General features: G+C 38.3%; 3 protein-coding genes and 4 long non-coding RNA genes across 66 annotated transcripts in view; 2 read left to right on the forward strand and 5 right to left on the reverse strand.

Moving 5' to 3' along the window:
• The window catches only part of OGFRL1 (opioid growth factor receptor like 1), a 14,959-nt gene extending 12,078 nt beyond the window's left edge, over positions 1 to 2,881 (reverse strand). The window contains exons 1-3 of one of the 2 annotated variants that reach the window (XM_064412352.1): positions 2,511 to 2,881; positions 1,049 to 1,135; positions 433 to 511 (exon numbers count right to left, since the gene is read on the reverse strand). In XM_064412352.1, coding sequence (XP_064268422.1) covers positions 433 to 511; positions 1,049 to 1,135; positions 2,511 to 2,765 — 421 coding nt within the window. In that variant the 5' untranslated portion in view covers positions 2,766 to 2,881. Of the gene's footprint in view, positions 1 to 432; positions 515 to 1,048; positions 1,136 to 2,510 lie in introns of both variants that reach the window. The other variant, XM_064412351.1, reaches the window with a different exon arrangement.
• A 17,248-nt stretch (positions 2,882 to 20,129) lies between these two features.
• LOC135296255 (uncharacterized) lies at positions 20,130 to 30,032 on the forward strand. Of its 5 annotated transcripts, XR_010358325.1 has the most exons (5): positions 20,130 to 20,710; positions 21,868 to 21,914; positions 25,034 to 25,148; positions 26,523 to 26,689; positions 29,128 to 30,032. It is a non-coding gene; the product is annotated as an uncharacterized LOC135296255 (long non-coding RNA). The 5 variants fall into 5 exon arrangements; XR_010358324.1 differs by lacking the exon at positions 29,128 to 30,032 and having other exon boundaries at positions 26,523 to 26,771; XR_010358323.1 differs by lacking the exons at positions 25,034 to 25,148; positions 26,523 to 26,689.
• A 6,985-nt stretch (positions 30,033 to 37,017) lies between these two features.
• On the reverse strand, positions 37,018 to 74,166 carry LOC135296254 (uncharacterized). Its single transcript, XR_010358322.1, has 3 exons — positions 73,797 to 74,166; positions 66,379 to 66,490; positions 37,018 to 37,497 (listed from the first exon to the last, which is right to left on the reverse strand). It is a non-coding gene; the product is annotated as an uncharacterized LOC135296254 (long non-coding RNA).
• Positions 74,167 to 91,531: 17,365 nt separating this feature from the next.
• On the reverse strand, positions 91,532 to 178,633 carry ASRGL1 (asparaginase and isoaspartyl peptidase 1). Of its 5 annotated transcripts, none has more exons than XM_064412411.1 (7): positions 178,371 to 178,633; positions 110,210 to 110,478; positions 106,397 to 106,539; positions 101,455 to 101,609; positions 97,145 to 97,263; positions 95,221 to 95,331; positions 91,532 to 92,591 (listed from the first exon to the last, which is right to left on the reverse strand). In XM_064412411.1, the coding sequence occupies exons 2-7, from the start codon at positions 110,394 to 110,396 to the stop codon at positions 92,356 to 92,358; spliced, it is 951 nt and encodes a 316-aa protein (XP_064268481.1). In that variant the 5' UTR covers positions 110,397 to 110,478; positions 178,371 to 178,633; the 3' UTR covers positions 91,532 to 92,355. The 5 variants fall into 5 exon arrangements, with proteins under 5 accessions (XP_064268481.1, XP_064268478.1, XP_064268477.1 ...); XM_064412408.1 differs by lacking the exon at positions 178,371 to 178,633 and adding an exon at positions 112,286 to 112,429; XM_064412407.1 differs by lacking the exon at positions 178,371 to 178,633 and adding an exon at positions 111,516 to 111,702.
• Positions 176,792 to 482,664, forward strand: RIMS1 (regulating synaptic membrane exocytosis 1). 50 transcript variants are annotated; one of them, XM_064412406.1, is made up of 35 exons: positions 176,792 to 177,285; positions 247,563 to 247,640; positions 293,261 to 293,474; positions 295,026 to 295,037; positions 318,587 to 318,640; positions 321,984 to 322,324; positions 324,541 to 325,412; positions 355,564 to 355,631; positions 356,377 to 356,487; positions 358,409 to 358,508; positions 359,904 to 360,027; positions 365,906 to 365,952; positions 367,000 to 367,112; positions 368,154 to 368,284; positions 368,604 to 368,775; positions 368,902 to 369,058; positions 370,299 to 370,370; positions 376,288 to 376,447; positions 376,925 to 377,050; positions 381,047 to 381,109; positions 384,917 to 385,030; positions 385,493 to 385,582; positions 390,936 to 391,019; positions 394,664 to 394,741; positions 396,862 to 396,933; positions 401,784 to 401,896; positions 407,397 to 407,426; positions 415,716 to 415,828; positions 424,282 to 424,448; positions 442,253 to 442,485; positions 473,065 to 473,206; positions 476,693 to 476,805; positions 479,137 to 479,238; positions 479,920 to 480,059; positions 480,450 to 482,664. In XM_064412406.1, exons 1-35 carry the CDS (start codon positions 177,122 to 177,124, stop codon positions 480,666 to 480,668), a joined length of 4,989 nt encoding a protein of 1,662 aa, XP_064268476.1. In that variant the 5' UTR covers positions 176,792 to 177,121; the 3' UTR covers positions 480,669 to 482,664. The 50 variants fall into 50 exon arrangements, with proteins under 50 accessions (XP_064268476.1, XP_064268448.1, XP_064268426.1 ...); XM_064412378.1 differs by lacking the exon at positions 318,587 to 318,640 and adding an exon at positions 408,633 to 408,755 and having other exon boundaries at positions 324,541 to 325,034; XM_064412353.1 differs by lacking the exon at positions 318,587 to 318,640 and adding an exon at positions 408,633 to 408,755 and having other exon boundaries at positions 176,793 to 177,285.
• LOC135296260 (uncharacterized) lies at positions 218,551 to 223,137 on the reverse strand. The gene is made up of 3 exons (XR_010358329.1): positions 222,625 to 223,137; positions 220,491 to 220,557; positions 218,551 to 219,855 (listed from the first exon to the last, which is right to left on the reverse strand). It is a non-coding gene; the product is annotated as an uncharacterized LOC135296260 (long non-coding RNA).
• Positions 422,479 to 428,240, reverse strand: LOC135296261 (uncharacterized). 2 transcript variants are annotated; one of them, XR_010358331.1, is made up of 4 exons: positions 428,105 to 428,240; positions 424,207 to 424,277; positions 423,571 to 423,693; positions 422,479 to 422,919 (listed from the first exon to the last, which is right to left on the reverse strand). It is a non-coding gene; the product is annotated as an uncharacterized LOC135296261 (long non-coding RNA). The 2 variants fall into 2 exon arrangements; XR_010358330.1 differs by lacking the exons at positions 422,479 to 422,919; positions 423,571 to 423,693; positions 424,207 to 424,277 and adding an exon at positions 427,229 to 427,352.
• Positions 482,665 to 487,587: the final 4,923 nt, after the last annotated feature.

Consider the following 487,587-nt stretch of genomic DNA (forward strand, 5'->3'; position numbering starts at 1 on the left):
CTTTATTATTGGTATTACAATAAACTCACACAAGATTAAAGCAATTTTTTTTCACTTACACAGTTCTAGGGATAACACCCAGAGATCGCTGCCACTCCTATTCAAACAGCAAGTTTGTGCAATACAGTGGAAGAACTTTATCTTTGTTTAATAAAAGGTACTGCCACAAACAGTGGTACTAGCAACGCCTTGCACTACTTCATGCTGATAATGTCTAAGAAAAGCACCATCTTCCTAGAGTGAAAGCTAACTCTGTTTTAAGCACAAACTGCTCTTGTGTCATCCATGTGCTACTCCAGCATAGGAGGTTCATGTTCTACAGTATATTACTATACACCTTTAATCTGCCTCAATTATCACCACTGTTTCAATTTGCTACTATCATTAGTGAGCATTCTTTTGTTATCACCGTTATTGTCGCAAATTACTCACCATCAGGTTTAAATGGGATTTTATTTTTGTAAAACCGGAGATTGCACAAGTCATTTTGATACCGAAGATCTTTAAAGTTCTGCTAAAAGAAAGGAAACAGGACATTATCAGCCTACAAAAACCTACCAAGACTATCCAGAAAGTGATACTGGGCTCTTTGAGTAATTTAAGGGCAAAAGACTTCAGAGTTTTAGGAACCACAGAGTTCTACTCATGCACTTCAAGACTCAGTTTAAGGATCTGAAAATTTTTTCTGGTTGGTACCTTCTCCTAGTGAGCCAGCAGCAAGAACAGCAGCACCCTCCCCCTTCAGCCTCAAGGAACTTGAGAGACAAATAATCAGTCAGGCAAACTCTATGACCTATCATCTTTGATATCCAAGGCACAAGCCTGTTCCTGGGTTCTTACCACAGTTCCCAAGCTTACACATATCACGTGCTTACATGTTTGCCCGGGATGAAAAGACATTGATTTTCTCCCACTCGCATATGTTGTGCCTCAGCTTTTTGGTTTGTGTATCAGCTTTTTGGTTCTCATTTCTTGTACTTACTGTTCAATAAGGTTTAAGAATGTCTTTTTACTGAAAAGGCAATTTTAAACCATAAAATGTTCTTACTGGATACTGGTGTCGGTACTTGTATAAATCTCTTGCTGCATAGAAGCTTCTCTTTGGCTTGGCTGTCAGCTCAGCTCCATCACCACTCTGAAACAGTTAGAAAGCAGATAATCATCATACACAAACCCCCTAAATAGAATACTTGTATAATACTAAAATAATTACTTTTCCTTATGGATTTCAGCAATGTAAACAATTGTAAGTGCATGTATTTGTCTACTGTTTGCTCAAACACTGAAAATTTCCCTGCTCAATACTTACACAACACACTTTAAACCTAAGTTAAAAAAATTAATCTAAAATACAAAAGCAAGACTACGAATTGTCCTTCCAATGAGGCTGAATTTGAGCTAAACCAACAGTGTGATTGTCATTTCGAAACACAAGACTTCAAAGGAATCTGGCAAGTGCTAATACAAGGTGAAATAAGTAACTGAACTTGAAAATGCAGAGACACAGAAACACCACCAATTTTGAGGAGGAAATCATAACAATAAAAAAAAAGTGGGGTACACAGACTTAATTGCTACTATTGCACCCTGTGGAAAACAGTTACTAAAAATATTTAATTCTACTCCTTGCAATACACATGTAATAGGTTAAAGTCGAGCTTAAAAGAGGAAGTTCTCTGGGACTACACTGGGCATTTGCCATTCTTATTGCCCATACATGGCTTGTCAACTGGACATTAATGACAAACTACTATGTTCCTTCCTCCTTTCACAAAACCAGCTTTGACCATACATGCAGTCAAAACACAGTTGAACAAGACACACCCCTTGACACTTGGCTATCCGGGACTAGTATCACCATGTAACAAGCAGAAAAGGGAAAGACACTTAAGCTTACTAATTTTGTTTGGTCTCTGCACCAAAACACAATATATCTTGCAACCTAAAAAAAGACCCAGCTGCTCCACCCTACATGGTATTCTAATTCAAAATTATTGTCAAAAGAACACTTTAGGCTCGGCATTTACAAAGCCGAGAAGAGAAACTCGCTCTGAAAATTCGTCACACCCACCGAGGAGTCACAATTCCATTGCCACGTAAGATCAAATATTTAGATTTTTATCCTGTTTAATGAATAGGCCACTTTAAATGCTCCATTTAATTTAAAACACAGCCTTCCCTGGAAACAGCAGCAACGGGAATGTCAACGACACCAAGGCCTCGATTTTTCTCCCATTAATGACAGGGGAGGGGTGGGGAGAGATAAACCCGGGCTCGTCCTTAGCGGAGACGCAGCGCTGGGCTCTCCCAGCCGCTCCGGCCGCTGGCAGGTGCCTCCGGCACAGCGCGGGCCCGCGAGTGCCGCAGAGCAGCGGGAGCGGGCCCGCCCGGACCGCGGCTCGCCTCGGCTCCGGTCCGCCCGTCCCGCTCGGCCGCCGGGCCCGCGGGCAGGGCAGGGCAGGGCAGGGCAGGGCAGGGCGAGGCGGGGCTGCGTCCGGCGCTGCCGGTACCTGCTCGGGGCTGGCGGCGTCCGCCTCCGCCCGCTCCGCGTCCTCCTGCGCTGGCGGGGCCGGCGGCGGCTCCCCGGGCCGGCAGTCGGCGGCGGGCGGCTCGGGCGGCTCTTCCCCGCCTCCCGCGGCGGCGCACACCCCCTCCTGCCGCCGCGGCTCCGCCGCCTCGGGCTCCGAGTCGGTCTCCCAGGTGGAGTCGCAGTCCTCCACCGTGGTGGGCTCCTTGAAGCTGACCCCGCTCAGCAGGCTGCCCATCGGCCCGGAGGCCGCGGAGGCCGAGGGCTGCGAGCGGCCGCGGGCTGCCTACGGCTGCGGCATGGCGGGGCGGGGCGGCGGCGGCCGGGGCTGCTCCCCGCCCGGCCCCAGCCCACGGACACGCGCGGGGCGGAGCTGGAGCTCCGGGATTTCCACAAGAAACACGCGCGCCCAGCCCTGGCGGCGGGCGCCGGGCAACACCCGGCGGCCGGCACCGCGGGTCGGGCGGGGCGACTCAGGGGAGCTTCCCCTCCGAGGAGTTGCCTCGAGGGCATTTCACTTCCCGGAGGAGACCGCGCCGTCCCCTGAATGAAGGCTTATGAGCAGCAAGTGGGTGCGGGCGTTCATCGAGAAGAGCGGGGATGGCGGCTGCCCCAGAGCAGCGGTGTGGGGAGGTGATGCTTTGAGCGACAGAAGTGGTCGTGACACCTGCAGCGAGCAAGCTCCGGCTGTCCACGAGACGTGGGAACTGTTGACCCCAAAGAGTGTATGGGTACTAGAGAAGACAGGAATGGAGGGGTAATACTGCGGTAACTAGCCAGTTTTGGCAGCTTCTAAAATTCCTGCGAGTTTGGGGATGAAACTGACATGATGTTCAAGGTCCAATTTGAAGGGGCAGTGACAGTGTATTTTGTATTTGGCTAGTATATGCCTTTTGGACAGAAGCACTGCCAGGAGTGAAAACCTGATGAATTTACAGCTTAGCACATTGTTCCAGTGCCTACTCTCACCCTCATGTCTAAAAACATGTCCTAATTTCTAACCAGGGTTGGTAGGCTTTAGTTCACTCTCAGGCATTTCTGCCTTCTTCTTAAAGACAATTCTGTGATGTCTGGTGACCACTCCTAATGATGTGGATTATCATCAAGTCATCTCAGTCCTCTTCTTGGTAAACCAAACAGGCTGAGCTTCTTCAGCCTCTCGCCATAAATTCCCTTTCACATTCCTTCACTCTAAGTTATACTTTTTTTTGTCTGCCATGTGTTGAATGTTTTAGCATCTGTTTCAAGTGCAGGTACCAACATTTTAACTGGATGTCAGGGTCATCAGTATAGAGGTGGTTTCATCTATATATTCTTGTTTCCCTATCCAGTCTCTATAAACTGAAGGATCATTTTAAGTCAAGTTGCCACAGTGTCATGCTTAGATGCACTCATGTCACTCTTGTACATAACCAACCTTCAGGTTCATTTGAAGCATGTTAGCTGCACCCACTGACACCAAACACAAGAAATTACTGGGAATGCCCTGATTTGTCAGACCTTGTTTCAGGCAAGTGCATTGGCAGTCGCAGCTCACCTAGATACAGTCACAGCTGCATGCCTGACCCGTGAGCCTGTGAAACAGCTCAGTCTACTCCTGCTGCCCATGCCCCTGCTGCCTCCCACCATCACCCACCTTGGCCAAGACATTTCTCCTCCTCCTGTGCTCTTCATGGAGATCAATGAAGCCCACTCAGCCTTTCCAATACCCTTAGTCACCATCATGCCAGCTGCTTCCCTCCTCAGGATCCAGCTACTCCCACTCCCAAGATCAAAGCCAGTGGCCTAAGCCAAGACATCCCCTCCACCCCCAACCCCCAGTCTTCAAGGTCTACTGGAACTTTTTTGATATGTGATATTAAGGAATGCATGTAGTTCGGTCTCATTTTTGCCAGGACATCATTTTTATAAAGAATAAAAAATCCCTGTCAAGCAGGAACAAGAAAGGTTATAAGAGGGCAAGCAGTAAGACTAGATGCTAGGGCTGCAATTGAGGGAACAGAGTCTTTTATAACACTCATGCTTATGTATCACATTTTTGGAGAGTTCTCTCTTCTTTGATCTCACTTTGGGAGAAAAGATTTCTTTCCTGCTTCCACAGTATCTCCTCCCATGTTGTTGGCATAGTTTGAAGACATAGTTGGCATAGTTAAGAAATTCTGACATCTGGAACACATTTTTCTTGACTACCTACTGACCAGGTACTTCCATTGGCCAACATCTACTGGCCCAGTATAGACCAGTTCTGCTTCCTCTCCCCTGCTACAGCTTTTGTCAAGGTTCCCTCACTGGAATTGTGTTTATACTATGGACAGTGGAGCTTCAAAAGCATGCCTTGCATGTGCATTAAAAATCAGGGGAAGGTTTTGATGCCATTTCAGTTTGCACGGCAGTTAATCCCAGAAACTAAAGATCTTTCTGCAAGAAAGCTCAATTTCTTGTGCAAATAACTGCGCCTTATTATAGAAAGCTCAGTTTTACCTGAAGAGCAAGGCTGTCAGCCAATTCTCAAAGCTGTCGACCAGATCTCATAACAGAATTTTAGGTAGATTTTTAAAAGATCTGGATCTCAGAGCACTAAAAAGAACTAGGAGTCAAGTGAGCTGGTGGTAGAGCTCACCAAGACACTCCCCATCATTTACCATCAGTCCTGCTTAACCAGGGAGGTCCCAGATGACTGGAGGTTAATCAATATGATGCCCACCTACAAGATGGGTATCTTGGGGTGATTTTACAATGAGAAGTCTATTCCCTTATCATCTTCTGTATGCCCAGAAATGGTTGCTGCAGTTTTAAGGTGGGTGGTGGGGAGGGGTGAGCCTTGGGACACTTCCACAGGCTTATTCAGAGCTTCATTCCCCAGGCATCCCTGGTGCCATGAGGCTTCATTCCCCAGGCATCCCTGGTGCCATGAGGACCGCATCCTTTTTTTTTTTTTGCTTAGCTAGCTTGGTTTTTTTTTTTTTTTTTTACTTTCCCTGGCCTTGCAGAGTCTGCTGCAGCGGCAGTCCTTGGGTGGCTTTTTTTCCAAGGTAGACTGTATGGTTTGGTTTTGGTTTGAGATGCAAGAGAACGACCAGAGGGAGAAGAATTGGCTGGGCCTGCTCCATCTCAACTCCAGACCATGGAAAAGCTGAGCCAGTGAGAAAAAGGACACCACATCCACCTCCTTCACCTGCTATGAAGAGGGGGCCAACACCAGAGATTCACCAGGTTCCCATCTGTTTTGCTGGAGCTGCTGTGTGAACCTTTTGTTTTGGTTTGGTTTTTTCCTTTAGACAGGAGCTGGTGCCATTTTTTTCTCCCCACCAGGTTGCCAGTCATGGTGGCATGTTGTGGTTTTATTATTTTTTTGCTTCCCTGGCATTTTGGGATTTTTGTTCTGGTGGTTGTGGGGGATCTGCCCTTTGCCAGGTGTATGTATTTTTCCTGTGAACAATGTGTTCTTTTAGGATTGCAGCTTATTGCTGGTTCTGCTTTTGAACTTGAGGCAGTTGGGATTCATGAAGAGGCTTCTAGCACCTTAAATAGCTTTGTAGGGTGGTATTTCAGAGCTTCAGATTCCCACAAGACATATCTTATTTAGATAAAAAAATAAATTCGATTAACTCACAGTCAGAACTGGTAGTCATTTTTGCAAAGGTAGTGAATTTATGGCACTTGAGTTCACTAAAGTAGTCCTGTACAATAGAAGATGACTAAGTGCTAAAGCCAGGAGGATCTGTTTCAATCAAGTAGTTTGACTGTTACATAACACAGGTGAAAAACAACAGAAGACCTAGGGTACTGCAAAGCACTGTGCATCTAATACAGACTTTCATAAGGCTTATAAAAAATAAGCACTTGACTTCTGATTATATATATTTATATACATCTTAAACAGCATAGATTAGTCAAAGCCATGGGTTTTTTTCCTTTGATGAGGACATAGCTTTATGAGGGATTCAAAGTGGAAACCACATTGCTTTCTCAAAGCTAATGCTGCATGTGATAACTGTTAAAAATTATTAAAAATGCGGTAATTGTAATACTTTATCATTATCTTGGGAGGATACTTGGAATAGAATACCAGAGAGGTCAATTGACAACTGTGGAGAGACTTGCCAACCTAATATTAAGGTGATATAAAGCTGGGAGGGATTATGCAGCCGTAGAGGATATAGTAGACTACAAAACTGCTTTGATAAATGACAGAGGACGGTAAAATAAATAACATTGGTAAAATGAAATTTAGTTGAGCTAATGTAAAATGATTCACAGTGGATATTTAAATATACAAAGGTAGATTTAGGAAATGCATAAAGGCATTGATATGACAGAAATGTCTGAGAGCTACAGTATTATTTGCATCCATTCAGACAAGGGTCCAAATATATTTGGACACCAACATTGGGAAAGTGGTCAAAGTCATACAGGTATGACAATGTTTTGTATGAAGTAGCTGTAGCTGACTGGTATTTTAATGGGATTTGTTACCTCATTTGCTTATTTTTTGACTATGGTGAATGTTAATTCTCTTCTTTAGTCCAGTAATGCCCCAGACTAAATGCCAAGCTTGATGTGGTAGTTATAGAAGGTGAATCTAATTTATAAAGTTCTCCATAATTTCCCTCTAGTGAGTGTCATTGGAAATGATTAACTAACTGTAAACTCAGAAGTCAGGTTGCATATTTGCCTAAATTTGTTTCTATTGAAATCTGAAATTAATTTACAGCGAAGAAAAGACTTCACATAAATCATGCTAGATGTGACAGATCAGTGTATTAAGCTCAGTAAAGCCAGTGAAAGTTCTCTCATTTTTGCTGGGTTTATGACTACAAATGTGAAGACCTTAACTGAAGCCCTGTTTATTGGAGTGTCTTGCCCTACAAGTCTGTAAAAGGTCACTTCAGAACAAATTAATAGAAGAGTGTTTTAGTTTAAGATGATCTGTCTAAGTGTCAGAAGCAGTCTCAGTGTAGTACTTAAGCCTCTAAGATTCTGCTTGCTGTCATTCAGATAGAGTTTGATCAGCCAGTTTCTTGAGAGGAAACTGATCCAGTTCTAGGATGCAACCTGGTCTAAATGAATTGCTGTGCAGAAACCCTTGATTTACAGCTGGAATCCTACATCAGCCTTGGGATGGACTGGAACCAGCTACCCAGGTTGGCACTACCAGCTCTTCTGTAGTGGGCTTGTCCATGATGCATCAGCAGGTCACCTGCCTCACATCACTGATAAGAAAGAACATTCATTTGCCAGAACTTCACACAGCATTAGGTGATGCCATTAAGTTTTGCTGAAGGCCTTCTGGACTGCACCATGCAAGCTAGTAATTTTGGCAGTGGAACCCAGAAAGAAATTCTTCTCCCTGAAAGACAAACTGAGAGTGTGATGCAGAAGCCCAAATGCAGATGTCCAAGTGTCTCTGGAGATCCCTTGGTGTCTCCATCTTCTGCTGCAGAAGGGTGCTGGTGTTCCATAGGCTCAGGAGGTCCTGTGGTGTGGCTGCTTGGCCCATGAAGACACTTTGGCTACTCTAGGTTGTCTCCAAGGAAATGATGCACCTACTATGTGCATGGTTATCATGTATAGGCATAGGCCAGCTACATCTGTATGTGACTGGTTGGTTGGCTAAATCCCTTTGAAAGCTGCTGGTCTGTATTGACCAGAGCTGCTTTTATCTAATGGACTATCACACCCCTTGTTATCTTTTGACATATATCTCTATGTAAACAAATAAATTTAGGCATTTCGTTACAAACTTGATCCTGCCCCTATTGTCACTGAGCATCCATATTTCTGTTGGGAAAGTGTGCTACAGACTCCCTCTGACATCTGATGTCTAAGTGGACATTTCTGACCTGACAGCACACAGTATCTCCTGTCTTGAACTTCCAGAATTGCTAAATGAGGCACCTGTGCCAGATGTAGGACATGACTTAGTGTACTCAGAGTAGGAACAACCCTCCCAGAGATGTGTAATTTTCTCCTCTGGGTCATTAAACAGAGACAGAGACTGACATTCTTCTGAAGTCTGAGAAGACTTCTCATTTGGGGAATTTATGTCCTTAGGTGTCTAACCTGTAGATGTTAAGCCTGAGCTGATCACACAATGTTCCTTGTGTACTCCAATAGGCAAAAATAGGAACCTCAGAGGATAATCCCTGTCATCCTAAAACAGGCATTTTAAATATGTAAGCAAAATCACAATATTGTTTCTACTGATTATAGAGGAAGCTAAGATCTAGCCAAACTCAGGTTTAGACATCAGACTTTCAAGCTGTAAATATTGCATGACATGATACAGTCTCACATGCTTAAGGTTTTCTGAAAATACTGAATTTTGAGTACTCAGCTCCCACAGGAAAAGAGAGAGCATCCAACTGAGCTGGTGGTGAGCATCCCTTTCCCTGTCAGGAAGAGTATCTGTAATCAGGCCATATCATGTAATACACTTCCAGTGAGAGACTGAGAGGACTCTTGTTTCAGAGTGTCTGTTGCTAGGTGTGCAGAACTCAAGAGTACAAATCTCTTTAGAAAGAGACAGAGCTTTAACCTTCCTGTCACATCCTATTGAATTTCTTATGCATAAGATCAAAACGGTAAGGAGATGAACAAGAAAACTGCCTCCTCCTTGCTCTCTGAATGAACAGCCAGCCTTTGGCTCTCTGATGAACAGAGAAGTATGAAAGGCTATAAGGAGATCAGAGCATCACACTGCCCTGGTATGTCATTTGCTGTGCTTTATTTCCTCACCTAAACACAGGAGTTGTGCAGAGCCCCTTCTCCATCCATAATGAATAGTAAATAATGAATCCCGTTCTGCTCTGCTTGGGTTAAAGGGCCTCACTTTATGGTGACATAAAGACAGAGCATCCCCTGGGAGTGCAGCCAAGCAGTACCAGCACAAGTGACCCACCTCTGTCAGCTGAAAGTGGAGCATGCACAAGCAGTAACACTTCAGTTTGACTGGACTAGGAACTCATGTTGTCCCTGGTAGAAATATTGCCAATAAACCACCATTTCAAGACCACAGACTCTGCTCATTCTTTCTTAGCTGAATTTTTCTATGACTGTGTGAATTTATGTAGTCGTGATGGTGCAGCATAGCTATTTCAAAGATCTAACTGACGTCAAGATTGATGTGATTCATGGAAGTCATAGGATCCCTACCACTGAAAAAACATCCAGATTAAATGATATGCATTTGTGCAGTTCTACAGTTTGCTTCTCAGCTGATGATTGTGGCTTTCATACACTTCATCAAGGATAATTTGAAAGTGCCCAAAGTCATTGATCTCTGACAAACTCCTCAGCAGTTAGTTCCAGCCAGAGGCTGGCACAAGACCAAATTACACAAGTGGGACAACTGCAGCCCCTGACTCTGCCACCACTTTTTCATATCATGCTTTTTACATCATCCGTAGAAAAAATATATAAATACATAAACTAAGGAAGAAGTTCATCAGGAAAGCCATTTTTAATTAGGTCACTGATGCTCCACTGATGCTACATTTTTAGCTTGTGATTAAGGCAAAGAGGCATAGACTGAGACACAAAAGAAAGCAAACACACACAACCACAAACTTAATGTGATTTTTATAACCATTTGGATTAGTTCACTTAGTTAAACTATTCTGCACAGCTTTAAAGCACAGGTCCACATCAGTCCTGCCTGTTAGTCTTTGATGGCACCTTAAAGCAACCCTTCCCCATGCCTGCCAATCTCTGTATGACTTCAAGGAAGCCAGGCTGGAGGGAGATGACTGCAGAGTTGAGGAATTCAACTGCTTTGGGGTGATGAGGAGCAAGACATGGCGCACAGTCTGTGATTTCAGATGGGACTGAAGCATGTTATACTTTACACAATGTGATCCTCATAGGAAACCCTGTCAGCAGTTTATATGAATATGCACAGAATAGACACACATATTCTGGAGTGAGTGATTTTTTTCCCCCTATTTTGTTGCCCTTTTTATATTCCCAATGACAGATTTCCTTAGATCACCACAGGACAGCCTCATCATAATGCTATTGTGTGCCTCTATTCTGAAGAAAACATGTTAGTAGAGCCTGTAAAAGCCTTTCTGTGTTTATCTCTATGGTGCCATCAGTACATTAAGTGTACTTGCCATCTCAACAAAGCATGCAAGGTAGTTAAGTTTAAAGAGATGAAATTCTGCTTCTAGTGACACAGGAGAAATAAGAAAGAATAGGGTTGATCTTTTCCTGATACGACAAACCTGAGTTATGTGTCAAGAAAGAACATAACAAATGTCCACTTTAGGAATCTGATACAGTGAACAAAGTCATCAGAGTAGAGTGAGCACGTGCACTATTGCAGGATTAGCCCGTTTCACTCTGTAACATGTGCTGTTACAGCGGGAAGCCACCTGGCAGCTGGAATACAAGCAGCCTTTGACGGGCTCAGGAAAGACATTGCCACACTTTCACACTGTTGTTTGACCAGGCTGAATGAACCAGCCAAATGGGCTCACTTCTGGCCTGATTGAAGAGATGAGTAAATAAGCACAACAACTTCCTTTTGCATGTGGCAAAGTGGGTCAGCAAAATATTGCTGGTAATGTGCTAAATACAGTGAATGCTTTGTACTTTTTGATTTACTGCTCTGTGTGAACTCTGTATGCTTCCTCACATCATAATTAGGGGGTTGCTTGCAACTGTGTTTGGGAGGAGTCCATTTTTCAAACGAAAAAAACCCACCTAGGTGAGCTGGCAATTCCAAGATTCGGGGAGGAACAAAGGAGTATAAATTACATGTTGATCAATAACATTGTTAAAAAATACAAAAAGCAAAACTAAAAATACCCATATTGTCACCATAACTACAGATGAAATCAGAACAGTGGAAAAAAGTGTTAAGATACTTTGTCAAACATTACATTTGTTACACTAGAGGTCATTACAAAGCAAACCACAAACCAGGACATGGGCATAAGAGCACAGCCAAATTCAGACTCAGCAGGCAGAGCTGAGGACAGGCAAAAAAAGAAAAGGACTGATCCAGGCTAGGGACTGGAAGCAAGGAACAGTTTCCTTGCAGGGTAAATGCAGCTTGGTCAGGGAACAGAAGGATCCTTACCAAGAGGCTATGAATGACTATACAATATATACTTGTGTCACTATTGTCATAACCAAAAAAAAAAAAAAAAAAAAAAAAAAAAAAAAAAAAAAAAAAATCCCCACACTACAACAAATGTATGGCTAACAAGAAAAGGGACAATTTTTCTTCTTGATGTCAACATCGAAAAGGACAAAGCCCCATTGTTATTTCTTAACACCATTAAAGCAATGGCATTTGCTGGCTTGTTTGTGGTGGTATTTCCCTGTGGCAGGAGGGTACAAGTTAAGAACAGGTGGTACTGTTAACATTGTATGGAACATGGAAGAAAGAAATAGATGATGCATGTTTGTGTTCATTAAATGAGTTCTTCAAAGGAAACAAGATAAAAAATAAAGATTGCCAGCCTTGCATGAGTAACAATATTGGGTGCTGTGGATGGGTTTTTTGGTTCAATCTCTGACACAAGCAATTCACTCTCCTGCAGATGCTTGCTGTTTCCAGAATGTAATGATCATCTCTTGGTTCTGCTTCACATGAAACCAATGATTCATTTCTGTATTACATTTCTATGAAATTTGTCACCCTCTAACACCACTCATAGCTATCCTTAAGCAGGGAAAGACTTGACAGGTCTGAGGGTGTGCCACAGTGAAAAAATAAAGCACCTAAAGTAATGTAAACATCATGTTAGGCCTAGAAAGATAGAATAGGAACAGCCCTTTTCAGCACCATGTGTTTGAGCAGACACAGCAGTGGGATGTGTATCTAACTGTTTTGCTGTGTTCTTTCATTTACATTACAAAGGGATGTTTTTGGCAGAAAGTCAGTGTAAGCAGCATTCATTATTCCTTTAAGGGGCTTGATAATTCAGTATGGTAATACACTGCAGGCTGTCAGTGCTGTCAACCATTCACCAAGAGATAAATTAAACTTTGTTCCAGCATCAGTATTTCTGTATGCAGTCCTCCAATCTCATTTAATCTCAGATCTGACCATGGGGTGAGAACTAGTGACGGTTGACATGTTTGTGAGACATTTTGGGTGAGGTAAAAACCACCAGGAACTGAATAAAACATGTGAAAGTAGTCATCATTAGCTCAGGGAGTATGAAAACCACAGAATATGAGAAAAGTGATTCAAGCTGACAAAAAAAAAAACCAAACCCAAAACAACAAAGCAAAACCCAGCAAAAACAACAACAGAAAGAACCAAACACAAACCAACTCTTAGATATATATTTGCAGTCTGACTCAAATATAGAAAGGAGAAGTGGGTTTCTCATGCAGCTTTGGGTATGTCTAAATGGTTGCTCAGAGTACTTTTACAGTCAGGGGCAAAAAAAATGAAACTTTTAGGTAACAAAGCATTTGATCCTTAAGTGGCCATTCAGACTAGGTCTGATGAAGTACCTCTTTTTTTGTCTACTTTATAAAGAGAGCACAACTGACTTACCTGCATAAAGACACAAACACTGAAGATATCTAAAGTTACCCAAGAAGTGATTAATCTTCAGTACTTAGAAACATTTAATTTACATGTGCTTTTTCAGCTTGGCCATCTGATGATGACTGACAAATTAGCTGCTTTAAAAGACTCTTGAAAAGCTCGGTCCTGCCAGGAGGGAAGGTCCACACTACAGTGGTGTCACATGGAAATCACAGCATAACTGTCAGCACCCAGCTTTTCTGCAATGAAGTCTCCACAGATTTGCTCTATGGGGAATGAAGAAAGGGGGAAACTGCTACAGCAAGAAATTCAAAACTGTAACCTGACATCAGTGCTTTGAGGCTGAATTTATATTAGTGTTTTAGCCTGAATCAGCAGAGAGCAGAGCTTTTAAAGCTAAGTTCCCAATTCTTCCCCCTTCTGGGCGTTGGTTCTTGTTACTCATTCACACGGTCTCAGGGAACATAAACTTCATTTGGTTTAGGCCAAATAAATTGGAAGATGGAGGTCAGGAGTGTACCCAATACACTCCAAATGCAATGGGCATTCAGCCCATGGGACCAAATTACGACTATTCTGAAGAAAAAAAAATCACTAAGTTTAGTAGTGTGGGTGTCAGATTCTCAGCACTGACTATTTTGTTCTTTAGGTCTGCCACTGTCTTGCACTACTTGCTAATATATCCCAAAGTGAAGAGGATCCTGGAAGTGTCCATTGCTCCATTAACCACTGGAGGAATTTAGAAAGATGAGATAGCTAATTTACTGTACTCAAAGGTGAATGAAACAAATAACCACCAAATGGACAGTGGACTAGTTTTCAAAAATTTCATATTTTAAAAAAGGAAACATTCCTTAAACAAAGGCAGAAACAAGTCTGGCACAAGGCATAAGGTAGTGAATTAACTGAGGATGTAAAATACCTGTTGATTACCTCTATCTATCAGATATGATCAGTAAATTCAAAATACAAATTGGGCCTTTGTTTACAGCAGTAGCTTCATGGCACAAACCCAGGCACAAACTGTACTAAACTAACCATGATTTTGTTACCTACTAGTTACTTTTAATGGCTGCAAAAGAACAGGGCAAACTGCAAAACAAAGCACCAAGACCATTTCCAGCACTACCGACCTGGCTGCCTTATCCACAGTCTGCAGGTTGCACCTGCTCCAAATGGAGCCTTATCCATAAGCTACAGCCTCTTCAGGGTTATACCATGGCATAGCCTTATCCATGGTTACTGTCCTTCAGAAGAAACTTCTCCAACACAGCCTTACCCACGGCTGCAGTCCCTCCAGGGGTGTAGCTGCTCCGTTGTGGGCTTATCCATGGACACATTTCAGGTGTTCCAGCATGACCTCTTGCACTGCTACTGATGCTCAAGGTGTACCTGCTGTGGCCACCCAGGGATTGGCTGCCTCAGGGCAGACCTGTGTCCCATCCCCGACCATCTGTCTGCTGAGAAAACAAAATCAGGTTCACAGCCCACATCTGGTTCAGGAGGGATGTTCAAGGAACTGAGTGGTCATTGCAATAAAGCTGGAAATAGCTACCATGTAAAAGGGAGAAGTGTTTCACTCTCCCCAAAAAGCAGCTGAGGAGAGCAAGAACTGCTGCTGGTTCATAGCAGGGTTCTCCAGATACTGAGAGGCAGTGATGCAAGGGCAGATAGCAGGCTTGGCCTCAGGACAGTGCTTTAATCATAGGTTTCCCAGGCAAGGAAAAACAAAATTACAAACAACATAAAGCAGCAAAAGCAGAAAGGTGTTGACTTGCCCTGGAATTCAATATACAGCAAGAAAGGGAGAAAGTAATGGAGCAGGTAAGGGAGCAAATGTGCCATCATCAGAGCTAGGAAGAGCAAGTACTAGCCTGCCAAATAACAGCTAAATATCTGTAACAGCTGTAAGCTCAGTCTAGCACACTCTGATCAAATCTGTCATCTTAAACCCGTGAAACTTCACATCAGGTGCCAAAAAAGACTGTGGTGGGCTGACCCTGGCCAGCAGCCAAGCACCCACATAGCTGCTTGCTCACTCTGCCACTGCAGAAGGGCAGAGGAAGAAAACAGGAAGAACAAAACTGAGACAACTCATGGGCTGAGATACAGATTGTTTAAAAGGTAAAGGAAAAAAACAAACAAACAAACAAAAAAAACCAAACCAAAAAACCCACATGAACCAAAGGAAGTTAGTCTGTCACAACCTGCCACAGGCTGGTTGCCTGATACCCATCCAGTCTCTGAACACTGGCCACCTAGGAAGACACCCCTGTCCTTTCTTCTTTCTCTACCCACTTTTTGTTACTAAGCAAGATGCTATATGGTGTGGAACATCCTTTTGGCCAATTTGTGTCAGCTGTCCTGGCTGTGTCTCCCACCTCCTCGCTGGTGGACAGAGTGGGATAAAGAAAACCTTCAGGCTGGGCAAGCACTGCTAATCAATGACCCACTGAAGTGACACCAGCACAGCCTTAGCCACAAAACTGAAACATGGTGCCACGTGAATGAACTAAGAATTAACTCCATCCCAGCTACTGCTCCAAGTGATCATTACAAGAATTGCTTTACGTGACATCTATGAGTGCCTTCCTTGCTTCACCACCTTTAAGGTCCTTCTCCTGCAATCTATTTGCATGCTTTTGGGGAAGTTACAAAACCCTTTATCCTTCCTGTTAACAAACAGACACTTTTATTCTCAGGAGGAAAAAAATTCATATTTAGCATACCTAGTCTTTGTTTAGGCACTGAAACAGGCTGGCCAAGGCCCTGGAGGTGTTTAAAAGATGTGCAGTTGTGGCATTGAGGGGCTCAGTTTAGTGGTGGACGTGGCAGTGCTGGGTTAATGGTTGGATTTGATAGTATTAGAGCCTTTTCCAACTGAAATGATTCTAATAATCCTGATTTTTAAAAATTGATTTGGCATGTTTCCATAGCTACATTGGTGTGTTTGTGGTTTTTTTGGTTTTGTTTTGTTTTTTTTTTTTTTTGTTTTTGGGTTTTTTTAAGATAAGTAAACTCTTTCAATCCTTCACAGTTTAATCCAAGTATGTGTTAAAATTGAGCTTTCCTGAGTAGGCTACTCTGAGTTAAATCCTAGCAAAGCTGCTACTAAAGGATCAAAATATCTTTTACTTAAGAAAACACAAAAACCCAGAAAAACAGGCAAATCCAACAACAACAAAAAACCCCCAAACAACATCACAGCCCTTCTGAAGTATATTGGAAAAAGGCTATCTTATTAGTGGTTTGCTCTGTAAAGCAGGTGCATCAATGAAAAAATTGTAGAACTCCAACTTTATAACTATAAAATTGAAACTCTGTTGCACTGATTTTGTGACATAGCATAAAAAACACCAGATAGGCTACATGTAACATTCTACATGGAACCACAAAAATTTGATTTTTGCATACTCTCTACAAGACTAAAGGGACACAACGCAATACATCTCTTCATAACTGATGTTTTTTAAAACCTTCAATTTAAAATCAAATTTAAAATTTTGTGATTTTCATTCCAAAGTATTCCTACTTTCCTCAAATATAAGCAAACATTAATACTCTTGTATTTTCTCTGCATGGCAATAGAGACAGTTCTAGTCCTCTGTGGTAATCTCTGCTTATAATAAGGCTACACACACTAAAGTAATACTGCTTCTTCATTCTCTAACTCTTCCTATTCATTTGCAAAGGAAGTATACATTAAAATAACCAAGAATTTTTTTACTGAAAGCATTTATTTTACCCAAGAGTGGAAACAGATAAAAAAAACTAAGTGATGCAACAATTTAGAAAAATCATCCAGGTTCAGCTGTGAACAAAAATGACATTCTTCCTTATGTCTGCTTTTCATAACAGCAGCATCACTCCCATTCTCCTTGTAAATGAACTAGTCATTGCTTGCATTAAAGTAGCATCCAGAGGTTTCAATCAAGGACTTATTGTTCCATGGCCCTGCAGAAAGCCATGGCAAGCTGCTTCCCTTACCTTGAGTGATACACTTGGGATCTCAGCTCACACAGGCACTGCTGCCAGTCACATAGCATTTGGCAGTACAACAGCACTGTTCACCTGCAAAACTGCTCAGAACTAAGACAAAAAGCAACCAAGTGGTGTGAAAATTGAACATAAAGAGCCTGGGAGGGTGGATGAGAAGGGTAATGCTGAGAAAGCAATGTGCCTTCACTTTGATGGGCTGCAAGCAGATGGTGCAGGACTCAGGGGTGAATTGCTTGGGCATCCCAGCCCCAGGGTTTACCTTGGGCTCCCATCAGCAGAGGCCTGTGAATTACCATCACCCATCCTGTGCAAGGCTATTCCCCTGCAGCACAGGCAGTGCACATTAGAGCCCTACTCTGAGGGCACAGAGTCTGCCAGTAGAGCTGACCCCTTCTTCTCCAGAGGCAGGTGGGTTTGCCTGCTGCTAGGCAGAAGGTTTGCAGCCTGTGACACCAGCACAGGCCACAGAGATGCCCACGGCACTGCCCTTTGAGGAATAGCTCCTGCTGTACCTATTTCCTGCAAAGCCGAGTCACTGGGTACAAAGTGCAAAGACAGTGTTCAATTTGATGTGACACACCTGATGAGGCATTCAAAACAAAATACTGCACTGACAAGCTGTTTGGGTAAATGGTAACCTAAAGAATTTAACTCAGAACGTGCTGTGTAGGCTCTCTGCCCCCTCAGCCCAGCTAGTGAAAATCAGCTTTCTTCCACTCCCATATCAAGTTCTTTGTCCCCAGTGCAGTGTTAGCTCTGCATGCATCCAGGCTGAGCATCCCTCCAACACTAAGCCATTTTGTCAGCTGCTACTCTTACACCAACCCTTGAGGCTACCCAAATGAAGGCTGTACACCATGTTTGCAGGCTCTGATCAGACATCTCCAGTGCTAGCAGGGAAGAGAGCTGTGATTCAGTTGCCTGAGCTCAGGTGTCTGGTGACATTCACACAAGAACCACACTGCAAATAGGCATCACTAAAAGAATAAAGGAAATCTAACCTTCCTTACATATTAGAAATGTTACAAAACAGGCCTCTTTTTTTTATGATAGCAAAATGCAGTGTTTGTATAGTATCTCAGTATTGAAATGTTCCAAAGTCATAAAACCTCAAAAATTCAACTGAAGTTAGACAGTTGCTAAGCTAAGGTTGGCATTATCCTGACCCAGGCTGACTGTATTCCCTGATGCATCTATACCCATCTGCTATTTTCCTTCTGTTGTGCCAAGATTATCCATCATTTGGGGCAGGGGAATACCTTTTATTTGGTGTCTGTTCAGGACTAAGGAATAGGTGCTACAAGAATACAAATGATCAGTACCACAGTGGCTGTGATGATTTATTCTCCCCCCTGGCTTGCCTTGTCTGCAGGAGACCTGAAATCCTTGCATGCTTTTCATGAAGGGGCTTGTACTTTTTTAACACTTGCCTCTCCAATAGCTGGTGAAAACAATTCAGGATAATCAATCTATTAGGACTTAGGGCTAAATATCAACATACTCAGCAGAAGGAGAACTACTGATTATTTTCTTTAGAGCAGGGACAGGTGGTGTCAGCTGCTCCTGTCAACCAAAACCAGTAAAAGGGGCGACAGGCACGTGATTGAGCAAAGCAGGGGCAAGTTTTACTCATGGCTTGAGCAGGTATGCCAGGAAACAGGCTCAAGCAGTAGAAGAAACCAGACTTCCATTGCAGAAGCTTTCTGCTGGTATTTGTAATTACATCAGTAATTCTCCAAGAAGGAATCTCTCACAAGTCTGTTCTTGCTAAGGAAAGTGCAGTAGCTATGGTTACCCAGCAAACAGGGAGAGGAGGCAAAGCTGAACCACTGCTCTGGGCACAGTACACCATTTTTAACATCAAAAACCTCATTTTAGCTTTCCAAATAGAACTTTGAGAGCAGCCACCCACGTTCCCATCACAGTGTGTTTGCATATATAACTGTGTGGCTATGCATGTGTGGTATATATATAGATCTATAGTAGGACGACAGGATGACAAAGAGAACAAAAAAGGAATCAGCTTTTAGATCATCATACAACTATGAAATTAGAAACCTACTCATAGATAACAATCTTGCACACTTGGTTAGCCAGCCCAGGATCAGCACCACAGGACTTTCCCTGGCAAACTTCTGCCTGCTACAGGGAGGAAATGCCTTCAGGCGTCTTCATTTGCCTCTGATGATTCTGAGGATTGCTCAAGACCTACAGGAAATTCCCTGGAAAGGAACTATGTCTACATTGTAGCCTTAATGCAACCATTCTAGAGAAGTTTCCTTTATTTTAGGGTAATGTGCATAAATCCTACTGTAGTGTAGAGGCAGCAATGTGGAACTTAGCATATGCCATGGCCCGCCCTATGAAACTGGGTAAATACTTAAGCAACTAGTCCACACTGAATTTCACTTGAAATGGCTTCACATAGCCATCAAGCTCATAAACGGGTGCTTGAGAGAGGGTGGGGATAGTTTAGTGGGCTGCAGCCCTACTCATATAGTGAATTCCCCAGGCATGAACTCAGACCTGGCTAGCTACCTTCATATCTTGGACATACCTTTAAGACATGGAAATGTCTTAAAGCCTTACCTATCCACCTGCTGGGAGTCTCCTCCCAAGGGGCAGGAGCAGGGCATGCTTCACCTCCTTCCCCCCTGCTGTCCCACAGGCAGTCCCTGACACAGCAACAGACAAAGCACCCGGGACACTTGCGTTTCTGGGCTGTCCTTCTGTCTGGCAGTGCCTCAGTGCACACCTGCAGTCTAATCATGGTTTTATTAGCAGACCATGTAGGTGTACACTCCGTAGCTGCAGTTCAAATTAGCCACCCAGGTTTGCTCAATTAGCCAGCCATGAGAGGCACCATCATCTCACTCAGCTCAGGCATCCCCTCATAACAAAACCCCTTTTATATTACCAAGCTAGTTGTCTGGACTCCTTCTGTAGACTAGCTAAGTGTTTGTAAAGTTAGGTGAAATTAATCCCATCTCTTACTACATGCAATTTCCTGAAGGTGGAACAGGCTGCTACTAATTCATCTCTATGAGCCTCTTCAAAAGGACAACAGGACAGCTGTGGTTGTTTGGTAACAGAGCAGAGCCCTCTGCCTTGACACCAACTTCTAGACGAAACAGTGTCTAATACTTGTGAGACACTCTGGAGTCCAGAGAGGCTTGTGATGAGATGAGACTTCTGTGAGACCAGTGTCTTTTTGTAACAGTAACTAGGAACCAGGAGGACAGCACAAGAGAATCTTGGCTAGCACTGGACACCTCATCATGTCTGCCTGAGAGCTGGGGGTGTGAACTACCTGTGAAGTCAAGGCAGACAATGTCCATAGACCCTGGGGACTGATTCCGCTTGATCCACAGCAGACACCATTGTAACCAGAACACCCACACAAGGCTGGTAGGCAGGACACAGGCTTTAACAGAGTCTTCTGGAGCAGCAGCTGGAGGCTAGGCAGGATTTGCAGTAAAAAATTGTGTGTAAGGATCTGAACTGAACCCAGCCAGACATTCGTGTTGCTTCTGTAGGCTAGTACTGGAAAGTGACAGTAATTTAGAAGAAATTAAACCAGAATCTCTATCAACTTTCATCCATCCATCCATCCATCCATCCATCCATCCATCCATCCATCCATCCATCCATCCATCCATCCCCAAGAAACAGTAAGATTTAGTCTTCTCATTTTTTCTTCTGTAAGATCTTTCTAGACATTAGAGGCAGTGTAGTTACATCTAGAGGGGCTGATCAGTGAGACACAGGAGTCATGAGATACCAGTGCCCTTTTGAACCAGAAGCAAAAGCCACACAGACTAGGGGCTGTATTTGCTTGTGCTTTCTTAGGGGTATGATGAACACAGTTTTAATACTTAAAAGACATGAGGCTTAAATCACTTGCATTTGAAAGTTTAGATAAAACAATATACATTTAGTTTTAGGGCAGGAAGTTTTCCCAGAAGAATTCATTTCTAGTTTCTTTCAACATGATCACAGGCTGAACTTAGGTGTAATACAAACAAAATTAAGGGAATTCTAACCCTGTTTCTTTCCATCTATGAGAAGAATGAAGCTTCCTATGTCCATATTAGTACAGAGACCTCCTGTACTCATATAGAAAGGAAACTTTTTCTATGCCATAAGTAGTTTTAAATCAAACTGAACATTTAAGAGAAGAATTCAGAGTAAAAAAAATAACACTACAGACACTGATAAGGAGTTTTATCTCAACCAAGCCCAAGCAAAATGAATCACAGAAATTCTCTCATCCTGAGAATTTATGCATTTTATAATTCCCAAAGGAAACAATCGCATCAGATAAAAATCTTTAGACCAAAATTAAAAAGAATAAAGCTGACAGAACTGCCTGAAATACCTATTTTAGCAGAGAGTTATTAGAAAGTCAGCATAAATTGCCTCTTAATAATACTCATCATGCATCTATTGTCAGTAAATCCAAGTAACCCTGGTTTTATATACCTCTGTAGACTTTATTTTATTGCTTACTTGCTTAGTAAATTTAAACTAGGTATATTGGCAATGTGTTTAAACTGTCACCTGAAAAAGGTAAACTTCCATCACTCATTATGAGCCTGCTTTAAAATATCCAGTGCTTGGGGCTAAAGGCATGAGTTTGCAAAGCTCAAATTATTGGTCAGAACATTCAAAAGATCCATCTTCAGAATATTTTTAGTCATGTTGCAGGCATCTCAGTAACTCTGCCTCAAAATGCACTTAAAAGTTATAACCTAAGGTAGTCAAGATCTTAGTGAGGAAGCACTGATAAACCTTTAATCCTCATCACTTCCACTTTTAATTTCAACAGAGTATCTACAAATCTGAGCTGAACAGAAGATCTATATACACCACCAGGTAATGACTTAGCAATATTGTATGTAAAAGTTATAGTGAACAAATCAAATAGGCAGCAATGTATTATTGAGCTAATAGATAATTTCTGTCAAATCCCGGTTGTTACATTTTTGTTAATTTCTATATAACTTTTTCAGGAGAGAATATTAACTGAAACACTGCAGGAAACCATTTCATAGAGTGATAGAATATCCTGAATTGGAAGAGCCCCACAAGGATCCTCCAATCACAAGGATCACCCTGCACAGACCCATCCCCAAGAGTCACACCATGTGCTGAGAGCACTGTGCAAATGCTTCTTGAATGTGTCAGGCTTGGAGCTGTGACCCCTTCCTTGGGGAGCCTGTTCCAGTGCCCAACCACCCTCTGGGAGAAGAGTATTTTTCCAATATCCAACCTAAACCTCCCCTGACACAGCTTCAGGCCATTCCCTCAGGTCCTGTCTCTGGTCACCACAGAGCAGAGATCAGTGCCTGCCCCTCCTCTTCCCCTCACGAGGAAGCTGTAACTGCAGTGAGGCCTCCCCTCAGTCTCCTCCAGGCTGAACAGACCCAGTGCCCTCAGCCTCTCCTCACAGCTTCCCCTCAGGGCCCTTCACCATCTTTGTTGCCCTCCTTGGGCACTCTCTAATAGTTTAATGTCTTTCTTACATTGTGGCACCCAAATCTGCCCCCAGCACTTGAGGTGAGGCTGCCGCAGATCAGAGCAGAGCAGGACAATCCCCTCCCTTGCCCGGCTGGAGATGTTGTGCCTGATGCCCCCAGGACAGGGCTGGCTCTCCTGGCTCCAGGGCACTGCTGGCTCATGTTTTCAGCTTGCCATTGACCAGGACCGCCAGGTCTCTTTCACTGGTCTGCAGCATTTGTTCCCCAGCACAAAGGCATATCCAGTGCTGCCCCAGCCCAAGAGCAGATGTTGAAACTTCACATGGTGGTTGACTGCCCATTTCTCTAATTTGTCAAGGTCTCCCTGCAGGGTCTCTCTGCCTCCAAGTCAACAGTTCCTCCCAATTCTGTATTGTCAGCAAACTTACTTAGTATTCCTTCAAGTCCTGCATCCGTTTGGTATACAAATTGTATGTAAGAGGCTTTGCAAATATATTTAGTAGGTTAAACTTTTCAGTTACTAGCAATTCAAACAAATGCTTTAGAAGTAAAGAACCTCTGAATCCCATAATCCCCTGGATCCTTCAGTTCCCTCAGGAATAGACGGATAAGCCTGGACTTCTTCCCAGCCCCATTCTTGTTAAAGAATGAATAGCATTAATATTGCCAGAGGAGGATGTGAGGAAACATGCAATACCTTCCATCAGGCATTATGAAATCCAATGTCAAATGTCACAAAAATTTCCAAGCTATTTCACAGTGTTTTAACAAGCAAAAGAAACATCAATTCAGTGTTTAAAAATGAAACACTCAAGTAGTCATTGTAATTAGTATTAAAATAGGATAGAGAATTCATGTAAAGTCTGACAATAGGCTTTTATATGCCAGTAACACACTGTAAATTACTTTTAAAAGACAGTTATTATTTCAAGTGTTCAAAAATTTCTGACAAGAGACTAATTAATAACATTGTATTGGTCTTAATAAAATGGACACTATTGTCTTCTAAAGCCTAATTTTGAAATTATTGTGAACTCTCAGATGCATTATGTTGTCTGATTTAAACTGTATTTAACACTGCTTTGTTATTTAAAAATACGATTTGAAAGTAAGACAACAAGAACTCAACTTATTTGGCCTAAAGGGAAAATAATTAAAGGAAAGAGCTAAATAACTATATAAATATTCAGAGGGGAAAAAAGACTGAAAAGAAGAGAAATATTTTCACTGGGATTAGTTGCACTAGTGTCAAGGGCTGAAGCTGAAACAAAAAAAAAATAAGCTATGTATTAGGAAAAAGTATTTCTGAAGACAATAAGGTTGACTGGACAGAGAGGAAACTGACTGCTTTTCAAGTTAACCAGCTTGATCCCCTTCCTTTCCTCTCTCCTAGGCAGTCAGAGAGGTTTCTCAAAGAGGAACAGTTGGTGCCCCTTATCTTTTCATGAGTCACCAAAGTTATTTGAATTATTAAAAATTCTCAAGAGCTTTTCTCCTCTAGTTTCACCCACTTCATGGGCACCATTAACCAATGGAGAGGGGACATCCTAGCCTCTAGATAACCTGCAGAAAGGCGTGCAGTCAGATGAAGAATGTAATGGAAACACTGTGTGGTACCTACAAACATTCTTGGCCAGTGCCAATGGTTACCCTACATGCCAGAAGGCAGGAGGCATCTTGCACATCAGAGCCATTAAGGTGCTATTGTATTGGTTTTGAGAAAACAAATCATCACTGGACATGACTATCAACTCAGTCCCTAAGTGGTGGGCAGATACTCAGGACGGCACAATATTGGAACTATTCTTCAGCTTATATAGAAACATCCACAGTTAGTCCTCAGGGCATTTGTTTTCATTTTCTGAGTTTGTGCCTGCATTATGGCTACAAATTAGTAATTGGGTTATTCTCTCATAAACACAACACAGTAAAATGTGTTGTATTCATTTATTTGCTTTGACTGAATACCATATTACTGGAAGGTCCATGGAGAAAAGAGAAAATACTGCATATTTAATGACTTGATTTTTTTCTCCCTTTTCTGAAAGTGTCCTGATTTCAGGAGAAAGGAAAAGAGAAAGGAAAAGAGAAAGGAAAAGAGAAAGGAAAAGAGAAAGGAAAAGAGAAAGGAAAAGAGAAAGGAAAAGAGAAAGGAAAAGAGAAAGGAAAAGAGAAAGGAAAAGAGAAAGGAAAAGAGAAAGGAAAAGAGAAAGGAAAAGAGAAAGGAAAAGAGAAAGGAAAAGAGAAAGGAAAAGAGAAAGGAAAAGAGAAAGGAAAAGAGAAAGGAAAGTGCAACTCCATGAAAACGTTTCTTCTATCTTGCCTCCTTTGTTACTGTTTTGTTAAAACTTATGCTAGCTCTTGCATAGGTGGAGTCTCCTTTTAAGTCTAGCTTCAGCTGTGGTCAGATAACTTTGCAACAGACTTTGCTGTTCCTGTTGATGGTGGGGTTTTTTTGGTGGGCTTTGTTTGGTTTCATTTCGGGGTTTGACATTTTGTTTCCTATTTTTAAAGTTGTTATAGTGACACACACCCCCTCCTGGCTGGATGTTATCTCCTGGAACCAGTAGCCTGGTTGCAAACTTCTGAGCACACCTAATCTTTGCACTCCCTTCATTGCCTAGCACAGGTATCCAGATCTATCATAAATAGTCTCAAAGAAATGGTGTCCCATGAAATCTGCTGTGCTGGCTGAGGGGTTGGCAGCAGTTGCCTCCAACAGCAGACTGGAAGTAACAAGTACACAAGGCAGATCTCAGCATCACAGCCATTTCCACACTGATTTGGATCACCGGAGTCCCATGTCCAAAGTGGTTTGTAGTATCAGAAATCAGATTTAGACACTCATGCAATTAATTAGTCAAGCTCCTGTATATGGACAGATATCAAATCCACAGTGAGTGTCTGTAGGTTTTTATGCTTCTCCTATTTCCTTAACTAGTTTAAGCATGATGTTTTGCTTGGGTTTCTTTGGTTTGTTTCTTATAGAACTTGTTTTTATCATAAGCAGAGATGAGGACCATGCAGCAAGTTGTTGCTTATTCAGAGAAGAGAAAAGCAGGGCTCATTCAATAAAAAGTGAAATTAAAACCCAATTTTTGTTCCTCCACCGAAGTTCTGAACACTGAAATAAATAAATGTTCTGAACTGTGGCTTTTGACAAAATAGGAATTAAAACACCTTTCTTAATGGAAAAAATCAAAACACAGTTAACTAAGTGGTGGTTGAGCTAGAGCAATAAACATATATTAAAGCAGTAAATAAATTTTTATTCAAAATTCACTCTAGTTCTCCTTTCTACTCTACACCAGCTAGATTGAACTGCACACCAAAATCACTGTGTGTTTTACATATTCTCTGAAGACTTTGGAGGCCAAAAATCTAAACATCACTAAGCTTCCTTTACAATGAATATGTTTTTGGGGAACATGCTTGAACACGCTTTTTAGAACTACCAGCAATTCACTACTTTCCCTGAACTTTGGCCAAGACTGCTTTGGCCAAGATGTAACACCAAATGACTTGGCTCTCAACACAATCTTACAGCAAGGACCCACAACAAGGATTTACATCTAAACCCACACAGACTTCTGTGGCACGTGACATGATTGCTCCCACAGGGAGATGCTACTTCCAAGTTGTGCTATCAAGAAATATTCCCTGCCTTTGGCATAATTGTTCAGTAATATGCATTTTGTGTATGGAATAAAACAGAAACGCTGATGGGCCAGCTTTTATGGTTGCTGACACAAACTTTTTGAGCATAGCTGTGTAAGATCTGCTGACACAAACCTTCTCCTTGAGAACAGCTGTGATTGCCTGCTGCTTTGGGGAGGGGATGGGGAGTTCTTTTCTCCCTTTTGCTGCCTCCTGTGGTGAACTCCAAAATGCTAGCTGTGCTGATAGGGATGGAGTATCTGCCAATAGCTCATTATGATATAGATGCAAACACATAAAAGGCAGTCAGTTCTCCTCCTGGCTTCATCCTCTATTTGTCTTTCAGATTATTTAATAATCCCATGATCAGCAGTATTTGAATAAGACGGACAGTTATCAAAAGTGCTCCAGTTAAAGCTGAATACAGCATTATGCCTATTCCTCTAAACTGATAAGCACTTGGGATAGGCAAAATTCCCACAAAGAATGAGATGCAAGGCAAGTTACTTGAAGGTTAGTGAGCATATTCACAGAGGACAAGTGCAGCTTGAGAGAGGGTAAGGCAGCAGCATCCCAGGCTCTGCATTTCAGGGCACAGCTAGTGTTTAAGTGTTTTAAAAAGATAGTCAAGGAGCATCCCATCTCCCTGGTTCAGCACAAATAATTCAGAGCTTATGTCTACCCTCATCAACAAAGAAGAGCTTAAAGATATGCTTAAAAGTATTTTGCTGATTTCGGGCCTCAGTGGCTTGTTTGTGAAGATCTCAGTGCTGACAACTCCTCCTTGAATGTAAAAGTGCATTTGGGTCTTGGAGGAGCTGATGTACATTGCAAAGTCTTTCATAGCAGTTGCCACCACAGAAGCCTCATTGCTTAATTTAGATATCCTACAGCAATTACTGCCAAGCTGTGTCTGTGTTGATAAAGCAAGCATTTTGCAATTCCAGATTTTTTTGACTTGTGAATGCTCATTTCATTGGTCCTAGAGTTGCCTTAATATAGCACAAGGTCAATCTTCTGATTTCTAACCACCCTCTTATTCACATGTGTTTCAAGCTCGCAGCTCAAGCAGGGCTGGTCACTCCCTCAGTAAGTTCACACTCAGGTGTCAAGGCCTAGAGTGCAGCACTCATCAGAAAAGCTCATCCTGAGCAAAAGCATGAAACTTCCTGTTAAATAAATTATATTTAAAAAACCCCAAAACCCTACCATTCACCCCCAAAACCCCAACTAAACAAACAAAAACCTCACCACAATGATGAGCTACAATTAAAAAAAAATTAAAATCAGTACTTGTGTTGTAAGACACACTAAGACCAGTGTGCTAAGCCTGAGACAAATGTGCTTTCCTAATGGCTGCCAAAAAAGTTTTGTGCCAGGAGACATGAGACACACATGCACAAAGCTGCATTTCTACATTCCCACCTCTGCCCCCATTCAAACAATAAAGATGATTAGATTTTAAATAGCATAGACTCTGTCCAGTGAAACCCTCTGTTGCAGGCAGAAATGTACACAACCACACTGCTCAGCTCAGTTGGTTGCAGACAGAAAGCCTAAGCAAATGGATGAAGTACTGACAGAAAAGTCAGCACATTGTGCCTTCTTCTAACGGAAATTAACAATCCTGACCTTTTCTTATAAGAAGTATAAAAAGTGAAGACATACATAGACCCCCAGTACTCTGTCTTTATTGTCCAACTAAATTTTTCTATCAAAATTTCTATATATATCTTGAATTTCAGCAAGGTGAAAATAGGAAAGGAACTGTCACTGAAAGCTCCAGGCTTAAGAGTTGTCCTTGTTTACTTTTCCTCAAATAAAACACTTCTCTTTCCTGCACCAAAGGAATTATTTGGAGTCTCATACCATTCTCTGAAAGCCATCTCAGATGGTATAAAGCTATCATCTTGTCCTTTGTTGTCTTTCCTCAAAGAATTCTTCTGTAGTGAGACAGAGAAGGTAGTACTTGTGGGGTGACAAAAATAAATTGAAAAAAGCTAGCAAGATGTATGGTGTGACCATTGCCAGCCCCTCTTGGCTGTGCAGCTTGCAGTTGGAGCTTCATCTGAAAACAATCAAGTTTTCTGCTTTCACCAGGCTGGAAGGTCTTACCTCTCCCTACCTCCAGAAATGGGAGACAAATGGCAAAAAAGAAGCTCCTGAAACCTACGGACCAAATAACAGCAACACTGAGTTACACAGATGCTGGCACATTAAGGAGAATTTTACAAAAGCAATTCTTGTCCTTTCTACAAGCTGTTGTAAGCATCTCTGCCTCAAAACTCTCCAAAAATAGCCCAAATCTGCTATAATTCACAGACTAGCTAGCTGAAAAAAAAAAAAAATCAGACTGCCTTAACTATCTATTGCCTAAATCCTAAACGAGCAAGGAGACAAAGCAGAGTACAGCATTCACCTTGAAGCAAATAACTTTTCTTGTCCTGAAACAGAAAACAGGAGTTATTAAGCTAGGCCATGTCCCTGCTCATTAAAATTTGACCTTTATTACTAGATCATTACGTCCAATAATTGCCCATTTCTCCTCAAGGCAGTGTAAGGCACTTACCTCATGTATCTGAGGTAAGGATGAGTCCCTTGGCAGATGAAGGTTGTGTGGTAGCTGGGCAATGGCAGAGGCTGGCTGCCTGTACCTCACTGTGCCTTGAGACAATAGGTCCCATGGATGACTGAGGAAACAATTTCATTTCTTTCTCTTCCAAGAAAAAATATGATTTTCAGCTAAATGGAGAACAGTACTGAGGGTGAATACCAAATTTGCATCCTACCAAACCAGTAGCAGCACAGAAGACGGGTTTTTTGTTATTATTTTTTAACATTCAAGAGACAGCAGGGACTGGCTCTGTCAGTCTCGCAGCCTCCACTGACAAAAAAAAATCCCCAAACATGAATACATGTTATTAAATGTATTTTCTGCTCTGTTCTTACAGTCCTGCCTCTGGTCCCTTTGCATCAGCCACCCTGGGAAGCAGCAGGGATGTGCACAGCTCCTGTCCTATACCACAGCACTGGATGAACCTTACAGAGCTACCCCTAAAATACTACTCTGGAGCAGGACGAAGTTTAGAAGCACAGTATCAAAAGGGTATAGCCCCATCTGCTGAATGTTGATCTCCACAGGTCTGTCAGCATCATCAAGGATTAGGTTGTACCTTTTGGCCTTCTGAAAAATGTCTCTTTACTCTGTGCATGACCAGTCCTTGATTGACTCGTTCCTCAGCTTTCCTTTCCCACATAAAAATTGTATCCCAAATGTAACTGGATCCTTCTATAATTAAAGAAATGAGAAATTAGGATGACTTAATTTGAAAAATATACTCTGAAGTAGGCTGAATCTCAAGGACTTCATAGTGTACAAGAACTGTATTTGATTTCAAGACTTGCTTTCATTTTTGAATTGAGACTTGTGCATTTCAGTCTCCCACATGCCACGTGAGTCCCAGTGCCTGTGCTGCAGGTCTGCCCTCTCTATTCACACACAAACCAATCTGGATCTAAACACATTTCTCAAAAAATCTTTCAAAGTAGAAAATACTTCCACAAAAATACTTTGTTTTCAACAAACTGTCAAGAACTTTGCCTAAAATCTGTTAGTATTAAAGCAGAGTGCATTTCAAATACAGTGGATGACACAAATATGAAACTGTATTTCAAAGCCCCTGATCTACTCAGAGAGACATCCTGGAGAGCTGTTCAGAATAAACCCATGTAACAGGCAAGTCCTCAGAGCCAGACCACCAAAAAGCCAATGTTCCTGCTTGAAAAAGTGAAGCCTTTTCCCCTGCTCACCTTTTGAGGTCTCAGCTCAAATCCTCTTTAGAAGAGCAGACAAGTAAAAAACCCTGGATTGCTAAGCCATGTGAACTATCCCTACTGGTGACAGCCATGTGCATTTTTCCATCTTTCTAGTTAATCTGAAGAGAAGTCAATCTGGACAGTGCTGTGAAGTTTCTTTCAAGTTTAGCAGGGGTATCAGAGGGGAAGGCTTTGAGGAAGCAGAGCCCAGTCTAATGCTGCTGCCTGCCTGGGTCTTGCTCTGTACGAGCCTCAGAGCACAGTCCGTGACTCACTCTCACATACTGCAGAGCTCATTGCTGGATTAGTACCCACCCACAAAAGCCTGCAAAGGCCTCAACAAAAATCTCTGCAAAGCACAGAAATCTTCACTCCAATGGACAGAAGTAAAATCCTTACTCTCCCTGCTTCCCTAGGCGCAAACATAGACTAGAGAGAGAGAGAAAGGGAGTAAAACCAGCCTAATGCTGCTTTAAATTATTCCAGCAACACCAAACAGATCAAAAGAACGCTATGATCTACTAAAAAAAGGAAAAAAAAAACCAACCATAAAACAAAACATCCAAACACCCAAACACAAAACCAAAACATAAAAAACCCACCCAACAAACCAAAACCCAGAACTATTTCCCACAGCAATCAAGAAATCATTGTGAACTTTGGTGCACCTAAAATACACATATATTTTTCAGATTGCTCATACTGGTAGATGATGATAGTATCATCTACCTTCCCTGTCATTTCAGATTGAAGTGTGAAATAGAAATGGCATTTTTGTTAAAATACTCAAAATAAGTCCTATTTTTAAGTTGCATACTGCAATCAAAAATGGGAATATATTATATTCCTTTAAAGGTAATTACCTTGCTTACTGTAAACAGTGCATTTGGAATACTCCATTTGAGCATGCAGAAATACTCAAACCAAATCCATGTTCAGGTATTTTCAAGTATGAAGCAACATTTTTAATCTCCTACCTCTGCATTTGCACAAATTTGTTCTATTGTATGTATAAAAACCTTACACTTGCTCCTGAAAGACTTTAAATCAATTCAGTTCAAGTCTCTGTGCCAGACCTCTTTCTGCCAAGAACCTGGAGTTTCCTTTTTGGCTGCAAATAATTATTCTGTTCCTGTAGAGAAGGATGTAAATCCATGCTGTTCTCAGTTTAGATTTATCTTTAGAAATTTCATGGGGACCTTAGGGGAAAGCTTTCCATTCAGTTTATCTCTGGAGTTTCCTGAACAGATAGTTCAGACATCAATTTGTCTTTAATACTTCTAATTTCTGATATTTTTTTTCTTCCCCTCTTGGAAAAGCTCAGCAATTCATAGAAAAATCTTAACAGTAATTTTCAATCCAACTACTTTTGTTTTCTGAGTTTCACTCCTGCTCCTCTCCTATTCTAAGCCATGCGACATGGCAAGTTCACATAGCTCTAACCAAATCTCCAAGCTAAAGGACAGCAAAGTCTCACTAAAGAGCATTTGGCCTAATACTCTCCCCCACCTCTGCAGGAGAGGAAAAACCTTTAAGTATAGGTAAAAAGGCACTCTTGCAATAAATTTGCCACTGGAAACATCAGAAAATAGATGTCTTAGCAGTAGAGCTTGTCTCTCGAGATTCAGAGTGACCAAGCTCCCCTTTGGTTACCTACTAAGACTTTTTAGAGCACGCAAACTTCAGCAAGGCTAGTCACAAAAGGCAGCTGACAGTCTCAACAAGGAAAGTAGGTAATGGATACTGTCTGAAGAGCCCCTTCCTGGCATCCAAAGGTCCAGGGTCCCCAGGAATTAACATGACAGACTTCTAGCCATGGACATGAGCAGCTGTAGGACCTTTCATGAATGTTAGGACTTCAGCGAAGAACAGACAAGTTTGGTCACTCCTGCTTTTGTAAATCCATACACTGACACACACCTGCTCTGAGTGGCAAAGGAGACTACTACGTTTGTCACTTCTCATTTATGCTACACACAATTACCCCAAAGGCAGCAAAACATGATCTATTTCAATTTAGATTTGATCTTATTTGCTCTTTCATGCGGGCACAAAGCATATTGTAGCTTTTAATCAATTAGAGTTTTAGGATCATTGAATTATTTAGGTTAGAAAGGCCTTTAATGTCATCAAGTCCAACCATAAACCTAACACTGCCAATTCCACTACTAAACTATGTCTCCAAGTGCCACATCTACACATCTTTTAAATACTTCACATTAAATTGAGCACAGTCAAGCAGCAAGATCTTAATTAGCAGCTCCATTAATATCTATGCCGTGAGTATGGTCACATACAAGAAAAAAAAATACCACTGTGCATATTTCATCTGTACTTTGTGAACTAAGCATAAAATCTGGTGGTATCCCAACGTCCTTCAACAACTTTGCAAGTCAGGCAAGTTGCACAAAGTTCAACTATTTACAAAGCTCATAGCTATACAGAGCCATCTATTTCTAGCCAAGCTACAGAACATAAATTTCATAGATCCTGAAATTATTTCATTTGTCAACATTGTCAACATCAACCTATTCTTTGCCCATCAGAGCTGAGTTATTTTAGCAGCACTTTTTCAGAACACCTGAGCCAGCAGATGCTCTAGGCTATACAGAAACAAATGGAGAAATGCAGCCTTCAAATGATGGAAAGCCCAGAAATCCTTGGCAGGTGACAATACCCAATGTATTTCTCATAAACTGAATAATGAAACAAGGTCAGCTGGACACTCCCATAGCTAAAAAATATAGCCAGGGTCTCAAAGCAGGGTGGGATGGCTTGGAGCCAATTTCCATAGTGACAGAACTGGGCAGATCTCAGTCCCTCAGCTGGCCAGAGACACCTGTACAAACTGTGGCTGCCCTACAAGCACACACTCTAAACCACTAGTTCTGTATGCTCTCCTCTCATCCCCAGGAGGACACAGCATCACAACAGAAGCACAAGGAGGAGCTCTCAGCAGCCTTTACAATAACCCTGCATTAGGTCTGTAACATCCTTCCTGCTCCTCCAGCAAAACAAGTGGGTAACACAATCTAAATCACAGGAAAAGCTGGAACACAATGAGACAAACCAGCTTGTGATGGCATCATTTTAGAAAGCATGCTTTATTGCAATTGATGAACAACCTGGTTCTGCCTTCACAGAGGAAGTGTCATGTTTTCATGGAAAAAGCAGAGGATTAAAGCCCAGCTCTCGGCAGTATTATTTTAACACTTTAATAACAGCACCAAGGCAGCAAACAAAAATCCCCTATTAACTTAAGCAGGAACAAAACTGGATCTTCTTGTAGAGTCAGCACTGCAAATGTAAGACTTATGCAACACAGCCTCACTCTTTTCTCCTTTTTGAAGAGTTACATAAAGTATAATTTAGCTATCATATAAAATAAGTAAGACCTCCGTTTTGTAGTTATAGACTGCACTGCTCAGCTGAGGTTTGCTTATTCTATAAAGTGTTTGCTAGGAAAGCGTATTTTCATTTAATTCATGCTAACATCCTTAAAACCAAAGGTCAAAATCAAGGAAACAACAGCTTAACTATAGCTAAGTAGGTCTTGGATAGAACCCAGAGCTGACAAGAACCAAAATCTTCACATGAGTAACAGAAACTTCAGCTTTTGCATTCTATTTAATGAAATATGATTTTTATGAGAATCAGTTTACATAGAAAAATTTTTTGAAAACTGAACCTGATTTTGAATAAAATCTGAGTCAAACAAAGTATTTGATCAGATTTTCAGCTAATGTGTCTTTAAGCTGTAAAAACATTTGTTTACATATGAATGAATATTTGTACTGCAAATGTTCCACACCTGTTTGCATTTTGCAGGACAGTTGCTTTTACATGTTTTTATCTCAATCACAGCACAGAGAAAACCCAGATCTAGAACTCTATCTCTCATTTCAGGGCAATTATGATTGAAGTCCACATCATGTGGTTTTCTTCTTCTTCATTCAAAGCAAACACATTTTTCTTTTTCAATTTTGGTACTGGTCTTCAAAGTAGAATAGCTTGTCATAGACTTTTAAATTCTCCTGTACTGAATTAGGATCAGTGACAGTGAGATTTACTGCATAAAACAGAACTTGACTTCTGTATAAGCATTAAGGGAAATTACATCTTTCTTTCACTGCATCATTAAGGAAGTGCTTACACTTAAAAATCAGCATTTTATTACTTTTCACCCTTTGGATGACAAGTCAATTGCCTCTTGTCTCCTTTCACCTCTCATTTCCCTCACCAGCAGCTCTTGGAAACTTTTAATACAATATTTTTCTAATATTTCACTTATAAATCTCAAGTTCAGGTTGCAATCTCAGTACAAGCAACAGCTCTGCCTGAGTACTGCCACACATTTTTTCTTCCTTCCCACGGTCACTCCCTGTATTACCAAATGTGATGGATGTTTGACAGTTACCTTAAAGGACTACACAATCAAACATGTAGCTTAAAAATCCAAACAAATCAAAACCAAACAAAGTTTAGAAATAAAGAAACATGATAAACAAGAACTATCCTTTTCCTCATAACAAAAAAAAAATTATAGAAACACAATCAATGTAGAATGTTGACCATAACAGGCAGGGTGGTGCCAAGAATCACTTGGAACAAGCCAGTTTTGCATCTTGGCAGAGCCACTCTTCAAGAAAAAGGCCATGCCTACAATCAGCAACTTCCCAGAGAGGACTTGTGGTGGTAGCTATCCAGATTACCTCTCCATGGGCCCAATCCAAAACTCATTACTGGCAACAGGCTTTTGAAACAGCCCTGTTACATTTTTTTTCCACAATGGAAAAACTCTGTATTTGATAGACTGGAAAGAATCTTCAACTCTTTGAAGTCTGGGATTAACAAGAGAAAAGGACATAATGTTTGGCTTTGGCTTGGCAAGCAATACCTGGGAGGGAAAAAAATCTCTGTGATCTAGAAATGATGCAATTTATATAGTGCTCAGTATGGTGCAGGTACATCAGAAGATACCTTTACAATTAAAGGTCTGGAGATAGCAAAATTACCAGTTGCTCCATTTTAGCAACATAATTTAGTTAGACTTTACCAACAAATCTTTTAAGGAGAAGCATAAATGGTGTTCAAAAAATGAAACATTTTAATTAAAACAATTTAATCTGAATTTATTTTAGCAAAATGCTTGCAATTGTGTTCAGACAGCATCAACATAATATAAAATAAAATATTAAAAATCCTGTAATTTCACAATTTTATTGTTTTAGGACTACATAATCTATTCAAAATAAATGCTGTTGATCTTCTTCAGGAAAGTGGCCGTATTTGAAGGAACTAGGACTTTCAGTAGCATTTCAGGCCATAGGACAGTGGTGGAGTAAGCAGCTGATCCACATAAAAGCTGTTCTGCTTATTTAGTTTTTAGTGGGGTCAAGTCAGTGAATTAGTTTGCAGTTTAAACAAATCATGTCAGTACAAAGCCAGAAAAAATGTATGACAAAGTTGGGAGTATTGGAGTCTTATTATCTTATAATCTTTCACTGATGAAACTGAAGATGGAATTTCACTATTCATTGCATAAGTAAGTAATATTAAATACCGAGAAATATTTTCAATTGATACAAAATAATGACTCCAAACCCAAAACATGTCTAAATAAAAATAATATACAAATCCCCATCTCAAAAATTAAGGCATTTATCTCCTTCAGGATGTTGTCATTTGCAGACACCATAGTCCACAATCAGTATTGTCATGCAGTGGAGCAAGTAACTGCCCCATCATTCCCAGAAATCCCTCTCTGCCAAGGGAACCATGTGTATTAGGAAATGCTACCCCCTATCGTCTGACTACTCTGAACAGCTAAAATCTCCTTAAAATATTCATTTTCAGGGATTAACTCTGCTTTTCTTAGAAATTACTACATTAATCACAAGCCTTGTTTTTACTCATCAACTTAGTCCTTCACTACAGCACTTTGATCCTGGCTTTCCCTCTTATTGCTTCCTCCAACAGCAAAGCAAGCCAGCGCCTGAAAAACAACTATTACTTCAAATAACTGACTTTTTAATGTTCTGCATAGAAGTTTGAATTCTTTTGTCCATTTTGTGTAAATACTACTTCAGATCCTGACACATTATTTTACCTGTTGTTTTTCCACTCCCACCCCTTTCCAAACCCTGAAAACTGAACTCTCCTAAAAGCCCTTATTTCAAAGATTTTATATTTAAATGCCTTTTCTAAAAAGCTGAAGCAGCAGGATCTGAAGATGTAAGAATGCTATTGCAAAATAAACTAGACAGTGATCTTTGAGGACATAAAAGGTGTCCCCTCCCCATAATCAAGGAAAAAGAAAAGAGGGAAACAATATTCTTTCTGCCAGAGCCCCTGCTTCAGAAAAGCTGCCAAACTCACTTTAGGAATATTTAGGATCATGCCAGCAGGATATTAGATGTAAAAGAAAAATTACTTTTTCAGCTTATTCTACATTTAAACTGATACGTTCTACTTGGCTTACAGCATATAGAATGAAAGAAACACAAAGGAAGAAGAGAAAGATTGCCAGGACAAAGCACAAAGTATAATACAGTCTGGGGACCAAGTGGTAGGGAGCACCAAGTGGAAAACATAAGGTATAAGACCTTTGTATCCTAATTTAATTTGGAGTTGCAGTTGACACCTCTGATTTTCTTTGAAAAGAAACTGAAATTTTAATTCCCCTACAATATTTTTGCCTTCTAACCTCTGTTTCTAGCTCTTTTGGGTAGAAAACGAGAATTGAGTAGATCTTAGAAAACAAGTCCCAACCATTTAAGGGTGATTTTGATTTTATACAATACTGATGTGTCAATTTGAGGATGTCCACACTGCAACTTTTATGTATCACCACCTACAAACAAACAGTGTGACAGGTCTTTTTTGATCACTGCTTAAGGATGGAAGTACAGCAGTGTATTATTGCTACTATTTAAGTTTCCCTCAAGGCAGCAGTACAGCTGGAACATATCATGGCCTTGGTCATTCTGACCTTGGTCTGAACACAAGACATTGATGATGTGACGTAATGACATAATTTGTTTACTGACACCATAATGTAAAGCATGAAATACAGGCTGTCAGAAATACAATCAACACAATATTCCATCCTTGCCCTCCAGATGATTTCCAAGGCAGGGAGAGTAAACAGCCTTCTCCCAGCTTTCTTAGTTTCCACAGCTGAGAGTGTAGGATGTTTACAATACCTGTCACTCAGAGCTCCCAAGAACAGACCAAATGTCAGCAGACCTATTAGTGACTTCACCACTGACTCCTGGAAACATGCAGATGTCAAGCACTGGGAGGAAAAAATCCATACCCATGACCATATGAATCCAAATCAGTTTTAAGTCCTTTGTGAACAAGTTGGAGGGTCTAAGAATGAAGTTCAAAATAAGGCTGAGCTTCAGCATCTCCAGAGAATAGCCAGTATTATTGCCACCATGGTACTGCAAGGCTTACTGCCAGTTCACTCCAAAGTACTCTTGCATGTCCTGAAGTTGTGCCTGCAGAAAACAGAGAATTCACCATTTTAATGAGTGCACACAGCAGAAAAACGGTCTTTGCATTCTACAGGTGAGAGCTGTCATGTAATATCCAAAGGACTGGAAGCTTTTAAAACTATTTAAAAGTGATATTTAGAGTGCTGGCTCACAGAAAGCCTACACTATCTAGCTTATTTTTAATTAACAGAGGAATGATGGTTCAGGAACACTTTTGAATACTGTGAGGAAAAGAACACTTTTAAAGATATAGCTCGGTAAATCAAAGAGTTCGGTTAAATAACAACATGTGGCTGTTAACAGCAGTCTAGGTACATTTGAGATTGTACTTTCCACTCAGAAACATTTTAAGTATTCAGTTTCTTTGAAGGCATCACCTCTAAGAGGAAAAAAAACCCTAACAAAATATAATTTTAAAAAAAGAGAATCCAATCAGAAAAAAATAAAAAAAATTCTCATGTAGAACAAAAGTCAAAATCCTCAGACAAGAAAAAGATTAAACAGGTTTAAGTACAATGTAAGAAAAACTTTGGGACAAGATTATTAATAGTTTCTGCTTAAAAACACATGCAAAACAACATATGCAAATGACCAGGGACCTGAATTGTGTAACAAAAGCACAGCAATGTACTTCAAAAAAAGTTAATCTGCTATTGAAAAGGTAGAGGAGCTTTAGCCAAGTGCTCAACCTGTAGAAGGTTGAGCCTTCATATTGCCCCAATACTAATACAGTGCTCATCATCATATGAACAGCTTTTATAGCACAGAACATTGGCCAGCTTTCTGAGGAAACAGCTGCTCTGTGGGCATGAAGTATGTTTCATTTGGACCAAAGTAACTATAGAGTTTTCTCCTCTACCATTATCTACGTATCATTCCAGTGATTCTAAGAATCAGGATAGATACCTAAAAGCCGGGGCCTGGAGGGAATCAGTTTGGTCAGGAAACATGACAGCGGCAGCAGGAGGGGAAAGAAGGGGACTATATAATTGTCCATTGCTTGACCACTCATAAGGAGGCCTAGAGCTGTGCAGGAGGATCAAAAGCTGAAATAGATCTGAAGGCACAGATTGTCTTTACCTTCTAGTCTGCTATAAAAGAATACAGACTGCAAGGGCAGAGGCAGCACAAATTTTAAGAACTAAAAGTTTTCTTTCTCGAGCTGTCTGTCCTCAATAAATCATCTGGTCAGCATTTAAACAACCTAAGCTAGTTCTGCACTAAGAAGATGCATTTTCCTAACTTCACCACTTTTACATGCCAGTGGGGTCCATGGGTTGGATCTCTCTCTCTAGGGCATATAGTAGAAGAGGAAAATCCCTGTCTTCAGTCAAGTGGCCACACCAATGAGATAGCCAGGTAGCCCTCCAAGAAACAGCCTGGCACTGGCTCGACAATGAATCCAGCAATAGAAACAAAAGCAAGAAGTGCAGAAATAAAATCATGGATCTGCTCTTTCAGAGCAAGGAACATGGGTACATCTCAGAATAATCAAGGTGTAAACATCTCAGTAGGTAATCTAGTCCCAGTTCTTCCTGGAGGCAGAGCCAGTTTTAAAATCCCACATGAACTGCTGCAAGAGACCTTACATTTCTCATTCAAGGTTTTGCAGATTAAGTATGATTTGCAGAAGGCACTTCAGCTCTTTACAATAGAAAGTTGAAAAATAATATTGTGGTAGTCTCTGATGGAATTTACCACAGTACACTCAATCTTTAGTTGACAGGTGTCTGATATTGCTTTTGCTAAGAGACCCTACTTTGATCCTGTAAGAGCTATGATGCTTATTTTTTTATATTTAAAACATCAATCATGATATCATCTTGATGTGCATCTTTTATTACCATTGGTTAGAATTGATATTTACAATTACTTTTTCAGTACAATTCAAATTTCAGGGCTTAAAATCAGACAGTTGACTTAGAAAATATTAACTTACACTTACATTAGAATAGTTCTTCCAAGTTTAATACGTGGAACAAAAAAATGACCCCTTTTCTAATAATCTAGTATGTCCCCAATACAAAAACCCACACACAACTATGCAAATTCAGAAAGCACTGATATTTTATTTGCTAAAAAGTAAGAAGAAGGAAAAAAACACCCAAACTGTCTATAGAATAAAAAAAATCCTGCCTTCAAAATAAGCCTATGAGCTACTGGAGCTGTGGGTCTCATATCTAAGAAAATTGTAAGAGCCAGTGCTATAACAGAGAACATACTGTCAAGCACACAGAGAAGAAAACTTGTCAAGGCAAACAATGCAGTGACAAGGAAATACTCAAAACATATGAAAAAAAATCTGGAGTTTCAGAACAAGAAAAATCAGAATAAAATCTAAATAACATATTATGGTCTCACGGAATCCTGAACACTTTTGAGACTTGTTATATATTCTTCAGCTTTAGCATTTAAATGAATGAGACAAGTGATTTAGGACTTTAAAAGTCTGTTTTGGATATATATTTCAGATGTGCTTCTGAAAGGTGCACCAGGTAACTTCAAACAATTTAAGGAAATCTGGCAAGAACTTCATTTATGCTCAACACAGTAATTCCTATTCTAAAGGACCTAAATTCAAAACAAATGACAGAAGAACACGACAGCAATTAAATGATGACTTTAAGCACAGGTCCCCTTTATTTCTACTGTTTCTCTATTGACTGCCTTTGACTTCCAAATTGTTTCAGGTGGCTCCCTTTTTACTAATATTTATGTAGTCAAAGATGCATCTAAGGTGATGTACTTGGGGAGGACAGGAAGCTACATATATCATAGCCCCTTGCCAAGAGATGCCTACCACTTGCCAGGTTCCTCATCTCTGTCTAGGCACCCAGACACAGCAACCTGCCTGCCCCAGCTTCCATTGCAAAGCATGTCCCTCTGTAGGTGTGTAAGAAATACAGCTGGTGATTTGCCAGCAAGCCTCGCACAAAGCTAGGCTAAAATCCTTCCCCTGAAGATTCCAAGGGAAGGCACTACTTGCACCAATAGCCACAAAAGAAGTCATGGGCTCAACAAAGCTGTCAGTAAGGATTAAGTGCTCCAAAAAAGCCTTTCGCTCCCAGATCTCCAAGAGGCAAGGTGTTAGTGATATAATTATTTACCTGACACTAAAACCTGCTCTCCCTCCCTTGGCTTCACTCCCCTACACTTGAGGGATATGACTATAAAATGTAATAGACAGTTATGTAAGAAGCAGCTAATAGAAGAATGCAGTGCATCAACAAACTAACAACCCAAAACTAAAGCACTGCCCTGCCATCACCTGGAAAGAAGAGACTCTGAGTTGTCCAGTAAATGCCACACTATAAAGAAAGTGTAGTCATTAATTTCTTTCATTTTACAACTAAGCACAAAAGGGAAGGACTGAAAAGAAAACGTATTCTCTTTCCTTTGCAGCTAGTTAAATGTTTAATTTCTGGTAATGACAATAAGTTGGGTGCCAACATGCATGAATTACTCACTGCTCGCTTTGGAGAATACATTGCCTTTTATAAAAATTCAAAACTGCCTCAAAACCTTCCTCAAATCCATAATGCACACAGGGAAGGCTAGCCTGCCTACACACAGGCTTACCTGACCCACCTGCAGCAACCCACTTGAGGGGCAAAATACTTGTGCTGAATCCCCCTTCTGAATACAGACAACTTGAAAAGGAGCAGGCTCAGGAATGACTGCAAGCTATTTAAAACTCTTCCTTCTTTGTCTGGTGGCATCCTGGAGACTCTGTGGTCTTTACATTTGGAGATATTCCCAACTTAGCTCCTTCACTGATCAGGCCCCCCTCAAGAAGCAGCTAGTATACAGTGTGATAGCTGTGTCAGTTTAAAGTAAGAACTAACATTTGGACTTGGGAAGGAGCAGTCACAGTGTCAGGCCTCCTTAGAGCTTAGCTAGAGTCTGGTGGAACCTCCTTCCAAAGTCTCCATCTCTGTGTGGTAACCACGAAAACTACAAACCTCTCACTACTGCTGTTCTCCTACATGAAGAACAATTTCTCTCAAAATTGCCAAGATTTCTTTCTCACCTGCCTGTTCCTGGAAGGCCACACAGTTTCAGTGAACACCTTTTGATCCTGGTAACAATGATTTGCTATCAACTTTCTCCAAAAAAAAAGCCTGGCAGGTTTCTAAGATTACTTCAAGTCCATGACAGTGAATTCTGTTTTTTCCCATCTTAAACATTCTGTGTTCCACTTCAGAAACATGTATATATATATATATATATATATATATATATATATATATATATGGGTATGTAAAGAGGAGCCCTGGAGTCTCTGTCTGATGGGGAAGACATAAAAATGGAGGTAGATCTCAGGGTTCTCCTTCAGCTCTCCCTTCAGCTTCAAAGAAAGAAAACTAATCCCGTTCATTTTCTTCATGAACCCTGCAACTATCTGAAGGGAAAGGAAAAAAATAAAATAATCATGTTTCTCTTTCCATATAGCTGTTGTAAGACTCACAAAAAAAATCTGAAAACAAAGTCAATACATTTTTAAACTAGGTAAAAGAAAGATTAGTTTCAACAAGTTTGAACTTTTTGGCTCTCAGAGTCAGAAGCAAGACAGTGGGGAAAGAACAGCCACCACATACAGGCTACAAAATAAGGTGGAACAGCCCAAAATACATAAGCAGGCATATTCTAGACAGTGAATTAATTGGCCCACCTTTGAATGAAAAGTATTTCAAATACTTTATAATATAATTTATATAATTTATAATACTTTATAAATACATAAACTGCCACCAGATGTCAGTACAGCCTAGAGAATTGCTAGTACAACCCCCTACTCCAGGCTGATAAGGATATTTATTTAACTCCCCCCAGCTGTCCCAGTACACAAATCCAGCCCGTCTGCAAATCCTGAATGGAAAAAAAAGTCACACACACCAGATCTCATTTCCACATTATCACCATGAACAAAACCCAACAAAGGTGTAAGAATAGGCCTAAACTTCTTATGCCTCAGGACAACAAGAATCAGCTTGGTACTACATGAGCTATTATTAAGGTTCAATGCCCTCCTCTCTCATGCTCATCAGATTCTCTAGCAATGAGTCTTGGCCCCACACATTCACATTCCCTCTGTTCCTAAATAGCTGTAGTCTCCTTAGATTATGCTGCAAAGTGACAGGGAATATTTAGCAATGAGGTTGCTAAGCTAAACAAAGCTTTTCTGCAAAACAAGCATTACCATGTCTGCCCTTGTGCTACAGCACAGGCTCTCCCCACATTCTCCCCATCTCTGATTTTTTACAAGAGCTTTCTTTACAAAGGAAAGAGTTGCAAAGGAAAGTTTCCAGAGCATCTCCGGCTGAGGTGATTTTGCTTTGAAACTTCTAACAGCAGACTTTATCTAACTTCTTTACACAAATAAATATATAAAGCTATGATTTCTTGATGGCAGAAATTAGTTTCAGCAAGAATGGGGCATATAAACATGTTTTTCTGCTCCATGTCCAAATTCAGTTACAAACTTCCCTACTAAAGCTATTAACCAGAGAGGTTGCACAGGCTACTTAAAGAGCAGGACTTACTTCAGACCATTAGCGCACAGGTTAAAAAACAATCAAAAAGGGAAAGAAACCACTCTCCCACGCCAAACAATCTATATTATTTAGTCTCAGCAAGAATTTTCAGCTTTGCAAGTTTAGAGATTGAGCTTCTTGTCATACCACAATCAACAAGTCTTATTTTGAAACATAAATATGTCTTAAGAGAACACCAGAAACTGTAGAAATCAAGAAGAGAATTGTTAAGTGACTAAGAAACCTAACTTAAAATTTTTGCTTGGCACAGAACTACTCATGGTTAGTGACATCATGATTTTTGTTTTGTGAGAAATATTCAGGTAAGCAGAGCAACATACATTGACCTGTGGAAATTTACATCAGGAAAACTTGCTTGCATAAGAGTAATATAACAAATGTTTTTAATTTTAATACTGGCTTATTGCACAGTCTTACAAAATCTCTTATTTTCTTACTAAATACAATTAAATCAGTGCATGTATCTTTTTAAGTCCAATGCAAAAAACTTTAGAAATTATATAATTAAACAAAACGTTGTGAATTAAAAACCATGAACAAAAAATTAACTTTTTATGCCAATAGTTTGGAAAAGAACTTACTGAAATATCTTTCTTGCCTTATAGGGCCATATCAGCACAGCTCTGAGGTTTTAGCTTCAGTTTTAACCATACCACACTTGGATTTCCTTTGTACAGTTTTTTATCCCAGGTTGAATAAAATGGAGAGAGCGATAGAAATACAGATAGAGACTTTTTCTGAGCATTTATGTTTTGGATATTAATATGAAAAAGAGAAATAAAAAGCAGAGAGGCAGCATCCTGAAAGTCATGTAATTTTGAAGGGGAGATGGAGAACAAACTGCCAGTAAGTCTGTAAGTTGAGCAGCAGCAAATTAAAAAAAAAAGAATGTGAAGTAAATCTCTTCACAGGAAACCCTCAAACCACTTAAAGTAGAGCACCTCTTAATTTCATACCCAAACTAAGCATTGCAACCTCCCTTCAATTCAGGTGAGCTTTGTAGTCTCAGAAGTTTCTCCTGAAGGAGCCTAATCATTGACTCAAGAGGAAAGGCAAGGTTTTTTCCAGACCTAAGTGCTTAATTAAATAGAAAAACTATAAGCATGTTTCACCTTGCTTTTCACTTTTATTAGGAAACCTTTCACAATTCCTATTTTGTTCCATACAACTGCACGTCTTTGTCAGGTTAAAACAGAGGTAATTTATGTGCGCTCTCTAAATTGGAATTTTTAATTCCTGAGTCTTGGCTCTAATTGTAACAAGGACCCTTGAGGCTCATCATTTCTCTCTGTTAACTTTCCTCCCTCAAATTCCCTACACGTAAACACTTGTTTCTACAACAGCTCTTCTGCAAGTCATTTTCCCCCCACTTTTTGCACATTCAAAACATGCAAAAACCAAACCCAAGCGTCTGAGTTTTACACATGCCACTTGCTCAGACTGAGTTTGCTGTGTCCAGATGATAAGCACTCTTCCAGTTACTGTCTATTCAGGAAATCTCAACAACATTACCAGCATTGAGAGTACATGACTCAACAGCCAGCTTGCACACTATGCCAGAATAATAGAATAGCTGGCTCCTTTCACCCAAGAAACCTAACTCCTCCAAAATCAAAGTTTAAGAACACAAAGAATTTCAGATTCTGCAGAAGCAGAACTGCAAAAAGATGCACTTAAAAAGTTGCTGAAAGTTCAGATCAGCAGCAAAAGCTGAGTGGAAAGAAGCTAACAGAAATAACAGTCAGTTACTATTCAGCACAATTTAATTTCCTAAAATCTTTTCATGTTCAGCCTTGAGTATCAAAGGGGCTTTTGGATTCTTCTCTACATTACCTAAATGATGTGCAGCTATCTTCTAGCATTTCCTCTACACCCACCAAGCAGTTAACTCTGCTGCTGAATGCCCTATGGTAAATGGCATTCAAGCTGTGAGGCTTTGAAAGAGGCTGGCATTTCAATAGTTATGTGGCAGTATGGGCATGCCCGTACAAATGGAGAATGGTGGACACATTTTCTCCCTCAATGAAAAAAGTTCTAGTTAAAGATACTTTTAAAAAAGGGAAATTGCCAGCCTGAAATGTCATTTCTACATGGACAAGTAGGAATAATATTTGGCACTATGCATGAAATACTCATACATGTAATTTTTCTTGCCAATGCTGGCTTAAGAGTTCTATTACATTCCCAAGTAAGAACTAAGCAATGCAGGAAGTATTTCCTACTGCTAGTGTCTTATGGTTACTATAACCATGTTAAAATATTAATGTCGGTTCTTTTGTTTTTAAAGAGAGCCCCTTTTCAATGACTTACAAATAAGTGTAACAGCAAAGTATGCCTTATTAAGGAATTTTCATCCTTTCATTATTTTGCCTCTCTTAGATAACTCAAGTCTTCTTTAAATACCCAGATCTCCATTTCTTCTCTAAGCACAGCAGTTGCCTTAAGTTTCACTTTCCTATTTCCATCCCAAATCATCTTCAGGTTAACTCAGCAAACAGTACTCTTGCTAAAGTCCCAAGATATCTGCACTATTCCATCCCTGTGTATTTTGAGTTACCAATCTTTCTGTGACAGTCTAGAACCAGGCCTCTCTCCTCTCCTCTCCCTCTCCCTCTCTCCTCCCCTCCTCTCCTTTTCTTCCTTCCCAGAAGATATTCCATTTGTTTTTAGAGTGGAGATCCTTAAAAGCTCTTCTGCACATTCAATCTGGGTGGTTTACTTTGCAATTAAGAAAAAACCCCATCCGCTTTGTGAACATGGTCCAGAAAACTGCCATTGGACTCTGTGTCCAATAGCACACATGAAATTTTTCTTGATCTACCATCACTTCAAGAAAAATATTCCTGCTAACTCTAACACGTAATTAATACTTGCAACTCCACAGATGTAGCCAAACACCCAGGCTTGAAGATTATTTATGCATTAAATCTAAATTTAAGTCCTTTCAACTGATCCTTACATTTCCAGCCCATCCAGGCAATTTCTTGTCTTCCAAGTTCTCTTTAACATGACACTCTCCAGTGAAGGAAAGGCAAAAATCTTGCGGTGACCGGAACAGATTTAGAAAATTACTGCCAGAAAGAATACTCTAAGAATCTTTATATCCTCTTAGGGCCACCTGTCCCCTCTCAGTTGACTCAAACAGCAGCTATTGTCATGGTCTAGGCCTATCAAGATCTGCAACCTTCCTTACCCTTAATAAGCCTTCTTCCCTACCTCCAGTATCACATGAGGACAGACTTGGCACTCACATTACCGTTTCTATTACAGCTCATTCATGCATTCTTCTTCATTGTGTCTTAACAGAAATGATATTTCCACCTTCACATCCTCCCTCAGAGTCCTCCTCTTCACACTCTCTACATGTACCAGTCCCACCAGTGCTGCCTTGCCCATGATCCACCCATGCTGGGGTAGGTTCATGTACACACTGTGATCCAGAACTGTGCCAGGAACTTCACAGAAATCACGGTGCACAGCACCACCACATGCTGTAATCACTCTGAACATCTGACTGACAACCTATGAAGTCATTTAACCCATTTTTGGCTAAGGCTGACAAATTAGCAACTTCAAAGAAAAATTTGAGAGAAAAGACTAGCATTACTCGAGGCGGCTATGCTGAAATTAAACCATTTTTTTAGCAATAAAATCACTACTTGACCCTGAAGACACTAAAAAAAGCCTCACCTGAACATACTTTCTTTTCTCCTAAATAGGCAGTAAACTTAAAACTTCTTTTGTAGTATTTCAGTAAGGCTCATCACTATGGTATGTGAGCAACCCAAAGAAGATCAAGTTGCTCATCTGTATTAAAGAACAGTTGCTGCAAGTTGAAAACAAGCAGGGCTTCAGTTGTACAGAAACTCAGCTGAGGTTTCTGTTTGGCAAAGATGATGTATTTGAAACAAGGCATGGACCCAGATTCCATTTGATATGGTTCTTCCTGATGCATAGATTTCAGTTAAATTCAATAGCTCCTCTCCTTCCCCTCCATGGAACAAAGAACTTTTCCCTCTGTCTGCTAACAGGATTAAATGTCGCATTTAAATTTCATCAAACTCCACTTTGTTCTCTAACCCCTTCTCTGAATTAGCAGACTGCTGCTGAAGCAGGCACAGCTTCTCCTACTCGTTAACATCGCGGCCACGCTGTGGCAGGGATCCAAGCTCTGTTTCCCTGCAGAGGATATAGCTTCTGTGGAAGTGAACAATCTCCAGCGAAAGCTTAACACATCGTCCCATTTCCTCTGTTGGAAGGGAGTCTCCCAGCTCACGCTCTGAACAAACAGAGTCCTGGAGCCAGCCCACAGACAGTGTTTACAGAAACAGCAACGTCACTGATAGGACAGATTTGGATGCAGCAGTATTATTTTTCCATGAAAAAGTAGTAAGTTAAGCATTAGTCAAATGCTGATACATTTTTTTTTAGCTATTTCATATGGAGGCTTCCTGAAAAACCACATCTATTTTACTGTGGTTAAAGGAAATCTTATGCTGAACAAAGGAACTGAGAGTTACCAATTTAGCAGCAGTTCTGTATTTCCATCCCCACCTGTCCTCTTGCTGCCTAACTTCCATATGTGCACATGAGCAGCCTAAGTCATGCCAGTAGAAAATAAAGGAACACTTTTTTTTCTTGTTGGATGTTTTTTCAAATGCATTGAAAGCTTTATAGACTACCCAAACTTTGTGAAAATATGAAGGCAGAGTACCTAAACTATTTACAAAAGTTCTGGACCATCTGTAATTCTTCCTTCATGGACTTTGACAATCTTATTTAATTAGTATCAACCTTTCACCACTTATCATGCTGCTAAGTATTAGTCTATTTTTATTTTATTTATTTTAAGGAAGTGGAACCATACAGTGATCATCAAAAATAGTACATCAAATAGTACATGCTGTACCCCGCACTTAAACAAATAAATACAGAAAACTATAATCCAAGGGTAGGATATATAAATATAAACTTTCATTTTCACAGAGTTCATGAGAATTATAACCTTTGGAAAACCCAGTCCATCTGGTAATTGAAGTGGTTTCAGTCTCACAGTTACTAACACGGGAATGGAGCAAAACGCTGCTCTCAGCATGCATTTTGCCAACAAATCAAACTTGTTACACCACATGGTCAGTGTGTAAGACAAGGCAAACAGGCACAAGAGAAAAAGGCACCACATTTTTTTCTTGTTTCTACCTCACTTCCAGTCCTACAACCTGCCTGGTGACTATGAGAGACACAGATGATGAAGCAAGAGGCAAAGAAGTGTCACTTAGAGAAACGTGAAAATGCAGTCTCCATCCAAGAAGCAGGAAGCAAGAAACTCGAGGGTCAGCTGCATAAGATAAGGGCAGAGACAGGCTCCAGCACACAAATTTTTTAAGCAAATGGCTTGGCAATAGAAATAATATCTTAAAAAGTTTCTGTGCCTAATGCCTCCCACACTGAAGCTGCAAAATCTCATCCTGTTCCCCTTTTCAGGCCTATCAGGGAATCGTGCTAACATGGAATGGTGCTACTCACATCCAGATCTTCTCTCTGTACAAAAATGAGCAGGCTACTTCTAAGAAAACCTGATTTGCAAGAAATCTCATCTAAACCCAACCAAACAGTGGACAGAGACTTCATTTTCTTTCACAAGTCTTAAACCACCAGGAAATCTAAACTGCTGCATAGGAGAATAGTAAGGTAAAATACAATCTAAATAAATAAAGCAACTGCATACTGTTCTGCTTGTGCCCTTTCTGGCAAAAGATGAGGGCAGGCAGCTAGTATTTCAGACAGACCCCATATTACTTCCTGACCAAGCTACGTAAAAGCCTGCCAAGTATTAAAGGGAGAAGAAAGGGATGTAAGCAGCTCGGGTACTTCCTTTCTAGAGATATTTTTTACCAGTGCTGCAATTCTATGGGTCTTACTGAGGGAACTGATGTGTTAGGCAGAGTTCAGCAACATCCTAATTTTCTCTTCTGTTCTGAACACAAGCACAGAGAGGGCTGATGGCAAGTGGCACACAAGCTGTTTGTTAGGAGGCTATGTAAAATAGTGAGAACACCTCGTGATGTTGATTAAAAAAACATGATGACTACTTTCCCTCCTAGCCTGACTTATGTTTCTAGCTAGACATACTCTGCTTTCTCTTCAAGGCTGCAGCAACTGACCTTTGCCTTCCCCACAGCCCCAGTGGCTGCACAAACTGCACTGAGGTTACCACGGGATGGTATCGGAAATTATTTTGTCATCACTATCAGACACTTCAGCAGAGGCCAAAACCAAAATTTTAGAAGCATAGTAATATATATACCCTCTTCATAACAAAAAATCTGTGCTGATGCTGCTCATGGCAGTGCAAGGAAACTTTGTTCCCTAGAGCTCAGCGAAGCGACACCTCTCGCCAACACAAGAGCAGTGCCAAGACATGCTAAAATGGGAACCAAAGAGGAAATTGAAAGTTAAGTCAGGTTCAGATTTTAATTTTTTAAACAAAAAAGTCCTTCATTCTGAAGTGGTAAACATGGAAGTAAAGATTAGATGATGTTCAATTTTACATCATGTGTCTTCAAATTTTTTGGAAGGGTAGGAAGTTGACACAAATCTTCTGCATTAGAATTTATTGTAACAGTAATTTCTGTGAGAAGATCTGAAACCACACACATCATTTTCTAAAATGCAAATATTTTACTCCTTGTTTAAAGTGTCTGGAGGCTTAAAATAACAGCAGACATAAACCACAGTTAAAACCTGTAATATATACTAGCCTCAAAGCATAACTGCATTCAAGATAGATTAGTTACATTTTTGGTCAGCTCAAAGAAAGGTTTAAAATTATGTCTCACCATCTGATATTTCTCTGCTAAGAAGAGAAAACGGGTTCCACAAATCCACTCCAAGAAATTAAAGACTATTAGCAATATAAGCCAAAATGCAATCAAGTCAAAGTGATGATTTAATGCTTATAATGAAAACTAGAGGACATATATCTTCAGATGTTCTTTTCAGCAGAAAACTGATATTCTGCAAGATATTCCGTAAGAGTTCAAGAAATTCAGTGCAAATTATTTCTCAATATATGATGGATGTGACAACTGATTTTAGTTCATGATGCAATTTTAGCATATCCTGTTTCTACTCATACACTTCATACAACAGGTTTGCTGCAATCACAGAAACATCTTTGAAAAGTTAAAAACTACTTCTAAAGTAAAAGTGCTTTATCTGTACACATTCTACTAGAAGCTGCTGAATCTCTAGGAAGAAAGATACCTCACCAGAATCCAAAACAGACAGCAGACATTCTACAGATGCAATTAGGAGCATTTTCTTGTTCTGTAGCTTTCATGGAGGAGAATGCATATGACACTACCTTTAAGTCAATATATCCAGCAAGTGAGACTGCCATCAGTTCAGAAAACTTCTCTGCAAGAAAAGCACTAACAATGATATGACCAAGTCTAATCACCCGTGTCCCACGGCATCAGAGAGTAAGTGCCAGAAGTCTGAAGGACTTAAAGCACCAATACTCTTTCTGGAAATATTTCAAATCTCTTTTAGCTATGAGTAAGTGAGTACACTTACACAGTCAAGAGAAGCTGCAGACTTCATAAGCACTTGTGAACACAAGGTGAACTGTGTGCATCTCAAGGAGAGTACCCAGGCAGGGATATCTAAGCTTCAGCACCCCTGTACAACCACCTTCACAAACACCAAACATTCAGTCATCAGTGGAGAAAATTGACATATATAACCACAGTAAAGTGGTAGACAGGCTTAGACCTGGGTGCAGCCAACACTAGTGCAGGGAAGATGATTTTCATACCTTTATTACATGCTTGCAGCTTTCTGCCTGTGTCCTAAAAGAAGCACTTACACCTTCTTCCCCTCAATGTATGTCCACTTACAGAAAAAGGGCTGAACCAGTCTTACATCAGTGATACTGACAGAAGATTCGAAACATTCCAAAAAACCACTGCTCTCATAAGCAGCAACTGCAAAATGCCTGAGGCAAAAATGTGTCAAGTTCCAATTTTAATTATTCAAACGCTGTACTGAAACACTCACGTTCTCCTTTTCCTAAGGCTACCACTTTAATTCCATTCTACTAATGTGAAAAACCTGCAGATCTTCCTCATGAGGAGTAGAATGCTCAGATTAGGAAACTTGCATGCTTTTTTCACTATGGGTTTGCATCTCCTTAAAGATCGGATTTTCAGCTCAGCACACTGACATGGAAGGAAATGTAACAGAAAAAAAAAATCTTTTAACAAAGCTCCTATCTGCAGTCAGTTCCTCCCAGGAATGAAACACCCAACCTTCCAGGACAGCACCAGATATATTTGTATAAAATATCTTTGTGATAGAAATGAACAAAAGAACAACAAGGCTTCTTTACAGATTTCCTCATACAAGACACAAAATCCTTCTGCATAGATAGTTGCTATGGTGCAGACTTAAGGGGAAAAAGGGGAGATCAGACTTCTTGTTTACAGGTTTCCAATATGCTCCACTTGATCCATCTTGAAATTGAAACCCTTTCGCTTCCTGTCTTAAGGCTGTCAGATAGTAGAGAACAAACACAGTGTTAGCAACTTTACAAAGCCCCCACATGTTCTGCACAGAGCTACAGAAAAACATCCATGTGGATTAGGCAACAGACAGGAGGGACAATATAGTTTCAAAGAGAACGGAAGCCATACACTAAATCCTGAAAGACTTATTGAAGGGAAAAGAGACTTACTCTAGGAATGAAATGCCAGATTATCTCTGAACATTGTCAACACTTCACCACAATGTAACACTGCATGAATCTATTAAAAAATACACCATTTTGACATTCTCAGGCAAAATCCTGATTCTTCTGAGAACTTCTTACACAGGTTTTATCCCAACGGGTATGCCTGTCTTTTTACAGATTCAAAAAGAATAAGACAAAGACACTTAAGGTAGGATTAAACTTTCAGTAATTCAGGTACCTAGACATAGGTAAGTGCTGTCAGGTTAAATATCCTGGCAGTTTCTCCTCAGTTCCAGTTGCCTCTCCTGTAAACCTTGTATCCATCAGCATTATGCAATTTTTACCAATGCTTCAGAGATCCTAGCTGGCACCTAGTTCAAGCACGTGACCAGAGGGCCACTATCCAGGCCTCAATGACTCTACCAAGGACATTTTCACCAGCTGTGAACACAGACAGCATAGAAACTTGGTGCAAAAGTATAAAACTTAAACATCCTTCACTGACCATGAACAGAACGCATCCTTTATTCTTTTGACAATTGATAAGAATACAGCTATCACTTGTTGAATACTCTGGCTGCTCTCTACCATGGTTTGGGGGCTATGCAAGAGACTTAGCCTTTGCAGTTACTTCTTTAGGGTCCCATGTTTTAAAGTAGCTGCCAAATGATAATTTCTTCCCTAGATCCCTTAGTCACTTGCCAGAAGATTAGACCAGAACCTTTTTGTCAAAACCTACTATTTAATCTGTCTGCATGAACTGCCTTAATCAACTTTTTTTCAGTATGGTGTAAAAAACCCACTCATACAGAACAGGTTAGACTGCCCAGTCAGTCAGTGACCAGTCTGGTTCTGTCATATATTGTGCTTCCACGAAGCATCCAGGGTGAGGTAGAAGCAACTACCTGATCCAGGATAATTCCAAGGTTTAGGAAATAAATGATGCAGTGTTTTTTAAAAAAAGTACAAAATGCCTTTCATGGACAGAGATGCCTTTAAAGACCTCCAGAGGGAGATCCTGTCTAATTTTTAGCATTTAAATTGCTTTGAACATCCATTTTAGGCATCATCAGTGACACCACCAGCATCTTGGTACAGCCTGAATATTCAGCTCAGTCAGGTCAGGAATTCAAAACTAAATAATAAATAGAAAAGGAAACAAGGCCGAGACAACTTTTAAATTCTATGGCAGTTTTCTTACTCTATTTATTTGTTTATCCCCTGCTCCCAGTGGTTCAGTTTGCCTTAATCTATTTCTCTTTCTTTACCTGCTTACTGTTTGCACAAAGTGTAAAAATATTATTTTCCATATTGTTACATATGCCTGGAAAATTTAACTAATGCCCCAAACCGTTTACTCCCCCCTGTTAGCCAACAGCTTAAACTGAAACAGTAGCATCTACTCTGTATTTGTGCTACCACAAGCACCACTAGAAACTTGAAGAAAAAATTAATACACTGGAGGGTATTGGCCTAGACTTCTATTTTTTTTTTTTTTGTTTTGTTCTTCCATCTGCTAGGATTTGTTTCCATGGGAAGATATTAATCTGCTGGCTGTTAACCCGGAAGCCCTCCTGACTGTGCTCTGCTGACAGAAATCAGACCTTCACTAAGGCCAGGCTGAGACAGAACAACTACTAAGTTTGAAACACTGCAGAAAGCATTGCCTCTTCATATTTACAGGCACACATTCCCATTTATTTAACAAGCATCAAAATGATTCTGCTAATGTAGTTATATTCCATTTCTCACATCTTAGAGATAAGGGATACTGTGCAGGAAAGGCATCCAAGTGCTTCTATAGCTATACTCCTTACACACAATCCACCCAATAGTAAGAATATTTAGGAGAGTCACATAGTTCCCATGGAGAGAGAGCTGAGATCTTGTCAGATTCTATTCCAAATCTACTGAAAACAGAAGAGTTTTTGCCAAGTCAATTTTGGCAAGTGTTTCCAGCATTATCCTGTCTTGCCAAACAGCATTTAGGTTTTGCTGGACTTATTTACTTGTTCAGTATTCTCAGAGAAGTGGAGCTGTTTGTTGCTGGAGAGAATTTGGCTTACTTCGAAAACCTGGAACAACATTTAAAAGATGAATCAGAGACTGACTAACTTAGGAATTTGATCTGTTAACCTCAGCTCATAGCAATAGAGCATGCTCAGCGTTAGAAGTAATCCATAGTGCAGCTACTTCAGGTCTGAGACCAGCCAACTCTCTGAACTCTAAAATGACACTTTAAACATGCTGTTTTTATATAGTCAAGTTCTAGCCCTCTCAAAAATACCATCCAACACAAGCTATAAGATGATGCTGACAATTCTCTTTAGGGGTCAAAAGAGTACAACCATGTTTTATGGAAAAAATCCCAACCCATTAGCATTCTTTGCTGACTGCATGGAGATGAATCCTCTGAAGGCTTGATTTTCAGAAGACATCCAGTCTCTCTCTCTCTCTCTCTCTCTCTCTCTCTCTCTCTCTCAGACACAAAGGTACATCTCTTTAGGACACCCTAACTTAAAGGCTGATCCCTCTCACGCTGTTGTCCACCCATTCACTCCCCACAGAGCCAGTCAATGCTCTGCTTCCACCCTGTCAGTGAGGCACGCAGGAATGCTTTTGATCAGATGCATCAGAGGTACACTGGTGACATATTTTGCCTGACAGTCATGCTCTACTGCTCAACACAGAAAAGCAACTGAAAATATTTAAGTATTTCAAAAATGTTATCTGCAGCACTTGTTTTCAAGCTTTTGGTACTGTTTCTCCCATACTTGTCCATTCCACATTTTGAGCTTCACTAGCTTGTTTTTTCTTTTTTTCTTTGCTAAGCCAGACATTCATTCTTCATGCCTCCCTCTATTCCCCCATCTCCTGATGCTGCCCACTGCCTTGCAAAAGACATCAGCCTTGCTTTCCCTTTTCCAAAACAGAAACTAGGTACTAGGTCATAGCCACGGTTCACCTATCCTCAAAGCACATACTGCCTTGAAAAAAGTACAAAATACCACTTAGTCTGACATAGTGCCACTTTTCTAACTCCTCACTGTTATAATTCAGCCTGGAGAACATGTAAACACACGCTCCACTTCTGGTTTCTGAATGCATACATGCATGTATTTTGGTTGCACTCAAGGTGACCGGTACCACCTTGCTTCCTAAGAGATACAAGCAACCTACCACATGACCTGTTCCTATTTTCATTGCACCTTTCCAATATTTAATTCACTTGCAAGTTAACAGGAATACCTGAGAATTTCTCTAGAAAAAAGAAAAAAAAAGAAAAAAAAGAAAAAAAAAAAGGGAAAAAAAAGGGGGAAAAAAAAATCAAAGCCTACCACTCTCCACCCCAGGGAAACATACCACTCAGTGACTATTCTTCATCCATAGTTTTAAATCTGTTCACCACACACAACATATCTAAACTTTTTACTATTTCAATTTTTCTATCAGGATGTTTGGGCTGCCAAATCCCATATCATGGAACGTATCATAAAGGCTAGTGTTTGTATGAGGCTATCAGTCTGCCTGATTTAACATGAAATAAAATAAATTGACAATGTAACAAGTGAGCTCCACTTTCTGGTAGGATCTACTCAACTTAACTACTTTGGTCCAAGTCCTATTTCAGTATTTCTATCCAAAACTATGTCAAGCTGTCCATATGTCTATGTTGACCATGTCAACCAGTTCTATAAGCAGTCATGAATTCTACTCACCCAGTGAAGCCCTTGTACTATTTAGTTTCCATCTGTAATCTGGAGCACACTAATTTTAGATTACCAATCCACAGACTATTTTATATTCCTTGATACAAGTTATTGGCATCTTCAAAGCAGCGTCCTATTTTAATAACTGCTCTTAAACATTCTCCTGGATTGCTAAAGTTGAAAGAATGCCATCAACATTTGTATCTGACTACGCCCCAGCTTTTTTAATCACAAGCCTGACAAGTCTGTAGAGTATTGTCTTTAAGCACTACTATATAATTTTGACTTCTACCTGATCATGGGCACGAACATTAAAATCCTTTTGTGTCTAATAAAAGTCTTTCTTTCTTCCTCTGACTGTCCAGCTGTCCTGCCTCTATCCATGACATCTTCTTACTAATTTTATATATTGCTTCATTATCTGCTAATTTATATTCATGGAATAAAAACTGACAGACATCTATTTAGGGATTTCTTGTGGCAGGAGGAAGGGAAAGAATATTTTAAAGCACTGTTTCTACCTCTATTCTCAGACATTTTATCTTTGCTATCTCCCTTGATTATGGATTTTTCCACGACTAGTAAGATTTTTGTAAGCCATTCAAAAGTGCTATACTTTTTCAGTTCATATTTCATCTTTCCCCTTGTGTTGTTCAAAAGCTTTCTACCTTTTGAATTTCTTCCTTTGAGGAAAAAATATTGAATTCATCTGACTACAAATGGACTTCTATGAGCACAGATATGCACACCTGAGGTAGTTATCCCAGATTGACTTTGAAGCTAAGGGAGAGAAACAAGCAGAGCAATTGGGGACAAGTTATCCCATTCCTGAATGCGTATCTAAAATAAAGCATATAAAATTGTTGTGTAAAAGGGCCTCTCCTTATACATTAATGTAAGCCTAGTACAGTGCAGCTCAGATATATTTATCTGCAGCACAGCTGTAATAAGTTCAACAATATGAATGCTTATCATAGGCATTTCCTACCAATTTTCAATTGGTATTCAATTGAATATTGGTTCAATTTCAATGAACAATTAGAATACCACAGAGTATCCAAAAGTAATGACAACCACTCTAACCCACTGTGGGACAGAGAAATTACATTTCCAGTGGACTTCCACCTTAAGACATGACCATACTTATTTTTAGAATGTTAATAATTCCTATTAGTTTCTTTGTGAAGAAGCTTACATACTCATAAAATAAGCATTTCTGAGGTACTTCACTGATTCACAGATACCTGTATTATTGACCTGCCACCTTTGCTAAGAATTGCACATCTGCAGGGTCATAGCCCTGGGCCGCATCTAACAAGCTCTACAGAATATATACAGCCATTTCAAGTCTGACCTGTGTCTTTCAAGTATTTCTGAAGATGCTTCTGTACATTCCAGTTTCTCTAAGAAGAGCTGGAGAAGGTTTAGAGGATAGGACATTGTGCCAACGCTGCAGAGCCATGCTGCTTTATATGCTTTTCCCTCTGCTCCTAGGTGGGTCTTGCCCTTGCCCTGTAAATCTAGGACCTAAGCCAGTTTCCTTGCTTTCACTGTATCACATGGAAGCTCTAATTACTAGCTGGAGTGTCTTAGGGGACATCACTACTCAAACTAAAGACCAAAACCCCTCATAGCAGGTATGATGTCAAGGAGATAGCAAGTAAATGTGTCTCACATAGGCTTTCTGCCATTTAATCACTGATTAGTTTAAGCTGTCAAAACCCCCTCTGTATGTTTTGAAAACCTTTCAGGATGTTGATGAGGAACATTTATAGTTAGAGAATTAATTACTGCTATGAATCCCAGAATCACGTCAGATATCTATAAAGTCTTTAAGGTTACATAGCTTTTAACAATCAAAATAGAAGAGCTTCAAAGATCATTCTAGCCTCCATAAATTAAATTGCTGACACATGAATAAGATCCTTGCTCTAAAAGAACAGCAGCATTTGTACCTAATGCAGGCAGACGAAGTATTCCGCTGCTTTATTTTTTTAAGCCCCTAATTTCTGAGCAAGAGCTTCAGATGAGCACATATTCCATTGAATAATGTCATCAACTACAGGCAGAATGCTAGCAACTAATTGTATTATGAAATTCTAGAACACATGGCTGGTTTACTCCGCACAGCATGCACATCTAGGCAATGGGTAAGAAAAAACACAAGCCGTTTCCACAGCCTCTTTTGCCTCTTTCTTCTCCTCCTTCCATGATACAGGTGTGGGTGTATATACACATATGTACACACACACTAATAAAAATACAAGGAAGAGTATATCAGCCTTGCATAGTGGAACTTCTTAATACAGTTAGTTTCAAGCATACATATATAAAAATATATAGAAAGGAACATCAAGAATACACAAGCTGTTATGTAGAATGGTGAAAATCTTTCTGGAGGAAGTAAAATGTTTTCACTGTTCTGAACAGAACAAAGCAGCTTCCCCAGAAATAGCAGCACACAACAGAAATGCAGCTATCAACTCTGCAAAGTCAACACTGCAATATGAAAATATGAATCCTATTCTCTAAGTATACAGAAAGTGAGGAGGGCAAGAGGAAACAGAGTACTATAAACATTACTGCAAGAACATCTGTTAACAGCCTATGGCCTTCAGCAGAGTGCACAAACACTTCCCAAATCTTTTACTACAACAAAGTAGTTAAAAAGGTTGTTGACTGATTAACCTTTTATTTCTGAGACCAGTGAAAAAGGTTTGAAAAGGATTGAAAAAGTTCAGGTCCATAATGGAGAATAACAGCATTACAGAACAACTGGATGTGGGAGTTATTTCATGTGCAGGCTGTGATGAAGACAAAAGCAAGCAGTTTAAGTTGCATCTAATGAATAAAGGTCAGTCGAGGAAAGGCAAAGAGATGAGTGACATGGTGAAAGCAAAGAGACAAGAGCATAGCATCCTGGAGAGCTAAAAGCAAGTCCTCTGTCCTTACACAAGAACAGTTACAAAAGGAGTGCAATGAAGAAGACAAAATGGCTCAGACCTTCTCTAGGTCAATGCTCAAAGACCTACTACTGACTGAAATACATCTGGATGCCCAAAGGAGATTGCAAAAAAACTGCTCTGAGCAATATCCCTCTCTTCCACTGCTAGTCTTGCCTTGCTACAGGCAGAAATTTCTACAGTCTGCATTATGAAAGGAGGTATGTATTTAATCAAAGGATGTAGAAGGAAGGGGGTAAAAAAAATACTTCAGCAACACAAGACAAAGTTACAGAAAGTATTTCCAATTTATTCACAAGAAAAATCCAAGTGCCAATAACAGGAAGCCTGAATTGGAGGAAAATACTGGCTATCCATATTAAATTAAGAGATGTATTGTTAAATAAAAGCAGCTATGCTGACATCCACAGCTAAAAAGATGCCTCAAGCTATCATCTGGAAAAACACTATGTCACTGCATGGCACGTGGCTTCCTTCCCATATCCTTTGTTCATTTATTTGTTTCATAATAACTATTTGAAACTTTAGGAAAAAACCAAAAGAGCCTGTATATGACAATAGAAAAAAAATTGTGTTCATGCATCTTAATCTGTAAATTACTGCTTAAAAGGAAAAAAGTTGTATGTCAAATTCAACTCAATTCACTTCAGCTCAAAAGAATCATCCTTTCTAATTCAGATTTTTTTGGTGATACAGGATAAGTTAATATTTTATTCTGTTTCTAAACAACACAAGCACATTATTTAATACCTGTTTCACATATAATTAACAAAGAGAACTTCCGAAGAAACAGGGCAAGTAAACACTCACTTTTCAAGCAGAGAGTTAAAGCACATATCTGAACAATATACAGCTTTGAGTGCAGCTTGAGTAGGAACAGCAGCTCAGTACTGAAAGCTTTCCATTCACATTATCACCTGTATTTTCTTCATAACAAGTGCATATGTAGGCAGATGGGTTGGGCCGTTTCCAACAGCTGCCCTGTCATTTTAAAGATGATTTCCATAAACAGCAAGCAGATGTAAATAGCGCTGGTTGACTTTCCTCTTTTACTTCCCTCCTTCCTGGTTGGCAGACACAACTTGTGCAGAGTCAAAACCAAGACCCCTCAGAAAAGACCTGTTCTTTTCTTTCAAACAGGGCTGGGGAGTGAAGAAGCTTTTTTAAGAATACCTTGTTAATTCCGTAGATGTGTGAAGAGGGCTTGACTTGACCTATCCAAATCTGAAAGCCAGGGCCTGAAAACAACACCCTCTCTTCAGGGAGACAGCGACCTCAGCAAGTACTAGGTAAGACAACATACACCAATGTTTAAGGTAATGCCAAAGGTTTTCTCCATGTCTGGCAAAGCCAATGGAGCCAGACCCACTACTGGCCAAGACCAAGCCAGTCTGAGAAGGTACTAGTGCCCCATGATAACATATTTAAGATGGAAAATAAGTTATTGTGAAAAAATAATTTGGCTCAAAGAAGAAAGGAGTGAGAATATGTGAGAGGAACACTATGCAAACACCAAGGTCAGTGGAGAAGAAGGAGATGCTCCAGGCACTGGAGCAGAGATTGCCCTGCACTCTGTGGGGATGCAGAGATTCACCTGCAGCTCATGGAGGAGACCCACACCTGAGCAGGTGGAAACCCAAAAGATGGTGTGACCCTGCTGGAAGTCTGTGCTGGAGTAGGCTCCTGGTAAGGACCACAGACCCATGGAGAGAGCAGCCCACGCTGGAGCAGGTTTCCTGGTAGGACTCATGACCCTGTGGGGAGTCCACAATGATCAGGCTGTGCCTGAAGGACTGCACCCTGTGGAAGAGTGACCCATGCTGGAGCAGTTAGTGAAGAACTTAAATCCGTGGGACAGATTCACACTGGAGAAGTGCCTGGAGAACTGTCTCCCATGGCAGGGATCCCATGCCTGAGCAGGGGAAAAACTCGCCCTGAGCACTATCAGGAGCAACCTGTGATGAACTGATTGTAGCCACCATGCTCCATCTCCCTTTGGCTCTGTGGCGGAGGAGGTAGACCCTGGGAAGGATGGAGGACTGAGGAAAAGGTGCCTTTAACCTTTGTTTTACTTCTCATTATTCTGCTCTAATTTTGAATGGTATAAATTCAATTAATATCCCCAAGTCGACTCTGTTTTGACCGTGACAATATTTGGCAAGTGATCTCTGTCTATCCTTATTTCAACTAATGAAACTTTTGTTTTGTTTTCTTTCCCTGGCCAGTGATGGAAGGCAGTGATAGAGTGGCTTTCATGGGTACCTGGCATCCAGACAGGGTCAAACCTTAAATTCTTCTGAAGTTTAGCCCTAGCAGTTTTTAAGAGGTAGTTGGCAGAAGAGCAGGTTACATGTCTGAAGCTGCTTTTTATGAAGAAAACTCATGTTCATGTAGTGTGATTGGAGAGGCTGAAGAAAACAGACCCAGCATATTACTACATCTTCCAAGAGGAAACATGCTGAACTTTGAGACAGTACGTAATTCAGGAAGAAGAGTAATAGAATGGGTATTGAAAGAATTTCCTGCCAAAGCACAAATATTATCAATATGTAAATCTTCACAGGAGGTACTTAATGCTTTTGATATTAAATACTCTGCCTATGCAAGTCTTTTCCTATTGCTCAGTCCTCTTCAAAACTATTGTGAAGCTTTCCAGCTGAGGCGATTATGTCAAGAATCCTCTGCCTAGATGGCATTTCTCAAGTGCATCCAAGTCTCATAAATTTCATTACAAGTTCACTTAGAAAGTTCTCGTGGTTTTCAATAAAGCCAGTTTTAAGCCCAGAAAGACTCCTCTAAGCACTTGTTATTTGTTAAACCACAACTCTGTTCATTACTGTTCTACTTTGTCAGCAGTAACACTTACTTCTATCATTCACAAATGTAACCTGTTGCCTTTAATTCCCATTTTTCTTCCACCATGAATTCCAAAAATTCAGCTACTTTTACAACCCATGTAAGCCATACCCTGAGCAACTACCTTGGCCCTGAATTAAATTTGAAATTATTTTATGTCAAATGCTGTATTTGTTGAATTTTCTTTTTCTGAGTTCACTACAAGCTTTTCAGTGTCACTTAGAAAAGGCTTTTGGAAATCTCTGCCCATTTCACCTGCTTCATCTGCAGAGAAAAAAATGATCAACCTAAAATCACAGCTTCATCAGTGTCTGTCTTAGTTTACTTGGATAGTATATGGGTCTGAAATTATCATCTTCCAAGATATTTACAGCCAAATAAATAAATGGCTAAGAAGATACGTCTTCTATCTTCCTACATTTTAATTAGCAAGCAACTCAAAGCCACTAAAAATGCCCATCCCTCTGCCCTCCTCTTCTCAGTTTGCCCACATCATCTAAATTCCACTTTGATGCCACTGGTCTTGAACCAGACTGTAAATCCTTCTTGGGAGACCTCATACCTTACTATGAACAAGAAGTGTGCAAGATGATGTACAATGCTAATCCTAAGAGGACCTTCAAGCATTATGAAATACAATATAATTTGAACCTGACAAGTATACAAATTTTCACTGAATGCTATTTGCAAAACATAGATCAACGAAGTTTCTCAAATATAAAATATGGGGGTTTTGATATTGCAGATACTGTGTTACCTACCTACATGACAAAAATGCTTTTTAAGAACTCTGAGCAGGGCAGTAACTCCTTTACAAAAGAAGTCACAAAGTCTGGAAAGTCTTAGGGTATCTGTATCTTATGTGAAATGTAAAGGAACAGAGTAATGCTTAGATTATGTCCTCTCATACTTTTCTACAAACATGCACACAAACATATTTGAGAAAAAAGGATACTGACAACAAGAAAAAAACAATTAACAACAATACAACTGACTTTACCAAAAGCATAGATATTTAACACATATCTATGTGTTAGATATCTATGCTTTTGGTAAAGCAGATTACATATCTTCTATATGTTCTCTCAAGAAGGAATTCACTAGTGCTTTTATTATCAACTTTAATCAGTTATGTGCTACAACCTCACTGCTCTTTTTCTGGTATGACAGCAATCACCCTTAAGTAGTGTACCAATCGCATAAATTGTTCTCTATCTCTAATGGTCGTTATTTTAGCAACAGGGTTCACCCACGCATATAATTAATTGGCAGGACTGGAATCTCGAAATTGCCTCAATTGACTTTGAGAAAAGTATGAAAAGTATGAATCAACTTTTAGCACTTCCTCCTTTTTTTTTTTTTTTCTTACAAGGGAGGGTGAAGGGGAGGATCACTGAACCTCAAACAGCTGAGATGCTATGATACATCAGGAGTAAACCCAGACACATGGCTAACCTCCCCTTCATTTGTCAGGGTTGGGCCTCTTCCAGGAAAATTAAATTTTTAATACTTCCCCTTCCCCCAGCCCCCTGCCAGTTTTGCTTACTGGTGAATTCCTAGTTTCCAGAAGTCCTTTAAGTGATCATTTCCTACAAGGCTTAGCACTTCAAATTCTCAATTAACCATTAGAGAGATGACGAAGATGTGAAATAATCTTGTGAAAACTTTCTAGCGGAGTGTAAAGTCAAAGCCAAGCAACCTGTACAAACAAGCAACTCTGAAAACTTAGAACTGAGTTTGCAGTTAAAAACAAAACCTGATTCCATTTTTGATTCTTCCTAACAGAGATTGGATGATTTATAGATACTAAGACACAGACATCACAAGAAAGATTAAGCGGTATATAGAGAAACTTGGCCTAATTCGTATGCCTGTGATAGATGAAATAAAAGTTTTAAACAGACAGCTATATTTTAGGTGTCAAACATTTCTTGACGTCTGTGGCAGTTGGCAGCTGCAAACATCCGACTGAAAGCCCCATCTGCTGCTTCACAGCTTCCAGTCGAGGATGTTTACAGTCGCTCACTGTCAACAGCAATACACATTCCTTGGCTGTTTATTTTATATTATTAACATGCAGAAGCCTCCAAGCAGGTTAGTTAAGATCTACCACAACTTCTGTTGCTGTGTTGCTGCCCGCAGATGTACACCGGACTGTGTTTATAGTATTTACTAACAAAATAAAGTATAACTTCCAGAGGAACATTTGCAAACAGCCAGACATATTTTCTATTCAAGCATTACACTTCTAGTATTATGTTGCCTGTTTCATACCCCAGTAAGAATTAAATAAAAATGTACAAAAAGAGCAACTTGCTTCCACTGTTTTATTTTGTTTTGTTCTCCAAGAGACTTGACCAATCCTGCCACATTAATATTAAAACCACACTACTCTACAACAAAGTTCACTTATCAGCACACCAACAAAAGATAGTAACTGGCACAAAAATAGAACCAAACCCTTCCTAAGGGTATTTCACTGAAGTGTCTGGGATGGTTTTCTTCCCTCAGAAAAGTGGGTGCAAGGAAATTATAAAATATTAGAAGTTAGTTTATACAATATTTGTTTCTAAATAAAACCATGCAAAAAACCCCACCACCCAGCCCACAGGGGACTGTGGGGAAGAAGGAAATTGTATAGCAAGCTCTGCAAAGGCTTCAATAAAGTTAAAGATTTCTACAATTTATCTGAGCTAACCAGTTGCTGCTGCACTTCACGTGGAGTTGGCAGAATGGCATTTCTCACCAAATGAAAAACCCAAAAGATTTGGCATAACAGCGTCTCAGTTGTACAGTTCTGCTGTTTGTTTTTTGTTCTATCTCCCATTTCCTTATTAAGTTAATGATGGGGAAAATTAAAGATTAATCACGCAACTATTTTTCTGAAGTCATATGAAACCACAGCAGGCAAGCAGAGCGATTATATCACTCTAATTAGAAGGTGTTTTTCCTTGAAACTTTCTTATCCCCAAATGAAATTACCACGCTGTAAACCGAGCAGGTTATGAAAAGACTGTAGCTGGAATGCAGAAGCCTGTGGCATATGTACTCAAACTGGTAAGTGTGAAGGATCTCTGTAAATCACTTTCAAATCTCAGGGTTATATTTTCTATACTAAGGTTAAGAAAATTACTCTTTCAGGCAGCAGGTGAAAACAAGCAGAATTATGCTAGGGCTTTTCCCTTCATTCAATATAAACTTCAAGCTACTAAAGCTTCCTAGGGAATCACATTTTCTCAATGGGTCAAGTCACTAAGGAAACAAAGCAAACTTTATCAGTGCTGCACAACTCTACATTCCAGGAATTCCTAGCACTTGGCATCTATATACCACACCAGGATCCACTCACCCTCTCCTTCGGATAGCAATCATAACAAGCTATGAAACTCTCAGTAAGGTCCCCAACTTTACACAAAGTTGGCAATATGAGGAGGTGATGGCCTTTCCTGTGTGAGATCTACTGAAGAACAGGATGTAAGAAAATATATTTACTATAACAATACTTTGGAAAAAAAGGAAAAGAGTTCCTCTCTTGGCAAGTCTTATTTATCACAAGCCAGCTAAGAAATACACTGAAATCACCTTGTAAAACAATATGCATAGATAGTTACAAAAACCAAAAGAAAACAAAATTAAAAAAAGAAAAAACCCAAAACAAAAAACCATTCAATTGCAAAATACTGATTGCAGAACGGAAGTATTTCAGCCTAATTACACCTACTCATCACACTAAAATTATAATTTCATTTGTAAATATACTGGCCTAATAGCCACACCTTAAAGGGGGTAAATGTAGGAAGGCTATAAAATGGAATTAATTAGATTAAATAAATTATATCAGCAACCATATGCAATTCCACTCCATATATGGCTACCTTTCAGTTTTAAAAACACAGATTATATCTGTATCAAAGTCAAAAGAAGGTCAGTCTAAAACTGTGAGGCACACAGTATGATTGTTACGCAGGAGAAGGCAATGACTTGTCTTTACCACTCTGATATTTAATTTGAAAGTATTCTTACAGAGGTGTTTAGTAAGAAAGTGCCCAAGACTCAAATAGCAATCAACAGGACTTGATACATGCTGGTCTTGATAAGGTGAAACATACCTGAACAGGTAAAACAAAAGGAACAACATTCAAACATTTCAATGTCTTCATGAATTTATAGCTCATGTCCCAGAAGGTGAAAAGTGCTACTACTGGTTTGCCCCTAAGCCCTGTATCTGTGAATAAAAACGCTTTCCATTGCTTTTCTCTCAATCCCCAGGAATTTCTAAGTCAGACAAATGGATTATTGGTGACAAAGAAATAACTACAGAAACAAACAAACAAACAAAGCAACTAAGCCAAAACTTGCCAAGTGCTGCTAGAATTCAAAAACAGAGCCTCTGCCTTTTCTGTTACCTTCCATATACACAAGGTGATAGGGTAACTCAGACAGATAAATTAGTTTTTAATCATATTAACACTGGAATATCAACAGATGAAAATGCAAATTGAAAGCTACATAGAATTTGCAAAAGCTTAACTCGTGGCAATTATTTCCTAAGTTGCTTTATAGTTTACATTTTCAAATTTGCTTGTCAAAAACTTTAAGATCACCATTAAATATGGGAAAATATTATTCCTCCTCTTCCTGTCACTGACAGCACAGGAAGATTAAGCACACATTACTTATATGAACTCAAGTTCACAGCTGTTATGATACAGCATGAGTATCTCCAACTGTTGCAGATGAATGCAATTCTCCCAACTGCATGTGAGCTCTAAAATGCCTGAAGCAGCAGGCTCCCCCTGCACTAAGAAGGCAGTTGCAGACAAGCAGCTGAAATTACGCACCAAACAAGACACAAAACAGCCAAACATTTGGGAACGAGATGTCAAAGCTCTTGGTAAAACCATGAACAACATGTAGTGCCTAGTTTCCTTGAGCCTCTTCCCAAAATTCTCTCCCCAATGTCTAATCTTTAAAGACTTTAATCAGCTTCTAATCCACTCAAGTGAATGAATACTATAGTGCATCTCATCAGCAATACATCTGGTGAAAAAAGCCCAAGAACTTACTTCTTGGATATCAGCTGATCCTACTTCAGTCCGCTTCATAAGAGATACCCACACCTCCAGGGAGAATTACATTCTTCGTCCGCCGAAGTCTGCGCCTCAGATTTCCAGGAATCTGCATCACATACATGAACAGAAGTTATTGTAATTCCAGAAGTTCAGATCGCATAGCTCTCATTATTAGGACTGTCTGCAAGAAGTCAGATAGCTTCTAACAACCATTATTACAACTGTGTCCTTTTCTGGTGCCATCATTTAAAACTTAGAACGTGTTTAAAGTGACACATTGCTGCTGAATGCAGCTGTCTCTCAATTCGTGTAGATAAAGGTTAACTGCTAAGGCAGCATAAGTATTCAGAAACAACACTGAAGAATTTAAATTTCCCACCAGAGGTAGGCATAATGACTTCTCATTTATTACATTAAGAAATGTACAGATTACACAATCAAAACCAACCACATACTCAATCTCAGACTTAACATGATTTCAGAATAGCACAATCCCCAGAGCCTTTAAGATGGAGAAGAATTTATTCATGCAATCTTTCTAGAGGAAGAAGGACATAGAGAACTCCACGAAGACGGATGAGCACAGAGATACACAAGACAGAACCACAACATTAAGCAAAACCCAAAGAAACAGAAAATGAGAAGAGCATAGAAAAAAAACAAAATAAGGAGAACCAAAGTAAACCAACTTAAAGCAGAGGGAGAATACACACACGACAGTTCTGAAATCTAAGTTATGAGCACACAAAAGCAAAAGAAGTGCAGGATGTATTAACTGAAATGTATATACGCAAACCATTATTTATCAATTTGCACTCCTGACACCTGAACTTGAACCCATTCTTGATGTGCCACATGAAACAAAGATGCCTTTGATAAACACATCTCCACCAACCAGCTGCAGCAACAAGTGAAGGCTAAAGAGGAGTACGAGCACTATTTATGCTCTGCTATAGCATCAGTGAACAGTACAGTGTTGTTTACTCTTCTCCATTTCAATGTCATGAGGGAATCACTGTGAAGCCTGCAAACCTTAAGTACTGGCCACAAAGGAAGATGCAACACCTTCAACTGTTCTTTGGTATCAGCTGGCAGAAGTGGGCGACACCCAGGCGGTTCAAAGCATTTCTCTCTCCTTGTCAGCAGAGCCAAGTGCCAGTTGCTGTTCCAGGAGCAGTGCAGCATCCAGCCTGAAACTGTGCCTAACTATGCATTGCTGTGTCACCTCCCAGTGCAGAGCCATTAAGTTTGTGGCTTCCCATATCAGATAAATACAAAGAGCACATACCGGGTCAGCAAAAGAATAAAGAGCATATATTAGACCAGAAAACTGTCTCCAATGGTAGTAACTTCTCATAGTTTTAGGGGAGAAGCATTGTCCTAGGGAGCAGAACGTAACAGATCCCAAGCTTAGCAAAGAACATTTACTTAGCTTTAACAGTGTGAACAAAATACCTACAGCATTTACAACTCATTCAGCTGCACTGTTCATTTCAAAGGCAAAATACAGCTGCAGTGATAAGCCTCTGGCACAGGGGACACATTACAGTTATGGCACATACCTGAGATCCCTGCACACAGGAGCAGACATATGTTGGACTGACGAGAACCATGTTCAAACACAAAATTCTGCCTCAACCTTGTCCAGGAACTTCTAGAACACTTTCATCCTGTATTTTGCAAACTGTCTCTTAACTACCATTTCTTATTTCCTTTATTCGGGACATGTAATTGTGCTGAAGTCACATCCCTGGGGAACTATTTTATACCCTGCTCTACTCTTGAAAAAAGCAAGGGCTTTAACTCCAGTCCAGCCCAGCAACTCACATCTCAAAAGTTTACCCACATATTTCCAATTTCAGGGTCAGTTTGTTAATGCAAGAAGCATTTCTGCTTGCCTATAGGTAGGACACTGTACCTATCCCAGACACCGTGCAAACACAAGGAAAGCCATTTTTTACTTCCCATCACTCCTTCCCTCATTTAGAACTCGAACACAAAACTTGAACATAAAGACTCTCAAAATAATTAGCACAATCATAATGTTCATCTCCAGCAGATCAAAACAAATACAGACTGACCACAACACTATTGCAACTTAATGTGCTCCACAGTGAACTGCACAAGCCCCAGGTGTTGCAGAAGAGTCTGCAAGGCTTCAGCTTACACATCCTTACCCATGAGGTTGTGCAATGCGTTGACTACTCTTGTCCCAAAGGTACTTGAATATTACCAGAAATTACTTCTAGATGAAAGAGAACTATCGGGTACTACATGAGGCAAAACATCCACTAAAAGTGTGCAGAAAGGAACTTTATTAAGAGCACCATGAAAAACATAACAGCAACATTTAAAGAACAAAACTAGAGTTCATGTGCAGCAAAAGCACTATACATTGCACACATACCAGTCGGGGCAATACACACCTATTCAAGTCCCATTTTTCATTTATTTCCAACAGCCTCTCCTTTTCTTGGGTGTGACCAGGCTTATGAAATGAGGGAACAGAATGAGGCTGAACAAGGTAGTTAAACACTTGCTTGTTCACACAGTTTGAAATTAAACATTCTGACCTATCAGATAAAATGCTGACATCATACTGAGAGGGCCATGAATGTGAATCTTGTTAATGCTAACCTGTATCCTCATCACTGTCAAAAGGTCTTTCCTCCCAACTTTTCAGAAGCAGAAGTTACAAGAGACTAATAAGCACATGACAAAAAACCAAAAAAACATGCCCAAGTTAAAAGAGCGGCACAATGCAGTCCTAGAGAAGAAAGGAGAAAGCATTAGACTGACCAGGGAAGCAAGAGAAGAGAGTTAAATAAATAAATAAATGCCCTAGCTAAGACACTGGGGAAGCTCCAAAATGCTCAAAAGACTACTAGACAGCAATCAACGCTGAGATGCCAAAGAATGCACACATTACAAAGTTCTGCAAGAGAAGGCAGTGACCCTTTCTGGAACAGCTGAAATAGAGCTGCCTGTGAGAAATGACTGGTGGTAGGAGGACACGAAGTGAGAAGAAACCCCTACTGATTAACTTCAGGTATTGGGAACTTAGAATTATCCTTCTTCCTCACCTTCACCCCAAAGTTTTCAGTATAAGTCACAAAGAGTGACTCTAAATGCTGCCCCCACAGAGCTTTCCACAGATGCAAACAGGTCATATAGCTGTATTTTACTCCTGATAGCAGAAATAATTGCCCAGAGATTATAGAAAAGGAACAGAAAAAGAAACAGGACATATATGAAACCTTTTTCTATTTAAAAAATCTCCACTTTTCAGATAGTCAATAGTGAGGAAAATCCCTGGTGGATAAATATAGATTTAGTAGTCAGCTAAAAATTAGAGCTATGATTACATCTCTTGACAGCTCCAAGAACAGCTCTCAGTTGCTTAGACTCAGAGAAAGTTTATAATCAACTTGCTGCAAAAGCTTTAATTTAGAACATGTGTCACTAAGGAAAAACACTGAAGCATAACTGACTTTATTTTTCAAATGTCTTAACAACTAATCCCTTTGGGATTATGTCAGGCATGCCACATTAGGATGGCTTGGGCTCACCTTCACCAGTGAGTATGTTAAAATACAACTGAACCTGTCAATGTATGCACTCTAACACATACTTCTAAAATTTCAAATGGTTGCAGAGGAAAAGCATCTGTGGATCTAACACTGATCAAGAACACATTATCATGTGTTTTATTCAACATGAAGTGTCATTGACAGAAGCAGTCTTACAGAATAATGTAAAACTTATTTTCTACACACCTGAATATAAAAGGGAAGGGGAAACTTTCCTGCACAAAAATCAATTTGCTGGGGTAGGCTGCTATTGTATATGATATATTTATACAGTACAAGTTTTTGGTACAAAGGATTACATATGCAAATGGCTGAGTTAATAAAACCTTGCTGAGAATGAGCTTTTCCCATTCCTGTTAATTTATGGCCCAGTGCTGCATTCCTTTCACGCAATACCATAATCTTCAGAACAGAGAATGACTTCACATTATCCTACTCAGAGTAATCTAGGAATGCAGATAGAAAGAACATCAACCATCACCTTCATAACTCTCTCCCTCTTCACCCTCAAGGGTTTGGGTGCCTGATAAAGTTTTAGATATTATTAAAACTTTAAACATCCGTTCTTGGCTGCTACTACCCTTTGAGCACACAGCTTCCTGCCAGTGGGTACTTGTACCAACACTGAAGCCTTCATAACACTGACTGAACTAATACTGCACGTCCAAACCACCACGTGGTTCTCAAATCCCCTGGTCACCCCATTGCTCCTCAACTGCTGAAGTGCAAGAAAGTGAAACTTCCAGATCTGTCCTTTATCCCAACAATAAAATAAGAAGTTTGGGAATACACCAGGCGCACCAGAAACCTTTTTGTACAATACCAACACTAGGACAAGAAGAGTTCAGGTTTAAATCCCTCTCTAGGCCTGTCTTAGTCACAACTCAAAACTTGGCTTTCACTCCCCCACTTGAATGCCTGTGCCCATGTGGTGATGCCAACCATGCTTTGACCACTGCTTTCAACAGGAGAAGCTCAGTCCAGGAGCTTCTGCCACCCAGGAGAGCCACCACATTCAAATCACTCCCCCAAACCAGTAAGATGACCCCTTTAGAAAAGGGGACCCTCCTCACGAATCTCATTCTAGGACAGTGTTTGCAACGGCAAATAACAAATGGATTGACACCTTCACCTAGCTAGACCCTTAAGACTTAAGCCTCTATAAAAGCTAAGCTGAAGAGCAGATCTCCCTCTACATGTCCTGCTGGCCCCTGAGGCTCTGATTGTTGTCCTCTGAGGAGACAGAGGACACCTGGCATGGCCTTTTCCTGCAAGTCCCACAGACAAAGCGGGTGCCAGCTCTGGGCTATGGGCATCAGGGCACCTGCAGGTCAGACATCTGCACACTCCAGCCCTTAAGCTACCCTGGATACTTTTCCTCCTCCTTTTGTCAACTGTACAGAAAGTACAGACATGCTCTTGGCACATTTATCTTCACTCAGCTTTCTAAAGAATCAGTGAAATGAATCACATGTGGTACTTGTATCTCTTCTACTAAAATAAACAAAACTCAACCACAGGATCACTTTTTAGTATTCAAAGCACTTGTACACTGGTGGACACAGCCCTGACAAAAATACTTGCTCAGATGACAATCCCTCCCTCCGTGGGCTTTAACAGCCCCTAACAACACAATCCCAGGGCAGTTACGCGGCTGCAAAGGCACCTTGAACATCTCATCTGTCTTCACAGTTCGGGGAAAGGGATTCTAGTACTAAAACAGCATTGACAAAATAGCTTAGAAAACTACAACAGCGATGCCAGGTCTCTAACTTTGTAAGTAGATTTATGACTAAGAGCTATTAATTAGTTTTCAATGGTAAGAGCAAAGAGCTAATGATGTATTAGGAATCACTGACACTGCATTTAACATTTAGTATTTCCCTCATTTCTCATGAGGCAACAGACTTACAAATTCATTATATGACACAAGAGGCCTCAACACACAAAAACTATTACCAACTATTAGCCTCACTGGAAAATCTATAAAGAAAGTGAACCCAATAAAAAGTAATATTTATCCAGATCTTTTGACAGTGAGCTCATAAGTAATGCTTCCATTCCTAGTATCTGTATGAGTTTGAGTTACAACAAAGCTATGGACAACAGCCATAAAAAGGTAGCATGGATATTAATACCAGTATATTAGGTTTGACTTTAAGAGCCAAGTTTTTGAAGGGGAGAGGGGAGTTACCTTCTGTAATCAAACTTTTTACACTCAGCCTTCTCCATTCAAACAGCTGGCATATAGAAGAGCTTAAAACACAAAAAGCAAAGTGACCTATTGTGTTTTGACTCAAAGTAGATACAGAAGTAACCTTCAAGGTTACCTTGCCCTATGTGCGGCCTCAGGAAGGAAAAAACCACAGTTTCAGCAAAGGAATTTCTTGCCTGGCTGGAGGCCATACCCTCCACAACAACTGATGGCAGGAAAGCATTTGGATTCACAACTCTACCCGTAGCACCCAGCCGGAGGCAAAGCAAAACTTTCTCATTTTCAGAGAAGAAAAGAAACTCTTGCTCAATAAGTAGCAATTATGCTGCAGAATTTATATGCTGAGCACGGCTGAATGTACGAGCACCAGATCAGTCAACCATAGCTTTAGTGCTTTGAGTATGATTAACAGAATGAACTTTCAAAGGTCAATTAAATGTCAACACATTTTAAAGAGATATTCTTCTTAAGCTGGGGCAATGTGTAACAGTACCTTCCAGAGCTGCTGTGCACTTTCACCTTAAATTTTTACCCATCTTATACTCACATGCGCAGATATAAAGATGATAACTAATTAACCTTTGATAGAAAATAATGGCTATTTACGCTCCTGGCTTTTCTATCGCTCAGCTGTCTTTATTACTTGTGTCTAAGTAAGTACACAGAGACACTTGTCCCAAAATTTCATTTCAATTGTTGAGGGTGTGAGCAAAGCCAGAAAAAAAGGAGCAAGAACAGTTTGAAAGTCTAATAACTTACTAAATGAAAATGAGAAGAGGCTTTTGATATGCAATTGAGCTGCCTCGATGTGAATCTGGGGGAGGATGGGGGGGACGGGACCGTAACTGAATTAATTATGAACGCATTAATCATGACTTTAGGCAGCCCAGTGATTTATCTCTTCATCTCTATACATTTCTGAAAATTCAAACTTCGGCTAACTAGCTCAAGACATCTTAAAACGCTGAACGCTTAGTACAATTCATTTAAGTTACCCCTCAAACCGGATGCTTAAATCATTAGTTAGTTTAAAAGTTTTTTCTAAAAAGAAAAAACAACAAAGTCTCCATCTCAGTAGAAACTAAAAGAATCAAAATCCCAACCAAGGCCTCTCAGCAGTACCATAATCATTCTGACATGAGCAATATTTATTCAAGACCAGAGCTAAAGAATAATTTGAGAGTTGAGAAAAACCAGCAGAGAGCCGCACTCTGTGCAGACGCCAGAAGAAAATGGGCTGGAGAGTTTTCTTCTCACAAGGGCAGCGGTCCCGGCACCTCTCCACAGGTAGGATTGTAACTCCGCGCAATTTTAGCAGGAGTTTTTTCGGAGGTTCCCGCTCCGGCCCTGACAGTCCCGCCAGGTTTGGGGCCAGGTGCCGCGGGGTAGCGCACGGCGACGGCTCTCCCCAGACAGGGAGACAACCAGGGCGGACAGCCTTACAAGTTCCTAAAAAGTTCCAGACGCGGGGGCTGCCTGACCCCCAGGGGCCCCGCGGGGCCCGCCGGGCACGGCCGCCCGTCCCGCCGCACCTGCGGCCGGAGCGCCGGCGGAGCGGGAGCGCGGCCCGGCCCGCAGGTGTGCCAGGACCCCCGCCCGCTCCTCACCTGCACGGATCCCGCACAACTTTCCCACTCTGGGCGAAACTTGCGGCAGACAGCGGACCCACTCCCGACGGCCACCTCCAGTCCAGTCCAATCCAGTCCAGTTCAGCCCGTCCCGTTCCGTTCCGCCCCAGCCCCCCGCCAGCCCGGCCGCAAGGGCGGGGAAAGGGGGCGGAGAGAAGCGAACCCGCCCCGCGGCGGGCATTGTACGCCCCCGGAGCGCCCTTCCCAGCGGCTGAGGCGGCGTAAGCTCCACCTCCCCTCGCCATGTTCTTTGTTTCTCCGGCTTTTCCCGGCCGCTCCCGGCGAGGCCGCGGCCGCCCCGGCGGGGCCGGCGGAGCGCGGCGGGGCCGCCCCGGCCGCAGGTGACCGAGCGGCCGCCCCCGCCCGAGCGCCGCCCCCCCGCCGGAGGGGATCCCGCCCGCTCCGCCAATCGGCTCGGGGCAGGGGGCGCCTCGGCCAATGGGGCGCCGGGGAACGCGGGGAGTCCCGCGCGGAGCCAATGGGGCGGCGCGGCGGGCGGGCGGGCCCGCCTCCCCCTGGCGGCGCGCGGCGCGGGGCGGCCGGCGGGGGCAGTGCGCGGGGCCGCCCGGGGCGCGCGGCTCGGTCCGGGCTGCGCGTCCGTGAGGGGCCCGGAACGGCCCGGCCTGTCCTGTCCTGTCCTGTCCTGTCCTGTCCTGTCCTGTCCTGTCCTATCCTATCCTATCCTATCCTGTCCTGTCCTGTCCTGTCCTGTCCTGTCCTGTCTCGCCTGCCTGCCCGTTCAGGCGTGTTCAGAGAGGCGGCCGAGGTGGAAGGGAAAAAGGACTTGGGAAGAAGCTGAGTGACGTCCCGAGCTGGGGGTCAGGAGAGAGGAGTTGGTGGAGACCAAAAGCCTCCCTTGAGTCGTCCTTATGTCAGTTTTGGACTGTAGGGAACACCAAGTCCTTTATATACCCAAGAAGTGAGCAGAAGGAATAGTATTGATAACTCAGAGGTGAAAACCGGCGCCTTGGGCTCTCGCAGTCTCTCCAAGCTGTCATGGAATTACCGCGGTTTGGGATCGTCCGCCTGGAGCTGCCGCTGCAGCCCTCAGCCGCGCACCCAGCGGCACAGCCTCTGGAGCCTCTGGAGCCCCTGGAGGGAGGGTGGCTCCGCTGCCTCCCGGGGCAGCTATTCCAGTGCCCGGCCACCCTAATAGTGAAAAATCTTTCTCTATTATCTAATCTAAATCTCCCCTGTCTCACCTTAAGGCCACTTCCTCCAGTCTTCTCACTATTATGCTCATTTGGTGACCCACAAGTATGCACCACTCAGTCCTCACCTGTAAGTCACAATTACGCACCTCAAAACTGGATATTTTTGTTGTTTATTTTAAAAACACATATTCTTGTTGCTTGGTGCTTGAACTTCCGTCTTTATTCCAGTGCTCAAGTTCAGGCAAACCCTTTTTCAGGGTTCTTTCTCCTGGCTGTTCCTTCCAGCCACACCATCAAGAAATGTCACTTAGTAGAGTCCATGATTTAGGGTATGGATGGACCTGTTACACTTTAGATAGGTGTGATGCCTGATCCTTCTGGAGCTTCTTTCAGTGAGGCAGCATTTCCTCTGTGGCATCTCTACTTAACCAACTTTTTATCCATGCTGCAACATCTCAGCAATCCCTGTCAGATCTGTCTATGAAATCATGTACCAAATGCTGACTGAGGTCTAGCCGTGCTGAATCTCCTGCCTTCTCCTTATTTAGGAACCTTCCTCTGCTCACACAGGGTTCTGGGTTTGCTTCACAAAACATACCTTTGGTAAAGTCCTGTTGCATTTTATCCCACTTGCACCTATTTAATTGTATTCTCCTTACATATTTGCTCTCAGTCCTTAGTGACTAATGGCAGCACACAGGGAGTCTGCAGTTGTTGGTGCTGATTATGAATGCTAGCAGTAAAAGCTCACTGGTGAGTACCCCATGTGGGCTTCCTCCTGGGAAGAACACCTCTTGCCCTTTGATGACAATTGCCATGGTAGGAGTCCCACGCCACAGATATGACAGTAACAGAGGCTAATTCCTGCTTGTATGCCATACACCATGTCTTGTGGCTGTCCAAGACTCATCAATATGATGATTAACAAACATAGATTTGGCTAACTTGGATTTTTCTCCTGTACCTGTGGCATGTAGGTCCTGCTTTCTCAGCTTTCAGTTTTGAGAGATGAATATCAGTGTACAAGCACCCCTCCTGTGCATCTTAAAACAGAACCTGGACTTAGATTTATTTTTTGCTGCATTTCTGTTTCTCAATTAAGATCTGACCTACTGATCTGATTTGGTGCTTCTCTGGTGTCTGCTGATTTTAGCACAGAGGTTCAGGCATTATTATTTTTTACAGGACTTGCATTTCCACCACAGCCAGGGACAGAGTTGCCATGCCATTCTGTTACAAATGTCTCATCAAGGGTAAACCTGCCCCCAACAACTCACAGCTCAACCTGGACAAGGTGTAAGGGATGCTGAAGGACCAATGACATCTAGCATTTTTACTGGAATAATAACCTTAGGACTAAGCCAAATCTCAGCAGTGGAACAGGGAAAAAACTTTGGAATCATTCATATCCATGGTGCACCAATCCCTCCTACAAAAGCCCAGCTTCACAAAATGTGGGTGAAGTAAGACACTGGTCACAGCAGACACTTAGTGATTTGCATTGCCTTTATGAGTTACCTCAGCTGACCCAGGGTAATCAGCCATGTTCTTCATAAACAGTTTCAAATGTGAGAAAACTTTTCCTAAGGCACTTTTCCAGGGGAAGAGGGTTATGTGAGTGTCATATCTCACCACTGCCATGGACTAAGGGCAGGCATGGGCACTGCTGCTTGGCTGACATCTGGTAACCCCATCAGAGGTGAGCTCTCACCAGCCTTTAACACCCAGATGGATCAGTTAGAAGTTTAGGTTAGCCCAGTCTTCTTGCTGAGCTAACAGCCCTGAATATTGCTGGTTTACACTTAAAGTAGGTTGGTAAACATGTAAAATTCAGCCATATATTTAAGATGTGCAGGCCCATATTTATTTTTTTTTAATTACTATTTTTCACTTACCGTTTATTAATGCAATATCTGTGAGTAAAAGCTATTAGGCCACCAAATAAAATGTTCTTTGAGATAGAAAAATATTGTGTCTCCTTTGTTGGGGGCATGTCTCTTGCAAACATGGAAGGTCAGTGGTGCTCTTGTAGTGATTAATGGAGAAGCCATTCAGAGTTCTTGGGGTGGAGGGGGTTGGGGTTTTTTAATTACCAAGATAACCACCTCATCAAATCCATTGCTCAAAGACAAAACAACTGTGTTTTACTCACTTTCACTGCTGTAGCGAGATGAAAAAGTGGTGATATATTCTCCTCAGAGGTCATCATGGATACAAATAAGGTTGAGGATCTAATATATACACACACAGACTGGTGGACAAAGCCCAGGGTTTATTGCACTGTAAGAGAAACTGAACAGAAGGGAATGAGGAGATTAAACAAGGCATTTGGAAAGAAGAGGTACCTACCCTAACATGTTATCTGATTTGCAGTGGAGATGATGGATAGGAGACTGGAAGGAAGAAAAAGCACATTTAATTTTATTTTATAATGAAGGACAAGCGCACTGCAACATGAAGGGAAAAACCAATAATATCTTCTTGTCCCTTCTGATCCAAACACAAAAAATGTGCCTCACATACATTTTGAGCCAATAGTCATGGTCTCACATATTATTTCCACCAGAAAACCAAGTCAAGGGTAGAGTTGGGAGCAATAGTGACAAGTTCTGCTTCCTTAAGGAAGAACATACCTTTTCCAATATTTGTTCAGTACTCCTAGCATTCTTCCAGTCTATTTTCTATCAGAAGGACTGATTCCTCATGTTTCCCTCAGTCAACATACTCCACCCTTCCCTTGCAGCTCTGACCACTTGTCTCTACCACTTATCTGGCTTTTCCCAGTCACAAACAAGCAACACATTCTGGCTGATGTTCTGTTTCTGTGTAGCATGGCCTATGTAATCTGAGGTTTTGAGTGAAATTAATATTACACCATTATTCTTACTTTAAAATTGTTTGCACTAAAAAAGTGATGAAGCTAGGCACCTCTCCAAGCAACACATTTCAGCAGTACAAAATGATTTTCTGCATAGTCCAACTTTCAGAGCAGCTCTTGGTTTTATAATGTCTAGCACAAGAGGATCTGATGTGGGTTGGCTGATAGATATAACCATAATGAATCTGCATAATGAATAACACTAAGATTGGGCAGTTCTGCCACTTCATTTCTGAGTGCAACAATAAATCAAAAAATACACTGTTCCAAAATTCATTTTCTTCTTCATTGTAAGAAGGTTTCTCATCTGCAGGAGATGTAATGTGAATATATAACATTTGGACCAGAGAGGTTACATCTTTGCCCTCCACTATTGTCTTCAGTGCTGGAACACAGCAATGGGTTTCTTTGAAAGCACAGCAGACAGCTTTTTAAAGTGGCCTCTGTGGTAAAGAGGACAGCAGCAGATGTCCAATTCATACTTCTATCATGCACTTGGTGAGATACAATTAGGGAGAGGCATGTAGTCTTTAACCTTCAAAACACATGATCAGAGTAACTGGAATATTGTCTTGCATCTGAATTTCAAAGTAAAATTAACACAGATTAGAAAGTACTTAGAAAATAATATTTTACAATTTAAACAAAGGTGATTTTTAGACTTCAGATCTCAACTATAACAGATATTAATCTGGACTGACAGGGTTCAATTTAGTGCCTCACAAAGATGCACATGATCTATATCCCTCCTATTAACAGTTACTCTCTTCTCTCTCCATAGTTATTAATACCACAGTTTGCCTCAATATAGCATAGTAGAAGAAGTATATGCTAATAAAAAATACCTGAGTTTCCTAAGAAAATTACTAGATATGATGTATTGACCATGACTGCTTGACATTTCTGGTAAGCTTCATGGGACAATGCAATAGTTAATTCCAGAGAAATGCTGTGGTTGAAAACTGAACTAAACTAAACTAAACTAAAATACCATAGCCAGTTTTCAAAAGATGCAGACGCTCTGTTTTCAAGCCTTGTTACCAAATCATTTGCAACTTACATTTGAAACAAAACCCTAAAGAATAATGAGAAAATCAAAGTACAGATATGTGCCATAGAGCTTCAATGCATGTGTTTGCTTCACAGTAGGTGGTGTCCCAGCTCTTCTTTTACCCTAACCTAGTAGCTTTGGAAGAGTGTAGGGATTTTTCCAGTAGCTGTTTTGAATTGCGTTCTGCTATTGTCTGATAGCATCACTAGCTGAAACCTTAGCCATGAAGTCAAAGTGAAGCCAGGCATGAGAAAAATCTTTAGTACTGAAGGCCAACAACAAGGGCAACATGACTTTGAATCGTTGTTTAAAGAACGAAGGGCCTGGTTTCGCCCTTCTGGTATCAAAGGAATTTTCTCCTTAAGCTCTCTTGCTAAAGACAACAGGACTATTTAGTTAGTTACTTGATATTAGCAAAAAGAAAGAAAAATCTAGTAGTAAGAGGCAAACAATTACAATTATAAATATTTCTAATAAATGTCTTTGGAGACAAAAAAAGCAGTTCTCCTGGTACAAGATATTGCATAATTATTTAAATTTAAAGCAATTTATATTTGTAATAATGTAAGAGAACAGTAAATGTCCATAGCTCTTCGCATCTTCCACCAGGAATAGACCAGAAATTATGAAATTAATAATTCCCTAACAAATTGAAATTTGGAGTAGAGATGGATACCTCTAGAAACAAGAGAGGGGAGGACATAAAATACTGTATTGGAGGAGTTATGATTTACTCATTTTTGGACAGTTGTGTGGTGGTTAATGTGTGTAACATGAACAGATGCACTGTGCATGAGCTCGTAAGGATCAGGGCCCTGTGTACATTGGGGAGATGCCATCAAACAGCATGAACTAACAATTTTGGTTTGCAACACAAGCTGCTACTATCATATGAGTTTTGCAAAGCTCCTCTTCTCTAGCTGAATGTGTGGGACAAGAAAGCAAAGTAATTAGTCCATATTCTTTGCTTTTTTCTCAGATAATTTTTCTCATTGGCTAGAAGTGTTTTGTTTTTTTTTTTTCTCACAAGATACTTTCAAGCTTCAGGTTTTCTGTGCTGTTCACTAAAACATTTGTACAGTAACTACAGTATAAGTAGCAAACAAGCAATGCCAAATATTTTATCACATTGTTACTTTGGTAAGATTAAATCATCAAACATGTCATTCATGATACATTCATGGTAAATTACCAGGAAAAGTAAACATCAGCATTTTTAATCAAAGTGTAGCTGGTGGAGTGTAGTTAAAGATTGTATTATGCAGGGACAAAGAATTAAAGAGCATAACTGTGATTCTTACATTAAAATGAGGGTTTGATTTTGTGGCTTTCTTTTGATGTAGCTTTTAAGTTTCTTTAAAAATTGGAGGAGGAAACCCCCAAAGCATCATGGCACTGGCACACTAGGGCTGAAATGTTTAGGCTCCCCATAGAAATCACAACTGCTTGAAGCAGCAGTTATTTGGTTTTAGCAGTAGCTTATTCTTTGTAGGAGGACCACCATAAGACAGGTCTGCTCAGTGGGTTTTAGCAGTAGTGGGAACCACAGAGGATTCAGGGAACTTGGCTATCACTCCAGAACCTGCCACACTGTTTTCATGTGACAGCTCTTCCATCTGCTCCTCTCAAGGGTGATCCATTGATCAACAGTGCTTCCCTAATCACTTGCCCCTGACAACTGCCCAAATCTGCCTCATTCCTTCAATTTATTTTCATTTTGTAAAGTTCTTGCAGATCTGCTGATGCAAAACAATGCTGGAGAGGCAGGTGCTTTTCCCAAACACTGCCTGTGAAACAGATTGGAACAAAGGAAGAATGAACCAGAAATAGGGACAAATCTGCCTGATCAAGTGACGAGCACCGAGAACAAGTGAAACCACACATAGGAGATAGTATCCTCCCATTACACCTGTAGAACAGGTAACAAACCAGTTTTTCAGGTCTCGGTAGCTGCAATAGTAGAGATGCTGAATTTCTGTGTGTCCTTCAGCTGTCTGCAACAGCAAATAGATTTTGTGGGTGATTGCATGTTTCCAAGCTAATCAGGAAATTTCTGGAGCACACTGTTGCTTTCCTGCAGAGATGCTTTTTAATTTAGTCCTGGTACCTGATGGCTCTCAAACACTAAAGGGCCTAGAGATCCATCGTGAAGAGGCAAAGTTTTGTGTCTGTGCTGAGAGAAAGGATACAACTGGTGTCAGGTGAAAGAGCCCTTTCACATGAGCTGTACATCTGTCCAGACCTGCTCATCCCACCCTCATCTTCACAACCCACCCTCGCCTCCACATCCCACCCTGCTTCTGCGTTCTGCCCTCATCTCTGCATCCCACCTTTGTCTCTACATCCCACCCTTGCCTCTGCATCCTGCCCTCATTCTCAGCCACTCAGCTTTTCATTTTGCTGGGCATTTCACCTGGAACAGCTCCAGAATGGTGTGCTTGATTCTCATTATTGCCATAATCATTTCATCGCAAGTTTCAAAAGTGCACTAAACTGACAGCTCTGTTGTGCTGGAATAGCTGGAAAATTGCTGCATTAAAGCATATAGCACTGCCTTAGCTTGCACTGCCATCTCCTAGAAGCCAGTTTTGTTAAACAACTCAAAAACTGAAATCTAGTAACATCATAGTACATACAATTTGAATAAAATCTGCATTTTTTTCCATCAGCTGAACGACTTAATAATTTTTTTTTTAATTCATCAAGGTTGCAAATGAGCTGCTGTAGCAGTAACTTAATTATGGCAAGGTCTGGCCACCAGACACTGCTTTTTATAGCAGGTCATTCCTGCCTTCAGTGTTTGAGACAAATACTGGATTCATTGGGAGATCTTTCACCAGAAGGATAATGTGTTGAAAAGCAGATCTGTCAAAGTGACTTTGCTGCTAAACATTTTGTAATAGTCACAGAATCTGAAATGATTTATTAATTAAATCCTATCAGCACATGCTCTAAAGAAACCAGTATGATTGAACTCTGCCCTTCTTAAGTGAGATTAAAGAACATGACAAAAGTTTCTAATAGTATGTCTCAGACCACATTTCCTGTAAAGAATATAACTTGTTATTTTTCAAAATATGTTGAATATATTTTCTTTATATCTTGGTTTATTATGACCCATGGGAGCAATTGTAAAACTGAAGCATGCAAAAACTAAGTGAAATAAAAACAAAGGAGGAAATGGCAGATCCTGACTGTATTATTCTCCTTCAAAGAAAAGAAAGGTGTTTGGCCAGATTTTCTCCAAAAGGGACAACAACTTTGAAAGAATCTTTACTTAAACATTTGTTGAGTAATTTTTCAACTAAATTGATCAAGCTAAATGACACATTTAAAGAAATAGAGAATGTCTTAACATGAACAAAGGAATAAAGAAAACCCTGTTAATTGATGTAGCTGAGAGTATCATCCTATGACATTTCTGTGGGTTTGGTGTAAATAGCGCCTGGTCCCACAGCATGAGACAAACATCTTGCAGTCTGCTCTGTGTTGGGTAATTACAATGCACTGAGCCTGTATGTTCAAATTTGTCCTTGATAGGAAAACAATTCCCCGAGCTCCAGCAGGTTACTCTGTAACCAGACATGGGCAGCTTGGTGCCAGTCTCCCCCAAGCCCCAGGCACACCTCTCCCGTCTTTCACTTTTTTTTGCTGCTGTTCTGTTTTTGCGCCAGTCTGTGCTTCTTCCTGTAACCCAGGTGGTTAATGCGCAGAGCTGCTTCCCCACTGGCAGACTTCTAGCCTTTGAATTTCCTTTGAATTCTCCATGTGCTGGCAGCAAGACACATGGATAGTGGTGGGCTGGTGCTGTCTGAGGGAGGCGAAGTGGTGGCCAAAGCTGTTTTTCCCCTGTGCTGATCTGCACCTCTGTAAACCCCCAGCCTGGCCAGAGAGACATCCTCCAGTGTGGAGCAGGCTGGAGGCGGGAGGGACCTCTGCTCTGCTGTGACTCGACTGGGAGGGGAGCACCATTCCTGAGCACTGTGCTCTCCCAGAGCTCCCAGGAACCCTGTGCCCACCACAACCTCACCGTGCCCACCTTCATCCCAGAATCTCACCGTGCTTTTCCAGTTTCACAGAGACAGCGACAGTCCTTAACCCCTGGCCAAGGTGACAGCATTTTGGAAAGTGCTGCACGCAGAGCACCAACATGGAGACAGTTGAGTGAGTCCTGAATTACTCATTTTGTCAGTAACATGTAACAAAATCAGCAGTCTGGTAGTGCAGTAGGTTGCTGGGTGTTATTGTGGCACCAGGGTACTGCCTAGCTGGACTTTCACCCCGCCTATGTAGTTACTATTGCAGGGGGACTTGTGGGCCACCCTGTGCCGCCTTTCCTCTGCTAGAGAGCATTTTCTGGGCTTCTCTTACACCTTTTCTGATCCTTTTCTGCCACACCAGAAAAAAATGGAGGAGTCTTTTTCTGAGTACTCCTTTCTCATGTCAAGGCACTGTCTGGGAGCAGTCAGTTGTCATTGGTTTCACCACCACTGCTATTCCAAGTCTGTACCGACTTCACACAGCCTGAATAATGTGGCACTTTGGGCTTATGGCATCACTTGCTAAGCCTCCTGATGGCAGAAAGCCCATCTCCATGTTGCACCACCTCCATGGTGCCATTGGAGCCATGACCCAGCTGCTGCTTGCTTGCTCCCCCCCCCCCATGGGAAACACAGGCCTGGTTTTCCTGCTCTTTGTTCCCTGTGTGGAACAGGTGTCCTACATCCAGAAAGGCTCATTGCAGTTGTTCACCACAGTTGTGTTTGTTTTGTTTCAGCTGCCCCTGTTTCTGATCATGTCTGACTTTGGCTATGAGGGTGTTATCAAAAATTCGTTTGAATGTCACAGAGGCTTCTGCCATGTACAGAGAACAGTCCATTTGCATCCTTCCTCAAGAATCCTCATGACAATCCACCTTCAGAAACCACAGGAATATTGCAGAGCAGTTGAATAGCTCCTGGCATTAAACATGAACATGCTTGGTGTGACATTTTGCCAAGAGTGGATTGGGATTTCATACAACCACTCACCGCAGGTACTTACACACTCTGTTGGACATGAATGCTTGGCTAGACAATACGTTTGCCTTGGAGGAACCGGCACAAAGCACCAATGCGCCAGCACCTGTGGGAGCAGATGGCTTGCCTGTTTTCCTCCAGACATTAAGGCTCCAAATCCACTGCACATCTCTTTCTCAGATTCACAGAAAGCTGCAGAGGAACTGTCTCCTGTCAAATTTCTTCTCCTGCCTGATGGGACCAGCTCCAAACTCAGCTACTCACATTGCATTGTTCATTTCTGCAAACTTATGCTCCACAGTTTAAAACCAAAGGCTGAAAGTGGTGGAGAAAACCCAAGCAAACCACAGCATGTGTGACTAAAAGTGAGGTGAGAATCAGTGGTCCTTGAGGCCTAAATCCTTGTCTGTGAGTCACCAGGGACTTGAATACAGACCCCACCAGTGGCCAGCAAGGCAACAGGATGTGTATGGGTGGTCCAGCAATACCAAATCTGGGGAGAACTCTAATACCAGAACTTTCCTTGACTTTCTGAAATCCAAGACAGTCTGTCACACATTATCATACAGAAAGTATGCTGAGTGACCATTTCCAGCTCCAACAGGAATTTTCTCTGACCTTCTGACAGCTACCTGCTATGTCACCTCTCCAGCTCAAAAAAATGAGTGAATAGTTCCCTAACTCAGTAGACAGCTCAGGTTTAAATTTAGTAGCTACTTTTAGAAAATACCTCCGGATTCTTGGACAGGCAGCTTTGTGCAAGCACTCTGGCTATCACTGCTGTCTCCTTAGGGATGAGAAAAGGCTGTACTAAATACGATCAGAATAGCAACAGAGGACTGATACTGCTCTTGTGAGCAGGATGGGTGAAATGAATGTCATCTTTCTCTTATTTGCCTTCATAAATCATCTCCCTTTCTCTCTCTTTTTTTTTTTTTCCTTAGGAGTGTTGATTTTCACCTTAAATAAAATGGGCAAGATGTCATCAGGAAGTCCAGCTATTAAAATATGCTGGTAAGAAGTTTCATGCTCTTATTTCCTGACAACCAACAGGACTTTGGATTTTATGCATAACAAAATTTTGGTCCACAACAGCAAGAAAATTACTTATATTCTATATATTTGTTTACGTGGCATTAGGTAATTGTGCTTTCAAGAAGGACATTCCTGTACAAAACACACAGAATCCCTAGAGAAGAACATCTAAAGAGAAATATAATTTTACCTTCATAAATAGGTAAGATAAATTTGCCATTTAGTGGATCCTTGCCGAGCCATGCAGGAACACTGTGGGTGTTTGGAATTCACTCCTATTGTCCCTAGGCTGAATTGCTTTGAAAAAGGTCACATGAGGAGGAAAGGAAGTTTTGACTTTCACATGCCTGTTATTGCTAAGGAAACCACTTCCTTGGTATTCACATATTCAGCATGTCTCCAGTTTTGGTGCTCTGACAAATGACATTGTGCTGCTGCATCAAGTAACAAAGAAGGGTGGAGAAGACTATTAGACAACTTGATGTGTTTAAAACACCAGTACAGCTTTTGTAGGACTGTCAAACTTCAAGTAGGCTTTGTGAGAGTAAGCAGGGTCCTGTTAGCTGCAGATGGGATACCCGGAGTTTGGAAATGGAAAAAAAGGGTTCTGGCCTACATCTCAGCAAGCTCAGGTGAAGTTTGGAAGTTTTCCTGGTCTGTAGCAACAGCAATATTCTTACACCTCTGTGACTACTCAGAGAAAAATTTTCTAGTACCAATATGCCTGTGTTATTCTCTCCATAGAATGTAGCTTTCAAGTACATAGTTGCCTTTACTTTGGCATTTGTATATCAGGAACTGAGTATCCTTGGTATGTGGTGATTTCAAATGTACTTGGATTTGAACTTTGGGTATGTAGAACTTTTCCCATTTTTCTGACTTCTAACTCAAGAAATTAGAAATAGTGACAAGCTACTCCTGGTCAGGACTGAAAACCTCTACAAATATGGGGATTTTTGTAAAGAGGACTGAAGCAACATTTCTTTGATTTTCTTTTGGCGTAAATCTCAATCTGACATGAGGAAAATGTATCACAATTAGGCTTATTTCTACTCTGAGAAAAAAAGAAGTCTAGTATGCCTCAGGATACAAGTGGGCTTTGCTGTAAATATACAATAGCTACTGACATTACTGGGACCAAGTATGAGACATGCACAAATCACAGGAACTGAACAGCTAAAGCCCTGCTCAATTTACTGAGAGGCTACTGAGCTTCTGATATGTCAAGATCTATTTGTCTAAATGTTATCTGTAAAGACAACATAATGTAGTGAACTGAGCCTGGGACTCAGGAAGCCAGAAATCAATATTCTAATCTTGGCCCTACCTCAGATGCATTTGGTAGCTCCAGAGTAGTTGCTTAATCTCCCTGCATGCTCGCCAGAGATAAAACAGTTCAAATATAATAAACACTGAATTGCTGTGCAGATCAGTTCACAGCTTCTGTATAGTTCTTTGAATTGTTATATAAATATTACCATTACATGCAGGACTTCTGGAGGTTTGTCTCCGAGAAAACACCAAGTATCTTTGGATTTGAAAATTCAGTTCTGTTTCCTAGCAGATGCCCTTGCCCCATAGAAGCTTGGAGCACAGCCTGGTAGCAGCCCAGAAGGTACAATGGCATCTGGCATGATACCATCTTTTCTCTCCTCCTTTTTCAGATGTTTTCTCCCAGAAAGCATCCTCATTTTCATTCTGACCATGGCCGGAATAGATCATGCCTCAACAGAAGTTATTTGCTTAATGCAGAAATAACAGAGAGAAGGACCTATGGCCTGTTTATTTAGACATTAAGACTAGAGAAAATAGTTGTGATTTCTCCTGGGTTAAAATATTTGAAAATCTGCTACTCATTTGCCCCAATATAGTAATTTCTGAGTGATCTCCTTACTGGAGGCTTAGCTGAGCTGTGCTTGTGTCTGAGAATCTTAGAATGGTTAGCTGAGGTGAAATAAAAGATAAGTAAAGTCACAATAACCTTCTTCATCTTTTAAGAAATAAAACCAACAAAACAAGTAAAGAAATTAACCAACCAATGACACCACCATAGATTACCTTCTATAATGCATGAATGAAGAGATTTACTAGCTGTATCTCTCTTCCATGCAGGAAATTAGTTCCACCCACAGAGGACAAGAGCACCCATATTCTAGCAAATTGTGCACTTTTCCAGCCCAAAAGAGCAGGTTTATGAACTGCACTTGAAATTATGAGTTTTTTAAATTTTGAAATTTCTAAGGAAAAGCAAGTGCTAAAACAATCAGGTCTGCATTTACTGTATGCATATTTGTTTTACAGCCATTCCTACTTGCAGGAGGGGGTTGAGCACCTCTAAGAGCCCAGGGTTTTTTCTCCTGTCATAGTCAGCCCTCATGATGCGGTTAAAATACACAGGCTGTGGCTGGCAGGTGGTAGTTACACCAGAACCTAGGCAAGGTTTTGTTCCAGAAAAAGCTGGAAATATTTGCTGTATTCAGTAGAGAGGCAGCGGGGAGGGCAGTGCATGGGGACGATGCACTCGCGGCAGCCGGGTTGCTAAGCACACAGCCTGCTATGCCGCTAAGCAGGCAGGACCCGGCACAGCCATTAAGTCTGGAAGAGGCTGAGTATTTAATAAGCTGCATGCTACCGTGCATTTACATAGCTTAAGTTGTAGTAAAGCCCTAGCAGGAAAGGGTCAAAAGTGCAGGGCTGGAGGGCTAAAGCCCACGCAGACCTCATTGTAACCCATCCTGTCCTCAGCGGAAAAGAACTTAGGGAGGAACCACAAGAAAACAGCCTCATTCCAAGCAAGGAGAACTTTAAAGGCCAAAAGGCAAGAATTTAAAAAATGTAAATTTAAATAATAATTGAAGTTATAGCACATGTGACCAGGTCTGGCAAAACTCAATTACACAGAGGTTGCAGGGTATCTACAAGCCCCCAGTAAACCAAGTGTAAGGAGTGCAGTGGAAAGGAAAATGAGATTCCCATCCTTTGTGGTTTACACATCTAAAACAAAATGACTCTTTGCTCACCCTGTGTGCTCTTAAGACTCTTTCATGTGAATCATTTGACACTTATTTATTTCACAGTGTGCATATTTAGCCATTTCCCTGGGCATAATCTTTACCCTGAAACTGCCAGAGTCCTGTTCCAGGCAGTGACTCCCTGCAGCAGGCTGTGTCGTCTCTCTTCCTCCCTCATTAGCAAAGGCTGTTTCAATACAGAGCTACTGACTTTGGACAGGAGAGCCCATGTCTAATTTCACTTCCTTTAGCATAATCACAGACTTCAGTGACTGTGCTTTTTGCTTTTCATTTATACTGACGTAACTGAGATTGAAATCTGTCCCACAGCAAATATTTATCAGAGCATATCAAAGGAAAAGCAGACCAGAAGAGAAACAAGCACAACAGTGAGTGCCATTAAACTTTGCCAAGTTAGATTTCAAAGTCAATGAAAACCACCCCAGAGACAAAGAACTAAAATGTAGGACAAAGTAGAACACTGAAAAAAAAATAAGTTTCCAAACGCTAGTGTCCTACAGATCAAGTTTTGATTACTTGTAACTTGCAAAAATTATGAAGCAAAACCTACACAGAACCAGCAATATGTGCACAAAATCAGTGGTCACCACCCTGGTGCTTTTGTTAACATCTTTGCTTTGACATGTAGACCCATCACAGCTATCTGTGGCTGTCAGGGACCCTTTCTACAGAGTACTAAGAAAGCAACAGGACAACATCCACAACTGGCTTTCTAAATGATATAAAATAACAGGATGCCCCACTTTAATTAGATAATTAAAACTGTTTCTGCTTTGCTAGATGCCAAGGACACCCAGTTTCTTGGCAACAAACCTCTAATTTTCTTTCTTTGATATCCAGGTCACAGCCATTTGGATTAGAGGCTCATTTCCAACAGCAGTGCACAGCAGGGGCACACAGCTTCCTGTCCTGCTGTTGGTATCCCCCCTTAGTTCAGCATCTTGCAAGTACATTTATAAAAGCTGTTAAATGTTAAAGCCCTTATAAAGGGCAGTTTCTCCATACTCACAAAGGTCAGGTGACATGTAAGCATATTAAAAAATTAGGGAGTCCTGTGCAACACCAGCAACCTCTTACATTATCTGCAACAAAGTCTCACCTTGTTCTAGCTAAAGAACATGACTGAAAGGGCTAAATCAGAAGACAGAGGAAAACTCTTCCATCCCCAGCTTTCAAGCTTCTTTGAAAATAAGGTCTACCACATCCCTGACCATTTGCTGCCATTCCCCCCTTATGAGGGAAGAGGAACACTGTCCTATAAGAGGTCTACCTGCTGTCCAGGTCAGGTGAGGAAATCACGTACCTTTCCTGAGTGTTGGTCAGCTACCTGGAAGAGAAGCATGTAGCCCTGAATGCCTGGACTAGAGCTTTGCCTGAGCTGTCATAATTTGAACTGTGGAGCAAACTACAGCCTGAAGATTATCAAATACCATCAATCCATATGTAAGGCACAGGTAGTCATTCCCAGCCCCACTTGAATTGGAAAGTTTTAACTGATAGATGAAGATTTTTAGCTTTTTTATATATTCATAGTTTTATAGATTTTTATTTATTGCTGTATGATTTCTAGTACTTTTCTTGCCATTTCTCACATTTTAGAATAATAAGCTAGCTCTAACACATTCTTGAAATTCTGTTTAGTCTTATTCTTAGGAACAGAATTTCAGACAAGAATAGCTGGTTCTCCACCAGAACTTAAGAAACACAACAAACAGGGCAAGGAAGCCCTGTACCAACTCCAAGGGGCTGACCCAAGGGTTGGTTAATGGGGCAACTGATCTCCTCTTGGATGTACCTGCTAGATATACTAATGAATTTACCTTATAAAAATTATAGCAATCCTTTATCACACCTGCAGGTAGCCATTTCTGTGTACCTGAAAGCTTTCATTAAAAATCTGCTTTTTATCAGTTCCAAGGTTTTGTCTTTTGATTTTAGGCAACATAACAGCCCATGCATATTTTTGAAAATCAGAGTTTTTATAGGAAAGGCATATAGAGCATGGCACCAAGGGGTAGGTTAGGCAGAAGAAATCACACAGAGCAGATGGTAGCCCCAGTGCTTAACACACTGTTGGAAGGTGCCCAGCGACTCTAGCTCTGAGTGACAGAAGAACCCATAGAGGATAATGACTCTGTCAAGTGCCAGCAATTTATTACAGCCTATTCCTGAGAACAGCTGAGGTGAATTAGTAGCCATTTACTATTCCTTCTGACATCCCTGAGATCCTGTGTGTAGTGCTGCTGGGTTGCTGGTGCCTTTTGGGTCGATGTGAACTTGTTCAAAGCTAACCAAAAGCCAGCTGGCGGGGTTAGCATAGCACCAAACCCTTGCCAATCAACCACCCAGCAGGTGTATCAGCTTATGCTTGCTGCTACACTAACCATCACTTGGGTTTTGGTCAGCTTGGAGCCTGACCACAACAAAAAATGTAAACACACAAAGAGCTTTACAAAGAAGGTACACCAGGTGTTACAGCAGTACTGGGCAAACACGCCTCCCTCCAGCTACTTCGAGCAAAAAAAGAAGTGTGCCTTCCATGCACTCTTTCATCTGACAAAGCCAGTATCTATGACAAGATATCTGTATTTTTCTGTGCAGCCTACATCCATGCCTATGTGCATCACCATTTAGCTCTACAAAACATACTTCAAGTTGGATTATTTTTCATTTTAAAAAAACCCTATTGAGCAATTTCATGAAAATAATGCTGCAAAGTGAATTTCAGCTGCACTCATGGAGGTTAATTTTTCTATTGCCTGTCCTCAGTTTTATCTTCCACGAGGGACAGGTGAGATAAACAAAGCAGATTATTGATGACAAATACTTTGGATGTATTTTGGAAATGAAGCTAGTTTTTTTTTTTATCCCCAGAGAACAGCCTGACCCTGTAGGATTGGTATGCATGCATAGAAGGGGAAACAAATTAATTTTTACTCAATAGAAGGCCACTTTCTTCCTACCAATGAGCACATCAGAATTACTGTTTTATGAATTTCTGATTAACAGGTAGCAGCCATTTTCAACATGATCTTCTGTTGAAAAAAAAGTACATAAGTACTCCAGGGTCATGGCTTGCATCTACCATCTTCTCTTGAACCACTGCTGTCCACATCCAACAATCTGCAACATCCAAGAAACCATCGATCAAAGCACAGAGCAAGTTTAGACAGTCTTGGCAACCCTACTATTCTGTATGTGCAAACTCAGTAATACAGCTTATTGTAGTTGGGACTCAGGTAGGAGTGGTTTCAAACCAAAATTTAAGATATTTGTTATGGTTATTTGGGCCATCTTGTGAAGGGAACATTCCACAGAATGATGGCATGTAAGAGAAAAATGTAGTCACCAGCTGAAATGCATAAAATTATTACAGTTCTTAGCACAAAAAAATTATATAGTTGACAGTCAGAAAATAAAAAATGAATTTTTCTCTTTCTTTTAAAAGTACAAAATCTTAATGAAGAAAATGTATTAGAAGTAACGGCGATTTTTTTAAAAAAAGAAAATCTCTGCAGACAATGTTTCAGACTTCACACAACAAGCTTCTTAACAGGCAGTTTTATTTAGTTTAGTACAACTTGCTTTGATCACTTACTTTCAGATAATTATTTTTCCAGTTAATCATCTCTGTTTCATGTTTTGACTTAAAAGGTGCCTGCATTTGAACAGAAAAGATTGCTGTTATTTTTATTGAAAGCATGAACTTCTCTATTTCTACCCCAGATGCTAAGTCCATAGCATCTTTCCTGTTAACTGTCCACATACAGTTTGAAACTGCCTACTTGGTTGTGATATCAATAAATGGAATTAGAGCTCCTCAGCATCACTCTGGAGAAAGTCACTTTCTTCACTTCATTATATCCTGTTACAAGTTACCTCAAGCCTGTGAGAACAATTTTAATCTAAACTCTTCACTGCTCTTTGACTGTTTCATTGACTGTTAGCAAGCTGGTACCATGAGATGGCTGCTCAAAAGACCCTGGATTTTCAAAACTCAGCTTTTAATTAATAGGTATTCTTCTCTCAAATCATCCTGGTAGCAGTTTCTGAAGATGGATGTGGAAAGAAGTTCCTCTAATACTGAAACTCAGGCTCCCTTTACTGTAAGATTAAGGCATGCTAACCAAGGAACCTATAGACCATTCTCTTTCTTATCTAAAAAAGGAGGACCTGACTTCACAAAGGTATTAAAAGACTACACATGTATACATGTCCACCAAAGAACAATGTCCAGATTTTGTTTTGACTGTAAATGTGGTAATGCCTGTGAACCAAAAGATCTTTCAGAAAGACAAAATCAACTGTCATTGTCCTCCAGCAAAAACTGGAGATCTTCATACTTCTCTGTCAGTCAACTTTCTTCATTCTTAGAATCCCTCCCTTTCGGATGCAAGAGCTTCCTCAACAGACTTTATATGCTTCTCCCCAGCATAGATGCCATAATGCAGTTTGTCATCCTTTACAGTAGCCCAAGACATTTGCTTGGTGGAGAACCTTGCTGCCCACTCTCCTGCCTTGTTGACAACAATGACACCCCCCAAACCCCCAACTCGTGTCTTCATGTAGTCTAATGCAGTGTCTGCTGCTGCCTCTGGTGACATTCCTGAAAGAAAAACAAAATCACTTCATAGTACCTGTACTGACATTTTAAAATTCTCTTCAAATTTCACCCCTCCCCATGGAACCAGTCAAATCTAACTTCTCTTTCAACTAAATTGGCAAGAAATTTCCAGTCTAACAAAGGATGCATTTTTGGAAAGGCTCTGGACAGTTGCAAAGAGCTGCTATGGTTGGTATTGCTCCATGTATTTATTTACACAGCTTCAGTTTCAGAATTAGTTTGTTTCAGAATTTGTATTGTATAGGTTGTATTAAACAAACTAACTTTATGTTCAAGACACACCATTTCTTATGCCATCATCTGACTAGGAAAAAAAAAGTCAATCTGCAAGGTTTTCATCAAAGGTTTACGACAAGCTAGATCTAAAGCATTTACAATTTGAAAAAACACACATCAAATCAAAAATTTCAGTCATCATCTCTGTTCTAGTTCCATTGGCTGCAACAGAGCTCAAGGCACGTACTACACATTGTCATAATTTATCAAAAGCAGACATCAGCATGACACTTCCTGAAACTTCTGAAATGATCAGGCAAAACGAGGTCTTGATGTACTAGACATCAGACAAAGGACCAGCAATGCAACTTTAGCTTTTCTCTACTTGATTTGTATTAACAGGAGTATTTTCTAAATAAATAAAATTTAAAAGGTACATCATACACACAGGCCTGTAATAGCTGCAAAATATTTGCTCACTACAAGTTTAAACATACATTCAGGAATGCAGTTGGCTTGGCCTAATTACCCTAAGATATAGACCCTCAGTAATGTTATAGGTTTTAGAACAAAACCTGACCTTCATGCCTTCCCTGCAAATTTTGAGTTAAAACCAAATAAAACCAGCAGAGTCAGAATTATTCACAGCACTGGTGACTGACAGGATAAAGCTCCTCACTCTGACGCACGGGTGGCACCGTGACTATTCAAGTCAGTGGCACTGTCTTCAAAGGGTCAGTGTTTCACTGTTTGATTTTTCACCAAGACAACAGCTGCTACCATAAGATTGAAATTCCAACAGCTGTTAAGACTGGCAAAGCAATTCGCTCCTGAAATGCAGAAGTAAATTTTGCAGCATTTGTCCAAAAGAGCATATTTAGTATGCGAATTACCAAATAGCTGAACAGAATTATGTGGGCTCTGCAGTTGTTCTTACACATGCAACTTCAGCTCACTATTCAAGGACTCAAAAAGCTGTAACAACTTAAGGGTTTGTTTTCAGTGCCTTCATGGAAATAAGTTGGGAGGAGGGGCTGGGGGGAATCTAATTGCTGACGTGTTTTCCTGGCAGCTGAGTTATACTTCTGGGCAGGATGAATGAAGGTAAAGCAAGCATGGACAGGGTGAACAAGTGCAAACAAACTAGACATGAATACATGTGGGTTAATTTTCTTTTTATTTTTTTCCAGTAAACTTTTTAATTTGAGCCTCATTTGCCTTTCAAATTGATTAACCACAAGCCAGATAACTGCTATCAATGCATAAGTCTTGCAATGCAGTTAACTTCAAGCCAAAGAAACTGGTTTATACAGTTTAGACAAGAGCTTAGAAAGCTGTTTACAAAGGGAATACTTAGAGACGTAATTTAGAGAGTAAAGGGAGAGCATAATGTGTTAAGAGCTTTGGGAAATAATTTGTAGGTTGTATTTTATGCTGAAACTATCATGTCAGCTATGAGATTTAGAGGAATGCACCCATTATATGCAAACAGCCCTATAAAGCACAACAAAAATAGTTACAGCTGTTACTTGTCTCTCTACTTACTGCTTCTCCAATGAAAATGTAAATTGAATGTTTTCCAACTATTTCCACTTTGGTCGATCTCAAAGCAAGTTACACTATACTGCCCCAAAGCTATTTATTTCTAAAAATAATGGTGATATCTATATTAATGATTCTTGAACTGCATGCAACACAAGTATGTTGTCTGGCTATGTTTACGGGCTGTAACATAATCAAGGGTTTAGATGACAGACTAAGTCATGAAGGTAAAGCTACAAAGGGTCATCCCACAGTCAGATTGTATTACAGTCACATAAGACATACTGTGTCAGCTGTTTACCACATACCCACCAGTATGTTTAGTACATTTTCCAAAACAAAATGCAAATTGAAATCATGGTTAAAAAGTCTTAAAATAATTTCTGTTGCTGTAATCAGAGTTGTTACAATAATGACCTTTACAGTTTATTAGAAAGGCAATAGACTATACTTTCTATTTCAGCTCTAGTTATCTGTTTCTAGCCCTCCCTTACTGCTCCCTTAAATGTATCTTATTTAGACTTGTTTTCTTCTTCTTGTTCACACAATTTTAGTTTATAATTGGGAAAAAATTATTAAAGAGAACTTCTGTTAAACAAAGTAATGTCTTTCAATGTACACTGATCTAAAGCATGATTCAGGCAGCAGAGATAATTCTGTTTACTTCAGCTATTTTAGCTTTATTAATAATGCAATACTTCGTTTTGTTTCTAAAGTTTTTGTTTTAATCCATCCACACACCCCTTAGAGCAACTCTTTTGACAGCTGTTCCAGGATGAGAGTATATACACTGAAACCTTAGGCAACATTTCCTATCCTCCTTACTTCAGATTACAGCAAGTTTGGAATATACCTTGCTCCATGTGATAGAGAATCAGTCGGGCTAAGACCACTTTCATAATGCTCTCCCCATGTCCTGTGGTTGAAGTGGCACCAGAATGGTTGTCAGCATAACCTCCACTTCCTTTTCAAAGGAAAAAAAAAAAAAAAGAAATATGATTTAAAAGCCCTGCATTGTTCAAAACAGGTACCAAAGATTTCTTCCTTTAGGTCCATTAGCTCCATGCATTTCTGAGAGCAAAGCATCAGAAAAGCTTCATTCTCATTTCTGCCACAATATGAAAAGTAAAATATAGGAAAGAGATGAATAACAGTTGGAGCAAGTCAGTTGCCAAGTTGAGAGAGAAGACTAGTGATCTGTTTGTGTACAAGAGGCACAAGCAGGCCAACACTCCACAGGAACGGGCAAAAATATTTTCCAGAACAGCAAGGGAGGGTATATATGAAGATCAGCAAGATAGGGTCAGGATGCAGAGTACCAGGTCATATCAACTGAGAAGATATAAAGAAAGATCTAGTGAGGACATTTGTGAGCTGACCAGTTTGAGAGGAACTTACCCTCTACAGCACATAAGAGATTTGAAGAGCATGGGCTCTAGTAAAACTTCACAAAGGACCCCTGAAGAATCTTTGAACTTCTCACCACAAACAGAGTGTTTCTTCTGTTGAACTCCCCTTCCCCCAATTTTTTTTTTCTCCCATCCTTGTTTTGCTGGCACATTCCACACCCTGTTCTCTACCAAGCTTCTGCTTGCTCAATACCCATATTTCTAGCACATCTCCTAAGAAAAATATTTCCCAGGAGCTAGAAAGAAACATACCACAGCATTATAAACAAGGTACTAGGGGAGGGGAAAGAGGCCTTAGAAGAGCAATGGAAGTTTCTTCTCTTCTGTACTTTCTTTACCTGACCCTTTTAATGGACTCTGAGTAACATGTGGAAAAACACTGCCATATTAAGTCAATGCCCCCTTACCAAAGCCTCTGACGTTTAAAAGCACAGCTGACATTTCTGTATCAAATCCTGAAGATGCCTAGCAAGACCAAAAGTTGCAAGCAATATGCTCAAAAGCACCCAGTTTCAGTTCTCCTTCACAAACCCATGTCCCAGATTATAACAACAGTGAACATGATCTATACAGGAGGAGGGTATTTGCAGTCAGAAGGCTGCAGCCAGACACAAAACTGAAAACCAGTCAAAATCCAGTGGATACCAAAATGTCAGCAACTTTGTATGCAAAAGAAAGACAGTTTTATAATAATAATATACTGCCAACAGCAATGCTATTTGAGTTTGGAACGTTTTACTAAAAATAATTATTTTCCAAATCCCAGCTGTATGGCAGAACCCTGAAGCAATCAACCAGTAAGTCTGCGGAAAGGATTTCAAGTGTCTCTTTATACTTGGATAAGAAATCTCTTAAAATATTTCCTTTATTCCACACCACATCCATTAGGTTCTGAGACAGTCTTATCGGGGCTCTCTTAAGAACAGGAATTTACTCGAAGTTGCGAGTCGCTTTATAATTTTTGCTCACTGATACAACAAGTAGTAATTGCAATTACACCTACTTCCTTAAGTATTGAGGAAACAGCATTGCAATATGGAGCAGCCTACAGTTTTTGACTTAGTGGAAAGCAGAGTCGTAAAAAAGGAGAGCTTTATCAGAATCAACAGAAAGGAAACACAGGTGTTAGCACTGAAGAAAGGACAGAAAAAACAAACTCCCATCCCCATTTTCCAATTCTTTCTTGCATGTCTCCAAGCTGTAAGGAGCTTTAGCTTTGATAGATTTGAATGTTAGACCTCCATTTCAGATGGATTAGTATTTATGTTTTGTTTCACTAATAAAAATGAGAATTGTAAGACTTTTTTTTGTCCTTTCTTTAAATGAGACGACCCCAAAAAGTGAAAGGCAAAATCCCACACCCCATACCTATGCATGCTGTGTCACCAACACGGCCAACCATTTTATTAGAGAGTCCTCCCGTGGATGTTGCACAAGCTACATTGCCTTCACTGTCTATAGCAACAGCACCGACTGTTCCAAGGTCTCTGCCAAGAAAAACAGTTCATAAAATTAGACAGAATTAAAGCATACCTGCCAAAGCACGTTGCCTTTATTTCCAAGGTAGCTTTAAAGAAAATTTCTACAACAGAATTACTACTTATCATAAAACTATTTTTGCCATGCTTCTCATTACAAAAATAACAAGAAACATGCAATAATTCTCACAAGCTTTGTATTTAATAGAATAGAAAACACTTTTTTTAAAAATCTTTTCCCCATGACTTGTTTACTTTCATAGCATGGAAACTTGGGGAGGGAAAAAACCCACAAAACAAAAGCACACAGGGCAGAAATACTTCTAGTCATTATAGTTCTGGAGTAGTTTTTTGGCTGACACACAAACTGACACACAACTTTCCCCTAAATGGCAACTCAAAGATGCAACAATTGGCTCCACTGTTTCAACAGGAGGTTAACCGGAATTATTAATGACAATGCACGTAAATGAGTGAATACAGAAAAGGACAGTAATGTTATGCATGCACTGAATCATTTCCTTCCTGTTCCTCCTCTTTCCTTTTCCTTACTCCCCTTAATCTTTGAATGCTATAAAAAAAAAAAGAAAAAGCTTATTTATTTTCCTTTCAACTAGTATTGCTCACAATGCATCATTAAGACATACTTTAGTCTTTGTACTCCGTAGCTACGTAATCTTGAGGTTTAAATCACTTGGCCAGTAGACTCTGCTGAAATTGCACATTAGTTTAAAACTCTTCAGGCACTGAAGAATACAGAAGTCGCAACTATATCTTTATTTCTTCAACACAAAAAAGACATATACAATAGCCTGCTCAAAATAGACATGTGTAGTTGTGTATGGAAAAAAAAAAGTCTGTTGTGACTTACTGTAACAGTTGCTGCACTGAGAAGTGAGACACTACTGAGAAGCAACAATTTAAATACCCATATATTCCAGTCTTAGCAATTCTCGTAGGAACATAAACCAGTATGTGACTAGGAGAAGTATACCAAACCCCAAAAATAATCTAAATCCCTCCACACAGGAAAATAATTTGTAACAATCCTTCAAGGAACTACCCAACTGGAAAAGGAATACCTTTCGAATTTGCCTGGGCACTGGTGAGGGTTTCTCTATGGCTGTGCAAAATCTAAGCTAATTAAGTCAGACAAAGTCTGTGTGTACCTTGAAACCCACAGTCAGTTTCTCAGAGACCCAACTTCCTGTTCCTTCCTGCTTATGTAAAATATCATACTGTCAGTCCCTACACTTCATTCACAGCAATTCAAAGTTGACTGATGAATCACAGGCCTTATAGGCTGCTCTGACATTTATGTAGAGACAGACCTCATCTCAAACTGATATGATGGTGCAGATGGGCTTCCCACCCATCCATCTGTTAGAAGTGATTTGCTGAAAAGAACATTAGTAAATTCAGTACTCCCTTGCACATTCATGTAGCACCCTTCAACCAACTAAAGTTAGATCCTCATGAGAAACTAAGAAAGACGTATCCAGAGTTATATTTTCTTAGATAAGTATTTACCTTAAGCAACTGTGAAAGTAAAAGCAGACAGATGACGCAGTCAGTAATTATCTGTTTTGGTATGAGAGCACAACTGACAATAAATAACAAAGTGAATGTGTTCAACACACCTCACCTGCAGTGGAGCAAATAGACAACTACACTTGATTTCTTACAGTCCCTTTTTTACTGCTTCAGTGAAACCTTTCCTTTGATCATCTTCAGAACAAAGAAGATAAAAATAAAATTTTTTGCATGGCTATTTGACTCTAAAACATTAACAAAGAAGACAAAACTGCTATCAAATTATAACCATCTCTCTATTTTTCATTATTGACAGCAGTAAGAACCTCAACAAGTACCTGTGGTGTACTAGAGGATACTATTAGGGATTTTTTCAATCAAGAATTATTCCTATATATTGCATACACTGTGATACAGAATGTATTTGGATTTGTTAATTTCCTTTTGTCTAAATTTTTCATTATCCATGAAGTGATATGTATTTACACTATCCCCTTTAACTAAGGGGATAGTGCTATTCTGTCTCTCAGCCCTGCATCAGTAGTGGGGTTTTCTCTTTATTGTTGTTAGGCTCCTTGTTAGTTAATACCGCCTCAAATTACTCTAGCAGTGTGATTCACAGCAGGGCTAGGAGCCCATTTAGTACCTTACAGCCAGACTCAGCACCCTTTCTGTGGGATTCTCAGGCAAACTCCAGTAATTCTTAACAAGGATATTGCCAGAGTCTTTGCAGCGTGTGGATAAATCAAATCACGCCTTGTTCTCGGCAAAAGGTGTGCAAGATGGAATGTTGCGCACACTGTGGAATCCTAAGCTTTCAGTGTAAATCAATGCAAGCTTCTAACCAGCAGAAGAGAAAGGTATCTCTTATGGAGACACCAAACTTTACCTGCAAAGCATATGAAACCCCAGGGTTTCCAAGATTGTGAGGATCAGGGCACTGGAAGTAAAATATACACCAACCTTCAAATTCCCAGTATGATCTGGTATTATGTTGCCTCTGACTAATACTACTTCACCTTCTGTCTGTTCGCCTCAGGCAAGTTTCTGCATAATCACTGTGGACATAACAGGGAAAAAGAACATTCCACATGTGATACAGAATGAAATGGGTTTGCATTAAAAAAGACCGGTTTTCAACTTTGTGGATTTGTGCTGATGTTTTGGTTTTCAGAAAAAGAACAGCATGGCCAAGACAAGAAAAAGTCTTCAGCCTTTCAGAAATACACAAGCTTTTTGCTACCAAATATTGCAGAAGTCCATGCTGAAACTGAAGATGCCTAACACTGTTTTCAGGGAAAAAAAAAAAAAAAAGGAAAGAAAAAAGGCAAAAATGAAGCAGTTATGAAGAATGAATGAAGACTTAAATGCCATGCTATTCCAACTGGTATGTTCAAGAGACAGTGGTGGCTACAACATCCTTAAAATTCTTCACAATCAATTATAATACCACAGAGTCCTTGGACAGACCACAGATCAAAAGAAAACTTCTGTTGGATACACAGTTAACAACGACCAACACCTTATGTCAAGGAACAACATCATTTTGTTTACAAGGCCATATTCATGCTCATCTCATTACTTTGTTTTTCCTTCCAGCAATTTACTGAAAGTAAGGTACAGGTTGTAATTTATAGCCTCATTTCATGGACTTTAATTAACATGCTCACAGAAGAAATTTCCTCCTTCTGATCTACAAATTCAGCTCTGCTCCTGCCATTACTCGTGTTTCACAAAACAGAAGAACAGCACGTAATACAGCATTTATGTAAGGTAATACAGTGTTTGCCTACACCACAACCACGGATGTACAAATGGAAGCTTAAAACAATTTAGAGATTATGCCTACCTCAAAGGCATAGAAATAATTTTTGACACCTGATGTTTTTCATTCCTTTACTGTCCTCCTCACCTTCCCCTCTACTTTATACGAGACTGGCTTGCTTTCCAAATGATGTTCGTTTTGCTGTTGGGCATCCAGCAGCATCTCCCTTCCCACCCACCACTAAACTTGGTCATTTTTTTTTTTCATTCCTTTTCATAACCAACAGCCACAAACACCACTCAGAAGGAATTATTGGTCAAACTCTGATGTTTTTTTTTTAATCTAATCCAATTTCAAAACGAATCTGATCATCTACTTAACCAAGATCACCTTTCTTAGGTTTTTGGGGCTTTTTTTATTAACTTGTTTTAGTATGAACACTGATTTTTTAAAACCACTTCCTCCACAGAAAAAACTATACAAAATAATAGCTGCTGTTTGTTAAAGCTACTCTATGCACTTCTGTAACTGATGATTTTAAGAGCAGTAACAAGTTCTAACTTTGTTCTCCAATAAAGCCACAAAACCTATGCTATTATCAAAGTGACCAATAATCTTCTTAAGCAGCAATAAGTTTCATCGAGCTTGTTCCAGTCATTTAAGTTTAAGCAAATTTATTGAAAGCTTAATTTTCTACAGCTTTCAAGAAAGACATACTGTAAAGACTATATCAAGCCACATGACATTTGGAATACAGGCCTTTGAGGTTTGTGTTTATTTATTTGGGGTTTTGTTTTTCTTGGTCGCTTTGTCTGTTCGGGGGTTTTTGGTTTGAGTTTTTTCCTAACCAGACAGCTCAAAGTAAATTACCCAAATTTGAAAATAAAATATATTTTACCTACTTCTGAAACTCTTCAGGGTTGGAATCTGGCTCAAGGTTCTTCTTCCACCTCTCCCGAGATCTCTCAGTTATGAGTTTCTCCCCTGGAATTTCAGGAATACCCATGGCCTGAGCAAACAGGTGTGCACCATGGTCAGTCAGCAGCATGTGCTTGGTCTGCAGAAAGACAAGAGATTCCTTGACAATTCCTATTTTGTCTTGTACTGAGCAGTTTTGTATAACTGCTATTTTTAGAAGTATCCAAAAAAGAAAATTACAAATTTTATTTTAAAAATTTCTAAACTTCTGTCCACATCCCCTTCCACTATAGCTGAAGCAGCTTTCAGTTCTCCAAACCATAAAGTTTAACCATCAATAGAAAAGAATTGTACTTATCTATTTAACACTTCCTACAATGGGAGAGGGAAAATTGGTAAATTTGTTCTTTAGCTAATTTGTATGCAACTGTTTTGTACTGTTTCAAATGAATCACCAAATCATATAACTAAAATGTTCCTTATCATCAGCTGAACAAGTTCATTTTAAATAGTTCCTTCAACAAGCTGCTATTCTTATTAACTGAGAGGATCAAATTTAAGAACAGAATACTTTCAAATGGGTTTGACCAAAAAATGTTTATTCTCTTCTAACAATACTTGAAAGTTCTATTTTGATTTCTTTATTTACAAAGCACACCAAACCAGATTTTAAATCAACAACCTTACTAAATTCCATGCTTTAAAGTCTGTAGAGCTTGGTTAATTCAGATTTTAGAGAAACTTGCCAGATAAATTTGTTTAATTAATCCTTATAGTTTAGTAGTAGCTCTGAAATCTGATTTTTTTTTGTTTTGTTTTAATGTGTCAAAAAGTAAGCAGCAGTTTGTTGCACAATTACACACTGTCAATTGCTCATCAGAGCCTGAGAAGGTTTTAGAGAAGTGGTGGTCTGACTGTACAGCACAGAACAACTTCAGAGCAGAGCAACTAACTTCCAGCCAGCCTTTCTGTCCCTGCAGCAGCACAGCACACCAGACCAGCTGAGCTCCAAACAGAACCATGATGCTGGAGGCAGCAGGCTGCAGAGCCCCACGAAGCACCCACAAGGCACAGTGCCAGCTCTCGGCCACAAGGACAGCAGACCTTGGGTATTTCTGTACCATGCTACATTCTGGAGGACATTTAGAGTCTCAAAGCTTCAGGTTAAGATGTTGCAGACTAGCACCCACTGTTGATTTCTAAAGTAATGACCAATGCAAAGCACTGCATTGTTTTAAAGGATTCCAGACAAACCTCTTCCCAAGCCAGAGACACTGATCTCTACTTAAGCCTATTACAGCCACTTCATTAAGCCCTTTGGACAGGGACAGAGGACTACACTTTAGAAACATCTCTGATGCTGCAGCCACGACACCAAACATTTTTGAAAATTTAAATGCCTTTTAAATTAATCTTTAATTCAGGAGAGGACTGCTTTAGGGAATACGAAGGGTGACAATTAGAAGTCCCCTGTATGTGTGAAAGTGGACATCGGGCTTTGATGTTGAGTGCTGTTCCCATATCACCAGACAATGTAAGACCAGCCTATTTCTAACAAAATTAATGAGCAGTGCTCTTCGACTTGAAAGCCAACTTCTTTGTGCAATACTGCCCCCCTCTGCCACTACCACTAACCCACAAGAAGCACACAACACAATATGCAAAATAGTTTTGGTTTTTATTTGTGGGTGTTGGTTGGGGTTTTTTGTTTTTTGGTGGGTCATTTTTTTTGTGGGTTTGACAGGAAATTTGAAATTTGCTTTAGTCTTGATCTGTGACCAGAAGGCTGTGTCCTCCATCCCTTGCTTTCTTCAGCAACTAAGATTATAGCATCCTTTAAATAAGTTTTAAAAAATATAGAGTTTTATTATAAAAAACGAAGTTAGTTCTAAAAATTTTTTCATAGGATTCCATCCCATATGCAAATTTGCAGAATATATGCACCTTCCAAGGCTACACAAACAATAAATACTTGCATATTGATAAATAAACTTCTACAATATGACTTTGGGTTTTCTTTTTTCCTTCTTTTTCAGTCATCACTGAAAAGAAGATGTCTTAAGATGATTTATCATTTTCTTCAGCAGATGTCAATCAAAAGACCTAACAATCAAAAGAACACTGTCAAACAATGCAAAAGCACATTTTTCTGTCTCATTCTTCTGGTTTCATTAACATGTTTGCTAATATAAAGTGACAACTTTTTCTGGAAGACATTTACATAAAGTAATCTAAAAGAACAAGAAAAGGGTTCAAGAGAACTTACAAATAAGCAACAAAAGCTGGTACTTTTAGTTAATTTCACTGGAAATGGGGAAAATACCCCAAATTTCTGCCAGGCCTAAAGTTCAGACCATCACAGTTCCTCATTTAACAATTCTGGCAGCACAGAAAAAAAACCAAACTGGCCCTTTGCCTCAACAAGTCTGTGTTCTAAGCCAAATTCTTTTTTGCCTAATGTAAAGTCCTGCACAATAAAAGTAGGGGAAAATGTACACAGCTTACATATACTAATGAATTAGTGCTCTAATGTTCATGAGAAGCCCACCTAATGAAGTTTTGGAGCTGAGAAGGGTTACATGCCCTAAATTAAAATAAAAATCAATGTATCATTCTATTTATGTTCAATACATACAGGAATAATTCAACAGAAATTTAAGTGCTTTTTCAAGAATCTGTCACATCAGTTAATGTACTAAAAGTCTTCCACCTCTAGAAGCTCCTGTGAACAACAGTACAGTCAATCATGAATGGAAATTATTCTGCTGCCCTCCTTTTCTCTACTTCATGAAGTTTGAGCCCAGTGGGGAAAGTGACAGCCAAAAGGGACAAATGTGTTGCAACAACCTAGAGGAGCTATTCTGGCCACCAGATGGAGCCCACACTGTTCCATAACAGGATGGAAATACAACCACAAGCAGACATACAGGGTAGTTTTGGTTGGTTTGTTTTCGGGAGCTGCATGTTCAACATTCTTTATGGCATTAAGGCACCTAAAAACCACTGGTAATTATGCACACAGACTTAAGACCCCAGGAAAACTACCCTTATTACCCCCAAGTCTCACAGTTAAATGATTTTTAATCAAGCATAGTACAACAAAACACACTATGAAGCATACTGTGAAATACCCTGGGTTGGTGTCCCAAAATTCCTGTCCAAGATGAACAGATGGGCAACAATGACCAGAAGAGCAACATCAGTTGGTATTCCCATTTATGGGAGATGGAGAAGCGCAGAAACTCATCTCAAGACACATCAAGCAATTCAGGCCAACATTTACATTTGACATTTATCATCATGCACAGATTTTTTTGCCTCTTGGGAAAGAGTAATGCCTGTACCACAAAATGTCATGGTGTTAGGGCTACACCATTATACTTGGTCCTGTACAGTAGAATTTTATGATTTCATTTCAAATTTAGCCTCAACACTTTTGAACCCCAGAAGCACCATGCAATGACAAGAAAGACCTTGCAATACACAAGACAGAGGAGAGGGCTTTCTGTTTGTTGTTTAGGATTTTCTGTTTAATTTTTAAAACACACTTTGCAAAGTTATACTCCCAAAATCCAACAGTGTGATTTTGACCTTATTCTTGTTGACTTAAATAGGATTTTTTTCATGGACAAGACAAAGAAAAATCAGTGATTCTGGAATAAGAAGTAAACAATAGGCATTAAAATAATTTATCCACAGAAGAAAATAAAATAAAATACAACAGTCACTTTAACATGCTAGAGACATCTCTCCCCTGACCCTTCATCTATATTCTCAAATTTTGTCTTGTGAAGTTCTCTACCATCTATATTTATTTACTGATCTAGTTAATAACAAAAAAAAATCCATATGAACAAAAAAATCCGTATTCATCATAAGTTTTAACATTGTTTTCTAGTAGACATACATTTCAAGGAAGTATTTATATTCATTATGTTAGTGAAATGTTCTGATCTTAAAGCAGAACTTCTATCTGCTTTGGAGGCCATTGAGGACAAGACAAATATCAATCACGTTTATAGATCACCAAAACAGGTTTTGTTCCCTCAAAAGCAACTTTGAAAGTTTAAAGAAACATAAGTCTTCTTTATTAATAAGTGTTTTTATAAATATGAACCTTTTCAACAATGGGGCAGCTGCACTAGTAGGATGAAAATGCAAACTCCAAAGACAGGACAAACTTTTTGATCACTGTAATAGTGATCAGCCTTGAATTGTAAAACAGACACAGATATCACACAGATGAGTTGCACCACATCTGCAAAATAAGACAAGTCTGCTGTGGCAACTATTAGATGGACTTCTTAGTGGAGTAAGATGGGATTTATCTTATATAGGAGGTCAAGTAAAGTATTACTGCCATGATAAATTTGGTCATCTGTCAGCACCACACAGAGCTAACGTTATCTTCTAATGGTGGAAGACTACAACTGTACTGGTGCTACCCCTTGACCAGGTCACAGTGGAGAAGGCTACCCAGAACAACACAGGAGTGCATTACATAGCCAAATATGTAACTGGGTCATTTAACTCAGTTCCATATCACTGCAAAGTGAACAGTGTATTACCTAACTTTAATCTTGCAAGATCAAGCACAACACTCAGTGACAACATAAAAGCTCTTCAAAAAACAAGTGAAAAACAACAAAAAACCTCATTGAATACCAGCAGTGGAACTACAGGATACCAACACGTATAGGTCAAGTTATGCTTCCTTAGAATGCTATTGTTTATAAATATTTCTCAAAACCCCTTAAGGCAAGTGCTTCATGGTCATGACCATAATTTCCAAACACTCCAAACCATTTCTCCCTTCCTTGCTGCTTTAAAGCACTACACAAATACCATCACTGAGGTGTATCAATACACTGGATGAAGTTCAAAGGAAAAGAAAATGCTTCATACTCAAGTAGATAATCAGCATACCTTTTCCATAACAAGTCGAGCAAGTTTTATTGGGTTTGCTATGCACTTAACTGCAGACACTGCTCCAGAGTCTAAATTTTTTCCATCCATGATAATGGCATCCATTTCTACTTCACCTTTTTCATTTAGAACAGATCCACAACCTAATGACAAATAAAAAAAAATAGGGGACAAGAGAAAAAGAAGAAAGTCATTAAGAGCTAACCACCCAGGTGATTCAATTATAAGCTCTCAGCAAGCAGCCTTTGTCTTTCCTACTTTGCTGACTTAAAGTATCTCCCAAATCCAAAAAACCCAGCAGAAACACTGCTGAGTATAACCACAAAATCCAGCCACTAACAGAAGTCTCACAGAGTACATCTATTTTAAACCCAAGTTTTATTTTTTTATATATGAAAAACACTTCCAAAGCCATCCAAATTATATGCTTGGTATTAAAGTTAAATGAACAAACCATCATGAACAGAATTCCTTACTTTCCAGATCATTTTTAAGTGTACTATTTTGCCTTTGCAGTTCTTCCAAAGGAGGACACAACACCATCCAAAGAAATAGTATAGTGTGTTTGATCCCATCAACAGATGAACATCACACAGCACTCCAAGAAACTGCCAAAATTAATGGAGCAGAGTAAGTGTCCCCTCACTACTGCAGCAAAAGCTTGAAATAAGAAGTTCTTCCATTACCAAATAAAAACAGTATATAAAGTAATTTTATAAAATAAAAGTTAAGTAATAAAACATCAGGTAGTTATCTTCTTCTATAATTATCAGTGCTACCACTAGCCTAATTGAAAATTAATGACATACAAAATGAGACAATGCAAATAGGGTGCTTTTTTAAATAATGCCAATAATTGTACCACAGAGGAATAATAGGTTGTAAGTCATCAAGTGCATAAGCCTTGCTAATAGAGGTGGTGAAGACTAAACCCAAGAAGTACAAAAACAAACCAAAACATGGCAGATGTACACAGTACCTCAGGTAAAAAGACCTCTGCACTATACATAACAAATCCAGTAGGGCTTCTCTTCTGTTATACCAACATTAAAGCAGTCCAGAAACCACTGTTAATAACTGACATAAAACTTTTATACCGATGTGCTTCAGACCTGAATATAAGAATTAAATCCCCTGTGACAAAAGGCAGCTAAATCCTGTAATCCTCCTCTTGTAATCTCAAAAACTTCTCCTGCCACATAAAGACACACCTCCCAAAGTTATTTTTTACTTGTCTCTAGCTAATTAAATTATTCCACAGTTAAGTCCTGCATCATTCACAATATGTTAACTTCTAGACTGATCTGTAAAGACCTTACAGGTTAATTGCCTTGTGCCACCCACGTGAACATCATTCTTTATGCTGGTAAGGAATTGTTTTTCAGATAAACCCTGCTATGCTCTTTGAACTCCCTTTGACAGGGTTGGCTTTCTAACCCATGTCCACAGAATTCCCACTAGAACCAGGGTGCCCCTTTCTCAAGCATCAGGGACCAGAACCATGTTCCAGGGGAAACTCAATGAGGCCCCTTCATCATCACATTACAGGTGTCCCATGTCTACTGGACATATCTCATAGGATACACTGTAGGATTTTCTAAAATTTGCTGAGCAGAAAACAGTTGCAGACAGTTTCTGTAATCAAAGGCAGCTTTCTAAACAAGTCTCTTTTTACAGGTGGTAAAGAAAGACCAGTAGGTACCTTCTAAGACAATTCATCCCACTTGCCATAGACACACAGAAAAGCCTGGGCTGGAAAGAACCTTAAAGATCACCTAGTGCCAACCCCTTTCCACAGGCAGGGATGCCACCCACTACATCAGCTTGCTCAGGGCCTGATCCAACCTGGCCTTGAACACTTGGGGTGTTGGGTGGGGCATCCACAACTCCTCCAGCTTTGAGAGCTGTACAGCCAACTTCTCATTCCACTAGTCACCATGAAAGTCTGTACAACCACGGCAAAGCCAGTAAGTGAACTTCGAGTGATCTCAGGTAGCATGAAACCTTCCTTCTGTGGTTACAGGCTGCCTTTTCGCCTGCCTTCCAGAGCAATGGGTAGGGACTATCAGCCTCTGAGGCTTGGCATCCATTGGCAGCAGTGCTGAAAAAATAAAGTCTTTGGCTTCTTAATAAGCAAAGGGGTGGGAAAACAAGAGACAGAAAAACAGAAGACAAAATCTACGAGGAAACAATCAACACATCTGACATCAGCCTAATCACAGCTGGGATATTGAGAGGAGTACTCCAACTCCCTCTGTCTGTAGATAGAAAGATCTGTCCTGTGTCCTGCAAAGGCTGCATAGGAAAGAGTGTGCAAGGATCAACAGTGTCAGTTCTTACACCTGGAGTACTCATGCCAAGCTGGTTCATACTGCTAGCCAAAGAGATCACACAGAAATATAACCACACCACAAATAAACCTTGATGACTTCATTAAGATGCACAAATCACTAAAATGGTAAGTTTATACACCAGTACAGCTTCTGAGCCCTTGCACCAAGCCTACATCAAGATGACCCTACACAGCATAACTACACCCCATCAGGCAAAAAAAAGGACAAAACTTGATTGTTCTGCCCATTCTTCCACATCTTTATTGTTGTGTCTCAGCAGTGTCTGCTTGCCTAGAAAATATTACAACAAAGGTGATTTTATTATTTTATGAAGATAAATATTACACACCAAGTTTTAAACAGCCACTCCATTCAGGGTCCTTTTCACATAGCTTTCAGCTCATTTTTGCCAGATTCTGAGAGCAGCTGTACCTAACGAGCATTACCACAATTCAATATATCTGTAAGTGACAGACTACTTGCCACTTAGATCATCATGGTCAAACATGGACAACGGGTGAAGGCTCAAGTCCAGTTAGGCAAAAGCTCAATGACAGCATGCCACCCTGATGCTAACTGTATAAAAGTACACACTATACCTTCAAGTCCACGTCATGATTTCAGCCTGAATGCTCTAAAAATCAAAATGTTCAACCCAAGTCAATAATGAAACAATGGAAGTCTCATATAAATAAAAGCTGCTCTTGACTGCAAGGTGAGATGGAACAAGTGGACCTCTGCACATAACTAATAGCTATGTTACCTAAAATACTGAGCACCTACATTTCATTCCATGTTCTGTTCTGACATACCATGGTGGGATTGCGGAAATATTTTTGCTGAAATTCAAAATAATAAACTTGAGGTTTAAGAAGAGGAGAAGGTATTTGATTACTACCACTAACATTAATTCACATTACTGATTAGGAATTCCAGTTATGAACCCTTTCTTAGGAAGGTATAGCTTTACAACTCCTATACCATTATTGCATTGCTTCTCTAGTATTATTTACAAAATAACTAACTGTAAGCACTAATGAATAGAAAACCACCTAAAATCCTCAACACCATTATTTCTGTGGCAATAAGTAGAGGTCAAGCACTCAGGATTAACCAATGCTGCAATGTATAGCCAAGAGACTTAAAGAGACACATTTACTTGACACATTCTGTAAGAGTCCATGTTTTAAAACTGGATATACATAACAGTAACAGAAGATTTTCAAAAAAGTAAAACAGCTCTACACAAATTAAATGGCAGATATCTAACACTGAAGAATGGTAAAAGCATAATCTTCCTAAGTGTACTATGAGAAACTACAGTACATACCATGCTGAGAAGCCACCTATTTTGTGGCACTGCAATGTACATAAATCAATAATAATCCAATAGTAATAATAGAAGCTAGAATTTTCAGAGGCATCAGGGAAAAACACTTGAAATATAATATTAAGTCCACTTAATTCTTAGAAAAATTACCTGCATTAAAATGAGGATCATCTTCCATTGACCGTACTGCCTCCTCTACTGCATCCACAGCACTGCCTCCCTGCTTCAGGAGGGCATAACCTCGCAGCGCAGCTCTGACAACACCAGCACGACACCCCTCTTCTCGTTCTTTGAAGATACGGCCAGCTCCACCGTGCACCACGATGACAGGCTTCATCCTGCCAAGCTCCTCCCCAGGCTTTCAGCTGGGCACACAGGTCAGCTGTTGGGAAGGGGCAGTCTTTGGCATGTGCTTCTTCCTACAAGGAGAGTGGCTACAGGTTAAGTAACACCTACAAGTAGTTTGCTACAATTTTACCTTCTGGGAAGCCAAATACTCACAAGGAGGAGCTCCTAATTCAGTGTGGATGAGGCCCCATGCCACTTGGTGCAACGCCAAGGCCAGCGTGCTTTGAGGAAGGGTCTGGGTCAAGTGGCACAGGAGGGGCCCCTTTCAGGCTAAGTTACTCTACAGTCTGGTTGTTTAGTATGAACCCTGTCTGGTAATAATAAATTACATGGGAATAAGCATTTGAGTAACCCTTGAACCTGCCAACTGCTCTTTGTTTTAGATGGGTAGCCCGGAGTCAAGAGTACAGTAATATCACCAGCAATAAAGAAAGGCAACTGACCTGACCCGAGTTAAAGGCTTACCCAGCTCAAACACCTGGATACCAGACCTCTGACCTCTTGCTATACTTTGAACTCGAGCAGGAAAACAAGGTGCTCATCCACACCTGGCAGCCAACACCGTGTTGTTACTGCTCATGGACTCCTGCGAGCAAAAGCCATCGTTGCTAGTTGCTACACATCTTTGGTGATGCAAATCACAGGTTTTGCTTCCAGAAAAAGGCAAAGAAGCAGCAGCTAACTCATCTCCCACTGAAATCTGGGGCACCTCTCAGAGAAAACTCTCCTCGTGGAAAGTTTCTCGGGGACGGCTATTTTTGGAGGATGTGAAGAACAGAATCCAAGAGCCTTTCCTCTCATCGTACAAGCAAACCCTTCCGAGAGAGCCTCCCGCACTCCTCCGGTCCCTGGCAGCCCTGCTGCCCCAGGGGAGGCCGGCCAGGATGGCAGCAGGCGGGGAGCAGAGCAAATCCCAGCCGGGGCCGCTGTGGGGCACATCTTCCTGTCAGCGAGGCCGCTTCAGGTTTTCACTTCAGCCAGCAGTTACTCTTCCCTTACTCAGCACACGCTACCCCGGGCCGTGGACCCAACCCTGCCGAGGCGGCACCTCCGCTCACGGCGGGCCCGCGCCGCTCTCCCGCCCGCCCCCGGCGTTCCCCCGGCGCACCTGGAGCGCCCCGTCCTCGCAGCGACTCACGGCGGCCCCGGGCCCGCTCCCGTGCCGGTGTCCCCGGCAGGGCGGAGCGGCGCAGGCCCGGGGAGCTTTCCCCGCAGCCGCCCTTAGCAGGCATGGCGCCCCCGGCAGCGCCGAGCCGTGCCCGCAGCGAATATGGCCGCCGCCGCCGGCAGCCCGCGGTCTCCGCCCCGCACCGGCAGCGCCGAGCCGCTGCCGCCGGCCCTGAGGCGGGGCGGGCCGGCGCTGGGCTCATCCCGGCGTGTTCCCCCCTCGGCCGGCAGTGCTGCCGCCGCCCTGTGCACGGCCACAGCCGCGCTCTCACACCAGCCTGATTTCCCGTCGAGTTAAATTCGAAGAATGGCACTTCCCCCCAAAATCCATCCCCAGCAGCACTTCCCGCGGGTCGGGCCGGGTCATTCCCGTTCCCAAAGCTCGGGCTGTGTGTGCAGTTCTGTAGGGTGAAAGGTGCTGTAGGCTGGGGGAGCTTCGGTCTGTGGGGATCATCATCCCAGGCGGGTTGGCACAGACTACACTTTATATACATATATATGTATAGGTGAGGATAAGCTGTATGTGGCCACACTGTTCCCAAACTGACTGCAAAGACAAGAACTGAGCTTGATGTTTGTTTTATTTCTAATTATACGCTGCTGGTGGGACAAAAGTAGTTAACTAAAAGTAGAACTGCTAAAGGTTCTTTCTGAAAAGTAAAAAAATAAGGAGTTTATGAAAAAAAACCCCATAATTCTGAACTCCCTTACCTGTGTAACTAGAAGTGTAAACAAAGATTTCTCAACATTTGTACCAACTACATGGCATGCATCTTGACCATTCCTGCTTTGCTCCCGTGTCTGTTTGAGGTGCTGTAGTCCCGGCTGCAGGGAGACAGGGAATGCCGCGTCCACCCAGGGCATCAAAGGGACATGGCTGTACAAAAAGGGCAAGGATTTATGGCAATGCAAAGTCACTCAATTTAAGAACTGTTTTGATCCTGAAGGTTTGTTGAAAACTAATTAGTGTAGTTTAATTAAAAGAAAATACTCCTGATGGTTGTTCTTTGTCATTAGTAGGCTTAAGATAGGTATTAAAATTTCTTACGTTAATTATTTGAGAGCACTGCCTGTTTTTATAGAATATTTATCTTGTTTTCAGGTAGTGTCAAGACAGGAAACAAAAACTATTTAGATTAAACAATTTAGAAGAATCATTTTGGTTGTTTGCATGGACAGCTGAACACAAAATTTATATAGTAAAGTTTAAGTTGAAACTTTAATATTAGTCTAACATTATGATTCATCAAAACAAGCATGTCACTTGATAAAACTGGAATAATCTGTTTCTACATCAGCTTTTTACCTTAAGCCCTCTGTTGCTATCTTATTGCAAAGGTTTCATACCTTCTCAGTGATAGCTCATGGGCAGCTCCTCACAGCACTGACTCCCACTCCTTCTTCTCAGCACAGCAACAAACACCATCCCACCTCTCCACCAGCCAACCTGCTCTTTTATAATACCCCTCCTAATTGGATCCAGCTGTGGCCCATTAAGGGCAGGCTTGTTCTTAATGCTTGATAATTGGCACAGCTGTAACTCCTTAGGGCTGAGATTACCTTCACCACTATCTCTATTCTCCTACCTTCTATCTATCCACAGCCCTCTTTGGCCACTGCCTTTGTCATTGTGGTCAAATCATTTATGTGCTTTTTAAAATGCTATAAAGCTTATCAGAGCAGACTGGAAAGCATTAGTATTTAGTTTTATGATTATTATTTAGTTTTTTAAAATTAGCACATTGAATTGCACATCAGGAACCTGTGCTAAAGCTGTGTAAACTGGTAGAATAAGGTTTAAATAATTGCTCTAGAAATCTATTGATTTTACTCTTGCTAATTTTCATAAGAGACCTTTGTATAATATAATTGCCCAAGAAATATTTTTTCTAATGTACAGAATAAATTAGGGGGGGTTGCATGTGGAACCTTGTGGAGATCAACTTCCCTGCTTGTGAGCTGAATGTGCCTTATTTGAAAGAGGTGGGAACACATTGTCATAGGTGAGTAAGGGCTGAAGCAGGGAAGTAAGAGATCCAGGCACATGTGATAGGGAACATGTGTCTGAAAATATTCTGATGTCAGAGGGTCTACTCTGCATTTCCAGTGACTAAAATACAGCTGTACTTGTGCCTTCTATTTTCCTGCAGAATCCATAAATTAAGGACATGCCCTCCTTCTAGAGAAAGAATTTCCCTAGAATCTCATTGAAATGTTAATTTTAGGAACCAGCAAAGCAAGTGAAATACATTGTAAAAGTAACTGGTTTAATGCATATTTATAATAGAACTATTTTTAAAATAAATGTTTATGTAGAAACTTGTGTGTTTATCCATAAACTATTTAAAAATCTTCAAAATCTGGTGTAGCACAGAAAGCAGTGTTCTATATTTTATTAATTGGATTGGAGGAGCATGCAGAGTTGATCAAGGCTAAGGCTGCTTGAGCAAGTGTCAAGCATGCAGAAACAGAATGCTGTTCACAAAGTCTGCAAACTTGGATCTTTTTATATTAGACAGAACTGTCATATGGAGATCACTGCGGCATGAGGATGCTCAGGTCACACTCTGGAAAAACTCATGCATGTTGAATAACTTTGTTCATATGCACAATTTAAATCTGTAAACCACTTCTTACATATTCTTACTGTGAAGAGTGTTCCACCATTTAGGGGAGCTGGAAAAAACAGTTCCTCTGAGAGTTTAATTTTTTTATGCAAAGTTAAAAGTTATGTTCAGGTAAGATCAGCAGCAAAATGTGCAGTAGTATGACAGTAAATGGTAGATGAGGTATTCACTAAAATACAGTGGTGATCAATTCTAATTGATTAGTGAGCTTTATGTTGAATAGTTCAGCTGGAAATATTTTCTTGGGAAGAGGCACTAGACTTACCAGTGTCCATGAAGTTTCCTCCTCTTGTGCGCAGAAGTGAGATTAAAATGAAAATGGATTTATTTTCCCACTTTGGGGAGATTTTAACCATAGAACGTAGATGTCTTCCCCATGGCAGATTGTCCCAAACAAGAAGTTAACAGTGCCTTACTGCTCCTAGTATTTAAGCATTTTGCACACAGGGGGATGGTTGTACCAGGCCCCTCTCAGAAATCCGTGTGAGGGGAAGAGGAGTGACATAGGTTGTGGTATGGTCATGGGAAGTCCCTGTTCACATCCTAGTTTTGAACCGTGCCCGTCGTGCGTTTGACCAGTTTTCAAAGCTAAAGTGTAAAAATGGTCCTGGTGGTTCCTGTTTCTCTGTCTCATGTATTTACTGAGATTTTATCACATCTATCAGCTGTATGCTCTGCTGAAGGTGCATTTGAGGTGAGTATCCTAAAGACAACCAGACTGACACATGGATGACTGGCAGAGGCTAAAATTAGAACTTTTTATTTTCCTATTCTTCCTGGTGTTGCAAGAACCCTGAAACCATGTTGCATTTCTGTCACTGCACGGCAGAAAAAATATTTTCCTCTGTCACCTCTATGCTTTTGAAGTCCCTCCCATAGCCTGTGAAGTCTTTAAATCCCAGTCTGCTCCATTCTAATCACTTTAACTTCAAAGAAGCCAGATCAAGTTCAATTTTTTGAGATTATTTTCAATTCTCTGTTTATCCCAAGCTTTACGTCACCTTTGTAAAACTCTTTCAGACATTCTTGTTTTGGCTGATCTGCGTAAAACACAAGAGCATGTTGGAAAACTTGTCTGTGTGTCTGTCAGAGGCTTACAACTTCCCAGCAAGCGCAGGGGGCTTCTAGCCTGCTCCATTCAGAGAAAATTACACCCTCAGGCTAGCAGGGGTTACAATTGCTTTGGTTCCTTCCCATGCCCCTTGCCAAAAAACTTTGCAAACTCCATAGCTACCACAACAATTGCAAAATTTTAAACCCCAGAATTTAGGAAGGATTTCTCTTACGTAACTCTCAGATTTGTTTTGTCATATAATGTGGGAAAATGCAGTTTTCTTAGTTCTTACTGATATACAATTAACATGCTAAAAGCTACAATTAAAACAATATTTCAGCTTAGCTCATATTTTAGGCAAAACCATCATTACTTTTTAAGGTGCATTAGAAGATGCTTGTTTAAGTATTGCTTGAGATAAGGACTCAAGCTTCCAAACACTTCAGAAATTTCCAGGAAAATTTATAATACACCTTAGCTCTAACAAAGTAACAATTCTAAGCATTTTGTGATGCGTGGAGGCTTACTGAGGGTGATAGAAGTATCCACAGTAAAGATTTTAGGTGGATTTTGTCAAGATACAGAACATCTTTGGGAGAAAAGATAGCACAAAACAGTTTATAATAATTCACAGGGGATTTCCCTGTCACCATGTGGGAACAGAATGAAAATTTACCAAATGACAAATGAACATCTGTTCAAGTTTGTCCTTTCTTTGTGACTTCTTGTCACTCAAATGTATGGACCTTTAGCAACCCTTATTGCAGGATGCAGGAAATAATCACAGAATGCAGGAAATAAAAGAACATCATCATGGCAGATACATACCAAGTGTATGTGCGGTACCTGAGATGCTCTTTGTACTTGAGAGATGAAATAGGAAGAAATGAAACTAAGTTGGGACGCACAGCCGTGGAATTACAGAAATTACTTTTGAGTAACTTTTTAAAGGCTTAACCAAGTTGCCAGGCATTGGAGAGAATCACAGGGGTCCTGTGTCAGATGAAAGATTTCCTCTCATGATTTGAAATGGTGTTCAAATCATAAAAACCTAGTAAGTGATGCTCCAGAGAGTCACTATCATTACCTGCAGGTGACCCTGTGGAGGTATTTACTTCTGCAGAAAGGTGGGCAGGGAAGAATTAAGCTTTGGAAGTTTGCTGGCTGTGCATGATATTGCAGGTATGCTTATATGCAGCAGTTACCCAGTTATCAGGAGGATTATGATTACCATGTGTGGCCATTAGAAAGAAAAATAGAGGCATGATAGTTTTGCTTAGTTCAAATGTTTAGTATGTTATTAGAATTATATTTGTTTTTAGTGAAATAAAAAGCTGAGATGTGACAGTAGAAGAATGATGGAATTTTAAGTTATAAAGTTAGTTTAATGCAAGTGGGTTTTGTATCCAATAGAAGTATCTTCCACTACAGTAATTAACATTAAGAAATATTTAGAAAAAATATGTGCCATGTACATAAAATTAGATTCAAAGGCATGCTTAGAAAGATTACTCTCCAAAGTTCTTCCTCAATTTATTTCTTAAGAAAATTTCAGGTTTTTTCATACATCTTATCTTCTGTCAGACTGGTTTTGAAGAAACATTGTGTTTTGGTTTTTTTATGAGGAATTGCATTTCTTTCCCTTCAGTTCCACCTAAGTATAAACTCATAGAATATGTGTAATATTGTAGTAATAATTGATAAAAAATGCAGTTGGAAAAGCTTACAGTTAAGACATCACTGTAGTTGTAGTTTTTGATGTAAAAATAATACATGGGAAATGCCAAGAGTGAAGGAGTTTTATTTTGAATACTTCACCCTCTATTTTATTTCTATCCCTAAGTCAGCACCTCAATTCTAATTGTAACGAATAAATTCTAATTGAAGTAACTAAAACCTATGTTGTTGCATATACATCTAAAAGCCATATTTCAGGATAGATTTTTAAGATGTTTATAAAATTATTTATAAAATGCAAAAATACTGCAGAGAGTAGGCCATGAATAGTGTGCTAACAGAAGATTCTCCAGTATAAATCAGAGAAGCCAAGGCTGGTGGCAGGGAAAGCAAATCAAGCAGGGAAAAGAAAAAAGGTGTATTTTAAAATGAGAATACTAAATGAGATAGCCAATTGATGTCTGGCAGGCACAGACATACATCTATTATAGTGAGAATTGATGTCAGGTCTCTGTAAATGCAATGTAACAGGCGATGAAATTTGTGTGAGATCTTCGGATAAGCCATGCAAAGGTACTGGAAACAAAAAGCACTTTTAAATTGATTGTGACGTGATTGGGAAACCAGTGGAGTTGGATGAAAGGGGGAGCATTGCTTTGTCTTTCTCAGTCATGGGGACAAAAGCAGTGATGTTTTCCCCCAGCTACAGTACAGAAAGCGATCATCCCATGAGAGCTTGGAGAATTCAAGACCAGATGTACAGATTTCCATGGTGTCACTTGTGTTGATCACAGGTGGGGAATATTGTTTATTTTGGTACCATTATCTGGGAAGCTTCCTAAAGCTGCTGAGAGCAGCAAACTTCATTTGCCCTCAGGTAAGCAAAAATGCAGCTTACATATGCTTACTGGACTGCTAGATGGCTGCAAAACTAGTGATCTTCCTGAAGATTTGATCATGTTACTGGTGCCAGCATATTCCTAAACAAACTCATATGAAAAGAAAACTCAGGATTAGGTGTTATTCTAAGGTGGCAAAAAGAGGCATTTTTTCATCTGATCTTTGAGTAAAGAAAATAAGTGGGTATGGATTCACAGTGTATTTTATTGAAGAGGCTAAAATTATTGCAGTACTAGCAAAACACTAACATATGAACAAATGTAATTAGGACTGGTTTAAGATGAGTATTGAGTGTAGAAACGATGAAGACAGTAGGGCTCAAAATGTTGGTACCATTCTACTGTTTTCAGCATTGAAGTGTATGTTAAGAAATGAGACAAACACAAACATGATACCTTGTATTAAAGTGGCCAGATATAGGTGGAGTTGTAAACTGCTAATCAAGTACTTTATGAACCAATAATTCTCCTTTTCTCTACTTCACGCACTTATGAATAGCCTCTGATGTTGTCTGTTAAGTCCTTATTTTAATAGTCTTTCGTAATATAGTCTAAATTTAAAATGTTATTAAGGGAATTTTGAAATAAATCATCATGCATATTGTTACATTCAGTAGCCACCTTCAGTTGGGTATAAATTAGCACAATATGATACAGATCTGCTAAGGGCATTCACACATTGAAGTTATATTGAGGGTTTTGCTGGGCTGTGCAGGAAAGATTTATTTGTTCATCCAAATGTTTGCGCATTAAGAAAACTTACTTGTATGTTCAGAACAATGGATACCAGGTTTTCAAGGGCAAAGTTTCAACATGTATCTAAAAACTTAGTTTTGGGTGTCACATTTGTCCAGAGAACTGGAACAGACTTTGTGAAAAAAATGCTGAGGTAAGGCAAAAAAACCCCTGGTTTTGAATATCAGATAGTTTCTAGTATTAAAGGAAAGGAGAGGAGACTCTCAGGAACTGTGGTCTTCTACAGCTGTTGGATATTTCATAGAGGGGAGCTGAACTCTGACCAGTGTTGGGGAAGGAGGTTTGTGGCATGGACCTTAGGTAGCACAACCGTGGGCCTTGACAGTGCTTGGAACTCTCAGTGTTGGTGACAGAGCTTGTGTTCCTTCTTAGGATGTCAATGTTAAAATGTGATCTGTGTTATTGTAACTATATGTTGTGTTTGGTATGCCAAGTTGACTCCTGCTATAATCAAGAAGAGATTGCTAATTCCAAGGCAACTGCCACTGCTGCCCTTTCCTTTCCTCCACTTTTTTCATCTTTGTGTCTCCTCCCTTCCTCCTCCAAATTTCCTTTTTTTTGTACAGTGGGCTTCATGAAAAAACCGGCAATGCAGAGTTGGTATTTCAAGCTGATGGAAAATTCAAGAACATGAGCTAGTACTAGATTCATCATATTTAGTGAGCTATTTCTGCAGAGGAATTTTGAAGAAAAAGCACTTAATATCTGAACATTAGTACCCCTAAAATTTTGAGGATATGTGGTTAGATCTATTATCTTTCTGCTGCTTTTATTCCTTTTCTAGCTTTTGCATTTTAAAAGAAATAATTTCAATACCATTTATTCTTGAGTCATTGGAAGTCACATTTTCTCCCTACTTTTTTAAAAAAATAAGTTTTTATGATTACAATATTGTGGATGAATGCTGTCTATAACCAGTAGAAATGCTTCAAAGCTGATTGAAAGGAGGACACTAGGCTTTCTGAAATGCTGTCTGATCAAATATGAGATATGGAAGCATCCAACTTGTTTTAACAATGGAAACTCTTTTTTTTTCCTGTGTAAAAATAGATCACAGTGCAGTGACCCTTGAGGGAGAGAAAGAATGAAAAAACTGCGTGTTTCTCTCAAAATTCTGACTACATTGTTACAGTCTGTGTCAAAGGATGACAAATCTGAATTGCTCTGCTTCCTGTGTTCTTTGAATTAAAGCTTGGTGTTACACTATTTTGACCTCTTCAGAATTTTGTAATTTAATTAGCAGATTTCCTTTTCCTTCTCTAGCTCATTCTGAAGTGTGGGGCAAAAAAAAAAAAGAATATATATATATATGTGTGTGTGTGTATAGCAGTGTCATAATACTTCATTCTTTTCTGAATCTAACTGCATATTTTGAATGGAATTTATATGAAACACTCCTGTATTAATTTAAATCACGATGATATAAAAATAATATGTGGTATTAACCAATAGAGTTTAAAGATTATCTGAACTGGCTAGAAAAAATTTACTGCCCAGTCACTAATATATAGGCTTGATGCTTGCTAAGGTATTTGCCTAGCTGCACCTGCCTTATCAATGTGTTCAACTGTGAATTAGTTAGCACAAAAAGCTGGCAGAGGAATAGGGAATTTTTCACCTCAAGGTCAGTAACAAAGCAGGCTAACACTGATGTAATGCTGTTATGGACTGGTAGTTCGGCATGAACGTGACTCTGTATTGCCATCAGTTGACACATGTCTACATTCAAAAAGCCACTTTCCTAACTCACATCCTTTTTGCAAGAACATCAAGTAGCAGGCACCTGCCTTAGCTGGCAAAAAGTTAAGTGTCCTGGCTAAGCTAGTTCTAGGCTTCCTCTGTAACTGTGGGGAGAGGGATTTTCAGAGTGATTCATACAGTTCTAAAAGATGTGTCTAAAATAGATGAGATGACTCACCCTGTGGAAGTACCTGCCACTCTACTGACGACAGAGGGAGACCTAGATGACTAACTTACCATAGATAGCTAAATTTTGGACTGGTAGTTAGTAGGAAGGAAAGCTCAGTACCAATGTCTTTTTCTTTTACTGAAAAGAGGCTCAAGTATGCAGTCATTATGACAAAGTTTGTATGACCACTGATCATGCAGTATATGCTGAAAGAGAGATGGACCTGCACTGCTATACTCCTGTATCTTTAATAAATATGTTGATTTTATTTCTTGCTAAATTAATCTATATCATGGTGAGGAAAAGAAGATATTTTTTACCTTAAAAATCCCACTGGAAAGGGATAAGTGTTATTTACTGTACAAAGATCTGTGAAACAATGAGTTTGATATTTATTCTGCATCACTTTCCATTATTGAAATTGCTTTGTATTGAAATCACTTTGTATTTATACTGCTGATATTGGATATAAAATCCATTAGGTGGGGTGTAACAGATTGTTAGCATGGATTTACTTAAATACAGCATGAAGATCTGCAGTCTGCAGGGCATTAACTTCATTGTGGCTGCTTCAGATGCTGTTTTTTGGAGAAGTTACAAAAAGTAAGATTTAAATTCACTAATATTTAATTAAAACCCATTGCTTGTCTGATTTGAAAATTTTGAGGTTTTAGGAATATTCAGGAATTATTCACCACATCTGATTTTAGATACCAACTTAGATTTTGAAATAAGGAATCTGGGCTCCGTTTGTAATCAGCAAAGTAGAGTTGACACCTCCAGGGAACAATTTAGAGCAGCTCAGGTAAGCAGGAAGTTAGTGCTCTGGTTGCCCTCCAGAGGAATTCTGCTGCTGCCTAACTTGGGTCCTCTGAAATAATCTCTGAGATACTTATTTATCCCTCTATATTTACTGTGGAGGAAGTCTAGTCTGGTTTTGTAGGTGGTTGAAGTGGGCAACATGAATATTCCCCTTGTTTTCTACTCTATTTCTTAGGGTAGAAATTCTTGTCAACTCAGAGTGCAATAGTTTTCTGAATTTATTGAGAATATATTTCTGAATGTCAGGTGTGCATTAGAAGTGCCTGCCCATGGTTATTGTACAGAGTGTGCTCAGCAATGTTAACGTAGTAGCAGACAATGTAGTGGTGTGTATGTAGTCTGTGTAGCATGGTGACTTCTGATTTATTTTCTTGTGACTTGGTTAACTGAGCACCCCCTTGGATGTCCAGGATAATCAGCAAAATCCATTTGGTTTTCTCAGAAAATTTGCTTTCATTTTGGGTGCTCTCCAGTTTAATGATAAACATTCTAACTTCGACTGTGTCTGCAAGGCCCTGAGGAGCAAACTGCTGCCTGGCACAGACACTGTAAGGCCTTCTTCACCTGCCCTTGCATTCAGAGTCAGAACACAGTGCTTTGGATCAAACAGCACAATTGTTCTATTTTTTTGTTAGTCAACAGCTGTTTTATTTACACTCCTACTGTAGCTTTGAAAGTATAACAGCTGGTTATGAGTTGCTTTATGGAGATTCTACAGGGCATCAAAATTCAGGATGTTAACTGATATGCTACAGTTTGAAAAATCATCTACAGACTTTGGGAAACTATTGTCATGGTAAGTTGAGATCTGTGGATTTTCCTTTCATTTAATATAGAAGCCCAAGTTTATGCATAAAACACAAAATCAGTGAAGGGTGAAGAGAAGGCATGAACATAAATCAGCCTTGATTAATCTTCATTTCTCACCTGGAGATAAAGCACAATATTATGTTAGCACCTGGAGGAGGAGGAGTTTCCAGTCTTTCAGGAAGAAATGCAGGCATGTTACAAAAGACAAGCAACAACTGTAAGTGCTGTACCCCGGGGAATTGTTGCCCAATGAAGGAGTTTAGGTGACAAAATTACTTTAATATGGTAGCCATAAGAAATAGTGAATGTTTCATCTAAGACAATAAACTGGTGGATAAGTTCAAATTCTGTTCTTTGGTAATTCTTCTTATAAAAGACAAAGGAAGGTAAAATTGCAAAGGACACAAGGGTGTATCCAGGGGAACAAGAACATCATTTGTAGTCACCAGAGTTGTTTGATGAGGCTCACTTGCTAGATACCTGATAACAAGGAAAGCCAATCTGTCACTGTATGGTTCCATAAAGAAGATTTGTCTATAATAGGGAGCATTAAACAGGGTAATGGAAATTACTTGAGCAGCCACGGAATTAATTTTCATTTTAAACATACTCCAAAGATAACTGGCTGGACAGCATTGCAAGTTCTGTATCTGAGTGCAGCCATTAAAAAAAGGCTGTGAGAAGTTTGCTGGTTTTGAATATAAACTTGGCAGTGCTGTCAGCTAACATCTCCTTTACCTGAAGCAAAACTTTAAGTGATGCATAATATAGATAGACTCTGTTGTGGACTCCTGAAATCATTACCTCATACAAACTGTTTTTATTTAATAGAGCAATGTAATTGTTTCTCTAGAGGGTGATGAGAGTGATTCATTATATTTGATCTTTTTCATAGCGGAATACTGCTGTTGCTAGCTCAGAAGACTTTTTGGCAAATCAAAAGAAGACTGCTAGTTTGGAGCATTTCTCTGTCAGTTTGAAATCCCCAAGCTGTAGCTTCAAGCTCAGGAATAAGTGCTTTGCAGTAATACCAAGAAAGCTGAAATAATCAACAATAGCAACCTTTTATCTCACATCTGAAATCCATAGATAGAAAGAGAATATATATATAAATATTTCTCTTTAATATTTCACATCATGCTTCCACTTAAAAAGTTTAAAGTTCTTTCACTGAGAGTGGACATATGCTAAGCCAAGCCACAGGATTAATCATAAATAATTTACATGAACTCCCTCTACTAAGATATCCCGCAATTTCATAAAGAAGGAACACATGTTCTGAGAATACGTAAGGGTTGCTATAATTGGCTCACTTTAAGACGCCTGGGAGCAACACATGAAGCTGCTGTTGCAGTTTTTCTGACACGGTTGCTCATGTTGCTCACTGTCCACAACAATTGAATGTTCATTTTTCTCTAATTCTTTTTTTTTTTTTCTTAGAACGGCATCCAGATTGAGGAAAAAAAAATCTGCAAAAAATTCTGAACAATGTTGACTTGTGAAGGCTGTATAACAACTATTGCTTCAATAAACAGGATTAGTTTTGGATTACTTTTTCTACAAAAACTCTGGAGCACTGCCTTACTCCTCCTTGCTGTGAAACGTCAACCCCTTCAGATCTCCATGGTTATCTCACAGAATGAAAAGTAAAATCATTTGGGATGATTATATAAAAAACTTGTAAAGGCTAAGTGCAAGCTAAAAAACTGTATTTGGGAACTAAACAGCACATTTTCAGATGGCTGAGTTTGTGTGTGTGGTTGGAGAGATGAATAGAAGCCTTAAACTGTACAGCATGGAATGGGTCTTGGTTTGGAGAAGATACAGAAAAGGCCTTACTGATTTATTAGTGTGTCTTTTGAACATATACCTACCAATTTGATTAAAGCAACAAGAAATTAGCTGGATTTTATTTGGAAACAGTAGCTTAAATATTAAATTTAAAATTTACTAAAATGCAAAATATTTAACATTCCTAAACACCTATACAAAAGAGATTTAAGAGCATAGTTAAGGCTAGGCTTGCATATGGATGTGCATACCATTAAAGCTGGAGAAGAGTGGATTTCTGCCATGTTCTGTAAATGTAAGATACATAAATTACAATTGCTTAGGGATACTGTTCCTTACATGAATCACTTCTCCAGTCTTTACTTTATGAATAAATGTGCTTGGTGTGACTACTCTTGTCTCACACTGATCTCAAACAGCAGAAAATATCCTGTATGCAGTGCAGGTATTTATGGTATCCATGAGATATGTTTCTCAATATTGATTACAGTTATTTTATGTTTGCAGAAAATTTAAAGCTAGAAGGACTGAAATATGCCCAAGAGAGGTTTAATACTGATGTAGAAAAATAGTCAGAGAAAATTAGGATGCAGTTCAGGGACAATTTCAAAGTACTACTCTGTTTAGATGGTATTTCTTACCTAAAACGTAGTATGAGGAATGGACAGTAGTACTTAGGTTGAGCATGAGTCAACATTGTTGTGTTTCTATAAAAAAGTAACTGTGCTAGGGAGACATGACAAATATCAAATATTTAAAAGACCTGAAAGTAGAAAGAGAATAAGATGTGCTGTGGGCTAATGGGAGTAGGAAAATATAAAATGGGCTTAAATCATAGGAAAATTTCAGGCTAAATATTATTGTTACATTATTTTTGCCAGGCATATTGATAGCACTGGGACTCCTTGTTTATGAGCTGGTCAGACAAATATCTGTGAGAGATAATAGACACTGCCTTGGGACCAGATATGTCATTTGGTTTCTGCCAGCTCTGGACTCTATTATTCAATATGGTAATAAAACTTCTCTAATAGTTTCATGCAAATATGCATAAAGATACAATTCAAAGAGAGTATAAAGCCTTTGACACTAAGCACTGCATGAGATATGCAGTTTTTCTCCAACTTAATAACTGGTTTTGGAGAAGTAAATAGTCAAGCTTCTAATTTAGCTTTGATTTTATATTGTCATCTCAGTATCATTCCTTCTTCACAATATCTCATCCCACCCACAGATTCCTGTATCAGAATAATACCTTTTTTCACCTTCCTCTTCAGTAGGTTGGGACAACACTGAGGAAAGGAAACAGCACCATGGACAGCAAATTCAGTTTAAGTTGGCAATATGATGCTGTTGTTGAAAAGCCAAAGCTTGTTCTGTGGTGCATTAAATAAATATCATACGTAAAGCACTGGAAGGATGTGATCTGTATGGCATCAGCAGGGCTGCTAGAGCTTAAAAACCACACCATTAAAGAGAATACAGAGGGCAACAAAAAATATAGTCATGATAGAAAATATGACTTGTAAGAGAGAGCAGAATGCAGTATAGAAATGGGGAGTGGAGAACACTGCCTTCTATTGATGTGCCTGACTCATGCTTTTACCTGTATGTGTTTAGTGAATCATATTTAGTGTTTAATGAGATGTATATGTATATATCTATGGATATAAATAATGTCTTAATGGAAAATAATTAACTTTTCCAGTCTGTAGAAAGCAGTTACAAAGGCAGGAGCTGCCACTTGAGCAAGAGGACAGCAATGTAATTTTTTATCAAAGCATATATTCCAGAAAAGCTTCCATCTAAAGCGAGACAAGCTCTATTCTTTAGAGCTCTATTCTACTATTTCTTTAACATTCTTGTTGGAAAGTATTTGAAGTAGATTACTCAAATATCTTTCAGGGCTGATCTTGATATGCTGAATTCAGTTTCTCAACAGAATTTTTTGTGACAATTTCTAACTTATATATCTGTGATTTCTAATATTTAATAGTTTTGGTATTTGTAATCAACTCTTTTTTCCTCCCTGCTTTAATTCACTGTGCCCAGAATATCAAAGACAGTGGAAAAGAAGCATCCAGAAGGTCAGTGCTAATGCTGCTCTTGTACTTGATTGCTATCAGAAAAACATAGCAGACAGGTTTTATAAAAAAAGTTTTCCTGACAGAGCACCATATGCTGGTAGGTCTGGCTGGACACACACAGTTTTCTTCATGGGGGACTTTGTAAAGGGTGGTTGCTCCTGCTATGCACATACCAGGATGTTTCATAAGGCACTTGCATTCTTTCATTCACGGCCTCAACATGCTTAAGGTTAGACTGTAATATGAGAATAAAAGCACAAATATGTGCTTTTACATTAGCTCCCTGATCCAAAATACTTGTACCAATCAACAGTCTAGATGAAAAAAAAATCTGAGAGACAATGTGAAGTGGGACTGTTTAAGGAATATTAAATGTGTTTTATTTTATATTGCGATATCTTCAATATGCTGCATTTTGCTGGGTATCATACAAGCACAAAATTCTAAATTTCCACTTCAAAGTGTTTGCATTTGTCTGACTCCAGCCTCTACTTATCTGATCATGATGCCATTTGCTAAAGAAGAGAAATGCACCTCCATAAATGCAGAGTGGTTGCAGTGTAGAAGGTGTCTCCAACCAAAAAGGCACAAACTTGATTTCATATGAGGTCTCTCAGATTTAATGCCTTCAGATACCTCACACCAATAATACCACCTTAAACTACTGGGTAAAGATCTTCTTTGGCTTAAATTACTCCGAATTTTGCAGAGCAATTCAGTACAAGCAAAAGACATTTGAGAGCACAAAAAACCAGAAAATCACTGCAGAACAGGTATTTTAGATAATTAGTATAATACAGTTTGGGGAGCAGGTTTTGAGGCTTGCTTTTTTGGGGGGGGGGGTTTAAAATTGTAGATAAATTATATTTCCTATTTATTTTTTTTTTTAGGATTATTTTACCAGCATGTATATTCTATAAAGAGGGTTGAAACTGAATTTACAGCTTTTATCAAGAAATTACTGTCTTAATAAACTGATGCAGCTTAAGTGATCCCAGTCTATTTTAAGCAGCACAGAGATTGTTTCTGTTTGCACACCAGTATCCCAAGTAACTCTTTTGTAAAAAGAAATATGTATTTGAATTAAAGGCTGAAGTATGAACAGTTGGTAATATCTGCAAAACAATATTGGAAACCTGTCATTAGTTTTTTAAATTTGAGGAATTTTATTGCCTTTTGTAATTTCCTGTGAGACAAAATATACTTTCCCCATTATGTGTAGGTGACAGCAGACTCATCTGTTAATCATCAGTTTCCTCATTAGAAGTTCTTACCTCCTTTTTATGCAATTCCTCTAAAATATAATTTCTCTTTAACCGAACAGTAGATTCCTTGAAATAATTATGCTTTGATAGGACATATTTCTTCTATCCTTCAGAACCTTTGAATCTAGTGCCCCATTTCAACAAAATTTGAGACGAGGCAAAACTTTGACATAATTTTCTACAAGTTTCATGAATTAGGATGTTCAAAGAGGAGAGTGCCTTGAGCAGTGTTGAAGGAAGGATTGTGTGTAAGAGCATTCTTTGTTGAAAAGCTATCAAAGAAGCCATATTGCTGGTCAAACCTAAAAGGTATATCTATAGGATACTAGATTTAATTTTAAATTTCTTGCATTGGTATTTATTTCAGTGGAATTATTAAAATATTTGCAAGTCAAAACTCCAGATTATCTATAAGTGAGAACACTGTAAAATAATATGAAACTGTGGAAAAGTCTCTAGCAAAGATTGTGATGCAAATTTTAAGTTCTCTCATAATTTATATATTATATTGAACTACTGTACTATTACTTAAAGGACAGTAGAAATAAAGAGGGATAATGTCATCAGTGGCTAACAGGGGTGGAAATTTAATGAAAATGAGAAGTGTTGTATCATAGTTAAAATTTGCATTGGTGGAATATGGGTTCCTGTAAAGCTCTCAAATTTTAAATTAAACTGGTGAGTGTTGAAAAAGATATTGCAATATTGCCCTTATTTAATTTAATGGATGAGAAAAAGCTGCCAAATTTTTTAATGTGTTTACATGCAGAAGAATTTTAAACGCCATATTTTAGGAGTCCCTTATACATGGTCTAGAATCACAAAATTCAGTGTAAGTATTTTTGTTCTTGGTTTATTAGGATGAGAGTATTGATCCAAGATGGAAATCCTTGTGACAGAAACAGCCAAATTCAGTGAGAGCTGTTGCAGGGACCTTCAAATTACCTGATGTATATGAGGGAACAACACAGAGCAGCTGAAGAGTTCTGTAGCATTGGTGACACACCAGGCATGGTGTAGTGTGTTTTGCTCTGGGCGAGTCAGTGTCCTGAAGGTGTCAACAAGTCAGAGTAACACCAAAAATGCAATAAAAAAACATTGTAGAAGCATAAGAGAGAAAGAGTCAGACTAAATTTGTATCACCTGGCTACATGGGAGCCAAAACTCTACAAAGGCACAATAACAATTTATATATACTTGAATAGTGTGCAGGAAAATATGGGAATTACACACTTCAATGAACAGAGTATAGAATTGAGCATGAAATTAAGGTATTGATCAGTTCTAGAACCCAGCTCCTGTGATGCTAAATTTCCTTCTTGCAACAATACCCTCAAGGGAAGAGGAGGAAGTCTTCTATTATGGAAAAACACCAGTAAATGGCTGGAGGAAAAAAACAAACAAACAAACAAACAAACAAAAAAAAAAACCACCAAAAACCAAACAGTAAAAAACTGGAAAAAACACCAGTTAATAAACAATCCTGTACAGATACATGGTGGTGGGCTAGGCTGATGGTTGGACTTCATGAGCTTACAGCTATTTTCCAACCTTAACAATTCTACATTTCTATGATTCTGGGATGTAAATCATGGCAAATTCCTAGTTTAACAACAATATAACCCTGAAGGAGCTGATGTGACCATATTGTTTGACCTACTGTGTAGCAGAGAGCATATTCTTGAAGCAATTCCTGATTGGATTAGATTTCCTTCTTGTCCATAACTTATGGTTGCATCTTTGGTGTTCAGGTCATTATGCAGTTTGGGGTTTTTTTCACCTGGAATATTCTTCCAGCAGTGAACCAAAGCTAGAAGATAGACAGTTTAAGAGCATGTTGTGAGTCCTGTACTTGTGAGGGAGGAAAGGGAGGGGGAACATAAAAGTTTGAAAAATTATCTATTCAATCTGTCTTTTCTTTCTACTTGTTTATTCTCTGCATATGGCTTGTTTTGCAGCTAAACATATCATATAAGAAAAATCTGAATGTATTTTTGTCATAGGACTAGTGGAAGATGCGTATTCTCTCACTACTGGAGAGAAGATGCTTAAAGGAATTTTATGCATCTTGAATACATTTTCAGAACAAAAAATGAAAGTTTAGGAAAGGTGTTTCTGTGTAGTCAAAGAAGGCATTTAATGAAAATTCCCTGGTGAGAAGTTCTTACCCAAGCAATCATAGCTAGCAATGGTTGGACCTTTTTTAAAACCTTTTAAGCTGTTTGTGAACTGTCTAATTTATGCACATGTATTTTTTACCATTCTTGCCTCATGCCAGTTTACTGGTAGCAAACCTGTGGCTCCTGTTTCAAACTAGGCTTCATCATGGAATACAGTCATGAAGATGCAGGGCCCTGCAAGAGTAATTACATGTAGACTGTTAGTGCTGAAGCCTGACCAAGAGGCTCTCTGAAGTCCAGGAAGTAAAAGGTTTCAGGATTGAACACAGAGATGATAAACTATTTTAAGTAAAGGCTCTAAACATCATGTGTATGTACAGCATCCAGTATGATATTCCCTTGATTATGTCTGAAAGCCGTGACTATGTGGCAATTCCAGGTAGCATTATTTTATTTATAAACTATGTAATTTTTCCCCTTCTTGCCATGAACATGTTTTATCTTCCCTTATCCTAGTTAAAGTTTGTTTTTCCTTTTATGAATTTTTATCTTTCTATCTCTCATATATTAATTTGGAAAAGAAAAATATAATTTTACGGAGTTAAATAAACAATAGGCCTTGGTTTTAAACCAACAAAGTCAAAATACTCAGTATTCCAGGGTTGAACCCAACAATTCATCCTCTGTGGCTCCCAAGACTTACACCAGCTCTAAAATAAATGAGCACAGTCCCAAATACCAAGGCTGACTTGTTATCTCTATATGTACTTTTCAGATAACAGACATTAAATAATTCACTATACAAAGTCTTATTTCAATTAAAATGGTAAAACTGATAAAGAAGTTTTCTTTACTTTTGGGAACATATCTCTGGCTTGTAATTGCATTAATTACAAATACACACAGTTGAAAAGTTATTCAAATGCAAATTTTCTTAATGAGAAGAAAGCAACTGGGAGTATAATTTTTCATTGTTGAAGTTAATGAAAGTATTTGATTTTGTTTTAATTGCACTTTTAATAAAATAAAGTGCTCTCACAGTGATGAGGTTTCACTAATATAGCATCATCTAAGCAGTGCTAGAGCTTCCCAAGGTTACTGATGGTGGATAGATCAGCTGGCACTGGGCTCCTGCTGGAGATAAGTGAAGCAAACAACCCTTGCTCCTGGGCAGTGCTGATCTCTGGCTAACAGCTGTGTGCTGAAGAATGTCACCAGAATGAGCCTAAAGGTTCTCTGATATTTTATCTAACACTGTTAAGGAATTGCAGTAATGTCTTTTCAAACGGACTGATGACAAAATGGATTTACCTCCTTCCCCAAACATCCTTCCCTCAACATACTCTGAATTATTATTGAAAATAACCAAGGATATATGTATTAGTGGGTTAGCTTTTAGTCTTGCACATGAGATGGTACCTATGAGAAACAGTAGTCATGGGAAATCTGGAGGCAACAGCCTGATGGCTCAGTGGCTGCCCCTCTTCACACTTCAGTCTGGGAATGTTGGGAAAAAAGGATGGCAAATATCATCTGTAGGTGAGCCTCCTGGTATCCATGAGTAGCTGTATCCAAACCTTGGTGGTTACACTTCCTCAGCTGTGATTTCAGAATGCCATGTTTTCAGACTGGCTTTGCAATGTAAATCAAGAGTGAACTCCAGAAAGGTTTGCTCTAGTCGTAAACAACTTAGGAACAGCAAAAAGACAAAATGCATTAAAAAAATTAGGAATATTTTCATTTAACTCTAATTATAATTAATATACTTGAAGGTATGATAAAAGATTCCCATAATAAATCGGAGCTGTTTGCTTCATATAATGAAGAAATCTAGTTATTTTTAGCATTCTAACAGAATATAATTTGGCATAGAGATAGAGTGCTAATTTTATGGTTTTTCTTTTTTCCAAAGAAACAAGTATTTCAGAGGTACATACATGGCAAATTCATTTTTCATAGATATTATGCATAAATGAAATTTAGAGAAAATATGCATATGTTAAATTGAATAGATTCACCATAGAATCCTGATAAGAGTTCACCTGCTGTTAATTTTCCTCTGAGATGAAAACATTACCAGGCAACAAAACCAGATGTTTAAGCACATCTCCACAGGGTAGAAAAGAGGCTTTTAAGATTAGAACACCTAACAGATTTTGATCCTGAGCAAGCATCATCACACCAGGTCAGAGCCAGGTAATAAGTGACATAGACCTCCCAGGGCACTCACAGAAGACTAATTCACTTTATTGAGAAAGCCATTGCTTTTTATATTCTAATTTAATACAGGGGCACCTGATTGATCCTTTAATTAAAACACCATCACCATTGGCTAATTAAGAACCAGCCTTTTGGTAAACATTTCTCCATAACACATTCCATATGTTCACAACATCAGGTGCAGCAAGTTAAGATAAGAATTGTTTATAATTCTTTTCTCTGGTCTTCTCCCAGCCTTTCCCAGAATGATGCCTGGGAAAATTGTCAGTTTCTCTCTGTGACCAGAGAACTGCTACCACAAGCAAGGGCTTATAGAAGCCCATGGAGATATCTCAGATCAGTGAGAGACATAACAGAATCCAATGTATAATATAACAAGGCCACTGATGTGACAATCTCTGTGTTTTACAAAGGAAATGTAAAGGGTACAGGAACAAAGTAAAGGGTGAGGCAAGAGCAGGAACCAAAAGACATCATTCTGGTAAAGGAAAGGTAGTAGAGTGAAGTTCAGGGCAGAGAGGAGGGAAAGGATAGAGCAGCAACAGGGATGAAGGACAGCTGTCCTCCCCAGTTACTCATTTTCTTCCCCGTGTGTAAGTGAGGGATATCTCCTAGTCAGTGCTAAGCATTTCACCTTTCTCCCATAGAAACTTATGATAAGGGGCTATCTCAGACCTCCTTTACCCAGCGTGGGGGACGTGGCCAGAGATGGTTTTGTTCCAGGTTGTTCCTGCTCCAGGAGTAGCTGCGCTCATTTAACAGTGTTTGGATGAATAACCCAGAGAATCTTTTCGTGTGCAAAGGATAGCTGGTGTAAGTGCTCTGAAATAAGTATGTTTATTCAATTTTGGTTGTATTGTAGACATGCAGGTTCTGAGATGTATTTTTGGGAATTTGTCCTGGGGTTCTCCAAAGGAAGCCTTTGGAGAAAGCAAGAGCAAGCTTTTATAACAACTATGAGGTTCTAGAAATGTTTTTTGTTTCTTAAAAACTGTTGCTGTAATGGGATGAAAAAAAAGGAACAGGCTCTGAATGGCCAGTATGGGTATAACTTTTATATTCTGAAATGGGGAAGTAGATGCTGACAGGGGCAGAATCAACTTGCTTTTAACTGCTTACTATTGCTGTAACTGTCATGTCATGAAAGGTCATTGACATCATCAGCTATAAAACCAATTTATTTTCTCTTTTCTGATACAGTATTTCAGACAACCATTAGCCAATCTCCATTGTACTATAACAAACAGAAATTTAGGGATGGGCACTGGGCATTTCTATCACCCCTGGAGCTAGTGGAGAGAAGAGTGATGTGGTATCCCTACAGCCACTCTCTGGCCTTGGGGGACACTTGTGTCTGTGCCCTGTGAGTTGACCTTTTCCTTCTCTGTGTGGTATTGACAGTGGTGTTTCCTCCTCCAGTAAGTGCCAAGGAAAAACACTGTCTGATTTTGCATACCTGAACTGCATCACTATAGCCACATCTTAAATGGCTGTGTGCAGCTACTTGAAAGTCAACAGGCATGTACAAAAGTGAATGTAAATGCATTCTCTTCAAAATAATTCACTGCTGCAAAACTCTGCTAAGGCAGTAAAGGCATCCCAGGCATGTCTTCTGCCCTTTCAGATTGAGAAAGTCAACAAATACTAGACTTGTAGAAAACTACAAAATGAAGAGTAATTTTCAGTTCTCAAAAAACCATAATTCTTAATTTATTTGAAAAATGACCCAATAAACATATAACTTCTCTCTTTCTGTCTCCAAAACTGTAAGGGAAGAGAAGCCACTTATGTTTTCTCTGTGGTCATATTTGCCCTAGTCCAAAAAAGTACAACTCACTTGCTAAATTTTTCAGCTATGTCATCCTTTGTCTGGATGCACATGTACAATATAACACTATTTATTTTTCTTTTTTCAATTAGCCTCTACACAAACTGTATTATTCTCCAGCTTCGGTGTTGAAAAGCTTGACCAAAAATACCTGTAACCTGACTCTACCCATCTTTCTCTGTGAAATTTCTAAAATGTATAGAAAAATTAAGATTGGAAATGACCGGCCAATAACCCAGCACCTCATATTCATTACTAAATCCTGTCCTCAAGAGCCACATTCACAGACCTTTTGAACACTTCCAGGGATCTTGATTCCACTTCCCTGCACAGCTTGTTCCAATGCATGACCACGTTCCCAGTGAAAAAATTTTCCCAAATGTCCAATCTAAACCTTCCCTGGTAGAACTTGAGGCTGTTTCCTCTCATCCTGTCAGTGGTTGCCTGGGACAAGGGCCTGACCCCTCTTCACTGCAATCTCCTTTCAGGTAGTTGTGGGAGTGATAAGGCCCCTCCTGAGTTTCCTTTTCTCTGGGCAAAATAACTCCAAGTGTAGTTTATTATATGTCTTGAGGCACTAGCACACCACTTTTTCTCTGATCACATATCAAGGTCTCTCCTGTTATTGCACAGAACATCCCCTGATGCCTCCACTTGGACCCACAGCTCACCTATGCTGTTCTTGCCACATGCTGCAGTTACTTTCATTGGGAGCAAGACACTGGGATTTTTTCCAGCCTTCTCAGGGCTGCTGTCCCCAAGGGAAGGAGAGGGAGGACAGAATTCAGTATATCTGTATTTATTAAGCTTTCTCACAAATTTGGGGTTGCTGAATTTTGAAATTATACAAAGGTTTCAGGTATCCATAGTTATTCTCAGTAAATTCTTGCACTGGGATGGCAGGGATTCTACCATCTCCCCAGCTAATCTCTTTCAAGGCATATAATTAGAAGACAAACTGTTGATAAACATTCCCTTAAGCATGATTTTAAAAATCATGCTTACTGAAAAATAATTGTATACTATTTTCATCTTTTCAATAGAAAGTAGTCGTCTTGCCTAAGGGTAAATATCTGAAAGTTGGTTGTCGATGTCTAGACTCATCAACCTAGATTCCCTTTATAGCCAGCTGAAAGAAACAGGCACCTCCAGGGCATGATTCATCTGTCTATCTTAGAAGAAATGGTAAGTGGAGAAGGATTTCTTTCTGAAATATATGCCTCAGAAATGATTGGAGTTGTTCAGGAAATGGTTTTCATATTCTGTGGGAATAGATTTAAAGAACTGGTTTGCTCCAATACTAGAATGAAGAAAAACACTTTCAAGAATTTTTCAAGAAAATTACCTATTTAAAAATTCCTTCTTAGTAAAATGAAAGGCTTATTTTCTCATGCTTTCTTCCTTTATGTTTTATAATTCACAATGGAAAAATTACATTTGGAAATGAAGAGAGGTTTTAATAAGAAAAATTGAAACTTGAGATGAAAGTGGAATACTTTACTCTCATTGGTGTCCTTCAACTTGAATTGCCGTTTCTTTATGAAAGATCACCAAAATTGGTCCATTCCTACAGAAAGTTTTGATTTTTGTGGAGTAGCATTTTTGTAGAAAAATGTGACAACAAAATTCTTTCAACCAGCTATACAAGTTATGTGTGAGTGGACAGAACTTTGTACAAACACTGTTTTTAGTCTTAATACCCTCTTTACAAAAACATTCTGCTTTCAATTACCAAAGTTGTTTTAACTTTCCATGGCCTAACAAGTAGTTCTCATTTAAGAAAGGGCTAACTGTGGCATAGTTTTGAGAAATGTCTTATAAAGGCAAGCTTCTGATAGAGTTAAAATAATTAGGCGTATAAGATTGTTTTGGGCTGATTTGGTTCACCATTTTCTTGAAGGGTGTGACCAATAGATGGAAGTATCATATAGTCCCTACTTTCATGTGACCAAATGCAAACAAAGAAAACAAGCAGAATGACACTGTAATAAGAAGAATTTGGTTTGGTTCCTCCATTACAAAATTAGCCAGGGGTTTGAGTTTTGTATTATAAATGATTGATGGCTATCAGGCTATCTGAGACTGCAAAGCTACAGTATGACAATAATGAGCTGTGACAGTCTAACTGAGTAAGGGAAAGTTTCACAGAACTGCGTGTCTGGAAGGAAGACATCAAAGTTGACAAATGACTTCTAGCTAACTTGCTTCCTTCTGCAAGGCATGTTCCAGTGTTGCTGAGAGACAGATGTTAAATGGAGCTAGACAGAACTGAACACTCTTCTGTAAATATCTTGCTGATAGAATGATTTACACACCAGAAAGAAGGAACAAACATTTTTAGGAAAATCTGACTGAAATCTTAGTCTTCATTCAGACAATGTGGGATTCTGTCACCTAATCATGAATTGTCTACTATGTAGTATCTACACTCTAAAGTAGCCCACACACTTCATGGTCCAAGAAGAGAAGTACATGTTTCTAGGACACGTTTTAGATACAAGGTTAGGATAAACACACCTAAAACCCATGTATTTGTCTTGCCAGATTGAAAAGGAAGTCCAGGTTAACTAGTTTAGATGCCAATGGTTACAATGGACCCATCACAGATCTTCAAAAAGTCTGAGAATCTGATCAACTAAACCACTGCCTATAGAATATTCTGTATTTAATTTTTCCATTTTTACTTTATTGATTTTTTAATCAGTCAATTTGATTTAATTCAGTGCCAGATGTTGTCTATGAACTAATTAGGTAATTGTTTGAGGGAGTAATGAAAACTGAAATATATATGTGATATCCTAGTTAGGAAGAATTTGACCACTATGCATTTAGACTGGCCAGAAGTAGAAAAAAAATCTAATCAGCTTCTATGCTATATTAACTTTTTGCCAGGATATAAACAAATCGTTAACAAGAACATACTAATTAAATAAAAAGAGTTTTGCTTATAATTCCTAACATGGCACTGTATTATTCCTCCCCTATGACATCTCCATTTCCCATGTGTAGTACTGCAATATTTGCTGGGGACGAGGTTAACTCAATGCCTGAGCCTGGAAGGTACAGATAGTCCTGCATGCCCCAGCCCAGCCTCCCAGGGCCTCCCCCAACCCTCTCCTGAGTCCCAGCACCTGCATTTCATCCTGTCTTGGGCCCACCAGTCCCTGGCCCAGCTACATGATGGATGTGCATGTTTCCAGTCCCGTGTTCCTGGGGCTGCTGGGCTCCTTGCAGTGCCTGGGGCTGTCGATGGATGTGTCCATCCCTGCCTGATGTGCTCACCCCCTGTGGGATGGCACCTGCTGGCAAGGGCACAGCCTATGCTGGGCTCACCCTCTGCTCTTCCTGAGGGAGCAGCCAGACCCTTGCTGCTGCCCTGTGTGTCATCTTCTTCAGTGTCCTCTGAGAGGCTAAAACATTGCTGATCACTGCTTGCATTGATTTGTGTAGGCTCTTTGTACAAGCAAGCACTGATCTTCTATTTCAGAACAAGTGCACACAGATAGAGCACTTTCACCTGAAATGGCAAAAGAAGAGCCCCTCACAAGCCCAGGCTAGGAAAAGTTCTCCATTTCCTAGGCTATTTGAAACATCTCTTCACTGGAATAACATCAGAAATGCCTGAAAAGTAGACAAAGTAGTTAGATGAGCACAGGGTGCTAGTTTTTATGCAAGTTTGGGAAAGTGATTTTCCTGTTACGCAAAGACATGAGTTAGATCCTTGCCTCAGCCATATCTGTGGCTCCCAGGAGAGGACAGAGCTGCAGGCACTGCAGCGCTCTCAATGCTTGGCATGAATTGGTCACGCCGACTACCATGGAGATGTCAGAGGTGTGACTTCCAGAAGGTGGAGATTGCACAGTAGAGGGAATAAAGATTTGTGCTTTTGAATTACAGTTCAAACATGAACCTGTTCCCAAGCACTTAAAAGATGGGCAACATGGCAGAGCTGCTGTGGCACAACTGTTTTAGAAACAGCAGTTACTGAAAAAGTAACTCAAACACACAGAATCTACTGAATCAACACCAAAAAATGCTGAATGGCTGAACAGAAATTAATATGATGGAGGGAAAAAATGGTATTGGAAGAAACTGTATAAACAGGGTTATGTTTTTCAAGACCTATGACTAGAAGGTTTAAATGTCTGGAACATATGGTAGCATGGCGATGAGAGGCAAGTTTCTTAACTGAGGAGGAAGTGCTTAGACTAGAACACATAAATAGGCATGGTATGACAGACCAAAGATCACCCTGGCTACCTTTCACAGATCCAACAGCAGCCATAAGCAAATAGAGAACATAAGAGCACGGCTGGTATTTACATCTGACAATCTACCAGACTCTATCCATCCTCATCTTGGGAACTTCCTGTGCTTCCTATGACTTCTGCTTCAAGCGATTTATTTTCAATTAACTTATAGTGACCCTTGAAGTTAATGGAAACATCCAGCCCCCATTGGCAAAGGAATCTCTATCTGGGGCCATCTTGCACCTAAACAATTCCTCTATGTTTTGTTTTGAATCAGGTTCCTATTCTCTTCATTTAAAGTTCTGTTCTTTTCTTGAAAAATGTTTTGAACAGCCCATTAGAGATAAAATGAAAGTCTGTAGATATGTATGACTGCCTAATGAGATAAAATTGCCTTTTGAGCAGTATTCACTGAAACCTCAAATTTTTAAGCTGTTTGGACAGCAAATTTTAAATATTTTGACATTCCCATGGTTTGAATATCATTGTTGGTCTGTTTTGAAAGTATCTCATTATTCAGTGTTTCAGGAGGAAGACACAGTTCTTAGCACACCTTACTCTAGCCTAGATAAATCCTAAATATCTCTGACATACAAGAGTTTTCTCAATCACTTCTAGGTTAATATACTTTTTTCCTCTTCCTGTTTTTCTTTCTTTTTTAATGAGAGTCTCGTTTAGACAAAATAACTTTACTAGGTTGCGTGGTTATTATGTCACATCAGTTGGGTTTTAAACAATGCATTAATCAATTGACATTTCAGAATGGTCAGAAACTTCAGATGCCATCCATAATATTTTCCATCAGTGAATTAAATAGTGCAAGGAGAAACCAAAGTTGCATTTGCCCTTTATATGTGATTTATCTAAAAGATAGCATAGTTTTTAACAGCCATCCAAGAATATCTGAACACTTCTTTCTATGTAAGATGGTAATATAAACCTAGTAATCTAGAAAGTAAACTTGCTTGAATTCATCCACCAGGAAACTTAAATGGAAATTGTGAAAATAAAGTAATATTTGTTTACAATAAAGAGTTTTCTTATTTATTCTTTCTTCCTTCTGTATTTGAGGATAAGTTAAAAGCATTAGGTAAAGCTGTCTTTATAACAGAGTTATCCAAAGATAACTTGACAACAGACCTCCTCTGTTTAGCATAACTGAAACAAGCAAATGTGCATCTTTGCATTTGTTGGGCTCGAAATATCCTTCACCAAAGCAAGAGTTCCAATTTTGTTTCCATGACAATATGCATGACTTATAAAAGCTGTGGATCTTTTTGCCGAAGAGATGTGACTAAACCAGCAACATTTCATTTGCCTTTAAGTCTGCTTTTTTCTTCTCAGACATGAAAAGACTTTGTTCAAAACATTTATTTATAAGAAGTTCTGTAGTCTAAACTTCCATATTGTCATTCTCTTTCACCTAATTTTCAGCAATCTTTATGTAGGAATGTACTCTCTTCTTCTAATTCTCCTCTGTTTTCTTAATCTTAACAATACATAGTTTTCCTGTCTTTAGTCAGATCAATTTTCTCCCATTTTAACTATTTTAGTGCTTCATTACTGAACTACCTTTTACATTGAAGATTCCTCTCTTCTTGTCTGAGTTATGTAAACATAATACTAGCTGTTTCTTAAAACAGTCTTCTCATACTTGTCTCCACTCTCTGTATTATCATTCTCTTATTAGCTCATTTTTGATCAGTTAATAAATTTCTTCCTTAATACAGGATCTGTTTTCAAGCCTTTTTTTTTCATACATAATGTTGTTACTCTCAACCCCATTTGGTTTCTTGAGTAGCAATTTTTGCAAATATTTTATTTTGAAAAGTATTTCTCCTCCTATAACCTAATATCACATTTCCATATAAATTGATTTTTGGTCACATGAAGATTGGAGTCACCAAAATTATAATTACTTTACAAATTATCTTAAGACCATTTGTTTTTCTTCTTTTTAGTTTTCTTTTATCTTTTTGTTCCATACATTTAATTTTTCCCTTTTTCTATTCATAAAATGTTCTTATTTTTTCAGTAAAACCTCTTACCAAAATCTGTAAAATTAAAATTTACTACAATTTTATAATTGTAAAGATGACGAGAAGGGGAACACATTATTGCACTTCTACATGTACATAATTAATCCACCAAAGTTACTTCTTCAAAACAATGCCTTCAAGATCTCACCAAAATTCAAAAACTTGTGATAACTGAACAGAAATATTTGTGCTATAAAGTCTAGAAATTTTCACATTTCAGTGAGAAAACCATTGGATGGCTGTATAGAAGAATTCTCAAGGGAAAGGGATGTTTTTTCCTTTATATTTCTATGTTCCTACTGTTTCACAGAATCACAGAATTTGGTCATCCAAGGAATTTTCACCAGGCTCTGAAGCTTTGTCTGTTACTAGTGACTTGTTAAGCCACGATTCTGACCCAGGAAGGTGTTTTTATCTATGCATATTTTGCAGTTGAATCAAAATTCTCGAAAGCTGAGAGGGGAATATTTATATCTTAGCTTTTTAAAATGTAAGGCCATCACCCATTTTAAACTGAAGATTATAAAATAGTCTAAATTTTATGTCATTTGGTGTATAATATTTATTTCTGCTCATCTAATTCATCCTTGCCTTCTTGAAAAATTAATTAAAATGCATTTTTCATGGCATAAATTAGGTACATATACTTAGGTATTTCTGTATTATTTATGCTTTGATTTTTGTATTGCTGCCTCCTCGTGTACTGGAAAGGATGGAATAAGCATAAAATGAATTGGATCTGGTTCAAGTAGAAATGTCAGCTGGGATATAAGTGGTGTATCTTGAATCAGCAGCAAGTAACTACAATGACTGTGGGGACCAATAACTGGACCTTTGCCTTTTTGAATGATTGACAGACAAGAAAATATTTCACCTAGATGTACCACTATCATTTCATTACCTTGTCGACACTGAACATCACAGGTCTCCTTCTACAGACATGTAGAAGATTTGTAGAGATAGATCCTGTACTGTTAAAACACAGCCTTCCTTTCCAGCAGCCTTTGCAGTGCCTGGCAAAAATGCCATCAATGTCTATGTATGTGCATATGTCATTTCAGGGATTTCACTTCATGTGTCAGTAAAGCATGTCAGTAAAATAAGGGAAATTTAATTTCTAGTTTGTGCCACGTCCTGCACATGAGTACTAATTTCTAGAGTCTTCTGAGGCATGTCATGGCTGTGGAGTTGGATTGCTTTAGAAGTCGGCATTTTGTTCTGCCAAATGTACAAGCATTTGAGCACCTCAGCACTGGAGTTTCTTTGAACAGTGGATCTTCTTCGGTGGTTATTTAAATCACTTTTCCATACTCAAGAAAATAAGTTTTATCTGGTTGGCATTATTATCTGTTGTTATATGCACTTAGTACACAGTGCAATCTCAAAAACCCCTGAGGAGGGCACCAGCAGCAATGACTTGGAACATGAAGTGCATGTAATTGGTTGCATTTCTAACTCCTGATCAGGCCAGTGTGTAATGGGCATTGTCTCTAACAGCTCCATTTAGTTTTGAAAGAAGGTGTGGCTATTGTATATATCCTAGATAAAAAGAAAATACATCCTTCTTGCCTACATCTTGGCAAAAATCTTCACCAGCCATGCTGTCTTTGATCTGCAAATATTAATGCAATTTTAGAATAGTTTGATGAGTTTTCATGCAGGATACTTTATGCTGTCCTGTTCATCTGTGTGCAAAAAGAGAAGGCGGAATGCATTTTTGAAATGGTTAACAGGACAATTAGGGTGATGGAGAGCCTGTGGGAGATTGGCTCTCAGTGCACTAAATCGAGAGCTAGAAGGAGAAATGATCACTGCCTATAAATATAAAGATCAGTGTAGGAGTAGAGCTGTTTAAACTAAGGGGCAGCAGTACAGCATAGATGAAGAGAATTTGGCATGAATTAATTCCAGGCTTGAAATTCAAACGATTTTAGTACTTAAAACATTCAGGTTCTGGAAGAATCTTCTTACAGTAACAAAGTGAAAATGTGTTAGCTTGGTGCTTGATTGAGTTATGAAAGAGATTTTGTTATATGATTGCTTGAGGCAGATGTAGTTGGATTTTTTTTTACCAGAAAGTTGTTCCCAGTTTTAATTCCTGTTCTTCTGGTATGTTTTTTGGCCATCTCCATGATTTTTGGCCATATCCAGATTCAAAGTGTGAGAAAGCAATACCCATAACAGCTGTGTGACTGCAACATGAGCAAAACCATTGAGAGTAAGGAATTTTTATAAGAATCTTGTTCTTCTCTGAGGAGGATAATCTAGTCCATGGCCTGTTGGACAGCAGTAATAGAGAGACTTATTGCAGACATGCATATAATTGGCTATCTTGGCCAGTACATAAAGGTACACTCTTCACCAAAAAAGTTGAAAATTCAAGTTGATGTTTCCATGGCGTCCATGTTGTATAGTATGTAACATCTCACTTTGGAAAGAGGTTTCTGCTTTGCTGTAGATATTCACTGAGCTTATGTTAGGTCACCAAAGGACAATCTCACTTAAACCTGCTGAAGGAGTCCCAGCAAGTGCAAGCAGTATTGAAATATTCCACTATGAAGAAAGATGGGTCTCATCTCATCTAACTTTAGATGTCTACAATAGAGCCACTTACTGCTAAGCTAATCACTCTGAGTTTCCTCTTTATCAGTAGAGAGGAAATAAGTATTTATTATATATAAGGGAGGGGGAAAAAAACATCAAGGCACAGTACTCCTTCTAATTCTGTGGCCTTTATTTTCAAATGGCAGTATTCCAAGCATAGTAAATTGGAAAGCATGTTAACTGAGTGGTTTAGAATTCCTTTTTAGTTAGATTATTTTTCAACCTGCTTGAAGCAATGGAGTAGACAGCAAGAGATAAAAGAACTAGTAATGTTATTGCCACTAGGAAACAAATAAGACAATTAAAATACATACCCATGCAGAGTTGCTATGCTTTACATGGACAGCATTTTGAAAGTTCAGCTTCTCTAAAGATATTTACACACAAACTTTCTTGTAACGCTCCAAGAATTTAGAATTGGAAATTGTAGATGCCAAGTTATCAAGAGTGACTTCAATCTGTAAAGGAAAAAGCAGTATCATCTGAAAATAGCTACCAGTGAGAGCCAAATAAACAACTTTTTTTTCCCCTTAAGTTTGAGCTTGAAAGTGTAAGGAGCTACAATCACACAGGTTATTTTCCCATAAGATGCCAGTGGAATGGGGTGTTGTTTTTAGTTCAGTTAAGCTAGTACTACAGGTCTTGTCCTCATGCTCTGCAGGTCAAAAAGGGTCGTGGTCTACATCAGAACATTTGTGTCTCTTGTTTCTACAGGATTTCTTACCTTCTGTATTTTGACAATCTTAGATGGATTTTTATAATTAAGTTTTTCTAGGAGAAGAAATGAGAGAGCAAAAACGTGGGGTTTAAACTGGGGGGAGAAGGAAGGCAGTTTGCAAGGAGAGAGAAGATTTTGATAGCAGCACTGTTGGGCAAGGGATGTCTTAAATCTTTGAGATGTGGCCTGAAGGACTTGCCTGGGAAGAGCAAAAAGGCAAACTGGTGAACAGAGATAAAGAACCACTGTCATTTAAATGACAAAAGAGTTCTTTGCCTGCCATTTTCTATCCTGCCTAACCAGACAATATACCTGCCAGAAGTAATGTGAATATTTATGATTATTCTGGACAGTAAGCATCTATGTTACTATCCTGATCCTGTTCCTTTCGAAATCTGTAAAAAATCCTTAGTATCCTCAGAGGGCCCAAGAACTCAGAAACCCACCAAACGGAGAGATTCTTGACTGGGATATGGGCTCTTGAGGGAAGAGTTTAACATCCTCATGGATCTTCTGTCAGGATTCCTCCAGTGATATGAAAGATGTAGTTGATTTATTGGTGGGTACTGATTGACTGAGGAAAGAGAAGGAGGAGGAGGTGAATTCTAGGGAATTTAGCGACAGTAATTAGTATGTAATACAGGCAAGACTATTAGTACTAGCCTTTGCTTTATGTGCAGGCTACAAGCACATGAGGAAAGGGAGCCACACAACAGTGCAGTCACAGAAGATGCAATGAATTTAGTGAGGGACTTTTAGTTCTTGAAAAGGGCCTGATGAATTTTAAGGATGATCAGAATTACTATAAATTTTAAGGATGATAAGAATTACTCTAGGGATGTAATTGGCAGTGAAACTCACCTGGAAAGAGAAAACAAAACCACCTCCTTAAAATCCAAGTCTACCCTGACTTTGAAATACAGTTTTCACGAAGTCCCAGACAAATATTTTGTAAAGATTTGACTACTGAGATAACTTTCAAAATACATTTTTTACCCATTTATATGGCTATTTATCATGGGTCTTGCCATGTTTGTTCCTTGACAATGAAAATTGATGCTAAGTTACCTGTCAGCCTTCAAGAATATGTCTCAGGCTCAATTTTCTAATAAACAAAGCAGTTGCATTATTCAGAGAGGTATTGCATTGAATGTATTTCTTAATGGATAAGAAGTTGGTATGGCAGTGGCTGAGTAAGCTGCAGTAGATGTTTCTACACAGTGTTATCCACCTCAATCAAAATTGCAAAGGCTAGTAGACAGAGGGGTGTGGTGAGGAACATCTTAAATCAAGAAAGTGTCAGCTGGGCTCAATTTCCTGATTTAAACATTTACGCAGATGAATAACCTATACTTAAAAACACAAAACTTAATGAATAAGCAATAGGACACTTGACCTATAACAACTGTGAGCTCCTATCCTCTCTATTTGAGTTCTGTCTCATTTAGCTTTGTCAGAGGAGGATGCTTTCTGAAGTAGCCAGCTCTGCTCAACAGGCATGGAGTGCTGTCTGCATCATAACCCCTTAGAGCAGCAAGGGACAGAACATCACCTTTACTTCTTCTGTTCTGCTAATTTGGGATATGCATTTTGTAAAAAAAAAAAAAATAAAAAAATATATATATAAATATATATGTGTATATATATTATATATGTATATATATATGGTTTGCCTTCTCTCTCTGCTGAGGCTTCCTGACTGGGAGAGGTTTTATCCTAAACATGTGTGCTGGGCCTCCTTCCAACCTGGCCAGTGCCCAAGGGAAGAGAAAAACACACATTCAGACGTCAAATACTTGTTTCTACAATTTTTCTCTTTTAAGTGCCATCACCTTGAAACAATAGGCCCATCAGCTCTACAGAAATTTTGGGCAGAATCACAAAAACGCTCACACAGAATGCAATCAGCAAGGAAGCAATTTGGGGTGTTTAATTAATGGAAATGAACATGGCTCTGTTGACTGTGTCTTATCAAGCAGATCTGATATTGTTTATGTTTGTATTAAAGGCATGGTTAATACAAGTTATTGGGGTAATATCTTTACATTTATGACATTCTGATAAAAATTAAGAGTATATGAAATCAATACAACTGACTTCAAACAAACTAAAAACTATATTATTGCAATAAATATATTGCAAAATCTAATTATATACGTAAATTGCAAATCATCTGTTGTGGTATTTTTAGCAGGTTCTGCAGAGATCTTGCCTTTGTCAGATCTTGTGCAATGTCTTTATTAAAACTGAGAGAAAACACAGTATCAGTCAATGAGGTGGAGACAATCCTTACACGACTGAGGGGTTGAAGGGGTTGAAAAAACATAAAACATCCCACCAAATGTGAAACTAATAGACAGACCATTACCAGTTGAGAATCTTTTTGATTACAGTGACCATGAGATCGTTGAGTTTAAAATCATGAGTGAAATGAAGAAGGCAAATATTCGAATCATAACCCTGGACATTTGGAGAACAGATTTTGGCTTATTCTGTGATCTTCTTGGCAGTAACCAGTGGGGAGCAGAGGACACCGGGACAGAGGAGAGCTTGTTGAATTTCCCCAGAGAATAAAATCCCTCTATTCATATGTGCAGGAAGGTGAGCAAGTGTGGCAGAAGGTCACCATAGATTAACAGGGAACTCCTGAATGAGCTCAAACACAAAAAAGAAGTACATGAAATGAGGAAGAAGGAATGGAATTCTCAAGAGGAATGTAATGATGGTTGCTAAAGAATGCAGGGATGAAGCTGAGAAAACAAAAGCTGACCTGAAGCTGGGACCAGTAGTGAATGTGAAGGACAAAACAAAGGACTTCCCCAAGTACAAAAATGCAGCAAAGTGAAGCCAGAGGAAAATTACTTATGTGAGTTTTAAGTACATTAATCCCAGCACTAGCAATTTTTAGATGGATCTGGTGATATTTTGGTGGATCTGGCCCATTTCTATTATAAAGGTTATACTGAGTATAAAGATACAGTAAGCTATATCCTAAGTACTGGAATGTTTCTTTATGTCTTTGGAAGAATAAAGTGATCAATAGGAAGTACACAGTCCTGGTAACAGTTCCCAGGGTACACAAATACATGGATGAAATCTGCCTACTGATACATACTTTACATACTTTGAAGGTACAAACTGATCCATCTGCCTACCACTGCCAAGCACATGATCAAACTAAATTTTTCAGGCATCTTGTTCCTCTTATTACTGACAAAGCCCAAGAAATAACCACAAACAAGTAAGTCATTCCACTAAGATAGCAGAAAAACTGCAGTCATCCTCCACCCTCCAAATTTCACAGACAGACAAATACAAAGCAGTGAAACAAGTACCAAACTTCAATAATAGTCAGGATTATGTAGAAGAAGTCATACTCATAAGAGTTATTACAACTCTATAGATTTTGGCTAATCTTTTCAAGTAAATTAAAAAAATTATTTTTACAAATTAATAATCAAGAAACAATGAACCTTACAAGTTAGTAGGTTTGGGACAAAATTATTGAAATGTAGTAGCTCTCTCCAAGAGGTTACTGGCAGGGTTTCAGAAAAAAAGATACAAAAGCCCAAGGAAAGAAAGAGTTGATTTGTCAGGGGTCATGGACTGCCTAGCTATTACTGCATTTCTCTGTAGACAATTTAAAAGAAAAAGGAGGATTTGTAGCACTATAATTCATGTTAACTTATTTTTCCACCTTACTTATTTCAGAGCTGACAGGAATTCATAGGAGTCATGCAGTATGCTGCTCAGCTGGAAGTTAGGCAAAGAAATACAGATTTAAGCATGCATTATTAGAAATCCTTCTTAGAAATTTGGACTACTTTATGAGATCTAAGGGACAATAATTACTATGGAAAGGTCAGAATCAGCTAACAGCTAAAATTAGAAAACCAGAAGTGAAACACCTACATTACAGTTCCTTTTGAAAATGCATGTGAGGAAGTCTTCAAAGGCTAGTGCTAGTACTTCATAACCCAATACTTGCTGTTGCAGTTGTCTTCACTGCAAGAAATTTCTTTCATTTTCACTTAAAAAGAAACATTCTCTCCCCTAGTAGTTTTCATTACTTCTCCATAAATTTCTATTTTTAGGAGCTCCCCAGGCAGGTTTGAACTTTAGCTTTCAAAAGCAAAATTCTACTGGATGACAAAGTTCAGCTAAAGATTTGGCTAAACATCTAAAATTAGGGAATAAGAAGTAAAAATCCTAGTTCTAGGGAAGAAATCTTTTGTATTTAGGTGGAAATCAGCATCAGAAATGCCTTTTTCATTTCAGTCAGAACTCTGTTCCTTCCGGAACAGCAACAGAGAAGAGCATTCCCTTCCTTCTAGCTCCGAGAGTAAAGAGAAGTTTCTCTTCTGCCAAGAGAAAATATCCCATGAGTGAAGTAAATATATGAGTAACAGACCAAAGCTGTTTGAGTGAGATAGAAAAACCAGAAGATTCCAAGAAACAACACAATGGAGAAAGATGGAAGCAGTTAACCAAGATAAATAATAGAAAACAATGGAACAAACCATTAGGAAAAACCTCAAAACCTCCACAACAACGTACCATGGACAAAAGAGGTATGCCTATTGAGAATGGTAAAAGAGCACCAAGAACAATTTATATTGCAGTAGAGACATTTCTGTACCACATTCGGCATTCTAATAGTTGATCAAATTTAATGGGAAATTGTGAAGCAAATCTGAATGAACAAGAAAGTGCACAGGGTATCTGGTTTTAGATTGGACCTCCATGACTGATATGCTCATGGGACAGCTGGGAGAACATAATTTGTGGTAATGCTTGTGGTTCTGAGTAATGCTTGCTTTTTAACAAAGCTTAACTTGATTATGCTAATTAATAGAAAAATGTCAGAGGAATCTATTTTCCAGTCCCAGACTTGAAAATTTTCTAGACATTACATCAGAAATTTTTGAACTTTTTGGAATTTTTCGTTTTCCTTTTTTAGTTTTTCATCAGCTGAAGTCCATGCTTTTCAGGTGATTGAAAATAATAACCTCTGTGCAGCTATTTTGTCTATTCTGCTACCCATGGCGCCTTCCATTGTGCATATAGCAAGATACCTGCTGACCTGACAAGGGTTTGTTAAGGTCAAGTGCTCTTTTCAGAAATCTCCTCTTGACTCTCTTCACTCCTGCTGTTTGTATTTCTTTCCATTTTCTTCCAGCATGATAATAATGCAATATTAAGAGGAACAGTGCAGGTGAAAAACAGAGTAGATATAAATCTGCTATCTTAATTTTATATGTAGATGGAGATTCAGACACACCAAAAAAACCTCTTGAGGCTGTAATTAGCCTTTTTCCCAAAGCAAGTCAAGAACTGCAAAGTTTTATTTTATTAGCTTCTAGCTGCCAGTTTTCACCTTTCATTATCATTGTGTCTTGTCAGTTTGAGGCTGTTGCAGAAGCTGCTTCATGTCAACATCAACAGGAGGTGAAACCCCACATGAATCACCATGTAAGGTCCATATTGAAATTAAAGATCTTGCATTTCTGCAGAACAGTAAAGTGATGGGAAAGAAAAAATGAGGACTTCTGTAATGAAAGATGAACCTCTTGCTGGAGGAGGAGGCACAGTCAATTTCTTAAAAATATGCTATCTGAAGACTTAGAATAGCTGAAAAGCCCCACCAGTATAAGAAAGCAGACTTGGTTATCACAAGATTGAGCTTATTGACTGAAATGAAGTAAATCCAAAGCCTGACAAGTTTTAAAGCAACAAAACTCTGACAAGTGTCAAAACAATAAGAAGTATAGATTATTTTTTTTTTACAGAATCCAGTTATTTTCTCTATTAGGTACCTAATTTAAGCACAGCCTCATGAAAAATGTAGGTACTTTGAGTGAAAGAGGTGATCTGTGCTTAACTGCCTATATTACTGAAACTGTGGAGATTTTAACACCTTAGCTAGGAATTGTCGTCATCAACTAATATGACAGTAAAAAAAGTTACTAAAGTCATAAAGGTAGTAATTTATAATGTTTTGCCAAAGTATTCACTTTCTATAGAAACAATGGACTTTACTGGAACAAAACCCTTTGTCTCTTGCAATGCTAATCATCAAAATTTTCCTGCTGTGCCACTATCTTTACCTATTGACAATTTATCTGCTTGTCCATTAAAGCCATGACAGAAAAATCAGAGCTTTTGAAAGTTCATTTAAAAATCAGGTGGTTTTTTGATTTTTTTTTGAGAATGAAAGTGGAACTGGGTGAGGAGAGGGAGAAGAGGAGGCTAGAAATGTAACTTCATAATTATCAAGGATGCTACCCGTGCATTTTTTCACTTGAACATTTCCAGAACCTGGGCTAAGTGTGTTTTCTCACAACCTATTCATATCCTGTCTCCTACAGGGAACACTGAGAAACACTGAACCCTGAATATTTTTGAAAAGCTGCTCCAGAGCTTTAGAACTTCCTGTGTTAATGGAGGTACTCAATGTTCTGAATTTTTTTCTCAACCTGTTCACTCCCCAACAATATTTTCACTGAAACATTGCTATGATGAAAAAAGGAAAAATACCCAATTGAACTCCATAAAATACTCTGTAGGAATGTCTGGCATATGAGTTTCTAGGCACAGATGACTTGAATCATGCTTAATCATTGTATTTTGAATGCAAAATGACAGAAATTGCTGCTAAATAAAAACATTTGGTCCTAGTAAAATTTAGTTCTCCTGGTTTGGGTGCAAGAGCCACACAGAGATATGTGAGAGTTAATAGCTGCAGTGACAGAAGTATGGTGATAATCCAAAAGAAGCCAAATCATGACTTCTGCATCTTCTATGAATTACCCAATTTCAGTGCAATCTCAATCTTACAACAGAACCTACAGCTCTCTATAGATAACACCTAATATACTTTTTGTAGAACAATACTTGACAATGATGTACTCTTCTGTTGTAGTGACATATTAGTTTGATCTGTTTATGACACAAATTCTACTCATGAATATTTAAATGGTAGTTAATTACTCTTTAATTCACACATTGCAGACTAAAAAACCTTGGTAAAATCATATAATCCACCAGAAGCAGAATTTTGGATGCATTACAGCAAATAGTTCACTTTTTCTTTTCTTGTGTTGAAGAAACAAGAAACATTGAGGCTTATTAGTTTGCTTGATATGATTTAATTTTGTATATGAAAAAAATAATACCTGGATATTATTAAGTTACTCTCACTAGTCTGTTTGTTTGGAAAGAAGTTGATTGACTTGTTAGTAGAATTAGAAGTTGATTACTTGTTAGTAATTGTCCATGAATATAATGAAGAACATATGGATGTAATTATAAATATGGGTCTGGCATTTATGTTGGTGTAAGTCTGGGTATATGCTTCTGAAATTAATGGAGCTGCACTGATATCAATTCCAGACAAATTAGGTCAAAGGAATCCCAAAAGGTAAACAGAGCTGCACCAAGCCAGTGTCTGATACATGAAAAGAGTCTAAAACCAAAGTGGAATTATGGATCTGGCATTTGCAATTGTGCTAGTGCCAGCTTAACCAAGCTAGCTCAAGTAATAACTGTGAAGATACAATAGCATGGTCTTGCATACACTCTAGACCCTGCAACACAAGCTTCTTCCACTTCTTGAGTGCACTTTTGAAATTTTGCAGTGCTGCATGTTCCTTGCAACAGTTAGACTGATCTTACAGAGACTCGATGCCACATGCTGTTATGAAGAATATCTTGTGTTATCAAGAATGCCTGTATTTCTTAAAAGGTCTTCTACCTTACCTTACCAGTGGTGAAAGAGACCTAATTTCTAAATCCTTTGAGTCTTTATAGATTTTAACATGTTTAAAAATTAATGAAGTAGTATCCTACATTTTCTTTGCACATCTGCAAGTAATTATCCAATGTACAATGCAGGTGAAATTCAATCAAAAAGGACAAGAAACAAATTTTATCCCCATTATCTTTTTAACTTTGGGTGCTTTAAATCTGGAATGAGTCCATAAGACCTCATGGAACCGAGAAAAAAAGAAAATAATGGATTTGTTTGGTCACAGATGCAGTGAATGAAATATTCCTTTCCCTCGTCCTTAGCGGACATTTTCTGTCATATAAAAAAAGACTACTGAGCCTCTACCCAACAGCTTGACCTCTTTCCAAGCTGGTTTCTTTAGCTTAGATATGACATCATGTGCAGGGTATCGATGGCAATGTTTTGTTAGTGGGGGACCTGCATAGATGACTTCTCTTGGAGGAGGTCAGAGACTGTCCTGTGCCAGACATTGGACAGTTCAAGCCAGCTCAGCTATAGATCCACTGCATGCCAAAGCTAAAGTAAATCAGAGGAATTTGTGGTGCCTCTGTGAGGACACATTTAAGAAAAGGCAGAAAACATAAAGGGTAATGGAGAAAGAGAAAAAGAGGGGGAACAACAAGACCATAGCAGTAAGATATGCTCCATGGTGGAGCTGGTCACATCTCTGAAGGAACTGTACGGGGGACTTGCACTGGAGCAGGTACTTCCCTGAAGATACAATGGCCCATGGAGGAGTCCCCACTGGAGCAGAAGAAACTAAGAAGCAGGGGGCAGGGGAGTGAAAAAAGGAACAAAGCAGCACAAAGAAGCAGCTACACTGGCCCCAGAAGTCTGATTCATCTGTTGCCTCACTGTGAGAAATGAGTGTAAGCTGCAGTGAAAGGAAGGGGAGTGGAGACTGGGAAGCAGGGAGGAGAGGTGTCTGCAGTGAAGTTGAACCTGCAAGTGGGAGAGAAAAGCTGTCTTTCCTAAGTGTTTAGATGTTTGTTGTTTTTGTTTCCCAAACCCCAAATCAGCAATTAAATGTTTTAAATGAAATTCACCAGGTTGAGTCTACTATGATAACTTCAGTTTTGGTGAATGATCGTTGGTTTGATTACACGAGTTTTCTCATTCTTGTCTTTCCTATTTTCTTTCCATTCCCACTGTGAGAAGGGAAGGAATGAGCAAACTGTGGGTGCTTGGCGACTGGCCGGAGCCATCTCACCACACACCAGACTTGGCACAGCATCCTCTCAGCAGTGGCTGCCAGCAGGGCAAGGTTTTCACCCGCCCCTTGCTGGCAGTTTGACATGCACCTACGAATCTTTAAGGACTTCAGAACCAGAGTCTTGCACTTTGCCCATGATTATTATAGATTTAGAAAAGGAAGATAACCAAGCTAATCCACCGAAGGTTATAAATGAAAGGGTTTTGTCCCGGGAAGCGTCAGGCCTGCAGGAGGGGCGGGCTGTTCACCAGGAGCCGAGCGGGCGCCGGGCGCTGCCCGTGGTGCTGAACGGGACCCCGCCGCTCCCGTCGGAAGTATCAGCTTCCATGAGAGTAACAAACAGTTGAAAGAACGAACATTTTACTCGCAACTTTAAAAAAGTACCGTACACGACTGGTGCAAGAATCATCTACGAATAAATGAATTTTTCCCCTACTTACACTCAACAATCCATATTAATGACGTTACACCATGGATATTGGCACCTGCCCACTCCCCTCAGGGTGATGTAAATGTAAACATTTACACTTAATATTTGAAGATTTTCCATATAAACTGACATTTTTCCATTTGAAAATATCGGTGCTTTTTGGAAAGAAATGGGATTAATACTTACAACAATTAAATCTATTTGTGGAACAACCAAATGGAACTGGAAGAAAACAAATTAATCTACGTATCTTGGCTTCATGCTGTTTAGCATCAAAGAAGGCACTAGATTACTCAGCCTGACACTTTGCCTTTCATAAATCCTCACATTTTACCCTCTTACCCCTGTCTTGAACTCAGATATTGGTGTGGTTAAAATTGCCTTCTGAAAGGAAGATAGGCATGAATTTTAAAAAAAGGGGAATAGTTTTCCCCCCTTCCCCCAGTATTATTAATTCCTCTACGAGGGAAGACAACTTGGTATTTTCTTTATAAAGAAAACACATCCAAGTCACTTCATAATATCCTCTTTGCTAAAAATAAGCACTTAGTTCTTGAAGTCTTTAATGATATCTTTGCAGTTCCTTTCTGCTCTTTCCTCTATTTTTTTAGCACCAGTTTTAAGACGTATGTAGCACACGTGGAGGTGACACACCAGCGTCACCAATACTGCATGCAGAATAAAAAACATTTCCTTGTTTCTATTCACTACTTGTTTGCACACTCACCATTTCTACCACCTCTTTGTGCCACAGGATCACAATGAGAACTCAGATTCTTGTCCACTGTGACTCCACAATTTATTTTAAACTCACTATTTTTCAGCTGACAATTCAGTATTCTGCAGGCATAGCTGTATCTTGCTGTATTAAATTACAGTTTGTTTGAATAGACAGGTCTACCAGCTGACCCAAATAATACTGACTTATCTACATTCACTGTTAGTTACCATTCTGCCAACCCTCATGTCATCTGCAGCTTTTATTAATGCTGATCTTATATTTACTTTTAGGTCACTGAGGAGAATGTTGAATATTGTGAAATTTAGTCATAAGGAAATCCATCAGAGACACACTACCCTGGGATGATTTCATATTGACAGACAATGTTACAGACTATAATTTCTGAGTTTTTCCTTATTATGCACTTTGCAGGTATTGTGTGGTCCTAATTGTTTAACAGAACGGCATGAGGCATTAAGTCATACTCTTCCTAAAGCCTACATTAAATCATCTCAGTTCTTTTAGCAAAGGAATTCTTATGTCAAAGAAGTAAAATGACCTACTTTTGTGTTAACTCAAATTTTTATCTTCCTACCTTTTAATTCCCATTAAATATAGTTTATGAAAGGTTTCATTGCAAATATTGTGTGGTTTTATTCTGCACTGCTCTCATGCTATGTTGGCATTGTAAAACCACTCTTATTTTCATTATATATTCCCATGCTTTAACATTTCCTTTAAGCAAATATTCTACAATATTCTTTTTACTGTGATGAGCTATCTTCTACACTGTAATATTCAGAGCAGCCAAAGCTGACTCACGAAAGATTCATTATTTGTTGTTCCATAACTGCTGCTATTTACACACATTTCCTATGGGATGTTTCCACTCTTCAAACCACAGAGAACTCAGAGACTGAGTGCAAACTGGATACTAAAAGATAAGAGGTCAAATAAGGACTGTAGTGATACAACCATGAAGAAAGTAATATCTAGAGGTCTGTACTGGTAGGGAGTAAAGTGGGAAAAATATTTAGGCAAGAAAATTAATAATGTTTAGACTGCAGTATTAGGATATAAACTTTTCTTCATAGCTCCTCAATGTCAAGGAATTGCTTGCTTTTGTCTGGTAGAAATGAAGCTTGGTGTTTCAGGCCAAAATTATACACACTGTAGCATTTTATAACTAAGCATGAATATTTACAGTTTAAAGGTTCTAATTTAGATGTGAAGCAGTAAATCAAGGACATTTTGAGAAAAAGCAGCCAGTCAATCTTGAATAAGCCCCTGAACAACCAGAGACTTTTTTTCAGCACATATGGTTGTCTAACAGGGTGCCTTAGAACAGTGGGTGATATTATGTGCCATATGTGCTGTTATACCAAAGAATTATTTGGTTTCTGGTAACACTAAACCCGAAGACTAAACTATAAAACTACCTATGTCTTCTTAATCAACATCAGCATCTTATTATTCTACCTATATTTAATTACATTCTTAGTGGGCTGCATTTTTAGCTGTTGGTGGAAAATATAATGAAGAATGGTTTACATAAATAAGACAAAACTTTCTATGTTTGTAAGGATTATTATCTTGCTATTAATTTGATTATTGGAAATACTTTACTGGAAAAAAAAAGTCAAAGAAGAGTGACTAACAAAGCAAGCAATGTGGAGGTTCTGATATCTTGTCTCATAAATTTAATAGAAAGGCATAGAATTTATCTTCAATTCCCATAAAGGTGTGATAATATGGTAAGAAATATTTTCCTGACTAAAACTTATTTGATATATTATATTTAGAAATTCATACATTCAGAGAGCTCCAAGTTCCATCAGGTCTCTGAAACATCTTTGCAATAACAAACTTTGAATCACAGAATCATAGAATCATTGAAGTTGGAAAAAACCTCTAAGATCCATGAGTCCAACCACTAACACAGACCCAATTTTCATCACTATACCATATCCCCAAATGCCACATCCACACACCTTTCTAACAGTTCCGGAGGCAGTGATTCCACCACTTCCCTGGGATGCCTGTTTCAAAGCCTGACCACCCTTTCAGTGAAAAAATATTTCCTAATATCCAATCTAAGCCTCCGCAGGTGCAGCTTGCAGCCATTTCTTCGTCTCACTTGTAACCTGGGAGAAGAGACCAACCCCCACCTGGATACAGCCTCCTTTCAGGTAGCTGTAGGGAGCAATGAGGTCCCTTGTGATCCTCCTTTTCTCCAGGCTGAACACCCCCAGCTCCCTCAGCTGCTCCTCAGAGGACCTGTGCTCCAGTCTCTTTCCCAGCTTCTTTGCCCTTTTCTGGACTCGCTCTGGCATCTCAGTGTCATTCCTGTAGTGAAAGCCCTGAATACAGGACTTGAAGTGAGGCCTCACCAGCACTGAGTACAGAGGGACAACCCCTGCCTGGTCCTGCTGGACACACTGACACAGGCCAGCATGCCATTGGCTTTTTTGGCCACCTGGGCACACCCACTGGCTCATGCTCAGCTGCTGTCAACAAGCACCCCATTTTTCCTGGTTTGCTCTTCAGCCACTCTGCCCCCAGCCTGTAGCATTGCAGGGCATTGTTGTGACCCAAGTGCAGGACTTGGCACTTGGCCTTGCTGAACCTCACAGCGTTGGCTTCTGCCCATGGATCCAGCCTGTCCAGATCCCTCTGCAGAGCCTTCCTGCCCTCCAGCAGATGAACGCTCCTGCCCAACTTGGTGTTATCTCCAAAATGACTGAGGATGCACTTGATCGTGTCATCCAGATCACTGATAAAGACATTAAAGAGAACTGTCCCCAGTACTGAGCCCTGGGGAACTCCACTTGTGACTGGATGCCAAGAGGGCTTAACTATTCACCATCACTCCATGGTCCATTCATAACTTCATTGCATGTGATGCAATATACATTTAAAACTTGGCCTAAAATTTTGGGAATTTGTTTGGTTTGTGTAATTATTTCAAAATAACTTGTGGAATCTGATTTCCAAAAAGCAAGTGTTCAATCATCGTGAAATTGAAAAATGTTTGAGGCATCTTAATTTGAATATTTTATGATGAAGTACCTACATCACCAGTCACTTTGTATGTGAGCAAGTCTTTAAAGGCTAGTACAAGTACTTCGTAACCCAGTACTTGCTGTTGCAGTTGTCTTCACTGCAAGACATTTCTTTCATTTTCACTTATAAAGGAGCATTCTCTCCCCTAGTAATTTTCATTACTTCTCCATAAATTTCTATTTTTAGGAGCTCTCCAGGCAGGTTTGAACTTCAGCTTTCAGAAGCAGACAAAATTCTACTGGATGACAAAGTTCAGCTAAAGATTTGGGTCCCCTGCCAAATACAGAAATCAATGAGATTTCCTGGACCAAGTACAAGTTTTAAAGTAAACACATTAATGCAAGTGTGCCATCATATCTGCACTCTGCGTCTATCCTCTGCTTTAAAAAATAAAATATTCTATACAGAAATGTACTTTACAGACAAAGCTCTAAGAACAAGTGGGATGTCATGAAAGATTTAAAAATGTAACAAAAGGCTTTGGATGTCAGAGGACAGTATAGGGTGGATCTTTGTCACTGTTGGTGTGCCCTTTGCTGTCAATCAGCTCTGCTAGTAAAATGAAGAGGTCACAACCTCACCCCTTTCAGCCAGTACATCAGAACACCAAAGGAAGAACAGTTCACATGAAATGGTCTCACATGAAGAGGAAAATGCTACTTTGTCCGTGACTTACTCTCTGACAGATCCTAACAGATTAGCTTTTCTTTCTTCCAATTTCCAGCAGCTGCTGGTGTTTTGGTTATTCAAATGTACTTATTCAACTCCAGCACCAATTACAATCACAATAAAGATAACTTACATCTCTTGCTTTTCTAGAAGCCTCATTGCTATGTTCAGGCTGTCACAGAGGTGTCCAACACCATGCTTAGACAATTTTGTTGTGAGGTAAGATCTCTCTTAGGAAGGAGGCACCAGCATTCATTAGTTTCTTCTATTGTTTTTCTCAATGCACATTACCTTTCAGGAAATGCAAGTATGTTCGGTCTGGGAGGTCAAAAGATTTGTTTTGTTGCTAATTACATTGTAGGAAGGATTTTATAACTATAGCAATTAATTTAATTAACTATATTAACAATTAAATTGTGAATAATTGGAAAAGTGTAATAAGGAAGCTCTTGTAACATTGTATAAACAAAGTTGTGCATACATTTAATGAAACATCTTGTCACTTCTAGAAAAGTAACAATAGCAATGCTTAAGATTCCTCTTGATAGACATTAGGAACAGGAAATACAGTGTATGCCCTGAGTGCACCAATTAGCTTTGATTGCCCAGAGAACATCTGGTAGGTCCACCTCTAAATCCTCAGCCTCTGACTCCATTTAAGCTCAGGTTCAGGCCCAAGGCTTTGCCTGAACTAAAATGTAGGTAGGTCTGTATCCAGCTCTGTTCCTTGATGATCCAGGCTTGTTGGATCCAAGTCCAGGGCATCAGCTGGACTTCCTGAATTGACCTCAAGTCTAACATGTCACTTTGAATATCTCTGACCACTGGACTGTTTGAGCCTGTTGCTGTCACCAGCCTTGCTGTTAGTCTTGCTGCAATAGTGGGGGTCTGTGCTCTTGTCTGTGGTCATTGTTTCTACTTACCTGCACTGTGGTCAGCTTCTAGTCTTCTCTCATGAAGTGACTCCCTTCTTGTTATTCCTTGACATAGCATATAGTTTACTATCTAAACCAGAGGCATGGGAATAATGATGTTTAGTCCATTCACAATTTTGTCATTGGATCCCAATTTTCAAAGCAGTCAATCTGAGCTTTTTAGTCTTTGGCTATATAAACAAATGTTGCAGTTAGCTATTGACATCTTCAAATTTTAAGCTTTTCAAGGGAGGATGCAGTTTAAGAGGCTTTAACCCTTTTGCTTTCTGGATTAGAGACCTAAACCACGAAAATGTCTTAATCCAACCTTTAACTGGTAGAGGCTTAATTCTTCAGTGAGCAGCATACTTTCAAAATGACTCAGCATTCACACTGGAAAAAAGACACTGGTAGTTTTCTGTCAAATCTTACCCAGCTTAAGCCGATTTTCTCCTACCTGAAATGCCAAAGCAAGATACTGCACAAAGCATGTTGCATTCCTTTTACAGGTTCCCTTGCATGAACATTTGATGTGCTGTCTAGATTAAAGCGCAGGCCCAGTATTTGTATCTCTAAGTGCTGAAGACTAGAGTAACACTGGGTAGAGAAGGTACCTGAGTCTTTTGCTCTTACTTCTTGACTTCACACTGTATGAAACCTGGAAACATGAAAGGTCTTTCTGAGCCAGGAAATATTGTCCAGCAGAGAAAGAAACGGTTCCATTTCAAGACTGGAAAAAAGCCTCTTGGTCCTTTTCAAATCAGATTGACTTTCGCTCTTAGGAGCTGTAATATGGGAAGACAAGAAGTCATAAGGGTTTCTTTACCTATACCTGCTTGATACAAGTAGGTTGAACAGGGGAGAGGTTCTGTATTGGGTCAGGCCAGCTGGAGAAGTTTAGCTCAGTTCACACTTTAAAAAAACACTTTTAGCCTTCAAGCCAACATTGGATTATTTAAGGTCATTGTAGGAACTGACTGGCTTGTGTTGTATTGACCCACGGAAAGGAATTTTTTGGCAAAGGTGATAGCTAGTGTAGAAGAAAACCTTATTGCAAGTAGAGGCAACTGACCTCCAATGTCTATGCCACTTGTGAGGTACTGTAATTCATCAATACAGGCACAGTTTATGATGCTGATCTGATACACTTCAGACTTAGTTATACATCCATGTTTGGATTTTCTGGCTTAGTGGGTCAGAATGACCAGAAACATGTCCAGAAAAATAAACAGGCCTGCTCTTCCAGGAACCATTTTACGATGCCAATGGAGGTGCCAAATAAGCCTGTGTTGGGATTATCAATGTGAAATTCCACCTTCTGTCTTTCACAAGCAGTGGAAAGGTTATAATATACCCGTTAGGGCAGACTTCAGATTTATAAATGAATTTATCTAATGTTAATTATGTGTCACAGAATATTCTGCTTGGGGTCCCATATGCCCTTTAGTCATGTCTGTCAAGCCGATGCAAGAGTCTGCAGCACCTACAGGTTTCCACTGGATACTTCCTTTTATGTAGCTAATCATTTTAATTGGATTAGTGCTGTTGATTATATAAAATAATTCTTATTGTACAAATGGGACTTTTCACAGCTCTCAGATCTATGTTCTTAGATCTCTGCAAGCAACTCCAAGGACTACCTGGTTTAAGTCTTGTTTATCAACAGCTTATTTTAGGGCACCAATATATGCTTAATACAATTCATTAGTTGGAAATTGATGAACCTTAAAACACAAGACCAGCTAGTAGTTCTAGATATCTTTTTGGTCACAAGTATTGTAATTAAATGTATTATGCTTTATCACTTATGGCATGTTTATGTATAAATACCATTGAACAATTTCAATGATAATGGCTATCTTTAAACTTCCATTTAGTATTGAAGCATGAATGGCAGTAGATTTGCCAGCTCGAGACAATGTCAGGCACAACAAAACCTTGACAATCTGTGCAAGTTTAAATTGGTACAAAATCAGGCATACACTCTCCCCTGACAACAGTCTGTTGAAGTGCAGGGGTTTAGTCTTCTCATGTCATTAGGTCTTCCTAGGGTTTTTTGTTCTGTTTTACTTCCAAATAAGATTATTAGAGACTGGTTAATGTTTTTTGAAGCTCCATAGTAGCAAGTTACAGAGCTGTTTGTCATATAATGGAAGCTGAGCTGTAGCAATTCTACAGAAACTGTACATGTTTGAAGATCTGGATTCATAGGCTCATGGGAGCTTAATTTCACTGAAATCACTGACTAAGCTCATTAGGGCCCAAAACAGCAATTTTAGAAGTATTTCCATTTAGTTTGATTATTCTCTGCAAATTAAAACACTGAAGATGTGTTGTCCCACATTTGTCAAAGGTTAAAACTGTGCACATCGGTATCTGACAAGGACAAATAATTGAATCACCGTGAGCTACGGACCTATCAACTCCAGGCCTCTGAAATAGGTTGAGATACTGCAGTGATAAGTTTCTTTATTTGCAACCATTAAGACCAGGCTCTTATTGACATAGACAAGAAGTGGTAACAGCATGGCAACTAGAAAGACAGTTATTTTGCAAGATATTTTCTAATATATCAGATTTTTTTCCACATTTTTTCATTGTTGGTGTTGCTAATGCATACTGTTCATTAACTTCCACTGGGTCCACCAGTACTGAGTAAGTTAAACTGAGTTTATTTGCTTGCATTCAAAGATGTTTTTACAACTGCATGCTTCACTTTTCTAAATACTCTCAGATTTTTAATCACTACTTAGGAGATACCAAGTCAAACAATTCCTGCACCTACCATATCATATTGTTTTTTGTCCTGCTTTATCCAGTGGGAACATTGCCATTGCCATAGATATCACTATAAATGGGGCAGAATGTTTCACACTGCAATTCCAAAGAAAGTCTCCTTTGATACTGGTACTAAAAAAAATTAAATCCTCGATCCCCAGCCTGGCCAGCTTTTGCTTTCCAACCTCTGTTTCCATGGCATTCTCAGCTGGTAGAAGGCAGAGAGCTAGTACAGTAAAAAAGAGGCAGACCAGCTTGTGCAGTACTTTCCTAGCAACACCTACGGCCAGCAGGATACTGTTGTGTTAACTTCAACAAGAATAGAAACAGAATCTCTTTCTACCTTTTTTCTTCTTCCCTTTCTAGTGTATAAATGGAGGAGAGAGATTGAATGGGCCCTAGCAATTGCTGACCTTTGCATTTATAGTGCTGCAGCAGAGCACTAACCTGCAGCAGCAAGACAGGCTTGTGGTCTAATAAGCTGCATTTGTAATCATAAGGAGAAATAAATATCTACTCAAAATGCCAGTCTTTCCTAGTTTTGAGTGGAATTTGTAACTATCTAATTTTTGCTTTTGTATTACCCTAAGACATGATTCTAACACTTGGGTTTTTAAAAAGAATTCCTTGGTTTATATATAAAAAATTATTTATGCACTATTTTTTTAGGTAACAGTTATAAACATTTGTTATAATAGTGATTCTTGTAATATTATACTTAAAGGATACTTAATTCAGTATTAGTGGGGCCACTCCAGTTGTAAATCAGCACACCTAAAGACTTTGAAATGGACTGTGCAGATAAATTATTACATCTCCATAAGGTCCTATTAGAATTGTCTTAGTTCCACCAATACGGACTGTATAGAGGATCAGATCTATTACTGATCAGACTGCAACAGAGGATCTAAAATCAAAGATCTCACTTGTAAAAGCAAAGTATGCTTAAATTCCACCATGATATTAGAATACTGAAGGTATATTGAAAGAAGTGTGAAATGAGAAAGTGAACAGGTACAGTTGTTGTAGGCTATTCCAGTTGCCTGTGACTTTCCTGCACCTTTCTTTCAAGTGGCTCAAAAGAATTGTGTAGCCTCTTCCCTCCTGATAGCTTAAAAAAAATTTACATGTTTTAGGACGTAAAGGAGAGGGAAATTGAGAAATTTGTTTTAATTCTAAAAGTTTGGTTGTTTGGAAGTCTGAAATTGCCAGGATAGGGACACTGCAGAGAATAGCATACTGAGAAGAGATGTAATACTGCAGATGTGTTAAGAGCTCTGCAAAGAGGATGAGAATGCCCTCTGTGTACAAACCAGGAAAAAATGGGCTAAAATTGCAGCAGACTTAGATTTGACATTAGATGTAGCTTTCTGAGAATTAAGATACTGGTTTGGCAAATGTCTACCAGTAACGATGACTATAAATGAATAATTGGTCCTACTTTGGGCAGCAGGATGGACTTCCTGAAGCCTCTTCTCACTTGGCTTTTTAGTTATTCTATATATTTAAGATACCAAAGGGACTGATATTTGCCACACTAAATACTTAGTCAAACCACTTAAAATTGGCAAAATAGAAAGCCTATAAGCAATAGTGACACATTAATTACTCTCTTTACTAGAGTGAAGGCTGATTATTCAACTAGTTTAAAGTATCCAGACAGATTTATTTCCTCATCTTTGGTAGCTCCAATCTCTTTACTCAGAGTTCAGAAGACAAGTATGTTTAAGAACATTCAATAAACAGATTCAGAGATATGTTCTCAAAGATGCCCTGCTTATTACTAACATTTGGAAGGGAGGGAATCTTTCCATTAGGTCAATCAATCCACAGGCCATAGGCTCTGTGAATGCCATCTCATAGAATAAGGCTAAAAGAAAGCTCTGAGGCTTAGTAGATCCTGGCTCCAAAAGCAGCTGGGAGTCAAAGGTGTGCTGTCATGTTACCTTGTCTTATGTGAAAATTTAACATACAGGAAGATTTCCTGGGAAACAAAATAATGTAAATTGATCCTTATAATGTTTTGGGGCATATCAATAACATTTCATTTCACTTGGGAACTTCCAACAAATGCTAGACTATGTCTTTCAAATAGCTAGAACTCAGGCTTTATTTTTTTTTCTCATTTCAATCAATTTGCCAATTGCCACTTTCTATTACATTAAAAAACAAAACAAAACACAAAAAAAACCCCAAACCACAAACAAAACGTAAACATCACCTGTGGTTTCTAATCCCTCCTCCCCTTCACACCCAGGGAAAATGCTGTAAATAGCCACAAAGCCACCTCATTAATTCCTTGAAAGGGTCTCCTTACCCTCCTTTCCACACTAGCAGCAGTCCTTGGCTGAGACTTATCACCTCTCATGCTGGCAGATACAGTTTCTCGATATGCTCCCTCTCCTGGTACACTCTGGCTGCATGCTTAAATGTCCCACTCTTCAGAGAAGGAATTAACTTCTGAGCAGTTCATGGGAGATGAGGCACGAGCCTTGATTCAATGGCAATACTCAAGGCTGTAAGTCAGTCTTAAGCTTCAGGTAAAGCAGGCTTCTGAGGTCTGAAGAGATGGAGTCTTTGTGAGGCAAGTTGAAGTAAGGGTCTAAACAACATAATGGGATCTCTGAGCCTAATGGGATGCATGCCGGGGGTATTTCACTTCAAAGAGTGCCAAAGAAGAGAAGAGTCAGAATGAAGCCTGTTTCTGAGCCCTGAGGTAAAAGCACTAGGAAGTCTAGACAGACATCTTTATGTTGGTTCAACAATATAGTATTGATCCTGTCTTCAGGTTGTAGTTCAGCTGTTGTAGGGCGGAGGCTGCCATTAATGCTGAATTCTACAGGGTTCTATTAGTAACAAATCAGACCTATCTAGGCCCACCAGCTGCAAGCCAGTGCATCAGCTGGAGTCTGAGTGCCCAAAAAGCACTTGCTACCATGACTGCCTGGCAGCCTGATTCTTCTCAGGATGGCATGAAGGGGCTCTATCCCTGCAACTCCTGCACCATGTCTCTGAGGAAACTGTCCGTGCTGCCAGATACCCACTAAGTTACTGACCTGCAAATTGCCACTTGCAGTTTCTAGGCTAAGAACTCTCACAGAACTTCAGGTGTGCTTCCAGGATTTGGTCATAATTACACTGCAGGAAGTCAGTCAGCTTAGCAGGGTGGTCTGAGGACAGGAGGCTGTGCAAGAAACATGTGAGCTAAATCATGGCTATGCCTGAAGACATTCAGCTGGTGTGCTGCCTCTCTGGGGATACTCTCTTTAGTAGCTGCACCTCTGTAAGAGCTGTTGCCTCCACAGAAACAGCTAAGCAGAGAACTCCTCTTGCTAGGGTGCACTACTATAAAATGAAAAAACTGCTTCAAAGAAACTGTTATAGTTAAATAGAGCTGTAGCAGATGCAATGCCTGCCCTTCCCTGAAAGGCAAATACATTTTATTAATGTGACTTATAACCTAAACCAGTATACTGTATATAAGACTGTAGGTTACAAAGCACCATGTCCATACATTACATCTCTTCTATAGGTTTGCTTCAGTACAGCTACATAAATTAAGTTGTGGTAGTGGGTAGTTATTAATACAGAGACAAATTTAGTATAGTCTCTGATTTCCTTGGGACTCTCTTCATTATCACCAATATTCTTCTGGTTTGTGATGCTTCTGAGTCTGAGAGAAATTCTCTGAGGACAGCTGATCCTGTCAATTCTCACAACACAAATGGATTTACCTTTCTTTTGACAACTATCTCTGCCTCTCAGAAAGAACTTATTTTATTTTGAAGTGTAAAAGCTTTGACTTCTGGTTTCCTGATTTTTCCTTTGTGGTACAGCCACTAGATTGAAAACAATGTGGGTTTTTAAATCAAAGTGGAAAACATATAGACTCCCTAACGCAAAGTAAGAAGGCCAAGCAACAATCCTTTCCAAGGAACTGAAATTTGTTTTTTCTGTCTCCTTGTTGACCAAGGCTTTCCTTTAATACAAGTCTCTCATGAACCTACCTGGTTCTATAGTACCACCAGTTAAAAGGCAAAGATCTATATGTGTCTTTTAACCCCACTGCATTGTAGAGTATAAGGAGCTATTTAGTCTGACATCCATTTTGTTAGTTTCTACCAGCAGCAGCTGGCAGTTTTCTCTGGGGTTTTCTTCAGAGCATCTGGCTTGGGTCAGGTCACTATAAAAAATTTATCAAACATCCTTTACAGGAGTGGCTTGAGCTTTTTTAAATAAGGAAATCTCATCTATCTCCAGTCTTACAAAGGTTTTTTTTTTCCCATCCTGTCAACACAGAAGATATATTAAGCATTGTGTTTAATGAGATATTGAACATCTCTTTGTTCTGAGTGTATACTGGAGCAGGCTGTGCTTAGAAAACACATCACTTGGGCTTATTTTATTCTGCAGTTGGAGCAGAAGTTGTTATGTTGTGATAAAATATGTATTTCTTTGTTTTGGAAAGCAATAAAGTGGACTAGACTCTAGGCTACGTGTCAGCTGATATTGTAATGGAGCAAGATAGGCTGGGCAACTGCACAACCCACATGAAATGTGGGGCTAATTATGAGGATGATTACTTAAGGAAAAAAAAAAGCCAAGTAGGAAGAACATAAGAACTGCCATTCAAAACAAATGCCTGTCTCTAAAAGTGATCATAAGTTCACATTTAGGGAAGAATAAGAACCACGTAAGTATATATGTTTTTCATCTTTAATAGTCTTCCAGGTTCTTACAGTTAGATTTCCCAAGTCTTTTATAGTTTGCTTATTTAGCAACAGTTTATTAATAATTTTTCCAAGCACTTCTTGCCCTGAACTTACATTTACTTCTTCCATTACTATGTGTTCTGCAAGAATTTCCACAGGTCTGCGACCTGAGGTGAGAGGAACTAGCATCCCAATATTAATTTGATGACTCCTTATGTCTTTGGAAGGGACAGTGGTTAGTTGATCTCTATCCATTGCAGTCATGCTGCTTACAATTTTGTAGATCTCTGTCACATCCCCACAAATCATCCTTTTTTTTTTTTTTTTGCAGAATTCCAGCCCACCTAATCATTCATTGTATAGAAGCCATTCTTTACTATTTGATTGTCAAAAATGTCCTTCTCTGGATCTTTTTTAAACTTTAATGTGCCCTTTCTTGAATGAGGAGACCAAAACTGCAGATAGTATTCAAAGTACAAGAAGCATGCATTAATCTAGTGTCTTCCGTCTTGTTCTTTACTCCTTTCCTAACAGTTTGTAGCATTTGATTTATTTTTTTGATTGCTGCTGAGCACTGAGATAGTGCTTTCTTGGAACTATTTATCCTAACCTTGAAGACTCTCTCACTTCTGAGTGGTAATGGTCAGGTCAAAGTCCACTATTTGATATATGAAGCCAAGATTGTTTTTCACCACAGCATTTCACAAGATGTTTTATTGCTCTGTCATGAAGCCATTTTACTTCTCTGTCGTGAAGCTTCGTAAGATATTTCAGCAGTTGTATGCTCAGCCCTAGTGCCAATTAGATTGATAACTGTATCATCAGGAAACTTTGGAATCTCACTGCTTATCCCCTTTTCTAGGTCATTCGGGCTTTGCTAAAGCATGTGGATCCCAGCACAAAATTCTGTCAAATTCTCTTCTTTCACTGAGAATTTTGACTATTAGTTCCTATTGTATTTTGCTTATAGCTGTGTTGTTCAGCTTTAAGAGAAGGCTAAAGAGAAATCTCCTTGATTTGTTTGGCTTTATAAGATGAGATTATAAGGAACTCATAGGTTCACACAGAAAGGAGAATAGGTGAAAGACATTAGTTACTTCAAGACAAATTCTGATTAGACAAAAGAAAAACTTTTTTTCACAGTACACCAAGACACCCAAAGAGCTTGAGGGATTTCTAGCCTTCAGAATATCCAATGTTTGACTGTTCATGACCCCAAGGCACCTTCTTTAAGCTCTTAGCAAGCATTACTTTGAGCAGGACGTTGGACAATATGATCTCCAGAAGCCCATTCAAACCTGAATTATTACAGGTTTCTATGCCTTTAAGACAGAATTTTCCATCTCTACCATGATTGTTCAGTGTCCATTCTTGAAGGATATTGTCAAGGTCTTTTGGAAATCCCAGTAAACTATATCAACAGGATCACACAGAACCTCATACTTATTAGTCATGTCAGAGAACTCCAGGAGGATTACAGGGTAGAGCCATGTTTTTTCTTTTCAAGATCATAATCATCATCAAGTGTGGATGGAATGAATACACAGTGGCATTAGTAATTAATCTAGTTCTTTTTTAAGTTTTCAGGAGTATAGCACCCAGTCCTGGTATTTGCTACTTTTCATTGTATTTCTTTGACTCATAATCCCTTCCAAGGTTTCTTCAATTTTCAGACAAATGGTTAACTGAGTTCCCCTTTAAAAATGAGGCCGGTGTTGTAATCTCCTGTCGTTTCTATAACAAATCTGGATGCTAATAATCTATTTAGCTTCACTCCATGATCTTACCCTTCTGACTGCTCCTCTTCTACTCCAGTTAAGGAAGTGCCACAAAATGTTTGCCAGACATTCTTATCCTGATGACCTAAGAGAAGAATGTAGTATTTATTTTAGCTCTTTGAGGAAAGTAGTCTGATTCTTTTTTGATCTGCTTGATTATATTTTCACATTCTACCTACCCAAATTTATGGTCCTTTTCTTTTTTTTTAGTTTTAAATAAAACTTCAGATTTTTTAAATTATGCTTTCTGAATTCCAAGAATGTGGCTTAGCCACATATACAGTAAGCAATGCTACTGTGCTTCCATTCTGGTGTTCTCCAGCCTCTAAACCACCTGTAACTTAATTCTTTATTGCCTAATGGATGTCACAATTGTAGTGAAGATTTTGTCTTTTACTTTTTTGTCATGGATGTTGGATCTGAGTTACAAATCTTTAGAATTGTGCTTCCAGAGGAAAGTTTGGAACAGATCTTTGTCACTATCTTGTCAAGGGCTTCATTTCCTCTTGTGGAGTTGCTAGTCAGCTGATCCAGGAAAGAATAATTGACAATTTCATCTACAGTTTATGACTCTGAATGAGGTTTCTCTCCTCTACACAATAACTGAAGTGTCTTTTTGTCCTTACCAACTCTCTGACTTTAGAATCATAGAATTATTAAGAGACTGCTAAGGTTGTAAGAGTCCAGTTCTTAACACAGCACTGTTGTAGACATGACTAAATGATATCTCCAAGTAGCACATCCACACACCATTTGAAACTTCCAACGATAGCGATTCCATCACTTTCCTGGACAGCTTGCTCCAGTGCCTGACCACCCTTTCAATGAAGAAATTATTCCTAATGTCCAATCTAATCTCCCATTGCACTTGAGGCCCTTTCATCTCATCCTGTCCCCTGGTACCTGGGAGAAGAGGCTGACCCCCACCTGGCTACTCCTTTAAGGCAGTTGTAGAGAGGGATAAGGTTTCTCCTCTGAGCCTCCTTTTCTCCAGGCTAAACAGCCCCAGCTCCCTCAGCTGTTCCTTACAGGACTTGTGCTCCAGACCCTTCACCAGCTCCATTGCTCTTCTCTGGACTCACTCCAGCACCTTAGTGTCCTTCCTGAACTGAAGGGCCCAGAAATGGACACAGGATTTGCAGTGTGGTGTCACAAGTGCCAAGCACAGGGGGACAATCACTGCCCTGGTCCTGCTGGCCACACTGTTGCTGACACAGGCCAGGATGCCATTGGCCTTCTTGGCCTCCTGGGCACACACACTGGCTCACATTCAGGTGGCTTCTTAAAACTTTATTCAGCCTGTCTCTGCTCTTGGTTGAAAAGCTGATAGTGTTGACCCCATTCTATAGCCTTCCTCTTTGGGTCTGGCACTTCAATTCAGCTTCTGTGCTACCTTTTAAGGTGATTAAACTTCATTAATTCATTCTGATTCTAAGCTCTAACTAAACAGAATTCTACTGTAGCAAATACATGGTACACATTTTCATCCCATTATATTTTGTACACTAGGATCACAGCATGCCACTGGCTGTTTTTTGTTCCATCAGGAAAAATAAGGAACTAAATCAGTTGTAAATTGGTAACTGTTCAGTTATGTCATTAGTAATTTTGGTACAATTCCTTTGCTTTCAGACTGCAGTAGAGCTTATGCTGTTGTGTTTTGACCCTGGAGCCTGCTACTCTCACTCTACTATTACCAACATTTGAGTTCCACCTACTGTTTCTCTGCTACTCTGTTGAGACCTGAATGCTTTCACCTTCATTGCAAAATCATTAATTCTACTCCATTCTCCGTTATTATCCTGATAATCTTCTGTTCTGGTACTTTGATTTCATTTTTAGCCCAAAGGGTAACAATATTGACTGTAACTGAAGACATTCTGCTACTTGCAAAAATCTCCTCTCTAATTATGCTTCACCACAAAAAGTGTTCCAACATATATAATTCTCATTCTATATTAAACATAAAACTACACTTACACAGATATTCCTTTCCATGTTGAATCCCAAGTATTGATGAGACATCACAGACCTCTTCTTTAGGAGTTCAGTACCTAATTTCACACACCATGAGAAGCAGAAGAAAACCAGCTTTAGTTTCATCTTTGCTTTCAGCATTTCAGCTTTTAAAAGTGACTTGTAAAGTAATCGGTGAGTATAATTCTTTGGCAGAAAAATGACTATCGGAGACCAATGGGAAGTAATTTTCAGAAAATAATCTCCAGGCATCAGTGAATCACTTTCTACAAACTTCTTCCTATGTTTTTAATTTATGAAGCATGCAACTTCACAAAAACTGTTATACTGTGTTGTTTGAATGATGAAACAAGATTCAAGGCAAGGCTTTTGGTGGGGACACACTGATTTAGGTGTGATGGTTCTGAATTTCCTCCCTCTTCACAGTTTGGTACTTCCTTATGCATTAAAAAGTATGTGTGTAGCTAAAGATTCAGAATAAATAGAGAGGATAATATAAGTAGCTAAAAGATATTTAACACATAAATAAGAAGCAGCTTTTGGTAACAAAAATGAAATTTTTGAACAAGAAAAGAAAACAGCTGGTTTACAGATCAATATTTCAGATCAATACAGAAACAAATACTTTAAATCACCTTTTTGAGATCACATGTTTTACCCTATATGGTGGTGGACTACAAATCGGTTGTGACTCAGATTACAACAACTGAAGAAACACTAAGGGAAGTAACTGCATAGATTATTCAGCTTGATTGTAAGAGCACCCTAGGATGTGGAATGCAAATGAATAGTAAGACCACAGGAACTGAATGTAACCTTTTGCAATTTTCTTCTTATTTCCAGTGACTTATTTGCTGACTTGGGTAATGTCACTTACTCTCTCCCTGCCTCAGTTTCCCAGCTGTAAAGATGGTACAACTAGATGAGAATGGGGTTATCTCTGATGTGATTATTTTATAAGGTTGCTCTGGAATTATCACAACTTCGATTTTCATGCTTTCTCTGTAATACAGCTGTGCCTTTTAAATGGAAGTGTTTGACTCCTTAAATACAATACGTATGTCACGTCTTTTTAATCAGTGGTTGTTCTTTCAAGAATTTAGTATAGTATAAAATTCAAACAAAAGGAATCAAAATTAAGAGGTTCTGCATCACAGGAATAAAATGTTTGTTCTCCAGTTGAACAATGCAGATGATCCTGACACATTCCTGACAAATGCTTTCATTTGATGAAACTACATTTCGTTTGAAGTCATTAACTTGGTATGCATATTGGTTTTATGATATCTGGTTGTTCTTGCCTCCCATCTGACATATTCTTTCACAGGTAATAATTATTTTTCTGTCTGTCTTTCCTTCTCTTTTCCAAAAATGCTTTACTCCTCTTACAAATATCCTATTTATTCCATATATTTCAAATTTTTTTTTCTCCTCATGTTATCTGCCTGATTAAAATAATGAAGTTAAGTTCAAAGCAACTGTTTCCCGGCTCTGTTTAGCGTGAATTTTGCTGTATGCTGTATGTATGCAAATTTTTGAATGTAAAAGGGCTTGTGTGCTTTAAAGTTCGTTCATCTCTTCTGATTATATCCATTCGACAATTAAAGATACTTTCTCCTAAAAACTTTTCCCTCCCTTCTTCTTAAGGCAAACTGTTCCATCAGGATATTTGTGCCCATTTTAGTACTAAAACTGACTTTTAAAGGATCTTGCAATTTATGAATAGAGATGGATGAGATTATGATAAGGCTGCAATTGTACAACTGAACGTGCTCTAACACATCCTCCGCTGTATGAATAGCTTTGGAAAATGACACCATTCTCTGCTCACTGCAGTCCTCTTACCTGCTGCTTCTTTACAGCCTGTCTAGGGAACCAGATGCTTACTGCCAATTAGGCTTGATAAAACTGCAGGAGTTTCTTGTATTCTCTCAACAATAGTATTTCTGAGTTGCTGGCAGTTTTTGGATGGCTTGTGCCTACATGTACAGCAAGAGACCTCAATGTACTTTAGCACTTTGTTTATTTGGTGATTTAGGTCATTTAGATCTTACCCTTACTGCACTATCTACTACAGTCATAGCATAAAACATTTATGATTTTATTGAAGATTTTCTTTTGGAGCAAAAATAATGTAAATTGATGATGATGATGATGATGATGATGATGATTATTATTTTACATGTTTGCCAAAAACACTGAAGCAACAATAAAATTCTTATTCCAAAAAGACACAGGCCACAACTACAGTAAATGTTGTATTATTTCAATGCTTGAATTGAAAATTTTCCAACTTTCCCAACTTCCAGATTGCTGACTAAAAGTACTGAGCTTCTGTTTGCTGTCTCTGAGCTCTAACACTTCTGTAATATAAAAATAGATAAGCCTTTCTATAATATATAAAATGATATTACAAATGTAGGGTCTTTCTATGCAATGGTCATATGTAGAATTCTCCTGAAATAAATGGGGTTGAATCTGTCTACACTATCAGCTTTACACAATAAGTTTAGAAGAGAAACAAAAAGCAGATGATGATTTTTTAGGGTGTTGTCAGTTACATCACTTTTCCACTTTCTTCCAGTTAAAGGGGATAAAAGAAACTGATCTTAGAATCTTGGAAAATGATGTTGAACTTAAAACCTTGTTAGTATTTCTGAGTTAAAAAACCATTATTTAACAAACACAGTTAGAAAGTAGTCTGATTGAAATAAAAATCAGCTCCTAATGGATTCAAATCAGATAGGAGTTTGCAAACGCACTAAAAGGGTCTGATTTGGAGCTGCACATACAGAAGCATCATACTGGGGAGGAGGAAGGTGACAATTCCTGTTTATGCATTTTTGGCAAGCTGCACCTGAAGGACGGGATGATTTTCTGGAAACTGTCATGCCAGAAATACACAGCTAAACAGGGGGGACCTGACAAGAGCGAAGGGAATAATTAGAGACCTGTGGGGGTGGGACAGGGTCTCGAGTTTATTCTCTTAAGGAAACCAAGCTATGCAATCGCTCTGCTTTTCTGTCAGTACGTCACAACAATATTTGAATCTCTCTACAAATTTGAAAAAAGCCTGACAAAAAAGGAGAAGCTTAAACACACTGAGCTCCTGTGAGTTTTACAAAAATCAGCAGCCAGACAGAAGAGACTCAGATTTGTGTGCCCAGTAAAGAACAGGTGGAAGTGTGAACTCAGCTGCATTATTTGACACAAGAGAATCCAAAGCTGTCATCAAAAAGCAGGCTCCATAAGGTTTTCTGTCAATGGAACTGCTAGTTTGTCATTTAGAGGTAGGGACATTTTTTGCTTGTTTGTTTGTTTGGGTTTTTGTTTGTTTATTTTAAATAAAATGTATTTAAAAGAAGCCCAAGAGTTATGCCTGAGATGATTTTTAATATGTTCATTGCTGCAGAACATTGGCACTCTTTATAAAATTATTCATAATACCAGTTCTTGTTGAGAACAGGTCCTGAAATTCCTACTTGAAATGAAATCCCTTTGGGCCAGTGTTTTCTCTCTGCCATGGGAAAGCGTGTTTCCATTTCTTCTCATGCTAAAGCTAGTTCTTACCCTTTTCCCTTTCTTGAGTACTGTGGTGCCACCAAACTTAAAGAAATGAAAAGTCATGAGTCAGATGCCAAAAAAATGCCTGCTCTTGAAAATTATGATATGTTGATAAAATATATTTTCATTTGGACTTGGTTAGTCTTTGAAATTTTAAAAATCCTTAAACTTCTTGAGAGAGAGAAGTCACAGTGTTCCACTTGCATTAACATATTGTGAGAAATTACTTTGAGCCCTTGGTGCTACAGGATATTTCATCTTTCATGGCTGTCCCTTAACTGGCAAACCCACCGAGCCGAAAACTCCTCCACAGCTTTCACATTCCCAGTCTTCCATCAGTCTGAGAAAGAGAACCACTCTTCTAAACAAGGAACCTACAGGAAAACCCTCTGAATGGTTTGTTTCTACTTTCACTTTGCCTCATGCAAGGAAACAATCATGACTGCTTACAGGTAATGAAAAGGGAATATTGATGGAACTGAGAAATTTAGAATGTGGCATTTGGTCAATACAAAAGGAAGATATGGGGGAGAAGGAAGGTTCCTAAGACTGAGGGGTGGTCTAGAATCATAAAGAAATATGCATTGGTCATGCAAAGGGCATATGTTATGATGCCCTATGCAAGACAACAAGTGAACATTTGTTGTCATGTACTGAGAAGAAAAGGTAATGGATTCCATTGTAATGGTTGGCTGTTCAAGTTTATGAAAGTCATTTACGTGATATGTTACAATAGCTATATTGATATTCCATTTCTAGATTTCACAGCAGTCTGCTCTAGACAGGACTTCAGAGAAATTGATCTAACAGAATGCCTGTTGGTGACAAGACTTCGGATGTTACTAAGCAAGGGTAACTTGTACTAACCAGGCAATGAAATTCTCTTGAAGGCTTTCATGTATCATTCCAACTTTGGGATATAATATATTGAACTACACTGGGCTTCCCACACACTGTTGATTGGACAACAGTGTCAGATGTGTCATCCTTACAAAATAAATGTGTTCAAAACAGAAAATGACCACTTATATTTGGAAATACTGTCAATAACAGCTCAGTCTTTTCATGGAGAGCCATCAAAAAATGAGATTACTTTTACAGTTTCTTCTTTATTTCTCTCTAATAAATTCTACTGCTTTTGTGCCAAAATAATGCAAAATCATTTGCTGTGTCTAGGACTTTTTAGACATAAGGAAAAACATTGCCAAAAGCCTAAGAGAGGTGAACCTTCCCATCTGCTCAACACTGTTAAAGCCACATCTGGAGTGACAATTCTAGTTTATTGCTCCCTGGCCCAAGAAATACATGGACATAGAGCAGTGAGTCAGGTGAAGGGCAAGGAAGATAGTTTAGGAATTGGAGCATGTCATATAAGGAAAGGCTGAGAGATGGAACTAGTTAGCTTAGAGAACAGAAGGCTCATGGGTATCTTATAGATGTGAGTAAATATCTGATGGGAGGGTGTGAGCAGCACTGAGCCACGCTCTTTTCAGCAGCGCCCAGTGATAGAGCAAGTGGCAATGGGCAGAAACTGAAATACAGGGGGTCTTGTCTGAACACAAGAAAACACTTTTTTACTATGCAGGTGACTAAGCACTGGCACAGGTTGCCCAGAGAGGCTGTGGAGTCCCCATCCTTGGAGAGATTCAAGGCCATCTGGATGCAGTCTTCAGCAACCTGCTCTAGCTGACCCTGCTTGACCATCTGGACCAGGTTGGCTGGACCAGATGTCCTCCAGTGGTGCTTTCCAATCTGAATGTTTCTGTGATTATGTGCTTTTCAGCAAAACAGTTTTTGTCACAATATTGGCTTGATGCAAATCTACACTCCAACTCCCATAACTTTTGAAACCTGTATTCTGCAAGAGTTTTCAGCTTTCCCTTTTAAGTTATAAGAAACTGTATATAAGAACCTATACTCTTTGTGTTCATTTTGTATTTTCCACAGAGCAGTAAGATTTCACGTGCTTGACCCAGTATAAAGCAATTAACACAAATACAGAACAGATATATATAACTATGTCAGTAATTAATAAGCAGAAAGGTGAGTAGGATAACCTCATGTAATATGTTCTTCATAAAATTATCTTGGAGATGCTTCTTATGGTCTTAGATCTTTTGTATTTTGGTTAGTTTGTGCTTAAATCTGTGATTCATGAACACTTGCTCTAGTGAATGCAGTTACTTGAGCTACATCCTTTACTTGGCATATGCAGGACCCCCCCAAATTATTTGAAGGATTGAGTATGGTCTACCTATGTATACCTCTAACAACATTATCATTATATCTAGTAGTACAATTCCAGTCATGTTTTAGTTATTTCTGATAGTAAACATATGGTGGTACTTCACCTTCTTCTCATAATCTTATTTTTTTCAGTCTTGCTTCCTTTAGTGGAAGCTTCCTTTGCTTCCTTGAAGTGGCTGCTTGTTGTTAATGAATGGATAAATTCTTCAGCACCAGCCTGTTACATGAAGGCTATCTTCCCTGCTGGTCACAGATGGTGGGAAGTGATTTTATTGATTTGTTAGTACTTAGCTAGAAGGATTACATCTAGCAGTAATAATGTGGCCAAGCCCTGGGACAAATCACCACACGAGTTAGTAGAGGGTTTGTGTCTTATACTGAGTGTGACATTATTATATTTACCAGCCTTTCATAGTGTTTTGCTTATTAACACCACTGTAATCTCTTCTGAGCCATCTGTCGGTCATTCAAGTTTCTGTTTTCTTCATGTGCTGGAAAAGTTGGGAGACTTCAGTTTCTGAACTGAACTCGGACATTATCCTACTAAAGTTCTGGTGGTAACCATAGTGCTTATTATGTTTTTTCTTTATAATTTGTGTTATCAAAATTGTGTCCTGCAGAAAATCTCTTGGGAGGACACAGGCAGATGGCCATAGTAATTCCTGTCAAATTCAAAGGGTCATGAAGGTTCATGGCTTTCAGAATTTGTGTGAGAGGTATTAGTGTGGCTGGGAGAAATCTGGTCCCTCTCCCTATTCCAAACCTGGCAAATTTGGCAAAAAGAAGCATTGAACACTGCCAGCATAGATTTTTTTTTCTCTTTGGTTTGTGCTCATCAGATGATCTCTCTGGAAACCAGAGCTTTTTCCCTGCTGTGACCTCAGCAGAAGCACAACTGAGAGGTCTTAAGTATCAGTATCTGTTAGTGGTAGCTCACATTTTACCTGAAAGTGCAGTTTTCTCTGTATTTTAACTTTGCGTTTCTAAGTAGCCTGAATGATTTCATTCACTGACAGGCACATGTGTGAGCAGAGGACACTTCAGAGCTAGAGGCATGAGCTTTTGGCCAGTGGATTACATGCAAATGATCTCCTGTACAGAAAAGCTGTTGCATTCATTACCAGCTCCTCAAAATGAAGTTACTCAGAGCTAGTAGACCAGAAACTGGACATGACGTTTTGTTTCACTGTGCACTAACCCCTCAGTTGAGCAGTCGGCACTGTGACATGTTTCGTCGACAGTTTTGGTGGGTCACAGTAGTTAAAAAATGGGTCTGATCGATAAAAGCCCTTGTCACCCGTATGGGAGGTGTATGTGGACCACGGCATGGGTGGCACTAAGGGGGTTTAAGAAGCGTATGAAGAAAGTGCTGAAGCGTGGGACTCTGAGGAAGGGACGGTCGAGCGGTGACAGCGCTGGCTTAAGGCTGCAGCTGGGGCCAGCACGGCTCACGCCCGGGGGAGCGCCGGCAGCACTGGGAGCCCAAGGCTTACCAGCATCCCAGACAGCCCCGCAGCAAACCCGCACCCTCCTCCCACGGGTGGCCCTGCAGCCCTGGCGGGAACCCGGGCGAGCACCTGCGGTGAGGAAAGCCGGAGGAGGACGTGAGGAGGGCGGCGGTGCCGGGGCCAGCGCCGCGGCCGTGCGGCCGCCGGGCGAGCCCGGGGGGCGGCGGGGAGAGCGAGGCGCGGCCGGCCCGGGAGCCCGGCGCGGCCAGGGGCAGAGGCAGCGGCGCCGCGCCTCGGACTCCGCCTCACCGGCACCGAGCTCCCCTCCCTCCCTCGCTCCCTCCTCCAGCGCCAGGCTCGCAGCAGCGGAGCATCGCGGCGGCGGCGGCAGCACCCGCCCTTCCCGGCCGGCCGGCGGCGCGCACCGCCCCCCCGCTCCCGCACGCAGCCCGCCGGCGGCGATCCGGAGCCCTCCGCGCCACCGCACCCCCGCCCCGCACGCCCACCGCCGGGAGGATGGGCTGCGGGCGGCGGCGCGGCAGCCCCTGAGCTCCCCGAAGCCGCGGAAACAAAGGGAGCGAGCAGCGGCAGCACCGGGCCGGGGTGGATGCAAGCAACCATGAAAGGCTGGGTCTCCGCCTCCTCCGCTGCTGCCAGAGAGCTGCCGGCTGCCGCTGCTCGGAGGACTACCCTGTGAAGGGGGCGGAGGAGAAGCTGGCTGGGTTCGCCGTGCAAAGGTAGAAGGTGTAAGGGAGAGGCGGCAAGAAAATGTCTTCTTCGGTGGGGCCCCGCGGCCCTCGCCCGCCCACGGTGCCCCCCCCGATGCAGGAGCTGCCCGACCTGAGCCACCTGACAGAGGAGGAGAGGAACATCATCATGGCAGTGATGGACCGGCAGAAAGAGGAGGAAGAAAAAGAAGAGGCCATGCTCAAGTAAGCAGACGCTAGTCATTCATTCATTCAGGCACTCATTCATGCACCGATCGCCGGCGGGCGGAGCGGGCGCTGCCACAGCGGGAGGTGGCCGGTGCCCGAGCCGGTCGGCTCGGCGGGGCTGGCGCCGCGGAGCCCCGGTCCCGCTCCGCTCCCGGCCCCGCTCCGCTCCCGGCCCGTAACTTCCTCCTCCCCCACCCCGGGCAGCTCCTCCCGAAGCAGCACTGCCGGGGGAGCCCGGCACGGCGGGACAGAGCGGGACGGCGGCCCTCCCCGCCCCGAGGGAGCCGGCGGCACAGGGCGGGCGGAAACCCCGACTCGGGGGTGAGGGGCGAGGTGGGATTCCTTTGGGGTCCCCAAAACCCCGCCTCTGCCAGGAGGGGCCGCTGGGTGGGGTTTCCCTCCGTGCGGGAGCCTCCGCGGCTGCCGTGCTGCCCCCGCCTGGCTCGGCCCCCGCTGCCGCCCGCCGCGGGGCTGGGGCGGCTGCCCCCGCCCGGCACACCCCCGGCCCCGCTCCGCCCGCCCGTGCCGCCGGCCCCGGCCCGCCTGCTGCCGGCTCCAGGGCGGGCAGCCACGGGCAGCACCGCACTGTGGGGCGGGAGGGCGTTCGTAATTAGGAAATAGATGGAATTAGTCGCACTGCTCATTCCAGCGGGCGGGCGGGCGTGCGTGCGTGGTGGCGGGACGGCGGGGGAGTGGGTTTATCCCGCTGCCGGCGGCACGGGGAGGGGTGCGGGGAGCGCGGGGTGTGGGTGGGTGCCATGTTTGGAAACCACATCCCCACAGCCTCTTTTGAACCTTTTCCCTCACCCCCTCGTCCCTGCCGAACATCGCATGTGATCACATTTTTTAGCCTCCTCCGTCAGTCGGAGGCTTCAAACGTAACGTTGCTGAATCGCCTACTAGGAGTGATGAGAATAAACAGATTGGAGTCGTGGCCTGTGGAGGAGAGTCACGGTTTCTCCTCTTCTGACAGCCCGTCAGGCCTGCTCGCTCGGGGCGGGAGGTGGTGGGAGAGGTGACTGGAGCCGTGCGAGCCTCTGACGCCACGCAGACCCTCCGTGCCACAGGAGGTGTATCCTTACCTCACTGCCGCCTGCTTGCGTGCACCTGTGCTCGGAAGGGATGCGCCGAAGGTGTGACGTGATCTGGGTGTTTCTTCAGGCTGCGTCGGAAATGCCCACTGGAGCCGTGCGGGTGCCAGCGCGGCCCCACGGCTGGGACCAGACCCCCGCAGGCTCCCGGCTTCGGCCCCGTGCGCTGTGCGGGCTGAAGCTGGGACGGCGTTTTAGTACGTTGTAGTACGTTGTTGTCCCTGTCCCTTCCTATTCGTTCTTGGCTCTGAATTTTTACAGGGGCTACTAGAGATCCGTGCAATGGTGGGTACTGAGGCCCAGCTGCCCAGCTGGGAGCTGTCCGGCACTGTGGTGCTGGGATCTCAGTTGAAGACGAAGAGTTCAGTTTGCTGTTGCAGTTCATTGTGCTTGGGGTGTGGCTACCCTTGGAGGTGGGGTGATTGGAATAAGAAATGTTCTGTGAGAATGCATTCTGTTAGTCCCTGTGGGGAAACGTGAGTGAAGGATCCCTCCTCAGTTTCTATTCATCAGAAAAAATTAAATAAAGGAGTAGCTCAAAGGCTCTAAACTATATGTATCCTTCTCTTCCTTGTCCTGCAGCACAGCTACGTCTCTACAAATATTTAGATTTTATTCTGTGAAGATTACTGGTTCTGCGATGATGTTGTAGAGGAATACTATAAATCTTACAGTTGCTGTGAGAATGAACTTCCATTTGTAGAGATGATATTTTCTCAGCCCTATTCTTGGTAACACTGGGTGGAGAATAAATTTTCTTCTTTTTTTTTGCTCCCCCCTTTATTTTCCTTTTTATTTTTCTTTTTTTTTTTATTTTGCATTGGTGTTTCTGAATTCTGGACTGATATTTCCTTTCCTATGAGATTATGGGAATCTTCAGCAGTTTCACTAAATGAAGTTAGGACACTTAAAATATTTTTAGAAGAGGGAAAAAAATAGTGCTTTGTGAATTCAACTAGAAATTACTTTGTATTATCTTCAAAGGTTTGTAATGCCCAAATTTCAAAGTTTATTTCCCTACAAAAGTTCTTTCAAATAATGAGAATAACAGTCTGTACTCTCCATTGGCCTGAGAAATTGTGATTTTAAATAGATTTCTGTCTTTATTTAAAGAGACAGAAGTTGAGGGAAAATACATTGAAAAACATACAAACCTGTATACTCGCTTTAGCTATATTGTAAGTTGGTAAAAATCAAGTCACAGCATATATTTTTTTTATGGGTTATGATTTGACTCTTAGAGAGAGCTACTGGATTTTCTGAGATGATTTGCCTTTTTGGTATGCTGGGCACTTACTTTCTTTTTGGGATAAGAGTTTTACACACCTTTCCATGGAGTAACTCTTTAAGACTGGAATTTTGACAATAATATGCTTCCATAATTTTATAATGAGTTGTTACAAATATACAGCGGTGCTATCAGATGACACAGCTATATTATAAAAGTCAAATATCATCACCACCCCTTCCTATTATCTTTGTTAAAGATTTTCTGATTATCCAAATGTCTCAACAAAACTGCCACCAGTTTTCATTAAAACCACCTGGTGGAGAAATGTTTCCATCTGTAACACCCACATGCAAATCTGTAATTTTCCCTGAAAGTGAAGCTGAGAATCAGTGCTGCAAACTAGGCTACCTTCAATCCTGGGCTGATCAGAGGCCGGATATGTGCTGTCTCATGAATCATAAGGGCTAAAAAGGGTGCAGCATTTCTCTCCTGTTCTGGATGTCCTGATAGCAATGAAAGTTTCTAAAACAGTACTTGTAATTTTCCTTTCCGGCACTCCTCATAGCAGAAAACAATAGGAAGAAATATTGGTTAAATGACTATATTCTTCACACAGTGGTGATAGAATTGTGGATCCAGGGGAATTTGAAGTGCTTGTGTGAGTGGACTATATGGATTTCAGGAGAAGTGGAAGCAGTTAGGGTTATCAGTAAAGAGCCTCTGTCCCTCCCCTTCAGGTCTGTACCTCTCTGTCTTCCTGATCCCTGTTTGTGACTCTGAGCTAAAAGCCTCCTTGTAAACCCTCTCTGCCAGTTCATGCTGACATCAGCACGTACTGCAGCGTGCCAGCCGCGAGCAGGGCGCTCTTACAGGCGCAGGGCTATGGACACTGAGCTGTTCTCGCTGCCTGCACTGGAGCGTGGCATGCATCCTTCCGTCTGAGACCACCTGCTCGCTGCTTTCCAGGAACTTGCCCTGTCTGTCAGTTTGTTGGTCTGCTGAGTTTCCTTCAGCTGTGTGGGGCTAACAGAGCTTGTCACCCCGCTAGGATAAATATGTACATCTTATACTGGCCAGAGTGACTTTGTTTTTCTAGGCACACCTGGTCAGCGGCAGGGACCTTGTCTTCCCCGCACCCTTCTGATACCAGATTTCACACTGCTGTGGGCGGTGTTTGTGGAAGGGGAACACTTTGCTGTCCTATGACTTGTTGAATACAATGGAGTAATGTGTTGAGGAGTTTGGGCTTTTGTGAAGGTTCCTTCTTTTGCATGTTTTACAAACAGTTGTTCCTTGGCTTGAGGAGCACTTTGCCATTAACTGATTGCCTTGAAACTGCCTTCACATTCAAAGGCAATTTCTGCTTTCCTTCTGTAACAGGGACAGTGTCATCAGGTATTCCTGAGACCATATCCATGCCTTCATTCAATGGACTGTGGTCCCAGTCTATTGCATGGCACTGAAGACTCAAATCCACATAAACGCTTTGATGCTTGCCAGGCACTAAGTAGAAACTGAAACCTCTTCAGTGCAGTCTCACAGTCTGGGAGTAGGAAGTAGGTCCTCTATCTCATCTTGGAGCTTCAGAGCTTTGTATTTTGTTTCTGTGTGGCTGGGAGAGCAGCACTTTCCTATTTGCCACACCTTGGAAAACTGCATGGAGAGCAGTCAGTTGGGTAGATGGGGCTTTACCACAGTATGCTCAACTCTCATCCACTCTTGTTTCCCTGTTTCACACTGACTTTGCCAGATTTTGTGCATATCTCTGAAAATTATAGTCTTTATTATCTCTTTTAATATCACTTGGCCTTAGACACCCAAGCTTTTGCTGTTCTTGTATGAATAAGTGTTTGCATAGAACAGTAGTAACATGGCCCCCTCTGCAGACTAATTCACATTGGAGGCATTTTTTGCTGTTTTACTTGGTAGATACTCCTGTAGCTGGAAGGGAAGAGTTTAATATTGGGAGGCTTATGTCTAGCCTGAAGTCCAGAGACTGCCCAACAGGTGGCTGATATGACTAAAAAATTGTGAAGAAGCATGAAAGAGTAAGTTTTCAATGAGACTGAAGAGCAAAACAAACCATCATTTGCAAAAGTGTGTGCGTGTGCAAAACTGAAAGAGAAAAATAGTTTGAAGATTTAGAGTGTACATTTAAATACTAGGTAGCCTGAGACAACTATTTTGCTTGTGGGTATAAGGTGCCTTGAACTGAAAAAAACCACAGTTATGTACAGCAAACTTCAATCACAGAGAAATCACAGAATTATATATATGTGTGTACTTAAGATGAAGTTTGCTTATATGTAGTTGTGTGCCTTATCTCATTGGGTTAGGCAAGTGCTAAGTGGAAACTATGGCAGCTGAGAACACAGCTAGTTGAGTTCCAGTTCTTTTCAAATTTTGGTCAGTAATTAGGAAGTGGTTCCTAGTTACCATGGCATTCATTTGCTGGAGCAAACTTGATGGGACATAAGAAGGCTGTGAGATTGTTGGCTGAGGTAGTGGCAGTAGTAGGAAAGTTAACTAAGACACAGAAGGTGCTTTGTAGTTTTGTACCTCTAATTGAGTAGCTTCAGTAGAGGGGTAGCACGTATTGAAACCTTCCCATCTTAAAAGTTATCTCAGGATTTTTCATGGCAGTTAATAATTAGAGAAAAATTGATGCTAACACCCTATTTTGACCAGCTAGTATGGCAGACGAGCATAATTTTAATAAAACTCAGATATCTAGAATCAACAGGGATATTGCAGCTGCTCATCTTTCAGGGCTGCCAAATCCTGGTCACTTGCAATTGATGAGAATATCTATTTCAGGGTTTGCAAAGTAACGTCTCTATAATTCCCTTGGGGCACCTGGAATCTTCCAGCCTTCACTACTGTGTAACTGAAGATTAACCAATGACCAGGAGGCTTGTGCTCTCAAACTGTTTTCTGGAGACAGTGTCTTTCCTTCTCCCTTCCTAGAACTTGGACCACACCTAACATGATTAGAAAACATTAAATACTGCTCAAAGGGGCAGCTGCTGCCATCCTCATTTTGTATAGCACCTACGGGCAACAGGAAGAAGTATGGTTCCAGCACCTTCTTAGCCTGTATGCTGTAAATCCCCAGTAAGAATTGCCTTTCCATAAACAGCAGGGAAGGAAGAGGTAGGATCATTCTTCCTCCTTTCTCTTGAAACTGGGCCACTTTCCAGAAATAAAAGTGAGAGGGAAGGGGCCATCTTGAGGAAGTCTTGCTTTATGTTATCTTTAGATTGAAAGGTCCAAAGCCTATCTTTAATTCCACTGAGAAACAATGGAGGAATTGAGAGTTCTGGGAACTGGTTGTGCATTTGGCACCAAGGAATTAAGGATGAAATAGATAAACAATACCTGATTCAGCCTCGCTCTTATTTATTCTTTCCATGGCTGCATGAATCTTTCTCTGCAGTGGAGCAGGAGGAATGGAGGCTTCTGCTTGAGAGTCTTTATTTCTTTCTTTATGCTTAAAGCAGTTTGGAACCACGAGGTTTCAGACCCTATGGTGGTGTAGGGAGCAGAGTGCAGGTTGCTTACTGTGTGCATGCGTATTTTAAGCCTCGGATCACCTAGAAAGACTGTTCAAATATTACCTTGCACCTCTTCCTGGCAGTGCCAGCTCTGATCCTGACACTCGAGTGTAGGAATCCATGATGAAACGATTTTACTTCTGGAGATTGTCTGGTACAACCCCCTACTGAGAGCAGGGCCACCTGCAGCAGGTAGTCCAGGACCAAGTGCAGGTGGCTTTGGAGTATCTCCAAGGATGGAGATTCCACAACCTCTCTGGACAGTCTTCTCCAGTGTTCAGCTACCTGCACAGTAATAATTCAGATGGAACTTCCCATGTTTCAGTTTGTGTCTGTTGCTTCTAGTCCAGTCACTGGGCAAGTCTGGGAAGAGTTTGGCTCTGTCTGCTTTAGTCCTCCCCACAGGGCATTTACATATGTAAAAATACTTCTAGGTCTTCTTTCCTCAGGCTGGACAGCCCCACTGTCTCAGCATTTCCTCATGTGATGTGCTTCTGTCCCTTGTCTGTATTTATGGCTCCTTGCTGCACTGGCTCCAGCATGTCTTATATTGAGGAGCCCAGAAGCAGATTTATCATCCAGACGTGGCAGAAAGCAAAGATCATCACTTTCAGTCTGCTGGTGATGCTTTTCCAGTGCAGCCCAGGATGGCATTGGCCTTCTTTGCTGCAAGTGTGTGTTGCTGGCTCACGTTCAGCTTGGTGTTGACCAGGAATTCTCAGCTGCTTCTCTGCAGAGCTTCTTTCCAGCTGGTTGGAAAGGAAGGAATTTAACAACATTTGAAGCTTCAAGTTTTCATCACTCTGAGAGGGCAGGTATGGCCATAAATGTGTTTTGATAAAGCAGACAACTTGTGGTGGCCTCAGAACTGCAAGGAGTGTTTTCATGCCTTTCGGGGTATTTCAGAGAATTGATAGTGATTTTTTCACATGAGGGTGGACTGAGTTTTCTAAGGAGACTGAGGATTCGAAACACATTCAGAATTGAACACAGTCACTAGCAAGGCAATTATGAGGCAGTCATTGACTGATCTACTGGGCAGCCATCTCACTGCTGAGGAGGAGCAGGAGACTGTCAGCAGACAATAGCAGATTGATAGGCATTTCTTAAAAGCTACAGAAGAACAGGAGGTGATAGGGGATTACAGACAGTAATAAACATTCCTACCATCTTTTAGACACAGGCTTCAGATCAGCAAATGTTGAGCTTTTGGAATGTCTGACGTGCAGACTTGTCCAGAGCTCTTTTCTGGCCCCAGCTTAAGTGGCTGTATTGGAATGCACAGGGCATTATTTCTGCGCGTGCGTCTTCTTCCCACATGATTCTCCACTTGATGCAAGATTCTGCCGGAGCTTCATTGCCAGCTTTGTCTGACATTGCAGTAATACTTTCTAAGAAGTCTGTCATTCTTCAAATTCAGGGCATTATCTGTGCCCTGCAGAAGGGTGAAGACAAAGACTGTGTGAGAAAACATGATCTCTGGGCAGGAACTTCTCAAAGTACAGAGTTGTTATAAACCTTATCTTAAAAGGAATTATGTAGAAGAGACTTCTTCTTAGAGGGGGAGGATACTATCCTGATGTTTATTTTTCTGGAAGATAGCAGAAGGAGAACAGCATTAAGAAAGATTTGAAATTCTCAGCCTTGTCAATGCCCTTTTATTTCTGAAGACTTATACAAAGAATTTTTTGCATCCTTGGGTAGGAAAGCATCTAACAAAGATGTAGCATGCTTCCTTCATCAAGCGGTTACTAAGCATTTTAAGACTTGAGATTAATGCCTTAAGAAAAGGGTATGTAAAAATACTGCTGCCCTTGTATTCAAGCTTGTTGAAAGGCAGGCATTATTGAGGGTGGAAAATGACAAAACTGAAATTCTGTTTTGGGTTGCCAATAGTTAGAGCCAATTATAATTTCTAGCTCATTTTACCTTCTCCTTCGCTCTACCCACTGGTGGCTGCTGCATTTGTCTACTCCCCTGGGCCTATCAGTTTTAATTAATAGATGTTAGCATGCAATCATGTTTTAGGGGAAAAAGCTTGCGTGCCTATAGTATGAATTCAGTTCCCAGCAATGATAAAACATGTAAAAAAATCTTATGTCATCAGTTACAAACACAGAGTGAGTAGTTTCATTCTGCTTTTTGAAAATACTTGCATAAATTTACAATTACTGGAATGATTTACGCCTCACCAGATTTACACCTCTGTATGATTTGCCTCAGTCAAATCCGTGTATTAGATCTGTAAGGATGCAGATACCTTATCAGATGTCTACATTTGTCAGGAATTATGGTTGTTTTATTCCTTATTTTATACTTCATAGATATGGTAAAATATTATGCAATGTTTATAGTGTAGCTTAGTTTGGGAATCTAGACAGTAAATTTTAGTCAGTCTTACTTTTGATATTCACAACAAGCAGCAGAAAATAATACAACTTATGAGTCTGATTTAATGGTTTCTTAGATAAGACAATTGATAGGATAGCATTGTAGCTCTTTGTACTTAGAACTGAAGTAATCATCCTCAAAATTTGATTGCATGTCAGATACTTATGTCCAGGCAGTTTTAAGCAAGAAAGCCATATTCCAAATATATTTTCTGGCACTGTTACAGAGGCAAGAAGAGCTAGTTGCAATTTTCAGAATAATGACACACAAAACCGTTCATGCAGTTGCCACTTCAGAGGCATGAAGAGACACAGCATGATGAGTAACTGTTTCTAGACAGTTCTAGATTGAATTAGAACACCTATTTAGGTACAAATATTCGGAGTTTCTTCACATTATGTGTGTCTCATTTTCAGTGTCAGGACTTTGTACACTTTGTAAGCGCTGTTTATATTATTGAAGATAAGGGAATGTAGTTGTCTGTATATGGAGTTTTTTCAGATATCTGTAATAAAAATGTAGTGTTAGAAATCTCCTAATATTTTCATCTCTTTCCTATATTAAGGCCTCCTGGAGTCACTGAAGATCACTATATGCCCTGAGAGTTGCTTTTTGATCAGGGATGAGCCCAGCAGACAGAGCTACACTTCTTAGTGATGACCGTGGTGGATTTAGCAAATTAACTGTTTCAAATATTGAGGATCAAATATTGAGGATCTGAGGTGTAACAAAAAAATAATTTTCTGTGTATTTTGGGCTTTAGATAAACATTAACTTCTAGTGAATTTCTAGAATGGTTGTTTAAATGCCTTGCTTCAGAATACAGTTATTTACTTAATTGAGTGTTACTTTTCAAACTTCATTATGTGAAATTTATTAGGACATTGGTCATGAATGGAGCACAGCCCAACAACACTATTTTAGTGTAAGTACTATTATATTGAGAGAAAAAAGGGTACTGCTTTTAGCAAGAAGCAGAGCACTCTGTTTGTTCTGAAAATTGCTAATGGAAGTCTTCACACGCTTGAACGACCTAAGTGTGAAGTGTCTTCTTAAGTGTTTCTTTAGGTTACCAATGTGGCATACTCGGAATTGATCAAAGTATTTACGTATCCAAAATTCTGTCTACATCTTATTCTAGCAGGTCTAATAAAAGATCATACCTTTTTTTTGAACTTTGTTTGGACTGTGAGCCTAGCAAGCACTAAAAATCTTGTAGCCACTGTTCATGAAGATTTTGTCTGCATTTTTGTAAAATATATATTAATTTAAAAGTCTTTGAATATAATGTGAAGGGATCAAAATCATATCCATAAACTAGGATTTTGTAATAATTCTGTTGATACATCATTCTTTTTCCAGATACTTAGAGAATGTATGGTCCTACACTATACAAACAATCCAAAGTTTTCACCGTGAACTGCTTACATCTGTGGGTATTACTCATGTTAAAGATTAAATGTTTAGTAATAGGATTTTGAAAGAAATTACAATGAAGCAGTTTATGTAAGAAAAGGCCAATCTGGGAGCTGAATGACTGGATATGTTTACTTGTGTTTTGAGCCATGATTTTTTAGTGTAACTATTTTCTTTTAGTGATTCCATTGGTCTTGTAAAAAGCATCAAGACCTATGCAAAATCACATGTAATAACTGTCTGAGCTTTCTTATCTCTTTCTTGCACAATTTCTTCAGCACCTGAAAATTCTAAAAAAGCAGAATATTTTAAAATTTATATTAATTATTCTCTACATTTTTAATTAGCCTTTTATATGAAGTTATATTCAAAGTAAAGTCATTGCACTTTTGCTTATTTGTAGTATCAACTTTAGAATAATTTTGTCATTTGACATCAGGAGACTAAATTTTGTACTGATTAAATGATATTGCATAGATGTATATGAAAAATGTGAAAGCTTGAGCAGTAAAATAATGTGAAAAAACTATAAGTATTTTAGTTACTTTTCGTGATGGGTCTCCTTGGTACTGTTATTTATTGAAGAAAGTTTGACATTGCACGACAAACTTCAGCAGTACAGTTTACTGTTCTGCTGGTCATGTGTTTTTAGCTATAGACGTAGAACAGGAAGGCAGCTGTTTGATGGAGCACATGGAGCATGAGCTGAGGCAGTTTAGAAGAAAGGACAGAATTTATGAGAGCTCTAGATCATCCTAGGTTAACTCTATTGATTTTGGCCCAGGATGCTACCTGCGAAGTGTCAGGGTAATGGGTTTGCATTTTATGGATGAGAATTAAAAGAGGTTTTATATGTGTATTTGTGCTTGTGCCTAAGAATATGGAACTAGGCAGTACAGAAATATGTACAAGTTGCTTTGTTATGTTGCTTAGTGTTGCTGCAAACATGCAGAGTACATTGGTGAAAGTTGTTAAAGAGCTGAAAATTAGGGACAATTTTGCCTCCAATCATATCTTAAGGACAAGTGACACTGTTGCCGCCATGGACCAGCAAAACATTATATTTCTGTGGCCCTCTGTCTCTGCTGAGTTTGATTAACTGTGGTGACTCTGCCTTGAACAAGTCTCACTGGCAGCACATCTGTTAACTGGAGTAAAACCAAAGGGTTCTTCAGTCTGTTGAAATGGGATATCTCTGTGTAAATCTTGTGTTTTGCAGACCAAAGTATATTTTACCCAAAGGCTTCCAGTAATTGTTCAGTTACACCCCAAGCCTTACATAGAAAGTAAACCTAAAAAAAGTGAAACCAAGGCATAGCTACCTGCTTTTCTGAAAAAAAACAAAACCAAAACCAACCAAACAAAAAAGTACCCCACTTTACTTATCACTGTTCAGAAGTGTACCTGTATTTTTTAAATTACTTTGTGTTCTGCATATCCCTAACTTCCTGCAGTCTTAATAGTGTATTTTGTTTTCCTTTGATTTCTCCAAGAAGCTGTTTTTCAATATACTCACAGAAAGGAACTGTATTTACTCAAAGGTGGAAATTGCAGAATTATATCAATTGATTCTGCTAGTGTATATGTAAAAAGTGTGTAAATTTCTTTGATATTAAATGCACAGTACATTTTTCTTGTATTTCAGAGCAAAATTAGATATTGATTTTTTGATGAGAAATCTATTCTAAGAATATAGAACCTCACTAATCTATTATGATTCTTGTATTTTGTGTTTTAAATGATATTATATGGATTGTAGTTTTAAATTTAAAAACTCTCACTTTTTCAAGCAAAATATCTTCATAATTTATCTTGCAAAGGTATTTTATATCTTTCTTCATTAGCTTGAAGCAAAACAGCACCCCTTAAAAAGGTATTTTTTAAACAATTATCCACTCAATATAAAAAAATCTATCAACACAATTTCTTGGGAGTTGACTGGTCAGTTCAGGGATTCAGCAGGAATTTACAGTTTGTTCACTTGTAATCTCCCTTTTTCTGGTGGGCCTGTTTCAAGTTTTTAGCTTCTCCCTGTCTGACCAGGTTTAAGCAGTTCATGTAGAAAAGGAGCTGGGGAGTTCTGGTTACATGGCTGGTGAGACAATGCTCTATCTTTCATTCAGCCAAGGTGATCTGATTCTTTCTGTCTTGGTTTTTGCTCTGTATAGGATCAAAAGGACAAAAGCTGAGATTTTGGTGATGTAAAGTAAAACTAATGACATGAACAATGTGAGGGAAGAGTCTTGAGGAGAACAGTAGCAACAGGAATGCTCCTTGTTATGAAGGGGGTTTTCCCTCTTAGTTTTTTACAGGGTTTGCAGTTTGGGAATGTTTTCAGCTCTATCCTTGAAAAATTTATGTTCGCATGCTTTTTTCTGCCTGCATATAGGTGTTTGCCACATTTCTCTGAAACCAAGACCTGGACAGAGTGATTCATGGCTTTTGTCTCATTCTGTTTAGATTACTGCAAAGTATTGTACTGGGATTAGCCTTGAAATCTCCTGTTGATCTCATACTGTTCCTTTTTACTTTTCCCTTTGCTTCCTATTACTTTTCATCTTAATACAAAGCTTTCCTTCCCATGTACTGGTAGACTAAGACCACAGAAGAAAGCCTTATTTAAAGTAGAAAAGGCAGGTAACTTTCACATACAGCTCTAGTGAAGAAGACCTAAATTTGAAAGCTTTCTATGAAAGCCAAAGTTTGAGGGCAGCTCACTAGTTATGTGGAAGTTGCAGGGGTGGAAGGGAAGTAGTCCTCCTGACAATTTACTTAATGGTGTGAAATACCAGGTGTTAAAATTTGAAGACAGGCACTTGCATGTCTAGAATTCATAAATAAACCAAGAAAATCAATAAGTGACTTTGGCAACTGCCACCCTTTTGACTCCTTTGTCAGGGGCCAAGAACTGAATGACCAAGAAAATTAAAAGTGTTTTCCCTGAAGGAAAAGGAAAAGTACATTTTCCTCCAGGCTAAAGTTGAGGCGACAGAGAGTACAGGAAAGCTTTTATTGCTGTGTGCTCTGCTGGGTTCACTGTGGCTGGATGCTGGGTGGCTACCAAAGCTGCTCTGTTGTTCCCTTCCTCAGCTGGGCAGGGGAGAGAAAATATAATGAAAGGCTCATGGGCCCAGATAAGGACAAGGGGAGATCAATGAGCAGTTACTGTCACGCGCAAAACAGACTCAGCTTGGGGAAATTGATTTAACTTACTGCCAGTCAGAATCAGAGTAGGGTAATGATAAATAAAACCAAATCTTAAAACACCTCCCCCCACCCTTCCCTTCTTACTGGGCTCAACTTCACTCCTGATTTTCTCTATCTTCTCCCTCAGAGCAGCACAGGGATGGGAAATGGGGGCTGCAGTCAGTTTATCACGTTGTCTCTGCCATTCCTTCTTTTTCAGGGGAGAACTCCTCACAGTCTTCCCCTGCTCCAGTGTGGAACAGATCATCTTGAGTGCCATCATGCAGTGCGTGTAGGATAACCAGGGGATCAGGCCCAGCCAGCCTGGGTTTAGGAAAGGCAGGTCCTGAGTGACTAACCTGGTCTCCTTTAATGACCAGGTGACCTGCCTAGTGGATGAAGGAAAGATTGTGGATGTAGTGTACCTGGAGTTCAGTAAAGCCACTGACACTGACTTCCTCTGGAGAAAATGGCAGCCCATGGCTTAGACAGGTGACCTCTTATCTGGGTTAAAACTGGCAGGATGGCCAGGCTCAGAGGGTTGTGGTGAGTGGAGTCACATCCAGCTGATGGCTGGTCACTAGTCGTGTTCTTCAGGACTTGGTATTGGGGCCAGTCCTGTTTAATGTCTTTATCTGGTTGAGGAGATTGAGTGCACCCTCAGTAGGTTTACAGCCAGTGCCAAGGTGGGTGGTGTGCTGATCTGCTGGAGGGCAGGAAGGATCTGGACACCTGGATCAATGGGCCAGATCCTACTGTACGAGGCTCAACATGAGCCAGGAGCTGGGTCCTTCTCCTGGGTCGTAACAACCCCAGGCAGTGCTACAGGCTGGGGTCAGAGTGGATGAAAAGCAACCCAGGGAAAAGGACCTGGAGCTGCTGTGCAGTACTGGCTGAGTGTGAGCCAGTGTGTGAGCCCAGGTGGCCAAGAAGGCCAGTGGCATCCTGGCCTGTGTCAGCAACAGTGTGGCAAGCAGGACCAGGGCAATGATTGTGTACTTGGCACTGGTGAGGCCATACCTTGAGTCCTGAGTCCAGTTCTGGGCCCCTCACTACAAGAAGGACACTGAGGTGCTGGAGTGAGTCCAGAGAAGGGCAACAGAGCTGGTGAAGGGTCTGGAGCACAAGTCCTGTGAGGAACAGCTGAGGGACCTGAGGGACCTGAGTATTTAGCTGGAGAAAAGGAGGCTCAAGGTGATCTTATCAGTCTCTACAATGGCCTGAAAGGAGTTTGCAGCCAGATGGGGGTCGGGCTCTCCTCCAGGGCAATCAACGACAGGAGAAGAGGAAATGGTGTCAAGCTTTACAGTGGGAGGTTCAGGCTGGACATCAGGAAGAATTTCTTAATGGAAGGGGTGGTTAAGCATTGGAGTGAGCTGCCCAGGGAAGTGGTTGAGTTGTTGTTCCTGGAAGTGTGCAAGAAAGGACTGGATGTGGCACTTAGTGCTAGGGTTTAATTGACAGGGTGACATTTGGTGTAAGGTTGGACTCAGGGATCTTCGAGGTCTTTTCCAACCTTAATGACTTTATGATTCCATGATTATCTCAGCAGCACTAACACTGACACTGATGGGCTTGGCCTTGGCGAGTGATGGGTCCGTCTTGGAAGGCAGGTGGCATTGTTGGACATGGGGAAGACTTTGAACAGCTTCTCACAGGAGTCACTCTGTAGAACCCCAGCTACCAAAACCATGCCTCACAAACCCAATGCAGTTCCACAGTTTGTCAGAATCTAGCAGTCTGCAAGTTTTTTTATACTGTGAAGTTAAGTCTTTCTTATTTGGTAGCAAAATATCCTTAGGAGAGCTGCATGCCAGGGCTGTCAGCATCCTATTTTTATTAGTTCCCAAAATATGTTTTGTTTTATGTTGTAAGCCTGAAAAGTACTACTAGAGTTTGGTCTCTAGAAGACTGTTCAAATCATGCCCTATAGTAATATGGTTCTTCCCAGCTGAATTTGTAACAGTTTATAAAGTTAGAATATATGATTCTTTATCTCATACTGTATTTTTCATTAAGGCTTTCAACTTTACTTACGTTCCAGATGTTTTAATCATGGTGGTTATATGGATATATATTACATCTGTTTCTGACTTATTACATACAGTGTATCTAGGACATCAGAGCTCAATCTGTAATATTTTAGGAACATGTGCAGTTTTTCTTTTTCCTCATCGAAGGCATTATAATAATATTCTTAATAAAATAAAATATTAGCCAAATCAAGCTGAGTTAAGTAGCCTTCTTAACGTAATAAATTGCATTTCTGTTTAAAGTGAGCTTCCTGGAAAATTGTAAGGAAAATGCAGTGTTGTTCAGTGCAAATGTCATGCTCAGTTCATAAAAGGTTGCTGAGAGGACAAACTGCAGTCAGTGTTCAGAGATACTAAGCACTGTCCAGTCATGGCAGAAGGTATGTCTGCACTGTCCCTGGGGGTATGGTGACAGAACTGAAGCTGTGCTGTTTTTTCCCGGGAGGGGATTTGGTTGTCTCAACACTGCTGGTATTTGAGATGTCCAATGGTACTACTCCTTGACTTCAGGAGTGAGGAGTGGGCGGGAAGCTGGTTGCTATTGTAAACCAGCTTTTGTAGCTGTGGGCAGCAGGGAGTGGAGGGAGCCTGGAAGCAGGTGTTTGATTCTGGAGCTGACCAACAGGGAGCTCCCTTGAGCCCATCCTGGGTATTTCCTCAAGTGGAAATGGTTCCCAGACCCTTCATGTTTGATTGCTGGACACAGACAGCAGTGGCAAAGGTTTCAGCTCAGTCAGCAATTCTGACTGGGTTTTCAGACAGCACTGTGCAGCAGTGTGCTACTTCAGATCCCTCCTGCATAATTTTTGAGATCACTATCTTTCCTTTGGGGATCTTCCATTTCTCAAATAGTATTATGGCTGTTGAGGTTAGAGCGTATTTCCTTCCACATGAGCAGCAGTACCTTTTCAATGTGAATTATCATTAAACTGCCATCAGTGAAACTGAGATTCTTTGATAACATCTTTATTTTATTTTATTGCATTAAACATAAGCTTTATGTTAGCTTCATGTTACCTACCCTCAGAAGGTAACCACCAGATTAATGAGAAAAGTCTGTAAAATAGTCAGCATTTTGCATTGTGCTGGCAAGGCTATTCACTAGAAAAGATGTGGTTGCTTAGTTGCTATGGGAGAAAAGAAATGAAGAGAGAGGATGAGGTGCAGTCATGGCATTGTGAGGGACAGCAGGAAAGGGGAAAGGACACAAGTTAGTGGGAAACTATAAGAAAGTACCTGTCCCTTAAGGCACAAGAAGTTGGACTCAGAGGGGATTACAGGCAGTGCTGTGGGTATCAGAAGAGGAGGAATATATGACAGGAACAAGATATTAGGGGAAGGCTGGAATTTGCTGGGATGGGAGTCTGGAAGTAGGCTGTGAGTGCTGCAGCTGACTATATGTCTAGTGCAGAACAAGCGTAAAATAGCACTTCTTCACACTGAGAATTGGGTAATGAGAAGTGATGGATCCTCTGGTAGAAGACCTGCGACTTGCTTATTTATGTGTCTGTTTCCCTTTGGGCTTGAACTGGAGATGGTTAAGCGCACAAATCAGAAGGAGGTGAACATTTATTTTCAGTGTGATAATAAATAAATTAGAAGGGAAGTAGAAAACACAAAGGTTTAGAAATCCTCAGAGTGTAAGTCAGCCTCAAGACTGTGAAGAGAAGGGTCTGAGTCATTAGGTTCAGACACTTGAGGCTTGGCAGAGCTGCTTTCGCAGATCTCAGCAGGCTCAGGTGGTACAGCAAGAGCATCCGGAAACAGAGGGTAGTTTGACTGAAGAAGGAAGTGCACAACTCAGTTCATTTGAATTCAACATTCCCAGAAAATAATAATTTTATAGCATTTTCTGATTGCTCTTTGGCTGCCCCATACCTTCTCACTAAAAGATTGATCCACATAAGCGATCTGGTCTGATTTAAAAAAAGGTTGATTAGGTCTCCTTGTTTGTAGCAGAGGACTTGAAAACCAAAGTTCAACCACATCTTAGAGTTCCTAACCTGATGGTAGTAATCCACATTATTATTTTTTCAAAGCAATTTGCTATGTTAATTCAGTCTCAGAATTTTGGATCTTTTTTGAAGCTGCAGAATTGGCTTTGAGTATTTGGAATTTGCTTTAATCTTTTTACCCATAAGAAGAATTCCCCCTCTGTCTAGGAAAGGGCCCCTGTTACCACAGGAGCTGTATGGTGGAGTTTATAGAAATGCCCTGAACCAGGAGATTACCTTCTTAACAGAGTAAGCAGAGAGGAGTGAGATGAGATTTAAAGAGCACAAGTAGATCTGTTTTGTTAGTCTCAGGGTTTATAGGCAGGGTGCCATGTCCCCTGTGTCTGTCCAGCCTTGTCATCTCCAGCCTGGCATATTGGAGGCTATGTGCATGTACATATTAATCTGTGCAGGCTCAGTGCCTGAGGGAATGGTGTGTGTTTGTGTGTTTTTGTCTTTAATTAAAGGTGGCATCTCTGCTTTTTTGGGTAGGTGAAGAACGGAACTAAAAAGAACTGATTAAATGGAAAGAAAAAGGAGTAAAGGATGTTGACATTTGAGGCAAGTACATCTAAAGCCTCAGCAGGTGAGGAGAAGGGTGAATAATGGGGCCAAAGAGTTCACTGTACAGTAGAAACCTTAATCAGAATGTGTAAATGTCCCTGCTTTGCTAAATCAGCAGCTACTCTTGGCTGGGAAAACTCCTTGGCCCTTTTCTGTAGTTTTTCTCCCAGTACCACACTCTGGTGTGTAGGGATAGCTCTTTGGTCCCCAGGCAGTTTGTGGAGGTCTTCCTGGTGTGTGTGTGGCTGTGCACATGGCTATCATATAGAGGAGTTAGCATCAGAAAACTTTGCTCCAGTTTTTAAGATAAAACACATAGCTGTGTAATCTCATAGGCTGCAGAGTGTCATTTGGGATGAGGAAGCATGCTTTAAGGCAGTCTTCTTTTACTCCTGCTTTGGTATCATGGGGCTGGTTGGCCACTTCTAGCACTGATCCCACCACCTGGAACATCTGGCTGTTCCCCTCTGCATTCTCCCCTGTGGCACAATGGAAAAGGAATGGAGAGCACATGTAAGTCATAAGTCCTATAGAGGTAACACAGAAGTCTCTGCCTTGATCCCACAATGTGTGATCCATCCTCTGAAACAGACGGAAAGGAGAGGAGGAGCATTTCTAGCTCTTTACTGCCTTTTCCCCTCCAGTGTAGAAATTCCCATTTGGCTACACTATGAATCTTATTTTCACAGTTAAAGACTGCCACACATTAATACTGTGATTAACACATAACTAAGCCTTGACTCTTCTGGGCTGGCCTAGCTCTTTCTTTTTTACAAGTTAGAGAAAGTAATGAGTTTTCCAAAGTGATGAGAAAGAGATAAGCAGTAATGTTATCTTGTATCTTGGCAGCCAGAAGATGGATATGGAAAAAGCAAAGAAGTATATCAGTGCTATGTTTGGGAGGGGTGACAGCAGGACACAGTCTTGGACTAAACTTCAGTTTTGGTTGTTTTGGATGACCTTAAGGATTACAGGGTGTGGACTTTAATATGAAACAGGTGTCTGCCCCAGTGTGCTTTATAAGGCATGCACAATGAAATCTCAAACTGAAATAGAAGCAATCATGTCTTCACAGCTACACAAATGCTGTGAAGTAGTAGCAAATGCTACTATTCATGGAATGCTGCTGACCACAAGCATGCACTTGTAGAAGCAGCAGCTCACTCCCCAAAAAATCCCCCTGCTCTTGAATGTGGGATAAAATGAGGGAGAGGCAGGGAGACACAAGTTGAGTTGGAAAAGAAGGTAGAGGAACCTAGAATACTTTGGGGTTGTACTAAGAAAAGGAAGAAAGAGATGGGTATTTCAAATCTGTAATATCTTGTAGCTTGGGACTGACAATTTTGTATTTCTTCCCTAAATTACAGAATAAACACTTTTGTAGAAACAAAACTTGACATCCTACCTGGTTTATCAGTGATATTTTGCATCCGTACCAACGTATGTCTATAAATTTTGAATTTGTAATTTCAAGAAGTCAGAATATGGTAGTGATCACCCACATATCTTGGAATCAGAGAATCACAGAAGCATAAAATAGGTTGGAAGGCACTTTAAAGACCATCAAGTTCCAAGCCCTCTGCCATGGGCAGGAACTGCTCAAAGCCCCCCATGCTGCTCAAAGCCCCATTCAGCCTGGCTGTGAATACTTCAAGGCATCCAAAACTTCTCTGGGCAACATGTTCTAGTCCCTCACCACCCTCAAAGCAAAGAATTTCTTACTATTATCTCATCTAAACCTGCCCTCTTTCAGTTTAAAGACATTCCTCCTTGTCCTGTCACTACATGCTCTTAGAAGTCCATCTCCATCTTTCTTGTAGGCTCCCTTTAGGTACTGGAAAGCTTCAGTTAGATCACCCCAAAGCCTGCTCTTTTCCAGGCTGAACAGTCCTAATTCTTCCAGCCTTTCCACACAGGAGAGGTGCTCAATCTCTCCAGTTTACTTAGTGGCCCTCCTCTAGACCTGCTCCAACAGGAGCTGGGGACCCCAGAGCTGAAGGCAGCAGTGCAGGAGGGGTCTCACCAGAGCAGAGGAGAGGGGCAGGATCACCTCCCTGGCCCTGCTGCTTTGGATGCAGCCCAGGATCCAACTGGCTTTCAGGGCTGCAAGGCCACATTGCTGGGTCAGGTCCAGCTTCTTCTCCAGCAGCAACACATGGATTAGCAGTGCTGTCCTTCACAGCAGATCTGCCCTAGATCTGTTCCTTCCCCAGACTGGATTGGTACCAGGGATTGCCCTGGCCCAGGTGCAGCACCTTGCACTTGGTCTTGTTGAACTGCATGAGATTCTCGAGCTTCTCCAGGTCCCTCTGGATGCCATCCTGTCCTTCAGGTGTGTCAACCACACAACCATTCAGCTTGGTGTCATCTGCAAATGTGCTGAGGGTGCACTCAATCCCTTTGTTTCTGTCACTAATGAAGACATTAAGTAGCACTGGTCCCAATACAGACGCCTGATGGACACCACTTGTCATTGATGTCTATCAGAGTGGTCATCCATCGTGAGAGCAGTATAATTAATGATACTAATCTTCTGAAAACAATTTTTTCTATTGTTTAATTTATTTGAAACACCTGAAAGGTTGTAGCCCTTGATATTGAGTTGTCTACCACAACTGATAGGCAACAATCAGATTGCTTGCTGGGATCCAGCACTTCTGGAGTGGTCACTTTAAGATAATTTAATGGTTTATTTCCCACATCTTCAGTACTTTTGGTTGAACTTAGACGGTAGGATTTAGCCAGAAGTGCTAACTGTGATGGGCTTTTGCTCATTCAGCTGCTTGTTTGCCAGAAATTATAATCAGAGTATCTGATTTTTTTTGCAGAGGTGCACTGTGCTGCTGTGATGCTGGGTATAACCATAGCTGTATGACTTCTAGTAATCCTATAACAAGTGGCAGGAGCAATTATCAGTCACTGTCATCCGGAAAATTTGTCATTGTTCTGGTGGTGCTACTCTGAGATTCATACTTCTTGATTTCACTTTAAGAAAGAATCAGTCTGGATGTTAAGTTATTGGACAGAGACTTGAGATACAATTAACTTGTGTGTGCTGCCACTCTGGGGGTTGGAGTCTGTCTGTACCTCAGGTCTGCTTTTGTTAAATTGAGATAATGCTTTTCTCTTCCTTTCAGTTGTCCGTCTTCTTTCTTCAGATTGTTTCTTGTCTCAATGTCACTCCTTTCCTGTGTGTTTGGATAATCTCTAGGCTTTGGTCCCAAGAACCCATGGTCTCAGTGGAGGTTTCAGAGCTCTCTGCTGCAAGACAAAGCAATAACAATTAAAAAAAAATCCAGATAACCAGATTCATTGATGTCTGCAGCTGGAGCTGACTTCACCCTCTGTACCAGAATACAAACTCTGTCTGGGATGCTGTCTGGCCTGCTACCTCCTGCATAGTGAAGCCTTATTCTTTGCTCAGGGTAATAATTTCTTAAGAATCAGATATGAATAAAAATATTAATGTATAATAAATAATCGTGATATAAATCTCTTGTATATGATACCTGGTACTAGGGATTGCTATTTTACAATGGCATTTTAATGGCAAGTGCAACACTTTGAGCTCATGGGAAAGGTTCAAGTGTGCTACTTTTAAACTCAGAGGTTTGATGTAGTTAACTCAGTTACCCAATTCAGTTAGGTAACACATCTTCCACATAGACACAATTTTGTCATTTAACAAAATGTGTTGCTGAGAATATCCTTGAATCTCTCCACTTGCATTTTCTGTCCAAAGAAGCAGAGGTAAGAGTGGATGCTGTGGTAGTGAGGGAATGAAGAATGTTATGGAAATGGGAAGAGTTTGGGCCTTGTACTTTGGTACATCCAGCCATGCAGCTGTGATGTACCCAAAGAGGCAAGGATCCCATGGTGTGGATTTAATAGGTGGGTTCCCTGCATATTGTGAAGTTATTTGAGACTTCATGCATGTCTAAAACAGCTAGTGACCAACATTTCTTCTTGACATTTCATACTTTGGTGTTTGATGACAGGGAATATTGTTCCCTGAATGAGCTGGCAGCGTGTTTAACAAAACTCTATTTGCATTAAAATTCCCTCCACAAGAAGAATCACAGAATCATTGGGATTGGAGAAGGCCTTTAAGATCATTGAGTCCAACTTAACCCAACACTGCCAAGTCCACCACCCAGGCATGTCCCTGAGTCCCACATCTGTTCAATATCTCTTGAGATGGTGACTCCATCACTTCCCTGGGAAGTCTAGCCCAATGCTTGACAACCCTTTCCATGAAGAAGTCATTCCTAATACCCAATGTAAACCTCTCCAACATATCTTGAGATCACTTCCTCTTCTCTTACTTGTTACCCAGAAGGAGAGGCCAACCTCCATCTGGCTGCAAACTCCTTTCAGGCACTTGTAGAGAGCCCTAAGATCTCTCCTGGGCCTCCTTTTCTCCAAACTAAACATTCCCAACTCCCTCAGCTGCTCCTCACAGGACTTGTGCTCCAGACCCTTCATCAGCTCCATTGCCCTTCTCTGGACATTCTCCAGCACCTCATGTCCTTCCTGCTGTGAAGGGCCCAAAACTGGACACAGGATTTGAGGTGTGGCCTCACCAGTGCCAAGTACAGGGGACAGTCAGTGCTAATTAATGTACTGCTCTTTGGCCATCTTTGAATTGTTAAACAATGCAGATTTGCACTATTTATGTCTCTAAAGGTAAATTCTTATTTCCTACATGATTGTGCAGGCTTGGTCCTATATGCCATGATATTTTATTTTCCTCCAGTTCCTATTTTTAACGTTACTCAAGCCCATACTATAAGAAGTGGCAATATCTGCTGATTTTTTGAATGGAGATCCCTACTGCACTGGTGGAGTGTCATGAGTTTACCTTTTGGGGTTCTGCCTTCAGAAAAATGTCATCCAAAAAGCAGTTTTCCATGCTCGTCAAGGTGGCCATGTAGTTCTTCTGATAATGGAGTGCTTTGTTCAGTTCCTCTATAAGCACAAGTTTTTTGGTTGTTTAAAATATAATTTAATTTTTAAATCATCCAAAAAAGGGAGTTATTACAAACCTTTTTTGCAGACTTTTATATATACAAATTTAATCAATATACAGAAAAGAGGTGATTTTAATACTTTTTTTTAGCCACAGAGGATCTGCAGATAACACTGCAGATAATAATTCTAATAAGAATTAGTGCTTCTCCAACTTTAACAAGAGAGATTTAAAAAATACTGTTGACATCTTGTTAATTTTCTCTATTGTTTTAGTTAACTGAAAGCTTGAAACCAAGGCCACACTTCTTCATGAGACATTTAATATGAAGATCTTCTTTTGTCTGCTTAGAAAGGAAAACTAAAATAGTTCCTCAAAGGGATCTTCTCTTTTTTTAAAAAATTCTTTTTCTGTGGGCCTTGCTTCTTAAAGTAAAGCTGCATTAAAATGTAGAATTCAAACTGTATTAGAATTAATAGTTTCTCTACTTTCTAGTCCTTATTTGGCCCTTAATCAAACACCATAAACCTTGGTTTAGTGTATAATAAAGTGCATACTCCAAAATACAATTTTCTTTCCAAGTACAGCTCTTTCAGTCTTCTATGCCCTGAAGTACAGGAAGCTACTGAAAAATTAGTGGCTGTTTTAGAAGCCATAACCCCTAACAGGCTTCCAGCAGCTTAACAAGTGGCTCAGAAGTTTAAGCAGTGGTGCTTGCAAAAATTCCTTTCTCATAGCCAGTGACAGTCTTTGCATATGAGAAACATGTTCTGCACATATCAAGGAATTTTCTTAATTTTTCTTTTTGACCTCAGCAGGGAGGGCATGCTGCATATAACAAATGTACATGTGTTGCACTCAGCTAAGGGAATATATATATATATACACACACACACACACATGTGTGTGTTTTTATACTGATGGTATTTTGATGATAATGGGAACTTGTGACTAAGTGTCTCATTTTAAAGGTTAAAAACCCTGAGTTTCTCAGAGCTTCTCTAAGGAGCCATGAAACTGTTTCAGCTTTTTGAAGAGATTACCTAGCAATGTCCAGAGAATTTAATGTCCGGAAGAACAGAAAAATGCATGAAAAAGTAATAGAAGTGTGGGGCAAAATATTTAATCTGTGAAAAAGATATCAGTTTGTGACTCTGGCAATGGACTTCTAAAGGACCCAGTGAGTTCTCATTGCCTTTAGTCGTCCTTTTTTGCCTCCCTTGTCAATTTATAGTGCTCACACTTTCCTTTTTCTTCTTGTTTTATTCTGCAGTGAAAATGAAGTACTGGGTATATGTTGATGGCTTAGTAAGTGCCATCAATACTTAGTAGGTGCAAATAAGCTAGATTTTATTAGAAATATAATATCTAAAACATTAAAAAATCCTAGAAGTTGATATTTTTTAAAGTACAGTATGGTGATAGAACAGAATCTTACGACATAATTATTGATCTCTTTGTTTTGAATGGTCTGTAGTGGTGTGTGTGTTTAAGTGTGTTTAGAGGTCCAAGTTTGTATTTTAAAATATATTTTGTAGCAGCTAGCACATGGGCTTTCCTGCAGTGAGTAAGATAGCATAGGTGGGTGTTTTGGTGTATTGGAAATTTGTATGAGGAGCAGGAAAATTGGATTTTGCAATCACTTGTTCCATTACTGTTTGCATACATTTTTACAACTGTAAGAAGCAGAGATAAGAGTGGATGCTGTGGTAGTGAGGGAATGAAGAATGTTATGGAAATTGAAAGAGTTTGGGCCTTTTACTAGCCTCTGTCCAGATTTTTTTTTTCATATATTATTCTATTTTAAGATGATGATCTATTTAAAAATACAACATGTTAAGAAGTGCTAGATGGAGTCTTCTGAAAGTCCTTCACAATTTGCTAAATATTTTAGTGTGCTGTTTGTTCAGCAATTCCCCCATATTTCCAATTCGCCACCAAGTTTTCCTTTAGGCTGGCATGGAAAATATGCATAGGAGTGTTTGTTTTCTACAAGCCCAGAAGGAGCAGTGAGAAAGAGACTTGCTACTGCTGGTTTCAAGTGAACATGTTTGAGGTGGAGGCTTGCTTCATTAATGTAGCTTGGTAACCCGTGGCTGAGGGAACAGAGGGATGGTGAAACCTCTGTCTAAGAATTGTTTAAATGCCTTCTAAAGTATTTTTCTGAATGTGTGTGTGTATATATAATATATAAAATGTGCATATATATAATTCTATAGCTAGCATCCTTGTATTATTAGTGGTTTCTGGCACAGATATAAGCCATGGTGCATTTCTGCTTGCCATCTGTCATCTTAACCTCATCTTTCATCACATGTTGTTTCTGTACTCTTGTTCTTTCCCATTTACTTCTCTTCACATCCAGCTTAATATCCTCTCTTCTCCATAGCCTCAGCCCTCTTGTCCTGACAATTCCTGCTTTTTTTTTTGTGTAGTCTCAGCTCCTCAAAGAACAATTCACTAGAGACTGAAAAAGCTGTTGTTCTTGAGACTCCCATTCTTCCTCCAATCACACCACACCTTTGGCTGAGGCAAGCAGCTGTGTGTAACACCATGCACATTTTAAACAGCAAGCATCCTTCTGTTGTAACTGTAAAAGGAACAGCTGTGTCTTTGTATTCCCAAAAATAGCCCCTTTCCAAACATGCTAAAAAGTATTTTGTTTCTAGTGAAACAAATAAGGAATTTGTGGGTCAATCTTTAATGAAGATGAACCAAACCACTTAGAAATAGCTTTGATAAGTCATGTCAGGATAAGGTGAGAGTTACTTAGATCCAATCTTTATGTTTGGCCAAGCTGGGATCAGAATAGGATCCAAAATGTGTTTTTTTCGTGAGGAACATGTTAGAGTAGCCTGTGACTGGTAACAGACTCATGAACTTTTTACTGCTGGGTTATTGACAGGTAAAGCTCAATGGCTCCAGATGCTCTCAATCACTTTATAGTCCTTGTTATAAAAGAGGGGTTGGATATAGCTGTGTATTCCCATTTTCTAGGATGGTCTGAGCTTCTTAAAATCGGCTCTTGTAACTTCAAGGGAGGACTGTTAGGGTTTTTATTTTATTCCTGAATTCTGCACAAATTGAAGCAGTATGCCTATTACTAATGTATTTTTAAATAATTTAGTGGTATTAGTCCCAATATCTGATAGAAGAAAACTGAGAAAGAAAGTAGATGCAGAGTGCCCTGATACACAGCTCTAGAAATATTCATGTGTATGTATGTAGGCCTTACATGGAGTGGTCATTTAGCATGACCTGGGAAGGAGAGATGTCCTTGAAATCTCCAGGTGCAAAGTTCTAGGTGGCATCAGAAGTGACTGCATTCACTTCCCAGACAAACCTACGAAAGAATATTGTTAGGATAAAGAGAGTTATATCTATCAAAATGCTAATTTGCACTGAAGAGACTTAATGGTGTGTTACTGGGACCCCCTATGCTATTTCTCTAGCAGTTAGGATACCTGTTGGAGTTTTATTTGTTTTTAGACAAATATATACATAGGTGCAGATAAGCTAGTTATAAGTTACAGAGAAAACCAGATTTGTTTTGGAGAGTGTATTTTTTATCTTCCTAACAAACCCCTTCCTTTTTACTTTTAAGTGATGACTGTCTTATGTTAGGGTGCAATAAGACCCTTGGTGACAATTGTCAGAGGAGGATGTACTGCCTCTCCAAAGCTAGTAAGTCAGTATAACAGTAGGGAATGCTTATATACAATAAGCTGCACGAAATAGGGAGTAACCACTGCAAAGGTATTACATGAAGAAAGGATTTGAGAAGGCAAATTTAGAGAGCGAAGTTGTCTCTGGTGGTGCATTTGATAAGTGCCTTGCTTACAAGATAGCAACAGTGATGTCCCTATGTTCCCTGTGTACAGGGAACCCACTGGAATTATTTAGGTAAAGAAATTTTATGTAGAATCATTTGTTTAACATTTGGTTCATAGGACCTACCTAGTTCTCTTTGCCTATGAAGGAAACTGTTTTCCTCTGAAGTCAAGAAGTTGAAAACAATTCTTTCAGCTATCTCTGCAATACCAGTATGCTCCATTCTACATTTAATGACATATTGCCCCATCCATAACTGCTTAGAAACAATTTTCTTAGTCACTGTTTATTCAACCAACCATTCAACCCCATGCAATGCTACAGGCTGGGGCAGAGTGGCTGGAAAGCCGCCCAGGGAAAAGGACATCGAGGTGCTGGTTGACAGCAGCGGAGCATGAGCCAGTGTGAGCCCAGGTGGCCAAGAAGGACAGTGGCATCCTGGCCTGTGCCAGCAACAGTGTGGCAAGCAGGACCAGGGCAGTGATTGTCCCCCTGTGCTTGGCACTAGTGAGGCCACACCTTGAGTCCTGTGTCCAGTCCTGGGCCCCTCACTACAGGGAGGACTTGGAGGGGCTGGAGTGAGTCCAGAGAAGGGCAACAGAGCTGGTGAAGGGTCTGGAGCACAAATCCTATGAGGAGCTGCTGAGGGAGCTTGGCGTGTTTAGTCTGGAGAAAGGGAGGCTCAAGGGTGATCTTATCTCTCCCTGCAACTGCCTGAAACAAGGCTGCAGCCAGGTGGAAGGTAACCTCTTCTTCTGGGTAACAAGAAATAGGAGAAGGGGAAGTGACCTCAAGATGTGGTGAGGGAGGTTTACATTGGATATTAGGAACAATTTCTGCACTGAAAGGATGGTCAAACACTGGTCAAACAGGGGTGGTGAAGTGGTTGAATCACCATCATTCCTAGAGGTACTGAAACGATGTGTGGTAGATGTGGTTCTTAAGGACGTGGTTTAGTGGTGGACTTAGCAAGTGCTGAGTGTGCTGGTTTTGGCTGGAATAGGTTAATGGTTGGCCTTGAGAATCTTAAAGGTCTTTTTCAATCTAAAATGATTCTATTTTTAGAAAATAATAAAGAGAAATATTTCAAAGCTGTTTATTAAAACTTCTCAAAGAAATCCACTCAAACATAGTAAGTGGTCAGTTGTATTAGTTTACCTTATAGGAATTCACAAATGGCTAAAAATATGTACAATTAAATACCAGTTATTTTCAAATTAAGATGTTTTTGAGTTTTATCTTAAATTAAAATATCAGTGTACTGCAGCTAAATATTTTATAATTTAGGAGTAGATTATAGACAGAGTGGAAGGGTTGATATTTTCTTTCCGATGTACTTATTAAATTACATTATATGGACACCCTTGAGTCTTCCACTTTAATGAAAATTGAACTGAAATCACTCAAAATATCCTGGAATGTGGTGTTGTGGAAGGAAAGCAAGACAGCCTATTAATAAGAGGTGATATTTGTTTAGGCTTTTAAAAAAGGATATTCTGTTGTATTTCATTTATTGACTGTATTTTCTATCTCTGAAAAATCAAATAGTGAATAAACAGTGAAAGTTTACCTTGTAATATATCATGACAACTATGAAAAGTGTTGTGTGTTAAGTGTGATACTCTCTGCAGAGACTCAGAGACTCAGGTGATATCCTTTGCCCACTGAAGTCAGTAGGCACTCTCTTCACCACTTGCACTGCAGTTGTGGTGTTTCTGACAGAGAAATTAAATGCTGAATATACTGAATGCCTCTGCTGAGAGTGCTGTGGTAATTTGGTATCTACTGGTAATGTGGTATCTACCCATGTGTTGTAGCTTTGATACAGCCACCAGCATGCTGAATTGCACGCGTCTGCTGTACTTTGCAAACACATAGGGGTGCCTGTCCTTTCCTTGCCTGCGTTTTTCCAAGGAGTCAGTGCCAGTGCTCACTCAGCAGGCCAGATACTTGTGAAATCAGATTTGTGTTGGTGTCTGAAAGAAAAACCAAACCCTTCTGAATGTTTGCCCTCCTGAGTCATGTAGTGCATGTAGACTAAAAAGAATAAGACACACCCTCTAGTCAGTACTGCTGTGTGTGAACTGATTGCTGTTCTTTGGGATGCAGTCCCTACGTGGAAAAGAAGAAAGTTCAAATATACAGTGACAACGAATAGTGTATTTTAGAATTGTGCTTAATCATAAAATTCACACTCATTTTTTCCTCTGATAAAAACCCCACAACCAAAGCCAAAGAACAAAACACCCAAATCATTCTCTGATTGAATCATTCAGGTTCCTAAATATATGTCTTGACTAGTGAGCCATGGAGTCAATTTGATGAGTTCAACTACACTGAGTTAGTAAGTGCAGTATTTTTTATATCAGCTGCATCAGCTGTGGGAGAGAATATATCCAGATACTCTGGATCCTGATGGCTAAGGATCTTGCATGAAGAATGTAAATTTGAATCCTAAAATCTGTTTTTGATGCAAAGTGTTATCATGTCACTCATCATATCTATAAGGAGGGTCTTGACCACTCCTTACTGGCAATTTCTGCAGTCTTTCCGTGGTATGTTTAAGTGTGTTTTGTATAATGTGTACATACATATATATAATATGTGTGTGTCTGTGCATCCACCTATTTATTTATGTAAATTAGTTCAGAAATTTCAGTGTATGAAATCAGGTCATTGGATGAGATCCTGTGATGTGCAGAAAATAATTTGCATATAAAAGGGAATAGAATTATTAAAGCTTTATGTCAGCATTGTACTTGTGCAGTTCTGGATTGTTTCAGACATTGCAATCAACTCTACAGGCATGACACTGACACTCAGAAATACAGAGATTTGTCCTCAGCTGTCGCCATCCCGAGTCTTCTTCAGTGCCACACCTTGAGAATTTAATCTCTTACTAAGGGAGCTCAGTGTTGGAAGTGAAATACCAGTAGTTAAAAGCATGCAAAATTCAATCCTCTGCCCACAGTTCCCTGTCTACACTCCTTGGAGGAATGCTTCTCTTTGTGAGACCATGGCTTTTACATTCATGAAGCCTCATAATGTGTCACACTGTGGTGGATGCTGCTATTTTGACTCCCTAGTGGCCAAACAATCCTAACAAATGTGCTTAGTCTTTCTTATTTATTAATTTCCTTAATTTTCAATTCTGTCTTCTTACAATATATTGAGAAAAAGAAAGGACAAACTTTTTCGCAGGAGATGAAAAGGGATCCAAAGATGTAATCCAAAGATGTGTGTGTGTGGATGAGTGGAGCATGATGGGTGGGTGTGTCTGCCCTTTCCAAAACAGTTGTCTCAAACACAGCCATTTGCAGCAACTCTGCTCTCAAGTGCTTTCCCTGTCAAGTGCCATAAGACCTGTGCAAGCAGAGCTGTGGAGATGTGTAAGGAGAATGCTCTGCTTGTGCATTTGGTCCCCGTGTGCCTCCTGGTGCCCCTTCCAGCCGTGCATGAACCTGTGCCTGCAGATCTACTCTTTTCAAACTTTCAGACCTTTGTTGTGAATATGGCCTTGGACCTCTACAGGCCTCACAGACACCTTCAGTGAGAGGCAGACACAAACCTGTGCAAGCAGTAACCCCTGAGCAAGCTAGGACTCATCTTTAGAAGATTTTGGCTTCTGAATGCTTTGAGATCTTGGATGACAGATGCTAAGGAAGTGTGAAGTATTGCAACCAGGGATCAGATGATGGTTTCTCCATGTGCAATTTTGTTAATTCATTTAGTTCGTGTAAGGTAAATTGCTCCAGATGCTTTCAAGCAATCTTAATTTAATGCAAGTAAGTAAAAAAGTCAAGTAATGACTTTGACTGATTGAAGAACTAATAAACTCCAGCCACAACTTGTAATCATCTAGCTTCAGAATGATGAGCCTGTAAGTAACCTTCTCTGCATTCCTCCTTGCACTCCAGCTCCCTTGGAATATGGACCCTCAAAGTATAATGACAATGGTTGTGTTTGCACATCAGAGGGCTGCAGCTCACCTAGTGGTAGGAAAAGGTGTTGCCTTATTTGGTTTTGGTTTTATCTGTAATTTCATGTGGGCAGAAATGAATCAGAAAAGGGTTTCTAATAATTTAGGAGGAAGTAAAAGAAGCACTCAATGTTTTCCATTGTGTTATGGCTTGAGTGGCATTGACCCAGTAATTGCAAAACTTGGGAAGGATCTATAAGAGTTGAATGATTTGACCTTTCCAAGAGAAGATTTCAAGACAACAGAAATTGCATCTGTTTTATTTTCTTCCCAAATGTGATCTTGTTTTATCCAGTAACATACATATCTACGTAGTTCTACATCTTCCCACTCTGCCACTTGCATGCATTCACACATACAGTCATATCTTTTATACTTAGGTCTGTCATTTGAGTATGTTAAAGATTCTTTTAATAAAGGCATCTCAGTCATTCAGAGCAAGAGTACTTCTTTCCACTAGATTGGGTTGCTTAAAGCCCATCCAGCCTGGCTGTGAACACTTACAGGGATGGGGCATCCAGAACTTCTCTGGGCAACGTGTGCCAATGCCTCACAAACCTCACAGTGAAGAATTTCTTCCCAAAATCTGATCTTAACCTACTCCCAGTTTGAAGCCATTCTCTTTTGTCCTGTCACTATATACTTGAAAAAAGTCCTTCTCCAGCTTTCTTTAGGTACTGAAAGGTGAGGCTGAACAGTCCCATTTCTCTCATAGTCCTTCCACACAGGAGAGGTGCTCAATCTCTCCAGTTTACTGAGTGACCCTCCTCTAGACCTGCTCCAACAGGAGCTGGGGACCCCAGAGCTGGAGGCAGCAGTGCAGGAGGGGTCTCACCAGAGCAGAGGAGAGGGGCAGGATCACCTCCCTGGCCCTGCTGCTTTGGATGCAGCCCAGGATCCAACTGGCTTTCAGGGCTGCAAGGCCACATTGCTGGGTCAGGTCCAGCTTCTTCTCCAGCAGCAACACATGGATTAGCAGTGACTGTCCTTCACAGCAGATCTGCCCTAGATCTGTTCCTTCCCCAGACTGGATTGGTACCAGGGACTGCCCTGGCCCAGGTGCAGCACCTTGCACTTGGTCTTGTTGAACCGCATGAGATTCTCACAGGCCCAATTCTCAAGCTTGCCCAGGTCCCTCTGGATGCCATCCTGTCCTTCAGGTGTGTCAACCACACAACCATTCAGCTTGGTGTCATCTGCAAATGTGCTGAGGGTGCACTCAATCCCTTTGTTTCTGTCACTAATGAAGACATTAAGTGACACTGGTCCCAGTACCATCTCCTGATGGACAGGACTCGTCAGTGAGGTCCATCAGGATTCAGAGCCATTGACCACAAGCCTCTGGATGTGACCATCCAACCAACTCCTCATCCACCTAGCAGTCCACCCATTGGAGACAGAATCCTTCTGTCTCCAATTTAGAGAGAAGGATGTGGTGTGGACCCACATCAAAGACTTTACAGAAGTCCAGATAAAGTCCATCTGCAGCCCATCCCTGGTCCACCAATGCAGTCACTCCTTCATAGGAGGCCACTGGGCTGGTCAGGCAGGACTAGTCCTTGGTGAAGCCGTGGTGGCTGTCCCAAATCCCCTCCCTGACCTCCATGTGCCTTAGCACAGCTTCTGGGAGAATCTGTTCCATGACCTTTCCAGGCACAGAGGGGAGGCTGACAGCTCAGTAGTTCCCAGGGTCCTTCTTTCAAAAGAGAGTACAGTGTTTTCCTTTCCCAGTCACATGGGACTTCATCTGACTGCCATGACCTTTCAAATATCACAGAGAATAGCTTGGCAACTACATCAGACAATTCTCTCAGGACTCTGGGATGCCCTAATTGTGTCCCATAGACTTAAGGTGTGCTCAGGTTCCTCAGGTGATCTTGAACCTGATCTCAGCTTTCAGTGGGAAGTGCTTTGTTCTAGTCCCCATCTTGCAGTCCACCCTGCTGACAGGTTGCCGTTGAATACTGAGGCAAAAAATTTGCTGAGCACCTCAGCCTTCCCTTCATCCACTGTTAAGAATTTTCCAGCATTGTTTATCAGGTGGTTCACCTTCTTTGACCTTCATTTTCTGGTTAACATCCTGTAGAAGGCCTTGCTGTTATTCTTTGCATCCCTTGTCAGCTTCAGTTCCAGCTTCACTGTGGCCCCACACACCCCATCCCCACACAACTGAATTTCAGGGTACTTGTTCATGTTTCCACTGCCTGTGCATTTGCTTATTTCCTTTTAGTTTGATCAGCAGTTTGAAACCATCTTGTGTGTTTTTGGTTTGTTGATTTTTTTTTTTCTGAGAATCTTTTTTTTTGTGTTCTTGGCATAGAATAAAAAGAAATGCATCCAAGCAATTCTGTCACTGCTTACTGAGAGTTTAGGAGCTACATTTGTGTAACTCCTGGTATACCTAATGACAAAAGAGTAAAGATATCTAAAATGCAGGCATGGAAGGCAGAATACAAAAGGAAATCAAACTGGCAAACTTGCATACATTTGTCTGTGTGCATCCAAGTAAAAATTGCAAAACTTCCTATATAATATATTTCATCATGGATTAAATGGATGCTACAGGTGAAAAAAAAAGAAAAAAAATAGTGGGGGACATTTCTTAATTTGATCAAATTAATTGTTTAAATGAGACAGTAGGAATACCATTCAAAAGTTTAAATTTTGGTCTCAAGTTTTAAATTTATCCTAGCTGAGACGAAGTGTATATATATATATATATATATACATATATAAAATGTAAAACTCCCATGTTCATTCTACATGTGACTTATCCTGCTTATACATTAGACCTGTTCTGTACAGTCATTGCTACACATAGGCCAGTGTAAATTTATTGGTTTTCCTTGCTAAGCACTTTCTGAGAGTTGTGGTTATCTTTTGCATTTCTAAGAGAGAGAGATGAACATGAGCTGAATGTACACTTTAACAAGAAACAGTGGTGTTAGACCTTAAAGGTCTGCTGCTAACTACATGGTTGGCAGCAGGCAAAGCATTTTATGCCATGGAGGCATTTCACAGCAACTGAGTTGGATATTTTTATTTGCTGGCATGTTGTCTCCTTGCCCCTCTGAGCTCTGTGTGTGGCTCAGGTCATTCCAAACAGTGGCAATACCAAAGCGTGTGTGCTGGGTTTGCTGTGTTCCTACATGCCCTTGCCAGTGCAGCCTACTGGAAGATGAGATATTCTGATCATGTAGGAATGATGATGGCAATTTGACAATTTTGGAATACTATTTTTTGACAAATATTATAAGTGTTATAGAAATATTTTCATGCGATATTAACATTATTGTAACACCAGTATAGAAGCATAAATTACCAGATGAGTCAGAATTATGGCCCTTTTCCTGCTGTGTGTGGGCAGACCCCTGCATCTGTGCTCATTGCAGGTTTGGGACCTAAATGCATTAGATGCGTACTGGAAGAAAATGAGTCTGCAAAGTATTTTAATAGAAGGAATACATTGCTCTAAGTTGTGAAAAATCCTCTAAAAATGGAAATGTTCTTGTGCTTCACTTTAAAAAAGACAAGTATGTTAATATGGAAATGTCTCTGGAAATTCTTGTAAGATTAATGACAAAACTGAAGAAAAAAGAAGTAAAACAGCTCAAATCAATGTCTTGAAGGAAAAGCAGAGGTGTATTGTCTTATAGAGATACCAGACAAGATCTGTGTGCATGGACTCTAGTGGTGGTCCAGTATTCCTGTAAAGTATATTTATAGGTAATCTACTAATATCTCACACAGTATGGTGACATCATTAGCTTTTCGTGACAGCAGTTTTCCCAAAGTCATGAACTGTAATTTCATTGTCTGCCTCTTCTCAGGGGAACACTGAAAATACTCACTAATAGGGATCTCTCATCTGACAGCTTTCCTCAAACAGAAGCTTTCAGATTATTGAGGAAGACATCCTATTGTTTGGGATCCTGATATATGTCTTTGTTTTTAAGTACTTCAAAGATACCTGTGTGGAGCACTGCTTTATTTGTTATTTCTTCCTCTGTGAAAATATCTGTCATATGGTTTGGCTTTGTATACTGAGAAACAGCACTAAATATTTCAGAAAAGCAAGTAGTGATTTTACTCAGAAAAGTGGAAATTACAAGAAAAAAGCATCAAAATCAGAAGGGGCAAAAGAAAAGGATTTATTTTCTCATAGTTGAGGATGCTCAAGTAGATATTGCTTCAGCTTCTAGAGTGAGCATATTCTGCATAGAAGGATTTAAAATTTCTCTTCGTTTCTGTAAATAAAAAAATTGATGATTCTCAACTTCCTTCGAAATGCTTCATTCTCCTTCTTTCCTCAGACATCACCTGGTGCTATTTCTTCTTCCTATCTCTGTGTCTCTTCAAGTAAAGGAAATAGTGGATTCTCTCTTTCTTTCCCCTTTGCTGTCACCTCCAGGGAAGGTTAAAAATCCTGTGTCACTGACAATTTAGCTTTGCCAGGACTGAGGGTCATATTGAGATTACAGTTTTCAAGTTAATATTCAGAGCAGTTACAGGGACCCCTGCTTCTTCTTTTGTTTCTATTAATCAGTTTAGGAAAATTTGATTAACTCTGGATGTTTGTGAGAATACAGATCAACTCTCTTTCTCTTTTCAGATTGCCTGAATCTAGGCTGTCCTCTGAGATGCTGAAACCTTCTGACATGCAGATTCCCTTCTCTTGAAACAATTTTCATCTAGTCAATTGAATTATAATTTCTAACTCCTTCCTTTCCTGAAAATGTGATATTCATTGTGAGATTTTTCTTGGCTCTATAATAATATTCAACTTGAGTATCAGAAAAAAGAGTAGTACTTGGAAAATATTTTGATAGTCATACAAGTCAAGGTATATTGTCAGTCTTGTAGTGACCACATACAGTACAAGAGCAACATATATAATTAACTTGGCACAGGGGGAGAATAGGGAAGTTGTCTCTGTTACCTCCCTTCTTTGGTTTTGAAATCTCATGCTCTTGTATGATACGCTTGGGAAATTACAGACTGTGAGTGGGATTCATATGGCAAAATGTAGACATCTACATCTGAGTTAGTCACCCAAGGCTCCCTGTGTGGGGAATGGAGAGAAACAGGACAGATGAATCACACACTTGAAGAACCTATTTTTTTTTTACCTCTATGCTAAGACAAAATGACTCATAGCCTGAAAGTGCCCATTTGGCTAGTAAAGAAGGTTGGGGTAACAACTGGAATGTGATGGCTGCATTCTGTGCCCCAAAAACTAGATGAGGTGTACATGGCACTTTGTGGCTCTGGTGCATACCTGTGTGCTCACATGGATGTTTGTGAGATTGTGTGAGTATTTAGTCCTAGGCAAAAAACTCACTAGTTTTCCACATAGAAATTCCTTGAAAAACTAATGTTTATGTGTGAGATCTCAGAAATCAGGAAATGTGTAAATTGAATTAGCTTTTCTCCTGTATGTACATTTCTCAGTATGCATCAGCAGATAATTGAAAAACTCTAATAAGGAAATATTCAAAACTTTGGCAGCACATCAGATTTGTAGCTAATGGTGCCACTGTTTGTTTGGTCACCTTTGGAAATTGTGTGCCTTCTGCTCTTAGGGAGATGTGTCTGATGCTTTCCAGATGCTGTAGGAACAGTGAGCTCTTTGTGCTACATCTAAGGTAGTCTCTTCTCTCTGTGTGCAAACCACATAATATGTCTCCCACAAATTAACTTTGTCTTCAGTCAGCCTGAGGAGTGTGCTCTTAGTGAATATGTGAAGACCTTGAAATGCTACTTGCAGAAAGGAAATCTGTCTTCCCTTCTTTGCTTTTTGATATGTCATCAGCACCAGCATGTGTGGTGTGAGCCAGGGTGGGCTCAGAAACAAGTTGTATTCAAAGTGGTGCTGGTGCCACTGAAAATCTGTGTGGAGTCCTCTCAGCTGAAAACACTGGTGAGAGAGATATGATCCTCCCACAAAGAACTGAATGACATTAAAATAGAAACGGCCAATGAAACAAGACAAATGATAGCCCGGTAATAGAGTATTTATGGTTCCTTTCTAACTTCTGCTTTGTATGCATAAACATATGCATGGTTGACTGACACAAATAAAACCGAGCAACTTCTGTTTGATAGAGAGAATAAACTTGTTTGGCTTAGATCTGTAGTTAGAGTATGTCCAGAAAGATGCCTTTTGGTAGAAATTGAGCTTTTGCACCCCCTAACTCTAGGCAATTGGCCTGAGGAGCATGACCCACTAAGTAGATTTCAGCACACCAATTTCCTATGTAGTCAGCATACACAGGTACCCTAAAAGAGGTAACACAACACAAGGGTCACAGCTCCTCCTTCTCTGGTTATCCAAGCTGCAAACTAGGACTTACTCAGATCCAGACCCTGGAGATATATTCTGGGTAGCTTTGTAAATCACAGCTGATTTTCATGCATGAATAAAGCCATGGTGTATGAGAAGCAATGCATCTGCAGTCTTCTCAGTGAAATCTGCAGATTACAGATCCTAATTCCCAGAAAATCTTTCCCTGCCAAGTCCCACTAGGTTTAGAAGGCACCTTGCTTTGTTGATCCTTTTGAATCTGGACAGTTTTGAAGCCAGACATTCAAGATTTCAGTCAGTGCTAAGTAAGATGAGGCCTGACTGTGGCCTGACTCTAGTTTTACTGTGACACAGAATGATGGACAATCACTGGATTCAACACCCTCCTACTTCCAGACAAAGCCAACATTGCTTCTACCATCCTCTCTCTACCAAAAAAGAAGAAAGCCCTCAGAAAAGAGCAGTGTTGGAACCATTATGAAATCTATGTTTGAAATACCCAATGTATCTTTCTGAATCAAGGAGAGAGTTCAATTAAAGCGGTGCCTCCCCTGGCTTTTGTTCTGGCTAGATCAGTTCAACACCATGCTGTAGGTTAAATTATTGAAGCTGTGGAGGTAGCTGGGAACTGGCTACAGCACTGAATTTCTCCCAGCTGCTAGTGTTTTGTCAGCACTGATCAGTGATTTGTGCTCAAGTCATTTGGTCAGAATCATCACCAGAGAGCAGCAGGCTATTTTTGGCTTCTTACCTTACCTCTAAGCCAAAGGCAGGCGGGCAGATCCAGACCAGCAGCCTTCCGTGGGAGCTGCCTGCACAGCCGTGTGCTGGCTCACAGAACAGAGCGGCTCAAATCAGTGTCAGCAGCTGCCTGCGAAGGCAGGGCTGGAGTGCTGCCACTCCCTGGAAAGATGATGTGCCTCCTCCAGGTGAGAGGCACCGTGCTAAACCTCCGATGGCCAGTGTGGATGCTGCCTGCTCCTGTCTGTGCTAGTTTGAGGAAAGACTTTTTATAAGACAGCATCTTCCTAAATTACTTCCTATTATATAGTAGTTGAATTACTTGCTGGTCTTTAAAATCTTTATCTGAAGAAAAACCATATATATGTGTTTATACACATACAAAAGTGAATTAAATTTTTGTTCTGAAAGACACTTGTCAAATAATGATCTCTGCATTTAAAATCCGTACTCTTACATATTGGTGGATCATAATTTGAATTGTAACTACTTCATAATACTGCTTTTATATGATAAAAAGGCTTTTTGTTGCGGCTTCCCTTATAATTCAGGTATTATGATGGTAGAAAATAATTCAGATAACTGATAAAAATATCTCTTCATGATTTTATATATGTTTGCACTTCAAAGGACCAGCAATGAAAAGATGATCACACATCTGAATCAGAAGGATAATATTTATATCTAAACTGAGTAACCATGTAATTCTGTTGGTGTTTCCCATACTCTCTCTGTCCTCCTCCACTTGCATGCTATAGCCTGATTCAGATTTTCTGTGTGGTGTTTATTACCTGACCTGAAAAGCTCAATCTAAATATTTGGTCTGTTCACTGATGTTCCCAGTGTACTCCTGGCTGCTATGTACTTATGGAAGAGTAAAATACATGAGGCTGGCCATTCTTGTAGCTGTGTAACTTTTATTTTTGATATTCATAGGATGCTTTTAGAAACTGATTAAAAATTACATTTTTCCAGTATTCAGCTGCAGAGGAGGGCTTGGTATTTTCAGATGTGTTAGGAGTGATGCTTTTTGTACGCATACATTCGTAACTATTCAGATCTCTGCAAAAGGATTCCTCTGTCACAAGGAATCCCACATTCCCAGATGCTGGCTAGATAAGACCATCGCATCTGGTGTCCTAATTAGATATTATAAATTTCAGGCTGAATTTATTTTCTAGATAGTGTATATGTATTATTTATTGTTCAGCTCTCCTGCTCTGTGCATTTTATCCTCATGTAGTTAAAGACTGTATTATGTTCTTGCAAGATTTGTTTGGGTGACTAAATGAGCTCCTTGAGTCTGCTTTGCTCAGGCAGGCTTCATTCCCAAGTCATTCTACTTGCATTTTTGCCCAGCAGAATGTTCCAAGAGGTTTTCCTGTCTCCCTTCTTCCTACAAATGCAGAAGGAGGTTGGCCAGAGTCATACTGTATTCTTGAAATTCAAGAATCGTCAGTGGGTGGCTACCAAGATATGCAACTTACAGACAGATTCATCATCTGAGCTAGGCTGAAATAATCACTGCAGTTGAGGAAGCTCTCAGAGTGGTAGGGAAATTCATTCCTCTTATGCTTTTTTCTGATCATTCCAGTGGTGCCTTTCATTTCTTTCCATTCTAGTTTTATATTCTGCCCTTATACCTGATATATTTTTAATTACATTTTTCAACTCCATAAATCCTTGAATTCTTAAGGACTGGTTGAGAGGGTATGCTGCTAATCACTAACTCTTACTTGTTATTAGTATGTGAACATAAGAAAGGGAGGGGAACCTTCCTGTACCACTTCTACAGCAAGACATCACAGGCCACTCTTTCCTGCTTTCTCATTTGTTATTTTCTTGTCTTTATTTAATGTACCTTGCATTAATGAGGGATTAGAAAGCCTTTAGGTGGAACTTAAATATGTATGTAATTACAATACATACAACATACCTATTTTTTAAGGTAACAATATATGCAACATTGTCAAAATGCTTTAACAGGATGTCCAATACAGTTTTGTAGGCCATCCTTAACTGCCTGTTTCTGTGTTAATACAAAAACGTACATTTAAGGCTGGGTACATTGCTAGCCTTTCACTGGGTTTTCTGCAGCATTTCTCAGTACAGATGAGGTTTTGAGAGAACTTTTACAGTGGTAGCATTCTCGTATCCCTAATCAGTACTGAGCTATATTGACTATATTCTGGGTCTACGTTTGATGTTCACAGCCGTGCTCTGATGAACGAGCAGACTTGGGCTGTTTGGTTTCTCTCTTTCCTCACTCGTTTCCAGGTAATGAACTCACAGCTTGTAATAGATGCTCTTAATCTGCAGCTGCTTGACAATACATTTTGTACTACTGAATGTAATTTTATTGTGCTACTCAAGGTCATTTGACTTCGTGTACAGTTCAGTCTTTCCCTTACTTATCATTGCCTCCCAAATTTGTATGACAAGAAAATGTTTTCATCACAGTTACACTTATTCTGGAAATACTTGAGATAAATGATAAATACAGGCAATCCCAATCCCAGTTCTGTTAAACTTGATTAGTCATCCTTCTTTTGACTGGTAGTACCCCTCTCAGATAAATGTTTTCCTGCCTTTTCTTCAGCTTGGTTGCTGAAGTAACCTTCTTCAGTTTAACCAATGATTTCTCATTTGACTCTATATCAAATGCTTTACTGAAATTTACATCAACTATGTCTCCCTTTATTTAGAAGGACTAACGTGTACTTTCATAAATTCTTTCTTTTCAATTGTCTTATATTTACCTACATCTTTGATAGACATTTCTCTCCAAAGTGTATGACGGAGGCCTGGCTAAAGTCACATGTACTGTGTAGTTTGTATTAAAACATTGGATGCCCAGGCTACTGGGAGCTTTAATCACCCTTCTGCACATAGTTGCAAATTTTCTTCTTCCTCATTATATGACTGTCCCCTGCCAGACCTGCAGTTATACCTGGAATTTCATGTGCCAGCTCTTTTGACTCATGGGCCAATACTGACTCATGCTTTCCTTCTGCTCTCCCATCTGTTGGTGTCCATGCATTGTGGTGTTCCCTGTACTTGGATAATCTGCTGTCACGGGCTGTGCTTTTGTGACTGCACACCTACAGCATCCACAGCTCTGGCTAAAATGGTATGATCAATAAGATTTGTCAGATTTTGACTTTTTTGGCTTTTGGCTTCTGTTTGGAGAAGCTTTTACTTCCCTTAGTAGCTCCTTCTAAAGCTGGTAGAAGTTTGTCCTGTGTGTTTGATGTCATCTGTCTTTGGAGAAGGATGTATGGAGTTGTGTTCTTTCTCCTTTCAAGAACTTATTATTGCTGAGCTCCACAGAGAAGGAAGATAAGCTTTAATATCCAGAAGCTTCATGGTCTTTACCTGAGAAAGATTGTTCTGGATAAATAAAAATCCACTTGTTCCCGGGGCAGTAGAAAAAGTTAACAAATAATTTATTTTGAAGAAGTCTTTCTCAATATTCTCTGAAACGCACATGTTCACTGGGCAACAAGTGAGACAAACAAAATCTGACTGCTTCTGAAAGTGCAGAGTCAGCAAGGAGATTTGTCCTGTAGTCATACAGAGTCACTACCCAGGAAGTTCCCATAGTCATTTTGCAAACCTGTACTTGAGAATATGCCAGTCTCTGCCAGCTGAGACTGGTTTTTAGCTCTTTGATGCTGAATTCTGTGCAGCCAATAGCACCTCTCTCAGTATAGAAAATCTGGTAAGTGGGAGTTAGGTGTAAGGACAAAATGTGTGTTTACTTAAAATTAGAAGATACATAGTGTTAAAAAGTTTTGTAACGTGTTAACCTAACTGTACATCTCTTTATCATGTGTTTGAAAGTCCTGCACCATACTAGTATGTCATTAATCAGTGAGATGGAAACCACTATTTTAGAATTCAAAGAAAGTTAGAGGGACATATGTCAGTATTAATCATCCTTTTGTCATTTTTTAAAGTGTAAATGTCATTAGCCTGTAATGCAATTCAGTAGCATGCTGACATTGTATGTTACCTATTTTTGCTGCTTACCATTAGGTGTTTGAAATATGATGTTAGTTTCCTCCCGGTTGAAACATGCCTCTTTTATTACCATTGTAGTTTTAATTTTCATGTGCTTCACTTCAGCACATAGTTGCAGTATCTGTTCAAGACAATTGGTTTTGATGATTCCTCACAGTCCTTTAGCACTTTCCAGACCAGAACCCCATAGCTGTTCACCAATATAGAAAAAAAATATTAAGGACAGTGGCCTTGATTTTTAAAACTGTCATTGAAATAAGATAGCTCTTAGATGCAACACCTTAGAGGATTTTCAAGGTTGTCAGTGTTTGGAAATCTGTTCCTTTTTTAAAGGAAGGCCTATTTGAGTACCTCAATTTCTTAGTTGCATTAAAAGAAAGTGTCATAAATAATCAGTTTTTTTACTTGTAATTCAAACAACAATAAATAAAATCAAAATATTTACTAACACTGAAGTTACAATTTTGCTGTCATTTTATCTGGTAATTAGTATTCCCTTACTGAGTCTGAAGTATAGCTGGGGAATTCTTCTTTAGTCATTGGGATGCTCCTATTTTATTTACCTTTTGGCATTAAAAACATTCTATTTTTTTTCAAAATCAAGTGAGGAGGCAAAAGTTGATCTGCCTTTCTGTTTTGATTTTGTATTTACACAGCATACCCGGCCCACTAAACCACTTAAGCCATGCAAGCAAACCTCAACTGTATGTAGGTTGGCATCTCTGCATTGTGTGCATGCTGGCTCTGGCTGTTGTCAATAATCCTGAGTTTTAGAATTTTGGAGCTCTGAAGTACTTACAGGAGCAAATAATAAGGAATAGGCTCAATCCCACTGAACTGCAGCTGCTTCCCTGTTCACTTTTTGGTCTCCTGTTGTTCACTGTGCGGAGGATGGTGCTGTCTGTGAGATGTAGCACAAACATCTCGTCCATGAGATGTCTGTGGATGTGGCACACAGGGTTGTGGATAAGTGGTGGACTTGGCAGTGCTGGCTTAATGCTAGGACTCTATGACCTCCTGGGGGCTTTTTCCAGCCTGAATGATTCTATGATCCAATGAGACCTTCCTTGCTTTGAAGGAAGCATGAACAAAGTGCTTCTGGTGAGCTTCATGGTTGTGATCTTCTGGGTGTGGGTCCAAAGCCTTGAACACTGTCTGAAAAATTCAAAAGTCTCAAGGGCTTTGAATGTCCTACTGGTAACAGCTGTTGAACTGGTTGATAAGGGCCAGTTTCTGTGCACTGACTCATTAGAAGCTGGTCTGCAATGAAATTATACTCTTTAATTGTCTGTGCAGAGGCAGAACTCTTTTGACTTGAAAGTAATGAATAAAAAACCCTATGGCTACCAGGTTATTTGCAAATAAGTAATGTAAGAATGTGTTAAAATACAGTAAACTAGTTGTTAAGTGAACTTCTTTACTTTGCCCCCACTTTATTTCAGCCCAATTTAAAAAGAAAACAAGACCCTTAAAAAAGTGAACTTAATGACTTTGTTAGCAAAAATAAAAATACATAATTGGATTGACATATCTTTTTCTGGCTGCATATTCGATAAAACTTAGGAAACCATGATTCTTTGGAGACTGTCAGATGATAGGCTAATGGCTATGAGTTTAAGCCCACTCAGAAGGGTAGTGCTTCAGCCTCCACAGCAGAAAAAAGGGGAGCGTGAGCTTAGTTTATGTGACAATTAATAATATTGAATTTTAAATTATTCCTAAATAATAATTTTAAAGCAGTTTGATGTGTTCATTTGCAGAATCTGTTTCTACAGAATACTGAGTTATATTAAAAGATTGTGAATGTAATTCATTACCAGTACAGTTAGTGTTGATGGGTTATCTTACAGGTCACTGAACCAAACCATGTGAATTACTTACTTACTTCTACTTACTTCTAATCAGTCTAGGAAAAAAATTGATACAGTTTTCTGTAGATTTTTCTCCACTTTTTCTCCACACCTGCAATTGTGTTAAATTGAGAAAAAGAATGATTAAACCTTAAGCATCTGTTACATGACTTTCCTGCTTGCCATGCTGAGCAAGCTCCATCTGATTTCAGTGAGACTTTGATCACACATATTGCAGAAAGAGCCTCCCTCAAATTTCATACACTATCTTAGTCTCTCAGCTTTTAACTCTTACCTAGAATAGTTTGTCTGAAACAGAGACCCTTAATTAATTACAAAAGTGCACACTGCAGAACTGATTGTAAAATTACTTTAAGAGAGTCATTAGACGTTTGATCAAAAAATGGAAAAAATCCACTAAATTAATCATAGTGTCAAATATTATAGCTTTTTATTAAAACTAGTCTTCTTTAAGGAAATATATCAAAGTGATTATTCATGCCTAATTAATCTCACTAATTGGTAGTGATTTTGATAATACTTTCACATAATAATACTTTAAACCTAGATATCCTATTGTTATAGTGAATTCAGTGATATAAACATTAAAACCAAAATACAGATATACTGTTATAATGCAATTTACGTTGGCCATTTTTTAAGAAAGCAATTGAAAAGTTAGAAGCACATCAGGAGACTGATCAGATTAATGCACTCTGTTTCGATGTACTGTAGTTATCACAGAAATATTAATGACTTACCTCTAATGAAAGGAAAAAAGATTTTTACCTACCACTGTGTCTGAAATTATTAGGTTTCAGACACAGTGTGACAGTTCTGAAGTAAGCTTTTATGCTATAATATAATTTGAAATGTAAAATCTAGTTTTACTCTGCTATTGCCATCTATTCCACAGGATGTAAAACCGAACGTCTTCACTGGTTGAGGTCAAATAATGGTCACCTGATGTGTTTTTATCAAGTACACAAAATACAGCCAAGAAAGAACTTTGAACTCATAATTTAAATGACTTAAATTTTGACATGGAGACAGCATTGCCCACAGAGTGCTGCCTGTATTACAAATGGAGAATTTTATGGCTGCTATTAACTATTCTTTAAAAGTCAGTATTGGCATCTGTAGGTACAGAGTGTATAGTAGCTTTTACAGGTGAAAGAATAAGTAGCAGTTTTCCACTTGAAACACTGAAAAACTTACATTCTTCCCTATTTCAAAGGCATTTCTTCACTGAATATTTGCTCAGTGCCCTGAGAACTAGAAAAAGAGTGAAACATCTCCAACACATTTTCATTTCCATTTAAAACCAAATTTAATTTTCACTGGGTTGATAACTGTTTTACTTTTGCTTTCCCTGCACCTCTACTTCAGGATTCTTTGAGCAGACTGCATATTTAAAGAAATACCTACAAATGTTTGATGCAGATATTTAATGTGAATTTATCACAGTTGTTTCGACTGCACCCTTGCCTTACAGATTCATTCAGTGAGGGAGCAGAAGTATATCATGCATTCTAATCATTCACATAACTCAAATTTAAGATAATTAGTATTTTGAAAGCTTTGTTTGAAGTGAAAATTACTTGCAGATCTTTCAATGTGAATAGCTTTCAATAACAAAAGGTTTTAAAGAGAGTTTGATATTTTGGTAAGATTTTGTAATGAGCAAAAATAAAGGAATGCATTCAATCCTGTATAGATAGTTCTTCAGGTGTGTCAATTATAATCTTTGTTTTTTAGCATTACCAATTACTACCTCTTAAAACCTGTCTTATGGTTCTTTAGTAGTGCTTTGAGTGTTCAGTTAATACTTTTTAGGTATGAGGCCATTTTAAAAGGATCTTTCTTTTATAGGAATAAGTCCACATAAATAATGGATCTGCTGCTAAAGCAGAGGCAGAGTGCAGTTACTTCTGCAGCTGTAGGTTGGTATTATATCCAGTTTTAAACCACCCACATTTCCACAGCATCCACCCAGTCATGTGTTAAGTGGCACGATTAACATCTGTCGTGTGTGCTTCACTGTCAGCCTTAGAAAGCTGGGTACGTAGGATAACTATTTTAGTGGAGTTAATTTTAATTGTATTTCTGTATGCCTGAATTAGAAAAGGCAGACCTGAACACGTGTCCTTGAAGCAGAAGGCAATGATGGTGTACGTACCTAGTGAGACTTAAAGTCCTCATTTCAGCTGATCTATGAGAAAGTTGCCTCCTGCCAAGTGGAGTTTTCCTTTTGAAGTGTCAGGTTCCTTGCAATCTCCAGAAAGCTCCATGGTTCAAAATGGTGGCCAGCAATCAGTGGTGGTTGTTGTCCACCATTTCTGGACATGGAGTTTTCTGGGGCTTCTGGACCTTTAAAGACCCTGGAGATGAGGTGTGGGTGAGAGGATGACACAGGTGGTGGCTGCGTAGCTGCTTCAATAGTTCAGTTTCCTGCCTAAGCTTTGACTCTGTACTTAAAAATATCGGATGCTGGCATCTCTAAATTTCAGTTCCAAGTGGTGGGAAATTCACAAGATCAGTTGTTTTTTTCTCAAATGTTGCCATCTTGGCCTGAACTCAAATGACAGCAGCTGTTCTCATGAGATTTCAATTTCAGCCAACTGAAAAAACAGCCTTTTCCTTTTCAGATCTAAGCAGCTAGTGATGGTGGCAGTGACTTCTCTTCACAATTTTAGGAATCCATGCATCCCCTCCCACACGCCGCATACGCATGAAGAATAAAATGGACTCCAGTGTGCTATGTATTTCTTCTGAATGGAGTTGTGTATTTTGTATGTGGAAAAATGGCCCAGTCCTCCAGTGTTCAGCATTTACATTTAGTATGCAACATATTCACCAAGGATTTATGTGTAAAGATCTGTAAAAGAAAAAACTTTCCTCTAGGGAAGCACTGACTGGGAATGACTTCCACCTTCAGTGACACGCGATGCTATTGAAATACCAGCTCCTTCTGACTGATCTCTGCCAGTGTTCACTTGCCCCTCTTCCTCTCCAGCTTTCAGCAACATATGGAGCATCAACAGACTCGTGGGCAGCTTGGCTTGACCTGAAAAAATCAGAAAGCAGTACTGATTTTAAAAATAGGGTGCAGAAGCTGAAGGCAGCTCGTGCTTCTGTCTCACAGGAACAGGAGTGGCGGAGGTCAAAGAGGACTTAGTGTGTTTGTTGAGAGGATAGGGACCAGGTATGAAGGAAAAAATAGGGTTGTACTTCTCCCCTCTCCTACACATGTGTGTGTTCCTTGAGTGTGGCATGGGACTATGACTTCTACAGTCTCTGATGGAAGGTGGGAAAGGTGCTCCCTTCCTCCAGGGTGCCAGCACTGTGTCCACACTCTCCATCCTTCTGACTGGTGGGCTTTCAGTTCCTGGCTGCTCTTCTGGGGTACCTTGTTACCAAGGCACCTTTTTCCTCACCACTACCCAGGGTTAGCACCACAGGATCCCTGTGGCTAGCTAGGGAGATATCCTGAATATATGTCTTCAGTGCCTCAAGACAGAAAATTATGGTTTGGAATAATGCAGATTTGGTTCAATTTAGATGTAGGAAAGGAGAGAATTTATCATACTTGTGAATAACCACTTACATGAGAGTTTGGGTTTTTCTCAGCCTTTCTCCCATCTGAATTCATAGAACTCCTGATGATCAGCCTTAGATTCATGTTGTTCAGGCTTCTTATGTTGTAGAAAGGAAAGTCTAAAACTTTCTGTCTAAGAGCTTATTTAATCCAGGGATGTGGAATTCCCCACCAGATTGATAGGAGGTTAAATTCGTGATTGTGGGCTGAAAAACTGAGTGACACATTTGAAACTTGATCTTAGATGTGAGGTATCAAAGGGAGAGTGTCTTTTCTAAGCTGGTGCAATGCCGTTCTTACTTAAACCTTGTGGAGCTGAGAGGAGTTAGCTGATCGCTGTTTCATGTGTAAAGATTGAGCTCTCTGGGATGTATACAGCAGTCCTCTGGCTCTTGAGATACCTTAAAAGAAGAAAATCTGGCCGCAAATATTCTTGGTATGTTGTCTATGCCACATCCAAATCCAAGCCTATGCTAGTATGTGCTCACTTAGAAACCATCAGTGGAATTCAGCTTAACAAGTATAAGTGCATGCCTCTACCTGAAATCTCTGTGCAAGTTTGTAACCTGAAATTCTCTGTAGTTGTCATTGGAGAGGAGTGGGCCTTTGTTAGGGTAGATTCATCTCATCCTAAGCTCCATGTTTTTCTGTGCTGACTACAAAAGTAACCTAGAGAGAGTAATTCAGCTAGTAATACCATTTTTGTTGTAGGTGTGTGAAGATAGTCAAGTTGAATCTCCCTCCTTGTGGCAGCAAGGCAACGTGGAGCTTCTTGCCAGTAGCTATGTGTCAGAGCTAAATCCTCTTTCTCAGGATGGGAAATTGGAAGCAGTTCCTGGATGCCTGTCTTGTGCATCAGAGAGTTTCAGCACAGGGGGATATCTTGCTCCAAAATCTGTGTTAATGAACACTTAGAGAAAATATAAAAATAACATTAAGGGGAACATTCTCATTTGCAGTCAGGACTATGGATACAGACCTGGCAAAGACTGCCTGGAGCTGGATGTGATGATATAAGGAGAAGAAACATGAACTGCCAATAAATGCTCAAGGTAACCCATCCCTCAAACTAACAGGTCTGAGACTAGGAACTTGGAGATTCTCCAGTATCTTACTGGATGACCTTGAAAATATTTTTTCTTCTTGTTATAGTTCTAGTTCCCAGTAAATATAATGTGGGCAAGGCACTGATTTCTTGCAAAAGCCTTGGTGTTGATTTAAGAAATTTACAGGGTGGTGCCTAGGAAACAAGATACCTACCCATTAGTTTTAAGGTCTACTCTTTCACCAAGGAGAAAGGAGAGACAAATGTGAATTCCAAAGTTTAGTAAAAAAAATTTAAAAAGTTTAGTAAAAACTGGAACAATAACAGGCAAAATAACAGTAAAAATCACTAGATACAAACGTGCTGATTCCCATGGATTGCCTAGGGAATGAGGAGAAATGAGATATGGAAAGATATGGAATACAATACACATTTTTTTGGTTATCCAAGACACCCTTTGTCTGGCCAAATGAGGAGTTTCTGTGGAAGTGCTGAAGGGTTTTCTCCCAGACAGGTATGGAGTTCCAAAAAAGTATTGTAGAACTGCCATTTAATTTTAGCCAATAGGTCATAATATAAGATAGCATTAGAAATATTATGTAAGTAGATGCAACAACTTAACCAATGATGAGAGAAAAATCTTACAGGTAGAGTATACCAAATGTAGCTCTAATTGTGCTGGAAATTAGGTGATTTAAAGTAGTAAAAAACAATCAATGTTTTCATTATGCAGAGGTCAGGAAGCAAGCTTTATTGTAAACATAAAATAGACTTGCTCATCTTTCATACAAAAAGGAAAAGATTATTTTATTAAAGCAACAGGTATCTTCATCAACATAAAACTAAATAAAACATGGTGATAACAATGCACATGTGCTTTCTAATGAAGATTTTTCTATTAGTGATAAAATAAAATACGTTCTTTAGAGGAACTGAATCCATGTTCATCCTTGACTTACCTGACAGAGACGAACAAACCTTCCTTGATTATATAATTTAATGTGATTTTTGATTATAGTGACTATGGTAAGATTTCTTCCATTTTCCATGTATGAATTCTGCTTAAATCATAGAGCTTGAGCTTTTAATTTAAGCAGTTCTTTTACATTTTATGTTTTTTTCACTTTTTCAACCTCTACAAGAACATCATGCTTTCTTTATTGGTGTCTCATATTCTCCCTGTCTAGACCTTACAGAAATAGTGTTTTACTTTCTCTGTTGCTGTTAACACAGTATATGTGTCACAGGGTATAAGAATGACCTGTCCAAGTTTTTTACAGGACACCAGGTTGTGTTGCCTTGCCCAGAGATAGAAGGATGGATGTTTACTGTGAGAATCCTTCTAGAGCTTGGGAGTAGAGGATCTGGGTGATTGCAGTAGTTTCCAGCATGAACTGATGTAAAGCAGCACTGGTGTTTTTTTCATTGAGGAATTCCAGGAGCAGTCAAGTGATCCACAATGATGTCTGGAGGCAGAAATGAATGTAGTCAGTAGATGCTGAAGTAAACTGCTGCAGTGAGGTCTGCAAAAAAGCATGTTGTGTGTGCAGCCCTAGTCGATGGAAGTGAATTGCCTTGGACAGTCTTGACCAGAATGTGAGAAGCAGGGCTCATTTGTGTCCAGCTGACATGTGCTGTTATTAAAAATGACAGTGGCAAGGACACCACTCAAGTGCACCAGAGTTGCCTTGAATGCATTTTCAAGATTTACATTAATGGGTTATATTTTTGACTTTTGAAACATTGAATTGTGAATGGCTTTCAACAAATCAGATGGAAAATACAGAAAAAAAATGGTTCAATAGTCCAATAAGATATTTTGTTAGCATATACTTTTCTAAAAGCGATTTTATTGTCACATTGATTTTGAGTTCTCCTTAACAACAATGAAGAGAAACCAATGGGATTTTTAAAATTAATGTAGCACTTTTTTCTATTCTAAAATAAATATGCTTTTTTGCAATATAATTATTCAAAGGATTTGTATCTGATTTATATATTAAAATAGTTAGAATTGCATTTACATTCTTAAAGACGTGCTACCTTGTGTGTCCAACCACACAGGTACCGCAGTTTAGCCTGCATCAGGCTAATGCTGATGTGACACCACACATACAATATCTGTTACACAAGTTTATATTTTTCCTTTCTACCTAGAAAAATAAAATCCAGCTCATGTAGCTGAAGTGGTTTAATACATCAGTAACTGTTCTCTGCCACCAGAAGGTCACAGTCAGCTGCTGAGCTGCCTTAGTGGGTTTGGTTTGCTGTCACCTACTTCTGTACAAAGTCAGCTGGGTTAGCTTTTGATTTTGCTGGGGGTGTGTGTGGTTGTTCATTCTGTCATGGAAAACAACTGCAGGAACTTGGTCCTAAACTCTTACAGCTGTTTCCAAATTATTGCCTACTCTGTAGGGCTCTGGTACAACTCTGTGTGCAGACCAAGGCTTTTAAAAAAATGTCAAAAGTATCACAAGCCATCTTAACAACAGTGAGGAGTGGTTTAGAACTATTTTTGCCCTAATTGTACATTGGGAAGAGAGACAGTTCCTTGCGAGAACAGGACTTCCTAATAATGAATTTATAAGAATAAAACTTGTAAAGTGTATTTGACAGTATTTAGCAGCTGCAGAATTTTGTCATTTGTTCCCTGATTTCATGCTGTCAAATCTGACAACATGAACTAGTGCCAATCTTTGCTTTGAAAGACAATTTCCTTTTTATAAAAAATTCTAATTATTAAAGCTAAATTTAGATTTTATTAAAAGGAAGTTTTTAGTGCTTTATATTTGTCAAATAGCTTTCAAAAACTAACTTGGTTCTACCTTTGACAATTAGTCAAAATGATATTTACTGAAAACTGCGTGGTTTTTTCCACCTTCTGCCACCAATAGATGAAGTTGGTGTGAATGGCAAGGAAGGCACTTGTATTTTTGATACATATAAAACCTGGTTATCAACTGTGTAGAAGTCTGGATTTAGTAACCATTTTCAGACACACTTAGTTGGGCACACTTGGATCTCATTTGGCTAAAGATACTATTGATCATCCACTGCATGTGGAGGAGAGGGTGTTCAACCTGGGATGTTAACTTGGATGTTGCTGTAATTCGGATCCTAAAGATATACAACCCTTTTAACACCCTTCTTGATTGATTCAGGTACTATAGGCAAAGGTTTGAATTAATGCAGATTAGCAGCTGCTACTGTAACCTATGCTCTAGATACAGGCTATCTCAGCTCAGATGCTACTGGCCTTCTGAACTATTCTGTGCTTTGTCCGGATTCCATCACAACCCAGAAAGCACAGACCAGTTATTCCACTGCTTACCTGAAAATAATGCATGTGACAGTTTATGGTTTGGGGGCAAGATACACTTTTATTAACTAGCAGCAAGCTAGTCTTCTGACCTCCTTCCCTGGAATGCACCAGACTTCTGGATGCAGAACTGATGTAAGTGTATAGTTGGCTGGTAATGAGGGATTTGAGCCCTTTTCCCTCCTTCATCCATGAACTTAGTGTAGAGGCTATAATGAGAGTTACAGTAAGTACATTGCTGACCATGCAGGAGGCTGGTGCTGGTGTTCTGGGGCTTCTTGACTATGTTTTCACAAGTATATTCAATAGAGGTGGGACCACTGAAAGAAGTGCTAATGAAACATGAATTTTCTGCACCATCTAATGAAACAGCCACGTTCAGATTCTGAAACAATATTCCTGAATGAACAGTTTTGTACTTACTGTATTATACTGTTGTAGTTCTAGACTAGTTCTCTGAGAAATAATGAAGCATATACATTAAGAATGAGAAAATCTTAGCACAGTGCAAAATATTGTAGAACACATACCTGTGAAGCATCCAGTGCACACAGACTCATAGAATAGTTAGGATGGGGAGGAACCTCTGAAGATCATCTAGACCAGCTCCTGTGCTCAAGTAGGAGCAGTTGAATCAGACTGATCAGGGCTATGTTCAGTTAGATTTTGAGTATCTCCAAGCATGGAGACTCCACAATTTCTGCAGGAAACCTGTGTTCAATCAATGTCTCGATTTAAAAAAGCAAGGTTTTCTTATGTTCAAAATGAATTTCCTGTATTTCAGTTTGTGACATTTGGCCCTTGACGATTCACTGGCTCCCACAGAGAAAAGCCTTGCTTAGTCTTCTTTGTACCCTCCCATCACATATTACACACATTAATGGGATCCCCTGACCCTCTGTTCGCCAGGATGAACAGTTCCAGCTCTCTCAGCCTCCCCTTGTATGACCCTCACTTGTCTTTGTGATCCTTTGCAGATCCTGCTCCAGTAGGTCCATGTCTCTCTTGTACTGGGAAGCCCTGAACTGGACAGAGTACTCCAGGTGTGGCCTCACCAGGGCTGAGTAGAGGGGCAGGATCACATCCCTTGACCTGCTGGCAGTGCCCCCATCTCATGCAGGTCAGGATGGTGTTGACCTTCTTCGTGAAGCTTATATGGTCTAGTATTGTGTGGCAGGTTTCACTAGAGAGAAATAAAATTTTAGAAGGAGTCAACTAGCTTGAATTAAATTTTTAAATGGCAAAATATGGCCTCAGTGAAGGGAAAAATGTGTGCTAGTAAACTACAGGAGAGAAACTGTCAATCTGGGAATCAGACAGCTGCCCACAGAGGCTTCAGTGATCAATGAAAGCAACTACGAGAGCATATTTCTTGGGAAATCTCTTGGCCTGGGAATAAGCCTTGGGGTGGCATTGGGCAAGAGGCTAGGACATCTAGTAGGCTACCAAGCTACCAAATAATACACTGCAGCCTGCGGGAGTTCTCTGCATAAGCTCCATTTTATATAACTGTCTTCTTATTAGAGTTGTATTTGGTTACATATCTAAAATACTCCTGCTGCTGGCTTTGCATAAAGCCGGTTGTAAGAAATAGTTGGGGGTGAGTCTTAGTGTTTTCCCTCTCTCTTGCTTCCAGTTATTTAGTCATGAGAACATGAAGAGGAACTGTTTTGATTTTTTTTCCCCACATGCTGGGTGATTAAGGACCTAAGTGCTGAAGACCCACTTTCCCCTTCCTTGAGCACCATTTTCTCTTCCACCCAATTTGCAATATGTTTTTTAGGCTCTGCTGGAGCTCATGAAACATTCATACCTGTGGTTATATGCTACATTTTCTAGCACTTGTACCCTGGTATTCCTGTGTGCCTTCAGCCACACAACATCCTTGTGTCTAACCTGAGGGACCTGGATTTTACTGATGGACCACTTGGTGAATAAGGAATTGGCTGAATGGATGCACTTCAAAGGGTTGTAGTCAGTGACTCAGTGTCCAGGTGGAGAGGAGTGACAAGTGATGTTCCTCAGGGACTGGTGTTGTGCCTGATGCTGTTTGACATCTTTGTTGGCAACATGGACAGTGGGATTGAATGCACCCTCAGCAAGTTTGCCAATGACACCGAGCTGTGCAGTGGGGTCAACATGCTGGAGGAAAGGAATGTTGTCCAGAGGGATGTGGACAGGCAGGCCTGTGTATACCTCATGAAGCTCTACAAGGCAAGATTCAAGGTTCTACAGATGGATCAGTGCAATCCCAAGTACAGGCTGGGTGGTGAATGGATGGAGAGCAGCCGTGAAGAGCTCTTGGTGGGTGTTGGTGAATGAGAAGCTCAGCATGACCCAGCAATGTGCACTTGCAGTCCAGAAAGCCAAACACATCCTGGACGGCTTCAAAAGAGTTACAGTCAACAGGGCAAGGGAGTTATTCTCCCCTTCTGCTTCAGTGTGGTGAGACTCCACCTGGAGCACTGCTTCCAGCTCTGGAACCCTAACATAAGAATGACATGGACCTATTAGAGTGAATCCAGAGGAGTGTCACGAAGATGATCAGAGGGCTGGACCACCCTTCCCAAGACAGGCTGAGAGATTTCAGTCGTCCACCTGGAGAAGAGAAGGCTCTGGAGAGACCTTATAGCAGCCTTCCAGTACCTGAAGGGGGCCTATGGGAAAGCTACAGAGGGCCTTTTTTACAGGGGCATGTAGTGATAGGCCAAACGGGGGCAGCTTTAACAGGAAAGAGGGTAGGTTTAGATTAGATACTAGGAATAAGTTTTTTATTGAGAAAATGGTGAATCACTGACACAGGTTGCCCAGAGAAATTGTGGACAACCCATTCCAGGAGGTACTCAAGGCCAGGTTGGGTGGGGCCTTGAACAACCTGGTCTTATTGGTAGGTGTTCCTGTCCATGGCAGAGGGGTTGGAACTAGTGGTCTTTAATGTCCCTTTGAAGCCAGAACATTCTGATTGTATGATATCTGATATGCTGTTCACATGAATTATGGACCTAAACATTTTGTCTGAAAACATGCATGAAAGCAAGTTATTCTCTGCTTCCTTCCTCCCCCAGAATCATAACTTCCCATGATTATATGTTGTCAGAAGTTTATGTCTGGCCCTAGTTAATGATCTTTCATTTCATGGTGGTCCCACTTCCTGTCTCAGACCTTCAATACTGATTATTGTACTTGGAGGTCCATTCTGATCTGCCAAAAGCAAAGAAATGAGCATTCATAAACAAAAGGGAACTGGACAGAATGATTGCACTGCTTCCTTTTTCTTCAACATATTGTAGTCTGATTTAGGTTCTAATTTGAAATGTAATTGAAAAATTCAAAGGAGGCTTCATAACATTCACAAAATCTCTCAGATGAGGAGTCTTTTTAGCTGGCTTAAAGAAACCCATGCCACATGAAATGTGTTACCCATGGGCCCTAGTTTCTCTGTGTCTGCCATTGCTGTTAAGCAGCTCTTTCTCATGCAGCATGTGGCCAAAAATCACTTCAGGCTCCCATGTTCCAGGAGAGTACCAGTGGTTAAAAGAGTACTTAATTGTCTGATTGTTCTGGAGGTTTCAGTTTAGGAGAATGCTGAAAAACCGCTCACAAGTTCATATGAATGCTCTGGCTAACTGGATTGATTTTCAGGCTGTTTTGTGGGTGTTGAAGGAAACATCATATCTGAAGGAGGTTTTTGCAGCCCACCTGCTTGATGGTTGGGACTGCCCAGGGAAGCAGTGCCATTGCAGGAGAATCCCTGTGGAAGAACCCATCTATGTTAATCTCCTGTTAGCAGGCTCACTGAGGCTGAAGCAGTTGGAGGTGGTGACTATGTCTGCTGGAAGTGTGTGCTAGATGGGAGGTTGTGGCCAAGTTATGGAGCTGAAGGAGGAGAGGAGCAGACTATGTGTATGGTATCAGGGAAGACAGAAAAAGGATTGAGAGTGTCTTCACAGAGACCCTGCAGAGATGAGAACCTGAATGTCCTGACTGTGCAAAACAGGGCAGCCAGAGTCTGTGGGCAGTTTTTATATAAGTGCAGGAATATAAGTGCTTTTATATAAGTTGAGGAACACTGGAGGCTTATGACTTCTGTCAGAAGTTGTCCTTACAAGGTTGCTCTCTCACCTTAAAAAGGAAGGTCAGTCAATTTCTGTGTTGAATGGATAAATGCAAATGTGGCCACCTTTAAAAAATCCCAGAATTTTAACTTGGAAAACTACAAGCCAGTCAGCCTTACTTCAGCCCCTGGGAAAATCATGAAGTGAGTCCTTTTGTAATATGTTTCTGGACAAATTGGTGATTGAAACAGTCAGAATATATTTCTTAAGGGTAAATCATTCTTGACCAACTCAGTTGCCTTGCTATGATGAAATCACTGTTGTGGATGAGAGAGTACTGTGTCACTGACCTTGGCTAAACAGAAAGTACTATACAATTTCCCATGATATTCTCACGTCCAAACTGGGGCCTTACTGTTTGGATGAACTAGCAACAAATACAAACCCAGCTGGATATTTAGGCTCAGGCTGTAGCAGTTAATGGTTCATATTCTGCCTGGATACCAGTGGAGTGCCACAGGGGTTTATACCATTTAATGTCTTTTCCAGTGACCTGAAAAAGGCAACAGAATGCATTTTGGTTTAAGTTTGCAGATGATGCCATACTGGGAGGGCCAGTAGATAGGACAGGATTTTCATCTATAGGGACCCTGATAAATAAGAGTAGTGTGTTGATGTGGATCCCTATGAAATTCAGTAGGTCAAATGCAAGCTCCTGCTTGGAAACAATATACCAGTATGGGCTGGAAATTGACTGGTGGCAGTTCAGCAGAATGCTTTGGCCACCCAGCAGATGGGCAGCTGAATACAAGCCAGCAGTGTGCCTTGGTAGCAAACGCCAACAGCATACAGCAGCTGGGAAATCAAGGGGAGGTATTGTCCTCTAGTCACCACTCACTAGGTGTCATCTAGAATATTGCATCTTTTAGACTTTTTCCATCTTCCCTGATATAATACATATAGTTTTGGACCCCACAATACAGAGGAGGTGATTATGAGCTGCAGTGAGTTCAGCAGAGGCCACCAAAATGGTCAGGGATTGATCTGGAGCTCTTGTCCTGAGAGAGGCTGAGGCTGGTCTTGCTCGGCCTGGAGAAGAGATGGCTTTAGGGGGGACCTGTTAGTGACCTTCTAGTACCTACAAGGAGTTTATTCAGAAGATGGAGCCAGTCTTTCCCAAGGACTGGATTGATTGGAGGATGAGAGACATTTGATATAAACTGAGACTTGAGAGAAAAAGAGACTTGAGAAGAAACTTGAGAGACTCAGAGTGAATATAAGGAAAAGCTTTCTCATCCTAAGGATAGTCAAGCAGTGAGATTGCCCAAAGGCTGTGTAGTCTCCATCCTTTGTGGTTTCAAGACTGACTGAGCAACCTGATACAACGTCAGAGTTGTGAGCAATTGGTTGGACTAGATAATCTCCAGAGATCCCTTCCAACCTCAAATATTCTGTGATCCTTTGTATGGGAGTATGTATAGATTATGTACAGAATGAGTTCTGTGGAGACTATATATGGAACGTCTTCACAGAGGCCAAAAAGATTCACTTTTGACAAGTAATGCATACTTTTTAAAATAAGGAATATTCAGATTTCCATGAAAGGAAAAATAAAATGTAAAAAACCCCCTGTATCTGCTCTTCTCTGCCTTCCCAGTTCTTTGCAGATCTTATTTTAGCCCAGAACCAGCAAAGTCTGAAATGTTGTCACCATATTCATGCACACATTACTTGCCTGGATTCATGTTGAATGCATCTCTGTGAAAGATTTAATAAATGACTTCCATTTACATCATTTATGTAGTGAATAGAGCATGAAAGGTGGAAAAAACAGCTTTCAAAATATCAGTGTAGCTGTTCTATTTGGGGACAGCCCTTCAAACACCTGAATTATTGCATGTCTATTAAAGTGAAGACAGTAAGGGTGATACATGTATTCTAGGTAAACACCATGCTGGTGTTTGACAGTTTGCAAATAATTCATACAATAAATGTCCCCTAATGCAGTCTAAATGCATCTCTCAGATATTTCCAACTGGGCAGCATAGATGTAATCAAGAATAATTGAAGAGCTGATTTTGTGCTATGTTAACAGAACTGTCTTCCTGAATATGTTAGGATGCCTAACATGTTGGCTTTCTCCATGATCATATTGTTTGAATTGGATGTGAAAGAATGGTTAGTACTATTTAGTCATAATCTGTCATAAGAATCTTAAATAGCTTAGAAAAAAAAGCATAATTATGTTCCTAAGACTGATGGTATTTCAGATCTTGCAGTGATAAAGGTTTTTTGGTCTTTCCTCAGAATTACTTTTAGAAAAAGAAGTATGCTCTCAACCTAATCATGTCAGCATCAGAACACCTGCAAAATTAGATCAAAAGAAAAAGTGGAATTACTGAGATTTGCTTGCTATGAATAGCACTAGTGTGAATGTGTTAAGCAGTCATGTTTGCTGTACTGAAAATGCAAAATACTCAGGGGAACCAATACAAAAGAAAACAAATTTGGGGATGGATTGACTGTTTGAAATAGCAGTTTGGATATTTTCTGTGGGGTAGTGAGTGAAACACCTGTGGGGATCATCAGACGTGCCTCAAGCTGTAGGATGACCAGTGGAACTGCAAGCTGAGTAATGCTGTTCTTGTGTGGAAAATGTTGGGTTTTGTTTTGACAGAAGCAAAAATCTGACTTGACTACTGAAGTCTTAATGGCTGATCATCTCCCTTGGGTGCCTGGCCTAGAAACCAGCCAGTGCAAAGTGATCATCTCTCAAAGACTGCACACAGCAAACATCAAGGAGGGGACGTGCTTTGTTTACAGGTGGATGTCAGCGTGGTGGGATGGGAAAGGCACCAAGCTTCTATCAGGGTTAGAGACCTTCAAAGCTTGTGTCTATAACTGGTACCTTCCACATTTCTGACAGCAGTTTTGTGCTAGCTTGTGATGGTGTAATGATGTAAGCAAGCATGGTGAAAAAAAAAGTAGTGACCATCACAAGACTGCCTAAAAGTGCTAGCAATTGAAAACAAACTAATTGGGTAAAAATATGCTTATTGTCAGGCCTTCTTAACTGCTACTCCTTTGTAGCCATTTGATCTTCCTTAAGTAGAGAAACTATTAGCCTGTTTCTTCGGCACTGTATTTTTATTTCTTTTGCAAAAAGGCTTAAAAAAACCACCCAGACACCATAAAACCCAAATCACAGAAAAAAAAAATTTGCTAAGGGCTAATTTTAATAGTGCTCCTCAGAACATAATGGAAATGTTTGCCCTGTCCTTCCTTCATAACACTTCACATGTCCTGTATGTATCAGTATTTGCTGAGAACTGGAGAAGAGGAAACAATTTCCTTTAGGGCACGGCACCTAAGGAGGAGCTCACTAAAACCATTTGATAGATTTTATGATGACTTAATGGGTCTCAGCTGAAGTTAAGCCCTTAACTTTATGAAGATAAGGTGTTGAAAAACTTCTGTCACTACCTACATTACTACTTACATTCTTTTCTTCATGCTCAGGTGAGCAGAGCATGAGTAGGAGCTTCATTTAGCCCAGTGGAATTAGAGAAAGTGTATGAAGAATGGGATTTGCAGCCTGTGTACTGTTATTTGGTTATCAACATGTTTACATTAAAAATACTCGTTAGTGAATTAAATCACTTAAATTTACTGATATTTTAAGGATGCTGACAAGATCTCTTTAGATCCCAAGTCCCTTCTATCCTCCCCCAGCCTTTACCTGTGATTTATGATTATTATTTAGCAGTAATTATGCTGAAACATGGTGTAAAAGTTTCCAATGTGATAAATTACATCTTCAAGTTTATTCTTGATAATTGTTAGGCGTTAGGACATTGAACACAGAATCTTCTTACAGCTTTATATGTTTCTGTTCTAGATCCTTTATATTTGTCCTGATTGAATAATGCTCGGCGAAGGCCCTGCTGTACCTGTACTGCTTTTGTATTTCTGAGTGTGCTAATTACAACCTGCTCATGCTCATTAGTCTTTGCATGTCCCAAATATGTCCTGTTTTTGCTTCTAGATAACGGGAGATACAAAGCTCTGTTATTTGCTGCTATAGCTAAACTAAGTCAAACCAAGCAGAAGACAGGCCAAGGGCAGTTCAGACAAAGCAGGCCTGACAAGTGTTTGTCCTGAAGCCTTGAAAACTCAGTGCAAAGCCCATGACTTGTTCCTGGAAGTGGCAATACTGAGCTGCAGGGTTGCAAGAACTGAAAGAGCAACTTAAGCAGTAGGCAATAGAGCATACCTTGCATTTTATTTTATTTTATTTTATTTTATTTTATTTTATTTTATTTTATTTTATTTTATTTTATTTTATTTTATTTATTATTTTATTTTATTTTAGTTTTCAGTTATTGCAGAGCCTTTTCAGAGCATGCAGTGAGTGACTTCTTGATTTATATTTCACCCTAGTAACTATTCTGTAATTAAAAGGTCTCTCCTGTGTGGGTTTTTACCCTCTGCTTACAGTCACAAATTTAGATTGATCAGGCTATAATAGTAGCTGTGACATTTAATGTTTTTTATAGGCCATTCTCATTGTAATAAACCAGCAAAACAGTACTGATTTTTTTTAATGTATCCATTAAATTAAGAAATTAGTTTTATAGAAGTGCTTTCTGGATAGAAGGTATCTCTTATGTTGAAACCTTACCAAATAGTATTTCAAAACAACTGAAAGATTTTTGGGTTTTGGCCGCAGATAAATCTGTTTGCTGGAAGAAGGTGAGGGCTCTTTAATTCCAGTTTTCCTGTTTGTTGCTGAAGCAGTGAAGCGTTCAGAAAAAGACAATTTCACTTTGATTAAATGCCTAAAAAGTTATCTGGTTGATAAAAAAAAAAAAAAAAAGGGAAGACAGAAAGAAAAAGGATGTTGCATAAGCTTTTAATATTTAATTTCTATACTCTAAGTATCCGGAAGAACATTTAGTTCCTGTTTTGAAAGATGAATGCCGTATATTGGAAAGTGTTCTGAAGGCTCATTTGCAGTCACGACGCTTGTTTGCTTCTCTAGTATGTACGTGCAGGGAAGAGTAGAAAGGGTTGAGTGGGCAGTTGGCAGTCATTCATTGTCAGTGATTGCTAGTCATTCATAAAAAACTGCAGAGCTGAGAGGTGGAGCCAGCAGCAGCAGCCGCCTTTCAGGCTCCTGCAGAAGACGAGTTTGTGCAATCGCAAGCGATTCGAGAAGCTGCTCAAATATGGTATGATGAATGTAATGAGAAGATGTGTGCTAAATGCATCTAATTAAAAGGAGCTGCTTAGAATAAAGAAAAATGTTTCAATTATTTTCTTCTCAAGCCTACAATGGTTTGTGAACATGGAGATCTACTGTTGTTCAGGTAAAGGCAATAAATCACTTTCAAGGAGTGCCCTCTAGTTTATGTGACACCTCTGTCTTTTGCCTTTAAAATAAGCAGTTTTAGGAAATTAATGGGTCTTGATCCAGAGATAAAAGGGAAATTTTGAGGTGAGTAGGGAATATATTATTGTACTTCATAATTTTGAGACAAAAATGACAGCAAACGTTTAATTTAAAGAAGAGACTGTGTCAGAAGCAGCAAGCCATCCTTTATGTTCTCACTCTAAAAATTGCTGCATCTATATTTTTCCCGTCGCTGCAATGACTGCCAATCTCATAGATGGTCTCGACAAGATTTTATTTTATCTTTTTATCCAAAGTGTGGCAGTTACAGCAGCTTGAAAGACTTCAATTTTAATTTACAAATCTGATTTATTCAAAACTGGGTGTGAGTAAAAGCTATTGTATCAGCTGTTCTCTCTCTTCTAGTCTGGACTATGCATTTCCCAGCTTCTCAGAAAGCTGCAGAGCTGTCACTGCAGGCTGATCTACAGCTGGCTGGGACATGGTATTTTAGGCTGGGTTTATGTCCAGATTGCCATTGCATTTAAATGTCAAGAATTCACCTAAAAGTAGAAGCTCCTTGGTTGTTAAGTTGAGGCTTAGGGTCCTAAACTCAAAACACTCTTTTACAGAACCAAAAATCTTAATTGAGAAATGGAACAGTCACTCTTGAATTTCCTGTATTTGACCTATTTGCAGATGGACTCCTGTGTCCAGTACTGCTCTAAGCATGGTCTGGAAGAATATAATGCTGGGCTAGATTTCATTTGAAATCAAGTTCTGTGTATGGTTTAGAAGGCACTGAATGTCTTTGTTCCTTATCAGATGGCAGAATTTCAAAGCGACCCCAGTCTCTCTTTAATAAATTGCTAATTAAATTGTACACTGTAGGCTCTTTGAAGCTTTTTCAGAAGCTCTGACTAAAATATATATAAGCCAAACATCACTATGGCAGTGTTCCAATGAAAGTGCATGTATGCTTTATCTCCTTTTGAGGAAGCTTCATGTTGTAGTTCAGGCAGCTCAAACTATAGCAGTCACTGTTTTCAGTAGGAGTGAGTGCATATCCCCTGGGGCTCTGGTTTCTCTTTGTTCTCAAGAATTTCTCAGTAGTCTCATTAGTATTAACAAGTGTAATCTATGTACATCAAAGAAAAATACACACTTGAAGAAAGAATATTCTATGTGACCTGCTGAGAGATCAGTGTATGCAAGATCAGGCTGGAGGTGAGACTTCTCTGGGTGTGTTACTTTTTCTGATAGAGTGGACTGGCAGAGTCTCATGCACCAGTCCCATGTACTTTCCTGCAGTACACTGGTTTCCTCTTCTGAGATGGAGAAGTGGCCAGCTGCTCAAGTTCAGCAGCATGCAAGGGATTTGATGCCTTTCTTATCCATCCATACATGTGCAATTAATTTACTGTGTCAAAGTGAAGTGATTTACAGATGCCTAAAAAATATCTGTTCATAAGATTACGTGGGTGTTAATTGAGTGTGCTTGGTTCCTTGCATTTTGAAAATGAAGTTCTGTACAAGTACAATTTTTAAAGCCATCTCTCTTTGATTTTAAGACACATTTCAGAACAGAGGAAGGAAATCAAATGTAAGCTTGCATTGCACATTACTGATATTTCATCTTTTGGAAGTTCCAGGTAATATATTGTCTGTTCATTTTAAGCCCGTTCAGATGGGTGATATTTGGAGGCTGGCTTGGAGTCCTCATCTATTACTGGAGAGCAGCTGATATTAGAGATGAGTGATACATAGCTGTTTATGTACAGCTCTAAACATTATGTAGGGGAATGTGGTGCCCTGAAAAGACTCTCACACCCAGGCAGGCTAGTCCCACTTTAGTAACTGAGCATCCAGCCATTAAAGATACCTTTTTAGATTCCTAACGATGATCTCTTTTGTTGCAACAGTCAGAAAGTAGAAAAGCAGGAGCAGCAGCAGATCCATCACAGTACTTTCTGCTGACCTACTGCTGATGAGTACATGTATTGCAATACACTGGTTTGCTTTTAATTTCTCTCTGCAGTCAGCACTGCAGGTTTTGGTGTTCCAAAGTAGGTAACATTTTACAATGTTGGGGATTTTTAAAGAGATTCATCCTTTTAAATAAAAGAGATAAAAGCCAGACTGTCAGTGAAATGCATCTCACAGCTGTAGTCAGATTGGCAGTTTCTATTTTTAACTTGGCAACTTCCCCACGTAGCATGCTACAGCTTTCTGTGACATTTCAGATATAGCTAATATCCTCTCAATTTTTTGGGAGGCCCATCTTATTTTTGCATCCCCTAAACAACGGCAGAGGATGCTTCTGGAGAATGAAGGGAAGGGGCTAAGCAAAGCTGAGCAGCTCAAGTGCTCTCCCCATGTAGCCTCATCTACCATCTTTTATTAGTATTAGAGACAAAATATAGGACTGGATGGAACATTTGCCCAACCCAATAAATTATTTTTGTGCTTATATGTTGTTCTTATAGTCCAGTGCTAACAGGACTATACAGAATCTACAGAAATAGATTTATTTGATCAGAAAAATCATAGTCCTGTATGATTCTTGATTCTTGAGTCTTTGTCTTGGAACATTAAATAACCCAAAACACATACAAATATCTCTGTGACAGAAGTGCCGTGGCTGCTCCAAGGCTAAGAAATCTACTTGCAGAAACATTTTTTTATGTTTTATCTTTGCTGCCAGTACACATTCTAACCGATATCTTCTCTTAGTGCAGATTTTTACAAATCGCTTCTGCCTACTACTGTGGTTTTCTGCTTGCTTTCATATGAAAATAGGAAAATGTGAAAGACCTGGTAGTACTGGCTAACTGACTTGTGCTCAGTTGCCATCCAGACAGCTAAAATAGGATGTCTCAGACTATGTATAAACATCTGCGACATAACTGGCTAGGGTGGTTGGTTATGAAAAAAAAAATGCTGGTTAATTGAAAGCAATAGGAAACTCTGTATCTAGACTCCCTATGGCACAGTCTAAAGTAAATATGGACAATAAATGTCATGTTCCTACAAGTGCCTTTGTTTCCTGGCTATGCAAGAACCACAGAGGGACTGGCTCTAATGTGGATGAGTAAAGTCACAGGAGTCAAGTCTCTCTATATATGAACAAACCATTCTGAGATAGACTAGTGAACTTTATTTCCTAAGCTGAGTAACTTTTCTATCTTTCTAGGTAGCTGTGTGTTCTGTGGTTGGTTGTACCCTAAATGCAAGGACAAAAATCTGGACAGTGTTTAAGAACTTAAAAATTCACATAGATTCTTTACTGAAATCTCTCATGTGCCTGATAAGACTTTATCAGCCCACTCCAAAACCTCCCTTTAAGCATGACTACTTTCAAAAACCATTCCCAAAGGACCAGTTTCTGTGTGAAGACAGTATGTGTTTATGCATGCTTCCCCTTGTCATTCTGTCTTGTATGGCTGTAATGGAGATTTCCAGGAAAAGTGTATTTAGAGGCTTTCAGGAGAACCATAAAGAAACCCTCCACAGTAAGAGCTATTTTCTTAGCTTATTCTGTTGGAAGTGCCATGTAATCTGGTTCAAAATCCTTTACTCCTGGAAAGCTGACCCTTTCTTCTTGTGTTACAGTAGAGTAGATAAAGTTTAAGACAGCTAATATCTCCTTGTGTGGTTTTGAGAAGAAGGGTAGTGGAGCCTATTGAGGTAAACAAACTAACTGCTTTTGATTTAGAGAGTCTTCATCTGATTGATTCTAGAAGTTACTGCAGAACTGTCTCTAGTAGAACTGGAGATGAGGAGGAATTTCTGACATGGGGGCAAGGGAGCACCTGAATGTGCTGGCTGAGAGCAGCACCGTGGGTGCCAGGGCCGTGTTCCCTAGCTTGCTTATAGCACCCAGCCCTCTCTGACAGTTGAGTGGATGGGAACGGCAGGTATTACCCTCCTTGAGATTCAGAAATTAGAGCCTGACCTTATATGCACCCTCTAAGCCCCTTTTCCGTTTTGGGTTTGTATGAACTAGTGGCAGAACTTCAAATCCTTTTGAAGTTCTTTCTGTTTATATTTACTGTTTAATATAATCTGACAAGCAGATAGCTTAGTCTCTCAGTAGTGTGTGGGTTTTGGAAAACCTATATCTGCTTTTCTGCAAATGTACAGAGCTGGAAAGTGATAGCCGGGCTTTCTTCATAGTGTGAGTGACATAAACATAAGCCACAGTCCTGTCACATGATGGAGGGGAAGATGATAATACTGTCTGATCCGAGAGAACTTTGATGAACATCAAGTACAAAAATGTCCATTCTGTTCATGTACTCTAAGTTAAATTTTGAAGACTGGCCTTGTTGTAGAAAGCATTGCAGTCTCAATAGTTCTTTGCTACAGAGAAAAGAAATGAATCACCAAAAAAAGAAAAGCTGATTTAGATGCAGGAAAAAGTGTATTTGCTGCATTGTAAAGAATAATTTTGAATGCCCAGGGGCACACATGAGAAAATGGAAAGAGGATGCAAAGGATAGAGAGTAGGAAGAATGAAGGCATATACTGTGTGAACGTGTGTGGTTTTTTACTTCTTGAACCCATAGGGTAGTATAGGGTTTTTGCTTAGCAAGTATAAATCTACGATCTCTGAAAAATCTGCAAAAACAATGCTTTTGCATGAACTGTGTTGTGATTAGAAATGGCTACTTTTTAATTCTAAGGTGGGAGGAAGGGGAAAGGTGTAATCAAAATAAACACACCTTTTATATATTTTATTCTAACAAATTTATAGAGCAAAGATTTGTAAGTTTTGAAGAAAATCATGTTTATTTTAGATTCTTAGCTGTATAAATCGTATATAAATATGGGGACCTGAATTGTAATCCTTCTGTCTACTGGGAGTAAGGGTAATTTGCATGAACTTAACATCTAGAAACCACAACTGAGTCAGTGAGTTCTCCAAACAACAGAGTCACCTGTAGGTGAAGGCTCTGTGCATCTATGGATTAAATAATTTTTGATAAATCATTTACTGTCATTGTACTATGATTCAGGGTGTCAGGTCTGATGTGCTAGGGGGTTAGACTAAGGCTTAGACTCTTTGAGACCTGAAGAATTTTAAATGTAAACCCTGGGTTAAAATCCTGCATTACCACGAGCTTCCTATGGGAATGGTGTGCTCCGTTCACAAAATTCCCTTTCCTACAAAAGGGCTTAAAAGAAAAATCCATTCCCCTGCCCCTCCCCCCAGTTGTAGCCTTCTTGATAAACAGAAACTATCCCTTTCATCCTTTATTCCCAATTTATTGCTTAGGTGTAATATTAAAAAGCACTGTCCAGGTTTGGGTTGAGATGGGGAAGAAAGGAATTGGCAGTTTTCTGTGGGACATTTGTGGGGCTGCTGCCCTTCTTGACTGGGCACTAGGAATCCCAGACAAATAATTACTATGTGTTAGCAATCAGCCAGATGTCGACATGGAGTGCAGGGATGTTTCATGCTCAGTGTGGAGTCAGTGGAGCCTGTGCAGAAGAGAGCACAGGCGAGCACCGTGCGCGGGCAGTGAATGATCCGATGCGCCTTCCCGGCCCTGCTCCGGCCACCTGAGGCACTCAGCGGTCACACTTCACACGTTGTTTGAAGAACGCATCCGTGGGTATGCATGGGATTTTGCAGACACAAAAGTGACGCCATTGCTCCTCCACAGGGAGATGAGAAGGGGAAGACTTCTGCTGTAGTTTGCCCAAATAATGTCCAGTTCTCATCACTGAGAGCAGAAACAGGGAAGTAGTAAAACACGTGACTTGCTGAATTTATAATCAGTGATGCTGCTTCAGTGCACTGAGAAACTGAAGCTGCTGGATAAAAATCTGGTGTAGCATTGATCCCATCCCCTGGTCCCATTTCCCAGGTCATCCCCTGGGAAAAAGAAATTATATTTTTATAAAATATAATTCATATCATGCATATAAAATTTTTAAAAAATAGTGATAAAGAGTAGTTAATGCCTCTTAGCTTCCCATGATTTTGGCTTTAATGACTAGATAAAAGTGAAGTGATTGGAGAGGTCTTTCCAATTGAAGAAGAGATGTCTCTTCTTTTTGACATCTCTTCAATTTTTTGAAAAATCAGTTGCCAATTCATAAAACAAATCCTCTTAGAAGATGGCCCGTATTCTGCGGCTTTTATTTCTAGTTCCTTGTAACAAAATGAACCTGAGTATACTGAGATGTAAAACCCAAAGCCAAAATAAATTTAGAGCAGTTGAGAGTACCCTAGAGTTCAGATAAAATATGGTACCAGGCAATCTAAGGCATTCTCCCTAAACAGCCAGTCACTGACTCAGAATTGAGTAGCTTGTTAGCCCATTTCTAAAACAAGCTTTTTGTTCCAGGCTCTTTCATGGGACATCTGCCATACAGACAGATTTCTGAATGCATCTCATCTAAATGCACCAAAATATGGTATTGTGAACAATGGTGGTTTTCTCTTGCTCTTAAATTATTAAGTTTATCCATGGAGTCTATGCCAATCACTTCTTGTCCTGTCCCATTTATCGCTGTCTTGTGGTCTGTACAGTGAAGGAGGTGGTGAGAGAGATCTGTTTCGTTAATTCTTCTACAAAATAAACTTTAACATTTTTTTCCTTGATTGAAGGTAAATCTTTGGAGTATGCAAGACTGTGAAAAAACTCCTCACATGGTCCTGCATGCCATTTTGATTCAGTTTTTCATTCTAGCTTTTGAGGGTGTTCCCATTTTTATGTCCTGCTGCTTTCCTATTTTCTTTGACTTTGCATTTTTTCCATTTATTATTTACTGAATACCTTTATTCAGTACAAAGGATAATTTATGTAGCACAATGAAAGGAAGAACATTAAGTTATTAGTACAAGCAACAACAAAAAGAAGAATAAAGTCTCAAAAAGGACAAATAATACTGAATTAATACTACTCAGTTAAGGTTGGTGGGAATCAGGCTTCTGCATCATTCTCATTGGAATATCTGCTGCTCTTTTCTCCATAGCCTGGCAGCCATCACTAATGCTTCAATATCCCATGCTTTAGTTTATGCTCTTTTTGCTCATGGCTGTAGTGCTCAAGGTCTGTCCCAAAGGCCTTTTCAACTAAGGCAGTCCAAACCCCTGCCTCGCACATTCCATCAGCTGGTGAGAAATGAGCAGGTCATCCAGGCACATGAAGGGAGGGCACTGCAGCAGTACGGTTGGGGCTCTTGTGTTCCTCACGAGTTGGAGCTGATAAGACAGCTCTGAGGTGGAGGAGAATGGAGTGCTGTGAGGGCTGTTGCTCCACCAGAGCAAAACAGACGTGGATGGAAAAGATCATATTCTGCCAGAATAACTGTGAAAATGTCCTCAACTGCTCCTTGATCTTTCTAGTTTTTTTCTCTGTTAATATTGGCTGGTATTTTTGTCTTTTTCAGTCAGGCTAGGGTAGAGGGAGTGGTTTGGGTTTTTTGCCCATCGTAACGTTTATCTGGAGCACAGACTAGGTCATGTTTTGGTGTAGGCTGAAGCCCAAGTAGAACTTAATCTGGTTGTGCCATAAAAAGCAATAAAAATGTTTGTTTAAAAAAATCAGCAATAAAAGGAGGCTCAAGGATAGTGTCCAGCCTTTATTGGGTACAGGACAATACATAGTGACAAAGGATGATGAAAAAATTGAGGTTCTTATTGCCTTATTTTTTAATAGCAAGACCAGTTACTCTCTGGATACCCAGACCCCTGAGCTGAAAGAATAGGGATGGGAAGCACAGTCGGACCTCCACAACCTAGGAGGAGTTATTAGTGACCTGCTACACCACTTAGCCTATGGGCCCTGCTGGCACGCACCTGAGGGTACTGAGGGAGCTGGCAGAAGTGCTCACTGGGCCACTTTGCGTCATTTGTCAGTAGTCCTGGGTATGCAGGGAGATCACAGCTGACTGGAAAGATGTGCATGAAGATTGGCATGAAGGGCTGGAAGGAGGATCTGAGTAACTACAGGCCTGTCAGTCTGACTTTGGTGCCAGAGAAGGTCATAAAGCAGACCTTCCTGAGTGCCATGGGGCAGTAAATGCAGGACAGCCAGGGAATCAGGGCCAGCCAGCCTTGGTTTAGGAAAGGCAGGTCCTTCTGTGACAGAGACGTGCCTAGTGGATGAGGGAAGGAATGTGGATGTGTACATAGTAAAGCCTTTAACAGTGTCCCCCAGGGGATACTCCTGGAGAAGCTGGCAGCCCATGGATTGGTGTGCAGTCTTCACTGGCTATAAAACGGTCGGGATGGCTGGGCCCAGGGGAGTGGTGGTGAATGGAGTCACAGGCAGTTGTCACTATGGGCTCCCCAGGGCTCAGCACTGGGGCCAGTCCTGTTCAATAACTTTATCAATGGATGAGGGAATTGAGTGCACCTTCAATGGGTTTGTGGCCAACACCAAGTTGGGTGGGAGTATTGATCTGCTGGAGGGCAGGAAGGCTCTGCAGAGGGATCTGGACAGGCTGGATCCATGGGCCTGGGGGCAACAGTATGAGATTCAACAAGGCCAAGTGCTGGGTCCTGCCTTTGGGTTACAACAACCCCATGCTGTGCTACAGGCTGGGGGTACAGAGTGCTCAGTGGGAAAGGACCTGGGAATGCTGGTCAACAGCAGCTGGACACGAGCCAATGTCTGCCCAGGTGGCCAAGGAGGCAAATGGCACCCTGGCCTGTGGCAGCAATAGTGTGGCCAGCAGGACCAGGGAAGAGAATCTTCCTTTGTGTTTAACACTGATGAGGCCATGCCTCGAGACACTGAGGTGCAGTCTAGAGAAGGGCAGCAGAGCTGGTGAAGGGTCAGGCACACAAGTCCTGTGAGGAATGGCTGAGAGAGCTGGGGGTGTTTGGGCTAGAGAGGAGGAGGCTCAGGGGAGACTGTATCACTCCCAGTGATCTTAAGGGTCTTTTCCAACCTAAACAATTTGATGATTCTGTGATGTTGCTGATTGACAGCATACAAGAAATCCCTTATTGAAAACAAGATTTACAGCATACAAGAAATTCCCTATTGAAGAAAGACCCTATTGCAAATCTGCCATTTTTGCAGAGCCTCTGTAATTGTGAGGGGCCTAGACAGGAGAGTGGGAAGCTGCTTACAAGCTTTCTGGAAAGGTTTGTCTGCTGTTGAGGAGGAAGGACCACAGTTCTGAGGAGGCCCTTCTGTATTTCCCTACAGGGACCTACTCGTTTGCATCCTTGGTCAGGTGTGTGACATCTACAGTGCGATGTAAGGCAGCTGACAAATCACAGATATTTTCTGTATTATTAGCTTCATAAAGCTGTAAAGTTTGAAATTTCTGCTGAAAGGAGCAGACCATGCTGGATCATTTGTTCAGGATGCCCTTAGAAATTAAAGTTGGGCTTCTCATTTACATCTTGTAAATACATTGGGAAGCTCCCTCTTTAAGCAGACTGTTGTGAAGCTCTGAAGCATTGCTTACCATAGAAGTATTTCTGTTCCTCCTATATTCTTAAAACATTTTATTTCCTGGCATCATTCTTCTGGTCACATGAGTCTGTGGAAAGATAATTTATCTTGATTATTTGCAACAAAAACATGCCATGCCACATGCTCTTCCAGAACCTAGTTGTCTGATTAAAAGTTTGTCATGCTGAAAGAGAATCAAATAGTAGCAGTAGTAACATTATGCTTTGGTCTAAAAGAAGAGTTACTGGCTTATAAGCAATTTACTTTTCTCTTGTTTTTTCAGCTTGGATACCTGTGGAATTAGTGACTCTTCTAGACATGATTTCAAAACCGCTTCAGGGGAGAAAACTGCTTTCAGTTGGTCAGATGGTTCTGTCTTAAAACAATGGTGATATGTTACTATGTATTGTTACTGCAGTTTAAATTATTTTGCTTTTTAATACCTCAAAACTTTTCTGCAGGTGATGGTGATGATAGCTTGTTTTTAAAATGTGCACAAGTTGTCCACCTTCCTGAAGCAGACCTTTAAGAACAGGGGAACAGCAACACTGCATAAGTGCACAGAAAATCCCCATCCATTAGTAAGAGTAGTAGGGAGGCATGAATGAGAGAAAATATTTCACATGGAATATTCATGCTATTCTGAATATTTTTAAGTCTTTCTATGCTAATACACAAAACTACATTTCAGGTAGTATTTAAAGTGTAGGTATCTGATGATTTAAAAGATCAATGAAATTAAAAGACAAGCTGCAATGGAATGACAGGCTTGAAACTCTGTGACAACACTTGTTAACATAAAAGAGAAACAAAATACAAAATTTTACCACAAAATAGTTAACACCAGAAGTTTGAGAAATGTTGTATAGTATTTCTTCTTCAAATTAAGTTTTGTAGTATTTGAGCTGTGATTCGTAGATGACTTCTAAATCTTTTGATTGCAGTGCCAACCATGTTTTCGCTTAACGCATATGTTCACATGCAACACATTTGAATTCTGAACTAGAAAGCACTTTAAAATAAAGTGCACCTTGAGTCGAAAAGTGGACTTGCTGCTGATCACATCTGTAACTGTGAATGTTTTAGGTTTGATGGATGAGAGATAGCCTTCAGATACCATAGGGATCTGCATAAAGCAAGACCTGAACTGAAAAGCAGGTCATTTCTTTGGAGTTACCTGAAATTATATGGGATATGCTGTGTTGTTCTTCTGTAATTTTCTTACTGTGTGCTTACAAGGCACTTATCATCATTGCATTTTGCTTAGATTTAAAAATAGAAATAGTGATGGCAATTGGGGGAGGGCATGACTTTTTATTAATTTCGGGAGAAACAGATTGCTTAGTTCATAGGTATGGGTTATATACAATAAGTAAGGAGAAAAAAAATTGTATGCTGTATAATGCAACTTAAATATTTCCTTAAGGGCTGTTTGGAAAGAGTTTTGGATTTTCAGTTAAGCAAATCTGTTTGTGAATATCATCTGATATTCAGGGATTATATTTCTTTTATCAAAGAAGAGAGAAATGCCAAAGTGTTTCAGAAGTCAGGTAGAAAAAATGACTGAGTTTGGTGCCTTAGACCACATTTTGGTTTTTCATTTTTGTACTTGGAGTTCTTGATGTTTAGGCAGATACATCTGATAGGACTTACCATGACCAGGAGTACATATCCACAGTGTACCAGCCCTCCTTAAAAAGGTAATTTTGGAAAAAGTCATATGGTAAGAAATTTGAGCTCAGAGGAAGGCTTTGTACTACCGCTACATGTGTGTTGGTCAGGAAGCCCGTTCGAGAAGATTCCTTTGTGATTCTTTCATGTAGGAGAAGGTTTTCCCTTCAGGGAGTGAACAGAGGCAGCTTGGCTTAATGAAGGGTTTTGTAGTGCAGAAAAAAATTTCTCCAGTATGACTTTACTCCTTCTTAGCAGAGGAATGATGACCTCTCCTTCTGAATTTCCAGGGCAGTAAAGGAGATTAGAAGGTGTTCTGTGTGTTTGATACTGTCTGCATCTGATAATGTTTCCTAGGACCACAATATTTTCTTTGTATTATCTGAGAAAACCAGGAGATCTGTCTAGGTAGTAGAAAAGGAGAGAATGCCTCAGTAATTACTCAGCTGCTTAGTGTCTAGAGGATTTTCTCAGGTTGTCTTTATCACCACCTTTCTGCCATGTCTTGATGTAATTTGATATATTAATTTTTTTTTTTTTTACTTGGACCTTGCAACTTCAGAAAGATAATTTAGTGAGTTTGACATGTAATGATAGAGGCCAGGAGAAATGCTTTTTAAAAATAAAACATCCAGTTAACTTTTTCCTTAGACTGCAAGTACAAAAAATGAACTAGTCATGTAATTGTCCTCTATTGTTTTCAGTGGTCAGAGTTAATGCTATTCTGGGTGTTCTGACTCTGCATTTAGACCCATATGATTTAATAAGTTTTTTTCAAATGTAACCATTCCACTGTTTTTTTCATGCTAGGAACAGTTACAGGGAGACTTGCAATGTCACTGCAATGTATTTTTTATTATATAATTGAAATGTGCTTCATTTTGAACTGCTTTACCATCACTTTTTTGTAGCAAATTTACACAGCATGTAATTTTATCCTTATACTGCATTATCTATATTCTAGTTACTCACCCAATTAAGAGAAGTACGAAAGAATACTGAGCCCATTAAATGAGCAAATTGACTGTTCTGACGGTCTATTTAGCAAGTTCTTTTACATCAAAACCTACAATATTAATCAGATGGAGAATTTCTTTGGTTCTGACAAAAATGACAGCTTGTTACACATCTATGCTGGAGACATACAGTGCTTCATCAAAATACTGTTGCAGTCGATCAACAAAATATTCCAGTCCTCTGTGGACAAAAGAGCTAAGAAATTTACAAAAACATCCTTATAAACCACAATTATCTTTTTGGCGTGCAAGATAACTATAATTTTTTAGGTTTAAAATATCTGAGGAAGAGAACAGTTCAAAAGTGTTAAACCACTTTACCACCACCCTGTGGTAAAGAAATCAGTCAGTGTTTAAGGAAAATAAAAATCTGTAGAAAATTAGCATTTTTATTGCAATTAAAGCAATAGGCAATGTTTTATCAGCTTGTGACCAGTATCACAGAAATGACTCATTGCCTAAAGTGTTCTGGGTAAATAAGCACACTTTAAAATTTTGCATCTTAGTGTTAAATGCACATGTAACTTTAAAATACAGTTTTAGTTTACACTCCTGCCACCATATTATTAGCATTTTAAACAAAAACTAATTAATGTCTCCATATTACTAGCATTTAAACCAAAAAACTAATTAGTAATTCTAATTTAGTCATGTCTGTGTTAATAGGATTCAGTCACAAATATAAGTAATTTATAATCTATTGTGGCTATAAAGCATTTGAAGGACAAATAATCGTTTAAACAATTATGTCTATTTTTACTCCATTGATTTGGTAACTTGGTATGCCTGTTATGAGCATCCTGAGCAAACTGTAGGTGGGAGAGAAATTAATTTCCTAAAATTCCTGTCTTTTCTCATGGTGGTAATAGAAAGTCAATATTTTACAGAGGCAAAGTGGATCTGCTATAGGTAAATATGTATTGTTGTATGGAGGATGTTAAATGTAATTCCAAAGTGGTAGTGTAAATAATGACTACAAATACATATTTTAAACTCCAGAAAAGTCAGACAGGAAATATGAACTCAGTAATAGGCTGTCACTTTGAATCACGTGATAAAATAAAGCAGAATTGAAAATGTATCAGCAAAATAAATCAATGAAACTAAGTATGCCTGGTAATATATAAAGTGTTTTGGAAACAAGATCTGAATTTGTGCTTTAAATTATAAGTAAACCCCACCATTCCTGTAGGAAGGGGAAATGTTCTGTAATGAAGTGATCATTTGATAAATTCTGTTTGTTACTAAATCAAATTTGCTGCTTTCAAAGTATTTCCAGTTGCTGTGTTCCACATACATGTACACTACAAGCATGGAACTAATGCTGAAGCAAGGGAGCAGATCTGGAAAAGAAGTAAGATGAAGGAGATATTTGCTATATAAGGCTTGCAAATGTCAGTAGTTTTGCTTCCAACATGTCTTTGCAATATGTCCTTCTGCGTTTCAGTGTTGTTATTTAGAAATCTCTTAAAGTCATTTCACAGGCAAAAAAGCTTTAGTTTTGTTTAGTTCAGCTTGCTTTACTGAATTGCAGTATTCACATCAACAACCAAACACACCATAAAACATGGCTAGAGAATTAAACCTGCATCATTCCTGCATCCATTTTAGCAAAGGATGATAATTAAGTTGTTCAGAATGGCTGAAATGCAAGAATCAAAATACTGCTTGACTACCTCTGGAGGGTGAATGATTACATTGCATTACAAACTGTGATTTGAAGTGAGAGATTGCTGCTTTCCCTTTATTATGGAATTTTTTTGGTTTGAGTTTTTGGGGCTTAATTCTGACATGTCTCAGAATTTTCCTTTGGTAATTCTATACTGATTCACATCTTCCAGTTATAAGAAACCAGGTGAGACTCCTATCAGCATTTGCCTTTGTTACCAAAAGGTAATAAAGTGATTTCTTTCTTTCTTTCTTTCTTTCTTTCTTTCTTTCTTTCTTTCTTTCTTTCTTTCTTTCTTTCTTTCTTTCTTTCTTTCTTTCTTTCTTTCTTTCTTTCTTTCTTTCTTTCTTTCTTTCTTTCTTTCTTTCTTTCTTTCTTTCTTTCTTTCTTTCTTTCTTTCTTTCTTTCTTTCTTTCTTTCTTTCTTTCTTTCTTTCTTTCTTTCTTTCTTTCTTTCTTTCTTTCTTTCTTTTTCTTTTCTTTCTCTTTCTCTCTGCTCTCTTTCCTCTCTTTCCTCTCCTCTCTTTCCTTTGCCTTTGCCTTTTCTTCTTTTCCTTTTCTCCTTTTCCTTTTCCTTTTCCTTTTCCTTTTCCTTTTCCTTTTCCTTTTCCTTTTCCTTTTCCTTTTCCTTTTCCTTTTCCTTTTCCTTTTCCTTTTCCTTTTCCTTTCCCTTTCCCTTTTCCTTTTCCTTTTCCTTTTCCTTCCCTCTTTTCGTATGCCATTCACATCTTTGATTTGGGAAGCTGGTATTCTCAAATTGGGGGGAAGCAGTCACTTTGTCACTATTTTCCCTTACACTGATGTTATCTCAATAGGAGTTGCTAGAATTAACTCTGCTACTACTTTGGGACTTAGGCCCAGATGGGGAAGTGTCCAGGATGTATGGGGCTGGCTGAAGAGAAGCAGAGTTCAGAGGGGAAAAAATCTTACCTTAACAGGTTACAGAGTGAGAAATTACACTATCCAAATTTTTTTCAAATTTTTTTAGAGCAGTAAGCTACATACTTAGAATCAAACCAAGACGAGATCTTAAGCAGCAGATTTTAGTGATACCCTAGAGAGTGGGGTTCTGAAGGTACTCTAAGATATAAACAAGAAAGGATTTTTCTTCATTTTACTTAACAATATTCTGATACAGTAAGCTTTTTATTTTCATGCTTGCTTCTTCACTTGATGATAAACTATGCTACACACAACAAAGTAATTTCTGTTGGTTTGGGACTTTGCATAGCCTTAAGCCAAAGCTATTGCTGATCATATATTGTTAAAAAGTATACCTTCAGAGCTGTTAAATTTCATTAAGATACTTTGAGATTGTCAGTTTTTGGAATAAAGGCTTCAAGACTTTCTGGCTTTTGCCTCTTATAAATTCAAGAATGTTTTAAAAATGTAATTTTTTAAGCTCAAGGTATGTATTTCATTTCTGCTTATGCACTTCAAAGTGGTATATTGTAATAGACATATTTCATAGTACTGCACTATATATATATTCAGCACTATTTATATATTCAGAAAAAGTATTTAAAATTACATAATTAAAATTTAATCTGAAAGCAATATTCCCTTTAAGTTACTGGCATGGTTTTTTTCAAGAAGTGGAGAGTGTTTCAGCAGCTAACTAAGCCAATTATTTGGTGTGCCCTTAGATCATATTGCATACAGCATCAGGTTGTTTTAAAATATTTGTCCTGTTCTTCACAAATTCACACAGTTTGTCATTATTGTGCTGCACCTGTGATCTGATTTCATGTTCTGCTTGCTTTTGTATGCTGTGGTCCTCCAGCAACGCGAGCAACAATATTGGAGAAGAGAGGAAAAAATTCCCATTGATAGAATCTGTGCATAGAGCACTCTCCCATTTCCTGAGGTGGTACCAGGTTCTTGGATTACACTGTTCATTGTTCAATTGTGCAGCCATATGCACTGAGTTATTTTTATTCCTGTGGACTGTAACACCTTTATCAATAGAATGGAGACAATTCAATTTTTTTAAAGCATCTTGAAATCTGTCAACTGAAATAAGAGCATTTGAAGTAGTGAATTCCTTCCTTCCTTCCTTCCTTCCTTCCTTCCTTCCTTCCTTCCTTCCTTCCTTCCTTCCTTCCTTCCTTCCTTCCTTCCTTCCTTCCTTCCTTCCTTCCTTCCTTCCTTCCTTCCTTCCTTCCTTCCTTCCTTCCTTCCTTCCTTCCTTCCTTCCTTCCTTCCTTCCTTCCTTCCTTCCTTCCTTCCTTCCTTCCTTCCTTCCTTCCTTCCTTCCTTCCTTCCTTCCTTCCTTCCTTCCTTCCTTCCTTCCTTCCTTCCTTCCTTCCTTCCTTCCTTCCTTCCTTCCTTCCTTCCTTCCTTCCTTCCTTCCTTCCTTCCTTCCTTCCTTCCTTCCTTCCTTCCTTCCTTCCTTCCTTCCTTCCTTCCTTCCTTCCTTCCTTCCTTCCTTCCTTCCTTCCTTCCTTCCTTCCTTCCTTCCTTCCTTCCTTCCTTCCTTCCTTCCTTCCTTCCTTCCTTCCTTCCTTCCTTCCTTCCTTCCTTCCTTCCTTCCTTCCTTCCTTCCTTTTCCTCCCTCCCTCCCTCCCGTCCTCAGTATGTAGAATTATCTATTATTGTCTTGCAGTATGTGGTCTATCTGTCTTTGTCTTTCCTCTGAGCATCTTGATAAATCTTGAAAGGAATAATTTAAACTGTTTACAGCTGCTGAAATTTTAATAAGATTACTTGTTCTGATAATATACTTCTCTTTCCCATTAGAGTATATGTTTCAGGTAAATTTGATTGCTTCTTTAAGCTATGTGCAGCTTAAGAAGTTATTTTGAAATAATTTAGATTTGTTTTGTACTACTGTAAGTCAAATGATATTTTAAGCCTTAAGCATAGTGTGAGGCAACACAAGTTGCCAATCATGGTAGCTTTTTTTTGACATAGGTAATACTGTAATAAATCTTGGGTTGATTCTGATGTCAGAAGACTGTAGTTAGAGATGGAATTTTTGGTTGCCTTTTAAAGTTAAAAACATGGAAAAGATGCTGAATGTAAAAACTTTCTTCAATGAAGCAATTATAGCAAAACAGAAAAGCATTGAAACGGAAAATAAACCATTTTCCTACTGTCTTGCCCATTGAAGTGAAGACTTGCCAGCCTTCCAGCGTGCTGTGGGATGTGCTGCTCTGAGCAATGTTTCTCTCCCTTGTTGGTAACAGCATGGTGGATGGTGCATGGCTTTTTGTGAGGACAGCTGGCTGTCTCAGCTACCAAAGAATGAAAAAGCTCTCAGAAAAATACAGTAAGATAGACCAAATGCCTATTAACTTCATGCCATGTGAAGTTCATGAAGTTTCCATCATTGAAGATAATGAAGAACTTGATTGGACATGGTCCCAGGTGACCTGCTGTAGTAGACCATGCTTGAGCAGGATGGGGTTGGATGATGAACCTCAAGCAGTCCTTCTGAAGCTCAAGGATTCTGTGATTCTCTAAAATTAAATTCAACAGAATTCACCCAAATCAGGGCATGTCTGTATGTATTCGTTTTCCTAGGTCTCTGTCTTCTTAAATGAGGAATTCTTCATGAAATTGTCAAAATAATTTCCTGGATTTTTATTTTCATTCAGATATATCATCAAGATAACAATATTTAAAGTTTTACAGTTCTGTGTAAATATTTCAACATCCTCATTACTGTAATGCTTCACTATCAGGTACACAGAATGCTTTATTTCTTGGGAACTTCCATTAGTATCTCTTACAGCCCTGTTAAATAAGTGTTGTGCTTTGAATTCACATAATGCATAATCATTTTACTCGGCCAGATTCACATTCAGCCAGAGGTTCATAAACCATTTTACTGTTGACTGGATGTCACAGTCAGCAGTGTCAAAAGTGACAGACAACATCATTAGCAGTGGTCTTGACAGCAACTAATACTGTTGGCATGGGAAGTGATCATGTCTGTGTCAGGCTGCTTGCCAGTCTGAAGTCATTAATGGTACTTGTACTCAGAACAGCTACTCTAATGGCCTTTTCTTAAAGACTGCATTATGGTAAATCCCATTGCTGTAATTCTAGTTCTCCTACCAGACCTCCTGACTGGAAGAACTTGGAACATAGTACAAATGTAAGTGTTGGCCTCAAGTATTAGTTTCTTTTTTAAGATAAATACTTTAATAATGCAAACCATTTTTACTTTCATTATTACTGTCGTAGATTTTATTATATGAACCAAGCATATTTTAGGGGGACCTTAACTGCCCTTAGGAGCTTTCATCTTTTTGAAGTTACAGCACATAAAGCACTTATCACTTATGAAACCACATGTATAGGCAGACCTCTGTTTCTGCTTCTAATATAACATGACAGACAATACAAGGAAAAGTCAGTGTCTGAAAACTCATAACTTTGCAGGTCGTTTGGAGTGAGATTCTTCTCATAAACATTTTCTTGTCATCTGAACTTTCTTCTTCTTAGTGCTGTTAAAAAGTACTTTTAGTGGGCTTGTATACTGAGAAGAGCATATGTAATAAGTTGAATGGTAATCCTTTGTATCTTTGTCTTTCACCATTAGCTGTTGAGAGATTACAGGTGACTGGATCCTTCTTTTTAGAAAACAAAATTATTTTAGAATAACTGAAACACTATTTCTCCCCCAAACCATCGGGCTTTAAGAAACTTCTCTATACTAGCACTTACAGCTGCTGCATTTATGTAGGTAATTTATTTGTGTCTTTACTTCTCCAACTCAAAAGGGGAAATGGAATGAATGTATCATAGAAGTAAGGAACCTCCACCAGGAAACTCTACTCAGAGTTGAGTCTTTGAGTTAAGGTACCCAGCTTTCTTCAACCTGACCAAACTAAGTGATAGCAGAAACCGTCCAGTTAGCTAAATTTATGTTTGACTAGGCCAGACTCAGATAATCTAAAATAAGATAATTGTTTAACTGGGGAAAACTCTGGTCTGCTAGATGAATCTTATTTGACCCTCTTAAAAAGGAGGAATTGGTCCAACTTCAGAATTTTCCTGAGCCATGCAAACCATGCACTTTCCTCTCGTCTCCAGAACAATGCCCTTCCTTCCAGTTTGTCAGAAGTGTGCATTGGAAGTCTCCCTGGCAGGTTTTCAAATTTAGATTTCTTCAGTGTCCTCCCTTTGATGGTCCATGGCAGGAGTTGCCAGTGCAGAGGAACTCTGAGGAGCAAAGCAGCCTCTCGTGTGGCCCCAGAGAAGTAGGTAGAGTAATGCAATGGGGTGGCTTTCCTCCTCTTCTTCACTTGCTTCCTTTCTGTGTTAAACACATATAAGATAGGTACATGATAAACTGAAAACTAAATAATTCTACCATCTGTTACAAGCCATCAAAACAGAAGTAGGATAAAATATGAATTCATAATAGCTTTAAAAATATAGTGCAATTTGGAGAGTAAGCAGGTGAATGTTTATGTAACATAGCTTGCCATGGGAAAACTAAGTCATGTATTTTTGACGTGTTAATGGTTTTACAGCTTCTTAAATAGAATTGGAGAAATTTATCCAGATGCCATTTCAAATAGTTACTGTCATCAGAGAGCTAGGGAAGGCTCTGTAGGTGCCTTTCTCCCTGAATAGACGCACAAACACAACTTCTGTAAATTGCAGCATATAGGTATTGCTGCCCTCTTTTCTTCCATAAATGGGTGGTTTTAATTAATATTTTTGTTTCTGGTCGAGTTGCTTCTCTTTTGGCTGACTTCACTCCCTGTAGGAGCCTTTCTGTCCAGTGGTGCAGAAAACCATGTCTGTGATAAGAAGCTTGATGAATCACGAACAGGAATAATTTATACAGAGAATTGTTCTTGTATTATACAGGATATGCAAATGAAATGGGTCATGGGACAAGGATTTTTGTAGTGGGACTTAGCACAGATTCAGATGCAAGACCTGGAGATCAAACATGATCTACAGTGGTGGGGGATATAGATTTTTTGGTTATGTGTTTACTTATTATAATCTTGGCTATCTTTTAAAAGTTTCAAAGAGACTAAGGGTGTTTATGAGCAGAGCAGTGTAGTAACCAAAGGACTGGCTATTCACAAACTCTTCTACATTCCTTTTTTAAAAAAAAAAAAATTTACAGGGTAATGATTTTTATTTTCTCTGCAATTTCTGTGTGTGTTTGTAAAAAGGCATGTTGCTGAACTCTAAATTTCTTTGGATTGCTTCTGAAGAAAACACAAATTTTGGCAAAGAACAACTTCTAGAAGGTTTCCGTAGCTAAAATGTTAGGATAAATAGTGTTGATCCTGTGAGAATGACAAAAAACATCTGTTTTTCAAGAGTGAAAGCTGTTCTTCACAATATGGGAGTTTTCTGTGGGCTGTGCCTTTCAAGTGAGATGTTTCTGGAATTCAGGCCATGGTTTCACAGTAGGCAAGAACAGGATAAGGAGAATTCTTGATCTTAAGTAATTGCATTAATACAAATTAATGTGGAAATTGGTTCCTTTGTATTACAGCATAATTTCAGAATCAGTAGCTTTTGTAATGTACTTACTAAATAATGTCTGTCTAGTTGAATAGATTTAATTGTGCTTCACTGAGAAGGACATAACACCTGTTGAGGATTTCTTTCTTACCAATAATATTTGTATTTAGAAATATGTATATGTGCAAAAAGACAAAGTAATATCCTAAACTGCTAACCTAAAATTAAGAGTGTGGATGTGGAAAAATATTATTCATGAACTACATCAGATGGGCTATTTATTGCATTATGACAATTAAGAACATATTTTTCATGAATTGAAAACCATTTGAAGAAAGCCAGGTGGTGCTAAAGTTGGGACTGAGTCAAGAGACATCATACTTGCAAATGAGGGAAGTGGTGATAAGTAACATAGTGTGCTGTTGATAAGAATTGCTGACCCAATCTACTCTGTGCTCTTCAAGTCATCCATTAGGTCTTCAAACTACAGTGTGTGTCTCTTAGAGAGCGTAAACTGTTTCTTGCTTGTTAACTGTTAATAAAGAATTAGGAGTCTAATATAGAATGATGATTCTCATGAATGAGAATCATATAGAATGATCATTTCTCATGATTTCAAGGAAAGGCTATTTTAGTCTACTCAAACTGAAAGAATTTTTTTCTTGTCCTCGTTAGAGGTGGTCTGTCCTCAGTAGAGGGGTTTACAGATGTGCCAAAGTTGGCCTCCAGTTCTGTCAGTTCCAGCAGTCAACTGGAAGGATGGACATAAAGTTTGTGCGCTCAGGTACATATGACAGGAGCACAGCCTTTTAGCTGTGCATACCCTCCTTTATTTTTTGTTACATATTGGAGTACTTCCTGCTGCAGTCTACAGCAGAGTTCAGTCTTTTGAACTATTTTGCAAAGAAAATGCCAGCCTGTTAAGCAGTTGCCTTGCAATGTGCAGTATAGAAAGCTGAGTGTTGGTGTTAATAAATGTTGCCTGTGAGCTTTGGCAGTCCAGTACTGTCAATTTTCTAGTAAAAAGGAACCCAATGTAAATGATACTTGGGTTATTTTCAGCTAACTCATTCAGCAAAGTTAGTGAGTAGTTAACCTTAAGGTATTTTTCATAAGACTCTCCCATGCAGTTCGTGTTGCATGTTAAATGCTGGGTGGTGGGTCCAGTGCTGTTTAACCTCTTCATTAATGAGCTGAACTGCAAGACAAAATGAACCTGTAGCATGTTCACAGATAACACAGAACTGGAAGGAACAGCTGATGCATGAGATGAGTGTGTTGCAATTCAGAAGGACCTGAACCGGCTTGAGAACTGGACAGAAGACTTACGAAGTTCAACAAAGGAATATACAGTCTTGCATCTGGAGAGTTGTAACTATAGCCACTGGTACAGGCTGGAAATGAACATCTAGAAGGCAGCCTTCCAGAAGAGGACCCGGAGACTTCATCCTTGGAAACCTACACTAACTGACCCTGCTTGAGCAGCAAGATTGGACAAGAAAATCTCAAGATATCCCTAACAACCAAAATGATTCTGCATGAGAACCAAAATGTACCACACACGCTATTGAAGTGATACATTCAAGAGACAGAGAAGTAACACAAAACAAAAGGGAGATTTTTGAGGTCTTATCTTCATAAACAGTTTAAATTTCCCATTTGGTAAAATGGAGGCTTTGAAGATGACTTTCTTTCTTCCCACGTGCTCCTGGAATCTTTTGCCTGGGCTCATTTGTATTTTCTCTCTCCATGGGTTTCTTGCCACTGCTGGTGCAGCCAACCTTTATCCCGACCTAAGCATCAACATTTCTTCTCATCTGAAGATACCAGACTTGCTTGGCCTTTGGGTTTTGATAGGAGCTTCTAGGTTCTCTTCTAGGTTCTGTTTATTTATTTGTTTTGCATCCTTTCTGATTCTAAACAGCTAAAGAATAATAAATTGGAAGGGCCACTTATGGTTCTCTCCTGACCTTCCAGTTCAAATATTTTTTGCCTTCTGGGCCTGACTTTTTTCCCACTTTGTGATGGGAGACATTGCAGAACTGAAAGAAGGTATCTTCAGGGTGATGCAGGGGGAAGCACAAAGAAAGTGAGACTGGGACACTGTGATTTGAGAGACAGAGGGACTTGGGTGAAGGGGAACTGAAGTTAGGAGAATTTGTTAGTGGAATATACAGGACAGAGACATTTTAGGCTGGTCAGTAGACTTAGGGAAGATGTAGCAAGGTAGAGCTGTGGGATATTTGTATTTGCAAAATGTTGATATATGTAATTTTATGCGAATTTTCTCTCAGAGTTTGCAATGGTTTGCTAAGAGCAGGTGTATCCTACGGCCCTACCAATAGTAGGCAGGGAATCTTAAAAAATAATGATTTTAAAAAAAAAAAAGTGGGAAGGAAAGTTGAAAAAATAAATACAAAGTGGGAAGCATGGCAGAATAAGCAATAGGGAAGAAATAGCACAACTGAAAATCAAAGGGATAATTAATGGATGAAGAAGATGGCAGTGTGAGAGAGTTGGAAAAAAGCATCTGCCATCTCTGTCTGTGAGAGAATCATGTTGAAAACTGCTCATTTATGTACCACTTATGTGACTTCAGTTCCTCAATGTAGACATTTTCTGAGAAAAAATTGTCAGTCCCAACATTTTAGAAGGTGTTATGGAAGTCTGCTAGGTTTTGAAAAAAGAATTAAAAAATAGTGGCAAAGCTTTCCGATTTATCTCAATTGACAAGGATTAGTCAGCTTTGAATGTGTGATCTAGGTGTGCATATTACCTGAAAAAATAATAGTCATTAACAAGTTCTTTTTTAGTCATTTATTTGCGCTACAGCATTCTCTTCCACCAGGGTGCTGGAACATGCTGATTTTTCCTGGGGAGAGACTAGTGAGGTGAGAAAACTGGCCTTTTATATATATATATATATTAAAAAAAAAAGTTTATAAGCCTCTCATTTAAGTTTTCTGTTTTTCTAACAGTCTCAATAGCAAAGGTTGGAGTTTAACTCTTTAATATGTAAAGTTACCTGGATAAAGAGTAATGTTGTTTTTCCTAGAGGAACTACATGTAAATTCAGTGCACTTTTTCTTTAAAAATATTCTTAATAATTGAACATGCATATGTGGATCAACGTGAAGAACTGTGTATTGATGTTAATTTCAAAAGATTATTCCTTTTATTTTTCTTGCTTTAGATGTGACAGATTGCTAAGCTCCGTTATGCGTGTACTGATGTCATGAATATTTTTCTAGGTTCCATGGGGTTTTCTTAGTGAGCTGAGGTAGATCTTTGTTAATGGGAAAACATTTAAATCCTTGAGGAGAATTTAGCCTCTTACAACAACCAAGTCTGGTATGATGCAGTGCCTCTGTTGGCATCCACTTGTATTTTCCATCACCAGTTTATCTCATCATCATGTATTTTCTCATTGGCAGTTGATGATGATGCACTGTGTGATCAATACCAGGGCACTAAATTTTTCTGTGCAGAGTTGAGAAAAGTAAAAAATTGGTGGAACACTTAATTTTTAGCTGGTATTATTACTGAAAATATTTAAATGCCTTCAGAAAGAAGATGCTCAAGAAAAGCAGAACATAAGTGGCATAATATGTATTTCCACTAGCATTGCTTCTATTTTTGGAAGCAGGTCTCGTAGAACTCATTTTACCGGAAAAGAATACAAATTATTCCCCCCCTCCTCACCACTGCTCCTCTGTAATTTTTTTCCTCTCTTCCCATCCTGCTCTTAAAATTAGACTTCTAAGAAGTCATTTAAAAAGCAGACACTGGGGGACATGTTCATTATATCTGCTCCTCTTCCTGCTTATTGAGCTTTAAGTTAGATGATTAAAGTTGGGACAGCAGTTGCAAGCAATTGAATTGATGAGTTGGAGGAAAAGCCAGCAGGTGAATTCAGCAGGGTGTTCTTCTTATGATATAGTTCCTTGATTACCAAGAAAACAGTGCATTATATTTTTTGCAGATAGTTGATCTAGATAGTAACATGAGCCCCATCTCTAACTCATTAATCTGTAGAAAATCTGGAAATGCACAAAGAGTGGAAGTGGGTGGATGATGCTTTGCTCCTTGGGAATTTGGTTTACAGGCTAGGAAGGTGATACAGGAGCTGAAACTGGTAGTTTGATTATGTGTATGGTACTGACTATTCGGTTTTCATAAAATTATCAATTCTGTAACACTTGGGAAATAAAACCCAAAAGAAGATCTTGTCTTCCAGGCTGCTTTTTTATCCATCATCCCATATAAATTATTCTCTATTGAATTAATAATGTAGATATTTGGTGTTTGAAAACAGAAAATGTATGCTGTAAATTAAAAAATTATGAAGGTAGTTATGTCAAAATAAGATGTTCACACAGGGGAAAATTTTGTTTCTTTTCAGGGGAAAGAGGAGTTTTATACTACTGTTTTATAAATAATAAAAGGTTCTATTTGCCAGAAATAGTCTTACATAAGTAGGCCTAGCTATTCTGTGTACAGAATCAGACAGATTTTTGGTTTCTAAGTTTCACCATTGCTAGTAGAATTGGCTTCACATCTTTCCAGTATAGTTTGGGTGGTGTAATGACATCAAACTCGAGGCATTTCTATTTGTGTTTGCGTACACAATGAAATTAAGAAGCAATGAATGTATACAAGTAGCATCAGTGCTGTGATGAAGTGCTCTTAAAATAAAATAAGTATGCACAAGTAGAAGTGTCTGGAGATATAAAATATTCAGAGGGTTGAATTAATGACCGAGAAAGATGGTTTGATGTTTTGAAAGTTTCTTTTTAAAAAAAGAATCAATTATGTATTAATATAAAGCTGTTTGATTAGCTGTCGGCAGCGGGTGTTGTCGCTGTGCCTGAGGCCGGGCCGGCTGGGGCACAGGATGGCAGCTCCTTGGGGTGCAGCTCACTCAGAGGTGTGAGGAGGGCATGTCCTGCTGCAGGGGACTCTCCTGGGATCGTGGTGCAGGCAGCCCTGAGCTGGCCAGTGCCAGGATTTCTCTGGGCTGACTGCAAGAGGTATTTTCCTGCTAGGCTAAATCCAGTGCAGCCCCCGACTCCTCCTTCACAGTGACCTCTGAAAGGCATGGCGTGCATAAAGATGGAATTGTGTGTTGTCATTTAGAAGTAGCTTCTATTAGGAAAACAATTTTAAAATAGATTTTGGAGGAAGTAAAAACCATTACTAATCAAAAGTAAGTTGTAATAGAAGATGTTCTGACATTCATTTCAAAATTATTTTTAAGGACTTTTTCTGCAAGTTCATATGAAACCCCATCTGTCCCCAAGCTCATTGTAAAACAAAACCTTAGACAAAAGAAAGTTTCCATGTGTTTTCTCTCTGTTGTGTGTGTGTGTATATATAGCTAGTTAATGGTCTGTGTAAATAAGGACTGTACTTATTGCCCAAATGATCCAGCTTGTTGATATTGCTGTGGAGCTTTATCTTTTATTATCAGAGCTGAGCTCTGGAGGCTGGATGCTCATTTTGGTGAAATATCAGCTGCCTTTTTTTAATACATTTTTTTCTCCTTCTGGCAGAACCTGGATCACACTTAACAGTTTCAATCAAAAAATCACCAAGTCAGTGTTAATGTGAACTTCTCTCACATGAATCTGCAAACGGTTTCCTTTTTCTTTGGTTCCTGTTTTTAAGACCAGTACCAGAGAGTGGTCTAAATATACGTCTAAAGATCATAGAGTTCTGGATTAGCATATGTCATTAAAGTGCCTCTGAAGTTCTGATCTTTCGGGGATGTATATGTAAAATTAAAGTGTGAATTTTCTGGATTATATTTTCCATCTTATAAAGGGATTGTTTCTTTAGTTTAAATTTTCTCCATGGGAGTTGCCATTTTATTGATGCCATTTAGCAGAGGGCCCAGTTTACAGGAGTATGCTGAGAAGGTTTTTTTTAGAGAACACTGGATATCAGAACATTCTAAGTTGTAAAACATCCCGCTGACTTTATTTTCTAATAAAATATTTAAAGGTTTCTATATTAACCAAAATAGGTACTAAGTCTACACCCTGGGACTTCAGTCTTCTGGCTTTTTACTAAGACCATGTACATGCTAGCTTACAGAGATTGTTCAAAGTGTGCAGAATGGTTTTCATCAACCAACCACCACTTCAAATCAGTGTTTTCCAGTAGTGGTTTTTATATGATGTGGTAGTGTCACTGAATAGTGTGACACAGTATCTTCGGAGTATGTCTGATACCGACTCCTTTTATCTGGGTAGCAGCTACTAAGCCTAGTGAAGAAACAGAGGATTTAAGGCTTGTCTTGTCTCTAACAATATCCTGGCATTTTTGTGTTAAGCTTGTTTTTTTGCTACTGCTGTCCCACAGATGGTGCAGGCACTGCCCACATGCTTCTCCAGCCTTTTTCATCAGGGGGTTGAGAAAACCTTTAAAATTCTTACTGATCTAGGCAGATCAAATACATTGAAATTTCTTTAGTATTCTGCAGTTGATGTGTATTGCCCTGCTGACCTTAGGCTAACTTCTTCTCTATAATGAAGGCATGTAATTATCCTTCAGAAATATGGTCTTGGGTCACATACATAAAATCCAGGACAGGAACTCTCTCTTCATCATGTTAGAGGAAAATGGTGAAAATGGACATACTGTAGGGACTGCCTACAGTAGGATATTTGGAAGTTTTTCCTAAAAGTGAGGAAGGATACAGTCAAACGTTAAGGTTTTCCAGAAGTACTGGTCTCTTTGTTCATGGTTCAGCCCATTTTCTCTGTGTTCTTTTCCCTTCCTCCTCCCACTCAATTTTTAATAGAATCAGATGTTTTCAGCAGTCACAACTTAAAATCTTCAGGTTTTTTGGTTGATACATACCAGCCTAGAATTTCTTTTTTAGTTGAAGATCTGCATCTGCCAGACATCCAAGGGTACTCACTTTGTGACTTGAAACAATTCAGGGAAAAAGGTACTTTCCTTGAAATTCCTGCATGCTGTAGTGAAGAGGAAATGTCAGTCTAATGATGCCCCTTAGGTGTGTCTCAGCAACTATAAAATCCTAGTTCAGGAGAACTGTTGCAGTGACCCAAAACCCAGCTCTCCTGGTGTAGTGATGGTGCCTGACATTGAAACAAAGAGGTGTGAAAAAAACAGCAGATGAACTGCCCCCCCTGCCCCACTATCCTCCAGGATTTCTATCCAGAAGACACCTGCAGGGTTTCTTTATTTCTCTTTCCTGACGAGTCTTAGGCAGTGGGATCAGAAGATGACAAACCCCACTTAGTTGTTAGACGTTGCTGTGAATCTGAATTTAAGTTAAATAAAAGTGATGTGATTATCAAATAATGTATAAATTATACAGTTGTTTGAAATTGCAACAATCAGGTAGAATGATTTAAACTATTGCTGAGTATTTTGACAACAGTGAGTACGGGAAAAAAAAGGATGACTTCTCTAATAATCATAATCGTGTTACCTGGGATCTATTTTGGTTCATTAATATGAAAACATGAGTATCTGCTGAAAGGTAAGTGGGAAACCTGGCACAAGGTATGTTATATTATATATTTTATATATTATATAGGAATATTATATGTTTCTTGATTATTAATTTTTAAGATTCAGTCCATAGTTCTGATTCAAGAGGGTGATGTGGGAAAAAATGGGATGTAAAGAAATGACAGAAATTTTAGAGGTCATGTCAGGAAATGGACTTCGTGGAGCAAGCTCATGAATATTCTCTCGACCTTTTGGATAAATTTTGATTTCTTAAATTAATTTTATAGGGTGTATAATGCTGTTAGGCTAGTAAATTTTTCTTGTTTTTTTTTTTAGTTTGGGAAGGAGAGAACTGTGTTCAAGTATTGTGTTTCTTTGGCTCATTTCTTAGCTGCTAAATGCTTCCTCTCTGGGTACAACCTTTCAAAGATCAGTAAAGAAAATACTAATAAGCCATGAGACGGTTGCTGCCAGTCTAATGTAATTCCCTCTGTAGTGAAGGCAGAACAGAAGCAGAAAAGTGCAGCCAATTCTCTACAGGATGGAGAAAATGCCTATATCCAGGAGTCAGTAAAATGGAAAGAATAATGGAATGGAATGGAATTAACTGATTATCTGACAAAAGTACCATATCTTACATGGAATTCCATTATGTGGAAGTACATAGGAACTTGATCACAGTGGAGAGACTGGGCATGGAGCATTCCCCTGAACATGCAAACGGACAAGTGCCTACATTAGCCAGAAGATGCATTTATGGATAAAGTGCATTCTGCACACACAGGCATGGATTAACCACATCTGAGCCACTGGAAGATGTCATGCTGCTATGCATTCACAGAAAATATCTTTAAAGCCAGCTTATCCAACTTCACAGGGACATCTTTGGCATTGCAGAAAACTTGTTTGACAACAAATGTAATCCATTAAACTGAAAGGGATCTTGTTTAGATGAGAGAGACAAATCCTTGTCCTTGGTCCAGTGGGCTTTTCAAATGCTGTTGGTTGATGAAATGTTAATCTGTATGCTAATTTTATCAATAGGATCTTCAAGTCTCTACTGGAAACTGAAAATGTCAGTTTCTCGACCCCAGGTCAGATCAAATCTGTGGAAAGTATGAAATTGATCTGAAATTTTGCTAGATAAAGAACATATTTTAGAAATGATGGAAGGAATTTTTTTGCAGTGGTTCTTACAAATCTTGGTACAGATGCAGCTAAGGTTGTTGAGGAAGCCTGTAAATGTAACAAGATTGCTTTTTGTCATCTGGCAGTCAGGATTGATCCCTGATGACAATGTAAGTGTTGCACCTATGCTGTAGAAGAACAACACGTATAGGGTTGTTTGTCTCTCCACAGTATCAGGAGATTATGGAACAAATTATTCTAGAGCCCGTTTCTGAGCACATGAGAGACAAGAAGGTGTTGAGAATAGCTAGCATGGCTTTGCTAATGACAAGTCATACCTGACCAACATAACTGCCTCCTGCAAATGACTGGCTCTGTAAACAATAGAATTCTGTACATTGGATATCATTTCAAAGATACTTCAGCAAGTTCTCCAGAAAAGTCTTCAGTAGTATTCTGGTAAACAACTTGAGGACTGGTGAGTGCTGGTTGCATTGCTACATTCCACGGTTGGTGGTCCACGTCCAAAATACAACTGACAACTAGCTACTAGTGCTATCCCTCAGGAACTGATGGTGGGAACAATGCTGTTTAATGGGGCATGTGTCATAACTACAGACTTACCTGGCAATAACTGGACTCTTGGCTGAGCTTGGCTACCATCACTGAACCTCTTTTGCTCCCTGTGTTTGGGCTCAGGGCCTGTCTGCCTTGTCACCAGGGCTGCCATGTCTGCCTGCCTGGTTATCTTGCTCAGTGGCTGGCTCCCCTTGCATTGCAGAGCTTCTCTTGCTGCTCACAGACAGCAGTGCATCTTCAAAAATCATGCTGTTCTCAGCAGGGTGTTGGACTAGATGAAGGCCAGAGACCCCTTAAGCCCACATGTCTGTTTTTTTTATTCTGTGAAATGTGGCTGTGTTCTAACTTGCCTTTCTTACAGTAGTCACATTGCTTTAAATCATACTAACTGCTTTGTGAGGCCTTACTTGTTGGTATTATTTTTTGTTAAAATACATACAGGTTATCAGGCAGCCATTTATTGAGATAAAATGAACACGGTGAGCTTCATTCTACTTTATCTCATAATGAGATGTAGACAAAGAGAGAGGGCAGTGGGGGCTCTTCTGTAGATTTCAACGGAGATGTCTAGAGGAGCTCTAAGGGACTGCCTCCCACTCTGCCAGAGCTGCAAGGACAGTGGTCTGCAAACTGTGGTGAGCGGGCATCTCTGTCATGATTGCTGCTTTTCTCAATACAGCTTCATTTCCACAAGACCTGTCTCCTGGTGTGGCAGAGGAACAAGTGAGGTTTGCTGAACATGTCTTACACCTTGTGATGGTGTGGCGTTTGTGCGGCTGTCCCGAGGGATTAGCTGCCAACAGGGAGCTCAGTGTGTTTCTGTTCAGCTGTTAACTGTGCTTCACAGTGTGAGAGGGTGAGAAAGAGTGTGTGCTGCATAGCCTGCTTCCAGCACCTTGGTCTCACTTACAGCATGTCAGAGAAAAGGTGCCTGCAGCCAAGTAGGTGTTTCCCCTAATATCAAACTCACATTATTTGTGCATGGCACAGCAGCTCTGTGGTTGCTCCTGGAAGCCACAAATACTCAAAGTGACCTGACACCTTTGCACCCCACCAGCTCTGCAGCTGGGGGACTGGGGCAGCACCCTCTGCTTGCTTCTCCTGGAGCTGGTTCCACTGTATTACACTGGACAGGAAAGCACATGAGGCAAGAAAAAATTTTCAGATGCTTATAGCTGGTTTACTGCTGGCACTAGCCATGCCAGGCAGGGTGGAATCATTCTGCATTTTGCTGTTACCTTAATTCTGCTCCTACACAGTGCTAATTATAATCCTGATATGATCTAATTTAAAAAAAAACCCAAAAACCAATCATCCCTCCCTATACTGCCTGATTGATTCTAAAGCCATGAAAGATGGGCAGACTTAGCAGTTCTGGAGGATCCCTGCTGCAAATTCTGACACATACTTTGTGAATCCTGGGCAGAGAATATGTAAGAATAAACTGGATTGGTAACGATGAATATTGCCAGTAAAATCTCAATATTAAAAAGTATGCTTTCCAGATAATTTATATGAATAAGTAGATGTGCATGTGATGGTCTGTACACAAATAAGCAGCTGCAGGTATTTTTGAGGAAGATGACTGTGCAGCCATTTTTGTATTTGAAGCTTTTCTGAGTAGGGAATCACTTCATTTGTACTATGGTTTGTAATTCCAACTCCGCCACTAAAACCCAGTGTGATTTTAATGGTTTTTAATCTACATTTGAATATTGCATGCTTATTTGTTTTCACCAGAGATTTGCTATTGATTGAATTCTTAAATGGTGTCCCTGCTGGCAGAATTGCTTCCTACTAGTTAGCATCTGTCTGCAGGATCAGGGGCTCTGTGTTCATATCCTTGCTTTCACTGACACAAATAGGATGGCTTAGCACATCTTTCTTTTTTTGTCTCTCCGTCTTTATTTGTAGTTCTCCACCTCCGTAAATCCTTCTGTCTTTTCTCTTTCTTCTTTTCCTCTTAACTTCTCACATAGTGAAGCTAACAGAGGAGGGTGTGTGGGATGAGGAGTAGAAAAGGGGGAGAGAAAGTGAGAGGGAGAGTGAGGGAGACAAAAGGGAGAATGTGAGAGGTGAGGAGGAGGTGGTAATGAAGGTGGAAATAGAACAAAGAAGGAGGGGGAGCAGGTGAGTGGAAAGGGGAATTAAATAAGGAGGGCATGAGAGGGGGAGAGACTCTGCTTCTAGATTTTTAGACCAAAGGCATGGCAGTCATTTTTTTTCCTGCTTACAGGAGGAATAATTAGAGCAAATGTTGGTCCTGAACCTCTTCTGTCAGGCAGTTAATTTTCCAAAGTCCTGAGTGTATCACTTTATTTTATTCTTACCTGCATATGAATAAATAGCCTGTAGTATTAAATGCGTCTGCTCACTGCTCAATGTGGGGAAGTGGCTGCAGGGACATTAACTCTCCCAGTTATTGTATTGGGAATTTCTTTGACATAAAGGTCCAGTTTTAGCAAAATGAATCTAAAAAGAGTGTTTGTGTTCTAGTTACCTAACCATGGATCTGCTCTTATTAGCTGAGGTTTAACTTCTGGAGATTCTTGAAATTATTGCCTTCTGGAAGCAAGTTTTGTGGCCAGCACAGAATAGCTGGAAACATAATTTCCCCGTCCATCTACTGTTTTACATAGTCCACCTTTTCCTTCACGTTGTATTTTCCACACTATGCGTTTCTCTGGTATGAAAAAATTGAAGGAAATCAGTTTCCCCCACCAAGACTCTAGAGATGATGGATGGCTATTCACAGACTGTTCTTTCTGTTTAAGACCATATCTTTTTGGTCTTTTGGTCAGTAAGGCTTAGAACTGTTAACTAAACGTGTAAGGCAGTAACTTGCAGAGCATCTTTGCACATCATTGCAGAGACATCTTCATGCATTTTCTGTTTCTTTGTTCTGTACTGTGCAGCAACAGGGACATTCAGCTTATCATTTACTGCTGATATTCTGTCCATTAATAGAAACTGTTGATTTCATTTGCTTGTAGTGAGGAGTTACTGAATATGTGCACCAAACAGTTACTCACCAGCAGCCTTCCCTGTGCAACTTTATGGTGCTGAGCAATTACAAATTAAAATGGGAAGTGTGCTTTGTTGCTTTGCTTTTCTGTACTTGCAGTGATGTCTGGGGAAATACTGCAATGGAGAAATTCCATGTTGAGGTAATTCTAGAAATTATATTCACATTAGAAATCCCCAAACCGTACTTTATTTTAAAATGTTTTAATGAGCTACCATATTCAGCGCATTAATCTGTCAAAGAGAAGTGCATAGGAATACATTTCAAACCCCAGAGTCGAATTGAGGGAATGTGTTAGAAGTGACATCCTAAGTTTTCATGATGGAAGGTATGGGTTGGTTCTCTCATACCTTTTCTCTGTATTAACTTGCAGTAGGAAGCCACTGTTGACTTTATTGTGGTGTAATAAGAATGAAACAAAATCAGAAATAGGGGAATAATTGTGATATTCTTTAGCAATCATAGAAATTTATTTTCTTTTTCTGTAGTGAGTTGACCAGTTGACCTTCTCTGTGAGTCAGGCACCCACCAAGGCCTCCCTATCACTCCTTTCCGCATCTGGACAGTGCAGGGAAAATATAATGAAGGGTTTATGGGTTTTCTTTTGTACCAGAAGAAATCACCAAATACCATAGTGGGGCAAACAGGCTCTAATTGGAGATATTAATTGAATTTATTACTAACAAAATCAGAACAGGATAATGAGAAGTAAAAAAAGACCTTAAAACCTCCTTTCCCCCACCCCTCCTCTTCATCTCTGCTTCCTCCCTCAGCAGTGCAGGGAGACAGGGAGACAGGGAACAGGAGTTTGGTCAGTTCACCACAGGTTGTTCCTTCCCCTGCTCCACTGTGGGGTCCCTCCCACGGGAGATAGTTCTCCACAAACTATTCCAATATGTGCCACTCTTCTTTCTCCACAAACTATTCCAATATGTGCCACTCTTCTGCAGGGTGCAGTCCTTCAGGCACAGCCAGCTCACGCTTTCCCCATGGGGTCACAAGTCCTAGCAGGAAACCTGTTCCAGTGTGGGCTCCTCTCTCCATAGGTGTGCAAGACTCTGCTCCCATGGGTCTCCATGGGTTTCAGCCTCCTCTCAGGCACCCACCACCTCTGGTGTGGGTCTCCTCCAAGGGCTGCAGGTGGATTTCTGCATCCCTGTGGCCCTCCATGGGCTGCAGGGGCACAGCTGCCTCACCATGGTCTCACCACAGGCTGCAGGGGAATCTCAGCTCCAATACCTGGAGCACCTCCTGCCCCTACTTCTCCACTGAGCTTGGTGCCTGCAGAGCTTTCCTCTCTTAGGTTCTCACCCCACTCTTCTCTATCTGCAATTACAACTGTGTAAAATTCTTTTTCTTAAGTATGTTGTCACAGAGGTGTTACACCATTTCTGATTTGCCCAGCCTTGGCCAGCAGCACATCTGTCTTAGATCCAGCTACAATTGGCTCTGCCAGACATGTAGGAAGCTTCTAGTGGCTTCTCACCAAAGTCACCCCTGCAGCCTCCACCACAACCCCACGACTACCAAAACCTGGCCATGCAAACCCAATACATCTTTTGAAGCTGTAAAAGACACTTGTGAACTACCTCTAGTATTTTTCCTTCATGAATAGAAGCACGGTTCTAGGAAAAGAGTTTAATAAAATGCATGCCCTCATTCATTATGTTTTCAAGCAAATCTAGTTTCATCTTCCTTTCTTTTAAGGATATTCTTCAAACCACTTGCTGTGAATTTTTTTTTCTGTAGAAATTACAAATTGTCAACTACAGGTTCTCTCAGGGTATGGACTGTGTGTTGGTAATGGCATCTTTTTGGTTTCTGACTTTTATATTTCTTGGTAGTAACTTGTAACATTGCAATCCGTGGTGTGTTTGGAATGTCATTTCGCTTCAAAAATATCACATACTATACAGTACTGAATAGCTGAAAAGGTCCTCTGTAAATGTTTACAATGAAGAAAAGCAAGAGAAAGTATAAAAAGTCTGTTTTCAAGCTATAATTTTAGGCAGTAATCTTAAGAGGTTTTTTTTTAATTGTTTAAAAGCTCTGTGAGAGAATGAAAAAAAAATTCCAAGTACTGCTCTTTTAAACTTGGTTAATTTTAAGCTCTTTAATGAAACATATTAGAGAATGGCAGTTTAGGAAAGGCAGAGGATTTGCATGATCCTGTAGCTCTCATCCTGATTGTTTGTATGTCTGGATGACTTTCTATGACTCTGGACTCTCATCTTGTATGAAGATGAGAAATAAAAGACTAGTAAAGCAGCAGGACCCACAAAGAGTAAAGATAAATGCATGCATAAGAAACATGCAGCAAAGACCAATAAAGTGTTCAGATTCCTTAGTTCAGCTTCTACTAAATAGGTACTAAATAGGTCTTCACCAAAAATTCTAGGTGGCTGTTCTTGGAGTTCCACTTATATCCATATAGTTTCTTGGAGTTCTGTATATATCCATATATCCACTTATATCCATTTATGGATATCCATATATCCATCTAATTCCTCATATGGAGAAGAGATTTTCAGAAAATTACCTACTTTGGCTGATACCTTCCTCTTTTAATTAACTGTTAAAGAAGGTAGGCATTTTTAGGTTTGTATATTCTTGTATACCAGAAGAAATTAAATATTTAGTTAAAAGAGTCTGAGACAAATCTAGGCATTGTTAGTCTCCAAGTAGAAAGAAAGAATACACTATTTTTAAAATAGAAGAAATTTAGTGACTTCATAAAAGTGACAGAACTGCATTTAATTGATTAAGGCAGCACATAACCCCGCCCCTCTCCCCCCCCCCCCCCCCCACCTTATATTTTTGAGTTTTGGTACCTTGCTTACTGCATTTTTCTGGTCCACTCTCCTGCTTTTAAACTCTATCTAGCTGACCATGTGCAGCCTTTTATCTCATCTTAGATGTGTCTCTGACATGCACTTCTATTTGGGTCAGTCCCTTTTACCTTTAAATCAGTAAAAATTCTTCCCTGCAAGTTAAGTTTTAAGCAATAAAACCTCACTCATCAACTCTCTTGTGTCCACCTTTTCACCTCCCACTCCATCCAGTGCAACAGTCAGTTTTGTAGGTACCTCTTGTTCTTCTTGTACCTACAAGACACAATCTGTATTAGTATGACTCAGCAGCAAACCAAAAACCTACTATTCTTACCATCCTCCCCTTGACTATGAGCAGACCTGCCACCTCTTCACCTCCAGCTCTTAATACACTTAGCTGTATGTTTAAGCATGAAGATGCTGGCTGTGTGCCAGGCTGTGGCTTTCTTGATCTAGTTTTGCTAGAGAAATAATTAAGGGTCATGATAAGACTATCCACTCTCAAGTAAGATTCTTGGGTTTGGCTTTGGATCCTTTGTGAACTTGAGGAAACTACTATAATTTCAAATCTCTACTATATGCTAACCATAGTGAGAGTGCATGGGAAGATCCTGGAGAACAAAATTCATGTGCATTTGTAATTCAGAAATTGTGAGATCCCTGTTTTTCTTCTCATCTGAATCAGGTATTTAGTTAGTTGTGACATCTTTGCTTACTTTTACCTTTCTGCTATCCCAAGAAGAAACATTTTTCATTTGCAGATTGAGGATGTACATATATGTAAGACCTCAAATGAGAGAACAGTAAAGCATTTCACCAAGAATGGAATGTGAAATTGTTTGGTTGTTCTAATACAGCCATATCTGATCAGAATGGTTTTACTCATTTATATGATCACGTACTTGAACAGTGTTGGACATACAGATGTTCTGTACATATGTTGCATGAAATTTTCACATACAATGACCCAAAAGACACTGTAAGTACATGGAATTCATGACATAGAAAGTGGCAGAAATATTTTTATTTCATTAACTCAATGTATGAAACATTAGCCTGAGGAATTATTTCAGCATGGGTAAACTACAGTCCTTTATAATTAAGTATTACTATCAACTTTGAATGATGGCATGATATGTGATGGTTATTAAAGCACAAGCAGAAAGATAATATTTAGATTGAGTGTGGATTTGTGCCTTATCAATGTGAATTTAGGTTAGTTCAAAAGAATAACAAATTTGATAACAGACACCGCTTATGTTGGAGTTACACAAGTGCTGTTACTGTGGTTCTTAATTTCTGAAGTATGCATGAGTTTTTTTTTAAAAGTGCTGATGCAATTTAATTGTCTGAATTAAGCATTCTGCTATGCTCTTCCTTTTCAAAAGAGGATGTTTTGTTTTCTTTGGTTTTTTGTATTTGTTTTTTGTTTTGTTTGGGGTATTTTTTTTTGTTTTTTCTGAGCAGGGGAGAAAGAAGGAGTTGTGTCTCTATGTGCATGGAAGATGTTTGGGGTTTTTTCCCCAGAATAAGTGACTTTTTCAAAGAGTATAGCAGGCTTCTGCTTTGTCTTATTATTTTGCTAGACAGTTGTTTCCAGAACTAAAACGAAAGCAGCTCAGGCAGGGCCAGGGCAATCAAAAACAGATTTCTGCTTTAGCTGAGATAATTACACAATAGACTCCACTAGGGGCAGGATTCGGCTGCCTGACTCGGAATGTAGTGCATCCCTTGACATGCTATTTGGAACGTTTTTTTGGGAACAACTATGTTGAAGGGGCTTGTGGTTTAAGGTGCTGAGTTAAGCAGCTATTGTTTAGTTTGTTTATACAGTCGCCAGTCTCTTAAAAAACTAAGACACATTTTAAATGAATGTGTCTCTGAAGAATCTAGTACATTATGAAATTTGCTGCACTGTCAGATCTAGAAACAGAAAATTTCTTACTTATTAATCCTCTTGACTTCATCATTTCAGCTAATGAATAAGGAAGGAAGTAAAACAAATAGAGCGATATTGGCTTGACATAGAGAAGCCTGCTAGTGCAGCTAGTATTTTCTAAATAGAGAAGAGGAAAATTGAATAGCAGAACAGTATATTCACAAGATTCTGAAAGTGCTAAAAATGAATAAGTGACAAAAGTTGTCTGACACTGTACTTTAAATTTTTTGTTTTTTTCCCTAGAGCAGTATTTGTATTGTCATCTACTCCCTTTTTGTTTTCAGCATCTACAAAGGTTTAATCTGGAAATTTTATTTTCGGCCCCCAACTCTTGTCACTCTAATTGTGTGAATCCGTATTTGCTCTCCTTACAAAAAATGCAAATCATTTCCTTGTCAGACCTAAACACTTATCTAAGTGAAATCACAATAAATATTCAAAGGTTAAAACTGAGATTCACTTGAAGAAAATCACAGAGTGCCACATTATTGTTTGGAGGTCTCAAACTTTATATGAAAAAATGTCCGAATTTCAGCTCATAGAAATATCCTTTTTCTGAATTAGGCTTTTTAGATGTTTTTGGTAGTGGTCATTTTGGTTCATAGAAGATGGCAAGAAGAATTGAACAACAGCTACTCAGGGTTTCTTTTCTTTATGGTGACATGTTGGATTTTGTGGGAGCTGAATGTGTGTGAGTTTAGATGAAAGCCCAAGCCTGTTGGAGAACACCTCCAGCAGTGGCACAGTGGTGATCTCTGCCAGGCATACGAAGGTTTGCCAGCAGTGCCGACTGTGGCAGCGGAGCTGCCGAGGGGCCGCAGCCTCTCCTCTGCTGGAGAGCGCGCGAGGGGAAGCGGAAGAGCTATTCATAGCCTGGCAGCGATGATGGCACCACGAGCTATAAACAAGAGTGTTCCACTTCAGTCAAGAATTCAAAAGCCTTTTCATGAACTCAATTAAGAACTTTTCTGACAGCAGGGACATACTAATTGTCTGCTGCAACCTCGAAGAAGGAAATCAAAGGAGCTCTGCTGAAATTCAGGATTTGCAAGCAATCGACTTTTCTACCTGCCAACATCTGAAAGCTAAAAATAGGAAGTAGGGTGAAGAAAGGATTGCAGAATTGTTCCTAAGGAATTTCCCAGCTGAAGACTTTGTGATTTAGCTAAGGAACATTAGTAGAAAACAATAACGGGAGAACACAGGGAAGCACTTTGCTGCAAATAATAGATGTAATTTTTTTGATGAAAATAAGATAAGGCTTAGTCATTTAAATGCTATTGCAATTCACATTATCTAGCATTTTTGACGGGGGCGGGGGTAGAATGGTTACATTAGAAGAGTGAGCCTTCTTTCTTAAGGAGGGACAGTTGATTTTTATTTGTTCATTAGAAGGAGCTATTTTTTCAGACTTTGAAAATTTTTCAGTAGTACAAATGATCACAGGAAAAGCATACACCTGACTGGCCAAGAAAATTATGGTTTTTTTTTTCATAAGAAATTACTGACACTTTTCATTTTAAATTTTTCATTTTTGTCTTAATTTTCATTAAGTACTTATGTAGGACTCTTCATCTGTAAATCCTCTGCATCATAAAAATGAAAGTTAATTTTTGTACTTTAAAAAATGTAAAATGTGCTTACTGAGAGTAGGAAAGATTTTATGTGAAGAAAGGTTTCATGCAGTTCTTTGTAGACACTACAAAAAAGAAAATAGGGCAATATTTTTGGGTTTTTTTCAGAGATGAAAATACTGATGTAAGACTTTGAAACTTTCATTTGCTTGCATTCAACACTATCCTGGCAAGTTTAATATGGAATATCTTCTAGGGAATATGGTATTTTAATTGAGTAACTGAGATCTACCTTAGTAGTGCTGCAGCACCAACTGCCTTTATTCATTTTTATTTGTCTTTATTCCTTATAAATACAAACTGTTTAAAATTATAACTTACAAAATACCTTTGTGTATTGGGAGTTGGTAAGAGATAGCAAATAAATAGTTTTGTAATGTGACAGAAGACACCCTAAGGAAGATGCTGGCCCTTTTTCAGATGTACAAAAATTTGCTAAATTTTTATTTTTGTACATAGGATAAAAGGTAAAAGTGTATTTACATCCCGTGAGGACAAGAAGTCATTTCTGACTTGGATAATAACGGAACAAAACTTGTGACATCACCTGCCTCTGATAAATATTTTTAAATAAATAGGCCTGAATTATTTGTGCACAAGAAGACTGAAGATGTGGCTGCAGAAGTCTCTGGCTGGTTGATGATCTGTTTTCCGTTGTTAAATTTTTGGGAATTAAGAATATTCTGTAAATTTGTCAGACTCCTGACACAGAGGCAGTATTCAAAAGGGGCACTTGGATAACCCTGGAGACTGTTGGACCATTAAGTCCGACATTCACCCTTGGCATTTGTAGTACAGCATTTGGAAAAAGGATAAAGGAAGGACACAATTCTTAGGGCATTATATTTTTAAAGCTTGTTGAAAGGTCACAAAAGGTTCAGTTAAGAGCTACAATAATGTTTCAGATGCTGGAGAAACTTGCAGTGGAGGATTTAGAGATTTCAATCTCTATCACACAGGAGATCAAAAGGTGACTTAATTATAAAGTGTAAACACTTTCATACACACACAGTGTTCACTACTAAAAGCTTTTTAATCTAGTGGCAAAAGGCAGCATAAGCACTGAGGGATGGGAGTTGAAGTGACTGTCCTTGGAAGCAGGGCATGCATTTTTAATGGTGAGTGTGATTCACCTAGTAGGTGTTGATCTCTTAGTATTCCCTGAACAAGACTTGCTTCTTATCATCAAGTTAATGCATTACATAGCTTCAGATCCCATCAATACAGTGTTACACACTTCCTGAACTCCAAGACTTAGATAATTTATTGGTTTCAGTTGTTTTTCTTATCTTTTAATTTATTTTTTTTTAATTTTGATATTTAATTCCTCTAGAAGGGGCCATTTTTATTACATTACCTGGAACTAAAGCTTTTGATGTCACCATGTTGCAAGAATGTTAATGAGCTCATATCATATACGTCTTCCTAACTCAGGAACAGGTTTCCTAAGAGCATTAATAGGTGTTTTATGGTCTAGTAAAAACAATTCACCTAAACTTAAAGCTGTAATATATTTAATTGTAGGTGATGATAATATTTACATTGTAATGTTTGCAACCACTCCACTATTTATCAGCCATTTGTCATACATACCACCAGTCATAATTCCCTGGTATTCAACTAGGTAAAGACACAAAGTGTGTAAAGCAATGCTTCCACACTCCTGCAGGCTAAAAAAGTAATACTTCCAGGCTCCTAACAGTGTAGTGATTTGGCTGAGGAATCCATATCAAATACCAAATAATCCCCCTGGTGACTAGATCTAACAAAATTACATGAAATAGGGTACCTAGCAGATTTTGGTTCAAACTTCTTATCTAGAGATTTTAGTTCCTAAGACTCTGCCTTCTTGCAGTCTTCTTTACATATATATTTTGGTCTTCTAATGACCTGTGACATAACTAAATTATAATATCAGTGGCAGTGAGCAAAGACAGAAAATCTAGAACACACAAAAATCTCATATATCTCAGTCCTCATCACAGAAAATAGCATAGCATATCCTAAGTCACCTCTTCCTAAAGTGCTAGAAATGGCATTTCACATGGTGCAGTCCTAGTAGAAAGATTTTTGAATATACACATATTATTGGTCACACCAGGATATTATTTTGATAATCTTGGCAATATATTTAGAGGAAAAAAAAAAGGTGAGAGTGGCTGCTACTCAGAGATACCTACTCCTTGTTTGTTTTCAGGTAGGAAAATTACTGCCTTTCATCAGCCAAGTTGGATTTTGTTGCCTCATCATTAAATATAACAATTTTTTCTGGCAAATTGTACCTAGCTTCCTACTTCTTGTGAAGCTGGCGTGTATGAGGCCACATCAGTGACATGGTTGGATGATGTCAGTGTTCTGGGTCCAGCTCACCTCTTTGCTGTCCTGGCGACAGACCAAAGTGTGGTGCGATGCACAGATGGCTTGGTAGGTGATTTTCTTTGCAACATGGAAAAGCTCTCAGTATTTTTACTGTTGGCCAGATCCAGGAATTTTCTTGAAGCCTCCAGATTTTTCTTTTACTACAGAAATGTGCTGTGGCTGTTCAGATTATAGCTGACAGAAAGAAATTTTTAGTTGTTCCACTTGGGTGGAGGGAGCTGATAAGACATCATCATCCATTTTGAAGGATCTCACTCTGGATACCCAAACAGCTTCCACTCTTCATCATTCTGTTCAGCTTTTAGAGAATATGGTACAATATAGTGGATACAAATGTCACTTGAGCACTCTTGACTCACAGCCTTGGATTTTAAATTATGTATCCCATGTAAGGGGAGAGAGTGCATTTTAAAATGTGGTACAGAACAAGACTGCAAAACAGTGCTTGCATTCTGTGACTCTTCCATGTTGTGAAAAATCTGTGGATTTGGTAGAAGGGCAAGTCAGTGTCATCAAAACAACAAGAACTCTGCTGGCTGCTGGCTCAAGCAATAAGAATGTCTGATGTAAAAGACTGATATTCTTCCTTTACATCTAGCTCCGTCTGGAAATCCATTTTTAGGTTAAGAAAATACTGAGTTATGACAGGAACTAAATCTTTACAGTGTTTGGCTCTGCAAAGGGTTATCTAAGGGGAATGAAATACCTATTCCTACTAGAGAGTAAAGAGGAGACTGATGGTATGGTTAGATCCAAGTGCTCTGGAACAAATTATTGGTCATTCAAGAATCTTCAGTGCTTTGTCTACAGACACAGTTACACTGGAGTATCAGATTTGTACCTGGAGCCTTCTGTGGGACTGAACCAAGTTTTCTGAAGGTCTGGGCTTATGGCATGTGATGGTTCAGCAGCCTGTGGACCTCTGTGGTGGTTTGAAATGATCAGGGAGCCTGAATCTCTGTGGCTGTACACTGCTTAGTGAGCTGTTGTGAGAACCACTATGGAAGAGCAGAAAAATACTAACCAAGGAAAACCTTTGGAGAAATATCTCTCTGCCAAATTTATGGGTACTTCAGTGTAGTGGGCAGAATCATAAAACAGTTTAGTAGACTTTGTGCAGTGTTTCCCAAGAGACACGCACTCCTGTTATTTAAGACATTATTGGTTTAAAATGAGCCTTTGGGGTTTTCTGCTAGGACTTAAATGGTAAATAGGTTGGCAGAAGCTTTTCTTCTCTTAAAATCATGCCTGTGATGGGTATGACTCCTTAGGAGAGAACTGCAGTGGGTCTACTGGATGTGATGAATGAGCACATAGTAACTGAAGCATTCCTTTTGATATCCTTCTGCTATGTTGTCCAAATGGTATTTTTCCAATATGTGTTATTATACAAATAAAATCCATATTTTGAAATATTAGCAGTACTGAACTGTGTGGACTAGATTTTTTTATGGTAATGTCTTTTCATAAGAGTTTGGCCATAAGTAGTTGGCTTGGGAATCAATCAAAATGTTGATAGATACAGGAAGGATAGGAGAAGAAAACCGAAAATTGAATGTCAAGTTTTTCTGTAGGCCTTGCTGTGGAAATGTAGGTCAAAGAAAAAAATAGCACATTAATAAATAGTACACTAATTTTGGACTTACACTTTCTGCTCAACAGCTTCATCAGGTGAAACAATTTTGCAGAAATTTTTTTTGCTGACAGAGGTTTATTTCTCAGCTTGTATAGTCTCAGTGAGCATCAAGAAGCAAGAATACTCATCACAAAAGAGGTTCAATTTTTCTTCTGAGAATAATTTCAAACTCAAAACAATGTTCTTAAAACAGTTATGAGCAGTGATATTCTGGACAAAAGTAGGCGTTAAAAACGTGGAGAAAAATGCTACTGGTTTTCTTTCACAAGTAGTATTTTGAGGATATTGGTTGCGTTGCACAGTGGATGAGCCCTCGTTGCTCCCACAAAGTGCAACCCTGGGACCAGATCAGCCGGGAGCATGGCAGTAAATACAATAGGGATGGGTACGACTGGAGTGTTTGGAAACCAAGGTTTAATAAAGTAAAATAAAAGGTGCGCTAGCAATCAATGAGCAGCAAAAACATAAGCTGTACACTGTAGGGAGCTACTCCAGAAGACCTCAAAATGAGACAAACACAACCTTACATAGACATTAACTCAGAGCAGGGGACCAATGAACAAAGAGGAACAGAAACAACACCTTATATGGAACCAATCAGAGGGCAGGGCTCAGAACATAACCTTATAAGGAATAACTTAATTTACATAACTGTTCCCATCATTCTCTTCTTCTCACCCACCTCTCACCATAACCTTACTAGATGTTATCTGTCCTCGCCTCTCAAAGTTCTGCTGTCTGCAGTGTGGCTGTTTTACAGCCCATCCTCTCCAGGACGGACTACCACAGACATTTAACTTAAACAGAGAACACATGTTAGAAAAGAAATTAAAATATATCATAAAGAGCCTTGACATTTTTAATTTTGCCATGTGGCATGTTTAAAGCATAAAATAAACCAGTTAATGTTCTCCTTTTCTAATTTTCTAATTCACTAAGATGCCATATGCTTTTCATTTGTGTTTACTTAGGCATCCAGAAGAATGAAGAGAATTAAGTAATGCTGGAGACAAGCTTAATCATTATCTTGTGTTCAAGCACTTTGATGGTATATTTAAAATAGATGTGTGAGCCTTTTTTGTTCTTTGTAATATGGAAATTATAAAGGAAGGTGAACAGGATGATAAATTAGAGATGCTCTCAGCAAGGCTGTTAAATTATTTTTAGGTAGAAGACATACTGTACACAGTGAGCCTCAGCTGAATATAATTAATTTGAAACATTATCACTGTTGCGCTTGCAGTCCTATTGTATTTTTTTTCAGTTCTGCATCTTGCTGGCTCCTATCACACCCCTCACTGTGAGATCTTTTCCTGTTTTGCACGTGTCCTGTTTGTTACCACCATATGGTAGTTAGAATTTCAGTAGCTTTGCTCTGTTTACAGACCACTGTGGTTTGTCATATTTTTGCTACTCACCCTGTATTGCCATCTGATACCTATCATCTGTTTAACACATTGGATGCCAAAAATACTCAGATTTCTTTTTTCTTCCAAATGCATGTATGAAAAAGACTGCTTCAGAATACTGTTTTGGTAAGCATTGATCCCAAGTAATTTCCTGTTGAAATTAGGACCCATACCTCCCAACTTTCCAAACTTTTTACCAGGTGCCAACTGACTGAAGGGATCTATTCCATCACTGAGAATTTTTTTTTTACCTTATGTGCATTGTACTGTTTGCAGCAGATGATAGTATGTTTAAACATCTTTTCCCAGTGTGTGACTGTAGCAAAACCAATATTGTCAGAGTATAGCAGGCTCTATTCTTACTCTGGTTGCTAATTGCTATTCAGATAGGGTAGCATTAAGGAACTGTTTTTAAAATTTGTTCTGTTGGATAAATGGGCTTCTCTTTCACTTTCTCATGTGTTGCTTCAATAATATGTCTGCTGGTTATTAGTTCTGTATTTAGTACAAGAGAGCTAAATAGTTGTACCTGTGTGTGTGATTTTGTGTAGTGCAAATCTCTGCCTCCGTTTTAAAAACTTTTCCTTAAGATTTTCATTAATCTTTTTTCCTCATTCTGTGATTCTTAAATTGAGCTTTTCTACTCACCTGTAGCACCCTGCCTCTCCACTCCCATCCTCTTCTCCCTGCCCTGCTCCTTTCTTAATATTCTGAGTTTTATGACTGGTTGGTTGTGATATGATGACCATCCTTAGAGAAAAAAGTGCCTGCAGTAGCAATATTATGTGATTCAATAAATTAATTCAATAAATTGAAGAGAACACTATTTAATTCTGTTTCATGTCAGTCGAAAAACAGATTAGGTTTTGTCTGTTCACAAAAATTTGATTGTGGTGAAGTTTAGCTTAAAAAAATGATATTTGTATTCCATAATAAAATGAAACTGATGTTTTTGAAGAGAAAATAAATCAAATCATTCTTTACTCATATATTTAATGTATTTTAAGGGACATTTGCTGGCAGAGCTGCTTCACAAAATAGTATTTTACTGCAGAAATTTCCTGTGGAGTACAGAGACTCCTACTTAAAGGATCACTCCTTGGCATTAAAGCATTGTTATGTCACCGCAAGCTGACATAGGTCAGCTCATTCAGGAGACAAGTTCTGTGGTCTATTATACAACATGGGGAAGAGAGTGGGGTGATGGATTAAATTCAGTAATATTTAAGTGATCAGTAATATTGGTAATCAGTAATATTTAAATAAATGAAGATGTCACTTAGTCAGTTGATAAGGAAAAAATTTTAAGAGGCTTTCCAGCAGTCTTTTTAGAAGTTTGTATGAGAGAAGCTCTGTCTAACATTCTTCAGGGCTTGTTCTTTTAAATAAGTAGCTGTGTATGAAAATTATTTGTACCTGCAAATGCAGTAATGTAAAAGGATATGCACTGTAATGTCACAAATGGTACTGGCATGGTTGGGTGTCTCTGGGATCTTTGTTTTCTGCCATACACCTACACTAAAACAGTTCTTCTGTTATGCTATATTAAAAAACCACAGAGAATGAAAGCATTTCACTGAAATTGCAAAGGCAAATTAACATTATTGCCTTTATTATTTTTGTCTGTTTTCTCTTTATGTTAGAGTAAGCCCTGATTTCATAATTTAAGTAAGCCTTGCATGAAACTACTTTATTTATTAAAAAAATCAAACAAAATAACTACATATATATATTACCATATATATATGTGTATATATATGTGTGTGTGTGTGTGTATATATATATATATATATATATATATATATATATATATATAAAATTGGTGAATAGATCTATAGATCTTTGTTTCTGAAATAGCTGAGAAGAGACGAATCTTGAGATTACTTTCCGGTTTAGTAGGGGTTAAATTGTAAGAGTGTTGTGAATTGAAGAGATGCTGGAAGATGCTCTCCTTGTTGTGTTCTTGATGCCTAAAGAGCCTACTTGGAACAGAGGCTAAACAGAGTTAAAGGAATAAAGTAGGTATTTATTGAAAGGCCTTCAAAGGATACACCTTGGGCAGCACAAGAGCCCAGCCAGGGCTCTACCCAGGATGGACTCAAGATGGACACAAGATGGACACCTGGTCATGAGTTTTCACACTTTTATAAGTTTTGGTCCATTTACATATTGGGGTCAATTGTCCAGTTACAGCTTCAGGTTGTGAAGTCCCATCCTCCCGCTTTGCTCTGCTCAATTTGCTGCTGTTTACACTTCTTAAGCTTAAGCTGCAAAGATGTTCTTGGTTCTCAGTCTGGAAAAGGATTGTTTTGTCTAACTACCCTGTGAAGAGAACTTGCTAACACTTTAAATGAAGTTCAGAGTCACACACTGAGGCAGTACAGAATCTAAAAAATATGAAAGCTAAAACTTAACGCATCAATCTGGTAATGTGGGTAGGCAGGAGAAAATTTCTCAGGCCTTTTTTACGGAGGATCTTACGGAGACTTAAGCTGACAAATTTTTGGGAACTGAAATTCAGTTTTAAAGTAATGTCTGTAGAAAATCAAATTCAGTTTTAAGACAATCTTTTTAGAAAATCATGTTATTTTGATTTTGCTTGTTTTATCTAGCCTTTTTTTCTAGAAGACATATTCCTGATAAAGCCACATAGAAGCAATATTAGTGTCTTGTTCTATGCTAGAGCTTTATTTCTTAAAATGCCCAGGTTTGACAGTACAAGTGCAAGAGATTCTCAAACTGCAGTCAAATCGTCTTCCTCAGTTTCTAATTCTGCTTTTTTTTAAAATCCATAAACATTAATGCAACTGTATGGAGTCAGATTTTCTTTCTTTCAGTCTCATCTAACCCCACTGAGTTTCCTGGAGTGATTGACCCTGTGTCTGCATGCAGGGGTATTGCTGTCCCTTGGTCATTATGGCTGTTTTTTCTGCAACAAATATTGCATGAATAATGGCAAATAAAATAATACAGCCATTCAGCTCTGCAGTTTTTTTGCATGACTAGTTTCAGCAGTCTTTAAAAAGCTGAATATGCTTCTAGATCATAAGCACTGTGTTTATTAGGTAGACAGTGCTTAGCTTGAATGTGTGTTTTAATGCTGTAGTAAGAGTGGGACTGTAACAGTGACATTTCTACAACTTTTTAGATGTTACATTTGGTAAAGTCCAGGCTGCTAACGGCTCTGTATGAACTTATGAAACTTTTTGAACTTTCTCACTTGGAACTGGTGACAATTTCTCAGAGCAAACCAGCTGCTCTCCTGCTGCTCTATCTGCATTAGGATAGCTGAGTGGTGAAGAAATTAAACAGGAAGAGCTGTGATGGTTTCATGGGATAAGTGATACTGGTGAGTTTGCCCACAGAGGTAAGAGGCATGTTAGAATGGCCATACTGGTTAAGACCAAAGGAAGAGGCACTGACACGTTGTGAGGTGTTGTCACCACCCTTCTACTGTCTCCAGTCAAACTGTCACTTTGCCAGCTGAGCTTGAGCAGAAGGCACTGATTCCTTCAGTACTAAGTATATCTCAACATGTAAATGCTTTTTAATACAAGACATGCACAGTTTCTTTCTAAATTCCTCAGCAATGCCTTTTTTAGTACTATTATGTGTTGTTTGCTTTGTTCTCTGGTTTCTCATTTTTACCTCAGAAAGGATATTGGTCATTTGGGAGGAACTGTGGGAAGCTGGAATGTAAATTCCTTATTGTAGATATTGCACATTTTTGACTCACAGTTCTTCAGTTGTGTAAGGAAAAAGTCTGCTTGTGGGCTGTAGTTATTTTAAAAAACCACCAACAAATAGAAGTATATGAAAATAAAGTTTTCCAATAATCTACATTAGGAAATCTTCCAGGAAGATGAAAAATTGCATTTTATACAAGTTATTTAATGAGCTCATTTATATGCTTGCAGAAAACCTTCCCTAAGTAAAATGTTAACTTGAAAATGACTGTTCCTGCTGGTGAAAAGGCACCAGATAAGAGCCCTGGGAATACACTGCAGCCCACACCACTTTGCTGGTGTGTCTCTTCTCTGATGTGATGAGCAGGGACACTTTCTAGACAAGGTGTGGGACGTCTTTGCAACAGCCTGTACAGGCTTGTGAGGATGCTGCCAGGTACTATGTGCTTGATAATAGATTATAGGAAGGAATTGGAATTGACAACTTGTATAGAGGGAAAAGGTATCTGCTACATGTGAACAACTTTCCAGTCTAAGTTCCTGTGTGAGGTCTGTAAGTGAAACCTTTGTCTTGGCCGAGTCTGAATTTTATTATGATTCTTATAATAAAATTTGTTGTGGTTTTGCTTCTCCTGGACTGGTGTCATGGACCTATAGGAAAATACTAAGTCATTAAAAATGCATTGCCCCTCATGGACCTGAGGAAAGCTCTAAGCATATTGCCTGAGGGCTGGAAAGCAGAAAGTAAATAACTAGAACCATAACATGATGAAAAGAAATTTTAAAAATTAACTTCATGTGTTTCTGAATAATTTTGGGAGATTGGTTTTACCATACTGCCTGGAAGCTCTTGTCGTGGGCTATAACTCTTCTGAGTGGGGGTTTTCACATGCGTAGAAAAAAAGGTGATCTTTGTGACAGGGGCAGCCCGCACTGTGGCTATTAGGCAAATAATAGAACAATAAGAACAGACAGGAGAGTCTGTATTGCCTAGCCTGTTAAGTAAAAGTTTTAACATGCTTTTGACATATCTAATTTTTGTTCAGATCTTTGCAGGAATCAAGATGAAGGAGAGTTTTAAGGAGGATAATGTGATAATGGTGGTGTTCCTAATGCTCCCATGCTAGAGGCAACAAGTCCTCAAAGACCAGATTGGATGGGACTTTGAGCAGTCTGGTCTAGTGAAAGGTGTCCCAGCCCATGGCAGGGGGCTTGGAACTAGGTGATCTTTAAGGTCCATTCCAACCCAAACCATTCTGTGATTCTTGCTTGAAAGTTTAACTTGAGCAGAAGCATCTCAGTACTGAATGAGAAATCATAGGCAGGATGGAAATAGGCTGTCAAAATCTTTGAAGGTGAAGATAAGCCGTTTATGTTTTATGCAGTAGAAAAGCAGATTCATTGGAGGAATACAAAGAGAGAGGTAAAATAAATTAAATTATATTTGTTGCAGAACTGTGATTAGACTATCAGACTGACAGGCTTGCACTGGCAAGGAAAGAAATTGAGGGATGAGCTAGTGAGAGCTGAATGTTTAAGCTGGAAAGATATGAAATCAGCTAAACCTATGTGATTTTTGTTTTGGTGTTTTTTTTTTTTGTTTGTTTTTTTTGGGGTTTTTTTTTGGTTTTTTTTGTTTGTTTTTTTGTTTGGTTTGATTTTAATTTGCAAAATTACCCCCACAACTTACACAAGAGTTTAGGTGAAGGTCTAAGTAGGTCTGACTCCAGTGTGTAGCACAGTGGTTATTGGTCCCAAGTGCAAAACAGAATGGAGAGGGTGGTGAGTTGTGCTCGAGGTAGAAGGAAATTTCTGTTTCAATTTTAGAAGTTTGGTGTATAGATCACCCTGGACAGGAGTCAGTATCTATGCCAAACACTTCAGTTTGAAGAGGAGACAAATGTGAGGTAGAGAGACAGACCTGTGAGTTACAACCATGGTGAGATTTGTGTTTGCACCAATAAAACAGGGAGGAAGAAGAGATCTTGGCATGTGGAGAAGGAAGGGCTGATGCCCAGCTGGATTAAGGTGATTGCTGGTGAGGTGAAAAATGTTGAGAGAAAATGGAGTTGATACGAAGTTGTGTGTTGAGTGAACAGGGAAGAATGAAGAAAACTTCGGGCCAGGTAAAATCTAAAATTTTGAGGAATATTTATTGTTTTTATTGTAGGATACAGAACATACTATATGTCTGTAATTACTATTTTGATATATTTATTTTAAAATGTATAGGAATGAGAGACAGGACCTACAGGAAATGTGATTAGGGCAAGGTAAAGTCACAGAAAAGTGACAATTTGGACAGTAGCAAACAGCAAAGGGACCAGAAACAGTCAGTATGTGCAGCAGAAAATGTGGATTTGGAAGCTGCTAACTCTACCATTTGAAGTCCTTTGATTAATGCTTGTATTTCTTTTACAGAAGCATGGCCTCTTTTACCTCTAAAGATCAGTTGATTCATCATATTGCTACCTGTTTCACAGCTTACAGAAACCATGTCTTGCTTGCCTTTGGTTCTTAAAACAACAGTTCACACTGAATAAAAAAAAAAATACTATAATAGCATTAATACAGAAATATTAACATCCAAATTCACTTATTTTGCAATATGAATACATCCTGCAGTTATTTAATCTTTATGAAATAACCAAACCAAGTATTGCCCATGCTAAAAAAACAGCACACCCCCAAACATTTAAAAATATCCTGGACTTCAAATAGACTAACACAGTAACATTGCTACATCAAGAACTTGGGAGCTTGAAGAGTTAGATATGTCATTACTATTCAACCTTAACTTGTCCTGCCCGCACAGAGGATAAAAATATTAATAATGGATTTATATGTCATGGGATGATTAATGAAGTAACCAGAAAATATATCTAGACTTCTCCACTCAACTTCAGCTGCTTTTCTTGTCAACACATGCTAGAGTCCCCATAAACCCCTCATTTCTCTTTATTGAGACAAAACTATCCACAGCAACTTGCTAAAATGGGCCTGTCTTGACTTTGCTGTCAAGTGTGTATTCCCAAAAGCCAGGACAAGTTGACAGCGTTTCCCAGCTGAGGTGCTGGTGGGGCTGAGGGCAAAGCCAGGCTCCCTCTGGAAGCATCTCCATGAGATAGATGGGTGCTGCAGTGCTGGCACACCAACAAGGCATCTGGTGCAACTGAGGTAATTCCAGCTTTACAGAGCAGCTGAACAATGTTTTTCAGGTCACAGCTTCAACGTGGATGCTTAAAGATCACCAAGAGGTTTTTAGCTCTAGCTGTTGCCTTCGTGGGCATATGCAATATTGCTGTTTGCATTTTAAATTATTTATTTATCGTAAAAAAAGAATGCTAAGAACAGGCGTTGGTAAAACGCCTGCTTATCTTATGGAAAAACTTGTCTGAGCTCTGTGTGGTGATGTGTTTGTGTGGTGGGTGAAGAGGACAAAGTACTGCGTTTTACTAAGCTTTTTTCAGACGTGCGGTAGCTGCTGGTGGATAGTTACTTAAGGCTGTGTCACTTAGAAGGCGGCACTTTTTCGACTAACATGAACTCATGACAGGGCATAATATTTTTATAACATTACATCAGGTGTTTAATTTCGAGATTGAACCATTTGAATTGAACTAGGAGAGTGAAAATACGATCTGTATTGCCATCTACTGGATTTCTAAGGAAGTACAAAATATAATTTCACTACATTTAAAGTCGTTTAGAATGTAACTCTGCATGCAAGAGACACAAATCTTAATAAATCTTTTATAAAATCTGTGCATACAGAGTATATATATATGCAAATGTGCTATTTTGAAGCTTTCTACTCTTCAGCATATATGTGCAAATAATTTTGATAGGTATTTGAAACAGCAAAATAAAATTTAATACATGAATTTAAAATAGCAAAAGAAGCAATAATATAGTCTGTTAAAAAATTGCAGCTTTCGATAATTCAAATAATAAGAAAATAAGTATACATTTTGGTCCAGCTCCAAAGAATTCAACAACATACATGATAATTTCTCTGTGTTTATGTAACACTTTTTGATCAGTCGGTGTTATAAATGGCCTCAATGTTCATTGTTTGTCCTCCTAATTATATCAGTAAGCTGTCTGAAAGCTTTAACATATGTAAGGTATTTATCACAAGTGTTCTCCAAGGCTTACAGTTTTTGCTAAGTATATGAAGATGTGAGTAAAGCTTTGAAGAATTTCCTATCAGTAATTTTTTACTCATTTACACTGTCAAAGTAAAATAATGAATATTCAAATGAAAATATGGTACATATATAACACAGCTGAAGCAGGGTTTTGGTGAAATACCTTTGGAAAAAAAAGGAGGAGGAAGCCATCATGTTTTCTTGGAGAAAAAACCAGCAGCAAACTAAACATATGTTGGGTTCTATGTATATTGTAAAAGTGAGCGGGTTAAGTCTTTCCCTGTAGACATGCAAAGTGTTTATTGGCTTTTGTGTGCTGTGGGTGGTGATGCTGACCCCTCACAGGCGCAGTAAAGTCCCGAGCCTGATGCCCCTCTCCAAGCTGCTCAGTTTTTCCAGTATTTTAGCAACAGAAGAGAGCGGTTTAGTCATAGGAGATGTGATGTGCCCAAAGATTCTCCCATGGTGGGATCTTTTTTTGTTCACGCATATGTGCTGTGCCTGTGAGTGTGAAATAGCAGCGCCCTCCCCACATATGTCAGCTCGTGTGGATGCAGCTCTTTTGTTCAGAGTGTTGGGAGGTCTCCACAAGTGAAGTGCTGCAGTAATGTCTCAGAGTAAGCTAATCTTGCAAGTGCCCTTCACTTCACTAGCAGAACCAGATAAATGTTGGGGTGCGTGATGAAAATCATATGGGTGTATGCGTATACCCCTCTTACACTGTGGTCTGGTTGCTCTTTCTGTTAGAAGGCATTGAATTGGTGTCTGCCTCAAGGGTCTGCTAAGACATTATATCATATGCTCTTATTAGGTCTTTAGTCTAACTACTTTAGGTGCTTGTCTATGTTAAGGAATATTTAATAGTTTAAAATTTTTCTTGCATCTGCTGAAAATGTGCTCAATAGCCTGGAAGTTAAGGAACAAATCAAAACCTACCATCTGGATTTTAGTTCTTGCTTAATGCTTAAAGTACTTCTGTATATGGCAAAACCATTGAGAAGGATTCTCTGCCACCATTATAGAAGAGCCAGAGATACAGAGATCCAGCTTTTTCCTCAAAAAAGTAGGAAAGGTGGTTAAAAAAAGAGCCAATTGAACCATACCTGCTGTGAGCAGGGCAAGATTCTTTCTGCTCTGGGAAATGTGCAGTCATTTTCTCCAGTTCCGTTCTTGCTGTAGATAAAATGTCAGCATTTCCTCTGTAGTGCCGTGTATGATATGAAAGATAAAGATTTCAAACCCCTCATAGTAAAGTGTGTCTTACATGGATTCAGAAATTAACAAATCTATAAACAAGTGGTACTTCTTTATAAAGAACTTCAATCTCATCTCACTTAAGTTTTGCCCAGTTTGTAGCAACTTCATCTACCCCTTGGTGCACACAGAAGGGCAAAAACATAATTGTGTTAATACTCTTCCTGAGCTTTGTTTGAGACAAAAAAAGTTCAAATGTAGGTGGTCTAATTGGAAAAGAACAGCAAGAGGGGCAGTGCCTGCTGTTATCTTCCCTTTCCATGTTAGTGAACAGCCAGGGCTTTTGGTTTTACTTTAGTGTAGGAGAACTGAATTTAGTTTCCATGGTTTCATTTTTTAATAGAATATTTGATGTAATAAGAAATTTACCTACAGACCTCTCCATTATTTAATTGCATTTTTTAAGCTGGTTATTATAAAAATTCCTGAATGTCTTCTGTTGTTTTTATGCATTATAAGTGAGAAGCTGTGTAAGATAAGTTAATTTATATGTGTAATCCAGTTATATGGCAAAAAGTATTAAGTTTCTCCAGTATTTTGCCTAATTCTTTGACCTACTTTTCTCATCTTACTCAATACTGCAAAGGTTTTTAAGCAGGTTAGTAAAAAATAAGACAAACCCTCTTGCTGCTCCTGCCAAGCTTTTGATTTGCATAAAGCATTAAGTATAATGCATCATGTTTGTAGTTAGGGAGAATAGATTATTTAGTTGCTTAGCTTTTGCTGTTGCATTCTCACTAGAATGCACCCATGTGATGTTACTGGTTTTAGTGTGAGAGCTGGTTGAAATCCAATTTACAAGCAATAATATTCCTGTCCAACTGAATTATGTGTGTTTTACCACAATTCCTGTGAGTTAAGTTGAACTGTAATTTTTTAGGATTGAATATCACGTTAAAGTAAAAATATCCACCCCACCAAAAAAGTATTTCATACAAAGAACACAGATCATTTACACCGTAAAACTCCAGACAAGTTCTCCACACACACACACACACGTGCGCCCACAGAAACATGGAATTGTGTCACTAAAAATACACTGGTTAAATGGTGTGAGTCAGTGCTAATTAAGGAAGTAGGTAGCTCAGAGCAGAGGATAAAGGATATCACCAAGACCGCTATAGACAATACACCCACTGTTTCAAATTATTAAACTCAAGATTGCTTCTTTCTATTCACAATCTGTGTAGTTGCTCATGAGTTTTAAACTTTATATGGTGATGTATATTTGAAGAAACATCTGGAAAAGCCTGGGTTCTACATGGCATTGTGCAAAAACCAAGTTTTGCCCTTCTGGAGTCTCCTCCTTAGGCTGTCTCAGGTCTTTTTGAGCTGTGATTAGGAGGTGAGTCTGTTGTGCAGCAGCATGCTTCTCCAGATGGTGGGCATAGGGTCAGGGTGTTTGTTGTTTGTGGCAGCTGGAGGAGAAGTGCTGCTTCTTTCAACACTGGTCTTCATCCTAGGAACCTCTAATGCTAAGCTGGAAGAAATATCTGTAATGAGGGGTAGCAAGCATTAAGTAGTCTCTCATCTTTAACAAGAGAAAACACAACAGATTATTAATATATAAATTTGAAATAAAAAGATGTTGTCATGTTCTTGTAAGGTCATTGTGAACCATGTTTTGAAATATTTGTTACATATGTTAGTAATCTAGATTTTGAAAGTACTGAAACTGGAGATTGATTTACGTATTTTGATTACACCTGATGTATATATTAAGTTGGTTAAAAAGATGCAAATTTGATCACACAATTATTTCTTTTATTTGGTGCATGGTAGGTAATTTTGTTTGGTATATGCATGTGGATCAGTTTCTGGTCAATTGAAATTACTTGCTTGTAGTTTTTGAAGTAAACCTTCAAGAATAATTTTCCTTTACATTTCCCTATGCGATCTTCTGTGTGCAGTGTGTATTTGATCTGAGGTACATGTAGTATTGTGAACAGGCCCAGAATATTAGGTGGAGTTGCAAACTGAAAGAACTACAGAGTAGTAATCTTTCCTCCTATTCGTGCTATATAAACTTTTTTCTCATCTATGCAGGAGGTTGCATCAACAATTTGAAAGCTATAAAGAGCAAGTAAGAAAGATAGGGGAAGAAGCCCGCCGTTACCAGGGAGAGCACAAGGATGATGCCCCAACATGTGGAATCTGTCATAAAACAAAGTTTGCAGATGGTTGTGGCCATTTATGCTCTTATTGCCGGACCAAGTTCTGTGCTCGGTGTGGAGGTCGTGTCTCTCTGCGATCAAACAATGTAAGTCTTCTGATGTGTGCTCTTAAGAAAAAGCCTCCATGACATTGTCATGCTGCAGGTTATTCACTTTAAGTTTGGCATTTCATGCTTCATTTAACTGAAGTGTTTCATTCATTGCTTCATTATGATGTGTGTATCATACGCGTAAATCAATGTAAAATCATACAAGTAAAACAAATGTATTTAATGATTGCCAAGGTACTTGGGGATCACAGAATTAATTAAAGCAAAAGAATAAGGGTACCTAGTTCTGTGGAGTGAAAGCTTGTAGAAAATATAGTTGTTTTTGATAGAATAAAAGAAGAAACACTTTTGCTCAGGTACAACTCCACATTAATAAATTCATATTGAAGCCTTATTTAATATTACATTTTTATTTTCTTAGAGCTTAATATAAACATTTATAGATTGCTTTTACATGAAATCAGTCCTTTTTTTTGGTGTAAAGAAAACCCCAAAAACAACCACTTTTCTTAGCACAGAAAAGTGTTATGCCAATTTATTTAAAATTTAAAGAATAAAACTTCAGATTAGTCTGGATTAAGCATTGTGCTTTCCGGTAAGTGAATTGAATGGTTCTCCCTCTGATCTGCATGAGTTAGCTGCAGCAGCTTTCCACAAATCCAGATGTTATCCAAGAGTATCCTCTGGTCAGTCAGTCCCTTCCAAGCCTCCGCCTGCTCCTGCAGTTTATTACATGAACAGTCTCATTTTCTGTCATGAGATGAGGCAACTTTCTCGTGTGGCTTTAAGATGCCAGGCTTTTGTAGGGTAAATTTATAGGTGCTCTTGGTATCAACACAAATTCACTTAAAAGTGAACACGGATTGTAGAGCAGATAATTGTGTTCACAAGGGAACTAGTTTGTTGCATTTTCACTTTCGTTAAGATGGACATCAGCTGAATAGGCCTTCTGAAATTTTGTGTAAACCAAAAGTAACCCCTCAGAAAGATGCATTTCATGGTTATTTTAGAGGTTTTCCATAGCCTTGATGTACCTGTGAGTCAATTAAATTAAATTCACATGCTGAAGAAAACTACATAGGTGAACTGAATGAAAATGTGCATGTATTAATATTAGTAAAAATAGATGCATTCCATTGTGTCACCTGTAGATGGTGTCATCAGAGCAAGTCTCTGAAAATATACTTTATTTTGATGTATTACATTATTCTATTAATGAGTGCATGTGATACAGCTTAACTTTATTCAGAAAAAAAATTGAATATATATTTTAACCATTTTTCAGTCCCTATTTCAAGCCACAGAAATGGAAGAGTGTCATTTCATTTGTAACTTGCATTTTGTTTCTTATATTGTTTATGCTTCTGTGGGTCAGGGTGGGAAAACATGTTTTCAACATATGCTGTAATGTAATATTTTTATTTAAAACTCTTTCTTTCCCTTAATTTTGTGTTTTTGTCTTTTCATAGAGAGTTATTAGAATTGCATTTCTTTGAAATCTGTCTATTAATACTTGCCTATTTTATTCTTTATCTCTTCTTTTTTCTTTTCTCTTTTTACTCTGCTTCCTTGGATGCTTTCCCAAAGGAGGACAAAGTGGTTAGAATCCATGCTTTTTATAATTTATTGTTATAATATTGTTAGTTAACTGGGATGCATATTAATGTGAAAAACTGAACTGAAATTTCATAATCATCCACAGGGGAGGGGGGAAAACAGGAATCCTGACACCCAGGCCCTACACATCCCTTAGCTGAATACAGGCCTTAAAGACAGCTCTACAGGGAAACCCAAGACTGTTGTCAAAATTATGACAATAAAAGAAATTAAGAACTGAGAATTACTTATAGGCTAAAAAGTAGAGGAGACAAGAAAATTGTAATACAATTTTATTTCATAAATACATCTTTAGTTAACAGTTTTGACGTTTTGCATGCAATGTCCTTTCATCAGCTTCAGGAAATCTAATTTAGTATTTTAATTATAATTTTTCATTGTTTGCTGTGTTTCACTTCTGACTGCAGCAGATATCCAGGGAATTCTTGTAAAAACAACTTTTTGATTGACATTTTTAATACTATATATAGGCAAACTGGACATAAGTATTGTGAGCAAGGTAGAGTGAATCCTTTTTGAATGCACAGTTAGAATTTCAAAAATCTGCAGAACTTTTAGGATCAAGTACAGGCATATTCACCAGTATTGCCTGTGCCTTGCCTCAAATAGGTGAGGGTAGCTCCCTGTTCATCTCTGCACCCTGTGTATGGCATCAGGTGTGGCAGTGCTTGAGCAGAACAGTGCACATGCATTTACCATCTCTTCTGGGGCAGTTCTGCAAAAAGTGGTACTCCAGGTTTTTAAGTGGAGTGTTAAGTGTGGAAATGAGCTATCTTTTCTGGCACCTCAGCTGAAACAAGTGTAAATTATTTACAATCCAGTGTAGTTTTTGATGCTTTCTTTGTTGAGTTATGCTTCTGATATGATGTTATGCCCCCATTTAAATACTAACATACCTGTAACCTGAAATTTCGTACTGTTCCGTTCCCAGAGGTTTATTTCTATCACATTTGAGTATTGCAGTAGGTTTTTAATAGGTCAGTATTAGTGCTACTCTGAAGATGTATTCTGAAGACATATCTGACTTGTTTGGATTGTCCTAAATTCAATTAAATACATCCTTATCATGTGCACTTGTCTTAGTTCAGGTTTTCCTAAAGGTTTAGATTAGTTTAGGTGTTGAACTCCAGGCTTCCACATGCCAAGAAAATGCCATAATAGTAATGTGTGAAAATAAATTCTATATGGTGTGCTAAAGCTGAGCTACTTCTCTTTAACAGCTGAAAACTTAATGATAATAACTACTCCTGAATGTGTGAGAAACATGGGGATCACTTCTTTAAAACACCATTGCTTTTGTAGTGTCTCTCTTTAAAAGTTAATGTAGTATATAGAATTAATTCATTTCAAAATATTAATACATACCTAAAAATATCATGTTTTAGTACAATTGCTATAATTAGAACAACATGAGCAACATTTCTTAATTATTTTCAATGGCTCAACATTCCTGACTAATTACATATGGCAAGTTTCATATCACTAAAAACTTTTAAAACATATTTATCCCTTAGTGTCCGCATGAATTTTTTCCCACAAGAAGTTATACTGACACAAAACACATGCACCAGGTTTCTTCAAGTTAAGGGTGCATCATTTGGAAAGGATGCTGGAGTGTGAATTACCGAAGTGTCAGCTCAGGAGAAGTCAAGTGTTAACCTACATTCAAGGTGTTTCCTGAAGAGTTGGAGAATTGATGATACCTCACCTGGGGTGTTGTTTCCCATACATTACCCATCTTTGACAAATACAAACTGTGACAGGCACAAAAAAAGTCAATCAGAGGATGATTCAGGAAATGGAGAGCTGCTCACGTGAGAGAAAGCTAGAGAGATTAAGGGGACAAGACCTAAAGCAATTATAGTTGATACCTGGAAGTATGGCATTGATGTGTAGAAATGCAGAAAATTTAAATAATAAGAATAGAGGACAGTGAATACATGAGAGCAAATGTGTACAACTTGGTCCTAAACACTCCTTGCTTGAAAAAAGATGTTTAAAAGTGTTAAAGCCTTGAGAATGTTTTTCATGTGGCTTATTGGAAAGAAAAAGAGCCCAATAAAACTTTAAAGGCTAAATTTAATGAGGTTAGGAAAGGATTTATGTGATGTGGTTGCTTGTGGCTGTAGGGCAATGTACAAGGTCCCTAAGAGGCCCTTGCAGTTCTTGATTGTAGCTAAATATTTTAAAAATGTAATGCTTTGAAGCTGTTCTTGACCTTTTCATGTATGTGTTAAATATTTCTTAAGGATTTTTTCAAATATATATAGCAGAACTTAATATGTTCTCTCCTCATTTAAAATCATAAAGGACATCCCAAAACACCTTGTAGTGAGAGTTAGTAGGCATCCTAGGCTGATCAAGAAATTACTCCATTACACTTCCAAAATTAATTGGCAATAACTGGCATATTCTAGTGGCTAATGAGTTACATGAATTTCAGTGATTCTTGTTCTAAAATGTCAAAATGCATACTCAAATGCATTTCTGAAGTTCTTTCATGTTTTTTGAGTATTGGTTAGTTCTTTGTACTTCTGACCTGAGTTGCTCTCCTTTCATATAGTTCCAGGCAGACCACATTTAATGGGTTTAGTTCAATTTTGTGCAAGATAACATTTCAGAAGGAAGTCAGGTAGGTTTCTTTTTTTTTTTTTTTTTTTGAGAGAAAGTTCACACTTCTATTTTGGCAGAATATTCTAGGTGGTTTTAGTTCCTTATAGAGGGCCTACACTTCCATTACAAATCCTTTTACTTGTACACCAAGATTTTAATTGCCAAAATGGTAGTGGGTTTAAGTTACGTCCCTCTGTTCCATTCACTCTCCCCTGTGATGTGAAATATTTTGGTTTTTAGGGCAGTGGATAAGTCAGCAAAATGCCCAACTAGTTGTTGTCCATGGTTTGGTAAGGGATAGGAAGGGCCCAACCTCAGTCCTCCTGATGGCGTGGCTGCCACTGCTTTCTATGTTCTTCCCTGCCAAGGTACCACAACCTTGTAAAGCAGAAAAATGACTGAAAATACAACTTCTTTTCTTTCCTCATTCCTGTAAAACTTTTTTACAGTGTTTGGTTAGGTTTAATACATTAAAATACGTATTTCCTTTGTGATCACCTGATATGTGTTTCATTCTCCTTATAGAAAAGAAGATATATTTTAGGGTACAAAAATGAATGAGCAAAAGTAGTTTCTTTGGATCAAAATTCAAGTATTTGGTGAGGTGCTGTGGGTGTATTGAACTAAGTGAAATATGTATGACATTGACAAAATTAGGTGGAAGATCCATGTTCCAGATTAAGCCGTATAATTATCCATAGCAATCAGTCTACCATTGTAGAGGTTTCATTTGGATTACAATTTTTTATCAAATTTCAAATGAAAAAAATTGGGAGCAAATGATAAAAGTAAATGTCACAATTTTCCTGTGTTTTGCAGAGTAGAGCAGCTTGCTTTCTCTTTTTTCTATTTACATACATGAAGGACAACTGGTGGGAAATCCGGATGTAAAATACATTATAAATATATAAGAATTTATGTCACTGAACTTAGTAGTATGTGGTTGCAGAAAATAATGCTGGTAATCAGTGCAGAAGAGACTCCTATTTCTGATCTGGCTTTGACTGAGATTGTTTTCATTTTAATATAATGTCAGTGCTTTATACGTGGAAAGAAAGACAACTTGGAAACATTTGCTTAATAATATGTCAGGTGGCTTTTTAAGGGAGTTTGTCATTTAGCTCCTTTAAATTATGCTTAAAATTTGCTTACATAATGGCTTGCTAATTTAAGCCTTACCAACTTGAGTACATATGCCATGCAATTCAGCTGTGTACTAATGCTTTAACAGAAGCTGGTAATATTGTCAGAACAAAATGTCTGGATTGTCAGGATTTTTTTTTTACATCGCTTGAACAGAACTCCTAGGTCAAATTGTCCAATAAAAGGCTAATTTCTGTATGCTCTAACACAGCTGTAGAACAAAACCAAAAAATTATGTCCAACAGAAGGACATAAATTACATAGCAAATTGCAAATTGATAGCAGATACATTTTCTGTCTGTGGCATTCAACATAATTTGTTTCCCAAAAGATATGGAATTTACATGCATCGCAAAAGAAGCACTGCTTTTCAGTAATGCCTCCCTAGAACTGCTGTTTCAAGCAGGAAAAAAAAAAAAGATTAGCAAGAAATTGAGGAATTTCAAGTAAGGTGGGGTTCACTGCCCTCTACTTCTGGGAAGTTAGTTTGCTTTCAAACAAATGTAAGTATATAAAATTTTTAAGGAAATCCTTAAAATTAGCTTGCTCTTCACCAAGTTTGCAGAGGAAACATGTTTGCCTTAAAATAAAATTTTATAGGGTCCAGCTAGCAAAAATTATTGGTTCCTTGTTATATTTAAAAATTTAAAAAAAGAGAAGGCAGATGATGCTAATGCTCTGAAGTTAACCAGATTGGAGTTTCTTCATTTAGTACTGGGACTGTAGAAGAGTCACTAGACACCTGGGTTTTTCTTCCACCATAGCCTTAAATCATCACTAAATCAATAACCACTTGATAAAGCTCTGTGGTTTACCCAGGTTTAGTTTACCTCTTTGCCAAACCCTTAAACTGTGACTTGTCATGTGATGCTACACGTTATGACCAAGAAAATCTATTGCTACTACAACCCTCTCTCTTTAGCTGTGATAAAGGACTCCTGAATCCTTCACGTCTGTTCTTGCTGTTGTCGTGCTGCCTGGCTAACAGCAATCTGTGGATGTCTGACATAAAAAATAGTGGAAATTCCATTTAGTATAACAGGGCCTAGAAGCCCCGCACTTTTACTCCACCACAGTGTTATTTCTTGCCATGTAATCCTATTTTTACTCTTGTATTTTTAGTATTATTGTTTCAATTTAACAAATTTGAGACTATGGGAATTATTTTGAATGCTAAAGCAATACCTTTGAGTGTAATAATGCCTTCCACTCCAAAAACCTGCACTAAAAAAAAATAAATTGTAAAGGTCAATTAGGCATTTCAGGAGAAGCTTTATTCCACCTCCTCTTGCCTAATGTCATGTGTGTCTTATATATATATGTATAAGCATATATTGTACAGATTTTTCATAAGTGGATATACATGCATATAGTGGATATATGTGCATCCTACTACATAGCCTAATACAGGAAGTACGGGGCAACCCAATTTTTTGACCTTTGAAATCTGTTAACAATTCAAGGTATTTGAATCACCTGAGGAGTTATTATTTATGTGCCCATTTTTCTGGACAGAAAGAGATGTTGTGCCGTAGCATCTCAGAAAGATTGAGGTTGGAGGGAGCCTCTGGAGGTCATCTGATCCAATGCCCCCTGCTCAGGCAGTGCTACCTAAGGGAACTTTGTCCTTACAGCTTGGCATATTCATGTGTCTTTTGATTTGCAGGGTAAACAGTGGAAAACTCAAAGATATTTCATGTCATTTTTGTTACTTGCCTGCTTATTGTAACTATACACATTATAGGCTTACAAAAAATCTCCTTAAGTTCTGTTAGGGAATAGTTCTGTGACTTACAGCTTTGGACAAATTAATTTCAGAATTTTACAGAATCCTTTAGAGAGAACACTAACGCTATGATGATTTTTTTCAGCTCAGTGTTCAGAGAGAAAGAAAAACCAAAGCTACCAAATTAGGGTTAAATTTTTCATTTCCTTCAATGTAGTATTTTTATCATTTTGACACTCATGATCTCACATTCTGTTTAGTCCAATTTAGTTGATGATGTAAAGCTGAGGAGCAAGAGCAGGAGAGCCTTCCAGTGGTTCTCCCAAAAATATTGTGTATCCTACTGGCTCAGTTTCTATCTGAGGTATGTGAGATCACTGTTGAACTCCATTGTGATAAAAGCTGCTTTTCCACATGGGATACAGTGCTGTCAATATTGAAGAGGAACATCTTCCAACCTGACTTGGGTCAATCTCACAGAATACAAGATTTTGAAATTATTTCTCTTTTTGTGTTTTTGTCCAGAAGTATACTTTGAGTTAGTATTTAGATATTGGCTGAAATTATTTTATTGCACTTTTCTAATAAGTACTTATTTCAGAAAATACACCAATTTAGAAATATTTTTATTCACTTTTTGTCAAATATGATTCATCTATGACCTAAATATCTGTAAGTAAAGCGATGGGATTCAAGGTCTTGTGTAAAGGAAGATAATTTTAGTTAATTAGTTTCAACTGCAGATATATATTGAAAGGACAAGTAAATTAAGCAAGTTATAACAATTGAAATCTCAGATTTTTTTTATGCAGTGCACCTTAAGAAGAAAGAGAATAATGAAAGAAAATACTAGTGGTGCAACACAGCAGTAAAAAGTAATGAGAAAGGTATATGTGTTCATATACCTAAATATAATCAATATGATCCTGTAGACTGTAAATTTGTAGTAGATTCTGATCTTTGTCTATCCAGGGAATACAGTGTTGAAAATGAGCACGTATGACCTTATAGGTTTAATATGATAATGTATGCATATCTGTTGTAAGGTAAAAGGAAAAAATGAACAGTTTAAACCAGACACAATTCTGATCATCTCTGACTAGTCAGAATATGTATACAATTTTATAAAATCAGGAGTAAAAAAATATAAATCAATTAAAAATTGCTAAAATTGTATCTTTACATGCTGAAATAAAATCTTCTTTCTACATCTTACTGCTTATAGTTATTAATTGATACAATCTGATTGATTGTAAATGCAATAATAGTATTTGATCACCTTTTGCTTGCAATTGTGCCATCAATAATGTAGATAACTGTAATAATAATGATACATAAAGTTAAAATCCTAGTTTTAAATGGAGCATTTCTTCTTTAATGAGGGCTTCTTTGTAAGAGGAACCTTTTATTCTTATGAACAAATAATTACTACTGAATCATTATTAACATTATCATAAATACTAAGTCTTATAAATATTTAAGGATTATCTTGACATCTTTATCTTGATGTAATAAAACGTCAGTTTACAATAAATAACTAATCCAGAGATTGTGACTGGTATAGGTGAATTTAATTTGCACATGCCTGGTTTCTCTGCATGTATTTATTATATCAACATTTTAGGGAATAAGTTCATTTCATTGGGTAGATTTGCAATTCTTTGAAACTGGTGGTCTGCAGTGTTAGTGGAGGACAATGGGGAATCCTGGGGAGTCCATCTGCATGAGGGGTGAGTCTGGATATAACCCATTTTTCCAATATGCTTCTGTGTGGCAGGTCTGATCACTGGAAATGAATTTGTAGTGTGCAGTGCTTTGAAGATAGAAATTAAGTAAAAACGCCGTTATTACTGTTGACTATCATAAGATGTGTGTACTTGTGTAGAATCAGACAGTTAATATACTCACCCAGCATTTATTCATGTGAGAGGTGGCCTAGCAATGAAGGTGGCATCTGTCAGACAGAACCCTGAATGTCATAATTTTGAGCTATTTTTTGCATGCTTCAGGTAAATGTATCCAAAATTAACACATCTATTTCTGGATGGAGAGCTGCATAACAATGTGCCATCTATTGGCAAACCAAGAGAGGTGGGTTTGTGTTTTGTCATTTGCAGTTTAAGTTGTGGTGCAAAAAAAAAATAGTGTGGAAGTGTAGAAAAATATTATCTGGAAGCCCTCCTTGGCTATGGAGGGCTAAAGACAAGGGAACACTTTACAAAGACAAACCAGACATGGAAATATTTCACATCATCTAAAGTTTAATCTAATTCACCCAGAAGAAAGAAGCCTTGATATCTCTTCTGACTGATACTCCAATGAAAGCTTAATTTTAGAGACTGTGGGCACTTTTTGTTATCTTTGTTTTTTTGGGTTTTTTTTATCCCTCCCTCAAAAACATTGAGGGAGAGCAGAGCAGCAAACATGCAGATGTCCAGGACTGTGTTTAGGCTCAGGAGATTTGAAGAAGCATGTTCTGTGGGATGCCTGAGGGGATATGGTGCACCAGCAGAGCTGACTGCTGATGTCCAAGCAGGGCTCAGTCAGAGCTAGTAGTCCTGTGGCAGCCCCTGATGGGATTTGTTTTTATCTGAGCAATGCATCTTCAGTTTTTTCAGCAGTGATGTGTTTGGGTATATTTAATTGCTAGAAGACAATAAATCTAGCATCATGTCCCTTATTTCAAACTGTGGTAACTGTGAAAAATCTTCTTGTAAAAGGATCCTATAAAATGGAAGATGTATTCTGATCATGCATCATTCTTCCCTAGAAGACTTGAACTTTTGGCAAACTAACTGAATCCCCTTGTTCAGCCTCTAAATACACTTGTTCCATGTGGTCACACACAAACCAGCTGCCAGCTCCCAGGCATATGAGAGTGCAGTCATTTAAGCTCAGGCTGATTTGACAGCCCAGTGTGTGCCCTTCAAGCCAAATGAATTCTTTACTTGATAATTTTTTTTCTTCTTGGATTTGTGTCATTCAGTCTGAATCATTGCAGTGCTCATTCATGTAAGATTCTTCTATGTGATGGGATTTTTACTGTGAGATGTGGGAGTTAGGACTAAGTATGACTCCTAATATTTAAAATGTTCATAGCTATGTACACTGCTGAGGCAAAACTGTTTGGTTTTAATAGTTACAAAATAACACAGGAATGCTAAATAGAACTAGATTTAGTAAACTGAATTCCTGGGCTATTCTGGTACCACAAAACCAGAGGTGTTTTAGCCAAAAAGGGATCTTACTGCAAAGAGAGATTCTGTAAGATTTTTGACCTATTATGCATTATGAGAAAACAACAAGTAGCTAAAAAAATTTCAAGAGAACAAAGTAATTTTGAGGGCTAAATGTAATCTGTGCTCTCTTGCTGTTTCTCTTTTTATCATAAATAACCTTAATCTTCATCCAGGATTAAAATTCAGTGTATTTTTAGCCATGTAATGTCCTAGATAAAAGACACTTCCATCTATGTTTCTATATATTTTCCATTCTGGAGCATTTTGTAATTTTACTTAAGGAATGGATACTTTCTGTCTATACATCTCCAGTGCTGCAATTAGAGAGGATGTAGGATAGTTTGTCATACAGATACCTAAGGAACATGGTTTTATTAAGCATAACTGAAGATAGAAGTGTATATTTTAAGCAAGGAAATCTATAGAAAAAAATTCTGTAATATTTTGTGAATTTTTTCAAATTCCTTTAATATAAGGACCCATTTGCAAGTCAGCCTTCCTATGGAGATAAATCAGATGTCTCTCCAAAACTATGGTTATAAAATAATACAAAGTATCTGTGACCAGTTGTTTAATGGCTGGTCAGGGATTAAATGAAAATCTGGACAAAATGTAATCCGAATTTCCTTAAAGAGCAGATAAAACCCAATAATTTTTTTAAATCCAGATTGAGCTTTCCAAAATCCTGTGTGTTATTTATGCTGAAGTTTAATCATGTACTGTGCAGTTTCAGTACTCCAGCTAAAACACCTGTCAAATAAATTACATGCAACAGGTTTATGGAATCCTTGGAGTTAAATGCTAATTTTTCAATAATCTATTACATTTGTTATTAACTTGTTCATAAAAAACAGGCTCCCATAGCAATACACTTTGAAGTGGTGAGTTTTGAGACAGTTATTTGAGATGCTACATTCTAAAAAGTTGAGTATTACTGAGAAGTGCAGATTAATCACAGGGATGAGCAGATGTTGCTGGGACTCTCTGGAAATAGATGAGCATGGGAATGATGCGGTGTTGTCATGACTGGAGGAAACTTTTGTATGTTGCTGGGATTTTAATACTGCTAGTGTTACTTTTTCTCTGCAACATGTGGTAAGTGATCACAGCTCATACCTGTGTATGCATCAGCAAAGTTAATCTTCCTACTTTTTCTTCTCTGACCAAATATCTTCTACAAACAGAGAGAGGGCAGTTCAAAGTTCATCAGGAAACTACTCTTAAGACCTTTGTCAGCCTGATAGCTTTACCCCTCAGGATTATTTGGATCAGTCCTTTTAGCTGTAAAGAAACATGCTTTTCTAGACTGTTTCAAGGACTCATCTTACTGCTTTTCTGTATGGGTCAAGAGACCACGGAGGCAGCTTCTTGCCCATGTAAATTTAATGCAGCAGAAAAAGGGAATTAAACTGATGAAGATTTAATCTACTTTATGTTTTTGTTTGGGTTTTTTTTTCCCTAAGCTTTCAGCATAGATATAAACATACTCTTGTGAATGTCCTGTGTTGCAGGTTATACCCCTTCATTCCATACCCCTGATGTTTTCCTAATCAACCACTGAGTGTTTAGTAGAGCCTAGTGCTGATGTTAGAGGAGCTTACCTCTTGGTCATTTGTGTAGACTATTAAAGAGGAGACTGGTGAAGTGTCCAAAGGAGATTAAGTCAACACATTTACCTGCCAGACTGAGTAGAAACCAGTTCCAGATGAGTAGCCCTCATATTATGAACACCCAGCTCATTATATGTTGGGTTTATGCTTTTGTAATACTTATGGGGGAAGATCAGCATGCCCCAGAGTGCTTCAGCTTGCTCTGAACTACACAAAATCAGCTCTGCATCTTTCTCAACTGTGGCTTCTGTTTAGCCAGATAGAGCCCCAAGTCACCAAGTGTCCTGCGAGGTACTGTGGAGTTTTACTGAGGCTCCCAGCAGCTGCCCCAGTCAGGGTGGCTCTCAGGTGATACCCACATTGCACCTTACAGCTCCACGCTCATATTTTGGAAATGTTAGGGCACTGAAGGTAGGAATGAAGGCCAGTGTTGAGGCAGTTGAATTCTACATCAGATTTTCATCAGTTACAGTAGGAAATTGTAGAGCAGCAGTGGTCTGTAGGCACATTTAGAAACCTATATTTAGTTTTGTTTCTGATGAAACTCTACACGCTCAGTCTGAATCTTCTGTGCAAACCTACGTGTTCTCTCCTCTACAGGCAACCTGACAATTCATGCACCAGCTGTTTTTTTTAACCTTTTGTCTCCTACATGAATTGACCTACTTAAAAGAGGGTGTGTGGTCTTACGCAGTCTGTGATATGTGGAAAGTTGTGAATATATTCCACTGGAGAGAGTTCAATCTGGATTTTTTCCCCTGCATTACAGACAGTCACTGACAAGCAAATGTTGTATATTATTGAAAATTGTACTAACCCACACTTAAATTTTCAATATTTTATTTAGGATATGCTTATTCATGTTAGAAAATTCTTTTCCATTTTTTAAGTATAATTCATAGGCCTATGAGGACCAAAATCTTTTAACTTTCTGACCATGCAATGAGACAGTCATAAATTCTTGTTGAAAATTTGCTATACACAGTTTTCAGATAATGAGAATGGTAGAGTTCAGCTGAGTACTCAGCTTCATAAAGATCAAGTCAGCTAAGGGAATAAAAAGCCTTAATCAAGGGTAGAATGTTTTAGCCTTCTTGAGGGTAAGATGGTGATTGGAGAAAAACAAGTTGGTCTAGTTGACTTAGGAGAAACTGCTTCTTTTTGCAAAAAGATGACAGGCAGCTAATTAGATAAAAGAGGCAGGTGTGCAGTTAGCCATGCAGCCAAGTCAAGGAGCAAGCCCAATGCTTCCAGCTATGCAAGTTTCAGGCAGGTTTGGCAGGCAGTCTTATGATAACCTAGTGTGTGTTTCTCAGAAACTGTGCTCCTGTTGTAACGCTAGAGAGGGATGTACACCTTCCAAAGTTACTGCAGCAAAAGCTTTATGGAGTGTCAGCATCTGTTGCACACTGCTAGGTTCAGTTCTCTCCAGACCATGTGCCTAAATTTCCAAGTTATCCATTGAAAAGAGAGTTGAAAGCTTGAAAAATCTGGCCCTCTATTTGCAAGGCCCACTGATAAATAGAAATTAATTCTTCAGTGACTGTAATTGCATGGAAAATAACTTGAATTTTAAGTCTCTTGATATGGAAGTTCATTACTAAGTTAAATTTGATTAAGAAGGCTGTTTAATCTGTCCATGCTGCTGCTGAAATGCATCCAGATGATTTTTTTTCTCCCATTGAAAACTATGAGGATAAATTTAAGATTCCAAGGCCTGTAGATGGGCTTTCAGTCATTTGTAAAAAGCTGTTATGCAGTTTGTTTCACAAAAACAAGATGTACACATTTCTTCATTTTTAAAGTCTTTTTAGAGAGGCTTCTGTGGTAGATTGACCTTGTCTGGCTCCTGGAGGCTCCAACAGGACAAGGGGAGAAAATAAGATGGAAGAGCTCATGGGCTGACATGAAAACAAGGAGTTGGTTCACCAACTACCACTGTGGGTTAAAGAGACTCAGCTTGGGGATGGTTAATTTAATTTACTGCCAGCTAAAATAGAGTTAGATTGTGAGAAGCAAAGACAAAACCTAAAATACCCATCTGCTCCTCCTTTCTTCCCAGTCTCAACTTTACTTCACTCCCAACTCCTCTGCCTGGTCCAGCCCTGTGGCACAGGCCATCAGGCAGGGGCTGGGACCAGTCCATAATAGTTCTGCTCCATTGCTCCCTCCTCCTCCAGCTTGGAGTCCTCCATGGGCCATATTTCAGGAAAAATACCTGCTCCCGTGTGGTTTCTCCAGGGGCTGCAGCTTCTATCAGGAAAACCTTCCCCAGCATGATCTTCTCTGCAGGATGTAGGGGAATCCCTGCGCAGGAACTGCAGTACTTCCTCCCCTAAACGCCTTCCTCCCCTCTTCCTTCCCTCACCTTGGGGCTGGCAAGGCCCATTTCTTTTTGTAGCTCTGCATATCATGGGATTCAGCTTGCCATGTTCTACTTAATCACCTTCTCTTCTGTGGCCATAAGTACCTGTAGTTACTGCTGTCTTCTGTGAGCTGCTTGGGTTTAATTCGTGGATTTATGCATGAAACAATAGCTTGTTTTCAGGGCAATTGACGCAGATTTTTAAAACATTACTTTGGAAGATTTCCTTTTTTCTTTATTTTCTATCCTTTATGCAGTCAGTGGCACATGGGTTGCAATTATCCTTATTCACTTGCTTTCATTTCTTTTTTTTTTCTCAACTTCTGTTAATTTTTCTGATTACAGTTAAATTTTGAAGCCATATGATGTCTGATGTCAGTTTTTGAGGCAGTGTTACAGGCGTTATTTCCATTATAAGCTAATTTATAATTAAATATTTAGTACGACAATAACATTGCACTTAGCATTCCACTGTTACATTATACATTGTGTAATAAATTAGAATCATACAAAAACAACTTTTATACACCATGTGGATGAAAACAAGTTAAATGATGATCACAGAGCTAACTGTAAACTCATATCAACATTAAATGGCTGTCTTTCTATTTTAGCCCCAGAAAGATCACATTTGGGGTTTCACTCTTTTAACATTTGCTTTTTAAAGCCACTCTTTCAGAAGTGCTAAATTATGGCTAGAAGAGCTTTCTGATGTGCAACACCTTGTATTACTTGTAAGTTGACTCTGCTCTCAAAACTCCTCTGACACGGTGCCCTGTGCCCTTTCAGTCAGTTGAGGCCTTTGGGTTTGTTTGGTAGGAGTCTGCATTTTTAGTGTTTTCTTAGATGATCATTGCCAAATGAAATCTCTAATTTTTGCCATATCTATATTATAAATGTAACTACCACAGTGTTTCTTGGCTAAGAAAATCACCTTTTCCTCCTTGCGTCTATTTTGGTTTTCTTTTTCTGTCTTTTAAGTATGTAACCTCTCTAGCATGTATTTTAACAGTAATTACTATTTCTTAGCAGTATGTCTTACAGAATATCTGAAAGGTATGTACTTTCTCAATATTTTTTCCTTCTTATTTCTGATAGCTTTCTGGGTGGCTGACTTTAGCTGCCCAGTAATTTCCTTTTTCAATTTAAATGTCACATATTATTGTATTAAATTAGTGCAAAGAGCTTAGATTCCTGTACTTCAAACAGCAAGGAAAGAGTGCATTGTTCAAGATTAATGTACTCTACAGTGATTCTTAGGCTTCTGTGTAATAAACATTTTGAGATGTCTAAGTTTAGCAAATACCATAAACATTTCAAAAAGAAAAGCTCCTTGTGCTTGCACAGCAAGGGACATGGCATAGTCTCAGCAACCTTTTCAAACAAAATGCTTGGATCTAATTACATAGTAGAGAGGAGGAGAAATACAGATATGTAGATTTAGAAGTTGAAGAGTCATTTCTGGTTTGATTTAATTTGAAGGACAGCCACTAAAATCATACAGAGAACTTGGTACTACAGTATGACTTAGGCAGAGCATGACATTCAGTGCAGATCTTAAACCTTTCAGTTCTGTCATAGTCAGCAAGCAGCAGATTCTTACAAGGGTAGCAATACTCTCATCACCTGTGCTCAGGGTAGAAAAATAGAGGACTCTTCTAGTGGTTGAATGTTAAACTTCAGAATAGGATTGTTTCTTTAAAATAAGCAGGTGGGAAAAAAGTGAAGGATTTGCAAATAAAGGACTGCAGTGCCACATGATTATTACAAAAGCTGCTGGATGTGCTTTGTTTGCATTTAGAGTTTTAGTGTCTCACAAGCAACCTGGATCTGTTTTCTGCTGTGCACTGTGGGTCCTGGTCAGCTCGTTTGTAAGGTGCTTTGTCACAGTGCAGGCTTACACGTGTATGTAGGCTTGGTAAGGTCTTATGCCAGCTCTGCCTGAAGAGATGTAAAGCTCACCTAAAAGCATTTCTCTTAAAAGACAAAGACAGCCCTGAATCCCCAAATGCCTTCTTTCTTTTCTGAAGAAAAGAAACTAAACCCAAACAAAAAAACCTTAAACCAAGAAAAGGAAGTAGAGTTTCCTCTGAAGTAAGTTTTATTTGCCCATATGACATCTCTGTTCCAAATGCAATAACTTTTGCTCTGTGACAACAAAACAATCCAATTTTATTGCTTTCCCAGCACACTAGTTTCCTCATAATCTCTGATATTTGTCCTACTTTCTCCCTAATGTGCATCTCTCAGTTTTTTATCTCAACTTGTTACCTCTCTATCTTTACTCTTCACCCTACTTTGAACATTTTTATCTCTTCACCTATGTCCTCTTGGACATTTGTTCTTCTTGGCCACCTCATCTCCCAAGTCTTCCCTTCTTCCGTGTACTCTTTTGTCTAAAGAACTGAAGAGGTTAAGAGAAAGTTATTAAAGACAACAGGGCCAGAAGAGCCTGACCTCCAGTAAACCAGTCGTATTTAAGCTGGGATAAACCACTGGTTTTAGTATAATCACCTAAACCTTACAGAGACAACCAGAATAAAACTAACCTTATAAATATGTAGTCTACTGACCTGATTTCAGTGCAAAGTTAAAATTAATTATAAACTCGAGAGAAATACAAAGCAATTATTAAACTCAGATTCTAGGAAGAGTAGATACTACTGAAATAATATATTCTTGAAAACCTCTCCCTGTGACTGTGGATGAGGGTGGAATTGTCTGATTTGTCTATTATGTCTGTTTTGGATTTAAATAACTGAAGTTGATTTGTTTGGCTGAGATGCTGAGATCATTCTGCTGGCAGTGTTACATAATGTGAATTAAAAAAGCTCAAAGATAGAGTCACAAGAACATGCAAGGATCAAATCAAAACTAAGAGGAACGGTAACTGAGCACAGAATGTTTATCACACATCTTGGTGAAAATGATCTTTGCAGTTCACAAAAGGGGCACAGTCTTTGAACCCAGCAGAAGGCTGATGTATCTGAAAGTTGTTTTTTGATACAGAATGTGATCAGAGGTACTCCTGCTTTCTGCAAACTCCATGTTTGTGTTTAGTCTTCAGATACATCAAATATGGCTGAATATTGAGCAAATATCAGTGTGCAGGAAAGGTGATCCAAGTTTAGGCAACAGCTGATAGACCTCATCAGCTCTGGAAGCTGTTGCTAAGGCAAAGCCACCTTCTACCAAGCAGGGAATAAGAAAGCCCTCTTAGTTGCTGACATGGTTCTCTTTCTTTTGTATAAGGGATCTAGCTGGCCGTTAAATTTAACTCCTGACACACACAGAAACCTGCAACTCACAAATGTCTTACCTGATGAAAAAGATTGCTTGCTTCTGTTGAACAGGCATGTGAGCACAAGTCCAGTTCATGGTCCCTGTATTTGTACCACCATGGAGTAGGCATCCCTCTATTTCAGATGATAAAGAGGCAAAATATCCTTAACTATTGCCTTTTCCCCAAATAGCCTTAAGTTGTCACTGCATTATATGCCTTTTATTTGTTTAGGAATTACAAAGCCTCTTTAAATATCTGAGAATATACAGGTAAGTGCAGAAGATCAGAATGGTTCTCCTCATCTAGCAAAGTTCTGATCTCAAATTTTAACCTGTTTTTTGTAACAGTATCTTCATCAGATAACAAAATGTCATTCCTGTTTGATTTTTCAAAGTGTATTGTTCTGCACTGCTTTACATCATCTTACTTTGTTGAAACTTCCCTCTTTCCCTGTGTGGCCTGCCAGTAGTATTGCAAATTCAGAACAGTAAACCTCTGATATTAATACTGGGTGTAGTCTGTAAATTTGCTGTCAACAATGTGCTGTTTAGATCAGTTAAAAAATTGCAATATTCTTACACTGGCACAAAATTCCTAGTGCATTTCCCTGCCCCATTTTCCTTTTCCTTATCTTTTGAATCTACCATATTCAGACCCACAGTTGTTTAACCCTTTTTCAGTCTCCCATAGTCTTTGCTTTCCTAAAAATCTACACTTTTCCTTACCAAAACCATTGTTTTCGCCAATTTTTTAAAAATAAATCTGAAATATCCACTCAAATTTGTTTTAGAGCACTGATATTCTCTCTTCCCCTTCCTCAAATCTTCCATCCCAGATTTACTGAGGTTCCTTTGTGCTCGAGCTTGGTAGCACAGATAGCACAGACTTAATCAACTTAGCCTCAGACTCTGCACCTGGAGCAAGAGGTGGGAGAATTAAAAGAAAGGACCATGGACATCTCAGAAGGTAGGATCAAAAAAGATGAAATTTAAAAAAAACTCAAACAACAAAAAGCCAAAAAACCTGTGTCATCCTTTTGGTAAGGGAGTAACTGCAAATCAGATGTTGAGCAAACTCACAGTATGTTGTGTTTCCTCAGGATACCTTGGTAGCTTTTTGTCTGAGGAGATCAGGTTGCTGAATATTGTACAAATAAAGTGTGTGTTTGTTTTAAACATATGAGAAGTTGCTGTAATGATATCAGTTGGAAGAATCTGCTTTCTGTAATTGTAAGGATTATAAGGATTATAAGCATATAATTATGCTTTACATAATTATAAAGATATAAGCATTTACATTCATAACAAAAAGTCAGGCTTAAGTATTTCTAATTATGTGAAAAAATATATAAACTTAAGGATAGATGGTGAAACCTAAATATATATATATAACATGTATAGGGCATAATCCTATTTGGTGCTTTGTCAAAATCCTACTGGGTGGTAGTAATTGTGCCAAATACTGAAGGTACCATATGATGCTCAACATGAAAAGCTCTGTCCAGCTAAATTAATTTACACCATGGTGCCTTTTTTTTTCCTGAAATGAAATATTTCACAAATATTAATTTGTGAGTTTTGCTCTTTCACTGAGAATTTATTTTCTTTCACTGAGAGCTTTTTTTTGTTTTCTTAAGAAAAGTTAAAACATGCAGGATCAATCTGGTGGAGATTTAAAATTATTTTGTTTAAGCTTACATTTCCAGGTTTATCTGGATTCTGTTTAGTACTGTTATCTTTATGTGATGTAAAAAAAAGTGTTTGTAACAGATCAAAAATCATTTCACATCTTTGTGCTCAGCCTCAGGAGGATTGTCCCAGACAGTGGTGTTGAGGCAGGGCTGTGTGTGGAGCTGCCCAGGCACAGGAGGAAACATATGCTTGGTGCCACTCTCCTCCCACTGTATCACTCACAAATTAGATGCCTAATTTCACAATCTGATTGCAAGGCTCTGACGGACTTATTCTAGGCTTTGTGTGGACTTGGGGGTGTGGGAGCTCTAAGAAAATTCAGCAGCCAGAACTTCTCAGCATAGGACTTGGTGGGGAACAGAGGAAAATTCTCTCTAAGCAGAGTTCATGTTCATAAATTGTGATTCTCTGTGAGTGGAAAGATGATCAATCCAAGTGAAGGTTTCTGTCAAGCTACATGGCAGAGATCTCTGCAATGAGATGATCCTGCAATATGTCAAAAGCATGTTTTTTCTTCTCCCAAACATTTTGTTCTTCCAAAGAGGATTTTGGCCATTTATTATAACTGACAGATCCAAATGTGCTGCACATGCTCCCTTATGTTCCTTTGGCAGCTTGTTACATCATCCATAAAAATCTTTGTCCTAGCATGATTGTCACTCTGCTGTATTTTCAGCTCATTCCCACCAGGAGTGTTCCTTAACTGCCAGCCATTCTCTGTTGCCTTCTATCCCTATTTAGAGCCAGTAATAATCCTCCTCTTCCTCACAGCCCCTGAGTTTTTGCATCATGTCTTCATAGTGCTCTGTTAGTCTGAGCTCCAGTGTCTCTTCCTGTGGATCCAGGCAGTGTCTGTAAGCGTTGCTCCTTTCCTGTGTTCATTTTCCTTTCCCCTGAATTGCCTCTGCAGACAGAGGTGTCACCAGAGATCTCCAGGTGACCCCATGCTCCTGCTGGCTGTCAAGGCCAGTATGTTCTTCTCATGAACTCAGCAGTGATAAGCATTGCACAGGTTGGGAACCTCAAATACATGTTTTAGGTAGACAATCTCTCAAACCTAGAGGGGATGCCGTCAGCTGTGCACACCTTACTTCAGCACAGGATAGAGACCTAATCTCTGCAATCTCTGGAGATGTGTGCATATATATATGAGTGCATATATATACACAGACAGACACATATATTCTATAAATATAAAACAACTTTGTTCTCACTATATCATATTGGAAGTTTTCCAGCACTCAGCCACTCCACCAGCTTTTGGTAGAAGTAATCTTAAGCTCATGGATAGCTGAGGAAGTAGCTCTGTTCATAGCTATGTTCATACATCATGGGGTCTACTCTGTGAAGAAAATGGGTCAGCATGCTGTGGGCTTTCCACAGTCCCTCCTGTGAGCCCAGAGCCTCTCCACTCAAATGGTCAGGTTATATGTATGGTTTGCTTTAGGGCAGAAACCTGCGTAAGATAGTGAGACGAGAAAGAGGCAGGCCTTCTAGTAGTAAAGTATGTAACACAGCTGAAGAACAATAAGGCTGTTATCAGTGCTTTATTCGTTAGAGTTTCACAGAGTTTTTGATGTTTGAATGTGCCTCTGGAGATCATCGAGTCCAAATACTTGCCTAGAGCAGGTCCAAGTAGATCAGGTTGCCAGGACTGTGTTCTTTTGGGTTTTGAATGTTTCCAAAGATGTAGAATCCATAATGCTATTTTTAATAATTTTAGTGTATCATTGAGAATAAAAAAAATCAAAATTTATTTAATGTGTATCAATTCCCCTATGACCTGCACCACTTGTTTTCCTTTCCATGAGATTTTTATAAATAATGATGTGTATATATATATAAGATGTATTATGTAAAAGAAGAGCATAAAAGGATAAATAATGGTGCTGTAAGGAAAGCTCCCACAGAAATGATGAACATACCCATCCACGATTAAAGACAGTCTTGTTCTGAGCATTTCTATATTTTTACTGCAGTTTGTAAATGTAGAAGTGGATAAACAGAGTTGTCTCTGTTTTATGAATAGCAACTAAAACTTTGTCAGTCCTGACTGTAAATCTGTTTTATGCCATTTATCTTATTTTGTCTGATTTCTGTAATGTTAAAAAAAAATGTGTTCTATGTGTATCTGTAACTATGGGAACCATGCAGCAATTAAGAGGAGTACAGCTTCTGTGGCTCATCAAGGCAGCCAAATGTTCAAATAGATATACAAAACTTTTTAGGTTTTTTTGGAAGAAGGTTAGAAGAATACAAAAAAATTATCTGTGAGATAATAATTTCTAGGGTAACTTAAGGGTCTGTGAAAAATGGAGATTGATGTTACAGAAAATGTGACTAGCAATTCATAGCTACTATGTTATCAGAAGAAACCAAAGGAAATTCAGGCCAGAGAAATAAAGTTGTAAAAGAATCTAAGCTATGAGGAAAGAGACCAAAGCTATAGTCTTTTCTTTAGAAGATCACACTGTAACTATGCAATGCAGTTTTGGTGGTATTTGTTAATACTAATTTCTTTGAGTAGCAGATTTAGAAAAGAACTTTCAGGGGAAGAATATTTAAATTACTGTATGTAAATGTGTTGGTGTGAATTTTTGGAAACAACTGCTGCCTTCACCACTAGTGATTTTGTTTTCTTCCTTGAGCTCCAATGATATTCTCAGAGAAGTACATTGCTATAGTGTCTGGAACATGGCAGTGTGCTGTTTTAGAGATGATATTTCATATTGTTACTTTATAGTTGCCCAAGTGTCTGAGTTCCAACACTCAGTTTGCTGCAGGATTATTCTAGTTATGTTTGATTTCTGGGAAAGTTGTCGGCAGCTTTCTGAAAGATTTGCAACAGTAGCTGAAAGATTTTGGCAGAAGTGCATGTGAAGAAAGTGAGGTGTTTTTTCTTGTCTTAAAATGACTAGTAACATTGTTGCTAACAGCAATGGCAATAAAGCTAGCATGAAATGCCCTTTTGGTGTTAACTCCTTGAATCACTGCTCCACTGCATCTCTTCCCTCTCCTACAGGCAGTTTTTAGCTGTGGATTTAGGAACCTAGTCCAGGAACATGATTAGGATCAGTGCATGAACTGTGTGCTCAGTTGCCTAAAAGCAGGCATCCGATGCCATTTTTTATGCCTGTGTACATAAGACACGTACATGTGGCTGTCACATGGGACCTGACTCCTGTGGCAGCGGGCTGGGACATGCTGACTTACTGCTGCAGGCACTAGGCTCTCATTAGACACAGGATTTTATTTAATTTCACTGTTTCTAGGTGAAAGTGAGTTGACTCTCTTTGGCTGGAGATCTAAATGCCTGACATGCCTATAGTCATTTTAGTGCAGACAGAAACAATTTAGGGATCTTACTTCAATCCTTATTTGTACACATAGAATCTCATTTGAAAATGTAACATCTCAATTAAGTGAAAGGCAAGCAGAAAAAGAGTAGGAGGTGCAGTCTCTTGTGCAAGTGGAGAATTCTGGTAAAGCAGACTTCTAAACATCCCTCCTGGAAGCTTGTAAATGGCACCATAGGCTTTAAGGCAACAGGTAGTTCTGTGAGCAGCCTCATTTCCTATGAACATGTCTTGTGGTTGAATTGCCATGTCAATTCTGTGATACCAAAAGAGATTGCACCAATTAAATATTTATAGGAATTTTATAGAGCTGCACGTTTTATGTAATTTTTAAGAATATAATGACCTGAAAACTTCCATGCCTCTGCAATTTTTTTATTGCATGTGTCCAATGGGGTAACACATTATTGTAGGGCGTGGGCAGAAAATAGGGAAGAGCCCAATCAGCTGTCTGCAAAATTTTCCTTTTCTTGCCAAACTGGAATAAAAAGATCTAGCTGAAAACCTAAGTCCTGAAGAAAATCTGCTCTGGAAGAAGCAGATTCCATAGGAATGGAAGAACAGAGTACTAAATTAAAATGGCTTTTTTCACTCTCCTGAAATGCCTGAGCCCTGTATGTCTGATGACCATCAGCATGGGCTGATGTGGTCCTTTACCTGATTGGAGAGGTGGGCAGCAGAGAATTTGCATAGTCCTGTTGAACACTTCAGTCTAGAGGGAGGCTTTAGAAAAATCCTCAAAAAATCCTTTCTAAAAGGCTTTAGAAAGAACCTAGACTCCTCAGTTGCTTCTATACTAATAACTTAAACATAATCTGGGACTATTCCCAAGTTTTAGAATATCAGTGTGAGTAAACTGACACAAGGCTACTTGGCACACTCTTGGTCTTCTGCCTTTAGCATTTTCTTATCAGCTTTTGCTGGGAGGTGGGGAGTTGGAGTGTTCTGTGGTGCACCTCCAGGAAGCAACTTGTTTGAAGTCACCTTGCTTTGAAGTAGAGCAGAGATCCTGGCCAGATACTGATTATTATGTCATTTGGCTTCAGTGCTCAAAAATGTGTCTGTGCTAATCTAGTGTGCTAGTATTGGTGTCATTTCAAGATGTAGTTTAATGGGAGATGCTGAGACAGTGCTGTAGGTAAACATACCCTTATTCCCATTTGCCTCTGTTTCTGGTTGCATGATTTCACTACTCATCATTCCCTCCATGAAAAAAATAGACGTGACAGAGAATGAAACCAGTTTAAGAAAATACAGATAAGTTTCTGCAATGTTTTTAAATACAAGTGGCTCCTGGGAGAACCTGACCACCAAGGAACAGTATACAAGTGAGAGTGTGGCACAGGGAACCTTCCTGTAAGCAAGGAAGGGAGAGAACAAACCCAGACAGGAGGAAAGGAGAATAAGAGAGGAGGGAGTTGGGGAGAAGACCTTCCCTTTTGCTGAGCAGGAGCTATTGGATGCACTCAGCTGTCTGTACATTTTGAAAAATACATTTAATGTAAACTTGGACTCATGATCACACATTCATTAGAAAGGCAGAGTTATTTATTTATTAAGATTTTGGACTAATGTGAGTATTCAAGCAGATTTTCAGCTTTATTTGTATTTTAATGGAGTGAAGCGAGCGCGACATTTTAGCTAAGATTTTATTACAGAAATCATTTTGATATAGCAGAAGAGATAAATGCAATGCTGTATAATAACTTCATGGTTTGCTGCATGTTTTTATATTATCTCAGAAACATTAAGTGGTGCATAATTTAACTTAATTTTGTGAATGAAAATTTTGTAGGAGGTAATTGTTATCATTTCTTCTCTTTGACTTTAAAGACATCAGTTGTAGGGTGATGGCAGAGCTCTGCTGAAGTTAATGGTGCCTCAGGCAGTGAAGAGGGTCTGCCTAATTGGATCTGTCAGAAATAACTAGTGTCTTCCAAAAGTGCATAGAAGGAATGTAAATTAAATCAACAACCTGAAAAAATGTTGTGTGTACAAGGTTTATAATTAAAGTAGTGTGAAGGTTCAGTAAGGAATAGCTTGTGGCCTGCTCTGTTAGCACACTTGTTACCTAATTTGCTGCACAGGGATGAAGCAGGATGCATGGGAGTCATCCTAACTGTGGGATTTCAATTTCTAAACTCAGGAAGCATAAAGGAGTGTGCTTCTTATGGACTCTCCTTAGAATCTGGGCTTGGGTGAAGGATTTGGGGAACTTGCTCTGACCTCAGTCTGAGTTTTGCCTGGCATGTGTCACATAAATTTGGTATAGCTTTTGTGCCCCCCACAACATGACTTTAGCCTACCAGTGCATGTTTGGAAGTTTCCAGATTTGAATTTGGAAAAAAAGCCTTTTTTCTGCATCTTAAAATGCAGCTTTGAAATATGTAATTATGTAGAATTGTTCTTATTTTTGTAACTGAAAATACTTCTTCTGTGTGTATAGTTATATATATTTATTCCTTACTATGGGCTCTTTCAAGTTGGAATTTCATGTTGTGTTAGTACAGGAATACTGTTCCTCCTCATTGTGGATCACATTCAACAGTACCTGTAAGAGTAAGTTTGAGGAATATTTTTTCTGTGAATGAAATACTCTGTATTCCACATGAAGGCAAGCATGGGATCCTTCTAGCATGTTTTCACGCAGCCTGTCAAGTTTCCACATGAATCTGTGTGGGAACTGTTGACCCACATGTGCTGAGTCCTGTGTGTGCCACTGGTCTTTTTTGTTATGCAGCAGTAAAGCTCAGAACCCTTTGCTATGCTGTGAAAATGCACCTTTTTCCAGAGCCGTGCACATGAACCCTTTGAATGAAGCACCCCCTTTTACTGGCTCTTTTTAATAGCTTCACATGTGAATTTGCATTGACATGTGCAAGGATGCAATAAACCAGAAACAAACCCAGAAACAAAAACCAGACTCTGGATGTCTTGAATGACTTACTGCAGCACTTCATCAGAGCTCACTGTCCAGAGGAGAGTAAACAGAAACTATTTTTGAAGTGACAGGCCAGAGTAAAATTGTCTTACACTCTTCATTTTACTGATGCATCGCGTGGAGGTCCAGAAGCCACATTAGAGAACTGTAATCCTTCATCAGAGCATTTGTTTGGTTGCCTAACATCTGTGGATTGTTAAGATAAGTTATTACACAGACCTGCTTTAGTTTAGATTAGTTTGGACCACATCCCAGTATATTCAATCAGGATATAATTCCTGCATGCTGCTGAATTGCTTGCTCCACATACTTCTCTAAAAATGTTTTTCAATATACAGTTTTGTCACTGAAACTCTTCTGTCACCTCAATTTTTTGATTATTTTTTCCTCTCAAAGAAGAGCTTTTATTATTTTTCCTTTTGGACCGAATAGATCTCAAGGCGACTGTAGCATTTTTAAATTCCTGAAGAGATTCCTAAACATGGGTGGTAGTATAGCTTCTATGTGAGTATAATACAGATTTCCTATGTGTGTACTCTGTGGTCATTGGTATGTATTGTGTCCAAGATGCAGAGTTTAAAAATAGCTGTAGGAAAATGGGTTTTTATTTACTTGTCTAGTATTTCTTCTTTCAGTATTCTGTATTTTTCCGAGTCTCTTTGTGCATTAGCTATTCTTATTTGTTTGCATCTCGTAATATTTTGCATAAAATTATTTACAGTATCAAGAGTGATTATGCAAATTAACAGTATTTTCTTGAAGTTTATTACATAATTTATACATATTTAAAATTATTGAATACATTAAGTTGTAAAGGAAGTGTGTTACTGGGCTTGCATACATACACATGCAATTTAATTAGGATAATTAACTTTTACTTAAGTATTCCTTATCCTTTAAACAAACTCTAGTTGATTCATTTTTTTATTAACATTTGCTTCAGGTAATGACATTATTTTTAGTGACCTTGGTTTATAGCATAGATTGACATAGATTTTATACACAGACACATTTGCATGCACACTTTTGCTGTCTAATGAACTAACAGCTGTGGCAGATCCTACAAAAGCATTTTAAAATGTGGCTTTTTTTTCCTTTTCGCCTTGCTGGCTTTTTTGAATACCTGTAATAATAATCTGATAGACTAAAATTCTGTTCTATTTAGAATACATAGTGTAATAAACTGAATTGCTGGTTTTCAAGGTGTACGAGATGAAATAAATTAGACATTTTGGAATCAAGGGGTTTTTTTGTTTTTTAAAGGTCTAGAATTTATCTTTGTCAAAGTTGCTGTTTCTATTATCCTACTGAGTGTTGTTTGTTTTTATCATGATATATGTTTATGCCCCTGTTGGAATAACTGTAGCTTTTGATTAAGGTTGGGTCTTTTTTAATTGAAGTATTAATAGATACTTTATTATCCTTCTTAAAAGGAAGAAATATAACAGTCAGCTTTGATAAAGGTACAATCCTGACAGGTTGGATGTCTTCTCTTTGTGGTTTGGTCAAACAGTGCAGGAATGAACTTGGAAGTTCTGATGTAGTTTTCAGACCTACAAAGATAGTCTATTCTAGAGTGTTTTAAATAAATGTTAATTATTTTAAATATGTGAAATGCCTAAAGTTTTTATTGTGCCTTGTAAGCCATGCACTACCTCCACAGGCCAGAGAGTAAAAGAGCTCAGTAACAGAACTTTGTCCTGTTTCTTCCATTAAGTGGGTTTTTCTTCTGCTTTTTAATTTTAAGCAGTGTACAATTTTGTGACTGTTGCATCATTCCTGTGTTTACACAAAATAATTCAAGCATATTTTTCCTTCCAACTTTTGTCATTCTTTTTGGCTTCCTTGCAATTTTACCCATTCCTGTATACTTTCCATATTAAATTAAAATATTTTCTTTACTATTTTCCTTAATAATAATCAGCTTTGTTTCCTCTCATCTCTATTTTTATTTCTGACAAAAAAATCCTCTCTCTTCTACATCCTTCATACATTTTGCCTATTTTTTCTCCTTTCTGAAAACTGCTTTTCTCTTTGTCTAAAATTTTCTTAAATTTTCACATACTTTAGTCTTGATTAACTATTTATTTTTCTCTGGAGAGTTGCTCCAGTACATAAGACTGTCTCTACAGTATACAGGCTGGAAACATAGTCTTTCTTTGATGTGTGTGCTCCTGTGTATGTGTGTGTAAGGAATTAAACCCCCCACTTTTTTAAAAAAAAATCCTAGGCACACAACTTAATTGTGATTTACCAAGGCACATGTTTGTTAATTTATTATTTGCAGCTATCATTCAAAGAGATAATGATGATAATTTGCAAGTAGTACAACATATGGTACTTTTGCATTCTTTTCATTGATGTATTTAGTTTTCTGTTAGTAGATTTCTTAAGGTTTTACTTTACACCTGTAAGTAATTGCAGTAGGCATAGCTAAAATCATTCATGGAAATGAATTTATTTGCAGGATAATGTTATTTAATGTGAGAGAATTAATTCACAAGAAAATACCCTGTCAATTTTCTGTGACCACTGAAGTTGGGAGTTAGCTGGGCAGGACACTGCTGCCTGAGGTACAAGTCCTGTTTACTGTCTGGTGGGCTGGTCTGTCCTGACAGCGATCCACACCAGTGGAAAAATCCCAACTCACTCCCCGCTGCATCAACCCTCCCAACAAGCACTGCTCATGGTGTCTGTTCAGAGGAGAACTAGGGCTGGGCTGAGGGAGGATTGCCACAGGTAGGACTGATGTATGTTGAGAACACATTTTGGAGAAGCTTGCATAGCATGTGCCTGTAGGATGCTTGGCTCTGGCCAGTGAGCAGCATGTTCTGGGTCCTGTCATGAGCACCAGCCTCACTAGCTCAGAGAGCCAGAGGTCGTACCTGCTCGGCGGTAGTGAGCATGCATTCCGGGCTCTGGGAGGCAGCTGCACTGACTCTTCTTGTTGTCTTCAACTAGGTTATGTGGGTATGCAATTTATGTCGAAAGCAACAAGAAATCCTAACGAAATCTGGAGCGTGGTTTTTCGGAAGCGGACCGCAGCCGTCGCCCAGCCAGGACGGGACGCTGAGCGATACGGCGACGGGCGCAAGCTCGGATGCACCCAGAGAAAAGAAAGCAAGACTTCAAGAGCGATCGAGGTCACAGACTCCCCTAAGTACAGCAGCTGCCTCATCACAGGAAATCTCTTCTTCCAGTGTGCAGCCTGACCGTAGGAAAGGAGCAGAAGTGTCACAGCCAGCTATGGGCCCGGACCAAAAGCAAGCTTCAAGGTCTAGAAGTGAACCTCCAAAAGAGAGGTAATGCTTTCTGTCTAGATACAGCCTGCAATGCTAAATGCTAGTTCAGCTGGGCCTTCTGTACGTTTACCACTGTGCAAAAACAAAGAGTAAGTTGATTTACTCACCAGGGAAGGATAAATTTTTGTTAGCAAATACATTGTCTATTTTGGTCTGTGCAACAAAAATGAGGAAAAAAAAGTATTTTGTGGGTATTCCTATATACTTCAATGCATTTTAATGTACATTTTGAATATAGAATTATTAGTTAATTATTTAAAAGTAGGTTACTTTTAAATTTTAAATTTGACTGGTATTTTAAAGTTATTAAGCAAAGAGCAAGCCTTTAGCATTCTTGAGTTTTTAAAGCAGCACTCTCCTGAAAAATCCACACCTAAACAATCAGAAAACACCCTGTGGAATTCTTTCAAATAACCTTATTTTTTATCTTGTCATCAATAATATTTCCAGTTTTATTGTTAGAAATAATACAGTTCAAAGACCTCATTTATGTGTGTGAAGTTAACATTCATGTAGAACAGCAATAGTACCATCTTGAATGCAGAGCAAGCTGTTTGCAAGAATAAAGCAACCAGAAGCAAACTATTTTAAATGAGTTAAAGAGGTAATTCCTGAGCTGCATTCCGTGTGATGAATGGGTTGAGGAGTAGCAAATCAGGAGAGGCTAATGCAATGAAATACTTGCTGTTCCTTTGGCTGCTGCCTGGCAGATGGCAGAGCAGTTGAGGAAGGAGCCTGTGACAGCAAAACAGGAGTCTGCCATAGAAGATTCTCCAGATTCTGGCCAGAATGGTTGATGATTTTTTTTCCCCCTAGCTATTGGATCTGAAAATTGGTGATGAGCAGTGGCTAGTAACTTACTGTATGGGTGAGATCTGTCTGGGTTTAACTATATCAAATTCAGGTTAGTGTTACAGATATGTATTGTCTAAGTGATGCTCTCCCATAATTCTGTTGACTTTTGTCCCTCAACACAGGGAAGGCCCCTGGAGCAGCTGTAGCTTCTAGGGCAGGAAAACACTTTAGATTTCTGCTTTGCTGTCCAAAATTGAGATGTTCATATCAGTTATACAAAATTAGTGTTGTTTACTTGTCACTGAGAGTTTCAAATGACTTCCAAGCATTCAGATTAAAGACTATCTATAGTAAGCTCAGGTCCCATTAATTACCAAAAACTCTGGAGGAACAGGAGATGGGGGAAAAAAAAAAAAGAAGGGAGCTTAATGTGGATGATGTCCAACTTTGTTCTTTGTGAGGGTCTTGGATATGTAATCCAAAGATGTGTCAGTTGTGGAAGGGAAGATTCAGTGCCACAGAACATAGTCCTAGTGACTTTGTCCTGGTGTGCATTCTTCTCAAATACACTGTATGGCTGTGTTCCTCCTTCTTCAAAATCAATGGATTTGTATGTGAACTGCTAAATGAAAGGGCAGTTGGAATGATGAGAGAAATAAAAATATCCAGCATAAGGGAATGTTATGATTATTTGGCTTGCTTATTGGCTTGCAGAATATGAAAGAGAAAAAAAAAATCATGCAACTTCATTATTTATTGTTTTGTACTTATGTCTGCATAGAGAAATAAACTTCTCATCCTCTTTTATTACTGGAGAAAGGAATACCATTAATTTATCTCAAGCAATCAATTTGCTTTCCATTGCATGCTTCTGAAACTTTTAAAGTTTCAAAGATAAATCAAACTAGTTTAAATATTATTTCTGGATATATTATCTTTTGCATTTTTTTATATCTACATTACTTCTTTCTGTGATATCATTGTGGTAGATACTCCATTTGGTGGTATTTATATCTATGCTGTCAGGGCACTTGAAGTGAATTGTGTGGTTAGGCTGTAACTCTCATGACTGCTGCCAGAAAAATGGAGAACATACTCCAGTACTCTGTCATAATGCTGCAGTTACAAAGACAGCTCTGGGTCTTCTTCCTTACGTGGGTAAATTATGCATGTCAATATTCTGATTTGATTTTACTCATTAATTGGACCATTCATAATTTATGTTTTTGTGAATTTGAAAGTGTTTGCTATTGGAAAATAAAATTAAGATAGAAGGATTAATAAATTTAATTTGTAGTAATTTCAGTATTTTCTGTTTTGCCATAGCTTACCCTGGTTTTGAATTTGTTTTCCATAACTGTATGCAAGTATTTCTATTTTCCATTCAATTTTTCATATTACTGTACTCCTTTTCATTGCAGGAAGAAGGCAGTATTGGTTTCTGACCAGAATGGCAAAGGCGTAAAGAGTGAGCGTAAGCGTGTGCCAAAATCCTCACTTCAAAAAGAAGGACCAACAGATGACAGGGAGCGTAAAGAGCGGCATGAAGGTAGAAGGCTGGAGAAAGGCAAGTCACAGGATTACCCAGACTTGCCAGAGAAACTTGAGGAAGGCAAAGTGCCTGATGATGACAAACAAAGGAAGGAAGATGAATATCATACCCGTTACAAGAGTGACCCCAATCTGGCAAGATACCCTGTAAAACCACACCCTGAGGAGCAGCAGATGCGCATGCACGCCAAAGTTTCTAAAGCACGACACGAGAGAAGACACAGTGATGTAGCTTTGCCACACACAGAAATGGAGGAAGCGGAGGTACCTGAGAATAAATTAGGAAAACGCTCACAATTACAGGGAACTCAGGACAGAAAATCTCTTGTGGAAACTCAGAGGTCGTACTCTATAGACAGAACAGGTGATGTAAGAATTTCTGTTTCTAAACAATTAACTAATCATAGCCCACCAACTCCCAGGCATAGTCCAGTTCCTATAGAACACGTAGAGTACAAGAACCACGATTCCTTTATAAAACAGAGCCGCCTTGATCCTAGCTCTGCTATTCTCATGCGAAAAGCAAAGCGGGAGAAAATGGAGACCATGCTAAGGAATGATTCCCTTAGCTCTGACCAGTCGGAATCAGTGCGGCCATCCCCTCCAAAGCCTCATAGAGCAAAAAGAGGCGGAAAGAAAAGGCAGATGTCAGTTAGTAGCTCAGAGGAAGAAGGGGCATCAACACCAGAATATACTAGCTGTGAAGATGTGGAGATAGAAAGTGAAAGTGTCAGTGAAAAAGGTAAGGACTTTTCTGTGTATTCTGCACATGGCCATGATTTGGGGAAAAAAAAAAATCTGTATTTTTCTCTCTCTTTTCCTCTTTTTAATCATACACTTTTTCCCCTTGCCTTTCTTTTTTTTGCCAACTGAGAAGTGTCTTATACCTGATTACATGTGCTTTACAATGTTTCCTTTTACAGTCTTAGATGAGGTGGTTACAGGTAGCATCAGCTGATGAGTTTCCTTTTCATTCTCTTCTCTCTTTCACCTGGAAGTGACAGAATTCAAGGATTCTAGTCTACTCTCTTGATTATATCTGTACTCCTTTGGTCATTACTTCATTCTTTTGTCTGTACGTAGAACAGTTTTTTGTGGATGGATTGAAGTTAAAAGTGATTTCTGTAACAATCAGAGGAGACCATTATAAAGCATCATAAGATACGAAAATTTTTACTACATTTAATAAAATATCAAACAATCTGCCAGAGTTCATTGTTACTAAGGACAAGTAGATACGGGGCAAAGGGAGTGTTATGTAGAAAAGAAATGAGAATTGACAAAGATGTTGTCTAGATGAATTTTCTCTTGAGCTAAGAAGTATGTTTAAAGCCTGTTATTTCGGTTTGTCTTCATCTGTTGATGGTAACACTCAGCAGCAAGGAGGAAGTTGGAGTACACTGTGTGCTTTTAAACAAAGCCTTTCTTCTGGCTGAAGAAGTTAATCAAATTTAGGAACTGTAAGCAGATAAAATAAGCATTGTCATAAAAGACTGTGGCAGAATTTAGCAACAGTCTTATAATCCTGCTTTGTCTCTAGGTGACAGTACAGTGAGCTGAAAGCTTTCTGTGTCTTTGGCTTTTAGCTCCTTAGTTTAACTATCTGTGTCTGTACCTTGGAAGTTTCTTGCTGAAAATGCCAAAGGCTTATCTGCATTGCCTTTTAGTTTCTGGCAGTTTCCTGATGTGTCTGTGATTCATATATGCTAACCTGTCTGTCTGTCTTTATCTGTTGTGGTCTCCTAGCATCACCTAAAGCTCCAGGAGTACATAGCAAAGATAGCAGATTTCTCTCCTATCCCATCTGAAGAGCTGCTTGTTTTAACTTTCTAAGCATGAGCTTTTCCATTCAAAATATGGAAACTTGCTTTTCTGCTCATTTTTAAGGAGGAATCATATTCTGAAAGGTGGTGATCATATTCTAAGGAGATGATCATATTCTGAAACTTTATTCCAGATTCCATTCAAACATTAGAAAAACCTCACTTATTTGACTGAATTTTGTCTAATACTTGAATGTATCACACAGAGATTTGTACCGTCTCCATTCTTGGACATGCTCAAAACCCACATGGCCCTGAGCAATCTGCTCTGCTGGCACAACTTTTGAGGAAGGGTGTTTGAACTGGAGACTTACAGAGGTCCCTTCCAGTCTCAACTATTCTGTCTTTCTAAGACAACACATCTCTTTCCCTTATTTTGTGGCAATGATTTAAGTTGACGTTTGGATTTGTGTAATTTTCCCTGACTCCATCTGTTGGTAGTAGAAGTCAGGAATGTAGTGTTTCTTTTCATCTTTGTCTTTTCTTTCATTACGGTTATCATTTTGAGGTTGCTTATGAAGTAGACAGAATTACCCATAATCAGTGTAGGTTATTCTTATAAACTGAAAGGTTGTTATGTAAGTCAAGTCCAGGCTGAAAGTTACTATACTGATACAATTACATTTATATAGTTGGTGTTGTAACAGTCTTTCATAAGTAAAATCTTTCAGTAGCAGCTTCAGGCTCATGACACTGATCTCAGCTTTTGACCAATTTCCCACTGTACTGTTAAAACATTAAGGCTTGGATTTTTTTTTCCTTTAGTGTTATGAAATCCAGACTGAGAATTTTGAATGTTGCTAAAGGCTTATGTTCTCAATGAGTGGATCAAGTTCTTGTTTACCTCCTAGACACATGTTTAGGGTCCCCCTTTACAGAGTGGAGACCTTGGTTAGTACCATATCAGAGTGCTACCTCACTGTATTTAGATAAAGATTATTGATAGGAGTATGTTAGGGACCTGTCTGACCACTGATCTCCACATACATGATTTACATTGTTGAGCATTCCTTGGGACAATGTATCTAATTGTCAATATAAATATGTGTATATGTGTATGTATGTGTGTAATGGAGGGGTAGTCAATGCATTAATTACAGAGGTATATTTATTAATTTAATAGCTGTGATATTTAGCCATTGATTTTTTTGCCTGATTTTTGATATGACTTTTCTTTTCTATAAGGATTGTAAATAGAAAGCCTTAGAAGATGGGAAATAAAGATAAAAAGATAAAAAAGATAGGAAATGTTAATGGAAATGAGAAAGCAGAAACATTTTTTGATAGTAAAGTATCCAATTATTTTTACAGTTACCTTTTCATCAGTACTTGAAATACTCCAGAGTATTTCATAAAATAGATGGAAAGGCAGGAGATTTTATTATCTAAGAAAATATTTTAGAAATTTCCCAGTATTCTAAAAAAATATGCTACAGTGAAAGGATTTAAAGATGCATATATGTATATATAAATAATTCTGAAATGCTGCTACTATAACCCTGGTCATAATCCCATTCTTGCAATTTAACAGCATTGCTACAAAACCAAATTTCACCAGAATTTCTTCAGTTCTTTGCTTCTAACTTGGGAGACATACTGCACAGGTTCAAAGTTATAGTGCTTTACTTTATAAGCCCAGGAGGGTCTGGAATCCATCCTCTCTTATCTAAATGTTAGCTCAGTCAGAAGCCTGGTGCCAAAGTAATACAGATGAAGCTAGAAACTTTGAATGGCCCCAAAAAAACCCCAAGTGGATGCCAATATGGAATGATCTGCAACTAAGTAATAAAGATGTACTATTTTCAGTTCTATGTTGAACAAATAAAATAGAAGTTTGTGTGAGAAACAGCGTACAGGGATGTTTAAAGGCAAATGATGCCCCAGAGAAAGATACAGTACAGGTAGAGTGGATAAGTCTGTATTGAAAATCAATAGCCAAATATGTCATATAAAACAGATACTGTGCAAGTGTTATTTTTTAACATTTGCATTTCCTAGAAATCTCCCAGATTAGTATTGCATTACCCTATCTTCTGAGCCAAAAAAGCAACCTAATCTAGCTAGTACATACCCTGCTATTTACTGTAATCATTTAATATGCATTACTTCAAAATTATCCAAAAAATTATACACAAGCATTTGGAGATTTTGTTCAAAAAAAATAAATGTCTTTTGAAATCCGCTGGGATTTTACTTCTTTAGTGGAGGATCCAAAGATTTGTGTCAAATTGTTTCCATGTTGGAGTAAATCTAGAGACAGAGCTCTTTGCAGTGTCCAAAAAGAAAAATTGATTAGTGTCATCTCAAATTCTTATTAAATTATCTACACCCTTTACAGGACACTACAGAATGCTGATAATAATTTTCATTCTATAGTAGAGGCTGTAGAACTCCTTTTTCTGAAATCTCTAATAGTTGAACAATAGGTGGACTGTGTTTCCAGTGAAGTCCTGGCAAAGAGAAAGGGATCCTTGTAGAAGGCGTAAATTGCATTCATACTTTCTTCAAAGGCAAGCTAGAATAACATAAACCAGACTGTTAAAAATTAAATCCAGACCTCACTTTAAAAGTAACAGTTTCTGTCTACTGTGATCCAGTGAAGAATGCAAATTGTATTTGGCATAAGTTTGAGAAAACGTATTTTCTTTGAAGTTGAAAAATAAGAATTTGTGTAAAAATAGTGGATTTATGTCCAGATAAAAGTGTATAAGTTATTATATCTGTTGGTGGATGCAAGAGATAGTTCAGAATTTGTCATGCAACCTTTAAACCGGGAAGATAAGATATTGTTGGAAATTGGAGCAATGTGGAAGAGGTACTGCTCCAGTACTTTTATGTAAATAAATATGCTAATGATTTTACATTTTGCATACTTATTGTTCATATTTGCCTATATGTGTATTTTGTTCACACACTTTAGGCTTGAAATTATGATTAATACTCACAAATTTGTAGTAAAATGTTGAAAACCTAAGTAAAACTCACTCTGTATACTTGTTAATGGATTTATTTGGGAGTGAGAACATGATAGAATTGGTGCCTTCTTTGACAAACAAACCCCTGAAATGGCTTTCTGTTTCCTTTCAGTGAAGACATTATTGCCTTTCTCACAGTAATATGAGGAACAGGGTGACCCAATTTAATTTAATTTCATTCTTAAGACATTAATTTCTGGTTAGAAAATGGGATCTTGGTGTTTTCTTAGCTTATTCCCAGGTGTGAGACAGGGGGTGGTGAGCAGGAGGAGAGGACATGGAGGTGAGGAGCAGAAAGGGATGCTGTGGTTTGCTGACAAATGTCAGTGCTGGCTCAGCTCCAGGAGGAAAGGATCTGGCTGCTTCCTCCATCCTTTTCTGGTGTTTTGAGAGGGTCCCTTTGGGTACTTGTGCTTGGGGTGCTCCCAGGGGAAGGAGAGAATAAATTATATCCTTGCCCCAAGGATTTGTTCCAAGCTCTATAGGCATTGCTGACACAGAAGGTAGCTTGGGGGCTAAGAGAGAAACCACACCTGCATTAGGGCCTATAAAGGAACCAAAAGAAACTCAGGAAAGGGCTGTAGAGAAAAGGAGGCTGGGTTGAAATGTTGTTAAACCTTTTGACTGAGGTATTTTCAGTCTGGAGTGTAGGCAAGTCGAATTGTACTGTAACATCTGCTAGCATGTTTTAACATCTGTTTCTTTGGAGAACGAAACTTTGGGCATAGAGTTTGAAAACTGGAGCAGAATTTGTTTAAAAGTGCAGCTGAGATTTAACCAAGTGTAAAATAAAATGCCCTTCCTAGGAAGATTTCTGGTTTTTAAAAATTAGTTCAAATTTATCTTCTAGTCCTTGTGCAGTAATTTAGACCTACATCTGATTCAGATTTTAATGGAAATATAATTAAAAATGGCTCTAGTTTCAGAGTTTTGTTCATTGCTAACATTATTCAGTGCTATCAGTACACAGTGCTTTTGAGCACCTGAAATTATTTACAGTGCTTGTGGAGCTGTAAATAAGTCCTTGTTGAATTAGAGTGGGGCAGTAAAAAATTTGGTTTGTGTATATGAAATTACTTAGAGTACGTGCATATACAAGTGAGGTGAGCTGAACATGAGTGGGGGGGGAAAAGTTAAATTGTTTCCAAGATATCCTGCATTTCAGAGAAATATGTAACCATATAAATGAGGATGTCATGGAAGATATGTGGCTGAATTTTCCTTTAAAATCCTAATACAGCCCTTTTTCAGGTTTACCTTAAGAAGGTTATGAGTTCTGAGCATGCTGGAGGAAGTTCAGAGAAAAGAGCAAAGTGTCACCTAGGTCTATAAAACGTGATAAATCAGGAAAGGTGGGATGGATTGTGGTTGAATAGTTTAGGAAAGAGCTGGGGGTGAAAAAACAAAACAGAAAGAAGTAGCTAGAGGGAGAGAGGTTGAGTGAGTGCTCTCTTCTGGAAGGCTGAGTTACTGCTGGGAAGGTTTAAGCTTGTTGCCAGAAACTATGTTAACCCTGAGGGCAGATAAGCAAAGGTAAGAAAAACTGTAATCATAATTGCTTACTCTACTGAAATGGAGGATTACTGAGAATGAAAATCATTTTGTTCAGAGCCTGCACTGAGATTCCTCTATGTTAGAAATGCTGCTGCTGTTCCTGTGGCAGGATCTGAGCTAAGCTGGGAACATCTGGAGCTAAATTCACAGTACCCCTATCTGTACCTTGTTCTTTTTTTGTCAGCCTGTGAGCCATTTCCAGTAAAAAATTCCATAATAATAAGATTTTGGAAAAGGAAAAAAGAAATGCACTTTTAGACTTATCAAGATGATGTCACAAACCATGAAGTCTAGATTTATTTCCTATCTTTCACAGCTGGCAAGATCTTATGTTTCATTACTATTAATATGCCCTGTCTTGTGGGTTGCTTGATTTTTCACAAGTTCATGATTTTACTAGTTGTTTGTTCTTTGTCGCTTACTTTTCTTCTGCACATCTAATTCATGAAAAACCTACAAATTTGTCCTGATAGTAATTTTTCCAGTAGTGAGATGATTATTTTCATTACAAGAGGGCAGATACTGAAGCATGGTTGGATTGGAGTCTTATGTTCAAAAACACTTAATGTTTGACATCAGGGTACCTTTAGTTTCAGGAGCTATGAGAGTGTTTGAACATGTAGAGAAACCCAGGCGCTCTATAGGTTTCTCCATGAAAGATCAATTCTCAAGAACATTCAGCAGTCAGTTTTTTCCATACAGAAGCCATGGCAGGTCGCAGGCATGAGAATGTGAGCGTGAGCTCTGGGTCATGGAGTACTTTTTTAAGGGTCTAAGAGGGAGAATGGAAAAGCTTTTGAAAAGCTTGCCCTAATTTTAGCTGCTGAGCAGTACTTTTCGAAGTTAAAAGTTAAAACTCAGTAACTTGGTGTTATAGCAGGGGGCTGATTCCTTCCTACACCTCTGCCATTCAGTATTTTTTATATGCATGTTTTTTTGTATACCATAAAAGTTATGTGAACTCAGTGCTTACTGTTACTCTTTTGACCTGAGAACATAGAGAAAAAGATGAAATGTGAAAGATGAATCAAACTGAGTTTGGTAAAGGTGCATAACTGGATGGTCTGTACAGTTTATTGAAGGATGGGTTGTGGTCTTGGAACCAAAATTGAAACCTTTGCATTTTTCCACCTGTATCTGTCCCACTTTGGGTGCAAAATGAAAGCCTGTGAAAGAAAAAGGTAAATGAATTATTGGCTTGTAGAATAATATGTTCACTCTTATTGATTTTAATTTTAATGAGTTAACTAAGAACAAACAAGCATCTGATTCTGTTATTTCCTGAAGATGTTCATTCTGTGTCCTTTTCTTAGTGTATTCATTCTGATCACCCTATTGAATCCAAACATAGGGTTATACTGTGAGGCACTGAGTGTTATTGGTTAGTACTTTGTGCTAGTATTCTTCTGATACCTTTCCATATATTTTTAGTGTAAAATACACTACAGTAATAACACAATTACTGTAATGCACAGGAATCATTCCAGTTTATTTCTTTAAGCATTGCCTTGAGTAGATAGACTGGTCTATATGAGTTTTCTAAAATCAGTATACTGATACACAGCTCTAGGAAAAACTTGATTGTATCAGAAAGAAGGTTAATAATTTTGAGATGCCTGTGTTTTCTTTGAATAAATATACATAGTTTCATCCTGTACTGTCCATTTTGGATGTCCCTCTGAAAACTGTTTTCCCATATTTGCTCATGTTTTTTGTATTCTTCTGATAGTTTCTTTGTTCCTTCTTTCTCCTGTACAACATGTGACCTTAAAAATCAGTTCAGGGGGTTTCAAAATCAGGGACTCCTGATCTACATTTTGTAATCTCTTAAGCTGATTCTTATCTCCATTTCTCCCGTGATGCCAAGCACAACATGTGCTATGGTTTCAAATATGCCCATCCCACTGGTGGTATTTACTGACAAGCAAAAGAAAGGGCCATTCTTTGACTGTTTTGGCCAAGTAATGAATTGCGTTCTGGAGCTCCTCAAGAGAGGAGTGTTTGGAAGCTGCCTGTTAGGGTTTATTCTTGGCCTGTGTCCTGCCTAGTAGTAAACAGAGTGCTAGCTGGGCCAGGGCACAGCTGTTCCAGGGATTACTCTCAAGGCACAGTATGAATGACAACCCATTTGGCACTGGCTAACACAGTGGTACAACTTGTAGTCACTTGTTCCTTATTTATTTGTCTGCTGGTTTATTGCCTTGCATTTAAATGGTAAGTTCAGTGATTTTCTTTTTATGATTGCACATTGTCTAATTTTGCGAGATGTCAGTATGTGATTGAGACTCCAACTTGCCTTGATGACAGTAAATTAGAATGCTTTATTTTAGTGCAGGGATGTATTATTGCTAAGTACCTTTTTGGTCCATTTATCAGCAACCAGCAGAATTTCAGGTTACTTTCTAATGTCCTCTGCCATGCTTGCCTTCTCTCATAGATAGCTGCAGGTTGCCTCCATGAGCCTAGATGCCTGTTTTCACTGCATACTAATTTGCTCCTAATCAGCTAAATTACCCTTTTATTTGCCTGTTTGGCTTTCTTATCAGGTATCAAAGTGATTAATGTATGTATGGTATGTATATTTCTATGCTTATAAATATGAAATTCTTTCATTCTTTCAGACCTTACAGCCTTTTTCCTTCTTTGGGTTGGTGTCTTTTCCATTTGTTTTTGATTATTTTGGTTTTGTGGGCCATTTAAAAATGTGGTTGTGGGGTTTTGTTTTGACTTTATTAATTTGTTTGTTTTACTGATGGAGCCACCTCTAAAAGACACAACAGTGTGATATTTGTGTGCATTGGACCTTTCTGCTCATTTCATTTTCTACACCCCCCCACCCTGAAATTTTTAAGACCTTAAGATAATTATTCTGACAACTTATCATGTTTGTTTTCTGGTCCAAAAAAAAAAACTCTTCTAAGGTTTTGGTTCAAAGTGTGACAATTTTCTTTCACCATTCAGCTTGAAGATATGCAAGGAGGGGAAAGAGTTTTGCACTTCAATTTTCAGTTTGATAGGTGGTTTTGTCTCTCCTGAGTAAGTTTGCTGTGAGAATAGAAAGCCTGCAAGCACGACATGTGCAAAGTGCAACATGCAACAGTGATTATTGGTTGGCTAAAGCACAGTAGACAGCCAGGACCTGGTCCAACGTGCTGTTAGTCAGTTCCCCATTCCCTCTGTAGATACCCAGCTGCTGTAGGTGTTGAGAGTTGAATTTGTTACTTTTTTAGGTATTTCATCACTTTAAACTCTGCATTTTTACATGTCTAATGTCTTAAAAATACCTCTCTCTTATGCATGAACTCCTCAGCGTATACCCTTGACTGACGCTAAAATTGTATTTAAAGAGCTTTCAAATTGTTAAGAAACTTCAACCTTTTTTTTGTAGGAGAGTGGATGTCTTGGAAATACTGTGACGCTGTGCAGTAAATGCATGCTCACATCAGTATTGTTTTAGACCCTCAAAATTAAATATTTTATTACACATTCTTTTAAGCCATGAGGGAACTGCTAATAAAACATTATATTTACAATAATTTCTTCCTGAATTTTCTTCTTTTCTCTCATGACCTTTTCTATTTTAAAAACGAAAATATCAGCATTCTTTATCACCTCTGTCTTTGCTGCACCTTATGTGCAAACTGGACCAAGTCTAACTTGCTCCATTGAAAAAGTTGAGAAATATGTATTGTGTGGTTCATTTGGGTCATAATTAGCATGGGATTATTTTGCAATTTTCAATGCATGTCTGCAGAGAATTTAAGGATGTATTTGAATTCCATTACACAGAGGTTTTGATGGCATATCGGGTCCTAGCTTAATATATATGATATTAGTTGGGGGAACTGTGTGTGGTAAAGAAATAAGTAAAATGGTTCTATTCACAGACTGGCTTCGGTTGGAAGGGACCTTAAAGATCTTCTGCCATGGGCAGGGATCCACCCACTGGAGCAGTTGCTCAATATCCCATCAACCTGCCCTTGAAGCTCAAGGGATGGGGGATCCACAGCTTCTCTGGGCAACTTTTTCCAGTGCCTCACTACCCACTGAGTAAAGAATTTCTTTTTGACATCTAATCTAAATCTTGTCTAGTTGGAGACTATTCCTCCTTGTCCTACCATTATCTGCCTGTGTAAAAAGTCACTCTCCCTCTATCTTATGTTCCTTGAATGCCTCTCAGGCATGTGCAATTCAAGACAAAATGCTTTCAGACATGCAGCAACAGATACACAACAATTTCTAGATTTTAAAGTTCCAGTATTTGTAACCTAGTCATCAATTTTGCAATTCTTTCCTCTGCAATATGGGCTTCAAGCCTAGTTAGATATTCTAAAAATTATTGTTGGGGAAAAAAATTCTATTTAAAGCAACTTGTCATGTTATTTTACTAGCTTTCTAAAGAACCCAAGTCCTCAGTATTTATTAGAATTTTCATGGGATAGATTTATGTGGACTTAAGGGCACTCACTTCTTTTTTCCTCTAAAATTCTGTGGGTGCTCTAGATCTGCTTAGAAGTTGTCAGTTGCAAATAGAAGTCACTTGCTGAATAAGATGTGAGGTTTGAAATTTACTTCTTGTAGTAACAAGTCAGTAGTGTATGTGTTTTAATGGTTGGTTTATTATTAATTTTGTTGTTTTAGTGAGAACATAGGTAACTTTTCCTTGGAAATGTAAGCTCAAATATAAAAGTAACTGGCTATAAATCCAAAGGAACAATTTGTAAAACTGCTGGTTTTAATAAAGTTTATTAACTAAATAGCATAAATCAGCTAATAAATAGAAATAATCTAAAATATAAAGTAAAATTATATAAAAATTTAATATAGTTATGTTCTAAAAGTAGGTAAATATTTCTACATTTTTTTATGCTATGCTATTAAAATAATTTGGTTCTAAGAATTTATTTTAAGAATTGCCCTGTTGCTCAGAAAAAACAAAAACTCCAGAGGTGGCCCATTTTAAACTGTAAGGCCACGTGTTCTTAAACCATTAAAATTGTGCTTAATGAGCCACCAGATGGAGCAGTCAAATCTCACTCTTTTTGTTAGCCTCTGTGCAAGACAGCTTCTTTCAGCAGAGAGAGAATCCGGAAATGCAGGCACACTTTACTACTTGAACCAGTAATTTGAAAACCTTTTTCAGATCTTATTTGTATGTGCATTTTTTTCCATAGGCAAATTTATCTTGTCCTGTAGCTTTAGTGTTACAAGTGATGTATGGGATATATTCTGCATGTGGAAATTACACTGACACAAATAGCTCTGTGGAAGCAGTTATTAATTTCTTGAATTAAGTCGTATCCTCAGGGAAGAAATACAAAGCATAACAAGGTAAACATACTCATGTTTGAGGATCACAAGCCAGATTTTCAAAATTTGGAAGGTTCAGAGTTATGCATTTACACGACTCTCTATGTTTGTGCTTAACAAATCTTGGTGTAGCTGCATATTCTCTACCTACTTACCCTAAGTATCCTTCCAACCTGATTTTCTAATGCATAAGAAACACTTGTTTAAGGAGACTACATTATCTGCTTCAGGAATGCTGCAGTTAAGTGGGTTCAGGAGCAAAGAGAAAATATACAATAATGTATAAGAAGGAATGTTCTCATATTCTTTGTTTTGCTGCAGTTTCATAGCATTACTAAGATAAGATTTTTCTGGGAGGTGTAGAAGTTTGTGAATATATATATTTATATGATTTAGAATGTATGTGTGCTATTAGAATGCACTCCAGTGAGTCTGTTCCAGTTAAATACTTCAAGGATCATGATATGCAATTAACACAGCATTATCTCAGAGGTAGGGAATAGAGCTATGCATGAATATAAAATCCTGCAGACTTTTGTTTTATGCTTTGCCTCTGTCATGTCTTTGAAAGTCAGAATGTTCTGCATTAGAGATCGTCAGCAGGTGTCACAAGAGAGGAAATGTCTGAAGCATTCTGTAGCAGCTGGGTACAGTCCTTGGAGTGCCTCAGCCCTGCTCCCACCTGTGAGGTGGGAATTTCACCAGGCACTGGTGTCCTGTCAGCTTTGGGTAGGAGTGACACACAGCTTTGCAGAGCAGGAAGCTCATGCTTGCAAAGCAGTGCTCCCCAGCTGGCTCCCTTTAACCCACTTGCACTTCATACTGTTCTCAGCTGAACTACGAGGTGAGCAAAAACTTCTGCTCTGGCAATGAATCCTGACCAGTGTCATGAGCTCAGGCTAGTGATAGCCACGTTTCTTTCAACTCTGCCAAGCCCTGGGTCATTGAGCAGTGTAATACCAGCTCTTGCCTGTGGTGTTCCAGAGCACCAGCACAGCAAATTAGTGTCAGTTTATATCAAAGTACATGGTATGCCTAGGAATTCTGTATTCTCTACAGGCTCAGATTTTACTTAAAATATAGTATAAAAGTGGCTTGCACTTACAGATAAAATAGGACCTTAGTAAGGAACTCAAAAATGCAATGTTAAATAGATGTAGGTTCTCAAAACTTTCTGGGGTTTGCTGTTTCTGCTAGTTTTTGTGCAACATTCTGAGCCATATCAGGGTACCCAGGTAGGTTCAGTTATCTCCCATGGGAGAGGCATTACTGATTTGCCAGCAGGGGAGTTGTCACTCTCTTTAGGCAGACAATGCTTGGGGAAGGGCAAAACAGTCCCCTATGAATGGAACTGGAACTGAATGTTTGGGAATAAATCCAGTTGTGCTGCTGCTGGCTCTTTTCCACAGAAGGGTTGCTGTGAATTCAGTTATAAAAGTTTGTTAATCTGTTCCTGTTAGCAAGTTTTAAAGATCACTGCTAACAAAGTCTTAGGGAATGACTATTCACTGAAACACTTAGGAAGACATTTAATTTTTTCAGTTTGCAGTTGTTTTATTCTTAAACAAATGTACCATTTACATTTTGACTTCTCTTCAAATATATCCTTAAAAATTCTGATATACCAGCATAGTTTCCCTTAAAAAAAAGCTGCAACAACAAATATTGATATGAATTTTAGGCATGTTGCCATCATAACATCAGTTATCTGTGCTATTGTGCACCTAATCTTACTTTGCCCTAGAAAAATTTTATAAGGATTAGGAATAAATTTTCTGACAATGCTTAAACAACATGGTCACTGTTAAACCCTGCATTTAGATGTGTGGTTTTAGCAATTTTTTTTTTGTTTGTTTGTCTGGATGGCATATAACATTTTAAAGTAATAGAAAATGCTGCTTAATAGAGGTTCATTTTGGAGTGGTCAGTATATATGGTACTGCTCCTTTGATTTCTAGTTTTAAACCTGACATTTTCTAGAGTTAAAGGATCTGGGAGAAATCTGAATTGTACAAGGATTCAGAAATTAAACAATGTCTACATCCACTTAGCCAGTGAGGAAAACAAGAGGAAATAATGTGAGTTAAATTGTCAAAAATATCCTGAAATACAGAAACAGAATAAAATAATAACACACAAACATCTATCACCCATGGCTGTATAACCTTTCAATCACAGCCTGTACAGGAATTAGTTCAGAACATGTGTAGTCTTTTGGTTTTTTACTTTGTAATGGGGGTGGAGAGTTTTTGAAGGGGGAAAAATGTTGGTTTTAGGATTTTTTGTAAGGTTATGTGGCTGAATAAGCTGCAATGACATTGTCACCTTAGGTTGATGCTCCTATTTTTGCTGTGGTTGGGTTTGAATGGAATGCGTTTTGCTCGACTTCTCTTTTGGCAGGAAACCTGAAGTGCAGGTGCAGCCTCTTCCTACAGGCAGAATGGATTGCAGCAATTTCATTCTGTCACTTCAAGCCTGTACTTGAGCATGGCTGTCAAAAGGGATGCTGGCATACCATCCCTTCAAACCAGCTTACCCTGCATCAGGCAGGGAAGGGACTTGGAATATGGGTCTTCCACATCCACTGTGCTGTGGGGTGTGGGTGGAGACAGTAACACAACAACTAGAAACAGCAGTTTAGCTGGGAACAAAAATAATATTTTGATGCCATTGATCAGTAAATTGTGAAGTCAGTGCCTGCAGATTCATCACCATTTAACTGAAAACATCTGGCTTCGGTTAGCAGTTGGATAGCTGAGCAAATTGCTTGAATTAGGTTTGTTTAAGATGACCTTTGGCTCTAAAAAATGCTATCCAGCAGATCTTTTATGGATATTGTAAGTTAATATGTCACTTACTGCCCTTGTCATGAACAAAAATACTCCACAAAATCTCCTTACACACAGAGGTCAATTCATCATCCTCAAATGTCAAAAGAAGTCCAGAAATCTGAAAATCTGACAGTGGCTGTACTGTTAGATTTGCACTGATATTCTCTCTTGATTGTCCTTAGATTCTCCTTAGTCAAGGTTAGTTATCAAAATTATCTACCTGAAGAGTTGTTGACTTTTTTTAGTAGATAAGGTAACTAAGATAAATGCATTGGAAAATTACTGAATCACAAATGTTGGATAGCAAAGATGTCAGCCACTGCACCTATGTGATTGGAGGCCCAGCCTAGCTTTTCTAGGGAGAGTGTTCATTTTGTCTCTTTCCAGTTTCACTGTCACAATCATATTCCTCAGAGGAGTCAAGAGCAATCGAGTCCATCTCGGGTGGAGGAGGGGGAAATGGAACATCAGTAGCAGTGCAGTACTAAACGATTGAGAGTGGCACTTGGAATGCTCGTTGCAAAAGCAATAAATAGCAGGGCCCTTCCTTACTGACTCTTTCAGACCTGTGTGCTTGAAGGGGTTCCTATCACTTGGCTGTGCAGAAATGCTCTTCTGTCTTCCAGTCTGCTGCAAAATGGTGGGAGATTTTCTGTAAAACACCCCAGAGGCCATCCAGAAACAATGTGGTCAAGCCCTTATTCCGGGATGCCAGTGGGAGGCACAGCACAGCCTGCTCCCAACGTGTGCTTTTACTTGGTGTTATTCAGATGCAAGCTATTTCACTTTGAATTGATTAGCTTGGATCAAGGTTTGAATTGAAAGCTGTGAGTAACAACAACGTGACATTGATTTAGTTCAAGCTAAATAAAAGATCAAACGTATTGGCTTCAGCATATTACTCTGTTGATTTGACAACCTAATTTCTCCTCTGGTGCTTTTTAAATTTTTTTGTTACCTGGCTAGGAATATAAGCAGAATATGCTCATGCCTGAAAGAAGAGGAACTTTGATGAGCTCTAACAAGTCTGATGTGTGTTTAAAGGCAGACATTTCTTTAAGGAGCTATATGTATTTTTCTTAACCTCTTGTTTTTTTCAGTAGTTATGAAAAAATTCACAATTGGTCCTATGTCAATCTATAACCCCTTCTTCAGAAGTGTGTGAATTTATATATTTGTATGTTTATGTATAGAAGTCTTTCTCTGGTAAATGGTCAAACATTTTCTTTGCAAAGCTGTAACTATTTTGCTAAAAAGTCTGAAAAAAGACTGAAAAACATTCAGTCTCTTTACTGGGCAATACTTTACTGAAGAGAAGATGTACTTATGCTGGATTTTAATTAGTTCAGTCTTAGCTAAACACTGTACTTAAGCCTATCAAAAGCAAGTATGTTTTTTCTAATGAGTTTAATTCTGGATGCAAAGCCAAAGAATACTTCAAGTTTTCTATGATCTCAGTGGAGCTTTTTGTGGTCTGGCTTGCTGCTAGCAGAGCAAAGGAAAGCCTTGTTTCTTCCCCATGCATCTTTCTTGTGGTCCTTTTTTGTCTCTAACAATTTACATCAGTCGAACTCCAGTCCTTTGTCCACCACTTGAGTCAAGTGGTGAGGTCAGTTTTTCACCCACTTCACAGTTCACCAGTCAATCCACAGCTCTCTGATTTGGCTGGAAGGATATTGTGTGAGACTTGTTTGGAAGCTGTGCTACAGTTGAACAATATCTGCTGCTGCCCCCTTGTCTGCAGATCCAGAAACCATACTGGTCAGGCAAGATTTGCCCTTGGCAAAGCTGTGCAGGTTGTTCCCAGCCACCTTCTTGGCCTTCATGTGCTTGGGACTGCATTCCAGAAGGGTTTGTTCCATGACCATCTCAGTATGTAGTTTCTCAGGTCCTTTTCTTTCCCTGCTTGTAGAAGTGTGGGATGTGGCTTGTCTGGTCCCTGTTCATCTCTCACAATAGCCAGGACCTTTAGAAGCAGATCAGACAGGGCTAGAGTGCAAAATGTCACACACAATACATAATATTGTTTCTGAGACTCCTGAAATTGTATTAGAATATCTTCCCCACTGTAACTTGGCTTTGAGGTCTGGAGACTGCAATACAGATCTTTTTTGTTGCTTCTCTGATTTTCGAATTTAAATTCCAACTTTAAGCATAGGGGTTTATTTACTTGAATTGGTCTTTTTGACCAATTCAAGTAAATAAACAGAATTAAGCTTGGGACCATTCTCTGACTTTCCTCTTTCCAAAAAAAATTGGAAACAGTATGTTTAATGCTTGGAATTTCTTCTCTTAAAACTTGAATAATGGTAGAGTTGTGTGAGATTGAACAATCTCATGCTTTTCTAATGGTGTTAGAAATTTTTATAACTGCAGGAGTACCATACACAGATTAAGATCTAGACCAGCTATTAGCAGGAAGATTATGAAGAGCTAAAATATGGTGGTCAATACCTAACTATCAGATGTGTAGTGTAACATGCCTCAGAAGATAGTGGCAATAAAATCATTTGCAAGTGTACAAACCTGCAGAGATTACAAAGGCATTGTTATCCTGTGCAAAGTTTGAAAGTGTGTTATAACATAATTATATAATTTTACTAGGAAAATGGAATGATGTCCTGTTTTACAGTTAGTTTCCTATGTTTTGATGCTATTAATGATGTAAATGTAAATAGACCAACTATCAACACTTTATTCTTAAGCTGCCAGATGAGCCTTTGGGGCAGCCAGAAAGACTTGATGTCTGTGGGGCTGGGAGGAATGAAATCCACCCTTAGGGATGAGCAATGCACGCTGGAGTTGGTGGTACTCTTATTTTCTGCAAAATGCCCTTTCTGACCACAGAATATTTTTCTGTGGCTCCTCTCTTCCCTTATTTTCAGCAACATACTTGCAGACACCTCTGCCATATGAATTTGTTAGGCTGGGCTGCTTAGGCAGGGCTTGGGCAGAACTCATGGCTGGGGATAGCAGTGGGGAAGATGGGCACAGAGAACTGCCTGCTGGAGGAGCAGGGAGGAGTTATCACAAAGGGGAGTGGGAGACTCTGACAGCTTTAACAACACCATGAGGCACAGACAACCTTTCCAAATGTGTTTGGGAAAACAGTTCATTATTTTTTTTACAGACACATGTATGCATGGGAATGACAGGAAAACTTGAAATACATACAGTACAGTCACATTTACAAATTCTGAGCTTGTGGCAAGCAAGAATATTTCATCTATTGATTTTTGTTATGACAAAATCCCCTGCCTTGTTTAGTACTTGCAGGCGAGGAGAGGTGTGTGTTCAGGACCCAGGTGTGCTGTGTTCTGAAAGTGACACAAAGCCCTCAATGCCTGCCCTGGCAGAAGAGGAGGTCTTTCTTCAAGGAGGAATGCAGAAGGGTCAGCGGATGTGCTGTGGAAGTATCGGGCATTTGGCATACTCAGTCTTTTGTTTCTTTTGCAAGAAATGTTTCTGGCTTTAGGAGAAGGCTGGGTATATGTTCCTTGGTCAGTAGCAGATGATCACTCTTGAAATATGTTAAGACTGGACACTGTTCTCCAAAAAAACCATCTCCTAACAAGGGCATGTCTGTGAATAAAGCAGAGTTAGTTGAATGTTCCTCCTGCTGATACAGTGCTACTGGGGACACTTAAAGTCAGCAGTGGCCGGGGTATTCTGTGGCTTTTCTTGTTGACTGACATGTGGGAATGTGAAAGAGAGTGTTCAGTACCTTGGGTTTGGTCTAGAATTACAGGGAAACAATTTGATTAAAAGCTTATTTTAATTATTACTAATAGATCCATATATTGTTAAGTATGAAAGAGGTGTAAGCTCTCATTAGCTTTACTGTTTATATTTTATCCCTTCTAAGCTTCTCTTTATTTGCTTTCTCACATTTTAGTTTCTAAACAGCAGGGTTTTTTGTATTTTGGATACCCTGCATTGTATTTGGGAAGTCCTGCAGTATGTAGATAGGCTGCAGAAAACCATCTGTTTGTACAGAGGAAGGCTATCTCTGCCACAGAAATAGTTTTATTGTTGTATCATTTGGATACCATTATGGTAGATTTAATACTTTAGTAAATTCTCTTAGCCATAATTCTCTAATCATCTGGCTTTTGCAAATAGAAGTTCTGCTTTTCTCTTTTATCTTGAACATATAATTTGGAATACAAAATATTATTTCCTGGGGGTTTTTATTTGGAGTATACTTTTCTTCAATAAAATTATGTTTCCATGCACACATCTGTTACATATGAAAAGAATTAAATTATCCTATTAATTTGTAAAAACTGGTAAGTTTGTCTCAAGGGCCGTTTGTGTTTTCAGTGTGCTAGAAGTAAATCTGCAGCTTGGGATGTTTTACATAAATTTAAAAAGCCACATTTCCTAAACACAATTGCTTCGTCTATGCAGTTGATTAAACTTGTTCAGTGCACCACTGCTGAATGTAAATAATAACTGCAGCAGTGGTATTGATTACTTAGGTGCCTGAGCTTGTGTCTCCTGTAGGCTTAAAAGCACTAAGAAACTTCTTTCCTGTTCTATCCAGAGAGGAAGGAGCTTTTTCCCCCCTGTCTTGTTTCCTGAGAATCGTTGATTCTGGATTCCTAAAACCATTAACTGTTCCTAAAGGCTGAAGGTCCCTGTCATTGCAGGGAACTAATGCAGTAATCGATGCTTGCTCTACACTGCAGAGATTTGTTTTGCTGACAAGAGCTCTCGTTAGCCCTGTTTGGTGGCACTGGTGTTGAATGTTTGACACTGCAGAACAATTTGGCTTAGAATCAGGACGCAAGGACCTCATGACTTCTTTTCCATCGTCTCCTTCACACTGAAGTGGATTTTTGCTGGCATTACGGTTTTGCTACCGTTGCAGGCTGGATTCAGCAACCTCCTAAATGCCAGCTGTGCTTTGAACATTGTCTTGCTGAAGCTGCTATGTTTGCTGGGTTTCTTCAGTTTCTGCTCCATACGTTGCATTCAGGGACAGGTAAATAAGGAGTTATATAGTGCTGAGGTTTTAATTATAATTTTATATTTTGTATTTTTAAACAAATCTTTTATGAACAGATTATTTAACTGTGCAGTTTTAGTGGAGGTGTTGTACCCTCAGAATGTTAAAGTGTTAATTGTAGCATATATTCAGCTTAAAGAGGGAATAAAAACCATTTTGCTTTTAAGTCTATGTTTCAGTTATGTTTATATTTTGAAAGCTCATGTGTTAAATATAATTTGACAGTAGTGATGCTATATGGAATGAGCTTTCAAACAAAAATCTGTATTTGGAAAGTGCACATCAGAATAAAAATGTGTTTCTGAAAAATAATAATAATAGTCCTATTGCATTATGACTTCTGCATTTTGGAGAAGTCAAGGACAAAGAATTTAGAAATTTACTTCAGGAAACAAATGGAAATTCCTGTGTATTATTTATTTTTGGCAGAAGACAAATGACAAGTCCTCAGTCTCCTGAATCTCCTGAATTATTATTGTCTTAGGATCTTTAAAAAGTTCAGAATGGAATGTGATTCTGTTACTTTTCTTTTTCCATATTATTTAGGTGGAAAAAAATCATCAAAGTGATGTACATAGAATAAAAATATGTTTGTTTATCATAAGATGCAGTTATGGTTATAATAATATATGGGTTATAATAAATGTACACTTCTGGTTATTTTGTAAATAATTTCTGCATGATCATATTGATGCATTGCACTATCTGCTCAGGGAAGGACATCAGCTTTTCCCTTTTGTATTTGAAGTAAGGTCCTCAGCTAAATCACTGAAGGGTCACAGAGGAAAGTGAGAGGAAGGATTCGCCATTGCAAGTTCCTTGGGGATTATGCAATGTGTTGACAGTAACAAATACCTTTAAAATCCTACATCTAAGTAGTTGATAACACATAAATTGATTTTGAGAAGCAGTTTTTTCACTAGAAAGAATTAATCCTAAAGATGTATGATAGAATAAGTAATGAAAGAGGTTTTGCTCTTGAAAATAAAGTTTCAGATACTATATTTTAAGATATATATCTTAGAAATCTATTTAATTTCAACAGAGTTTAGAGGAGAATTAGAGCTTACTGAGGTCAGAATATTGATGGATGCATTCAAGAAAATGTGATTTAACAGCAGTCAAAACAGAGATGGAACAGAAGCAGCAGCAGGAATGTCAGGAAGACAGACTGCTGAGGTTGGGAGAGCCAATGGTCAGCCTTTGCTCTCCATGGAGTTTAAAGGATAAGACTGAGAACACCTTTGGCTAAGGTCAAAGCCTTGCACTCTCTCACACTTTGTAAGTTGTTTATAGGTACCTAAAGTAGCCATTCCCTGTTTCTTCTTCAAGCTGTTCACTGTGTAGATGGCTGCAAACTGCATTCCAGAGGTCTCTTGCACATCTTGGCAAAGTAGATGAAGAGGGTGAAATAGGATTGGGATTGAGAAATACCGAGCAGTGACAGCCTGTGCTGCGGTGATTCGAGGCTGTGCTGTGGGCAATGGACAGTCAGCAGCATGTCTCCAGCCTTTGGAATAGCATGGACCTGGCAGATCTAAAAGATGCTTCAAAATCACACTGAGCCCCACACCCCCTGACTATAGCATTATAATGGACTATTAAACCAGGCTATCTATAGCTCTCTGTCCATTAAATTGGTATCATCTCTCCCCCATAATGACACAGTATCCTAAATATTCTTCTCTGAATACTGAACTGTGTTCTGGAAGGACAGAACCTGAGAGAATGAGCTGTCATCAAGATCAGCTCTTATGTCAGGGTATTGCTTAAGTACAAGGCTGCCCAAAAGACAAACCATGATGGACAGTAAAACAAAACAAAGTCTCCGAAATGAACAACAAAACATTCAGTTCCTCACCAGTCTGACCTTTGGAGGTATTTTTGTAGCAAAAGTAGGAAAAGCCTGGAGTCTTGGTCTCTGGCCAACCCTGTAACTCCCAAAAGGCAAGGATAGTGCTTTTCCAACAGCAGCCAGGCTTGTGTGCCATCCTCTTCTGTTACCATTGAGACCAATTATATCCACTTCATCCTCTTCTGCACTGCCAGTTCTCACCTGGTGGATTTCTCCCTGTTTCTACACTGGATTATCCTGATCTGAATGTGGAGCCATTTCCTTGGCTGCTCTGAACCTGACCCTCTATTTCCAGATTGTTTTTTTCTTGTTTGTCAGGATAGCTTTGTAGTCTGATTCTGGCCTACTGTAAAAAGCCATTCCTTTGTCCTTGGGGGTCAAGTCACTTACAAGTCTAATATGTTTCTGTTTTATTACACGGAACAGTTGTGTGAGTGTTGACTATTACTATGTTCCAGACAAACACAACAGACCCTGCTTAATGAATACTTCAGGGGGTATTTTTACCATTTTTAGCCAAATATAGTTAGAATATATTTAGAATATTATTTTCTAAATAGGTTTTCACCCTATGCTAGATACTTTTTCTGGTGTGGCTCTTAACATGGCATACTCATAAACAGAACTCCTGCTCAAAAGAATGTATTTGACATCTGCTGATACAGCCAAATAATAGCAGGTTCTTTACATAGTATTCTAGGTTGGCAACTACTTGGTACCAAATACTAAGTAGTAGGGACTAAATAGTTGCAGAATTATCTCAGTTGTTTTTGCATACGTCTCTGTTTACATTTTATTTTGTGTTTCTAGTTATGTCTTGTGTGCTTCCTGGTACTGGATCACTGTGAGGTACACACTCAAAGGGAACTTTCCATTGATTCTTCAAGAAAATGAAACATTTGTGATTTAGTTGGTCTATCTTTGGCTGCATTTCTCCCTCTTCTGAACTGGCCTGGTTCTACTTCTAGTGTTGATATTATTTCTTCAATGCTTCCATGATTGCTGGACTCCTTTTGCTGTTGTGGCTGCCTCTTATTTTTCTCAAAGGTTGGAGTGTTTTGCTTTGGTTATTTGGCAATAGCACTTTTTTTGGTTTTGGGTTTGGTTTTTTTTTTTTTTGTGTAGGAAGGTTTTTGGGGTTTTTTTTCTGCTCAGCTTCGTTCTCTTTTTGATGACCATGAGCTTATTCATGATCACATTCTTAACTATTTTCTCTCTACTGGTGGGAAGCAAAGCTCCAAAGATCCTTTGCTCATTGTTTTGCAAGTGTCAGTGATCTCTCAGAGTGCACTCCAAATACTCTCCCTGCAGTATTCCCCTCTGAACTGAAGAAATAAAACCTCTTATTATCTTCTAATGCAGCATAACCGAGGATACTCATGAATGATAATTTAAAAACCCAAAACAAACAAAAACAATAACAAAAAAAACCCCAAAACAAACAAACAAAAAAACCCAAACCAACAAACAAACAAAAACCCCCCACCCCCAAATCAACAAAAAACTAAACCAAAAAACCCCACAGTACTTCTAATGTGTGGGCTGCTGCTTTACAGCCCTACAGCCATTTTCTTTTGTGTTTTCTTCATCCTTGTTAAAATTTCTACCTATTTGGAGTATAGAAACAGCCTGGGGTTTGAAGAGAGTTTATTTTCAGCTTTGATTTTATGATAATTTGTTAATAAATCAGTTTTTAACAAATACTAAAATAGAAAAACTTAAGATTTTTTAAACTCTCTAGGAAAAAAAACAACCTTTTTTGCAATCAAAACCTACTCAATTGTTTTAATGTGCACAGGAGATCAGGAAAAAAACCTAAACCAACCCACACGGGAAAAAAAATTGTGTTATGCTGAAGTACAGCATGGTGTATTTGAAATGCTGGGAATTCTTTCAAAACAGCAGAAAAAATATTAAGAACTTGTCAGGCCTTTAGTGTACTAGGTAGCTGTGTACATACGTTTCCAAAATTATGAGACCATGTGACTTTTTGAGATGACTTGCTATACATTTTACAAATTTCATTATCGGCTGAACGAAAATCTTATCAAAAAATCATATCAAAACTGAAAGTGTTAATTGTATGAAACAGGAATTCAATGAAACTATTGACACAAGTTAGTGTCAATATTGAATTGGAATTAAATAGAAATAATGAATTTCTTCAGAGGAGCTTTAAATTTCCAGAAGGACATCTTCTTCCATCCATCTGCAAAATTAGATTCCACTCAAAAGAGCGATCTCAGTCAGCAAAATCAGAGACAACAATTAGATAGCAAAATTTTCCTTAAATCTTTAAATGCCACAGTATCAAAATCAAAGTGTTTTCCTGCTGATTTTAAGTTCCTAATGCTAACCATTTTTCTGGTATCCTCAAGAAAATATTTTTAATGAAACTTGTAAAATAACTTTCAGATTAAATAGAAGTTCATGCATCTTGCTTAATATTTTACATCTCTAATTCTGTCACACTTTGTCATAACCCTACAGAATATGCTTTTGAGGACCATCCCTCTGTGAATCATACACATTCTTGGACTCACATGCTTTCAATAAGACTCACACACCCTGAGAATAGCAGTTTAGATGGTCTCTGAGATAAAAATAAGAATCTAGCTGAGAAGGGGTTGATGAACTTTTGAAGACTCCGGGTGTTTGAGTGAAGTAACTAAATGTTGGCTCAGGGAGTTAATGAGAAGATTCACTAGACATTCAGGAAACTTAGAACAGCTTCCTTATGTCCTTTGTGTTCATGTTAAAAATTTTGGAAACATTCAAAACTCCTCAGTTTGTTTACTACTGGATAGGCTGTGACATTCTGGTTTTAGGCTTCCATTGGCAAGATTAGTAACCCTTGCTTTCAATAATTTATAAAGCCTTAAAACAACACTGAAATAATTCAGGTGGGTAAGTCCATTTTGTGAAACATAGTAATGTACCAAATTGTGTTTGTGTTGGAAGATCTTTAGAGTAAGCTTCATTCATGAACAGGTGGAGTTCTTCAATATAAAAAAGTACATGTCTAACCTGTACACCTAGTTAAAAGCAAATCACAGTCTCTGACATAAAAATTCTTTGTTGAATAAATATCTGAGTAAGAAACTCATTTTAAACAGATCACAGAAAATTGTCCTTTTTGCCCAGACAAAAAAATTATATATTGAAAAACTTTTTCATAATCAGCCATGGGCAAACCATTCCTTTACAAAATAAAAAATAGTTATGAATTTGAAAACTCTTGTAAAGGATCAAATTTGCCATGGTAACTAGGGGAGAAGTCAAATGGATTTTCCTTTTCACTAGATTTTAGCTTGATATTAGTGCCCTTAACTATCTACATAATATTTTGTAAGTTCACTACTTCCTTGCCTAATTATTTCCGTATTTCTTGTTTGAAAATATCAATCAGCATCACTTTGTTCACAATGTACTACCACTTTAAAAAAGATTTCTAAACTGAGGGATTTGTTTCAAAATAAGAAGTGTTTATTTTGTATGAGGAAGAGTATGAAATGTCCTTATCTTCTAATGCAAAAGATATAATAACCATTTATTCTCAGTTTGTATTGAATAAGCCCAGGTTGTCAGTTATCTAAATCTGAAAGCCTAGAGCTTGATAAAGCCGTGTACACCCTTTTCCAGTTGTTTTTTTGTTACTCAGAAATTTAATTAAGATACAGAAAAGTAATTTTATATCTCATCATTAAATGAAAATGCCTGAATAAACACTGAATTGAGGGAGCAATTTAAGAGGCTAGTTCTAGCTTTGAGAGCCGTGTGCCACATTTGTATCTGAAATAGGAGTATTATATATAAGAATTGTCACTTCTAAGGTGTACCAGTCTTTATTTTAACTTTGGAATCTTACAGCATGTTAATATTCCGTGCTTAGGACATTTACCAACAGGGAACTAAAGTCCATGCAATTATATATTTTCACTACAAAAGAAAATCCAACATTTCACAGCCTTGTGGTGTATTCTTCCCACAAACTGCATGAGCCAGCCTGTCCTTGAACTGTGTAGATGGTAAAACACAGATCTTGTCCTGCAAGGATTTAAGTTCTTAACTGTAGACGTCTGAAGTGGGTTGCTTTGAGACTAAGAGATAATGAGCATTTTTGTGAAGCTTTCTGTATTTCTATATAAACAGGCAGTTGGTAGCTTTTGAATTCTCTGCTTGCCACATTAGTGTGAGGGCAAGGCAGGGTACTCACATATTCTCTTTGTGGGGTTAGTTAGCAGCTTGACCTGGAATGATTTTAGCATATGTTGTTTATACACTGAATTATTTTTTGATAAAACAATACCATGTTTTTTCCTGGGTGTAGACATATTTTCCTGCTTAACAATAGGATGTACCACATCTGTAGCAGCTCACCAGAGGGATTGTCCAAGCAGCCTGGGATCAGGTTAGGAAAGCTGAATTAAAGCTAGAATTAAATCTGGCTAGGGACATAAAGAGCAACAAGGAAAGTGGCTATAGTGTGTTAGTAATAAAAAGAAGACTGGAGAACATGTGGTCTCTCTCCAGAAGGAAGGAGGAGACCTGATTGGAATATGGAGAAGGCTGAGGTACTGAATTACTTTTTCCCTTAGTCTTCACTGAGAGTTGCTCCAGCCACACTGCCCAGGCTGCCACAGACAAAGGCAGGAACTGGGGGATCTAGAAAGTGCCCACTCTAGCAGATCAGGTTTGAGACCATCTAAGGAACATTCAGGTGGAAAAGCCCATGGGGCCTGATGAGATGCATCTGCTGCTCCTGAGAAACTGGTAGATGAAATGGTTAAGCCACTATCTATCTTATTTCTGAAGTTGTAGCAATCTGATGAGGTTCCCACTGCCTGGAAAAGTGGAAACATAACCCTCATTTTTAAAAAGACAAAAAAAAAAAAAAGGAGATGTTGGGAACTACAGGCCAGCCTGACCTTTGTGCCCAGCAAAATCATAGAGCAGATCATCCTGGAAACTGTGCTAAGGAAACTGGAAAATAAGAAGGTGATTGATGAGAGCCAACAAGGCTTCTCTAAAGGCAAATAGTGCATGACCAATTTAGTTGCCTTCTACAGTGAGGTTACAGCATAAAGGAAGAGTGACATCAGCTACCTGGACTTGTGCAAGGAATTTGACACTGTCTCATATATGGCATCCCTGTCTCTAAACTGGAGAGAGATGGATTACATCAACAGACCCCAAGTACAGACTGTGTGGGGAATGGATTGAGAGCAGTCCTGAGGAGAGGAACTTGAGAGGTGTTGGTGAATGAAAAGCTCAACGTGAGCTGGCAGCTTGTAGCCTCAAAAGCCAAATACATCCTGGGCTGCCTCAAAAGCAGCATGGCCAGCAGGTTGAGGGAGGTGATTCTGTCCCTCTCCTCCACTGTGATGAGATACCACTTGGAGTGCTGCATCCAAGTCTGGGCTCCTGACATATGCATGATATGGACCTGCTGGAGTGAGTCCAGAGAAGGCTGTGGAGATGGTCAGAGGATGGAAGCATGTCTCCTATGAAGACAGGCTGAGAGAGTTGGGGTTGTTCATCCTGAAGAGGAGGCTCTGGCAAGACCTTCTATAGCTCTTCACTACCTAAAGGAGGACTAGAACAAACCTGCAGAAGAACTTTTTACAAGTGATTATAGTGATGGGACACAGGAGAATGGCTTCAAACTGAAAAAGAGCGTATTTAGATAAGATCTTGACTGTGAATGGGATGAGGTGCTGGAACAGGTTGCCCAGAGAAGTTGTGGGTGCCCCTTCCCTGGCAGTGTTCAAAGCCAGGTTGGATGGGGCTAGGAGCAACCGGGTCTAGTGGAAGATGTGGTTGGAATGATCTAAATGATCTTTAAGATCTTTTCCAGCCCAAGCCATTCTGTGATTCTATGGGTTAGAGAAATGTAGTCTGACTGTTCACTTTGCAGAGTAATTTTAGATGTAGCCTCTGAAAAATATTTATCTAAGTTTCTTAGTTATCTTGTGGAACTGCTGCATTAATTAGCAGATGCATACTGCTAATGGTCAATTAAGTGCCTAACACGGGCTGACTCTTATCATAAGATTGTGCTTGTTGTCTTAAGTAACTCCTGCAAATCCAGCATATAGGGATTTGAGGAAATCACTGAAGCACATTCTTTGCTGATTGTCAGTAGTCTCTGAATATCGTTTGGATGGATTTGGGAATACATCTTGGGGTATTTTATCCTCAGTATTCAAGATTCTTTGAAAATCAGCATGACTGTTCATACACAATAACAGACCCTTTCATATGTTGTGCTTGTTTTGGCTTTGAGAGAGGGACAAAACTGTTTTTTCCAGAACTCCTCAACTTTTCAGGATGTCACTTGAAATCACAGTATCCCAGCATTAGTTTTTGGTTGGAGAATGCTGTTGAAGACAAAGTATTTTCGAGAAAATGGATTTTTAATGGTATGAGTTAGCTTTCCCTTTATTTTGAAAGCACACTTATTGTGGATATAGAAACAATGAGATTTTATTAAGAGTTTTACTCCCCGTCTTGAATTTTGACGGTAGGCTGCAAAAGATTCATGGAAAAAGCTCAACACATTTGTGTCTTGTAAGTTATTATTGCATCCATGTGCATCCAAGAGTAAAGTAATTGAGCGGCAGCATGTTAATAGGAAAAACATTTCCTTGCTGTTAGGATACAACTTCTTAATTCTTCCCTTAGGAAATAAGGTTTTACAATTATTTACAAATAGTCTGTTTTACTCAGTTGGTCTTAAGGAAATCAAACATTAAAACTGCAAATGCATTTTTAATAATATGTTTTGGAAATACATCAGTAGTGTACAAAAATAATATTACAGTACATGTATATTTTCATGGGAGCTTATTATTTTTAAGTTGTTCATGTTTTTATAGAATGGTTTCAAAAGTATTGAAAAGCAGTTTAAGCCTATTATTTGCTCCTTATAAAATTAGTTTTTCCCTCCCTTTAATGTCTTTTTTTTTTTTTTGTTTTACTACTTGTTTTTAATGACTTTTACCAATGGAGACTGTTCTGTGTGTGTAGGGATTTTTGTTTTCAGTTTTGGTGGGGGTTTTCTGGAGAAAACCTGAAATTTTGAAGCTATGCTCTTAGTGACTTTTTGCATGTTATTTACCTATTCCTGGATCTCTATAATGCTGCTGCAGTGAAGATATTTTGTGTAGTTAAACAGAGTGAGTTCTGGAGTATTGCAGTGCAAGCATGGCATAAATAGACATTAGGCAAAGAAACAGCGATGGCACAGGATGACCAAGGAGAAATTATTTTCAAAGATATAACAGAGTACTGAACTGCAGATGTTCCTAGTATCAGTGTTGCTGGCATAAAATATTTTTAATGCCCATTTGGGGAGTTTTTTCATTTGTGTCTTAACTTTTATGTCCTATTTGAAGAGTGTTTATGAATAGATTAACTGACATTTTCCATTGTATAATCTTTTTTATAGTTGTAAATTGCCCCTGATGTTTGTGTGCCAGTGGTCTGTATCATACTGAATTTTAATGGAAATCTTAAAATTGAGTCATTTTTAAAGATTGTGTACTTTTCTCTCCTCAATTCACATATTCTTGCATCTTTTAAAGTATTCACCAAATGGTAGACTTACCACTTTCAGTGACATTCATTCAAGATGTTTGATTTGATAGCTGTCTTTATAGCTTCTGAGCATATCTTTCATGTTCCAGCTCAGTAGAGCTGCAGTGCAGATCCTGCTCTCAGCTTTTGAAAGCAGAGGGTGAGGGAGTTGGTGTTGTGGCCAGCATCTGCAGACAGAAGGGGGGAAAGGGACAGACACCTAAAGGTTTAGATGTGGGAAGGAGGGTGCAGGAATGTAGCTTAGCATCAAAGGATTTGAGGTTAAAGAGGGATTAAAATACAGAACCTTAAGAAAGGACACTAAAGCCAGAAGCAGATGTTGACAGAAAAAAATGGGCAGGGAAGAAGAGGCAGCAAAGGGTAGGTAGATGGTGAGAATAGGAAAATCAGCAGGTTAGACAAGACAGAAGATGTATGAGAGGATCTTGCTACAGCAGGGATTTGATGGAGAAGGATGCTAGGTGTATGAATTAAATGGTCATGGATCTGCAGTAACCTGGAGGAAGACCAGCAAGGAAACTAGGAGCAAGAAGCTGCATCTAGGAAGGGAGGAAAAGAAAGCAGGGAACAAGGAGGGTCAGCAGAAATGTGTTTGAGGACTTGGATACATTCATCTGCATGTTAGAGCTGACATTTGTTCCCTCCTGAACATTTCTCTATTGCTAAGCAAATAACTCTAAAACAAGAAGACAAAGTGTGTTGTGTTTGGCATGTGGCAGATTCGCCCACACAGGAGACTGTTGATTTTTGGTGTTACTGTTGAGTCCATTACTGAAACTTGGGGAGCTCTGTACCATAGGTTTGAGCTTACTGCCAGCATTGCTGGTGTCAGTGTAGTTTGTGGGTTTGTCTTTGTTCTGGTAATTTTGAAGTTTACAGAGGCACAAGGAAGGATCCTAAAAATAAAACTGAAAGATCTTTAATGTGATTTAATGTGTTTTCCAAATCTGCAGAACTGCAGTAGCTAATGAAACCACAAACTGCCTCATGCACTTATGCATATGATAGTAATATGCTGTTTAAAAATAAACGTGGGCATATGATCATGTGGATGGTAAGCTATTAAAGGTAGTATGAGTTACAGAGAATGTTACAACTTGTAATTTATAATTTGCATCTAAGTATTTGTAGAGAAAGAATAAAAAAAAAATCTCTGCACGTAAAGGTATCTTCTCCCTTCCATGCTCTGTTTGGGCTTCTATTAGATCTCTGCTCTTACTAGAACACAGGCATCTAACAATAGTGTTATAGAGATCGGTTCTATAAAGTAAGATATTGAAGATATATTGCCAAAAATGCCATCCTTGTCCTGATAGGCTTCCAGACCACTGTAATTCATGGTCTTTTTCTTGAGGTACACAGCATATAAGTTTGTCCCAAGTGAAGAGAAGATTGCAGCTTTGTACCTGCAGTTGGTACTATTTGCTGTATTTGTGTGGCTGTTCCCTCTGGCACTCTATTTCCTGCTCCTGTGCCTCTCCCTCTGTACAGTGCCTGTTGTCACAACATTGATCTCTGCAGATTCTAGAGTGTGGTTGGCCATTCTGTCCTTAACTATAGATAAGTGCCCATTTTGTGGAGTATTCCCTCTCGTGTCATCATTAGCTGTGGTCCTGTGTGTTTGCTATGGAGATGGTGGGGAGGAGGAGGGCTGTGAATGTGATGCTTTGGGGTCCATTCTTGGACTGAGCAAAGGTAAAAATAGACAGTGTGCACAACCAATTCTAAGGTGCAATTCATGAAAAACAAGAAGTCCAATTTAATGCATTATTTTATATTAATTCAAATTGGCGTATTGATTGGAATCATAATATCAATTTTGTATTTGCTTCATCAAACGATTGCACTTTAAAATTAATGCATGCAGAAGTAATCATTCATACATCTTTCTCTGTTTGAGAGATTACACATTTCTTTCTATTCATATTCTTCCAGGTGACTTGGATTATTACTGGCTGGATCCTGCCACGTGGCACAGCAGGGAGACGTCCCCTATTAGCTCGGTAAGAAATAGAAAAATAGGGATTCATAAGTATAAATTAAAATGTTTGCTAATTATTTCAGTCCAGCATAGATATTTGATTGTAAAAAAATATTCTATACAAATCATATGAAAATTTGTTTTAGACTACCAAGGAAATGGAAATCAGAAAGAAAGTTTTACCAAAATGCATATTTGTAAAATTGCCTGAATTTTAACTTGACTTTAATTCCTTTATAAACATGGCACTTAATTTCACAATGAACCAAAAAAAAAGCAGTTGTGAATGTGATGCTGCTCTGGGAAAGATTAGTGATTTTTTTTAAGACTTGGAAACCATAATTTTGATTTTGTTATATAATGAACCCTCATATAGTAGACCTGCATATCATGTGTTATTCTAAAGAACAGAATTTCTGAATGCACTTTTCAGAGCTGTGCAATTGAAAAATAACTATTTAATTTTATTCACTAACATGTATTTAAAATGTTTAATTGCACTGAAGTTTGAACTGTATTATAGTTCTATCTGTAGACTTAACGCAGAAATTTTCTTACAAGAGGCATAAATGTTTACTGTAGCCAGGGTCCAACTGATATACTCATAGAAAACTCAGGTGTATTATGTAACACATCTGAAGGATGTTCGTGTCAACTGTGACATGATGATACAGTAATTTTAATGGTTTATACATGTACATGTAAATCCTGGAGGATGGTCACACTTTTTAAATTCCAATTCAATTTAATTGCTTGTTTTTTAACAGCATCCCGTGACGTGGCAGCCTTCCAAAGAGGGAGATCGCTTAATTGGGCGTGTTATTCTCAACAAGAGAACAACCATGCCTAAAGAATCAGGTGCATTACTGGGGCTAAAAGTAAGTGTTACATGATTTATGTGCTAAATGAACAAAAGTGCCACTGACCTTAGACATATAAGTGTAACCCATTAAATCAGAGGACTCTCCAATCACATAGTTTTTTGACAAAAAATGTATTCCTCTCTTTTCCTAAATTTTGAAAGTTATACAGATAAATTATGACTATAAATACATTTACTCCTTCTATACTGTCTTCAGTAATCCATGACAAAATTTTGATTAAAAAGGTTACTTTTATTCAGCTTCCTGTCTGCAAGACATGTAACTACACATGGCATTAATGGAGTCTTGCCTTTTCTAGCTCTGCTGTTAGCAATTTAGTCAAGTAATTCATCTTATTATCCACATACATAAATTGGGATGCAAATTCGTACAAGGTCAGTGTACACAACCATTTGAAAACAGAAATTTTGTACAAAGAAACCAAATATTTCACAAAAATCCTCTTAAATCATGGTAGAGGTTATATTAAATGTAATTCCAGTTAATCTAGTACCCCAGAATTGATATATTGGCAATACTGTCCAATTTATTTAAATCCCTAATTTACGATTTTAGTAGACTTTTAGGTTCATGTGTCTGAATTGCCAGAACACTTAAAAGAGAGTTCTGTTTCTGAAGCTCGTGGGGAATACAGTGTACCAGTTCAAGTATTTCTCTCTCTGTGTATGTTTTTAAATCTATGGGGCAACAAAGATGACTGATGGAATTTAATTTGGGTGCCCTCCCCTTTCCACTGAGAACAACAGAAAGAATGCAAGATCTGAAATATTCCCACCTTGGAATGAGATAGTGTGGCATGGTAATACAAAAGATAAAAACAGCTTCATTCTACTAAATGTTTAGTAGTCTATAGCACAAAGCTCATCTTTGCTGCCAGCAAACAATTCTATTTGAATATGTTAGAAAAAAAGGTTGGGCCAAGTAGGAAATGTCGATTGTAGAGTTGTTTCTCTTTGATTTTTCAAGTTTCAGTTGTATGTAATGTGGTCTAAGGTCCTCACTGATGAATTTTACACACTATCATGTGACAATATTGTTGGCAGATAGGCTTCTGGATACTTTTTTAATATTAAAGCTCCTGCTAATTTTTGTGATTGCAACGTGGGGAACTAATACCTAATGAAATATCATTCTGCTCTTTCATTTTATTATAAAAATCCTCTGGGATCTTCCTGACCAAAAATAAACCAGAACAAAAAACCCCTCACCTGACTGGAGAGAGTAAGATAGTTAAAGAGATACCAAGTCAGCAAGACTACATTTTCATTGTATATTATTTAAAATCTGGCCCTCTTGAGAGCATGTGGTTTTTTTCCAATCCTCATCCCTGTATCCTGTAGTCATCCTCAAAAACAGATCTTCAGTTTCAGTTTCTCTTCTGCTCTACTAAAGCCAGAAGTTGCTGGTTTGTCCTGTCATGTTCTTGGATGAGAGTGCCTATGTTTTAGCATCATCAGCATTCTTATGAACTCGTTACCCATATTTGATAGTAGTGATTTGCTGAGTTTTCAATTGATGTACCAGCTGCATTTTGGGATTTCATATGCTTGAAATGATGTGCACTTGCCATTTAAATTTGAGTACGTGACAGACAATTGTTTGTAAAAAGTGAATTTGCCTGGTTATTTATTGAGGAGTGTTCTTTCTGCAACAAATGTAGGTACTTAGCAAACTGCATAAGATTGATTGGTCAAACACAGTAAAAAGGAATACCAATTTTATTCTGTGTCAGCTTTACTTCTTTTTGTCTTTAAGCCTCTCTGAAACTCAAATTGACAATAGGTTTGCCTATGAGCAATTCAGGTGTAATTTAAAAAATTATGTGAAAACTGATTACTTTTCATACAAATATATTTGTGCTCTATGTGACATCTGGTTGGTGGCTTGGAGACTCACAAATTTGTGATCAACTTAGGTTGTTGGAGGAAAAATGACAGAATTAGGACGACTCGGTGCCTTCATTACCAAAGTGAAGAAAGGTAGCTTGGCTGATGTGGTGGGGCATCTCAGAGCAGGTAAATCAATCAGTTGCATATGAAATATACTGTCTTTTAGTGATGCCCTATTGCATGCAACCTTACATTTATGCAAACATTTTTCATGTGTTATGGTAATATTTTTTAAATACAGAACAATACTGTAATGTTATTATGAAATGCCATACATTTCTAATTTATTATGAACATTAATTGCTTGGATGTGTGAGCAAAACAAAAGACACTCCTGAGGAATGCTGGTCAGAGGACTGGGTGACACTGGTAAATTTTTGTTTGCTAGGTCAGGAGATACTTATTACACACCACAGAAGCAATGCAAACTTTTTTTTTTTTGTGGCAAACAAAATTCACATCACTGAAGGATGACACACTGCATACACAGTTGATTTTATTAGTGTCCCTTTCAGTGTTAACTGTTACAAATGAAAATGGAAAAGAAGCCAAAAAATTGGTCCTAAAATATTTCATTTCTATTAGATGTATATATTGCACTTACAAATAAATGGCTGTGCTAATGGCACTTTTCAGGCTTCTAAAGGAAGTGAGAATTATGCACAGCATTCGGTTTTCATAGTCACTTCTTAATGGTTTATATTTTTACTATAGCTCTAAGCGACTACTTTCCAAATGTTGTCTTAGCAAACCAAAGTACCTATGTAGTGCCTTAAGAACCCTGAAGTTCCAATGCCAATGTGGATGGCTTCAGGATAATTGTGTGAAGCAGATAGTAATAAGGAACCAGAAAGGATGATGAGTCTCTAACAATATTCTACTTTTTTGGCATTTTTAGTTCTTTCTTTCTTACCAAATCAGCACCAACTATTTATAGTTGTTTATAGATTTTAAATGCATATTATAATTATAGGAAATAAATTTGTCTCCACTAATCTTAAACCATTTGGGCTGAAATCCTAATTTTCTATTTCTGGTCTATGTTTTTTTTGGAGGGGGGGCTTTTTAATGAAAGCTATTTTTCTAGTTTTAGAGCCAAAGTTGTTTCTCAGAAAAAATTATTGTTTTGGATGTTTCCAGTGAGTGAAAGTCTGTTCGTCCTATTGCGTGGGACTGGAGCATACAAAAAAGGCATGGATGAGTCCTTGCAGTTAGAAAAAGCACTTTTTCCTTATAAAAAACATCCAAAATTTGGGTAGTTGATAAAACTTGGAGTAATTGTACAAACTTCAATAATTTTAATAATTGCAAATATGAAGTCTTGCACAAGGAACAGAACATCCTTGTGCCAAAGTAAGCACTGGGAGCCAACCAGCTAAAAAGCACCTTGGCAGGAAAGCGTCTGAAAGTTTCAGTACAGCTCTTTCATGATTTTAAATTATTTTTATGTTACTTGAAAATACAGATTTCATTCTTTGTGAAAGAATATGAAAGTGAGATAAACTTCTCTTTAAATTCAAGGGGATGAAGTTCTAGAATGGAATGGTAAACCCTTGCCTGGAGCTACAAATGAAGAAGTTTACAACATTATTTTAGAATCAAAATCAGAACCTCAAGTTGAAATCATTGTTTCAAGGCCTATTGGGTAAGGTTAAAGACTTGCTTCTTTAGCATAGTTATTGCTTCTGTTAATAGGAATCTTAAAGGGATTATTTGTGAGTTAATTTTTTTTTATTGCTTAATAATGGGATACAATTCTCTTTCTGTTACTGACATTCTGTATAGTCTGTTTTCTTCACTACCATTTGTGCCTTTGCAGTGACATATAAGCATGAATATTGTTTTCTGTGTGGTCAAAGTACTATAAAGGCTTTTTCCAAGTGGGTTAGGTACACTTGTGCATGACAAACTTTTGGTTTTCAGGCTTTCAGTCTACTAGATCAGAGTATAAATGTCTTCATGAGTGGAGGGAAGCATTGCAGGATTGTAGTAAGCCAATACTAGTAGGATTTTAAACAGGCCTTCTTTAAAAAGCTAAAAAAAGAAACACAAAACTCATAATTGAAAAGACTGTATTTACCCTTAAATTTTTGTTGTTGAAGTCAACCATGGAAGCAAAAGATTCAATCAAAAATTACCATAAATATGTTATGTTTATAATCTCTATTTTTTAAATTATGAACCCAGGTTTGGAGTTTTGTGACAACAATTCTTGTATTCTGTTTCCCCAAATACACCTTAGAAGGAAAATAATATCTGTGAAATTGATAAAATTGGGGGGATTGGCCCTGCATTAGTGATATCAGGAATGTTTTCAGCTAGGTCTTAGAAAATTGAATATGAATAATTTATTGTAAATTCACATTTATCTTGTGAAACAGAGTCACATGATTTACAATTAGAAGTGATTCTTTTAAATTTGCTATTTTCATCTTAATTATAATTTTTGCTTATCTCAAATATGATACTTTTTCAGTATTAGAAAGAAAAAATATTCATTTTCTTTCTGACTAAAATATCCTTTTATATTTTGATTATTGATTTTGTCTGTGCTATGAGAGTGTAGCTATATTTTGCAAATAAATTTTGCCTTTTTAATGGCAATCTCTATTAAAAGTACTTTAAAAATTGACATTAATAGGTAATTCTACCTATCAGTTTGACCTTCTAATGGAAAATGAAAATCTGATGCAATAATAGTGGCTGTTAAATGCTATAATTGCCATTCCCAGCTGAAGACTCTGGGAAAGTAGAAGCTTTATTTTGCATTTTTTGAGATAAATTAGGAGATACTCTTAAAAGAAAATTGCAAATTCAGTTGTACAGCTTTGTTATTAAAAATAATATGCCTTAAGGATATTTTAGGAAGTCTAGTTTTTATATTTAAACCAGCAAAAAAATAAATATGTTGATACTGGACGTGACTTGAATTCCACATTTCAGTAGAAGAAAACATGGAAATGGATTTGTACAACTGTAGAACTGATGTAAAAGGAAAGAGCTAGATTAGCATTTTAAACAATAGACTTTAGACATGTTTATTGCTGTCAGTGTTGCAAATTTTGTGTGCCCTTAAACTTCTAAGACAACTTCAGTATTAAACCAAATATATTCTTTAGTTTACAAATTTGATAAATCTATTAGTTTAGAAAAATTAAGTACAAGGTGACTGCATTCTAGTGGCACATTCCTGAAGAAAAACTGAAAAAATATCAACATTTTTGTAAGTTTGTTGAAAATCAAAGAATGTTTGTGAATCTGAACAGTGGATTTTACATTAGAGTAGCGCACCCAGAAATAGGACCAATAAAATGTAAAGCTCTTCTTTGGATGACCCATACATATATTTTCATACACAATATATAGTCAAAAGTAGATCACACTAGATTTTGCTTTTGTTTTGAGATAAATGGAGTCTTGGCATGGAGTTTTTTTGCATATTAGAACAACATTTTTCTTGTAGATTTATGTCTCTATAGATTTTTAATATTATTTTTCTTTTGCTTGAGGATCAGGTTGTTTTTTTGGGATTTTATGAAAAAAAAAATATCTCTAGAGAATAGACCTTTAAAATTTAGATCCCTTCTATACTGCAGTAATGAGTTAAAGTGCAGTTCTTTTATGTTAGGTTGGGATTTACATGTCTGTCATCTGAAAATAGCCAAAAATTTCAGACATTGTACGACAAAGAAAATCCTAATAGTAGTTATCAAAAGAAAGAGCATGCTGCACAGGATTTCCTTTTTTCCCTTTTTATATATTTTTCTTTAATAATTATGATTTATGTAAATTGTGTTGCATAATGGAAAATGAATTGCTTGATTAACAAATTACCTTGATTTTGTCCCTATCTCCACTTTGTCTTGTTTTCCAAACTGTGTGTGGTTTCAGATTCATGACAGGGAATTTTATTTCATCCCATCCAACACATCTACTTTGTCAAAGTTTGGTGGGTACTTCTAGGTGCTGAGTAAGCAAAATTTATGTTGCTTGATACAGCATTAAATGATAATGCATTACAGCAAAAAATTCCTGTGAGGGAATAAGTTCCCGAAAGGCTTGAAAATGGTGCTTCATCTACATAATTTAAGTGTTTTCATCTCTCAGTATTAATAATGCAAATAATGTACCAGCAATTTTAATGGTCTTGATTTAAAAATTCCTAGCCTATTAGGTCTAAAAAGGCCAAACATGACACAGTTTGCCTTAAGTGAATAATGGAAGGACTGTAAGCCCACAAATTAGGCTGCCAGTTACAAAACTGCGGTCTAAACAATTTGTTCAGTCTTGTAAATTTGGATTTCTCTGTCTGCCAGCAAATGTAATTTTAAGTAATGGATAATTGTAGGATGTTTATTAGAGAAAAATGTGAAGCACATAACACTATTAGCAGCTAAAGGCATAACAACAATAAACAGTATAACCACAATAGTACTGGGGAAACTCCATAGAAACTAATTGACACTAATTCTAATGGCTGCAACACAAGGTAGATAAGAAACCTATAAAAAGTAGAATTAATGGGTTGGCTATCTCAATATAAGGAGAAGAATTACCTATGAATATGCATACAATGTGAGAGGTGGTTAACATAAGACAGCACAGAAAGTCCTCTGGCAATATACTTTTCAGAGAAGAAGCATGGCATGGTAACTAACTCACCATCTTTTGTGTGCTCTATGGGATAGTGCAGGTAAAACAAATGCTTTTTCATTTTTTTCTGTTTTCTTTGTCAGATGCTAGCTATCTTTGCTTAGATTTCCACAGATAATGCTGCTGAAACTGTTGTTTCTCTGATATGATTCAGTTCCTCTGTGCAGGGCTGGTTGCTGTGGTCTAGGTCCTGGCAAGGAGGTTGAACCTCCGTCATAAACCAGGCAGTGCTGAGCTCCAGAGCTGCTCAAGTAATTAGTGCAAACTGTAGATTGATCTACAGGTTCTGATGGCAAGGAATGGTTTTGGAAATAGCAGGATGAGCACTGGGGAGAGATACTCAGAAACTCTTTAGAAGCTCTCTGGGGTGTAGAATATGATACATTTCTTCCAAGAGCAACCTAAAAAATATGGGTTACAACCACATTTGCATTTGGTTCTTCCTCAGTGAGCAACCTCTTGACTATATCCCTCAGAGAAATTATAGCTGTTACTGTGCAAAATAGTGATTTTTACAAACCATATAGCTGCACAGAGTAGATTCAACCTCAGGTACAGTTTTGTTAAATTTACATGGTCATTGAAGCATGCAAGGCTCAGACATAATAATATGTAATATCATGTAGAACTACACAAGGTAGTGATAGAAAGACAAAGTTTGAAGCTGGCACCTCTTTCCTGGAGTTGTGTCTGACACTACTTTTCTCAAGTTTACATTGCTCTAAAAGGGGAGTAAAATTTTGTTACTGTATTGGATAAGCAGTTGTGCTACTTTTCACTTTGTTTTTCTTTGACTATTCTAGTTTTGAATATTTTAAGTAATGAATTTCTTCTAAAGAGCTTTTTTGTAAATCATATATCAGAATATTTTCTGCAGTACAAAATTAAAAGCAGGCTAGATAAGACTAGTTTTCTTACTTGAAAAGTTTTAGATTGTAGTTTCCTTTTAGAATGTTCATCCTCTAATTAAAATGCCAACATTTAATCCTCTTTTAAACTGTGGATCTGTTTCTGATGTTGATTTATTATTAAATTTTTCTGCATTGGTTGTAATAGTGTGACTGTGCCTTAGCAGAAATATGAATCAGATCTTAAGTTACTATTAATGTGTAATTAATATTTGAAGTTTATTTTTAGCCTTTTTTTCCCTACTGTATTGTTGACAATACAAGAAAAAAATCCAAACAGAATTAGTTTTAGTGTCTTTCTTTAATCACGTCAGGACTATAGAACTTGGCACTGTGTCTGGCACTTTGCATGTTGAAACAGTCCTTGCACATGTGAACCTTTGTTTAGACATCCTAAAAGTGATGGTACTGCAAACAGTGTTATACTGTAGATGGGAGTGTTCATATTCTAGCACAAGAAGATATTGCAAACTTAACATTGTATTGAACAGGAAAATCTGTTTGATTATGGTAAGTAAATACTGCAGGCTGAGGAGAAATGCCCTGGAAATTCTGACCTGAAAAAGAGAAAATGTTAAGAGGAAGAAGACTGCGCAGCAGCTCTGCTGTGCATCAGGTTATTAATCTGTTCATGTGTTAGTAGAGTAGTACTGTGCCATGTCAAGAATGACTAATTCAGCTATAATTCCATGAGTTTGAGGAAACCACATTATTCTTGACTCATGAAGTCAAGACAAGGAAAAGCACATTCTTGTTTAGTGATGTGAGGTTTAAGCTGATTTGAGACATTAATACAGATCTGAAATAGTCTATTTTAAAACTCAGGCACCACAAGTTTAAATTTCAGGACATGAAAAGTGACTTTAAGGCTCAGTGCTTGGGTACTGTTGCATTCTTTTTCTGATACAAGCGTCTGTTTCTTTTTCATAAGTGACTTTTATATGCCTAGGAGTCTTAGTTTTATTGAGTTCCAAGTCAGAAAGATTTCTGTGTTTCACTGAGCAGACTGCCTGAATACCTTTAAAATTCTCAACTATAGACTTAAAATGTTCTTCAGAAATGTAATTACAGTTCCAGTTTTGGATTAGTCTATGTGGACGAAAATACATTCAAGTAATTCACTGAAGAGTTTTGTTTTCATTTCCCTGCTCTGCTGATTTGTTAAGATTTGTGCAATACCAGATGATTGTTGCTCTTGTATTGTATTTTCAATGATGGCTAAAAATAGAAAGAGCCAGGAACTAGCATCATCCAGATTTTGATGGAAGAATAAATTTATTGATGAGAAAACACTAATAGATGTGTGTGGACTTAATCAGTTTATCTTACTTATATCTGTATTATGTGTTGGATATGTATGTGTTGAAAAATGTCCATACCCAGTTGAAATATGTTTTCATTTTCTTTTATCCTTTGGAGAAATGCATTATTCACTTGTTTGTTTAACATTGCTAATGATCTTTGTTTTCCTTTTTATTATTGTAAGACATTTTCATCAGTTTCATTCTCTGAACTCCTTGAGACGTTTATATAAAAATTACTAGTGAGTTAATCTTTGTCTTGTTTTTTTGATTTTTGTTCTTCCAAAAAGTAGTTGAACAACCATAGCTGTACTTCCTTTTGGCAAAGGAAGTACAGCTATGTACTGTATATTTCTCTTCCTAAAATTTCTCTTTGTGTATTGTTCCAGTTGTAAAAGTATCCAGTAATCCATCCACAATGTTAACATTGTGCTGCTCATATTGTTATATCTGCTAGTTCCTTAACTTGAACGTAGTTTGTGTTAGTGTGATTTTCATGAATGGTAGTGGAAAGTATGTCTTTAAATATTTCATCTTTCTTTCCTTGTAACCTGTTAGAGCAGAAACAGATCTGTGTTTTTAAAACACTGTCCCAGCAATGTATTTGTCACAGCCAAAGGTTGTCTCTATTGTTTCTAATTGCTATGTATTCACATTTTAGTGATATTCCACGGATTCCCGAGACTTCCCACCCCCCATTAGAGTCTAGTGAGTACACACCTTGTTCTTTTCTTTAAGCATGATCTTGTACCCAGCAAAACTATTTCAGCTATGACATTTCTGAAGGATGATCTGTGGAAATTGCATTGACTTTGAGGTTTTTGCATGACAAAATCTAATGGGTTTTGGCCTTGTGTGTTAAATTTGAAGCAATATGGATTTTATTAAAGATATACAGATTTCAAATGCTAGCAGAACTCTATATTTTCATTCTGTATCTTGTGTTATGTTACTACCAAAATAATAATTTACTTCCCCTAACATAAGAGAGAAAATAGATATAAGGGACTGCCAAAGGTACAAGTGGTGTCAGGATTTCACATCCTGCACCAAGTCCAGAGTTGTTGTTTCTCTTTTTTTTTTTTTTTTTAATAAGAAAACCTTGGTAAAGTGACTTTTTTGTTGATACTTCAAAAGGCTGGTGTTCTTTTTTAACTATGTCATTTGAATGTTTTCAGCCAGCATATCTGAGGGCCTGGGCTCCCAGTCCTTTCCCATCTGAGCCTTTCCTGAGATGCAACTAGAAACCTTCCCTGGGAGAGGGAAGCTGTGATCCCTTGTCACAAGCTCATATCATTAGTGAGGGCTCTGTTTCACTAGGGGAGAACTGAGGATGTCCAGCAGTTGCTGAAATATCCTCCATGCCAGATTCATGTCCTGCATTCTTCATATTAAAATATCAGAGGCTACTGGGAGTAGAATCCATACAACAGATGTGGTGTATTCATCAAAGACAGGATCATAGAGTCAGAGTACTTTGCATGGGGAGGGAGATGTGTGATTCAGTCAGAAAACAGTATTTTTTTTAATTTAAAACACCTGCTATGGTTTGTCAGTGATGTATGAGGAGCACTCTTTTTATATGTTTTTTCAAATAAACCAAAAAATGACAGGCTTAATTTGAGATGTAGGGGTAAAAAAACCAGTCTTTTCACTCTGTTTTCAACATAAATTTTATATAATTCAAAGAAAAAGCAGTTCACAATTTATCCAAATTTTGGAAGGTAAGTTCATGTGTTTCTCATGTGGTTTTAGGTTCAAGTTCATTTGAATCTCAGAAGATGGAAAGGCCTTCTATTTCTGTTATATCTCCGACTAGCCCTGGAGCCCTACGGGATGCACCTCAGGTCCTACCAGGGCAGCTTTCTGTGAGCATATTTTGCTTTTCTTGGGTTTTTAATGGAAATCTATGAAGTGCTGGTCCCTCAGCCCTGCACATTCTCAAGGCGTGTTGGGAGGCCAAGAGAAATGTTCAGTGTTGGTAAAGATTAACGTCTTTCAAAAGTTTTTTGACAGCCTCTGGATGTGCTGACAAGCCATGACTGTAATCACAGCAGATATAAGAAATCATTGTCTTAATACACCAAAGAGTGCAGGAATTTACATTGAGAAGAGCCCATAAAAGTGCCTTGAAACTTGTTATTTTGTAGCTTCTGCATTGAAAATAGTGACTTTGCTGTACGTGTCCAGTAATCTGCAGATTGAAGCATAGTATCACTGTTTTCTTTATGGGAATATTTAAAGGCCTGTATATTTGTTAAGCATTACACTATTCAGTAATGCATTTTAATTTAGATACATCTTGGAACTTTCACATAATACTAATTGAAGTCCTGCTTATTAAATATACTCTTGGTACTTAAACTTTGTTTTTTACATTCTTTTATTTTTTATATTGATCATATTAATTCAGGACTATACAGCAGGCTTAAAAACTTCCTAACATTATGATTCTCTTAAGAAATTATGTAGCTCTATGTTATTGTTTCCATAAGCACTTTTGAAAAGGTCACAAATCTGAGTAGATAGATTTTTAACTATGCCTTGGAATAAGATAGTTAGAAATTTCTATTTAATGTAGCTTTTAAGGTGCAGAGCTAAAACATGCTGGTTTAGGTGCACTTACAGTTCCAAGATTATGCAGTGAGTACAATAAACAAGGGAAGTATAATCAGGCACCATAATTTTATTCAGCTGTGATAAATATAACAGTCTTTGGTATATAGCATCATCTTTTCCATCTAACCTAATTAAATATTAAGGGATTTTAAATGCAATATATCTCATTGTCTCTGGGGAAAAAAAGAAAATAGCTGTTACTTTTGCATTGTGGTTCTTTTTGATACAATCTAAAAATTCTGTTTCTTCTCGATTTTCAGTAATGTTTTCTGTTAACTTGATTCCTGTAGGTTAAACTCTGGTATGACAAAGTGGGACATCAGTTAATAGTAAATGTTCTACAGGCAACAGATTTGCCACCAAGAGTAGATGGACGCCCCAGAAATCCCTATGTAAAAATGTATTTTCTTCCAGACAGAAGGTAACAATATTCCAGCTTATAAAATTACGTTTTCCTTTACCATATATTGAATAAACATTTAATGAATGCTTATGAAGAACTCCTTTTTGCAATTTTTGTAGCTAGATTATTTATAACAAAAAATTATACTTGAATCATGCAAGTCAGTATCAATTTAACTTTGTGGGCTTTTGTAAGAATGTGAATCACTGTGCAGAAAATGCTTCTTTTAGGCATTATCACCTAAGAGAAAACGAAAACAGTTACATCCTGATGAGTACATGGTATTTTTGGATTTATCTCTATGAATAATTTACAAAAAAAAATATTTATGTTTCAGTGATAAGAGTAAAAGAAGGACCAAAACAGTAAAGAAAAGTCTAGAGCCAAAGTGGAATCAAACTTTTCTCTACTCACATGTACATCGTAGAGATTTTAGAGAACGAATGCTTGAAATCACAGTATGGGATCAGCCAAGAGTACAAGAAGAAGAGAGTGAATTTCTTGGAGAGGTGATGCATACAATCACATTTTTTTCTGAGTTCATTGTTTGGTTTTGAGTATATTTGCATTTGTATTTTGTGTGTTTCTCTGTGTGACTTCAAAGTAAAATTGAAATCTGATGATTTTTCTGCTAGATTCTTATAGAGCTGGAGACAGCACTTTTAGATGATGAACCACATTGGTATAAGCTACAGACACATGATGAATCTTCACTACCTCTGCCTCAGCCATCACCATTCATGCCAAGAAGACATGTTCATGGTGGAGAGAGCACTAGCAAAAAATTACAAAGTAGGTCCAAATTCCATTAAGATCTCTTAAATTCTAAATTAGAAGTTCTGGATGTGGTGTAATGGTACTTAAATTCTAAATAAAATAAAAACTATACTATTTCATAGTCTTTAAAAGTAATGAAAGTAATGAAAATGTGTGGCAGAAAGGCAATTTAAATTATGACATTATTACATGTCAGCCTTACAACTCTGAGTTATTGCTTTCAAGTGTGTGAAACCTGATGGAATTGATTTGGCTTTCATTAGCAAAAAAAAAAATTGTTCAAAGACTTTTTTCTCATAAACTTCTTTTTAAATAGAAAGATTAAATTTGTAATTATTGGGTAATTTAAAAAAAATTTAAAGTATTTTATTTTTTAAAAAGAAGTCCTTGAAGACTTACAAGGCTTAAAACCACTTTTCATCATAAAGTTAGTCTCAACCTCCAATATGCTCATTAAAGTGTACTTTTGCAGAAAAGAGAAATTTTATAAATAAATGTGTTTGGGAAATACAGTTGTTTTCAGGACTCTGATTACAGATTTGTATCAGGCACGTTAAAAGGAGATATTTCAACATTGTAGTTTCTCTGTCCATTTAAACTTAGATTTACTTAGAAATATGAAAGATGTAGAGAATTATTTTAAAATGCATTTCCAAGCCATTTTTCTGACTTTTCTAAAACATGGAAGTCATTCACTCCAGCCAATGCGTGGGGAAACGGTGCACATTCACGAATGAACTATAAATATGTGTTACTGCTATAATTGCTGCATAGGTGCCCGAATGCAGGATGTGTATAGAGAGAGCAAATGAAAGGTTAGTTTTTGTGAGATACCTGAGCTTTTCTGAAAGCTGGCAGTGCTGTTTCTGCTTCCTCTCTCTCACCACATGCTGCCTCATCTCCTTTTCTGTTCAGCAAGCTGATTCAGCTTATTCACTGAAGTAGCACAAAAATGTTTTTTTTCCTTTACTTGAGTTTTGCTTTTGGAGGCTTACAGAGATAAACTATCCTAGTAGAGGATTACTGAGGACTGGAGAGGAAGAGAAAGGGAAAGGAGGCTGCAGCAGCTGTAAGATTTTAAATTGTCTCAGTTATCTTCTGAACCATCAGTTTGTCACTGCAGTTGAGTTTTCCTTCACTATTGTTTTGACTTAAAATCATCTTTTTGCTTTCATTATTGTGTTGAATGAACATACTTTTACATATTATAACATGACCAGATGTTCAGGTATTTGTTTACCTTACTGTTGTGCAGGATCTCGGCCAATCAGTGATAGTGACATCTCAGATTTTGATGTTGATGATGGTATTGGAGTTGTTCCTCCAGGTGCGTGGATGAACAGCATGGTCCTGCTTTCTTTTTCTTCTTTTTTGCTTGTTTAGATTTATTTATCTTTATAATATTTTGGAATATTGAGGATACTGGTTTTGGAGAGTGCATTGTGGAAAAAACAGTTTTTCCTGATTATTCCATGGTACCTGTCCCATACCTGGCAAACTAAAAAGATTCTACTATTCATTCATTTATATTTATTTTGCATATCACTCTTCATATGGACCCACTGGTTAATTTCTTACTGTGTAATGCTCCAAGCATTATTTAAAATGCAAATTAAATGTAAAAGACTCCCACATGTTAAAATAGTTAAGATTTCAGTTTTTATTGAAAGCATTTTAAAAATTATTTTGCTTTTTGCTTGAAACTCAGATTTAATGCAGTCTTCCATGGACTTTATTGATAATGCATGGCTATAGATTAAGATGCATGTAGCATGGCTATATTTTTTACAGTTTTCATAAGCTTTCATGAACTATCATTACCCTAAATGTTCACAAATATTTACTTGTAGAGACTGTCATGGTTTGACTTGTAGTTCAGCATTCCTACTTACTGAAAATCTTGAGGATTATCTTGGATACCACATTCTTCTAGTTCTCATTCACTGTTGCCACAAGTCAGATGAATATATTTCCCAATTGTCACCAGCTAACTGAAGAGTCACATGTCACTGCCAGCACTAAATAAGTTTTTCTGTGGATCTTCCTGATGAAAACCACTGAATTAAATCATGGTTGGATTCAGAAAGCTTTCTGTCTTCACAATCTGTGTTTAAAATAATCTCACAATTTATTTATCCATTATATAACTGTGCAAATAAATCACATATCTTATGAATGCTATATCATCTTGATGTTAATTGGGAAAAATTCTCCTTCCTTTGATGCTGATTGGGTTCTTTTCTTATTTTATATACTTTGCACCTCAGTCACTAAGAGAGAAATTCATTCATGTGTACCTAGTTATGATGTTTGATAGTTTTACATCAGCAGAGAGAGTGAGAATTTAAAATTAAATATAAATAAAAGTCTCTAAATATTTTTCCTCGCTTTTTTTTTTTTGTTTTGGGTTTTTTTTTTTGTAGTTGAAAATGTAGATACTGACATATCTTTTTAGACTTACATATGTTTAAAGTTTCAGTATATTCTGTCAAGAACTGGGGCTTTTTTTCCACTGCCAGTCCTTTTTGCATCCATTTGAAATGAATTATTTTCCACCTCTCAGGATACATTCAAAATGGTCCAGCTGCATGGACTTTGTTCACAGGGCCGGCATTTGAGTAACTGAGTCTTATTGGCATTTCTTTGGACTCAAGTGTGCCTTTGATGAATGTACAAATCCAAACGTTTTCAGCAATCACTAAAAATAGCAGGATTTAATTTTTAAAACTGGATTTGCAATGATCTCAGAGTCTCCAAGTTAAAAATGGAACAGCATAGTGAGGAAGCTCCTTCTGAAGTCCACCTAATCAGAAACATTCTGCTAGTTCACTTGACCATGCACAAGTTTGTCCATTGTGAGTTTAATTGATGCATTTGTTTGGCAGTTCTAAGTGGAGTTTGTCTGTTCGTGATTCCTGTATGAAGTGGAAATGCATATAAGTGTGTGGGGTTTGTTTGCATATACCTGAACTCTTTAAAGGGAGTTAGACTTTAGGCACAAGGATAAAGAAAATTTGAGTCATCAGCCACGAATCTATGAAAGCCTGGACAGTGTATGGAAATGTGTTTTGCAATAAGACCTGGAAAAGGTTTCCAGTCCCAATGTCTGTTGAATTGGTTGAGAACCTCAGGCACAGATTCACAAATGTGACTGGAAATCAATTTCATATGTATGCATTTCTACCCTCCTGTCCAACCTTCTTAACTTGCCTAATGGCTAAATTGTTAAGCCTGCTCCCTTTGTTTGTACTGAATGAGTACTGTTTTTTCTCCATGAAACAGACTCTGTTGTTAAAACTAAGCTCTATGCAAATTCCTTCTTGTTCTGCAGGGCCTTTACCCCTGCCCTCCTCCTGCCCTTTAGTACCATGGTCCTCACCAGAGTGCAGCCCAGCTCTAGTCTGGTTCAGATTTCTCACTCATTCTCTTGCACAGCGTGCGTGTGGGAAGGAACAGAAAATATCCATATTTCCCTTTAATGTAATATGGTGATGCACCATTTTGGAACTTCTCAAGGGAAGTAAGAACATCAAAATTGAATTTACAACACTTAACATTTAAGAAAATATTTCCCTTTGAAGACCTGTCCATGCTGTCGGCTGCCAGCTTCTCCAGGAGAATCCTGGGGAGACAGTGTACAAGGTTTTAATAATTTAAAGTAAACAACATCCACAGCCTTTCCCTCACCCACTAAGAAGGTGACCTTGTCATAGAAGGAGATCAGGCTAGTCAGGCAGAATCTTCCTGACAATTATTAATTTGCTCTTTTTCCTGAAGTATTGAGAAAAAAATGAAGGTATTTAGCCCCCTTAATATCTCAAGATTTTCACAAAAGTTATTGCTCATTTTCTAATACCAAACACTTAACTACAAAATGTAAAACCACAAAATTTCACTTCATCTCCATGCAAACTAAAAAGATGAAGGAAAATAGTTTTCCTAATTTAACTCTCCTTGAAAATCCATAATACTATAGTTTCAAATGTTTTACCAATTGCTAAGGCAATTGCAGTATTAGAATTTAGAAATAACAAAGAAAACTATTTTCCTAGACGTGTCAGTGGCTGTAAAGAATAACTTCTTGTCAGTGAAAGTAAAGATCATTACATCAAAAATACTACTTCAATAAATTCCAAAATATTTCCAAAAAAAGTATTTCCTTTGTTATATCACTAATTAATGTATCTTATCTTTCATGTAATTATACAATCCTCATTTATTAGTAGTACCTTGCAATGATATACATCTCATTTTTTAATCAGCTCTTAGATATGTTCATAAAAGTTTATATCAACAGCTGGAAGTAACTTTATTAGAAGGTCAGGTTTAAGAAAAATTATTTTGGCAGGGTTTTTGTGGTATGCTGACATCCCTTTACACAAAGAAAATATTTTTTTAAGTCTCTCAGCCTCTGCATATATGAGAAATGCTCAAGTCTCTTAAGTAAGTTTGTGATCCTGAGCTGTTCTTACACCAGTCACTCTGTTTCTGTATTGTACTGGGCATCCCAGTACTCCATAAGGGTCAGTGAAGGTTTTAATAAAATCCAATCTGTTTTACCAAATCTTTAGTAACTTCCTTAATAAAATTAAAAAAAAAAAAAATTAAAAAAAAAAAAAAAAAAAAAAAAGAAAAAACCCAAAAAACCCTGATACAGAGTTGGCAATATCCCCAATGCTATTTTTAACAAGCTGCATTGTTTAATCTATGAGCAACTCTTCAGAGCAGTTTATTTTTCTGTCACATGTAACCTGTATAAATGTATTTGCCTTCCTCCTGTAGCAGCAGGGTGGCATCAACACACTACGTTTTCCTTGTCTGTATTGTCTTTAAGAACAAATAATGTAATTCTGGTATCAAACATTTGCTAGATCCATTTTTATCATCTGTCCTCTATTCATTTCCCGTCACACCTGACAGTTTCCCATGAGCAACTGAGAAACTTCTGCAAAAATTACCATCAGCTTGGTTGCTGCTGTCATGCTCGTCCGTGCAAATTTTTTCTCTCATCACCCTGAAAAGTGCAGAGCCTTCGTATTTGAGGCTATGAGGAAATGTTACTGTTGCTGTCACTGTCATGGTCACTGAAAGTATGGGTGTGATGTGACCAGTTTGACAATTCTTGAAATAATACTTGGGAAGTATGAATTACTGTCTCTGTTCTGTAAGCTTTGTGTGCACACACTGCATAAGTTTCAGGTATTGTTCCCTGTGAGATAGCTTGGCTGTGCAAAGTATATAACATAAAATATCTTTCTGTACTAGGTTTCTGAGTTTACAGAATAATCCTATGGACAGTTTTTTTAGGGAGACTAGAAAAGCTCTAGAAATATATTTTAAATTTAAATTTGTATTTCATTTTTAAAAATTAAGTTGTATGTGTTTTAGTAGAATTGCCTAAAGATTGTTAAAGGTGTTTAGGATTTTTTTGGTTTTAGTATTTAATCTATGTAAACTGCTCTTCCTACGGATAGAGATGTCAGATTTTTCTAGCATAAGTTTATTTGGAAAATTAATTATCATTTTTGCAAGTACAGCTTAGATTTAATTACCCTGGGAAAGGGAATACATCCACCTTTTTTCATATATTTTCTTCCTCTCACAAAAGACCTAAACAATTTCTGGTTTGTGAATCTCCATTGAAGTCCTAAGGAAGCCCCCCTTTTGCTTCAAAATTTGCACCCAATCCTTGTCTTGAGATCAGAGAGATCCTCCTGTTTCTTTACAATTTTATTACAGAACTCTGAAACACTTTTTTGGCAGGTAAGGTACTCTAGCATCACAACATATCAAATCCTGCAGAACGTTGGAGTCCTAATTTGTTAAATGGTTGACAAACCCCAGTAGATAATTTCATGCATGTTGTCAACTTCTAGAGGCCATTAGGATGCATTGGTAAACTCTTACACTTTTTGGGAAAAAAGTGTGAATGCTACTTTGATGTTTGTGATCAGGGTTCAAACTTACAGCTAAAGAGGTTATTAAATGTCATTGAATAATGATCAAGCCTCATGCAGACTCTGCATAGAGAGCACACTTTTAAAAGAGGGACTGTTTGTAATATGGTAGAAGACCAGAGAAGAACCAGAAGACTTATACAAATTATATAAAATATGAAAAAAACCCCAAAGTTAAAACCATGCAATGAGATACATAAAAAGTGCAATTTATTTAATTTATTAAACTTCTCCAATTAACAATTGGGTGACAAAATCATAGTCTTTTCCAGCATGAAAAGAACATTTCTGATAGAAGCTGGTTTTTTAGCTGAACAAAATCACACATTACAGTAACTTTAATTCTGGACAAATTCAGAGAAGAAGAAAAACTATTATTTCAATAGCTAAGAAAGAATTTGTAAAGTGATTAAAGGATGATTTAAGGGATGGCTTTCTGTATATCATTAAGGGATTTTCTGTCAAGGGATTCTTGTAATCACATTTGAATGTCTGCAAATGAGCAAGTGAAGTCTGAGCAGATCTCCTTAGGTTCTTTTGGAAAATTAACAGGTACCTTTTGAAAGCTGTTATCTCACTGAGCTTCATTGTCTCTTTTAGGATGGGAGTCAAAATGTATAACAAGCCAAAGAGTGTGCTACCTAGAAACAGTCACAACAATGTTGAAATACAGAAAATGTGCTAACTTCCTACTGTTTTTTTAATCCTATTTAAAAATACTATGAGAAAGTTTTCTGTTTAATCACAATATTTGGAAAAGAACATTCTGCACAGTATGCAGCACCCACTATTCAGTACAATATACTCTAAATCCTGGCAGTTTTTTAAAGTAGGTGGCTTTGGCCAGGTTCAGTAGGAGAATATCTTTAACTGAAACAAGAGGCAGAAAGATGCTTTTTATATGAGCAGCCCTGTGTGAGTCTGTGCTGTTGTATGCAAGTGTGGGTTCTCCATTTTTTAGATGAGATAAACCTGCACTGTTTAGGTTCCTTTCAAATGTTTTAGTATATACACAAAATACCAAGAATATTCTTCCCCAAGTAAGAAAACTGCTCCACATCTTCCAGTACATCAAGAAGTCTCATTTTTTCAGTCTCTGTACATGTAGACATTTAAAGGTAATGCTAGTGATTTATTCTGCATGATACATCGGGATGTACAACAGCTGAGTGATGACCTGAAAGCTGTGTAAGCGTTTGGATAGGTGCTTTTGGAAAACTAGTCATCTGAATTCTCTTTAAAGCCAGACCTTTGTTCTCTAATTGCCTTTTGTTACCCTCTTGCCAGTAGGTTATAGGTCTAGTACTAGAGAAAGTAAATCCACAACGCTAACTGTGCCAGAGCAGCAAAGAACAACAACGCATCATCGTTCACGTTCTGTGTCTCCTCACCGTGGTGACGATCAGGGCAGGCCCCGTTCACGTTTACCAAATGTGCCATTACAGAGGTAGGCACCTCAAGGGGAACTCAACGTGCTTTCATGTTTGTATAATTGTTTGTGTCATTATTAACTTTTCTCTTGTTTGGCAATTTTTCACAATTTTATAGCTTGGTTTTTCTATTGGAATTTATTAGTGCAGTACTTGAACTTGATATATGCGTTTGTTATTCACTCAAGAGCACTCATGGGATGAATCATAACTTTGTAAGACTTACCTCTTTTTACTCGTATTTTATCTGTGGTTCATCATCTGTGTACTATAACTGAAACATAGGTTTGGAAATTTTTTCAGTCAGTGGCAAAATCGTGTATGAAGCCACATAAGAATATTTCTAGGATAATAGTGACATGTATAAATTGCATAGTTTTTAATGACATTCTTTCAGAAATCATGAATTAATAATTTATGATTAAAGAATTCCTTCAACCAACTTGTACTGTGATCCATTGTTATTCATGAGAAAACATACTTCTGCTTTTCAGGAGTTTAGATGAAATTCATCAGATGAGAAGATCACGTTCTCCAACTAGACACCATGATGCCTCCAGAACTCCAGTTGATTACAGATCCAGAGAGATGGATAGTCAGTATTTGTCTGATCAAGAAAGGTACATTGTCAGCCTGAACATGGAAAAAAGTTGAGAAGTGTTGTCAGTTTGCCTAATTTTCAAATTTTCATTAGAAATGTGACTGATAGCAATGGGGAAGAGAGAGAATTCATCATAACTGATAGATCTAGTGCCACGGTTAAATTATCTATACCATTTTTTTCATAAAACTGTACTGGATTGACAGTAATTGCAGGTATCTAGACAAATGAATTTTGTCTGTTTTTTCAAGATATTCTTTTTCCCAAATGAAGCCCAGAGATTTTTGCCAGAAAGCCATGCATCTTCATGTATGCTCTAGCTCTTCTTGTAATACCAGAATTTACCAGTTGTGCTAGACAGCAAAATACCAGACATTAATTCCTCCTAGCTGGGAGTTGGAGGCATGCTAGTTTGGATTTATATGCTTATAAATTTTGTACACCTATGAGTGCAGTCTCCCTGCATCTTATGTAACATTCTGGTGAAATTTGTACATTACCCAGGCATAGCAAGGATAGTTGCAGTACTAGCTGTAGTGTGCAAAAATTTCCAGTCTTAGATGTGTGACACATACACATCTTTCCCTGGAATACACAGAGTGGCTACACTCAAAGAATGCTTGGCCTCCCCTCATAGGCACTGTTTTCAGGTGTCTGTATTCTGATAAAATTGAAGAAATTAGAATTTCTTTTTAGTTTATACCTGAAAAAAAAAAGCTTAGAAAGGTATTTCAGCTCAGCAGTTGTGAAAAATATTGATGACAGTCACAGAGATTATCAATCTTTATGGGATGTTGTTTACTTTTAAAAAAATCATATAGCTAGACTATAATTACAAACTTACCATTCAGATAAGATCAATTCTCACAGTAATGTCTTTGATTTTTTTTTTCTTGGTAGTAAGTTACTACTTTTAGAACTAAGTATAACAAAATCTTTCCCTATAATCCAGTAAATTCCATATGGAACACACATTTCATAGTGACCTGAAAACATGTAAACATTAAATCATACAAATTTCTGGAAATCATTGGCCAGATTTGAAACAACAGAAAGACTGTTGGCTTTTGAGTTCAGTTAGTTCAGTTTTGTATATGATCTTGCCTGTTTTGCCTTTGTAGTGTGGTAACATAGGTGTGGGAATTACTGAGTTATCTGGTACATTTAAAAATTCAAATAGGCAAGAAGTGGTATAGAATTGACTAAGTTGGATTTTTGCACTGAATTTTCTTTCATAAGTGAATTAAAATTGTTTTTAAATATAGTGTCAGATTTATATTTAGGCTAATTCAAGTAAACGTCCACTTGTTGCAATTTTTTTCTGTTATTATTTATTTTGGGCAGTGATATATTCAAAAGAATCCTGACCATATTTATTGAATTAATTTCTTATTCATCAGATTTGAAGAGAAAAAGGCTTTAAAAAGTAGCTTTTGTCAGTATGAATATAGACAGCTGTCTAGAAATTTCTCTTTCAGTAAAGCCTCAAACCTGGACATAACTGGTGATATATGCATGGATTATGGCTGGAGAGGAGCTGGGTTTACACTGAGCCTTTCTTGGGGATGAGCAGTGGGCTGCTGGATTTGTTCAGAGTCTTCAGTTCTTTTCAGTGTTCACAAAGCTTTTTTGGAAGTTTAAAGATCAGACATGAAGGATGTATGTGGCTTATTTGCAGGATTTAAAGATGGGTCCATGTCCTTATGTCCTTGAATAATGTTGTCTGCAGTGGTCTCCTTTTCCACATTTTCCTTTTCTTCTTTTCCTCCAGATTTCATCAGTTGTGAAGTCTGTTTAATTCTGGCAGGTTTTGCCAGCTTTCAATAGAAAAGAATAGCATCATATGAAAGATCCAAACCAGGTTTTGTTAAGATCCTCTGTCACATCCAAGAATTAAAAAAAACCCAACTTCATTAAATATTATGGATTAGTATCAAGAGTAGTGTAGATATTCTATGTTGTGCATTTACTGAACCCTTCACCTAAACAAGTTTATTCACATAAATATCTAACGTAAACTTGGCTTGAAAGCTGAGGAATTACCCAATAATTGCATGCCAGAGATTACGGCTGCTGATTAGTTTCAATAATTTTCTCACTGATCCGTTAATGGTTCAAAATCAATATTAAATCATAATATAGGTATTCATAAAAATAGTTACTACCACTCTTTTACAGAAGCATCTGTTGCAATAAGTTTCCAGTGGAACTTATTTGTCCACTTCAACAGTGTTATATATATTTATATACATGTACACACATATATATGAATATATATAAACTGTTAGGAAAAGCTTTTTATTAGAAAACCATTGTCCAGTTTTCAAGAGCATGGCACTTTTTTTCCCCTTTTTTTTGGTGTTTCTTTTATTCCTAAAGGTAAAGATTTTATTCCTAAGTAAAATCTCTTAATTATGAGTATAGAAAACATTTGTTTGGGAATAGTAGTCTCTACTTTAAATGTCTCCCAAAACAGACTTAATTTAACAGAGAACTGCATATTCTCACAATACTGGTAATCATCTTGATAGATTCTTTTACTTTTTTTTCTTTTTAACTAGAAGATTTCATGGTGGATTTGTTATTTCATATCCCTTTTCAGGATGACTTTTTTATTAGTGTTTGCTCTGGGCCAATTACAATAGATACTCTTTGGCTTAGGAAAAGTAATTATTAACAAAGTACTCAATGATTTAATGTTGACTTTTCATATGCTTTGCAACTCTAAAGAAAATAGTAAATTATTTCCTAAAATCCATGGTTGTTTCTAATTTGGAAAGATGCATATAAATTCTGCCAGTCCTCTGAGCTTATGAATAGAAATTTGGCTTAGAAAGAAAATTTAAAAATTCAGTTCAACTCTAGTACATATTGTTGCATCAAGCTAGTGGCTCCAGATGTAATTAAATCTTATATGACTCACAAGGCATTATTTCAATCTGCCCTGTTTAGAATTTTAGGTAAATAATGCCTATAGTGTATCAATGAAATGCATCATTTTATAATGACATGAAGTGTGAAACACGTTGAACAACTGCTGCTTTATCTGTTTTGTAATATTTTCTCTCTTTTTTTTTTCTTTTTTTTTTTGCCATAGTACTTCATGGGATTCCCTGCTTCTTTTAAAATTAGCATGTTTCCATGAAGCTTATCTTTAATTTCATATTACAGTGATAGGAGTTTTGGAGCTTGGTCTTTCTGATTGTGTTGAAGTGCATAAAAGTACAGGCTTAATTCAAGGAATATTTCATGTCATAGTCATATTTACCATAGGCATAAATATACATTAATTTTATCATCTTGCTGGCTCTAGTATCTGTTTGCTTACAGTATAATTAAAGTAGAATAGATGGCCGATTTTCCTCAGTTTGAAAGAACAAGAAACAAAAAGTCTGATGGCTGATTAGCTTTTTTGTTTGTTTCTTTAGGATTGTCATTACAAAATGCCTTTTGAGAGCAACAAGTCAAATTTATGTTTGGCCAAACGCAGTGTTTCAAATGAACATATAATTTTGATTTTCCCTAAAGGGTGACTGGTTATTCTTCCCATAAACCAACCTGCACTAAATCATTATCAAACCTTCACTGCTTTTACATGTATGGTTTTGCAGCTTAGAAAGCTGCAAAACCCAACACAAAACAAACAACAGACATCTTTTTTTTTTTCTTAAAGCAGTTCTCCATTAATTAATTCATGAGACAGGGGGTTATTAGAAAACTGCAGCCATTTTGTGTTATTTGTTTCATCATGAAGAGCTCTGAAAAAGTAATTCTGAATTAAAAAGAAAAATATTGCAGAAGGAGGTGCCACACTAAAATGTTGTTATTGAAAATGTAGTTATTTTGTGCATTTTTGACTCATTTTTTGAGACATGCAGTCTTATCAGACTATCTATCTGGGTGAATGCTTCTCATTTATTTTGGTGTTTTCATTTGCTTATCATTGGCATAACCCATGTCATCTAATGCTTCATAACTATATCTGTTTCACTCACCACCCATCCTGTCTGTGCAGTGAGCTTCTTATGCTGCCCAGAGCAAAGCGAGGAAGAAGTGCAGAGTGCCTACACACCATCAGGTAAATACAGGCGTGTGGGAGTCACAAACACATCTGGGTAGTTGTGCGTACTTCGTGTGCCCAGCGTTTTTTCCATGGTGCTGTTTAGTCCCAGTGCGTAAAGAACTTCCAAGTACATTGTGATCCAGATGTCAGTCGTTCTTTTTTCTTTGTTTTAATTTAGATTGAGATATGTGTATCTGTTTTTGAACCTCAGTAGTAAGGACTAAAGGAGTTGAAGAAACTTTGGTTTTGCAGTTGTGTTTTGTGGTAGATTTTCTGTCTAGTCACAAATGTCCTGATCTCCCAATGCATGACAGCACTGTAATAATTTCAAACACTGGTTTTTAGTTGGTTTTGTTTTCTTTTATTTGCATTTTTATGTTGATATAGCAGCCATGCACAATTAATCAGTCCTTGCTTGTTGTGACTCCTAATCTCATGCTGATTTAGTCACTTGCACAGGAATAAATACTGATGTACAGGGGCTTACTGGAAGTCCCAGATTTGAGGGGTTTTATAGCACTTGTTTTTGCATCTAAAAATTGTTCTATAAATTGGATCCACATGTAAACTTTGTAGTTTGGGGCCATCTTGTCTTCATTAATCTCTTGTTTCAAAGCTAGGAGCTCCCTGTCTTACCACTTTACAGAGTTGTGAAATTAACAGGACTGAAATATCTTTACCTAAAAAATCGAAGTCTGCTCCCCCACCATTTTTTTCACCATGTCTGTTAACTGTGTTAAAAAATCCATGGCATTGTGTAGAACATCTTTTGTTTACAATAAGTAAAAATGTTGGTTGAAGTTAAAGTAGTTAACCATTCAACTAATTCAACCAGGTAGTTGTCCTTTGTTCCTTCAGGATCTGGGTGTTGATGAGAGTTTTGTGTCAGTAATAAATGTTTAAAATCATCAAATGTTAAACCATGTTGTCTAGTGCTATTATTCATTTATTTAATGTAGGATTTTCTCCTACAGAGTACTGTTTCTTTTCTAAAGTGTCTTGGCTTGCTTTAATTTTCATCATCAAATTTGAAGCAGTATTGAAGATGCTGTGATAGGGTTTTGTTATAAAGCAGAGTAGTATAAAACTAAAATAATAAATATGTAAGCTTTCAAAAAAAATCTGCGCCAGTGAAGCTGCTAAATTGTTTTTTTTAAGTTATCAGTAGAAATATTTTCACTCTTGTACTTCAGCTAAAAAGGCTTTTTTCTCAAAATTTTAGATTTTAGGGTTTAATACTTTATTTAAATTCTTGTTATTTTATGTCTGTTTATAGTCAGATAATAGCAATTTTTCCTGCCTTCCTCCCATGTCCTTTTTGCTTCATCTTCTGTAGCTTCATTTTCTTTCTGTCTCCAGCCCTGTGCTTTCTCCTTTCCCTCTTAAAGATTATAATTGTTAGTACAATTTTTCAATGACATTGCCTAAAGTCTCGATTAATGAAGTAAATACAGCATTATAAACTTCTGGTGCACTTTGCCCAGCCATTAGCTTTCCAACAGTTTTACAAATCTCCCAAACCAGTCTGGTCACAGCAGTTATGTGCAACTTTTTGCAAGCTGTGTTCTATTTGCAAGGACAACAGAGTTAGGAAATAGCTGCACTGAATTCAGAGCCTGCAGCACTTCCTTGCCTTTTTCTTTATTCCATTTATTGTTACAGTATTTTTGTGATCAAAAAACCCAAAAATTTCACCTTTTAAAATTAATAGTAGTGATATACTATAAAACAGGATGGTACTTATAATAATGTATTGAAGATGAATATAAAAGCCATAGATTAATGATTAATTATTTGAAATGTAACTCTGATGCTTATACACCCCAATTCCAAATAATATCCCAAGACTGGCAATATACATTCTCGAAAGCATAGTTTTGAAAATAGTTTCAGCAAAAATTTGTTCTATGCCATCTTCTGTCCTTTCTTACTTCTAGTCACCCAACATTTATTCCTATTAGAAATGTTATAAGGCTTTATCCTTGTGTTCTAGGCAGCTTGCTGAACAATGGTTTAATTAGTCCTTGAGACAGTTTCAGCTTAAAATGGGAAAGAAATGTTAATGGTTTCATGTTAAATGAAAGAAATTAGGTAGTCCAAGCTACAGAGTTAAGATATATGGTGGGTTTAATGCACCTAGTCCTAGGTATCCATCCTGTTTCTCTGTATGCAATTATTAACTAATAGAAATGATGGAAAGGTGTGTACCTATGCTATAGATCATGGGTTGCCACATTCCATGTCTTAGATCACCCCTACTTTGATTGGTAATATCTGCTCATGTGCCAGGATTGGCCTGATGACAGCCATTCCTTTATTCCTCCTGTGCAATGCTACAGTGACCTCTGATAGAGAATTCACCAGTGGTGACCACTAAACCCATACAAGAAAGGTCAAAATTCCTCTGTTAAATCCCTCAGGATTTTACAAACACTGATATTTCCAGGCAGAGAGTTGATTCATCTGTCTGTGACACAGCCAGGTTTCTAATGTTGATCCTGCTGTGCTTGGTCCAAGGCTTAACAGGAATCAAATGTCCTGTCAGGACAGACTGCTGCAAAATCCTCAAGGCTGCTGGTTCTTCTCCTAGTAGTTCCATAGTTGTGCCCTAGTAGGGTTTGTGAAAAATTGTGACAATGTTGTTACTAACCCTCGCCATTAAATGGCCATAATTCCCATTCAGCAGCTGCTGTCTGTCTTTAAATTTCTCTCTTCTTCAATGGGTAGAGCTGGCAGATAAAATAAACATTTCCTTCTCTAAAATCTGTGATGATATTAAACAGTTGTCATGTGACAACTTAGTGCTGCTGTATTGGCTGATGTAGTACTTCTCCTCAGTTTTTTAATTCGCTTATAACTAATAATATTTATTACTGGTAAATTTTGATGATTATACTCCACTTTCAAAAGACTTCCACATTCAAAAAAGCTGACTGCTAATACATATGTAATTAAACTTTAGATACTATATATCTCTATTTTAGTGAGACTCATGCTTAGCTATGGAAGAGGTAAAAATCTCTGCAGGTCTAAGTAAGGCACCACTAAAAGAAATAAAGAGGAAATTTAATATCAACTTAAATCAGTCTGTATATTTTAATTAAAAGTATCTATAAATGGAATATATATTACTTCCATTTCAAGAAAACATCTGAGCTGTACTAGCATTGGCCTAAGTTCATGAACTTTAATAAGAAAAGGGTTAATACTAAATTTTTCCCCCAGATAGCTGTCACACTACTTGAGAAAAATATGGATGAGATAGCTACTCCTATAGCTATACAATATAATCAAATGTTATGCATTTATTTTATGTTCTGGTCAGTCTTGGCTTGCCTTTACCTGTCTTTTTATTTCTGGCATTTTTTTGTGTTGTCCTGTGTTCTTTTCTGACCCACCACATTCCAGAAGTTCTGTTAGGCACTATAAAACATTACCACCCAAGATGCCTTTACTAGAAAATGGTACTCATTGGAACCTATACAGGTAAGAAGTGTTTAGAGTCCCCTTTAAGTAGTTAGCTTTTAAAAAAAAAATAAATAGACTTCCCTTGCTAAGAAAAAAACCCCAAAATGTTTAATACATTTTTGTGACTGAGACATTAGGAATAAAATCCTAAAGTAACTTCATGTAGTTATTTAAATTAACACCTACGTTACAAAAAAAACTAAACCAAACTACTTTGTATTGGTTGGAGTTGTCTTCGCTGTTAAAATTATATGTTGCATTTTTTTCTCTATTACATTCTTTTGTTTATGTATGAGATTTCTGTTACATGTTAAATTTATTTTCATTTTGTTTAAATAATTTTAATTTACAAAGCTCAACTCTTCCTGCATGTGCTAAGACCAAACCCGTGATTAGACAGGATATTTCACTCCTTCATGATTGCCTTAACTTACGAATATCGAAATTTGGAGATGATCTACTGGTTAGGTAAGACACTGAGGATTAATCCCCCAACTTGTTTGGTATCTAATATGGATTTTGCAGAATAAATGAGCTTCACTATAAAGGGACTTCACATGACATATAGTGGATCACATTATTTTATGTTGGCTTAAAATTTACTGCTGTTAATAAGGATATAATTTATTGTTTGGTATTTCTCATTCCACTTTTCTTACAAGTGGATGCTGTTCTGTCTCATTCAGTTTTAACCATTTCAATGATATTTGCAAAAAATTTCTCGCAGCCTTTTGTTTGCTTTTATTTTCTAAACAAATCTTGACACTCTCATCCAGTCAACCCTTTTACGTTTTCCTTAATTAAATCATTGTGATTCTACATTTTCTGTAAAGAGAGCATTATTTTATGAGTTAATATCTAACATTGTATTCCTTTCTTTGTTTTCTTTTTCTTTCTCTTCTACCATTGGATGCAATGCACTGGCACTAGTGAACTGCAGCCCTCCCTTGACAGGGCTAGGAGTGCTAGTACCAACTGCTTGAGACCAGATACTAGTTTGCATTCACCAGAACGAGAAAGGTATAAAATAAAAACTTATGAATTTCTTGTCATCTGTGCTGGTGATCTTTATAAGTTTTGTTTTTCTTCATATGAGTATTCCATATTCTTGTACATTCTTGTCTGCTTTGGTATTTGTAGACATTTTTGCTCCTGTATTCATGTATGTCATGTAAATTGTGTCTTGGAGTTTATGAGTGCTTCTGGCTACTTCCTTTGTTTTGGTTCAAGCTGATGTTCATTGTTTACAAAAGTCCTCAGTATGCTGATAATAGCATTGCAGTGTTAAGTATTTTGAAACTACCACTTGGTTGTGAATTTTCATCATCATTTGCCAAAAAGCATTACATCTGTTTCTTGCTTGTTCTGTGGACTGCTAATAAAGCAGTGGCATAAATTAGAAAATACAACAAAACTTTCACATTTCAAACCAGAACTGTATCAATACTGATATCTTTGTTACAAAACAGCCAAACATCATTGCTTTCTTTAATCTGCTGCGTCTGCTTTTGCAAGGTGGATAACTGCGTTAAGGTTTTTTTTCTCTGATATTATATTAAGGTGCACATAAGTCTCATGACATGTTTACAATTTAAATGAAATATTATTGTGTCACATACATTGTGCAGACATGTTATGGATGCTTTCTGTACTTTCACAATTACAATAGCTTGATTCAAAATTTTAGGTGAATCAAATACTACTGGTGTAAAAAAGGTGATTCCACAAGAGAATTTTTCATCACTATCCATATTTTTGGCCAAGAATGATACCACTTTAGAGATTTTAGGCTCACTAAGGGCAATAATAGGATCCCTTTGAGTAGGAATAGGACAGAATTACATTTTCGTCTGTCCAGTACATGTTTAACTAGTATGGAAGATAATAGTGCTTTTTTTGTCAATACTGGTGGTTTTAACAGTTGTGTTATTTAATTTATTGTGGGGCAGGATGCCTGAAGAAAGGCACTAGGAATGCACTTTCCTCTTCAAGATAGGGTTTCACCTGAGTTTTTTTGTTTATAATTTCCCTTTGTTTTCTCCCCACTTCCTGCTGCTCCTTGGTTGGAACTGTGCTTTTTCTTAAGTTGTGTTCTTGTTGCAGAGAAGTGATTAATGTTCTGCTGAGGTATCCCTGATGGATCTACAGTAGTTTTTTCCTATTTAAGCCTGAGCTCAAGACATTACAGATACTATGAACATGGTTAATAAAAAACAACAACAAAAAATCAGCTGATATAGAGCCCCTCAGAATGAAATACAGATATTTTTCTAGACCTTTTATAAAATCTTGTAACATCATATTAATAACTGAGTGTGTACATACATACAGCTGCCTTCATCTGCAAGCAGTTACTTAATGTAATTGCATATAAACGTGAGCAGTGTGTTCTGTACTTACTTCAAGATGACGCCCATCAAGTTGATTATTCAATGAAACCCTAACTGGTAATTATAAACTAGCTATTAAAAATTTTGCACTCAAAACTACATCTGTCCTGATGTGAAGTAGTTCTATTATGCCTTTAGAATTCATGTCCACATCTGTCCACTGGGCACTGTGCAGAATCTGCATAATTTTGCACGAGCTCCTCATAAAGTAAAGTGTTTAGTCTGGCCCATGTTGCTACTAAACATGTGATTTTGCCAAATCATCAAGTGGGTCTGATGCAGAAAAAATTGCCCATCACTGTGAAAGTTTTTCTTAGCTTTTAGGAGTCCTAAATAGGAGGTTTTGACTTGGGATCCTTTATAGAGCAGAAAAGCTCTTGTTAAGGAAGTTGATATTCAATTTTTTCTTGATAATTTAATTGAAAATAATAAAGGTATGTGTGGCTTTGGTAGAGGATTTTTTTTCCTTTCTTGTGACATAGAAGATTTTTCTATGCAGCCCAAATTTGGGAGGAGGATATTACATTTAATATATAAACTCCACCAAATTAATATTTTTGTTTTGGGGAACATGCATTTTAGATGATTTCATTCTCCTCTGTTGAATGTGGAACTGCTTACACTTGAACATGAAGTTAGTTGCATGTGATGATAGAGGTATCTTTAGTCTGAAGAACACAGAATTAAATTCAGGGTCTATAGAAAGCATTTTGGTTCTGTGCTGGACAAGATAAGAACAAAAGATTTAAAATACAGTAAGACAAGTTTACCTTAAGCAGTAGAAAATCTCTTTTGGAAGTAATTACAATGTAATACTAAACACAGTAAAAATTGCTGTGTAATAGGCAATATGGAAAAGGCTGTTTCATTACTGGACACTTAGAGGAGATGAGACACTTGTCAGGTCTAGAATTGGTACATCAAAGAGAAGCACTCTAAGGTTTTGTGAAGTCCAATCTACAGCCCTTTATCAGTGTATTTGAGAGACTTATGTTGAAGACGTTGTTAGTTGTTTTCATGTTGTTTCTTCTTCCTTCTCCCCTCCCTGAATCTCAGCATTGTAGGTATTATTTAAAAGTCTAGACTTCTGTGCCTCTAAATACAGACTTCTAAATACACATTTATATATTTTATTTAACAAAATTAGGAATATACTTACCTATGGAAAATTACTACTTGTTATTCCCCATAACCTCAGAGGGTAAGAATTAGATTATATTTGAGATCAAGAGCTAAAATAAACCACATTTTAACAAAATGGTAGTGTTATAACAGATGGACAGTAGAGCCCTATTTCTCTCTGTCACAGATTTGCTGGAAATAGTTTTGATCCCTGAATTTTATGCAATGTAATTCATGTCATTTGGAATGATCAGAAGAGTTACTGGTTTTTAATACACTGCTTTGCCAGTAAAAGTCATTCTATTGACTTGCTTATACCAGCAGAAAACTACTTTAAGCTCTATATATGAATTTGTGATATGACAGTCTAGTTAGTTTCAGTATAGCAGAACCAAAACAACAATGAGGACAGAACTCCTTTTCTCCTCCTAAAAGTTCCATCATTTGACCAAGTCCATATAACTTAACCGGCAAACTAACCTTGCCTTGACACAGGTCTGCTAAAGTTTTTTGTTAAATGGACTTTTGTATAGAGTTTAATCCTTCATATACTTTTCTTTTGCAAAGTATACTCTAGGACATTCAAAAATATCGATCCCCTACTAATACCTCTATGTAGTTACACCATGCCTGCCTTTTTTTTCTCTCTTCCCACCACCTACCCTCTATTTATTCTAAGCTGTTTTGTTAATTTGGGTTCTTTTCCAAAATGATTTGTGGTTGAAGTTTCTTTGATGATCTGCAAGGCATCTTTAAGTTTATAATATTGCCATTGAAAGTGTTTTCCTGCTACTACTTCATTATGCTTTGGGTTTTTTCATTATTATCCTTTTCACTGTGTCTCAAAATTTCTGCTTCTTTTTTTTGCTTGTAAATTGAGTGCTATTTCTTTAAAATTGAGAAATTCCTTTTCAACACCCAGTCTCTGCTCAGGAGAACACTTAGACATGAGGTTCAAGGGCAGACTCTGATTTAGAAATGGTTTCTCATCATAATAGCATGTTCCCCAGACTGATTTAAGATTGCATCAGTGATAGTTAATAATATGTAGTGTGGTTATTATTTACCCTCTAAATTTTTGCTGTTGCAAGCAGTTGTATGTGTGTTAGCACAAGAAAGTTGCACTGATTTGTACTTCTAGCATGCTTTTAGCCTGAGACATCACTCAGTGGAGGTCTGAGCAAATAAAACTGAGGAGCGCAGCCCAGGAATTAGGTCATGTACAAGGGTCAGCAAACCTGCAAAATACAGCCCCACAGCTGTGTTAGAATTGTTCTGGGGTCCTTCACTGCAGTGGGAATCAAAACAGGATGTTTGCCATCAGCTGGCCACTACTATCTAAAGGAGACAAAGCTCAGCAGTTACCTGTTACGTAATCATAAACAGATACCAGGGAGCTTAATCCAATTGAAGCTTGTCCTGATTTCATGTTGATTTTAGTATTGCATGCCCTTAACAGTTATGTCAAATACCCCCATTTCCATTTAAAATAATGTACAGTGAAGTAACTGTTTGCATTAGGTCTGTGACATACTGTCTTTCTGGTTCTTTCCAGCCATGTAAAGTAGGTAGTTACATGTTGGTGTTGTACTGTGGCTCACAGTCATTCAGCATTCAATGAAAGGGAGCATGTCCTGAAATTTCCTACTGAATCACCTAGTTAATTCTTTCAAATGCTCTTTAATATCTGTGGTGGATATCAGCATATTAAGGGCTTTGAGTGCACTGATGCATTAACATTTTCTTTAACTCTTGCTTTGGAGAGAAAAAGAAACTAACTACTAACAACCTATTTGCTCTTAAAACATTTGAAAGATCTACCTAACTGTTCAAATAATGCTCTTGTCCCTGAAACCTTTGTTATTTGCATGTTCCATAAATCAAGCCCTTTTCCTTATTCCATGGACTGGAAGAATGCCTCAGAAAGGGAAATATTAGATACTTGTGCTGAGTTTATGCAAACATTTTGTTATTTGTCAATGAATCAGTTTGTTTTGGTATTGTAAGTCATTATGCAAACAATACAAACACATGACATCCCAAAAAAATAAGCATCAGTCTATAATATAGTATATATAATTCTGAATTGAATGAGCTTTTTTGAGAAAAAAAATCTCATAATACCTCAGTTTTCATTCTCAATTTAGGTCCTTTTTGTTGACTTTAGTGGTGTAACATAATGTCCTTGCATGTACTGCACGGATAAAGAGAAATGAACAGAAGAGGAAGCTCACTGCACACACTTTCAGTATATGTTTACAAATTATAAATATGTTTACAAATGATAAAAAATTACCCCTGTACTTGTACACAAGTATGTGTAGCTTACTTTTTGTTAAATAATTTATCTGTATTCTTTCACTGCATTCCAGAAAAGGGTGACTTTATGCCCAAGAACTTTTATCATAATGAATAGTCCTACATTTTTACTGAGATTATATTTTTCCATGTAAATAGCTAGGAGAGATGGAATTAGCAAAATACCAAGATAATGACCATCATATAGTCTTTAAAAGTCTTTTCTAATTTGAAATTGCAGCTTCCTACACAAATGACAGGCTTTTAGGTGGTCAAGCATTTGAGACTATTTGAAAACTTAGTGGTACACCATATAGAAGATTTATATTGGTCTAAATTCTGCATATTTGGACACACCTTCTCTTCATTTCAAATGTGATGTGTCTGCATTAAACAGCCTTAAGTAAAGTATACTTGGGTATTAGAAAGCTGTTAAAAAATAATTTAACTACACACTTCCATTACTTTTTTGGGGTATTTTTCCAGTCTCAAATCCCATATATTTAATTTTACCACAAACTAAACACCGTATTTTTTTCCTGTTTTATTGAACGGGCAAACAGGGGTAGATGGTCCCCCTCCCTAGAGAGGAGACGACCTACTAGTCCCAGGATTCATATCCAGCATGCATCTCCGGAGGATGACAGGTACTAGTCAACTCCTCCCAGTTGAAAAATGGCTTACTGCATCTTGCACTCTCAGTGGAGTACACTGACATTTAAAAGTGTGCATTTGTGTGGAGACTTACAACCTCCAGAAGCCCAAAATGAAACAGCAGTTTAGGTATCATCTCTGCATTTTGTTGAACTGTTATAAAGCACAGAAAAATGAACATCTTTTCAAGTTTTCTGTTTGTCTGAATAGTCACAAGACATGAAATATGGTGTCTGATGCAACAGAACATCATCTGTGTTAATGTTCTTTAGTCTGTTTTTACCTGCTTCTGTAAATGGTGCTGGTGCTTTCACTTTCACTGTGGTGCTTTATAATGTGATAAATACTTGTTGTTAGAGCATATTCTTGTATATATGTTTGTTTTCATTGGTTTTGGTTTTTCTTTTTTCAAACTGTTCCTAATGGGAAAAAACCCCCACAGGCTGATATGTTGGAGGTCTTGTTAACACTTTCTAGTTGATGTATGTAAAAATTGGCACTGTTTGTAAATTCTGTCCAAATCAGGATGGCCTCCATGGAAAAGATTTCCCTAATAAGGTAGGTTTTGATTAAGAACATCAGGGCTCTAAATAAATTTTATGCTTAAATATCGCCTATGATTAACAGAAGCACTGTATTTTACTTCTCACGAGCTTTCTTACCACTTGACTTTTGGTATCCCATTGCTTTGGCAGCAGTAATTTTTTGTTTGTTATTTTATTTACAGATAGACCTGGTTTTATTTTAAGCAACAATTTTAATTTCTATTTAAGTGCAATTTCAAAAAATTTAAGTATTTTGTATTACAGTAATTGACAGGACACAGATTAATGTAAATACAGGTTAATGTAAATAATCTGTACATGAACTTAAGAAGTTGCATTTAAAACTGTAAGACTGAAATACCAGTGGTGTCAGTCCTGAACTGCTAAAGTCTATCCACAGTACTGATATTTGTACTGTGATTCATCTTGTTTGCTTGATACTGGAAATATTCCACTCAGACCAGGTGGGAAGAGTGTAACTGTGTGTAGGTAATATTTCCTTTTTTAATTTGAGTTAAACAGCATTATAAATTACAGAATTTAAGTAGTGAAACATAATTTTAAAGCTGTCCTCCCTTACAGATACTGCATTTCCAGAAATTTTGCCAACACATCCCTTTGATGGGACAGCTATTAAGAGTTCAGAAATGTACTTTATGTCTTTTAGGCATTTTTAAGTCACTTTGGTTCTCATTTTTTGAGTCAATTGAAAAATTGACTTCAGGGTATTGGACTTGAAAAAAACAGTGAAATAAGGTTTTCATCTAAATGCTGCCATTCTCAATGCCAAATAGTAAGCTTTTTTACATCAGCTGAAATTTTGTGCAGAAAGGCTGAAATCATCTAACACCCACCAGCAAACATTTTACAGTGAAACATCTGTAGGATGTGGAATCTGTAATGGCAAGGTTTTTGAGATGGGTAGACAGCAGTCTCATTTTCTATGAAAAATCAGTGCCTAGCTGTGTTTGCAAGTCTTGCATGCAATCTGGTCACCAAAGCCCAGTGATGAGCAGTCAGGCACTGATGAGCACAGAAGGAATTTGAGCTACCCTCAGTGCTGATGAGGGTTTGCAGCCTATGAGTTCCAGGATTTTCTCCAACATTAAGAGAAGTTCTGAGAACACTGAGTTTTTTTGCAAATCTGTAGAGAGAAAATCAGTGAGGGAATCAAAGGTGCTTTATCTTTGTTCTCTACTCTATAAGTTTACATTTGTTCTGATTAATTCACATAGTTATTGCAGTGAGCCAATACTACTCAGTTCAATATTGAAAGTTTTTTCAAGATTTGCTTGTATCAGATGACTGAAGTGTAGTGGCTGTTGGGGGATGACTGATGGATCAGCAGGGGTAACAAACTAACTGCTTATCACAGCTTTTGAATTATACTTCACAGATTAATTGACTTTGACAGACTTATCTTACTCTTCATTTGAGTACCTTACAGATTTATATTACAAATAGGTCCAATTTGCATATAGAGTGGAATCAAGATCTGTTTCTGAACACATTTCTTAAATCTATGACTTATGCATTGTTCCCAATTTTGATAAATTAATTTTTTGCAAGATTGTATTTATTTCTAATGGCTATGAACATAAATTCTGCTAAAAGTTTGGCAAGACTGTTCTTCTGAAATTTGCTCATTCGCCATATCAGGAAGTGACTCCTTGATACATTGATGAGAAGAAGACATGAGTTATGTATTATTTCAGTGTTAAAAATTTGTAAATGTTTGGTATCATTTATTTCTATAAGATATTTTGAAGGATAGTTTTTCTATTGGATTTGATAGCATAATTCCTTGAAAGCTTTTTGGTTTTTTATATTAGAAATCAGGAAGTCTAAATGTCTAATGTCTACAGTGTAGACAGATGAGTATCTGAGGTCTGTGAAATTTAAATGATGATAAAAACAAGGTGAATGTAAGCTGAGCATTTAATGGTAGGTAAATTTTTTTTTCAGACTGTTTGTTTGGAAAAATCTGCTGATAATATCAGCATATAACCAAGACTGGATAAAATAAGCTTTTTAAAGTAGGAATGCTCATATATTTTAATTTAAGAGAAGTAGCTTTTGTCAGTCATGGATGCATGTGTAAGAATGCTTGTCTCAGAGTCACCTGAAGCCAGCTGCAGAGCAAGTGCCCTCCTGAGGCACATAGAATTTTGGAACATGAACTGTAAATAGCTCATCTGTATATAAAACAATATGTAGTGCTTGCCTAAATATGATATTTATTGTTCAATGATTTGGTGTGAGAGTTGGAGGATTTATGATCTTAGAGAGAAATTTTAGGCTTTCCTGACTCTAATGGAGGTATAGATGCAAATATGTTATGAAATTTAGGTTATTAGTGAACTACAAATATTGCAGAGTTTTCTAATTAAAATCCAAATTTGGTATTTGAAAAAAAAAATATGCCATTCATAGATCTTATAATATACTTCATTAAAAACTAATAATAAACCAACAGGATAATAGTATTTTTTGCCAAATTGAAAGCTGTTAAATTCTGTGGCTTCAGCAGAAATTAAAATTCCATAGAAATTCAGAAATATTCCTATGCAGTTTTTATTAAAAGAAAATCTCATTCAGTTATTCTACTTGCTCTTGAGTTGCTGAAAACTGTTACTGTAGCAGACTGTGTGGCAATAGAACATGAAGGTGTCATCAAAATGCATGAAATTAGGAAACTTACTTGCATTTTCAGGAGAATTTCACAATATAGTGACAAAATATGCATTGTCTTAAGCAAAGAGTTTTTTTTATATGTTTGTATATTCTCAAGAAGGTTAATAGCACCTATTAAATAACAGTGCTGCTATTCAGCATGTAGAGCATAAAGGTTTTTAAAAATAATACTGTCATGGCTTTCATTTCATTACATCTTAAAGTGTTGATCTTACATCTAAAATTTTATAGTGTTTGGGATAGGAAAATGAAAAATACAGCTTTTTTCAGTAGACAGTGACTTAATGCTTTTTGTTTATATATTTGCCTGCATGTCTCCACCTTCACTGCATGTGACCATCTCTCTGTATCTGCTCATTCCGTCCAAATTCACATCCATGTTTCCAAATGTTGTGAAGAACAAGGACGCTGGAGTCTTGCATTCCAAAACAGGACAGTGTAGACCACCTAAGTGCTAAACCTGGAGCAGCACAGAGGTATCCTTATTTGCTCAAATCATAGATCAAAGTAAAAGAGGTATTGATTATGGTATATTCTTCATATGTTCTGCATACTTTCACACATTTTCTTTTTTATTTTCCTGGTTTTATGTACTAGTACATATGTGCATGTATCATTCATGGATAATATTGTTTTCTCCTATGAAGTATGGGAAGTAAGTCAGAGCATGTTGAGCTAATTAGAAATGTATACAGCATCATCTTAGCCAGAGGGAGGAACCAAAAAGGAAGCTGATTTTCAATAATTTCTAGTATGTGCTGCTCTCAAGGCAGCCCTGAGAGCAGAGAAATAAATGTACTCAGCTCATTGGTGCTGTGTATTACTGTGTTACTTGTCACAGCAAAGCACATCCTGCTCTTGGCTTTTCCATCCAAGTGAAACCACTCACTATGAGCTCTTTCTCCGTTGTATGCAATGTCACAGTCTAGGCAAGCAACATAAGGAGTAAGAGAAAAATAAGCCCAAAACAGAACCAACTAAACAGAAAATGAAGAGGGTGACATAATTTGAATGGTAATGCTGCTGCATTACTTATCTAGCCATAAGTTTTAGAGCTTTGCTAACTATAGGCTTAAAGTAAAGTTGCAGCATTTATTATGTGTGTTTTCCTCTGTATCCACTTTATATTTGTCCTGGTAAAGAAAAAAAATTGAAAAACAATGAGAATATACAAAAAATAAAATAGATTGAAGATAAAAGGGATTTCTGGTTTTAATCTGACATACTATTTTTTGTGGGAAAATACATTTTTTAAAAGCATCAGGTAGTGACCTCTGCTTATGCAGAAAGTATTTTGTATTTTGATGCAGTGTTTTCTTTCTTGTACAGTCTACTGCATCACAATAAAATGCTCATCAAGAACTGCAGTGGGTAAAAATAATGAAAATACACTGTGATTATGTTCTTTGGGCATAGTTTGCTGTCACAGCTGTTTAGGTCTCTTCCCATTCAGGCAATGGATTACTCTTTATAGCCACAAAGATTTAAAAGGAAAACATACTATTTTAAATGTTATTTTTGTCTCTCTTTTTTGCCCAGTAATTTATTTAGCCTAATATATATGACATTGATTGTATCATTGCAAGATCTTGCATGTATTAAAATTTGTCAGCATTTCTGGTCTAGGATTGAATAATCATCAGTCCCTGGTTTTACTGCTCCTGAAACACTGTATGCACTTTTTCTTCTAAAAAAAATAATGCATATTGGTGGTTTTCTGAGGTTTAAAGTAGTAAATCCTAATTGTAAATACTAACATTACTATGGATAGTACAGAAAATTTTGGAACACAAGATTTGCAGAGATTTATTTATTATCTGTAGTCCTGGGTAATAATGGTGAAACGTGGCTTTACCTTTGTTCTTATATGTGTAGACTTATATTCCTCCCCATTGTTATTATTTAATATCAAAGGGAGTTCTTAGATTGTCTGAGGTAACTAGTGCCTCATTATCCAAATGACAGATGAATTCTGTAAAAGATTTGTGTAGGAAAGGAGTGAAGGAGTGAAATAATTTCAAACTTACTTATATTGACTAAGAAGAAAATGGAATTGGTTAAATCTGTTTCTAAAAACTTTAAAAGGTAATAGAATGAGATTTTTGAAAAAAACAAGTTTTTATTAATATGGTGACAGCTTTTTTTAAATCTGATATAATTAGATTTAAAAGAAATTTTTAGATCTATTTAAACCTTCAAATACTATTTTCTGTTTCTTTCTGCAAGGTTTTTTTCCTGCTGTCTACTCTGAACTTGTTTCTTATGCTGTTGAGAGATGCCTTATAGGGCTATGAGGAGTCATTGTTTCTAGTCAAATGCAGGCTGTGAGGTCAAAACTAGTTGCAGGCTCAGTCAGGATTAATGTTTTCTTCCCTGCTTTGGTACCTCATCAGCTGCACACCATGAGCCTCAATCAAACCTAATTAATGAAATGTATCTTAAACCTAGACTTCAGCCTGTTTATGATGATAGTTCTCACTTTCTCATCTGCCAACTGGTTTTTTTATTACCTTTTTAATACATGAATGAATAATCTTCATGTTTCTGTATTCTTTTTCTTCTTTGTTTATTTCTTTTCTGACATGTCATTTCACAGGCAGTCCAGAAAAGTGGAAAGATATAGCAGCCAAAAACAAGCTAGGAAAGGCCCTGCAGCTGAAGCAGAAAGGTAGGAGTGTTGATTGATGTGTAAGCATCTCTTATTATCACTTTGATCCCAGATTTTGGAATACACCTTTAATACAACTTTTTTAGAGCATCTATGGCTGAAAGCTATGTTGCCATAATTTACAGTATTATATATTTTGTATCTGTATTATTATCACTTTGTTGCATACATATGGAATTTTTCTGGCATTTTCCATCATTACAGATAAGCTCAGTGGCAAAGACTAGAAGTGCTTTTCTGCACTGTAACACTGATTCTTTTTCCAAAAAATCCTTATTTTACATTAACTTTGAGGATGAAAAACCTCAATTGATTATATAAACAGATAGACAGCTATAACAGATAAATAATTCAAAATGCCCCTGAACAAATAAATTTCACTTTAATGTATAAAAATTTTAAGTTAAACATTTAAATCTATAACTTCATAAAATTAATAGAAAGACTGGTACTTTTTTAATTAATAGAATTTTTCTGAATTTGTGTTGTCATTATGTCTTTTAACTTGGATGTTACAGTAGTATGCGGTTACATGTTCAAAATCTTTAGAAAAAGTAGAAAAATAGAAAAATATAGATATATAAAATATAATAGAAATATATTCATAGAAAGATATTAATAAAATAGAAATATATATAAACAAGAAAGATATATGTGTAGAAAAATAAAGATATATACTGAATACTAAGTACATCTAGTTAAGTTTTAAACCTTGTATATTGAGTGAAATATACAGGGAGGAGGATGAGATCCTGCCTTTGTCAGAAATTGATTGATGTGGAGAGTACATCTGTTTACATTGCGAGAGTTTTAAAACTCCCTTGAGCAATGCAGACATCTCTATTTTCAATGAAAATGAACATTATGTAGCAAAACTTAAGCACTTTTTTTAGTTTACTGCTTCTGGCTCCAGATTATTGTTTCTGATCCAAAAGCAATGGCTACATTTTCCTCGAGTCAGATGATTCTGTTGTCACAACAACCCAGGTGCTTTTTCAATTTGAGTCAGAGAGATTACCTAAATGATGACTGAAATCCTTGCTATGATTGAATCAGGGGCTTTTATGCCATGGAGATTACTAAAACCTTTTTTTTTCACTGTTTTTTCTGACTTCTGAAAACTAACTGATGCCTAAGGGGTTTGGCTCTTGGCAATTTGGCAATGAACCCAGGGAACAAGAGCATAGGGAAACACAAATTGTACTGCTTCTTTTTACATCTCCATGCTACCTGGTGTAGGCTTCTGTTTCCATAAAATTATTCACTAGCATTAGATGTGAGACAGAAATGTTTCAGTAAGTCTGAATTCTGTAGTTCAGTATTCCATCATAGATGTAATATTGTACTAGTGCCAGAAAATTTTAATGATATGACAGGCAATGAATTTTCCTGTCAAATATAACTTGAGACTATTTTTTCTTCAAATATTCATTTTTTCTCTTACAATTGGGCTTTATTTTGCCATTTGCAGATCCTTTCTACTATTAGTTAAGCAGATTACTGGAATAATTTATCAATATGCTGTCAGCTTCTCTATAAGGCATTTCAACATGCTATGTATGATTAAGTTTTCTGTGTAGTGTGATAGCTTAGGAAATGTACATAAAAGAGAGAAAAACTGCCTTTTGAATATAGTTTATAAAGCCTAGAAATTCTTCTAATTCAATGAGATAAGCCTTCTAGATGGGAGAACAGTAATCTGTTCTGAAGGAGTAGAGCTGATTACACAAAAATAATTTTCTGTTCTTTTATGAATGAGCAAAAAATTATTTATCCTAATTCAAAAATATTTTCTTTCAGCCCTAACCCTAGAATTACCAGATGTGACATTACCTGTCATATATTTTAGGATACGTGCAGTCTTGATCTGTATTTTCTCTATTTGGCATAGGACACTGTTCCAACAGTGAGCTGGATTGGTGACCCTCACTTATTCTTAGTTTTTCTTTAGAGTTTCTTAGGTAGCAGCATGCCACTGAGGCATCAGTCTGAAAGGAAAAGAATTTGAGTTTTCTTGTGTACTGGCAGAGCTGGAACCTGTGGGATTCCCCCGTAGGCCACTTCCAGCTGAATTAATAGGTTTGCTGCTTGCAGTGTCTCCTTCCTCTGTGAGGAACCAGGAGATACACATGTATGTGCTCATTGCAGTCTCACTGCTCACCAGGTAGCAGTTTTTTCCCAGATTCCTCTTCTCTTTCTATTTCTGTCTCATCTTCTCTCTAGCTTTTGTCTTCCATACTTGTTCCATGTTCCTCTTCGTCTCATTCTTCTGATCAGCCATTTGCAGGCTTCTTCCTGCAAGCAACAGATCGTTCTCCTAGGGCAGCAAGTCCTTAATGCCATTCTAGTTATTCTTCAATTGCCTTTTGTCTCTCTCTCTATTTGCACCCCAAGAGGCATATTAATCTCGTTTTAATACCCCAGGTAATGCAAATCTTATGCCTGATTTGTCTTCATTTGAGTTAAGCAGATCCTCTGTCTCTTTCTTGGAAGGGGGCATGTCTGTAAAAAGAGTATTACTGGAGAAGGAGATAAGTTTCTGAGTTGCAGGTAAGTCCTGTCCTGTTCTGTAATGGCAGGACAGACATCTAGTGTTTTGCTGGGCTCTCAGATAAATTCCTGGATATTGAGCAAAACATCAGAACTGATAACGTGATGACTTTGTTAGATTGAAGCATTTATCCATACTAAAAGCAAACAAGAACTTTCTGGCACAGAATAAGGTCCATATTTACCTTATGGATGTTATGATGTTTAGACATCTGATAGATGCTTAAAACCTGGTTATGTCCAATAGGTGGCATGGATTACTTTTGTAGTCAGCATGGGAAACAGAAATTTTCAGAAGTCAGATCATCTTTGTTGTTGTAAGCATCTTTCAGAATCAGGAAATTCAGTATCTGCAAGAATGTTATGGTTATCACTAGGGCAAGCCAGCAGTTAGCTGAAGAAATGTTAGGATTTCAGAGAGAGAATACAAGCTCAAGCAGCAGAATCTTGGGGTTTTTTTACATTGTGACTGGTCTTCCACAGGGACTGTTACTGATGAAATTATTTTTAATCCAAACTTGTTTGTTGTCCTTGGTAGGCATCCTTGTGTTATTTCATATATAGGGGCTTTTTTAGGATTACTTCTTAGTGTATGATAGTCATATCAACCAGACAGTTCCTTGGATGCCTTGACTGTATCTTGTGGGGAAACTGTGCTGCGTGTTTGAAGGGAGATTCCATAAGTCAGCAGAAATTAAACAAGCAAACAAACAAACAAAAAAACCCCAACACACCACCCCACAATGAAATGATGGCATGAGAATTGAAATTTCTGATGTAATTTCTGATACAGTATTATAATTCACAAAAGGCTGCCCTGTTGGAAAGCCAAACAAGAGTAAAAAGGCACAGTTAGAATATTTTGGCACTCTACAAACTGAAAATGCTTCTGGTTATCTTTTAGTCTATGGAACTAGTAATAATTATGGTCTATTATACTAACATGATCAATCACTTTACTGCATAATATTAGTTATACTTTCATTTGAGTTCCTTTAGAACTATATTTCTCTTTTAGTACTTACAGGTACTTAAATAGATTTTCTATTTCAACTGTAAAGGAAATTAAGGGACTCACAGGAGTGCTTCCATATTGTCCTTTTTTAGATCACTAACTGAAATGCAGTTAATATTTTTAATTAAAAAAAGGTATGTTTTAGAAACAGAAATGCTTTTGTGGTAAACCCAGGTATTCATAGCCTACTCTGTGCTTGTGCTTTTATTGTATGTGTTGTTAGCTCATGTTTGCTGTGTTCACACAGCAAACTCTGATCTTACAGGCTGAGAGAAAATCAGTTGATCTATCTAGTGAAAGGCAACAGTATTTTGAAGTTGCACAAATGTGCTACTCTAAACTACAAATGATCTACTTGCAACTGGATAAACAGTGCTTATGCACTATAGTGAGTGTGACATTACTGTAACTGGCAAACGCATTTCACAGTAAGCTCTCCTCAGTAATCTGCGGCTTCTCATCTTGGTTTTACTTTCTCAAACCTTTTCCCTGTAGTTATAATAAGTGCCCATACTTATTCTAAATGTTAAGGTTCCAAAGGTATTTGATGCTTTGCACTCTGAAACTGTATCTGTGAATAAGGCATCAAGTAGCCAAAATGTTCTGAAACAGTGCTAGCTAGAATTCAGCCAAAGTGATTTAGGATATTTACTTAGATATGCATATTAAAAGTCTTTTGCATGCACACACACCCTCCCTTTCCCCACCCCAATATAAATGTTAAAACTCTTTTTCCTTCTTCATGTTCGGGGAAAAAACACAGGCTGTCCTATGGAAATAGATGCTTGCTGTCCAGTGGCCTTGTGCAATTATTGCATCATCATAAAGGGAATACTAAATTTAATAAAACATAAAAGTGGCATTTTATATTGCCCTTGTACCAGTGCAGGAGAATATATATAAACTGTGAGTAATAATCATTAAGTGGCTCTTAGAAAACTGCTTTCCATTCAATGGTTTTTCAATATTACTTTATCCAAAAAAAATTCCCAAAATGACAAAAAACCCAAACCAGAGCAAACCCACAAATAAATGAATAAGTTAAACAAACAAAAAACTGAAAGGAAGTAATTCTTCTATAGCTGAAGGTAGTTAAAGAAATTAAATGTAAGACCTTTTAAGTTCACTACGTATCTGGACCTGAATATGTGCATATGGCATAGACCAAATGCAAACTTTTTCAAACCTATCTTCAGTACCTGCAACTTGTTTTGTGTTTAAAAATCAGAATATAAAATGTGTCTTCATTTGCCTTATTTTGTTTTAATTTCAATTTCATTTGCAGAGCACATCAGCAAGGAAGTCCCACGCAGTCTCCTCCTGCAGACACCTCCTTCAGCAGTCGTAGGGGAAGACAGCTACCACAAGTTCCAGTAAGAAGTGGCAGTATAGAGCAAGGTATCAAATAATGAGCTTGTGATAGCTCAGACTCTTTGATTTCTTACCTTTATTTACTTTAAGTCTTCTTGCATATCTATGTGTCCAATGCTAAATTTCTACCAGTAAAGCAATAGAAGAGAGTGAAAGCATCTTTGTAGTTTGGGAAATCCAGTGAAGTTTGACTCGTGTGTTATTACATGTGGTTTAATTGCCTTACTTTTCTAGTACCTTTTCATGTATAAATTTTCTATTTGAGTCACGGTAGTTTCCAACATGTCTAGTATGTTCTCAGCAAAAACAAACAAACAAACAAAAAACCTGGGGCAAGGTTTTTTGACAGTCTTACTAATTTCTTATTTTGTGATTTATATTTATTGTTATGCATTATTAACATAGATTAATAATAAATGTCACAGATCTGTTTTTCTTCTGGAGTTCATAGTTCACTGAATAAACAATGAAAACAATTACCATGGGAAATGTGAGAGCACAGGTCACCAGTTCTTTCTTGCTTAAGAATAAACTGATCAGGCAAAGAGTGCTGCTTTTTTCTGAAAAAGACAATGTAGACCTGATGATTATGGAAGAAATTTCTTACATACTAAGATCAAATAAGGATGTACATTGCTATTTCCTTTTATGGCAACATACTACACGCAGAGAACAAGCTGTTATGGTAAAATGAAGTAGCACAATGGATAATATTTGTACATTCATGTTTTCTTCTGTGTTTAAAAATCCTGTTTTCTCATTGACTACAAGCAACAGCTGTGATTACTACAGACTAGAAGGTTTTCTTCTTTGTGGAAATTGAAAAAATGCTTATAATGATGAAATATTGTAATGTATTGCAGAACTGTTAACAAATCACATTCTTGAGCAGATAAAGTTGCTGACCATGACCACCTTATCATGGCAGATTACCAAGGAGGTTTTCTTGTATGATGGCTTGCATTAATCTGCAATCAGTTTGCATTAATGTTAAGGCTTTGTGCTGTGATGACATACAAACCCCTGAATTAGCACATATAAAATGTACTCTTGTTTTATAAATGTGTTTATTTTGAATGACTAATATACTGATATAAGTGGCTTTTATTAACTTTACACTTCCTATTCAGGTCCTCTGGTTTCGTAGTGGCTCTAATACTGTCTGAATTATAGACTAGTTACAAACTACATTCAGAGTTTCTATTTGTGCATATTAGCAAGTTGGGAGTTTTATAGGGAAATGGAATAAGAAATGAATTTCAACTTTCTTCAATATTTCTACTTCAGTTCAGAACTTGGCACAATATATAATGATGAATTAGCTTTTAATTTAATTTTAATTTGGCTTTCTTTTGCATATTCATATATCATCTTTCTGCTGGTCTTGGTAACTGGTGTGTGAGAGTAAAATACCAGTTTTGTTGAAGGCATTGGACATGAATGTAGAACTTACCATGAAAATGAGTAGAAATGGGATGTGTACATAAGAGGAAAGAAAAAATGAAAGTTGAGCAGAAGGCCAAAACTATTCTAGGTTTATAAAGTTGTTGATGCCATGAACATGTGTAAAGTGATGCTGTTTCAGTGAACTCCTGTTTGCACTTGTGCTTACTGCGCTCGCGCCTTTCACATGAAATGAGCAGGTGAGATGCGCCGTGTTTGGCTGCTGTTGCAAATCGTGCCGCCTGTCACTGGGGCTGTTTCACAGCACATGGAATCAGTGCTTACAGACATTTCCTTCTCTGCACGGTATTTGGTTTCATCTGCGTGACTGACTTTGCTTCTGAAAGGGAACTTTTCTTACTTTACCCATGTTTAATGCTCTGCTCAGGCTCAGAACATTTGCAGAGAAGTACTAAATTGATTAGATTTTATAATATGTGTTTAAAAAATTGTGTTAGTATCTGTTGAAGTACATATACTAGTATGTCTAACTTAATACTACTGTTAGAAATTAAATTCACTAAGGCCATGAGACTGCAGTACTTGCTCTGATCTACAGTACCAGATTTTAATATTAGTTTCACCTCTATAATCCCTGTCAAATGGGTACCAGGGTCAAATAAAGTGACCAGAAGTGATCCGACCTTAATGTAGTATTGAACCCAAAACATATTGAGGTCTATAAAAGATTTGCCTTAACTGTGCTTGGAGCTGGTGTGTGCCCTTATTGGTTTAAATTCACAGTAACTGTAGATACAGATGATGTCAAAATCTAGTGCAATATCCAAATGTCATTGGAAATATTTCAAAATGCATTTTCTTCCTATATTCTGATGGTCATCTTGACGTCATGCATTTCAAGGAAAACCTGTATGACATGCCATAAAGTATCATTTTTATAGTTAAGTACTTCTTTACGTTCCATAAGAATCCTGTTGTTTTATGAGGGTCAAATACTCATCTAAATATATACATCTATGAATCTAAAGATATATACATATATGCATTTAAGTCTGTTATGCAAGGCATAGTGATTGCTGCAAAAAAATTGCATATTTGTATATCAAGAATGGGCTTTTTATTTGCTCTCTTGCACATTCAGGAGACGTAGAAGAATCCAGTGAAGTAATTTTATTACTCTTTAAAGTTCTCATTATGGAACAAATAAGATTTAATGAAGGAGTGACAGACTGGTAGCAGTTTTCATGTGGAGAAACAGAGTGATATTTTAAGTGCTAATCTCTAATCTTTAGCTATCAATTGTAACTGATCATATCCATGCTAATAAAGCTTGCCTGAGTATTTCAGACATTCCATTTTGTTGCCAAGTTTAGAACTATACAAAAGCTTGTTTCCTCATCTCTACCAAATGATGTTGTCTTAGTTACCTTTCTGGTTGGCAGTCTGAGAATCATAGAAATTCAACTTACAAGAAACTAAAGTAGTTTTCCAAGGTCCTGAATAATACACATACTTTCTTAAAAAAAATCCTAAACTCACAGAAGTAATTGTTACAGAGAAGACCAAAGTAGTGATCCTTATTCCATTATACAAACAGAGCTGATCAGGACACTACTGATTAGGAATGGAGAAACAACCTTAAATGTAGGGGAAAAGGTGTGTTGAAGGACTAAAACATTTAAACAGTGTTATAATTCACACTGGAAAGAAAGAATTTGAAAAAATAACAGTCTTCTTGGTGATTATGTTCTGAAGGGGAGAGCAACTTCGTGTAGCTTTAGAGTGGAGGTGAGGCATAGTTATATTATATTTGAGAAAATACTAACTAAATAATAGCAACTCGAGGGCATGCAGGTTTTAAAAAGTGGTTGCAGTTAAGACTGTAGGCTTCTGTAATTTTTAGGGAATGTGATTTTTATTTTTATTGCAGTCATATTCAAGGAAGACATAGTTGTATTTATTTCCTTTGCCACCCTGTCAGCAGTATTTCTTAGAATGAAAGATTGGGATGCTGTTGTATTGCAAGGTCTTGAGACGTTTCAGTATTGAAAATTAGTCCTGTATAGGTGTGTCTGTGTGTGTTTTCAAGACATCACAATTTAATAGTAATTTCCCTAACTTATGCTACTAAAGAAGTGGTTTTGATTTTTCTTGTGTTAATGGATGATTTTATAAGAGAACCTAATCCTATGAAGATATTTTGGCTCAGTGACTAAAGCAGTGAAATTCTAAGCCATGGTAAGGACAATGGTGTATTCTCAATATGTCATTCTGTGCTGGGTGTAAGAGATTTGCATCACTGTATTTTTATTTGCATCATGTTTGAGTTGAACTGAGCAATTGTTAAGAGGGATGGGGATTCTGCATTGACTTTACTTTTTAGCTGTTTCTATAACAACTTTGTGGTGTAGTTGCATGGTTTTAAAATTATACTTTCGTATAAAGGGTACATCTGTGATCTTTACTCAGTCCGTCCTCTGTCATTGCAGCTATCAAACATCACAGGAATTCTTGCTTGAATATGATTTGAGGGTGGTTTCTGCACTTTTGTATAATGGTTGATTTTTGTATTGATCACGGAAGTGAATACACCAGCACATGGTAGGGATTATATTATTATTCTAGGAAGTAAATAATAAAACAAAACAACACTGTTGAAATTAATGAACCAGCAATATAAATGTGCAATGGCTGTAGTATAGCGACAATCTGTCAGAGGTAATTTGTGCAAAACAGGTCTTACTCCCTCTATCTACCTTCTATTTGGGTCTTTGGGTTTCTTTTACATAGGTTTGACAATGTAATTTCCTATTTCAGAAGTCACATAATGAGAGTAAGGTTTGTGATAATAGCAGTCTGTTTCCATGTAAAGAGCATCTGTAAACCTGACTGGGCAGGGGGGTTGTGTGTGTTTCCAGTGGCATCTGGTTGCAGCAGTAGGGCTCACATGGTGGCACCAAGCGAAGCAAACGTGCATCCAGCCTTAGGTGTTGCTGAACCTTAGCTCATGTTGGAAAAAGCTGTGTACAGCACTTGTATGGAAGGTGAAGTGCATGTGTGTGTGTGTGTGTGTGTGCTGCTGCTGTTACATGAGGGAAAACTACATGAATGTAAAGACTCTGCTGGGACTGAATGGGGACTACATATATAAAGTTCATGTGTGTGATATTTGTATAATGGTGATGTTGCAGAGGAACAATGTGTTTTGATGTCCAGTATTTTTTCTTTTAACAAATAAGAATCAGAATTTTGTATGGAAAATCAGTATGTTGTCAAATAATACATTGAGTTGCAAGTATCTTTTTCATATTTAACCAATTTAAGATCCCAAAAGAAAAAGAAGTGCTAGTGACAACAGTTCTGTGTTTGTGTACTTGATCATTGAAATGTCATTGCAGTGAGAGTATGGCTGTGGTAATGGTAAAAGAACAAACCTTTTCAGTCAAAAAATTTTTCAAATCTATCAGTATAAAAATGAGTGGCAGAAGAAAAAGAATAAGTCCTTTCAGTTTTAGATTTCAGCCTATCGGTGTTGTTTGTTTTGTCTCCATATTTCTGGTTTTATTTTTAAATTATTAGGTGGCACTGCATATTTTGAGGCAGCTTGTGGAATCTTTAGTCATGCTGGAGAGTATTTTTCTTAGCAATGATAACTTTTGCAAATGAGTTCAAGCCTCATAATCTTTTAAGTTTTCCTTAAAAATGGATTTTTAATAGTCTGGTGGTTATTGAGTATTATAGATTTCAGTTAATAGAAAATAAATTTGAAACACTCATTATTACAGAAGAGGCTTCAAATGGTTCAGAAGTAAGAGTGGTATTTAAAACAAGGTTTTTATGTCATTCATAAATTTGGGTATGATGATACTTCTCTAGTAGAATTCTTAAGGATTCCACAATCTGGTTCTCTAACATCATTGTTCCTGTTAATTTTAAAGAAAAAGTCATAGGCTTTATTATTTGTCATGGTTTATCACTTTAATTTTCTACATCACTTTTACATATGCTGGAGTACTGCCTACTGTACATGCCATTGTCACATGTAACACATTTCTTTATCTAACTTTAAATTTGCTGCTTTCTTTTTCTGTTTCCATCATTCCGTGCATTTAATTCATTGAAGAGCAAGAGAATTTTAACTCTTCCACAAAAGGTAAATATTTATGTAATTTTTTACAAATGTTTGGCAACTGTTGATACTGGCTTTTCCTTCATTATACTTCATGCCAGAGTACAGGTTTTAATTAACAGCACTAACATACAAAAAGGTTGTTTCTCAAATATCTCTATGGTATCTGATGCCCATCTTTAGAATCTGACAATGGTTTCTCTCGTGATTTCTCATGCTCCTATTGAAATGCAATATACTGGATTTAACAGAGGTAATCATTATATTTTACATGGCTCAGAAGGTGCTTGACTGAGTTAATGTTCACTCAAAGACAAGATTTTTCCTAAAATGTTCTTGAGTTCTGCACAGCACATGCTTCTAGTGATGCAGCCATGGTCCTTGGCAGCAGTAAAGGATGTTTCCATGCTGTGGGCTTAGGAATAGTTAAAGGTGATGATGGTCAGAAACTATTTTTGTACGCAGAGACATTCTGAAGAATGAGCTGTGTCCTACTTGCAAGTCCCATGTCAGAAAGTTACTCCCATTGTAACTTTCAGGGGACCGGTTTAGGGGCAGACATACAATGCTCACCTCCTTTGAATTTATGCCTGTGCTGATACCAGAGAATTAGTGAGTTCAAACAACAGGTTTGTCCCGTAAAGTGGAAACTGTAGTCTGTTACATCTCTGTCAAAGCCACTTGCAGAAAAGTCCTATTTTTTTTCCTTTTAGCTGAAAGTAGAAATTACTTTAAAATCCAAATGAAGCTTGTAGATAAAAAAAATATTTAAAAACTCACACCACCCTTTTAATATTGAAATCAAAATACGATGCTACAGAAATAGTACTAGCACTGATTAGCCTTTTCTAACCTTTATTCCTGAGTCCTGCTCATCTTGGTAAATTCTGATCTGAATGCAGGCGTGGGTGGGTCACAGCCAAACTGAGTTGAACTTGAATCAAAGTATTTCCTGCAACTACTTTACTTTCTGAAGGAATGAATATTTAGGTAAAAATAAAGCAACTTCTCCACTAGGTATGAACTCCAACACCCATGTCAAACATACAGAAGTATGTTTTCGTGATAATGCTAAAAAGAAATTAAAAAGAAATACGTAACTTAGGTGTTAGCAATTATATGTTATTTTTGCAGTGTTTCGAATATACTATGAAATGTCTTAAGAAAGTGCTAAGAGTGGTTGATTTTTCAAATTATTTCTGTCTCAGTGTTTATATTTCTCTCAAACAGGACAGTACAAATCAATCTTACCTGTTTGTTGGTTATGCCTCTGTCAAGATTTGGGCTGCATTGGATATTTTTTTTGTTTAAAACAATGGACTTTATGCAGACAAACTAGACTGTCTCTAACAGGTTTGTACAAGAGCTTGTTTACACAAGATTTGGTTGGATCTGGCTCAATATCTGGGCATGTGTAGAAGGTGGTGGGATATTTACATGCACAGATTACTCTGGCTCAAGGGAGCTGGTGGCAGATGAAACCCAGGGGCTAAAAAGAGCTGGGCAAAAGAAGAGCATCCAGAAGAGTTAAGTGACAGCAGATCTGGGTGACCATAAATATCTTAATTTGAGCTGACTTACACTAGTAACCCACTGTAACTTCTTAGAAGAGGTAAAAAAAATAGACAGTAGGTGAGTTAGAGATGAGGATGGGGGAGTTACAGGATGTTTTATGAAAGGAGACATAAATGTGAGGGAGAGCATATACTACCGAAGTGAACAACACTGACCATATGAGTCTGCAACAAAGCAAGCATCTGTTCCATGTAATCAATGGAAAAGGTTGCAATAAAGTCTTCAGCAGATTATAAAAATGCAGGGGGTTTTTTGCTCCCAAAATCAGTAGTTTGTTGTTTTGTTGTTTTTTGGGGGGGGGTTTTCCCCTCTAATTTTAAGAGGTCTGTGTTTTCTTGTTGTTTCCTTTTACATAGAGGCTTCTCTGTGGATCACCCCTGAAGCTCTTTGAGAAAGAACTGAATGTTGCATCATCCAGTTCAGGTTTCTATATCTTCCTTCTGGAGTGAGTTGTTAATCTCAAGGTGTCCATCAAGGTGGCCACCAGGTCTCTGTGTGTACTGAGAGATCCAAGCTCATCTCCCAGCTTGGAAATCTGTGCCTTGCTTGTTCCTTAATTATGACTGGGAGGAGGTCCAGAGAACTATCAGCTCCCATGGAAAGGAAATCCATGCACACAATCTTGAAGTAGCTACAGCAGGTTCTGGTCAGGCAGAGCAGGGTTCAGAGCCATCTCCCTCACTATCTGCATGTTGCCATTATTTTTTGAAGTTGTTTACTCAAAGAAGTTGTAGCAAGTTCTTCATCTTGGCAACAAATTGATTTTTCAGTTTTACTTACTTTGTATTTCAGAACATTTATCTGCTTGTGATTTTGTGTGCTTTTTAAATTTTGTGGTAGATTTTGCTGTGAATTTTTAAAGCCATGAAACCTATTGCAAGGCATTTTGGTATGTGCATACTGCAAAACTCATTCTGCAGGATCAACAGAAATGAACTAGAGACTCTCTGTATTATTTCTGAAATGGATCATCTTGGTCCAACACCAGTGTGACTTTTCTGTGCCACACAGCCATCTCTGCACTAGAGGACTCTTCCATCCAAATCTCGTTGGTGCTTTATTTCCTTTCCTTTGTTATGGACATAAGCTCTGCTTAGTTTCTTCCTCAGCTGCCACTTCTCAAACCAGGTTTTTTTTGTATTATTTATATATAATTCCTCAAACCAGATAGTTATTTCCCCCCTGATTCCCATCCACAGAGCATCTAAGTTGCTCAGACAGATTAATTTCCTAGCTTTTGCTGTGTAGAAAGTCTGTGTGCATGCTTCTAGCTGGCACTACAGCTGTAGCTGTTTGTCACTGTTCAACCTTTCCTCTTAATATGAGGACCGAAATTGAAGAATAGGTCAGACCTCTCTTATCTTCTGGAATAAGTGCAATTCTCTGTTCAGCTGCCTGAACCTGTTTGGTTTGCCCCAGAAGTGTTGTTATTATAATTTTATGAGATAAATTTAAACTTCAACTTACTTTTCAGTACTTCATTATGTAAGAAATCTTTGTGTCATTTTAGACTTCTAGACCTTTTCTCTTAAAGTTTGCATCATAAAGGATGGATGTGTGATATATTCTGGAAAGAGCTACAGCTATCTGAAATCTTGATGCCAGTTTCTTTGTTATGTAGCTTACTCTGATATTCAATAGTGCAGGTAAGACTTGGAGGTTTGCCAAGTTATATTGTTTGCCTGCACCTCCTTGTCCTGTCTTGACCATCTTGAAGAGAAATATGAAGTGCCTCAAGAGAAAAGTCTGGCTTTTTTTCAGACTTCATCATTACAGAAAATGGTTTGGCCAGTGCTAAGACATCCATAGGTTTTCTACCATCTAGAAAAGCACAGTATGGTTACCAGTTTGCATCACAGACCATGTAATGTCACCATTCTGGCTTTAAGCCCATATTTGCTTTCAGCAAGAATGTCCTTTTTAGAAAGGTATTTTCACTTAATGAGTACAAGGGATGGAAATTTGTTTCTGGGCTTAATCACGACTTTTTAAACATATATCTTATTTCTTATCTGATTGACCTACCCGTTTTGAAATGTATGAGGGCATTCTTATTAGATGTTATTTATTGACAAAATACACTGTTTTCCAAAATTTTCAGAATGTAGAGTCTCTTTGATGAATGTTGCAATATGAAAAAAGTGGATATACAAAGAGTTAGAGCTCAACAATAAAAAAAACCCTAGAACTAGAAAGGCAGCATTTTTGCTGTTTCTTGCTATTTCCTTATTGCTGCCTGTTATGCAATCATTATTTAAATGATCCCACATAAGTTTCATGCATTATGCTGTTAGCCTAATACATGGATGGGTGTTTAAGGCATCATGCCATTTGGGAGTTCTGCATCTAGCATGGCGTTTAGACCTCCTTTTAAACCTTAAAGGGAGAACTTTAGACCTTAAAATTACTTCTCTTTCTTTTGCACTGGCCACTACTGTTAGTGCTGCTTTTCTAGCTCTCAGTGATTTTCATAGGGTTGGTCTATTGTTGATGCTAATGCAAGTTTAATTTCTTATAAAGTCATATTTCTTGAATTGTTAGATTCATATTCTGTGGATAACAGAAATATGCCATATGACACATCTGTCTAGAAAGGTTTTATTAAAGAAAAAAGGAAAACTTTATCTGCCCTACTACATCTGATAAATTAGTATAGTACATTGATTATTGTGTAATTTTGTACATAATGGAAAAGGTAGCATATATTCTGAACATTTAGGATTCTAGCCAGTTCTAACTTCTCCCTCAGCTGAACATCATTTAGGGGTTGAAACATGCCCTTGGTAGTTTTCTGAGGATATTAATAAAGATGAGGGCTGTCAAGTAGTTAGTGGCACCAGATGTAACTCTATAAATCTTAACATTATAATCATATTTTAAAAGGAATGTGACTAGCACATAAAATCTGAGTAAACAGGTGAAGTCTTAGAAAAATTAAGTGGCTATCTCCTTTAAGAAAAAACAACTGTTAGTCTGTCCTAATTTTCTTTGAGAGTAGATTGCAGGCTGAAAAGAAGATCTGTAGCTATTTTCTTTAGTTTATTCCATGCCTCTTTCGAGTAGTGTCCTACATAATTGCATATAGTAGACTACCCCCAGTTTTATTGCTGAGTGTGATGCTGTATGGTATGGAAGGGTCCCTCTGGTCAGTCGGGGTCACCTGTCCCACCTTTTTCTTCTCACACCTCCTTGGGGGCAGGGGCAAGCCAGGACAGGGCAGGGGGCTGCAGCATGAGGAACAGAGAAGGCCTCGGTGCCATACAAGCACTGCTCAGCAACTGCTGAAACACTGGTGTGTTATCAACACTTAGTCTCTACTAGAAGAACAGGCAGCTGTGAAGAAAACTGCCTCCATCCCAGCCAGACCCAGTACACCTGGGATTACAGGAGTCAGACGGGTTTAGATTAATGGAATTGAAATACAACATTTTGATTCCATTCATATGTGTGTTTTTTCTCTCCTGCATGGCTTGATTGTTTATGTACATCATGTTGTTAACCTTCACGTGGTTTATTAGTAGTAAGCTTTGGCTACAAAGTGGTACCCTTTATTTAAGCAGTCTGATCAATGAGTTCTCTCAATTGCTTTTACACTGATCGATCTCATATCTGAATTATCAGCCCTTGAAGAGATGAGAGTTACAGCTCTTTGAAGTGTGACTTCTGACACCAGAGAATAACACATTGACACAACTGAAACTGATTGTACTTGTATCACTATTTTGAGACACTTATGGTATATCTTCATTTTTTTAATTCTAGGGCCACTCTAGAGTTTAAAGGTCTTGAGATTACAGTGCTTTGATCTGTAAATTACTGTGTAGTTCTTCCTCTCAAGACCTCCAGGAAAAGCACTCTGTAAATAGTGATGCCCTAAAAGAAAGTAGATCCATATTTTTTTAAGAGACAGGCTAAGTACCTTTTATGTCAAGTTTTTGTTACCTGTGGTAACCAGACATGTTCCAAGAAAGCAATGTGATCATATGGTGTTGTTACCTATGGTTGTTACAGTTTTGCTAATGTGCTTTTGCTCCTGTGTCAGACTTTTTTCTGCTTCTCATGATTAATGTGTAAAGGTTTTCCCACGCCACTAGTCAGGCAGATAAAATTTTCCATCACACAACTGAGCTACATTCAACATATGCTCAGATGTGCATGATAAATAAAGCTGGAAAGAACACAGTTAGATTTTCTGGAGTAGTTTCATGCAACTGCATGCTTAGAAATAAATTCACAGCTAATTGGTGCTAAGTTACATTATACTTCATGCACAAAATCAAATTTCTCCATTAGACAATATAGGGTTACTTCACAGTGTGCATTAATTGTTCTCACATTCTTTGATATAGTCATATATATATAAAGGAAAACCAGAGCATAAATGTGTTAAGCTTAAGGATTTAAACATAACAAAAATCAAGAATTACATGATTAAGATTGAATATTTACTCAGTCTTGACTGAAGTAGTAACCTCTGAAATAGCATTAAATTACATAACAGAATATTCTTTCCCAGGTATCATAAGTAATATAGGGTAACATATCATATATATTATTTAATATAACATACAGTTGACAGGCTAAAGGACCTAAAATTCACACAATGAAAGGGTTATGTTTAGAGTAACTCTAATCTGTGCACCATACACATGTAGGGCTAAATTTTTAAAGGGGTCTCATTTTTCCCTCTGATTTCATATCCTCAGTCTATTTCATGCACGTATGATAGGATTAAGATACCAATTTTTTTACTTCATTCCCTAATTGATCTATCTTAATCCTTTCATATCTGTCCTTAAAATAAGAGGCCATCTTTAAAAATTTCACTTAAAGTGCTCAATTTTGCCTTCAGATACCTCCATGCAACTTCCATTGAAGTAATTGGAGCTGTGCCTGCATATCTGATGGTGGAACTGGACTCATTGCAATTAAGGTACACATTTACTGGCATAATTAGTCATCTGGAATAATTGCTGGGCCCAGTGTGACATTCTGCATGTGCAGAATTTGCTAGATTGGACTCTGCATATGGGAGACTGAAGATAATGCTAACTTTATTTCATGCCTTAGATTTGTAATTGTAGCAGAATTTTAATGTAGTTTGTTGTACTTAATTTTCTTATTTTTAAATAAGAAATGTGGAAGAAATTCAGAATGATACCTTTGTATATATTTTCATACCCAACCAGCACACAGACATTTTGTCATTTCCACGAGCATGTTACAAATGGTATGTGCAGGCACAATTGTCATTTGTGCAGTAACTTACAGTTTAAAATATCCAACCCTGAGTGTAGTGCTTTTTTTTTTTTTTGCCTTATGTCTTTGTGCTGGCAAAGCACAGACACAAAAAAATAAATCTGTAAATAATGGCACAGTATATAAGTAACAGCATAAAAGCCACACATGAGAACTTTAGTACTTCCTAATTGAAAATACATAGAGTACTTATTTTCCAGTAATTTAAAATTATCTGTGTTTTGCGATTGCAAGTTGATTACAGGCAGCTTTAATATAGGTGTCTCTCTCCTGTCACTGGTCTGGGGAGGGGCTCTTTGACTTACAAAATAGTTGTTTTGTAGAGAGTAATATAAATCCATGGTTGGCACAAAAGCAGAACATTTTGTGGAGGTTGTCTCAAATAAAATTAAATTTGTGACACATAAAAAATTCCAACTTAAAAGAAGTTTTTCTGAGATATTATAACCTGTTAAACCACAATGAACGTAGTGAATTCCTGTGATTTAGAATAGTTGCTGATAAATATTTGGGTCTAGTTCTAGAACTGCTAAAAAGTGACAGTTTTCATGGTATTGATGTTACCTGTATTGCTTTGAATTTAAAATACTATGAAGCTTAAGAATAGCAGAATATATAGATCCCTCTGAAATTTATTTGCTACCACATAGGTTAAGTTACTTGGAGGAAGCCTTGGCCCAGGGTCATTTACAGCACTCTCTCTGTTATTGCAAGGTCAAATGCCTGTGGCAGGCACAGCCAATATGAATTGCCATAACTTGTACAAGTAGAAGAAGATGCTCTTTATAGCACCACAACTCCTTGAAGGTGCAAGATACCTGTTTTTAAAGAAACACTGCCATATGGAAGTTGAAAACACAAAAACAAATAATTATTTGAAGTAAAGGTGATCATTACAGAACACAATAGTGATTTTAAAGGAGGTCGTTAAATAAAAAACAAACTACTAGAAAATTATTGTGGTTTTGATATGACTGGTTGCATGGAGAAATTGTTCCTCTCAAATAATCTTAGCCATGTTTCAAGATAGTAGGAGGAGTTAATTACTCTAAAAATAAATTTTAATACCTGTTTCATGCATTAATTATTAGAATGCTACTGTAATATTTTCTATGTTTAAACAAGCACATGCTTAGATGATCATGGATTTACATCCCCTGCATCCAGAATATTTAACAGGTGTATCATTCAGCCCACCATCTAAATTTTTTCAGTCTTTTCATATCTGTTGCACCAGCTTGATTATGTGTAGAAATTGGGATGTCTGCCCATTTTCAGGTAAAGACTCTCACAATGAAAGTGATTGATTTCTTGACATTAGTGTTCCTTTGTTCTGTGCTTACACCCTGCTTGTTCTACATGTTTGTACATTTCTTCGTTTTGTTGAAATAGAAATGAGCTAAAGTTGTTGCTAAGCCATTTGCTTTTTCCAAAACCTTTTCTCTATTTTTAATTGATTTTCATTGTGTGTTTTTGCAGCAAGCTTAGTAGTGGAGGAGCGAACGAGACAGATGAAAATGAAAGTGCACCGTTATAATCAGACATCAGGGTCTGGTTCTAGCCAAGAACATGAGCGTGAGCAATATACCAAGGTAAAGTCAGTAGTCTTGGAATGATACTTTGGCTTTAAAATTGAAGGCATAGACTTGTTTATTTAACATATTATGTAACCTTCAAGAACACTGTATTTTAAATCCTGACAGAAATGTCTTCAAGTAATAGCATTTTAGCATCATTTGTACCCCCATCTGATCTGTATTAGAGTTAGTCTTTGACATCTACTAAAATGAATCTGGAAAAACCAATATGCTTAAAATCTTCAGGAAAGCTTTTCAGAATTAAAAAGTTCAGGAAAGAAAGATCTTTCAACAGCTGTTAAAAGGAGACTTATCACATCTAGCTTATGAAGTCGTTAGATTTCCAATCCCTGGAGTTTGGAAAAGTAGGGCCATGAAAGAGGAGATTGGCCCTTGTTGATGTCTGATGTGGAGAAAGCTAAGCAGAACAAGGTCCAATCTCATGCAGATGTTCTCATATTTCTATAATGTTTTTGCATACTAATAATGTCGGAGATAAATTATTTCCTTTCTTGAAGTGCCTACTGATTACTTTGATTTCCTTTTCTAATAAAAGCATAGAGTTTCTGTGATAATGTAATATATTAAAATTATGTTAACAAAGTTGTAAAGGGGGATTTTGTTTTCTTGATAAGGCTAGAATGATAGGCCATAACTTTGTAATTTAAACTGTATAGGGTTCTAAGCAAACTGGTGAAAATGTCTTGCACATCTGCACTGCTGCTTATGAATCAAGCTGTGGGGAGCTGGATGCTCCTGAAGATACAGGTTAAAATAATGTAAAAGTAAGGTACTCATCTAAAGCAAAATCACAAATTTACTTAGGAATGGTTAAATAGGAAATCTGGAGGCTAAATTTTAATAAATAACAGATTTGAAAGATTGGTTCAAGATATTGTTGCAGTTAAATATGCAGACAACTTTAATAAGAACTTAAATGAATAGTTCTCAAAAGGAAGAGAAACAAGAGAAACAAAGCCTTAGGTTTTGAATGGCCAAATTGCGGGATATCAGTGCTATTAAAAAACTCAGCAGCTGGGGTAGAAATTTCCAATGAGATCCTCTATCAGAAGAAGGAATTTGTTTAATTAATACAACTCAGTTGCTGCTGGGTTTGCTGCTACCTTCAAAAGAGGTCCTCTCAGGGCAAGAGAATGCGATGCAGTGTCTTTGTGGTCCTTCTCAACCACTTAACAAGGTAGAAAAAATAGTCAAAATAGGGTTGATAAAATTTTCATTGGAGAGAGGCAATATGCCATCTGAGGACTACTGCCATGATGACCAGAGACGTTTGTTCAGAGACAAAGGCCAGGTTTCTGAGTTAGATTATATAGTTATATATATAACTATATATATATAACTATATATATATATATATATATATATATATATATATATATATATATATAGTTACGGAGTGATTGAAATTTTTGTATTTATCATTCTGAAACATATTTTTTTAATCCTAATTCTCTAATATTTATGATAAGCATCGTTTTGGTCCTCCAGTATATTTTTCTTGTTTGATCAGTGTAGAACCAATGTATGCTGAAATAGTTGTTAGAAAACATCAACCTGCAATGTTACAAATTTCTCTTATCCTTAGAATCTTGAGGTTTTTAGGGTCTTCCTTTGGTTTTAAAAGCATGTGGAAATCAAAAGAGAAATCATGATGAGTACTGAATCAAAAGAACACTGAAATTATTCTATTCAGAATTTTGCTTCATTTCACTTATGGTGACAGTCATCACTTCAAAAATGCTACCAAAGCAAACCTTATGCTACTGTCCTCTCTATCCTGAGAAAATGGTGAAAGAGTCAATAAAAGAACTAAGAAGATTTGGACATGTGAAAATGTAGTGTGTTATATCAGCTGTTGTGGTAAAGCTGATGACTGAGACCTCTCAGAACTGAAGACTGTACCCAATATCTGCTGCCGAAATTTGTGAAAAGTATTTGAAAGCTGCAGAAACAAGATTAACTTTAAATTTAAAAAATAAAAAATATTAAGTGGTATAATAGGCATTCTGGAATAGTGAAAAATAAGTATTAACTGACTGTTCAAGAAACAGCCATTGCAAGTAGAGTTTTTCCCTCTTTAACCAAAATGCTTATTTCTTTCCTAAATAGCAGTGTTTTCCCATTGCTCCAAAAAATAAATATATTTATTAGAGAAATTATGCTATTCTAGAACATTGAGAAAATAGTTCATTCTGTATTTCAGAGCAATCAACTCACATGGGTTTGATTCTTCCAATATTTTTGCATTTGCAAATCTGCTTGTTTTATTACATACAAAATTTTCTAAACCATTCAAAAATTTTCCTTCAGTATAGGACTGGATTATATTTGCAATGGTTAATTATGCATGTACAAAATAATTCCTGAAAGTTAAATAAATTTTCTTTTATATTGAAACAAGCCTTTTTTAAACAGAGATATTGTAACTGGTCCTTTGCAATTTCCTGTCAATTTCTGATGCATTACAGTTTTGGAATTTCACCCACTCAATTTCTTAAATTTCTAGTTACAGTAAGCAAGCAATGATTTTCCAAATATGCACTATGCAAGTTTCCATTTTTAACATCTATTAATGGATTTTGAATAGGCAACTGTCTGCCCTGCAACATTTGTATACCTTCATGGCTCTTCCACTCTGTTTGGGGACTTTCGCAGAGCTCACATTCTTATTTCCTCCCAGTGCAGTGAAAAGACTCCATAATTTATGTGAAACAGTTAACTTCTAATAAGCTAAACATAATAAAAATTAAAAAAAACAAACCCACTAGACCTCTGAGGATTTCTCAAAATCATTTAAAGAAGAGCTTTAAACATGTCTGCCTACTTTCTTATATATTGGTGAGGCTGTAGTGGCTAGTGTGCACATACTTGTGCTGTTTCAGTGCTTGAAAGAATCAAAACATTTGATGGCATAATTCTGGATTTGCACAGAGGTGAATTACAGTGTAACTCAATTATCCTTTTAATTCAAAATACAGTAAGTGTTTTTATTCTATGTGCCCCACATAGAACATAAACACCATGCTTGCAGCTGCTCTGGCTTAACATTTTTTTGGAAGTTCTGTTTATTCAAGAGAGTTACTGATTAGAGAGCTGTAGTGTGTACTTAAAAAGGATATCACTCTATATTTAGATGCAGTATTGACTTAAGACTGTATGTGATTGAAAAGCATTTAGCATAGAAGTGTAATCATGGCATTTGTTCAGTGGCACTGTGGATTTAACTCAATAGTTGCTGTCTTAATTCTTATGTGTTAACAGCTGATGTCTAAAGGAGGGGCTGGGTAGGATACTTGGGCTGACAGGAGGCTGATTATGTTAAGTTTTACATCATGCTGGATAAGGCATCAAGGGTGTATATAGAAAATACTTTTGAACATAGATGTGGCATCTTCTTTTGGTCCCCTTCACCCACCTTGAAGAAAAAAATCTTTAATATGTATCATGTTAAGATGACAGTCACTCACTCCAGTGCTGGCTGGATTTCACAGAATTTATCGAGTTCCATTCATTTGACCTGTGAGCTTCACTGCAGTTTCCTCATGATTTGACTTGCTCATTTTTACTGTTCCCTGTTTGGGAGCTGAGCTGTGTTCATAGGAGTTGGATACAATTGTAGGAAGGGTTTTTAGAATCACTGGTGCTTAGTTGCCTCTGGACCACGGCATGAGCTGCTCCTAAGACAAAAGCTGGTGGGAGTCAGTGATGAGTCCTGAACACCCTAAGGTGCCAACTGCTGGGCTGTGAATGCCAGCAGCATTCTGAGCAACTCCATGTGAGCAATCATAAAACTGAAGGTGCTTTGTGCAGGATTCAGTGTTTTCTGACAAAATTCCTCATCAGACTGCCTCAAAAGATAGCTGCGATCTCAAGACTTGTGTAGTCCCTGGATGAATCTGTGCATCTGGTCTGTATTTCCCTTTCCTCATGTTAATGACCTCATTTTAAACCCATTTTATTTTCTCATTTCATTTCCTCATTTTAAGCACATAATGAGGTATATATCTGTCAAGGTTAGTCACCTGGGGCTTTTTTTGCAGTCAAAGGACAGCACACTCATTTAATTTTCAAAGCTCTGAACCCTTGTATTCTTCATGGTTTTGGAAGTTAAATCTAGGAATATGAATACTTCCATATTAGAAATACTTTCTAATATGAAAGATAATCCAATTATAATGAACTGTTAAATGACTTCTAAGATGTGCCTTATAATCAGTAAAATTGCTAACATTGTTAGTCATGAAGGAGCTCTAAAATAATTTGTGAAGTACACTCTTTTGATTTGTGTCTATGCTCTTTCCATTGATGTTAACACATCTGCAGTTCATCATACCCCTTTCTTCTCCTTTTGCTGGTGAGCAAGAAGCAACAGCTCCACAGGTGGTAAAGTGAATGGAAGAACTGCATTCCAGCTGTTTATAGATGTCTGCTTTTGTAATGCAGGCAAGGAAAGCACAGTTATTTTTGGCATTTGAAACTAGCTGTTATTAATGTTTTAAAAAACAGACCTACTCTTTAGTAATTGCTATTGAAGTTGCTGCCAACTTCAGTGACTCTTCTAATGCAATGAACAGTGCACCTTGGAAAAGAAATATTACATAAGCTTTAAGATATAGAGTTCAAAGAGAACTGGTTGCAATGAAAATATACTTCATTTTGAAGCTTCAAAATTATGAAATGTTTAAATATAACACCTCAGGGAAACTTATTGCAAATATATGTGCAGTTTCAAAGAACAGCAGTTTTTTGCTTTGCAGTAGAACTTTATCATATTATTTTTGAGCCCCGTTGGAAACCTGCAGGCATTACTTCATTGCAGCTACCATATAAGAGGATCTTAGCCCATGTTATTTTTCTTCTGAATTATACGTTTAGGTGTATTGCAGCAGTAAAATATTCTCATTTTAATGAGCACTGCTGTGTGGAATAGTACTATTTATTTCTCTCTTTATTTGAAGGGAAAAAAGGGTAACTTCAAAATTGCCTTCATTTTGTTCATCTGTTAGCTGAGATGACTGATTATCAGATTGTATCAGAGGCAGGTAGGAAATCAGTAGGACAACTTGTATGCCTCCTGTAGAAGTCAGTGAATTAATTAGAAGCAGCAGGTATAAGAAGAAAAAGCTAAATACAGAAGTAGTGATAGTAAAATGTAAACTCTGTAGCACTCAGCATCAATTTTCAGCATCACTACTTTTTATGCTATTCTCTATTTCTGTGAAGGGAAAGGTTTTCAGTTTCTTGGGAATCACAGCCATGGCATACAGTATAAAGGGATAGGAAAAGCTCAGCCTTGCCATGAAAATCTCATTCAGGAAGAGATACTCCATTTTTTTTGCAGTAGATGTGTGATTGCAATACAAGGCAAGTAGAAGAAACGGATTTAGTTTTTTCTTTATGTCCTGTCTCACTGTAAAATTCTCTGTTTACCAAAATATGAAAAACTGTCTTTTAGGCCAGTCTGGTATCTACAAAACAATTCAATTTTTCAGACTGCTTGACTATAGAGAGCAAAACAGAGTGAGGGTATCTACATAGCCCACACTTACAGGATGATACCCTGAAGGGCTGAAGACCCCTGCACCAGTAAATGGTTTCATATTGATACTGAACAGTAAATTGATGAGGCTGAGTCTGTAAAAAGCCACTGATACACAAACCAGGACGTCTAACTTCTCTCCCAGTATTCTAACCAGTAAGCTGTACAACCATGCTTGATGCTTTCCCTCTCTCCCCTCTCCCCATCTTCCCCAGCCCACCTAGCTACCCCATGAAAGGTGGAACAAATTCAGTGCAAGTGAAACGGGGCGTCTTTTTCATGACATACCCAGTCCACCTGTGGAATCATAAGTTGAGTGCTCACAGCTAGGTTCAGGTGTGGCTTGGAACAAAGGCCAGCAGCCAAAACCTCCCTCAATAAGTAGAAGAAGTGCTTCCAGCAGTACAGCTTCCAGAAGTCACTGCATCTGGCTTTGGTGGTTCCCTGGTGGGGGAGTCTGCCTTTTCCAGCAGCCTGTCATGGTTGCTCAGGGACCACCTAAGTCTTCTATCACTGCAGGTTCACTGTGTACACTCTCAAACCAAAGGCCACAAAGAGAATATGGACTATTTGGTGAGGAAGAGAAGTAATTGGACATTATAGTGGCAGAGGGAAGAAGTCAGATCGTCTTCAGCTAATACAAAAAAAAGCATGGAGGTATTTCTGGAACAGTCTGTTACTTAAATCTAAGAAACCCCATGCATTTGAGAGATTGCTTGGTTATATTTTAAACAAAGAATTTTGGAAACCTTCAAAGGAATAATTTGTAGATATAATCTCAATATATGGGATGGGTGAAATCCTTATTTCACTGAAATCAACAGGAATTTAATATCTAATGGGATGATTTTGCAGATTGCAAATCTGTTTAGCTTAATGGAAGGCCAGATCATTCCACGTGTTCAGATGGTTTTCATATTTTTATATGTCTCATTTAGAGTAGCTGGAAGGATTCTTTAGGAATTCTTTAGGAATTTCGCATAAAACATCAAGTCTGATTCAGGACTTGGGGCAGTTTAACTTATGATGGAGAGAATTAACTATTTGGTTTTCTAGCCTCTGTATGTTTATACCTAGCCTAAGTAAAAAGTTTTCAAACTTGTATTCTTTCTTTGAATATTTTTTTAGACTTAGAAGGAAAACATGATATCTTATTATGAAAGATGTCTGATAAGAATTAGTATACTTTGTGTTTCAATTTTGAAGTTACCATTTTATCTTGCAGTCTGAAGGATAGAATTAGCAAAATTGTTTAACAGACTCTGCAAGCCATTAACAAAAGGTGATTTGAATAAACATATCAGCATAGTCTCACCCAACTGGGCATTTATACTCAGTAAAGTCACAAGTCACTTGTAAAGAGAACCTCCCGATAAATTCCTGCTGTAGTTGAAAACATTTTGAACATCGTGGTACTTGAGTCCTTTCTGTAACCCATTTTCTTAAAGTCACAGCCTTGTCTCCTGCAGATGTTTTTACTCAGCCACTGCAAAGCCTTCACTGGGTACTGCTTAGAGTTTCTGCTAAGCAGTGTTCCTATGCACACCTGAAAAACACAGTGAGACATTAAATTTATATAACCTCCATTTGTCCTTTAGATGTCTGCATTTACAATTGGTGCTTAGAATTGCTTTATTTCTTCCCCTTCTCTACTCCTATTGACTTCCTCATTTTATCTTCAATGCTTTACCAAGAGGTTTCTGAGTGTGCACAAGCATAGCTGCTGAAAGGCGCTGGAGCAAGAGAAGATAAACCTGGCTTAAGGAAAGGAGACCTGATACATTCATCTGTACAAAGTCAAGATTGTGTTTGCCATGTTTTTGAAATTAAGTCATGGCATCTGCTGAGTGATTCAGCCAGCAATCCAGTGCCTAGTTGGAGTTTGTATATTCACAGATTTGTGTATTACTCACAAATAAATTTTTATTACTTGTAATTTTACAGAGCACAGATCTAAAAAATGAACTCCCTAGAGTGTCATGTCAAAAACTGCCTAGTGCTCTATGTGTTAATAGTTTTCCCATAATATACCCTGGGAAGTATGTCACTGGTTTAGTTGCTTTCCAGCCAAGAGTACCTTCCTCTAATGACAGTGAGTTTTAGTTTTGTGAGCCTGAAAACTATTTGGTCCTCATATATGTATGAGTGAAGATTTAGGTAAGAGTGACGTTGCTAGGGTTGAAGCCTCCTTTTGTACCTGTCTGACTGATGGTGTCACAGTTGATTTGAAAAGTGAAGTATCTTCTATGTCTGTCCACATATTCCTCCTTCTAGCTCTTAGGAATGTGCAGATGTGAAAGCAACTAGATCAGGGAATTGCCTGGAAAAAAAGACTGTATTTACTGAGTTAGCATTCTGCCTAACTAGTCCTCTAGTATCACATTACAAAGAGAAATTTTGACATAGAAAATGTAATTTTGGGGTTTTTTTAATAGAGCTTAGGAACTGATATCAGTCCCTAATACCTTCATGTAGCATTACATTTAATGGCTCATATGCAGTTCTATGTGCAGGTATTTCACAGCATATATTTTTAATATTTTAAAAATTTAAAAAATAGTCTGTAGCCAAATAGATGGTATGCATGTACTTGAGATGTCTGTCTGCTGCATAAATATTTCATATAAATATTTCATTATTGTAGTTCTAATGTGCTGAAGAACCAACAGCCTATTTAATTTCCAGTGTGTTATTTTATTCCAAGTATTTTCTTTAGTCCATAAATAACATTTCATTTCTGCACTAGACATAAAGCCATTATTTAATGTAGGCATATCTTTGAATCTCATACAATTTTGTTATATCTAAAAGCAGTTAAAGAGAATTGTCATACTTAGGTCATGTGTTGCATCAATGAATGCCTTCTGTTTTGATGAGACTGCTCACCCTTTCTTTTCTTGATCTCTAGTATAATATACAAACAGATCAGTACAGAAGTTGTGATAACGTCTCTGCCAAATCATCAGACAGTGATGTCAGTGACGTGTCAGCCATTTCCCGAACCAGCAGTGCCTCTCGCCTCAGCAGCACAAGTTTTATGTCAGAGCAATCCGAGCGCCCTCGGGGCAGGATCAGGTGAGTTCTCCATGCAGCTTCCATTGCATCCCACTCCCTCTTTCACTGAGTGCCAAAACACAACCAGAAATTCTTGAAACTGGATGACCGGAACATGAGAATTTGTGAAAAATGTTATGCACATATAAACTGTCTTCCATGACTGGCCTAAGATGACAATATTTTTGCAGTTGTGCATCCTGAACAGAAAGCAAACTTCCCATGAGAAGATGAGAGATTAATGTATTTATCCCACTTGAATCTGAACACAGGCTGTCCTCTCATTGTTGGCTAAGAATCAGAGTAATCAGTATGTCAGTAAGATATTACAGCAGAAATATTACTAGATTTTTTAGTTAAGCAGATTTTCATAAAAGCTTGGGTTTTTTTCCTCAATATATTTTTCCCTACCTACATGCCTTTATTTTGCTGTTTTCATGTGTATGACAAATTACTAGATTTTAAACTATTATTCATGTAGTAATTTTGATATTTCTTGTTCAAAAGTAGTTTAATTCATTTCCATTATCAATAGTGAAATACATCTTTCATCCTTGATACTGCTCTATTCTGGGGTTAGGGCTTTTTTCGATGTACACATTGGTTTTTGTTTTCATTTAACTTGATGACAAATCTCTCAGCAACTGCAACGGCTCTAGGATTAGCTTGGTAGTCCTTGATTACATTTGCCAGTTCCTGAACTGTCAAAAAATTGACTTTAGGTATTGTAAAACACAAGAAGAATTATGAACTGTAAAAAACAAAATTATCCCTACCAGGAAATCTGTCTAATATAAGTCTGGAAGGCATCATTTGCCACTCAAAACACTTCTAGACAGATTCAGTGTCTGAGAAGATCAGCTGCAGGATTTTGGTATGTTTATGCAAAACGAGGGGTTGTTAGGAAAACTCAGAAACTGGCCTCTATGTTTGAGCTAGATGCACCTCATTTTCTTTTCAAGGAATGTGGTAACAATCATGTTTAAAGTCATATTTCAGCTTGGTGGAGCTATAACCTGACGGCTGCAGTAATCCACGATCCAGCAGAACACTGCAGTGGAAACATAAATATATTTAAAGTAATTTCAATTCATGTCTTTAAATGCTGCATTTCATGTCCTAGCTTTTCAGTATTTGACTCTTACTTTTTGTCATACCAAAATACCTTATTTCATAGACACAGAATTTTTCTCAACTAGACCCTCTCACAGTGTCAGGTTCAACAAAAATAGGATTTTTTCCCACGGATATGTGTAACAGATTTTATCAGAAATTTTCCTTGAGTTCCGAATATCTGATCATAAATATCAGGACTGGGAGAACCAGTGACCTTGTGTGAGCCTGGCAAGGGTGAAACCTGGGCTCAAATCCTCAACTTCTTCCATTCTTAGGAGTAGCAGAGCACTTTGGGTGCAGGATTGGGTGACCTAATACAAAAGCCAAGTGTCTGCAGTGGGAATTCCAGTTTAGCTTCACTCTAGACCAGTAAAGTGAGATGTAATTTGAGTTCAGATGCCTTTCCTTCCTGCTACTGTCCACAGGATCAATACCTCAGAAATTAGACACTTTTTGGTTGCTTGCTTTAATCTTCTCTAAATTCAGGTAGTACTTCCATAGTGAACAAAATATGTAGTAATAACATACAATGCAGTTCCTTCAGTAAAAATATGAAGAAGAAATTGAAAGATTGGGGAAAGGGTTGATTGCTTTAGGAACAATTTTTTTCATCTTGAAATTCATGCTGTGTAACTCCAGCCTTAAAAGCTATGTATCTGCAGTGGAATTCACCTAAAAAGTAGGTTTTTATTAAATTATTTTTTTAGCTTCCCTAAGCCTCCATTAAAAGGAAGAAAACACCTATTATCTTGGATTGTTCACCTCATCTTTAGACAGGTATCAAAGGCAGGGGAATCATCCTTTTCTAGTATTAATTGTTGAAGAAACCCTAGACGACTTGTTTAGATTGGTTGCTTTAATTTTTGGCATTTAAGATTAAAAGGATTCTTTCTCTCAATTACTAAAGTTTCTTTGAGGTCAAGGAATTAGAAGTTTTAAATTCAAGTTAGATTAGTAATTTGAAATGCTAATTTTATTTTTGCCTCCAAAGAACCCAATTAACTTATATCAAATAGGATGGGATAGGATAGGGTGGGATGGCTGAGCAGGAAGGGTAGCACTTTTTGTCTACCTGTTTTTGTCATTCTGAAATCACCTATCCAGCATCATCTTCATTTGGAAGTGTGTCAGGCCAGTGGCCATGGCAACTGTGTGAGCATAATATTATGTTTAAGGACAAAGTTTGTTGAACTGCCTTTTCTATGCTCTTACTTTTGCTCTCCAGATATGTTTTAGAGATGAACCTATTAAGCATATAGAAAGTCAAAGGAGGTAGCTCAGTTCTAGCTATTTCACTAAATTAAGTCATTCAACAAGTATCCTTACCTTGAAGAGTAGTCTGGGGTTCAGATTAGTAACCTGAAGTGATTGATGCAATTCTAAATATAAGTATATAAAATAGCTTCTTGCTTTCTAATTTGTTTAGCATTTTCAGGTATGTGTTATAACAAATGGCTTTGCATAGATAAGCTACTCTGTATATGAAAATATTCAAAGCATCTTTCTTGTTACCATTCTGGGAAGTCTGGTTAACTGCTCTGCTCTCTAGTTGGAAATGCAGGAAAAAATACCAGGAATTTTTGGTGTGTGAACAAAAAGTTCTGGGACTTCTGGTTTTAATCAGAATCAGATTTGTGAATATGGAGTTGGTGTTTATTTAATGAATGAAGTCAAATTATCAGTCCTTCTTTATGGAGATTTGATTTTATTGATCATGCTCTTTATGGATTTGTGATACAGTCACACAGTACTCTGTGCCTGCATGTGTTGGAGACGTCACTTGTATGGCTCTGAAACATTTCTCACATCCTAAATGAAGTGAAGGAAATGTTTTCAATGTGGTTTAATGCAAATTATTGAGAAGTAAGAACCCATGATAATTAATCAGCACCATATGAACTTGATCAGACAAAAAAGGACATTTGCTGACACAGTAAAAAATTATGCCTGGTTCTGTCATTGCATCACTTTTCATTTGTAGCCTGTTTATGCAAAGATACCCGGACTTCTTGGTGCTTTTAAGTAGGGAGTTGTACTGCATGGTAAAGGTGAGGTAGAGGCTTCTGTTTTGGAGGAATAACAAGCAACCATAAGGTGTTTAACTTAAATCTGATTTAATAAAATCTGCTAAATTTATGAAAGACTAAATAACTCTTTTTTAAGGTGAATGTGCCTCACTGTATCTGGATTTCAAACAAATTGCCCCTGCATTAGGAATATTACTGTTATCTGTAATTTTAAATTTGAAAGCCACATCTTATTATGAATTATGTTTTTTATCTTGATCAATGTGTGATATAATATCATTATGTCTGTGCCAAATTTTAATCTGTTTTTACACGCTTTTTTAAATTGAATGCTTAAGTATAATTAAAATATTTTATATGAGCTTATCAAGGAAAGAGGATAATGTAATGAGCTGTAATAGTGGATTTAAACCAGTTCTAATTTATTTCACATGTTATGCCATGCCACTGAATGGCTTGTGTCACAAACTCATATATGGTTTTTGGGATTTGTGTTCTCTGTATGTCACTGAAGTTTGTACTGTCAGACTCTACCTGACAAACATTTTCTTCCCTGATTTCCAGAACAGAATATACAACTTCTGTGTAGCAGTTGTTCTTTCAGTACACTGACACTTGACTCCAGTACACTTGAGCTTTAAAACAGGAATGATGGAATAGAGAAATTATGATTGTGATGAAATGAGGAAGTGGTTAATGGGTTGATAGGCAATGGGTGCAGAGATGGAGACAGCCAGGACCTCATAAACAACAAAACAGGGCAGGGAGGAGCCACCCAGAGTTATGCGCATGAATAAGGATGTGGTTGAGAGAAGAGCATTTAGGGAAGGCTCTCATACTTTTTCTGGGATGGCCTGTGCTCTAAAGCATGGGGAACAAGCAAAAGGAATTAGAGGTTTCTTGTGCAGCTGCAGGGCTATGGTCTCATCATGATTACAGAGAAGTGGTGGGATAGCTCATATCACTGGAGTGCTGCAAACCATGGAAGCACAGGGCAAGATAGCAAGCCATTTCTGTAAGAGAGAAGAATATGAAGGGAGCTCTGCCTGGAGATGGGTGATGAACCAGCTGAGAGTTTATAGGTCAGGATTAGAGGCCCCACCAATGTCATGATATTGTGGGTGTCTGCTATGGACTTCTTGATCAGGAAGAATTAGATGAAGCTTTCTTCCAGTTACAAGTTCTGGTTTTCATGGAGAACGTAAATCATCCTGGTATCTGCTGGTTGAGCAGTGCAGTAGGGCACAAGTAATCCAGGAGGTTTCTGTAGTACACTGATGACCAAAGGGAAAGTCTGGAGCAAGGACTCAGCAGAGAATGATCAGATAAAGGAACGTTTAAATAAACTGGACATGTAAAACTTATTGACATGTGGTGAGGTGTACCCATGAATACTAAATGAGCTGGTTTTGACTGATGGCATTGCAAAGCCAGTCAATAATCTTTGTAACATGGCACCCAGGGGATGTTCTTGAAAACTGGAAGAAAAATCATCACTACTATCTTCAAAAAGGGAAAGGGATCTTGGAAGCTTTAGGCCTGTCAGCGTTAGCTCCACCTCTGGGTATGTGATGGAACAAATAATTCTGGAAACTATTTCCAACATAAGTGTAGAACAAGGGAGTGATTGTGGATAGTCAGCATTAAATTACAAAGGGCAAATCAAGCCTGACCAGCCTGATGGCCTTGTTTCATTAGTTGGCTAGCTTGATGGGTGAGAGAAGAATATCAGATGTTCTCTATCTTGTCTCTGCTAAGTTCAACACACTTTTCTAAAATACCCTGATAGCCAAACTAAGGAAGTACAGCCTAGGTAAGTAAGAAGTGAGGCAGATTGGAAACTGGCTGAATACCAGGCTCAGGGCATTGTGATCTGTGACACAAAGTCCACCTGGAGGCAAATAGTTTGTGGTGTATGCTTGGGGTCAATATTAAGGCAATACTGTTTAACATCTTCATTAGTGTTTGGAATGATGGAGTGGAATGCATCCTCAGCAGGTTTACAGACAACAGAAAACTGATAGGAATTGTTAATATAATAGGGGGATGTGACACTATTCAGAAGGACCTCAACGATGGAGAAAACCTCATTAGGTTCAACAAAGGAAATGGAAAATCCTGTTCCTGGGGAGCAGTAACCCCATGTGCCATTGCACACTGGGGATGCACAGCTAGAGCACAGCTTTGCAGCTGGAAAGCAGCTTTTCAAGAAAAACCCTTGTGGATGCTGAGATGAACCTGAGTCAACAATGCTTCCTTGCATTAAAGAAGACCAGCACCATCCTGGGCTGCATTAGGAAGAGTGTTGCCAGCAGGCTGAGGAACCTGATCCTTCCCACTCAGTAGAGATGAGTAGCTCTAGTGAGACACCTCTGCAGTTCTAAGTCCAGTGCTGGCTCCCCGATACAAGGGACATGGAGCATGTCCCAGAGGGGCCATCAAGATGGTGAAGGGGTTGGAGTGTCTGTCATACAAGGAGAGGCCAAGAGAGCTGAGTGTCCACCCTGCAGTAGAGAAGTCTCAAGGGAGGTCTTATCAATGTGCACAAATGCCTGCAGAGAGGGACTGGAGAAAAAAGGCCAGACTCTTCTCAGTGAGAGGATGAGCACGAACTGAAAAAGGCAAATCGCACTAAAACACAAGAAAAACCTTTCTCTGCAAAAATTTATTAAACACTGGAGCAGGTGGTAGAGAGATTGTGCACAGTCCCAGTATCTGGGGATATCCAAACCCCAAGCAGATGTGACCCTGAGCAACCTGCTCTTATCACACCTGCAGTATGCAGGAGACTCTGACCTTGCAATCCCCAAAAGGGTCCTCCAGCCTCACCTGTTCTGTGACTCTTTTTCAGATTTTCATTTCATGCTACTTATTATGCTGTTCTCTTGCACAAAATGCTCAGTGTCTTTAGTTTGGAGCCAGGTGAAATGACTGGAGGTTTGCCATCTCACTGAGGACAAACAGAAGCATTGAGCTGCAGATCTCACAAGATGATTTAACTGATCACTCTCTGAATTGGAGATAGATTTTCTCCCATTGGTTTTCCATCCTCCCACGTAGTACATTGGAGCTAGTTTGATACACTTTATAGTGATGAGGGGCTGGAAAGAGTCTGAAGGGTCTTCGGACCTCTTCTCAGGACTCCCAATCATGCTGCTTGTTACATCATAAATGTATGTGATGTGACTGGTGCAATGCAGTTGTTCACTCCTTCTCCCACCCTCTCTTTAGACCAGGTCTGCAGCTACCCTTCTCAGCACACTGATTCACTAAAGTGCAGCATTACTGCACCACAGAGCCAGCTGAGCAAAGTTTTACTTCATGTCATAACAGTGAAGGAAAACAACACACCAAGGTTTTTCATGCATTTAATGAGTCTGAGGTCTGTGTTGAAATAAAGAAACACATTCATTTCATTTTAATTACAAAAGTAATTAAAATCTTTATATTGAATTTGTGCTACAGTGACTAAGGGTATAGTCAAGATACTTTATTCATGAAAAAAAATGAAATGTAAAATATTTTAATTATTGATATAAATATTGCAAACAGAATTAGTGGAGGCAACAACAGAACACTAAAGCTTATTCATCAATAAAAGTAAATCTCCTGGAAAATAGAAACAAATTCACAAGTAATTTCAAACCGGCTTTGTGGAGGATATTCACTATGCCACACTCATTGTCTAAACCTGGGAGAAGATCCTGAAAATGTGTGGAGTATAACAAATATTTTGTACCCTGCCTAAGTTTGATCCCATATTTCTTAACAAACCAGTGTAAGTTCACGTTATATAAAGAAAGGATTGAGCTATATAAATTTGCAGTGGAATGTGCAGTTCTGGAGCCTAGCATGAGAGGGATCTGTTTGTGTATGCTAGGTAAAATTCCTAGAGTTTATAGCTGTCATTACTGGTATTCTGTATAAAAATAAATACTATTTTAATTATTCAAGGTGTTATCAGCCCACATCCTTGTCTGGCAAAGGAGACATCATGTACTTGGGGTCAAGGTGGTTCCTCATTCTTGGACTCTGAGAGCCTTCAGGGTGTCCCAGTAGAAGGCATATAGATCACCTTGTGTGCTGTATGTGCCGTGGCAGTGCCAAGCAGGTTTAAAGAAACTAAATCCCCTTCATGCCTCCTGCATGCCCAGCTGTGTGCATCAGGTAACCATGATCACAGTGCTCTGGCAGCTGGGTCTCTTGCTTAGAAGTAGGTGTTAGCAATATATGAAGAGCTAGATCCTACAAATCTCCACAGTGTGGCATCAGTCTGCATCATGTTGAAAGCTGGCCCTCAAATGGCATTTTCAAAGGGGTGTTTCCTGGGTTTCTGCTTAGCTTCTGCCATGTGCAGCATTTCAAAGCATCACTGTGGAAGGTCTGTTCCATATTTCTCAGGCCTAAAGCACCACAGAGTCAAATTACATACCTGCAGTAGCAGCAGAAATTATAAGTGAATATATAAGTGAATATATATGCAGAATTCTGCTGCATATATATTCACTTATGAATCAGATCAACCTTTTCAGTTGTCACATTTCTAAAGAATCTTGATCCAAGTTCTCATTTGCCATTTATCTTCCATATTATACCTGCTTCAAAGCCTGCATAGCTAAGGTCTTGCAAATTTATAGATGGCTGCAGTTGCAGTTTATTAACTGGGCTATGGGTCACCAGAATCAATGCTTCAATATGATTTGTTTTTAATCAGCTGTCAAAGCTCCAGTGCAATGGTGCTCTTTGAGAGGTTATTAGTTTCTTTTCTTAATGTGAACTGGCATGGCTTTGGGGACATAATGCTGTTCTTTTCTGAAGTTTCCATTTTTAATGGTCAAAATACTAAGTTCACAATTTATTTTTAAAATTATGTCTCTGCAAATTTAACTTAACTTAAGAGTATTTATTGACCTGGGTATTTCTTTCTTGTGACAAATTGTAGATCGTGCAATTTTAATGTGCAAGATTTTTTAAGATGATTAGGCTATATTTCTCATAAGTGTGAAATCCTACCTCTTCTATGTAAATTGGAATTCCTCTTTTCTAAGAAAGAAATATACATACTAGAACTAGTCTACACTAATTAAAGTAATTAGTATATTTACAATACAATATTTCTTTTGTATTAAAATGTACAAATAACAGTCTTTTTTCTTCTGGATTTTTGGAAATTTATAAGCCAAAACAATGTGAATTTCACAGGAAAGTGAAAAAACCATTAAGCTCTATAACAAGTCTACACTCAAGATAGTGATACATTTTTTCAATAATTAATACACTTTTAATGGTTATTAATAACATGCTGTGGAACACATTGACATAAGGGTAACATTTTAAATCTAGGTTTAAAAAGAACAATAGTTCATATCTTTATTTAAAAACAGGGAGGGGAGACTTCTGTGTGTGCTTAACAAACTGATTCCTTAATTCAGTTTCCTCCTAGAGGAGTAAATGATCTTTGCCAACACAGAGAGGCATTTCAGACAAAACTTTAAACTCCTTGTCTAGTTTTTAAGTACACCAAAAGCTCGAGCTGATGGAAAACTTGTCAGTCTTTATGTAACTGTGTTGAGTAGCAATAGTATTACTGCTATTTTGCTTAAAATACAACAATTAAAATAAAGAAACATGGATATAAGAACAAACAATGCAGGCCTTGAAAGATAATACAGTTTTATTACAATGCAAAATGAAATTTGGAGTTATTGCAAATTGCCTAGCAGGGTTAGCAAGGACTAAGAGCTTCACAGATGTGGACAAATGTGTTGTAGCTGTCATCAAAACTGATAAATGAGGAGGGGTTTTTTAAAACTTCAGGATGGTAATAATGTTCCTTTTTGGAAAAAAAAGGTATTTGCATTGCAAAAAGCCTGATCAAGATTTTGAGGTGAAGCCATAGGGATAAAGCCTTCTATAAACTTCTTTAGAGAATGAGGCAGGAAATGTAGAAAGATAAAAAATGGTCTTCCCTCTTGCCTAGTTTATTACTGCTCTGAGAAATCACTCTTTGCCCCATAGTTTTTATGTGATTAGTGACAAGTCATTTCAGACATGTCTCTGTTGGTGGTCATATGCTGCCTGAAGTCCCATATGTTGCATGGGACTTCATTGTGTCTTGATGCTGTGGATTCAACGTTCCCTTCATGAGGGAAGTTTGGAGCAAAACTCACACACATGATTCTTTAGGGTTTTGGTTTGTTTAACCCAATGACAGAGTAAGAGATAGCATGGTTGCAAGGTTGCTGAATTCACCATGCAAAATGGAATGATGGCACATGAAAAAGCTTTCTCTTCAAAAGCACAGAGGATAGTGAGCATTTTCTGGCTACAAATAATAAACTGGCCATCCTTTGAGGGGGTCATAATATAGTAAATAGTTGTGATAGGACATTGAAAAGACTTTTTTTGTTCAGTTTCCACACACATTTTTTAGCAACGGTTTTTGGAAAGAGTGATAAAAATAATTTATTCCTCAGTTTTCTTATTCTCTTTCTACTTCAGTATTGCCATGAACTCTTTCCTTCCAGGGATTATTGTCCATTATACTCTCTGTACTTCAGTTAGGTGACTTTGTCTTGAGTCATGCCTGATGGCCAACAATTGCAGCTTCCCTGCATCCTGGACAGTCCATCTAATTTCTCCCAAATGCAGAGCAGACAAGAGGTGCAATTCCTGGGAGGTGCTGATTTTCTGCCTCTGACCTGGAGACAAATTAGTAATACTCAGGAAATGTACGACCTATTTAGCAATAGGGCCTGAGAGTGAGTGCAATGTCACTTTGTAACAAAAATGTTTCCTCTATCTAAACAGTTGATCTCTTTGAAATCTTTTAACATGAGAGGTATCACTTTAAGAAGTTGTTTTACCAAATTGACAGGTACTCTAAGGAACTGGCAGGTACTCTATTTGTGCCAAATAGAAGGATCACCTCATTGGAATCTTTCAGTCACGCATTAGCCACTTCTCAAAGTGAAGTGAATTGGTAATTTTGGTTTTGTTGTTGGCTTTGGGGTGTTTTTCTGGTTTTGTTTTTGGTTTTGGAGTGTTTTTCTTGTAATTTCCTTCAAAAGGGTCAGGCAATCTGCCATGGTATGTCAGCTGGAACTTAGAATAGATTAAAGAAGAAATTTGACCATGGCAGAAGCCAGGCATGAAAAATTTCTACCTAATTTTTTCACATTTGACAAACAGAAGGGATATAGGTAACAGGCAAGGCAATTATTATCTAAAATCACAGTGCAAGCATCCACTGCAACACTTGAAGTCAATTGCCAGTCCTACTTTGTTTCTGATTATCCAAGTCACCGCAGCTAAAAACCAAACTCCAAAGAAGTTTCCTTAACTGTGCACTTCCCAGTTTCATTAGAGAGAAACACATTGAGCATGTACTGTGATTAGTTAATATTGCTGCTCAGGTCATCTGTCTTGGGGCAAGGACAGGCACTCTGATGTAACCTGAGCCAAAACTTTTGCTTTTTTCAGGGGGAAATAGAGGGCAGTAGCCTCCAAATTATTAGCATGACGGCAATATAAATGAAAACATTTTAGATAAGCTGCTTAAAAAATAGACTGTATCCTCTTTGCCCCCAAAGAGTCTATTACAGATGGAAACTTCTGGTTCTGAGGTCATTTATATACAACACCAAGGTGAAACCAGAGTAATTAATGTTCTAATTATTCATTATCTAAAGATAATGATTTTTGAAAATCCATCATTATAAACTGCTTTATGTATCTGTCACAGAGGGAGGGGGATGGAGTCTTTAATCCCTTCAGAACATCTGTACATGAAAAATGTACTACGGTGCACTGCTTCTGCATTTTTAATTATCTAATTATGTTTCCTCTTTCAAAGAAACTGTCACATCCCCAGCAGTTGTTCTTAATGCTTTCAAAAAGACTGAAAAATTATTTTAATTGATTTTTCATTTAATTACTGCAGTTGATAAAGATGAAGTGCAATCCATAAACTTTTAGTTTAAGTACATTATGCTAATATTATTACCGGCAGTACTTGTTAGTTTTAGATTAAAGAAATGTAGCAAAATAGTTTTAGCCATGGCTCAGACCTCAGAGTATTTCTCACTTGCTTTATCTTCATTTCAGTTTACTATATCTTTAAAATTTTATCTGCTTTTTTTTTTGCTAGTCCTGACCTTGCACTGTCCCATTTAGCTTTTCAGATTCTCCTCCTGCATTTCCTTTCTTTTGCTATTGCCTGTTGCTGTTATCTACTTTTGAAAGGAGCAGTGAGCGATCTGTTTCTTATCAATGATTTAGCATTTTTTGCGTGAAGAGCAGCGACACCACAGGTACTTCAGTACCTCGTGCTTTAGAGGGGAAAAAAACCAACAGGGAAAATAACATTACTCCTGAATGTCACGCAGAGAAAGAAAAACTGGTGAATTCAGCTTTCTTGATACTGAAAAAAGCTTCCTTCAGTGTTGACCTACACATCTTTGTGTTTGTCATACATGCACACACCCCCCCAATATCTATTTTCTTGATAGAGATTTGCATCCTCTCTATATTTGGTACAGTTTAACTGAGTATATGCATGGCTATGTGCAGTCAAGCTTGGGTCATTTGAGCTGTTTGTCCTTTGATTCACATGAGCCTTTCCACATCAGCTTTAATAGCAATGGTTAACCCTGAGCAGTGCCCCTGGAGTGGCTGCTTTTGTGTTGGTTTCATTTTATGATTCATGCCATTAGTTGGCTTTAGGCTGATGGTGCCTTGGGTATGTGCAGGCAGACACACGGGCTCCCATATACAGCGGCAATTGCTCTGCTTGTTTCAGAGAAAATAAATTAAGTTGAAATGTTCATGGCAAATAATAAAAAATCTGCTTATCTTTTGCTTGGAACACAGTTAAGATCTGCTTATCTTTCATAATGTTCAGGCTTACTTTCTGAATTGTTATTCTTTCATTTCATAGAGAAATGCAAGTTTTCCAAGTTTAAAAAGTAGAAATCTGTCAGAGCTGTGAAGCTGACGCAGTTCAGTGGTCAGTGTGCTCCTGAGAAAAGCGTTGTCACAGCCCAGATTCTGGCATGCTGTATTCCAGTATGGAAATTTCCTGATCTTCCAAAGTAGGATTTTAACCAGTTATGCTTCCAGAAGAGGCTGCTGTAATGGGATCTTCCCCAGCCCTTTGCTCAGTGAGATTTGCACACTGAGCTCAGTGGGGCTGGGGATGTGTCATCCCACAGGGAGCAGCTGTGGCACTGAAAGGCACTTCCATGCAGTATAGGAATATTGTCAGCAACACATATAACTTACAAATTACTGATCTGCAAATATCTTAATACACCAATGGGACTTTAATATGGTGACTTGGCAGCAGAAGCAAGGGGGTTTTTTGTGATTTTAGTAGCTATTTTATAGGACATATTTCACCCTAGTACAATCTAATATATGATCAATGTGCATGTTAAATCAATATGTAGTTCCAGTTGGTACAGACTGTACGAAATTATTATTTGATTGAACTAACTTTTATGGTCTAAAATATTCTTTTGACTAATTAAAGAGAATTATAGTACAGGGTATATATTCGTCCTTTGGTTCAAAAAGCGCCATGCTTCAATTAATGTATTAAATGCTAATGAATATTTATGAATATTTAGTTTAAAATTTAAAGTAATTTATCTTGCAGCAAATGCAATATATCATATATAATATAAAGTATAAATATTTTCTTAGAATGACAGAGAAATTCATAGATAATTAATTGTTTGTATTTATTGATTATATATCATATAATACTAATAACAGGACACTCATTTTCAGAAATGTAATGTTTCTCATTATAAAAATATCTTCCCTTTGGTCCAGAGCTATTATGTGTTTAGGGGCTTATTAGTATTCATGAGCTACCTCATTGCAAAAGGGTGCCACAGGGGCTGTGAGTGAGAACGTGGTGCTGCAGTCGGCAGGAGAGAGGGGAGGCTCAGTGGCTTGTGCTGGTGGGGGCCAGAGATTCTGCTGGAACATTCAAGTTGCTGCAACAGCCTGAAAAGAACTTACAGCATCATCTGCACAGCAAGGAATACAGGGCATCATTTATTTACTCATGGCTTGCATTCTTGGGAAAATGGGTGGAGTAAAAATGAGGGCCCATGAAAATAAACACCTAAAATATTCTTTTATACATCCTCAGTAATTCTAAGAAATGAAGGAAATGCTGTTATTTTAGCAATGGCTAATAATTTCAGATTTTCTCTATGAAAGGATATACTTCCAGATATTACATTGGTGAGTTTATGGACAAGTATTTTTCTAGCTTTCTTATCACTGTCTTACTATCTTTCTTTTTCAGGTGGAATGTGCAGGTTTTTTATGTAATTACTGAGATTTACTGAGTGTATGTCTATATACCAGTTTTCTCAAATGAAATTATTTTTCCAGTATGCTTTTATGGATCTTGAATATGTATATAGTAGTTATCTGTATGTAGAAAGATATATAATGATTTAATACAGGTACTTGGCTTGATTTCAGTTCTAAATAGTTGGGTGTGCTCAATATAATATTATAATATTTAATATAAGCAAGTATAATCCGCAATGCTCTTGTAGCGTGCTCATCTTCTAAAATTTGTTTCAGGGTTAATTTTATGCTATTTTGTAACTCAAACTACTCTTTTATTAAGTTTTTTGTCTTAAAAGTTCATTCTCCATTCCCACAGATACAACTTTCAGTTAGGGGCAGCTTGCAAAACTGAATGTGTTGCTTTGTTTCAGAACTCGGATGGCTGACATGTGAATACACAGTCTTGATGTCTTGTGTAGTTCAGCTACAACTTTAGAGGGGATTTGTCTCGACTGCATAAGTTTTGGCAGAAAAATAAGCATTTTTCCCTTGGTAGAGGGAGCAGTGTCTTCCCTGCTGATGCAGGAACCTGGGGGTAGTGTCTGACCCCAGTGCTGGGGAGGATCCTCTGCTCTTGCTGGTGTTAAAGGGAAGTTTTTTTTAGAAGTTAACTTAAATAAAATTAAAAAATTAGAAATCCAATTACACTTTTTCTATGCTGAATATCTGTGAAGAAATACACAGGTCTATATAGATTGTCATTCTTAATATGCACATCACTTATTTTGTTATGACTGTAATTAGAAGTTCTTAGAAATAACATAAGACTTTTGCTGAACTATTCATCAGAAGAATTGCTAAAGATCATAAAATACTTGTAAATAAAAATTTAGTGAATTAATTATTACTTATGCTGATAAATATTCATTATACTTCTGCAGAAAACAATATTTATTTATTTTGTGAGGATAATTAGGTTTAAATATAATTTAATAATTTACTGATTTTAGCTATAAGCCTGCAAAATCTTGCATCTGCATTTAAACGAATGTTTTAACAATCCCAGAAAGTCTGGAAAGCAAAATAAAAATTTAGGTATGTTATTATCAAAATAGCTAAGTGCAAAGGGTTATATTCATGCATGTCCTTTTCTTGTTTGTCCTTCATAAATTAAATTCTAACAGTAGTGAATAAAGCAAGAGTGTGAGCTAGGAGCTTTTTCTTCAAGTGATAATCAGTAACATAATGGTAAAACATTGTATTCTAAGGGTAATAAATTAGACGGTATAAGAATGCTGAATTTTAAATGCCCATTCTTTTGAGACTGTTTCAGTTAATGAAAAATAACAAACTAGCACAGGGATTAGATGAACGCAAAGAAAACTTAATCAGTTTGCTTTGTTATGACAAGAGGAAGCTGAAGGATCCTTGGTCCTATCCCATTATGCCTATGTCTAGTAAATTAATAGCTGTTTTGTACTAGCACACTAGAACATGTTTCCTAGGAGAGCAGGACTTCATATTTGCAAGGTAAAAACAAGTACAAGATTAATTTAAATTCTAAATTTCTCCCATTTTTTAAAATTAAGATAAATCTTCTAGTTCCCTCTCCCTGCAAAGAATCAAAAATTAAATTTATGAGTCTTTGAAAAAAGCATTTTTTTTGTACTATTCAGAAGCTTTCTGTGTTCCCTGAATTAGTGAATTCATACATCAAAGATGTTTTTCCAAAAGTTACAATGCTTTATTTTCTTATTGCTCAGCTGATGGACATCACTGCCTCCTAAATACATATTAAATAAAGTGAGATCAGAGTATTTCAGGTAAATTGTACAAAAAAAAAAAAAAGTGAAGGCTAGGATAAAAACATCATGATGTAAGTATTTATTATGTTCATAAACACCTGAAATTGAGTAGAGCAAATTCAATAATATGATAAATAATTCTTTATTTGCATGGCAGATTTTATAGTCCATTGAACTTTAGTGCTGGAAATTATAGGTTTATAGATTAGTATGTCAGCAACGCACATGTTAATGTAGCAAGAGATGCTATCAAAAGAAGTATTTTCAGTTTCTTTCCCCTCTCTTACTGACATATTGACACATAAACTCAACAATTGACAGAATTGACAACTCCAGGGCTCAAAAATGGGAACAAAATGACTACAGAAAAGGAGGGGCTTTGTGAAATTGTATTTCAGTGACGTAGAAGCAGTCACTGAAATACAATTCCCAGTGCTGTTGGAAAGAAATTATCCACGTGGAAAGGAGTTGTCCATGTCTAATCAGAGTAGGAAGGAAGATCTCTCAAAGTGAGGCCTGTGTGATTCTGCCCTCTCCTTGAACCTTGAAATAGTGAAGTGTCTCTTGCTCCAGAGAAGAAACCAGTGGGCAGTGTTGCCTTCTCTCACCCTGGAGGCCTTTTCATTGAGACTTGTGTATATATCTGTGTGGGAGATGGTATTTTTGAAGGTTTTTTTTTTCCCCATCTAAAATTCTTCCTGAATAATTGAGTATGTTTGTGTTTGTGCCCACATTTATGTGAGAGAGTGTGTGGTGGGGAGAATGGTGATAAAACACAAAGGAATTCTTAATGGAAACTTTAAAATACATGTCTTATATTTTTGCCTTTCAAACCCAAAAGCCAGTCAATAAAGTTTCTCTGGGACAGGAGGGAACATGACAAAACCTATTTTAAGCTCAGTGTACCTCAGGTAGTCCACTAAAATGTGTTATTGAATACTTCAGTGCATCAAGCAGCTTGTTGTGTTTGATGGTATAGGTGTTTTTTGTATCTGAGCTTAACAGAAGTAGATTCTAAGTGCTGAAGATACTTAAAAGCCTATGAAGAGGTTGATAGTGATTTTTCTATTAAGTGTTGTCTAAGTAGTGATTTTTCTATTAAGTGTTGTCTAGTCAAAGACTTAACTTTTCCAACTTCATTTTCAAAGAGTACTGTGTCTTTTTATGTGCTCTTATCTATGGTCAGGCTTTAGTAACTCTTGGAAACTGCCAGTAAAACAGGGCAACACTGTTTTAATTGTAGTTTAGGGATACAATTTTTTATACTTTCCTGGCTCTGTCTTGGGACAGGACCAATTGAAACTCCACCAGGGCCCAGATCCATAGAAGTTACAGGATATCATTGACCTCTCATTGACCCTTCATTTTTCCCTGGCCTGATTTCCTATCTGTCTAAAACTTGCCATGACATAAAAAAGCCTCTAACCCCACTCTTTCTAATTTTGACTGGGGGAGGTAGTGAGGGGTGGATGGGAATGGGGGACAGGAGCAGGCCATTGCATCTGCTGGGGAGGGAACTTGCTGGGGGAGACCACAGGACTATTGGTTAACAAATGAATTTGACTTCAAAATACTGAAAAGCTGAAAAAAGAATTTCCTAAAATAGCATGTTACCAGTAGATCTATTAATCAGCAATACAAGGTCAAGGAATTTCCTACATGCTTGGCTGATTTGACAACTGCATCTGAAGTGAGTCCAGCTGCAACTTAAGTTTCTGCATGTCTAGAGAGTGACAACTAACTTTATATTGCCTTTAGAACTAGGGCATTGTTTGGTCACAGCAGACTTAGGATTGGGTATTAGTATGTCCTGTGTGTATTTGAGACTGTTATCTAAACCGTGTTTGTGAACACTTTATCCTGCCTCTATACAGTGGAGCAGAGAAAAGATTTGTATAGAAACATTCAAATGCAATTCAAGAAGGAACTCAAACGGAACTGCCAGAGTGATTCATTTTTCTGTCAATCAGTGAAAATTCTAGTGGGTTATTAGGGATTTTGCCTCAAAATTATTTTGCCTTCATACTGTGATTATTGCACTTACCTTTAATGAAGTGAGAGATTGAAGACCTAAAAAATACTACATATTACATGATCTCTGTGAAAAGTATGAAAATTTAGATGATATCTTTATTTCTGTTAGGCTTTACGCTTTGGTGAACAGCACTGATAAGAGGCATGTGTTAAACTACTGCCCCACATTAATTTTCTTTGCTTGTAAAATTGCTGTTTTATTTGTTTCTGTATTGTGGGGATATAGAGGAAAGCTTCACATAACTTTTAAGTGTCTCTCTGTTGCTCTCAAAAACATGGGGAAGTGTTCATTTTATTTGTTCCTCTCAAAGTGGAGGACAAACAAATATGTACTCATGTACAAATATGTACTCCATATGTATGGAAATATGTACTCTGAGGAGCATCAAATTAAGCTTTTACTTCTGAACCAAATAAATGGAAATGTATCAAGACTTAAAATTAATTCACTGATTTAAAAAAAGTAAGGCTTTTGCAAATGCTGTTACACAGACAAATTAACGTGTTTGTTTTTACTTTGTAACTGTAGTACATTTACTCCTAAAATGCAAGGCAGACGGATGGGGACTTCAGGGAGAATCACAAAGAGCACAAGTGTGAGCGGAGAGATGTACAAGCTGGAGCACATTGACGGGAGCCAGTCGGACACGGCTGTCGGCATGGTTGGAACAGGTGGGAAGAAAAGGCGTTCCAGCTTTAGTGCCAAGGTGGTTGCCATAGTGTCTCGAAGGAGCAGAAGCACATCTCAACTTAGTCAAACAGGTGAGTGAGGCACACACTTTTTGGAAACAGGACTCTCACCAAACATGGTTTACCATAATTTCATCTGTGGCATCTGTGTTACATGTATATGCATATAGACTGCTCAAGAGAGAAGATTTTCCAGCTGTAAATAAATTTCCGAGATAATAATAATTTTCTTTTATTATTAAACATCTGCAAGAAACAATATACAAATATCTTTTAGAATATGTGGTGTAGTTACTTTCTGTCGTGATCAATGGAAACTGTTGTCTCCTAGAAGCCTTGTTTACAGGTAGGTCAGGCAATGCAAAGAGACATGTTGGTATCAGCAGTGGATAATGGTTTGCTAAGACAAGCTTTTTATGTATGAATGTGGGAACTGAAATCTGAGCAAATGAATGGCAGTTATGCAACTCGGATCAGAGGTTGTACCTGTAGTGGCATAAAATACATTTTTAAAGATTACTTTTGTTTTTTAAGTCAAGAGCTAATACAATACTTTATTTTTTGTAAGTAATACTGGCAAGTTGAGGTCAGTGATTTCAGATAAATTAGATGATAACATGATGCTTCATTAGGAGCATAAGCCTTCCAACTCTTTATTGTGACTCCAGAAATCTTAAAAGCTTCATATCAGCATAGCCTCTGGGAACAAAAGCCTATACAGAAAGGTAAAAAAGGGAAGAAGAATGTTTTAAAGCCCCTGTCCTGCTCCTGAACCCCAGTGAAGACTTCTGCTTTTGTCTTCATTGGGAGCAGGACCTGACCCTAAGGGTCCTTTCTTACTAAGAGAAGGAAAACAAAAAGAAAAAGCTTCAGCCTAGCATGCAATGCACTCATATTTCAGCATTCCTCTCACATAGTCAGGGTATCTAAAATAAGGTAAGTAACAATATTGTTTATTTATATCATCAAATATTTTCCCCCTTTCCCCTGATTTTCTTTGATTGCCAGGTGAGCAGTAGAATTGATTCTTTTACATTAAACTTGGTCAGCTCTAATAAGAAGATTGTTATACTTTTCTACACTACTCATGAATTTTAAGCCACAAAGTATATAATCATGCAGTTGAACCAAATGATAAATTAAACTGGTGTATTTGAAGCCCAGAACTGTAATTAACATTGTGTTGTTCAAGAATGCACTGTGACTAAGTATGAGACTAGAATATAGATAGTTGTACACAGTAAGATGCTATTTTAGATGTATCAGAATCAATGGCGTGCTCTGTAAGTAATAAAAAGTGGTGTTGTCATGTAGAAAGGATTTCTATGCTGATATTTTGATCCACTTAGAATCTTAGCTGTGACTTCCAAGCACTTCTCAGTATCTTCTATTTAAAGCTCACATTTTCCTAATCCTCGTAGAAATGTACTATAGCTCTCCAAGTTTTGCTTAGAGTAAATTTCAAAACAATAGGAATTTTGCAAGGAATGGAACTTCTAAAGTTTTCCTGAAACTCAAAGAGCAAATCAAATATGAAAAACATGATTATGTATTATTCATGATGGTAAAACAGTTCAGAATCATCTTTATCTTTTCTTGTTTTGACTCAGGCTGAGAGTATTATCTATGGCATAATCAGAGCTAATAAAAATGTGTCATTTTTTGTCAGTCACTAATTTTGAGTTTTGTCAAAAATCAGCGAACTAAATTCATGCATTTTTTAGAACAATATGCACATCAGACTTGATAGATTTTCCAAACGACATGGTTGGAGGCTAAGTACTCATGTTCTAAATCAGAGACCCACTTCCCTTCCATTCTGTATTATACAAGATGAGAGGAGAAATCTAAAAATGTCTATTTCATTTTAATGTGTTGTGCAACTTATTAATGTCTCCACTATTGAGATTATAGAAAATTTCTGTTATGACAATGTAATATATACTGGGTACTTCTTTTAAATTTATTATGTGAAAATTGTTTCTAATAGTCAAGTTCTGAAGTTTTGGAACTGGTGTGAAAATTTATGGGCCTCAAAAAGTGGTGCCAAGTAGGAACCTCAGGAACTGGAGGTGTGCTGGTGATGCAGTATATGTATTTTAAAGGAAGTATAAAAATATAGAAATAAGTGTGTAGCCTCCATCAGTTGTTCAGGTTTTATTTCTATGACATGCATGATTATAAGTGAGGGAAGCATGACATAGTTGTTTGTTTCTGAAAACTCAAAATAGAATATCAGAAATAAAAATGCTGATTTTTTTTAAAAGTATAGGTTCTATATTCTTATTAATTGAGTAGATCTGAAATTCTAGTTACTCCTGTCTGCAAAGCCAGTAAAGTTTATTACTGTCTTGCTGTTTGCACTTGAAGAAATGGTCAAAAATGGCTGAACTTGACTTTTTGTAAATAATTCTTCCTTTTAACATACTGCATGGGCTTGATGTTATATAAAAATGGAAGTGGTGTGTATGGAACTGCTGCAAGGTAGCTATTATTTATTATTTGATTTTCTATTCAGCTGAAAAAGGAGTGTGTGTGTGTGAACCTGTGTACACATGTTTGTGTCTACACATACACACATGGATTTCATTGCACATGTGGAGCAGATCCTTGCATGCTGAAGTTAGAGGGACCAGTAATGATTATTTTACACACCCTGTTCAGTGCTGTTGGAAAATATTTATTCAGAATATGAGCCTTATAAATGATTAGTGAAAGAATTGGTTTCTATTTTTATGTAAACCTGCAATGACATTATGGATTTTTGATGCACCTTCCTTTTGTGTTTAAGATTTCATAAAACTTGTAGTAACTGTTCTGTGAAATGCCTACTTAATATGTATTTGTTCATTGTGCCCACAAATTGGATAGGTTAGACAGTTCACCAGGAAAAGCTTTTAATCTTCTTCTGACAATATTCCTAATGAAAATCCAGCTCTTCTTATGTTATCACAGTTACAAAGAATAAAAAGAAAAGGAAAGAAAAAAGAAGCAAAACTCCCCAAATGACCACAGAAAATTGAAAATAGCTCCAGGCATACATAACCATTTTAGCTGTAATGCAACTTTTCTAGCTTTCTTTGTCAGCCTTATTTTGGTAAATAAATATACACATATATACAGAAGAAATATGTAACTGCCAATTTTCTGAATATAGCAACTAAACTTTAAATCAAGGAAAAATTCTAAGGGAACTAGCTTAGAGTAAAAAATCATCATCAGTTGTCTTGATTTTGTGTTACAACACTATTCCTTTCTACAGAAAATCTTACCTTCTAGTTTCCATATCAATGAGGCCAGTATTGATCATATCACATTTTGATTTGGGGTTCTGGGTTTGTTTTGAATGAGATAAGAACTTTTGTAATAGGAGGGAAGAATTTTATCACACAATTTGTACCATATATAGAGACATACTAATGCATTTCAAAGTGGATAGAAGCAATCTATCCCCAATCACTCCAAAGGGCGGGTATCATCGGTGAAATGAGTCCTGGAGGGAAGGAAAACCTTAATCTCAGATAAAAAGAAGTATTCCCATCCCTGGATCCCTTTCAGTTCTGCTACATGCAGACATGTGCCTTAAGAAAGCAAAAGAACTCCTCCCTTTTGCTTTCTACCCCTGGTCAGCAGATAGATGATCTTTCTGAAGCACTATTTGTAGAAGCATATTTTTCTTCTCTTTAAGTGCCAGCAGTGGCTTGCAACTATTTTGAAACAGATGAGAGTGGAAGAGATGTAGAGAAGGAGAGCTAAGGAGCTTAGAAGAATGGGCAGCATTTCTAGTTTGACATTACACTGATACCAGGTCAATTTTCTCAATGAACATACCTTGCCATGTTTATGGTGTGAACCACACACCATAATGAGATTTCTCTGTGTAAGAACCAAAGTTATTTGCTTTCCATCTTCTGTTGGTGAAGTTCAACATCAACAACCTGAAATGAAGCCATAGGCATTAATGTTTCAAAGACAAATTACATACCATGAAGCAGAGCTGAAATCAAGTGTTGTCACAAGGTAAAAACAGAATGAAGAAAAATTATTTTCATTTATGTGTGTCTCTGAAGTGGATACTTGGAGGGAATCTTGAAGTGTTTGTCTGCTTCCCTCAGGAAGTAACTTGCAACCTGAGCAGAAACACTAAATTAGAACATATTTCCTTATATAAAAATTAGAATTTCCTGCTAAGGTATATGTTCTGTCATTATCTGTAATTTGCTCTAAAAAGAAGTGACTTTCTCTATGTTCTTTTGAATTAAGCTCCAAATTCCCAATTTCAGATAAAATTGTATCATCTAAGTGAGGAAAAATTGTTGCTGAGCAGTAAAGTTCTGATAGGGGTGCATCCCACAGTGTATCTATGCTCTTTTTGTGAGCTCACTGCAGCTTAAAGAGCTCTTCCTCGTCCAGTTGATTGTCCCACCTTTCACCTTCCAAGACTGGTCTCAAGGCAGCTTTCTGTCATGGCTGGATGATAGAAGTTAAGGTAAAGATTTAGAAAATAAAACCTCATCCATTACTCTGTTGATGGAGACTGTGATGGTTCACTGGAGGTACTTAGTGACTGTTAACAAGCAGTCAGGGTTGTGCAAAAAAAACCCCTTGCTTGAAAACAGAAATTTAAGCAAAGCAATGCTTAAATTGAGCCTTCCAGACTCAGAGCTACCTCATTTCAAAGCAGACACTGGCATTAAAAAAAAAAAAAAAAGAAAAAAAGAAAAAGAAACCCAAACAAAACAAAACCAAACACAAGCAAACAAACAAACAGTCAAAACCACACATTCCCTCCACCCCCCAGTCTGTTAATCTGTTCTTAATTTTCTCAAGGTTTTTTGTTGGTTTTTTTTTTTTTTTGAAATGCTGGTAGAACTATTTTTCTGTCCATCCTTGTAGTAATTTTATGGTAAAATGAGAGGTTTCCTACAGATCTAGATAGGATGGACAGAAAAAGCAGATAGAAATAAGAAATAACATATGCTGGAGGGTGAAGGCCTTTGGGATAGGGATGGTTTGTTTGTTGTCTTTCTTGAGAACACCATTGCTTGTTTGCATAATTCTGTTTCTTTTTTACAAGGATTGTGGCAACCTTTTCATGCAGTTGTCAGGCTTTTTTTTCTCCTGACATTTCAGATTGATTGATTGAATGACAAGGATGTATTTCTAACCATGATTCTTTTACCTCATAATGTGATTTTTTTTTATTACTGTAATGAAAGAAATTGTGCTTATTTGATAAGAAAAAAGTGCTAGACAAAAGTTTAAAATACTTTATCTAGAATTCAGTAAATCATCTATTATTATTAGACTGCATAGAAAGCATAGGAATCAATAGGGAATACTGGATGTCAAGAAGAAACCAGCAAGGAGGGAGGCATCAACTACATTTGTTAAAACAAGCCAGAGAATGTCCGTTCGTTGAATTAAAGACAAAACTCACAGGCAGATTTTGTTGTTATTTGATTGAGAGCTAGAATATGCTGCTAGAATAGGATGATGAAAGTGATTTAGAAAGTATGTCAGTTCCTGGTAATCCAGGGGAAGGACTCTTGTGGATGGTCCTGTGCTGGGCCATGAGTTAGACTCGATGATCCTTGTGGGTCCCTTCCAACTCAGCTTATTCTGTGAACATTCTGGGATTCAGTGATGGGGGAACTTGAGGGTAGAATAGTCTTTCTGAGTAGCACTCACTGAATCACAGAATGTTCGCAGAATAAGCAGAGTGAAAAGCTGTGACAATTTAGATTACAAGTTCATTCCTTTCAGAATGAGTAATGAAAATTTTCAGATAAAAAAATGCAGAAGATATTTGAATCTGAAGGACAACACTATCAGAAACTGCTATAATAGCAAATCAGTATAAATTGGTTATAAATAACTTTTATATGTGTATCAAAATTACAATAAAGTTTCCAACAGTTAGAACAGAGAGAAAAGTATCTTAAATCTCTCAGAGCATTTAGCACAATAGGGAAAGCACCCTTTTTTCTTGTTGTTTCTTTTCAAGCATAATACCCTTTTGCTGTTTTCATAAGATTTCTTTTCTGATATTACATTTTTGTATTGCCATCTCTTGTTCATCCAAGTGGAATGCTACAAGATACCAGATTTTCTAATGGCAGATTCAGAAAATTAGCTTGGAATTCAGAATTAGTATGAGTCTTAGAGCTATAGCTTTACCTCACAGGTTTAACCTGCTCTACTGTAAATCACATGTTGTTTTCTGTCTTCTTAAAGGAGCATTTCCAAGTATCTGCTTGTGTTGGGCATTGACCTCTGCAAGAATGCTTCATATTTACACATGAGCTTCCTTACCTACAGCTATCTCTGTTTCATTATCTTAAGTCTATAGGGTTTCAAAATCTTTTCTGTAACTTTAGACTGTGTGTACTTGAAAAGTAAGTTTCAGCAGCCTAGCAGAAGTGTGGTGGTCTGTCCTGCAGCTCCCTCATTAGCCTTGCTTGTTTGTTCAGTATTATCTCTGTGACAGTCTTCCCTATCTGGGTTGGGGTTTTTTTGCCAGAGCAGGCCCTTAGAGCTTGCTCTGCATAATTGTGATGATCTATGAGGATAATGGCTCTGTTGCACAAAAAGAAGAATGTAAGAAGATTGACATTTAGAAGGATTTATCTTTTCAGTCAGTCTAAAAAAGTCTTTAGTGAGGCAGCAGGGATGGCCATGGTGCCTTAGGGGTGGTGTCAGGATCTGGGCTCTGCACCTGACACCCACAGGAAAGAGCAACCCTGGTCCCAGGAAACCTCTGAGCTGCTCCTGCACCCAAATATTTCTGCAGCAAGGGGTGGGGAAGAAGGGGAGGGAAATGAGCAAACAGATGAAGAATATTGAAAAAAAATAAAAATACCTGATTATTTTCATAAGAGGAAGTCTTTTTTCTAGTAATGATACTCAATTCTTTGAAACTTTTGAGTGAATGTAAGCATGTTCTCTTTTATTTACTGTTGCCGTCCTGCTGAGGAATTCACTACCCTGAATAGAAACACAGTTCAGTTCCAGTTACTCATCTTCCAAAAGATTTCCTAATAAGGGCTAGTATTTTCAAAGTCCCACTGCTCTGTTGAATTAGTGCTACATGTGGTTCTTTTCCTTTTTCCTGAAATGCAAATTGTGACTTCTTCTCCTATTATGCAGTTGCCTGACTTGTACTCAAAAGTATTGCTCTGCTTTTGTGTTTGCAACTTCTCCCTAGATTTTTAAATACAGATATAACTGCAGCCATAACTGTTCTTAGGGCTGTTTCCAATATGTAAGTAGCTTGGGGTTTAGGAAAATTTATAGCTTTCCAAAAGTATAATCTTGATTATGCCTAAACTGTGTCATGCATATCTTGTATAATTTCAAAATATTCCAAATGTATTTAATAAGTGTAGCTTCTCTGCTATGTTTACATTGTATTTTCTTATGAAAGGTCTTAGAAAAAGGCCTACTTATAATTCTGGCTATATTTAACTGAGCTCTGTTTAAAGAAGATTTTTATTTGCTTTCTTATCTGATTCACACTATGTTCACAAGCTTTACTTTGTGCAAGCATAAACACAGAGTTGAAAGGATACCAAAACTATGACAGAAAAAGGAAATAGAGTGGAGCCAAAGGACTACCAAGAGGGAAGAAAACTGTACTATCTTCACATTAAAAATTTCTATGTAAGTGCCTCTCTTTAAGAGAATGTCAGTCTAAAACTTGTGTTTTATTACTCTTCATATACTTGCCTGATTAGATCCACAGATTGTGTTCTGGAACTTGTAGAATTTGAGAGTACCTGTAGTGATTCAGAGGAAAAATGCTCTTCCTCTGAGCGCAGGAGTTCACTCCTTTCTCATGCAAGAATAAGTCCCTCTTTGTTTAGAGTCAAATGACTGAGCTTCATTTTGCTAGACCTGATTTTTTTTTCCTTTCAGAAGCAGACCTTTTCTTATCTAACATAAACTTTGATTTTTTTAAATTTAGATAGCCTGATCAGCACAATATTTCAGATATCATATCTCTAGGTTCAGTAGGACCAAGAAATTGTGTAGTTTGGTAAATTTTAGAAAATAAAATAAATAAATAAAATAAATTAAATTAAATTAAAATGACTTTGTAAAAAATCTTGAAGGTTTTTTTGGTTAGGGTTGGTTTTTTTGGTGGTTTATTGTTGTTTGTATGTTTTTTGGGGGGAAGTTATGGGTTTTTTGGTTTGTGGTTTGTTTTTTTTTGTTTCATTTATAGAACATTTTTAAAAATCATACTTTTGATGATAAGGTTTTGGTAGGCTGAGTTTAAAAAAGGTTCATTTAGTGAATCCAAAGAAGCATTAGATCTAGAGACATTATTTTAATCTTATTAGGACTTCTGCATGTGAATGGGAAGATAAACTTTGAGAGTTTTTTCAGTAACTTTTTTTTGGCTAGGAATAGAACTATTAGCAACAGAATCCAAATAAAAAGCAATAAACCTAACCTAGGACAAAACCCTGTTGTTTATGAGAGTTTTCCGAGGAAAATAATAATGATGATGATAATAATAATAATAAAACTTGCTGCTTTTACTGCAGCTGATTGTGTTAGTGTATTTATAAAAAAAGCTGTATATCAGATAGCTGTGTAAGTCTGCAATACAGCTAATGGCCCTTGGATACTCCAAATTCTGTATAATAAGGAATGAAATATGCAGAACTCAGTATACTTATGGAAAAATATTAATATAAATTTTAAAAAAATAAAATTTTTTTGCGAGCTATTAAGGTAGATGAAAGATCATTTTCAATCTAAAAATTTATCCTTTGGTCTTGAAAGGACAAAATTTAGCTTGAGTATTTCCTAAAATATCAATAAATATGAATGACAGTTTTAAATAAAATGCTACCACTGTCAGAGCAGGTATCACTTCACTAAACATTTCAGTGTTGCTGAATCTTTTTTTTTTCTTTAAAAAATTTCAGCTTAAAACTTTCACCCAGCTTTGCAGAGCCCTCTTGGTACATAAACTCTCCAGCAGGAGCTTTGCATATGGATAGGAGAGAGTCTGAGCACACCTGAGTCACACTCTTAAAAGCAATTTTCCAGAGCTTTTCAGGGATCAGGAAGGGAGGTTGGGTTCAGCTGGCTGAGAGCCAGGTCACAGCAGCATTGCAGGACACGAGTGGACAGATGAGAAGCAAGGACAGGCCCTGGCCTTGGACCCACAGGCATCAGTCAGGCAGTGTTTCTGCTCCCCAGGGCTATCGGCCAGTCCAATGCTGACTTTGTTTCCAAGAAGAGAAGGAGCAGCAGTTTAATGTAAACAGTGTGACAAAGGAATTAGATCTCGATTGTATAACTTTTATTACCCAGAGTACTCTTCATACTTTAGATGGCATATAAATTAAATGAACATAAGTAATAACCATTTTGGCAAGTCTTAAAATAGAACAGAGATAGAAGAGATGAAAACAAGCACCTCATACTACTTGCTTGTCCCAACTTGCTTCCTAACAACCAGTCTGACACACTGAGAGAAAGGAAAAGGGGAATTGAGGCACCCAATTAATTTCTTCTTCAGTACAAAGCGTCTGCTCCCTGTGCTTGTGAATGGCTTTCACCAAAACATACCAGAAGTGATTGCTTCCTCAGCAAATCAATCTCACTGGTGAGAATTTTACAGGTTCATATTTGAATAACCCTTTTTTTAATTTTTTTTACGCTGTCTTTTCTTTTGTACATGTACCGGAATTTAAATTAAATTTTGAGTGATTTTTGACCACTCCGTTTTAGCCAGTTTATTGCATGTTAAATTTTCTTCAAATTGCCAAGAAAAGACAAAGACAAAAAACAATCCCAGGAAGTCAGAGATGATGGGATCTCTAAGGCACTGGCATGTTGTCAAACTACAATTATTTTTTTATCCACTGTGACATGTTTTTACCATTTTCATTAGGCTTTGGAATGTTCTGCCAGCTTTTCTTTATTTTGATAAGCAGTTTTTAGAAGTGATTTCCATATAACTTCCAAAAGGGGTCCAATAGTGCAAAATGATATTTGTTTATATCTGTATTGATTTCTGTGGTGGTGTTAGGTGCTAAGTATGTCTGTTATTTGTTATAACTTTGAGTACAGCACAAAAAGACTGTGCAATGCTGAAGTTGAATTGTTGTTTCCTTTTGTACAAACCTCAGTACAGTTACTTAGACCTCAGTACGTGTGGCCTCTGTGTGTCCTCAGGTCTGTCTCAGCTTGCTTGAATTTACTGAAATTGGACAATTTGCTTAGATTTGCAGACTGAAGTCTACAAATATTTAACTGTAGTGCCATAGAGTTAAGACATTCAAAAGGCTAAAGATTAAACTACAGTATCTGTTCAATGAACTCTTGTGGTTTTATCCTCAAAGTTACCTTGAGAATTCCTTTGAAATTACTTAATATTTATAGATATTCTTGATGCTCACAGGCAGACACTCACATATAGTTTACTGCATTTACCCATACAGCCATTTTTCATATTGCAAAAATTCAGTTTCTGATGTCCAATCACTTCAAAAGGTTCACTTTACCAGGAGTCTTAGAAATGAGATGTTTTAATTCTTGGAAGCCCTACATGTCTGGCCATCCTAGCAGAAATTCTCTGTGTGATGGAAGCTTGACTCTACTTCAGGTCGAGCCAGGTCAGTGCTCAGCCCAGAGGAGGCAGTTGTCTTTCTGCTTTAATTCCGTGATCTGTGAAGCACAGAAGTTTCATGGTTATATAAGATTGGGTGGGTGCCCAAAACGGTTCCTGCCTTTGAAGCTTGGGTTAACTGGGTACCTTTGATTTTATGTGGTGATTGGAAAATGTCAGTGTGAAACACTACTAAAAGTCTGGGGGGGGGTGGGGGTGGTGTGTTAATAGTGGATTTTGTGTCTTTGGGAAAAGAATCAGTGTCTTGGGAATCCATTTATTTGCGATGACTTCTCTGGTTTCAGAGCAGAACTTGTCAGATTGACAAGTTATCTTAACACAGGTGTGTGCAAATGGATTTCCTGTTTACAGAGCATGTTAAAATATCCAAAAGCTCTTCCAGGCAGGAATATCAGGGTTGCTGTAGCTCTTGGTGACTTTATTTATAGTTCTACCATTTGATTAGATTTGATGGTGTAAAGTGTTCTCTCTCAGAGCATAGCCAGACTTAAATACTGAATTAATTAGGAATAGATGTGATGTAGGATTTATGTATAAAAGTAGATAAGTTTGACCCATTATTCTGTCTTTAAAAGTTATTCTACTAACACTCTTCTGTCTGAACAGCTCTTTTCTAGAGTTCATGGTCAGGGCAGGGTGAGGAGATTTCTTTGACAAGGCTCATCTGCTTTCTTCTGTCTGGACTCCAAACATTAACTGGGAAAGATGTTCAAGGGGCATAGAAAAAAACCTCCAGGTTTTATACTGGTAGGGTTGATTTGCTTTTTGCATAATTAAAGTTCTCCACTGAAGGAGTATTTATTGCTGGAAAAGAAATAATTCACCAGGAAAACATTTTGAGGGCATCAGTTGTCTTTAACCTACAGGCATACCATGTTAGGGACCAGGTTCTTCTGCCTAGGTAGAGATACTCCACTGCATTCTGAAGGGGTCATCACTTCAGAAAGGTCACACACAGGATCCAATCTAGTAACCATATCCTGTCTCCAGAGTTCTCAGTAGTGATCCTTGTGAGGCACAACCTCCCCAATAGATGGGTTTGGAAGAACTGAGTTGCATTTATATTGTGCTTGGTTTTTCTTGGATGTTGAAAAACTCACAGCTCTGGGTATATATCACAGCAAGAGAGCTATCGTGTTGGAACATCTCTGGCATGTGTTGAAACAGGCAATTTTAATATATTTATGCAGGGATTACAGTCACAAATCAGGAATTAGCTCATAGGAATTGAACCTTTGTCATTGACTGGAGAATCCAGGAGAAAAAGTTACTGAGAAGGTGGTGGAGAAATTGTGATGGGTTTCAGTAGCAGTTTACAGTATTCTTTAACAGCATGTACGTAGTTGAAAATAGTTTTATTTATTCTTGCACAAGAAGTATTTTTATGTTCCATGCCTGCCTATAGGCCTTCACCCTATACTGTGCTTCATGGAGTGCTTCATATGTTTATACCCAACTTGGGAGCAATGTCAAGAAATGTGATGGAATCCCCTTTTAGCCAAGGTGAACGCTCTCCCAGTCTGCCTCAAGCAGTTTCTGGTCCAAAGTTTGCCCATGGCCAAAATCCCAAGAGAGTGACTTTTCTCAGTTAGTTACCATTCGATGGTAGCAGGCTACCAGAATGCCATTTAAAGTTTAGTGATTTGTGCCAGGGGACACTCTGTAGAGGGCAAAAAGCCCCTCTCCAATCCTAGTCTTTATGGTCCAGAGACAAATCTTTCTGTGCAAATGCTGATGACTGAATATTTGACATCATGTATTGTTCCAGTTTTGATTTAAAAAATAAAGACCCAAGGTTGCATCTAGAAAGATTTGAGCACAAATCTTCCAGCCAGTAATTCCCACTGCTTAGCTCTTCAAGGAATCCCATGAGTCCATCTCTTTCAGACTGTGTTTTTCTCAGTAGACCTATATGATACAGCTGTACTTCAGGAGCTGGAGAGGGATTTGGGATCTAGAACATGAACCCTCTCCTTGACAGCTAGAAAGAGGCCATTTTTCAAAGCGGACCAGGAGCTGCAATCAGAAAGGATGGGAGTAGTTCAAACAAATCTAGGTGTCCACAGCATAGCTGTCAGTTCATCACTTCAGGTTTGCTTTCTAGGCAGCAGAAGGAAATGTTCACTTCCACACATGGCTTAAACATCCTCAAGTAAATGTCTGAAATAGGAAAAACTAAGTGCCCCCTAAAATGTCTGGTTTTCTGTATATGCTCTCAAAGGAGTCTGGCATGACCAGCTCCAGTGCAGCATCTATAAACACTTGAAATTTAGTGAGCTGAGTCTTACTTGTTCTGTACCCCGCCCCTTTCCTTGGTCCCCCTCAGAAACAAGGGCTTTCAGCTGCCCCAATCCTTCATGTCCTTCATGTAGCTGAATCCTGCAAGGTTTTCTGTTTCCCATCTTGCAGGGAGGAGAGGCACAGGGCAGAGTTGCTTGAATAGAGGAGGTCTTAAAAAATAACCACCTCTGGGCTACACAAAGTAGCCACATTCTTGTTCTTGCAGCTCTACAATTAGCAATATTGATAAGCAATAAAGCTATGCAATAAGCAAACTCTGTCAGAGCGCCAGGCTTGAACCTGATGGGTGATAGCTGGGTGATAGCTATGTTGAAATTACAAATTCAGGAGTGCCTTTGGTGCATTTATTTTCCATAGATACAACTGTCTTAAGATTTCAGATTCTATTTTTGTAAATTTTGCTGAGATGGTGTAACTCTCTGCCTCATAAGTGGTTTCTTTCATTTGCTCTGCTGATTGCTCAGCATCCATACAGTGTAGTTTTCTAAGATTCTGTGTGAATGCTGGACTCTCTGTGAATGCTAATCAAGAGGCATAGTTATGTGTGTGTCTGTTTCATATTTTTGTATTAATTTTTTGCACAAAAGGAACCATTAATATGTTTATGTTAAAGAAAGTCAAGTTTTCAGCCTCAGAAGTAGTGCCATGGAAAACGTTTAAGAAGCCCATTGGTTAATTGTTTTAAATGTGATCAAATGCCTGGTGATCTCCTTAAATATCTTACTTTTTTTGATGAGCAAATGTCATCATTAAAACTAATACTATGTAATTGCTTGAATCTTTCCAGTCAAAACAAAAACTGAATAACCGTCTAGATGGAAACGTCACAGTGAATTGTAAATTTATTGTGAGTTGAATTAGTTGTGCTCTCAGCACAACTGTCATGATCTAAGCCTTTCATACATTGTCATCAGTCAAGTAGAATGTGTAATACCAGCACCTGTGATACAATGTCTATGATGAAAGTATAAGTACTTTAACCTTTTTTTGTGTGTGTACCATTAATAAAAATATTACTTTTTTCTAGGATATGGAACTGCCAGTTTTTGCATGCTGGGAACATAATAATGCTCTTAGTCTTGAAAGGGCAGCTGGGGAGCACAGCAAGCTGCAATGTGCTGTCACTCACCCAGTGCTGCCCTGTGCCTGGTGCTGGTACACTGAGCAGTAAATATGTTATCTTAGTCTTACCTGCGGGCTGTGTGTCAATGCTTTTGTCAATACTATGCTTTCTTAGTATTGTTTAAATATTACTTTTTGCTTATAGTTGCAAATAGGCTTTTGCTAAAACAGTAAATATTTAGACAGCATGAAGTTTAGTTGAGTTAAAAATGAGGAAGAGAAATAGGAGGGCAAATCAAATGTCCTGCTGGGTCAGTGGTTGATCCCATAAGGGAGGCTGAATGGTGACAGAGGAGACTGAGAGGGATCTCATCAATGCATGTGAATATCTCAAAGATGGGTGTCAAGCAAGGAGTAAGGGCTGTAAACAAACATAAGGAGGCCCACCTCAGCATGAGGAAGAACATTTTTACATTGAGAGTGGCAGAGCACTGGCACTGGCTGCACGGGGAGGTTCTGGAGTCTCCTTCTCTAGAAGCATTCAAAACCCACCTGGAGGTGTTCCTGTGTATCCTGCTCAAGGTGACCCTGCCGTGGCAGGGGGTTTGGTCTGGGTGATCTCCAGAGGTACCTTCCAACCCCAACCATTCTGTGATTCTGTGATATCAGTTTAAGGTGACAGATGTGACATCTCCTGACTTTCTTCTCATGTTTTACTCTTTATCTGTGTTGATGTGGTGCCCATGACTACAATATCGACAGTACTTATGACAGAAGCCATATGCCATAGGGAAGCAGGATCATCAGTTTTTGTTAAAAGAACTATATATGAAATGAAGTTGCAAAACTGAGAAGTGAACATTGATGCTTTGCATTATAACATTATTTTTCCACTTAAAGAGATTCCCACAGGCATGCCAGTCAACATGTTAGCTGCACAGGTAGTTTATCTTCATGCATAAAAATGGTCTCTGTTGGTGGGATATGCTTATTTTTAAGAAATCAATTGTCTTGACAGTCTGAAGCTTAAAAATCCCATTGATTTCAGGGCTTAAGAATTTAGCCAATAAGACTGTAGAATAAATGGATGACTTTTTGCTGATTTTTTTTCTGTTGTTCAGTTTTCTATTCTCTTAGAGCTGTAGTAAGAGTATAGCAGTCATTTTGCAATCCCAACTGGAGTAAGAACTGCTATCGCTACTATTTAAATATGTACTGTTGGACTTTGTAGTGCAATTTATTTTATGTGCTCTTAATTCACATTCTGAATTTTATAGTTCGTGTCAGACCTCTTTACTAGTAGTGATGATTCTTTGTTCTTTGCATTGTTGGCAGCCGTAGACCTTAAAGCATTTTACAAAGGAACGGTAAGTGCCATTGTCCCATTTTATTGAGGAGCAAACTTCAGGACTGCAAGTGATCCTCTGAAAATCCCACAGTCTGCAGAAGAGCCAAGACTTCCTAAAAAGCTTACAACTTTAACTGTGAGGTTAAAAGATATTTGTAACTGTTTGACAGTAATATAGTGTGCATGTATGTGTGTAACCACTTCTGTGTAATCCTTACACAGAGGTATTGTTTTAAGGAAAGAGTCTGTGGGACATTAAATTTCCATACTTTAAAATGCATCTATATATCACTTACATATAAAACATGTTTAATAATGTTTACAATATAAACCAGGACAGTGTTAGCTTTCTTGAAATTGGGATCTGTGGCTGAAAGCAATAAAATGTTTGATGCCCAAACATGCTAATGTAGGACTCAGCTCTGTGCTGCTGGGGTATAATGTGGGCAGGCTTCATTTAGTGTCTTCATTTCTTGTGCTCTCCCTGTAAGAGTGTTTCTGTTTGGGGGATTTTAATTAATTACTCTTTAGGGGTTACTTGCTTTAAGGGTAAATACCACAGATCACTCCTTGCAGCGTAGTTAGGTTGTTGACCACAAGCTGAGTCAGGACCTGACTGTAAGAAGATTCCTAAAGTCTTTTAAGCTGGGAACTCAGTTGAACTATGAAGAAATGCATAGGATATGTGAACAGCTCATTAATTATATTAAAACAGATTCATCTATCACTGCGTTGCCTTGCAAATGTGTATGTTTATACTCACATCCTTTTGACTGTTCTTTTAGCTTATGTTTGGTACTTCAGAACATAGCATGGTGACATTTGTTATCCTTGATGGCACAGTGCTGAACTCTCTGTAACAAGATGTTTTCATTACAAGTACTAGGTTTTTTTACCAAAATAATAATTATCACTGCCAAAATGATCCTTACAAAATACCTGAAAATACTGTGGGTACCTGCCTTGCTGAATAGGAAGGTAGTATGATAAGAGATCACTTAAGTGTATACAAGATGTCTTCATGTAATATGTCCTGTCTTGTAGATGTCCTTTGTAATTCTGAAGAAAAGCAGAGCAGAATGTCACCATGATTCTGAGTTGGGGCTTTATTTATCATTGTGTTGTTGGGATGATTAGAACAGAACATAATGTAAACTCACAGATTGAGAGTTGTATTAAAAACGTAAGACTTCTTTATATAAATCATATCCTAATAGCAAATATTTCAAATTTTCAGGCACCATTTTGCTGGAACAAGAGTTTATAGGCAAGTTAACTTTGGTTTCTAAAGTGTTTTATTTTCCTTACAGTTGAAACAAATAATGTCACATTACAAAAGTATTGAAATTTTCTTCAAATATGATGTATTAAGTATCTTCATGATGGTGAGGTCCAGTCCTATGTATGCTTCATGGGGAATTGCCCCATGGACATCTATGCATGATGAATTTGGACTTGGTGAAAATTCTGCATGTTTTTGTGAATATGTAAGACAAAAGAACTTCTTCTGGATGTAGGGGAAAAGAAATCTAACAACACCATGCACTTCAGATTTGTTCTAAATAACCCATGCTTTTATATTTCGTTTGATATAGTCAGTGACTCTGTGTAGCCCAAAGTTCCTGTGAGGATGACAGAAAAATGTATAGGAAGGTTAAGGCCTTTGAAAAAGTTTTGGTCTTCATTGGGCATCTTCCTCTTTCCCAGTGTGGCATTACACATAGTGCAGTCTTCAGAGAAAGACCACCACTGGGCAAGGGTTGGAAAAATTGATTTTACTTAAACATTTCAATGGAAAAAAACATAAATTATTCTAAGAATTTTTCTGACTATATATTGGAAGATCTTGACTTGAGAGAAATGCTTTCAATTTTCCACTATAATATATTCTTGTTTAAAATTAAATACGTATATAAGAAGCTGAGGAAAATAGGAGCTATCATGATTAAAAATATTCTTTTAAAGACAGTATGCAATCAGGCACATTGTGTGAAAGGATTATTAAGTAAAAAAATTTTTAGATTTGAGTCATTTTTCAGTTACATTGGCTCCTGTTACCACTGAAATGCAGATTAAAACTCACTTCAAAAGAAGGCGGAGATTGTGTTCATTACATATCTTCAGTAGTATGTCACTAACAGATAGGGTAAATCTTGTTATTGATGAGTCTTTTTCAAAGATATTCTTTTTCTAATACCTAACGTACTAGTTTTGATATTTTTCATAGCCTTCAGATGATGTCTTTAATAACATATAATTTTGGTGATACAAAGACTGGAAAATAGTTATTATAATATCTATGTATTATATTGAAGTTTATTCAAACTCACTTTTACATTGTTCTTATTCTGGCAGTAGCTATTTCTTTTAATTTATCAAGGAGCTTCACAAAATTTCTGTTTTATGATATTCGCATTCCCTCGATGTCATCTTTCACTGTGATTTTATTAGACGTTAGCTACCAATTAGATAATTGTATTATGTCCTATCAGACTTTACTTAGTCAGGAAGGTAGTAATACCAGCTTTATATAAACAAGCCGGGTTTTATACACTTCTTATTGTTTGTTGTTTTATCTCAAATCTTCTGTTGTATTAGATTCTGTTGTACCCGTAAGTTTTAAAGTCTGACCTATTATAGAGGGTATAATAAAATAACTGCATGTTTCCTTAAATAGTATTTCCTAATAATAATGGAAGATTGTGCTCTGATCTTAGGTTTTACCTTATGTGACTTTGATTTATTGTGTACATAGGAATCTTTTTTTTTTTCTGTGCATATATTATGTTTAATCCTTACTTTGACAGCATCTTACCTGTGTGGTATTTATGTGTCTTACTTTTCCCTGCTATTTAATTGGCCATTGCTATTTTTATACCAACCTGTACTTAATAGCAGCTACCCTCTCACACTTAACACACGCCCAAAAAGAACCACTCTCATTAATGATCACAATAATCCTAGGCAGCAAATAGAGGTTTATCTCTCGGTTCCAAGAAAAAATACTATCTGAAATAATTTGTGTAATAGAGATAATAAGAGATTAGTGCATCTGTTCCAAAGAGCCTGACCTTCAAACCATTAGCTCTGCAAGATTCAAGCACCATGGTGTAATCCTGCTATGAAAGGCAAGTTTGTTTTACTTTTGTATTTTATGATCTTCATCCATGAGCTAATATGTATGGAAATCCCTGGAAAGATGTAGTACTGCTTGGCTTCAGTAATAGAGTCTAAAGTTACTGTAAAAGGCATGTTTCTGTTTAACCAATAGTAAGCCTAGAACCATGAAAATAGGGTTTGTTAATTATATTTTGATTTTGTGCTGTATGCTCTGGGGAGCCATCTTTTTCTCTGCTACCCACAAGTAAATTCAGAATTCAAAATCTGTGGTTCATACTGGTTGATTGATTATAGCAGATTTTCATGTTTCTTGTTATGATGTGGATTTGAAAATTTCCCTTTTTACAGAGCTGTGCAATTTTCTGCTGTCCTTTCTCATTTTCTTTGGTGCCGATGCTGATGTGCAAGTTTTATTTTCCAGTTTAGCATTAAATGGTTGTTATTTCTTCATCTGTGATAGATTCCAGCCCTCTATATCAATACAGCAGGAAGATGTAATGCTCAATCATAGCGTCTGCTTTTGAGTAATACACAGGGAGGAAAATGGCCTGTTTAATAGTTCAAAACTAGTGAAATTAGCTTTGTATTTTATTTTTGTTAATAGCATACATGGAACAACATTTCTGGATATTGTATTAGTTCAAGACGAGTTCCTTTGATCCTTAAACTTGCTGGTATTCATGCACAGTTGCATTAAAATATGTCTTTCATATAATGTTCTGTTTTAGTTGGCACAGCAGTTTGGAAGTGTTTTCACTTCAGAAATATCTAGAAGTTTGGGAGGGAATCAGTTTTTTTTTTCTGTAGAGATAGGCTGTATTAGCACCACTTTTTTTTTCTCCATCTCATTCTGCCTTGTGTTTGAAAGGGCTTTAAAATTTTGCAAATGCTCATGCTCTGCTTCTATTTATTGGCTGTAATTCAGATACTCTCAAATATTATTTTATTATATATATGGCTAATTCTCCCTTTTGTTTGTATTTCTCTTAGCTTTTTGTCGTGTTTGTAACAGATTATTTATATGATAAATCTATTATAAAACAACCCAATAGTCACAATAAAAAGTCTTGCTTTGTAGTAAAAATTTAGTGTCATTTACCAGGGAAATCACAGAACAACTCTTCCTGTATTGGTTCACTTTTTGCCTTGTGCCTGTTGACTGTTGTCTCATCTGCTTCACCTTTGAGAAAGGCAAATGCTTCCTTGCTGAGCAAGGTTTGTAACCAAGAGAGGAAAACTGGTGAAAGTGAGAAATGAGCAGCCATAGGAACTGCAAAAATAACCTCTAATTGCCTTTGATGGCAAAATGCAAGTGTTACAGAAAACCCTGCCGTGTCACACTGCTCCCTACCTTGCCCAGGTATCAAAGCAATACTGATGACAGGTTATTTGTGCTGGAATCTGTCTGTGGCACAGCTGAACTTCTATATCTTGTCAGTAATGCTTTCCTCAGAGGGTATTTGATAATGAACATAAACCAGCAATACTGGATGCAAACCTTAGGATTTCGTAGGGGAGTTATGCTGGAGCATTCACTTGGGAAGTTTGGCTGAACGATGTGTCTCTGAAGCAGGTCTTTGTGTGCAGTTGTCCACTTTCAATAATATAAACAGAAAGGGAACAATTATATCTTAGAGTTATGCAGTGTTTATCTAGCACAGATCCGCTGCCCAAGGCGTAGATGTTTTTACCCACAGATGGCTGTAACTAATGCAAACCAGAGTAAGCGTAATGCCACAAAAAGCTCTTTGGAAATGGAAACATTAAGTGACTGTCTCGCTCACTACTTACCTGTCTTAACTACTACTGTGAATAAAAAGCTGTTTCAAAAGATAAATTTTTGTACCAGGACCACTATTAACTGGATTTGAACTCTAGGTGATCAAAATAAAGAGCATCGCCTGAGTTTTCAGCCTCCTTTCTGGAAGTTATTAGCTGGGCTGATCTCAAAGGTGAGAGGTATTATCTGCACATCATCCCAACCTAGCTGGCTTGGAACTTTAGATAGTTACATTTTTAAAAAAAATTCAAAAGCAAAGTAAGCATTAGCACAGGTACTTTGGCTGAAAAAAGAGCATGGTTATAGTTTACTATAGCCGACACTTCAGTGGGATCACTGATGGTGCTACAAGGGACAGCAGTGCAAACAAGGTTGCAAAACAATATGCAAAATTTTGTCTAAAGTTGTAGAAAGTTTAAATAAAAGTTTATTTGAGGTGTGGTACTTTGGAAGAAAAATTGACTTTGTAGAGAGTTTAATATTTCAGGATTCAGTGGTGGAAGAACAAGCCAAGTTTTTGGTCAGCCTTTGTGTTACACATCCAGAAGAGTAAGTCAAACAGTTTAATCCTGGAAAGGAGGTTTGGCTCTACAAATAAGAAATATTTGGAATTATTTTTCCTGGGATTAGGAGAAGAAGCATAAAGGAGGAAAGGCTGTGACCCAAGGAGCTTTCTGAGGTGCTGTAGAGCCATGAAGCTTTCCCTCTGTGTGTTTTTTATTTAAACTTTGAATGTCTGTTGAGTTTCCCTAAGCAAGAACCTGTATGGGAGGGAACTTCTGTGCACTTGACACAAGTGCAGTGCTTTGTGTAAAACTGCTCAAGGTGGCAGGCAGCTCCTGGAGCCTTTGCCAGGTGCAGGCTGAAGACAGGTCTTGGGAGACTGACATGCACACATTAGCAGCTCCCAACATCAGCATTTCATTCCTACCATGGTATTGTATTGACATTAATCTTTCAATTTAATCATATTTTACTTAGGTTTTTTAATTTAACACACATCATGAGAGAATTATATACCATACAGCTATGTATTTTTCAAAAAGGCAATATCACCTTCTAAGCATAATTTCTAAAATTATCTAGAAGATAACTTCAACTATTGCACTTAATAGGAAATCTGTGCCTTAGCAATGGAAATACATGGACATTTCTGCATAGGAGTGACATGAGATATACTGCATAACTACTGGGGAGGATTTTGAGTTTGTCATCTCTACAGTATTTGCAATCTTAAATTCTGTTGTATGTTTATTAGTTGAAATGAACAGTTTAATTTGTGGCATTTTTCTCCTGAATTATTTTATGATACTTGAAATAACCAGAACTTTACCACAAGTTGAAGATCTACAGAACTGTATTGTGCACGTTTTAATTTTTTTCCTCATTATAATTCTATTTGAAATAATTCACTTCTTTTGGCTTAACAAATGCTGAGTAATTTCCTTTCTCCATTCTGGCTCTAATCACCCTGAGAAGGCGCATTGGTCCCTACAATTTCAAATGCTAGTTGATAAAGGTGTGTTAAATTAATTGATTCTTAACCAATTGCAAAATGAAATTATAATTCATTTTCAGAATAGGCTATCAGAGAAACAGAAAAATTTTACATAGAAACAAATATTGCAAAGTCGGTTTCCTCAAAAGAAAGTTTAAAAATGAAAGGGGCAATTAAAAAATGAAGTTCTGTTCCCAGAATGTACATGGGCATTTCAGAGGCAGTGAAACTTTTAATTCTGCTGTGCTCAAGTAACATTTTCTGCTGCATAACTGTAACTTAGTATTTAATACTAATTTGATGTTTTCTCGGGTTTGCGGTGTTTCAGGTGGTTTTGTACCAAATTCATGCAAAATAGGTCAAAATCACCAGGACAGAGAAATGTGATTCTGAATTTATCTGACTCCTCATCAAATGTTGACCAGCAGCATTAAAAAAATGCTTGACCATTAAGCAAGGTTGCTAAGAATATTTTGTGCTCCGCTCTGCTTGCACATAACTGGAAAATGCACTGCTGACTGAATTTTTTAACCTTTCAGCAATATATTATGAAGTGCTAGCTGGCAGGTAGTTCAGTCCTTTTTTCGCTGCAAGGCCCTGTAATGTAATCACAGTTGTAAAAGGAACTTGTGAGTGAAGCAACTTGATCATTCCTCGCAGTGCTGCGGTGCCAAGTGCTTACAGGATAACGAGGGAGAGGCAACGCCGGGACCCCAGAGATTTATTCTACCCAGAAACCGCACAAGTTATTTAAACAAAGGTGAAGCTGCTTTAGGTGCTGGCTGCTTGCTGAGGATTATATTGTAGCCAATGTTTAATTTTGCTTAAACCAAAGGTAAGCTTGTATTTTCTGTGTTTTACTCTGGTGAGCCGTTCATGAGTCTTGATTTAGCAATGTATGGTAGTCCAGAGTTACAACTTTGCAATGCTACTGTCACTAAAGAAAAAACAGAGTCAGTGTGGTACGGTGCTGATCTGATACCTTAGAAACGATCTCTTAAAGGCAGGTTATTAACATTTTTAAAGGGAAATGTGATACCCACCTGGGAGTTGCTGGTAGTGGTAAAATAAAACTTAGATGGCTTGAAAGTTGCAGTCAGAGCAAATCAAACTACTGGAAAGGTAAAGCATTTTCAGATTGTTTCACTGGTTGGTAATTGAGATGAAAAGGGAGGGACTCTTTCTGAAGCTGTAATATCTCCTGGTCAGTATGCTGTGTAATTGTGTTAGGGTTGAGCTATTATTCAGATACTTTTCAATTGTACAAAAAGGCATGTAACATCTTTTTACTGGAGGATGCTTTAGCACTAGTAGCTTTGACAGTGTTTTAATTGACAGGTTTTTGGAGATTATTAAAATAACTAGACTTTGGGCTGCCATCATGTACAGCACATAGTTCTCAGGAAATTTTTTGAAGATGCACAGTAATAGTGAATTTCTTTATTAGTGATGCCTTATAAATTTTCATATTGGTGGTATCATCTTGTAAAATATTGTCTTTTATTATTCACGATGTTGTATTATGTTTTAATAATAAATATTGAACTGTGAAGACTTACTTAAAAGGACTCAAATTTACTAAAATTGTTATGGCTGCCTGAAACTACAAAAGACATCACTTGAATATGTATAGGTTCCTAATGAAATGAAATGTTGGTTTAGTTTATCTGAAAAAATCTCCTTTATTTTTCCTGCATTGCATTTCATTTTCCCCTGCTGTATTAATTGCAAGCTGCACCCCAGCACCCTTGCACTGGACAAATGTTATCTCAATACCATATGTCAGTTCTCTGAGAGGGCTTGGCTGGTTAAAATAATGTTGTAATATAGGGCTGTGTTTTAAATTAAAAAGGTTGTTGTTGAAGTGCTAACATCTCTTTTGAGCTTATTATTTTGCTCTGTCTCACATTTTCCTCCCATCTAACAAAAAAGCCAAGAGTATATGAGAAAGTGAGTGCTTGATATTTTATAAACTGTTTATATAGTAAATAATTTGTTGGAAACATGGGCTGTTGTTTTACTAACTGAATTTCATTGAAAAAGGCTTTAGGAGTTGAAGAACATGGCATGTGTACCTATTATCAGCTTCACTGACATATTCTGGTTTTATATAGCTCTTTGCATATGTGTGAATAAGATAATTAAGATGCTTTCATTTCTGTATGTTTATAAAGTATGATTAGCACAATCCCAGAAGTAGAAACTCATTGCTATAGATCATCTTTGATTGCCTCACTTTGGCTGACAGACAGGGGCTCTTTTCATTCCAAGTATGTGGACAAAAAAACTGATCTTCATAAAGGATTTTCAGAAGCCATAACTGATCTTTTTCTGACCAGACATCCTTGTTTTGCCTTAAGATACATATGTCCTGGTTAAACACAGCTTTTCTCCCTGACATGAAAAAATCATAAGTATCAGAATAAACATATAAAACACATGCTTGTTTCTACTTTTCTTTTTTACTTTTTTCAGTAAATATGTCTAAGATATCTAAAGGAGATACAATTTGTAAAAGCGGTTGCTTAAAGTTTTGAGACCACTGTCAGGTCGTAAAAAATGGCCTGTTTTTCCACTTCTTGTTTACTTTTGTTTTGATGCTTTGCACTATTCCTGTCATTTGCTCTCAATGTGCTACTTCTGTTTCATGCAAGCCACTAGGAGCTGTTGGATAAGTTGCTTTGAAATCTAAAACTGTTAAGAGTCTGACTCTGCTAGTTTGATTTTCAGTGAAAAATACATTCAAAAGGTGAGATTCTGCTGTACAATGTCTAAATGCCATCAAAGCATTGACATGAATTCAGTGAAGTCTCCTTTTCTTAGGATTGGTGCTTTTTGTTCCTTTGCTCTACATATGTCAGAAAAATATATTGTGTATATTAAGGGGCTAAGTGTACTATCTTTTATGTATTATCTGAAAGTATTTATTTGGAGTGAAAGGTGTTTGCCAAATGAGTTTGTGGCTTTATAAATACAGTTTTGAGATACAGTTTATTCCAAACTTCTGATAGAATTTTGGAATATCAGCTGTAAAGGTAAATATTCTTTTGAGAAGGTTTTGTAATTTATATTAGCATCAATTTTTTTGGTAGATTTGTTTGAATAAATAGAGATGGGAAGAAGTATATGATGGTTTATATTTGGATTTTAAAACTCAGGATCTAACAGAATATCAACAGCATTCTCCTTTTTTGAATATTTTTGTGCTATTTGGAAGAAACACTTAAAAGAAAATTACTGCAATATTTCACGTCTTTTTACAAAGATAATTATATTCTGGAGAGTATTGCAGAGTACACAGAATTGAAAGTAAAGGGGAATATAGCATCATATAAAGTTTAGAAACTTGTGTTGTTGAAATTTTTATTTAAATGTCAATTTTTTTTACTATCTTCTGTCCATAGTCACTATGCACTTTCAGTCTTAGTGATCAATGCACTGCTGAGTTCACCTGAGAGATGTACACATTTAAAAAATCAAATACTCTTTGAACTGTTTATTCTTTTTCTTCTGTCTCTGTTTTAGGACCATAAGCCAAGGAACACTTTTTCAGTGTTGTTTTTTAAAAGCACTACCAAGTGCCAAGTGAGGGGGATGCTGCAGAAATTGTAACCCAGCAGGCCTCCGAGCAGCTTAATTTGAAGTTGTAAAAATCACTAACACATCAGAATGGTCCAGAAGTAAATGTGCCCTTGGCTTTTCTTTTTATAGATCTTTGAAGCTGACCCTTACTGTTCCAGTTGACATAGTCTCGTTGGTGTCTCACACACAGTGTACAAAACAACCATATGGTCACAGTCCTGTCAAGTTTCTGTCAGAGCTGGCTTGGAGCTGTAGTCCTTTTAGGCTTTCTTTGAATGCAAGAGTGTAATTGAGACTGCAAATGAATTGCCCTTGAGCCTTGCAATGACACTTCTTATGATCCCTTTCATTAGTAGATTTAGCAGTGGTGTATGCTTTGTTCTCTGGTGTGTTCCTTTGAACGAGTCATTAATTTTCACATACTTGGGTGCTGCAAATTTAAATTTGCTTCTTTTTTGGGTCCTCAGCAACTAGTTGCCCTCAGGTATGATTCTGGGTAATGTTCACTTAAGGCACCTCTCCCCATAGGCAGCACATAGAGGGTCATGTCAGGATTGTCTTCTGCCCTGCAGTGGTCTCTAACACTGTCCTGTTGATTAAGCTGCCAAGCTCATGTCCTTGCACATTCTTGTATGTCCCCTAGCCTTGACCCTGTAATATGGCATATAATATGCACCTTGGCACCTTGGATGCTTTGCTCCAGTAGCCCCTCGTCATTTCAGACTTCCTGAGCTGAAACAAGAGCAAAATGTAGTAACTGCCTCCAGGCACCACACGGAGCACGGAGGAAAAGCCAGGCCAATGGTGATGCCATGTGCAGCCATGCCTTTGCTAAGTGGGGTGGGGCTGGGAGGGGGGAATGTCTGGCATTGCCCTCTCTGAATTGGATTTACATTTAGAATGTAAAGTTAGCTTTGAGGTATCTGTAGTAGGCCACCTTAAATCTCTAGATAATATCATTGACCCTCTCACTGTAATTCTGTTGTCAATAGCTCCTGGCTCCTGGACTTCAGAGTGATTAGGATGTACAGAAATTTGGAACACATCAGATGCTTTGATATTTTATGCAGATATAAGGTAGAGCACAGCTGCTTTTTGCTGTGCTTTGTTACTCAGGTCCCGGTCTTTGTTAACTTACTTTTGTTGGGGAAAACCAAAATCAAGGGCTAGTTTCTTGTCAGAGCAAACAGGAATCACTATAGTCTGTATTTATAATAAGTAGATGGAAATAGCACATTGCACATGCTCGTCAGTGTGTTACAGCAGGACTGCTGCAACAAGCCTGCTGATTAATTGCAAAATGCTTACAAGATCTGTATATTTCATAGCTGCAGGTGGCTGTTTATGATGCTTTGGGATCAATTATTAAATATGAAAAAATATTCATCACAATTGCTTTGTAGTAGCTTTTCTCTAGCTTGTCCCTGTTAAGCCAGGTGTTTACATGTAATTTATGCACATCAGTCTGCATTCCTGCATGCAGAAATCCTTACACAGTTGACACAGCAGAGAAGCACATAGACCATTCAGAGTAAATTTTACATCTAACTGATATTCAATATATAGACATCTTCAGTCTGCACAATGAATATAGTGTAATTTACACAGTGCATCCAAATTACTGTGATGTATTATAAAATTTAATTATACATGTCAAACTAATAAAGATTTGGAGCAGGATCAAGCATTCTCCAATAGGCACCCTGACAGGAGCAGAAAATCTCAGCGTGTCATAGCATAGATATTGAACTTGAATATTTTATGAACCTGTATTATTCATGTAAAGACAGCATTCCAAGGATATATGCAGAGCTGTTATATTAAAAGTAATACAAGATAAAAGTGGAAGTTTTCTAAAAGAAGTATTATCAATAGCAGGGAAAACACTGGTAGTTGTTTGGGTCCCTTATTTCATTGTGCAGTCAAGTCAGGATTGGAATTGTACCCCAGAGTGAGTTCACTTTAGCAAAATACCTTTAGAAATAGAAGCAGCTCCCAACTCATCTGCATGCTAAGCACCTCCCTCCCTCACAGAACTAGGTTTTGCTGAAAAGCTTACAGGAGCAGACTAACAAGATAAACCATCTCTTGACTTTTTGTGTTAAAATTGCAAAAATAATGTATTATATCATGTAAGATATGAGATGCATGAGTGACCAAGGTTAAAACTTCCAAAACCTGTGCAACAAGTATTTTGATTCTTATCAATGGGCAAAAGCAATTTTCTCTATGCCACAAAACTGTTGCTGTGTTTCGTCATTCTGTTGGGTTACTGTTATATTTCTGATTGTACTTCAGAATATTAAGATTGAGATTATAAAAGTAAATAAATTGGAGGACTCTAGTTTTCCTGGGAAACATTGTGAGTATTAATATAAGTTATAAGGGGAGGCAAAAGGATGCTTTTGATTCTTCAACCTGAAAAGTAAAAATGCTGATGAGAAAAGAGAAAGAAGTAGAATCTGGAACTGTAGACAGAGAGCAGTGACTTGAAAAGCACTTGGAAAAAGACAGTCTGGTACTTGCAGCTCAGCAAGACAAGATTTTGGCCATGCACAAGGATTCCTTCTTCAGAGTCTGTGCTTTTCAAATCTGTGGAGCAAAGAAGTGTGTTTAAAGATCGGTACCGATGTTATCTCTGACAATGTAACATTACTCTTTAAAAAAAAAATCCATCTGCTATTTTTAATCTCTACTGTGGCTCAAAGCTGAAATATTAATTTTTGTAATTTAGTGAATGGATATTTTTACAGTTATTATTTCTGTTACTATATTTATTATCTGTCCCAACAACCTAGCTCTCACTGTTAAATTTCAGCACCCACCATGTTGTCCAGGTGGTCCAGAACAACATATCTTTACCAATTAGTGCCAAGACCATGATGGTTTTGTAGCTACCCCTAGAGTCTCCTCATTTACTTTTCCTGAGCCCTGAATACTAACCCTATTCAGCTGAACACATTTCAGGCTCTACCCTATTATATCTTCTAGGTCATGCTGCCTGATCTGGCTGGCTCTGGGAATGGGGCAGGGGGCAAACCACATAATCTCATATGCTTTGTTAGGTTGTTGGGAGCAGATTTGAACACGCACACTTTCAGACAGATCCTGCCGAGAGAGATAGAGAGAGATAGATTAAGAAAACAATGTGTGTGGAAAATGCATACCTACAGAAAATGTGAAAATCCTGCTTTGCAGTACAACTCAGTATGTGGCTTATATTTCCTAGGTGCTGTTTGAGTTATTTGTGAGGCTCATCCTGCCTATCAGCATTGACATGCTGAACACACCCTCAGTTTTAAAGAGAAAGTTCAGAACCAAATGTAGTGTTTGGGTTTCTACATACTGAGTCACTGAATCTCCAACAAATCCCTCCCACAGCCACCTGCCCTGTGTAAGAGTGGAGCCAGGTCTGCCTGGTGTACCTTGCCTACCCTCCTCTACCTCACATTGAGCAGCACTGGTTAATGTGTTTTCAGCTGACCATGAACTGGCCATGTGGATGAGCCTGTAGTGGCCCAAAGGAAAACCTTAGAGCTGTTGGCCTCAGAAGGGAGGAAAGGATCTGTGGCAGTTGTTGATCTCTTCCATGCGGAGGCATTTGGGTGCAGCTTAATGGCCATAGATAAACAAACCCCGGTCCAAAAAGCTTAAGAGGCCAAGCTCAGCCCCTTTCACTGTGGGCATGTCTTCTCTAAGCTCAATATAGTAATTCTTTCACTTTGGCCATGTTTGCTTTTTCCTTGAGAGATTCAAGTTTTCCTTGAGGTTACTCTGATAGCTCTATGGTATGACTTCTCCTTGCCCTCCACCAGCTCTGCAGACCCAAAGAGCAAGGGCCAGCTGATCTCCACAGCATGTTTACACACCCTGGGGAATGGGCAGGCTGTGTGGAGGCTACAAAAGCCTTAAGTTTTATTGTGATGAATAAGATTTGTCAAGATCTGTCAGTTGCAAACATCAACAATGTGCAACAGGATGGTGAAAAATTTTTCAGAGCAATTCAGTCTCCACAGCAGGTGGAGATGGAAGAAATATTTCCTTTTTTGTCTGTTTGCCTGAGCAGACCATGAAAAAGATGCATGCAGACTTTCCAGGGGTGAATAAAGGAGCACTGAAATGAAGGGGTAAATGCAGAAGAATGTTGTAGCATGTACTTATGTGAAACTTTGTCATATCTATGACTTTCTGAGAGAAAGTAATGTTACCCATTGAACTTTGGGTACATATTTTGAACTAAATTTAAAAAAAAAACAGGACAATAAGTTTGAAGAAAGCGCGTTATTGCATCACATGATCACATGGAGGCTTTGGTGGAAGAAATTTAAAGATCATTGAGAACAACTGTCATCATCTAGAAGACTAATTTCTGCCATGTGACACCAGAATTCACTCTAGATCAGCCATAACACATAGAGAACCTGTAAAGGACTGGAAGCCCTTCTTGCTCAAGGAAAACATGAAAACTTCTGGGTGAAAATGAAATAGCATTTTAAAGGATGTGGGATAGAAGCTTGACCAAAGGGATGAAGTCTTTAAACTATTTCAAAATATTTACATTACTTTCTAATCCTACAGTTGCAAGCCTAGAGTCTGACTGCCCAGAGGGGTTGTGGAGTCTCCTCACTGGAAGTATTCAAGAACTGTTCAACAATCCTGTGCAATAGGCTCTAGGAAGCAGGGATGTTGAACCAGATGCTCCACTGTGGTCCTGTTCAGCTCAACTATTCTGTGGTTTCCCAAACAAATTCCCCAAGAGTTATTTCTGTTTCAGAACTGTTGAGATCATATGTTCTGTGAAGTCCACTGTTTACTTTGAAGACATTTTGTGGTGAGAAATAAGAATTTGTCAAGTCAAAATGCATATTTTTGATATTATGTATCTTAGTATTTAACATTTTTCTGTGGAATGCATAAAGGATTTTTTCCCTTTTTTTAAAATTTTCTGTGAGAATTGTATCTTCTTTTGCAGTCACTCAGCCTAGCAAGGTGGCTAGAGGCATATTACCAAGTATGTGGTTAGTAGACAGTATCATGACCTGTCTACATTTCAGCTGTGTAAAGGTTATTAACAAGACATCTAATTTGTAACAGTTTGTCCTAATGAAGATCTTCATGTTTCAGCCTTTTAAAGAGAAGTAATTTCCAGTTTGTAATTGAGGAAGAGAAATTGCTTCTTCAATCAGAAGAGTCTTTTTATGTTAGTAAATGAGAATGACCAAGTCAGATCACCGTTCTTGGGCGAAAACTGCAAGAGAAGACTTTGCTGTAAGTTATTCTAACTGTTGCTTCTTTTTCTCTGCTTTCAGAGGCTGGCAGCAAGAAGCTAAAGAGCACGATACAGAGAAGCACAGAAACAGGAATGGCAGCAGAGATGAGAAGTCGTATGGTTCGACAGCCAAGTCGAGAATCCACTGACGGCAGCATAAATAGTTATAGCTCCGAGGGCAAGTAAGTGGCATTAAAAATATCAGTAATGTAGGAGAAGTTTCTAAAAGTAGAAGTTTCTTTCCCATTACTTGGGATGTCCCACATGCTAGCTGACGGGAATAGCTTTGTGTAAAGATTCTTCCTCTTGAAATATTTGAAAAACAACTATTTTAGGTACATAGCACAAATTTCATGGAAATTGAAATTGAAACAGAACTTCTGAAGAAACCTTATTTTCCCTGTCACCCAGTGAGGCATTTTGTTCATCAAGACAACTAAATTAAAATTGCATTATTCAAAATGAAACACAGGGATACTTTTTCTTTGAGATATGTTGAGATTACTTCATAGTTAAACTTCAGATGTTTTATGTGAATCCCTGTGATATGAAACTCTGTTCAGTAGTACTAGATACAAAGAAATTTTAATTTGGAGTTGTTCCAAGTGTCTTATTAAGAGCTGTAAACCCGGAGCCCAGCTGCCCCATCAGCTGAAGTCAGACAGACAGCTGTGGGGAATAGGGCAGCTGTTTCCATTCACTGCTAAACAATTTGATATGTAGGAAAAGTGAACAAAGGCAGTTCTGACACAAAAATGTGCAGGAATATTCCAGCATCCTCACAGTTCTCAGTGGGACTCTACTGCATGTGTCAAGGTATAGTGGTTACTAGGGAATTCTTAGAAGATGACTTCCCAAATAAAGGGAAAAATAGGAGTGGGCAAATGCACCTTTATAGACCTGGGAAAAAATGAGAGATTTGGACTTCTTGGCTTCACCTTTTTGTATGCTTACTGTGTTACCACAATTGCTACTGCATATCGTATAAGGCACAAAGAGCCGAGGCTGCTGTGCTGGTGGTGGCAAGGGTCTGTGTAAAGGTGCCTCTATCATCAGATCTTCTCACCACTCTAATTTTTTTTGCAACACTGGAACAGGTTGCCCAAAGAAATTGTGTATTAGCTTATCACTGGGAGTGTTCACAGCCAGATTAGATGGGGCTTTGAGTTATCTGATCTAGTGAAAGATGTGCTTGTGCATGGCACAGGCATCAGAACTTGATGATTTTTAAGGTGCTTTCCAACCCAAACCATTGTACGGTTCTGTGATAATGCTAAGAATTTTAATAGCCATGTAAGAAAAACAGGCTCCATCATGACTAATACAAAGCCAAAGCAGATAAAGATCAGAAGAAGAATGAGGGACAAGAGTAAAATATCCCAGTGTTTTCCCCATTATGATTCCTTGACAGGCCATTATTTTACCCTTTCAGCACTGCACCCTGCCATTCTCTTTCCCTTCTCTTAGGCTGGAGTGTCAATCTGTAGGGCATCAGTTACTCACCATGGTGACAAAGGGCCAAATAAACTGGACCCTTTAGGAAGGAGCTGGGGGAGCCTGTTTCCCTGGTTAGCAGTGGAGAGGAGAGGTGGGAGCCCAGCACTAAGGCTGAGCACATTTTCAGCTTAATCCTCTGTTCCACCCTCATTGTGTGTAAATAGATTTGGCAGGGCTGGGGCAGCCAAGGTCTGGATATGGGGGTCACAGCAGGCTTCTGCAGGACAGAAAGGTAGAGCCATAAATTGCTGATTTGAGAATCAACCTCTGAGTAAGGCAGCGAGGAAAGCAAGCTTGAGAATTGAACTGAGTACTTGCACCCCAGGTACCTTGTCATGTTCTTTTCTTTGACCCTTACCTGGAGTTTAATGGATTAGAATTAATACACATTAAGATTAATGTGTACTTCCAACCTTCATTATCATATGTATAGCCAGAAGTGTGGTCTCAAGTGAATATTTTCAATGTTGTTAGCCTGTGGCAAAATGTAACACATTTTTGGAAAAAACGCCAATGAAACAAGCAAGAAACATCTCATAGCAGATGCAAGAGTGAAAGGATAGTGCCACTGGAGAGAGAAGCAGATAGTATCTTGGTGTTGAACTGGAAACCTTGAGATTCTTTTCTTCCTCCATCTAAAGAAACCATATTTAGAAAAAAAAAATTAAATCTATATTTCTGTGAAAAAGTTTAGCTTTTGAAAAATAAAGAGTTTTCTAAATAAAAATGCAGTGCCAAGGGAATGTCATGAAGCCAAATCAGGGGAGATTCAGATTAGATGTTAGAAAAAGTTTTTCTGCCCAGAGAGTGGTCACAGCAACAAGCCTGACAGAGTTCAAGAAGTGTTTGGACAATGTTTTCAGGCACTTGGTGAGATTTTTGGGGCTGTCCTGTGCAGGGCCAGGAGTTGGACTTTGATGATCCCTGTGGATCCCTTCCATCTCAGGCTATTCTATGATTCTATGATATTTTCTGACCGGCTTCAGTCACTGACAGTCAGTAAGTTTAAGGCAGGCATAGAAAGAACAGAGTCTTCAAGAGAGGAAGGGACTTTTTCTATGCAACTGCTGGGTTGGCAAAGAGCTGTGAATTGAATGGCTGAAGCACATAATCCTGATGTGCCGAAACCAAAGCTTTTAATACTAGGTGCTTTTGGTTTTATTCGGAAGTTTGTTATTATTTTTGCAGTCTAATAGGGAATTTCATTTGAGGAAGAAGGAGTGGCAGATGGCCTGCTGGGGAATATGCTGTCTAGACTTGGTTCAGAGTCTGTTCTTTTATTTTTAATAATTGTTGTAAGGAAGTCAAAGCTGAGTCTTCCCACCATGGATCACTCTTTCTCTCTCTCTTTGTTTTTTTCATTTGTTACTGTTTGGAGACTGTATATTTTTTTAAAACAGTGGACACTATGGAATATAAGAAAGCAGCTTGGTAAAGTACATATTATAGCATCATAGAATAGCTTGAGTTGGAAGGGACCTATAAAGGTAATTTAGTCTAACACCCTGCCCTGGGCAGGACCATCCTCAAGATGAGGTTGCTCAAAGCCCTGTCTAACCTGGCCTTGAATGTTTCCATATACGCTGTGCTGATGTGTTAAGGTTCAGTTTGTATCGTTACAGAGGGGTGGGTAGCAACTGCAGATACAGATTTGCCTGCCAGAGTATTTTGGCTAGATAGTGGTGTTAGGTTTAGCTCTAATCATCACTACTGCTAACTACCTGCCAGTTTACTGCTTCATTAAACAGCTGCAGCAATCAGATTAATTTAGTGTGCACATCTGTTTTCCCTGTTTGCTCTAACTGATGCAGATGGGGTTTGGATCAATGTAAATCACATATTCACTAATGAAGAATAGGCTATGAAATTTAATGAAGCTTTTTATGTTTTCTCATACATTTCTTGGTCTATTTACCTATCAAGCTCTTCACTGCTCCTGGAGACCTCCTTAGCAAGACCTATTTTATGGACTACTTTGAGTTGATGTGCAGAGTTTCTCTACACTGCTTTGGGATCCATGGGAAACATAACATTCCTGATGCTGTAGAATGATTTGTGGTTGTGTATCCTGAGCTGCTTGCCTTGTATCAGTAGTACTTATGTGGTAAATACTGTAGGATGACAAAAATTAATCCTATTCTTATGCTTAACCAGCTTCTATTTTGTTTCAGTTTAATATTTCCTGGAGTACGGCTGGGCGCTGACAGTCAGTTCAGTGATTTCCTCGATGGACTGGGACCTGCACAGTTAGTAGGCCGACAAACACTAGCAACCCCTGCCATGGGTAAGAATGATATGTTCTCCTCTCTTAAATTAATAATAAGACAACTAACTAATGCACACACTGGCAGACTACAGTACTAAAAGGATTTTTACCCAGGGTCTTCCTTCACTGTCAACATGAAGGTTCTGTCTGCAGTCACCAGTGTTCCTATCACGGCAGCACCCAAAATGGGGTGAGAAACTACTTGCTTCATTTGAGGCACTGGCTAATCTTATTTGCAATTTGAAGATAGGGGTTTTACTTCCCACAAAAAAGTATTGTGACTTCTCCAATCGTAGCTCGCTGCAAAATCTCAACTGTTCAGTGTTTGTATTTACTTGACACAGATATTGGATGTGACAGAGAGCTTCTGGACAAACTGCACTTTTCCAAGTTTAGTTCATCTAACTCCAGAAAGTGAATCGTCTGAAAACATTTGCAATGACCAATAATCAGTCACTGATAAAGCCAGTGCTTGTCATAAGAGATACATAGTCCTTTTCTACAACAGCTGCTGGGGGCTTCCGTGATCTTCTCTATTTTTCAGACCAGTCTGTAATTTCCTTTAGCAGCATTAGCTATAGCTTCTTTATGAACAGGGTATGAGTTGTATAAGGACTACAAGAGTGCAGAACTGTGTAAGTATCTTTGGAAACATCTGGGGTTGGAGTTTTTGGGGGTCTTTGCTTATATATGAGCAGTTCTTAGACATGCTTTAGGATGCTAATTGAGGAGTCCTTGATCCACTACTGTAATAATACTTCTGCTGGAAATTATAATGGCCAATGCTTCAATACAACTGTAAATCAGTTTTAGGAAGGACTACTGAGACACATCTGAAAAAGGAGAGAGAAACAGAAAAAAAATTGCAAAAAAGTGTTTCCTTCCCAACTGATAAGCAGAGGAAACCTATAGTGAGAATGTTCTGAGGACCCTCTAAGGCAAAACTTGCTGTATAAATCCAAATGATTGCTACCAAAGCATTCATAAACATCAAACTTATTAAATTAACATTTTTATTATTATTTTGGAAGAAAATGTATTAGTGAGATTATTTGTCCAGTAAATAGATAAATGGCTTTATTGGCATGCATATAAGTGTCTACATTTCTTCTGTTTCTTTATTTTAATCTTGTTTTGTGACTAAAGATTTTTCTGCAGATAACTTGAGTAAAATGTTTATTTTGACTTTTTTTAGGACTTTATCCACTATAGGCTCAAGTTTTGGCCCACAAAAAGCACTCCACCATGTTTTTAAACAATTTTAGAATATCTGCTCTGGGCTATCCTTTCATTAGTGATGATTTGAAGATGTTTGGATTATCGCTCCCCCTTCTGGTTACCTGTTGCATGTTTTATTTTGGATATGAGATAGAGATGTGCTCTTAAGAAAGCTTCTTGGAATTTACCTCTGAACTATTTTTAGTGCAAAACACGGCTGTGTTTATTCAGGCAAAGTTTCATTAATAAAAAAATCTTTGTTGCTGTTCTGTCATACCTCACATGCCAAGGTATAAACACTGCTTTAATACGCTGTTAGAGAAACATGTGAAAGTCTCACACCAAATTAATTTTGAAATGCTGTTTCTCTAAATCCAGACTCCAAATTCTATAGTTCAGGATCAGCTATTTGTGAATTTGGTTTTTTTAGACAATCAGAGCTTACATATCAAGTATATACATACTCATGTGTTTCATGGATGTAGTTCATTTATTTGCTCGTGTCATGTAGGTGCTCATGTCATATTGTGCATTTTTTATTCTAAACGGTCTATTTTAATCTATTTTAATATGTTAGATTTCTACTCAACTGATTCCATGATATATGAAAGCATAGAGATACAATGTTTTGAGCATCAGTACATAGTTTACTGCTTTTGTATTTTATTGATCTAGATCAGAGCAGTGCTTAGTCTCAGTGTAAGCAGTTCCCTTTTTCTGCAGGAAATGTCATTTGTCAAAACTCAGGCAAGGAAACAAGTTTGACTGTTTAGAAATGAAAACAGTTTCTTTTTTTAACATGTTGTGACATTTTAGTCACACCAAAAATGTGTGTGGAATATTGATAAAAATTGAAAAATTGTCACCTGTGTGCTTGTTGGAGACTTTTGAAGAAAAAGATGCCTCTTTTTAGCCAGTATGAACTGTATACCTAGAGAGGGAACCACGCTCCCTAAGTATATATTATTTAGTCCTTGTTTAAGGATGGAGAAGCTAAAGGGATCATCAGGAGACACAACAAGCACAGTAATGCAGAAGAATAATATAAAACTAGTCTTTCTCACTCTTATACCTTCTCTCCTGTGCTGTACTGCTTCTCTAAAATGTGGGCTATTTTCTTCTCCCTCCCAGGTGACATCCAGATTGGAATGGTGGATAAAAAAGGCCAGTTAGAAGTAGAAGTCATTAGAGCCCGTGGCCTCACACAAAAACCTGGCTCCAAATCTACCCCAGGTATGAAAAAAAACTATACGCAACAATGCTTCAAGAAGGGAGCAGCTTGTGCTAGTGTTTCTGTCAGTGTCAATAATTTACATAATGCATATTGTAATAATACTGTATCATTTTATAAGGACATTTGCTGAAGTTCTACTTATCTATAGGAACAATTATTAGAGGAGATTTAGAATCAATACCCCAATGACTGCTTATTGTAAAATATGGAACAGTTCTTTTAGATAACATTTAGTGAAAATGGTACTTTGCAATCTCTTTAAGAGCTAGAGATGAAAGTGCAAGTTGTGTCTGTGTCATTGGAGCGGTAGAGTCTTAAAGATTCCTTTTGCTTTGAACTATCTCTGACCCCTAAGCATTTATAGAGAATCCAAAATAGCTGTCAGTGACAGCTAACTCCTGGAAAAATGTTTTTAAAATGACTGACATGAAGTATAATTGTTGTTAGTAAGATCTTGGATCATTACATTCAAAGTTTATAAAAATCAAATTGATTTCTTGTGGGCTGTGTCATCTTTTTAAAGAATATAATTGTATTCATACAATTATACAATTGCAAAGATAAAATGAAAATAATGTGTGTAATTTTCTTTGTACTCTGCTTCCTTTTAAGGCTTTTGTCCTCCATTTCAGATGTGCACTGTAAGTCCAAACATAACATTCTTGATGTTCTGTTTGCAGCTCCATATGTTAAAGTGTATTTACTGGAAAATGGAGCATGTATAGCTAAGAAGAAGACAAGAATTGCAAGGAAGACGCTTGATCCTCTGTACCAACAGACACTGGTTTTCGAGGAAAGTCCACAGGGTAAAGTCCTTCAGGTCAGTTTCTTCTTAATCCTATTCTAGGCTGTCATTTAGGGAATCACTTGCATGTTTACTTAAATTTAACGAGTATGTGTAAATCCATTCCAACTCACTAAGAATTTAATTTTATAAATACCATTACAGACATCCTTGTGGCTTGTGGTTTCAGACTTGCAAAATGTCTTATTACATTAAACATTTCTCTTTTGTTGACTCTTCTTCCTGTCCTGCCATGAGGGTTTTCCATGAAAGGGAAGCAGTCATTCACTCTTGAGAGTAACATTTTCCTTATGGTAACACATATAACAGCAAGAGTGAACATACATAAGCACAGGTTTAAGTATATAACCCTGTATAAGCATGGATTTGAGGACAATAATGAACCTTAATTTTATGTTCTTCCAGGTAATAGTCTGGGGAGACTATGGCCGAATGGACCACAAATGCTTCATGGGAGTTGCCCAGATCCTTCTGGAGGAACTGGATCTGTCCAGCGTGGTAATAGGCTGGTATAAATTATTTCCACCTTCATCACTTGTGGATCCAACATTGACTCCCCTGACACGTAGGGCTTCCCAGTCATCTCTGGAAAGTTCAACTGGGCCTCCCTGCATTAGATCATAGTAGCAGGTGCTGTCTATTCAAAACCATCACCCAGGATAACAATTGGAACCAGATATTCACATGATCAACAAAACACTGTTGGAGAGAGACAATCACTTCCGTTTTTGCTTGTAGTAGTTATCCAAACGTATGTCTGTCTGTTGAGAGATGGCTTAAATTGACAGAACAAAGGTATATCACATACAGCTAATCTATTAGCAGATACCACTGATGCTTATAATGAAAAAAAAAAAAAAAGAAAGAAAGGAAAAAGAAAAAAAGAGAGGGACATTTAGATTCGACCTAAGTCAAAAATGACCCAAACTGGAAGCTCTCACTCTGTTAAAAATGTTGTTTTTCCACATTTTGAGAGAGCCCTCAAGCAGTGTTACCTTCCTGGTGTTTCAGCAGTTTTTCTGTACTTGTCACTTCCACTAGTTTTTTGCCACGTGATTCTGCTAGTTTTGTAGAAGTCCTCACAATGCGAACAGAGACCCTTCCTTTCTTTTTCTAAACCAAACAAAAAAGGGCTGAAGCATATCTCTGTAAGCATCGTTAAAATGTTCAACAGCCACAGTTACAATTCCAGCAAGTTCAAATTGTTCCTCAGTTCTGGTACTGGGAACCCAGAACAAATGACCAATCTAAGTTATATTCTTAAAAATAAAAATCATCACAGTGCCACTTTTTCTTTGTAAAAAGCAAATATGTTTGCATTATATATATATATAAAATAACTTTTCTGTTTATGATGTTTTGCATGGAAGAATTTTGAAGAATTCTGCAACTACTGCTGGGGACTGGTATAAAGCAGCTTTAGTCTTAATTTTGACATTGAATATGTTACTGGTAATGCAATTTTCCTCCTAGAAATGGAGAGGAAATACTTACGTTTCTGTGTATAAATGTATATTTGACTTCCCAAAATGTTGACCAGGAATGAATTGAGCATATGACACTTTCAGCTGTACCCAGGCTTCTCTGATGTGTGTCGCTTCAGACGCACCTGTCTGCCCTGGATAGAGCATGGTATGAGTTGTTCAATGTTTCACTGGAGATTCCAGTTGAAATATTCTGCACTTACTAATGTTTTTACCAAATTTTAGTTTACATTTCTTTGAGATTGATGCAAGCACAAGGCTTGATTTTTTAACGCAAGATATCTTACTTTTTGGAGAAAAAAAAATCAAATTTCAATTTGCTTTCTATTCATTTGAGTTCTTGGCCTTGAAATCCCTTGTGATATTCTGTAAATGTGCGAAGAACTGCAGATTCCTGCAGGTGCATTGATATGTTTCCCCTCCTTTTACAGGCCATTCAATTTTGTGATCACACAAATAGAGCAGCATGACTTGGAACTGTTCAAAGCTGCATGCACGTTTTGTAAAAAGAGATGAAAAAAGGTTATTTAATAATGTATGTTAGTTCCACATAGGCCAGCTTGTATGTTGCATGTACTTGTACAGTTTGCTCGTAATTACTATACTGAAGTAACCAAGAAATCTAAGCCATCCATTTTTCTTATAGACATTTTGCAGGTTTTAGCCAGGCTAGGTCTGTGGGTCTGGTGCTAAATGTCTATAGATGGACTTTATTTTTTACCCTATGGAAAACGTGATGTAGTACGGACCAAATTCCTTCTAATAACTATTTTGGTGTAGATTCCTACTGTGGGGCTGTAACACATGTAGAAACTGTGTACACACTAGGTTTTAATTCATAGACATACTGCCTGCACCAAGTGAACTATTTATTATTACTCAACACATGGGAATTATTCTGCCCATCTTTCCATAGGGCACAGATTGGTTACTGCTCGACCTGCTGAGCAGGAAGAACTCAAGCATTGGTGCACTACTACTAGATCCTGTTCTGTCTTAGTGGACAAAAACCAACTAGCTATAATTCGATAGTATCTTTCTATTTTGACCACTTGTCTTAACACTCCCCTGTGCTTTTAAATGAACTTCCAACTCATGTTATGTAAACATGTTTAATAAAATTTCCTTTTCATGTCCAGTGTAGTAGTTGTGCTCTCTGTATGTTCTGAGGTTCATCTGTGATTCTGCTTGCTGCAGGACTGTGTGATACGTGTTAAGGAACAGTAAAATAAGTAATTTCTATGGTTCTTTTGATTGCTGTAATAGTGTATGTTGAAATCTGGGGCCAAAAACTGAGGCCTGGTGAAAGTCATGTTTGGTTGGCTTCCTTTTCCCTAAGAAAGCAGCCAAATTGTGCTCTCATTTGTTGAAGCAGGCAAATTGAAGTTTAAAAAAAATAGCCAAATTATTATCTGTTGAAATCAAATCAGTGTGTTGGAGAGGAATGATGCTGTGGCTGCATGTAGTAGGGCAGCAGGGAGATACGAGTCAGGCGCCAGGGCTCCACTTGGTGTGTGCCGAGCCTTTAAGATACGAGAACAACTACTGACCTTTGGCACTTTCTAAAACCATGAACATGCCCTTCTATTGTGATGCGGTTATGAACAATGCTTTACAAAAATTTACCTGAGAGCAGAATTTGGCACTAAAATTTTGCTAGAGAAGCAAAGATTATGTACTTCTTTTTAGTTTTCCATGTCCCACAGATATATGATCACAATTTAATAATAACATAAAGACAGTATTGCCTCACTTTGAACACTTTTGTTTATTACTTTATTTAACTGAATACATGGTTAAGATACTGAAAAAATGACTAATTAAACATGGTAAATCTCTGAACAAAAGGCATGTTATTCTGTGTGGTGGAAGTGATCTGTTTAAATACAGAATTTTTCATTCTGTTGCAAAAAGCCCTCAACTTTATTAATCTCACTGCATTGACCACTGTGTCTAATACTAGGATATCTTTTCCTTTCTGATCCTGAGAAATAAATGAAGTCCAGCATTGCTAGTCTCCCCCTAGAGGACAGAAAATATGGCAGCAAAAGAACATGCTAAAATATTTCATTTATGGTGTTTCTGATGAACGGGGATCATAAATGCCAAGATTTCAGGAATGAGGTAGAGCATGCTAGGTCAGACAAGTTTTGTGCTGGATTCCTTTCCCAGGGACTGCTGCCTTTTAAAAACTCATTGCTGAGTGTTGGGATTATAATACATAAATAAATCAGCTGAAGTTCACTCTTGGTTTTCCCTTAAGAAGGCAGTACTGACTTATATATATGTCATGCAGGAGAAGAGCAAAGATTATTAAACTCATAATCCCTGTCATATAATCACACAGTTCTTTTCTTTGTGATGAGTAAATGTTCTAAATTTTATATTCAAATGCAAATTTATGTCCCTCTTTTTGGGCAGAGGAAGAAGCTTTTGGCCTTAACCTTTTTGTTAGAGAGGCATCAGAACTGCTGTGAGTGTACAGGAAAAAACAGAGCTTCATGACCTCATGTTTTCATAATTATCAGAAAAATTACATATACAGTTTGGCTGCCTGTTTTCTCAGAAGGCAGGTTTAACCCAGATATGGGTTACAGAAGAGACACAGAAGACAAGTTCAGAGAGGTCTTTCAGTGGCTGTTCTGTGTCCTCCAAGGTTTTACTTACAGCCTGTAACTTGTCCTCTATGAAGTTGTCTGTTTGCAGCTCCTGTGTAGTCATTTACTCCACTGTCTACAGCCCATTTATCTCAAGGGAAAAGAGTTATAGGATTTTTGTTCTTCTTTTGCCTTAAATGAAGAAAGTCACAGCAGTCTTCCTTTAAAACCCCAAACACTCATTCCATCATGCCCTACTATAATTCTGCAAGCATAGCAGAAAGCAATCTGCAAGAAAGTTTACTGTTGTCAAAGGACAAGATTTCTTTCTCATGCCAGGTGATTCTGGTTGTTGTAAGTGATTAAAAACTCTTCTAACAACTATCAAGAGTAGTCTCAATACTTCTTCTAGTCCATTGGCTACTCTCTAGGAGAAGAAAATGCACAGGTCATGTATGAATTTCCTCAGTGTCTGCAGGAATGACCATGTATGCTGGTAGTTAAATACCATGCTTATGAAAGAGGTTGTGTGTGGCAGACATGTCACACAGATCAAATGGTCTTCCAAATTTTGTGATCCAAACTCCCTCCTGGAGTGCAGAGACAGGAGGGGAAACTGCATTCTAGGTGATGCTAATGATTCAGCTGCAGACCCTGGTCTAATGAAATGCTCCTTAGTTAGGTATTTTCTAGTCACTGGTATGTTTTGAAGCCATAGTTTTGAATTAGGACATAAAACCTTACACATTCTGCCTTGTCAAGTCAAAATTTCTTAGAAGGTGCTGAGGGAAAGGGCATAAAGTTGTCAAAATCTGTAGACTGCAATTTATCAATATGGAAATTCAGATAAGGCAAATATACAGCTGTATGTTTACATCTGGTAGTAGAACTGCATTATCAAGAGCCAGGTCTTTTGGAGGTTTCAGCTGCTTGCTGCTAGAAGAGTGACATCTAAGAATTTCACAGAAATTTTTAGATTGCCTCTAGAAAAATTGCCTTCAAAAGGTGATGAGCAGGAGCTCATTATTAGAATGCCCATTGAACAACTTGGAATTATTTATTCTGATTACTTTTAGCATGTTTACAGCTTTAGAGCCCTGCCAAAATGCAGTTACAATTCAGTAGTGGCCCACATGGTAAAGCAGTGGTCTGTAGTGAAAGGCTGTGTGGTATCACCTTCTGTGTGGATTTTCACTAAGTCTTAAATAATTCATTTCAGTGAAGACTGAGTCTTTTTTTCCACATTTCCCTCTCATTTATGTCAGTGAGATATACTGTGTGACTTTGAGAACCTGGTTATGGGTTTCTGCACTCATAATTTTGTGATTAATTAAATGGGGGTAGGTGTAATTCCCCATTTCAGAGATATTGCATAAATACAGACAGAGCAGAATATAAATATTCAAAAAGCATTTGTGAGGTCCTCGGGGATTTAAATGGCATAAGATGATTTCATCTTCTCCTGGTTCCCAAAGTGTTTTTTACACTGACAAGTATCAGGAAGGAAATATCTTCTGTATTGAACCTTGTCACCCTATTTCAGCTACAGCCAAATGAAAGTTCCTGAGCCAAAGCAAGATGCTGAATTTTTTTTTTAGTTTATGCCAACACCTATACACAGAATTTTTAATAGAGAAGATGTCTCATGTTCCAGACTCTTACTCTTCAGGAAGTATAGCAACACTATCACATCTGCATTTCCAGCACCTTCCCATTGTCTGGTCTGACTGGTCTAGGCTGCTTCATTGCAGCAGGTCTCCACAGAACCAAGGTGCCCATGTCCATACTAGACCAGTGATTATGGAAGGCAGAATAAAAATTCCATTTAGAACAAGCTCATACAGAGGGCAGTAAGAAAATCCTAGATATTTTAAGAACTCCTGCCATGCAATTTAAATCAAAAATTAAGATTTTCAAATTCAGAAAATATTGTAAAATAGCATTTCAACTAAATGTTACAGTATATACCAAAAAGATTTATTTAAAAGTCTGTTTGATAACTGTATTTGTGTACTGCAGAAAGAGTATCCACACAGAGGGAAAAATGTAGTAATATTACACTAACATGTAAGAACAAAAAAGATCTAACACTATCTAGTTCAGAGAGTGAGAGATAGCTTAGAGGGAAATGTTTTCTAAACATTAGCTGCCGAGCAAAGTTAGAAGCCAAGGCCAGGAGCATTATGCTTGGGCTGCTGTCTGTTAAAGCTGCAGCAAAAGAGAGAGCCCATGAACAGCATCCTCCAGTTTTAGAAAGGGGTGCATTTCTTCCAGTGACAGACAAGGTCTGTCCAGTGACAGAGATTAAGTTAGCAACCCTTCAACCCTTGAGTGCATAGGAATGGCAAGGCAACACAAAACAAACAAACAAACAAACAAACAAAAAAACCCACCACCCCCCCCCCCCCCAAAAAAAAGGCAATTAAAATAAAAATAAATGCTTAAAAAATACTTTCTTAGCTGCTGAGAATGCAGCTCTGAACCAGATAGAGAATGTATTTGGAGTGATTCCTCATACTACAGGTCAGAAGGACTGGATGGCTGTTAGCAGCCAGTGCTACAGAGGCAGCTTTTTCTAATGGAGCAGTTTTCACATACAACTTGCCCATGCTTTTTTCTTTGTAGATGGTCTGCCACATGCCCTGCCTGTGAGATTAACTTTAAGGGGATGTAAAGGTGGGTATATTTAATCTCAAATTCTATGTTGTGTAAAAGAGTTTTTTGCATCAGCTCTGATAAAGCTTCACGTACGATGTTAAAGAAGCCAGGTGCTCTGTGATGGGTAAACCAGTAAGTCAGAAACAGCAGAGCAGAAGCTTGGGAAGCATAAAGGGGGAGGGAGGAAGGAAGGAACATAAATGGTGCCTCTGTTCAGCTGGGGGGACCAAAAAGGGATACCCAGGGAAAAAATTATGGCATAATTGCTTGGCCCCTATCTTTTTGATTGAAAGCCTCAAAAAGAAGTGGCCACTCCTTGAAGCCTTATAGATGCAGTGCACATCTTCCTGAAGGGTCAAGGGATTTGGCCCAACTTCATTGCTTTGGTATCAGAAACAGTAGGGCTTGTCAAAGTGATACCATGCACTGTTAGTTGACAAGGTGGTATTAGGTCACAGGTTGGACTTGATGATCTCAAAGGTCTTTTCCAACCTAGTTGGTTCTGTCTGTGACTCTGTTTTACTTTCTGACAGGTGACTCTGTAGGAGTTAACCAGAACAGAAGAAGTAAGTTGGTGGCACAAATAATATTTTGAGTTGCTCTGTACCTAGTCTCAAAAGGCACATAAAGTCTGTAATTGCTGGGAACAGGAAGCACCAACAAGCTTCTCACGGGCAGCTTGAGACTGGTTTTTTGACCTCTTTTGCTTCTTTTTATCTGGTAGGAAAAAGGCCCTGAGATTTGTGAGACAGCTGAAGTACAGTATCTGCTCTTCTAAAAAATGTAAGAAATTTTCTTATTCCC

Source organism: Passer domesticus, chromosome 3 (assembly GCF_036417665.1).
Source record: "Passer domesticus isolate bPasDom1 chromosome 3, bPasDom1.hap1, whole genome shotgun sequence".
Lineage (NCBI taxonomy): Eukaryota > Metazoa > Chordata > Aves > Passeriformes > Passeridae > Passer > Passer domesticus.

Excerpts from the sequence above, each read along its gene's own strand:
- ASRGL1 (XM_064412411.1), bottom strand. The coding sequence starts at position 110,396 with ATGAAGCCTGTCATCGTGGTGCACGGTGGAGCTGGCCGTATCTTCAAA. Across the intron at positions 101,610-106,396 it reads CTCGACTTGTTATGGAAAAG|ACCAAGCACATGCTGCTGAC; the intron begins GTATGCTGATTA and ends GTCTTTCTGCAG. Across the intron at positions 97,264-101,454 it reads AACCCTGAAGAGTTTCAGAA|AGACCTTGGAACAGTCGGTG; the intron begins GTAGGTAAAATA and ends TTTTCTTGGCAG.
- RIMS1 (XM_064412353.1), top strand. The coding sequence starts at position 177,122 with ATGTCTTCTTCGGTGGGGCCCCGCGGCCCTCGCCCGCCCACGGTGCCC. Across the intron at positions 177,286-247,562 it reads AAAGAAGAGGCCATGCTCAA|CTTGGATACCTGTGGAATTA; the intron begins GTAAGCAGACGC and ends TTGTTTTTTCAG. Across the intron at positions 358,509-359,903 it reads GGTGGGGCATCTCAGAGCAG|GGGATGAAGTTCTAGAATGG; the intron begins GTAAATCAATCA and ends TTTAAATTCAAG.